The 576,716-nt window shown below is 42.7% G+C and overlaps 1 protein-coding gene across 7 annotated transcripts; it reads left to right on the forward strand.

The window, feature by feature from the left end:
• The first annotated feature begins 115,361 nt into the window (after window positions 1–115,361).
• LOC126481518 (la-related protein Larp4B) lies at window positions 115,362–463,571 on the forward strand. 7 transcript variants are annotated; one of them, XM_050105316.1, is made up of 15 exons: window positions 115,362–115,497; window positions 328,285–328,411; window positions 368,809–368,914; window positions 369,067–369,225; window positions 369,979–370,115; window positions 370,192–370,304; window positions 398,666–398,806; window positions 399,927–400,139; window positions 422,052–422,221; window positions 422,561–422,935; window positions 450,264–450,536; window positions 453,140–453,469; window positions 455,705–456,086; window positions 459,056–459,230; window positions 460,238–463,571. In XM_050105316.1, exons 1-15 carry the CDS (start codon window positions 115,417–115,419, stop codon window positions 460,393–460,395), a joined length of 2,940 nt encoding a protein of 979 aa, XP_049961273.1. In that variant the 5' UTR covers window positions 115,362–115,416; the 3' UTR covers window positions 460,396–463,571. The 7 variants fall into 7 exon arrangements, with proteins under 7 accessions (XP_049961273.1, XP_049961274.1, XP_049961278.1 ...); XM_050105317.1 differs by having other exon boundaries at window positions 450,270–450,536; XM_050105318.1 differs by lacking the exon at window positions 115,362–115,497 and adding an exon at window positions 259,834–259,906.
• The last annotated feature ends 113,145 nt before the right edge of the window (window positions 463,572–576,716 follow it).

Here is a 576,716-nt window from a genome sequence, read left to right on the forward strand (position 1 = left end):
CAGCTCCGACGACGAGGTGAAAGAAGAGGTTCATAACTTTCTGAACAGCATGGCGGCGAGCTGGTATGACGTGGGCATACAAAAACTGCCACAAAAAATGCATCGACAGAAATGGTGATTATGTCGAAAAATAGCTAAATGTTCAAGCTGTAAACTGATGTAAACCATTGTAGCAATAAACATATCTGTGTACTTATAAAAAAATAGGAGACCTCACTTTTGGGATTACCCGCGTATATAGAACGTACTAAATGCGTTATTTATGTACACCGTTGCTAACATTGTAGGGCAGACAAACCAACTGCATTAGCAAAGATTCCTTGTGCAGAGAAATGTTCCTTTCAACAGAAGAAGGGCACATACCCCGACTGTCTACGTAGAAAAAGAAAGGCAGCAGACCTGATCTAGCTTGCGAAATCTAACTTGCGCCCTTCACGCTCGACTGTGTACAACTGAGCTCGATCCATTCGTAAGCAAACATCATAACTATGTTGTGTTTCGCGGCTTCCGGAACACTCTCTATACAGTTCCGCACAGTTGCCCAACAAAGAAAATACGAACGTAAGAAATATCGCACCAGCTTCGTTGTTGGGCTGAAGAGTTCCATGCGAATCAAACACAGAACGTCAGTCTTAACGAAGAGAAAACTTCAAACGTAAAAGTAACTTCGGGCATTCCCCAAGGGATTGTTACAGGACCACTATTGTTTACAACGCATAAGAGGTCGTATAAATGATCTAGTGGATAACGTCGAAAGTTCCATCAGCCTCTTCGTGGATGATGCTGCTGTGTACAAAGAAACAGCAAAGCTAGAAAAAAAAGTAGTGAAATGCTGGAAGACCTACAAAGGTTCGATGCTTAGTTCAAAATCTAGCGGTCGATCAACGTAAACAAATATAATCACTGCGCATAAACAGGCAAGAGAACCGATCATTGCACAATTACACGACTGCAGACCAGTCACTAGAACTAGTCTCACCCAGAACATGCATGGGAATTGGCATACAGTCCGATTTACATTGGAACGGCCACTTGAAACTAATCGTCATAAAGATGTCAGGCTGAGTTCCTTCGGAAGAATCCTCGTTATGTGTAGCCCACTCACGATACACGTAGCTTACGAAACCCTTAGCACTGCTTCCCAGTCGGGGATCCTTGCTGGGTACCTCCGATAGAGGAAATAGAGGAGAGCTAAAGAAGAGCAGCACGTTTCCTCACCACTTTGAATACTAAGCCCGCAAGCGCCACGGAGATGCTCCTCTTAAGCCCTGTAGCAGACGCTACAGGAGAGGCGCTGTAGATCGCGGAGAACTTTACCGTCAAAACCGCGTGAGCGTACGTCCATGGAGGAGCCAATGAATGTTTTTCTTCCTCCTACATGCTGCAACGCTCACTTCGTCTCGTCCTTGAAATTTCCACATCATCCCTAGAATCCCTACAGCAGTCGCATCCAGAATATACGGACTCTTAGCAATGTGCGGCACGCAAGGCAACTTAAGACACATATTGCTCCGCACATTCACTCGGAATGTTTACTGTCGGACTCTGATTATTACCCTCCAATGCTACACTACTGAATCAGTCTAAATACCGTTCGGCAGCATCGCTCTGACCCGCATAGAGATAGGGTTAAAAGTGGCACTAATCCTATAACACTAGTAAACGCCATGTGGCAAAGCTATTTTGAGATAGATTCAAAACTTCGTCTAGTGAAGTGGAAAACGTACACCGCTAACAGTTCGTATACGGCCTCCAGCTGAATCTGAGCAACTTTCTCCAATAATCTTCACAAAAACAAAAGCAGGACAACTATTCAAAGGCAACAGGTAAATGTCAGACGAGAACACCACGTTCCAAGTTTCCACAGAATGCTTCGTCTGAACGTGAGCAACTCCACCTCGTTCAGTGAACACCAGCTCCAGCTAGTGACTGTATCCGACAACGAGACTCCTACTTGCCGATCACTTGCACGCCCAAAAATCTGCTACATTCCCCTAAAGCAAAGAGCTGCTTCCTGCAACGCTTTTTAAAGTTTATTTCCACCCAGAGATAAGGAAACACTTGCCATCAGTGTAATATAACTCACCCTTGTGGGACCCAACCACAGTGCAGTTAGACGGATTGCAGAAAGACCGACCCGTCATCCCGACGCTACCCAGAATCACGTCTGTTGTGCACAATAGCCAGAGGAAGAGCTGAAGGGCATGACCGGAGAAGACGTGGCACAATACATCTCGCGAAAAGGCTATGAAGGTAAAGGTAGGCAGGTTCCATCTCACGCGCAGAACTGCCAGTATTCGTCCTTTCCACGTTGTGCTCGCGACTGGAACAGGAAAATGGCCAAGTATCCTCCGCCATACACCGCAAAGTCGCTTACGTCGTTGTCAGTGCTATGGACAGTGGCATCCAGTTGGACTGCGATCAGTACTACATCGACATCTACTAAGGAATATACGCCCGTACGAGATACCTTGTTCCAGTATGAAAAGTTTCATTACATAATCATTTCAATATACACATATGAGCCAGGATATTAGAACCATCTGCTTAATATATTGATCGACCACCTCTGGGACGCAATACAGCGGCGTGGCATCGGATGTCTACACAGAGGATACGCAGTTCCCGTAGGTTACTCTCGAGCCGTTGGGCATGATCTTGGCGCGCGATATCGTCCCAGATGTGACCCATCGGGTTCAGATCAGGCAAATTTGGAAGCTAAGACATGAGCGTGATGAGCTGTGACTGTTTGCATTAACCTTGGTTGCTATTCTGTGTTTAGTCCCCCGCAGTTATTGCGATTAAGCTGTTATCCTCTCTCTGTGAGTGGCAGCAGCAGCAGCGTGTATCAATATTCGCACCCTTGTACTATCTTTGGCCTCGCGCCTGTTGTTTCTGGCTGTGCCAAGTGCGGGCAGTTGGTCGGTTGGCGTGGAGCAGCGAGGAAGTCTCTGTGCCGCGTAGTTTGGCCGGCGTCCACGCGCAGTCGGAGTGTGTGGTGCTGTTCCCATTGCTACGAGGTCCGTGGCTCACCGATCCTGGACACGAAAGTTGAGTCCTTACTTAATCTACCAGCCAGCCCTAACTGTTCACATTGTGTCGTTTGAATTTCGTTGTGAGCTGTTGGGACATTCCCGCGAGCAACAACGCGTGTTTTCAAGTTGGGGAAATTGTAGCCACCCTTCTGTGGAGTTTAACTTGATTATTTTGAATTGACCTGCACCAGCGGAATCTTCTGCCTTGTGGCCGTTAACGTTCCGGTTACCTGTCCTGGACGTTGACATAAATTCAGGCAATGTATTTTCCTCGTCATGTTGTGGCTGTCCAGCACGGCAGGTAGTTTGACAGCTGAACGTGTAATTCGTTGTGGGCGCCGATACCTTCTGCGTTATTCCATTGGACTCCCTTTTGTGCGCTGGTCGGGCGGAGCGGAAGTTATCCTGTCGCTTTGTCTGTTGACTGTCTGTCAGTTGGGTTGCCGTCAGATTAAGAATTGTTGGACCGACTGCCTGTCTCACCTAACCGAGCGTTAATGTTTGAATTCCAGGCCGACCCTTGAAAACTTCTGAGCGCCGTTTGATGTGGTGCCCTTTCTTATTTGTCCTTGTTGTTTCTTTATGTATGGCTTCTATACGATTTTAAATTAAAGTTGTTTTGCCCTTAAGGCGAGAGATTGTTTGGGCCTTCAGCCTGATTTAAAGAAATTTTTAGGATGAGGCCTTCTGCCTTTTAAAATTCAAATTCCTGTTTTGATTCTTAAGTGATTGGCCTTCAGCAGATTTTAAATTAAAGTTGTTTTGCCCTTAAGGCGTGAGATTGAATGGTGCATTTAGCCGGGAATTAAGTCCTAAAATTGATGTTTGGCTTTGTTTTTAATGTTTTCTTTACTCTTGTAATGTTTGTCAAATGAATAAAGTAGTATGTTCGAGTGTAACTGACAGCTACTTATTTTGGCCCCTTTCCACAAATTAACCTATCTGTCCTGTCCTGCGGGTATAGCAGGGGATCTCACGTGAGTTCACTATCGTGCTCCTCAAACGATCGCGGCGCGAACAGTTATCCTGCTGGAATATTCCATTGCGTCGGGGAAGACATTAAACATGAAAGGATGCAGGTTGTCCGCAATAATGTTTACGTAGTGAACAAGTATCATGCTGCCTTCGATTGCTATCACAGGTCCTATGGAAGCCCAGCTGAATGTCCCCCATAGCATAATATAGACTCCACCAGCCTGCATCCAAGCGCTGTGCCGTTGTCGAACAGACGTTACTCTGGTGCCAGCGTATACGGACACGACCGTGGACCTGGCGTAACAAGAAACGTGATTCATCCTACCAGGCGACACGTATATGAACCACGGTCAAATCTCGAAAATCTCGTACCCTCTTTACTCGCAACTGACGATGCCGTTGGATCAACTCGAGAGCACTTAGGACAGTCACCTGCTGCAGCGCCCCATGCTAAAGAATGTGCGCTGGTGTGCTTCGAAACACTGGTACTTGCACCAGCCCTGTGCTCTGACGTCAGATCGCCACCTGTTCTGCTTTACGAACTGGGCCAGCCTCTGACCAGCACGTTCTGTGGTGAGGCGTGCAAGTCCAACTCCTTCTCTCCTGCTCGTGATATCACCGTCCTCCACACATATCCACGACAGTAGCACGCGATCAACCGACTATCTTCGCCGTTTCCGAGATGCTTGTTTCCAGACACTGCATCATAACAATCTGCCCTTTCTCAAAGTCGGTTGTGCCAAAGGATTTTCTGATTTACGGGCCGTATAGCCCCTTGAACCATTCGCCGTTCGTCACTGTTCCGTTTATGCAAGGTGTTTCAGAAGTGATGGTCAATATTCAGGGATATGACAGGAATGATCATTCGAAACAAAAACGTCAAATAAACATGGTCCCCAATACGCATACCTTAAAACAGCTATGATAAATTCTTGATCTTCGATAGTGTGAAACAAATCTCTTCTACTGCAAACTCTTTGATTTCCATATTTTGGTAAGTGACAGTATGCACCTAAAAGAGAAAAGAAGTCCAATAAACATGTGCTCTAAACGCATACCTTAAAAGTTATGGGCATTTGTTCATTAGAAGAGTTGTGTTTCAAAGCAGCGAAGATGAATAAGTGCTCACAGCTCTTAATGTATGCGTCTTAGAGCACATGTTTACTAGTGATTTTTTTCTTGTTTTGGGCCATGCTACCATTTCCCAGAATATGGAAAGCAAATAGCTTGCAGTAGAAGAGATTTGTTTCGCACTATCAAGATCAAGAATTGCTCATAGCACTTAAGGCACGCCTTTTACAGCCCATATTTACTTGACTTTTTTTATTTCGAATGGTCTTTCCTGTCATAAACCTGAAATATTGACTATCGCTTCTGAAACACCCTGCATACTTCCAGTACCATGTTATCACGTGTCTTGCCAGCAAGGCCACCAGATGTTAAACCTCGTGGTGACCAGTCGTCATAATGTTTTGGCTCGTCACTATATTACTGACCTCAACATAACAACATTTCATTATTTTACTATTGAATTCGTCTTAAGCACTTGATCTTTATTTTTAAGGGAGTTAATAAACTGAAAAATTTTTTGCGAGATGTAAGTTGAAATAAAATTATTTCAGCTTGTTTTGGAAACAAGCAATATATATGTGCAGTTCAGGGTTTGAAATCGATTTTGGTGCAACTAAAGTTATCAGAGCAAAGTTTATTTCAAATAACAAATTTTATGCCATTGCACAACTGGCATTATTCAAGGCAAGATATAATTTCATTAAGTAAACATCAGGGCCAAAAGTTAATCTGCCCGATGGGGAGACCTGGCCGTACGATTAAATAAATAAGTATGGGGGTGTGACCACCTCTGACAGCAGTATAGGCCTCACAATATCGGGGCATGCTGAGAGTGATGTCATCAGCCTATGTTGAGGCAATGACGCCCATTCTTCCTCCAGAGCTGCGCCCAAGTGTTGGAGAGTGGTTGGTGGATGCTGACGTGAAGCAACCTGTCTGCCCAGTGCATCTCTGACATGCTCTATAGGATTCAAATCGGCAGAGGGAGGGGCTACGCCTTGCGTGGAATATCTTCCGTTTCCAAGAAAACATCAGCGACCAGTGCTCTACGAGGTCCAGCGTTATCGTCCAGCAATACGAAGTCTCAGCCCACAGCACCTCGCAACAACCGCACATGAGGTCCAAAGATCTCGTCGCGATAACTGACAGCAGTTAAACCTTTACTATTCACCCACACAATTTGATGAAGAGGTGTTAGAGTAGTCACCACAACCGCTGTCCACGCCATTAAGGATCCTCCTCGATATCGGTCTCTTTCGAAAACGTTTGGATTCCGAAATCATGTTCCACGTTCCGCCTAGATGCAAGAATCACTTTGCAAGCGAAATCGGGACTCGTCTGTGGAAAGAACACTGGTCTACTCTGTTCTGGCGTGAAGTCAAACGTCGGCACGCCAGGCGGGAACGTTAGAGCAGAGAGGGCTGTGACACGACGTCAGCCAATGGCGCGCTGACCGACCCCTCTCCAGGACGACAACGCAATGGCAGTGCTCTCTACACGGACATAAGCGCCTCGCCGCCGGGCCGCGGCCCAGTTCTGCGAGAAGCGTCAAGACCAACGACGTGGATAGAACCGTTCGGTCTATTACTTCTCTTGTATTACGAATAGTATATAATGAAGAGAATTCTTGTTTATCTGTCGCACATTGCTCGCGACACATCCGTATTTCTCAAACTTAATTATTGTCATTGATTCATTTCGTAATAAAACGCTATAATATCATTTGCTGGAATTGATCAGAGAAAGTAGATTTCGTAGGCACCCCATATTTGACGAGTAGGCAGGACACAACACACTCTTCGACTCTCCAGGTGACATGACGACTCAACTGTAGACGCTCCGTTCTGTGAAGACGCACCAAGGTTCACATACAGAAGGTCTCCGACAGTAAAGGCTACTCTGCCGAAGCGTTCAGTACACTGTCTGTCTTTATGCAACACGTCCAGTAGATGCTGCGAGGTCAGATGCCAGTTGCCGTGTAGTACTAAGGCGGTACTGCTGTGTCCTTACGGCCACATAACGGTGCTCTCCTCTTGATATGACACGTGGTCGGCCACGCCCTAGTCTTCGGGATACTGTTTCGGTCTCTGTAAACTGTCGCCACAGGAGGGAAGCAACAGAACGATTCACATTAAGCATTCGGGCCACATCAGTTTTGCTACTGTCCTGGTGCCATTCCCCCTATGGCCCTCCACCGCAGAGAGTCTGGTAGGCGTCTTCTCTGTGTCATACAGAGCCTGCTAGACGTCTTCTCTGTGTCATACTGCACCGTCTGTGACTGCGTACGCAGCAGTTGTGGATGTGATACTACCCGGCAAACACTAACCCGTTTGATAGGTGCCGTGACGTTATCGTTGACGTGGTTGTCAAAAAAATGGTCAAATGTGTGTGAAATCTTATGGGACTTAACTGCTAAGGTCATCAGTCCCTAAGCTTACACGCTACTTAACCTAAATTATCCTAAGGACAAACACACACACCCATTCCCGAGGGAGGACTCGAACCTCCGCCGGGACCCGCCGCACAGTCCATAACTGCAGCGCCTTAGACCGCAAGGCTAATCCCGCGCGCCACGTGGTTGTCTATTAAGCAGAATGGCATCTTCCGTGACGACCACGATTGTAAGGATATCTGTTGACATTTGTTATAATTATACCGTGAATTAGACACAAGACGGGAAAATAGCTGCTTGTTGCTTTAATTTTGGACACCAGTGTAGTAGTCAAGCGGATAGAAGCATGTGAGGACGCAGTTGGCTCGTAACTGTGAACATCGATTATACGCTTCGCATGGCTAAAGTGGACAATCCACGGAACATGCAAATAACTACACAAAACCGACTTCCTGTTGTGAAACTGACGTCAACATTGTGCACTACTGGCCATTAAAATTGGTACACCAAGAAGAAATGCAGATGATAAACGGGTATTCATTGGACAAATATATTATACTAGAACTGACATGTGATTAGATTTTCACGCAATTTGTGTGCATAGATCCTGAGAAAACACTACCCAGAACAACCACCTCTCGCCGTAATAACGGCCTTGATACGCCTGAGCATTGAGTCAAACAGAACTTGGATGGCGTGTACAGGTACAGCTGCCCATGCAGGTTCAAGACGATACCACAGTTCATCAAACGTAATCACTGGCGTATTGTGACGAGCCAATTGCTCGGCCACCATTGACCAGATGGTTTCAATTGGTGAGAGATCTGGAGAATGTGCTGGCCAGGGCAGCAGTCGAACATTTTCTGTATCCAGAAAGGCCCGTACAGGACCTGCAAAATGCGGTCGAGCATTATCCTGCTGAAATGTAGGGTTTCGCAGGGATCGAATGAAGGGTAGAGCCACGGGTCGTAACACATCTGAAAAGTAACATCCACTGTTCAAAGTGCCGTCAATGCGAACAAGAGGTGACCGAGACGTGTAACCAATGGCACCCCATACCATCACGCCGGGTGATACGCCAGTATGGCGATGACAAATACACGCTTCCAATGTGCGTGCACAGCGATGTCGCCAAACACGGATGCGTCCATCACGATGCTGTAAACAGAAACTCCGAAAAAACGACGTTTTGCCACTCGTGTACCCAGGTTCGTCGTCGAGTACACCATCGCAGGCGCTCCTGTCTGTGATGCAGCGTCAAGGGTAACCGCAGCCATGGTCTCCGAGCTGCTGTAAACGTCTTCGAACTGTTCGTGCAGATAGTTGTTGTCTTGCAAACGTCCCCATTTGTTGACTCAGGCATCGAGACGTGGCTGCACGATCCGTTACAGCCATGCCGGTAAGATGCCTGTCATCTCGACTGCTAGTGATACGAGGCCGTTGGGATCCAGCACGGCGTTCCGTATTACCCTCGTGAACCCACCGATTCCATATTCTGCTAACAGTCGTTGGATCTCGACCGACACGAGCAGCAATGTCGCGATACGATAAACCGCAATCGCGATAGGCTACAATCCGACCTTTATCAAAGTCGGAAACGTGATGATACGCATTTCTCTTCCTTACACGAGACATCACAACAACGTTTCACCAGGCAACGCCAATCAACTTCTGTTTGTGTATGGGGAAATCGGTTGGAATCTTTCCTCATGTCAGAACGTTGTAGGTGTTGACACCGGCGGCAACACTGTGTGAATGGTCTGAAAAGCTAATCATCTGCATAGCACAGAATCTTTTTCCTGTCGGTTAAATTTCGCGTGTGTAGCGCGTCATCTTCGTGGTGTAGCAATTTTAAAGGTGATTAAACGTTTCCTGATCCGCAGGCCATCAGACAGTAAATTTCAAACGTGCTGAAGGCGCATCCGGCACAACGACCTCGAGGTCCTGTGACGGAGCACAGGTTGCGCCTGCCGTCTGCACGCGTGCAGCGCCCCGAATGCGGCTGCCTGCCGTCCTGCAGCTGTTGCGTCAGAAGCGGTCCTGGTTTCGGCGCTGCGGGAACGTCAGTGCAGCTCGCGGCGAGTGGCCGGGACGCACTGTACGGAGCGCTGAGTGCGACTGCGGCAGATGTGAGGCTGCCGCCTGCTTCCCCCGAGTGGCAGGTTGCGCAACTCTGCGCCAGAGAGCAGCGGCAGCCCGCGGCCTGCGAGCTGTTGCTGCCAATCGCGACACGAGTGCGCGCCTTCCCAGCTCGTCGGTTACGTCTGCAGTGGAGTCGGGTCAGGCGCACTTCCCGCTTTCTGCACGCGCCCACCCGGCCAACAGCACCGGATGCGTCTCTCGCGTCTACCGGACAACGCTGCGTGTTGTGGGCGTGCACTCACGCTAAATGCGACTTAACGTGCGGCAATGTCACGGTGGCGATCTTGGTCGTCTACCGCGAGGTATGTCGCCACATTGCCGTAAACACCTCTGCGGAGTAGGAACGAAGGGAAATACGGCTTTGCGAAATTTGCGCATACGTATGAGATGTCTGCACGCAGTGTATACCCGTTGCAAGTGCTCGTGTTATCCGTGCCCTCATCTCAAGCGTTCAGCACTTAACCTACTACGGAAAGCTCGTTACAACGACATGTATGATACGTAGCTCCCAGAACACAGGAACGGGCTTGCTTTAGAGATTGTAAGACGTCGCGGTCTCCTGACCTTCATTGCTTACATATTCCGCCCTCACAATCATATTCCGCACATCAAGACGCTTCATTCGAACCCAAACTCGATAAGATAAAGTCAATGTTGTATGAATTCATGTAAACGATATGCAATTGACAAGTGAGCGCACCGTCGTTGAAACACTCGAGGCTGGCGTGCACACATACATTCCAGACACGACGGTCACAGAGGCTTTTAGTTTGGGAGAGAGGCCGCACAGCGGGACGCTGGTCCCTTCAGAGGATGAGTCGGCCTATCTATGTCAGCCGGTGACCGCCCGTAGCGGACAGCGTGGGCCCGAGCGAAAAGGGGGAACGACCCCGTGCTCGGTTTAAAAGCAAATTCCGCTACATTGTGTGGGAGCGGCCAGCCTACGCATTCTTTACACATAGCATGCAGTTTCAGACATTTTCACAGGGAGACAGCAAACGCCAAACGCCAAAGCTACAAGTTTCGCCTTAAACGAAACATCATTCTCCCGTTTTAGAAGACCAATGCTGATTGGCAGACGATATTTCTGACGCCTTGAGCTGAAGGAATAAAGGAAGAGATCGAAAGATGTCTGGCATGGAGAGGCGCCGTTACGTTGCCGCTCTTGGAGCGAGGAACAAGTCTCTCCTCAGTACTTCACTGGGAGAGCACCTCTGTCGAGAGCAAATCAAAGGGCGACTCTATATTGAGTCCTTGTGATTAAGCGTTGTTCACTGTGTTGGCTGACACACTTATTGTGCGGTGTGAATGGACAGAGTTATAGTTAAATGCCTGCGAGCGAATTTTGAGTGGCATCGCGGTGGACTGGTTATTTGACCGGTGTACCACGCCAATAGTTAGACTAGGGGCGAATAGAAGTCCTTGACTTCATCAAGGCGTAGGGAGAGTTTGATTGGTGAAGGTCAATCCAGATAGAACGAGAGTTATCTTATTTGTCAGCAGCGAGCGGCGCAGACAGCAGTCATCGCAGCTTACGGTATTGTGCGCTACAGCTATTGCGAGCCCCATATTTCCCCCACAACAGTACACTTCACTGCATTTCATATGCGACGGCCTCGACAGTACCTAGTAACATTCTAAAGGATAATCATTCAAGTTGAAGAAATTTCATTAGCGAATCCTATCCTTGAAAGGTAACTTCACATTCCGAATAGAACCAGGATATAACTTATTCAATTCATAACTAAAAGTGTCATTGTGATTTCTCAGAATTTTTGCAAAATAAATAATAACTTCCGTTAGTTTCATGTTTTTCTTACACTAACTAGCACTACTCCAGTACCCAAGTATCCCACTAGTTACGTAAGAAATTTTGTGAATTTTTGTGTCATTTCCTTACATCAGACGACGTTATTGCTGAAAGGTTTTCAGGCATTTCTCTTTAGAACGTTAGGAGCGTCTGTCTGACTTCTGTAGCAGTGTGGGGGTGGAAACTGCATCTTGCAAGAGCCACAGGGTAAAGGATACATCTCAGATTAATCCGTTGCGCAGAATAACAAATTAACCCCACACACCTCAGAAGATGCGTCGGTAGTCTGAAACGTTTCAGTAAGATTGTTTTAAAAGTGTTGATATTGGCAGCCACTCATCTGCTACTTAAATTGGCTTACGATGTAGATAAGAAATATTCCGTCTTTTGCAATTTTATGTTTACTTTGTTTTTAACTGGACATGTTTCGCTAAGGGATTTCGAACTACAAATCAAGATCGAGTATAACAGATTTTTTGTTTGCTCTACTGAATGGACAGAGTTCACATAAAAATTTACAGAGAGCAAAGTTCTCTAAAATCTCAGCTGAAACTACAGAAAGTGATGCAGACACTGTGAAGGATAGTGAATTATATGGAACACTGCATGGAGAAAACGCAACAAGATTTTCTCATCTGAGCAGCACACGAATTCAAAGTTAACTACAGGTCCATCTACAGAGTAGATTTCTAGTCTCCAGAAAAGTCATTATACTCGAACATAATACGTGTTCCAAAATTCTACAACTGATCGACGTTAGAGATATAGGTCTATAGTTCTGCACATCTGTTCGCCGTCAATTCTTGAAAACGGGGATGACCTGTGCCCTTTTCCAATCCTTTGGAACGCTACGCTCTTCTAGAGACCTATGGTACACGGCTGCGAGAAGGGGGGCAAGTTCCTTCCCGTATTCTGTGTAAAATCGAACTGGTATCCCATCAAGCCCAGCGGCCTTTCCTCTTTTGAGTGATTTTAATTGTTTTTCAATATCTCTGTCATCTGATATCTTCCATTTTGTCATCTGAGGGACAATCTAGAGAAGGAACTACAGTGCAGTCTTCCTCTGTGAAACAGCTTTGGAAAAAGACATTTAGTATTTCGGCCTTTAGTCTGTCATGCTCTGTTTCAGTACCATTTTGGTCACAGAGTGTCTGGACATTTTGTTTTGATCCACCTACCGCTTTGACATAAGACCAGAATTTCTTAGGATTTTCTCCCAAGTCAGTACATAGAACTTTACTTTCGAATTCGTTGAACGCCTCTCGCATAGCCCTCCTCACACTACATTTCGCTTCGTGTAATTTTTGTTTATGTTTATGTTTATGTTTGCTGTGAAGTTCCCTTTGCTTCCGTAGCAGTTTTGTAACTCGGTTGTTGTACCACGGTGGCTCTTTTCCATCTCTTACGGTCTTGCTTGGCACATACTCATCTAATGCATATTGTACGATGATTTTGAACTTTGTCCACTGATCCTCAACACTATCTGTACTTGAGATAAAACTTTTGTGTTGAGCCGTCAATTACTCTGAAATCTTTTTGTCACTTTTGCTAAACAGAAAAATCTTCCTACCTTTTTTAATATTTCTATTTTCGGCTGAAATAACCGATGCTGTTACCGCTTTATGATCGCTGATTCCCTGTTCTGCGTTAACTGTTTCAAATAGTTCGGGTCTGTTTGTTGCCAGAAGGTCTAATATGTTATCGCCACGAGTCGGTTGTCTGTTTAACTGCTCAAGGTAGTTATCAGGTAACGTACTTAAAAAAATTTCACTGGATTCTTTGTCCCTGCCACCCGTTATAAACGTTGGAGTCTCCCAGTCTATATCTGGTAAATTAAAATCTCCACCCAAAACTATAACGTGGTCGGGAAATCTACTCGAAATATTTTCCAAATTTTCCTTCAGGTGTTTTGCCACAACAGCTGCTGAGCCAGGGGGCTTATAGGGACATCCAATTACCATGTTTGAGCCTGCTTTAACCGTGACCTTCACCCAAATTATTTCACATTTCGGATGTCCGTCAATTTCCTTCCATACTATTGCACTTTTTATCGCTATAAACACAGCTCCCCCTTCACTGTCCAGCCTGTCTCTGCGGTATACATTCCAATCTGAGTTCACTTATCTCGACTTCCTATCGACCGAGCAAAGTTCATGGAAAATCGGGTTATTGGCACTTCCCGTGTTCTCATGAGGAAAGTGTACATGGGATACAAATCTGATTAAAAGAGATGAACGTTAAACAACAGGATATACTCTTCTAGAATTAACAAATATAGAAGGTATTTCAGGAGGAATGGTAAATAGTTGCGTGGGTGATAGTGTAGATGAATTGCAATAAAAATGCCATATAACATGTGTTCAATTTTTATTGAGTAAAGAAATGCAGCTGAATTCAATGCATTATCGTTTCGTGTCTTGGTACACTGGCTGCTATGAGTTGCTATGGGCGTATTTATCGAATCTCAGCAGTAGAGTGTTGATGTTCACATTGTGAAGTTGTCATATATATATATATATATATCATTGTGAAACCCAATTGTAATTTTACAGTTACTACGAGGGTCGTCGTTCAATAAGTAATGGCCAACTTTTTTTTTTCTCAGAAATATTTATTGTTAGAATTTGGTAACAAAATACATCAACTTATCTTGTCCATGTCCTATTTTTCTACGTAGTCTCCATCAAGTTCTATGGCCGTACGCTAACGTTGTGGAAGAACGTGTACTCCTTCTTGTCCTTTAGGCGTAGCCATGTTTTCACTGCATGACTGACACTTACGTCATCTTCAAAGTGCGTTCTCCGTAGATAATCTTTAAGCTGCACCAATTCAGCCGAAATGGCCTTTCTTTGAATCGTGTGGTCTGCTGTGAGAATTCGCGGAATCCATCGTGAGCACCTCTTTGTATATCCAAGACTCTCGATTACTGCACTTCCAATGCTGACCGACAACTGTACAGCCAGTTGTCGAGTTGTGATGCGCCGGTCGGCACGAATAATGGCATCCGTACGATTCAGCGCGTCTGGAGCAGCGGCTGTGACAGGACGTCCCGAGCGTGGCTGATCATGGAGCTCTGTTTCTGCGTTTCCTGAGGCTGTGACTTCCTTTACCCATCGCCCAACTGTACTCCCATCAACTGTAGCATCGATATACACTGCACACAAACGTTTGTGGATGTTCACCACGGCTTCTTTTTCTGCGCACAAGAATTCAATAACAGCACGCAGCTTGTAACGTGAGTCGTATGCAGACGCCATTTTGCCACTGTACTACGGCTCTGCCATCTGCCAGAACGGTTCGAAACTTCACCGGGCACAGAACAAACAGCAAATGTGAAGCACCAACAAGGACGTTTGTCTGTGTATATTAATGGTTTTTTTTTTAAAAATGTGGAGTATTACTTATTGACGGCTCTCATATGACGCCCTTGTATCCCCTAACTTGGTAACAAACATTCGTGTACTAACCTTCCACGGACATGGGTAGATAAATTAAACAAATAAAATAAAATAATAAAAACAATAATAGGGTTTCGAACAGGGGAGCAAAAATTAGAAGTTGCAATACTAGCCACTTCGCCACCATCTCCGCTTACATTTTCGCCCTGTAAAAAGGCATCCCAATTACGTCGAAAATTTTGCCCTTAGTTTTCTAAGAAACTGTCGACTGTCTACGTACAAGCCGAGACACGTGATCGCTTATTCTGAACCCTCTTCCAGTGAGCGAAGTTTCCGGGAAATCGGGTTCTGCCACTTGCCGTGCTCCCCTCGTTTGCCTCTTAATTAATTGGGATCCCTCTGCGAGTAGCAACAATGCTGATAGGCTTCCGCTGTTGGGACTGAAGTACACCTCCATTAAAATTCCTGGCAGTTTGCAAACGTCCGCCGAAGAGGCAGAGCCGGTTGGAGCAGCCTGGGAAAATCCGTGGCGAGCCGTTTACGACCTATCGCCTGGCGCTTGGGCCACAAAAGGAGGGGAGTTTACAATGGGTGAACCAGTTTATCAGCTTGACCCAAACACTCGTGAAACGTCTACTTCAGAAATAAGTGTAAACGGAACTACACCGCCGCTCTTTTCTTAGATTCTTATACTGCATCTGGCAACATAACAATAAGAAAATATAGTTAATACCAGTGCTGTCTTTTAGCCATGTGAAGAAATTCCCTACTTCGCGTAGTATTTGTTGTTTTGTGTATTAATTCGAACGTTGCAGTGATAAACTCGGTGTCCGTTTCCTGTAACGATTTTGTTCACAATGCAGGTACCTCGTATTTTACACTACTGGCCATTAAACTTACTACACCAATAAGAAATGCAGATGATAAACAGGTATTCATTGGACAAATATATTACACTAGAACCGACATAAGATTACATTTTCACGCAATTTGGGTGCATAGATCCTGAGAAATCAGTACCCAGAACAACCACCTCGGGCGTATTGTGATGAGCCAGTTGCTCAGCCACCATTGACCAGACGTTTACAATTGGTGAGAGATCTGGAGAAGGTGCTGGCCAGGTCAGCAGTCGAACATTTTCTGTATCCAGAAAGGCCCGTACAGGACCTGCAACATGCGGTCGTGCATTATCCTGCTGAAATGTAGCGTTTCGCAGCGATCGAATGAAGGGTAGAGCCACGGGTCGTAACACATCTGAAATATAACTTCCACTGTTCAAAGTGCGAACAAGAGGTGACCGAGACGTGTAACCAATGGCACCCCATGCCATCATACCGGGTGATACGCCAGTATGGCGATGACGAATACACTCTTCCAATGTGCGTTCACCGCGATGTCGCCAAACACGGATGTTACCATCATGATGCTGTAAACAGAACCTGGATTCATCCGAAAAATTGACGTTTTGCCATTGGTGCACCCAGGTTCGTCGTTGAGTATACCATCGCAGGCGCTCCTGTCTGTGATGCAGCGTGAAGGGTAACCGCAGCCATGGTCTCCGAGCTGATAGTCCATGCTGCTGCAAACGTCGTCGAACTGTTCGTGCAGATGGTTGTTGTCTTGCAAACGTCCCCATCTGTTGACTCAGAGATCGAGACGTGGCTGCACAATCCGTTACAGCCATGCGGATAAGGTGCCTGTCATCTCGAATGCTAGTGATACGAGGCCGTTGGGATCCAGCACGACGTTCCGTATTACGCTCCTGAACCCACCGACTCCATATTCTGCTAACAGTCATTGGATCTCGACCAACGCGAGCAGCAATGTCGCGATACGATAAACCGCAATGGCGATAGGCTACAATCCGACCTTTATCAAAGTCAGAAACGTGATGGTACGCATTTCTCCTCCTTACACGAGGCATCACAACAACGTTTCCCCTGACAACGCCGGTCAACTGCTGTTTGTGTATGAGAAATTGGTTGGAAACTTTCCTCATGTCAGCACGTTGTAGGTGTCGCCACCGTCTCCAACCTTGTGTGAATGCTCTGAAAAGCTAATCATTTGCATATCTTGTGTCGGTTAAATTTCGCGTCTGTAGCACGTCATCTTCATGGTGTAGCAATTTTAATGGCCAGTAGTGTAAATAGGGTTGCTCCGCCGTACGCTGTAGCGACGTGGTCGTTTGAGGAGAGAACTGGAACATCTAAAGCATATTACAGCGAGTGGAAGGCGACACGAATATCACCGAAAATTAACGAGCACGTTTTTCGAACAGGTAATATGCGCCGGGATTTACCGAGAGCAGTAAAACTGCGCAGTCGGTATTTTACGGCGAAGAAGACGTAAAATATAACCACTAGCTTTAGACGGCGCACTCAAAGGTCACGCGTGTATTGGTGTAACTTCGGCTTATTAACAACGAAACACTAGTAAAATGACTGGCGTGTAATGCAAATATGACGCCAGCACCCTAAGGCAATTTTTCCACACGTCTCGACAACATCTTTTCCGCGGTGCTCAGTGGACAGTATTTCCAACTTCCTTGCTTATCCTATCCGTGTGTGGAGCGAGGTTTAAATGACTGGAAGATACCTCAAGTGGCAGGTCGTCTCATTTCTTGTCTCTGTAGTGAAACGGTTTTTCTACAATGGTAACAATAAAAATATTCGATCTGTTCGTACAGCTTTTCACTCTCGTTTATGTAAATACTGGGATGGCCGCAAAATTGCGCCTCAGAGAATATGAAACGCAAACAGTTACAGTACGGTTACGGGCAGCTCAGCTCTCAGACAGGCACTGACCACGACTTCCAGAGACAGCAAAGGAGTTGGAAAAGCAGTTGAACGGAATGGACAGTGTCTTGAAAGGCGGATATAAAATGAAAATCAATAAAAGCAAAAGGAGGATAATGGAATGTAGTCGAATCAAGTCGGGTGATGCTGAGGGAATTAGATTAGGAACTGAGACACTGTAGGTAGTAAAGGAGTTTTGCTATTTGGGGAGCAAAATAACTGATGATGATGGAAGTAGAGAAGATATAAAATGTAGACTGGCAATGGCAAGGAAAGCGTTTCTGAAGAAGAGAAATTTGTTAACATCGAGTTTAGATTTAAGTGTCAGCAAGTCGTTTCTGAAAGTATCTGTATGGAGTGTAGCCATGTATGGAAGTGAAACATGGACGATAAATAATTTGGTCAAGAAGAGATGAGAAGCTTTCGAAATGTGGTGCTACAGAAGAATGCTGAAGATTAGATGGGTAGATCACATAACTAATGAGGAGGTATTGAATAGAAATGGGGAGAAGAGAAAATTGTGGCACAACTTGACTAGAAGAAGTGATCGGTTGGTAGGAGATGTTCTGAGGCATCAAGGGATCACCAATTTAGTATTGGAGGGCAGCGTGGAGGGTAAAAATCGTAGACGGAGACCAAGAGATGAATACACTAAGCAGATTCAGAAGGATGTAGGCTGCAGTAGGTACTGGGAGATGAAGAAGCTTGCACTGGATAGAGTAGCATGGAGAGCTGCATCAAACCAGTCTGAGGACTGAAGACCACAACAACAAGAACAACGCTACCCTGACTACTGTGGCGCCAGGGAGGGCAAAGGAAGACAGAACTAAATAATCAGAAAATAAAATCTGACACATACTGAAAGAACTGACACGCTACTAGACGGGATAAACGCTGGGGGACACGAGCAAAGAAAGAGTGGGACAAATACACTGACGAAAAAATCGCAACGTCAAAAAGACGTTGTGCGTCATAAACAAAAGCTGTTAGGCGTGTTTCTACATCTGAAAGACGCTGTCTATTCAGATTTCACAGCAGTTGCATAAGAGCAGTGCTAGTGGTGCAATTACGAAGACGCAAAACAGATCGGCTTTAAATGCATCCTATAACGGTCGTGAGAGTTAGTTACCTTTGGTATTGGACATGGTGAGTTGATGTTAGTCAAGAATGATTTTAAGGCTACAAAGAGGCCATTAGGAAAGCTCACTGAGTCTGAACGAGGTAGGGTAATAGGGCTACGGGAAGGTGGATGTTCCTTCTGCGATTTTGCAGAAAGACTTGGCGGGAATGTAGCCACTGTACAAGATTCCTGGCAGCAGTGATGTACGGTCCAAAGAAGACCGGGAGCCGCACAGCCAGATGCCGCTACTGAGAGGGGAGACCTTCGTGTTAAGCATATGGCTCTGGCGCATCGCACCGCATTTGCAGCAGCAATTTGAACAGCAGTTGGCACCACGGTGGCACAAAAAACTGTTACAAATAGTTACTTGCAGGTCAGCTCCGAGACAGACATTCTACATCTGCATCTACATCCATACTCCGCAAGCCACCTGACGGTGTGTGGCGGAGGGTACATTGAGTACCTCTATCGGTTCTCCCCTCTATTCCAGTCTCGTATTGTTCGTGGAAAGAAATATTGTCGGTATGCCTCTCTGCGGGCTCTAATCTCTCTGATTTTATCCTCATGGTCTCTTCGCGAGATATACGTAGGAGGGAGCAATATACCGCTTGACTCCTCGGTGAAGGTATGTTCTCGAAACTTCAACAAAAGCCCGTACCGAGCTACTGAGCGTCTCTCTTGCAGAGTCTTCCACTGGGGTTTATCTATGATCTCCGTAACGCTTTCGCGATTACTAACTGATCTGTAACGAAGCGCGCTGATCTCCGCTGGATCTTCTCTATCTCTTATATCAATACTATATGGTATGCATCCCACACCGGTGAGCAGTATTCAAGCAGTGAGCGAACAAGTGTGCTGTAACCTACTTCCTTTGTTTTCGGACTGCATTTCCTTAGGATTCTTCCAATGAATCTCAGTCTGGCATCTGCTTTACCGACGATCAACTTTATATGATCGTTCCATTTTAAATCACTCCTAATGCCTACTCCGAGATAATTTATGGAATTAACTGCTTCCAGTTGCTGACCTGCTATATTGTAGCCAAATGATAAAGGATCTTTCTGTCTATTCGCAGCACATTACAGTTGTCTACATTGAGATTCGATTCCCATTCCCTGCACCATGCGTCAACTCGTTGCAGATCCTCCTGCATTTCAGTACAATTTTCCATTGTTACAACCTCTCGATATGTCACAGCATCATCCGCAAAAAGCCTCAGTGAACTTCCGATGTTATCCACAAGGTCATTTATGTATATTGTGAATAGCAACGGTCCTACGACACTCCCCTGCGGCACACCTGAAATCACTCTTACTTCGGAAGACTTCTCCCCATTGAGAATGACATGCTGCGTTCTGTTATCTAGGAACTCTTCAGTCCAATCACACAATTGGTCTGATAGTCCATATGCTCTTACTTTGTTCATTCTGTAGCTTGCATTCCTCTGACCTCAAACCACCGCCGTCTGTGACATGTGCGGTGTCAAGCGAGATTTCATTGGAGGCCGGGGTGGTGGTCTGTTGTGTTTTCTGATGAAAGCTGGTTCTGGCTCGCTGCCAGTGATGGCCGCGTGTTGGTTAGTAGGAGGCCAGTTGAGGGCGAGCAACCAACCTGTCTGCGTGCTAGGCTCACCTACACGTGGTCCTGGTGGCGATTTCGTATGACACAGAAGCACCCTCGTGAATATTCCACACATCCTAATTGCAGATTTTTATGTCAGACTGGTGACTCGATCTGTTGTGCTGCCATTTATGACCAGCATTCCAGGTGATGTTTTCTAACAGGATAAGGCTCGCCCACATACCACTGTTGTAACCCAAAACGCCCTACACGATGTCGACACATTGTCTTGGCGTGCTCGATCACCACATCTGTCTCCATCTGAGTACATATGGGACATCACCGGACGAGAACTCCAGTTTCATCCACAACCAGCATTAACTGCTGCTGTGATGACTGACCAAGAGCAACAGGCTTGGAACTCCATGCCACAAACTGACATCAGCACCTGTACAACACAACGCGTGGACATTTGCGTGTTTGCATTCAACACTCTGGCGGTTATACCGGTTGCTAAGGCACCAGAATTTCACATTTGCAGCGGCTTATCTCGCGTTTATATTAACGTGTGGTCTTTAATGCTAATAACATAAATATGTATTCCCAAAATTTTATTACTCTACATTAATTATTTTTTGGTGTTGCGATCTATTTCAGTCAGTGTGTGATTAGACGCAGCAGAAAGTTTACATGACTCACAGGTAGGCGCTGCCCACGACTCCCCTGCCTTAGACTGCCTCGGCTGCTCTGGCATCAGGGAGGGCAACTGGCCACAGAGTTAAATAAGAAGAAAATTAAATTTGGAATGCCCTGAAACAACAGACCTCGTACTAGACGGGATAAACACTAGGGAAGAAGAGCAAACAAAGAGTGGGACAAATATTTCGTAGTACTAAGCCCCCTACCACCAGTTATTGAAGGAGACGAACTTCCGCTTATAAAACAGCTGCAAACGGATGATTTCTTTACAAATGAGTTAATGTGTTAGATATTGGACTTTAAGCTTTTAAAACTGTGCGTCCAGCACGAGAGAGGCCAGAGACACACCAACAAGCAATGCGCCGCAACGCCCTCTCGACAGCAAGTGTTTAGACCGCCGCTACTGACCGGAGGGCCTCGCTGACTCACTGAGTCACTCTTCCAGTATGGCGTCTGTCATTTCACATCACAGGCTATGACAGTATATAGCGAACACATTAGTGACTATATCAGCAAGACTAAAGTTTGTAATAGCAAGATTACCGATATTGTCTGCAAGAGGACTATTGCTTATGAGCTTGTACCACAACACGTGTTAACTCTGTTGAAGTTAAGTAAATGTTCATGTAAATAAACAACCGTATTAATCCACGTGCCCATTTGTATTGTAGAAAGACGATACCAGCTACCCTTACCAGCACTCTCTCCTTTGCTTTCTTACGGTACAGGAATCAACATAAACCTTTGTGGTTGGGGCGCAAAACCTTAATGAACTTCGTTTTAAGCAAAAGCTAGTTTTTTACGCATCTCAAAGTGTATGACGTTACACCTCTTGAACACTGTGTAGTACAGTGACACAATTTTGCAAGTACATTCAGTGGCATATGCGAATACCATCTGCAAAACATGTTGCGAATAGGGTTGGTAGTAAAGAAGTAATAAATGTAGGCGTCATGTCTGATGCTGAAGTTTTGCTGCATGAACAGCGAAAATGTAGTGGACGAGAAACTTTTCCCTTTCATAAATTTGGAAGGGAGGGGTACCACCGAGAGAAAATTTTCCAAAAGGTTTGAAATTATGTGTGAATTTGGTTGCAAGGCGGTACGTACAGCTTTTCACTCTCGTTTAGATAAATACTGGGATGGCCGCAAAATTGCGCCTCAGAGAATATGAAACGCAAACAGTTACAGTACGGTTACGGGCAGCTCAGCTCTCAGACAGGCACTGACCACGACTTCCAGAGACAGCAAAGGAGTTGGAAGAGCAGTTGAACGGAATGGACTGTGTCTTGAAACGCGGATATAAAATGAAAATCAATAAAAGCAAAAGGAGGATAATGGAATGTAGTCGGGTGATGCTGAGGGAATTAGGTTAGGAACTGAGACACTGTAGGTAGTAAAGGAGGTTTGCTATTTGGAGAGCAACGCCGAAAAAATAATTAATTTAGAGTAATGAAATTTTGGGTAAGCATTTGTCTGGGTAACACGTTTAACTGATTAACAATGCAAGATCATAGGTTAATACACTACTGGCCATTTAAATTGCTGCACCAAGGAGAGATGCAGATGATAAACGGGTATTCATTGGACAAATATATTATGCTAGAACTGACATGTGATTACATTTTCACGCACTTTGGGTGCATAGATCCTGAGAAATCGCTACCCAGAACAACCACCTCTGGCCGTAATAACGGCTTTGATACGCCTGGGCATTGAGTCAGACCTTGGACGGCGTGTACAAGTAGAGCTGCCCATGCAGCTTCAACACGATACCACAGTTCATCAAGAGTAGTGACTGGCGTATTGTGAGGCGCCAGTTGCTCGGCCACCATTGACCAGACGTTTTCATTTGGTGAGAGATTTGGAGAATGTGGTGACCAGGGCAACAGTCGAACATTTGCCGTATCCAGAAAGGCCCGTACAGGACCTGCAACATGCGGTCGTGCATTATCCTGTTGAAATGTAGGGTTTCGCAGGGATCGAATGAAGGGTAGAGCCACGTGTCTTAACACATCTGAAATGTAACGTCCACTGTTCAGAGTGCCGTCAATGCGAACAAGGGGTGACCGAGACGTGTAACCAATGGCACCCCCTACGCGGATGCGACCATCATGATGCTGTAAACAGAACCTGGATTGATCCGAAAAATTGACGTCTTGCCATTCATGCACTCAGGTTCGTCGTTGAGTACACCATCGCAGGCGGTCCTCGCTGTGATGCAGCGTCAAGGGTAACCGCAGCCATGGTCTCCGAACTGATAGTCCATGCTGCTGCAAACGTCGTCGAACTGTTCGTGCAGATGGTTGTTGTCCTGCAAACGTCCCCATCTGTTGACTCAGGGATCAAGATGTGGCGGCACGATCCGTTACAGCCATGCTGGTAAGATGCCGGTCATCTCGACTGCTAGTGATACGAGGCAGTTGGGATCCAGCACGGCGTTCCGTATTACCCTCCTAAACCCACCGATTCCATATTCTGCTAACAGTCATTGGATCTCGACCAACGCGAGCAGCAATGTCGTGATACGATAAACCGCAATCGCGATAGGCTACAATCCGACCTTTATCACAGTCGGAAACGTGATGGTACGCATTTCTCCTCCTTATACGAGGCATCACAACAACGTTTCACCAGGCAACGCCGGTCAACTGCTGTTTGTGTATGAGAAATCGGTTGGAAACTTTCCTCATGTCAGCACGTTGTAGGTGTCGCCACCGGCGCCAACCTTGTGTGAGTGCTCTGAAAAGCTAATCATTTGCATATCACAGCATCTTCTTGTCGGTTAAATTTCGCGTCTGTAGCACGACATCTTCGTGGTGTAGCAATTTTAATGGCGAATAGTGTGCAAGAGCGAGATAAGACATTACAAATGCGGAACGCTGGTATATGGATACCAGTATAACCGTCAGAATGTTGAAGGCATGCATGCAGACGTACATGCGTTCAGTTGTACAGCTGCCAGATGTCAGCTTGTGGGATGGAGTTGCACGCCTGTTGCTCTTGGTAAGTCAATACAGGGACAGTTAACACTCTCACTGGCACTGAGGCAGAATCGGCTTTCATCAGAAAACACGACAGGCCTCCACCCTGCCCTCCAATGACTTCTCGCATGACACCACTGAAGTCACAAATGGCGGTGGTTTGGGTCAGTGGGATGCACCGAAAAGGGCGTGTGGCTCTGAGCTGTCCTCGAAGTAACCGATTTGTAACAGTTTGTTGTGTCACCGTGGTTCCAACTGCTGCTCAAATTGTTGCTGCATATGCAGGACGATGTGCAACAGCCATACGCCATAGGCGATGGCCTTCCCTCTGGGTGGAGCCACGAGGCCGTCCGGAGGCCGGTCTTCTTGCGACCGTACATTCTCGTGACTGTTCTGTAGTGTTCCCTGATCATATTACCCGGATTCGCCTTCCTGATGAATATACCATATTCGCAGCGGAGCTCCATGCGATCCTGAAGTCACTGCAGCGGATGAATCGTGTTCTTTCCGTGGTGTACGAACTCGAGAACGAAATGTAATGCTCGAATCAATAAATAAGAACTTCATAACGGCGAACGAGAGCAGATTAAAGGAGTTCTTTTAAATGTATACAGGCGAGGGTGTCATAAAATAAGGTTGACGCATTCCGAAATATAAGGAGGAAGAACAGACTAAATTCTATCTCAAAGTTGACTAAAAAGGGTCTTACGTATTGGAATACTAAGGGTATAGGTCAGGGAGACATCATGCTCAGTCGTTGGAGAAAAGCCGAGCACCGCTCACCTTGCCTCTACTAGCGTAACTCTGGCAGCAGTGGTAAATAGAAGGGATAGAGTAGCGTATGCAAGATCCGGAAAATAATTTAGGTTTACAGAAAAGAGTAGCTGAGACACAGAAATCTAACTGGGAAACAGGCATTTCTGTCCATGCGTTAGTACACGTCACCACCCTCCTAAATGGCTCAAATGGCTCTGAGCACTATGGGACTTAAGTTCCGAGGTCATCAGTCCCCTAGAACTTAGAACTAATTAAACCTACCTAACCTAACGACATCACACACATCCATGCCCGAGGCAGGATTCGAACCTGCGACCGTAGCGGTCTTGCGGTTCCAGAGTGGAGTGCCTAGAAACGCTCGGCCACCCCCGCCGGCACTCTCATAACAGTTAAAAGGATTATTGACGATATTAAAGCAGCATCGAGTAGAAGGAGTTGCAAGCAGAGAAGTGCTACTATCGCAAATGTGAGAATTGTGATCCGGATCATGGGAAAATCTCACAAGAAGTGCACTCCCTCAGTGAATTTCTTTCTAACTCCAGTATTTCGTTTCTGTATCCACAGGATAACTGAAGAAAGAATATATATATATATATATATATATATATATATATATATATATATATATAATTCCAATTTCTGTCTTGCTCTACAGTTTTTGCCCTCTAAGCTCTCTCTAGTACCCTAGAAGTCATTCCCTGATGTCTTAACAGGTGTCCTATTACCCTGTCCCTTCTCCTTGTCAGTGTTTTTCACATATTCTTTTCCCTCTCCGATTCTGCACAGAACCTCCTCATTCCTTACCTTAGTCCACCTAGTTTTCAAAATTCGTCTGTAGCACCACATTTCAAATGCTTCGATTCTCTTCCGTTCGGGTTTTCCAACAATCCATGTTTCTCTACCATACAATTCTGTGCTTCAACCGTGCATTGTCAGAAATTTCTTCCTAAAATTAAGGCCTGTGTTTGATACTAGCAGAACTCTCTTGGCCCTTTTTGCCAGTCTGCTTTTCATGTCCTACTTACTCCGTCCGTCGTTGGTTATGTTTCTGCCTAGGTAGCAGAATTCTTTAACTTTATCTACTTCATGACCATCAGTTTCTCGCTATTCTGCTACTTCACATTACTTTCGTCTTCTTCGATTTACTCTGAATCCATATTCTCTACTCATTAGACTGTTCATTCCATTCAGCGGACATTCTAATTCTTCTTCACTTTCACTCAGTATAGCAATGTCATCAGCGAATCATATAATTGATATGAGTGATTATATAATGTACGTATTTCTGTTTCAGGAATGTATTAATCTTATTAATGGAAAGCCTATGTTCGTATATTTACATTTTGAAACAGAAGAAAAATCCTTTGTATTTGTCTATGTATATGCAAGTTGTGTAAGTAAGAACTGTAAATTGTTTCCTAAGACTTGAGGACAAATCTTCTATCGAGAAGGGAGGTGTGATGACCGAGTTCCCAAAAGAATTTTAAAAAATCGTATTTTATTAGCGATAAGCCTTGTAACTTGGATGGAGACAAACGACGCCAGTGGCTTTCGTCAGTTCGGTGTGTGATCATATGCATTAAAAACCCGGTGATTGCGAATTGGACGTAAAAGGCGACGCAGTCGCGCACCATCTGATCGCAAACAGGCCCAAACGCAGTACATAGAGACCATCAGCCGACAAGCACTGCGCACTTTCAGCCACCAGCAAATTTCGACCGAGGCGTAACATCGAAATCAGCACCTCGAATGATTAACATCCGAAATTATGTTAGTGAGAAGACGGGCTGAGTTAAGCTTGTACAGGGTGTTACAAAAAGGTACGGCCAAACTTTCAGGAAACATTCCTCACACACAAATAAAGAAAAGATGTTATGTGGACATGTGTCCGGAAACGCTTCATTTCCATGTTAGAGCTCATTTTAGTTTCGTCAGTATGTACTGTACTTCCTCTATTCACCGCCGGTTGGCCCAATTAAAGGAAGGTAATGTTGACTTCGGTGCTTGTGTTGACATGCGACTCATTGCTCTACAGTACTAGCATCAACCACATCAGTAAGTAGCATCAACAGGTTAGTGTTCATCACGAACATGGTTTTGCAGTCAGTGCAATGTTTACAAATGCGGAGTTGGCAGATCCCCATTTGATGTAGGGATTAGCGCGGGGCAATAGCCGTGGCGCGGTACGTTTGTATCGAGACAGATTTCCAGAACGAAGGTATCCCGACAGGAAGACGTTCGAAGCAATTGATCGGCGTCTTAGGGAGCACGGAACATTCCAGCCTATGACTCGCGACTGGGGAAGACCTAGAACGACGAGGACACCTGCAATGGACGAGGCAATTCTTCGTGCAGTTGACGATAACCCTACTGTTAGCGTCAGGGAAGTTGCTGCTGTACAAGGTAACGTTGACCACGTCACTGTATGGAGAGTGATACGGGAGAACCAGTTGTTTCCGTACCATGTACAGCGTGTGCAGGCACTATCAGCAGCTGATTGGCCTCCACGCGTACACTTCTGCGAATGGTTCATCCAACAATGTGTCAATCCTCATTTCAGTGCAAATGTTCTCTTTTCGGATGAGGCTTCATTCCAACGTGATCAAATTGTAAATTTTCACAATCAACATGTGTGGGGTGACGAGAATCCGCACGCAATTGTGCAATCACGTCATCAACACAGATTTTCTGTGAACGTTTGGGCAGGCATTGTTGGTGATGTCTTGATTGGGCCCCATGTTCTTTCACCTATGCTCAATGGAGCACGTTCTCATGATTTCATACCTGTGCTGCTAGAACATGTGCCTTTACAAGTACGACACAACATGTGATTCATGCGCGATGGAGCTCCTGCACATTTCAGTCGAAGTTTTCGTACGCTTCTCAAAAACAGATTCGGTGACCGATGGATTGGTAGAGGCAGAGCAATTCCATGGCCTCCACGCTCTCCTGACCTCAACCCTCTTGATTTTCATTTATGGGGGCATTTGAAAGCTCTTGTCTACGCAACCCCGGTACCAAATGTAGAGACTCTTCGTGCTCGTATTGTGGACGGCTGTGATACAATACGCCATTCTCCAGGGCTGTATCAGCGCATCAGGGATTCCATGCGACGGAGGGTGGATGCATGTATCCTCACTAACGGAGGACATTTTGAACATTTCCTGTAACAAAGTGTTTGAAGTCACGCTGGTCCGTTCTGTTACTGTGTGTTTCCATCCCATGATTAATGTGATTTGAAGAGAAGTAATAAAATGAGCTCTAACATGGAAAGTAAGCGTTTCCGGACACATGTCCACATAACATATTTTCTTTCTTTGTGTGTGAGGGATGTTTCCTAAAAGTTTGGCCGTACCTTGTTGTAACACCCTATATACTACAAAGGACTTATAAAACTTGCCCTGTATGTGCCCCTGGACTGTAGTTAGCGATTATATTTTTATATTTACCTATGAGGCCTATTAAAAAAACTCCGGAACATTCGCAATTTCGAGCCCATGTTGTGCTGGAGCGAAATGCGATTGGCATCCCTGTACACGCCTGTGTTTAATGTGTCATAACTGGAAGTTCCATTGTTGTATGTCTGTTAGTTTTTGTTCAGTGTAGCACTGAGCAGAAAGTTGTGTCGCACAGTTTGCGAATTTCGAGATGGCAGAATTGGAGGAGCAACGCGTCTGCATTAAATTTTGCGCGAAACTCAAGTAAACCTTTGCATAGACGTACCTACGGTGACGAGTGCTGAAGTCGCACTCGGCGTTACGAATGGTTCCCGCGCTTTGAAAACTGCCGGACAGAAGATAAAGATGACCCTCGTTCAGGGCGTCCTTCGACGTCTGCCGATGACAATCATGTCAGGAACGTCGACGAAATCGTGCGTGCAAATCGAAGACACTGTCCGAGGGATTGCAGAAGAATGTAACATTTCAGTTGGATCCTGACACAGCATCTTGGAATGCATCGTATTGCCGCGAAGTTGGTTCAAAATGTTCAAATGTGTGTGAAATCTTATGGGACTTAACTGCTAAGGTCATCAGTCCCTGAGCTTACACACTACTTAATCTAAATTATCCTAAGGACAAACACACACACCCATGCCCGAGGGAGGACTCGAACCTCCGCCGGGTTCAGCCCCACAGTCCATGACTGCAGCGCCTCAGACCGCTAGGCTAATCCCGCGCGGCGCGGAGTTGGTCCCACGAATAATGAGTCAAGACCAGAAAGACGTTCGCCTGGCAATCTGTGAAGAGTCTTTGGATCGCGTAAACGAGAACGAGATGTTCCTTAAGAGCATCATAACTGGTGATGAGACGTGAGTCTACGGTTATGATGTCGAGACATTGAAAGGACAATCGAAGATTTGGAACGGTAGACGAGATAAAAGGAAATTTGCACACGGCGCTTCACTGTGATCCAGCGAAAGGTGTACCGAGACTGGTTCCGGAAGTGGAAGTGGCGTTAGGAGTGGCGTATCAGTTGTGGAGGAGAGTATCTCGAAGGAGACTATGAACAGTAAGTAAAATGTAACCGTAGAAAAATTTTGTGGACGAAGCTCCGAAATTTTTTGAACAGACCTCGTATATGTGCCTATATCTGGTTGCCACTTCCATCCTGACGTGGAACTCAACATAAGGGTTGGACTAGAGTAATAGTTATTGTCTCCTTTCACGATCCGTGGTCTGAATATTATCTTTAGACGTTGCTGTGTCTCCCTAATCGTAATAGAGATATGTCCCGGTGTGGCCAGTTGTTTTGGTAATTGGTTGGAGCATCTAATAATAGCACCAGGCTACAAGCTCCGTCTGTGTTTTTTTACTTATAGTAAATGTATCTCAGGACTCAGCGTAGAAGCCGGCCGGAGCGACCGAGCGGTTATAGGCGCTACAGTCAGGAACCGCGCGACCGCTACGGTCGCAGGTTCGAATCCTACCTCGGGAATGGATGTGTGTGATGTCCTGTTAGTTAGGTTTAAGTAGTTCTAAGTATTTCTAAGTTCTAGGGGACTGATGACCTCAGAAGTGAAGTCCCATAGTGCTCAGAGCCATTTGAACCATTTGAACTCAGCTTAGAAACCAGTGTCCGTGCTCTTGTTTATACAAAGACTTGAAGAAGCAATTAAAAGCATATCGAAAACCACCCAGACTCGTTTCAATATTAACAACTTACCTACCTCCTCAGACTAATATTACAATCGTTCTGTACTGCCTACCATCGCAGAGACCTAAAAACCTCAGGTTGACCTCCGTACCAGTCTCAACGTCGCGCATAGCCGCTCGTGTCCCAAAAAACTGATGACCTGCAATCCCACGTCACCTCCAAGCTGATTGTGAGACTCAAAGAAAGTACGTTGCGACCCGTGTTGGGTTACGTCAAGAAGACTCTACTGCGCAGTTACCGACAGCAGTTTAAAAAAAGAAGGAACTGTGTGTGGCCCTGCGCGTCAGAGGACTTCCTGTCCGCGATTACTGATAAAAAAAGAGTCTGCAACGTGTCCTTTACCTGCAGTTTCCGGCCAGTTTTGAAACGCCCACACAGCAACACACGACTACATTTGTTTTCCAATGAGAACACGTCATCTATAGAAGGAAGGCATCAGAGATATTAATCTATGTAGAACACAAAACCCGGACGCTGTGACATTGAATCCCACTTTCGGAATATGCGCTCCCCATTATAAATTTTTTGACTAGTAGCCGGCAATAGGTTGGTCCAAATGGCTCTGAGCACTATGGGACTTAACTTCTAAGGTCATCAGTCCCCTAGAACTTAAAACTACTTAAAACTAACCAACCTAAGGACATCACACAGCCGGCCGGTGTGGTCGTGCGGTTCTGGGCGCTTCAGTCTGGAACCGCGTGACCGCTACGGTCGCAGGTTCCTGCCTCGGGCATGGATGTGTGTGATGTCCTTAGGTTAGTTAGGTTTAAGTAGTTCTAAGTTCTAGGGGACTGATGACCACAAATGTTAAGTCCCATAGTGCTCAGAGCCATTTGAACCATTTGACATCACACAATCCATGCCCGAGGCAGGAATCGAACCTGCGACCGTAGCGGTCGCGCGGTTCCAGACTATAGCGCCTAGAACCGCTCGGCCACCCCGGCCGGCAATGAGTTCATGTAAATAAACTGCCTCCAACATTCGAGGAAATATTGTGTTCACGAATGAATATTCCACGGCAGTAGTTGTCTCGAACCAAGCTTCCGTTGAGGAAACGCCAAGAAAGACGTTCCTCATGTATCCGGTAGCATCCACCTTCTGTACACATCGGGGAAACCATGCTTCTTCACAGCTCGCTGAGCTTCCTGATAGATGACTTCACTTTTCAATAAATCGTGTAATACAGTCCCACAAGTACGAAATGCCGGGCTAAGATGGAACTTAAACGAAAGAAGGAAGATTGGTGTGAAGAACCAGCCCATTTAATCAATTTTTTTCTCTTTACATTTCCTTGTGCTAACAACCTATAGCTCCCCCACACAAGACTAGGATCTGATGCGTGGATTTTTTTTTTTTTTATGAACAATATGTGATTCGCGCCGGCCAGGGACACTTTTGTGGCGTCTTGTATTGAAAAATGGTAACTTGTAGTGGAGGCTGAGAGGACAGAGTCTGGTGACACACCGCCGGATGGTAGCATGTTACCTCAGTGTAAATCAGCGAGGTGAATATTATAACTTGAAAAAAATGCACCGAGAGGCAATGTATAATGTTTTTAGTTGACGTCAGTATGTGACAATAAGGAAAATGTACAAGCATAAAAAATATAGGGAAAAATTTGTTGAATATTAATGTAGAATGAAAGTATGTACACGTTTTGGTCTTTCCTTCTGTCGTAATAATATGAAGACGGTATGTTATTGCCAGTAGTAGTTGTCTTTTAAAGAAAATAGAACAAATTGAAGAGTGGTGTCTTAAAGCAAAACATTCCATCTTTATAATGTTTGTTATGCTATTGGAGAGCACTTCTGGTATTACTTTGTGTCATTCTTTTCCAGAATTTATTCCAAAAACGAATAATAAAATTTGTTAGCTACTGATAACGGTCAGAAAGATAAAATTAATGAGACAGAGGTGGTATCACGTCCCAGTTTCTCATTTTCCTTTCTTGTGGTGACGTGGAGCCTAGCCACAAACGCGAAATGGCAGAATCTGGTTTCACGATATCATCAAATTTTATTCGTAACGTAGATCCAGTTACATTTGTAAATGAAACAAATAATGACGTATTCGTCCAGTGAAAGACAAGAAAAACATTCATTAGTGCTATTCTTCTTCATGTCTTTCTATTCCGCGCACGATGCATAGAGTCCACCTTCTAGTTTCTGGAATATCCTTTTGCGTTTTGTCTAGGCGACAAGCGTTGGGACATTAACTCTACACTGCAGTTAGCGAGTACTTTAACGGTTCCTCGCAACGTTCCGTGAATGACGAAATTATTACAAAAACTCGGATGGGGCAAGGATGGAGAAGGTAATCTGTCGTCCTTTCAGCGAAACCATCCCAGCATTCAGTATGTTTCCTAAAGTGCAGAGAGTGACATAGGCGTAATACTTGGCGGTTCTCTGGCAATTAGGAAACATCTTGAAATAACCGGACGAAAAATTGACGTTAGAAACAACACTATCAGTAGTTTGACTGGAACAGCTGGGCGAGTAGAAGCAGCGACTTTACGGCATCTGCACGATTAGTCGTGTATTTTGTTGTTGAATTACGCGCTTCTGTGCCGTTTAGAAGGATATGTGGCAGGAAGAATGGTGTCCAGCTAAACGGCTCTGTGAGTATTGTCACTGCGACGCTAATACCAGCCCAGTTCGCTGCTATCGTGAGTCAGTTATCCAACGGCTCAAATCCTAGAAACTCTCCCATTTTCACATTCCATATACTACACACATGAAAAAAAGTTTTACGTCATCCCGGTTCCCAGAACTCCTGAAGATAGACGTCGATTGTGGATATTGTATCACAGACACAGTTCCTTTGACTGTTCAGAGATGTCACTAAGCCCGCATAAAGACGTAAACAACCATGCATGAGCAGCGCCTATTAGACGGAGGGGGTCTGACAGCCGATCAGTTCCAGTCATTGCACCAGGAAGGAGGTACACGGTTCGTGTTGTCTGTAGTTCATCCACGCCTAGATGGTCAATACCGCGGTTCGATCGCGTCCGCATTGTTACTTTGTGCCAGGAAAGGCTCTCAACAAGGGAAGTGTCCAGGCGTCTCGAAGTGAATCAAAGCGAGTGCAGTGGATTGCTGCTACCTACGGATTATGGCTCGGAGAAACCGTGACAGCAACGTCAACATGTTGAATAATGCTTTTCGTGCAGCCACAGGACGTCGTGTTACGACTCAGACCGTGCGCTATAGGTTGCATGATGCGCAACTTCACTCCCGACATCCATGGCGAGGTCCATCTTTGCAAACACGACACCAAACAGCGCGGTACAGATGGACCTGTGGGGCGGCGGGTGGAATTATTGTTTTATAAAATGTTTGAATGCTGAAACACTTCACGGCCGATTAACCATATGAGGGGCGGCGGGTGGAATTATGATGTTGTTCTATAAATGTTCCTATTATTTATGCTGTCGTTTGCCGTTCTCAACACTGGCTCTCTAATTACAATATTGGCAACCAGAAAGTGATTAGCAAAACTTGAAGCCTGTAATTAGAATTCCTAGTGCCCACTTCATCTGAGAAATACACTTATAGCTACAGCTTATAGCTCTGAGGAATTAGGAGATTGTCAGGGATTTATAATCAAAAACGATCGTGAAAAAAAACTCTCTCTATATTCTGAAAGTCACAGATGAAAAAAAAAAAAAGAATCCACACAATCTAACTAACAGAGCAGTTCAGAGTCTAATGCGCTGATGCCACTATAACTGTCCAAATTAAATATTTAAATGAATGCTCGCCATAATTTGATGATAATGTTCATCAAACGCCGCGCTAAATAATGGTAGAATGTCTGTCCCGCGGCGGCACGTGAAAATACGACATACGCAAACTGACGATATATCATTAAAGTCATCCCATTCTCTCGAAAATGATTTCATGGTTACGCGTATCCCGAGTAACTTAATACGGCATCCGAGGCTGTTTATAGCAATGATACCGACGCGGCGCGACTCCCGACACAGATGGCGTGCTGCAGAGAACTGGGGCCTTGCTTCAAAAATGGTTCAAATGGCTCTGAGCACTATGGGACTCAACTGCTGAGGTCATTAGTCCCCTAGAACTTAGAACTAGTTAAACCTAACTAACCTAAGGACATCACAAACATCCATGCCCGAGGCAGGATTCGAACCTGCGACCGTAGCGGTCTTGCGGTTCCAGACTGCAGCGCCTTTAACGCACGGCCACTTCGGCCGGCGGCCTTGCTTCCTCGCGCAGCTTTCTTATATATAAAGCCGCGGTGCGGACGGCTAAGGGAACACCTGATCAAATCGGCTCTCCCAACTAGCCGCTGGGCTAGTAATGCACCACTTTAAGTCATTGAATAAATCATAGCTTCTTTTGCTGATGGCCGATGAAGCTCTCAATTTAAATGTGCCTTCAGCACACAGGTAAGTAATCATAATATAAGTTTGACGTGGCTAAGTTAAATATTTTGGCCGAGAGAATTAATTTAATTACACTGCACGCAGTAGACGAGCTCTGAACTTGCCCTTTGGAGATACGCTATCGCTATAGTTTTATAGTTATTCAAATGAAACTTCTCACATCTTTATAGTTATAGCGGATCTCCATTCTAGTTAAATATAAACATCCTAGCCTTATTTATTAGCCTACTTAATCTATCTTGCCTCCTTAATTTTTAAGACAAGAACCAGAAAATTATGAATTTCAACTAAAATCTTAATTTGTGAGATCCAGAAGACTGTTTCTACTAAATAATTATGAAAAATGAATCTAAATATAAATTTTTAGGTCTCTAGCTCTTTTCTGTTGCGCCAATGATTTTTACAGAAAAACGTCCAAATTTCGAAAATGGTTAAAGTTATCGAACTAACAATCAACACATATTAATTTAGTATTACTCCTGACATGCTAGAACCGTTTCAGGTTATTTACTTAATTTTTAAAGTATTGCGCAACATTCATGACGTCAGAGCTAGTTACAGCGAACTAGGCTGGCACACAATGAAATACTGATGAGAATTTTATACGGCGTGTGTAGGCTGCTTCCCTACAGACCCAACAACATGCCGAACGGACCGCTGAGGATTGGCATCACGTTCTCTTCACCGATGAGTGCCTTCAACCACATAATCGTCGGAAACGTGTTTGGAGGCAACCCTGTCAGGCTGAACGCCTTAGACACACTGTCCAGCGAGTGCAGCAAGGTGGAGGTTCCCTGCTGTTTTGGGGTGGCATTATGTGGGGCCGACGTACGTCGCTACGGGTAATGGAAGGCACCGTAACGTCTGTACGATACGTGAATGCCATCCTCCGTCCGATAGTGCAACCATGTCGGCATCGTACTGGCGAGGCATTCGTCTTCATGGACGAGGTTTCGCGCCCCCTTCCTGGACATCTTGTGATTAACTTCCTTCAGGATAACGACATCGTTCAACTAGAGTGCCCAGCATGTCCTCCAGACATGAACCATATCGATCATGCCTGGGATAGATTGAAAAGGGGTATTTATGGACGACGTGATCCACCAACCACTCTGAGGGATCTACGCGGCATCGCCGTTGAATAGTGGAACAATGTGGACTAATAGTGCCTTGATGAACTTTTGGATAGAATGAAACGACGAACACAAGCATGCATCAATGCAAGAGGACGTGCTACTGAGTATTAGAGGTACCGGTGTGTACAGTAATCAGGACCACCACCTCTGAAGGTCTCGCTGCATGGTCGTACAACATACAATGTGTGGTTTTCATGAGGAACAAAAAGGGTGGAAATGAAGTTTATGTTGATCTCTACTCCACTTTTCTGTACAGGTTCCGGGACTCTCGAAACCGAGGTGATGCAAAACTTTTTTTTATGTGTGTATTTTGTCATATGAAGAGCCTGGACCAATCCAACTGCTTGCGATCCAGAATAGTGCTCGAGAGCTAAATGCAGTGGTCGCTGGACGAGGCCTAGCGAATCAGTCTGGCACCTACAGGCAAATCAGCCTTCAATAAATGGGATGATCGTTAACAGTCCAGAATGTGACTTTGGCCGAGTGGAGGAAACAGTACATGACGTTATTCATCAGTTCCCTTAAGAAGGTTTCAAGGAGACTGGCCTTCTTCTATTAAGTGAAACTACAGGAAATATATGTCTGGACTCCTGGAAGGGCTCTGAATCATATTCCCTCCCGAATATAAGTGTGCATCTTCAGTCGGTCGAATTGAAGGTACGCCATTTGTCCTACTAGGAACCTAAGAGCTAGTGAAATGTGCTCTTCTGATAGTACGATCGTAAATACTTCTTCGAGTGTTTGAGCAACATACACTGCCTGATCAAAAGTATCCGGACTTACATTGATGGAGATTGCTGTGGGCTTTGTCGGCCTTTATGATGGCCTTAACTCTGTTTGGGCATTTTCAGAGGGATGTCTGTGGAGGGTTGGAAGCCCACTCTTCCTCATAAGTCGAAACCAAAGAAGATACTGATGTCGGACGCTAATCTCAGGAACGAAGTCGACTTTCTGAGTCATACCAAGAGTGTTCCATTGGGTTCAGGTCGGGACCGTGGACTGGAATGTTATTATCCACAAACCATTGCGTTACAGGTGCTGCTTTTTGGCTCGCATTTTCATGCTGATGCAGCCATTGTCTCCAAAATGTTCCTCTGTGGTAAACAATGGTGTGGCTCTGAGCACTATGGGACTTAACATCTGAGGTCATCAGTCCCCTAGAACTTAGAACTACTTAAACCTAACTAACCTAAGGACATCACACAACACCCAGTCATCACGAGGCAGAGAAAATCCCTGACCCCGCCGGGAATCGAACCCGGGAACCCGGGCGTGGGAAGCGAGAACGCTACCGCACGACCACGAGCTGCGGACAACAATGGTGTAAAAAGTGTTCGTATCCTTCAGCATTTAGCGTTTTTTTAAACTCAATATGAAACGTCCCCTTTTTGAAGAATTATACAAGACTGTGCTTTAACTGACACACAATATTTTTTAGCGCAACGCAATCTGACTTTCAATAATCCCTACAAAAGAATGGCCCTGTCTAATATTAAACTATACGTTTCACAAATCACTTACCTCACAAAAATCTTCGTTACTCGAACTACTGCAATACAGCGAGCGCCACTACTGCCAGCTAAATAAAAGATTCAAACTAAGGAAGGCACTAACTACTGATAGGCATAGTTAGCAAATGAAAGATTTTAATAGAGAACAAACACTGTATTTACCTTAATGGTCATATTACATATAGCAGTTCATGACAGTCTTACAAATTTCAAAACTCCGCCATCTCTCTCCCCACATCCATCACTGCCGGCGGCTCACCTCCAACTGCGCAACGCTACGCGCTGTTAACATCCAGCTGCCGCTGCCCAACACTACTATGGCAGACAACAATGCAAACTAGCCACAGACTGCACACAGCACAGCCAGTGATTTTTCATACAGAGCGCTATGTGGCATTGCCAATAAGAAAACATAAGAAAACATAAACAACCTACTTACATAGCCCCCATGCTCCCCACAAAAAATATTACAAACTGTTTTGGGCACTGGCCAATACATATTTGTTAAAAAAAATTTTCACAATTACAGTAACAAAGAAATCAAATGCACACACTTATTGATACAATGTTGGTCAAATGCTAAAATTTTCTCACAGTCCATAAAGACAGTCCTGATCATTCATCACAGTAAAACTGCCGTTTGTTTTCTCAAAGTCTGAGCAGTAAAAGACAATGCACACGGAAGTAGTGGATTTCCATGCAGTCTTGAAGAAGTAGTGTTGTCCTTCCAATGGAAAGACAGTGCTGACTCTTGACATGCTGACAGGTAATGGGCCACAACAGAGCAAACCCACAGCAGAGTCATTCGACGTTTTGAAGAATATTGGTAGGTAGGTCATCACAGAGCAGACCCACTGTAGTCCTGGTAGAGATTACGGTATTGGTGGGCCACCAGAGGCGCAGACCCACTGCAGTCCTTGTAGAAATAATGGTACTGGTGAGTCAGCAAAGACGCAGACCCACTGTAGTCCTTGTAGAGACGGCCAGCAGCCATCTGTTGCAAATGTGCAGGTGCACAATCACCATCGAAGAGTCTTGCGGACAATATAGCAAGTCCATAAACCAACACTTGTGCACTCACAAAGTTTCTGGAATTGTCCTTAGAACCAGCAATGCTGTTATCCAGTCCCTTGCTGAATCATTAACACACGTGCAAACACTATCAGTCCCTACTTCTCACATATTGTCCATATACTATGACCAACAGAAACGTGTGCAGTGAAATGTAACTTAATTTGAAGAACTGGTGTCTATACAATTATAAATTTACAACATGAAAATACAATTACAAAGGTACAAAATACATCATTAAACAACATAACAATACAGATAACATTTGTAGTAATATGGGCTTTACAAAAGAATCGAAATAACATATACATCAGTGTTACAGGAATTATGACATAAGTACATACATAAAAGATCAGAATAATTATTGAAACATCGACTTCACACATGAGCATTAAAACAGAACACATAAATAATGTCTAACATCTTTACAAAGTAAATAACATATTATTAATGCAAATTATATTTGAGGATAACAGTATTCCTCATCATAGTTCATGTAGCTGAGTATTAGAAACATTCTACAACATAAGTCTTATCAGATAAACATGTTAAGACAGGAAGAACATAAATACACAAGGGTCCACAAACACTTTCTTTACTTCTCGGAGATCTCCCTTCATTCTTCATTATTCCCAAAAGGTCCTATCTATACCTGCTTTCTGTACTTTTTTCGTATAACTTCTCAATGCGTTTCTTCCAATTCATCACAACTCATTCTCTTATATAGTCTACCCCCTCTTAAGCTAACTTAAATCTACTGAGCTCAGATGCTAAACTAAGGGGCGAGGCAATGCAGCAGCACAAAACAATTAACATAAACAGCAATGACAAAAAAATGCAGATTTGCAAAGGAAGCAGCATTACAGAAATTAGCAAAGCAATTGCAATATTACAACTAATATAAGGCAATGTGCAGCAAACAAAAAAAATAAATCTGGCTTAGCAGAGTAACACAAATTAAAATTCAGTAGCACTATGCCTGGCAAACAGCAGCAGAAAATGAAATAACTTATACCTAAACATGACATAGCTCAAGCAGAAAAAATAGTACACTAAAGATAACAATGGAGATAAGGGAAATGTATAATCACATCTTAATGTCTAAGTAATTAAAGTGGTGCACCACAAGAAATTATTCTACCAAAAAAGTTACCAAGTACTTGAAAAGAAAATTATGAATGCAGTTCCTGTGAAGGTAAATGTCTTTTTGTGCTCCCTCATTTTTTTGAAAAAATTATTATTTACTCGATCTGTAGACAGAAAATATTTATATTAGTACATCTATAAAATTTTATTTTAACCAATGCTGCAGTGCCACTAGAAACTAGATATTAAACAAAATGAGCAATCTCTCAACTAGAAAGACAATAGACGCAATCAGGTGTATAGACATAAAATATTTCTCGTCATTTCATTAGACATTTCAGTAAATATAATAAATTAAGAGCGTCACAGTGTTATCATATGTTTTCAAGTCTGAGCGTGTCGTATTTGCGAGGCTTTCGACAAAGAAATGTCAATAGCGAGGATAATGGCCTCTTCCTTTTTTTTTGCACCTAATGGTTTTCTTTTGTAAGACGACTACCTCTCAGCTGGGCGTCCAAAACGCATTACGCCAAGGTTGCTTACCTTTCTTACTGAAATATTTACGACAGCAGTTTCCGCTACAGTGGCAGTCTCATATAAAAAAAATCACAGGTTGAGAATTTGCGTTACAAATGTGTAGAAACAAAATCCTATTGATATAACAGTGTCCAAGAAATTTTCGTCGGCATTGTAATACACTCACGCATTTACATACATTTCATAACTCTTAAAGTAAGATCCTCGGTTTCCAACATCCTTTTTCACAAACCAGAGTCCCTAACTTCTATTCATTATTCATATACATATAAACACGTAATCACATTCCTTATATAGCATCAGCTTATTGATCATAAACATACCTCAACAGCATAATACACATCGTCGTCGTAATAATAACATCATAACACCTCAGTCAAATCTCAAAATCGTCGTAGCTACCTCCAATAATTTCAAAACCTAAAAAAAATTCTCTGCTCATGTCAAAGGTGTTATTTGCCTCAAACGCACTTTAAAAACCATGATCCCATACCAAATACATCATTCAAAGATCTCATAGTATCACAATGGTTCCGAAAAAATATGAACAGTTTACAAAGTACAGACAAAATACAGTTTCATAAGTGTGAAGTTATCCAACTGTGTAGTTGCGTAAACATCTGTCACTGATGTAATAAAAAAATGTTTGTTTCTCTGTTAAATAATCAGATAGCTGTGTAATTTATGTGTTAGAGAAATATGGTACCGATGTGTAAAGTTGTATAAGCAAATACCATATTAGCTAGGGCTCCTTGTGCTTGCCAAACACATAGTACACAAAGTAAGCGTGTACCCCCCTGAGGATAAATGTAATTATACCCTCAGGTGTTACAGATTACAGCAATGGAATGAAATGTATCACGGAAAACCTTCTTTGTAATTCAAAAATCTTGAAAAATAAATAGTTTAAGTACAAAATTAATCACTCAAATGTGTGTCCTATAGCGCTAAATTTGCGTCTTGCTGTAAGATAATTCTGTGGAACTGTTGTAGTTATCGTCCTCTGTAAGCAAAGTTCTGCTTAAGTCAGTGTACTTACCTCATCATACAAGAAAGTGAAATGCTTTGCGTATAGATATCGTAGTTATTACGTACCTTACCGTGATCTAGAAAGTACTATAATGTAACGTATTATTGTGCTACGAAAAAGGCTGTCTCATTGTAGCTATACCACCAAAGTTACTACTAAAACATGTTTTACTTTCCAGAATAATACAGAAAAACTGTGCAGATATAAAACAGATACAGCGCAAAAGCAATAATATAAATTGTGTCACTCATTAGTAGCGTCGTGATATAATCATGTAGCTGTCAAATAAACTAACCACTGTGTCATTTGATATCTCTCAGAAAGTACTTTAAATCCAGAATGTATTTTCAAATAAACCAAAATGTTGCATTAAAATCTCATTAGCAGTACCGGTACATGTTCTAAGTATGTGAGCCTTATGGTCCTTATGTAATCATGCCACTAACAAGCAAGAATGTACACACACAATAACACTGTGTCGTCTGTTCACTATAACAATGCATTCGTAATTACTGTCTAAATATGTTCCCTAGGTTATAGACTGGATAGTTTATTTTAAAACATAGTTACATGTTAACAGTTTCTAAGTGTGACAAAGAGTAGTAGTAACGCGAAGTGAAAGATTTTATGGCAAAGACTAAGTTAAAAGCAGATTATCTCTCAATAAACTGTTTTACATATGAAATATGGTGCAATCTTTTACCCTTTCTAGTGCGCAGAGTTTCAACTTCAAAGCAATTATCATGTTGTATACGTCGGTAAAGAATGCTAAAATTTTTCTCAAGGTTAGCGTCTATGTTATTTTTCTCTCAGCCAGCTGGCGCACATGGCTGCCTGCAGTGCGATTCATTGTCTGTCTCTTTGTTGGCGCACGTCGTTATTGGGATCAGGAGACCTAGCTTCTACAAATTCACCTCCTCGAGAGGGCCCTGCTCTGTTTGAATCCCGCCAGTTCTGATGCAATTCAGGTCTGTCGTTACGATCATATCGTCTGTCGTCATGTCAGTAGTTCCTGTAGTTTCTTTCTTGTCGGTTAAGTGGTGGAGAATTTCTCCCTGAATTATCACTGCACGGTGGACCGTTGCGTCTGAAGTTATTCTGTCTCCCGTGATAATAATAGTTCTGGTTGCCTTATTGTCTGTTTCTATGATTGTCTCTGTCATAGTCATTATCATGGAGAGGTGATCTTTCCCTGTAATTATTACTACTCTGCCAACGGTTGTCATATGTGTGGTGTCTGTTTTGGTCACGATATGTGTTGTGAGAATAGCCTTGTTGTGTCCAGTTATTATTTCTTTTATCGCGGAATTGTGACAGATGTGACCTGTAATTGTTGTGTTCCTGTTTTCGCGTTCTGCGATTGTCAGTGTCAATTTCCAGTTCTTGTAACAGTCCCTGAAAAGCTTCAATGTCGTCTTTGCAACGTCCTGCTAAAATAATATGTCGTAAATGTTCAGGCAATTTGAGTAAGCAAATGCGGATGAGTTCTGAGGGGCTGTATGGGTTTGAAAGATACTGATTCTTATGCAACATGTCTTCAAAATATTTGACAAGACTGGAAAATTCAGATTGTTCAAAGTGTTTCATCATCATGATGCAATGTTTTACTCGGTCTTGTGTAGCTTGAGATCAATATGCTGAGAGGAAGGCATGGTAAAATTCTCCTTCACTGTGACAATCGTGAATGACCGATCGCATTCTTACAGCTGGTTCATTCTCTAAGTAGCCACACATAAATTCAAATCTGTGTTCTAACGACCAGTTGGGAGGAAAACAATGAGAGAATTGATGGAGCCATGCTTGTGGATGAATGTCGTTGCCAGAATTCTTAAATGTTTTGAATTTACGTGTAGTAATGAACAGCTTATAGTCAAAATCATCATGTCGGCGAGTCGCATATCGGTTATTGTTAGGTCGTGTCGGCCGTTCCATCTCAAAATTCGGTGCACATTGCCAATTTCTTTCATAACTTTCGAAATGCCCTGTGTTATTATTTTGCGGCTTTTCCGTATTTCTAAGTCCCTCTTCCCGTGTTGGAGCGCGAGTGTCCTCTGAAATTTGTAATTTTTGTATTACTTGTGCCAACTGATCTCATACTTCCCGGATTTCTCTTTTGTACTGTATATTGATTTGATTTTGATTGAATTTCCTAATTTGTTCACACTCTTCTGTGTCATTAAAGACTACCGGTTTTGTGTCATTCAGATTATCATCTACCTTCGTACATAAATTAGTGAACTGATCCGAAAGTTCGGCTACTTTCTCCGATAGTGTACTTATTTCCTCAGTGTGTTTTTCTGAACCAAGTTTCAGAGTATCTACTGTGTCCTTTAAGTTTTCCTGAGTTTTTGCAAGTTGCATAACCGAATCGGTAGATGCAACTGAGTCAAATTTAGCTTGCAAGGTCTCATGATTTTCATGAACAGTAGTTTGCAGTTCTTTTATGGCTGCTTCGTGATTCTGTATGCATTTTCATACCGCGAAAAAATAGGTTGAAAATGCTCACAAATTTGTGTTTTTACGTCATTACAGACTTTTTGACATTTCGATTCAATGTTATGTAACTCAGTAGTTAAATCTTCACGTGTTTGTTCAAGAGTTTGTTCCAATGAGTCTAACTTTTGAAGCTGTTGCTGTGTTTGTCTCTGATTTTGTTCCATCGTGTCTAACTTTTGAAGCTTTTGCTGTGTTTGTCCCATTTGTTGTATTAATTGTAATAACAATGCATTGGTGTCTGAAACATGTTCCTCAGTGCTTTTCGGCAGTGAATTTGCACCGGCAACATTCACATTTTGACAAGCGGAAAATGTGTCTTGACTCACTTGAGAAAATGGTGAGAACCCAAAACCTGAGTCTACAGTATTTGCAATATTGTGTTCTGTCATTCCCGATTCCTGAGGCGAGCTGTTGCCGACCGATCGATCGATAATGCTTCCCTGTTCACTACCTGTTTCACTGTCTACGCCATTATTTGACGCCCGCTCCATTTCCCTATGCACAGTTCCCAAATTACTACTTTGAACATTAGTAAATTCATTACTCGGCGGCGCTGATAAGCTACGCTCGTCGTCACTATTATTTCTCAGTTTACTTTGGAGCCTAGTGTTACGTTTTTCACACGCCATTATTGTCACAATATTTCACACGATAACACAGAAAAGCACAATTTGAAGAGCAAAATAAGATAACACATTAACATAGAAATGGAAATAATGTCTACTTAAATACTTGTTGCAAATCTACATGCATGTCACAACTGTTTTACTGTACAACAATGAAAGACTGCAACTACAAACGAGATTCTCTCTACAATTACGCGCTAGCAATAAACAAAAGCTACACTAATTACACAAACTACAAGGAAAAAATCAAAAGATTCCAGTGAGGTATCCTCGGCTAAGGGTCGACATATGAAACGTCCCCTTTTTGAAGAATTATACAAGGCTGTGCTTTACTGACACACAATATTTTTTAGCGCAACGCAATCTGACTTTCAATAATCCCTACAAAAGAATGGCCCTGTCTAATATTAACCTATACGTTTCACAAATCACTTACCTCACAAAAATCTTCGTTACTCGAACTACTGCAATACAGCGAGCGCCACTACTGCCAGCTAAATAAAAGATTCAAACTAAGGAAGGCACTAACTACTGATAGGCATAGTTAGCAAATGAAAGATTTTAATAGAGAACAAACACTGTATTTACCTTAATAGTCATATTATATATAGCAATTCATGACAGTCTTACAAATTTCAAAACTCCGCCATCTCTCTCCCCACATCCATCACTGCCGGCGGCTCACCTCCAACTGCGCAACGCTACGCGCTGTTAACATCCAGCTGCCGCTGCCCAACACTACTATGGCAGACAACAATGCTAACTAGCCACAAACTGCACACAGCACAGCCAGTGATTTTTCATACAGAGCGCTACGTGGCATTGCCAATAAGAAAACATAAACAGCCTACTTACAAATAACGTGACAATTCAGAGCATAAAAAAATCCTCACACATCTTAACACCACCTCTCCCATATTTAACTGTTGGCACTACACGAGTTGAGCTGGTAACGTTCTCCACGCATTTGCCACGGTGTGTGGTATCATTCATCGCTCCAAATCACTCGTTGCCAGTCATCCGACGTCCAGTGGTGTCACTCTTCACATCGCCTCGAGCTCCGCTCAACTTTCACTACAGAAATGTGTGGCTTCTGAGGAGTTGTTCGATCATTTTACCCATCCAACGAAACTTATAAGCTGTTCTCAATGCAAAGATTGTTCTGAGTAGCACAGAGCTTTACTAGGCATGGTGCTATTGGAGGTGGTATGCCCTTGCCTCCTCCGACCTTCGAGCTGGCTTTCCTATTTAGTTGTAGAGTTTAACAAGGAATGCTAGCCTCGGTCGGGTACAATTTCGTTCTTTTTGTTTGTTTTTTTACACTAAGAAATCAGTTGAAGAGGAGAAAGATGTAATAGCAATAGAACAGAATTTACCCTCTTAGCAACTGAGCCACATACCACATATATAACGCGAAGTAGGTTGGTTGCGAAAGCAGTGAAGATTTTCGGTAGTATACACATGTAATTAATCCAATATAGAGAAGACTGTTCAATTACTGCGACATAAAACGAGTATGTCCGGACAAATCATTTCAACTGATTTCAAATATGTACTTTATCTTTCACCTTTCTCCGTTTTCTCGATCCGTTTGCAGACCGGTCTGCCGAACGCTATTGGCAAGCGGGGTGCACTCAGCCCTCGTGAGGCAAACTCAGCAGCTACTTGATTCAAACTCAGGAGTTACTTGATTGAGAAGTAGCGATTCCGGTCTCGTAAGCTGACATAGGGCCAGGGGAGCGGTGCGCTGACCACGTGCCCCTCCATATTCGCATCCAGTGACGTCTATGGGCTGAGGATGACACGGCGGCCGGTCGGTACCGTTGGGCCTTCATGGCCTATTCGGGCGGAGTTTAGTTTCTCCGTTTGCGGGAAGGCTGTTGAAAATTACACTTGCTCAGTAGTGTACACATTTTTACGGTAGTTACGGAAATGTTTTTAAAGCTCAAATAATTATTATGCCTTCCTGTCGCTGGGGGAATGTGTCCTCAAATTTCGTGAGCCAACTCAAGTGGAGAGGTGGGTGGGTTTCGATCTTGAACAACGTGCAACGTCCCTCCTTGCAAAATCTATGCTCACCACACTGTACAACCTTGATGGGCTGACTTGCGGCTCGATTTAAAGCAGTGGTCATTTGACAGCTAGTGGCCGGGACTGCTACCACCAGCAATACGCCATTGGGAGCGCGGCGTTGTCAGCTGCCACTGTGTTGCCACTTCCGTTGTGCAAAGCATTCTGTTCTCAAATGGAAAATGTTTCAGGCACGAAAAATTTGCTTATTCCAATATTCACTCTGTCCCTAATTAAAACAAATTTTTGACTTCCTTAATGACACCCCAGGGACTTACAAGGGACCCCTTGGGAAGGTGACACATAGAACCGAAACATGTATGCGTGGAAAAAGAAGAGATAAGAAAAACAGTGAGTTTTGCATAAGGCGGGATTTTCTAAGCACCAAATTTAATTTGCAAACACGAATGAAAAAACTGGCCACAAGAGCTCCAACCCTCAGCAAGATGACTACATTACACCAACTATTTAAGACCTGCGAAGAAACGACTATGTGTCGCATTTACCTCGAAGTGAGAATAAAAGTCGTTCGCTCACGGACGGCGATGGCGCTTGACGTCCTTTTATGCCGTCCCGTCGGACCGCGCCAGACCTACCAGTTTGCTGTTGTTTTGAATGCGGCTTTCGCTGTACGGCAGGAGAGAGGGGCAGAGACTTATGGCCCAGTGTTTCACGTCTGGCTGGTGTTGGCGCTGCAGCCGCCCACCTGTTGCCGCGTTACGTCACGGCTGCGTGCCGAAAGGGCGTGGCACTCCAGCCGCGCCGGACCCCTGTGCGTGGCTCCGTCGGCAAACCCAGTGGTCGCAGTCAGCGAGAGGCGACTGCTGACCTCGTCTCTGTGTGGTGCGGTATAACCGGCGTACCACTCAAAATGCACGCATATTCCTGGGTCTGCCCACAGCGTCGGATGCGGTGCCCCCCTGCAGGTTGTTAACAATGGTCTGAGCATACGGGGTAGGTTCCCAGATATGTAAGTGACTCGAAGGCTCCTTAAGTAATAGAACCCAGCACGTTGTCCTCGACGGTGAGTGTGCATCAGAGATGCCGGATCTTGTTCAAAGACTTAATGCTGCCATTTTTACTATTCGAACGATATCTGAAGTTCGACACGAAAATTAGTCTACTTTGATTATTTTCATTCGCTTATGTCGTATGGTATTATATTTTGGGATAGGATATTTTTGGCTCAGAAACGGGTGGTTCGGGCAATAAGTGGTGTAAATTTAAGAACCTGTCGTCGACCCCTGTTCACGAGTCTGGGTATTTTGACAGTGGCCTCTCAATATATATATTCCTTACGGTCATTTCTTGTTAACAATATTAGCTTATTCCCAGGAATAAGCAGCTTTCAACAGTTAATATTCGGCAGAAATCAAATCTGCTTATGGATCGGACTTCCCAAACTCTTGTGCAGGAAGGTGTGCAGTATACTGCTGCATCAATTTTCAATAAGCTACCACTAGAATTCAAAATCTTAGCACTAATCCAGACGCTTTCAAATCGAAATTGAAGAGTTTCCTCATGGGTAAGTCGTTCTATTCTGTCGAGGATTTCCTTGAAAAATTAAGCTGATTCCTGTAATATTGTTGACTGCGTTTACATAAACTTATGGATTGACTTTTTTCGGGTTCATAAACATTTTATTTTTATCTGTTATTCCTTTTATGTGGTAATCTGATGTACTGACACGTTACATGACCTTGCAGATTTGCTCCTCAATTTGGTCCTACGGAACTTGACGTGTAAATAAAAAAAAAATAAGGTTGTCGTCAGGAGAATCCCAGGGAAGTGTAATAGAATCTTATTCTGTATATACATTAATGATCTGAAAGTCAGGGTGACCACCAATCTGTGGCTGTTTGGTGATGACGCTGTCGTATACAGCAAAGTATCGTCGCTGAGTGGCCGTAGATAAATACAGGATCACTTAGACAAAATTTTTATTTGGAGTGACGAATGGTAGCTTGCTCTAAATACAGAAAAATATGTATTAATGCAGGTGAGTACGAAAAACAATCCTTTCTGCTTGACACAATCACCTCGATTAAAAATCGAGGCATAACGTTGGAAAGCGATATGAGATGGAACGAACACATAAGAACGATAATGGGTAAAGCGAATGGCCGACTTCGGTTTATTGGGAGAATTTTAGGAAAGTGTAACTCATCTACAAAGGAGAGCGCTTACAGAACACTTGTGCGTGCCATTCTTGAGTATTGCTGGAGTGTTTGGGATCCTCATCAGGTCGAATTAAAGGGGACTTGGAAGCAATACAGAGGCATGTTGCTACGTTTGTTACCGGCATGTTTGAACAACACACAAGCATTACGAAGATGCTAAGTGAACTGAAATGGGAAGTGGTAGTGGGAAGGCGGCGTTCTTTTCGCGAAACTCTACTGAGAAAATTTAGAGAATAGGCATTTCAAGCTGACTGCAGAAAGTCCTTACTGCCGCCAACGTACAGTCGCGAAGGACTGCGAAGAGAAGGTAACAGAAATTATGACTCGTTCCGTGGCAGGCAGGCAGTCGTCTTTCCCCTCGCTTCATTTGCGCATGGAACAGGAAAGGAAATGAGTAGTAGTGGTACAAGGTACCCTCCGCCATACACCAGACAGTGGCTCGTGGAGTATGTCTTTGGATGCAGAAATAGTCAAATTGTACGTCAAAACAAAGCTGTTTCTTAGTGCAGTTTACTGTTTCCATCTTTTTTGATAGGCTTCTCAATTATGATGGCCCAGAAACTTGACGTTTCTACCACAATGCTCGAGGCAATGTTCAGTGTTCGACAACAGATAATTTGCTCGGTTGTTTTAGTCGGGTTTGTCGCTAATGCTTTTTGAATCTCTCCTCGACTACTCTAATATTCTGCCGCACGTATGACATGCCACTTTCGTATGGAATGCGATAAACACCCGGATTTCGGAAACCTGGATCCTGTTTAACGCTACAAACAATATTTTTTTAATCTTTGTTGGAGTAAGTGAAATACATCGGACGCCACGTTTCTGTAGACTCTACCGGTCTTTCCGAATATTGCGCCAGCATAAGGTAGATGATAAAATGTTGGCTTCTCTTTCTATTGTAATTGCGACATAAAGTCACACGGGAAGAATGCACCTATACTGCAAATTAATATGAGTGCAGCAAAATTGTCGATTTGGTCGCCAAATGAAACGCCGATAGTTAAAAAGCCAATGACTTTATTTGACCCGCTTTGGGAGATACCCATCATCAGGTAGTCATGATCATCCAGCTATTCAGATGCATAAAAACATGTAACTGATACAGCTGTCATTGGCAGATGCATAAAGACACGTTGTAACTGATACATCCGTCATTGGCATATGCATCTGAATACTCGTACCTAGATGATCAAGACTGTCTCATGATACGGTCGCGATAAGCGGGATATATGGCACAAATTTTCATTGTCCTCATTCCATTCTACAGCTAATGGTAGTCATTATTCGCAATTGCGAATTCATCTGATGTGTTTCGCAACATCTGTGGTCGCCGTAGTGCATCGTTACCAGAATAACACAGACACTGCAATATCGTATCTGATGATGGGGATATCCCGAAACGCATCAAATAAAGTGACTGTTTTTTTTTTTTAACTAGTGGAAATTCCGCAATTTTGGAGCACTCCTATTAATTTTTTTTCTCTTTTTCAGACAGCCTTGATTTTGACTGCAGTACCCGTTGAGTTTGGCGATCTGAAAAGGCATTCCTTGGGAAGATTATTCGCAGGTCGTGTAATTCTGCGGCGAAGATCTCCTAGTCTCAAAGTGTTTCCGTTCTATGGACCAGAATATTTGGCTCCGAAATTCATTGTGGCGGGTGGTAATGGCTCGAGAAATGGAGGTAAAGGCCAGTGCGTCTGTGACCGAGGGATCCGTCCGGTCCTCTCTTAACTGACGCGCCGAGGAAAGGTAGCTGGCTCTGTTTTTTTAAGTACCTCGCGAATTTTACATTACGGAGGATAATGCTCGAATGTCCCAGGAACTCTTCAGATTTTTCAAGTCGCTATGGCAAAACTACAAACGTATCGTGCACATACCGATAGAAACACGTTGGTCAGAACTAGGCTGATTCTAATGCCTATGCTCCAAAGCCTTCCATTAATAGATTCACCACAAAAGGCGATAATGCACTGCCCACCGGCACGTCATCGGTTTGATCGTAATATTTTCCGTGGAACAACGAATAAGTTTACGTCAAAACGTTCCTTACAAGTTCAGTGGAGCAATCGTCGAACTTTACGAAGCGACTTCGACCACGGAACCAGCTACGCCCTTAGTGATAATACAAAACTAGCTGGAACACAGTGGAAACGCTTATTAGGAAAAAGAGATTTTTTTAACACTTTACATCTTTGCAGATAGATTTGGTGATGCTTTAAGTTTTATTTTGTCAGTCATGTACTGAGTAAATTATCAGTTAGCTTTATTTTATTTAAGTATTCATACTACATTTTCGATTTAATAGTTTCATATTCAGAAGTCTATATTCACTACTGGCCAAAAATTGCTACACCAAGAAGAAATGCAGATGATAAACGGGTATTCGTTGGACAAATACACTAGAACTGACATGTGATTACATTTTCATGCAATTTGGGTGCATAGATTCTGAGAAATCAGTACCCACAACAACCACCTATGGCCGCAATAACGGCCTTGATACGCCTGGGCATTGAGTCAAACAGAGCTTGGATGGCGTGTACAGGTACAGGTGCCCATGCAGCTTCAACGCGATACCACAGCTCATCAAGAGTAGTGACTGGCGTATTGTGACGAGCCAGTTGCTTGGCCACCATTGACCAGACGTTTTCAATTGGTGAGAGATCTGTAGAATGTGCTGGACAGGGCAGCAGTCGAACATTTCCTGTATCCAGATGGCCCCGCACAGGACCTGCAACATGCGGTCGTGCATTATCGTGCTGAAATGTAGGGTTTCGCAGGGATCGAATGAAGGGTAGTGCCACGGGTCGTAACACATTTGAAATGTAACGTCCACTGTTCAAAGTGCCGTCAATGCGAACAAGAGGTGACCGAGACGTGTAACCAATGGCACCCCATACCATCACGCCGGGTGACACGCCAGTATGGCGATGACGAATACACGCTTCCTATGTGCGTGCACCGCGATGTCGCCAAACACGGATGCGATCATCACGATGCTGTAAACAGAACCTGGATTCATCTGAAAAAAATGGCGTTTTGCCATTCGTGCACCCAGGTTCCTCGTTGAGTACACCATCGCAGGCGCTCCTGTCTGTGATCCAGCGTCAAGGGAAACCGCAGCCACGGTCTCGGAGCTGATAGTCCATGCTGCTGCAAACGACGTCGAACTGTTCGTGCAGATGGTTGTTGTCTTGCAAACGTCCCTATCTGTTGACTCAGGGATCGAGACGTGGCTGCACGATCCGTTACAGCCATGTGGATAAGATGCCTGTCATCTCGACTGCTAGTGATACGAGGCCGTTGGGATCCAGCACGGCGTTCCGTATTACCCTCCTGAACCCACCGATTCCATATTGTGCTAACAGTCACTGGATCTCTACTAAAGAGGAACAATGTCGCGATACGATAAACCGCAATCGCGATAGGCTACAGTCCGATCTTTATCAAAGTCGGTAACGTGATGGTACGCATTTCTCCTCCTTACACGAGGCATCACAACAACGTTTCACCAGGCAACGCCGGTCAACTGTTGTTCGTGCATGAGAAATCGATTGGAAACGTTCCTCGTGTCAACACGTTGTAGGTGTCGCCACCGGCGCCAACCTTGTGTGAATGGTCTTAAAAGTTAATCATTTGCATATCACAGCATCTTCTTCCTGTCGGTTAAATTTCGCGTCTGTAGCACGTCATCTTCGTGGTTTAGCAATTTTAATGCTCAGTAGTGTAGTTGCTGTGATTAGTGGAAACCCGCATACGTCGTGCGATTGAAATTACACCATTTCGGAATCTCTAAATACCGTTTTAGTTCGGATGACGTATGTGGTTTTCGAGTAATCGGAGGAGTTACAGAGGAAACCGAATATGGGGGTGTACAATCTGAAAATCCATAACGTAGTGCCAATATCTTAAATAAAAGACAGCTGAGTTGTGAGTGAAAATGTATTCACCATAAGATTAACTATTCGTTTTTGTTTAATCCCTCTCAGATGTGCGTACTGTCACCATTTTCTGTCGTTTCTTTCTTTTCACACAGTTGCGTAGAAACAAGAAATACGTGACGGAATACCGACAGATGGTTTATGAGAGGCGATTACTTAACAGTGCACGTGTCATCGTTCCATCCTGTCTCTTCTTCTTGTCAGTGTCTTACGGATGTTCCTTTCTTCACCGATCCTGTGGGGAACCTCTTCATTCTTTACCTTATCAGGCCACCTAATATTCCACATGTTTCCACAGCAACACGCCTCAAACGCTTCAATTCTTTTGTTTTCCGATTTTGCCACAGTCTATTATTTCCTAGCGTACAGTACGGGATTGTGTGTATGGCATTTATCGGAAAGTCTGTGAGAACTCTCCAGATTCAACAGACGAGCTTGAATAATCGTTTGGTTTCCCCGTCCGCGAATGGTTTCAGAAATTCGGAAAGTAAGTTAGCCATCGCTCGTGCCTTATCTGGCCGCAGCTCTCCCAGCTCAGTTTACGGGCCAGACTCTCCTCTGCAGGTGGCAACACGCGTTCGGCTGGCCTGTCAGCTTCGCCTGGACGGGCGCCCTGTCAGACACACCCATCTCGGAGACCGGAGAACCGACCAGGATTCGTTCTTTCCATCCGGCCGAAACGGAGTTGCGTAAGAAGGGGAGAGGTGGCTGGCCGGCGTCCAACTTTCAACACGATTTTAATATTCAGTCGCTGTAGTTTCTGCTCCCATTATTTCTTTTTCTGATTTAATCTCATGGGAGAAAGAGAACCAGTGTTCGTAGGACTTTATTTATACGAGGGTGAGTCAAATGAAAACCCTAAATTTGTAATAACAAATCGAAATTTCGCGCCGTAATCCTGTAAGTTGGTAATCGTGCTACAAGCAGCGTACAGAATGGCCTGTAGGTAGCAGCATAGTGCAGATGCACACATACCGTCGCAGTATCAGTATAAAGATGGCCGCCCCACTTGCGACTTGCACCAGGGAGAAACAGCTATCTGTTATTCGGTTTTTGCGTAGTGAAGGTGTGAAACCTATTGCAATTCATCGACGAATGAAGGTTCAGTATGGTGATGCATGTTTGTCACAGCAGCAAGTCTACGAATTGAGTAGGAAGTTTGCAAATGGTGTGACTTCAGTGGAAGATGCTCCTCGCCCAGGTTAGGCACAACGAGTTGTGACTCCACAAAACATTGCAACAGTTGAAGCCATAGTGAAGGAAAACCACCGAGTGACACTCAATGACATTGCAGCATGTTTACAGATTAGTCATGGGTCAGCACACCACATTCTGCATGATGTGCTCCAGTTTCACAAAGTGTCTGCAAGATGGGTACCACGGCAGCTGACTCCTGAAATGAGAGAACGACGTGTTGATGCTTGTGAAGAACTTCTTCAGCGCTTTGAACGAGAAGGTGATTACTTCCTTGCAAGAATCGTCACTGGGGACGAAACCTGGGTTCACTTCCACCAACCGGAAACGAAGAGAGCGAGCAAGGAATGGCGCCATTCCTCACCACCAAAACCAAACAAGTTTCGATCAGAACCATCGGCAGGGAAGGTTATGCTGACTCTTGTTTGCGACGAAAAAGGCGTCGTTTTGGAGCATTACATTCCTAGAGGGACCACTGTCACCAGTGCATCATACACAGATCTCCTAAAAAAATCATCTGCGGCCTGCAATCAAATCAACGCGACGTGGATTGCTGTCAGCAGGTGTCCTTTCGCAACATGACAATGCAAGGCCGTACAACAGTTGCAACAATCACAGACCTGCATTTTGAGTGTCTTCCTCATCCACCATACTCACCAGACCTTACCCCAAGTGATTTCCATGTGTTTGGACCACTCAAAGACGCAATGGGAGAAAAGAAATTCCGTTCTGATGAAGAGGCACGCCACGCGGTGCATGAGTGGTTGCGCAGACTACCAAAAGAATTTTTTTCCAAAGGAATTTATGTACTTTGTAACCGCTGGAGGACTTGTATTGAGTGTGGGGGAGATTATGTTGGAAAGTGATACAGCTTTGTACCACTTCTGCATAATAAATAATATTTAAAAAAATATTTAAGGTTTTCATTTGACTTACCGTCGTAAATACCAAAACTACTGTTGTCTGTGGAAAGTCAAGTCGTCTGTGAATCACGATCGAGCAAAGATGGACGCTTCATATGCCTGACTGGAGGAGAAATGGAAGGAAACTGAACCAGCATTGTACGATTTCCACAGCCCTATAGCAGGAGGAGAGGCATCCGGAAACTGCTAACAAAACATACTCCTCTGCAGACGATGTTTACACACCACACACATTGGTACTACAGTCTGGGTGTTTCCTTTTGGTCAGCGAGGAAAATGCCCGAAAATTTTCCTGAAGGAATATGGTAGTTGAAAAAGTCAGATCTTCCCTAATTTCACCTCGTAGCTGCAGGAGACTCCATGACCGTATTTTTCTCTCACATAACAGTTCCACCGATGACAACAAGTGTTAAGTACGTACTTTCGTCTACTCCACGTGACTGTGCGAGCCCTTTAGGTTAACATCAATTTGTAGGACAAACTGACGCGTGAACATGCTCGTTTCCTCAGGAACGATTATACGTCTCAATTTATGTTTTCCTCCGAGTTTTTCATGACTCTCCGACAAAAAAATCAGAGCGAGAACTGCCAGCGTATCCTCATCACCGCGGAAGGTAAGGACGAAGGGTCAGGACTGCTTCCCGACCTCGGTTCAGCTGAAGGCATACGGCGCTTTCACTCCAACAGGTCGCCGATGCTTCGGCGGCGGCGGTCTATTCAAGCGTAGTTGGCAGCACTGTTGGGACGTGTTTCGCTACCTTGAGTACCACATCGATATCGGAATCGTAAGTCTGAAATTCTGGAACATTCCTCTTTTGCCTTGTTAGCACTAACGTTACATGAATCCAGCTGCTATAAAGTAGAAAAGTCGATCAAGAAGCAAAGTAGAGGCCATTATCGATAGGCAGGCGATAGCCTGTGCACCTAATATGCTACAAAACGCTAGGCATAGAAACGGCACTTTCCGGTGCTCATGCCTCGAGAACTGTTGTTGATAAAAAAAAAAAAAAAGGTAGTGTCAAGTGTTTTTGATAGCCCTTTGGCTAGTGACCGGTTGTATACTCAACAGAACGACCGTCTTAGTGTCATTAAGGTCCAAAGTATGAACGTCACACACTTCCTCCTGCTGAGGGAAATGAAGCTAATCGGTTGGTTCCCTTTGAATTTGATGTGGACTACGATGGACTTAGTGTGACTTAAAAAACATGGTTCAAGTGGCTCTGAGCATTATGGGACTTAACATCTGAGGTCATCAGTCCCCTAGAACTTAGAACTACTTATACCTAACTAACCTAAGGACATCACACACATCCATGCCCGAGGCAGGATTCGAGCCTGCGACCGTAGCGGCAGCGCGGTTTGGGACTGAATTGCCTAGAACCGCTCGGCCACTCCGACCGGCAGTGTGACTTAAGGAGGCGTCATTAGTTCGTGGGCGGCTGGTCGAAAAACCCTTAAGAAAGATTGTTTTATTATATTTTCACCGTCATCAGTGGACCAAAACCCAGCTAAGGATTCGAAGACGGCTATGCACAGGAAATGGCTGAAATGTTTAAGATATATTGCTAAGATCTCGAACAGTCTTGAAAACCTTTTTCATCTCTTTATCCGTTCCGAGATACAGGGGTTCAAAGTTACCCCGCTTGTGCGCGTAAAATAAACACGTAAAATCCGGTGAGCGGCGAAACTGTGGTTTATAAAATGGCTTAGCAGGAGAAATTTGGAGTAAAGTGTCTCCGTTGTTATCTGGGAGCCCCATGTTGTAGTAATGAAGGACATGCAAAATTATCTGCATGAAAAATCCGGTCTGAAGTGTAAAATCAGTTTTGCGTTCTTTCAATTTCACAAAAGTAATGTATCTAAATTTCACTGAGCAATACATTTCTTTTCATATTAGAGGCCTTGCTGCAACAGGGCAACAAGGGGAACCAGCTGGAAAATGCTCCTATAGCAGCACAAAAAATGCGAATATGTTCCTGTTTATTAAAAGACTCTGACTGAAAAGTGGGGTATTAGCTGCTTCATGCCACCTTCCTGAATACGTTTAAAAATGTTCCCAGAAATATTGGTATACGATCATGCTGAGCAAGAACACAGTCGCAGTGGCAGAGAGACGGAAAAGTAATAAACACTGCAAGACAGTAGGCAGTGGTTGTTAAATAGAAATGAAAATGAGCGTACGGCATTGTCGGCCGGGAGTCCCGCATTCGGGAAAATCCGGCCGCCGACGGCAACTACTTACTGCATTCCCCGCCACATTGGGCGACTTGCGCGACGGAGATGGGGATGAAATGATGATGACGACAACACAACACCACTCCCTGAGTGGAGAAAATCTCCTGCCCCAGCCGGGAATCGAACCCGGGCACCTTTGCGTGGCATCCCGCCGCGCTGAACACTCAGCTAACGGCAGCGACTGTTATATAGAAAGACCGAAGGAGACAAGGGCAGTGTGAGAGAAGGAGAGGGACACAAATGGCACTGGAATATAGAGGGTGGTCCATTGACAGCGACTGGGCCAAATATCTCACAAAATAAGTGTCAAACGAAAAAACTATAAAGAACGAAACTTGTCTAGCTTGAAGGGGAAACCAGATGGCGCTATGGTTGGCCCGCTAGATGGCGCTGCCATAGGTCAAACAGACATAAACTGCGTTTTTTTAAATAGGAGCCCCCATTTTTTATTACATATTCGTGTAGTACGTAAATAAATATGAATGTTTTAGTTGGACCACTTTTTTCGCTTTGTGATAGATGGCGCTGTAATAGTCACAGACGTATAAGTACGTGGTATCATGTAACATTCTCCCAGTGCGGACGGTATTTGCTTCGTGATACATTACCCGTCTTAAAATGGACCGTTTACCAGTTGCGAAAGAGGTCGATATAGTGTTGATGTATGGCTATTGTGATCAAAATGCCCAACGGGCGTGTGCTATGTACGCTGCTCGGTATCCTGGACGACATCATCCAAGTGTCCGGACCGTTCGCCGGATAGTTACGTTATTTAAGGAAACAGGAAGTGTTCAGTCACATGCGAAACCTCAACCACGACCTGCAACAAATGATGATGCTCAAATAGGTGTTTTAGCTGCTGTCGCGGCTAATCCGCATATCAGTAGCAGACAAATTGCGCGAGAATCGGGAATCTCCAAAACGTGCAATGTATGCTGATTTCCTACGTAATGTTCTACCGATATTACTTCAAGATGTTTCACTGCATGACAGAATAGCGGTGTACTTCCAATATGATGGATGTCCAGCACATAGCTCGCGTGCGGTTGAATCGGTACTGAATAGCATATTTCATTACAGGTGGAATGGTCGTCGATGCACCATACCGCGGCCCGCACGTTCGCCGGATCTGACGTCCCCGGATTTCTTTCTGTGGGGAAAGTTGAAGGATATTTGCTATCGTGATCCACCGACAACGCCTGACAACATGCGTCAGTGCATTGCCAATGCACGTGCTAATATTACGGATGGCGAACTACTCGCTGTTGGGAGGAATGTCGTTACACGTACTGCCAAATGCATTGAGGTTGACGGACATCATTTTGAGCATTTATTGCATTAATGTGGTATTTGCAGGTAATCACGCTGTAACAGCATGCGTTCTCAGGAATGATAAGATCACAAAGGTACATGTATCACATTGGAACAACCGAAATAAAATGTTCAAACGTATCTACGTTCTGTATTTTAGTTTAAAAAACCTACCTGTTACCAACTGTTCGTCTAAAATTGTGATCCATACGTTTGTGACTATTACAGCGCCATCTATCACAAAGCAAAAAAAGTGGTCCAACTAAAACATTCATATTTCTTTACTTACTACACGAATATGTAATAAAAAACGGGGATTCCTATTTTTAAAAAACGCAGTTGATATTCGTTTGACCTATGGCAGCGCCATCTAGCGGGCCAACCATAGCGCCATCTGGTTTCCCCCTTGAAGCTAGACAAGTTTCGTTCTTTGAAGTTTTTTCGTTTGACGCTTATTTCGTGAGATATTTGGCCCGGTCACTATCAATGAACGACCCTGTATTTGACAGTGACAGGACAGTGCTAGGAAAAGAGTGAAGGAGACAGGTCCAGGAGGGAGGGGAAGGGGGCAGGAGTTAAGAGGAAGTTGAAGGGGGTGAGAGCCAGTGATAATGACAGACAGAATATATGACAGTGACAACGAGGAAGAGACAGTAGTAGGAGGAAGGTAGGCAAGGAAGGCAGGAGGCACTAGCAGTAAGAGAGAGCAACAGGAAGCCTGTGACAGTGAGAGGAGACTGCAAGAGAACGAAGGGGACTGCGGCTGTGACGCAGGAGACAGTGAGATAGGAGACACGAATAGATAATGACACTGAGCTGGACGGTAGGAGCGACTTACAGCTGTGGACTAGCGGGTGTGAGCGAGTTACGGTTAGGGGAGTTTGAGACGAGAAGGGTATTATGCACATGCCAAAATTTTTGGGAAAATTTTTAAAGGTGCTGAGGAAGGTAGAATGCGACAGCTGTCTCCCACATTTCAGTCAGAGTTTTTCAAATAAAGAAGAACATATTCGCACTTTTTGTGCTCCTAGAAGAGCATTTTTCCGCTGGTAAACTTGTGAGCATTCCCCACCAAGAGACTGTATGCTCTCTGATGGTGTTACGGGAACGTTACACGGCAAGGAAAGTATGTAAGCGGAGCAGAGACCAGTGGCCATTCGGTTTTCGAATTGATACGGGTTGCAAATGGGAAAATCCTCTGACATAAACGATTTTTAAGAAAGGGTAGATTGTTATGGACCAGTGTTTCGGAACGAGCATACTGAAACGCCTAAACTGGTTTACTGAACGCGTCCTACTGTAGTGAGCGGTTATGGAAAGTATATGAAGATGGTACCTGTTCTTTGGGACATGTCCGAAAGAACAGGTACCATCTTCATATAGTTAAGGCTAACCGGCCGTTGACTTACTTCTTCTGTGCGGGACTCGGTAAGATTGTCTGCCGCGTGTAATGAGTGTAATTGGGCAGGGGCACTACGAATGTACTGTGTGGACATTAAGTTGGGAATGTGGCTTTCACGGGGAGCGTACAAAGGATAAATCCCTGCAGTCGCACTATCCTCTGTGTCCTCAGTGGCTCGGATGGATAGAGTGTCTGCCATGTAAGCAGGAGATCCAGGGTTCGAGTCCCGGTCGGGGCAAACATTTTCAACTGTCCCCGTTGACGTATATTACCGCCTGTCGACAGCGTAGGGTCTTGATTTAATTATCATTCTATGGAAAGTCGTTAACGGATGGTGATACCACGAGTAGGCGACATGGCGTTGGACTTCCGCGCCTCGTCACATAACGTGGAGGCCAAAGGCTTTTCCGCTCCGTAAAGTAGGATCGGCGGCGATCTGTGGCAGATCTGAGGACAGAGTCCAGTGCAGCTGCAGGCACAAGTGGTTCGCAGCACACGGTCCAGCGAACGTGCTTTTACGTGGGGCACCGCAGCAGGCGACTCTTACGTGTCCTCGTGTTGTCGCAACGATATCGTCAGCTACGATTGCAGTGGGCACGAGATAATCGAGACTGGACCGTGTATCCTGGTAGGAGGAATCACGTTTATTGTTTCACCAGGCCGATGGTTGTGCCCGGGTACACCGTCATCCAGGTGAACGTCTGCTCGGACCGTGCACCGCGGCACGAGCGCACACGGATGAGGGTAGTGATCAGTAATGCACGGGGGGGGGGGGGGGGGGGGGGCGGGGGGGGACATTCACTCGGGATTCCATGGGACGTTTTGTACTGACCGAATGCACCATGAGAACTGCCGGCTACGTGAACATTATTGCGGACTACCTGCATCCCTTTGTGTTTTATACGTCTTCCCCGACAGCGACGGCATCTTTCAGCAAGATAACTCAAGATCACAATGGTACTGCAGAGGTATGAGGAGCATGATAGTGGAATTCTCGAACATATTCTCAGTTAGAATATAATGAATTTCCTTTAGACAGAGAAGTTGTTGTCCAAGCATCAGCACGACTTTAGAAAGCATCGCTCCTGCGAAACGCAACTCGCCCTTTTTTCACATGATATCTTGCGAACCATGAATAAAGGGTATCAGACGGATGCTATATTCCTTGACTTCCGGAAAGCGTTTGACTCGGTGCCCCACTGCAGACTCCCAACTAAGGTACGAGCATATGGGATTGGTTCCCAAATATGTGAGTGGCTCGAAGGCTTCTTAAGTAATAGAACCCAGTACGTTTTCCTCGATGGTGAGTGTTTACCGGAGGTGAGGGTATCATCTGGAGTGCCCCAGGGAAGTGTGGTAGGTCCGCTGTTGTTTACTATCTACATAAATGATCTTTTGGATAGGGTGGATAGCAATGTGCGGCTGTTTGCTGATGATGCTGTGGTGTCGTCGTTGAGTGACTGTAGGAGGAAACAAGATGACTTGGACAGGATTTGTGATTGGTGTAAAGAATGGCAGCTAACTCTAAATGTAGGTAAATGTAAATTAATGCAGATGAATAGGAAAAAGAATCCCGTAACGTTTGAATATTCCATTAGTAGAGTAGCGCTTGACACAGTCACGTCGATTAAATATTTGGGCGTAACATTGCAGAGCGATATGAAGTGGGACAAGCATGTAATGGCAGTTGTGGGGAAGGCGGATAGTCGTCTTCGGTTCATTGGTAGAATTTTGGAAAGATGTGGTTCATCTGTAAGTGAGACCGCTTATAAAACATTAATACGACCTATTCTTGAGTACTGCTCGAGCGTTTGGGATCCCTATCAGGTCGGATTGAGGGAGGACATAGAAGCAACTCAGAGGTGGGCTGCTAGATTTGTTACTGGTAGGTTTGACCATCACGCGAGTGTTACGGAAATGCCTCAGGAACTCGGGTGGGAGTCTCTGGAGGAAAGGAGGCGTTCTTTTCGTGAATCGCTACTGAGGAAATTTCGAGAACCAGGCATTTGAGGCTGACTGCAGTACAGTTTTACTGCCGCCGACTTATATTTCGCGGAAAGACGACAAAGATAAGATAAGAAAGATTAGTGCTCGTACAGAGGCATATAGGCAATCATTTTTCCCTCGTACTGTTTGGGAGTGGACCAGGGAGAGAAGATGCTAGTTGTGGTACGAGGTACCCTCTTCCACGCACCGTATGGTGGATTGCGGAGTATGTATGTAGATGTAGATGTAGACTCACGTTAATGCGTTTGCCACCAGATTCGCCTGATCTGAACCCAATGAAACACATCTGGGACGCTATGGGGCGCCAGCTCCGACCACACTCCACCACGAACGTGTAATTTGTGGGAACAGAGGGACCTGTGGACAGTAATCTACTGCTACATGCCTCCGTACATCTATCAAGAACTTGCTGAATTCATGTCTCTGTTGTATTGCTTTCTAGAATAGCATCAACACGCTATTAAGCAGGTGGGAGTAATGTTTTTTCCGCCTCTATAGCTCAGCGGTGAGTGCAGCTGTCTGCCATGCGGAGGACCCGAGCTCGATTCGCGGTACTGCCAGGAATTTTTCCTCGGTGGGAGAACTGGTAGGGGGTACCATTAGCCTCGTAGGGCCTCGTGAGGCCGACTGAGGCGCTACTCGACCGATTAGTGGCGGTTCCAAGGTGAAGAAACCCGACAATGACCGGGAGAGTGGTGTGCTGGCCACGTATCCTCCATACCGCACTCGATGACGCCATTGGTAGAGGATGGCACGGCTGTCGGTCGGGCCAGATTGTCCCATCTAGGGCCAGAACGCGGAACTTTCCTCACTCACTAATAATTTTTTGCCATATCACTGTAGCTTTGTGACGAAAAGTACCGGCAAACAGAATTTTTGAGGTAATGAGATTAGCCTGTTGTCATTTAACGTGTACCTAACATTTGTTTCCTGTTGTTTCAGGTAAGGCGTCGCGGCTGCTGAAGAGGACGCACTACAGAGCCAACGTGCAGTGAGAGAATTCCTCTACACCGCCCGGAGGCGACGCAGCAGCGTCTGCTCACAGTAAGCTGCCGCGTGTCTACGGCGAAAGCACGATGAACTAAAGTGATGTGTTATGACGGCTTCAGAGGTTTCCACTTGCACATTCTGCAGTCAAGAACCGGCACATTGTAGTAGACAATGTACAGTCACCATGGACGAATCCGCCTCAGTTACTAGTTAACTCACCCAAAATTATAGATTTGTAGCCATGTGAGCGTCCAAAATAATCGGCTTTTACGCTGATCGAATGACTGCCGCGCATAAAAATCTGCGGTCGCTAGATTCCACTTATCTTGCCAACGGCAGTGGTGCGGTTCAGGAAGAATATATGTAAATGATAATTAATTGAAACCCTCAGCTGCCGACAGGTGTTGTTGACATACCTTGATGGGGACAGCTGAAAATGTGTGTCCCGACCAGGACTCGAAGCCGGGATCTCCTGCTTACATGGCAGACGCTCTATCCATCTTTTTTTTTCGTAGTCTCATTTTGTTCAGTTTCGTTCATTGCATCTGCTCGGGGCGGACGTCGCAAGACAACCGTTTTAGTTCGTTGTTGATCCATTCACTCAGCTTTTTTATTACAGAGGGCAGCTAACCCTCTGACCGAAAACGCTGAGATACCGTGCCGGCTACCATCTGAGCCGCCGAGGACACGGAGGATAGAGCGACCACAGGGACTCATCCTTTGCACGCTTCCCGTGAGACCCACATTCCCAACTGTCCATAATCTACTTACGTAATGTTCCTAACAGATACTTTGCCCATCCACTCGTTACTCGCGCACACTTAAGTTGACGATTCCCGTAAGAGTTCGGGCAACCTGTGCGCACTCAAACAGACGAAGGTCAATGGCCGGGTAGCCATTGAACTATATATGAAGATAGTAACTGTTCTCGAAAGAGCAGATACCATTGATGACCGTGCAGCTGTCGGCAGTTGATGGTTTCAGTTGATTATCATTTATTCTAGAGAAGCTGCACAGTCATCAATGGTATCTGATGTTTCTAGAACAGTTACTATCTTCATATAAAGAATATATGTGATGACCTTTTGCGAAGTCTCTACCCGGCTCATCGAGAATGGTGTCATGGCGTTACAAGACATGACGAAACCTGGCAGTTTTTGCAAAAAATTAGCGGCGGGGAATTTTGCTTTAATTCTGTGTAGAATGTTGCTCTCTCCCTCGTCAAACAACGTAGGAGCAGAGTCAGCGGTACCTGCTCGCCCTTCCTACTTTATCCACGACGTCTAGTGTTGCTCATCTTCGGTTGTTAAGTGTCGCTAGTTACACTGCTGGCCACCGTAAATGCAACACCAAGAAAGACAAGAGGTAGCACAACAAGATTTATTTTGTAGATAACATGTTGACCAAGTATCAAATGATTACGTCTACAGACGTCTGTGACATGTGGTTCCTGCCAGAATCAGTAGCCAGAGTAGCCGCCATTGTTGGAGATCACCGCTGCCACACGTCTCGGCATTGAGTCAAAGAGACGTTGGATGTGTTCCTGGGGTACAGCAGCCCAAGCAGCTTCCACACGTTGCCAAAGATCATCTGGTGTGGCAACTGGGGATGTAATCTGGGTCACTCGTTGAGCAACCATGGACCACATGTTTTCTATCGGCGAAAGATCCGGAGAGCGAGCCGGCCAGGGAAGTACTTCAATCTGGTTATTGACGGAAACCTTTGGACAATGCGTGCCACGTGTGGTCGCGCATTATCCTTTTGAAATATGGCTGTGGCCGAGCTCTGAAGGTAAGGAAGGACAACTGGCTCCAGCACCTCGGATATGTAGCGCCGGCTATTTAAAGTACCGGCAATGCGTACTAGAGGCGTGCGAGAGTAATATCCAGTACCGCCCCATATCATAATACCCGGTGCAAGACCAGTGTGGCGGTGCATAATGCAGCTGTCCAGCATCCTCTCTCCACGGTGTCTCCACACTCGAATCCGACCATCGTGGTGCTGCAGACAGAAGCGTGCCTCGTCAGTAAAGACAACGTCATTCCATTCTGCCGTCCACATCCGTCTGTCATCACACCATTGGCGACGGAGACGTCTGTGGTTCTGCGTCAATGGTAGACGAAGCAATGGACGTCTTGCGGACAGACCACTCTGCTGTAAACGGCGTCGAATGGTACGCGCAGACACTGGATGATGCGTTACAGACGAAATGTGCTGTGCTATGGTTCGGGATGTCACTGAGCGATCCGTCACTGCCATGCGCACAATTTGCCTATCAGCACGTGCAGTGGTGCACCGAGGTGAATGCGATCGACTACGTCGGTCCGTCGTACCCTCCTGCATCCAACGCTCACATATCCGCATTACAGTTGTTTGGTTTCGTCGAACACGACTAGCGATTTCTCTGTATGATAATCCACAATCTCGGTAACCCACTATCCTTCCTCTGTCGAACTCGGATACTTGATCAAACGATGTTCGCTGTTGTCTACGAGGCATAACTGATCGTCTTGTGAAACAATCACAAGGTAAACACACGTGCCGAACGTACACTCGTCGAAATCGCCAAGCCTTAAATGGCGCTATGAGGTGGCGCCACAGGTGCGCGTGATGTGCGTCTGCGCTGAAATTCTAATCAGTTGCATATCTCATCGCTGCAAACCCATGGTGCAAATTTCACTTGATTCGGATGCATCCTTCAGGGTGTTGCATTTACGGTGGCCAGCAGTGTGTTTACGGCGTGTGTTATCTTTCCGGACGCGTTGTGTTTTGATTTCCTGTTTGGTGTAGCAACGCTCATCGAGGGTTATAACTGTCTGAGGTGTGGGGTTGATCTGTTATCCTGCGCAATGGATTAATCTGAGATGTACCCTTTACCCTGAGGCTCCTGCAAGATGCAATTTACACCCCCACACTACTACAGAAGTCAGACAGACGCTCCTAACGTTCTAAAGAGAAATGCCTGAAAAACTTTCAGCAATAAATATCTTCTGGAGTCGTCCGCTGTAAGGAAATGACACAAAAATTCACAAAATTTCTTACATAACTAGTGGGATACTTGGGTACTGGAGTAGTGCTAGTTAGTGTAAGAAAAACATGAAACTAACGAAAGTTATTATTTATTTTGCAAAAATTCTGAGAAATCACAATGGCACTTTTAGTTGTGAATTGAACAAGTTATATCCTGGTTCTTTTCGGAATGTGAAGTTACCTCTCAAGGATAGGATTCGTTAATGAAATTTCTATACAAAGTTTAAGATGGTTGTTGACTTGTCAGAATGGCTGAGAGGTGCGCCTACTCAACTTGAATAATTATCCTTTAGAATGTTGCTAGGTACGGTCGAGGCTGTCGCATGTGAAATACAGTGAAGTGTACTGGTGTGGAGGATATATGGGGCTCGCAAGAGCTGTAGCGTACAATACCGTAAGCTGTGATGACTGCTGTCTGCGCCTGTCGCTGCTGACAAATAAGATAACTCTCGTTCCATTTGGATTGACCTTTGCCAATCAAACTCTCCCTACGCCTTGATGAAGTCAAGGACCCCTATCCGCCCCTAGTCTTACTATTAGCGTGGTACACCGGACAGATAACCAGTCCACCGCGATGCCACTCAAAATTCGCTCGCAGGCGTTTAACTATAACTCTGTCTGTTCACACCGCACAATAAATGTGTCGGCCAACACAGTGAACAACGCTTAATCACAAGGACTCTATATAGAGAGTCGCACTTCGATTTGCTCTCAACAGAGGTGCTCTCCCAGTGGAGTACTGAGGAGACACTTGTTCCTTGCTCCAAGAGCGACAACGAAACGGCGCCTCTCCACGCCAGACGTGAAGGGGTATATCTTTTGGTCTCTTCCATTATTCCTTCAGCTCAAGGCGTCAGAAATATCGTCTGCCAATGAGCATTGCTCTTCTAAAACGGGAGAATGACGTTTCTTTTAAGGCGACCAATCCGGAAACCTGTAGCATTGGCGTTTGGCGTTTGCTGTCTCCCTGTGAAAATCTCTGAAACTGCGTGCTATGTGTAAAGAATGCGTAGGCTCGCCGCTCCCACACAAATGTAGCGGAATTTGCTTTTAAGCCAATCACGGGGTTGTTCCCCCCTTTCACTCGGGCCCACGCTGTCCGCTACACGGGCAGTCACCGTCCGACATAGGCTGGGTCGTCCTCTGAAGGGACCAGCGTCCCGTTGTGTGGTTTCTCTCCCGAACTAAAAGCTTCTGTGACCATCGTGTCTGGAATGTACGTGTGTACGACAGCCTCGAGTATTTCAACCACGATGCGCTTACTTGTTAATTGCATATTGTTTACATGAATTCATACAACATTGACTTTATCTTATCGATTTTGGATTCGAATGAAGCGTCTTAATGTGCGGAATATGACTGTGAGGGCGGAATATGTAAACAATGAAGGTCAGGAGACCACAACGTCTTACAACTGTCATGCATAGCTATCTCTCATTTCATGTCTGTGTCGAAAATGGTGGGGTGTTCATCTCTCGAGACAACGGAGGTTGTCAAGGATGCTACCAGCATTTCCTAAGTTGTTTGTACATTCCTTATGCCAGGACAAGCGCTAGTTTCACAAATGAGCACTGTTACTTATGAGTGGCTAAAATAAGAAATACTTTTTTTTATAATCACGAGAAAAATGCAAGAGGTTTGTTATGATCTGACGAAACTCCAATCGTCCGTCCATTTTTTTTTTTTTTTTTTTTTTTTGTCATCAGTCTACTGACTGGTTTGATGCGGCCCGCCACAAATTCCTTTCCTGTGCTAACCTCTTCATCTCAGAGTAGCACTTGCAACCTACGTCCTCAATTATTTGCTTGACGTATTCCAATCTCTGTCTTCCTCTACAGTTTTTGCCCTCTACAGCTCCCTCTAGTACCATGGAAATCATTCCCTCATGTCTTAGCAGATGTCCTATCATCCTGTCCCTTCTCCTTATCAGTGTTTTCCACATATTCCTTTCCTCTCCTATTCTGCGTAGAGCCTCCTCATTCCTTTCCTTATCAGTCCACCTAATTTTCAACATTCGTCTATAGCACCACATCTCAAATGCTTCGATTCTCTTCTGTTCCGGTTTTCCCACAGTCCATGTTTCACTACCAATACAATGCTGTATTCCAGACGTACACCCTCAGATATTTCTTCCTCAAATTAAGGCCGGTATTTGATATTAGTAGAGTTCTCTTGGCCAGAAATGCCTTTTTTGCCATAGCGAGTCTGCTTTTGATGTCCTCCTTGCTCCGTCCGTCATTGGTTATTTTACTGCCTAGGTAGCAGAATTCCTTAACTTCATTGACTTCGTGACCATCAATCCTGATGTTAAGTTTCTCGCTGTTCTCATTTCTACTACTCCTCATTACCTTCGTCTTTCTCCGATTTACTCTCAAACCATACTGTGTACTCATTAGACTGTTCATTCCGTTCAGCAGACCATTTAATTCTTCTTCACTTTCACTCAGGATAGCAATGTCATCAGCGAATCGTATCATTGATATCCTTTCACCTTGTATTTTAATTCCACTCCTGAACCTTTCTTTTATTTCCATCATTGCTTCCTCGATGTACAGATTGAAGAGTAGGGGCGAAAGGCTACAGCCTTGTCTTACACCCTTCTTAATACGAGCACTTCGTTCTTGATCGTCCACTCTTATTATTCCCTCTTGGTTGTTGTACATATTGTATATGACCGGTCTCTCCCTATAGCTTACCCCTACTTTTTTTCAGAATCTCGAACAGCTTGCACCATTTTATATTGTCGAACCCTTTTTCCAGGTCGACAAATCTTATGAAAGTGTCTTGATTTTTCTTTAGCCTTGCCTCCATTATTAGCCGTAACGTCAGAATTGCCTCTCTCGCCCCTTTACTTTTCCTAAAGCCAAACTGATCGTCACCTAGCGCATTCTCAATTTTTTTTCCATTCTTCTGTATATTATTCTTGTAAGCAGCTTCGATGCATGAGCTGTTAAGCTGATTGTGCGATAATTCTCGCACTTGTCAGCTCTTGCCGTCTTCGGAATTGTGTGGATGGTGCTTTTCCGAAAGTCAGATGGTATGTCGCCAGACTCATATATTCTACACACCAACGTGAATAGTCGTTTCGTTGTCACTTTCCCCAAAGATTTTAGAAATTCTGATGGAATGTTATCTATCCCTTCTGCCTTATTTGGCCGTTAAGTCCTCCAAAGCTCTTTGAAATTCCGATTCTAATACTGGATCCCCTATCTCTTCTAAATCGACTCCTGTTTCTTCTTCTATCACATCAGACAAATCTTCACGCTCATAGAGGCTTTCAATGTATTCTTTTCACCTATCTGCTCTCTCCTCTGCATTTAACAGTGGAATTCCCGTTGCACTCTTAATGTTACCACCGTTGCTTTTAATGTCACCAAAGGTTGTTTTGACTTTCCTGTATGCTGAGTCTGTCGTTCCGACAATCATATCTTTTTCGATGTCTTCACATTGTTACTGCAGACATTTCGTCTTAGCTTCCCTGCACTTCCTATTTATTTCATTCCTCAGCGACTTGTATTTCTGTATTCCTGATTTTCCCGGAACATGTTTGTACTTCCTCCTTTCATCAATCAACTGAAATATTTCTTCTGTTACCCAGGGTTTCTTCGCAGCTACCTTCTTTGTACCTATGTTTACCTTCCCAACTTCTTTGATGACCCTTTTTAGAGATGTCCATTCCTCTTCAACTGTACTGCCTACTGCGCTATTCCTTATTGCTGTATCTATAGCGTTAGAGAACTTCAAACGTATCTTGTCATTCCTTAGTACTTCCGTATCCCACTTCTTTGCGTATTGATTCTTTCTGACTAATGTCTTGAACTTCAGCCTACTCTTCATCATTACTATATTGTGATCTGAGTCTATATCTGATCCTGGGTACGCCTTACAATCCAGTATCTGATTTCGGAATCTCTGTCTGACCATGATGTAATCTAATTGAAATCTTCCCGTATCTCCCGGCCTTTTCCAAGTATACCTCCTCCTCTTGTGATTCTTGAACAGGGTATTCGCTATTACTAGCTGAAACTTGTTACAGAACTCAATTATTCTTTCTCATCTTTCATTCCTTGTCCCAAGCCCATATTCTCCTGTAACCTTTTCTTCTACTCCTTCGCCTACAACTGCATTCCAGTCGCCCATGACTATTAGATTTTCGTCCCCTATCCATAACTGTGGATTCTATGAGTGCTGTGAGAGGTGGCTGATCAGAACTACAATATATGAAACATTACTTCACTTTATTACAAGAACGGTAAAAAATTGCCACAGGAATGAGCCGAGTATTTGCAACTGTCTTTCAACAGTAAAGCACCATTTGACGCACACCGTTACAAACGCTCCTTTTGAAGTGCAAGTTAAGCGTTTACAAAAGCACCGTTCCATCTGAGACATGAACAGCACTGGTGTCGTGACTAGGTGATGACTGCTTGATCTGACGTCACTAACCGAGGCGGTGCGAGTCCACGCTCGGCTCTGTACGAGCCTCCGTGCGGTGGCGCTGCGGTGCTAAGAGAGAGGGCGTGGCGACAGGAGCTCCTCCCACTCGTCGTTGTGGATTGCAGCGAAACATCGCTAATGACTGTGGTGTCGATGTGCGTTGCCGACTTTGGAGTGGCGTCGCGAGCTCTGGAGGATGCCACAAGTTCAGTAGCCTGAGTCCAAACATTACTGGCCCGTGTTCACAGATTCATTGTAGACTTCTGTTGAGTGTTTTGATACAAGAAAGCTCTGGTACACAGTGGCTCGTTGCAGAGTTAGACAGGCTCTTTCTTGCCCCATTGACCTTTATTTCCGAGTTACACTGAAGATAAACGTACATCAGTGCAAACACATCTTGTATTTTATTTTCACAAGTCCGTCTTGATCACTCTAATTTCTTACACTTTATTACCGGTTTCGGCATACTGCCATCATCAGATCTGTTACAAATATAAGTATGCCGAAACCGGTAACAAAGTGTAAGAAATCTGTGTGGTCAAGACGGACTTGTGAAAATAAAGTGCCAAAACTTATTGCGGACTCATGTACAGACTTTGTCTTCAATTAATACATTTTGTATTGTTGGCAAAATGACAGAAAAAGTGGAAGTTATTGCACCAAATTTTGTTTCAAGCTTGCCCATTCTCAAGTTGAAACAATCCGCAACATTCAACAAGTGTTTAGGGACAAAGTAATGGGCACCACGTAGAAAAAGGAGTGGTACGAACCTTCAAAGATGGTCGCTCGTCAGCAGTCCCGGATCTACAATATTTCCGAACCGGGACGAAAACTTGATATTTCCCCCCCCCCCCCCTCCCACCAAATCGAGCGTTTGAGATAGGACGTCAAAAATTTTAAAAAATCCATTTTTAAAAAATATGTTCATTTTGTAACGCACATCTTTCAAAAGAGTTTTTGATATGTAAAACACTTGTGTTTGAGGAAAGGTAAGAAATGTTATTAGGTTTTAAGTGTGTCTAAGTTCAGTGACACGCTTCGTCATACAGCATTCTTCTATCGTACGTCGCAGTATCTCGATCTGTTGAATTCAAACTGTATATTTTATAATGGAAGCCATCAAACTTACATTCAGGACAGTGGGAATTAAAATGTCCTGTGGTGCCTCTCCTGCTCCCATCGGCCGGTATCACATCCTACCCCGCTTAAAAGAAACTCTCAATTAATACTGGGCGGGAGGGGGGGATTATTTGTGACACGGAGAATAACAACTCCTCGGAAAATTTGCATTCTTAATTTTTTAATAGCTAATAACTTTCTCTTTTGCGTGATATAAAATTAAATATAGGAAACATAATACCAGTAAAGACAAGAGATAGAGAAGACAGTACACCTTTCTTCAATCCTTAGGTCTCAGCATATTTTCTCTCTAATCTTGCTACTGATTTACACGGCGTACTTTCCTTTCTGCGAAAGGATCTATTATATTATCAAAGTTCGCCAAACGTATTGCTACATGAAAAATCAAAATGTCGTTGTCTACAACTGAAAAAGCTGTTAATATGAATAGTACCCAACACTGGTGTGGTTTCTCGATTTGGTTACGTCCATTTTGTCACTGTCTGCTAGATAAAACGAAATAGGTCTCTATAATATTGCAGGAGTTGTAACACAGGCCAAGTAAGCTAGCCTGTTCTGGGACAAATGGTCATTTTTATCTATTTCTTTTAGGCAAATAACACGACAGAATATAATTCACTACGTACCAACATGAAATGTGTATTAGGCCTACTACAAGCAAAAACTTTTATGTTAGAAAATAGTTTCACATTTTATTCATAGGCTCCAGTTTCTCAAGAATGAGATGAAATTCTTGCATATAATTTGGGTGATGCCCCGTCTCTTCTTCTTCCTCGTTCTAACAAATATTTTTATCATGACTAATTGTGTAACTATTGCTCCCATTGTCAAAACTTATTCTCTGGTTAACTTCATTAATCCTGCAGAATCACTGGTTTACTCAAAAGGTGAGGTATAAGTGACGGAGGTGGAAAGCAATCATGCACCCTCCTCTCCAAAGCAGACCGCAAAGGCTCAATAAAACTGAGCTGTGGTAAGGGAGATGCGACAATTCGTCCTCGTGCTAAGAAAACCAATCCTGGATGATGCGACTGTGTGGACGTGGGCGTTGTCGTCTTGGAACACTGTGTCACCATCGGGGAGCAAATATTGTATCACGGGATGGACCTGATCGGAAAAAAATGGTCGCAAAATCGCTGGCAGTAATGAGGCCTTAAGGAGTAACCATGGGGCCCATGGAATACCACAATATGGCTGCCAAATCATCAAAGAATCGCTGCCACGTTTCACTCTTGGGTTGTTAAAGCGGTCAGAAGTTGGAAGGAGTGTGAAACAAGGCTCACCCGACCAATTTACGTTGTTCCACAGCTCCGTACTGCAGCTTCCGCTTTGCGTTTTCCTGTGACGGGCATTTGCCTCATATGGAGCTGAATCCTTGTTTTGGTACTGACAGGGTCCACGAGGGCGACTCCAGTTATGCAGTGACTTCTGCAGCTGTCGTCCTTTTACTTTTTGGCACAGTCCTGTTTAGTAACAATCTGTCACGGTCACTCAACACATACTTTCGTCCGCGTTGTGACTTGGAGGATGACGTTTTCCCGCTTTCTCTGTAAACGGTATAAATCTTCGATACGGTGCCTCTTGAAACACCAAACACCTCGGCTGCTCCCGTTGCTGAAGCACTAACAATTTGCGTACGTTCGAATGCACTGAGCTCCGACATAATGCACTCACAACTACACAGAACTCTGTTCTGAACACGAGTGAGACTTGCATCCTATTGAGGACATTGTACGGGGTGAAAAGTATTTAAACCGACAAACTCTGGGAGGTTGTAGGGGACACCAAAACAAATATTTTTCCCTAATGTCATTTTTTGCTATGAGGAGTATTTAAACCGGTAGAGGAAGATTTATCTGCCGGCAAATTAATTAAACCAACAAACACCCATTTTTTATGACCAAGAGACAACACATTAACACAACCCAATTTCAGTTACAGTAGTTTTTCAAAAATGCCTCCATTGACACGTAAACAAAGGTTAAACTGTCGGATCATGTTCTGTCTGACACGGGCAAAAACCCCAGGAGTATCCTGAATCGTTCCTGCTGCTGCTACTATCTGGGCAACCAGATTCTCTTCTGATGCAGCAGGAGTTGCCTAAACAAGGTTGCGCATGTCTCCCCACACAAAAAAAGTCCAGAGGGGACATATCTGGGAATCGAGCAGGCCACGATACAGGACCATCTCTGCCAATCCACGTTTCTGGGAACCGTCGGTCCAGGAATCGACGCACACGACGACTGAAATGTGCCGGCGCCCCGTCATGCTGGAACCACATGCGTTGTCATGTAGGGAGCGGGACGTCTTCCAGCAACTTCCTCAAATTGCAGCGTTCTTGCTGTGCGACGGCGTCTCTGTCCAGGTACTCTGCTAAATGACCCGGTCTCACGCAGACGTTGGTACACAGCAGCAAAGGTCGTATGATGCGGGATACGGCGATTAGGATGTTGTTGTTGATAAACCCGCTGTGCAGCTCGTCCGTTGTGGTGCGCTATGTAGTACTCGCCAACCATATCAGTGTACTCACGCCAGGTGTATCGCTCCATTAGTAAACAGAGACAATGCACTACTAGACTGGTGGACAGCAGTTGCCTACAACTGAAGAGCTTAATACGCCCTCTAACAACCGTAATACGGCCTCTAACAACTGAAGAGCGTAATATGACCTCCACTGGTTTAAATAATCCCCATAGGAAAAAATGATATTAGGGAAAAATATTTGTTTTGATGTCCCCTACAACCTCCCAGAGTTTGTCGGTTTAAATACTTTTAACCCTGTATAGATTCCGTTCGTGGTGAAGTACAAGAGCGTAACCTGCAGGCCTGGCTAGCAACTGCGTTTATGTTCTAGCATGCAGTTGTAGCGGTGAAATGAAATGAAATGATCGTGTGGCATTCATGGCCGGGAGTCACCGCATGCTGAAATTTGGCCGCCGAGTTGCAAGCCTTTTCATTTGACGCCAGATTGAGCAACTTTTGTGTCTATGATGACGAAATGATGATGAGGACAAGACAACAACCGGTTCCCGAGCGGAGCAAATCTCAGACCCGGCCGGGAATCGAACCCGGACTTGCTGACGACTCAGCTAAGTAGCTAACAAGGGAACCTCCCCATTGCACCCCCCTCAGATTTAGTTATAAGTTGGCACAGTGGATAGGCCTTGATAAACTGAACACAGATCAATCGAGAAAACCTGAAGAAGTTATGTGGAACTATGAAAAAAATACACAAGGTGAGTAGTCCATCCACATGATATGCAACATCCAGGAGGGTTTGAGCTAAGGACCGCCGTGGTCCCGTGATTAGCGTGAGCAGCTGTGGAATGAGAGGTCCTTGATTCAAGTCTTCCCTCGACTAGAAAGTTTAATTTTTTATTTTCAGACAATTAGCAAAGTTCAGACTCTCACACACAATCAACTTCGCTCTCCAAAATTACAGTACATGTTCAGATTTCTTTGGACATATGCAGGATTTGACGGTCTACACACGGAAAAATTTGAAAACGTTAAAAACATATGTTTTGACAGAGCACAGGGAAAACTGTGCGACTGTGAAACTGTTGCATTCATTTGTTGCGGTTTATGTGACAAACTCTTATGTTTTCATCACTTTTTTGGGAGTGATTATCACATCCACAATAAAACCTAAATCGGGCAAGGTAGAAGAATCTGTTTACCCATTCACCAAGTGTACAAGTTAGGTGGGTCGACAACATATTCCTATCATGTGACGCACATACCGTCACCAGTGTCGTATAGAATATATCAGACGCGTTTTCCTGTGGAGGAATCGGTTTACCTATGACCTTGCGATCGAATGTTTTCGGTTCCCATTGGAGAGGCAAGTCCTTTCGTCTACTAATCGCACGGTTTTGCGGTGCGGTCGCAAAACACAGACACTAAACTTATTACAGTGAACAGAGACCTCAATGAACGAACGGACAGACCGTAACTTTGCGAAAATAAAGAACGTAAACTTTTCACTCGAGGGAAGACTTGAACCAAGGACCTTTCGTTCCGCAGCTGCTCACGCTAACCACGGGACCACGGCGCTCCTGAGCTCAGAGTACCCTTGATGTTGCCTATCTTGGGCATGGACTACTCAGTTTGTATATTTTGCTTGTTTTTTGTAGTTCCACACAACTTCTTCCTGTTTTCTCGATTGATCTGTGTTCAGTTTTTCAAGGCCTATCCACTGTGCCAACTTACAACTAAATCTGAGGGGGGTGCGATGGGGAGGTTCCCTTGTAAGTAGGAACATTACTTAAGTAGATTGTGGTCATTTGGGAATGTGGGTCTCACGGGAAGCGGGCAAGCGATAAGTCCCTGCAGTCGCGCTGTTCATGTGTGTTCTCGGTGGCTCAGATGGATAGAGCGTCTACCATGTAAGCAGGAAATCACGGGTTCGAGTACCGGTCGGGGCACCCAGTTTCAGCTGTCCTCATCGAGGTATGTCAACAACACCTGTCGGCAGCTGAGGGTTTCAATTAATTATCATTTAAGGGGGCAGTCTCTCACGGTGTCTCCATATTTTTTTTCACCACCGGTAGATGTAGAGGTGTAAACAGCTGTGGCAGCAATGCAGAACACGCACAGAATTAAAACGATTACAACACTGTTGTTGATAATTCTTCCGGGTTACATGGCCGTGGTCCATGGAATTCTTCTATTCCCAACGTTTCGTCCAATACTACGTTGGACATCCTCATGGGAATGGCTGGTCTTGCAGAGTCCTGCCGACTGACGAGTCGGGCGTCGGAGAGCGGCCTAAATACCGAGGAAAGTGGGCGTGATGTAGCTTGCACATAGTAGCAGAGAGAAAACTAGTCAAAGATAAAATGTAACTATCGATAATAGTCCGTCATAGATAAAAATCACTTATCGATTCTGTAACGCCACTGTCCACATCTCGCTTAATGTCAAGGCCTCTTCTTTACTATTAAAATTATCTTCATGTTTATAAATTTCAACAGCCTCCCTATACAGCCGTGGATAATAGTTCGTGGTAGCACTTGAAATTGTAGTTTCAAAAAACTTAACTACATGGTAACCTGACTGAAGTGCATGTTCCGCAATGGCCGATTTATCTGTTTTTCCCAGTCGGCAAAGACTTTTATGCTCCTTTACCCTCGTATTCACACTTCTTTTCGTAGTACCAATATAGACCTTGCCACAAGCACACGGAATTTTATACACACCGCTAGATGATAATGGTGGCCTACTATCTTTAACAGAACGAAGTACTTGTCCTATTTTTCTGGTAGGTTTGAATACCGGTTTCACTTTATGTTTCAGCAAAATTTTGCCGATTCGATCTGTAACCTTAGTAATGAAAGGTAAAGACACTGTGTTCTTCCATTGCTGTGTACCATCCTTGTCCTTTGGCCTGCTGTAATTATGTCTTAAAACTCTATTAATTTTTTTGTTTGATTACCCATTCTTTTCGAAGGCATACTATGTGCAAGCTAGACCACGCCCACTTTCCTCGGTATTTAGGCCGCTCTCCGACACCCGACCCGTCAGTCGGCAGGACTCAGCAGGACCTGCCATACCTCTGAAGAAGTCCAACGTAGTATTGGACGAAACGTTGGGAATAGAAGAATTCCATGGACCACGGCCACATAACCCGGAAGAATTATCAACAACAGTACCATCCGGTCGTGAAAGCCTTAATTGTATCATTACAACACTGGGTAAACGCCGGCAGCGCGACATTACTAGTGACGCAAAGGGGGAGGCGGCCGTCCCTCTAGAGCAGTCCACAGGCCTCGGGAATTACCGGTGCATAGCGAACCTCTTGCCCCGCGGCGGATGCGGCCCACGTCACACCAGAGGGATATACACCGGAGTGTCTTGGATGCGTCACCTGCAGGATGCGCGCGGGCGCTGCCCGTGACGGCCCGCCTAGAGCCTGTCCCCTTCCTGTCGCGTTACCAGACAAACAAAACCCGGCAGAGAACGGAGCAGCCCGCAAATGAACTGTTACGTGGCCGTCGTCACAAACGGATGTCACGAGTTATCAACACCACGCACAAGCCCTACTGAAAGAATTTTCAGTGGTGAGCCAGCATTCTCAGCGCTGTCGCACTGGCTTAAAATATGACGTACCGAACAAATTATTGTGTCACGACCCACTGCGCAGCAGACTTCGTTGCATCAAAATGCGTAGCGAGTTACTCCTATCATTATCTTAAAAGTTCTCGGTACATTTTGCGATCAATATCTGTAAACATAAAACGGAATTTCACGCACTTACCTCCTCTTTGACCACGCCGTCGACGGGACAGTGTACCCATATCTTCCTTCCTTCTTTTCTTACATGCAGTATTTCATCCCATAACTGGATGTCACCTGGACATCAATTTTGTTCATCGGTAATGACGACGATACAAGGAACTGAAAGTGGCTTGCAAAGAGTGGAGTACAGATTACAGCTACTCTGCCAAGACAACCGGCTGTCAGTATTTAAAAATAAAACAGAAGTTGTGGCCTTCCTGCGAAAACGCCTTGTACGATGCGGCACTGCACGATCCTACGCTCGAACAAGAATTAGACTTCAACTATCTAGGATACATTCCAATAATATTATCTTGGAACTCTTCCATTTGGTCCGTATTTGCATAGAAAAACAGTAATACCACAAACTGAGTCCGCCTTGATGCAAAACAACGTGTTATTTGTTTATGTCTTTATTATCCCAAACTAGTTTCGGCGACAAATATCACCATCATCAGTGGGGTTTTTTAATCTAAAACATGCAGAAAATGGTATGGCTGTACAACACACAGTAAAACATTATTACATTTTTTCAAATCGTCTTTTGAAATATAGTTTTATATTGATACTTTTTTTACTACCTTATTTATTGTATGCTACAGCCTGTTTTAAGCTATTATTGGCGCTGTTTGAGACATATTTTCTGTGCTCTTTTTTCTGTTGCCGTCTTTTTACTTAGCGAACATCATGTCATCTGCAACCATGTGAGCGGCTGTTAGTAAACAAATACTCAAAGATGAAGATCTTTCTCGAGAGTGCTCTGTAACGTTCCTGCAGACGACATCAATCCCTGTCATAACCATGTACACTACTGGCCATTAAAAATGCTACACCACGAAGATGACGTGGTACAGACGCGAAATTTAACCGACAGGAAGAAGATGCTGTCATATGCAAATCACTAGCTTTTCAGAGCATTCACACAAGGTTGGCGCCGGTGGCGACACCTACAACGTGGTGTCATGAAGAAAAGTTTCCAACCGATTTCTCATACACAAACAGCAGTTGACCGGCGTTGCCTGGTGAAACGTTCTTGTGATGCCTCGTGTAAGGAGGAGAAATGCGTACCATCACGTTTCCGACTTTGATAAAGGTCGGATTGTAGCCTATCGCGTTTGCGGTTTATCGTATCGCGACATTGCTGCTCGCGTTGGTCGAGATCCAGTGACTGTTAGCAGAATATGGAATGGGTGGGATCAGGAGGGTAATACGGAACGCCGTGCTGGATCCCAACGGCCTCGTGTCACTAGCAGTCGCAATGACAGGCATCTTATCCGCATGGCTGTAACGGATCGTGCAGCCACGTCTCGATCCCTGAGTCAACAGATGGGGACGTTTGCAAGACAACAACCATCTGCACGATCAGTTCGACGACGTTTGCAGAAGTACGGACTATCAGCTCGGACACCGTGGCTGCGATTACCCTTGACGCTGCATCACAGACAGGAGCGCCTGCGATGGTGTACTGGACGACGAACCTGCGTGCAGGAATGGCAAAACGTCACTTTTTCTGATGAATCCAGGTTCTGTTTACAGCATCATGATGGTCGCATCCGTGTTTGGCGACATCGCGGTGAACGCACATTGGAAGCTTGTATTCGTCATCGTCCTGCTGGCGTATCACCCGGCGTGATGGTATGGGGTGCCATTGGTTACACGTCTCGGTCACCTCTTGTTCGCATTGACGGCACTTTGAACAGTGGAGGTTACATTTCAGATGTGTTACGACCCTTGGCTCTACCCCTGATTGGAACCTTGCGATACCCTACATTTCAGCAGGATAATGTACGACCGCATGTTGCAGGTCCTGTACGGACCTTTCTGTATACAGAAAATGTTCAACTGCTGCCCTGGCCAGCACATTCTCCAGATCTCTCACCAACTGAAAACGTCTGGTCAATGGTGGCCGAGCAACTGGCTCGTCACAATAAGCCAGTCACTACTCTTGATGAACTGTGGTATCGTATTGAAGCTGCATTGGCTGCTGTAACTGTACACGCCATCCAAGCTCTGTTTGACTCAATGCCCAGGCGTATCATAGCCGTTATTACGGCCGGAGGTGGTTGTTCTGGGTACTGATTTCTCAGGATCTATGCACCCAAATTGCGTGAAAATGTAATCACATGTCAGTTCTAGTATAATATATTTGTCCAATGAATACCCGTTTATCATCTGCATTTCTTGTTGGGGTACCAGTTTTCGTGGCCAGTAGTGTATGATTCTATAGCTTTGCATTTCTTCTCTATCCATCGCTGCCTCGCTGTAATGTACGTCAGTTTCATTCTTGGGACATCTATGTATCCTTTCGCCTGCTTCATTTGCTGAATTTTTATGTTTTGCACTTTCGTGGGTTAAATTTAATGTCACTTGTTACCGGTGGATTTCTACTGGACTTCGTCTTTTTGTCTCTTTGTTCCTCTGCGGAATTCGCTATTGCATTCGCCCTCTATTCTACTGTCGTCGCCTGTTTCTGTGAGCAGTTCTCTGACGTTCCTTTCAATCTCAATAATCTCTATTCTTTAAACTTATCCACATCTCGTCTACTTAAAAGCCAACTATTCCCCATTTTTTTCAGTTTCAATCTTCAGATTGTAACCAATATCTTGTGACCTGCGCCTGGAAAAGGTTTTCAGTCCAAAACTGGTTTCTATGTCATCACGAAATCTATATGAAACCTCCCGCTGTTTCCGGCCTCTTCCGTGTACAGAACCTGAGGGTACGCGTGGTTGCGCAATGTTGGCGGGTTCTTCCGGCAGCTGGCAGCCTTCCGCGGCCGGCTGGCAGTGACTCACTGCTGCTGCTGGACACGGGATCCGCACATCTGCGGCAGCGAGGCGAGGCGAGGCCCGGCGGGGGGCCTTGGAGCGGCAGGGAATCCCCTGCGTGGGCGGCCCGGTGCGTGGGCGTGGGTGCCGGCCGGGGACTTCCAGCTGGGGCGCGGGTGCACCTGACTCACTGCGGCTGGCTCACTCTTTGGAGCCAACCGACGGGCTCTTTTCCTACACCATGCCTTTACTTCGAGGGTTCCTCCAGACCGCTCGCGATAAGCGGGAAATCCGTGTTCGAGGCCCGGTCCGGCACAAATTTTCATCGTCGTCATTCCATTCTACAGCTGATGGTAGTCATTATTCGCAATTGCGAATTTATCTGATGTGCATCATCAGGCAGTCTTGATCATCTAGGTACGAATATTGAGATGCATATGCCAATGACGGCTGTATCAGTTACAACATGTTTTTGTGCATCTGAATACCTAGATGATCATGACTACCTGATGATGGGTATCTCCCGAAACGGGTGAAACAATGTCATTGGCTTTTTAACTATTGGCGTTTCAATGGGGACGAAATCGACAATTTTGCTGCACTCATATTAATTTGCAGTATATGTGCATTCTTCCTGCGTGACTTTATGTCACAGTTACAAGACAAAGAGAAGCCAAGATTTCCTCACCAACCTTAGGCTGGCGCAATATTCGGAAAGATCGGTAGATTCCTACGGAAACGTGGCGTCCGATGTATTTTACTTACTTCAACAAAGATAAAAAATTATTCTTTGGAACGTTAAACATGATCTAGGTCTCCGAAATCCGGGTATTTATCGCATTCCATATGAAAGTGGCATGAAATACGTGCGGCAGGATGTTTGAGTAGTCGAGGAGAGAATCAATTGAGCAAATTATCAGTTGTCGAACACTGAACATTGCCTCGAGCATCGTGGTAAAAACGTCAACTTTCTGGGCCATCACAATTGACAAGCCTATTTCGCCTAATTCTTAACGGCTGCCGTCGAAATTTGCGGCTATCCGAAGCGAAACTGATCGTGTCGCGCACTCGATACCACCACAATAGGTGCTGAGTCCGCTGAAGAGCACACTACACGCAATACGTCGTATTTTTCCTATCCATCTTGAATGTTAATATTTCATATTTAATTCAACATTAATTACGATAAGAGTTTTAACCTCGCGCAGCATATGGTAATAAGGACAGTCTACATCTGCATCTATATCTACATGTACATAGATACTCCGCAAGCTACCGTACGGTGCGTGGCGGAGATACCCTGTACAACTAATAGTCGTTTCCTTTCCTGTTGTAAAACGGCTGTCTATATACCTCCGTGCGAGCCCTAATTTGTCTTCGCAGTCCATACGAGAAATGTATGTTGGTAGTTATAGAATAGCTCTGCCATCAGCTTCGAATGCCAGTTCTGTAAATTTTCTCAACATTGTTCCTAGAAACGAACTTTGCCTCCCCTCCAGGGATTCCCGTGTGAGTCCCAGAAGCGTCTTCGTAATACTCGTGTGCTGTTCGAAGCTACCGGCAACAAATCTAGTAGTCCGCCTCTGGACTGCTTCGATGTCTTCCTTTAATCCGACCTAGTGCGTATGCCAAACAATGGAGTAGTACTCAGGAACAGATTGCACTAGCGGCCTACGTATGGTCTTTTTCACAAACGAGTCACACTTTTCGAAAATTCTCCCAATAAACCGTAGTCGATCGTTCGCTGTCGCCACCGAAGTCCTCACATGCTCGTCCCATTTCGTACCGCTCTGCAACGTTCTGGCCGAATATTTAAACGACATGGCTGTGGCAACCAGGACACTACTAATGCTGTATCCGAACATTACAGGTTTGTTCTTCCTACTCGTCTGCATTAACTTACATTTTTGTACAATTAGACCCAACTGCCATTCACCACACCTACTATAAATTTTGTCTAATACATCTTCCATCCTCCTACAGTCACTCCAGTTCGACACCATCCCGTAGACCACAGCATCGTGAACAGACAGTCGCAGATTGCTGGTCACCCCGGCCGTCGGATCATTTATTGTTGTTGTTGTTGTGGTCTTCAGTCCTGAGACTGGTTTGATGCAACTCTCCATGCTACTCTGATCTGTGCAAGCTTCTTCATCTCCCAGTACATACTGCAACCTACATCGCTCTGAATCTGCTTACTTTATTCACCTCTTGGTCTACCTCTACGCTTTTTTACCCTCCACGCTGCCCTCCAACACTAAATTTGTGATCCCTTGATGCCTCAGAACATGTCCTACCAACCGATCCCTTCTTCTGGTCAAGTTGTGCCACAACTCCTCTTCCCCCCAATCGTATTCAATACCTCCTCATTAGTTATGTAATCTACCCATCTAACCTCAGCATTCTTCTGTAGCACCACATTTCGAAAGCTTCTATTCTCTTTCTGTCTAAACTATTTATCGTCCACGTTTCACTTCCATACATGGCTACACTCCATACAAATACTTTCACAAAAGACTTCCTGACACTTAAATCTATACTCGATGTTAACAAATTTCTCTTCTTCAGAAACGCTTTCCTTGCCATTGCCAGTCTACATTTTATATCCCCTCTACTTCGACCATCATCAGTTATTTTGCTCCCCAAATAGCAAAACTCCTTTCTACTTTAAGTGTCTCATTTCCTAATCTAATTACCTCAGCATCACCCGATTTAATTCGACTACATTCCATTATCCTCGTTTTACTTTTGTTGATGTTCATCTTATATCCTCCTTTCAAGACACTGTCCATTCCGTTCAACTGCTCTTCCAAGTCCTTTGCTGTCTCTCACAGAATTACAATGTCATCGGCGAACCTCAAAGTTTTTATTTCTTCTCCATGGATTTTAATACCTACTCCACATTTTTCTTTTGTTTCCTTTACGGCTTGCTCAGTATACAGATTGAATAACATCGGGGATAGGCTACAACCCTGTCTTACTCACTTCCCAACCAATGCTTCCCTTTCATACCCCTCGACTATTATAACTGCCATCAGGTTTCTGTACAAATTGTAATTAGCTTTTCGCTCCCTCTATTTGACCCCTGAAACCTTCAGAATTTGAAAGAGAGTATACCTGTCAACGTTGGCATAAGCTTTCTCTAAGTCTACAAATGCTAGAAACGTAGGTTTGCCTTTCCTTAATCTAAGTCGTTGGGTCAGTATTGCCTCACGTGTTCCAACATTTTTACGGAATCCAAACTGATCTTCCCCGAGGTCGGCTTCTACTAGTTTTTCCATTCATCTGTAAAGAATTCGTGTTAGTATTTTGCAGCCGTGGGTTTTTAAACTGATACTTCGGTAATTTTCACATCTGTCAACACCTGCTTTCTTTGGGATTTTAATTAGTGTATTCTTCTTGAAGTGTGAGAGTATTTCGCCTGTCTCATACATCTTGCTCACCAGATGGTAGAGTTTTGTCAGGGCTGGCTCTCCGAAGGCTGTCGGATCACTTATGCATACAGAAAATAATAGCGGTCTATGTGTGCTGGCAGACGCATTCGCCAGCACACCGGTCGGCACTATGAAACATTGTGTAGCAGGCGCTAAACTAGGCGCGCCTATGACAACAGAAGGCCGAGACGCGCCCCGAGGCAAATCGCCGATAACGCCCCCTGGGCAGCGCGCTTATAGGCCCCCTCCGCCGACCAAGCTGCCTCAATCTCTCAGCCTCAGCACTTCGCATCGGGACTCAGTTCGCATTGCGCCTCAATACGCCGCACTAGACTCTAGTCCTGCACAGTGATAGTCTTCGCCTCGCACCTTAGCTAGCTGTGAGGGAACGTCAGTCACTGAATATAGTTGTGATACGGACACGGACAAGATTCAAGAATTTGCACGTGTTACTTGGTTGCTGTTAACCATTGAACTTCACACTCGACATTGTTGAATTTAAGCATTCGAGTGGTTCCTGTTTTAACCACGTGTGCATTTTGTGTTGTAGTGAGAGGATTTTGTAGTTTCCCTACCACGTTCAAGCTTCTGACATTCCACGCCCCGACTCGTAGAACGTTATCCTTTCGTAGATTATTCAATCTTTTTCTCATGGTATCCGCCCCCTTTGGTGACATTAAAAGCAACGGCGGTAACATTAAGAGTGCAACGGGAATTCCACTGTTAAATGCAGAGGAGAGAGCAGATAGGTGGAAAGAACACATTGAAAGCCTCTATGAGGGTGAAGATTTGTCTGATGTGATAGAAGAAGAAACAGGAGTCGATTTAGAAGAGATAGGGGATCCAGTATTAGAATCGGAATTTGAAAGAGCTTTGGAGGACTTACGGTCAAATAAGGCAGAAGGGATAGACAACAAAACGAACATTCGCTTTGGTGTGTAGAATATATGAGTCTGGCGACATACCATCTGACTTTCGGAAAAGCATCATCCACACAATTCCGAAGACGGCAAGAGCTGACAAGTGCGAGAATTATCGCACAATCAGCTTAACAGCTCATGCATCGAAGCTGCTTACAAGAATAATATACAGAAGAATGGAAAACAAAATTGAGAGTGCGCTAGGTGACGATCAGTTTGGCTTTAGGAAAAGTAAAGGGACGGGAGAGGTAATTCTGACGTTACGGCTAATAATGGAAGCAAGGCTAAAGAAAAATCAAGACACTTTCATAGGATTTGTCGACCTGGAAAAAGGGTTCGACAATATAAAATGGTGCAAGCTGTTCGAGATTCTGAAAAAAGTAGGGGTAAGCTATAGGGAGAGACGGGTCATACACAATATGTACAGCAACCAAGAGGGAATAATAAGAGCGGACGATCAAGAACGAAGTGCTCGTATTAAGAAGGGTGTAAGACAAGGCTGTAGCATTTCGCCCCTACTCTTCAATCTGTACATCGAGGAAGCAATGATGGAAATAAAAGAAAGGTTCAGGAGTGGAACTAAAATACAAGGTGAAAGGATATCAATGATACGATTCGCTGATGACATTGCTATCCTGAGTGAAAGTGAAGAAGAATTAAATGATCTGCTGAACGGAATGAACAGTCTAATGAGTACGCAGTATGGTTTGAGAGTAAATCAGAGAAAGACGAAGGTAATGAGAAGCAGTAGAAATGAGAACAGCGAGAAACTTAACATCAGGTTTGATGGTTACGAAGTCAATGAAGTTAAGGAATTCTGCTACCTAGGCAGTAAAATAATCAATGACGGACGGAGCAAAGAGGACATCAAAAGCAGACTCGCTATGGCAAAAAAGGCATTTCTGGCCAAGAGAAGTCTACTAATATCAAATACCGGGCTTAATTTGAGGAAGAAATTTCTGAGGATGTACGTCATGTTAGTGAAACATGGACTGTGGGAAAACCGGAACAGAAGAGAATCGAAGCATTTGAGATGTGGTGCTATAGACGAATGTCGGAAATTAGGTGGACTGAAAAGGTAAGGAATGAGGAGGTTCTACGCAGAATCGGAGAGGAAAGGAATACGTGGAAAACACTGATAAGGAGAAGGGACAGGATGATAGGACATCTGCTAAGACATGAGGGAATGACTTCCATGGTACTAGAGGGAGCTGTAGAGGGCAAAAACTGTAGAGGAAGACAGAGATTGGAATACGTCAAGCAAATAATTGAGGACGTAGGTTGCAAGTGCTACTGTGAGATGAAGAGGTTAACACAGGAAAGGAATTCGTGGCGGGCCGCATCAAACCAGTCAGTCGACTGATGACCAAAAAAAAAAAAAAGAAAAGTGAGAGGAAGAGGAAACCGGCCACCCACCTATCACACCACTCTCTCCTCATCCAGTCAGGAACTACGAAACATTGCAAGAGGGCACAGCCACAATACTGTCACACTTCCCTGGGGCACTCCTCACGATACCCTGGTCTCTGGTGAACACTCGCTGTCGAGGACAACATACCAGGTTCTGTTACTTAACAAGTCTTCGAGTCACTTATATGTTTGGGTACATATTCCGTATGCTTCTACCTTCGTGGCAGCATGTCAAATGCATTGCGGAATTCTTGAACTATAGAATCTGCCTTTTGCCTTTCATCCATAGTTCGCGATACGTGAGAAAGGAACAAGCTGAGTTTCGCACGAGCATATAAGGTCAAGACTGGCGGTACATAATGCAGTTCAGTATTTCTTGTTGAGCCCTGATACTCCATGGCTGCCGCAGGGTTGTCGCCCTGGCGTCACTGCACACGCAGACTAGGCCAGCCATCTTGCCCAGCACCTCTCGGTGCTGCGTGACGTCGTATTCTTCTTGTTCCAGAACATTTTTTTAGGCATATTACCACATGACATCGCGTACTTCGGACTCCGCCAGGCTGCTTAGCAGTATATGTATTAAACATTCTCCTGTCATTTTTGTTTATAAGGGAAATAAAATGACCGTGCCAACGGCCGGCCTAGGCGAATCGCAACAATGATTATACGAGGGTGAATCAAATGAAAACCTTATACTTGTAATAACAAATCAAAATTTCGCGCAGTTATCCTGTAAGTTGGTAAGCGTGCTACAAACAGTGTGCAGAATGGCCTGCAGGTGGCAGCATAGTGCAGATGCACACATACTGTCGCAGTATAAAGATTGTCGCCCCGCTGGCGACTTGCACCAGGGAGGAACAGCGTTCTGTTATTCGGTTTTTGCGTAGTGAAGGTGTGAAACCTATTGAAATTCATCGACGAGTGAAGGTTCACTACGGTGACGCATGTTTGTCACAGCAGCTAGTCTACGAATGGAGTAGGAAGTTCGCAAATGGTGTGACTTCAGTGGCAGATGCTCCTCGTCCAGGTCAGGCACAACGGGTTGTGACTCCACAGAACATTGCGGCAGTTGAAGCCATAGTGAAGGAAAACCTCCGAGTGCCACTGAATGACTTTGCAGCATGTTTACAGATTAGTCATGGGTCAGCACACCACATTGTGCATGATGTGCTCCAGTTTCACAAAGTGTCTGCAAGATGGGTGCCTCGGCAGCGACATGATCACCTTCGGTTCACATAACCGGAAATCGGGACGGCAGCCGTTAAGAATTACGCGAAATTGTACGTTGCCCGTTGCACCGCGGCCTACCTCTCTCTAGTCACAGGCTGTTACACTGTTCTCCAGGCTCCACCTTCTGCAGATCTCTCGCCCACTCAAAACATGTGGTCATGGCCTGCTGAGACACTGTTGTCACAACTAATGAACTGTGACACGCAGCTGCAGCAGCGTGGAATGGCGTGCTGCTAGCCGTATGTGTCGTCAGAGGTCTTCCCCACTTTGACTGGACGCTCACCCGGGTTACACCCCCTGTTGCTGTCAGAGGAGGCAGCTCTGCGTACTGAATGTCGCACACTGTCTGTACTCCTCAAATCACCTACAACAATGTAAGCGTATGCGATCTGAAGTTTTCCCGGCGTATTTCCAATCTGAACAGTTCTCGCGTATCCGACCGGGTAGCGTCGTAATTTCTCCACAGTATTTCGGCAGACGAACACGCTGCCATCTTCAGGTGGTTCCCGACGAATGCTGTGCTGTTTTTTTTTTATTTTTTTTTTATTAGAGGTGGAGCCCCTCCACGCCCACACCGGCATGATGGCCAACACAAAAGGTCTACTGCCATCTCTGCATAAGGGTTAGTTTTCACCAAAGTGAGGTGTCGCAGGATGTGGGTACTGCGATGTTTGCGTACGTCTGGTTAGGATTAACCATTAATACGCGCTCATCTGGAGATAGATTGGTCGAAATCTGACGAAGGGTAGCGGTTTGAAGGGCAGAGGAAAAAAAGTGCCAAGGCAAGGGCCAAGGGAAGAAAACCTCTGCGAAAGTTAGGTCGGGCGGCAAGAGCAGTAGCGGTTGTCTTGCTGCCTGCGATAGGTTGTGTAAGGATAGGCTTTGTTAGTAGTGGGTATCATGCATGTCGATACCTTGACGTTGTGCGTTTGTGCTGCTCGGCGGCTGGCGCTGGGTGCTGGTACAGAGTCCTCGTTCAGCGTCCTGCAACAGTTAGGTTTGTTATCGATCTTGTGTCCGATAGGTGATATACCGGAGGCGCTGTGTGAAGGAATGTTGGCAGATTGTTTGTGCGTCTGTGGGCGAGCTCATCGGTGTCCCTGCTGTGGCCTGTTGGTCGGCACTAATAGCAGCTGGTAGTTACCAGTCAGTGTTGCTGATATGCAGGGACTTGCCGACGTTTGTCGCTGTTTGCGTATGTTAGCTTACCATAGGTGGCTATGCCCTAGCTAGCAGCTGTGCTGTTCCTCTCGGCGCCCTATATATACTAGCCGTTACCCCCTCCACCGTTCCTCTCCTGGTGTTTTCGGTGCGGCCGGCGCGGCGGCTACTGGAGGTGGTGGGGGAAGCGGCGCCTGGGTCTGAACTGGGGTCTGCAGTCTCCCGGCTGCCGCCGTCGGGGGCGGTCCTCGGTCTCTGGTACCGCATCTTTCTCTCCAGGCTGAGTGCAGGGTTCCAAGACTGACTAAGTTGAAGGCCGCTGTCTTTATTAATTAGATTGTCCTGTAGTCGGATTTCGATGGTCTCTTTAGTAACGCAGTCCCAGAAGTAGGAGGATTGACAGAGTATTTTTGTTTTTTCTTAGTCCATAGTATGGCCAGTCTTTATACAATGGTCAGCCACGGCTGATTTACTGGCCTGGCGTAATTCGGTATGGCGCTTGTGTTCGCGGCACCTCTCTTCTACAGTGCGGACTGTCTCCCCAATGTATGATTTTCTGCACTGACAAGGAATTTGATAAACGCCTGGTTTTCCAAGGCCTAGGTCATCTTTCACTGAACCCAGTAGAGTCAAGATTTTGCAGGGGGTTGGAATACACAAGTCACATTGTGTTTCCCCAGGATTCTAGCGATTTTTCTTGAGGTGTTTCCGACAAATGGAATGCACGGCAATGACTTGTGTTCTTCTGTGCCGCGAACACAAACGCCATACCGAATTACGCCAGGTCACTAAATCAGCCGTGGCTGACCATTGTATAGAGACTAGTCATACCATGGACTATGAAAAACCAAAAATACTCTGTCAGTCCTCCTACTTCTGGGACTGCGTTACTAAAGAGACCATCGAAATCCGACTACAGGACTAGTATATATAGGGCGTCGAGAGGAACAGCACAGCATTCGTCAGGAACCACCTGAAGATGGCAGCGTGTACGTCTGCTGAAGTATTGTGGAGAAATTACGACGCTACCCGGTCGGATACGCGAGAACTGTTCAAAATGTAAGCTTATATTCTTCCCATTGTACTGAATAGCACAAGGAGGAAAATTTCATTATTTTCTGTCGTTACCGGCGTTGCAGTTCCAATGGCCAGCGGCGGATTTTTAGTAGTTACAAAGAGGCATTAGAAATAGTATGAACACCACGGGCACACCACTGGAGAGTTACACAGGATGAGTAACCAGCTTATGACCATCACGTTCCTAACTAAAATGCTTTGTTTCCTTCCATTTCATCATCTCCCCAACACTTGCAGAAGTATTTTTTTTTGTACACCCTGAGTATCTGTTACACCACAGTCGGAGATCGGAGTTTAGGAACTAGGCCACACTGTTGACAAGTTGCCACATATTGCGCAACGCTCTGCTTTACAGCCACGAGAACAATGACCCAGCTGTGACAGACTCTAGCGGCGCTCGATAACTGCCTGCTCTGCTGAAGCTGGCAGAGAAACACAATATTCTCCCCACAACGTTTTAACAACAAGTAGTTTTTTTCCGGACAATCGTATGGGGCGTATCCAGCCTTCATCTCGTGACAGCTTGAGCGCTGCTGGGGCCACATTCAGTGAGGAGTGTCAGTGTCTGTGGGGGGGAACAGCAGACCGACCTTCGTCAAGTGCCGAAGCCAGAGAAGGCAGAGATAATCGACGTTGGGGTCTGTAGGGGAGTCGACTTTCTAACTTTCTCACGAAGGTGTTCCACTGGGCGCAGGTGGAGACTGCGGGCAGGCCATTCAGTTTTAGCATGCTGTAGAGCGTGGTCATATCTTTCTGCTTTCAGCATTTGTTAAGTGCAGTAAGGGGACCCCATTCTAACCGCTAAAAACACCTTCATATTGTAACACGATCTTCTCCGTACTTCACTGTTCGCACTAAACTTGATGGCAGGCATAGTTCCCCAGGCGTTAGCCAGACCCAAACACTTCCAACGGCTTGCCACGGGCTGTCCCGTGGTACATCCTTTCCAAGCATCCAACGGCGTCTCTCTTTACGCGACCTAGAGTGTCGCTTAGCGTTGACGACACAAATGAGTGTCTCATGAGCAGCAGCTCGACCTTCGTGCCCCATTCCCTTTAAATCCCTGCCCACTGACACCGTGCTGTCCGTGTTGCTGGTAACACTTCGGAATTCACGGGTGATTCCCTCCGCTGATTTCATGCGATGATTTTCAGCCACCCTCCGGAACCCTCCACGGTTTCTGTCCGTCAGTACATCTAGTCTGTTTCGTCTCGATTTAGCTACGGTTGTTCCTTCGCGTTTCTTTTTCACAGTCACTTCACCAAAAGTCGACTTGTCAACTTTAGAAGGGCTGAAATTTCACTGACGGTTCTGCTACTCAGGAGACATGCACTTGTTACAGATTCTCCACCGACAGCGACACAACACTCCCCACCTCCTTTCACACTGGTGAAACTGCCGCCTGTGACATCTGCTGGTCAATTCCGCATTACATAGGAGCGTCCGTTTACTTTTGATCAAATATATAGTTTCCTGTTACGACACATCGTAGCTTTTATAACACTTTGACCTATATCTGCATCTACGTCTATATCTGCTTGATTACTCTGTAAGTCACAATTAAGTGCGTGGCAGAAGGTTCATCGAATCACCTTCAAGCTATTTCTCTACGATTCCACTCTCAAATAGCGCGCGGGAAAAACGAGCACTTAAACCTTTCTCTGCGAGCTCTGATTTCTCTTATTTTATTATGGTGACCATTTCTCGCTATGTACATGGGAGCCAACAGGATATTTTCGTATTCGGAGGAGAAAGTTGCTGATTGACATTTCACGATAAGATTCTACCGCAACGACAAAGCCTTTGTTTTAATAACTGCCATCCTGAATGAGATTTTCACTCTGCAGCGGAGTGTGCGCTGATATGAAACTTCCTGACAGATTAAAACTGTGTGCCGGACCGACACTCGAACTCGGGACCTTTGCCTATCGCGGGCGAGTGCTCTACCAACTGAGCTACCCAAGCACGACACACGACCCATCCTCACAGTTTCAATTCTGCCAGTACCTCCTCTCCTAGCTTCTGTGAAGTTTGAGGGGTAGGAGACGAGGTACTGGTAAAATTGAAGCTGTGAGGATGGGTCGTGAGTCGTGCTTGGGTAGCTCAGTTGGTAGAGCACTTGCCCGCGAAAGGTCTCGAGTTAGAGTCTCGGTCCAGCACACAGATCTAATCCGTCAGAAAGTTTCAACTGCCATCCTAATTTACGCATCATATCCGTCGCACTCTCTCTCCTATTTCGCGATAATACAAAACGTGCTGCCCTTATTTGAACTTTTTCGATGTCCTCCGTCAATCCCATCTGATGCGGATCGCACACCGCACAGAAACACTCCAGAAAAGGGCGGACAACCGTGGTGGACGGAGTCTCTTTAGCCCGTCTGTTGTATTTTATAAGTGTTCCGCCAATGAACCGCTGTCTTCTGTTTGCTTTATCCACAACATCATTTATTTGATCGTTCCAACTGAAATTATTCCTAATTGTACTCCATAAGTATTTAGTTGAATTTACAGCCTTTAGAGTTGTGTGACATATCGTGTAACCAAAATTTAGCGGATTTCTCTCAGTACCCACATGGACAACTTCACACTTTTCATTATTTAAATTGCAACTTTTTGCACCAAACAGATGTCTTGACAAAGTTTTTGTTTTCGGATAATATATTATTTGATACTGATCTTTGTTTCACAGAAGAAGAGCGTACCTTTCTCCTTTCGACAGTTTAAAAACAGTAAAAAGTAGCAAAAGTAAACGGCTGACGAAACAACCTCCCCGATGGTGCATCGAAGTAAAGTCGAGTGGCGGGTGACGCAATAGCGCTCTGTGGAGCGAATTGCAGACGCACGGGCTTCCCTAGCAGAGAACTGCAATACTGCCTGTCCATAGCTCAAACATAAGCACACCGCGATTTCACGAGAATGGCATTCTTATTTATGATGCCCTGCAACGCAGCCACGGGAATAAATCTACCGCCTTTCTATATGTCGAGGTACCGAAGGTTTTACCAAATGCTCGAAACACGTCCTTTAACCTGCACTTGTGATCCCTGTCTACATCTACACCGCGAAAATCCAGCTTACTGGAACCCCTCCCCCCCCCCCCCTTCCTCACGTTCCAGTCGCGAATTGCACAAGTGAGCAACAGATGTAAGCTGTATGATAAGTCAGTTGGAATCCTTCCCATTTCAGCTTCACTGTCTATATTTGAGACATATGGAGGACGAATCAGTGTAATGGTTGACTCCTCCAGGAACGTACGCTCTCGGAATTCTAACATCAAGCCAAACAGTGGAGCCCAGCGCCTCTCTTGCAGCGTCTACCACTAGATGAACATCTACTTGATGCATTCGAATTTACTAAACGAACCCGTGACGGAATGCGCCGCTCTTGATTAGACCCTCTCCGTTTCGTTTATCAGACCTATCTGTTAAATGGCCCAGAATAAGTAGTTATAGTAAGGTACGTGTCGCACGAACGTTTCTTGAGCTACCTCCTTCGTGGGCGGTCTACCATTCCTGAGCACTCTTCCCATGAATCTCAATCTGGCACCCGTCTTTGCTATTGTTGTGTGGTCGTCCCACTTTAAACCGCGCCACGCGTAGTCCGAGGTACGTAATGGATTTGGCTGTTTTCAGTCTTTCCGCCTGTTTACGCGCAATACGTTACCACAGTTTATGTCGAGGGTCAACTGCCAACCCTGCACCAAGCGTCGACCCACTGCGGGTCTTCCTGGGCTACGCTACAATTTTATACAGTTGGATCATCCCCGAACAGCCTCATGGGGTATATCGATCATATGCAACGTCTCGTCCAGCCGTAGTGAAATGGTGCTAACAACTTTTGTCGAGGCCACACAGACGTGGAGGATGCTCATCGAAAAGGAAAACCATGGATATCGACGACAGACAACAGCGTCGAGACAGTCGTGAAAAATCATCCCGAGGGCAGAAAATTTTCCAACCATCAACACGTTCACACGCCGCCTCTTGCATGCTTCCGTGGCCAACGAGTGGATTTCTATCGTCGAGGAACAGAACGATCGGTACGCTGCCTACAGAGACATCTGCATCAATGTGAAATGCAGCGCAGCCTTCAGTAAAAGTTACCTGGCCTGCCATAATAATGTGTAACGTACTTTCTGAAATCCCCTCGCATATTCTGAACTGTAATGGTACGCCAACACACCCTGTGGTACGTTAGCAACTACTTTTATACCTGAAGATTTCTCTTCATCAAGAGTGGCATTGAGTGTTCTACACTACTGGCCATTAAAATTGCTACACCAAGAAGAAATGCAGATGATAAACAGGTATTCATTGGACAAATATATTATACCACAACTGACATGTGAATACATTTTCACGCAATTTGGGTTCATAGACCCTGAGAAATCAATACCCAGAACAACCACCTCTGGCCGTAATAACGGCCTTGATACGCCTGGCCATTGAGTCAAACAGAGCTTGGATGGCGTGTACAGGTACAGCTGCCCATGCAGCTTCAACACGATACCACAGATCATCAGGAGTAGTGAGTGGCATATTGTGACGAGCCAGTTGCTCGGCCACCATTGACCAGAGAGAGATCTGGAGAATGTGCTGGCCAGGGCAGCAGTCGAACATTTTCTGTATCCAGAAAGGCCCGTACAGGACCTGCAACATGCGGTCGTGCGTTATCCTGCTGAAATGTAGGGTTTCGCAGGGATCGAATGAAGGGCAGAGATACGGGTCGTAACACATCGGAAATGTAACGTCCACTGTTCAAAGTGCCGTCAATGCGAACAAGAGGTGATCGAGACGTGTAACCAATGACACTCCATAACATCACGCCGGGTAATACGCCATTATGGCGATGACGAATACACGCTTCCAATGTGCGTTCACCGCGATGTCGCCAAACACGGATGCGACCATCATGAAGCTGTAAACAGAACCTGGATTCATCCGAAATAAAATGACGTTTTGCCATTCGTGCACCCGGGTTCGTCGTTGAGTACACCATCGCAGGCAGCGTCAAGGGTAACCGCAGCCACTGTCTCCGAGCTGATAGACCATGCTGCTGCAAATGTCGTCGATACTGTTCGTGCAGATGGTTGCTGTCTTGCAAACGTCCCCATCTGTTGACTCAGGGATCGAGACGTGGCTGCACGACCCGTTACAGCCATGCGGATAAGATGCCTGTCATCTCGACTGCTAGTGATACGAGGCCGTTGGGATCCAGCACGGCGTTCCGTATTACCCTCCTGAACCCACCGATTCCATATTCTGCAAACAGTCATTGGATCTCGACCAACGCGAGCAGCAATGTCGCGTTACGATAAACCGGAATCGCGATAGGCTACAATCCGTTCTTTATCAAAGTCGGAAACGCGATGGTACGCATTTCTCATCCTTACACGAGGCATCACAACAACGTTTCACCAGGCAACGCCGGTCAACTGCTGTTTGTGTATTAGATATCGGTTGGAAACTTTCCTCTTGTCAGCACGTTGTAGGTGTCGCCACCGGCGCCAAACTTGTGTGAATGCTCTGAAAAGCTAATCATTTGCATATCACAGCATCTTCCTGTCGGTTAAATTTCGCGTGTGTAGCACGTCATCTTCGTGGTTTACCAATTTTAATGGCCAGCAGTGTATTTGCTGCTGTATGATCCAGGACTTCTACTACGGACAAAATGAAACAACTTATGTATTCTTTCTTTTTTCCTTTCTGTCTTTACAGTATTTTATCATTCTTTCCTTATGGTTTTCTCTTCTCTCCTCAGTCCATATTGCACCTGTCTGTTCCTTTGTTTTCTTCTGGATGAACTTGCAAACTATTACTTTTGCTCCGAACCTTTCTCCTATTTCTGCCTCCACTGTTTCCATTTGCCTGCGGTCTGCTTTAATTCCTTTTATCCATGTCATTGACGTTTTGGGGTTTCTATCAAAGGAGTTAAAAATTCTTTTTGCTATCCTGTTCTCATCTAGCCTTTTTAGGCATTAGTAGAATGCAATTCTTCTCTTCTTCATCGTGTCTGCCACTCGGTCTTTGTTCTTATAAACGGCTTTATTACTTCTTAATTTCCATTTCCCATTCTCATATTTTGATCCCAAGGTTTTCTAATTATTTTCCTTTCCTTCTTTTCTATTTCGCCTGATTGTTTGGCTGTATTTAGCGAAATGCGTTCTGATGCATAAAGGCATTCCCGTTTAATGACAGGATTGTAGTGTCGAAGTTTCGCATTTATGGAAACAAATTTCTTGTTATACAGGCTTTTTGTCGGTGGAAAACTCACCCCCATTTCCATTGCCCTTGATAGGTTGGCTTCTTTGTCTAAGGTCTCATTACTATTATTGTTATTATTATTATTATTCTATTACCGAATAGATCGCCAAGACAAATAGGAATTACATCAATGCTAAATTTAAAAAAAAAGATTTATTACAACAATAAACGCCCTTAATAGTTAGGTGCTGATGTTTCATGATTCCATCCAACTAACAACCCGATCATTCATGATATGCCTGCTTGTAGGCTGCCCCTAGAATCATCTTTCGGGTAAGTCCTCCACAACGCGCTAGGAATGCTGTACGACACTACAACCTCCTCAAAACGTCAAACTTTAAACTGGACTCACAATTTCCTCGAGAGTTGCTCCCCAGAAACATCAGCTGTTCGACATCATAAAAGATTATGACAGTGGGCTTTTACCTCTTGGCTTAATCTATGCCAACCTTTCAGTTCAAACGCACCTCGAGCAATCTTGTGGGTGATGTGACTCGTATGCCTGCCTTCTAGACTTCAGCCGCTTATATAGTGGGGCCAAGCGGAGTAGGCGGTGGGTGACATCTGCTTCGTGATATTTCCGCACTCATTCGGAGACACAGTACGATGGGCAAATATTTGTCCGCGCCTGAAGTCACTGATCGATTGACTCCACTGACTGCTGCCCATACTTGCATTCGCGTGTACATCGTTTCAGCCACGACTGCGAACAGAATGCTGCGGAAGCGGAGAAGAGGACGATGGATACTTGTAAATGGAACGCCTTTTACACATCTTCCCTGTTTAGATTTCTTCTCTCAGTTATGTCCGGTTGCTTTATTTTACCATCTTCAGAAAGGGTACCGTATTTGTTTTCATATCCCTAGATGCACCAAATCTGCGAGTGTCAAGATATTTAGAAATACGATTTTCTTTCGCAATTATACAAGACGATATTTAAATTTTCTGATGCGTATACTATGAGGCGAATTCGAAAATTATGCGCCATTCGGTTCTAAAAATACACATTCTTTAGGAAAACCTGGTACTCACAATTTCAGTTTCCTGGAAACCTATCTCACTTCTAAAACAAAATAGCCATATCTGTCAAAAATTATCAAAAGCTTTATCAAGATCTCCAACACACCGACAACAGCAACATTAAACGATACGGACACAGAAGAGGACATCACAGAAGCAAGTTTAGAATTAAACAAGGCAGAAAAGGATCATTGCAGATTTAATAGACTTTTACTGGCTTCACCTAGCACCAGGACAAATGCCAAAATCAAAGCGTCGTCCCATGCAGCAAAATGTGCCTCAACAGAATAAAATACGTATAACATAAGGCACGAAAGAAGAATGGGTTCTCCACGTGGTCACCTCTCCCCATCCGAAAAGGAATGAAAGGTGAAAAAAATCTACGTAATCCCTATTCACTTATTAAGAACTGCCGGCCGGGGTGGCCGAGCGGTTCTAGGCGCTACAGTCTGGAACCGCGCGACCGCTACGGTCTCAGGTTCAAATCCTGCCTCGGGCATGGATGTGTGTGATGCCCTTAGGTTAGTTAGGTTTAGGTAGTTCTAAGTTCTAGGGGACTGATGACCTCAGAAGTTAAGTCCCATAGTGCTCAGAGCCATTTGAACCATTTGAATTTTGTTAAGAACTTTTCACAACGTTGCAGTATGGTTTTCAGCCCACCCGAGAATCGAACCAATGACAATGATGGTTTCATGTCCCCCTCGACTTTAAACCTTTGTCCACCAGTCAATTGCTTCAGATGGAAGGAGAGGCAATATCCGTTGTGTAAGAGGTCGAGGGACTTTAGGATAGCTTGCCGATTTTATGTAGTTTTATTTGTGGAACTGTTGCAGCTAAGACTTTGACATTTTGAGAAATGTTTTCAGTATGGACTGTTCTCTCACTAAACTAGAATCAATTTCTCTGTGTTGTTAGTAAAATGTTTAAGAATTTTTTTGGCATTAAGTCATTTTAATTGGGAAAAATTTCATATACCTCTCTCTGCTTTAGAGAATCAGCCGCTTTTGTTATTATTGTATTCTTTTAATTATTTTATAGCATTTCTGAAAATCTGAATGTTGTTGGTTTAGTGCTTGGTGAGGTAAACGCCCAAAAAGCACATTCTTAGATACGCGAGTCCAGATGAGATAGTCAAACGTCTCACTTTTTTCTGTGTACAACCATTTCTGAGAAGATCAGGGTCTGCCATGAGTCTATGTATTGGCTTAATGTCCACTATAACAGCCATTGACATAGAATTTTTGTGGTGATAAGTAAATCTTTTTTTTATTTTTTATTTTTTAAGTACGACTAAGGACTGTCTGGACAAGGAAAATGAAGAGTATTATTGTCAGCAGACGATTAGTGTGAATCTGTTGCCCATACAGCTTGCCTCATTTACTGCAATTTTTTTGCATTGTATCTTAATACGAGGGCTATCCACAAAGTACATTACGTTTTGGAATTAAAAATAAATACAGTATTGGAATTTTTTTTATTATATACAGATGAAAGCCACACTTAAATACTACTTTTCTACATAGTTGCCATTTAAATTAAGGCACTTATCGTAGCGATGGACGAGCTTGGAAATTCCTTCGTCGCAAAATTCGGCCGCCTGCGCCTCCAACCACGTGGCTACCTCTTCTTGAAGCTGTGCGTCGTCATCAAAACGCTGCATAGCCAACCACTTCTTCATTGCTGGGAACAAGTGGAAGTCGCTCGGTGCCAGGTCGGGACTGTACGGCGGATGAGGAAACAACACCCACTTAAAAGATTCGAGAACTTCACGAGTGGCATTCGCCGTGTGGATCCGGGCGTTGTCGTGAATCAGCAAGATCTTTGAGCCCAACTTTCCCCTGCGCTTGTTTTGTATTGCTCTTCTGAGGTTGTGCAGAGTTTGGCAATACCTTTGAGAGTTTATTGTAGTGCCTCTTTCCAGGAAATCCACAAAAATCACACCTTTTCTGTCCCAAAAAACAGTCGCCACGTGGTTGAAGGCGCAGGCGGCCGAATTTTACGACGAAGGAATTTCCAAGCTCGTCCATCGCTACGATAAGAGCCTTAATTTAAATGACAACTATGTAGAAAAGTAGTATTTAACTGTGGCTTTCATCTGTATATAATTAAAAAAATTCCAATACTTTATTTATTTTTAATTCCAAAACGTAATGTACTTTGTGGATAGCCCTCGTATTATGCTGTAGTACTGCTGATGTTCATTTATAATTGTATCTGGTAAGCGACTTATAATGTTTTTATCATAAAAACTACAAAAAGGATAGATCAAAAAGTGAGCCGTAAACAGAGTTGGTTGCTATGACAATGCTACTAACCGAAAACTCGAGGTTTCTACTAAAAATAAGTGACATGCAGAATGAACCATCAATTAGGGCGGTTCAGAAACAACAACTCAAGTACACATGTTATTCCAAAACGTTATCGTGGAAGTAGTGGCCAGGAGGTGCTGGTGAAATAACACACACTGCTAAAGATATCTTTTTATTTTAAGACTCTCTCAATAATAAATTTTTAAGCCTGGCATTTTTTTAAAAGAACAATTTCAAAACAATTTCCAATAGCTGACAAATTTTATTTATGAAAAGGAGATTGCAAGGTATGACGTTAACAAGTTTCCAATAATAAGATATTAAAGATGATATGTATATATATATATATATAAGACAACAGTTAAAAAAACGCTTTTAAAAATAGCTCTACGTAAAGGATGTTGCAAGGTTTGACGTTAACAATAAAAAGATTTTAAACTTGTTATATCAAAAAGGGAACAATTCCAAAAAAAACTTTAAGTAGCTGGCTTGTACTAAGCAAAAATAGTTGTCCCTCGCCACTTACATAACTTATATTTGTTACAAGATAAATGTGAGCAAGCCAGCACACAAACCTTCACATTAAAGGCAGTTCCCAAAAAAAAATTCCCTTCGCTCGGTGAGGGAGTGACACGTGTAAAGGGGCCCAAATCACAATAGGCGGAATAGTTACTGGTGGTCTACAGGGCCGCAGCAGATCAGCCCCAAAACTTACATTACAAACCACCACCTCCCCGAGTTACTCAAAACCAGAAGATGTAGCGAGGGCGGTGCCTGCACAGACTCCGAACCACACAGACCCGCGACACCGGCCCGTAATCACCCAATCGAGGTGTGAATGAAAGCGGCCCGACCAAGAAGCGATTACCACATTCCCGCGGACAGGCAAATGAAAACTGTAGTGGGACGACCCCAACAAAACCTCTGGCGAAGAAACTCATACACTTCACTAGAACTTGAAAACCTTCTCTTATACACATCTATATATATATGTAACTAACTCTGTTACATAAAAACAGTACTCAACTTCTCACACTCCACCACAGCGCCGGGAACACGCTGCACTTCCAAATGCTCGTCAGAGCCAACCGCTGCCAGTGGTTTCAACGGCCGATAAGAAGACATACGGCCCCACGCGCTGATCTCCTGCACCACGGCTTCTAAGCTTCATAGGCCACGTACATGCGGGTAAGGCAGACTTAGCCCCTGACAGCCAAGAGGTCGGCCAAAGCACGTGGCGAGCAGTTGACGACCCCCAACAGCAGGTCCCCGCTCGCGCCACCACCTCTCTCTGTCACAGCCCAGCACGTACTCCTCGATCGTGACGCGACCGTACACTTGCTCCACCTCCCGCCAGAGGGCGGTAGCGATACAAACAGCGCGCCAAACCGGAAGCGCCACCGCAAACACTAGGCGCGAAGCGAAAGCACTCCGCCTGGAGCGCATTTCGAAGAGCCGGACACAGCTACGGCTTACAGAGCTTTCTATACTTTCTGCCTGCGGAAATGCGGTGTGAATACTAACACATCATTGGCTGCATATCTTTCCTAACCGCACATACGCTTAACTGAAACGAAAAAAAACCTAAGTGGATTCTGTTAGAATGCCTCGTATAAATACAATCTTACATTTGGAGCTCTCGCGAACAGCCAGCCAGACACAGATCGGCAGGTGTGGCACTCGTTTTGCACGACAGGGGTCGCTGCGAGGAGAGGGCGCGTCCTGCCGCGGTTCCCAAGTCAATCCCGGCCGCCTTCCAGCCGATTACCGTTGGTAATAACTCCTGGGACGGCTAAAGGTCAGCACGCAGCCGGCGAGCCAGCCGGCCGCCTGCAGCTGCGCCCACGCTCTGCCCGCAGCCGCGTCTGCAGGGTCCCTGGGCGTGCAGCAGCCGCCGCGCCGCCACTGCCGGCTTCCGGATGCCGCGTCACTGTGCGGGCGCGAGTCTGCCGGAACAACACGGACGCTGCCCGACTCAGTCCGCTAAGTTTCACGAGTCGCAGTGGCGTCAAAACTTACCGTCTCGGCCTGTTTCGCTACCGATTAGGAACTTGCTTGAGCGATTATGTAAGGGGAAGTCGAACGAAAGCGAGACGGACGGAAAACAGCAAGTAAATGGTTTATTATTTCAAAGGTAATGCTCTTAACTGTTAACTAGTGGTGGGCAGGAAATCGCGTATCTGTTAGAAATCACAGTGACTGAGAAGTCACAGATATCGCAATAACAACTTTACAGAATCTAACTGCGGTTTCAGTCACTTTTAGCAGTCGCAAGTAGTATTTCACATTCAAAGACGTGAGCCTTCTATTGGTCGAATTTAGAACTGCTTTCTGCGATTTCAGTGACAAGTCGCAACTAAGAGTCGCAATTAGCAACTAAAAAGCGCGGTTAACAGTGACATCTGTTGGCCAAAGTTTGTACTACGCTCGTCTCTGCGATTCGCAGTCGAGTCCAACTGCGATTTCCGTGACAAGTCGCGACTAAGAGTCGCAAGTAGCAATTAAAAAGCGCAGTTAACAGTGCCATCTGTTGGCCAAAGTTCGTGCTACCTCCATCTCTGCGGTACGCTATCGAGGCCAACTGCGATTTCCGTGACAAGCCGCAACAAAGAGTCGCCAGTAGCAACTAAAAAGCGCAGTTAGCAGTGCCATCTGTTGAGCAAAGTTCATACTACGCTATTCGCTACCGAGAAACTGCGATTTCTGTGACAAATCGCAACTAAGAGTCGCAAGTAGCATCTACAAAGCGCAGTTAACATTCTCTTCCTAATGCCATCTGTTGACCGACGTACGTACTTCGTTATGAGAGCCTTGTGCCTCACGAGATCGGTGTGCTGTGTGTGCATACGAAGGACTTATTTCATTAGTGGTACAAGTCCATTTTTGTTCATTTTGAGATACAGAGTCGTAAAGTTAAATGAGCGCTGAAAAATCTGCAGTTGAGATACCAGAAATATTCAAGCATATGGCTTCTTGCTAGAGATGAACCTTTATTTATGTTTGTTTGGATTAATTTCAGAAGCATTATAGACAGAAAAGTGGAGGTAATGGACTAGTACCACTATTCAGCATCAGTTATGGTTGGTCAAACGCAGCTGTGACTCTGAAAGTATTATATTAATAAGAAGCAACATTGCCTTTTTCTCCTGAAAATATCAAGTAACGTAACCAATGTGTTTGATTCTGCTTCCAATATGACAGTTTTGCTTAATACTCCACATGCCTACAGGACTTTGCAATGTTAACACAGAGGAACTCACACATCTGTATAAGTGTAGTGAAATGAAAACAGTATTATTGGGTCATATGAATGCCTCACTTTTGTTCCGACACAGTTCAAGACTCGGGATAAAAGTTTTACACCTGGTGTTCTACATGGCAACTTCACACACAAGAACTTTTTGCCGACACTACTACCACCTACATAAGTAAGCTTTTCCTGTGTTACTTTCAAGTAATGCACTTAAGCTATTCCTGATTTAAATGGAACATCTGTACTTCCCACTTTCATATCAACAGCCTCAAAATGCATATTGTTGACTTTGGGATATGTTACAGGTCAGTGTCACACCAAGATTGTGGAGAAAGGGATGGGGGGCGGGGGGGCGGCATGTCACTCTCCTACTAGTGTTTACCGGTAAATAAGTGGCGGAAAATTACGGGTATAGGACGGCTTAAACATGTGGAAAATGAGATTTTCATTATTCACTCACTGTATTTAACATTTATTATTCCTTTAAAATCGCACAACAACTTCAATAAAACACAGTTTAATCACTCATCTGCACTCTTATTTCACAATTATGTCACTTTTAAACTGCAAAATCTTCTAAGAGCTGTCTTGAATCTTCACGAGTCTCTCTTAACAGCCTTGATGTGGATAGATACGTACAGCAACCAGGAATCAGAGTCAGAACTGTGTCTATAAAATCACAAGGATTATTAAACAATTTTTGCTGTCACTTATTACAAGCAATCTAATTGACAGAGTAGATTGCTAAAATTTGCTCTAACGAAAGCCACTCAGTGGGGTATATTTCCCATTTGCAAGAACGATCTCACTGAAGTAATTAAGTCCATCGAAACACTTAGAAACTAACCTCTCGTCTGACGAAAACGGTCTAAAGACGCAGTTGCAATTTCTCCAGATCTGTTGACAATGATATTTTGAGTTATCACTTTACTGAGTAACTGAAATGTAGTTCGCGTACCTGTGAACAAAACAATATGTTAGAATTCTTATTATAAACACGAACTATTACGCTACTGTATGGCTACTTACATATTAATTACACTATTAATATTTTCACAGTTGTTTCTTTAATACAAACGTAAAACATACTTACCAATGACAGGTTTGTTGAGATGCAATTTTCTGTGTGGACATATGTAACTTTTTCATACGGTGGTAAGTCTCAGAAATCGCAGGAGTCACAGAAATCGCAGAAGTAGCAGAAGTCGCAGAAATTGCAGAAGTCGCAGAAATCACAGAAGTAGCAGAAATCGCGGAAGTAGCAGAAGTCGCAGAAATCGCAGTGGCGGAGGGATACACGACCTAGGTTCCTTAACTGCGACTCTTAACTGCGACAAATCACAGTTAAGAATAACAGATACTGAAAAGTAGCATTCACAGAAATCACTGATATCGGAAAATCGCAGTTTAGCCCATCACTACTTTTAACTCATGGGCCGGCCGGTGTGACCGAGCGGTTCTAGGCGCAACAGTCCGGAAACGCGCGACTGCTATTGTCGAAGGTTCGAATCCTGCCTCGGACATGGATGTGTGTGATGTCCTTAGGTTAGTTATGTTTAAGTAGTTTTTTTTTCTTTGTTAACTCAATCGCGTCCAACTGCGAGAGAAGACGGTCAGTGCCTTCCCGTAAAACTGTTTGCGGTTGCCTACCGAACAATGATTGTACCCTTCGTACATCCATATTTAAACTGGATGAAGGTGGGACACAGGTGGTATAATTTTTGTTGAAAATGAAACTCTTCCACCTGTACCTAAGATATTATATTTACTTGGCTACCAGTTTCGACGTGGCTTCAACGCCATCTTCAGGCCCGTACACTTTCATGAAGTGTGGCTCAGTATTAGAAGTCCGCAGTGAGACCAACACGTGCTGTTATCTCGGAACTTGAATGTCTCCCCCATTCGTCGGTCGTAGAACATCGAGGCGATATTCGAGTTCTGCCCATGAATGGGCCAGCTTTGCAACATCAACAGCTCTGATTTTTCGTTGATTCGTGCACAAAACGTAGCATTGTCTCTGACTGGTGCAGTGTCACACGATCCTTGACGTAACCCCAAAAAAAGAAGTGTAATAGCAAAACGCCGCTAGAGTGGGGGGACCACCCCATGGAGCAATCACGCGACCCCTCCACCTCTGAGGGAATGCGTCATTCATCACACCGCGCACGTTCAAACTCCAATGTGGGGACGCTCCATCGTGCTGGGAGGTTATGGACGGCCGCAGCTCTTCAGTCTCTGGCAGCAGGAATTTTTCGAGCGTTTCCAGGCAAATATTTCCCGTTGCGGTTTTCTGTGCGAAGAGAAATGTGCGTATCATCGCATAGTCCATTAGAACTCATCAAACACTGAGCTTCGGCCCATCACGGATGTGTCCACGTGTGTTACGTGGGCTTTCCGAACTCCAGATCCTAATGTCATAGCGATTCACGATCCAGAAACATGGAACGTTGTTTCACGACAAGGCAGTCAATGTCAGCATCTACGGAAGTCAGCAAGTAGCACGAAAACAGATGGAAAGCGAGTGCATGCCGCAGAGGACTGTAGTCTGGCTGCAATCCTTGGACCATTTGCAATGTGCCCGCAAAAAAAAAATAAATAAATAAATAAATAACTAAAATAAAATAAAAAAAGCTTACGTAACACTTTATGGACAGTTGATTGCGCCCCTTGCAATTCGCTTCATGCACAAGGAATTGACTTTAGGGGAGTTTGTTTTGAAAAGCAACTTGCACTCTGTCAACACCAATTTTAGACACAGGGGGCCGTCCGCTCCGACGAAGCTCTTTGATACTCTCTGTCTCCTTAAATTTTTTGAAACCACCTCATTGCGCTTGTTGTTGCTGTCGGTGCCCTCTCATGCGGGTGTCGATAATCCCGCAGTACAGCATTTTGAATTCTGCGTACCAGATGAGACATTGCGCCCTCTCCTGCTCTGTCGTTAGTCTGATCCACTCCAAGTGAAATGTACAACATAGGACAAAGGAAGAAAGCTTTATAAGCTGGTTAACGTATCACAACAAACCACGATGCTCTGTCTCTAATACACTACTGGCCATTAAAATTGCTGCACCAAGAAGAAATGCAGATGAGAAACGGGTATTCATTGGACAAATATATTATACTACAACTGACATCTGATGCAATTGGGGCGCATAGATCCTGAGAAATCAGTAACCAGAACAACCACCTCTGGCCGTAATAACGGCGTTGATACGCCTGGGCATTGAGTCAAACAGAGCTTGGATGGCGTGTACAGGTACAGCTGCCCATGCAGCTTCAACACGATACCACAGTTCATCAAGAGTGGTGACTGGCGTATTGTGACGAGCCAGTTCCTCGGCCACCATCGACCAGACGTTTTCAATTGGTGAGAGATCTCGAGAATGTGCTGGCCAGGGCAGCAGTCGAACATTTTCTGTATCCACAAAGGCTCGTAGAAGAGCTGCAACATGCGGTCGTGCATTATCCTGCTGAAATGTAGGGTTTCGCAGGGATAGAATGAAGGGTAGAGCCACGGGTCGTAACACATCTGAAATGTAACGTCCATTGTTCAAAGTGCCGTCAATGCGAACAAGAGGTGACCGAGACGTGTAACCGATGGCGCCCCATACCACCACGCCAGGTGATACGCCAGTATGGCGATGACGAATACACGCTTCCAATGTGCGTTCACCGCGATGTCGAAAAAACACGGATGCGACCATGATGATGCTGTAAACAGAACCTGGATGCATCCGAAAAAATGACGTTTTGCCATTCGTGCACCGAGGTTCGTCGTCGAGCACACCATCGCACGCGCTCTTGTCTGTGATGCAGCGTCAAGGGTAACCGCAGCCATGGTCTCCGAGCTGATAGTCCATGCTGCTCCAAACGTCGTCGAACTGTTCCTGCAGATGGTTGTTGTCTTGCAAACGTCCCCATCTCTTGACTCAGGGATCGAGACATGGCTGCACGATCCGTTACAGCCATGCGGATAAGATGCCTGTCATTTCGACTGCTAGTGACACGAGGCCGTTGGGATCCAGCACGGCGTTCCGTATTACTCTCCTGAATCCACCGATTCCATATTCTGCTAACAGTCATTGGATCTCGACCAACGCGAGCAGCAGTGTCGCGATACGATAAACCGCAATCGCGATAGGCTACAATCCGACCTTTATCAAAGTCGGAAACGTGATGGTACGCATTTCTCCTCCTTACACGAGGCATCACAACAACGTTTCAGCAGGCAACGCCGGTCAACTGCTGTTTGTGTACGAGAAATCGGTTGGAAACTTTCCTCATGTGAGCACGTTGTAGGTGTCGCCACCGGCGCCAACCTTGTGTGAATGCTCTGAAAAGCTAATCACTTGCATATCACAGCATCGTCTTCCTGTCGGTTAAATTTCGCGTCTGTAGCACGTCATATTTGTGGTGTAGCAATTTTAATGGCCAGTAGTGTAGTTTCCAAGTTATGACTTCTTAAACGACTTTATAGATGCCCCATTAGCTGTAATCTGACCGCGCGCCTCGTCGCTTAAGCGACGCGCGGAGAACGTAGTAGGTGGTGAGCTCACTCTTCTAGCAATTGCGCCACCATCTACACTCTGCAAGCAACTTTACTGTGTGTGACGGAAGATACTTGGAGCATCATTGCCATTTGCGCCGTCTCCGTGGGAAGAACCACCGTAACCATCGGTATGGTTTAGAATGTGGCTGAAGAAAACATAGAAAATGTTGTGGGGAAGGCAAATGAAAGACTGCGTTTTACTGGCAGAACTTTTAGAAAACGTAGAAAAACTATGAGTACTACAGAGACTGCCTATGCTACGCTTGTGCGTCGTCTTTTGGAGTAACGCTGCGCGGTCTGGTATCTTTCCAGATAGGATTAACGGAATACATCGAGAAAGTTCAACAAAGAGCTGCACGTTTTGTGTTATCGCGCAATACGGGAGAGAGTGTCACGGACATGATATAGGATTTCGGATGGACATCATTAAAACGAAGCCGTTTTCGTTGCGGCGGAGTATTCTGGCTTCAAATGGTTCAAATGGCTCTGAGCACTATGGGACTTAACATCTGTGGTCATCAGTCCCCTAGAACTTAGAACTACTTAAACCTAACTAACCTAAGGACATCACACACATCCATGCCCGAGGCAGGACTCGAACCTGCGACCGTAGCAGTCGCGCGGTTCCGGACTGAGCGCCTAGAACCGCTAGACCTCCGCGGTCGGCGCGGAATATTCTCACGACATTTCAGTCAGCAACTGTCTCCTCCGAATGGGACAATATTTTGTTGGCGCCGACGTACATAGGGAGAAACGATGATCATAATAAAATAAGGGAAATCAGAGCTCGCACGGAAAGATGCAACAGGAGCGTAATGTGTAAGAAATCGTCCACGCAACCTGCCACTGATGATGCCTTGCAGAAAATAAGGACGAAACGCCTATGGTACTAAAACTGGGTTTTATTCAGTATCAATATGCTGTAATGTAGGTGTTTGTTTTTTCCGCACGCTGTTCGAGACTGGAATAACAGAGAATTATTGTGAAGGTGGTTCGATGAATCCTCTGCCAGGCACTTAAGTGTGATTTGCAGAGTATCTATGTAGATGTAGATGTAGATGTTTCCCTACATTGTCGTGCAGCGAAATCTTTGTGGGACGGAGTAATGTGTTCCTTGACCCTCATAGTTGTAGAAATTCCAACAGCATCTGCGACTGGAGTTGCACGGGTACCTCTGTGGAGCTTCCGCACTTACGAAACGTACGAACCGAAAAGCTCTCCTCTGGACCGCCTCTGCCTTCACTGTAAATTCTACCTGGGGAAGATCTCTGACGGGTGGCCGGTACTGAAGAACAGGTCGAACAAGAGTTCTGGAACATATCTCTTTCGCGGGTGAATGACATGTCCTTAGGTATCTTTTAAAAACATGAAGGATTAATCGGTTCCATATTTTTATGTAAGAAATAGGCGTTCGAGCGACTACAAAACCCGATACAACATTGAACAAACACACTTCCTGGCAAGAAAAGTGAAGCGCCCAGAAGCGGAGGAGGAAACTAAATCAAACTGCACGGCTTCTACATCTACATCTACATTTATACTCAGCAAGTGACCCAACGGTGTGTGGCGGAGGGCACTTTACCTGCTACTGTCATTGCCTCCCTTTCCTGCTCCAGTCGCGTATGGTTCGCGGGAAGAACGACTGGCGGAAAGCCTCCGTGCGCGCTCGAATCTCTCTAATTTTACATTCGTGACCTCCTCGGGAGGTATAAATAGGGGGAAGCAATATATTCGATACCTCATCCAGAAACGCACCCTCTCGAAACCTGGACAGCAAGCTACACCGCGATGCAGAGCGCCTCTCTTGCAGAGTCTGCCACTTGAGTTTGCTAAACATCTCCGTAACGCTATCACGCCTACCAAATAACCATGTGACGAAACGCACCGCTCTTCTTTGGATCTTTTCTATCTCCTCTGTCAACCCGATCTGGTACGGATTCCACACTGATGAGCAATACTCAAGTATAGGTCGAACGAGTGTTTTGTAAGCCATCTCCTTTGTTGATGGACTACATTTTCTAAGGACTCTCCCAATGAATCTCAACCTGGTACCCGCCTTACCAACAATTAATTTTATGTGATCATTCCAGTTCAAATCGTTCCGCACGCATACTCCCAGATATTTTACAGAAGTAACTGCTACCAGTGTTTCTTCCGCTATCATATAATCGTACAATAAAGGATCCTTCTTTCTATGTATTCGCAATACATTACATTTGTCTATGTTAAGGGTCAATTGCCACTCCCTGCACCAAGTGCCTATCCGCTGTAGATCTTCCTGCATTTCGCTGCAATTTTCTAATGCTGCAACTTCTCTGTACACTACAGCATCATCCGCGAAAAGCCGCATGGAACTTCCGACACTATCTACTAGGTCATTTGTATATATTGTGAAAAGCAATGGTTCCATAACACTCCCCTGTGGCACGCCAGAGGTTACTTTAACGTCTGTAGAGGGAGTATGTGATGTTACTTCAGTTATTACAAAATCGACTCAAATTTACAAAGAGCTTGGCATTATTAGCCCACTTATCGGTACGATGTTGAACGCGCTCTGGCCAGGATGCGCGCACTGGTTTGGTTAGAAAGGCTGTACTACAGGTGTTGTATCCGCCTCTCAGGCAAGCTGGCCCGCAGATGTCGGAACAGGTCACCGACATCCTGGATGTTGGCACTGGGACACAGTAGACGTCGGAGACGCTCCGATACACGTTTTATCGGGGACAGACCTGGAGATGTTGCTGACCACGATAGTACCTTGTCAACACGCGGGCGGTTCATAGACACACGTGCCGTATGTGGACGAACATCCTGTTACGAAATGACGGGACGGTAATCTATTGCCACGTGAGAAGTAACACGCGAGGCTGCAGTATACGTGTGACGTCCCACTTTGCAGTGAGATTACCCTTAAGGCGACCACTACCTGCCTATCTAACCCATGTTAATTTACACAAGTATTTTACCCATTTCTGAAGAAAACTATTTGGTGCAGGACCTTAATATTTTTAATGTATGTTACATGATGCTAATGGAGTCAACTGTACTAAAATCTACTTTATCTCAACTGTACTAAAATCTAGTTTATCCATTTTATAGTTTTAAGAAATACTTTTTTTAAAATTTATTAACAAAAAATATTAAGTTTTTTCTGCAGGAAATATTTTTTGTGAACTTCCTAATGGGGGAATATTAATGAATGTAGTACCAGAGGTGGCTTTTTATGTTCTGCAGAGTCTCTGAAAATTTCATTCATTTATCTATGATGGTTTCTGATATAATGGGACATATGTACTGAAAATTTTAGTTTGCGGGAAATTGACTTTAAAGAAAAAACTTCTGAAATTTGTTACTTACAGTTAATTAAAACTGTCGTGCTGCATATGATGGCCCTTCTTTGGTCTCTAGCAGGTCTTCCAGCTCATTTTTCACCTTCCTGGCTGTTTGTCTTGCTTTCTTGGCCATATTAGATGCAGACCTGTCTGCAGCGGATATCCTCATTTTATCGCAATGTTGCAGCCCAGTGATAATATTTTCACCAGGATTAATTCCCAACTTTTTCAGTACCCAACACTTTCCATTATTACCACAACTGAATGTAATACCGGCATCATGAACTCCTATTTTCATTGTATGCATGCCTACAAATACAGTTTTAGGTAGGCGGTTCCAAATTATGCTGTTGAAACATTCATTTTGGTTCTGTGTGTGCCCATGCAGACATTTCCTTAGGAAGTCAGGATGAGCCAAGTCTCTGAAAATAGGTTTAATTGCTGTAATAACAGCAGCAGGAAGAGAATGCTGGTGAGAATAAGATTCTCCAGTTGCCTGAGCCCTATTGTATTTGCACCACGAATTTTCTCCTGATGGAGACAATCCATGACATGGCTAATCATCAGTAGAGGACTTATGGAAGAATATGGCCCAAACATCTCTCTTCATTGCCTCCAGATTATCTTTATTTCTCTTAATTGCCTGCCCATTGTATACCTGCATGTTTTCTACTTCAGTTTTAGTTAACCGACCCTGTCCGGTCAAGAATTTTCCATCTTCTAATTTTTTTCCTCTGATATTAACAGTTAGTTTTCTCAGCCTTGTTCCCAAACGTTTTTGAACATGGCCTACACATTCTATTTTGCTAATAATGGCATCTACATATGGCTTAGAGTTCACCACATTGTTATATGCCTTACTGTCACCATCGCCCAAATATTTGGTGTACCGTACACCTCTTGTTTCTATGGAATGATGAAATATTTGTTGTACTCCATGAACTCCCATACCACCACTTGTTCCTCTAAAATTAGCCACACAGTTGTGTTTTTTATGTTCACTGACTTTAGAACATTTGCAATATTTAGACATTATCTCCACATCTAACACTTTACCGGTGTCTACACTCGTGGCAGTCACTACTCCATTCAGAGAAGTATGTCCTCTTTTCTGCCAACTTCCATCAAGTGCAACTGCAATATCCGAACATCCATCATTTTCTTCCACTGCTTCCCTAGCAGCCAGTTTCATGCTTTCCTCACTGTCCTCACACACAGCTTTCTCTAATATTGCAGTCAGTTTTTCAAATTGCATTGTCAAAGCTTCACCCTCCGTTGCCGGTGGCGAACTCAATGGAGGGTGAAGCTTTGACAATGGCAGCCACTAGTGCTGGCGAAACGTCAGTAAAATCATCAGACGAACGTCGGCCGAAGAACCCGAGACAGGAGCCAACAGGCACTTTGTCAACAAGTGGCCACGAAAGCCTTAACAGTTTTGTATACTTGTTTGTCCACCGTGCTTATCACTCCATTTAACCCTACATCCCTGCATAGCACGGAAAAAATTAATAAACAAGAATGTGGCTTAAGCCAAGAGCGGAGGAGGGCGGTCACGACGTGTCCTCCTTCCGCCCCTACCTCCATCCCATAGAAACAATATTATGGTGTTTGCAAACCAGTCTCGCACCATGCCCCACCACACAGGCGTTCAAGCTCAGAATCAGCTTCAACAAATCCAGAACATATAATCAATGCTGACCAGCAGCAAGAATACTGAAAGGTCATTTCTACATCTACATCCACATCCGTAATCTGCAATCCTCTGCGAAGTGCGTGGCAGAGCGTACTTCCCACTGTAACAGTTAGTTGGTCTTCTTTCGGTTCCACTCACGTATGAAATGATTGTTTAAATACCTCTGTCACGAAATGTCAAAACACTTCCCTCGTAAGCCACTATTCCCCTTGAAACTGAGGTGGTGGAGGGGGGCGGGTGCTAGCAAATGTCATATATATATATATATATATATATATATATATATATATATATATATATATATATATATATATGGGGAGGGCTGTTTAAAACAAGAGGTCTGTTTACGATCTTGGCAAAGTCATTTTTAAGAAAAACACATATTGTTACAGTAACCGCTGAAGATGCTTTAAGATAAAACGAGAAGCGTAAGGTCTAAATAAAACATATTACAGTCTGAAAACACGGAATATACCGTAACCTGTATCTCTTGCTTGACAGTAATTCGCAGTAAAAATTGGCGTAGCAACTTCTCCCTCAGCGGCGTATATGGTGTCATATCTGACAGCGTCTATGAATGTTGTTGTTGTGGTTTTCAGTCCAGACTCTGGTTTGATGCAGCTCTCCATGCTACTCTATCCTGTGCAAGCTTCTTCATCTACCAGTACCTACTGCAGCCTACATCCTTCTGAATCTGTTTAGTGTATTCATCTCTTGGTCTCCCTCTACGATTTTTACCCTCCACGCTGCCCTCCAATACTAAATTGGTGATCCGTTGACGCCACAGAATATGCCCTACCATCCGATCCCTTCTTCTAGTCAAGTTGTACCACAAATTTCTCTTCTGCCCAATTCTATTCAATAATTCAATACCTCGTCATTAGTTATGTGATCTACCCATCTAATCTTCAGCATTCTTCTGTGGCACCACATTTCGAAACCTTCTATTCTCTTGTAACTCACCTGTTTCTACGGGTAATTACGTTATTATTGGGACTGTAAATACTTATTGCTTGGGAAGTTGACGTGAGAAGATTAGGGTCGCTACTGACTCTAACCATACAACTAATCGAAGGTTTGGTCGAGTCGGAAAATAAATTAATTTGATCACAGACCAAAAACACACAAAAATGCATACGTTGTGATGTCGCTCATAGCGGATACAATGTAATTAATAGTATTGCCCGTGCACTGTTCACGACAAACAAACATTCAAAATAAAATAGAAAATGCATGAACACTGCATAAGATCAGCTCCCAGCAACACACCTGAAAATATGACTTAATCTAAAGCATTTGTTATAAAATACAAGAGGAGACTAATCACTGGACCTGTGCGTAAGGAAACGCATTGGATGTGCTAATGGGAAAGCTACGAGGTGAGTGGCTTAGGCGCAAAAACGTAACCTCGGAACACAAGAGAAAATTGTGGATAAAATCATTTATTCCTAAACTAAGGATGTGAGGCATGTACAGGATTCCTGATAACACGTGGTTTGTGGAGGCACAATTTCTAGGTATAGTGCCAAATTCCAACAATATCAAGTCATACAATCATGTTAACATTTTCTAAAACAAACATGCGATCGGACAGTTAGTGATGCCGGTAGCCCAACAACTATAATGTTCTACCACGTGGTTGGCTCCCCACGGACGAAAGACACGGAAAGTAAGGAAAATTTACGAGAAGGCAAGGCTCTAAATATTTAGAAAGGTGAAAGCTTATACAGGCACAGCTGAAGGCAAACAGACATTCATACAGAAGCGAGTGCTCACTTCTTATCGACACCTTTGTGTGGCGCTCTTCCGGCGGATCCAAGTCTGCTACAGAAATTTGCTGAAAGAAACATCTGCCAAAGTTTTGCATTCCTTGCTGCGACAAGGCAAAGCAATCTTCCAGATTTGAAAAGCGAGACCAAAAGCTAACAGCTCTCTCCTCGCCAAGTAACAGTGCGCCACGCGGTCAGTCTAACTCACCCTTCTTCGACTGGAGCACAGCTGTGGACGCTTCCCGTACCGGCGGCCAACTGCCTTCCCGCTTCTTCTCCAGCCTCTTCCACGCTCCGCGTGGTCCGGAAAACCCAAAGATGCCATTTCCGCCACCAACCTAACGCAGGTGGATTTCTCACAAGTAGCGCAAACCTCTTTGCCTACTTGACCACTACGAGAGTTGGCTATTCTGTGCAACTGCTGCTGAATCTGTACGACTATCGCAGACTTTCTGCAGCAGACTACGCCACCGCCTAGCAACGTGACACACAGCCACATTCATTCAATCGCACCACTATGAGAGTAAAGAGAATAGAGAAACAAGGAAAAGAAAGAGAAATAGTAATGAAAATGGGCTACCGGACTAATGAAAGGTGGCTACAGGACCCTTTCACTCTTCTTGTCTAAACTGTTTATCGTCCACGTTTCACTTCCATACAAGGCTACAGTCCATACAAATACTTTCAGAAACGACTTCCTGACTCTTAAATGTATATGCGATGTCAACAAACTTCTCTTCTTCAGAAACGTTTTTCTGGCCAATGCCAGTCTATATTTTATATCCTCTCTACTTCGACCATCATCAGTTATTTTACTCCCTAAATAGCAAAACTCTTTTACTACTTTAAGTGTCTCATTTCCTAATCTAATTCCCTCAGCATCACCCGACTTAATTCGACTACATTCCATTATCCTCGTTTTGCTTTTGTTGATGTTCATCTTATACCCTCCTTTCAAGACATTGTCCACTCCGTTCAATTGCTCTTCTAGGCCCTTTGCTGTCAGAACTAGAATGTCATTGGCCAACCTCAAAGTTTTTATTTCTTCTCCATGGATTTTAATACCTACTCGGAATTTTTCTTTTGTTTCCTTTACTGCTTGCTCAGTATACAGATTGAATAACATCGGGGAGAGGCTACAACCATGTCTCACTCCCTTCCCAACCACTGCTTCCCTTTCATGTCCCTCGACTCTTATAACTGCCATCTGGTTTCTGTACAAATTGTAAATAGCCTTTCGCTCCCTGTATTTTACCCCTGTCACCTTCAGAATTTGAAAGAGGGTATTCCAGTCAACATTGACAAAAGCTTTCTGTATGTCTACAAATGCTAGAAACTTAGGTTTGCCTTTCCTTAATCTATCTACTAAGATAAGTGGTAGGGTCACTGTCGCCTCGTACGGCCCCGGTAGCTGAATGGTCAGCGCGACAGACTGTCAATCCTAATGGTCCGGGTTCGATTCCCGGCTGGGTCGGAGATTTTCTCCGCTCAGGCAGTGGGTGCTGTGTTGTCCTAATCATCATCATTTCATCCCCATCGACGTGCGAGTTGCCGAAGTGGCGTCAAATCGAAAGACTTGCACCAGGCGAACGGTCTACCCGACCGGTGGCCCTAGTCACACGACATTACGATTGCCTCACGTGTTCCAACATTTGTACGGAATCCAAACCGAGCTTCCCCGAGCTCGGCTTCTACCAGATTTTCCATTCGTCTGTAAAGAATTGGTGTTAGTATTTTGCAGCCGTGACTTATTAAACTGATAGGTCGGTAGTTTTCACATCTGTCAACACCTGCTCTCTTTGAGATTGGAATTATTATATTGTTTTACACAATACAACGAGTAAAATCCTTAAAACTCGAACAACTGAAGTATTCTCTGGCATGTGGTTTAAAGTGGTTCGTATACAACAATGTATTAAAGACAGCTAGCGCGGATGCATGTAATGACACATTTGCCCCGCGATCCATCCGCGAGTACGACCGTTAGATTATCTAAAAACTGTCGATGAGAAGCACACATTGCCACGCGTTAACAGCGGCTCTAGGCGCATAGGCGTAGACGCGTATAGCTGAGAACACGTGGCGGCGCAGTAGCGCCGTGTGGTCGATAGGCGGCGCGCGCACCCGCGGCCCGCCGGCGCTGGCGCCAGTGCGCACGCGCCGGGTCCGCGCATGCGCACCGGCACTAGCGACCAGCGCGCGGCGGCCGCGCCGGCTCCGCGCTGCGCTCCGCTCAGTCCAACTCGGCAGTGCGCACAGACATGAGCTCGCGGGACCATGGCAGACTGCTTCCTGCCCTTCTGCCCCGCGCCCGTGCCGCCGCAGCCGCACCCAGAGTTCGCAGTGTTCTACGCCGCGGTACGTACCAACCGCCCGCGCTACCAGGAGCTGTGGCACGTTGCGCGCCTGTCTTCTGTGCCTCTGCCGCCGGCGACCACGTGGTGCTTCCGCCCACCTGGCAGAAGCGCGACGGCCACTCGAATCTGCCGGCTGGTGCAGCTGCCACTAGCCGACTCGGAAGTTTCGGATGTCAGTGCAGGAAAAGGTTGATCTGTTGTGCCTCATTGCTGATTCGGCGTGTCCTCGCCACTTCCGCGCGTCAGTAAATTCAGTGAAGCGTGCAGATCTCGTGACAGTGTTCGATCTGGTGTTAACCCTACGCGCACCTCCCCCTTTTTGCTGCAGTGGGCCACCCCGTAGCATATGCGTGTGTGTACGTACGTGTGTCCCGGCGACAGAGTACCGTTTTGAAGGTCAATAACGGTAGTGTGATTGCGTAACGTTGCTCGCCGGCGGCCGGCAGATTAAGTGGCCGCTGCGCTTTGGCCTGCAAAGTGTCTGGGTCCGGCCGCACCGGCCTTGCTCGTCTTGCCAGGTGGAGCGCCGCTGCGGGGTATTTTTGCACCGTGAAATCCGCACTGCCTCCCCCCCCCCCCACCCCCCCCCCCCCCCCCCACCCCCCCCTGCCGGGAAGTAGGGCAGTGGCGCTGCAGCTGGTGGATTGCACTGCGGGCCAGACCTCGAGGGGGGTCCGCCGCGCCGATACGTCTCCGTCCGCACGCGCTATTTATACTGGCGTGACAGCAGCCGGTCGGTGCCACGGCGGGTAGAACGCCGGGTGTGTGGTGCTGCGACACGCTCTCGATTGTGCTAGAAACTATTCCAGAGCAATACGATGCCGTAAGAGAGGTGTGCGTAGCCCTAGTACAGAAAACTTGGTTCCGGCCGGCGCATGTATCACTGTTCGCAGCTGCATTCCATATTGATAGCAATAATTAGCAACGATGCCGAGCGGCAACTTTCGTGCCAACGTAGGCTGTGATTTGATGGCGTTCTGCTTTATCATGTTGTGCTAGTGAAGCCCTGTTGCTTGACAAAAGTAAAGATAGCCGGTTAGCTAAAAGTGTGTAGCTGTCGTACAGTAATAACCTGTACTTCCGTGCATACCTATGTATACGTCTTTGCTATATTTACCTTCTTTGGGTCGGCTTCGCCTAGAGAGTTGCAAGTAGTCGCGTGTTTACTCTTGCGCTCTGATGTTAACCTGTGAACGTTATCCGAATAAATAGTTATTCTGCTGTAAGAAGTTGCTTTATGGGACTCAATACCTACCAAAAAACTAAAAGTGTGTGAATGTTTCAAATGTGACAGTACCAACGGTATTTTTCTGTAAAGCTGGAATAAGAAATTACTGAAGTGCATGGTTATAGTACACTACATTATGGTATGCCGAATTAAATTGCAAAAGTAATAATGTCCGTGTAGTTACGTAGCCGAAAGACAATTTCCTTTTTTAAAAAACAAAAACAAATCTCTCAGGTTTGCGTATGTGACTGAAAAGAAATGATTGCTACGGAAGCATCTATCCAAGACCCCCCCCCCCCCCCCATATACTCAATCTTCCAGCAGACATTCTGTAAACAGTGCCAACTGTCATAAGTTAATTAACACCCCCCCCCCCCCCCCCCGACTCTTGCCGAAATACCGGCTGATCAAAAAGTCAGTATAAATTTGAAAACTTACTAAACCAGGCAATAATGTAGATAGAGAGGTAAAAATTGACACACATGCTTGGAATGACATGGGGTTTTATTAGAACCACCCCATATTGCTAGACGCGTGAAAGATCTGTTGCGCGCGTCGTTTGGTGATGATCGTATGCTCAGCCGCCACTTTCGTCATGCTTGGCCTCCCAGGTCCCCAGACCTCAGTCCGTGCGATTATTGTCTTTGGGGTTACCTGAAGTCGCAAGTGTATCGTGAACGACCGACATCTCTAGGGATGCTGAAAGACAACATCCGCAGCCAATGCCTCACCATAACTCCGGACATGCTTTACAGTGCTGTTCACATTATCCCTCGACTACAGCAATTGTTGAGGAATGATGAACATATTGAGCATTTCCTGTAAAGAACATCTTTGCTTTGTCTTACTTTGTCATGCTAATTATTACTATTCTGATCAGATGAAGCGCCATCTGTCGGACATTTTTTGAACTTTTGAATATTTTTGTTTCTAATAACTCCATGTCATTCCAAGCATGTGTGTCAATTTCTACCTCTCTATCTACATTACTCTTTGATTTATTCAGTTTTCTAATGTATACTGACTTTTTGATCACCTGGCGCGATCAGGTTGATTTTGCGAAGCCTGTTAATGTGACTGTCAGGATTCTTGATTAGACATGCCTGTTAGGTAGATTGTTTACGTTCGTGCCATATGTTATAGCACTTTATTGATTGGCGACTCCATGGAGTGCTGTGTGCACAACGACCATATATGTTAAATTAAAAGGAAGGTCAGCCTTGGCCGTAATATTGACGTATTTATGTTGTGATCGCTTCTCAATTTTGGTTATCAATAACTTGATACCAGTGTCTGAGTTTAATTTGTACAGCACTGAAGATGATCACTATGTGATCGAAAATCGATTCTGCTATCAATAAAACATCAATATTACGGCCAACGCTGACCTTCCTTTTAATTTAACGCACTTTTCTTCATTTAACGGAGTGTTAATCATAAAAACCAAAATTTGTAAATTCTGAACTTTAGAAAAATGAGAATATTTTGTTGCATATTACGTAGGAATTTCGTATATGAACTACGGAGACTGTAAAGGGGTCCATTAAATAACCTTTAGTGTGAAAATGTGTTGCTCAATTTTCTATATTTCTTAACACGGAGTAGCTCCCGGGTTTTGCACTTGTTACGTCAAGGGGGAAAATAGCCTTGTGCATAGGACACCAGTAGTATTTGTGCGAAGATACGCATCATGTCTCTTAATATTCAGCTGACCAGGCCCAGAACATCGGCATTACGAAGTGCGAACCAGCGTAGCAAACAGAGTAGTACAGATTGTGGCAGACAGGATGCGTACAGCGAGGTGTGTATTTAGTGCCGGACTAGTCACGTCTCCGGTGTTTAACGTGCATTTTATGGCGTTGCTGTGAAACTTTGCGTGCGTGCTGCAGCGTGGGAAGCATTACAAAAACAACCTGACAGGCCACTTCGGGCGTGCATAGCTTTCCTGTAACTGAGTTTACGAGGCAGTTCATTGAAGTGCCATGAAACGGAGCGATCAATGGCGTGTTTACGGGTGTTCAGCCGAGACGTTGCCATAAAAATTAAAAAAAAAAAAACGCTCGTAAGCGCACAGTCACGCGGAGAAGACCCTGAGAGGTCATGGAGTGATGTAACAAGAGTCCACCTGATCTGAATGTGAACTTGGGAACACGCCGTGGTACATACAAATCTCTGCTGACGGCTGCGCCGGCGCCGTTCTGCCCATGTGGGCAACTGCTGACGGTCCGCCACATTTTAACGCCCTGTCCGGATTTTACTACACTGCGTCTTGATCTTGGCCTGCCATGTAGTCTGGATGCCATTTTAGCGGATGACCCAGGAGCAGCTGCTCGCGTTCTTCGTTTTATCAACTTGACAAACCTGTCTAAGGACATTTGATTATGCTGTTTTTTTAATCCTATGCCTGTCAATCTTTTATAGTGTTTTCCCTTTTAGTTGCTGTTTTAAAGTTGTGCCTCGCGGTGCATTCCTAACATAGTCTGGGCTCTAATGACCATTGAAGGTGTGCGCCCTAAAACCACAAAAAAAAAATACAAATCTCGAGGACCTATGTAATCCGTAGCGCATGGAGAACTCATTTGTTTACCTCAAGTTTTGCAAAGAGATGTTATAAGTCACTAGGTCGGCGATGCATTTGCACACGGCATTTTTTCTTTGTAGTTTACAGCACGTAACATCTGCTGTTGGCACAAAATCGTACATTACGACCTTCTGGTTAGCTTGCCAATACTGACGAATAAAGCATTTGTCAGCTGACACGCCTCAGTGGAGCCGTGACGCATTTTAATCGATGGCGGATCGAGTTAGGATTAACGTGTGTCAGAATGAGTGAGTGACAGCTGGTTGTTGCCCTGGTGATGCCTCCTGCACTGCCGACACGTCTCCTACAGCTCTGCTACCCCAGCTGTCAGTTGTCGCCCGTAGATGACCCTTGCGGTTGCCAGCGTAGCAATTGTGATTCGCTATCGTTGATTGCGTCATTCCTGTGCGTGGCATGTTTGCTGAAGCACAAAAAGTGAAAACACCATTACCACCTCACCTCCCCCAAATCAAGCCACGAAATAAACGAACCACTACCGTGGCACAACGCTAACCAAGTGCTGCACGTTAACAGGAAGCGTGCAAACGTGTTGGGAAGTCACCTGGTACTGCAGGCATATTGCGTGCCTAGGCAAATGCCAGTCGACAACATAGCGCCTTCCAATGCCCAGCTGTCAGTCACTCTGCTACAGTCTGGTCGAGGTACAGCGGAGGTCAGTGGTTTGCACCCTTTCGTACACCATTACCTGTGAGTGCAATCAGACATTAGCTAGTACCTCTGCCGTCAACCCCCCCCTCCCCCCCCCCCCCCCGTGCCATCTGTTGCCACCACTCCCTCCCACAGATTATCACCGACTTTAGCACCTAACTAAACTGTACACTGAGATACTTTACTTGTAACATTTATTTTTTAAATTGTGAAAGGTGACTGATATGTAGTTTGTGTGTGTGTGTGTGTGTGTGTGTGTGTGTGTGTGTGTGTGTGTGTGTGGGGGGGGGGGGGGGGGGGGTGAGGTATTAGAATGAATGACCAATGGCCAGAGTTTCTGGTGCATAGCAATTGCTACCCGCAATTCCTGCTCAGGTAGGAAAGCTAACTATCCACAGTGAAGGTGGATGCTTGTTCCAAAACCTTTTCCTGCGTTAGTCCTCTCCACTGCGGTACTTGCTTGACCCGCACACTGCAATCCCATTTAAAAGCGAAAAGTTCAGATGTGTGCACTCTACTTGTTGTGGTTTTCAGTCTAGAAATTGGTTTGCTGCAGCTCTCCATCCTGCTCTATCCTGTGCAAGCCACTTAATCTCCTAGTAACTACTGCACCCTTCTTCATTCTGAATCTGCTTAGTGTATTCATCTCTCGGTCTCGCTGTACGAGCCGGCCGCTGTAGCCGAGCGGTTGTAGGCGCTTGTGTCCGGAACCGCGCGGCCGCTACGGTCACAGGTTCGAATTCTGCCTCGGACATGGATGTATGTGTGTGTCCTTAGCTTAGTTAGGTTTAAGTAGTTCTAAGTTCTAGGCAACTGGTGACCTCCGATGTTAAGTCCCATAGTGCTGAAAGCCATTTGTACCATGTCCCTCTACGATGTTTACCCTGCACGCGTCCGTCCAGTACTAAATTGGTGATGCTTGATGCCTCAGAATTGTTTTACCAACCGATCCGTTCTTCTAGTCAAGTTGTGACGCATATTGCTCTTCTCCCCAATTATTTTCAGTACCTACTCATTAGTTACACGATGTACCCATCTAATCTTTAGCATTCTTCTGTAGCACAACATTTCGAAACCTTCAGTTCTCTTCTTCTAAGTTCTATTTATCGTGCATGTTTCACAACCATACATCGCTACTGTTGGTAAATCATTTCATTGCTGCAGCCCTTACTTCTGCACTAGCAGATATTAGAGGACATCAGGGTGTTAATGCTTTGTCTAACCACTGGGTGGTGGTGGTGGTGGTGGTGGTGGTGGTGGTGGTGGTGGATTACAGCAGAATAGTAGCTCTTTTGTAGTTACTGCTGTGATGTGCTGTCGATTCGTTCATCTGCTTCGGAGCGAGTACTGAAGAAATTTCTTGAATGTGCTACATACAACTTGAAGACAATTTTCTTGAAATATTGGTTAAAAAGTCTTGGTTACAATTTAAGTTTATTTTTCAACGACGCGTTTCGCCTTATTTAGGTTTACTACCTGAGCCCCCATCTTACTGTTACTCGCTCCTGTGAACGGGAACGCGTTATGCAGATTTTGTTGCCTCTCTCGTCCGCCTACAAAAGATAACCTGGAGATGCCTAAATGAGGCGAAACGCGTCGTTGAGAAATAAACTAAAATTGCAACCAAGAGTGTTTTTAACCAGCACTGTTAAGCGCTAGTTTGCTGTATGCGACATATGGATATGGGTTGGAAGAATTTTGTTGAGATGTTCAGAATTTGAGACGTACATGTCACTATCATCTAAGATGTACCGGACTTGGTGGACTGTGTGAAGAACCTGTAACCTCCACTCCCCCTGATGCTACTAACTGAGGAACAAGTAATTAGTGATTATAATCAACATTAGTCTTCGAAACAGTCGAATCGTTCAGTTTTTACCCCTCAGAGGATTTAATTTTATGCCTGACAGGGTAATTACCCCCAGACTGGCAACCACTGGCGTAGGTGGTGTTAATCTTCAGTGCTGCCCGGCACCCCGCCCCAGCCACGTTTTACGGTATGTGTCGGGCATCGGTGTGTGGTGGTGGACGCGTGTAGCGCCCGGTGGCAGCCAGCAGACGCCGTTTTGACGGCGCTAATAGTCGCCGGCTGCGGAGGCGTCGCCGCTGCGACCGCAGCCACTTTGTCGGCGTTCCTGCCGAGAAAGGAAGGCGCGCCGGCGGCCGTGACGTAGCGGCCCGGTGCGAGAGAGTATCTGAATTGGCGAGGCGGCGCCGTGGTGGTGGGGGAGCGGTAGCGGCAGTGACGTGGCAGCGGCAGTAGTGGTGGGGGTGGGGCCGGTCGAAGCGAAGCGCAGCGCGGCGCAGAAGGCAGGAAGTGGCTGGCGGGCGGCGGCGCTGCACCGGGGCGGCGCGGATGCCCGGCAGCTGGCGGCGCCCTGGCTCTGGTTGTGCTCGTGGTCGTGGTCCGTGGCGGCGGCCAGGCGCTGGCGGCGCGGCGACACACACGCCGTGCGTACCGCAGGGGCGCCCGCGCACGCACTCGGCCGCATATGTGACGCACCGAGGTCTCAGAACAGGGGGACACGGCCGCGGCCGTGCTTGTCGGCCTGCACACCGCTGCCGCGCGTTTAACCATTTGCAGCCGGTGTTGCCGCTCTTAGTCCTCTTGTAAGTAGGCTGTTCAGGTTTTTTATATTGGTAACGCCATGTAGTGTTGGGCAGTTGGCTGTTAACAGCGCGTAGCGTTGCGCAGTTGGAGGTGAGCCGCCAGCAGTGGTGGATGTGGGGGAGAGCGGATGATCTGCACGTGTCCATCAGACAGTTAATTTGTAACATTGGATATCATGGACTGATTATATATATATAATCACTTTGAAAATTAGTTAATTCATTACACGGTGTCGCTAACACACTGCTTAGTCCTCACTGTCATTTCTCAGTTTACTTTCCAGCCTAGTGTTTTTCACACACCATAATTATCACGTATTTCACACGATAACGAGAAAAGCACAATTTGAAGAGCAAAAATAAAAAACATTAACATAGCACTGAAAATATCTCGTTAATTGCAAGCGCAGCTGCGAAATACTAGGTGCAAATCTACACCCATGCCACAACTTTTTTACTGTACAACAATGAAAGACTGCAACTACAAAGGAAGTTCTCTCTATAATTACGCGCTAGCAATAAACAATAGCTACACTAATAACACAAACAAGAAAATAATCAGAAGATTCCAGTGAGTTGTCCTCGGCTAAGGGTCCACATAGGAAACATCCCCTTAGAAAGATTTATGAATTACTGCGCTGGAAAACCGCTTACGTTGTTTGCTTTTCAAATAGCTGAGCAAAAGTCAACGTACTCAGACATTACTCTCTTTACCTATTCTGATCAACACTAAACTGGCACACAATATTTTTAGCGCAACGCTATCTTTCAATAATCCCTACAAAAGAATGGCCCTGACTAACAATAACCTATACCTTTCATGAATCACTTACCTCACAAAAATCTTCGTTACTCTGACTACTGCAGTACGGCGAGCGCCAATACTGCCAGCTAAATAAAAGATTCTGACTACTGAAGGCACTAACTACTGATAGGCATAGTTAGCAAATGAAAGATTTTGATAGAGAACAAACAATGTATTTAATAGTGTTCAAAGTCATAGTAATATATATCTTTCATTTGCCAACTATGCCTATTAGTAGTTAGTGCCTTCAGTAGTCAGAATCTTTTATTTAGCTGGCAGTAGTGGCGCTCGCTGTACTGCAGTAGTCAGAGTAACGAAGATGTTTGTGAGGTCCATATATATCTGTCCATGATATCCAATGTTACAAATTTAATGTCTCTGATGGACACACGTCCAGATCATCCGCTCTCAAAACTCCATCTGTCTCCCCACATCCACCACTGCTGGCGGCTCACCTCCACCTGCGCAACGCTACGCGCTGTTAACAGCCAACTGCCCAACACTACAATAGCAGACTCCCAACAACGCAAACCAGCGACAGACCACACACATCAGTCAGTGATTTTCATATAGAGCGCTACATGCCGTTACCAGCATAAAAACCTAAACAGCCCACTTACACTCCCAAATCTCCTTTGTGGTGACACTGATCTGTACTAAACCTAGAGGTCTAGGTTGACTTCCAGGGCGACTAAACTAGCGAATGTGATGCAAAATGTTGTGGTAACTGACCGACGTCCGTCTTTTGCTAGGTACCTGGCCACGTTGGGATACAGGGTAACGACAACGGCTGATGAAGCTGCCAAGGAATCGTGCTGCTGTCCAATGTCCCATCCCGTTGCACAACATTATCCCATTTTCTCACAGATGCATCGTGCGTCAGTGGGAGACTTAATGGTTGCAGGTGTCGGGCAACAAACTGCGGTCACCCAGACCGACGACGAAAGCTTGTCGGACTTCGTGTCAGCCTCGCCGCTGGAAGGTTTTGCTTACCAGACTGAACATCGGGCATAGCACCCTTTCACACATAGCTTCCTTGTCCAGGGGGAGGGTCGACCTTTCTGTGAAGTCTGTGGTGTGCCGCTTTCAGTTCAGCATGTTGTCGTTACATGTGCCCTGTATACTGATAAGGCAGCCCTTGGTCTCGCTGGAGATCTGGCCACCGTCCTCGCCGATACCGATACCAGGGTTAAGAGTGGTCAAATTCTAACTACACTCCTGGAAATTGAAATAAGAACACCGTGAATTGATTGTCCCAGGAAGGGGAAACTTTGACACATTCCTGGGGTCAGATACATCAGATGATCACACTGACAGAACCACAGGCACATACACAGGCAACAGAGCATGCACAATGTCGGCACTAGTACAGTGTATATCCACCTTTCGCAGCAATGCAGGCTGCTATTCTCCCATGGAGACGATCGTAGAGATGCTGGATGTAGTCATGTGGAACGGCTTGCCATGCCATTTCCAACTGGCGCCTCAGTTGGACCAGCGTTCGTGCTGGACGTGCAGACCGCGTGAGACGACGCTTCATCCAGTCCCAAACATGCTCAATGGGGGACAGATCCGGAGATCTTGCTGGCCAGGGTAGTTGACTTACACCTTCTAGAGCACGTTGGGTGGCACGGGATACATGCGGACGTGCATTGTCCTGTTGGAACAGCAAGTTCCCTTGCCGGTCTAGGAATGGTAGAACGATGGGTTCGATGACGGTTTGGATGTACCGTGCACTATTCAGTGTCCCCTCGACGATCACCAGTGGTGTACGGCCGGTGTAGGAGATCGCTCCCCACACCATGATGCCGGGTGTTGGCCCTGTGTGCCTCGGTCGTATGCAGTCCTGATTGTGGCGCTCACCTGCACGGCGCCAAACACGCATACGACCATCATTGGCACCAAGGCAGAAGCGACTCTCATCGCTGAAGACGACACGTCTCCATTCGTCCCTCCATTCACGCCTGTCGCGACACCACTGGAGGCGGGCTGCACGATGTTGGGGCGTGAGCGGAAGACGGTCTAACGGTGTGCGGGGCCGTAGCCCAGCTTCATGGAGACGGTTGCGAATGGTCCTCGCCGATACCCCAGGAGCAACAGTGTCCCTAATTTGCTGGGAAGTGGCGGTGCGGTCCCCTACGGCACTGCGTAGGATCCTACGGTCTTGGCGTGCATCCGTGCGTCGCTGCGGTGCGGTCCCAGGTCGACGGGCACGTGCACCTTCCGCCGACCACTGGCGACAACATCGATGTACTGTGGAGACCTCACGCCCCACGTGTAGAGCAATTCGGCGGTACGTCCACCCGGCCTCCCGCATGCCCACTATACGCCCTCGCTCAAAGTCCGTCAACTGCACATACGGTTCACGTCCACGCTGTCGCGGCATGCTACCAGTGTTAAAGACTGCGATGGAGCTCCGTATGCCACGGCAAACTGGCTGACACTGACGGCGGCGGTGCACAAATGCTGCGCAGCTAGCGCCATTCGACGGCCAACACCGCGGTTCCTGGTGTATCCGCTGTGCCGTGCGTGTGATCATTGCTTGTACAGCCCTCTCGCAGTGTCCGGAGCAAGTATGGTGGGTCTGACATACCGGTGTCAATGTGTTCTTTTTTCCATTTCCAGGAGTGTATAAGGCCTCATCGCTAAAGTGGTGGGGAAGGGCGGCAGACTTTAGTACGTTATAAACTACTCTGCATGTGGGGACATCCTTCGTCCCGACCCATGAAGTTGATTTTTCGTCAGGGCGATGATGACCGTGACGTAGAGCCCACCTCAATCCAACTCATCATTTGATCGACGTCCAACTTTGCTCCAGGCTGGAACGCAACCACTTCATGACAGAGAAAAACGTCGTTCGTAATAGCTAGGAAGAAACGATTTAGGAATTTTCATGCGCTTAATCAGATTGGCCGCGTGGGATCAGCCGAGGTGTCTGAGGCGCTGTAGTCATGGACTGTGCGGCTGGTCCCGGCGGAGGTTAGTCCTCCCTCGGGCATGGGTGTGTGTGTTTGTCCTTAGGATAATTTAGATTAAGTAGTGTGTAAGCTTAAGGACTGATGACCTTAGCAGTCAAGTCCCATAAGATTTTACACAAATTTGGACATTTTTTTAATCAGATTGCTAGTGTCGTTTCATTAGCTCATGGTATGTTGCAACTGTCACGCGCAACGCCTGTTACATGAGGTCACTTAATTTTATAGGCACGGATCATCGTACTGCTAGTTACGAAGGTGCTCGAACAATGGATAGTAATTTGGGTTGTCCAAGTAAAAAAGTAGCTACACACAGCGTCCCAGGAAGAAGGCTCAATATTCGGGGATATGACGGGAACGATCATTCGAAACAGTCCAGTAAAAATGGGCTCTGAAATCGGTACGTTAACAACTGTGAACACACTACTGAAGACGAAAAACTACTCACAGCTCTTGAAGTATTCCTTTTGGAGCCCATTTTCACTAGTCTTTTCTATTGCGAATAGTCGATCCTGAATACTGACAATACCTCCCGGGAAGGCCTAGTATTTCTCATCGCCTTACATATTTCGTTGTAAAGTTGAACTTGGAGGAAAATCTCTGAATTTTCTGTTCACATCGAACCACAGTTCTCAGATTAATTTCCACCTTAAGCATTTTGCTTCAGTTTGCGAACGTCGTCGCCACAGGCGTGCTGACACCGACCTTGCTGTCGGCTTAAAGCTGACAGCACTGCGCTAGAGAACTGCAGGGCGCGTTTAAAGTTCCTATGTTTAAAGTCGCTGTGACAAACTAGTGCCAGTGTCAGAAAACTCAACGGAGCGTCGAACCGAGGACGCTTCACTGCAGACCCTGTAAAACAAAGCGATGTGCATTTCGTGGAAATAAATCTGTTTGCAAAAACCTCTCATAACGAAAAGAAAGGCGTACATTAGAGGTGGTCGATAAAGTACAAGCGCCACACACGAATCTCCGGCGTGGTTTGAAAGCCCTATGCTCGTCACATACACATACAATTCTGGTAATGATCAGGTAAGTCATCGCCAGAGATAAATTGCCTCTACCTAAAGAGATTTAAACGTTTCTTTAATCATTCGAATGTCAAAAAGACGCGTTAGAGTTAATTGTCATGGCTAAAGTCTAAATAACTGTTCACACTTCTGCAATATCTGTATCAGAATCTAGAAGGGAAAAAAGTAGTGACTCGGTGGCCAGCTGCTGCCCCATAGTCAGTGCATACGCCTCCCTGGCAGGACTGAGCTGTGCTGAGTCATATCTTCCGTGGCTCTACACTCTGCCTTAGTAGTCCAGTCAACGAAGACGAAGCTCGAGTAGTCACCAACTTTCGTACAGTCGCAGAAAGGGTTGGCAGCAAGAACCCACTAGAAATGTGCGGGGTGCGAGTGTCGAACCGCTGTCGTTTCAAGCTCACTTTCCTTCAGTTACTCGCGAACTGCAGCTTCTGGCGAAAATGTTTCGCGGCTCAAAATGAAACTACGTAAAGTTGCCTATAACAAAGTTCCTATTCGTTTTCTTCCCTCTCTACAGCCGTTGCAACGGATGGAGATATCGCAGATTGTTAAAAATATTGTTTTAATGGCACTCAGTTACTGTTCACTCTTAAATGTGTGTAGCTCGTCTAAGTGCAGTAGCGCCTATTCAGGGATAAATTGTGTTGGGAGGGTGCAACAGGGTTGAGGTGGTGGCATTCAGGGGTAGAAGCGCGAGACAAGGTAGAGTGCAGGATTGTAAGTCACGCAGTTAGCACCTTGACAGGTTTACAAAGTGAAAAGCGAGCACGAGATTTCTTGCTGTCACAAGAAGCAACGACATGGCCCCTAACAAAGTTACACCGACCCTCCGCAGCGCGCATGTCAATCACTGACTACACCGTGCGCAGACACGCCCGGACGAACGGTGTCTTTATTTGGCGCAAAGTGCGTTAACACAACACGGAATATAGAGGAGTTACTAATAATTAAAATGGAAGAAGCGTATATGGACAGGATGTACGTAAATCTCTACACTCCGTCCTAAAGCGCTAGAGGTTAACTGAATGTTCCTGATCCAGTAGCTTTCTTCCGTGGAAGGCAACTCGCCACCCCCACGGGTGCTGCCCGCTTTTCAGTTTGCAGACAGATTGCACCTTCTAACAATACCACCACTTGCAAAGTAGGTTAGCAATCAGATTAATAATGTTGCTCACGCAGCATATGTTCGCTTTATCGGGCAACAAAACAACTATTGACTGTAGATGGTATCGTCAGAATCGAAATAATGAGGTCACTGTAAATAAGTTATTAATTTGGCACCTATCTTGAAACGATTCCCACGTAGATTTCGTCGAAGTCGTTATGGCTCATCTTGTTGATTCTATGGTGATTCCACTTTGGCTGCTAGAAGGTCCGGATCTGTATTTTAGCAATATTTGAAGACCTAACAAATGCGTTTTTCAGGAAATTCTTAATGATCAAATAATCCCAGATCGGAACAATGGCATGGTAGAAATAATTTTTGACTTGGTGTTAATAAACTTCTTGTGAATTCACATATACTTCTTGTCACATCATCAAAAAAAAACAGTTTTGTATCAGTCTTCACGTATTTAATTTCCACTTTAACCAAACACAAGACTTGACTGCTCAGTGAGCTCTTGTTTATACAGTGGAGCTATTTACAGTTCATTAAATGAGTACCTATTTGCGGCTGTTAAATGAGCGATCATGCAAGAAAGCTACGGCCGGTGTTGTGAGCTGTCTACCTTGATGAAGTGCTTGACCAAAGTGTGGCGGGTCTGCAGCGTGTATTTGACAATGTCGACTTCGTTGTCTCAACTATTACAGGCTGGAATACTCGCAGCACGAGTGGTATTACATCCACACGCGGCCTCAGCTCTCCTAACATACGAAGAGGCCCAGATCCTTTTTTCCCCTCTGCTACAGAAGTAGGTTAGCTAGTTATGGAATTTGAAATTTCAACAAGAGTAAAGCAATGCATTACATCAGATTACTGTCATCGATCTGAGCATGAAGTTCCAGCAGACGCGTTGACCCCTCCCCCCCCCCCCTCGCCCCCACCCCCGTTGCAAGACACTGTGGATGTGCGATTAGTGTTTGCACTCAGTGCAGCTTACTCCAAAAGTGTAAGCAATCCCTGAATAAAGAGGTGTATGCAGTCTGATCGACAATGGTGTGCTAACACTCTGGTCATTCAGTGATTGACCACAGACTGAGTATAAAAGACAAGATTTTAAACATGGCTGAAACAGCAGCTGTTGAAATTATTCACGGTAAATGACAGCCAAAACAGCTGCAGGATAAAGATTTATTAAAATTCTTGACCAAGGTTTCGATATATATAAATATACCTTCATCAGAAGTAAAAAATATGAAATTACATCCTACAATGGAGATTAATAAAACAAATGTGCCAAAGGCGTCGTCAATAGACAAGACATCTGGAACTTCCAGATTCAGCATCCGAATGTTATTTTCATGCTTAAATAGTTACACAAAACATGTAGCTAAAAATAGTATGCTTAACAGGTAGTTGACAGTCCATGTTTAGGCATAATGAGATGATACACCAGAATAGATCTGACAGAGACTATAACTACACAAAGCAAATGTTGACTAAAATACTATGCTAAGAAATGGAGATGTCTTAACTATTGACGACGCCTTTGGCACAATTGTTTTATTAATCTCCATTGTAGGATGTAATTTCATATTTTTTACTTCTGATGAAGGTATATTTATATATACCGAAACCTTGGTCAAGAATTTTAATAAATCTTTATCCTGCAACTGTTTCGGCTGTCATTTACCATGAGTACAAAAGGGTTCAGAAACTTTACAGTACAGTGTAACGTTTACCAATAGTCCCTTTCGCACCAACACTACTGATGTCTGAGTAACCCAAGTTAATTCTCAATCACTGTTCATAGGAACGTATATTAAAACACTATTTTTAATGTGCAACTTTTTACTTTTCCTGTGATAAGGACACTTAGTCCTAGACAGAAAATGAACAGGACCTCTTTTTTTTTAAGGAAATATAATGTAGTTTAATTTCATGCTGAAAAAAATTTCGATAGAAGCCTCGGATTTAGTAAATCAGGAAAACATAAAGTGACCCTGAAACATCCCTTCTCCCGTCACACTCCTGGCCGTGGTGATTTTCAATACGTTGTTAATGACACTTCCTCGTACCACTGTACAAAAATTTACGACTATAAGATTTTCCCCTAATTTTTCTTTGCCTTGTCAGCGCTAGGTAGACTAATGGTAAACAGGTGTCGAACTTTCAGGTAAAATAAAATATGGTTTAAAATCTGTCATTTGTCTTGGTGAAGCTTTCACATAAGTCTAACACACTGCGCAAGCTTTCATATATAACGGAATGATGTGGGTGAAGATTGACATATCAGAGCACAAAGACTTTGATCAGTCAGTAAACTCATTAAACACCGTGTCGCCGTCAGTTCGGCTCGCCTGGGTCATGCATAATGGAATTTGCTGCCTGCGCTTGCAATGTTTTACAGTAAACAAGCGAAATCGCGTAGCGTGTACAGTAAGCGTGACTGATGCGCCATATGGACGCAAATCAATAACGTGGAACTGCTGATACAGACATACATACCTGTGACCAGTCTCCACGGGCGTTAAGCTGGAAGCTTGTCCGACGCACCAAATTTAGGCGACCTCTCTCCTCAGTTGTTACTAAGAGTCACTGTGACAGGAGCATCACAACTCGAGGTACGTCACTATAGTAACGTCCAGGTCTCACTAGCGACCACAGAAGCGTTTTGTTGAAGTTTAGAAACGTTGGACTGAATTAAAGACGTGTCCTATTAACAGAGAAAGTTCTTGTCTAAAGTTTTCAAGTTCAGGTATGAGCCTCAAATATTTTTTGTCCAATTGAGTTTCGGAGTAATAGTATCGTCTGTAGAAGAGGATCCACATCACAACTTACTTGGCATTCCATGTTACTGCACGTAAACTTCCAACTGCACGTAAACTTCCAACAAGCAGTGAACTGTATCCTTGAAACTAAAGCTACGCACGGTTGTCGCTTTTATCCCGTAATGAGCAGTAACTTCACCGCAAGATAAACTGGCCAGTGTATATCATTTAAGAACTTCAGTGCCTAATGATGTTAACCGTTAGTAACACGTGTATTTAAATTGTAATGGTATGTACGACTGGTAGCTCATAAAAATACGAGCTAGCTGTACCTGAACATCTGCATGTCATACTGAAGTCATATTAATGAAAACAGATGATTGAAATCGCTTTAGCGGGCAACTTGTTTCAGCTCCACAGCTCGTCACTAAACATTGATATATTTATTACACCACGGGGCCAACCTTACCACGCCTAGACCCACAGCGTTGCTCGAATTTTAGGCTACAGCAAAAGAATCCAGCGAAATATCTCGAACACTGCTTCATTTCCCGTAACTAGGACAGAACTCGTTAGTAGTTTGTTACTGACACGTTGATTATCTGCAAACTGTTCAGACCTCTGATACGGTAATCCACGAGTTCGTAGACTGCGGGAGTGCTGTGCTAAAGCTTGCTGATTGAAGCACCGACAGAACAATCTAGATCGGCCGTAGGAATTCCCTCTAGGTTTTCGTGTCTATAGGGCAGTTTAGACACATTAGTAGTAATGGTTCGTGCTTAAGTACGTGGACACCCTTACGTCACGTGGAAATGACCACTAGATGCCACGAGAGGCGGGTTCTGAAAGGGGAAATTGTCAGGGAAGGAGTAAAAGCAGAACGGATACGTCAGGAGTGTCCAGTGGCTTCGAACGTGGACAGTCATTTAAAGTCACCTAACTGACGAATATCAGTGACATTTCAACCCTGCTAAAGCTGTCCAACTCGACGGATGGAGATGTCGTTATTGCAAAGTGTCAACGTGAAGGAACAAGCGTACCTGCACAAAGGCTGGGCAGACGTCGTCTTTTGACAAGTAGGGGTCGTCGAGCATTGAGGAGGATGGCTGTAAAAAAATCACATGTAATCAGTGGAAGAGATGAGTCGTGAGTCGCACTGTGCTACCAGCACTGCAACTAGCACAATGGCCGTGTGTAGGGAGCTGAAAAGAACGAGGTGATGTGGTCAAGAAGCTCTTCATAAACCACATGTTTCTGCAGTCAGTGCTAAGTGACCCTTGAGCTGGTGCAAAGGGCGACGCCACCGGACAGTGGATGACTGATGAGTGATTTGGAGTGATCAGTCACGCTGTACCGTGTGGCAATCCGACTAGTTTGGCTTTGGCGAATGTCTGGCGAAGTTTACCTGCCATTACATGCAGTGCCGATAATGAAGTCTGGAGGAGGAGGAGGAGGAGGAGGAGGAGGAGGAGGAGGAGGAGGTGGTGTTGCAGTATGAGCTTTTCGTAGTGTGTAGTCTTCTGAGTTTACGAAAGAGTCAAGAACAGAAGGATGTGAACACATTTTACTGTACGCTTCAGGAGCAGTTCAGACTATTTTATCAGCACGATAATGCACCCTGTCATGAAACAGTATCTGTGAGGTAGTAGGTCATTTATAATAACATCCTTCAAAAGGTCTGACCTGTCCAGAGTCCCAATGGGAGACGTTTGGGATGAGACAAAACTTGGACTTACATCCATACCTCAGCATCTAGCAGCGCTACAGTCTCTGGTTTCGTCTCTTGAGAAAGGATTGGCTGCCCTTCCAGAGATTGACACATCATTGAAAGCATCTGCAGCAGAGTTTAAGTCGAAGGATGGACAGAGCCCATAATAACGCCCATGAAAGTGTCTGAATACTTTGTATCAGCTAGTGTATTCCTCTCTGATATGAGCTTAGAGCCTCTCTTCAGACGTCAGAGGGCACCTACCTATTCTGACGGAAAGTCGTTCGTATAGACAAGTCCAAGACGTTAATTACTAACTAGGAGGTGCACTCAGCCTCGTGATGCCACTTGATGATCTACTCGACCGAATAGTAGCAGCTTCGGTCAAAGAAAACCATCATAACTGGGAGAGCGGTGTGCTGACCACACGCCCCTCCTATCCGCATTCTCACCTGAGGATGACACGGCGGTCGGATGGTCCCGATGGGCCACTGGTGGCCTGAAGACGGAGTGCTTTTTTTAAATTACTAACTAAACCCTTGTCCAAACAAAATAATCGAAAGTAGGGTCTTTCAGCAGTAGCTACCGTAACCAGAGTAAGTTGGCGATTATTTGCCTCGAAGTAATACTGTAGGACTTAAAGAACTCGAGAAATGTTTCCAGAATGAGATTTTCACTCTGTAGCGGAGTGTGTGCTGATATGAAACTTCCTGGCAGATAAAACTGCGTGCCGGACCGAGACTCCAACTCGGGACCTTTGCCTTTCGCGGTCAAGTGCCTTACGAACTAAGCTACCCAAGAAAGACTCACGACCCGTCCTCACAGCAGGTCCCGAGTTCGTCTGGGTCCGGCAAACAGTTTTAATCTGCCAGGAACTTGCAACCCGAGAAATGCGTTTGCACAATTTTCGCCTCAACATTGCGTGTTTCGTGCCTCTGGCGCCGTCGTGACACGCTAGCCCAAATCGCCGGTGGACTGGAGTATTGCGGCGGGCCTTTAAAAGGCGGCGCGGGCTCAGTGACCTAGGGCAGCGGCAGCGGCTGCGCCCAGCCTTCGATCGGCCCTGCCGTCAGGGAGGCGGGTTTTCCGCAGCGCGGGGGCGCCCGCCACGTGGTCTCCCCGCGTGCCGCACTTCAGAACACTCTCATCGACTGCACCGCACAGTGCCGTCCTATACCAGTAGTCAGACAGAAATTACATTGAGATTACTGGTGATACTTGTTTCATAGGCAAATCGCCGTGGTCCAAGGGCTTATTCTCTGCCTAAGGTTTCGTCTGCCAGCGCTGCCAGAAAAGTCTATCAAACTGAGGGAGGCGAACTGTTTATAAGTATCCACGCAACGGTGGCTTCGTGACGTCATGAGGCCACTACCTAAAGGCCTGGCCGTCCGGCCTGTGGCCTTGAACCGCAGCCGGCAGGCCGCACTGTTGAAACGCTCGTTACTGTATGGCGGCGGTCACATAGCGCGGCTTTGACGCACCGGCAGCCGGCCTGCCGCACCGGCCGACGCCGGGTTGTCACAGATTACAGATTCGCCGCAAGCCGGAGCGGCGGCTTGCCTCTGTTGGAGCATTCAACTGCTCTGCTGTCACACTAGAAGCAGCGGCGTGGGGCGGTTTCTGTCTTGCAGCTCGTAGTGCATGCACACAGAAAGACTTGTAGAGGAGGTGAGAGAATATAAATTTTTGTATGACGCGCGCGATTCTGATTTGGAGGTAGAATACTTTTGTCCTCGATATACACTTGATAGAAAGCTGAATAGTGTTGTCACTGTGACGTCCATAACTTCCAATATCAACTACTGTAAACTCGGTAGTATGGATCAACGATCGCCAGGAGAACTAGCGAAAAGAACTGTTTGTAACAGAACTGGGATCCACTATCCTTCGTGCATTTTAACCTGATAGCCTTTCCGTCTATGCTTCCAAGGCAGTTGTTCGGAAACCCCCAGTTCTATAAATCCTTCAGATTTCTTCCACATCTGTTGTAGGAGTAGGAAAATACTTGGGCTGTAGAACAGTCCTTATTCCCTGGCACACTTGTTTCACAATATCTGAGACTGTTGAACGTCCTAACCGAAAAGAAAAAGCTATGGTCTGGTGACTGTCGCCTGTAGTCAAGTATCTGGAAAAGATTAAAATCAATTATGCCGATAGAACGAATAGATAAGTTAACGACCAAAGATATGTTTGTTTAAATTCAATGACAATGTTATGAATACAATGAAACAAAACAATCTAATAAGTAGAAAGTTCTCTCTAGCGGGACATACGGAACTAGATGTTACTATCGTTTGCTGTATCCGTAAACACTGCAGATAAATTTATCACTCCACTCGTAACTACGTAGTGGGAAAGCACTTTCTTCTGTCGAACCTTTCATATGATACAGCAAAACTGAAATGGAATAAATTATGACTTCTGTTTGAAGCACAAACAGGCCACAAACGGTAAAACTTACCTCAAACAAACGGCTTGTCTGTGCCTTGTATCAATTGGCTTTCTCCAGTTCGTTGTGCACTTCTCGGTGCTACCTTTTTATCAGCCGATGCATTTCCTCGAAACATTCTCGCGACATACGAAAATATTTGAAGAACCTATCTTCGTCAGACTCTAGATCAATAAACAGACGATGGTATTCTCCTAAGCTTTCTCTCTTGTTATCAATGTCGTGCACCCAACATCTCCTCTTCTTGGTGCCATTTCGTGGCATCGCTAGTGCAAGCTACTCATTTCTGCAATTAAAAACAAAACAAAACAAAGAACTCGCACAAAGACAACGTGTCCCGCGTGAAGATTCCAAATAGTTAACGCAAGCTTAATAATGGGGGTTTCGGCCCCTTCCACAGCTGACGCATCAGGGGTCGCTGCGGCCGGCCGGCCGTTGCCTGTGTGGCGTCCCTGGGCCCTGACAGGTCCGCCCCTCCGCTGCGCCGTCCGTCGCAGCGGCAGGCCGGATTCTGTCTGGCCAGGCCTGATAGCGTAGTGGTGCAGAGGTATGTTACATGGCTCGTAGTGAGGGAGATTTGCCGCTGTTTGTTTTATCACAACTTGGCTAATTTCAGTCCCTTTTCTGTTGAGGTTCGATACATGTACGTTTTAAATAGGATTGTAATTACGTAACTGACAGTACTCTGAAACACAACTGTTAGAAAAGGGAATGACACGCGAACGTGTAGTTTATTTTTTATTTTTTTATGGACTTGTAGTCCGGGGTGATATGTTACAATACAGCATCACCGGTCTATTGCGGTCTGTGTTGGTTACGTCGCTTATGCGCTTTGTCCTGTACTAAAGTTTTCTTGACTGCGAGAATGTAAACTTAGGCGAGAGAATGTAAGCAGCCAATAACTTTAACCAAACCAAAACTGCATGAATTTACGTAACGCAAGAACTGAATCCAATGCAACACTATAGATTTGAAATTCGCCCTGGTAATAAAACAAAACTTGATCAATTTTGAGATTAATGGTCCCTGTGCTCACTGAATGCTATCCCTGAAATAATAGAGAGTCTTACCTTTATCTGCGCAATGGTAATATTCTAAGCACTGCTCTCCGTTAGCACTTTAAATTGTATAGTTAACAAACAGCTGTTGTGCACGGCTGTTGCTTAGCATACATTGTAATTAAATCGAATATGACTGTGACAATAACATGTCCAGAAAAATTTAGTCAAAAATGACATGGATCTGGGAACTGCTATTGACTTGAGGTAACAATATGGCGCTGATTTTAAAACTCGTATTTTGACTCTTTGAAAATTAATAATGCTCAGAGTTGACACTCAAAAGCGTTTCTGAAGAAGAGAAATTGGTTAACGTAGAGCATAGATTCGTCAGGAAGTATTTGTATCGAGTGTCGCGATGTATGGAAGTGAAACGTGGACGATAAATAGTTTCCACAAGAAGAGAACTGAAGCTTTCGAAATGTGGTGCTACAGAAGAAAGTTGAAATTAGATGGGTAGATCACATAAGTAATGAGGAGGAACTGAGTAGAATTGGGGAAGAGAAATTTGTGGCACACCTTGACTTGGAGGGATCGGTTGGTAGGACATATTCTGAGGCAGCAAGGATCACCAGTTCAGTATTTGAGGGCAGCGAGGAGGGTAAAAATCGCAGAGGGAGACCAAGAGATGAATACACCAAACAGATTCAGAAGGATGTAGGTTGCAGTAGGTACTGGGAGATGAAGCAGCATGTACAGGATAGAGTAACATGGAGAGCTGCATCAAACCAGTCTCTGGAATGAAGACCACAAGAACAAAAAACTGATTATACATTAACAATTTGCTTTACAAAGTCATTGGACGTGAGTGCTATACATTCTGTCATCACTTGCGAATGCGCGCATTGCATTAGTAACAAAACAACTTTCTTTACGTTAATGATTTCCAATTTCTGTTGAGATTGCTTTTACAGTTAGCACACATCATAGTATTTTGCAAATAAAAAACCATTACTGCCCGTAGCGAGTAAGTGTATATTCAGATAAATCTCTCCACCGAAAGTTACTTAACACTAACTTAATACCTTGAATCAGCGACCTCTGTTGAGCAGCGACGCTACTACACAGTCGATACATTTGACCATCTCTGATTCAGTATAATTCAATTCTTACATAACGCCAATTAATTTATCCTGAGTTTATACCTTTCGGGTTGATTCTGAGCTTCTGTATTTCTATGGCCTGTCTACATCGTAGCATAGTAATAGTTAGATCTTGATAAAACCACAGAGTTGAGGAACGAATTTGGTTTCCTGGTCCCAGTGCATGGTCTTTTACTGCTGGTTTATCCGCCTTGCCCAAGCGACAATTGCTCCTGTGTTCCTTAAGATGAGTGTCAATTCTTTCTGCGGTTCCTCTGTGCGCTTCACTGCCAGTGCAATGGGTTATATATTTATACTCTGCTGTGGCAAGTCGCGGATCTACGTCCTTTGCAGTAGTTAGATACTTGCAACTCTCTTGCTGGTATAAACACTGTATCAATACTGTCTGAGAACTCAGCTGATGCGTTCTTTGGCAGTTTTTACGAATGGAGGGAAAACTTTCCTTGTAGTTTGCTCTTTGTCATTAGCTCTGGCCGTTTTAGTGTGTACTGCTCTATTTATCTCCTTGTCAGAAGAGCCGTTTCTTCTGAAGGCAGTTCTTAAACGGCAGAGCTCTTTCCCACGTTACTGGGGTTCAGATTCTTTTACCCCGGTCCACCAATGTTTTGACGACTCCTCCTTTGTACTCGAGATGGTGACTGAAGTTCCTGTGCAGGTATCTGTGGGTTTTGACTTTCTGTACACCTCATGGCCGATAGGTTTCGTCGGGTTTTCTAAGTACTTGATAAAGGCCACATTTCATGTTTGGAGTTCAACACTGAATTTAACAGATTTAATACTTCAAAAAATTAGGAATTCTTAGTGCTTTATATCCATGAAGCCATATTACTGAAGTATCATCCACATACCGAAACCGACAAGAGGTAACCATCTTGAGGTTCATGCTCTTCTGTCCGTGTTTGCTTACGAATAATTTGTTTTTGGAGAGGGTCCACCTTGAGCAACACAGTTTGTCATTTTACTTCCGGATATGTTTCGCTGAAGTTTCAGCACTTAGTGCTTTTCAGACAGCGACAGTGAAAGTTACTCAGTGCAGGCTTTCACGGTGAAGATAATAGGGAAACGAGAAAGTGACAAACTGAAACAAAAAACCGCAATAAATAACATAAAAATCCAGGAAATCCACAGTATGTGATAACAAGAAAGACAATAAAAACCCATTGATGATGTCATAACTCTAACGAAACATGTATGGATAGTAAAAATAGTTTTGCTCAAGGCGGACCCCCTCCAAAAAGAAATCTACCAACAAAACGGTTTCTCCTGAGCTCTGTGGAGGGTTGAGTCTTCAAATTTTTCCTTGTAAATAGTTCCTCTCTGACAATATAACCGCTTTCAAAGTCGTTAAAGTCTCTGATGGAAGACGAAACGTTACGCAGAGAATGCTACCTTGGTCCACAGCCTTATACGCATAAGAGATGTCAGCAATAACAAAAAATAGTGTCGCCTGTCAACGAAATTCGGCTAGTTTCGTCGATGATATAAAAATATAAATGCTCGTAACTTGGTGGGTGACCACACGTCGGTCAGTGGTCCTGGAACTATTATTAAAAATGTCACGTATCGTAGTGATGCACTCAACGTAAAAAGCCTGAAATTTTAGCCTCAGAACTGACGATAGCAAATACTGTATTGTAGCTAGGAATATTACTGAAACATTTGATATCTTTGTTTTGAAGTGATTCCTTGATACAGCACGCTGGAATTAAATTTTGTGGTTAACAGCGGCGAATTAACTTTCCCTTTACAACACTAAGCGAACTCCGTAGTATCAAGCAACCGCAGATGCAAAAGCTTTGCGTTACAAAATCTCCACTGTAAATTCATCAAACCACATTAACAGCTCCCAAAACTAACTGGAATAAAGTTCAGTGCATATTTAACTGTATCTTTCAAAACAATAAAAATATCAGTGTTAACTTTAATCCTGTTACTTTGTCTATGCAGAAAATATGGTTCTAAACCTTTCTTTCAAACCCACCCATTAGCACTCACCTTAGAGACGTGGCCTAAAATATAGTTTCCGTATTATAAGGGAAGTCTTAGCTACTCAAAATTAAGAGGCAGAAAAATTAGGAACTTGCTTCAAATTTTGTGGTAACTGTGGAAAAAAACTCGGTTCACTTTACTGTTAGAGAAAAGTGAGCGAAAAAAAGACGCCAATAATGAACGTTATGTACAGTTTTTGTTGCCGCCGCCCCCCCCCCCCCCCCCCCGAAGGCTTAGCTCCTATGTTTAATTTTCCACTGCTGACGTCAATGATAGCAGGTCGTAGAATTGTAGGTGCGTACTGCGTAGTATGTGCATGTCACTGTAAGTTAACCGTCTACGACACTTCCACATGAACGTCTCTAGAATGTGATTTCACGAAACTGGAATACTTTCGTGTCATTCCGAACACATTTCGTAATCTGTGTGAGGGTAGAAGTTAGGGGCAGTGTGATAGACATAAGGAAACATCTCTCTCCAGAGTATGTCTTATTCCTTTCACCTCTCTCAACTGCTACATACATTCTTTTTTGGATACGTCTATGGAAAAGTACATTTCGAATTGTTTCATTGGTCTGCTTGTATCAGTAATATAAAAAATCGGTACTTAATTTTTCGATGTTCACGTATTATTATTATTATTATACCAGCCTTGAAAGCCAGCATTTTACGTAGATTCACACTTCTGCAGGAACACTTGGAGGTGCACAGCAATGTTGCCACTCATACACAAACTCGTGATCTTCCATTTCATTCAGCACTATCAAACTCGGAAATTGCCAAATGTACGAAGGCGGACATGTCATCAGTGTGTTGTTGATGAATGTACTAAGTTTTCATTTGAGTATACAAATTTTAAAGAGGGTATGCGTAAAGTTTGCGAAAATATATTTCGTGACGACGTTGCCGAATCTTCTGCATGCAGGAAACATTTTTTAGTTAAATTTAGGTGAACACATTATGTGAACCAGGTCTTGAGAATGCATCATTTTCCATTTACTCCAAACAAGAACTTTCGAAGTTCTCTAACACGAACTAATTGAAGTTAAATGGACGACTGATGCCGCATTCGCGAGCCAAAACTGTAACGTTCGTCTGTTTGGTATGGTTGAAACAAAGCTCTGTTTACAATTAATCTTGTTACGTTTTCTGATCAAATGTATCAAAATAATATCCCTGACACACGAGGTGACCAAACTTGTCAGTTTGGAAGATAGTGATACAAAATACACAACCGGAGTGTTGCAATAGCTATAACGTAATGAGAGGGATGGATTTCTTTTATGCGATTAAGACTGAGTTCCTGAGGTGAACTTCGTTTGGTTTGCGTTATAACAGCCTTTTTACTGTCAAAACTCGCAGTAAAATTTTGCTGTACAAGTACTTAAACGGCAAGCATTGAGCTGAATCGGCCTGCGCATATTTTCGCGATTATGATATACTTTCTTTACTTCCGTAGCTCACACATGCGAAAGTACACTGTTGCTGTCTTTACGTAATGCTGCCTCATCTCGTATAACGATTTTTTTAAAAATAACTTCATTCTCTTTGTTTCCACGATGCGCGGTGAATGGTCGACGTTTTCTGTCTTAGGATGATTTTTCTGTTTCGTTTCTGACTGTCCAGACAGAAGAAAGTGAAATTTTAAATTCTGGTCCATGTCAGTTATGTTGTTGAAATAGCACTGACGAGGTAACAGCCTGATCACTGACTTCACACGTACAGCTGGGCCGAGACTTGATCAGGGCGCTCAAATAAACGTCAACGTTTCCACTTCGTCTAAGGAACAGTGCGTCACGTAGTTTGCATTGACTCACATCGCAGACTATACGCGGATTCTAACCGCGGCCGCGAACATAGCCAAGGAAAATTAGCTCGAAAAAAAAAAAGCCTCGCTGACTAACAAATATGCACAAGCTAGAAAGTTTAATCGACGTTAGACCTCCCAAATACGGATTGGATGAGTTTGCGACCGTTTTCGGGATGTGCTATGCTCCAGAGGCGCAAAAAACGATACTTTTGGACTGTGTTCAGTTTTTCGCTTGTAACTCGAAAGCGATACATCCTATAGAAAAATACGGAAACATTAGAATAAAAGCATACAATTTTGCGTAGAATTGGCTACTTTAAAGTTAAAATCGTTTCAGCCGTTTAGCAACATCCATCGTCAAAGATCGGCAGTTTTTTACAACTTGGAAAAATGAGTTACGCTCATTCCATCGCCTTTAACGCAAAAACGGCTAGTCCACATGAAAGGTCTCATGCACGAAAATTGTACAGCATCGAATTCTGCGAAAAAGTAGTCAGTAAACCTTAAAATTCACACCTTTGCGATTATACGAGAGTATTTGTGACGCTAAATTCCTTCTAAGACTTTTTGTGAATTCATGTTAGAACTACGAACCATCGACATTAATCCAAATACTCAAATTTTGTCAGTGTAGTTAGCCACTAACGTACCTAGATAGGTAACTCTAATTTACTCAGGGGACCCGTACGAACTTCACCACATGTGTGGTTTTAAATCATCACAGTATTCGGAGGTGTAGTCGCTTTGATGAGGGTAGTTGTGGCAGTGAAGAGAGAAGTCTTCAAAAATGTACCGAACGACGTGAAATAACCATGAATTAATGATTCACCCTTGTAGGTACATATCGGTGCACATGCTTTCGACCAAAATCCTTTACAAAACATAATACCTAGGTGTAAAAGATATTTTACGTAAGAATGTAATCTTCATGTACTCCTGTTTTCATCTTGTTTAAGAGGTAAAAGTGTCGATTTAAGTAAGCTTGACAAGGCTACAGAATATTGTCCGTGAGTAAAAACTGGTCTTGCTAAATAAAATCCTTTTGGCCAAGATAAGTGTCTTAAGTCACTATTTTCCTCACAGTTTTAGCCCAAAATCGGTAGGCAGTGTCAGGAGCCGGTTAAACATAGTAATGCCCCTACAAGCCGTGAAATGTAAAAGCGTGATGAATGGTGACCAGGCTGTCAGTCATAATAACATGAATTCACCGTAACAGTTAGTCATACTTTCGATGGCGACGGAATAACACGCGAGACGAGAAAATCAGGTCACGTTAATGTCAATGTTAAAATCACAGGCAACACAGACTTCGTCCTCGACGGAGGACTTGTCTTACACCGGGTTATGTGGTGGCACAGTGATGAAGTGTTTCCCTCCATCCTCGAAAAGGGCGTGAACTACGTCAGAAAACGCTTTAGGATCAATTGCACCAGACTGATATACCCTGAGGAAGCAGCTGAGAAAAATAAAATCTTTTGTAAGCGTCGGAAGAGCCCGCACTGCGTCATCAGCTTGTTTTGACGAGACAATGTCACCAACTCGGCCAAAAGAACGTTTCTTACTAAACGGGCTTAATAAGAAACGCCTTAAGTGTTGGAAAAATTACACGGTGGAGGGTACCATGTCAGGCTGGCCATAGAGGACACGTGTTGTTGGTACAGCCGTAGGAAAGTCGAATGTTGGTCCTGCTGACTGACCATATAAACTGAGGAGCCACAGAAACTGGTACACCTGCCTAATATCGAGTAGGTCCCCGCGTGCACACACAAATGCCGCTACATTATGTGGCGTGGACTCGAATAGTGTCTGTAGTAGTGCTGCAGGGAATTGACACCATAAATGCTGCAGGCTGTCCATAAATCCGTAAAAGTACGAGGGAGTGGAGATCTCTTCTAAACAGCGCCTTGCAAGGCATCCCAGATGAGCTCAATAATCATGTCTGGGGAGTTTGGTGACCAGCAGAAGTGTAAAACTCAGGAACGACTCTGTAGAAATTGTGGACGTGTGGGGTGTCGCATTGTCCTGTTAGAATTGCCCAAGGTAGCCGAAATCCACAATGGACATGAATGGATGCAGGTGATCAGACAGGATGCTTCCGTGTCACCTCTCAGTCGTATCTAGACGTATCAGGGGTACGATATCATTAACTGCACACGCCCTACACCATTACAGAGCCTCCACCAGCTCTAACAGTCCACTGCTGACATGAATGGGTCCATGGATTAATGAGGTTCTCCATACCCATACACCTCAATCCGCTCGGTACAATTTGAAAAGACTCTTCCGAACAGGCATCATGTTTCCAGTCAACACTAGTCCAATGTCGGTGTTGACGGGCCCAGGTGAGGCATAAAGCTTTGTGATATGCAGTCATAAAGGGTACAAGAGTGGGGCCTTCGGCTTCGAAAGCTCATATCGATGTTTCGTTGAATGGTTCCCACGCTGACACTTGTTGATGGTCCAGCACTGAAATCTGGAGCAGTTTGTGGAAGGGTTGCACCTCTGTCGCGTTGAACGATTCTCTTCAGCCGCCGTTCATCGCGTTCTTACATGATCTTTTTTCGGCCGCCGTGATGTCGGAGATTCGTTTTACCGGATTCCCGGTATTTACGGTACATACGTGAAATTGTACGGGAAAAATCCCCACTTCATAGCTAACTCGGAGATGCTGTCCGATAGCTCGTTGGCTGACAAGAACACCACGTTAAGACTCATTTAAATCTTGATAACGTGCCATTGTAGCAGCACTAACCGATCTAACTGCGGCAGACACTTGTCTTACAGCCGGCCGCGGTGGCCAAGCGGTTCTAGGCGCTTCAGTCCGGAATCGCGCGACTGCTACGGTCGCAGGTTCGAATCCTGCCTCGGGCATGGATGTGTGTGATGTACTTAGGTTAGTTAGGTTTAAGTAGTTCTAAGTTCTAGGGGACTTATGACCTCAGCAGTTGAGTCCCATAGTGCTCAGAGCCATTTGAACTTGTCTTACATAGGCGTTACAAACCGCAGCGCCGCGTTACGCCTGTTCAAATTTTTCTGTATTTGAATAAGCATGTCTACACCAGTTTCTTCGTCGCTCCAGTGTAGCTGATACTGAGCCTGAAGAACCTATCACCAATAGCTTATTTATGAAACCTGAGGCAGGGGTGGAGTTGTGGGTTTGTACAGGGGTGACAGCTCGAAATCTTTGAATAAAATTCATCTGCAATTGCTCCAGAGGGCTTAATTGCTCCAGAGAGCATCATCGAAAAAATAGCTCCAGTTCGGCATGATTTTTCCCGCACGAAAGCCGCCGCTCACCAGCTCGCCGCTCTGGGTCTACTGGCAGCTTCATATCTGGAGGAACAATCAACTGGATTTACCGAGATGGGGACCCTTACCACTCGTAAGCGTTACCATACTTCCTGGTTAACGTCACGGACACGATGAACTTCACATCTAGGGGCAGATGACCGCCGTCTAGTGCCTTCAGGGGGTAGGACGTCAAACAGGCTGACTTGGAGCAGGAGAGGCACCACACAACATTTTCATTTCCACTGTCTATACTTTTACAAATAAATTCATGAAACTTTGTCAACACGACCAGGAAGGATTCAGGATTCAAACTCATAACAATGGAAGTTCAAAAGTATAACAAAATATATTTTATTACGTGTGAAATTTCATGATTTTTTCACTTACTATTGGCTGCGTCTGTTGCTATAGGTACACTTTTCTTCACAAGTAAGAGATGAATTTTGCACAACATACAAACTATACTTACGGGTGTATAAAACTCTAGAATTTACTTAATTAATGAAAAAATGAATGAGCTGTTACATTTTAAACTTCATGTTTAGAAATAACTCAAATTTTATGGTTAATTATCTCAATTTTTAGCACAGTTTTTAATAGATTTGGAAAATTGTAGTTTCAGACACCTGTAAGTATGGTTTGTATGCTGTGCAAAATTCATCGAAGAATCTCCCTTACTTATGAAGAAACGTGTACCTATAGCAACGAATGCAGCCAATAGTAAGTGAAAAAATGATCACATTTCACATGTAAAAAAAATTTTTGTTATATTTTTGAACTTCCACTGCTATGAGCGTGAATCCTAGAACCCTTCCTGGTCATGCTGACAGTTTTATGAATTTATTTTTAAAAAAGTATAGACAGTGCAAATTAAAACGTCCTGTGGTGCGTCTCCTGCTCCAAGTCGGCCAGTTTCACGTCCTACCCCCCCTTAACCGGCAATCCACCAGCCTTCCAACACGATGTGGACGGTGTTACACAGCCGGCAGGAGGCGTGAAGTGATGTGTCGCGGCGTGGCGGCGGCGCTGGCTCCGGAAATAGCCGGCCGCGTGGCTTGGCTGCCGCCGGTGCCCGTGTATGTGCGCGACCCCCGCCCGTAGCGTCGCCACGGCTGACGTGTCTGGCCTCTAGCGGCGCGCCTGCCTGCCTGCCAGCCTGCGCTGCGCTTTCGACACCGGAGCAGAGCGCCTCGGGGCGGTGACACGGCCAGAGCCGTGCTCCGGCTGGAACGAAACGGAACGGAGCGGAGTGGAGTGTCTCCCAGCGACAGAATTAGACGGCCGGCCAGGGACGCCTGTGTGGCCGCTTGCGTGGGCGGGCGGCGGTTGCCGGCCAAGCACCCGGGGGCTCGCTACTGTCCCCACAGTATTGTTTACCATTTTGCTTCCCCGTATCATACACTACTGGCTATTAAAATAGCTACACCAAGAAGATGACGTGCTACAGACGCGAAATTTGACAGGAAGAAGATGCTGTGATATCCAAATCATTAACTTCTAAGAGTATTCACACAAGGTTGGCGCCGGTGGCGACACCTACAACGTGGCGACACCTACAACGTGTTGACAGGAGGAAAGTTTCCAACCGATTTCTCGTACACAAACATCAGTTGACCGGCGTTGCCTGGTGAAACGTTCTTGTGATGCCTCGTGTGAGGAGGAGAAATGCGTAACATCACGTTTCCGACTTTGATAAAGGTCGGATTGTAGCCTATCGCGATTGCGGTTTATCGTGTCGCGCCTTGATATCCAATGACTACTGTTAGCAGAATATGGAATCGGTGGGTTCATGAGAGTAATAACGGAACGCCGTGCTGGATCCCAACGGCCTCGTATCACTAGCAGTCGAGATGACAGGCATCTTATCCGCACGGCTGTAACGGATCGTGGAGCCACGTCCCAATATATGGTGACGTTTGTAAGACAACCATCTGCACGAACAGTTCGGCGTTTCCAGCGGCATGGACTACCAGCTCGGAGACCATGGCTGCGGTTACGCTCGACGCTGCATCAGACAGGAGCGCCGGCGATGATGTACTCAACAACGAACGTGGGTGCACGAATGGAAAAACACCATTTTTTTCGGATGAATCCAGGTTCTGTTTACAGCATCATGATGGTCGCATCCGTGCTTGGCGACATCGCGGTGAACGCACATTGGAAGCGTGTATTCGTCATCGTATCACCCGGCGTGATGGTATGGGGTGTCATTGGTTACACGTGTCGGTCATCTCTTGTTCGCATTGACGGCGCTTTGAACAGTGGACGTTACATTTCAGATGTGTTACGACCCATGGCTCTCCACTTCATTCGATCTCAGCGAAACCAGACATTTCAGCAGGATAATGCACGACCGTATGTTGCAGGTGCTGTACTGGCCTTTCTAGATACAGAAAATGTTAGACTGCTGCCCTGGCCAGCACATTCTCCACATGTCTCACCAATTGAAAACGTCTTGTCGATGGTGGCCGAGCAACTGGCTCGTGACAATACGCAAGTCACTACTCTTGATGAATTGTGGTATCGTGTTGAAGCTGCATGGGCAGCTGTACCTGTACAGTCCATCCAAGCTCTGTTTGACTCCATGCCCAGACGTATCAAGGCCGTTATTCCGGCCAGAGGTGGGTGTTCTGCGTACTGATTCCTCAGGATCTATGCATACAAAATTGCGTGAAAATGTAATCACATGTCAGCTGCAGTATATTTGTCCAATGGATACCCGTTTATCTGCATTTCTTCTCGGAGTAGCAATTTTAATGGCCAGTAGTGTGTATTGGTTTCAGGCGGTCGACCACCAGTTCGTCTTTTGTGCCAACCTTATCTCGAAGTAGCGGTTGCACCCAGCATCTCAATTACCTGATTCGTACATTGACGAAAAACAATTGTAACGCTAAGAAATAATTATTGCCTAGTAATGAGACTTCGGCAATATATTTGTCTAGGTAACGTACAAAATTTAAGTCATTAAATTTGGTGTCCCTCATAGCTCGTTCGCCGACTAGAACAACGTTCAAACTTAAATCCTGATAACCTGCCATTGTAGCAACAGTAACTGATGTAAGAACTACGCCAGACAGTTGCCTTATGTAGGAGTTGCCATGTTCTGCCTGTTTACATATCTCTGTATTTCAATACGCATGATTAAGTAACAGATTTGTAACAGTTGTCACTGCTGTTAGTTTCTCCTACAGGCGCAGGAAGGAGAGCCACAGCCATACGCCGCACACGACGGTATTCCCTTTCGTTAATGCCACGTGGCCGTCCGCAGCCCGGTATGTAGCAACCATACATTCTCGTGACCACCGCTCCCATCAATCATGTACTGTGGCTGTATTCCTGACAGCTCTTCCTGCAACATCGTACAAAGGACGTCCAGCTTGTCGTAGCTCTACTGCACGACCTCACGCAAACTCATGAGGTGCTGATAATGCCGTGTTTGTCGCCTTAAAGGCTTTCTTGGCTGCCAAATCTCAAGGGTAACTAATGTTCCTACCGCTACTGCTTGTATTTCAAGCAAACCTTACTCGCATCCTCACAGCGGCCACACTAGCGCCACTCTTATGGAATTTGAGCCAAATTTTAATGTGTGTCTCCCAGATGTAAAAAGAAACACACCTACCAACTTCAGTTTGTCGCACAGCAACCTGTTAGCATTGAGATTTTCCCTCGGTGCATAATCCAACCCGTTTTCCCACACAGTTTCTACCGTCTACACTCACCTCTACCACCATCGACCTTCTTCTGTCATAACACATGTCATTCCATCACGTCGTCCGTGGCAGGGTTTCGTGTCCCTTTCCTCGCAGATTCTGCAGAGCAGCTCACCTTTCCTCACTCCGCCCATCTTACTATCTGTAGAACATGCCGAACGCTTCGATTCTCTTCGTTGTTTTCCCGCTGTGCATTATTCACAGACATAAAATGTTGTGCTGCATACGTACAGCATCATAAATTTCTTCCTCAAATTGTTGTTAGCACTAAACTTATTTTGATGAGGAATGCCCTCTTCGCCTGTGCTACTGTTCATAATCTCCATGTTTCCTCACTCATGTGTTATTTTCCTCCAAGGTACCAGAATTCCTTGACTTCGTAGTTCCCAATGTTGACGTTTATTAATGGCATTCCTGCTACTCCTGATTGCTTTTGGCTTTCTTCGGTTTACGCTCAGTCCATATTCTGCTGTCATTGGACTGCTCGTTGCATCCAATAGGACCTATAATTCTTCACTTTCACTGAAGGTAACATAAGAATCTTACCACTGATACCTTTTCACCCTGAATTTTAATCCCACTCCTGAACTTCACTTCTGATTGTCACTGCTTCTTCGCTATATAGGCTGAACAGCAAGGCCGAAAGACTGCATCCCTGTCTCTTACAGCTCTTATAATCCGAGCACTCTGTATTTGATTTCCATCACCATTCACTCTTCATTCTTGTACATATTCTACATTACCCGTCTTTCCTTCTAGCTCACTCGCACTTCCCTCAAAATTGCCAACATTTTGCACCGTTTACATCGGTCGAAACACTTTCTCGTCGTAGACAATCCTAGCAGTGTACCTTGATTTTTCTCGCTTTCAATATCAACTGCAGTATCAGAATTGGGTTTCTGCTTTTTACCTTTCCTAAAGTAGAAAAGATCTAAACTAGCCTCGATTTCCCTTTTTCACCTCTAGATTATTATCAGCAACTCCGATGCGTGAGTTGTTACGCTGATTCTGCGGTAGATCGTGCACTTACCTCCTCGTTATCTTCGGGAAAGTGTGGATGACTGAAAGCTTTGACGTTACATCCTCAGTCCAAGATTCTGCAAACAAACTTGAATAGCAGTTTGGTTGTCACTTCCGCTAATGACCATAGAAATTCCAAAATGTCATCTACTTCCAAGTTGATTTAAAGTCTTCGAAAACTGCTCAATTCGGGCTCTGATTTATCTTCAATCGCGTCAGCTGGTTCCCCTCGTAAAAGCTTTCTTTGCACACTTTCCACAGATCCATTCTCCTCTCCTCCTTAATTTCACAGAATGTTTTTTATTTTTCTGTACGCTGAATCAGTCGTTCCGGCGACCATTGTTTTTGGATTACGTAAATTCTCCTGAGACACTTTTGATTTAGATTGCCTGCAATTCCAATTACTTCATTACTAAATGACTTAAGTTGCTGTATTCCTGTTTCTACCTGAATATTTTTGTGTTTCTTTCGTAGACAGATTGAAGTACTTCTTTTTCCCAAGGTTTCTTCGCGGTTACCTTCCTCCTACCTGTGTTTGTTTTTCCAACATAAGTGACTGCCTTTATTAGAGATGCCTGTCTTCAAATTAGCTGCTTACTGCAGCCTCAGAACTTGACAGGCATCACATCGTTCTTCAGTAATTCAGTATGTGAGTTCGACGTTGATTTTTCAGAACGATTCTCTTAAACTTCAGCCTACTGTTCCTCTCCAGTAAATTGAGATCTGCTACTCAAGTTAATTAATTTACGTTGGCCAGTCACCATCTGCTACGTCAGAATACTCTCCTGCCATCGTTAGCATGCAAATCGTGTGCTACGCACGGTACACCTTCTGAAATTCTCATATTGAAGTTGCTAAGTGGAGGTTTGCGAGGCTACGGATGTGTCGGCGGATACCCGCAGTAATATTGACTCTGCGGATGAAAACCTGCACCGATGCAGATGTCCGCGTACACCTGCCGATAGCCGCACTAACAGTTACTTTGTGGCTAAAAGTTAATCGGGAGTGTCGGCATCGATGTTCTCGCGAATTTTTGCGTTACACCCGATTTATAACGGTTATTGTTTAGTTCATTATTGTTACACAATCGTGTGTAGTGCCGCTGTATTGATTGTACATGCCATGTCCTTCATAGGATAGATGGGTTTCCTTTACATCTGCGATAGCTGAAGAGTGACACGGCGAACTTCCTGGTTTTGAGCGCAGTCGCATGTGGTGAAACTTTCGTCATAGCGGCAACTGCCTTATGTCTGAATCATTCCTGTTTCCTGTCGAGTAACAGAGGTCACTAGAGCAGTTACCCAGAGCTGCCACAAAGAGAGATGTAATCTTTTGACGTCCTACCCACTGAAGTCTTCATGATCTGATTTCCGTTTCTCATTCGACATAAATTACATTCAGTACATCACAGATTGTGTAAATCTTTCTTCAGTGCGTTCTCAACTACACCATACAACGACTGTTACATTGAAGTGTAGCACGTTCAACAGTATTTCACATTGTGGCGAATTAACAAACATTGGGTAAATTACATTGCTAACAATTTACAGCATGTACCAGACGACAAATTATAACGCGTCTCAATTTGACTTTGTAGTGTCGAGAAGATACTCTGCAAAAAAATCTCACAATGTCCGTTTTATTAATTGCGATGAAGTTGTAACTTGAGAAACGTCTCAAGAATGTGACACACTGATGTATTAAAATGTGTTCATAAACGGCAACTGCGTTCCCCTTCAGTGGTCTGTAAATTAAGAGGTCTGTCTTCAGGAGACGAAAAATCACTCGGCGCGAGCTTAGCGGCGTAACTCTGGCGCGTCCAGCAAAGTGGTTTATAAGACTGGACTTGTGGACAGCTGTGGTCCTGTCACACGACTCGCCGTGATGCTGTCACTGAAGTCTTAGGAATCGACTGCTCTGATACTTAAAGGTGCGGTAGCAAGTGCACTATCGGTATCTCATTGATTCAGACTATACACTTTAGTCTTCAACCTAAATTTCCTTACATTAAACGCCGGTTCTCTTGCAACGTAACACGTTTCAGACTATTGTTAAACATGTACCTAGTGTTGTCATGCGAAATTTTTCGCTTCCTTCCAAGGTATTAAGCTTAACGTTGCTCCCATTTGACACTGAGAACTACATTTTATGCGCACTGGCACATGTTTTGCTGCCTGAGGAGGAGGAGGAGGAGGAGGAGGAGGAGGAGGGGGGGGGGGGGCAGCTTCCTCGAAGGTGGATACGGGCGTGCAATTGTTGCAGAATGTTAGTGTTGTGCTTCATTCTGTTAAGCGGTGATCCTGAGAATATCCAAAGTGCATTTTCCTCGATAGCCATACTGGCAGAAGCTGTGGACGTGCAGCGCCAGAATACACACAATTTCAACGTATCACAGACTCAAATATTGTAGATTTGTCGAACTGCGTCTGAACGTTCATAGATTCTAAAACCTTGCTAAAAATCAATGAAAATCAGGCACACCAACTTGAATTAGTGAAACCTCTACAGTCACAGAGTTTTTGTCCGTTTTCTTGTTGCACTCGGAGAAACTGTTAAACGGACTGAATTGGAAACTGTACCCCACTGCCTTCCTTGAAGTGGCTTTGGACGTTGGTAGAAGTGTAGACATAATATAACATCCGTACTCAGATAAACTTTGGCTTCCACGGAAAAAATAGTTTGCGTAAATTAACACATCTCGCCTAGACAATGTAGAATATCCCTTGCCTCCGACCCTTCTGTTTTGAGTTGGCTACTTTTGCGAGGTTCCTTTAAACTTCGTGGGTATAATTGTGCACAAGAATTGATAATACAACGTCCAAATTCACAGTCTGATACTGGAATGAGGAATTCACTTCTCATAATTGCGTTGATAGGTCAATTTGAATGAGATTGTTTCGGGGGTTGGACGGCGTCACATTGGAACACACACACTATTAAAACCGCTGTTTCCAGCGCAGTGGTACACTGCAGGTGACCTAAACAGCCCTGAAGAGACTTAAAGGACAGTCGAAACGTCTTACTGTGAAAATAACGCTGCGTGATCCCAAAACGGTTTTCTTCAAGCACACGTTGTTTAAAAAAATGAGCGCGCCGCATTATTCAGCGGTTCATAAAATTCCAATGCGGCTAGTTAGCGGCTAGTTAGAATAAATTATCAGGTTGTGATCGTTCCTGTTGCGTGAGCTAAAACGTACTTCTTTCTTTCTTTCTTTCTTTCTTTCTTCCTTTCGTCATATCAGAGGCGGCACGTGAGAAAAAGATGTGGGTAGTCGCGACATACGCGCTCAGACCATTTACCTCAAAAGAGAGAATATGGCGATGTAATTATTTCGAATGTAAATGGGATGATAGCAAGAAAGGGGGGGGGGGGAGGGGAGGGGGAGATCTCCGCTGCCTTTCCGTTCCATGAAAACTTCAGCAGCCTACTGTTATAATCCGTTCATAACAAGAATAAATCTGATGTAAACATTGCACTATGTATTCTTCCGCGTTTGCTGGAACCTCATTGGATTTCCGTTTGACGTGGGACTACAGCCAAGCTGTCTAGAGTACTGTCAACTGCGATAATAAGGGTACGTTTTGTGCTGTGCGTTACGCGCACATCAACTTTGGACAGCACTGGGCGCTCAGCTGGTACAGCTAGCCTGCAGTGACGTGGCCAGCTGCAGTTCACATGAAGAAAAAAAAAAAGAGCACAGGAGCAATACAGCTTCGAATGTCATTGAATTTTTAAGCAGAATGAAATAATACACTGCAAATTTCCCGCCCCCCCTGCGGGTCCGGGGATTAGAATAGGCCCGCGGTATTCCTGCCTGTCGTAAGAGGCGACTAAAAGGAGTCTCAAATGTTTTGGCCTTAATGTGATGGCCCCCCTTGGGGTTTGACCTCCATTTTTCAAAATTCTACAGAAGTACGAGCCTTTTGGGGAAGGACACCTTACGTGGTGTACCACTGGTCCTAAGTGCACTAAGACCTTGGCACTCAGCATTGCACCGGCGTTGTCACCGTACCCATTATTCCTCAAATTGGGCCTAAACGCCTGATGGGTTGTCCACGTTACGCCCATAGTGCCTCTCCATCTGCACCAGCGATCATGATGGACTTTCCATGGCACCAGAAATCCAGCACGGTAGCCAGCCCGTTGTGGTGGGGTCGTCATGTACCCTCTAGGTTGTAGCCCCCTGACAACACAGGGATCGTACTGCCGATACCTGAGCTGCACCCTCCCCACGTCGGCCAAGGAGTAGATGCCCGTCTCCTTGGGGCATCAGGACTCCCGGCAATGGTCATCCTGCCAGGTGGCCCTTGCTGCGGCTGGGTGGCGCCCGTGGGGAGAGCCCCTGGTCGGAGTGGGTGGTATCGGGGCGGACGTTTCGCACATGAAACGTCAACATGTATCAGGTCGCTCTGCGGCCGAGTCTTCCAAAAGAAAAGGTACCGTTTCTAGTTCTGGTTCTCCTGCCCTTTCCCCCTTGGCCACTCCATGGGAGGAGGGACAGGCCCGCCGGCTTGGGGCGAAGTACTTCCCCCGCTATTTGGTCTGTTCTCGAACAGATGGGGGGACGTTCGCCACCTCCAAGCCCATGTTCTTTGTTCAACACATTGAGGACGTCTTCGGGGAAATCGAGGCTCTCAGCAAGATGAGATCAGGGTCCATTCTTATCAAGACCACCTCTGCCACACAATCGGCGGCACTCCAGGCGTGCGACCGCCTAGGGGACATCCCAGTCTCCATTGTCCCACATCTGGCACTCAATAGGACGCAGGGGGTCATTTTTCATCGTGACCTCCTGCTACAATCTGATGAGGAGCTCAGGGCCAACCTGGAGCGCCGCGGCGTGCATTTCGTCCGGCGAGTCCAGCGCGGCCCCAAGGACCGTCGCATCGACACCGGGGCCTTTATCCTCGCCTTCGAGGGGGACGTTCTCCCGGAGAAGGTAAAGGTGATGTGCTACCGGTGCGACGTGCGACCTTACGTCCCGCCTCCTATGCGCTGTTTTAGGTGTTTGCGCTTTGGGCACATGTCGTCCCGGTGTGAGGCTGAGCCCCTTTGTGGCGACTGTGGACGTCCTCTTCGTGAGGAACATACTTGCACCCCACCACCTCGGTGCCCTAATTGTCCTGGCGTCCACTCGCCTAGGTCCCCGGACTGCCCCGCCTATCAGAAGGAGAAAAAGATACAGGAACTCAAAACTTTGGATCGGCTCTCTTATTCTGAGGCCAGGAAGAAGTATGACCGCCTTCATCCCGTGTCACTGGCCACTTCGTTTGCCTCAGTTGTGTCCACTCCTTCCGCTGTATCCTCACCTCTATCCTGTCCCCCCTCCGCCTCCTCTGCCCGTCAGGGGGCTCTGCCTCCGCCTCCCAAATCCCTCCCTTCCAAATCCTCCTCCCCCGCGGCCCCCACCCCCCCTGCCCCAGGGGCCACCCTTCCTCCTCCTCCTCCCCCCACGCCACCTGAGAAGCGATCCTCTTCTCAGGCGTCCATCGGGGAAACGTTCCGGACCCCAGCTTCCGAGGTCCGGCGTTCCAAAACGGACCCCGCGCGTGAGGACCTTCTTCGGGTCCAGCCCACCATCCCTGTGCCTCCTCGGCCTTCCAAGAAGGCCTCCAAGAAGAAATCTCTATCCCCCTCTCCACCCCGGCGCGTTTCATCTGACGCTTCATCCGTGAGTCGCTGCTCCCGGCCATCCTCAGTTTCGCCGGGACGCTCTGCTGCCAGGCGTTCCGCCGGCCTTTTGTCGGCAAATGATGCGGCCCCTCCTACACAATCAGGGACAGCGGCCGCAGCTGGCGACGAGTCGATGGAACCGGATCCGCCTGCCGTCAGTTGTAGCGTTGTTGCCTCGCAACCTGGCCCTCCGCAGCCATCGAGGTGACCAGCTCTTCCCCGTCTCGTTCCCCCAACTTTTTGACTAGCAATGGCGTTGTTTCATTGGAACATAAGGGGTATTCGATCTAATCGGGAGGAATTACAACTGCTCCTCCGCCTGCACTGTCCGCTCGTCCTTGGTCTCCAGGAAACCAAGTTGCGCCCGACTGACCGTATTGCCTTTTCCCACTATACCTTGGAGCGGTATGACCTCGCCCCTGTGGACGGTATCCCAGCTCATGGTGGGGTCATGTTGCTCGTTCGGGACGATGTATATTACCATCCCATCCCATTGACCACCCCACTCCAAGCAATAGCTATCCGCATTACTCTTTCTGCTTTTACTTTTTCCGTTTGTACCGTCTACACTCCACCGTCATCTGCTGTTAGTCGGGCTGACATGATGCACCTGATCGATCAGCTTCCCCCGCCGTTCTTATTGTTTGGCGACTTCAATGCCCATCATCCCCTTTGGGGCTCTCCTGCATCCTGTCAAAGAGGCTCACTCTTGGCGGATGTCTTCAACCATCTCAATCTTGTCTGCCTCAATACCGGCGCCCCGACTTTCCTCTCGGACTCTACTCATACCTACTCCCACTTGGACCTCTCGATCTGTTCTACCACTCTTGCCCGTCGGTTCGAGTGGTATGTCCTTTCTGACACCTATTCGAGCGACCACTTCCCCTGTGTCGTTCGTCTCCTGCACCACACCCCATCCCCACGTCCTTCGCGCTGGAACATACTGAAAGCTGACTGGGGACTTTACTCCTCCCTGGCGACCTTTCCGGACCGCGATTTTTCCAGTTGTGACAGTCAGGTCGAATACCTCACGGCTGTTATTATCAATGCTGCCGAACGTTCCATACCTCGTACTACTTCTTCTTCATGTCGCGTTTCCGTCCCCTGGTGGAACGAGGCTTGTAGGGACGCTATCCGTGCTCGACGACGTGCTTTACGCACCTTTCGCCGCCATCCTACGTTGGCGAATTGTATTGAATACAAACGACTCCGAGCGCAATGCCGTAGAGTCATCAAAGACAGCAAAAAAGCTTGCTGGGCCTCTTTCACGAGCTCCTTTACCAGTTTTACTCCCTCTTCCGTTGTTTGGGGTAGCCTGCGCCGGCTGTCGGGCATTAAGGCCCACTCCTCAGTACCTGGCCTGACCTCAGGTAATGAGGTCCTTGTTGATCCTGTGGCTGTCTCCAACGCCTTTGGCCGCTTTTTCGCGGAGGTTTCAAGCTCCGCCCATTACCATCCTGCCTTCCTTCCCAGGAAAGAGGCAGACGAGGCTCGGCGACCTTCCTTCCACTCGCTGAATCTGGAGACTTACAATGCCCCCTTTACTATGCGGGAACTCGAACGTGCGCTTGCACTGTCCCGGTCCTCTGCTCCGGGGCCAGATGCCATTCACGTTCAGATGCTGGCCCACCTTTCTCCGGCGGGCAAAAGCTTCCTTCTTCGTACCTACAATCGCGTCTGGACCGAAGGTCAGGTCCCCATGTGTTGGCGTGACGCCGTTGTTGTTCCTATACCCAAACCCGGGAAGGATAGACACCTTCCTTCTAGTTACCGCCCCATTTCTCTTACAAGCTGTGTCTGTAAGGTGATGGAGCGCATGGTTAATGCTCGGTTAGTTTGGATTCTTGAATCTCGACGACTACTTACTAATGTCCAATGCGGCTTTCGTCGCCGCCGCTCCGCTGTTGACCACCTTGTGACCTTGTCGACATTCATCATGAACAACTTTTTGCGAAGGCGCCAAACGGTAGCCGTGTTCTTCGACTTGGAGAAGGCTTATGATACCTGTTGGAGAGGAGGTATCCTCCGCACTATGCACAAGTGGGGCCTACGCGGTCGTCTGCCCCTTTTTATTGATTCTTTTTTAACGGATCGAAAGTTTAGGGTACGTGTGGGTTCCGTATTGTCCGACGTCTTCCTCCAGGAGAACGGAGTGCCTCAGGGCTCCGTCTTGAGCGTAGCCCTTTTTGCCATCGCGATCAATCCAATTATGGATTGCATTCCACCTAATGTCTCAGGCTCTCTCTTTGTCGATGACTTCGCGATCTACTGCAGTGCCCAGAGAACATGCCTCCTGGAGCGCTGCCTCCAGCGTTGTCTAGACAGCCTCTACTCATGGAGCGTGGCAAATGGCTTCCGGTTCTCTGAAGAGAAGACGGTTTGTATCAACTTTTGGAGATATAAAGCGTTCCTTCCGCCATCCTTACATCTCGGTCCCGTTGTTCTCCCATTCGTGGACACAACTAAGTTTCTAGGGCTCACGTTGGACCGGAAACTGTGTTGGTCTCCACATGTCTCTTATTTGGCGGCCCGTTGTACACGTTCCCTTAATGTCCTCAGAGTTCTTAGCGGTTCATCTTGGGGAGCGGATCGCACTGTCCTGCTTCGCTTGTATCGGTCCATAGTCCGATCGAAGCTGGATTATGGGAGCTTCGTCTACTCGTCCGCTCGGCCATCCCTCTTACGCCGGCTCAACTCCATCCACCATCGGGGGATACGTCTTGCGACCGGAGCCTTCTACACTAGTCCTGTCGAGAGTCTTTACGCTGAAGCTGCCGAGTTACCGTTGACTTACCGGCGCGACATACTGCTGTGTCGGTATGCCTGCCGGCTGTTGTCTATGCCCGAACACCCCTCTTACAAGTCCTTCTTCGCTGATTCTCTCGACCGTCAGTACGGGTTATATGTGTCTGCCCTGCTGCCCCCCGGAGTCCGCTTCCGTCGCCTGCTTCGACAATTGAATTTTGCCCTCCCTACCACCTTCAGAGAGGGTGAGAGCCCGACACCACCTTGGCTCCAGGCTCCGGTTCGTATTTATCTCGACCTCAGCGCACTCCCGAAGGAGGGTACTCCGGCTGCAGTGTATTGCTCACGGTTCGTCGAACTTCGTGCTCGACTTGCTGGTCACACCTTTATTTACACCGATGGCTCCAAAACTGACGATGGTGTCGGCTGTGCCTTTGTCGTCGGGACCGCCACCTTTAAGTACCGGCTCCTTGACCAATGTTCCAGCTTTACGGCCGAGCTTTTTGCTCTCCATCAGGCCATTCAGTATGCCCGCCGCCACCGCCATTCATCGTATGTCCTCTGCACTGACTCACTCAGTGCTCTTCAGAGCCTTGGGGCTCCCTATCCGGTCCATCCCTTGATTCAACGAATACAGCAGTCCCTCCATTGTTTCGCTGATAATGGCGGTCCTGTCAGCTTTCTGTGGGTCCCCGGACATGTAGGAGTGCCTGGGAATGAGGCTGCGGATGCTGCAGCCAAGGCTGCAGTCCTCCAGCCTCGGCCCGCCTCCCATTGTGTCCCGTCATCTGACGTTTGTGGGGATGTATGTAAGAGGCTTGTGTCCTTGTGGTGGGATGCTTGGTCATCCCTCCAAGGAAACAAGCTCCGGGCAGTAAAACCGCTCCCAACTGCTTGGACAACTTCCTCCCGACCATCTCGGCGCGAGGAGGTCCTTCTGACCAGGTTGCGGATTGGGCATTGCCGGTTTAGCCACCGCTACCTGCTCTCTGGTGACCCAGCCCCGCAGTGCCCTTGTGGTCAGGCATTAACGGTGCGCCATGTTTTATTGTCGTGTCCCCGTTTTAGTCAATTTCGTGTTGTCCTGTCCCTGCCATCTACCTTACCGGATGTTTTAGCTGATGACGCTCGAGCAACTGCTCGTCTTCTGCGTTTTATAACTTTAACTGGCTTGACCAAAGACATTTAACCTTTTACTTATTTCATCTGCATCTTTGTCAGGTCCTTTTGATGTCCCCCAATCCCCTTGAGTTTTAGCAGGTTCCTTGTGCTCTAACACCAGTGACTGGGCGCTAATGACCTCAGCAGTTGAGCGCCCTTAAACCCTACCAAAAAAAAAAAAAAAAAAAAAAAAAAAAAAATTTCCCGCAATACGCTCCTTAGACGACTAGACGAAAACCGCAACACGTCATCGTTTTTAGGTAACGTACTATCGTAATTAAAAACAAGAATTATGAAATTCCTGCCATAACAGGGTAGTTCTTTTGCATAAGCTGTGTGCAACATAACGGTATTGAAAGATTTCACCGTGTACTGAAATATTGAAACGACTGAAGGTATTACTTAGTCAGTCGTCTGGTAATCTCTTAGCTCCTTTCTTATCCGAATCCGAGATAAAGATTTCAGTTCTGGAAGTGTCACCTGCTGCGTGGATAACGAGCCCATCAACAACAGAATCCACGAAGCCAACCAGGCGCAGGATTTCCTCTTTTATGAAGAACCGCTCTATACCCGCCAGCGTTCGGCTCTGACGTGTGAAAGAGCTGCGTGCGTTAGTTTTCCTGTACGTCTGGCAGCTTAACAGCCTTGTTACTTCTCGGGCCAAATCCCGCAGCTTGGCTCCACATCAGTTCTGTTGGCTTCATATTGTAATGGTACAGTGGCAAATATAAACATGAAGCATTTGTATGATGTGCTCGATGCTGTGAAAATGTTTTTTTCATGTTTCTACGATACTTATCTACCTCTGTGGTATAAAACGATGGGCAAAGTCCAAATAAAGAGGATTTGGTTTTAATTTTTTGCCTTAAAAAATTAAATTGTTAACGCTGGGGAAAGCTTCAAAGCCGATTATCTCCGTAAATTAATGAAAAACATTCAGAATAGCATACTTCTCGGCCCTCTTAACAGTGTTCCACGCGCGTGTTTCACTACGGAACAGAAAGCAGCCTCAGCCATTTTCCTACTGCGCATTAACAGCGCGGCAATCAGCACGACGCTGCAAAGGCTGAGACTGTAAACGATTTTGGAAATAAAACCTACGTATCTAAAGCGTGATTAAGAAAAACGTTGATGGCTGTTAGTACACTTGAATATCTTAGTTTCATTTAACGTAACTTAGCAACAAAATATCCAATATGTAAGAAGGACGTACTCCCAAGAGCCTAACACCAGTGTACGTGTGCTACGGCTTCTGACCAATCGTCGCGTTTCTGTTGGTTTTCATAAAGTTTATTCTTACGATGAACGGAGTATAGTGCTTCAGCCTGGCACACGCACCTTGGCCTAGGTCACGGTCTCTCGCCTTGTAAACCGAGAGTCACAGGGAAGCCTCAGTTGTTCCCCCGCCAGCCTACCCTCTACGGCCACTCTCTTCTGCCCACTACACAAGCTAGCCACTACCTCACAGCCCGCACAAATTTAACGCTCAATGTTTTACACCGTCTGCGCCGTGCTTAAATTAGTTGGCTTTCGGCATCCGTAATCATTCGCATTGGTACTGGCTCCTCTTTAGCTAATAGCAAACTGCTCTGATACTGCAACACTGTCCTTTCTTCAGTACGACTTGAAACCCAACATTTAGCAGCGCGTCCACTGACTTGACGGATAATTCCGTCACACTGAAAGTGGCCCATAAATTCTTCCAACAGTATACAGCGAATAAGCCAGTTGTTTGACTTGGAAAAATTCCATCCGTTAACGGTATGGTCGAAGAGTTCCCTCTGACTACCAAGGCTTACAGAGGCGTTCCAACGCCCGCTGGCTTAGGACTCTTTGTATGGAGGAAAGCTCACCTCACTACGACAGGCAATAGCTGTGTAAACGAACACCGGAACTTTTGTGATAACAAGGCGCACATCTCAAGGAAAGTATTTGCCATGCTACAATATGTTTACATTACGATAACTGAAAACGAACGTTAGTGGCAGGGAACGACCATCTTAATATACACGCAGTAGTACTGACTTAATCGGAATGCAGTGGACAGCATGCCTACCTAATGTTCGAAAACGCCACACCTAAAAACGGAATTTTCCGGTGCTCGTTCATTGGGTTCTGTTGGTGATAAAAACCTAACATTAAGTGTTTTGGATAGCCCTTGGAAGGATCGTTTTAGTGTCACTATTCTGCTGTAGAGGGTCAGACTAGGAGTATTAGTCTTCCTCCTGCTTAGGGAAATCGGTTGGTTCTTTTCGCATTTTACGCCAGCATGGGCTTAGAGGGACTCACGGAGGCACCATTAGTTCATGGGCGGTTCCTCTGAAAACCCCCAAGAAGTTGTTTTTTTTACTATATTTTCGCCGTCAGTAGCGGACCAAAACCCAGCGGAGGATTCAAAGACGGCTGTGAACAGAAAATACATGAAGTTTGTACGATATATTCCTAAGATGCCGATCTCGAACAATCTCGAACAATCTTGGAAATTTGGATACTTTTATCCTTTTTCATGATATAGAGGCTCAAATTCACCGTACTTTTATACGTAAAATTCGATGTAAGACATAACATTGGTTTTGCGTAATTCTAGTTTCACATAGGTAAACTAGATTGTACTGAACAACACATTTCGTATGAGTCTTTTTCCCTGCTGGAGCATGGCATATAAAGGGAACCGGCAGAAAATGCTCACGTCGTATAACAAAAAATGAATATGTTAATGTTTAAGACTTTGACTGAAAAGTCGGGTACCATCTGTCTCTTTCTACCCGCCTCACCACCTTTAAAAATTTTTCGCAAAACTTTAGCATGCGAACATATTTGCGCATTTTTATGCTTAGAGAACAGGCAGTGGCAATGCCGGAGATATGAAAAAGTAATAAACATTGCAAGATAGTAGAGTGGTTGTGCTGTAGAGACCGAAGGTGACTGTGTTGATTGGGGGGGGGGGGGGGGAGGGACAGTGGCAGTGGAACGTAGTTGACAGTGACATCACAGTGCTAGGAGAAGAGTGAAGGAGACGATGCTGGACGGAGAGGTGGTGGAAATGGGTGAGAGCCGATGAGGATGACAGAGTATGTGACAATTAGAACGTGGAAGAGAGTGCCAATGAGGTGACGGCAACATAAAGGGGAGGAAGGGAGGCAGGAAGGAGGAGGTATTTACGGTAAGAGAGTACGAGGGAAACAGTGAACGTGACAGGAGACTGTAGTGTCAGGACAGAAGGAAGCGAATTGTGCCTGTGACACAGGAGACAATGATAAACACGAAGAGATAATGACAGTGAATTGGGCTAAATGAGTGAGGAAGGACAACTGGGAGTCGAGGAGTATGAGCGACTTACAGCGACAGACTAGTGGGTGTGAGCGAGTAACAGGAGCTTGTGGCAGTTTGAGGTGAGTTGCATGTTAAAGTGCGAATATGTTAACATGCCAAAAGTTTTGGATATGCCGAGGAAAGTAGAACGAGGCAACTTGTGCCACACTTTCCAGTCAGTCTTCTAATTGGTATCTCTCTCTCTCTCTCTCTCTCTCTCTCTCTCTCTCTCTCTCTCACACACACACACACACACACGGAGGGAGAGAGAGAGAGAGAGAGAGAGAGAGATACTCCCCAACCTTTTCTGTCTGCAGTCAATAGTATACTTATTACGTGTGTCGTGATTCCCTCAATGACAGTGGCCTTGGCGCTCAGGTCGCCGTCATATGTAATCCCTGGCGGGGGAAGGGTGAGTCTGACAAAGGAACTAATGGGTTTTCCCCGTGTAACACGTTCGTTATACGTCGGTGAAGAAGTCTTTCTTAGAATTCGTACATCTGTCTAGTCATATAGCCTTGTTCGAGACGGCGCTGAGTTCATCCGCGAAGCTTTAATTTTTGCTCTGTGGCGTTGGTGTGACCTTTCCAATAAGTGTGTTCGTAACGCAGGCTACTATAAATTTTTTGATTTCTCCTGGTGTCACACAATTTTGGCCTGTCTTTTTAGAGTACCTGTCTACGAGGTACTGTGCAGTATTTCTTGTGCTTGGCTGTGCAGTGATTAGATATTCTGTGAATTTGAAAAACTCCGTAATAACCCATGTTCAAACAAAAGCATCGCAGTTCTTTTAAAGCGCCATGTTTTCATCGAAGTTATTAGACAGAAAGTTAGGTTGCATCGTTAGATTTCACGGTGTGCTAAGGAAAGAAAGGTACGTATTACGTACTTATTAAACGAAGCAATAGGTCAGTTGGGATTAATATAGACCACCTTTCGTTATTGACTGTTCTAAAAACTTGAAAACCGGTCTGAATGTGCGGCAGCTAGTAACTTCTTTGCGATGACTGTTCTAGATAATATGGTAAACAGTGGAAAATGTAAAATTTTGGTGGTAGGGGTGCTGCGTTGACTCACTATTCAAAAGGTTGATTTTTAGCATATTTGCCAGAATCGTTTGAGTGTGTCTGATGGTTTTTACTGTCGTAAGAGATCTATTCCACTGTGCACTGCTGAGAGCTAGTCCTCTGTGGATAGTATGCATCAGCAGTGATCTGAACACGAACACACCAGAAAGGTCGTAAAGTGGTGCCCATTTCAAAAATTCGATCCGAAATAATTTTTCAATCCTGTGATTGAATTTTATGTAGCTGATGAAATTAAATTCTTTCAGTCGCATTTGCGGACGACAGTGGCACAAATGTGGTCCATTCTAAAGGTGCGGAACTTCCTGAAACTAAGCGTTATCCGCCTCCTAACAAGGTTCTGTCGAAAGCAGTGGATGATGTGAAGTGAAAGAATGACGTGTGCCAATGACGCCACTATTCTCTCCATGGTACGTGTTAATTTGAAAAGTTAGCTTATTAGAAACGTACGACAGTGTGATCGCCAACCTGCACGATGTCACTTTGGTCTGTTGTAGAAAGGGGTCTGGTCAGCAGCTTGACTGGAGGGACAGGGTGACTAAACAAATACCTGTCAGCCTTACAGTAGGAGTCGAGGGCAGCTGCAGAAATTTATCTGAGGGGGAGGGGGTGCCGAGAGGGCGGCAAGGAGCCCCTTGCGGAGGCCTATGGCAGGAGCAACAGGTCATGAGGGTACTCCAGCGGGCCACGTGTACCTGCCCCCCCCCCCCCCCCCCCCCCCCGGTTTTAGATCTGTCATTCAGTTTTGCTCACAGTATAAACAGAGTTGCAGTATGAAACACATGTTGTGCACGATACGTGGAAGTAAGATACTCTATTGGCTAAAACGCAGCAGAATACCTGGTCTGCCATTCCGTGAGGAACCGTTCACTGTTAACTACGTGGTGCCATCTCCTGATGCCAGCGGACCTCCGAACAATGCGCACGAAATGAATGTCAGACAGACCACTTCAAACCCTCAAAAAAAAAAAAAAAAAAAAAAAAAATTAGATGTATTTGGTCCCGAACTGGTTTTCCGGCTTCTCAGGGCGTCGAAAGATGACAACTGAATGTCACAAACAGACAAAATGACATGCGGCCTACAGAAGGTACAAAAACATTGTTTACAAAGAACAGTATTAAGTTCTTATCACGCAGAAACAACTACATTTAATAACTTCAATTTCCGTCTTCCGTTAAAGGTAATTCCACATAAATTTTAAATGTAGATGTTTCGACGTAACATAAAGCGTAGTACTTTCTTGTGAAAACACTGTAAATGTCATTTTATAATCTCTGTACAAGCAGTATCTGTATAAGTCGAATTTCACTTTGTCTGCTACATGATCACCTGATCATCTGTTAAGAAACCGAAAGCCGATTCGTAACCAAATATTATTTTGTAAAACATAAAAAGGTTGCTATTTCATACCATATTTGTCCATTCGAACTATAAATTTTGGTCATCATATCGAAATATTAACTCGTGAGTGTACTTACTCAAACCCCTGTACCATTTCTACAACGGATGAGTGCAAAGGTCATACATATCACGAAAATAACTATGTTGTTGTTGTTGTTGTTGTCTTCAGTCCTGAGACTGGCTTGATGCAGCTCTCCATGCTACTCTATCCTGTGCAAGCCTCTTCATCTCCCAGTACCTACTGCAACCTACGTCCTTCTGAATCTGCTTAGTGTATTCATCTCTTGGTCTCCCTCTACGATTTTTGCCCTCCACGCTGCCCTCCAATACTAAATTGGAGCTCCCTTGATGCCTCAGAACATGTCCTACCAACCGATTCCTTCTTCTCGTCAAGTTGTGCCACAAACTTCTCCCCAATCCTATTCAATACTTCCTCATTAGTTATGTGATCTACCCATCTAATCTTCAGCATTCTTCTGTAGCACCACATTTCGAAAGCTTCTATTCTCTTCTTGTCCAAACTGGTTATCGTCCATGTTTCACTTCCATACATGGCTACACTCAATACAAATACTTTCAGAAATGACTTCCTGACAAATCTATACTCGATGTCAACAAATTTCTCTTCTTCAGAAACACTTTCCTTGCCATTGCCAGTCTACATTTTATATCCTCTCTACTTCGACCATCATCAGTTATTTTGCTCCCCAAATAGCAAAACGCCTTTACTATGGTGGGCTGTATATTGATGTAAAGGAGGATCTACAGAAACGTAAATTTGTCAAATAAGAACGGAATGAAAGTATAGACTGACCGCACAAGGGCATCGAAATATCTTGACCATGACTAGTGTGCAGCCGTTAGTATCCCCGAAGAGAAACCGTTGCAAAAACGGTTGAAACGTCTGTAATTTAGTAGCTTGTTTCATAATGACGCGGCCTAATACCCAAAAGATTTTATTGAAATTAACACCAGCCGTGAAAGCCTGTGAACATAAAATTGCCGAAACGTGGCTGGGCCTTAAAAGCTACTTTGCATACACGCGAATCAGAAGTCCAATAAGTTGCAGTTCGAATACAAACAAGATGATGATGCAGTGGGTTCCTTTTTTCGCTGCTGATTAGCATTTGAGAGTACTTTCCTCCTAAGAAGATACTTTTCCTTGGCATCCAAAGAAAATCCTAACGCAATGCCAATTGATGTCCATGAACCCTGTTTAAGAGCTACTCTTGTGGGGATGTCAGCAATCTGACCCCAAGCTCGTTGAAGACTTGGAGCCTTCTAAGCTCGGAAGATTTATCTTTCGACCTGTGATAAGTGAATTCACAGAAAGGTCGGAATAGCACTTGTTTTTTTCCGAGCAGCTGGAGTTGAACTAAAAGTGTGCAGGACCTCTTGTGAGCTTCATGTAAAATTACAAAGCGAATTGTAAAGTATAGAAGGCTTCAATCTATGGAACACTGATATCGGTTTGATTTATAGCAAGATGTGTTCCTGTTAAAATTGTTTACTTTGTGAGAGCGAAGACTGTAAGTATTGAACTTAGATTCTACTTTGCCAAGATTCAGGGCAGTGAATAGAAACAGACACTAAAGACGGAGAGCGGCAAGCAATGTTGGTAAAACTGCTTGGTAGAAGTTTGACACGAATCAGTTATTACCAGGGCTTAAATTAGGAGCAGAGTCCAGTCCTCTCTCATAGGGGTGTAACACTGGCTCGCGACAGTAATTCGACCAATAGCAATGAAGTTGCATTACACACAACAAAATTGAGGAAAAGTGCGGTGTTAAAAAATGACGCATAAAACTAAGTGGACTCTGAAACGAATATGTGAAAATCACTAACTATATGGGCGTGCGGAGAAGTAATGGCTGGAATGTATGCGAAAGCTTAGCACTTTTCAAATAAAATTAACTTTAATGACACTATATATCTTTATTCGTCATGTCCGCGTATTTCTCATCAGCGTCACCCTGGCGATGAACACATTTGTCCCAACGAGAGACTGGTTTGTTGGTACCATCGCTGTAGAATATTTGACTTCGTTAAAGGAACCCCAGCCCCGCCTCAGCTTATACAGATTCATCACTATCAGAGTGAAATCCTCGAAGGTGTTCTTTACATCTTGGAAACAAGTGAAAATCGGATGGGCCAAGTTGGCACTGGAGAATGATAGATAACAGTAAACAGAGGTGTCGAGCAGCTCTTGGTACGAGACAATAGTCGGCGAATGGACTGGCCTACCCGATCTAGACTTAAATTCTGCTCAGTGTGAGTGAGTTGCGCTGGGGAAAGGTACCGCGAAACCTCCAGTACACTAACGACCATCCAACAGCGTGCGTTACCGTCCGTGGTGCTTACACATCCCATTAAGAACCATGTCCTGTCTTTTGTAATGTTCAGCGGACCATCATAAAGCGCGAATGACTTCAGTGCGATATTCTAATGAAAGTGCCTTTTTTGTTTCCTATACTGTAGCAGTTAAATGTACTGTTCAAGTTCCATAGAGCTGTGTTAACTGATAGTGATATATTATGCAAAAGTTATTTTCTTTCTTAGTATTGTACAACAGTGCATATCCCAAACGGACAGAAATCGCTTGCTACAGTAGAAATCAGGGCCAGCGCCAGTTACGGCGGCGTTTCTCTATCGTTCATAAGTTGGCAATGTGTCACATTCGCGTAGCCAGTTGAATGATACTTCCACATAGAGACGTGAGAAGTTGTTGTTGTGGTCTTCAGTCCTGAGACTGGTTTGATGCAGCTCTCCATGCTACTCTATCCTGTGCAAGCTTCTTCATCTCCCAGTACCTACTGCAACCTACATCCTTCTGAATATGCTTAGTGTATTCATCTCTTGGTCTCCCTCTACGATTTTTACCCTCCACGCTGCCCTCCAATGCTAAATTTGTGATCCCTTGATGCCTCAAACCATGTCCTACCAACCGATCCCTTCTTCTAGTCAAGTTGTGCCACAAACTTCTCTTCTCCCCAATCCTATTCAATACCTCCTCATTAGTTACGTGATCAACCCACCTTATCTTCAGCATTCTTCTGTAGCACCACATTTCGAAAGCTTCTATTCTCTTCTTGTCCAAACTATTTATCGTCCATGTTTCACTTCCATACATGGCTACACTCCATACAAATACTTTCAGAAACGACTTCCTGACACTTTAATCTAAACTCGATGTTAACAAATTTCTCTTCTTCAGAAGCGATTTCCTTGCCATTGCCAGTCTACATTTTATATCCTCTCTACTTCGACCATCCTCAGTTATTTTGCTCCCTAAATAGCAAAACTCCTTTACTACTTTAAGTGTCTCATTTCCTAATCTAATCCCCTCAGCATCGCCCGATTTAATTCGACTACATTCCATTATCCTCGTTTTGCTTTTGTTGATGTTCATCTTATATCGTCCTTTCAAGACACTATCCATTCCGTTCAACTGCTCTTCCAAGTCCTTTGCTGTCTCTGACAGAATTACAGTGTCATCAGCGAACCTCAAAGTTTCTACTTCTCCATGAATTTTAATACCTACTCCGAATTCTTCTTTTGTTTCCTTTACTGCTTGCTCAATATACAGATTGAATAACATCGGGGTGAGGCTACAACCCTGTCTCACTCCCTTCCCAACCACTGCTTCCCTTTCATGCCCCTCGACTCTTACAACTGCCATCTGGTTTCTGTACAAATTGTAAATAGCCTTTCGCTCCCTGTATTTTAGCCCTGCCACCTTCAGAATTTGAAAGAGAGTATTCCAGTCAACATTGTCAAAAGCTTTCTCTAAGTCTACAAATGCTAGAAACGTAGGTTTGCCTTTTCTTAATCTTTCTTCTAAGATAAGTCGTAAGGTTAGTATTGCCTCACGTGTTCCAACATTTCTACGGAATCCAAACTGATCTTCCCCGAGGTCCGCTTCTACCAGTTTTTCCATTCGTCTGTAAAGAGGGGCAATGAATTTCTAAAGCCGAAAGCAAAACAATTTTCTTCGCTGTTACAAACATGACTTTTCCGAATGTCACGAATTAAGAGATAGTGTTCAGGTTGGGATATAGCAGCACAGCTTATATTTACAATCGTAGTTGTCACAAACATGTGATTGCGTTTTCCGAATGTGTCAAGATTTGAGGTAGATGTGTACTGACGTGAGAATGACACAATATTCCTTAGTCTAGTATTTCGAAATAGTGCGTCCGCTGTTTTCGTTGGTTGCTGACACACCCTCTTTCGTTCCCATCATGCCCCACGACGAGCGCTGCCAACATTACTGCACGAAACGCATACGTATGCCAATGGCTCTGATGAATTTCACCAAATCGCTAATGTCTCGGAGAGACTGTGTGGGCTTGGCGTATTTAATTTTCTTACTTCAGTGCATTCCACATGGCCCAAAAATGATCCTACCTCATAACCTCTAGTCTCGATTTTTTTCGATAAAATAAGTGCATTTTCTAAACCTTTACAGTTAGCAACTGCCGCCGACTAGCACGGCGAGGCTCTCGGAAAACCAAAGGTCGCAGGGCAGACTGCCCTCTCCTTGTTAACTTCGTAAATTGAGTCCGTGGCCTTAAATTTGTTTGTCTCAATTTCGTTGCTGCTTCGTCTTGGACCACACTGTACTAACTATGAGCTTACTCACTTCACGCATATGTCCCAGCGCTGCTAGCATTTGGAAACCTGTGTGCCTTTGAACAATGGGTTCAACGTTGCTAGGGGGAACTCAATGAGAGAGAGAACCTGTCGCTGCATGTGCACATTGCAGCGAACAGTTAGGGCTGCTCGTATCAATTTAACGGTCAACTGATTGCATTATCAAGACGCAAGCAGTTGGACACAGACGAATAGTTTCGGCGTGCATATTCTGCCTTATGCTGAAGGTAATTGCTGATGGAAAATGTCTGCTAAGCGTGGAGACCTTACATCAGTCCACTGGGTGCAAATATATCGTTGGTCAGTAGACTTCTTAAAAAGCAAGTACCACAGCTAGAACGGCTAAAACAGAATAAACATGGACAACCGTTGTATCAGACACGCATTCATTCACTGTAAATCTCGCAAATTGGAAACAAATGCCGAGGTCTGTAGTAAAGTGGAACTGTTTTGTTTATTTGCATGGCAGCGCACGTCCCCACATAGCCTCCCACGGCCTGTACTCTCCAGAATACGTAGTTCGAGATGTTGCAGCATTCTGCATACACTTAATCTCACCCGCGTCGAATTTCCACCTGTTTGGTCCCCTTGAGGCTGGTCCACGAGACCGTTGATTCACCTCAGATGATGTGAAGGAAGCACTTAAGTGGGCTAGCACCTCAGCTGAATAACGGACTAATAACACTGCAAAACAGGGCAGCTGTTCAAAAAGTCTTCGTAAATTTTGTACTTTCGTTGTAACGCCTTAGACAAATGTTATGGTATTTAATACCTCACTTTTCGTAAGAGGTAATTTGCAAGGTTCGGCACTACCTAGTGTCTAGTAAGCAGGTTATGTGAAGAAGACTCTGCATCGTCACAGGAGGAAATGTTTCGGTAAGAATACTGTGATCAGTTCTACAGGAAATTAGCAGTAGTAGAGAAAATTACCAATAAATTAGGAAAGACAAACCCACATATAGGTTTGTTGGTGAAGAACACAACCAGCCACAAATACTTTCCCAAAAAAAAAAAAAAACCTTCATAACTGGTCATGGCAATGAGAGAATCTTTCCCATCTTGAAATCACTAACTTTTCTAGTTTTGGACAGCGCCATGCCGCCTGCTCTTGTGTTGAACAATAATATTATAGTATTTAGCGCCACTTTCTGTGAGGATACAAAACACATGGTAAAGTGCCTGCATTTGATAAGATATAAAGTGAAAAAGTTATGTGCGCTTAAACATGGTCAATAAGACGTTTCGCAGTGTTTACGCCATTGCAAACGGCACACACTTTGAAACTTCCTAGCAGATTAAAACTGTGTGCCAGACCGAGACTCTAACTCGTGACCTTTGCCTTTCGCGGGCAAGTACTCAACCATCTGAGCTACCCAAGAACGACTCATGCCCTGTGCTCACAGCCTTACTTCTGGCAGTACCTCGTCTCCTACCTTCCAAACCTCGCAGGAGAGCTTCTGTAAAGTTTGGAAGGTAGGAGACGAGGTACTGCCAGAAGTAAGGCTGTGAACACGGGGCATGAGTCGTGCTTGGGTAGCTCAGTTGGTAGAGCACTCGCCCGCGAAAGGCAAAGGCCACGAGTTCGAGTCTCGATCCGGCACACAGTTTTAATCTGCCAGGAAGTTTCATATGAGCGTACACTCCGCTGCAGAGTGAAAATCTCATTCTGGGCACACATTTCTAAATAAAGCACTGGTACACAACTAATTTCACAATGTATTCCATAGGTTGTGTCCTCTGACATGTGCTTCACATTGATGATTGATTAGAATGCAAAGAGCATCCACAAAGCAGAGACATGATTTAGTAGTTAGTTGGCATTACAGTATTAAAAACATGGGTACAAGGGGCACACAAACTCAGTATTCGAGTTTACATTTAATAAAGAGGGACATCTGAAGATTATTTCTGGGGTAAGTATATGCAAAAGATAACAAGTTACAATAAAAATTAAAAATCTGTTAGGGTACTCAATCGAGTTTGATTTTGGTATTTTTTTTCTATGCTAGTTGTTGCGATGTAATACAGTGCAGGTAAGGATATTCTTGTTAAATATATTTAAAAATCCGCCTCAGTTGCGAAAATTTTCTGGTCTGTATCCAGGTTTCGGCTAGAATAATCTAGCCTTCGCCAGAAGCATAAAATCACTATAACATGTCAGAGTAAGGCATAGTCAACATTAAAAATTAAAACCTGTAATACCGTGGTACCATGTCGAATTAAAACTACTTAACTGACTTCCATCCCCGGCATCACTTCACCACGCAGTAGGGTGGCAGCGGCAACTACGTGCCAATTTTAATTTTTAATGTTGACTGTGCCTTACTCTGGCATATTACAATAATTTCATGCTTCTGAAGAAGGCTAGATTATTCTAGCCGAAACCTGTATAAAGACCAGAAAATTTTCGCAACTGAGGCGGATTTTTCAATACGTTAGTCTAACACAGTTGTGGACGGGGCTGGAATACGCTAAAAATTCTTATATCCTTGTTCAGAGCCCAGGATGTCAGAGGTCCACATTGTGCTTAATTTGTAAGAACATTCCGAAGGTAAACGGTAACTACCAGCTCCAGAAGTTGTGGTGTGAACTGGGGGTGTGGATGTGTTTTTTCTAGTCAGGTCAGTTTCGCCGTCTTCGTTAAAAGCCACACACGGGGTGAACTATAACTCAATGTACAAATTTGAGGTTACTCTTAGTATCTTTGGCATAAGAGATCCAACCCCCACCTCTCTCTTTCTCTCTCTCTTTCCCTCTCTTTCTCTCTTTCTCTCTCTTTCTCTCTTTCTCTCTCTTTCCCTCTTTCTCCTTCTCTCTTTCCCTCTTTCTCCTTCTCTCTCTCTTTCTCCTTCTCTCTCTCTTTCTCCTTCTCTCTCTCTTTCTGCTTCTCTCTCTCTTTCTGCTTCTCTCTCTCTTTCTGCTTCTCTCTCTCTTTCTGCTTCTCTCTCTCTTTCTGCTTCTCTCTCTCTCTTTCTGCTTCTCTCTCTCTCTTTCTGCTTCTCTCTCTCTCTTTCTGCTTCTCTCTCTCTCTTTCTGCTTCTCTCTCTCTCTTTCTGCTTCTCTCTCTCTCTCTTTCTGCTTCTCTCTCTCTCTCTTTCTGCTTCTCTCTCTCTCTCTTTCTGCTTCTCTCTCTCTCTCTTTCTGCTTCTCTCTCTCTCTCTTTCTGCTTCTCTCTCTCTCTCTTTCTGCTTCTCTCTCTCTCTCTTTCTGCTTCTCTCTCTCTCTCTCTTTCTGCTTCTCTCTCTCTCTCTCTTTCTGCTTCTCTCTCTCTCTCTCTCTCTCTTTCTGCTTCTCTCTCTCTCTCTCTCTTTCTGCTTCTCTCTCTCTCTCTCTTTCTGCTTCTCTCTCTCTCTCTCTCTCTCTTTCTGCTTCTCTCTCTCTCTCTCTCTCTCTTTCTGCTTCTCTCTCTCTCTCTCTCTCTCTTTCTGCTTCTCTCTCTCTCTCTCTCTTTCTGCTTCTCTCTCTCTCTCTTTCTGCTTCTCTCTCTCTCTCTCTCTCTTTCTGCTTCTCTCTCTCTCTCTCTCTTTCTGCTTCTCTCTCTCTCTCTTTCTGCTTCTCTCTCTCTCTCTTTCTGCTTCTCTCTCTCTCTCTCTCTTTCTGCTTCTCTCTCTCTCTCTCTTTCTGCTTCTCTCTCTCTCTCTCTCTTTCTGCTTCTCTCTCTCTCTCTCTTTCTGCTTCTCTCTCTCTCTCTCTTTCTGCTTCTCTCTCTCTCTCTCTCTTTCTGCTTCTCTCTCTCTCTCTCTCTTTCTGCTTCTCTCTCTCTCTCTCTCTTTCTGCTTCTCTCTCTCTCTCTCTCTCTCTCTTTTTCTGCTTCTCTCTCTCTCTCTCTCTCTCTCTCTTTCTGCTTCTCTCTCTCTCTCTTTTTTTCTGCTTCTCTCTCTCTCTCTTTTTTTCTGCTTCTCTCTCTCTCTCTCTTTTTTTCTGCTTCTCTCTCTCTCTCTCTCTTTTTCTGCTTCTCTCTCTCTCTCTCTCTTTTTCTGCTTCTCTCTCTCTCTCTCTTTTTTTCTGCTTCTCTCTCTCTCTCTCTTTTTCTGCTTCTCTCTCTCTCTCTCTTTTTCTGCTTCTCTCTCTCTCTCTCTCTTTTTCTGCTTCTCTCTCTCTCTCTCTTTTTCTGCTTCTCTCTCTCTCTCTTTTTCTGCTTCTCTCTCTCTCTCTTTTTCTGCTTCTCTCTCTCTCTCTTTTTCTGCTTCTCTCTCTCTCTCTTTTTCTGCTTCTCTCTCTCTCTCTTTTTCTGCTTCTCTCTCTCTCTTTTTTTCTCCTTCTCTCTCTCTCTTTTTTTCTCCTTCTCTCTCTCTCTTTTTCTCCTTCTCTCTCTCTCTTTTTCTCCTTCTCTCTCTCTCTTTTTCTCTCTCTCTCTCTCTCTTTTTCTCCTTCTCTCTCTCTCTTTTTCTCTCTCTCTCTCTCTCTCTCTCTTTTTCTCCTTGTCTTTCTTTCTTTCTTTCTTTCTTTCTTTCTCCTTGTCTTTCTTTCTTTCTTTCTTTCTTTCTTTCTTTCTTTCTTTCTTTCTTTCTCCTTGTCTTTCTTTCTTTCTTTCTTTCTTTCTTTCTTTCTTTCTTTCTTTCTTTCTTTCTCCTTGTCTCTCTCTCTAAAACACACACACACACACACACACACACACACACACACACACACACACACACACACACACACACGTGATCCATTCGCTTACTTGTGTCTCTCCCACAACTACTCACACGGGCCTGGTTGCTAGTATTACCGGAGCCGCGGAATTAGTACGCCTGACTTGGATTTCTTGAGCGTCTAAGTTCTCGATTGTGCATCGCTGTACACTCCATTACAGTGGTGGAAGATTTTAACATCTGTAAGGGAACTGTTGTGCATTTGTTACGTGCTGTAGATTTTGGTTATCACGTGTTACTATTTTCCCCATTGTAATGAAGGTATTTTCAGAGAAATAAGGGTGAGTGCGGTAAGCATCCGAATAGATCATCGTTAGACAACTCTGTAACGATTCAAGGCAGTCAGGAGGGTCCCCTATATTGGGATGACGTCTCTGGAACTTTATCGCCGTTGTGGTCCTCCCTGTACAGTGAGTAGCAGGTGGAGGCGGTGTTGGGCATGACGCGGGCAGGAGGCGTGGCGGGTGGCGCTGCGTCAGAATGTAGGCGCAGCCGGGCAGCGGGCCGCTGGCCAGGAAGCGCGCTGCCGGTGCCCCGTATTACGCAACGCGGAGCGGCCGTGACACAGCGTGGCCAGACACGGCACGGCACGGCGCCGTCGCACGCCCATGTGCTCGCCTTATCGATTGTGCTGCTGCTGGGCAGGGCTGGCGGCGCGGGGTGCCACGCCACGTGGGCGCACAGCCAGCTGCTCCGTCCCCCTGCACAGACCCCCACCTGCCCCCCACCCCCCTATCAGTTTCGCCAGGAACAACCGCCATCCGGTTACGCACAAGATTCGCAGCCCCCAGCATCTCAACCACGCGTACCCCTCCTAAACTCAGGTACTTCACTAGCTGACGTCCACGGAGATCCGCCGTAATGCTTTGCGTTCAAAAGTTTGAGGACAGTGGCAATATTAAGATTTCCATTACGTGCTATTTCGGACGAAGTCCCGTAATATTACACTACTGTCCATTAAAATTGCTACACCAAGAAGACATACAGATGACAAACCGCTACTTATTGGACAAATACATTATACTAGAACAGACATGTGATCACATTCTCACGCACTTTGGGTGCATAGATCCTGAGGAATCAGTACCCAGAACAACCACCTCTGGCCGTAATAACGGCCTTGATACGCCTGGGCATTGAGTCAGAGCTTGGATGGCGTGTACAGGTACAGCTGCCCACGCAGCGTCAACACGATACCACAGTTCACAAAGAGTGGTGACTGGCGTATTGTGACGAGCCAGTTGCTCGGCCACCATTGACCAGACGTTTTCAATTGGTGAGAGATCTGGAGAATATGTTGGCCACGGCAGCAGTCGAACATTTTCTGTATCCAGAAAAGCCCGTACAGGACCTGCAACATGTGGTCGTGCATTATCCTGCTGAAATGTAGGGTTTCACAGGGATCGAATGAAGGGTAGAGCCACGGGTCGTAACACATCTGAGATGTAACGTCCACTGTTCAAAGTGCCGTCAATGCGAACAGGAGGCGACCGAGACGTGTAACCAATGGCACCCCATACCATCACGCCAGGTGATACGCCAGTATGGTGATGAAGAATACACGCTTCCAATGTGCGTTCACCGCGATGTCGCCAAACACGGATGCGACCATCGTGATGCTGTAAACAGAACCTGGATTCATCCGAAAAATGACGTTTTGCCATTCGTGCACCCAGGTTCGTCGTTGAGTACACCATCGCAGGCGCTCCTGTCTGTGATGCAGCGTCAAGGGTAACCGCAGCCACCGTCTGAGCTGATAGTCCATGCTGCTGCAAACGTCGAACTGTTCGTGCAGATGGTAGTCTTGCAAACGTCCCCATCTGTTGACTCAGGGATCGAGACGTGGTTGCACGATCCGTTACAGCCATGTGGATAAGATGCCTGTCATCTCGACTGCTAGTGATAAGAGGCCGTTGGGATCCAGCAAGGCGTTCCGTATTACCCTCCTGATCCCACCGATTCCATATTCTGCTACAGTCATTGGATCTCGACCAACGCCAGCAGCAATGTCGCGATACGATAAACCGCAATCGCGATAGGCTACAATCCGACCTTCATCAGAGTCGGAAACGTGATGGTACGCATTTCTCCTCCTTACACGAGGCATCACAACAACGTTCCACCAGGCAAAGCCGGTCAACTGGTGTTTGTGTATGAGATATCGGTTGGAAACGTTCATGTCGACATGTTGTAGGTGTCGCCACCGGCGCCAACCTTGCGCGAATGCTCTGAAAAGCTAATCACTTGCATATCACAGCATCTTCTTCCTGTCTGTTAAATTTCGCGTCTGTTGTACGTCATCTTCGTGGTGTAGCTATTTTAATGGCCAGTAGTGTACTTCCAATGTGCAGGGAATGCAGTTGACGTGTGCAAGGCCAAGCATGGTGATGTGCTCTAGAACATATATACATGTACAGTACACACTGAAGTGAAGTGAAACGTCAGGGAATAGTCCTAACATCGTATTGGACCTCCCTTTCTGCGGCGTATTGCAGCAACCCGACTTAGCATGGATTAAAGTCGTTGAAAAGTTCCCTGCAGAAATGTTGAGACATGCTGCCCCCCCCCCCCCCCGTCCCATAATCGCTGAAGTGTTGACGGGGCAGAACCATGGCGAACAATTGTGGTCCTGCATTTTTGTCCGCGGGAGCAAGAAGTCCATGAATGTCTCTGCAAAGTATGTAACCTCCCCACCGCAATTTTAAAGAAAATATAGCAATACTTAATAGAAATGGGAGCCAAGTGTAACCTCCCCACAAAATTTTTAAAGAAAGGACGATACTAATTAGAAATGCTGATGGACATTGCTCTATGCGTAACCTGCCCACAATGAAATGTACTGACAATGGCAACAAAAATGTGAAATTCGCAATCTGACTCAATTATAATTTCTTCACAAAATTTAAAGTCCGTTCAGTGACAAGAAAATTCAATTAAACCGAAATATCGGTCTTTGGCCCTGTGTAAAACAATCAGAATTAAAGTCTTACCTCAGAATAAATGGATGTCACATATCTGCTCTTGTTGTTGTGCACCGCTTGGAGGAACTGCATTGCAAATAATAATATTCTCTTTTTTTGTGATTTTAGTGGAATTTTTCTTCAAAAGAAGTGGAATGAAATGGGAAGTGCAACGAAATCTTGAGTTCAATAAAAAATTAAATTTTTGAGAAAATGCTTTTGAAATAAAAAATTATTATTGGGAGACTTGTTGGAGAATAACTACAATAAATAAAATTTTTCATTATCTAATGATTATATTAATTAACAATATACCTTATTCCTCATCTTGACCAGCGTTGCCGACCGCCTACATCACACAACCGCACTGGGCTGCTACTACTGACCGACCGCTCTGCATGACGACTACAGACTGAGTACTGCTCTCAACTAGACAGAGCTACAGACTCACAACGACTGACTGACAGACTCGCAACGACTAACTGAGAACCGCTCGCAACACTCGCGCGGTCAAGCGCATACTCTCTGGTCACAGATGCTACAATGCCTCGCCATCGCTGCTGCGTTACATACGTGTTTCATAACCCTCCACTGGGGGGGCAAAAATTTGGCAGCGATGGTGAGTCATTTGGACTTGCCAAGCGCGGCAAAATTTTTCTTTAATTAACAAAATTCTACAACTTACAGAATATTTAAATGTTGTGCACACGCACTAAGTACAAAATATATCAGACAAAGACAAAATGTGAGTACAAAACATAGTAGCAAATCAGAAAAAGGTATATACAAATTATTTGACAGATAATAAAGTGCACAGGCACTGAAAAAATTCTTTAGCATATTCAGAACAAATAAACAGACTGGCAAGAATAATTAGATGTAGTACATAAAGTAAATGTTGTGCACACGCACTAAGTACAAAATATATCAGACAAAGACAAAATGTGAATACAAAACATAGTAGCAAATCAGAAAAATGTATATACAAATTATTTGACAGATAACAAAGTGCACAGGCACTGAAAAAATTCTTTAGCATATGGAGAACAAATAAACAGACTGGCAAGAATATTATGTTGACAAGTGACATAAGTGTACTCGCATTGGAGTTCAGCGAATCGAAAAATGTATAACCTATGAACATAAATGATGTTACCAAAAAATTTTTTTTTTATGTGACAAGAATCAGGATAGGAAAGGGAAGGAGTGCATCATGGTTGTAGCACTTTAGATTGCACACAGCTGCTCTGAAAGTCCATATCTTCCACAGAAGTACAACACCAAGTGACACAACTTGAAGTTCTTTTCCCATCAGAATTTATCAGTGTAGCCAAGACACTGAACTGTCGTAGTAATGTTCCATGTTTTCATTTTGGCAGTACATTAGGTACACCAAACAGTGGGACCATAATAATGTCTTCATCGCTCACGGTGGTGGACAGCATGTCGTGTCAACACCACACTCTTACAAGGCACACCAACGTAGAATTAGTGCAAAACCAAAGATAGTGCTCCATGATCACTAGGATAAACAGGACAAATGGACATTGCAGTAATTCAGGGTAGTTAGCTTATGAGGAGAAGGACATTATGTCACATAATATTGACAATTACAGACTTAATTAGTAGTTTGTGGCATTCATAGCCCAGTTATTGAACATTTCTGTACCAAGTATGTAGTATTACAGAAAAATGTTCATTAATTGTTGTACATAGAATCAGTAGCCTTCTTTTCCTGGTTACAACGCATTATGAAATAATCGCATTCTTTTCAGTTACAGAGTATAATTAAGAATCATTAACCTTCTCCTAATTACAGTTAATCATTTGTCATTCCAATAATCATTAGCCTTTGCCTAATTACAGTTAATTAATCATTTGTCGTTAATTAATCATTTGTCTAATTACAGTTGATTAATTGATCATTTGTCATTTCAATATAGTAAGAATTATTAGCCTTAATTAATTACAAAGCATTATTAAACAGTCACATTCTTTTCTGGTTACAAAGTATCAACATTGGAAACAAGAGCTAATCAATGGCATAATTAATCACAATTCTTCAAGTGACAATTATTGGCACTCAGTGGCCAGCAAGTATTGAATAGAATCATCATTCAGTATTATTCAGGTTATTACGAAGTCATTATTAAAAATCAGTTAATTACAGTCAAATCATTAATAATCACTGGCAGTATAAGTGGTATCATTACAATAAACAGTGGCAGTTATTAGCTAGTGACAAAGCATCATTTTGAATATAGTCTCATTAAGAGGTCATTACTCAAGTGACATGCTATTCAGAGTTGATCAGTATTATTCAGAATTATCATAAACTAGTGACATTATGTGGGACTGGTAATACATTTTTTTTGGTAGCAATGCATTGCGTTGGGATCGATAATTAATTGCTGAAACATAACACTATTTGCTTTTGACCTATTGCAGCAAATGAGGATAGGTAACGTCATTCGTCATGAGTCAGCTGTAGCAAGATTATGTAACAAGGCAGTACATGTGATCACATTTATAAACGATAGACACAAATGGGTAAAAATATAAAGATGCAAGTACTAGAACAGGTATAATAAGTAACAGGTTTAGTAAGTGTCATGAAAAAACTTCTCCTGGAAAAAAAAATACAAAAACGGATTATTGACCTGAAAGAAGAAACGCACACTATGCTGAAAAGTAGTGAACTTCGAATTAACAGGCAGTGAAGTGTGTATAAAAATGTGTTCCATAGCTGTCCTTTCCAAAACTTTCAGTCATCCTACTATGCAATGTAACACCTGCTGTCAAAGCAAACTGCAACAAATACTTAAATAACTACGTAGCATAAATACATTACTTCAACATTATCCTCATCTGTAAAGAAAAAAAAACTTCATTATCCATATCATCATAACCTCACCATTATCATCACCTGTAAAGAAAAACTTCATTATTCATAATACCATATCCTTCATCATTATTCATCAGTATTCATTATCATCTGCAAAAAATCACTTCATTACTCATTATACAACTATTCCTTATCTCTAGCATATTTCATCACTAAAACTAAGATGTGTAGTTCTCTCTGACAGCCTGCATCAATCACCTTGTATTCTGAAAGAAAAAATTAGTTAAGACTGCTATTCTGTGATGAGTATAGTATATTCTTGTTAATGTTTGTTAATCCTGATCCATTTACTCTTCCTCATAAAGTTATTGCATCTCCTTTCGTTTATTCCGTAGGTGAAATTCCATTTATGTTAAATTTATTTCTTAGAATCATCATTCCTTTCTCAAATTGATGAACAAAGATTAATGTCCTGCATTTAAATCATATACCCCCTAGATAATGACTGGTTTATGGTAACATAATTAACCCTACAGCATAACATGACAGAAAACGTAATATGTTAAAGACGTTGACAGTGTTCAGATGCAAAAATGTACACAGAATAATACAATGCAGTAGCAAAAAAAATGTGAAACAGTCACGATGTTGAGATGTCATAAGGCAAAAAAAAATGTTAAAGTCGACTGGTGTGTGTTATATCTTAACTATTTCATAGTCCATACAAACAAAACTGGAGTACAGTCACATACACAAAAAAATGTGGAAAATGTGCACGGTCTGATGTGTAACGACAAGAAAAGCGACCTGCTAACCTTACCTTGCCGGGCACTTGCCAAGAAAAAATACGATAATCATCAATAAGTAGTCACATAAATATAATTGCAGAAATAGTCGTAAATGTGTAAATTCATCTGGAAAAATATGCACGGTCTGATGTGTAACGACAAGAAGAGCGACCTGCTAACCTTACCTTGCCGGGCACTTGCCAAGAAAAAATACGATAATCATCAGTAATTAGTCACGTGAAATAATTGCATTAGTAAATGGCATCATAGTGTGTTGAATCATACAGTGGTTTCACTCAATAAACGGTTTAATGTTTGAGATATGGTGATTGCCTTTCGATTTTCTGGTTCTCAAAGTTTCGACGTGTACAACATTGGGGTGAGGGATGCTGCGAATCCGATATGGACCTGCGTATAGAAGTTCAAATTTACTGCACTTACCTTTTAATTTGCTGGATAAATAGTGTGTACGTACTAGTATCTTCTGTCCAACGTGAAAGACGCGGCGTGTACAAACCTGTTTTTGCTGCCTTCTCCGGCGTTCTGCGGCACGTTTGATGTTGTTCAGCGCAATGTCAATTATTTCATGGTGTCGTAGGCGACGACTTTTGGGAAATTCTATTAATTCTTTAATTTTGTTGGGTGGTTCAACGTTTTTCACTATAACAGTCGGAGATAGCATAGTGGATTCATTTGGAATGGAATTAATTACATCTTGGAATGAGAGTATGTGTGTATCCCAATCAATATGTCTTTTGTGGCAGTATATTCGGCACAGCTTACCAATTTCCTTCATTAATCTTTCACAAGGGTTCGAAGAAGCGTGGTATTTGGATATATAAATCGGAGAAATGTTTCTGGCTCGTAACATGCGTGTCCATACACTACTACGAAATTGAGATCCATTATCAGAAATTACTTTCATTACATGCCCTACATGAGATAGAAAATGTTTTACAAATGCTTTCGAAACAGTTTTAGCAGTAGCTTTGCGTAACGGAGTGAAAGTAACAAATTTTGAAGTGAGCTCAACAGCGACAAATATGTAGCAAAAACCTCTGTTAGTTCTGGGAATCGGACCAAAAATATCTACTGCGGCCATGTGTCTTAATTTAACAGGTATAATGGGATATAATGGAGGAATATGTGAAGTGGTGTCTGATTTAGCTTTCTGGCAAATTTTACAAGACGCTAAAACTCGTCGTATACGTTTTTCCATGTTAGTAAAATAACAGTTCTGTCTCAATACAAGAAAACATTTTCGTGCTCCGTAATGTGCGTAACTTAAATGAGTGTACCAAATTAGTTTGTTAACCAGTTCGTCAGGAATGCATAATAACCAACTGTTGCTGTCAGGATGAGAGCGGCGAAACAGAATGTCATTGCGTACAGTGTAGTGGTTTCTAATCGTAACATTATTCTTATCTAGCCAAAGGTGTTTAATTTCTTTCCACACATTGTCTTTGTTTTGTTCTTGTGCTATGTCCTGTAATGACGATGAAATAAAATTTTCAAATGCAACTTGCTGAATGTACATGACACTGAAATTTGCTTTGCAGAAGTTGGTTGCTACGTCTTGCTGATTGTTGCCGAGAGAACGCGATAGTGCGTCTGCTATAACATTTTGCGTACCGGGAATGTGAACAATCGTAAAATTAAATTCCTGTAAATAAAGTTTCCATCTACTTAATCTGTCGTGAGTAAATTTAGCTGAAAGCAAAAATTGTATCGCTCTGTGGTCTGTGTAGACGGTGGTATGTCTACCATAAAGAAAGTGCCGAAATCTCGTAAAAGCCCATACAACACATAATGTTTCCAATTCTGTAACAGAATAATTTCGCTCAGCAGGTGACAAATGCGACTTGCAAATGCGATGTTTTTAATTACTGTTGAACTATCTTCTTCAATTTCCTGGAAAATGTGTACGCCTAAAGCGGTATTGGAACTGTCAGTGGCAATGGAAAAATTTCTGGTAAGATCTGGGTGCGATAAAAGTGGAGCATTCAATAAAGCATGTTTCAAATAACATTCTCGTGAACAAAATTCTGCGTGTCAAAAGTAATGTTTGCGTTACTGTAATATGCTATCTGTGTTGTATCTGGTTAAAAATTCTATCGTACATGCTGTTATTTACGGGAGAATGTTGTGGCATATCCACTATATGAACTGTTCTGTTATTTCTTACTGACGTGTTACGCTATGGATGACACCTATTGTCTGTTCAATTCATGATTATTTGTTGTTGCTGATGTTGTTGCTGCTCATAAGATCGACTGTTATTAAATGTACGCTGAAAATTGTGCTCATCATTTTTACGTCTGTCATAATATTAATTTCTATACGGCGCATTGCGATGCGAGTTGAAATAGTGTGTTGTCTGTACGTAGTTATTTCTTTGCTGCCATGCGTCACTATTTGTTGGAGCTGGGACTATACGTGCACGCGGCGAAACATTAAAGTTTGGTTGACCTTGTAGACAGCATTGTTGGTTACGTATGCTAAGCGGCTTACTTTCATGCTGTTGTGGTGAAAAACGTCTATTGTTACCAAAAAAAATGCGTTTGCTGTTAATTTTACACATACTGATGATTACGATTTTTATCTGTTATTAAAGTTCTCGTGATTCTGGAGTGCCTAATGAAAATTGTCACAGTCGGTAAAAGTTTGTCACATCGGGTTTTCATTACAATGTTTCTTAATTCTAGATAGAGCAATAGTTAAAGAGTAATTTTGATAGATATAAAGGATAGTAGAAGACAAGGCAGCAGTGCAGAAAACTAAAGATGAAACAGCACTACTACAGCTCGGGGCCCTATGCTCGCTACGGCACATATTCATTAAAGCGTAATGAATCCCCTGAGGTCATTTACGCACTGCAAATAAATTTTGGCTTTTGCGTTACAGGCAATTGCGGTATAAATTCAAAAGCAAATAGTTGCATCCAAGTTAATTCTAGTTTCTTCATTATAGGCAATGCTGTTGTAAATACAAAAATAAATTGTCGCATCTGGTTCAAAGCTAGCTTCTGCATTACAGGCAATAGCGGTGAAAGTATCAAAACAAATTGTCGTATACAGCTCAAAGCGTGTACCGGTGTTCTGTCATTATTAAATTCTTTACTTTTTCTTACAAATGCAAACTGCTTATTATCAACGTTCTCGTCACTGAATTTGAGAACACGTTCGGGTTTGTGTGTGAATCTGTTTGTCTGTGTCGTTTCGTACTTCAAGTTACGTAGCTTTTCAGATTTTAAGTCGCGTGTCTTTTCGGATTCTAATTCGCGTATTCTCTGTAAATTGTTCACATGATACGCGCTGCGTGAGTCTGACACATGTTCATAAAGTGGCGTCTGTTGTGGTATGTTATTAACTGAAATGTTTTTCATCTCTGTTACTTCTTGTTGTAAATTTGATAACTTCCTACGTAACGTGTTGTTAGATGAATCGATTTCATTAATTGTCTGCTGTAAATTTTGAAATTCAGGTGTTTGGATAAATGAAACCGGTGCAGTATCGTCTGATTTATTGTCATTAGTATTTTCGATAACATCATCAATACGACTGGCCAATTCATCACATTTTTCAGTCAGTAATTTAACCTGATCATCGGTTTTAGAATCAGACGCATTAATCTGTTTTTGCAACTTGCGCGTAGTTTCGCTCAGTTTTTTAACATCAGCTTTGATGACATCGCAATCCTGTGTTAGATCTAATTGTTCGAATCTATCTGTCACTGTTTGAATATTTACTGTGTGTGTATCTGTTTTTGATTTAAGGTCAGAAATTTCATCCCGTAATTCCGCGTTCAATTGTTCTATGGTATTAATTTTGTCGGACACTGTAGTAATATTATTGTCTACATACGTCTTCGCTTTCGCGAATATTTTACGTTTGTCCTCTTGTCTCTGTGCAGTGATTGTTTCCATGACTTGTCGTTTTACTTTGTTTTGATCTTGAATAAATCTGCGGAAACGCGTATTACTGTTCTGTATGTGCTGACTAAAGCGCTCGTTAATCTGAGTGTACTGCTGTTCGAATTTCGCGTCTATCTTTGCGTCCATAGTGCGCGAAAGTTCTACCGTCATTGCTTTAAACTCGTCCCGTAATTGTGCAGCTTTTTCAGAGCATTGTTTAGCGACTCCGCTAATTTCGTCTCTGAGTGTTTCTGTTGCGACTGTTTGCATTTCTCTTAATTCTTGCGCAACAGATTTTATTTCTTCGCTATTTTTTTGTGAACAAGCCTCAATTTCCACGCGCAACTGTTCCTTAGTGTCATGGCACTGCGCGGCAACGTCTCTAATTTGTTCACTAAGTTTGTCTTGTTTTTTGTCATTATTGTCAAGTTTTTCGTTCTGTTGTTTGAAATTTTCATCGATTTTATTAAATCTTTCATTAAACTGTTTGAAATTTTCACTCTGTTGTTGTAGCAATCTTACCATAATTTGTTCAAAGCCAAAGTTAGCGTTTATACTCTCTGTGCTGTTTAGTGGTGGATCTGGAACTCTCTCGCTTACTGTAACCATTTGGTTATTCTGAGATTTACAAAAAGGTTTGTCAGTCGGATGTACATTGTCAGACGTTATTTCGGAATTAAATAAATCCGTCGTACTTTCACTACACTGACCATTTTCATTCGAAAAATTTGTTTGTATGTTACTTGAATTTTCCAGATCGGGTGTGTTAAGCTGGGCAGCGCTCATTACAATAGAGCGTCCCGCGTCATCAATTGTCGTCAAATTAACAGACGAGACAATTGAGTTCGCTTGTTCATCATTAATATAAAACTCATCACTAGTGGTTATAATGCACTGATTGTTAGTGGACGCAGGATTGTCATCATCACACTGCGTGTCGTAATTACTATCGGTCACGCTGTTTAAGTCCGTAATTTCATTCACAATACTTCGCGATACACTATTCACAGTCTTTCGCGGCATTTTTACAATAGTCAAAATTTTTCACAAAACAAATGAGCACAATGCAAAAGCAACACACAAATACAACAAAGCAACAAATTGCCGTTGACCTGTAGAGAGAAAGTCACAAGATTAATAAAAGCGTTGCGCTAAATCCTAATTATATCTAAGCAAACAAGAGCAGATATCTGACTGTTGTTCAAAAGACTCTCAACGAAATACGATCCTGGACTGGGTGTCGCCAAGTGTAACCTCCCCACCGCAATTTTAAAGAAAATAAAGCAATACTTAATAGAAATGGGAGCCAAGTGTAACCTCCCCACAAAATTTTTAAAGAAAGGACGATACTAATTAGAAATGCTGATGGACATTGCTCTATGCGTAACCTGCCCACAATGAAATGTACTGACAATGGCAACAAAAATGTGAAATTCGCAATCTGACTCAATTATAATTTCTTCACAAAATTTAAAGTCCGTTCAGTGACAAGAAAATTCAATTAAACCGAAATATCGGTCTTTGGCCCTGTGTAAAACAATCAGAATTAAAGTCTTACCTCAGAATAAATGGATGTCACATATCTGCTCTTGTTGTTGTGCACCGCTTGGAGGAACTGCATTGCAAATAATAATATTCTCTTTTTTTGTGATTTTAGTGGAATTTTTCTTCAAAAGAAGTGGAATGAAATGGGAAGTGCAACGAAATCTTGAGTTCAATAAAAAATTAAATTTTTGAGAAAATGCTTTTGAAATAAAAAATTATTATTGGGAGACTTGTTGGAGAATAACTACAATAAATAAAATTTTTCATTATCTAATGATTATATTAATTAACAATATACCTTATTCCTCATCTTGACCAGCGTTGCCGACCGCCTACATCACACAACCGCACTGGGCTGCTACTACTGACCGACCGCTCTGCATGACGACTACAGACTGAGTACTGCTCTCAACTAGACAGAGCTACAGACTCACAACGACTGACTGACAGACTCGCAACGACTAACTGAGAACCGCTCGCAACACTCGCGCGGTCAAGCGCATACTCTCTGGTCACAGATGCTACAATGCCTCGCCATCGCTGCTGCGTTACATACGTGTTTCAAGTAATCTCGAAGTATCCGAACATTGCCTCTCAATGATCTATTCACTTCGACCAGGGGACCCATTGTATTCTACATCCATATTCTGCAAACCACCGTGAGGTGCATGTCAAAGGTTACATCCTATTGTATCAGTTATTAGGTTTTCCCCCCTTCCATAATGTGAGCGATACGTAGCGGATTGTAGTATATTCCTAGAATCAGCATTTCAAGCCAGTTCTTAAAACGCTGTAAGTTGGCTTTCTAGGGATAATTTACGTCTGTCTTAGACGGCCAGTTCAGTGTCTTTAGCATCACTGTAACGCTTTCGCCACACGTCCAACAAACCTATGGTCATTCGTGCTGCCCTTCTCTGTACACGCTCAATATCATCTATTAGTACTATTTGATACGGGTCCCACACATTTGAGCAATATTCTAGAACCGGTCACACGAGTGATTGCTTACAAATCTCTTTTGTACACTGATTGCGCTACCCCAGTACTCTACCAATAAACCCAAGTCGACCATCTGCTTTACCTCCGACTGAGACTGTCATCATTCCATTTCATGTCACTACAAAGTTTTACACCAGGATATTTGTATGAATTAGTAGATTTCAACAGTGACTCAGTGATATTATAGTCATAGGATACTACAATTTCTTGTTCTGTGATGTGCAGAATTTTACATTTCTGAACAGTTAAAGCAAGTTTTCAATCTTCGCACCTCTTTGAAACCTTATCAAGATCTGATGAAATATTTATGCAGCTTCTTTCAGATAGTACTCACAGATAACTGCATCATCTGCAAAAGTCTGATTTTATTATTAATGTTTTCTAAAAGATAACTAATATACAGCAGGAACAGTAAGGGTACGAACACCTGAAGTTACTTCATCTGTCGATAACTCTCCATCTCAGATGATATGCTGCGTCCTCGCTACCAAAACGTCATCAATCCAATCACAGATTTCATTAGATACCCCATATGAACGTAATTTCGACAATAAGCGTAGGAGTGGTACTCATCAAATGCTTTCCGGAAATACAGAAATGATGCATCTACCTGACTGCCTTGATACAAAACTTTCAGTATGTTATCCGGAGTGAGGTTTTACGTGATCGAAGTTTGTTGGCATTCAGGAGGTCATTCTGTTACACATTATTATGTTTGAGCTCGGAATATGTTCTAAGATTCTACAACGAATCGATGTCAAGGATATTGAACGGTCGTTTTCTGGGCCACTTCTATTACCCTTCTTCTCAACAGGCGTGACCTGTGATTTTTCCAAGAACTGGGAACGGTTTTCTGTTAGAGGGATTTACTATAGTTGGTCTAACTCAGCCACAAATTCAGTATAGAATCAGATCAATTCCATCGGACCTGGAGCTTCGTTCAATTTTAACTATTACCACCCAACACTACTGACACTACTAATTATTTCATTAATTTTTTCAGTGATGCGAAGATTAAATTAGAGCAATTTTCTTTTGGCGAGAAACATTTGAAAACGGAGTTGAGCGCTTTAGCAAAATGTTACCCTCAATTTCAGTTCCTGTGTAGTTAGCAAAGGACTAGACACTAACTTCGCCACTTACAGCCTTTACATACGACCAGAATTTCTTTGAGTTCTGTGAAAGATTATTCGACAGTATTCTGTTGTACCAGTCATTGAAGGCATCACGCATTGCTATCTTGATAGCCAAACGTGTCTTTCAGCATCTCTCTATCTATAGCCCGATGCTTTTTTTCACACCTATTATGTAGTAATCTGTGTCTTCAGATGTTCCTTTACAGTGACAGTATACCGCGTAAGTTTCCTCCCACTATGAATTGCTCTACTGGGTACGTATCTATACAGTGCATGACGAACTATTCTTTTGAACTTGAGCTATTATTACATGTAAACACAGCCCACGCCATTATGGAAGCACCACAGCTTGCTCAGTGCCTTGACAGCTTGAGTCAATGGTTTCGTGAGGTCCGCGTAGCCCTGGAACTCTACCACCACCTCTCACCAACTTAAATCATCAGCGGATACAATACGTTATCTGCTCAGATTCTCTCAGCTCTCTCCTAAGTCTCCAAGCTCTTTACCCTGTGCACCCTCTGGTCCACCGGATTCAGGACTGTCTGCGCTTGCTCCACGTGGGGGGGCGTCTCGGTGGCGTTCCTCTGGCTCCCGGAACACGTTGGTATCTGTGGAAATGAGGCGGCCGATATTGCAGCCAAGGTTGCAGTCTCTCTTCTTCGGCCAGCTATTCAATCGATTCCCTTCGCCGATCTACGGAGCGTTTTATGTCGTCGTGTTGTTCATTTATGGCACGCGCATTGGTCGACAGTTCCACATAATAAATTGCGGGACGTGAAAGCTCTTCCCTGTGCTTGGACCTCTTCCTCCCGAACGCGTCGTCGGGAGGAGGTAATTTTAGCTAGACTCCGGATAGGGCACTGTCTTTTTAGCCATCGACATCTTTTAAGCGGCGATCCTCCCCCACTCTGTCCCCACTGCTCTCAGCTGTGGACGGTAAGACACCTTTTAATTGAGTGCCCCTATTTTAATCCGTTACGCTCCCGTCTGCAGCTATCGCCTGATACATCGTCGATTTTAGCAGATGACACGCGCTCAGCCGACCGCGTTCTCAAGTTTATTAGTGCCAGTGAAATGACGTCAGTCATTTGAAGCTTTTTTGGGGACAACCAACCCCTTTCTGTAGTGGATTTTTTAAGCCTTCCTTCTGCTTTTAGTTTCTCCAATTTTATGACTTTCGTTCCCATTGCTGCTGGTTTCCATTTTCGGTTTTTTACTGTTTCCTAAGTCACGGACCGGGCGCTAATGACCATAGCAGTTTTGCGCCCTAAAACCAAAAAACCAACTGAAATCTGAACTCACCTGTCCAGGCCACGGTTTTCCCTTCAGGCGATGTGCTGTTAACAAAGGCACTGGCATCTGTCGTCTGCTGCGATAGCCGTTTAACGCCGAATTTCGCCGGCCTGTCCTAACGGACACGTATTACGCACCTCCACCATTGTTTTGTGCGCGGGTTTTTCACGCAGTGTTGTGTGTTATCAGTGACGACTCTACGCAAACGCTGCTACTATCTGTCGTTAACTGAAGGCCGTCGGCATCTGCGTTGTCCGTGGTGAGAGGTAATGCCATGCCTGCAGTTCAGTATTCTCGGCACTCTCTTCACGCTGTACCTCGGAATACTAAATTCCCTAAAGTTTTCCATAATGGAATGTCCCATGCGTCTGTCTCCAACAACCACACCGCGTTATAAATCTGTTTATTCCCGTCACGCGGCCACAATAATGTCGGAAACTTTTCACATGAATTACCTGACTACAAATGACAGCTCACGAGTACACTGTCCCTTTTATATCTTGTGTGTGAGTTACTACTGCTGTCTGTCTGTCTTTCTTTCGTCACGTCATTGCAGTCGGTACTTTCCTTCTGGCCACAGGTGGTGCCGGCTCTGAAGCCGGGAGCAGAGATTTGTATCGTTGTCTTTAATAGTATCGCCATTTCTGAATTTAGCTGCTGATCCAAAAACATACGGTGTTTTGGAAACTAGGCGAAACACGTCACGCCACGAAAGCGCTCGGTTATTGCTATATTTTGTCTGCGTCGGGCATTTCTGTGCACCTGCGTCGGAGATATATTCTCTCTGATATGGACCGTTGTCAGATAAGGCGCGCCCACACACCTCCTGATGCAGTCGCGCACCCGGCCTACAGAGCGGCAGGTAACTGCGGATTCTAGAATGAGATTTTCACTCTGCAGCGGAGTGTGCGCTGATATGAAACTTCCTGACAGATTAAAACTGTGTGCCGGACCGAGACTAGAACTCGGGACCTTTGCGGACAAGTGCTCTACCAACTGAGCTACCCAAGCACGACTCACGACCCGTCCTCACAGCTTCAATTCTGCTCTGGTAGAGCACTTGCCCGCGAAAGGCAAAGGTCCCGAGTTCGAGTCTCGGTCCGGCGCACAGTTCTAAGCTGTCAGGAAGTTTCAACTGCGGATTCTGCTTCTTCGATACTAAAGTAAAAATTTGCAGTGGGACATTAGTACAGAATTTTCTACAGTTACTTATTTCACTCGTCCGAAGGTTCTGCGAAAGGGTTTTGCGTTGTGCTCCATTCTTCTAATCAAAAGCAGGACCTGTGATTGTGTGAATGAAAGTGAAGTCGTTTCCTTAGTTTGTCGCCAAGCGACAGCGCTGACATGTCTGGAAGCAGGACTGATAGTCACCAAGTGCATTCCAATATTTAGATAAGATATTTGGCGTCATTAAGAGTACTGAAAATTGTATCGATAACTCGGTAGCATTGGAGGAAAAGTGTCGAGGTCATTAGTACCTGAAATTGTTTGTAAAGTTTTAACAGGAAGACTGACGTAAGGAGCCCGCATCTCGTGGTCGTGCGGTAGCGTTCTCGCTTACCACGCCCGGGTTCCCGGGTTCGATTCCCGGCGGGGTCAGGAATTTTCTCTGCCTCGTGATGGCTGGGTGTTGTGTGCTGTCCTTAGGTTAGTTACGTTTAAGTAGTTCTAATTCTAGGGGACTGATGACCATAGATGTTAAGTCCCATAGTGCTCAGCCATTTATTTGAACTGACGTAAGGAATTGTATGTTCTAAAAGGAGTCATTCCATTTCTACACCAATGAAGATAGAAATTGGGCTAAATTTTACCATGGCGCCAGTTGCAAGCTGTCGGTTCTTGCTGGTCTTCCTGGTACATCTCGCACGGACGTTCTTCCCTTTCCCAATGTGCGTAGAGTCGAGACGGTGTTCTCTGATCTCTGCTTAAACTGGTGCAAATCTTGATTTTTTTTTTTTCATGAACTACACCGCACAGCTTATTCAGCAGTGGATCGGCCACAGATTCTCACATTGCATCATTGACCCCAAAGGTGTGTGTGTGTGTGTGTGTGTGTGTGTGTGTGTGTGTGTGTGTGTGTGTGTGTGTGTGGTGGGGGGGGGGATGAACACTTAAAAAGTACTCCATGGTTACTTCCATACATTTACAGAAATGTCCCCCTGTTAAGTCGGATGGTTCTTTTAGAAATAAAAAGTGTCGCACTACGTGTGAATTAAAATTCTCACCATGTTAATATCTTCATTATGAAACTGGAACACCCTGTACAATACGAAATTTGGATAAATAGTCATAATAATAATAAAACCAAATCCAACAATAAGCAGCAAGGCAAAAAAATATTGACGTTGATATAAAAGTATTTTCCTAAAGGAATGTCGCGTCTCTTTGAATTATTTTTCAGATACGGTATCCAAAGCATTATAGTTTCGTCAGCCAACAGATTTGTTAGCTGAGTATGGGTCCAACTAACTAATGGTGAAACATTTTCCCCACACACTATTAGATAATTCACATAGATAGTAATCCTTTGGATACTATGAAATTGTCTATTACTACATACCAATAACCAAAGAAATGAAAAGAAAGGTAAAGTTATTTATCAGTACTAACGAAACGTATCTAGGTGCCCCACATATGTTTAAAACTACCGCTATCATACTTGAAAAGAAATTTCGAACCTATCGTTGTAAACGAACGCAGTGCAGTTTCAGAAGAAATAAGTCTGCAGTACAAAGTTCAGTAGTGGACCGGGACGAAATGGACCCGTGGAACCACTGAGTAACGGTCTGGCAGTGTGAGGGGTACCACGGACATGGAGCACGGGTATTCTATACTGTACGAACAGGTTCTGTTAAGAACGTGTTGCTGCAGACTGTGCTCCCGTGGGTGTTTTCAGCGCTACATAAGGCGTCGGCTCCCCAAACAAACCTCTCGCTTTCAGATACATAAATGACAGGCGTAGAGGAAGGTGGAAATGGCATTCATAAATACAAAGATCCTGCAGAGAAGAGAGAGTATTCCAACCCGAATAAAACAACGATCATTTCTCTTGCAGTAGCCTCTCTTAATTTTATAATCGTAATTTTTTGTTCTGTGTGGAATTGCAGAAACGTTAATTGGCACATCAGACTTCGTTCCGAAAGTTATGCGACCTGTTTTAAAGAACGTCTTCAGTGTTGAAGCTTGATGGCAGAATGAGCCACTAATCGAACGACGTTACTGTTTGGCCACGATAACTTGACTATTTCGCTAATGCTGCCAGAAGCTGAGAAAAATGGCAATAGTTGAACTATATCAATTTGCCTAAGAGCGCTGCCAACGTCAAGCTGCCCTGACACGCGAGGTATTACGTAAGGCCTGTGTCCACTGGCAAGCAACTTGTGTAAGCACGTGCTGAGCTTTACTTCAAGTTGACTATTTTCGCATCGCTAGCGAAAGTTCATCTCAGGAGCTTTCTGCAAGTTCTTTTTGCAGACGTGCAGTTTTAGTAAAAACCAGAGCCGTCGCCACTGTTGTTGCGTTATTATTAATGAACAAAAATCGTGGCGAAACATAAAAATAAATAGAACAAAAATGTAGCGACTATATATTTGTGTTATCAAGAAACGCTATCCATTTAACTAAAACCAGAGAACTTCACTTGGATTAAATACTTTCAGATGTCGTATGCAAATTTCGAACATCTCTTGTCTAATATATAATAAAATATTCGATAGCAGGAAACAAAAGCGCCGCGCAATGTCGCCAAGAGATTGCAAAAATTGAAAAGTATTAAAACGCAAACAGTATTGACTAGTGTTATCAGAAATGCAATTCATGTGTGTTTAAATTTTAGACGATTTTTTAATGTTACCTTAGACTTCTCTACTGCCGTTTCACTTTCTCTTCTGGTGAGACAAATTGATTGGTAAACTCATTTCACATCTCTTTGACTGGTGGTGCTAATTGTGTGTTTAGGGATTCCAACAGAACATTTTTGGCCCATCTGTCTTTGTGCCGTTCTCATTTTCGCACGGGTACTGAATGCACACAACTTAAAGTTCGACGAAATGACAAAATCGGCAAGTAATTGCAGAAAGGTGCGAGAAACGATAAAGAATTTTCACCCTGCAGGGGAGTGTGCGCCGATTTGCAACTTCCTGACAAAACTGTGCCAAACTGGGACTGGAACCTGAAAACCCGGTCTGGCACACAGCTTTGATTTGACAGGAAGTTTCATGCAGGAACTAGTTCAATCTTTTGTGCTTCCTGACGTGTACGAAACCAGCGAACGTCGGCGGGAGGGGGAATAAGAGGGTGCAGCTATGGTGGTTCCTAATATTCGACCCAATTCTGTGATTATGTGGATAATGAGTCATACCGCAGCAGTATGTTCAGCAGAATGGTAATAAAGATTACTTCAGGACTACGATGTTAGAGATTGCGAAACAAACTGCAACGACTGATTGAGAAAGCCTGAACTGTTATCTAAAATAAGGAAAACAAACCCGCCGTGAAAGTGTCAGTCGCCGATAAAATCGCTTAGAGAAGAGGCCACAAAGTAGTTTCCGCCCTACAACTGCAATCTAAATCACATAAATTGATATGGGCCAAAGGAAAACCTAATTTCAGGGACAAGTGTCACTGGTGACATGTCGAAGGAAAGATCACAAAATATTGTTAATGCTGCTTTCCCAACAGTTACTACACAGGAGTGGCAAGGTTACTGAATGGGTGTGCAGCAGCTGGAGCAAGAGTATTGGACACAGAATTGAATAACGGAATGGCCGTCGATGAAGTTGTCATACATACCTCTCCTTCAAGCAATGATGCAGTGATCATCCTGAATCAAACACAGATGACGGTGACCTTCAGACATCATCATTCTAACAGTTGCTGCTGAAGGGCTGACTGCTCATCCCAACAGCGATGAGGTGCTGACATCAGTAATCCAGGTTTAGCAAGGGGATGCCGTCGCGTGATGTAAAAGTGCGCTCACTGACGGGACTCCAGCCGGTGGCGGACAGGCCACAATGCGTTTCTTAGGCAGGACGAATCGCTGCTTCTCGGCGTAGTAACGGATTCGTGCATAAGCTGAGTCGTATTTCTATAAATTTAATAAGATGTAACAGATTTCAGTCGTTAATACACTACTGTCCATGAAAATTGCTACACCACGAAGATGACGTGCTACAGACGCGAAATTTAAGCGACAGGAAGAAGATGCTGTGATATGCAAATGATTAGCTTTTCAGAGCATTCACACAAGGGTGGCGCCGGTGGCGACACCTACAACATGCTGACATGAGGAAAGTTTCTAGCCGATTTCTAATACACAAACAGCAGTTGACCGGCGTTGCCTGGTGAAACGTTGTTGTGATGCCTCGTGTAAGGAGGAGAAATGCGTACCATCACGTTTCCGACTTTGATAAAGGTCGGATTGTAGCCTATCGAGATTGCGATTTATCGTATCGCGACATTGCTGCTCGCGTTGGTCGAAATCCAATGACTTAGCAGAATATGGAATCGGTGGGTTCAGGTGGGTAATACGGAACGCTGTGCTGGATTCCAACGGCCTCGTACCACTAGCAGTCGAGATGACATGTATCTTAATTGCATGGTTGTAACGGATCGCGCAGCCATGTCTCGATCCCTGCGTCAATAGATGGGGACGTTTGCAAGACAAGAACCATCTGCACGAACATTTCGGCGACGTTTGCAGCAGCATGGACTATCAGCTCAGAGGCCATGTCTGCAGTTACCCTTGACGCTGCATCACAGACAGGAGCGCCTGCGACGCTGTACTCAACCACGAACCTGGGTGCACGAATGGCAAAAACGTCATTTTTTCGGGTGAATCGATGTTCTGTTTACAGCATCATGATGGTCGCATCCGTGTTTGGCGACATCGCTGTGAACGTATATTGGGAGCGTGTATTCGTCATCGCCATACTGGCGTATCATCCGCCGTGATGGTGTGGGGTGCCATTGGTTACACGTCTCGGTCACCTCTTGTTCGCATTGTCGGCACTCTGAACAGTGGACGTTAAATTTCAGATGTGTTACGACCCGTGGCTCTACTTTTCATTCGATCCCTGCGAAACCCTACATTTCGGCAGGATAATGCACGAACGCATGTTGCAGGTCCTGTACGGGCTTTTCTGGATACAGAAAATGTTTGACTGCTGCCCTGGCCAGCACATTCTGCAGATCTCTCACCAACTGGAAACGTCTGGTCAGTGGTGGCCGAGCAACTGGTTGGTCACAATAAGCCAGTCGCTACTCTTGATGAACTGTGGTATCGTGTTGAAGCTACATGGGCAGCTGTACCCGTACACGCCATCCAAGCTCTGTTTGACTCAATGCCCAGGTGAATCAAGGCCTTTATTAGGGCCAGAGGTGGTTGTTCTGAGTACTGATTTCTCAGGATCTATGCACCCAAATTGCGTGAAAATGTAATCACATGTCAGTTCTAGTATAATATACTTGTCCAATGAATACCCGTTTATCATCTGCATTTCTTCTTGGTGTAGAAATTTTAATGGCCAGTAGTGCAATATATTCTCCTTCACTATTCACAAGTCTTCCAACGCTGGAGTAACGTTCAGATTGCGCGACTGTAGAAACCGCGTGGTTAGGAGGCGGAGAATTCGTCGAGCAACGTCCGAATCGAATTTTCATCCGGAAAGGAAGTTCCTTGAAGATTGTTAGAGAGCGGAAAAGGTAAAAATCTCATGGCGCAAGATGAGGTAAAGGGGACGGGGATGTGGAATGAGTTACCAACCCAACTCCTGTATAGTGCTTTTAGTCAGTCTAGCAGAAAGCCTTATCGTGGAGTAGCATCGCTCCACGCAGTCCTCCTATCGTTGTTCTTGGATTGCATATGGAGGACGTCTCAGTTGACAACAAATCAATAAATACCAGCTGTGGTGATCACACTTCGGGGAAGCAATTCATAGCACACGATGCTATAGCTGATCCAGTAGGTGCGTAATGTTATCTTTTGTGGATTTGTGCAGGGAGCTGCTGCCCTGTTTAGACTCAACCATTCTTGTCTTTCAATTATGTTAACATAAAGGCACCATTTGTGGTCACCAATAACGATACAGGATAGGAATGGTCAACTTTGTTCACGAGTGAATTGATGACGAGCAAGCAGATATACCCATACGGGTATCCGGTGATTTTTGTTTTTCACATAGAGCATGCGGCACCAATATTCCAGATTTTTAACCTTCCCCACTGGATGCAAATGTCGCACGATGGTGGAATGAACACAGTTCTCATTTTCCAGTTCTCGTGTAAACTCTGTCGTGGATTAATACGTTTCAACGATCTTCAATAAACTGGGAAGGTCTTCCTGAACGTGGAGTCACTGACGTAAAAACGAGAAAACCATTTTCTTGCCTTGCTCCTCCCAGTGTCAATATTTCCATACGCGGCTCAAAAGCTTCTGGCTGCCTCCGCTGCTGTCAACCCTCTGCTGAACTCCGACATAATAAAATGTCGGAAATGTTCAGATTTCTCCACTGGCCACTCCATTTTCTAGCGTCCACAGTGCCACTCACTATCACCAAATGACAAAATGCAGACTCAAACAGCAACAGTGAACTGCAAATAAGACAATCGATAAACTGATAGTAACCGGAATTCCAGCATGCAAAACAAACTTTACAAACTTATGCACCGACCTGATAGTTGGGCGCGCTTAGTGCGTAGTGTCGCACTGTGTCGCACTGTCTTAGGGACGGTAGTGTGGGGAAACTTGGAGAGACTGGGCGTGCTTCTGCGGGTTTCCCGCGGGTCGGCAGGAACTGTGGACACGCTCTTAAGGACCCCCGCTGCAGGCAACTGCACGGAGATTCCTGTGATACCCCACTCCACTTCTGATGCAGCGCCTGTGACTGAGTGGATATTCCGGGACAGCCTTTTCATTCGGAGTTCGCGTCTTACATACGTTGGACGAAAGTGCGGGAAGTTCAAATAGGTGGATAAGCGTGTCTCGTTCCCGTCAGTACTTTTTATACATTTCGACACAACAGTATGCAGAAATTTTTGCTGGTTGATCGCTTGTAGGAATTCCAAATGCAGAAGACAGAAAATTCGGGGGTTGGAACTTCAATAGTGGCAACTATTTACAGCTCGTACAAAATAGATGCGTGTTTCAAAGTTTTACTGACGTTCAAAGTAGTCACCAGCATTGTGTACAACCCGTTGCCAGCTATGTGGAAGTCGTAGGATACTGTCAGCAATGCGAGTTGACAGTTCGAGCGGCGCAGTCTATTGCCCGACGAATTTGTAGCAGTTCTGAAGCGAATGGCGTGAAGTGTTTCCTTCAGTTTAGAAATCGAGTTAAACTTACGAGGCCTTAAGTCAGCACTTACCAGCCAGATGACTCGGACAAATCAGTAAGATCTCACACTGTACGTGCTTGAACACTGTCCTGCAAAATGGTCAGGTCGTGCAGAAAGTGTCGTCACTTCTGTCTCTATGCTCTTCATTTTTGGAACACAACCTACCACCAGCTTGGAGACTGAAGTGATGGCACTGTCTGCAGGACCTGACCATCATTTTGCAGGACAATGCTCAAGCACGTACAGTGCAAGCTGTTACTGATTTGTTTAACTGATGGGGCTGCTAAGTGCTATACCACCTACTGCACTTCCCTGACTTGAGCCCTCGTGAGCTAAACCCGATTTCTAAACTGAAGGAAGCACTTCACGGCATTCGCTTCAGAAGTGCTACAAATTCGTCAGGAAATGCTGGTGACTACTTTGAAGGTCAGTCAAACTTTGAAACACGTTTAGTACTAGCTGTAAAGAAATAGTTGCCACAATTGAAGCTCCAACCGTCGTACGTGATAATTATTGCGGTCTTTTGACTAGAGCGTCCAGTTCGGTAGGTGAATTACTGTAAATCTCGTTTCGTGTTTTGTAAGAGATTAGTGGGCTTAACTGTTCCAAGTATATGGAGAGGTTTGAAGGTCGCCATGGAATTTAAAATAATGCGAATGTAATTAGTTTTTAAGTATAAATCAGAAAAGTAAAGAAGATTGAAATAAGTATTTCGTTTACGCGAAAAAACATTGCGTCTAACTAAGAGTTCAAAAGAAAACTGGTTACACGTTTGTACGAATGCGTCGCGTCTATTCTTTCGGGCATGTTGAGAAGACATGACGCGGAATCCGCAACTGCAACAATATCGTGTAAATTGAAGGTGGAGAGGATAAAAAGGGAAGGAGTTTAATATTAGCTGCATCAGGTCTGTATGCGGAATCAATGGCGACAAGTAAAAACGTGTGCCGTACTGGGTCTCGAATCTGGGGTCTCTTGCTTAGTAGGCAGTTGCGTTAACCACTCCGCCACTACCTGTGCACGCTCCTTGCCCGACTCACAGCTGCGAATTTCGCGTGGTGTCTGTGCTTTGACACGTACGAAAGAACAGACACCACGCGTTATATAATCGATTCGCCTCGACGGGCAATGAATCCACCGCTTTCCGTGCAGATAAACATTTACGATCGACCTCCCGCGGGAATTTAAAACTAGCGAGCATGGAGAACATGGACGTGGTCGGGGATTGCTGATAGGAGGCGCTATGTGGCAATGTGAGGAACTTGTCAAGATAGTCGGCGCATTTGCGATTAACATTGTGTTCGGGTGCCGCAGTGGTTAACGCACCAGCCTAACCAGCAGGAGGTCCCGAGTTGCAGTCCCTGTCCAGCACACTTCCACTAGTCACCGCAAATTCCTTACAAAATCCTGGAGCAGCTCAAATCACTGTTTCCTTACCTACCGCCTTTCACCCCGCCACAGCCAATTTACATAATGTGGTTACATATTATTTAACTAGACCAAGTAACTTCTACTGAATGCTGCATTCCAAGTTAATGACATTATTTTCCAGCCTAGTCACGAAGTATCTCCAAACAACGGTTGGAGCGTTCTACGAACGTTAAACTCCTGAGGGATGGAAATGCCCTCCTTGGTCGCAGAATCGTTAGAGAACCGCTTTGTGAACGTCTTCGACGTTGGAGTCTCTCTCTGGACTGTTATGAATCACCACTGTCGGCCTCTATGCGGCTTTGGTCAGATTGTTGTCACCGTGTCACTACGGCTGAACGGAACGTTGTATTTGGTCTCCATATCGCCAGAATTTCACGGTGAATCTGTGGCCAATTTAGATGTTTCACCTCAAGAATAGCACTCCGCCGCGTACATAAGTTCTGAAGTACGCTTGAGGTTGCCGCGCGACTTTCGGAACATGTGCTGTCTTGTGGCAATGCATCTCCTTTCTTGGGTAGTAGTCTTAGCTTGGGACGACATGTGTAACATACGTAAAGTCCCTACATACATTAAAACGTTGCCTGACATTTAGTTAGTACCACACACGAGAAAAGATCCTGCTTGGATCCTGCTTCTGAAACGACTGCAACAAATGTGAGCTTAAATTTCCCATCGAGTAAAGCTATCTACGTTTTGCAGATTGGTTTGAGCGCAGTGTGCTTTCTGGGTTATCTCGCTGAAGGCTGGGCGCCCCGCCAGTTACAGCGGATCTACATTTGAACGTAGACTTCTTACTGCGGCACAACCTGGAACTTACACATAAAAAAAATTGGCGCCAAAAGTGAACGAATCGTAACTGACAAAGCTGAAGTATGACTAGATATCGAACTGCACCTCTGTGGGTTTTAAGTCGAGGACTCAAGCCATGAGACACCGAATGCAAAATTTACGGATATGTAAAAAAGTATATTTCGTGATTACAAATTCTCAGCAAGTGGCATGTAAAGTATACCATAATAGTATGTGTGGAAGTGCATTCGGTTTTTTCGTCAAAGTGCGCCGCCTCAGTTTTCGCATAGCCTCCTACGACAGCATTGGAAGTAACCATCTACAACAATCTACACGATATCTGATTCTGCTGACCGTCTGGTCTCTGCTTCAGAGCCTCCTACGTCACTGGTCTCGTAAAGGAGACCGTTGCAAAACTATTCGGAAGTTGGAAGCCAGGCTGCGACTCGCTTCAGCTACTAACTTAAGTGCTGTATTCGGACGTCATGCGAATACCAGGAGTTCAGACTTGTTACAGCTTAGTGTTTGAACGCGCTAACGAGCGAGAGATGAAGGTTCGACACTCAAACATGACTACACAAAACTGTCCGCCTGGCCATCGCGATATCGGTTCCCTCGCGGCAGCGCGACACAGCAGGTGGTGTGAGGAGGACCCCAGTTGAGCAGCGGCGCCGTGTTTTGGCAGCGCGAGGCTTCGAGGCGAGCTGGCGCGCTAAGATTAGAGCGCAGTGGAGCTAGGGCCTACCTACATACAGGCACACCGGCAGGCGAGGGCAGCGCGCGAGGTGGGCTGCAGGCGACCAGGAGACGTCACAGGGTGACTGCCACTGCATTATAAGGAATAAAATCGTCGTAACTCCTGAACGGTTTGCGTTAGTACGTTCAAACTGCACGGTTGGCCGCGGGCTATGATAAGTTATGCGCAAAGCGCCTTGTTGGCGTCTGCCACTTCAATTTGAATGGCTTCCTCAATAAGCAAAATTGGTGCGTTTGGGGACTGGGAATCGGCATTTGGCGATCCATAAGTGTTGAGTGCTATTGACAAGGGATTTCAGATCGATTCCGTGTTTCTAGACTTTCGGACGGCTTTTGACACTGTACCACAACAAAAAACTCGTAGTGAAATTGCGTGCTTATGGAATATGGTCTCAGTTACGTTACTGGATTTCTGATTTCCTGTCAGAGGTCACAGTTCGTAGCAATTGACGTAAAGTCATAGAGTTAAAAAGAAGTGATTTCTAGCGTTCCCCAAGGTAGTGTTATTATGCCCTTTACTGTTCCTTACCTATAAAAACGAATTGGGAGATCTGAGCAGCCGCCTTCGGTTGTTTGCAGATGACGCTGTCGTTTATCGACTAATAAAGTCGTCAGAAGATCAAAACAAACTGCAAAACAGATTTAGAAAGAATATCTGAATGGTGCGAAAGGTGGCAGTTGACCCTAAGTAACGAAAAATGCGAGGTCATCCACATGAGTGCTGAAAGGAAGTCGTTAAACTTCGGTTACACGACAAATCAGTCTAATATAAAAGCCGTACATTCAACTAAATACCTAGGTATTACAATTACGAACAACTTAAATTGGAAGGAACACGCAGAAAAAGTTGTGGGGGAAGGCTAACCAAAGGCTGCGTTTTATTGGCAGGACACTTAGAAAATATAACAGACCTACTAAGGAGACTGCCTACACTACGCTTGTCCGTCCTCTTATAGAATACTGCTGCGCGGTGTGGGATCCATACCAGATAGGACTGACGGAGTACATCGAAAAAGTGCAAAGAAAGGCAGCACGTTTTGTATTATTGCGAAATATGAGGGAGTATCACAGAAATGATACAGGATTTGGGCTGGAAATCCTCCGAATGCGAAAGTATTTTGTTGACACCGACCTGCATAGGAAGGAACGATCACCACGATAAAATAAGGGAAATTAGAGATATAGGTGTTCATTCTTTCCGCGCGCTATACGAGATTGGAATAATAGAGAATTGTGAAGGTGGTTCGATGAACCCTCTACCAGGAAGTAAAATGTGATTTGCAGAGTATCCACGTAGATGTAGAGACGTGTCTTCGCCCTCAACTGCTGACACTGTTGTGCAGTGACCAGTCACGGAATAATCTTTGAGATATTCTTTGCTGGCACGGTGACCAGACAGCGTGAAAGCTTCGGAAGATGATTTCATTCCCATTATCCAAAGTGAAACTGATATCGACAAGTTGTTCACGCAAGCCGGAGCTAGACCCCAACCAAACATGGAAGTGTTTAATGTCCTGGAGGAGCACTTTGGGGACCGCGTTCAGGGTCTAGGGTACCCACAGGCCAATGGTCTCGATTGGCCGCCATATTCTCCGGATCTGAACACATGCGACTTTTCTTTTTTTTGCGGGACTACATTAAAGACAAGGTGTAGAGCAATAACCCCAAAACAATTGCTGAGCTTTAAAAGCCATTCAGGTCGTCGACGGCATCGATGTTCAGACACTGCAGCGGGTCATGCAGAATTTCGCTATTCGTCTGCACCATATCATCGCCAATGATGGCAGGCATATCGGACACGTCATAATCTAAATCCGAATACTTTTAGTGACGTTTACATCTTGAATAAAGTGTGTGTAGTCCGTAGTTTGCAACTAATTTAAGTTTTTTCGTGTAGTTCTAAAATTGTCACCCTGCAGATTCACCTCTACAACACTCTCGGTGACGTCACTGTGACCTATACTTGCCCAGTTTCGACCGTCGCCGATATCTGTAGACTTTAGTGGTGGTATACAGTAAGAGTGCATCAGGGCAGTGAGACCAGAGAGTATACTGTATGGGTGAGCCTCCCGTAGCACAAAGGTCACGTCTAGTATACTTGCTGCCGTAAATTACGAATCACGTGACTGGTTCTTGCTCCCATCCATGAAAGTGCTTGGGAATCTTTATTTCAGAAACTGTCTGCAAGTGTACCATTATTGTGTGCGCCTCATAAGTATTAATAAACTGTAATGTATTCATAGGTTGCACACCAGTGGATAAATCACATCTTGCCTCGTCTTATTAGATTTGACCCGTTTATTGACTTCGTTGTAATCGACCTTTTCGTTGATTTGAGGACCATATACATAACGTTATGTTTACATACATGAAAAAAACTAAATGTGCTTTGCGCACCAGAATAATAAATGTAGGATTACCATAACACTCTTCTGAAACCGCAAAAAGGTTGTAAATAGCGACTATCGTTGTGACTGTCACTCTTACAAAGCATGAACTCATTAGCTTAAATTGGTACAGTCATTGCCGTTTTGCAAACTACTGCTGCCTTTTCTTTCTTTGAAAGTGAGAACCTACCCACTTGATACTAGTTACTTTCATATGTATTACGAAAAGTACTTAATAAGCTCCCACAACGTTAAGTGTGCCTGTCGTCTGAAGTATGTTCTAATTTGTGGAAAAATTATAATTCAGTGCGAGAAAAAGAAAGTCTTCCTTTGCACCTCAAAGTAACCGAAACGACAAAAACAGCAACATTCATGTAACAGCACCAGAACACATTTCGTCTGCATATTTCTTTAATTGAAGGTGATCTTGTTCGGAAAATAAGTCTCGTAAAATAACTAGCTCGTAAATTTTGTTTTTTATTTTGTAGACTGCTACCTTTCAGCTCTTTCAAATGTATCAGTCTTTCGCGTTTTTTGTTTTGGGTGCTACCTAGTTTGTTTCACTAGATGATCGACGTGTTTAGATTTCTTGCGTCTTTCATGTTTAATTTGTAAAAGCGAAAAAAATTTTGGAGCAGGATTCGAACCACTTCACAAACTAAATTCTACATTTTAACTCGGCATCTCTACCAACCAACACGCCATTGTGGATCCTAACATACGCTCCTATTACGTAGATTTTTTAACCGGTGTTAAATTTAATTGTAACATCGTACCACTAACTACGCGTTTTCGAGTGCCTATAAATTTGAAGCGGTTTATATTGATATATGTCGTAATTTAAAATCCATAAACTAACAAAGGGAGGCCGCCAATTGTGAAATTCAGATTCGATTCATACTGCGCATAATAAAAGCTCATGACCAGAGGTGTAATGTGGCAAAGCACCAAGATCCACTTCTCAGCCGTTGTCGAGAAAATCGACAGTTAAAAGAAACCGTTGCGGTGAAATACTCTCTACGATTGATTGTTTTCTACAGCGTCGTGGCGCAGCGGGAAGGGCTCGGGTTCGTAATCCGAAGGTCGCCGGATGGAATCTCGCGCCATGCAATTTTTTATTATTAGTTTTTTGTAATAGTTATATATATATATATATATATATATATATATATATATATTTGAATTACAAAAACAAATACTAAAAAAAAATTGCATGGTGCGAGATTCGATCCGGCGACCTTCGGATTACAAACCCGAGCCCTTCCCGCTGCGCCACGACGCTGTAGAAAACAATCAATCGTAGAGAGTATTTCACCGCAACGGTTTCTTTTAACTGTCGATTTTCTCGAGAACGGCTCGGAAGTGGATCTTGGTGCTTTGCCACATTACACCTCTGGCCATGAGCTTTTATTATGCGCAGTATGAATCGAATCTGAATTTCACAATTGGCGGCCTCCCCTTGTGAGATCATGCATTGTGGCTGTTCTTAGCAAGACCGGTTCGTAAGAAAGATGTATTTTTCTACAATGTGACGGATATTGTGTTTTACTATCAGTTACTCGTATTTGAGCGTGACCTGTTTTGGCCAACAGCAATAGCAACGTTCAACTAGTAACTGGTATAGATTTACAATCATTGTACTGCGAGCAGTTTTGTATCAGCATGCCAGTGTCCGCTATTAACGATACATACGCCTGTGGAGTCTATACACGAACGTGCAGAGTCACTCCGCGTGTGGAAAGCATCGATTGAAAACATACACGGGTAGGTCACCTTAAATTTTGATTTTTATTACTAATGGAAGTGGGTGATCCCGAAGGTTCAGAACCGCTCAGAAATGCGCTACGAATATAAATCACTCATCCCAAAAATAGCGATACGAGGCACCCGCAGGCAAAACTGCGCTTCTTGTCAAGTGACTTTTAACACCTATTAAAGTTGGAATCGATCCGCCTCGCGGGTTGACGAGGGCTGATGGGCCGGCGTGCGTGGATGTGGTTGTCAGGCGGTTTCTCACACAACGTAGGGAAATTGGAAAAAGCAAAAGGAAAAAGCCTTACAAAATCGACGAACCTTCTCATGCAGTTCATATTGCCAAATGAAGTACACGTAAAGCGGTTGGGAATATTTTGTTGTATGTGGTGTTTCACATTCTACTACATCGATACTGTTTTCCCTCGCGTTACCAAAGTTCCTCTCTTATTCCTTGAATAGGTGATCATTAAGATGTCTCTTAATAAAAAGAGCAGTTTTGCATGCAAATTGCTCGTAGCACTGTTTCTGTGAAGAGTGATTCATATTCTAGCAATAATTACGTGGGTTCTATGCACTACAGGTCACACATTGCCCAGTAAGTCCTAAACTAATCTTTCTTAAAAACCTGATACCATTTCCAGACGTGTGTCAGGGCATTTGAAAAACAATAATAGCTTTTTATTGATACTGCCATCCAGTACTGTTTAGAGATCGATAGTCGAGTATACTGCTGAGCAACTGTCGAGCATAAACGTATATGGTACGTGTCTTGCTAGATAGTAAACGATAGCCATTAAATTTAAATTGCCGTCTCTCCAGACAAAACATAGAGGATGATGTACTTAAAACTAATTAAATGGAAGTTGGTGGGACGGTCAGGCGAATGACCAACGAAATTTCTTGTTCTAAGGAATAAGGCCTTGTACTGACAAGGGGCACGTGACATAAGAAAACATGTACGTGCAACATGGTTGAAGACAATAGTGAGAAGAAAGGTCTGGGGGCAGCTTTATTCACGGTCACGATTGACGATTATAAATTAAGGGAAGTGTTTAAATAACCTGTCCGGTCATTAAAGTGCTTAAGAGTAAGGCGATATTTCCCAGCCATTTTAGTTTTATAATCGTAGACAAAAAACTTAGGTGAGATAGTTCACCAGGTAATATTGCCTGAAGTGCGTTTGTCTGCAGTAAAAGTTGGTGCTCTTCAGTTAATGCTTTAGGGCGGTTGTTCTTGAATGCAAGTCGCAGTCTTCAAACAGAACTGCTAAAAGTCTCGATCTCCGCTCCCTCTCGCTCCTTGCAAAAACAAAACACAGTCGCTTACCACAATCAAAGACAAGCAAATTAAATGTAGTGTATAACACATGACAAAGAAGCACAATGCGGTAGATGAAAGGTTTGCCGTTTTAAACAGCTCAACCTTCAGGAATTTATCAGGCAACTATGTCATACGCTAAGTTTCCCTACTATTGCAGCTTGCGGCAGCGAAGCTACGCCAAGTACTGAGCTGCGAGAATACGACCAGCCGCGGTCGCGGTAATGTTACGATAATGCAAGGCTCCTTAAATTGTCAATCGCCTAATTAGTTTCTTATAAGAAAAGTCCTACGGAAACACAGCTATGAGTGCGAAACCTGTTTCCTTCGAATGTTGTTATCCAGAAAAGTGGAGAAACATTTCCTTGCCAACTTGAAATTAATCAGATAGGTTATTAACATTATTGCCAAAAATGTCAGCAGTTGGGTATGTATGAGACTAAAGTAGCGTCTTACCTACAACCACGTATTCCTCTCATTTTGTCGTCTCATCTATTTCTTCTTTTCATTAATAATTCCCAGTATACTTCTCCGCATTACTCAGGGTGTGATTGAGTTTCACATTTAAGGTCCACGTTTCACTGCCACAAGCCAGAACTGATTGATAGTAAACTTTGTTTCACGCACATGAGGAGATATGTTTTTAAAACAGTTACGAAAGAATTTAACTTTCCATAACCATGAGTTTTCAGCTCCCCGAAACGCAAAAACCCCTAAACTGTTATTAGGACTACAACGGTGGCAATTCGTATTGCCCCAGTTTTAGTATGTTAATTAATCTTATCTTCAGACATGTTCTACGCCGTCAACCGTTTATCTTTATAGGACACATAGTGTATCACCAAATGTTGTATGTTTAATGTTCCGTGTATGCGAAGGTTTGGAACGTTTCAAATTAGATATTACTCGGACTACGCGGTTAGCAGGTTTTAGGATACTGTGTATGTCAGAAACAAGCCATGAAAAAGTTAATATTAACTTAGTAATTCAGTGAGAAATTACTGATCAAAGAAAATCCACTTTAAAGATGCTTCTGGGATGTGAACTTAACTGTGTGTACATAATGGTTTAGTAAAGTTCTACCTGCGAGACACTATCGTTTCCACTGTATATACTAAACGTTTGACCATATACAACCGCTATTATTTCCGCTGCCAGATCTCTAAAAGAAACTAACGTCATTTAAACATTTGTATTCCATGTACCTAATTCACAAAGAAATCAATAATTTCTTAGTTACTTTAACAGGGCTAACTAACAGCGATGTCTTGTGATGGCATTGGCAGATACCATCGTACACTGTGGTTAGTTATGGTTTATCTGCGACCATCAAAGTGTGTTTCTTACCTTTTTCGGACGTGCTGCTGCATACCTTATCTTCTCCGTTCGTGGCCGATCGTCGTTACCTGCTACAAATGGCGGCCCTCGAGGATCATGTTGAAAAACGTATGTCGAAAATTTTACACCACCGAAGTCTTACTCCTGAACGTAATCTATTCACAATTTAATGGAAATAAAATTTCAAACTACTGAAGGGAAGCTGCTGAATCGGATTTCACGTTTAGTTTCAGCAAAACACAATATTGTGGTAGCAAATGTTACGAACCTAGTTGGGCTGTTCGCACATTAAGAACTTCATTTCACATAAAACTTCGAGCTTTGCCCTTCCAACTATAGTTAGTTGCAATATTATTCTCAAAATTCTTGCATCAGAATGTTTTCCATTAACACCGTTTGTTACAGTGGATATATGTACACACACTTCCGCTCTTCTCTAACAAGATTAACACTTGCTTTTAATCGTTAGTTTCTGCTTCTTCCACACTTGTCTTGGTTAAATGTCCATTAGCTACCAAATTTCTCGAACGTCAAGCAATGCTACCTATCAGACGTAGTTTCCAAATGTTCGGGTCTTCTCTTCGCTCGTGAGCCTTCTTCAGTAAATACTTCTGTCAAAGCTTCGCCTTTCCTCTCTACATTCTGCTTTCTTCTATATCTCCACCATCCAGGTTTCCTACGATAAACGGTAGTTCAATATAAAGTTCGTTAAAGAGCTGTAAGGCATCGCCACTATGCAACAAAACCGCGACAATTTCACGACACACAACAGTACCTCCGAAGTTCGACGTCACGTTTTGGTAAGCTGTTCAGCACATATTTTGACACGGCTTTCTTAAAACCACACTCCAAATTACCACACACGTCTCCTTTATCGAATTTCGTAAAATGTGCACATTAGCGTATTTCCGTTCCAACCAGTACTGTCAATTTTAAACGTTTCCCTAAAAGCAAAGATTACATTCATTCCTAACTGAGAAACAAATCACAATATTTACATCCAATTTTTTGGATCAATGCACCCACTAAAAATTTTTGAGCAAATGTAAATAAGCCAACAAAAACGAAATAAATATGCATTAGAAAAGATATAGAGTAGAAAATAGAATTTAACGAGAACAAATAGATAACAAAATAACCGCAACTGTTTCAGTAACACATTTTCACGAAACTGAGTTAAAACCTTTCTGGAAATATATTTACCCTAGACTCTGGTAACATTGCTCCTTTACTGCACAGCAACGATACCAGTACAAAGTCTTTCTATTACATACGCAACCCATTGAATGTCCTAGGATGTTTGCGGAGACTGTTATGGCGTGGTGTGGGCCACCAATCAGCTCCGGCGTACACCCGTGCGGTAGTGTGCAATAGAAATGGTACCACATATGTGATAGGTCATCAACTGAAATATTGCGTTCTGAATATGTAGCTGCCGGTGAACTTCATCGTGGACGGTGGAAAAGTAGGCCAATCTTCGTCGCGCAGTAGAGCTTCACTATAGTTAAGCTGTGTTGGTTGCACCCAACATATGTGAAACTGACATGCGATGTAGCGTGTGTCACGAACATTGCCTACTTAATCTCGCATTTCAAAGTACAGCGCAAGACATGGTGACAGTCGATATTTCTGAAATCAGTAATACTGATCGCTAATGTTAGGACTGGAAAAAATATTGTGGCATTCCAAAATGTTCTATACTGCAAATCCAGAACTAGTGAAACACGCAAGAAAGTTTGCAACTGCATGTGGGAATAAAATTTACACCTGCAGAGTGCAACACGTGTGAAGTTAAAAGTTTAGGGTTGTCAAGGACTGAACTGAATTAAAGTGAAGAAAAAACGTTGTTAAGAAGCATGTTAAAAGTGCTAGAATGGCTACTAGCTTCACGTTACTAAAGCAATACAGTCTGGTTTGGTGTTAATCAGCTGTTGTTAAATGGTCATTACACTAGCGTGCACTAGAACGGTATATGGGCTTATATTACTTAAGTTTATTAAGTGAGCTTAATCACAGGTCGACAATATCTTTCTGTTACTGACCAAGACTCATTTACGGTCATTGTCTCATGCGGACTTAACTCTGTCTCCACTGAATTTTCAGGTCAACGAAGTAACTTGTCAGTTAAAACCGGCATTTAACTGCAAAATTCCAGTATCCTTGTAAATCATAAAAGCGTTATGAATATCAAACGTTCTGGAGCTAAACTTTGCCATAATTTTTTTATGCAGCGCGAGATATGTATACAAATTACTGCGCTAAAATTTAACATGTATCTGGGCTGAGTGACCTGTATTGGCAAAAGTGCGTAATTTTCCAACGCCAGCGATACTTAATCGTTACTTGCCACCACAGGTTCTATAACGGCTTGCATCACAAGCCCATTCTGACTTACTATACGTGTAATTAGTGGTTTTGCGGCCGCGATATCGTATAGGCCTAATTGATATAATAAAGACATAGTAAGAAATACGTAGAAAATTTCCATACACTTTAGCTTGTTTATATAGCCACAATAAATTACGTCAAAGAGGTCTTTGTTCACTTACGGCTGTAAAAACTTCATTGCAATCCGCTATGTATAGATATAGACTAACACATGATTTTCGAAGCAATTATGTTTTGAATGCAAGGTCTCTGGTGTCCATGGCAATATTTTCGTCATACAGCATGCAGTAAAATCTCTCAGTTAAGCATGCAATCAACAGTTCAGTATCCAAGCGAACGTAATTGAAACTGTGCTATCCCAAAGTTTCTGAAATTTGTATGACTCGCGCTTTCAAACTGTGGTACAACAAAAGCCGCTAAGAGGAGCGTAATAAACGTTTCGTTCGTCGGTATGCCTGGTGACTTCGATCTAGACGTCCAGAGAAGCGGCGCAGGAATGATTTGGGTCCTTGACCACGACAATGCGAGGCCGCGTACAGCTTTAATCATGCAGCAGTTTCGGCCAAAAAATAACATGGCGGTTCTTTCTCACGCACTGTTTTCACCCGACTTGTCTCCTTGCGATTTCTTCCTCTTCCCAACTTGAAAATTAAGTGGAAGGGACAGAGATTAGACACGATAAGATTAAAGGGGGAGACACACACACACACACATACACACACACACACACACACACACACACACACACACACACACACACACACACACACACACACACACACCTACCTTCAGGAGACATTCTGTTCCTGGTAGAAGCGCTGGAATCAGCGTCTGATCTTCCGAGGGGAGTACTTTAAAGGTGACGGTGGCGAATAAAAAAATCTTGTAAGATGTGATTATATTTAGTGTTGGATTCCGGCAAATTTTGGAAAGCGCCTCGTATTTCTATCTTTCTCCATCTACATACGTACTTCGCAAGCTAACATACGGTACGTGGCGAAGGGTACCTTGTACCACTATTAGTAAATTCCTTTCCTAATGCATTCACAAGTGAAGCCAGGGAAAAACGATTTTGTTTAAGAGCCCTAATTTCTTTGATTCTTGTCTTCGTGGACCTCACTTGAATTTTGCGGTGGCGGCAGTAGAATCTTTCTAGTCAAAGGCAAATGCCGATTTTCTAAATTTTCTCAATATTGTTTCGAGAAAAGAAAGTATATCCTCCAGGGATATGAGTTTACGAAGCATCGCCGTAATCCTAGTGTGTTGGTCGAACCTACCGGTAACAGATCAAGCAGCGCGCTTCTGAATTGCTTCGATGTGCCTCTTTGATCCGACCTTGGGGAGACCCCAACCACTTGAGCAGTAGTCAACAATGTGTGTCGTAGCGTTAAACGCGGTCTCCTTTATATCTTCTCTGCTTTTCTAGAATTCTCCCCATGAACCGAAGTCGACCAACTCGCCTTCATTACTACCGGTCTTAAATGCTCACTGGACATACGGTTTTGCTTCGTTACGCCTAAATACTTAATCGACGTGACTGTCGAACAGAACATCACTAATACTGTAGTCAACCATTACAGAATTACATTCCCTACTCTTTTGCATTAACTTGCACATTTCTACTTTTCAGAGCAAGCTGCCACTCGTCACTCGAACTAGAAATTTCGTCAGTAGTCTTGTATCATTCTACAGTCACTCAGTGGTGATACTTTCCCGAGCACACGTACACTACAGTGACATCAGCAGTCGCAGATCATGATGTACGCATCATTCATGTATACAGATAGTAAGAGCGGTCCTATCGCACTTCACTGGGCCACTGTTGATGATACCCTTGTCTCTGAACAGACACGTCCAGGACGGGATACTGATGGTAACTTGGGCATTCGTGTCACCAACTTCCCAGCAATCCTCCTTACATTCACCCCTTCATTTGGTCTGTAGCGGAGCGCTCTGTCGAACTCTTTCCGAAAATCTAGGAATATAGAATCTGCCTGCTGCCCTTCATCCATGGTTCGCAGGACATCGTGCGAGAAAAGGGGAATTGTCTCTAATTCCAGCACCACACGGTTGGTTCCAGTATATATATTGCAGTAGTGTCGACGGTAGTCAAACGATCTGTCTTCTAGTGGAAGGAGAGGGGATCTACCAGGTATGGAAGTATGACACCGGAATTTGGTTGCAATAATTACACATACATGCATGTAGTTACACATAATATTTTATTCAAAGTAATCTCTATACATTTCTCCCACCTCTCCGGCAGGCTACTCATGCCACACCAAAAAATAGTTCTTCTTTTGAAGCGAACCAGTCAGGGAGCCATTTTCGTTAATTTTCATACGAAGTTTCGTTCAGCGAGAGCGTGTCCCAGTGACCCAAATGGATGATAATCGGACGCAGCAAAGTCTGGAGAATAAGCCGCATACCCCAATATTTCCCAACTGAACACCTCGATCGTTTCCCTGACCCGTTTTGCTGTATGCGAATGGGCGCTATTATGGAGTCTGCGTTAGCTAATCCCATATTCCGGTCGCCTCGGGCATGGGTGTGTGTTACTTCCTTAGGTTAGTTAGGTTTAAGTAGTTCTAAGTCTAGAGGACTGATGGTCTCAGAAGTCGCATAGTGCTTAGAGCCATTTGAACCATATTCTGGTCGTTTTTCAAGTAATCATCGATTTAAATCGATCACTTGCTGTTGGTAGCGATCAATGTTAACGGTTTCACCACGTTTAAGCAGCCCATAGTAGAAGACACCCTTCTGATCCCACCAAACACAGCGCTTCTTTCCAAAGCGATTTGGTCTTCCAGTGGATGTCTATGGTTCGCCTGGATTCACCCATGATTTACGACGCTTAGGATTCTCTAAATACATCAATTTTTTTCATCACCTGTCACTATTCGACGGAGAAACGACTTTCTTTCGTATCTGGCGAGCAGTATTTCGCAAGTGGTCTTCGATTTGCTTGTCGTCTTTCATTCACTTCATGCGGAACCGATTTTCCAACTTTCTGCGCATTTCCCAAAGCTTTCAATCGAAGAGAAACGGCTTTCTGCGTCATATTCAGTTGTTCCCCGAGTTCCTGTTGTTTATCGTCTTCATCCAATAAAGCCTGCAATTCGTTGTCTTCGAACTATTTCGGCGGTTTTCCGCACTCGTCGTTTCTCACGTCAAAATCACCACTTTTGAACTTTTTGAACCACTCGAAACACTCATTTCCCAAGAGAATGTTCGCCGAAAGCTTCGACAAGCATTCGATGCGATTCTGCAGCAGTTTGTAACCTCCCCACAGATAATTCCCGTAGCCTACCAATAATACAATGTGAGTAATCTGTCAATAAAAATTGTGGCTCATTTATAACCTTTCAGTAATTGACTGTGAATTTAAATTGGTAAATTTTGGACGTCAGCAGTGCTGCGTCATGGCCCTGAAAGATCATTGTGAATACACTGAAAATTCTTACCTCAATGAAGTCGCCGGATAACGCGTATATATCTGCTACTATAAGAATTTTTTCTGGCACAGCCCAGTGCAGTGCTGGCCACTAGATTTGTCACGTATAAAAGGAAGCAACAGATTTTTATTTAGGATCATCGGGATGACCATGGATTTAAGAAATTAGTAAATTCTTCAAATTCGGATGAATGATTATCAAAAAGTTAATTTTATAAAATATATTATTATTTAAAGATTTTTGGATCATTTACATGGGACTTGATTTAACAATAGTACCAATTTAGTTAAACTACATATGCGCGCGGCTGATTTTACCTTATATTACATCGCTCAGGCACCGCCATCGCTCCCCACGACCGGCCCAGCCAACTCCATACACCAGGCTGCTAGCCACTACTTACTCCTACTACACTGTTCTTACTGCAGCCAACATTGCTCTCTGGTCTGCGATCCTATTGTAGCTTACATATCGCAGGCAGCGCGTGAGCAATCCATTGAAATTACATCTGCTCGAGTGCGCTAGCAATAAATTTCTTAGTCATGGACCTCTTGCAAGTTTCCTTCAAATGGTGCCGGAAACCAATGCCGTCCGCAAATGGTAGTTTGTAGGCACAAAACTTGACATGTTTACGGGTTTTAAACGTACCAATGTATGGAACTTGAGTTACTATGTGTTGACATTCGTCGTCGGCCATTACAGGAATCAGATGGCGCTGCAGACAGTCTCACGTGCCCTACACTGATACTTCTGCACCTGATTTATAAGTAGGATGAAAAGACGAAGGAAAAATAATTGGATGTTTCTGCTCTGATTCTCTTGGGTAAGCGGCGCTTCCCTTCGAACACCGTGAATGCACGCTGGCCGCTTCCGCGTGCCCCCCCCCCCCCCCCCACTCCCCCCACCTACCCCTTCGCCGCTCCGCTAAAGCTCGACGAGCATTCATTGCTCCGTGCCGCTATTCCTGGATTGACAGGCGGAGTAATGGAGGTAGGCAGCAACAAGTGTCTGGCTAGTAATGGCTTTTGTGCAGCCCCTCCATGAACTTCACGGACTCCCTAAACAGCTGTATTTGATCTGGTGAAATGTCAAGCCGGCAAATACAATGAGAGCTGGTCAACAAGAGCCGTCACCAGGAGTTCCCTGCCTCTGGTCCTGCCGTAATTCATGATCAGCTAATCGGAAGACAGCCATCAGGAATGAACAGTGCGGTCATTTGATAGCACAACTGTACAGTGGGTGGGCAGTTATCGTCTAAATTTTTCAAACGGAAATTCCCCGTTTTGTCTTAGGCGGCGATGAGAAAATAGGGGGGCTCGCTTGACAAAGTGTTCTCGTAGACATTACGTGGCACAGACTTCTGCACTGCGAATACTGTTGCGTTTCTAATGAGTTATTTATTATGCTTAACGATCAAATGTTTGCCAGTTTCAAAAAACTGTCAGACATTTTTTCTTCTGAGAGACATCAAGGAAAGTAAAACCTTTTTAATACATACTAAGTGTTCACAGGCTTTGTTCCTGTTACTGGCAGAAATAAGCACTTTGTTGCACGTAATTTACTGGTTCTACTGCATGACAGGAGCATTTTTCAGACGCACTTCGCAAATAAGTCACTGTTGAATTCAAATAAGTCACTGTTGAATTCAAATAAGTCACTGTTGAATTCAAATAAGTCACTGTTGAATTCAAATAAGTCACTGTTGAATTCAAATAAGTCACTGTTGAATTCAAATAAGTCACTGTTGAATTCAAATAAGTCACTGTTGAATTCAAATAAGTCACTGTTGAATTCAATTGGATTGCAGGCAACATGTCCCTTGGCACAATTTGGAAGCTGCGGTGCGTTATGGTAAGAGAATGTCAGACATGCAGGAGTCGCATTACAGGAAGTTCTCAATTATCCTGTTTAATATGTACTCGAGGTTGCACAGACAAGTGAAAAGCAAATGTCTGCTGGGAGTTGGTTTTTAATTCCTTTTTCAAGACATTGTCATTTCGTTTACTTCCTTGTTCTGTAATGTTTCCGATTCGATTTAACATCCTGATCTCACGTTGCAACTTCATGAAATTCCTCAGTTACATTTAGATGTTAGTTGAGCACTCACATTTACAACAAAGATTTTGCAAAACAAATGTAAGTCTACTGCATTTCGTGGAACGTAATTATTACTTTAATTCTAAGCGTGGGAGACCATGCTGGTACGAGTGAGTGGTGGGTGGGTGGGTGGGTGGGTGGGTGGGTGGGAGAAAATGGATATAGAAAGCAGAAAGGAGATTGACAGGGGGACAGAGAGGGGGAGGAGGAGATTAGGACAGATACCCAGTTAACCAGACAGCCACAGCAACGCGTGGTCTGTGTGTGTCTCACGTCATTTAAAGTCACTATACATGGTTCACCACGAGAAGATGGGTCTGGTGGGGATTACTTTTAGCATGCGTGGGGCTCAGTATAGAGAAGACGGCACAACCGAGAGAAACTATTAAATAATAGCTGTATTCACGCTCTGGTTCATTTAGAAGAGCAACATTAAACGACTAAAATCAGGTAGCTTATGTCCTTAACCATCGTCCTGTTCAGAAATATAATTCGGGTGCGTCTTAATTTTCTAAAGCTGTCTTTTTGAAATAAATGAAAAGCTATTGACGTTCAACAACGCACCGTCAAGATCATCTGAAACTGAGAACTGGCTGGGAATTGTCAAGGATGAGTAATAAAATGAGTCGTGAAACCGTTTCGGCACACTCTGGGAAACTTAGATCTGTATGGGTGAACTTGGATTTAAAGCCGACTGTGTCGGTTTAAGTGTCCGCTGGCTGCCAATAACAGCAACATTGTTGTCAAAGACGAATATTAGTTGGCAGGAATCAGCCACGAAACGGCAGTGAGTGAGCCATGCGAGTTAACGACTCGCTGTGAAATGCAGTTTTCGCGGCACTGAAGTGACAGCTGACTCGTGTTGCATTGCGGCAGGCCTGCGCGGCGTGCCAACTGTCACTTGTCAACTGCCTGCTCCTCGGCTACCGCAGGCTTCCCGCTCCGAGAGGGGACGTCGTGGCACGGGACAGAACTTGTCAGCGTGAAGATTAACACGACTAGAAGTTGAGCCGTATCATTTAGTTGGCAGTAGATGCGACATTGTGTTCAAGGAGCTTGTTTCGAAACGGTGGGAGTGAAGCCATTTACACATTTTTGTGCGGCCCCCTAGGCAGGGCCTCCACTTCTCCTGAAGTTGCGTCCGACATTAGGTAACACTTCGCTGTGTACTCTTTGCCATATCCAACTCCGGAAAAAGCACACCATCTGTTTCTTGCGTAACAATGCGCCCCGCTTTATCGGCAGCAAGTAGTATTCTTGAGACAACGCATGTCAGAGGTGAGCCAAACGGTCATTTCGAAGTATCAGTTGTCGCGCTAAGATATTTTCATGCCAGTTACTTTTAATAGTTATAAATAACGGCTGGTTACTTTTACTGCCGAATTCGCCAAACTGGCGTACAGTTAACAACTAAATAGGTGGAATCTTTCAATTTAGTTTATCATTACAATTAACTGTTGGAATTGCGAACTCGCAGGAATGTCGGCCGAATCGTGCCATAGCCTTAGGTAATTAACTGTCCATTATATGTTATCTGATTTTTGAAAGGTTGTCGGTGTTTCATGTTACAGCTACAGAAATCATAAGAATTATTGCGACAAAACTATTAAAACTGAAATGTTAGACTTTCTTTTGCAAGTACCAAGAATACGTAAACCGAATACTGCGGTTAAAATTCGAAGCTTTATTTCTGGGGCTGTTCACTTAGCGGAATAAGTGTAGGCCATGAGACAAAACAAACGTAGCTCGATAGATTCGTTTACTTAAGTGCAAGATACTCCATTTGAGAAAACGGAGAGCATGTGAGACCTGAAACAGATTTCTGCAAAATTTCTTCAGCAACAGAGAGGTTCTTAATTTTTTAGTGTGATAATGACTAATTACATTTCTCAAACTCTTAGGTCTTGGATTATTTACAACCAAGTTTTTAAATTGGACTAGAAAGTATACAATACTTTCTCCTAGCCCCATACAGATACTCAACCCCCATATAGTCCTGAAAATCTCTTGTGAATTTTTAATGGGCATGACAATACTTGAAAAATAAAAACGTGGGCACATCCAGTATATAACTGAAGCATGAACAGTCCACCTAAGACTAAAATTTTCATTGCACTGCAAATGTAAACAGATTTTTCTGAACGGCAGATACTCTACGGTCCTTGCTATCACCTATTGCATGTGCTCTATAAATAAGAGATTTTTGTCAAAAGTAGTACAGTTGCATTTATTTACGATTCATTAGTGACGACTGATTTCCTTCATTCAAAACTCTCGTTTCTTTCTCGGAGCCCAAAAGATAACATCTCGTAGATTCTTATGAAATACAATCAATCGTACGGCGCCGTACCAGCAACGGCGCCTAACGGCAAATCATGACACTAATACTACTAACAACGCAAATCCTGCAGTGCAGTCTAAACGTAAGTCCTATAAACGTGGGTAGTCATATAGTAAATACAGAGGTGACATCCATGGGTACCTCCCAGTATAGTGTGGGACCTTCTTTTGCCCGGCATACTGCAGAAATTCGACGTGGCATGGACTCAGTCGTTCGTAGTCTCGTGCAGCATACATTGACCCATTCTGCCTCTACAGCCGTCCACAATTGCGAAAGTATTTCCGGTGCAGAATTTTGCTCTCCGTTACGTCCCACAGATTCTCGATGGGTGGTCAAACAATTATCTCGAATTGTGTAGAATGTTCATCAAACCAGTCACGAACAATTGTGGCCCGGTGGTATGGCGTATTACCATCCACAAAAATTCCATCATTCTGTGGGAACATGAAGTCCATGAATTGCTGCAGATACTAAGTAACCAAACTTAACAATTTCTAGTCAGTGATACGTTCAGTTCCGCGTAAACACAACTTGGCTTATCGCGACTCATCTGACCATTTCAGTCTTATGTCCAACCGATGTTACTGGCCCAAGAATGGCGCCGCAGGTGATGTTGTGCTGTTAGCAAAGGCACTCGCGTTGATGGGCTTTGGCAGCAGACGACTAACGCCGAATTTCGCCGGTCTGTCCTAAGGGATGTGTTCGTCGTACGATCCACATTTCTGCGATTATTTCTCGCAGAGTTGATCGTCTGTTAGCACTGACGACTCTACGGGAACGTGTGAATCTCGGAATATTTAATTCCCCAACGATTTCCGAAATCGAATATCCCATGCGCCTAGTTCCAGCTACCATTCCGCATTCAAAGTTTGTCAGTTCCCGCCGTGCGGCCATAACCATCTCGGAAATCTTTCCACGTGAATTACCTTAGTACAGACAACTCCAACGCATTGCCCTTCTACACCTTGTGTACGACGGTACTACCACCGTCTGTGTATGTGCATACTGCTGTCCCAGGTTTCCTTTCTACACTCCCTCAAGTAGCGGAAGTTCAACTGTAATCGTCCTGTTTATCAAATATGAATGGCAGAGTTCACAGCAATACTAGTTAGTGATTGTGAAAGCACATAATCCGTTTCAGATATCTGTGAAGGTTTAACTGCTACTTGAAAACATATTTGTTGACGTTTCGCTCTTTACGGGTGGTATCTGTACCGCGTGTCTGGTGACCAACCTGACGAGATTCCTTTCAGACCTGGGCTATAGACTGCGGCGAAGCTGTCACTGACCGTTGTGTGAGTGTGAGCGCACGGAACCTAACATTTCTTCAAGGTTTATTTCAGTAGCGAACATACAGTGCACGATAGAAGCGCGCTTTCGCAGTGGGTACTTACTTCTCGAACAATCAAAGCATCGCAACCAAGCGTGCATTCAACGAACAATTTAATATGGTGCCTGCAGGCCATGTTCTTGATGGAAAATGGATTCCGTCCATGGGCATGTCTGGTGTCCACGAAAAGAAACTAGGACCTACAAGGACCACCAGAAAGCGTCGAGAAAGCAAGGCTGGTGGTTTTGAATTTCCCCCCCCCCCCTCCCCCCGCCGCCGCCACCCCTCTAAGCGATCTACACGCAAACGTGCAGCTGCGTTTGGAATTACGCTGTTGAGTGATGAGACATTTTCAGTTGTTTGCATGCGTGGATTAAGACGCGACTCTGGAATGGCACGAACCCCCGAGACTTTCAGGAATGGACTCTGCATACACAACATGTGACTGACTGGCGTGCAGTATCCAAAATTAACATTTTGCCGTCCGCACGTCTCCTACAAATTTATTCGCTTGCCGCCGGCAGCGCTAGTTCAGATTACTTCGCTTGTCGCCGGCCGCTGGTCAGCTTTCCGTTGATGACAAGCTTCAAACACATTGACTCTGGCGCGCTTTAATTTCTCCGGAAATCCTCTATTTTGCCATATCGTTCCACAAACTCGAATTTTCTTGTCAAGTAACTTCTCCGCAAGTTCTACACTGTTATAATAATTATCCATGTAGAGGTGATGCCACTTTCCGTAAGGTGTCGGTAGTTCCATCACGGTTTCTGCTAAAGGTTGCCCAGCATCGTAATATATCTTGAATGAGGACACAGCATCCGAATGAGTACGCCATATTTCGTAATTTTCGACGGATGGTAAACTTTAAAATTTAACCGTCCACGCCACGGTATCATTCCTTCCTGAGTTTATTTTCGACTTAGATTAAACGTTTTCTTAAACTTTTTGGAAAAATAATGAAGCTGGTCGGCATTAGCCGGTTTATTGTTGGTGTGGGAAAAATGTAAAAATGATACTAATATTTGTCTGAATCGGTTGCGGACATCATTTTGCGAAATATCGGTGTGTCTATCAAGGGATTGGTTGACTAATAATCACCGATCCTTGCTTCTTTTACACTTCCCTTAAGGATAGTAAGCCCAAACCATTTTCTAAGTTCGGGTCCCTTAACGTGGACAAATATGGCATTTTTTATCCAGTTTCCTTCTGTTGCAATTTTGACTGTAATACTTGTCCGTTTCGTTGCTAATATATTAAAATAGATCGTTCCCAATGTATAATTCAACGATATCCACGACGCTCTGCGTATCTTTGGGAAATACATGTGGACCTGTAGATCCCTAAAATTTATTATTGGTCCTCAGTTAATCATAGTCTGTCTTCTTCGTCTGATTCATCTGGATCAGTTGACAAACGCAGCGTTCGCCGAATTCTCCTTGGACGTATTTCATTATTTTCCGACGATTCTGCTTCACTTTCATTTCTTTGATATCCAGCGTCTTCTTGCCAATCGTCCACGTCGTCCGGAACGTCAGACAAGACGACCGCGCATTCATCGTAAATAATCGTACCGTCCCTTTCATCTGCCATGATGAAAGTGCGCAAGTACTTATAAAAAGAAAAAAAACTTGACTTGTGCAACTTACTGTTACCTAAACAAAAGAACAAAATGAAAAAGATACTAAAGTGCTGTCACCGGCCACTGCGCGGTACTATGCACACGACACCACTATGGTGTCGCCGGACGGCAAAGTGTTAACATTACTGGCACTTCGTTTTTTCGAAAACTTCGTGCAATTAAGGTGACACCAGGCCCGTGGCGTTCTTCCTTTCGCCTCTCCCGAAAGGACTCGACCACACTGTGTCGTCTCCGCATTGGCCATACCAGGCTGACCCATGGTTCTCTTTTGCGTGATGAGCCACCCCCACTATGTGGTTGTGGAGCCTTCCAGTCAGTAGCCCACATTTTGGTTGAATGCCCCCTTCTTTTGGCTCTGCGTGCTAAGTACAGACTCCCCCACACTTTACCTTTGATGTTGGCTGACGATTCCCGGATGGTCTCTCTGGTTCTCGGTTTCCTCCGGGAAAGTGGTTTTTATTCTCAGTTTCAAGGTTTTTTAATCTCTCTCTGGTGTTAGGGCAGGGCAGTGAGTGTTTGAGTGTCTCCCACTGTAGGCAGTGTTCGGAGATCCCCGATTCACCTCCCTGACCGAAATCCTCTTTTCTTCCCCTTTTACTCTGTTTTTACCCTTTTTTTTTTTTTTTAAGGCTTGGTTAGTCTTTCTATTCCCATACGTACTTTCTACGTTATAGCAGTTGTACCTTTTAAGTCACAGGTGGTCTTGCCTATGCTGCTTCAGCATAGTGTTTGGTTCGTTCTCTTGCCGACTTCTCATTTTCTTTACCAATGACAACGTGACTGTCCTTTTACTTTTTTCCCTTTTTCCGTTTTATTGTTCTGACTTTACTGAGATGTCCCGTTAGCGGAATGGAGCATATTTGAAACAAGGGACTGATAACCTTGCTGTTTGGTCCCTTAAACCTCAAACAACCAACCATCGTTTCTCGAAGAGAACGATAGGGCAGCTACAATAACTTGAGAGCGTTACATACAGAGAGAGATTTTTTCCCCAAACTTGATGCAGATACGGGGATGTCAGGTTCCAACAACACGTTGTCATGGCTCTCACGAGCGTCGCTCGCTCTTGCGTGGAAACGTCCCCGACAGCCTCATGCTTTAAAGCGACGTTCTTCAGCGACCAACACGCTCGCGAGTTCAGCCTTCTGCGATCTTTTCTTAAGGAACCTTCTCAAATTTTTGATCTAAACCAATCGTCCATAGACCCTGGTGAGTTGCGGGATTATATTGGTGTTGCTATTGCCAACAGACATGCTGGACTGCGTGAACCGTAACTTGAGACTTAGTCTCCAGATGCATTGAACAGAGCGGAGGCCAGTTTAAAGATACCGCTTTCAAAACCTAATGAAATAAAACATTAAATACACTTTCAGTAAATAAAAGAATAAAACTGATATCTCAAATACTTCATGACTTTTAAAATAAGTCCCTGCGTATACCATGTATTAGTAGTGGGAGATTTTTGGTAGCGTTTTTGGGAAAGAGCGATCTATTAAGCTATATACATTGAAGCGCCAAAGAAACTGGTATGGCATGCGTATTCAAATATGGAGATATGTAAACAGGCAGAATCCGGCGTTGCGGTCGGCAACGCCTATGTGACAAGCTTCTGCCGCAGTTCTCTGGTCGATTACTGCTCCTGCAATGGCAGGTTATCGAGATTTGAGTGAGTTTGAACATGGTGTTATGGTCGGCGCACGAGCGATGCGACACAGCACCTCCAAGGTAGCGACGAAATGGGGGTGAATATCTGGAATTACGTAAAACGTCAAACCACGGACCGCTGCGGCCGGGAAAATATCGTGTAAGAACAGGACCAACGGCGACTGAAGAGAATCGTACAACGTGACAAAAAGTGCAACAGTTCTGCGAACTGCTGCAGATTTCAATGCCGGGCCATCACCAAGTATCAGTGTACGAACTATCGTAGATACTGGCTTTCGGAGCCGAAGGCCCAGCCACGTACCCTTCATGGCTGCACGACACAGCTTCACACCTCGCCTTGGACCCGTCTACACAGACATTGGACTGTTCATGGCTGGAAACATGTTGCCTGGTGGGACGAGTCTCGTTTCAAATTGTATCGAGCAGACGGACATGTACTGGTATGGAGACAACGTCATGAATCCATGGATCTTGCATGTCAGCAGAGGACTGTTGCGCAAGCTGATGAGGGCTCCGTCAAGGTGTGAGGCGCGTGCACTTGGTGATACGGTACCCCTGATACAGTCTAGATACGACTGTGAGAGGTGACACGTACGTAAGCCTCCTGTCTGATCCATTCAAATCCATTGTGCATTCCGACAGACTTGGCCATTTCCAGCAGGACAATGCGACACCCCACACGTCCAGAATTGCTACAGAGTGGCTCCAACAACACTCTTCTGAGTTGAAACACTTCCGATGGCCACCAAACTTTCCAGACATGAACTTTATTTAGCATATCCGTGATGCCTTGCAACATGCTGTTAAGAAGATACCTTAACCTCTCGTACTACCGTCCGCTGTGGCGGAGCGGCTCTAGGTACTTCAATCCGGAACCGCGCTGCTGCTACGGTCGCAGGTTCGAATACTGCCTCGGGCATGGATGTGTGTGATGTCCTTAGGTTAGTTAGGTTTAGACAGTTCTAACTCTAGGGGACTGATGACCTCAGATGTTAAGTCCCATAGTGCTCAGAGCCTTTGAACGTCCTCGTACTCTTATGAATTTATGGACAGCCTTGCAGGGTTGATGGTGCCAATCCCCTTAAGCACTGCTTCAGACCTTAGTCGGAGTCCGTGTGCGCCACTTCTGCGTGCTCGCGGGGGCCCTACACGATATTGGGAAGGTGTACCACTTTCTTGTACTCTTCAGTGTAACATCTGTGGAAAAAAACAGTCTAGATCGCGATGGTTATTTTATTACAGTCATCGGTTTCGGCCTTTTTATGCCATTGTCAGTAAGCACCATCAGCTGAAGATGGCGACGTCTAAAACGGTGAATAGATCTGTCCCTGAAACTGCTCTGCTGACTGAGGTCTGTTGACTTCTTCAGAGATCAGCTTCAGCTGATGGTGCTGTTCTGACTAGGCAGAAAGCGATCATTTAATAAAATAACTGTCCAGGTTTTCAAGGATTTTATAAAATGGCTGAAATGGCTTAAACCGTTGTTCACGATGAAGACCGAGGGCGGAAAGGAATGACTCCTATTCTTGGGTCGTATCGCGTCCGTTCGGGAAAAAGTCCCCGAATTGCCGACTCTGGCCGGATGAGACGCTGCTAGGGAATATGGTTGGAGGGAGGCGCTCGTGCAGCAGGGAAGCAGAGTGTCGGCGGGTTGCCCGAGTGCGGCGCCTGCGTGGCTGTTGGCCGGTGAGTCAGCCAGTGTCCCGGCCGTGGCGGTAGGTCAGTGCCGCGTATTGAGCCGGCTGCGTCGCCTCGGCACTCCACTCCGCTGCACAGCACGCCGCGGCTCGATAGCCAGCCGGGCGGGCGGTGCGCAGCGGGTGACGTGTCCGCCGCCCTCACTGCACCAGGGGGCTTGATGCAGTCCTCTCACACAGGCAGGTTTGTTTCGACCGACAGTCCTCGTTGTGTGACAGCTTACCTTCTCCCGGCGAATTGAATGTTCAAATAACTTACGGGTTTGCTGCCGGGTGACGTCCACCACCGCCGATATTACGACAGGAGCACACCCTGCCATTCTCAAGGCACAACTACAAGGAGGAAGCAATGTGCAAGGGAATTTAACACCTCGGTTCACAGAGGAGAAACAAGTAACACACCACACACAGAACAAACTGCAGAGTCAACACACAACCAAAGATACCCAACATCAGAAATATCGACAGTGACCATTAATCAACAGGTGAAGTAGCACTAATTCTGTCGCTCTTTTTTTATAACAGACAGCCGGATTCCAAGCAGCATTTAAACAAAATCCACCATCTCTGTTTATAAGGTTGCTTGTTGTTGTTGTGCTCCTCAGTCCTGAGACTGGTTTGATGCAGCTCTCCATGCTACTCTATCCTGTGCAAGCTTTTTCATCTCCCAGTACCTACTGCAACCTACATCCTTCCGAATCTGCTTCGTGTATTCATCTCTTGGTCTCCCTCTACGATTTTTTACCCTCCACGCTTCCCTCCAATACTAAATTTGTGATCCCTTGATGCCTCAGAACATGTCCTACCAACCGGTCCCGTCTTCTCGTCAAGTTGTACCACAAACTCCTCTTCTCCCCAATTCTATTCAATACCTCCTCATCAGTTATGTGATCTACCCACCTTATCTTCAGCATTCTTCTGTAGCACCACATTTCGAAAGCTTCTATTCTCTTCTTATCTAAACTATTTATCGTCCATGTTTCACTTCCATACGTGCCTACACTCCATACAAATACTTTTCGAAACGACTTCCTGACATTTAAATCTATACTCGATGTTATCAAATTTCTCTTCTTCAGAAACGCTTTCCTTGCCATTGCCAGTCTACATTTATCTTCTCTACTTCGACCATCATCAGTTATTTTGCTCCCCAAATAGCAAAACTCCTTTACTACTTTAAGTGTCTCATTTCCTAATCTAATTCCCTCAGCATCACCCGATTTAATTCGACTACATTCCATTATCCTCGTTTTGCTTTTCTTGATGTTCATCTTATATCGTCCTTTCAAGACACTGTCCATTCCGTTCAACTGCTCTTCCAAGTCCTTTGCTGTCTCTGACAGAATTACAATGTCATCGGCGAACCTAAAAGTTTTTAGCAGGTAGGAGACGAGATACTGGCAGAAGTAAAGCTGTGAGTACCGGGCGTGAGTCGTGCTTCGGTAGCTCAGATGGTAGAGCACTTGCCCGCGAAAGGCAAAGGTCCCGAGTTCGAGTCTCGGTCGGGCACACAGTTTTAATCTGCCAGGAAGTTTCTAAAAGTTTTTATTTCTTCTCCATGGATTTTAATAGCTACTCCGAATTCTTCTTTTGTTTCCTTTACTGCTTGCTCAATATACAGATTGAATAACATCAGGGAGAGGCTACAACCCTGTCTCACTCCTTTCCCAACCACTGCTTCCCTTTCATGCCCCCTCGCCTCCTATATCTGCCATCTGGTTTCTATACAAATTGTAAATAGCCTTTCGCTCCCTATATTTTACCCTGCCACCTTCAGAATTTGAAAGAGAATATTCCAGTCAACATTGTCAAAAGCTTTCTCTAACTCTACAGATGCTAGAAACGTAGGTTTGCCTTTCCTTAATCTTTCTTCTAAGATAAGTCGTAGAGTCAGTATTGCCTCACGTGTTCCAATATTTCTACGGAATCCAAACTACTCTCCCCCGATGTCGGCTTCTACCAGTTTTCCCATTCCGTCTGTAAAGAATTCGTGTTAGTATTTTGCAGCTGTGACTTATTAAACTGATAGTTACGTAATTTTCGTATCTGTCAACACCTGCTTTCTTTGGGATCGGAATTATTATATTCTTCTTGAAGTCTGAGGGTATTTTGCCTGTCTGATACATCTTTCTCACCAGATGGTAGAGTTTTGTCATGACTGGCTCTCCCAAGGCCATCAGTAGTTCTAATGGAATGTTGTCTACTCCCGGGGTCTTGTTTCGACTTAGGTCTTTCAGTGCTCCGTCAAACTCTTCACGCAGTATCATATCTCCCATTTCCTCTTCGTCTACATCCTCTTCCATTTCCATAAGATTGTCCTCAAGTACATCGCCCTTGTATAGGCCCTCTATATACTCCTTCCACCTTTCTGCTTTCCCCTCTTTGCTTAGAACAGGGTTGCCATCTGAGCTCTTGATATTCATACAAGTGACTCTTTTCTCCAAAGGTCTCTTTAATTTTCCTGTAGGCTGTATCTGTCTTACCCCTAGTGAGACAAGCCTCTACATCCTTACATTTGTCCTCTAGCCATGCCTGCTTAGCCATTTTGCACTTCCTGTTGATCTCATTTTTGAGAAGTTTGTATTCCATTTTGCCTGCTTCATTTACTGCACTTCTGTATTTTCTCCTTTCATCAATTAAATTCAATATTTCTTCTGTTACCCAAGGATTTCTACTAGCCGTCGTCTTTTTACCTACTTGATCCTCTGCTGCCTTCACTACTTCATCCCTCAGAGCTACCCATTCTTCTTCTACTGTACTTCTTTCCCTCACTGGTGTCAATTGTTCCCTTATGCTCTCCCTGAAACTCTGTACAACCTCTGGTTTAATCAGTTTGTCCAGGTCCCATCTCCTTAAATTCCCACCTTTTTGCAGTTTCTTCAGTTTCAATCTGCAGTTCATAACCAACAGATTGTGGTCAGAGTCCACATCTTCCCCTGGAAATGTCTTACAATTTAAAACCTGGTTCCTAAATCTGTCTTACCATTATATAATCTGGTACCTTTTAGTATCTCCAGGGTTCTTCCATGTATACAACCTTTTGATTCTTCAACCAAGTGTTAGCTATGATTAAGTTATGCTCTGTGCAAAATTCTGCCAGACGGCTTCCTCTCTCATTTCTTAGCCCCAATCCATATTCACCTACTACGTTTCCTTCTGTCCCTTTTCCTACACTCGAATTCCAGTCACCCATGACTATTACATTTTCGTCTCCCTTCACTACCTGAATAATTTCTTTTATCTCATCATACATTTCCTCAATTTCTTCATCTGCAGAGCTAGTTGGCATATAAACCTTCACTACTGTAGTAGGCATGGGCTTTGTGTCTATCTTGGCCACAATAATGCGTTCACTATGCTGTTTGTAGTAGCTTACCCGCACGCATGTTCTTATTCATTATTAAACCTACTCCTGCATTACCTCGATTTGATTCTGTATTTATAACCCTGTATTCACCTGACCAAAAGTCTTGTTCCTCCTGCCACCGAACTTCACTAATTCCCACTATATCTAACTTTAACCTATCCATTTCCCTTTTTAAATTTTCTAACCTGCCTGCTCGATTAAGCTATCCGACATTCCACGCTCCGATCCGTAGAACGCCAGTTTTCTTTCTCCTGATAACGACATCCTCTTGAGTAGTCCCCGCCCGGAGATCCGAATGGGGGACTATTTTACCTCCGGAATATTTTACCCAAGAGGAAGCCATCATTTAATCATACAGTAAAGCTGCATGCCCTCGGGAAAAATTACGGCCGTAGTTTCCCCTTGCTTTCAGCCGTTCGCAGTACCAGCACAGCAAGGCCGTTTTGACTGATCTGGCCTTGTAACAATAATAAATCATCCAGACTGTTGCCCCTGCAACTACTGAAAAGGCTGCTGCCCCTCTTCAGGAACCACACGTTTGTCTGGCCTCTCAACAGATACCCCTCCGTTGTGGTTGCACCTACGGTACGGCCATCTGTATCGCTGAGGCACGCAAGCCTCACCACCAACGGCAAGGTCCATGGTTCATGGGGGGGGGGGGGGGGGGGGGGGGGGGAAGGTTGCTTGATAGTTAGATTTCAACAGCTTCCTTGATAACACTATCCCAATAGCTGGACCTGAATTGGAGTCGGCTACCTTGAAACCTGCGTGTTTTTTTTAGATATGTAGATACGTCAGTTGTTTTGGCTTCATGGTAGTGAGAAGTTAAACAGGTTTTTGGAACACCTGAATTCAATCCTCCCGAATATTCAGTTCACTATGGAGGTGGAAAAGAATGGAGGTGAGGCTGGCATGAAACAAATACTGCTCATCACGTGGTTCATGCGACGTCTAGTGCAAACGGTAAATCGAGGTTAGTTTCTGATGCATACAAAACAATTTATTACAATTGAATTTTGTGTGCCGATTTCATAGAACGATCTCGAATTGTTTTCGTATATTTGGTCTACTGTCTACTGACACGTATTAATGAGGACGGCGACATACAGCACTCCGGCAATTAAGTAGGGTGGTTGCGTTGTGGTAGCAAGTCTTTCAGTGTCTCGTTAGTATCGACTGCATTGCATCTACATCTACATTTATACTCCGCAAGCCACCCAACGGTGTGTGGCGGTGGGCACCTTACGTGCCACGGTCATTACCTCCCTTTCCTGTTCCAGTCGCGTATGGTTTGCGGGAAGAACGACTGTCTGAAAGCCTCCGTGCGCGCTCTAATCTCTCTAATTTTACATTCGTGATCTCCTCGGGAGGTATAAGTAGGGGGAAGCAATATATTCGATACCTCATCCAGAAACGCACCCTCTCGAAACCTGGCGAGCAAGCTACACCGCGATGCAGAGCGCCTCTCTTGCAGAGTCTGCCACTTGAGTTTGTTAAACATCTCCGTAACGCTATCACGGTTACCAAATAACCCTGTGACGAAACGCGCCGCTCTTCTTTGGATCTTCTCTATCTCCTCCGTCAACCCGATCTGGTACGGATCCCACACTGATGAGCAGTACTCAAGTATAGGTCGAATGAGTGTTTTGTAAGCCATCTCCTTTGTTGATGGGCTACATTTTCTAAGGACTCTCCCAATGGATCTCAACCTGGTACCCGCCTTACCAACAATTAATTTTATATGATCATTCCACTTCAAATCGTTCCGCACGCATACTCCCAGATATTTTACAGAAGTAACTGCTACCAGTGTTTGTTCCGCTATCATATAATCATACAATAAAGGATCATTCTTTCTATGTATTCGCAATACATTACATTTGTCTATGTTAAGGGTCAGTTGCCACTCCCTGCACCAAGTTCCTATCCGCTGCAGATCTTCCTGCATTTCGCTACAATTTTCTAATGCTGCAACTTCTCTGTATACTACAGCATCATCCGCGAAAAGCCGCATGGAACTTCCGACACTATCCACTAGGTCATTTATATATATTGTGAAAAGCAATGGTCCCATCCCCTGTGGCACGCCAGAGGTTACTTTAACGTCTGTAGACGTCTCTCCATTGATAACAACATGCTGTGTTCTGTGTGCTAAAAACTCTTCAATCCAGCCACACAGCTGGTCTGACATTCCGTAGGGTCTTACTTTATCAGGCGACAGTGCGGAACTGTATCGAACGCCTTCCGGAAGTCAAGAAAAATAGCATCTACCTGGGAGCCTGTATCTAATATTTTCTGGGTCTCATGAACAAGTAAAGCGAGTTGGGTCTCACACGATCGCTGTTTCCGGAATCCATGTTGATTCCTACATAGTAGATTCTGGGTTTCCAAAAACGACATGATACTCGAGCAAAAAACATGTTCTAAAATTCTACAACAGATCGACGTCAGAGATATAGGTCTATAGTTTTGCACATCTGCTCAACGACCCTTCTTGAAGACTGGGACTACCTGTGCTCTTTTCCAATCATTTGGAACCTTCCGTTCCTCTAGAGACTTGCGGTACACGGCTGTTAGAAGGGGGGCAAGCTCTTTCGCGTACTCTGTGTAGAATCGAATTGGTATCCCGTCAGGTCCAGTGGACTTTCCTCTGAGTGATTCCAGTTGCTTTTCTATTCCTTGGAGACACACACACACACACACACACACACACACACACACACACACACACACACACACACGAATCGGTGTATCTCAGGTATTCCACTCAGCTTTACAGTACCATTTTATACACATTTCGGGAAGACAGCTTGCTGTTAGTTCCCATATCGTGTCCGTTATGTGTCACTAGGCGTTAGGATTTACAGAAGAGACTTCGGCTAAAGTGCCCTCGGGCCCTTGTTAACAGTTGTTCACCGTGTCTCTTTTTGGCTTGTCTGTTACAGCCAAGAAACACAGCCACTCAGTCGAGGCTGGAGTACGGGTTATCCTCACTGCATCAATAAATCCAATATAGTAAGACAGTTGCCCATTATTCCTACTTCATTCCATGGAATGGTTGCATCATTTTCTTTTTTTTGGGGCAGCTCCATATACATATATTGCAGGTAGTAATAGAGCCTGATGGCTGTCACCTGGCGTGCAAAGTACCTATACTCTACAATCCCGAAGTTAACAAGAGATGCATAGCATGCCCTTAGAAGTTACAGGTACAAGCTATCACGTCCGCTTTAGTAATTTCAGTTTTGTAACAAACAAGCTAATTCTTTAAGGGGTTTACGCACATCTGCAGGCTTTAAAAGCCGCTGTCATTTAAGGTAAAACTATTGTACGTTGTCAGGCCGCGTCATGTTTCTGTTACGTTTCCTCTCAGATCAACGTTTTGCCCCCCCTCTGCTTGGATCATCTTTAGAATGTTCCGATGTCCCCTATTATCTGAAAACAGCGTCACGATCGCTTAAAGGAAGTTTTCCCGCGCTTATTCTGAATTGGAATTACTGCTTCAAGAATGTTTCGTCTTTGGTGGACCATCCTCATCGGATAGAGAGCGAACAAAGCAGAGCAAAAGCGTGGGAATTTTCATAAAAAATATTATTGTTGTGCTGCAGAGGTGGCTTCCTGGTCGTTGTTCGCGTTCCTCGCGCACTGTGGTGGCGTATTTACTTCCTTGGGTTACGAACATCCCAGTAACAGATAGTGTGGAGATCATAGTGCAGAATGTTGCTCCGAATGTGTGGCCTGATCGAATAGTGCTCACGATAGAGCTGTTTTAAATAGAATAGCAGATTTTCTGAGTACTCTGGCGGAGGGTGTCTCCTTGCGCTCTCTGAATTGCGCGGGTTTCTTTGTGGATACAGTGAGGCCACTGACCAAAAATTGTGGTGTGCATTAACACAGGCTGCCTAGATGCAATACTAGGCGGCATTGATGCCTATGATGTCAAATGAGGCTCGACCCAGCGTAGAGAACAAAATGTGGAAGTGGAAAACATGGAACACAACATACGCAATGACGTGCGGCCCTCGCCATTGCAGTGGACCATCAGCACTGGATAGATAGCGAACCAAACGGTGCAAGTGTGTGCGAATTTTCATAAAAATATTGTTGTGCCGCATAGGTGACCGGCGTAAGGTACCACTAAAACCTTCTTGTTACCTTGGCTATGTGGATGATCCATTTGTTATATGGCCACCCTGTAAAGAAGAGCTTAAGTCTACAGTTTTCGCAGGTGAGATTAGTCTGAAAATCAGCTTCGCTGCGGGAGGTGCAGAACGAGATCTTAGATACAGACACCTCTTCGCACCACCACCCAGCCCAAAAGCAAGCAGTGCTAAATACACTCTTCTACCTTTCGTATTAGTGACTGAAACAGCTTGAAATCTGAGTTGGATCGTTAAAGAAGAGTATGAAGGCAAACTGCTATGACTGTTAGTCCATAGGGCTTTGACTAAATACTATTAATTATGCTAATAAACAGCACGAGGAGCCGCCCTCTGCTAAGTTATCGTTCATTTATATGTACAGACAGCAGAATTACAACAAAAAATTGTATAGAAATGATATTTTAGTAAGAACGAAATAACTTCAAACAGCGAAACGCACGCACCTCATTATCTCCACACAGGGGGTGTCCATGAAGCGACGTATTGCTGTAGCAAATTTTATGCAAGCAAAACGGACAGTAAAAAATATATTGGAGACCACGAACACCACATGCGGTTAAAACCATGTGAAATCTGGGGTAGCTGAACACCAGGAAAACTGCTCTCAAACCTAGATTTCAATAACGTTTGTGAACTGGCTAAGGAAAGCAACATTTATAGAAGGAACTTCGGAGAAGCGGTTAACATTTCAAAGAACGAATGTAGGTTTAATAGAGAAGACCGCCACAGGCTTCCAGCTTCGTGGCTTCCCGCCATCAAGGAAGTAGATACGCAGCCACGGTCCGCGAGAGACACAAACAACGAACAGGAAGCCACAGTTGCAGCACGGCAGTAATACGCTGAACATTCCACCTCTCTCGTCCAGCCTAGTAACGAGGGACAAACCAAGAGCGGCCCAATGAAAACCCAGTAACCCCACTCCACAATTAGCGGGGAAAAACTTAATTTTAAAAGTGAACGCGACACTGGTCTGTGATAGTGTTCAGCTGACTAGGAAGACGAGGAGATGCCATCAGAGGTCGATTGGGTAAGAAGAAACTTGCAGTCCAGTTGCAAACTCCGTCCAATTCCTCTATTTTGTGTTGGTTTTCCCACAGAACTCCCACTCCCTTCACCCCTCTTCCATGCCTACTGCGGTGGATCCGCCTGACACTACCCCGGATATTGTCAGAGGTGGGCCCACATACATTAGTCCGGGATGGTCTGAAGCCGGTTCCACATTTGGGTGCTACCCGGCACTTAACTCGTGTGAAATCTGGCTACAGCTAGGAATATATAAAATACCTGCACTTAGTCAACAGCAATGAGAAGTGGTTTTGTGTTAAAATACTGGCAGAAATCAATGGAATCCAGAACCCTTACTACATTAAAGGACCCACGAAAGAGAGAGAAATTCCCACCTGTATCTGCTTGAAAAGAATTGTCATATCTAAATGTGCTGCCCTAGATGTTCTGAACATAGCAACAGAACAACCACTTGCAGAGCTTAAGGGAGCGTTTTCGCTTTTCGCGCACGGGGTCCCGGGTTCGATTCCAGGCGGTGTCAGAGAATTTCCCTGCCTCGAGATGGCTGGGTGTTGTCTTCATCATTCATCCCCATTACGGCCGGAGCAAAAAAATGGCAAACCACCTCCGCTAGGACCCTGCCTAGTACAGCGGTGCGGGTCTCCCGCATCGTCCCCTACGCTCCTCGGAGTATGGGACATCATAAACATCAAGGGAATAACATTAAATGACTATTCGTTTGCAAAAGTTGTAAACATAAAGTTCTATACAGAAATTCCATAAGACTGCAGCAGGATGTTGCTAACGTACACCCAGGAAGATGTGGAGTGTTAAAACAACACCGTTACATAAAAAATAAGAGGAAAGATTAAACTCTCCTAATGCTTTCGGCTAGATGATTTGCAGGCAGGAACGTAACTAATCGTTGAAGCTATAAAACACACGTTACCAGGGAAAAATTTGATATGTTGTAGAATTCAGGAACATATCTTCTTTGTACATGTCAAATTACTGGATGGAGAGAGAAGTAGATGACTCCAACGTAGATTTAAATTACAAATTAAAAATGAAGCTTAATATTATTAAAACTGCGGCAGAGATAAGGAAGGGGTTGTCTTCTGTATGTAAATCTGCAGGAGATACGGGTATCTGCTAATCAAACAAAAATCCTAAGTATTTTCCGATTTACGATTACCGGAGTGCATGACAGTCCGCTAGAAAAATGTGTACAAACTTTAAGGAACGGAAAGTCCTATCGTTTTACTTTAATAACTGATAACGTGTTGTACAACGTTCAGTTTAGAACATGGTTACTTCAAATGTTCAGCGTTGGCGGCCACACACAATCGATTCCCGGTGCTTCCCAGGGAGTGAGGTGACCTAGAAAATACGTCGCCCAGGTGGGTTACCTGACACTGGATGTGTAACGTGATAAGACGTTATGTAAGATACGTGCTGGAACTTACTCATGCAAAAATTCAACGAAAGTGGTAACAAGGTGCGACCCTGTCGTGGTACTTTAATACGAAATTGTCCCTTGATATTGTCAGCCTGCTGCCCTCTTTCAAAACTAAACGTCAGTCTTTATAAAAGAAATACGATTTACGAATGGTTTACTCCGATGGATATTGGGCAACATGTGTTCTGAAGCTAGAACACACAGTGCGTCATGCACGACGAATCTACATGCAAAAAGGGAACGCGAAAGACACGATTTCACCTAACCTAACCGCTCTTGCGGTTTCGCGTCGCATAACAGAGCAACGAATTGCCAAGTCTCACGTCCGGGACGCCCTTCAACATTGAAGACAAACGAAAATATCGAAAAGGTAGCGCGCATGCGCTATTGGTGCCGAAAATTCTCAGGATCGAACAAAAAGTAGCTCTTGAAAATGTTTGTACTGAAGCTTCGAATAACACTGAAAATTATCATTTCTTGGAAGGAGTGGTAACACGTGGCGAATCTTGGTTTCACTATAGGCGCCGGTCCGTGAATTCGAAGGGTCCAACTTCGCCGACGGCAAAAAAAGCTTGAATGAGCGAATCAGGACTCAGAGCGTCGATTTTTTTTTCTATATTCAGCGAATTATATTCACAGCGCTCCTGAAGGTCAAACTATCAAACGTCAGTGCGTCAGGGTTCTCTGTCAGCTCCGTGAGAAAATAGACAACTATGGAAGGAAAAGTCATGGGTTCTGCATCGAGATAGCACGGCGGACCGTACTGCATTACCAGGTTTCTAGTGAAGTAAAACATTCCATTGTCAGACCATCCAAGTTATTCGGCCGACCTAGCATATTGTAACTTTCATCAATTCCTAAGTACATTAAAAGGAACAGAATTTCAATCTGTTGAAGTGGTAAAAGGAAAAGCGGCACGCGTCATGAAGCAGCTCACAGAGGAAGATTCGTAGTTTTGCGTAAATTCTGGCAACACTTTAAATTATTTATTGCACAAGAACGAAATATTATACAGGTATCATACATCTCATTTTGAAGAGAAACCCTGAAAGTTTTTTTCTGTATACCGCCACAGCGTAGTTCAGTAATTTCCCGATAGTCAGCGCTAGTCGCAAACATGGAGAGTTCAGGTGCGGAGCGAGCTTTCTGTGTGTGTGCTACAGCTGTTCGACGGATGTTTAGAACGATGTACGGTAAGAAGCCACCAACGAGGATGGCTGTCTAGCACTGGCACAATAAAATCTTTAAGACGGGTTGCGTGTGCCCGGCAAAGAGAAGCGGACGTCCCAGTGTGAGTGAAGTGAATGGGGAGCGCGTACGAGAGAAATTCATGGGTTGTCCAAAGAAATCGGTGCGTCGTGCATCCCTTGAACTCGAAATGGCTTCAGTGACAGTGTGTAAAGTCTTGCAACAGAAGCTGTCTGGTAAGATTCAAATTGGAGCTAGTGCAGAAACTCAATGATGACGACAAAGACAAGTGGTTTGAGTTTTGTTCGCAGTTGCAACAATTGAATGAGGATGGGGATGGCATTGTTGATCGCTTAATTTTTAGTGACTAAGCCACTTTTCACGCTAATGGGAAAGTGAACAAGCATAATTGTCGAATCTGGAGTACAAAGCATCCACACGAATGCATTTCAGCGTGATTCCCCAAAGGTAAATGTTTTTCTGTGCCTTGTCACGTCGAAAACTGTACTGGCCCTTCTTCGCCGAGAGCAGGGTCACTGGATATTCCTACTTGGACAAGTTGCAGCAATGGCTGATGCCTCAAAGGAGATCGGACTGTCCATCTTTCAGCAGGATGGGTTTAAACTCCATTTTCATCGTGAAGTTTGTGGGTCCCTGAACACGGAGCTGTCGCATCGATGGATCGACCGTGCTGTACTGTTGTGCCATGAAATGGCTCCCCCGGCCACCAGATCTCTCTGCGAGACTCTTTCCTGTGGGGTCACATAAAGATCTGGTGTATGTACCGCCTCTACCACGTGATGTATCAGAGCTCCGGGAGAGAATACGGGGAGCGACTGCCACAGTTGACGAGGCCATGCTGGGACGGGTATGGCAAGAATTCGATTACCGTTTTGTCGTTTGCCGGGTCACTCACGGTTCGCATATCGAATGTTTGTAAAAATGCAATATGTGTGATATGTGTACAATGTTTAGTTGTTGTAAAACAAATAATTCAGTGTGTTCCCGGACTTAATACACTACTGACCATTAAAATTGCTACACCACGAAGATGACGTGCTACAGACGCGAGATTTAACCACAGGAAGATGCTCTGATATGCAAATGATTAGCTTTTCAGAGCATTCGCACAAGGTTGGCGCCGGTGGAGACACCTACAACGTGCTAACATGAGGAAAGTTCCCAACCGATTTCTCATACGCAAACAGCAGTTGACGGGCTTTGCTGGTGAAACGTTGTTGTGATGCCTTGTGTGAGGAGGAGAAATGCGTACCATCACGTTTCCGACTTTGATAAAGGTCGGATTGTAGCCTATCGCGATTGTGGTTTATCGTATCGCGACATTCCTGCTCGCGTTGGTCGAGATCCAATGACTTAAGCAAAATATGGAATCGATGGGTTCAGGAGGGTAATACGGAACGCCGTGGAGGATTCCAACGGCCTCGTATCACTAGCAGTCGAGATGACAGGCATCTTATCCGCATGGCTGTAACGGACCGTGCAGCCACGTCTCGATCCCTGAGTCAACAGATGGGGACCTTTGCAACACAACCATCTGCACGAACAGTTCGACGACGTTTGCAGGAGCATGGACTATCAGCTCGGAGACCATGGCTGCGGTTACCCTTGACGCTGCATCACAGACAGTAGCGCCTGCGGTGGTGTACTCAACGACGTTCCTGGGTGCAGGAATGGCAAAAAGGCATTTTTTCGGGTGAATCCAGGTTCTGTTTACAGCATCACGATGGTCGCATCCGTGTTTAGCGACATCGCGGTGAACGCACATTGGAAGCGTATATTCGTCGTGGCTGTACTGGCATATTATCCGGCGTGATGGTATTGTGTGCCATTGGTTACACGTCTGTCACGTCTTGTTCGCATTGACGGCACTTTGAACAGTGGACGTTACATTTCAGATGTGTTACGACCCGTGGCTCTACCCTTCATTCGATCCCTGCGAAACCCAACATTTCAGCAGGATAATGCACCACCACATGTTGCAGGTCGTGTACGGATCTTTATGGATACAGAAAATGTTCGACTGCTGCCCTGGCCAGCACATTCTCCACAGCCCTCACCAATTGAAAACTTCTGGTCAATGGTGGCCGAGCAACTGTCTCGTTACAAAATGCCAGTCACTACTCTTGATGAACTGTGGTATCAAGCTGCATGGGCAGCTGTACCTGTACACGCCATCCAAGCTCTGTTTGACTCAATGCCCAGGTGAATCAAGGCCGTTATTACGGCCAGAGATGGTTGTTCTACGTACTGATTTCTTAGAATCTGTTCTCCAAACTTGCGTGAAAAAGTAATCACATGTCAGTTCTAGTATAATATATTTGTCGAATGAATACCCGTTTTTCATCTGCATTTCTTTTTGTTGTATAAATTTCAATGGCCAGCAGTGTATACATCCTGTAAGGTTTCCATCAATAGAAAATTAGCATAGATCGTTTTAGGGATACAAGAGTGTTAAATCTGACAGTAACTAAATATGTAAGTTTTCAAACTGTTGTACTGAAATACTCCCGTTACTTCATTGCCGCATTTCGTATTTAATATTTTTCGTTCTACTTTTCCGTAAGATTGTCAGCGGACGATGAGCTCTGACTCGAGGCTATTACTGACATTAGCTTCAGCGCGCTAAACGTAAACAGTGAAAGCTGAAGTAATAGGTGTGTTGCGTTCCGGGTAGCTGTCGTCAGTTTCCGCACAGCAGTGGTGGCCAGACGGCGGCTGTCTCTCGGCGCAGGTCGGGTCCGCCGCAGCGCCGCGCTGGTCAGCGTCCCGGTTGCGGCGTGCGGTGCAGTGCGGTGGCGCCACGGCGGAGCGTTGCGTAACTGCCGGCCCGCAGCGGCAGCGGCAGCAGCAGCGGCGGCGGCTATCACTGTGCTGATCTCCACTCCACAGCTCGCGTCGTCGGCGGGCACAAGGCGCACGCTGTAGGTCTGCACACGCTTCCCCTCTCCACTCTCCCAGCGTCAGGCGCGACCGCTGGTGCTGGAACACGCACCGGTCGTGCGCAGAGAGAGAGAGAGAGAGAGAGAGAGAGAGAGGGGGGGTGTTTCCCTGCAAAACGAGGCGTTAACTAGTGTCAGGACTCCTGAAACGAGTGACTTCGTATTACGTGGCAGGACGCAACTTCTACGAAATTCATTTACATTCGCAATTACGGGATTTGCGGTCGATTCGTCCTCAACCGCTCTGCATAATCTCTCCTGCTTACGTGCCATCTTCCACCGGCTTGACCACCTTTGTGTAATCAAACGATATCAGTATCGTTCATTTACTATCAAGCGCTGCATTAAATGTATCCTTTTTTTTTTACAAAAAAGTCATTAGGAAGTCTTCACACAGGGCATAGATGATTGGAGTCTTTAGACATAACATTTTTCTGGGTTTGGTACCGCGTCATAATGTATGAAACTATTGCTGCTATAGAAAAGCCAACGTTTCGGCCACGGTTGCAGCGGCCTCCTTCTGGGTCTAATGGTGCGTTCTAGCTATGCAGTGTCCTTTATACGAGGTGCATTAAAGTTCTAAGGCCTCCGATTTTTTTCTCCGGACTGGAAAGAGATAGAAACATGCGCATTGTTTTAAAATGAGGCCACGTTTGTCAATACGTCCCAGAGATGGCAGTACCGTACGGCAGATGGAATTTTTCCACCAGCGGCGAGAATTAGAACTGTTTTAAATACTTAAAATGGCGACGTTTTCCTTACTTGAACAGCGTGCAATCATTCGTTTTCTGAATTTGCGTGGTGTGAAACCAATTGAAATTCATCGACGGATGAAGAAGACATGTGGTGATGGAGTTATGGATGTGTCGAAAGTGCGTTCGTGGGTGCGACAGTTTAATGAAGGCAGAACATCGTGTGACAACAAACCGAAACAACCTCGGGCTCGCACAAGCCGGTCTGACGACATGATCGAGAAAGTGGAGAGAATTGCTTTGGGGATCACCGAATGACTGTTGAACAGATCGCCTCCAGAGTTGGCATTTCTGTGGGTTCTGTGCACACAATCCTGCATAACGACCTGAAAATGCGGAAAGTGTCATCCAGGTGGGTGCCACGAATGCTGACGGACGACCACATACATGGGACTTTTTCGTCGGTTGTGACAGTGGATGAGACGTGGATGCCATTTTTCAATCCAGAAACAAAGAGCCAGTCAGCTCAATGGAAGCACACAGATTCACCGCCACCAAAAATATTTCAGGTTATCGCCAGTGCTGAAAAAATGGTGTCCATGTTCTGGGACAGCGAGGGCGTAATCCTTACCCATTGCGTTCCAAAGGGCACTACGGTAACAGGTGCACCCTACGAAAATATTTTGAAGAACAAATTCCTTCCTGCACTGCAACAAAAACGTTCGGGAAGGGCTGCGCGTGTGCTGTTTCACCAAGAGAACGCACCCGCACATCGAGCTAACGTTACGCAACAGTTTCTTCGTGATAACAACTTCGAAGTGATTCGTCATGCTCCCTACTCACCTGACCTGGCTCCTAGTGACTTTTGGCTTTTTCCAACGACGAAAGACACTCTGCGTGGCCGCACATTCACCAGCCGTGCTGCTGCTATTGCCTCAGCGATTTTCCAGTGGTCAAAACGGACTCCTAAAGAAGCCTTCGCTGCTGGAATCATGGCGTCACCGTTGTGAAAAATGTGTACGTCTGCAGGGCGATTACGTCGAGAAGTAACGCCAGTTTCATCGATTTCGGGTGAGTAGTTAATTAGAAAAAAATCGGAGGCCTTAAACTTGAATGCACCTCGTATTTTGTTTGTTTGTTCACTGCGCATGCCATTACGTCATAATTTTAAAAAGGTAGATAGTTTCATTGGTCACCCAGGAGGAGGCCGCTGCGATCGTGGCCGAAACGTTGGTTCTTCTGTAGCAGCAGGAATAGTTTTATACACTATGATGCGGTACCAAACCCAGAAAACTTCTATGTCGACTGACTCTGGCCGCGGAAGCCTACGCAATTATATCAGATTGGAGTCTTGCTTCTGTACCAACGTGTCCCCGCTGTATGCAGCTGCGTCCTCTGCGAATGCGCTCTGAGCTAGAAACTGCCACATCACTTAACATGTGTTGCGAACAGCCTGTCGCACTTTCTTCAGGTACGCCGGACGCTTTACATACGCTTCTGACGTCTCACAAGTCTTCTGTCACAGCGCATACTTCAAAACGGTGATAAACGACCGAGTACCGTTTTATCACATAACTACTAATGGCTGTTAGATCTCTGTACCAACGTCACACTATCTTCAATCACGTTACTGATTTTTTTCTGTACCAAGCTGTTGCAGACGTAGTCTGTCTGTATTCTTTACTAACCCGATACAGACGTCGCACTCTACAGTACCCAACTGTCCCGGGCTGTACCTTAACTACAGCGACTGTCCTGTTGTTCAGTTAGAACTCATTTCATCGCTCGTAAAATGCAGCTACCGCTTTGCACGCTTGAAGTTAGTCGACCCAACATATAGACAAACTTACGCTGCTGCAGTGCCTTGGACCTTCTACACAAACACAAGTTTGAATATACACTCACATTCAAGCAGTGCATAGCAAAACATAAAGCAAATATAATAAAATGAACGGAACTCTATTTACTCAATTGTTATATTGTGCACGACCTTGATTTTGTACACAACTCGGTGAAACACAAAGAAGACAGCCTAATATTTAAATTTACTCTTCACTCTGTAGTCCTTTTAAATGAATGTTAGTCCTATCGCAACAGCGAAACAAAACATCGATTACTCTTAGAAAAGAATACCGCGTATGGGTGTGAGGTACGCGTCGTTGAACAACATGAATTTGACTGGGCGCGTCTCTACTGTACTCTGTAAAAATTCAGTTGTGAGTGCAACTACGTAACATCTGCACTGCGACACACGAACTCACTTGTCACTGGAATGAGATTTTCACTCTGCAGCGCAGTGTGCGCTGATATGGAACTTCTTGCCAGATTAAAGCTGTGTCCCGGACCGAGACTCGAACTCGGGACCTTTGCCTTTCGCGTGCAAGTGCTGTACCGTCTGAGCTACCCAAACACGACTCGTGCCCCGTCCTCACAGCTTTACTTCTGCCAGTACCTCGTCTCCTACTTTCCAAACTCTATAGAAGCTCAAGTTTCACTTGTTACTGTTTAAGTGCTCAACATTTCACGACCTAACTAAATTGCTTTTCTTTATTCAAACAATTATTACTTCAAAATGTTTCTTTCCTAGATACGTCTTTGTAAGAGTGAATGTTCGTGTCACAATAAACAAGATGTGTGTGTTCATCGCTGGAAACAGAAGGTGACTGCTGAGATTCTGCCGCTCCTACTGATGAGTCTCGACGACGCTACGGACTTAGCGCTGTACGTGGCTGTGAAGCCGACACCGCCCTATTACGTGCCCCAAAACGTCAGCATTTATTTCTTCTTGCTCTTAATTCCCGTCGTATGCGCGCAACCGTTGTTTTAAACACTAAATGCCACAGTCTTTCGTGAAAAAGTTCCTAGCGTTTTGAGATTTTCCGGTCATAAATGTGCATTTGATCCAGTAATACGACGCACTTGACCACGTTAATGTAAACTCTTTTCTGTTGTAAGTTTCGAATAACGGGGGAGGAGGAGGCTGCTTTCGTAACCCAGCATTTTCCTTAACACGGACTCACGAAGCTGGTGTTAGGGTTACGTACTCTTCTCTGACCGCACAGCACCAAACCGCGACCGACCTCAGCTCATCTGAATACAATACAGCGTGGCGGCTATCCGTGCGGCCTGCCTCAAAGTTCCGTGGTCAGTGTGGGAGACTCGCACTCCCTATTACTTGTTCGGTGCGAGGCCCATGTTACAGTGTAAAATACACTGAAGCGCCGAAGAAACTGGTATCGGCATGCGTATTCAAATACAGAGATACGTAAACAGGCAGAATACGGCGGTACGGTCAGCAACGCCCATATAAGACAAAACGTGTCTGGCGCAGTTGTCAGATCGGTTACTGCTGCTACAATTGCAGGTTATCAAGGTTTGAGTGAGATTGAACGTGTTGTTATAGTCGGCGCTAGAGCATCCCCGAGGTAGCGAAGAAGTGGGGATTTTCCCGTACAACCATTTGATGAGTGTACCGTGAATATCAGGAATCCGGTAAAACATCAAATCCGACACCACTGCGGCTCGAAAAAGATCACGCGAGAACGTGACCAACTATGACTGAAGAGAATCGTACAATTTGACAGATGTGCAACACTGCCGCAAATTATTGCAGATTTAAATGTTCGGCCGTGAACAAGTGTCAGCGGGCAAATCATTCAACGAAACATACGTAGATATGGGCTTTCGGAGCCGAAGGCTGAATTCGTGCACACCTGATGACTGCTCGACACAAAGCTTAACGCCTCAACACCGATATGGGACTGTTGACGGCTGGAAACACGTTGCCTGGTTGGACGAGTCTCACTTCAAATTGTATCGAGCGGATGGACGTGCTCGGGTATGGAGACAACCTCATGAATCCATGGATCCTGCATGTCAGCAGGGGACTGTTAAAGCTGGTGGAGGCTCTGTAATGTGGAACATGTGCAGTTGCAGTGATATGGGACCTATGATTCATCTAGTTTACGACTCTGACAGGTGACACGTACGCATACATATCCACGCACTTGGGAAATTCCAGCAGGACAATGCGACACCACACACGTCCAGAATTGCCAACGTGTCCCCAGGAACACACTTACGAGTTCAAACCTTGTGCTGGCCACCAAACCCCCTTGGACGTGAACATTGAGCATATTTAGGATGTCTTGCAACGTGCTGTTCAGAAGAGATCTCCACTCCCTAGGACTCTTACAGATTCATGTACAGCCCTGCAGTTCGTGGTGTCAGTTCTCTCCAGCGCTACTTCCGACATCAGTCGAGTCGACGCCATGCAGTGTTGCGGCACATCTGCGTGCTCACGGGGCCCTACTCGATATTAGGCAGGTGTACTAGTTCCTTTGGCTCTTAAGTGTAGTTTTGTCAAAGATCTGTAATGAGGCGTTCTACGAAACTTCTCACTCTGTAAAAGAGTACTTTCGTAGTACCTTACAAAAATTTTGATAGTGTAATCCATGCTTAAGGCTGGGCATAAAACTGTCTGCTATGCTCGCTTAAATCGGTACAAGACACGCACTCGCAAATGAAGAAATGGTCTTGACCCCTCTAATTCTAGAACGCTCCTGTAGCGTAAAGTGCTCACAAATTCCTGCTCCAGGCGTCAACTAGACAACGGGCGGAGCTTCATGAAGTGAGGGTTAATAGTAATGTTTCAGAAAACTGAAGTGTCCGCGTGTATCACACTTCCGAAGTACTAAAACAGATTTTTATTTTTCAAGGTCAAATAGTATGTAGGGCGACAATGGGTAACAATGTACAGATTCACGTCCAGTGGGCCGGTTTCACTTGCTTGGATATCGCTTATGAAAAAGTTCAAGTCCGACTGTATTTTCAGTTTCGTATTTTTCGCCAAAGTAAGTTTCGAAGGACGTTCGTTGTGGTCCAGAAGCATCGAGCGAGGTGGCTATGCGGCAGTCAACACAATGAACTCTCATTGGGATGACTGCTCTTCAGACCCCCCCCCCCCCCCCTTAATCTGGCCATGCTTTCGGCGTTTCCTTTAAACCGAAAATGTCGGAATGGTTCCTTTAGAAGGGACACATGGTTTCCTTCGCCGTGCTCCCCTATCAGAACTTGTGCGTTGTCTGTAATCTCGTCGACATGGTGTCAAACAATGATCTGCCTTCCGTGGCACAGAGAAGCGTATCTGTGACGTTTAGCGCGTATGAGTTGAAATTCGCAAAATTGTGGTCAAAACTACTCGAAAATACGCTAAAAATGAGCAGATTTTATTAAAGTTGTAGTGGACCTGTGAATTGACAATAGATTTGTGCCACGCAGCTAATTAACCATCTTGATGGTGTTAACTGCTACTGCCTTTTCTTTTGCGAATAAGTGTGTTTGTGAGCACCGCCTTTTGCAGAATGTTGTTGTTTTTTTGTTGGTGTTATTTAGATACACGTAAATCAACACCTGTCTATCGTTTTCGGGTCTCCTCTGTCTCAGTAAAATATTGCAGACACTTCACGCTGGTTTCCCGTTTTAATTCTGAAACTCCATGTGCATCCAATTTCCTATGGTTGCTCACTTCAAGCAGGATTAATTTAAATGTTTGGTTTTACTTGCCGGCCTGCTGTCACGTTTCACAGTTAAACAGCATTTGGTCTGCGGAATAGCAGGAAAAACGTAGTTCTTTAGTGTATTTTCTCCAGTAACAGTAGTGGATGTCCTGCACTTATTTTTTTGTCTGATGTGTGTTCATTGTGGTGTTTCGAGAGTTGCTAATTCATTTCGCCTTGAGTCACGTTGCTGGAATAAGAGCCGTTAGTCTCGCTGTAACTGTTACAAAGATACGAGATTGGACAGGGCACGCTTTCGAATGTTGCCAACACTTTCTATAGTATTGCATCAACACACAATGAATTAAAAGAAAGTTATGCCTGTAGCTGAAAAAAGCAAAATATATAGTAACACTAACAGGAACGAGAGTTGCTGAAAGTATGTTTGTAATGGTTAAGGTTTATTTGGAAAAACATAGTATACTAGGATTATATGCTTTCTTTATGCACCCGTTCGGCGTCTACGTTGAAACTAACATAGAATACTAAACTATAAAACAAATTTTTCATTAGCTATAATGTTAAGTACAGTGAAGTTCAATGCTTTTGTAATGCTCCCGGGAATGATATTTTGCCTCCAAACTTAAACTGCAGACTTAATTGCGCGTAACAAACAGTTGCCTCACTATAATCGTTCAAAACGTTTGGTCTTCCCCGGCGAGATGGAAGTCAGGGAGCGACAGTATATGAGATGGCAAAGATCTTTAATTACCCGCGCTGCGTCCTTGCCGTAGCAAGCATGCACCGCAAACATAATTTATATTCTGGAAAAGCGTCGTATTTTTTAAATACTGTTTGACTGAGACGTTGCAGTCTGCTTTCCTGCTCACACTGAAATCTCACCGCACACAGAGGTCACGTGTTCCTTGTCCTGTGCGCCACATGGCCGGCTACACACAACTACTGCGAAAAAGGACCCTGAGAGAGAGCAATTGATATTTGGCAGTAAAGATAAACTTGCTGTTAAACCTTGCGACTGTAATTCGACAAGCTGATGTTCCGAACGGACTCCACGCTCGGGTCACAGAGGCGCGGCGTGTTGCCTGCTTGGCAGGCGCCGGCTTCAAGAATCAGTACGCCCCCGTGCACACAGCCAACCTGTCACAAAGCAATCTTAACACATCTACCCTCCACTTCTGCCCGATAAACTAAATTACCTCGTGCTTCTTCAAAGTGAGATCAGTACCGCAGAATACGTCGGTCTGAGAGCCAAATTCGTAACTATACTGTGAAATGAACCTATTTACAAAATTACATCAAAACTTATCTTGCAATTTCGTACCCATGTTATGCATCCTTCAACGTCACTAATCGCGAATTCAAATATCAAGGAAAGAGAAATTGTTTACTATAAAGTTCGATGGATAAAAGTTTAAAGATGTACTAGCCTTTCTGTTCATCCTTAATTGCTCATCGTTTCGCTACATGACGATCTCAGGCCTCTGATTTCTTACTGACAAAGTGAAGTCACATTTTCACGATATCCCAACCAAAGTTTCATTTGACATTTTAACTTCATACAATAGTAAAGATACACGAGTCAGCGTTTTAGCACTGAAGACAGGTTTTTACTCGTGCCTTTACGAGACAAAATACATGCTGCAGATCCACTGAAACAAAAACTAATGTACAAACTGACAGAAAGCTACTGGATTAACTTGCGCGTATCCAGTTGTATATATCAAAGTATGAACTTTCACCATGTTCTAGAAATTGTACAGTTCAAATTAATGATTATAATCACACCTCGTTTTGGATTATTAATTGTTTAGCCTACGTTAAAGTTTCCTCTTGCAAAATTTGGAGGAATAAAACAAAGGTAAAAATTTTATAAACTTCCAAAATAGAAATTTTGGTGTACTAAAATATGCCACGTGTGAAGGGCAGTATATATTTAGCTTTTACAAAATAGAGTTATTCACAAAAGGTTACGTATATTTTTAGAATATAACAATGGTTCTTATTATTAGTGAACAATAAATCTTAATAAAATATTCCTTAAAATACACTTGCAATATATTCCAGTCATGTAGCATTTATGCGAGTTGTCATAAAGTGAAACAATAGGTTAACTAATTTTTGCGACCAAAAGCTTTTACATTGAAAGATATTAGGACGTGCTGAAAAATGTTTGTTAAATGAAACAAACTCTATTAACATTCTACATCTTTGTTTTTTCATGTCTACATATTGGCAGCCGTCTGCCTAGATTATTCCGAATTGTAGCGTGTAACATGGCGGTGTGTAACGTAACTACCTGTGCGCGAGAAACAGCGTGCTGTAATAGTGTTTCAAATTAAGAGAATTTGTCCACATCCTTAGACATCACTCCACGTCTAAATCATGTATTCAGTCCGACGCCATGGTTTCACTATCAATGATCATCGTCCGTATTTAGATTTTCATTTGTTGCCAAAACGTAAACATCTTCGAGGTCTTCACTTCGAGAGGATGAAGATGTGCGAGCAGACGTGAGGTTGCCTCTCCTCAACAAAGTCATTATGCAGTGAAGACGAAAAACTGGTCTTTGGTTCGAAGAAATGCGTAAGTCTCCGAAGTGACTGTAAGAAACACGTAAACATGAATAAAGATGTGGTATTCATCAGGTTTGTTTTATTTAAAAATGCTTCCACATAAATTTGGAAGAATTACTTTCCAAAAAGTCATCGCGCAAATAATGTTGCACTTGTTGCGGAATAAATTGGAAAAGTAGAAGATTGTCCTCGCAAATACTTAAGTATTTTATGTTAGTCCAATAGAAGAGAATCTTGTATTTTGTAACTGCAGTTACGATGAACATTGCCGAAAGAACGAAATACGATAAGTGTTTGGTAAGTGGATGATCGTATCGCAAACTATATTTGACACAGGAATCGCGTAATGTTGGTTTGTAGAAAACTGTCAAGGGTAGAAAAATATTCTGAAAGCTGAAAACTGTCTGCCAGACCGAGACTACAACGCGAAACTTGCCTTAAGCGCGCAACGCTCAAAATACGAGTGCTGGCAGAACTGAAGTGAAAGCGGCTCGTGGGTCGTGCCTGGATGGCTCTCAGGAGCATCGTCCACGGCCGGCGGTTCCCTGTAAGGCGGGCAGCGACCGCCACACGCTTCAGACTGTCAGATGTACCGACGCGGCACTGGTGGACAAAGCGCTGCCGACGGATCGCTTGCCATTGTAAGCGCTAACTCGCCCATTTCCCCTTCTCTTGGTGTGTGTTTGACGTGAGCCGCTGATCGCTACACACGCGTCTCTGTTAACAGCCGGCGCACACCGGCGCTTCTCAGGCAAGTGGGAAAAATTGCAAATGATGACGAAACTATTAATGTTCTTCGGGTTTGCGTAAAAGTGCCCCAACTATGCACAGGGAAGCAAACTATCATTTTGTCGTTTGCGAGTTTATTTGGAAGGAAGATGTGCCATTAAACGACCAGCACTCTAGGTTATTTGTATTGCGTGGAAATTTAGTTCTGCAAATGTTATAAATTGTCGTCCACCCTATGCAGTGTACAGAAGTTACACAGGGTGGTCCATTGACCGTGTACGGTCGAAATCTCTCAAGAAATAAGCGCCAAACGAAAAAACTACAAAGTACGAAAATTGTCTAGCTTGAAGGGGAAACCAGATGGCGATATGGTAGGCCCTCTAGGTGGCGCTGCCATAGGTCAAACGGATGTCAACTTCATTTTTTATTACATATTCGTATAGTACGTAAAGAAATGTTTTACTTGGATTGCTTTTCCTATTTGTGACTATTACAGCGCCATCAATCACGAACATATGGCTCACAATTTTAGACGAACAGTTCGTAACAGGTAGGTTTTTTAAATTACAATACAGAACGTAGGTACGTTTGAACATTTTATTTCGGTTGTTCCAAAGTGATACATGTACCTTTGTGAACTTATCATTTCTGAGAACGCATGCTGTTACAGCGTGATTATCTGTAAATACATTAATGCAATAAATGCTCAAAATGATGATCGTCAACCTCAATGCATTTGGCAGTACGTGTAACGACATTCCTCTCAACAGCGCGTAGCTCGCCACCGGTAATGTTCGCACATGCATTGAGAATGCGCTGACGCCTGTTGTCACGCGTTGTCGGTGGATCACAATAGCAAATATCCTTCAACTTTCCACACACAAAGAAATCCGGGAACGTCAAATCCGGTGAACGTGCTTCGATGACCAATCCACCTTTCATGAAATACGCTATTCAATACCGCTTCAACCGCACGCGAGCCATGTGCCGGACATCCATCATGTTGGAAGTACATCGCCATTCTGTCATGCAGTGAAACATCTTGTAGTAACATCGGTAGAACATCGGTAGAACATTACGTAGGAAATCATAATACATTGCACCACTTAGATTGCCATCGATAAAATGGGGGCCAATTATACTTCCCCCCCCCCCCACCCACCCCATAATGCCGCACAATACATTAACCCGCCAAGGTCGCTGATGTTAGACTTGTCGCAGCAATCGTGGATTTTCAGTTGCCCAGTAGTGCATATTATGCTGGTTTACGTTACCGCTGTTGGTGAATGACGCTTCGTCGCTAAATAGAGCGCGTGCAAAAAATCTGTCATCGTCCCGTAATTTCTCTTGTGCCCAGTGGCAGAACTGTACACCACGTTCAAACTTGCCGCCATGCAATTCCTGGTGCATAGAAATATGGTACGGTTGCAATCGATGTTGATGTAGCATTCTCAACGCCGCCGTTCTTGAGATTCCCGATTCTCGCGCAATTTGTCTGCTACTGGTGTGCGGATTAGCCGCGACAGCAGCTAAAACACCTACTTGCGCATCATCATTTGTTGCAGGTCGTGGTTGACGTTTCACATGTGGCTGATCACTTCCTGTTTCCTTAAATAACGTAACTATCCGGCGAACGGTCCGGACACTTGGATGTCGTTTAGGATACCGAGCAGGATCCGTAGCACACGCCCGTTGGGCATTTTGATCACAATAGCCATACATCAACACGATATCGACCTTTTCCGCAATTGGTAAACGGTCCGTTTTAACGCGGGTAATGTATTACGAAGCAAATACCGTCCGCACTGGCGGAATGTTACGTGATACCACGTACTTATACGTATGTAACTATTACAGCGCTATCTATCACAACGCGAAAAAAGTGGCCCAACTAAAACATTCATATTTCTTTACGTACTACACGAATATGTAACAAAAAATGGGGGTTCCTATTTAAAACACGTAGTTGATATCCGTTTGACCTATGGCAGCGCCATCTGGTTTCCCCTTCAAGCTAGACGAGTTTCGTTCTTCGTAGTGTTTTCGTTTGACACTTATTTCGTGAGATATTAGCCCGGTCACTGTCAATGGCCGCGTGGGATTAGCCGAGCGGTCTGAGGCGCTGCAGTCATGGACTGTGCGGCTGGTCCCGGCGGAGGTTAGTCCTCCCTCGGGCATGGGTGTGTTTGTCCTTAGGATAATTTAGGTTAAGTAGTGCGTAAGCTTAGGGACTTACCCTTAGCAGTTATGTCCCATAAGATTTCACACACATTTGAACACTATCAATGGACCAACCGGTATATCAGACGTGACGTCATAAACAGATATCTGAAAAACTGTCGCATTGTGCGTGACGCTTGAATTCTACTTTTTTGCTATTAACTCTGTTCCTACACTCTTTGCATACGGTATCCATACATGTCGCTGAATGTACCTATACAAATATCATTGTACGTCACATGACAGACGTCATAAACACTGACATACATGGAAAAAATGAGACATCATGCATGAAGTTTTAATATAGTTATTCTTCGCTACTAAGACACCTACAGTCGAGTCAAGGAAATCCCTGACACCTCGCAGTGCTTTGGACAGTTTTAAAATGCGAAGCGCAAACCGCTGTAGGCGAAAAAAGATAGTCGTCTGTAGAGGTACGAAGAGACGTTTACAAAATTGCGCTGTAAGCACGCAAAGCAGCTGCGCCCACCGTACAGGAAGTGTTCGGGATATTACACTACAAACACAATTCAATTTTTGTTTTCGTTTAAAATAGAAAATTTGCAGAATGAATATCGGATCAATGCCAGTTCAGCAAGTAAGAGAGATGTTTAAAATTTCGGCACTAATTTGGCAATTTTTTTCGTGTCTAAACACGGAAATACAGCTACAATAACAAATAATTACGGCAAATGAGGGTGCAGTCGTTTCTCCTTCATCCGCGTTTTGGAGATTGGGTGCCTAATATTTAGAAATTACTCTCCTCCTGCGCAGTGGCTCGTGTGGATCAAAGATGGTCGTGGACTCTGGAAGTCTGATTCGTCGTGTAAAATTAGAATCCTCACTTCGACATGGGGTGTAGTATTCCTCGCTTCCTGAACTGAGACGACATGCGTAGGCGTGCTACGCAATACGAATCTTGTTTACGAGCAGATGAGCTGGGAAATTTTGTTGCGCAGCACGGTGACTGGCTGCTTACGTGGCGCGACGCTGCCAGTCTGAGAGGCTAACGCGCTAATTGTACGATGACAAACATGAAAAGTTCGGCGAGCGCACCAAAAAAAAAAAAAAAAATTACCGGTGGGCACATTCCTCGAGCTCTGCGTTTACCAAGCTTACCCTTACCCCTTTCAAAAAAGACATATGGGTGAGAGGGTTCGGTCAAGAGCTTTTGAACTTCTGTAGATAGTAAAACATCTCTTGTTTCACAGGCAGGCAGTTGAGAGAATTGACCGTGCAGGAGGTATTCCAACATATGGGAATACACGCTGTTTCGCCTGAAGATAACTAGTAGGAAACTCGTCGAAACGTTGCGACGAGGCTGATATGCCGACCTAATATGGTGAAAGTATTTCAGCACGTTTGGGAGAAAGCTCTGCCTATCCGAGCGCAACATATTGACAACCGCGATGAGAATTGGGTTGCGAGGAAAGGGGCGCGGAGGGGTGGACTGATGTGCTTCCCTCACGCAGTGCGGGTCGTACACACATCCCTCCCGCTTGATGGGTACAGCACATACGGATTGACAATTATTGAACTATATGAAAAAGACGTAAATAACATACAAACTACAGCCTACACACACACACACACACTTCATTCAACATGTAAACGCCACTGCAGATATTTGGTTTGACATGCTCGATATGCCTGCCATCATTGGCGATGATGTGATGCGGACGAATAGCGAAATTCTGCATGACCCGCCGAAGTGTCGCAACATGAACGCTGTCGAAGACCTCCTGAATATGAAACTTCCTGGCAGATTAAAACTGTGTGCCCGACCGAGACTCTAACTCGGGACCATTGCCTTTCGCGGGCAAGTGCTATACCATCTGAGCTACCGAAGCATGACTCACGCCCGGTACTCACAGCTTTACTTCTGCCAGTATCTGGTCTCCCATCCTCCAAACTTTACAGAAGCTCTCCTGCGAACCTTGCAGAACTAGCACTCCTGAAAGAAAGGATATAGCGGAGACATGGCTTAGCCACAGCCTGGGGGATGTTTCCAGAATGAGACCTCCTGAATAGTTGTTTTCGGCTCAGCAATGGTGTTGGGGTTGTTACTCTATACCTTGCCTTTAATATGTCCCCACAAAAAGGAGTCGCATGTGTTCAGATCCGCAGAATATGGCGGCGAATCGAGGCCCATGGCAGTGGCCTCTGGGTACCCCAGAGCCAGAATGCGGTCGCCGAAATCCTGCTCCAGGACATAACTCTCCCGCTTCGATGGCATCAAGCTGCTCCTTGCATGAACCACATCTTGCCGAAGTCAGGGTCACTTTCAATAAAGGGAATGGAATCGTCTTCCAAAACCTTCACGTACCGTTCCGTAGTCGCCATGCCATCAAGAAATGTCGCACAGATTATTCCGTGACTGGACATTGCACTCCACGCGGTCACCCGTTGAGGGTGAGGCGACTTCTTGATCGCGAGGTGCGGGTTCACATTCCCTCAGATGCGCAAATTTTGCTTAGTGATGAACCGATCCAAATGAAAGTGTGCCATGTTGTTAAACCAACCCATACTGATTCCCATCACGCCCCGCGACGAACCGCGCAGTTTCAACGTCCTAAGGCAAATCCGTTAAGAAGTTACGACGATTTTATTTCATATAGTTCAATAATTGTACTGTGCTTTTAGATTGCAAACGTTGGCACGGCTGGACACGCGAAGTCGGCACACTTCAGCGGATCCAAAACTAGGGAACCCTCTTTAAAGACGTTACGAACAAACTACTGCAGGTAAGATATGTTTTCTGATCTCGAGAACCTCTCCACAGTGTCCAATTGACTACGGCATATCACACAGTTGGATTGCTCTTGGAGAAGGGTGAGCTATCTATTTATCAGCATTGGGTTTCTCATTACAATGAGCAACAAGACAAATGGCACTGAAACTCCACATGAACTGCAGTCACTTTCTCTCCTGATTACCTTCATCTAGCAAAACGCTGGGGCCACACACAGGGCCTGAGTAGTTCAGTCATTCAACTGACGAGCTATACGTGGCAGTCGCATAACTTGACGTAAAGAGACTACACCAGACACTGTAGAACAGAGTTTCTGCACTCATACTCGGCAAGTCCTCTTGCCAATATCCTTTCCCATTCCCCAGTACATTTGTGAATAGCGTCTCGGGAAAAAGTTTCCGGTGTAACGTGTGTAAGAGCAGATACTTCTAATGGTCACTGAGGACGATGTACTGACCGGCTCGCTGCCTGCGATCCCTCGACACCCTCCGTGTCCTGAATGGTACCTCCTGGGGAGCGGACCGAGTGGTCCTTCTCCGCCTCTATCGCGCCTTAGTGCGCTCGAAATTGGACTATGGAAGCATAGTTTACTCCCCTGCTCGGCCGTCTATTCTTCGGCGTCTCGACTCTATCCACCACCGTGGATTACGTTTAGTGTCTGGAGCTTTTTACACCAGCCCTGTGGAAAGCCTTTATGCTGAGACTGCTGAACCTCCGCTGTCCAATCGGCGAGCTGTCCTGAGTCGTTACGCTAGCCATCTGTCTTCCATGCCTGCTAATCCGGCCCATGACATTTTTTCGACGCCGCCTTGGATTTAGGGTATGCAGGCCGCCCTTCCTCCCTACTACCACCGGGAGTCCGCTTCCGTCAACTGCTCCATTCTCTTTCCTTCCGCTTTCCTAAAACTTTCTTGACAACTTGGGGTACAGCACCGCCTTGGCTCCGTCCCCGGACCTGCCTGCTCCGTGACCTTTGTCAGTTTCCCAAGGATGTTACCCTTCACTTGTTTATCGTCGGGCATTTTCTGCTCTGTGCACAAATGAAGGAAGCCATATTTATTTACACTGATGGCTCAAAAATATCGTTTGGTTTAGGGAGTGCCTATATTGTTGGCGACACTCCAAATGGATTTCGGCTTCCCGACCAGTGTTCGGTTTATACTGCGGAGCTTGACGCTGTTCTCCAGGCTGTCCAATACATCTGTCGCCATCAGCGGATACAGTATTTTATCTGTTCAGATTCTCTCAGCTCTCTCCTCAGTCTCCAAGCTCTCTACCCCGTCCACCCTCTGGTCCATCGAATTCAGGGCTGCCTACGCTTGCTCCACTTGGGGGGGGCGTCTCTGTGGCGTTCCTCTGGCTCCTGGGACACGTTGGTGTATGTGGAAATGAGGCGGCCGATATAGCGGCCAAGGCTGCACTCTCTCTTCTTCGGCCAGCTATTCGCACGATTCCCTTCGCCGAACTACGGAGTGTTCTATGTCGTCGTGTTGTTCTTTTATGGCACGCACATTGGTCGACACTTCCCCATAATAAATTGCGGGACGTGAAAGCTCTTCCTTGTGCTTGGACCTCTTCCTCCCGAACGCGTCGTCGGGAGGAGGTAATTTTAACTAGACTCCGGATAGCGCACTGTCTTTTTAGCTATCGACATCTTTTAAGTGGCGATCCTCCCCCACTCTGTCCCCACTGCTCTCAGCTGTGCACGGTAAGACACTTTTGACTTGAGTGCCCCTATTTTACTCCGTTACGCGTCCGTCTACAGCTGTCGCCTGATATATCGTCCATTTTAGCAGATGACGCGCGCTCAGCCGATCGCGTTCTCGAGTTTATTAGTGTCAGTTACATGACGGCAGTCATTTGAAGCTTTTTGGGGGCAACCAACCCCTTTCTGTAGTGGTTTTTAAGCTTTCCTTATGTTTTTAGTTTCTCCAATTTTTTGAGTTTCGTTCCCATTGCTGCTGGTTACCATTTTCGTTTTTTTTTACATTTTCCTAAGTCACAGAGTGGGCGCTAATGACCATAGCAGTTTTTCGCCCTAAAACCGTGACAAAAAAAAAGATGTACTGACCAAAGTTGCGGTAGTATTTACGTCATTTGTAGACTAACACTGTAATTACAGCAATCACAGGTCGTATGTTTTCAGATTGGTTAGTACCTCCAAGTACGTGTCAAGAGCTAATTTTCCCGTGGCCAGTGTTGAAGTGTGGACGCTTGGATGCATCATACTGGTAGGCTTAGTCCAGTTAGTGGTGCAGTTACGACCGTTCAGAAAACAGCAGGTAGTACTATGTGAATTGTTTGCGGAAAGACCGTTGAACGCAGAGAAAAGGCAAGCAAGGCAGTGGTGTGTGTAAGTATTACCCCTTTTAAGGGTCCCAGACTTACGCAACACTAAACAATCTTCGAAATTGTCTTCTAATGATTGACATCTGCGTTTCCTAAAACCAGTGGAGAGAGCTAATTCCACTTTACATTGCTTCAGGTGGTTCCTCCTTTGTTCATTCAGTTGTTACTGTTACCAACGATTCACCACCTATACTGTAATTGAACAGTAATGGGTAACTCTGCCTATAAATGGGTAGTAGGTTAAATTTATACACGTTCAGGGCCGCTTGCTAGTTCCTGCAAGCGTCGATGATCTTCAGGTTCCCTTGCATTTTGCTACAGCCTTATGCCGTTCGACCTTTCTGCAGAAACAGCATCGTCCACGAACAGCCCAAAATACCTTCCGGCGTTATCCAGTATATCGTTTATATACAGGGTGACCAGAATGCCCACTGTCGTTTCGAAAAATTTCTTGTAAAACCTTTAGTAGTTCAGCTGTTTCTGATATGCTAGAATTTCAGCGTCAACAGTTCTGACTGCGACCCCTTGTGCACGACTCGATGAAGGAATGTAAGTCGTGTTGTGTACAGCCCTGACATTAACCCACAGAACGAAGTCCAGTGTGGTGTTATCGGTGAGCACTCGGGCCTAGTGGTACAGTGGTAAATTATGTGCAAGAAAATAGAAGGCTCAGGGTAGAGTCCTGGTCAGGTCACGGCTTTTTAAGTCTGCAGTTTAACCTACCATTCACCTCTCCATGACCTGTACATCCGTCAGAAACGACATCTGGTTCAGATTCCCCTTTCCCCACTTGGATAACAATTGTAGGCTAAGGATACACGAGTCGCTGAAGTGGCATGCAGTTGACGGACTTGCACCAGGCCACTGAGCCACGCGAAGTTATTAAATCACGAGATTGTCACAGTACATACCTCAAGATGTGTGACGAGATGACTTTGCGGGGCCGTGCTGAAATGCAGTTTCCACTGTGTCAAAAAGTGCAAGATGTCTACTTACGGGGAAGTCTCTGACACTGACTGCCTTTCCAAAATTTTTGAACCACTTCATTACTGTTACACATGAAGGTAAAATTCTCTCTACCGTTCCCCTGCTAACAAGGGAACCTCCCCATCGCACCCCCCTCAGATTTAGTTATAAGTTGGCACAGTGGATAGGCCTTGAAAAACTGAACACAGATCAATTGAGAAAATAGGAAGAAGTTGTGTGGAACTGTGAAAAAATAAGCAAAATATACAAACTGAGTAGTCCATGGGCCACATAAGCAACATCATGGACGAAGTGTGCTTAGAAGCGCCGTGGTCCCGTGGTAGCGTCAGCAGCTGCTGAGCGAGAGATCCTTGATTCAAGTCTTCCCTCGACTGAAAATTTTACTTCATTTTTGCATAGTTATTATCTGTCCGTTCGTTCATTGACATCTCTGTTCACTGTAATAAGTTTAGTGTCTGTGTTTTGCGACCGCACTGCAAAACCGTGCGATTAGTAGACGAAAGGACGTGCCTCTCCAATGGGAACCGAAAACTTTTGATCGTAAGGTCATAGGTCAACCGATTCCTCCACAGGAAAACACGTCTGATATATTCTATACGACACTGGTGACGACATGTGCGTCACATGACAGGAATATGTTGTCGACCCACCTAACTTGTACACTTGGCGAATGGGTAAAAAGATTCTTCTACCTTGCCCGATTTAGGTTTTCTTGTGGATGTGATAATCACTCCCAAAGAAGTGACGAAAACATAAGAGTTTGTCGCATAAACTGAAAATAAAAAATTAAAATTTGCACTCGATGGAAGATTTGAACCTATGACCTTTCGTTCTGCAGCTGCTCACGAGACCACGGCGCTCCTGCGTTCCTATCGTCCTTAATGTTGCTTATCTTTCCTTGAACTGCTCAGTTTGTATATTTGGCCTATTTTTTCACAGTTCTAAACAACTTCTTCCTGTTTCCTCGATTGATCTGTGTTCAGTTTTTCAAGGCCTATCCACTGTGCCAACTTATAACTAAATCTGAGGGGGGTGCGATGGGGAGGTTCCCTTGTAAGTATCTACAGTCAGGCATTGCTCAACAACAGTGCAATATCAACAAAAGCCACCTGCTAGGCATAAACATTTCGACACAGTCGGCCACCCGGGAGTGCGACATCAACACTTCTGTGTGACAGAACGAGAGACCTCAGGAGGACAGTGTAAGACAAGTACAGACCAGCCTGCCTCAGTATCTCTCATAACGTTCTGCAAGAAGCACCAGGTGGGACGTCACACTACCTATCTGGTTTGACGAAGCAGTTAAGATACTGAAAAAAAAATTAGGCAATACAGCAAAACTGAAGAATGCTGATGTCTCGGAGACCGACTCAGTCATCATAAGACGTCATATAGCAAAGGCATTCCTCGGTACTGCAAATACTCAACCCCGCCATCCTAGAGGCAGTCCATCACCAGGATCGATGGCGTTAGTGTCGTTCACACTCGATTCTCTGATCATTACACTGTACCATCTAGTGAGAGGTTGTTCCAGTATTGGTCATACTCTTGCTGCCTGATGTGGTGACTACTGATCCGTAGCCACGGATGACTACGAACCAGTATCGACTACTCAAGCAGCCATTGACGGGTAGACCACGCGTCTACAAACACCGTTCCACTTCACGGCACCAACTGCTCTGATACTTCACCATCGTTCGGGTCACGTGGCATACCGAGCCGGCGGGCGAGGGTCAGCTTTCGACACGTCGCGGCATCAGATATTGTAATCCATGTGATGGGGCGTCACGGGCAGTGATCTGAGAGGGACGTAGTAATATCAGAATAGGGTGCGAGCCAAACATATACGCATCTGAAACTTCCTGGCAGATTAAAACTGTGTGCCCGACCGAGACTCTAACTCGGGACCTTTGCCTTTCGCGGGCAAGTGCTCTACCAGCTGAGCTACCGAAGCATGACTCACGCCCGGCACTCACAGCTTTACTTCTGCCAGTACCTCGTCTCCTACCTTCCAAATTTCATCTGTCACGGCTTCGTCTTCAGCAGATAAGCAGATGGGAAGCGCCTTCTGAACGAATGGGCGGGCAATCCGCTACACTCCGACCGGCTTGTCCTTAGGGCTGGTGCAGCGACATTCGGCTACCCTCAGTTCACCTCTCAATTCAGCAGATTCCACTCCCAGCTTACGAAGTCACCAGCCGCTGCGGAAGAGGCGGCGACAAGACGTATTCTGAGGTACAAAAGACATTAAATCTTGTTTTATAGCCTCTAATGACGCCACACAGGTTTCTCAGCCTCTATCCTGACGGAACAGTAAGGGTTTCCAACCCTGGAGTGAGCGACCCCTATATTACGCTTTTTTTTCCAGTGGTGTCCACGCGTACTGGTGTCGACAAACCTGCAGTATTATCACAGATTTGCATTCTGTATAGCAGGTAACACGCTGCGCTTTATCGTAGTCTGACCCAGTTTTGATGCATCGGGTCAAATCTGCAACAAAGCACAAAATAAAGAAGAAAAAGATGAAATTTGCTAAAAGTCGTACAGAAAACATTTTCAAAGTTACTACATCCTTTCTTTCAAATGATAGTGGTCCTTTATGCTGTGTTGTACGCACAGCAGTAATCCTTGAGATATTATCGAAATTTAGATCTGTCTGTTTTGTACCGTAAAGAACGGCGTGCTGTCTTGAATCTACTAGGAACTCCTGAATCTAGTCATACATCTGGTCGGATACTCCGTAAGCTGTTAGTGTGTTAGATACAGAGGGCCTTTGGAAAGTCCAGGAAAACTGCATTAATCGCATTCCAGTCTACGGTGTCTCCATCTCGTGGACGAACAGAGCGAGCCAAGTTTAGCAAGATGTGCTGTTTGCGAAATTAATGTTTATCCCAGCAGACGAGATAACCGATCTTTCAAATCAGTCGTTATGTGCGAACATCAACCGTCTTACGTAATTATGCAACAGGGTAACAGCGATACACGCCTGCTGCCCGACGAACGTTTTCGAAAACGTTAATGAGTTGTAGAAATTCGGAAGCTGAAGGGAAATTCGGCCAGTTATCAACTAACACAATCGAACAGCCTTATCTTGTTTCCTTCCGCCAAAGTTTCACTTATCACGCTCCTGATGTGTCACAGTTGGACGCCGCATCACACACCGAAGGACTGCGGCGGGCGGACGGAGCCTGCTCCGTGTCGCGCTGCTCGAGCGCACAACTAGGTCCCGTCCCGTCCTCTCCTCTCTGCGCGCCCCCCCCTCCCCCCCCCCCCCCCCCACACCCACTGCGCTCCTCTTCTGGCTCCGCTCCGGTCGGGCGGCGGCGCCGATTTGGCGCCCCACCCGGCCGCGCGGAGATAATTAAAGTGACTGACTGGCACGTTTTGTAATTGCATCGCGTGGGCGCTGCGCCTAGTGCGAGGCGCGCTCAACAGATGGCGGCGGCTGCGCCGGCGCCCGCTCCGCGCCGGTCACGTGGTGCCGCGCTGGCCCGACTTGGGGAGTCCCGCGGTTCTCGGGACACCACGTCACGCGTACGTGGTGCAATGACGCTGGCGAGAATGCAGCGTCAGCTCTGCCATAGCGAGCGTACAGTCGCGAGAGGAGTCCCGCCTCGAGGACCGCACTGGATCCCACTGTCGTAAATTCTGTGAACCTCATGCAAATGGTAAGCAGCAGTCTCCGTATGCCGCATATCGTACTTTGTTTGGTAGCCATAGCAGTTAATTGTATTCTTGAAGCCTCTCCAAGCGACGATAAACTCAGCAGAGGCCCATGTGCGTGTCCGTGAACTGCTGTTCTTCCGTCTAAACAAATGATCATTTTGTTTGTACGCACTTTGCGTGGTGACCACTGCAGTCTGTACCATGACGAAATGTTCGTGCGAGAAGCTAAAGCCTTCAGTTAACAGCAACCTGATAACAGCGCATTCCGTTTAAAGTCGGTGAAATACGTCGTCGGCTAAACTGCTGTATCAGAGGGCGTGACTTCGTAGTTTCGCTGCTTCGTTCTCTCTGTAATATCCGCTGTTTTTCGAATGTCAGCGCGATGGGCTGCATCCCCACGCCGTGCTCGGATTCTCGCATCGCCCCGTTAAAAAGCAAGGCCCAATGGCTGTTCATTAGTTTCGTGGAAGATAGACTATAAGCACAATTTCTAGTAAAATGACACTACAGACAACTGAATTGTTAGTTTATTACAAACACATTATTGCTACAAATTTGTAACATGTGCCCACCACCTAGTACAATATACTTAAGTGAGGGTACAGCTTACAGACTGTTTGACGTTGCTTTGCATCTAACAGGGATACATACGAATACTTCCTGCTTCCAGTACTTCCTGTACTTTCGACGATGGCAAGTACCATGACGTAAATTCATTAAATTATAAACAGTTTCAGTGATAAAAATTCGTTTCAGTGCATTTTCTTCCCGCAGCGCTGATAATGCCAAACTATTTGCAGTACTCTGAATGCCTTCTATGTTATGCTGGATATGTCAAATAACTACGCGCTCGCATATCGTATTTCCATGAAAATAACTTACTTGAAATTCCTGACCGCTACTGTTACTTCACTCTGCGGTCTTAAAATAGGTAGGGGCCTGAAGAATTGGTGCCGGCAGTATTTTTTCCCTGTCAGTGACAATTTTTTTTCCATTAAACGACAGCACGGCCAAGAATAGATTTTTAGCGTTCGTTAACTCATTCACACTCTGCCTTTGTAGATGCTGGTCTTGCTGTGCGGTTGTTCAGTTTGACGTAGGAGAGACTGCTTTCCCTGCTCCCCTGAGGGACAGGGACGTACCTATGGACAAAATGAAGTACGCGACTATAATTTCTTTCTCAAGTCATTACTGTCCACCGAACGATTTCTTATATGAACAGCAAAGGAGAAAATACACAGTACACTCGCACTCTAACAGACGTTTCTTGGGGGACGATATTTCAAGGTCGAGAGAGGTAGTCGCCATCGTGTTCATGTACGGAAGTCAGACAGGACAAACAAGAGAAGTATAGTTAAATGTGGATCGTTTCAACCGCTGCTATATCTGAACTACTGCTGGCATCGCATGCCAGCCACACTTGGCTTCCAGGTAGCACACATCACTCAGTTTTCAACATCCTCGTGTGTCTAAGGTTGCTTCATACAGTAACGATTCGAAACTAATGTAGCATGAGCTCCCCGTTTCGTCTAGCACAAGGCGCTACTTTTTGAAGACAAGGATATACCGCTTTGTGATGAAATGATTTCCAATGTTGGAAGAAAGGTCTAGAGTTTTGGGGTAGATGTTTTAAAAGGAAAAAAATCCGACTGGATAGCGTTAGTGTGTGTGTGTGTGTGTGTGTGTGTGTGTGTGTGTGTGTGTGTGTGTGTGTGTGTGTGTGTGTGTAATGGGAGGCATGGACGAAACTAAGAGAAATTCTGTACAAAATAAAACGAGGGCACCTGAAAAGCAGTATTTATTAATAAGAGAATCAAATGCGAGTACAGTTTGCCTTAGATATGCGAATATTACTTGGATGTTAGGTGGACAGGGTGCGTCCGAATAATTTCTAAAAACATATTTTTAGTACTTACTGGCTAATAACGAAAGCATAACGAGGAAAACGTGACGAATTGAAGATTTAACTTGTACAGAAACAGCCTGCTAGGCGAACAGCAGTGAACATTGAGTTCAGGGGCTTCACGACATACTGCGCTGTGGATACTGGTATTTAGTGTCAGTTACTACTTCTAAGTTTCAGTCCCATGTTGAGACTTCAACTGCTTCAACGCAAACAATAATTTGGAGAACTTGGAACTATACTTAGTTATTAGCTGTGATGGGATGGTCACCTGATAACGTGTGTGCGCTTCTCTGGCCCTACGAACTGCAGTGACTTGCCGTGGAAGTGAGCCTACAAGTCCCTGGTACTTGAGTGGAAGCTGCTGGCACCAAATCCTTTATAGAGCGGCAGCCAATTCCGGTCTGTTTGTGGGTCCAGGATCCACGGCACGGAACCTGCATTCCATGACATAGCGGATATGTTCGATGGGTTTCAAATCTGAGTTCCCGGGTGACCACCTCAGTCTGCCGACCTTCTTTGTTGACCATTCAGTCCCTTCCAGAACAAGGGTGTGCCCCATTCCATGCCAGGAAAATGCATCCCAGACCGTGGCAGAGGCACCACAGTCTTCGAACACACCTTCTTGGCAGGCTGGATCCAGCGACTAGTGTGGTCTGCGCCACACAGTGCCCCGGTATCGGCAGGTGCAGTTGGAATCGTGATTAGTCTCCTATACAACTTCAACTGGCACATGGGTCGTGCGGTGGACATGTGATAACACATCTGCGCAGTCTATGTGCTTAATGTCATTTCGTCGCTCTTAGCTTAATCACTCTAGTGAGAAGGCTTTTTTCCTCCTTCCTCATCGTAACAAAGATGTGAGTCAGAATGTATTCCTAGGAATAATAATGAGTAAAACTGCTAAATTTATTATCTATTACTAAGGTCACCATGAAGTATGGGTGGTCAATATTCATATCTGTGAACCAACAGAAAAAAATTATAAATAATTACACAGTGGTATATATGAATATAAATTACCCCCTACTAGTTACGGGAACTTGTAAGGAAATACTACAAACAAAAAAAGTCAATGTCCATTTGCGAATCACGCTGAAATCTTCTGAAAATAAGTGTCCAGAAATGCTAGGCGTGCAGGTCTCGAAGAATTAGTATAGTAGCCTTGGCGTATATTAGTTTCAACTGAAGTTAATACGATCTTGAAACAAAGAAAAAATACGACGGGAAAAATCTATGGGTAAACTATAGCCCCTCTGTAAAGATCAGTCTGCGCTTTAAGCCGTATTTGTTCCCGCGATCCATATGTGACGGAAGGTGTAGACCTTGAAGAAACAGCTGTGAGATGTCTTCAGTATAAAGGTCTCACACAATAACTATTGTGAACTACTTCGGTCCACTGGAATGTGCAGTTTAGCAGCACCTTAACCCGTGCAAAACCTGCCGCAGCTGAAACTACACACAGGACGCTACCCACATCTGAAAACGCATTTTCAACGTAAATTTCTCGTGACTACGTGAGCTGGTCTAGAGGAATACCTCAGATATATCGCTGCCGTAGGTTTCCACAGAAGCTGCAGTGCCGCAGTTTCCAGCCCTAACGCCCTACTCTACCGTCTGCTGACATCTGGCCGCGTAACTTGTCCTCTACGTGCCGTATTTCTTACCACTGCCTCCTAATGCCTGTCGTACTCATCTCGCGCCGGTACGTGTGCGTTCTTGTTTTCCTATGCACAGGTGAGTCGACAGTGTGCTGACAGTGTAACGGTTGAAACAGGATATATGCCATTGGTTGAATTCCAGGCGAATAACCAGTTGGCAGTTTCCATGTGGGTCGTAAACACTGGAGGAAGTGTCGTGACCAATAAAAGATTAATTTGAAGGCAAAAGTATGTTTACTGTGTTCCACGATTTTTCGTAACGTCAACAACGTGCGAGCTTTAAATTAAAAAAAAATATCTGCATGTGAGAAAACTGAATATATTGACTAAAAGTTTCACGTCATGCAACGTGCACTTTGGGCAACGTATGACATTGTTGAGCGAGACTGACTTTCGATTGGCCCTGTGTTACGCATGTGAAGTGTCGTCAATTAAAACTGTAGACTTGATGAAATACAAAATTTAAAAAAGATGAATTTAATTAAATGCCCAAAGAAACTGTGTGCTCGAAGATAACTGTGTAAACAACACTCACTAACAAAGTGCATTGTGAGCGTTGCGTGATACGAAGTTCAAAGTTTGACTTGGAATATCCCTGAAAATTAATGTGCCTGCTAGCACGACACATGAGAATTCCGACCATACACGGCTTGATCAAGAATGGAAGGTGCATCTGCCCTGAAATAAGTGATTTACCTCTTGCTCAGCGTGCTGGTTTTTGTCTCGAGTACTGCCGTCTTCGAAAGCAAATACATGCACCATCTAGAGGAAAATAAACTGCTCACTAGTAATTTCTATTTTTGCTTGTTAGAAACAACCAGACTTCGAGTGGCCTAAAGTGCTGTGACACGTAACAAGTATTCAGAACTTTACTACGAATCATTAAGGTGGGTTTTACTTTAAAGAAAATCGTCTTTGACAAATTAAGCTCGGATTATAGACAATGTAAGACAGCTCCGACAAATGGGAAATTCATTACAAAAATTACTGACACCTCATCCAGTTGCGTAATTACGGCATAATGAAAACAGAGAAAGACTAAGTAGTTGCCTAAGGGACAAAGATTTCCTTCATTTAACAGTTCTGACACATTTCATTCTTGCACACGTGTTCGTTACCTTTAAAATTCCTCCGTCGATACAAAGAACGGGAAGGTGGTATGAGTTTTCATCTTCATAATTAAGTATTCCAGATAGTGCCTCTCAGATTCATAAAAACACACCTCATCTGCGCCTTCGGTAAGAATGCCCAGCGCTGCACAACTGATTGACTAACAAGTCACCCACAAATAAAACAAAAGACAAAGATACTATTCACTGTTCATGCAATGCGCTCATTAATCTTTCTCATCACATTAGAGGCACATTCTACAACAGTCGCGACACTCCATATCTTTCGTTACCCACTGCGATTGCAGCGCGCCAACAATTTAAACTATTGAGTTCGGCGAGATCTTGTGAAAGCGAAAACGAGTCGTAATTTTTCATATTCGTCTATAGAATGGTTTTCAGGTGCACTAAGGACCCTACAGCGTGTGAACCTCTACATCACAGAGCAGTTTACGATTTTCTTGTGAGCTAAGAGATTTTCTTGTGAGCTAAGAGATTTTTGCCAGAGAATGTAGTCTTCAAAAATCAAAAAAATTCTAGTAAACGGCAAAAGACATGACCTTTCGTAGATAGGCGGAGTATATCAACTCAATGTGCAATTTTCTTCAGTACACTTCCAGTCAATCTGTGAATGCGGAACATAGGAAACGTGTATGAAACGCAATATCTACATTGACGCAGCAGATACGCCACCACAACTGTAGCTGAATGAATAACCACACAGACTTAATAATAGAACAACAAAAGCAATAAAATTGTTTCAAAGGTGAGTTATTTACAATTGCAGAAAACATATGACAATCTTACTGGCACCTAGTTTTTAACGAAACGTGAGCTACATACACTACTGGCCATTAAATTTGCTACACCACGAAGATGACTTGCTACAGACGGGAAATTTAACCAAGATGATGCTCTGATACGCAAATGATAAGCGTTTCAGAGCCGATGGCGACACCTACAACGTGCTGACATGAGGAAAGTTTCCAATCGATTTCTCATACATAAACAGCAGTTGACCGGCGTTGCCTGGTGAAACGTTGTTGCGATGCCTAGTGTGAGGAGGAGAGATGCGTACCATCACGTTTCCGACTTTGATAAAGGTCGGATTGTAGCCTATCGCGACTGCGGTTTATCATAACGCGACATTGCTGCTCGCATTGGTCGAGATCCAATGACTGTTACCAGAATATGGAATCGATGGGTTCAGGAAGGTAATACGGAACGCCGTGCTGGGCCCCAACGGCCTCGTATCACTAGCTGTTAAGATGACAGGCATCTTATCCGCATGGCTGTAACGGATCGTGCAGCCACGTTTCGATCCCTGCGTCAACAGGTGGGGAAGTTTGCAAGACAACAATCTGCACGAACAATTCGATGACGTTTGCCCCAGCATGGACTATCAGCTCGGAGGCCATGGCTGCGGTTACCCTTGACGCTGCATCACAGACAGGAGCGCCTGCAATGGAGTACTCGACGACGAACCTGGGTGCACGAATGGCAAAACGTCATTTTCTTCGGATGAATCCAGGTTCTGTTCACTGCATCATGATGGTAGCATCCGTGTTTGGCGGCATCGCGGTGAACGCACATTGGAAGCGTGTATTAATCATATCCACACTGGCGTATCACCCAGCGTGATGGTACGGGGTGCCATTGGTTACACGTCTCGGTCACCTCTTGTTCGCATTGACGGCACTTTGAACAGTGGGCGTTACATTTCAGATGTTACGACCCATGGCTCTACCCTTAAATCGATCCCTGCGAAACCTTACATTTCGGCAGGATAATGCACGACCGCATGTTTCAGCTCCTCTACGAGCTTTTCTGGATACAGAAAATGTTCGACTGCTGCCGTGGCCAGCACATTCACCAGATCTCTCACCAACTGAAAACGTCTGGTCAATGGTGGCCGAGCAACTGGCTCGTCAGAATACGCCAGTAACTACTCTTGAATTGGGATATCGTGTTGAAGCTGCATGGGCAGCTGTACCTGTACGCGCCATCCATGCTGTTTGACTGAATGCCCAGGCGTATGAAGGCCGTTATTACAGCCAGAGGTGGTTGTTTTGGGTACTGATTTCTCAGGATCTATGCACCCAAATTGCGTGAAAATGTAATTACATGTGAGTTTTAATATGTTTGTCCAATGAATATCCGTTATCATCTGCTTTTCTTCTTGGTGTAGCAATTTTAATGGCCAGTAGTGTAAGAGAGATTATTTCCACACGTAAGGAAATGGTCCTCCCTATACACTCCCTTACACAGAAATGCGGAACTGGTGACGAGTGAGGAGCGAACTAGCCACAGTGGAGGAAAACTTTGGGAAGCAGTTGTGACTTTCACAACGATCTGAGTACGTTACTGTAGAGAACAGATAACTGTCCGGCGCGTGGAAGGCCGGCCGTCCAGCGCTTATCTGCCAATCTGCCGTGACTCACATTCCTCGCCAACTGCCCGATAAGCACTGTCTCGGCACTGAACACTGGGGACTGCACCGGCTTCATTAGCTGCGGCGGGATCACTAAGCACTGATAGATAGCTCCAAGGCCAGAGATGTCGTTTCATCAGGATTGTCTCGCTGCCTGACAGTACTGCCTTACCGGCAGTTGCTCCGCAGCTAGCAATCGTATGTAAGTTAACTATAAAAAAAACTTGACTATGAATGAAAATACTGAATAAACTTTTCGAGGACTCTGTCGAGGACTCTGTCGAGGACTCTGTCGAGGACTCTGTCGAGGACTCTGTCGAGGACTCTGTCGAGGACTCTGTCGAGGACTCTGTCGAGGACTCTGTCGAGGACTCTGTCGAGGACTCTGTCGAGGACTCTGTCGAGGACTCTGTCGAGGACTCTGTCGAGGACTCTGTCGAGGACTCTGTCGAGGACTCTGTCGAGGACTCTGTCGAGGACTCTGTCGAGGACTCTGTCGAGGACTCTGTCGAGGACTCTGTCGAGGACTCTGTCGAGGACTCTGTCGAGGACTCTGTCGAGGACTCTGTCGAGGACTCTGTCGAGGACTCTGTCGAGGACTCTGTCGAGGACTCTGTCGAGGACTCTGTCGAGGACTCTGTCGAGGACTCTGTCGAGGACTCTGTCGAGGACTCTGTCGAGGACTCTGTCGAGGACTCTGTCGAGGACTCTGTCGAGGACTCTGTCGAGGACTCTGTCGAGGACTCTGTCGAGGACTCTGTCGAGGACTCTGTCGAGGACTCTGTCGAGGACTCTGTCGAGGACTCTGTCGAGGACTCTGTCGAGGACTCTGTCGAGGACTCTGTCGAGGACTCTGTCGAGGACTCTGTCGAGGACTCTGTCGAGGACTCTGTCGAGGACTCTGTCGAGGACTCTGTCGAGGACTCTGTCGAGGACTCTGTCGAGGACTCTGTCGAGGACTCTGTCGAGGACTCTGTCGAGGACTCTGTCGAGGACTCTGTCGAGGACTCTGTCGAGGACTCTGTCGAGGACTCTGTCGAGGACTCTGTCGAGGACTCTGTCGAGGACTCTGTCGAGGACTCTGTCGAGGACTCTGTCGAGGACTCTGTCGAGGACTCTGTCGAGGACTCTGTCGAGGACTCTGTCGTCGCTTAACTTGGGCTCTAGATGTCGTAGCCGGCCGTTGTGGCCGACCGGTTCTAAGCGCTTCAGTCCGGAACCGTGCTGCTGCTACGGTCGCAGGTTCCTATCCTGCCTCGGGCATGGATGTGTGTGATGTTCTTAGGTCAGTTAGGTGTCAGTAGTTCCAAGTTCTAGGGGACTGATGACCTCAGATGTTAAGTCCCATAGTGCTCAGAACCATTTGAACAATTTTTTCTAGATGTCGTATTGAACTGCTGAGTAATGCTGACAGTTTGCCCTCTGTTGCGCATATGAACAGTGTCGTGAAACAAAACTTTGAATTTAGTGACATACCAAATATGAAACGGTGAAAACAAATCTAATTAATTGCCACAAGTAATTCTGAACTCAGTGAAAACTGTTTTAACTGATAATGAAGTCCATTATGAAAGCCTGCGCGACATGAAGTGCAATTTCTGACTTGAAATGTCCACAAAATGTCACTGCTCTATTCGGAAGAGAAGTAACTGTTAGAGATGACCTACGCTGTTCAGTGTAAATTAATCTGCTTGCTTAGCGCAACACCTGGTAATTCTGACTACGAACTGTTTCCTCATAGGAATGAAAAGTGAGACTTGTCCTGAAATAAAAGTAACTTACCTGACTGTCAGCATGTTTTGGTTCTGGTGTACTGACGTCCTCGACAGCAAATAGAAATCAGTAGACGCAGCAGCTCAAACAATAAACTACACATTAAAGTATTTGCTTTATGCTTGTCAGAAACAATCTGTGGCTTCGTGTGGCGTAAGGTGCAATGCACACACGACAAAATGATAAAATCTTCAATAAGCATGGTGGAGGGGTTTACTTTAAAGAAAATCTTTCTTGAAAAATTAAAATGAGTGTAACAAAAAAAATGTACAGCATAAGAAGACTCTAACAATTAAGATGTTCCCTCAGTACAGCCTTCCAACCAGTTGCATTATTCGTGACAGTGAAAACGGAGCTCAAATTAATACTAATCATCAATGTTATTAGTTATGAGGGACAAATCACCCTTCAACTACTAATTCTGACAAACGTCTCACTCTTGTTCTTGCATTTGTTACTTTCAAAGATTCCTGCAAAAAATCTTCTCCACCAATAGGAACAGTAACATGTTTACAACAAAGTTGTCTATAGTAAAGTATTCTACATAATTTCTCTCATTCACAAATATCTAATCTCCTTAGCGAAAAGCTCAACTGTTCGCTACTGTACCTCAAATAAGAATGCACCAGTACAGTAAAGATGAATTATTTACAATGATAGAAAACACATGAAAACTTTTCACCTAGGCTAGTGACACTAGATTTTAAGACTGTATTAAAGTGATACTATACGTATGTTCTACTACCGGGAAGTCCACATTAGGTGGATAACACAAACTTCCGACCACAAGGATTATGGCTATAGAAACGAGAGCCTCCACTTCTGGAATTTTTATGTCACGAGACGTATGTGAATCCATCTGGCATATGCTTTCCCCGTTTGTTTTATGTGGTCACTCCATTTTGATTCGCTCCGCGTGGGTTACTCGTAGGTTTTTCGCGGTGGTTAGTCTCTCCAGCAATTTGTCACTGTACAGCAGTGGAGTTTTTTCTCCACACATGTACAATATCTTAGTGTACGTGCATGGTGAACTGTGTGTCTGCAGATCCTCCCCCAGTAGGCCACCGCCGTCTGCCGTTAGTGCCTTCTTATAGATAGTCGTATCTGCAGACAGCCTCATAGAGCTTCCGACGCTTTCTCCCAGACTACACACGGCAAACAGTAACGGTCCTATCACACTTCCTTCGGTACTTCTAAAATTACCTTTACATCGGTCGATTTTGTTCCACTTAGAGACGAGGAGTTCTATATGCAAGGAAGTCTTCAATCCAGTCACATATGTCGTTATACTTAGTGAGCACGTATTTTAATTTTTATTTTCTTTTTTCCACCAACGTCAGTGCGGGACAGCATCAAATTCCTTCTTGAAGTCAATGAACATAACATCAATCTGGGCGCCGCCATCTATATCGCTACGGATCTCATGGGGAACAGCGAGGCGATTCTCACAAGATCAGTGTGCGGAGCCGATGTCGAATTTGTGTGATTTTTAGTTCTCAAACGTCGTGATACGTGAAATTAAAGCAAAGTGAATAATTCTGCAACACAATAACGTCAGCGATAAAGGCCTATAAATATGTGAATCCATCCTGTGATCCTTCTTGAAAACGGAAGTGACATGAGGCTCTTTCAGATCGCTAGGTACCCTTCCTTGCTCCAGCGGCCAACAATAAATTTGGATAATAGAAAGGGAGCAAGTTCTTCGGCATTCCCTCTAGAACCTTACAGGTGCCTCGCACCGACGCGTTTCCACAATTAAGCGATTTTAGTCACTTTCCTATTCCACGATAATTTCTCAGTATCTACCATTTCGGCGTTCGTACGATAATTCCGCGCTGAAACAATGTCGGGAGACGGAATTCCGCCTTTAGGTCTTCTGTGATCTTCAGTTTTGATGCCAACATGGTCACTGCATGACTGAATAGATAATTTAGGTCTGCTTACTGACTTCAAGTGAAGACGAAAACTTCTTAGGTGCTTCAGTCAGTTCTGTTGGAAGACATTTCTTCAGAAGTCAATGGGCGCTTCACTCACTGCTCTCTTTGTGCTCATTATAGCTTCGTTCAGCATTCGTCAGCTAGGTTTCGAATTATCTTAATCTTAAATCTCATCTTACACCGCGTAACACTAATTCCGACAGAATTTTGTAGGTTGGTCAGGGATATTTTGAGTGTCGCTATGTGTGACCCCGTGATACCCAGAGGCTTTACGAAATTACGAAGTAATTTCTGTCCAGAAATTGATTAAAATACAGCATGTTACCAAGAACACACACGACAAAAACGCCTCTCAATAGCCAAGAAACTGAAACACCACGAAACTGTCAAACAGCTGCAAATATACGCTAGCGCAATTATATTTAAAGAAACCAACATTGTAGCAATAGACAGACTACTGAAAATAGGATAGTCAGAACATGTATAAATAAAAAACACCAAGAAGATGGAGTTGTGGATGGCTTCAAATGGAACAGTTTATAAAGAAACAGAACCAGTGGCAATTACAGTGAAAAAGAAACCGATCTCCATCCTAGGACAATTGAGGAGGGCAATATTAAATAGAATTAGCAGGAGAATAATTGAGAAGTTATGGAATCGTAAGAGCGGCATGAGATGAGTCAGAGGTAAAGGACGACATCATGCAATTACGGATTACGATGCAGGATTTGAAAGGCAACCAATGAAAATTAAGATTGGGGAGGGTGATCTCGGATGAGGAGAGACGGGCAATATCTGAAAGGTCGAAAAAAGTACTGGCCAACAAAAACGGAACAGCCTAATTCGTAATATTGATTAAGGTATTCCAATGTTGACCATAAAATAAATTTAAAAAATTTATATCCTGTTTGCTACCTCCAGTTACCTGTCTGTGGAAAAAATCACAGCAGTGAAGGAGCCTGTAACATGCCATCGTTCATAACACGGAAGACTGTGTATGCTACAGCTGCTGTGGTTCCCTTCGCTGCGGGAACAGTTCCCGTGGCACCCTCCGCCGGCTCTTCCACCACGTTCAGTGAACGCGCACAAGACATAAATATTTGTCAGATCTTAACTGTGATCAACAAACCTATCCGTACTGCTGTGCATCACTGTTAACGCACAACTAAGACTGTCGGAAAGACACATCCCGAACACAACCGAGCAATTCTGAATGCAATCTTATGGACGAAGAGTGCAGTGGGCGTTACCGTGTAGACTGCAACAGGTATGGTGACTGGATGGAACAAGATGATTCGCAAACAAGACACACAACGCATGCTATGGACACTTACTTCATTGTTGTCCAGTTCTCATTGTCGGTGCAACCGAGATACAAAGACAAATACCGGTGAGAATCAAACGAACGACGCCTTCAAGGATGTCTCGATCGCCTCCACTCTTGGAGCATCGAAACCGCCTTCCGTTTTTCTCCCAGTAAGACCGTATGTGTTAATTTTTGGCGACATAAGGAGTTTCTTCCACCCTCCTTACATCTCGGACCTGTCAACCTTCCGTTTTCGGACGTCGCTAAATTCTTGGGTCTTATGTTTGACAGAAAACTGTGCTGGTCCTCCCACGTTTCCTATCTTTCGGCTCGCTGTCTGCGATCTCTCAACACCCTCCGTGTCCTGAATGGTACCTCCTGGGGAGCGGACCGAGTGGTCCTTCTCCGCCTCTATCGCGCCTTAGTGCGCTCGAAGTTGGACTATGGAAGCATAGTTTACTCCTCTGCTCGGCCGTCTATTCTTCGGCGTCTCGACTCTATCCACCACCGTGGATTACGTTCAGTGTCTGGAGCTTTTTACACCAGCCCTGTGGAAAGCCTTTATGCTGAGACTGCTGAACCTCCGCTGTCCAATCGGCGAGCAGTCCTTCTGAGTCGTTATGCTAGCCATCTGTCTTCCATGCCTGCTAATCCGGCCCATGACATTTTCTTCGACGCCTCCTTGGATTTAAGGTATGCAGGCCGCCCTTCCTCCCTACTACCACCGGGAGTCCGCTTCCGTCAACTGCTCCATTCTCTTTCCTTCCGCTTTCCTAAAACCTTCTTGACAACTTGGGGTACAGCACCGCCTTGGCTCCGTCCCCGGATCTGCCTGCTCCGTGACCTTTGTCGATTTCCCAAGGATGGTACCCCTTCACTTGTTTATCGTCGGGCATTTGCTGCTCTGTGTGCACAAATGACGGACGCCACATTTATTTACACCGACGGCTCAAAAATATCGTTAGGTGTAGGGAGTGCCTATATTGTTGGCGACACCCCAAATCACTTTCGGCTTCCCGACCAGTGTTTGGTTTATACTGCGGAGCTTTACGCTGTTCTCCAGGCTGTCCACTACATCCGCCGCCATCAGCGGATACAGTACGTTATCTGCTCAGATTCTCTCAGCTCTCTCCTCAGTCTCTAAGCTCTTTACCCTGTCCAACCTCTGGTCCACCGGATTCAGGACTGTCTGCGCTTGCTCCACCTGGGGGCGTCTCGGTGGCGTTCCTCTGGCTCCCGGGACACGCTGGTATCTGTGGAAATGAGGCGGCCGATATGGCGGCCAAGGCTGCAGTCTCTCTTCTTCGGCCAGCTTTTCGCACGATTCCCTTCGCCGAACTACGGAGTGTTTTATGTCGTCGTGTTGTTGTTTTATGGCACGCACGTTGGTCGACACTTCCCCGTAATAAATTGCAGGACGTGAAAGCTCTTCCTTGTGCTTGGACCTCTTCCTCCCGAACGCGTCGTCGGGAGGAGGTAATTTTAACTAGACTCCGGATAGCGCACTGTCTTTTTAGCCATCGGCATCTTTTAAGCGGCGATCCTCCCCCACTCTGTCCCCACTGCTCTCAGCTGTGGATGGTAAGACACCTTTTAATTGAGTGCCCCTATTTTACTCCGTTACGCGCCCGTCTACAGCTGTCGCCTGATATATCGTCAATTTTAGCAGATGACACGCGCTCGGCCGATCGCGTTCTCGAGTTTATTAGTGCCAGTGAAATGACATCAATCATTTGAAGCTTTTTTTGGGGACAACCAACCCCTTTCTGTAGTGGATTTTTAAGCTTTCCTTATGTTTTTAGTTTCTCCAATTTTTTGAGTTTCGTTCCCATTGCTGCTGGTTTCCATTTTCGGTTTTTTACTGTTTCCTAAGTCACGGACCGGGCGCTAATGACCATATCAGTTTTGCGCCCTAAAACCAAAACAAACAAAAGACAGAATCAAACGAAATCAAATTGCTCTGTAGCGACCCACTGGAGACCTTCGGTCCGTTATACCAAAATAGTCCGACAAAATTTCGTGTGTTGTTCTGGGATATTTTTATACACTGAGAACTCCTGGGATAGCGATATGTACATATGCAGACGGCAATAGCATCGTGTACACAACGTATAAAAGGCAGTGCATTGGCGGAGCTGTCATTTGCAGGTCGCGGCTCCATAGTGGTGTGGGCTGTGTTCACGTGGGATGGACTGCGTCCTTTGGTCCAAATGAACTACTTGGAGACCATTTGCAGCCAAAGATAGGATATTTTATGGATAACAATACGCCATGCCACGGGGCCGCAGTTGTTCGCTATTGCTTTGAAAAACATTCTGGACAATTCGAGCGAATTACTTGGCTACCCGTCGCACAGAATGGAGAGGTCAGTTTGTGCACAAAATCCTGCAACACTGTAGCAAAAGGACGACTGTAGAGGCAGCGCGGCTCACTAATTCCGCAGGGACTAGATGATGAGTCCAGTCCAGATCGCAGTACTTAACTAGAAATCGCCCACATGTTCAGAATTCCTTCCTTCACATAAGATGCGAATTTTATACTCACTCCCCTCAATTTGTTCCTGGAAATGGAAAGAGAAAATCTATTGCTCTAGAAGTATGTCACCACCTTTGTATTTTTACTGTGTATCATGCAGGAAACTGTCAAGCATTTAGATGGTTAATCTGACAACGGAGGTGAATGATTTATGGAATAAAGCCCATGTACCAGCAGGTGCAGATAATCCTCTTAATAACTCGGTGTTTAATGTTCTGTTCCGACACACACTTCGCATTTGCAGCGAATGTCTGAGATTGAGTGGCAACATGAACACTGGTAGGCGGAAATCGCGTTTGTAAAAAGGTATTTAGCTTTAGACTATGAAGCAGATGCCCTAGCAAACGGTCAAAATTTGTACTTAATGAGTACTTGGTTAGTCCATTCGTAATTTTTGTCGGTAGAGGGATGTTCGAGCCATCTGACAAGATTTTTAGAAAAGCGTTCGCTTTGTTTTGGTTCATATTTTACGAATTGAGTTCGCTTAGCATAGCTCTAAGTAATCGATTTTGTATTGCATCTCAATGCGATTTTTTTTAGGGAAACGCCACCGTTAAATTCAAAGTGAAAGCAAAAAGTTTTTCTGATTGCAATAGTTTGGAAAGCGTAAATATTGTCCTCCAGAAAGCTGGAACACGAGACGCTCAGGATGGCCAAAATCACAGAATATTCGTTTAGCTTCGTAGTGACGTTTTGTGGCTGCTAGGTTGCTCAAGAAACAGAAATACCAGAATCTGTGACCGGCATTTTTAGACAGTTATCACTTTCGCCAATGTTGGTACGTGGTTTCCTTAAACACAGGGATTGTTCCAATAGTAAACGGTTAGTTCCAGCGCTCAAGGGTACAGTTAAAAGGCTATCGCGCCACCATGGAATCCCTCCCTGCTCCACATGTCAGGATGAATCACAGATGGACCCCAGACTACTGAGTTTATTTTAGATTACTCACTCAGGCAGACTGACTTCATGCATTTTTGGATGCAGCACTTATTGTGAAACTAAGGTGTTTTAATCAGCTGAATTATCAACCGGTAAATTGTGGATACAATAAGTTGTAACGGAGACTTTTTGTTGGGAAAGAAAGGAAAATTAACTAATTATGAAGTGACACCAACTCTGCGACATGTGATTTAATGTTAGACCTGCGTTTTTACATTAGTCAAGAGTTGCTGAGCTTAGGACTAAATCTATAAGGATACTCCGCAGATAACAATTAAGTACCTGGCTGTGGATTCATCAAACCACCACCTTATTCCAACTCTCGAACAGCGCGAGGAAAAAACTAACATCTATATCTTCCTGTGCGAGCTCTGATTTCCCTTATTTTGTAATGGTGATAGTTTCTCCGTATGTAGGTCTGCGTTAATAAAATATTTTCGCATTCGAAGGAGAAAGTTGCTGATAGAAATTTCGTGAAGATTGTGCTGCAACGAGAAACGCCTTTGTCATGTCTACCCCATATCCCGTATCATGTCAAGTGATGTTTCTGCGATAATACAAAACGTGCTGCTCTTCTTAGAACTTTCTCGGTGTACTCTGCTAATCCCGTCTTCTAAGAATCCCACATCGCGCAGCAGGACTCCAAAAGTGACCGGCATGGCATAGTATAGCATAGCATAGGCAATCTCTTTAGTAGGCCTGTTACATTTTCTAAGTGTTCTGTCAGTAAAATGCAGTCTTCAGTTAGCTGTCCTTAAGTGTTCTTTCCTTTTTAAGTTGTTCGTAATTTTAATTCCTAGGTATTTGCGAGTAGTTAATCGATTTATAGTGTAACTGAAGTTTAACGGAGTCCTTGTAGCACTCATCTGGATGACTACACAATTTCCACTATTTAGGGTTAATTGCCAATTTTCGTACCATACAGATACATTTTCTAAATCGTTTTGAACTTTGATATTGTGATGACTTTACTAGTCGATAAAAGATAGCGTCACCTACAAACAACCTAAGACGGTTCTTCCAGTCCATCTGTGGCATACAGCAAACCACTGCTTAACAGTATTGGTTGAAAACCGTCTTGGTTGCAATTTTAGTTTTCTATTTTACAACTACGCGTTTCACCTTATTTAGGGATCTTGATCTTAATTTGGTATTTCTTAAAACGATCCTTAAGACAGTGTAGCCTAAGGGCATCGTCGAATACATCAGGCCAACATCGCATTCGTTAAACTCAGTAAAAACTTTCTAAGACAGTTGTTCAGATTGTGTGCTAAATCGTTTATATAGATAAGGAACAGCAGAGGGCATATCACTCCTGGCGAAAACCATAAATCGCTTCAACTTTTCTCTATGACTTTCCGTCGATTACTACAGACAGTGACCTCCGACAGGAAATCAAAAATCTAGTTGCATAACTGAGACGATATTGCGCAAGCACGCAGTTTATCAGAAGCCATCTTGAAATACCGAATCAATTTGAAATCCCTTGTCGATAGTACTCAGCACTTCGTGTGAGTAAAGAGCTGGTTGTATTTAACAAGAACGATGTTTTCAGAATCCGCGTAGACTGTCAACAAACCGTTCTCTTCGGGGTAATTGATAATCTTGGAACACAATATATGTTCCAAAATCCTGCTGCATATCGATGTTAATGATACAGACCTATTTTTCAGTGGATTTCTCATTGATTTTCTTGAATATTGGCGTGACCTGTGCTACTTCCCAGTCTTTGCGTTTGTATGTTCAGTCGACGGAACGCCTGTATATGAGTAAGTATGGAGTTAAATGCATTAGCACACTCAGAAAGGAACCTAATTGGTGTACAGTCTGGACCAGACGACTTGCTTTTATTACGTGACTTAACTCTCAATGTCAGAAGTGTTAAGTTCAGTAAAACTTACCTGCGTATGCGACAGCGTCATCGCGTTCTATACACATACGTTTCGGCATCTGTTAAGTGTCTTTCGTCACGGTAGACAGCTCCACTGCACGGAGACAAACGTTTCATTAAAGTTCACAATGGTTACCGAAGTTTACGCGCTCACAAATGTACTACATGAGCTAAATCACAAATTTGATGATGATGATGATGATGATGATGATAAGCCTCCCCCACTGTCCGCTGCTAAAATACAGCCTCGGTGAAGTAAAATTACAGCAACAGCTTCCACAAAAGCGTGTAACCAGCCATGGTGCCTCACAATCAATTGTATGGGTATTTTCATTGACTCAGGGTACAATGAAAAGGTGCCGGCATGCACCTGCAATATGTATGTGCGCAGTATATCCACCAAGATCATACGTAAAACGTATCTTTCGCCATACCCAGATATTGATCGAATGCCAGCTTACAGTTCTGCCCATTCCAAGGGTCCTGTTAGCGCTTCAGACAGATATCAGTACTGTCCCTAACTGTGACTAATACAGCTTCACCGTTAGTCCAATGTGAGCGATATGTACCGTTACGCTCCCATAGCGCTAGACTGGCGGATCTTTCTGCTGCTGGGCCACTGAAATTTTGGAACGCACCATAGTATCACACTTTCGTAACTCCGTAGGAAACAATTGCAAATAGTTGTCTCGGCGTGTCTGTAACAGTCGAGAAAGATTTGTTGCAAAACTGAGAAACACTGTTGAGCGTAGCTGCAGCAGTTTTTCCTCTGGTAACCAAAGCTCAGTGGAGAGGAATTGTAATTAATGAGAAAGGGAAGACGCCGTTACATACTTAGTGTCCTGTACGTTTTGTTCAGAGACTGGTACAATTAACATACGTTCTTGGTTCAGGAGTTGCGGACTGGGAAAAGATGTTTACTGAATGCTTGTTTGACCTTAGCCATTCTAAGACAGAAGTATCATAGATATTCCACCAGAAGAAATGACTTTCCAGTTAACCGAGTGACTTCACCTGTGCAAGTTTTTTCTCGTTTTCAAGCATACGTTAACATTTTGCGGCTAAATTTCGTTACTTCGGTTTCATCTTTCCTTACAGCGTTTTTTCAACTACTGAGCCACTTTATTTAATAAGAGTCGAAATTGTATTTTTTGCTATTAAAGATATTTCGTCTGTAAATTTGTGTTGTAAAAATGTTTGCGTTTCTGCCCATCAGTGTTTTCGTTATGAAAGGCTTTGGTTCTTCTGTGTGTCTTGTAAGTTGCAGTCTTGATTATTTATTCTCACTTCTCCAGTTAGTGTCGCCTTGTGTTAACCTAGTTGTCTGAACCTTTAGTCTGATTTGGTTCTTTAACTTCTGTAGAGCTCTGAACAGCAATTGCAGCCTTTCTGTGTCCATAAAAAGCCCTTCCTGTGTTTAAAACAGTTATCAGAAGGGCTCTGCTACCTACAGCAGCTTCTTCCAGTGATTTACTTGCTGAGTTTAGTTACGCTATCAACACTGAAACACCTAATTGTATCATCAAGGAATCCCCGAACTAGACATAGCCCTCTCATGCTGAGTCATTCTGGAAGCTCTAATAGGGGAAAAGGTACCGGAAACAATCACTCCAGCTGGAATCTGTTACCAAGAGGCTCACGTGTTTTCCTGGACGCGAATATCTACTCACAGGTACCTAATTCATCTACGGACATGTCAAAAGTTCGTTTGAATTGAAAATTTTAATAGAATTGGCTATTAGAATCTTAAATTTCAGATACTCTTCTGTGTGTTGGTTCACACGAGCACAATGTGAAAGCTTCACGAACTCGCTGCACAATGCCACACATGTTAATTATGTTTAGTTACGTGTTTTCCTTGCAGTAGCACGGAGAGCATCCTTCTGAGTCAACAATTTCGACGAAGTTCTGTAAAACGGTGTTCCCAGTTTTGTTTTCCTCGTAAGATCCTAACGATGTTGACGGTACAAGTTTTTGTAGCTTGACTATTGAAAAGGGATTCAATTTTTGAATGTTAGATTTTATAAATCGTAGCATCTTCAAGCGAACTTGTACTAACGGCAGATTGACAGCAATGGATTTATCATTGACATAAATTTACTAGCTGAGATGGGAAAAATATTTTGTGTGTGTGTGTGTGTGTGTGTGTGTGTGTGTGTGTGTGTGTGTGTGTGTGTGTGTGTTTAATAGTGAATTCAGCTTTCTTCATTGACAAATTTATTTCTGGGATGTGTTAACTCCAATAGTTTCTTTAAAAGCAGAACTGCGTGGGCAAGGAAGATCACAGTGCATATATGGCGACACATGGCTCTTCGTCACCTATTGATAAGAGACCTGTTAAATGGCCGCATCTTGGGACGGGAAGTGGAAGCCAGTCCACTACTCAAACTTTACGAAGACGAGGAAGATGTCACAAGCTTAGAGCAAAATCGCCGTAAGCGAGGAACGCAGAAGACAAATACTTTTGTCGTTCCAGTGGGGGCGCGTGCCCACGAGCAATTTTGGCAACACGGTAGGAGCCACCCGCTGAGGGCAGGTCACCACCGGCTATTGGGGTGGGACAGCCACTCAGTAGTGGACGGACAGCGTGAAGCAGGAAGACGTGACGCGCGGCCGCCCCAGCCGCTCTCTGCTTCCGACGCCGGGTCCATAGCAGCGACAAACCACGTGGAAGTATGCAGGTACCTGTAAAGCCACCGTGCGTTGCAAGACAGTGGCCCAGTCTTTCATCTGATTTCTCACGCACTCAGCGGAATTTTGTACGTTCTTCTAATAACAGCTCGCGCTCTGAGAATAAATCACACACGCAGTTTTTACCAGAATTACCGTGTTCGTAAATCCTACTTACCGTAGAAGATAGGCGACGGAAAGGCAATCTTACGTTTATAGCACTTGCAGACTTGACAATGTTGACTGGATACTCTTTTTCGTAATCCTGAAGGTAACATGGGTAAAATATAGGGATCGAAAGGCTATTTAAAACTCACACGAAAGTCAGACGGCAGTTGGGAGTCGAGGGAAGGAAGTAGTGGTTGAGAAGGGAGTGAGACACGGTTGTAGCCTGTCACCGATGTCATTTAATCTCTACATTGAGCAAGTACTAAAGCAAACCAAAGAAAATTTTGAATGAGGAAGTAAAGTTCAGAGAGAAGAAATGAAAAGTAATTCTGTCAAACTTCAAAGAACTGGGAACAGCAGCTGAAAGCATTGGATAGGGTCTTGAAAGGACGACATAATTTGAAAATTAACAACAGAAAAACAAGAGTAATTGAAAGCAGTGGAATTCAATCAGGTGAAACTGAGGGAAATAATTAGGAAACGAGACACGTGAAGTAGTAGACGAGTTTTGCTATTTGGGCAGCGAAATAACTGATGATCTCCGAATTATACAGGGTGTAAATTGTGGACTGGCAATGGGGAGAAAAGCGTTTCTGAAGAAGAAAAATTTAACATCGAATACACACTTCAGTGTTAAGAAGTCTCTTCTGAAGGCATTTGTATGGAAGTGAATCGTGGACGATAAAGTGTAGATAACAAGAGTTTTTCAAACTTGGTACTACAGAAACATGCGAAGATTGATAGGTACATCATTTAACTCATGAGGTGAGGTGATACTGAATAGAACTGGGGGAGATACGAAATTTGTGGCACACCCTGACTAGATAAAACGAAGGATCAATTTAATAGGACACGTCCTGAGACATCAATAACCGCAGTAGTTATTCGGAGACGATGATTGATGCAGCTCTCCACGCTACTATATCCTGTGCAAACAAGTCTTTCGACTGAAGACCACTGCAAATGATCCTGCTTGAAGAGCCTAAATAATAGACTGTGCACTCATCTTGCAGCACTGAATCTAATCGAAGCACTTTGATTCACAGCATTTGTATTAAGATTAAAGTGCGTGGTTACTCTCAGGGAAATTGACTAATATTAATCTACCGACCGTGTCTCACTCATTTGCTTCAGCTATCGATACACACATTCGGCCGAAGTACTGAATCACGGGCAGCTAAAGTCGGGAGGAGACCGCAAGGGGTACTACGGCAAAGCCACTCTTTGATCCTTAGATCTCGTAGAGCAACAAATTGTGGCCAAGTTTCGCCAGCTGCTACGGTCACAGAAAAGGTAACAGCACCGAACTTGACCTCATATGTTAAGAATAAAATTAAAAGCACACCTGCAAGATTTCAGGCCCAGCAATCGTTTCCGCACGAAAATTTGGCCCATAATAGAGGTTTGTGAACTACTGTTTTGCATTTACTAAGATGCTGGGCTCATTGTGTCAAAGAACACAGTTTATAATATGCAGCTGGTCCCTCTGATCCCTTTGCTTTTAACATTTTTATGTTGCGTTTCAGAAGTGCAGTGTGGATGGAAGAAACGAATTAGTTTCCCATTACAGAAGTAGCGTAGCGCTATTTAATTATTAACATCGCTGTTGTACGTGATTTTCTTTAGATTTTAAAACAAGCACCGAAATAGATCTGCGGAAGATGTACTATCCTTCCGCGTGACTGTTACGATTATATTTTAAACCGAAAAAATGACGAATTACTTTGCAGTTTGGAAAAACGCTTCCGCTTCGAAAAACACGTCATACATCTGTAATGACTAAAGAATCTGTGAAATGGATGTAAATTTCACCAAATCATCGCAAAACGTAAAGAATGATTGACGTGAAATATCTCAATATATTCTTGCCAGACAGCTATAATCGTTTCATAGGTTTTCGCACAATTTTACCAGTTCCCTGATACTACAGAATTTAATTTAAAGCACTCAAATGACCTGTCTGTCACCAGGAATCTCTTCTATACTGCGCGCGCTCACACCCGTACGTTCACCCACAGCACAAAAAACGTTGTCAATTGTTATGCCATCTTTTTGCTGCTCGTTTCTGCCGGCATTTTATTAAGACAGCATTGATCGCTTTTCCCATTTTCTATAATAACGCAGTATTTCAAACCAACGCAAATTGACTCCCTTAAAAAAAAGTTCAGAAATACAAAAATTTCAGCACTGTTGCTATGGCGAATCGATATTTCGATTTTTAATCTGTTGGTAAAAAAACACCTGTTATAGCCGAGACTAAACAAATATTCTGAAGGTGGCAGGGGTAAAATAACTGCCATCTGTTTTCTGTACAAATTGTAAATAGCCTTTCGCTTCCTGTATAAGGATCGAGGGACATGAAAGGGAAGCAGCGGTTGGGAAGGGAGTGAGACAGGGTTGTAGCCTATCCCCGATGCTATTCAATCTGTTATATTCAGCAAGCAGTAAAGGAAACGAAAGAAAAATTCGGAGTAGGAAATAAAATCCAGGGAGAAGAAATTAAAACTTTGAGGTTCGCCGATGACATTGTAATTCAGTCAGAGACAGCAAAGGACTTAGAAGAGCAGTTGAACGGAATGGACAGTGTCTTGATAGGAGGGTATAAGATGAACATCAACAAAAGCAAAACGAGGATAATGCAATGTAGTCGAATTAAGTCGGGTGATGCTGAGGGAATTAGATTAGGAAATTAGACACTAAAAGTAGTAAAGGAGTTTTGCTATTTGGGGAGCAAAATAACTGATGGTCGAAGTAGAGAGGATATAAAATGTAGACTGCCAATGGCAAGGAAAGCGTTTCTGAAGAAGAGAAATTTAACATAGAGTATAGATTTAAATGTTAGGAAGTCGTTTCTGAAAGTATTTGTACGGAGTGTAGGCATGTATGGAAGTGAAACATGGACGATAAATAGTTTGGACAAGAAGAGAATAGAAGCTTTCGAAATGTGGTGCTACAGGAGAATGCTGAAGATTAGATGGGTAGATCACATAACTAATGAGGTATTGAAGAGAATTGGGGAGAAGAGTTTGTGGCACAACTTGACTAGAAGAAGGGATCGGTTGGTACGACATATTGAGGCGTTAAGGGATCACCAATTTAATATTGGAGGGCAGCGTGGAGGGTAAAAATCGTCGAGGGAGAGAGATGAATACACTAAGCAGATTCAGAAGGACGTAGGTTGCAGTAAGTACTGGGAGATGAAGAAGCTTGCACAGGATAGAGTAGCATGGAGAGCTGCATCAAACCAGTCTCAGGACTGAAGACCACAACAACAACAAACAAATAGCGGATATTCAGAATGAAAAAACGGGTGTCTAACCGGTGGGTTTTCCCATCCCTAGCAGGATGGAGGTGGCGAGTATTCTGTCCAGTGAGCTCCCACGATTCCGGACTGCCGAGTTTGTGCAGTGTGAACCGTTCCAGCCGAGTGTGAACGCCGCACGCCGCCGGCGGCGCGTCGGTGCCCTTTGGGGAGTTTCGTGTGCACGTGCCGATAGCCGGACAGCGTCCAGCGTCCGGCGCGCTGTTTGTGTCGCGCGGGACCGAAACGTGTAGCCAAGAATACACATCGCTCTCGGTCGGCCCCGTCCCGTGCGACCGGCTTGTAAGATAAAAGCCTCCGACCGCCATGGCCGGTACGCGGTTGCTTTCGCGCTCGTCGCACTGTGGTGGCTACCGGGCACCGAAACCGTGACGTCCGCCGTAGCCATCCACAAGGGGTGTGGTAGGAGGAGGAGGAGGAGGAGGAGGAGGAGGAGGAGGAGGAGGAGGGGTAGGCAACAGGTGCTGCTCTTAATCCCCCCACCACTCTCTCGCCTTGAATATGGAGTACGGAGCTTTTATTACTTACACATTTCTCGTACAACTGTGGAGGAGAGTGGATAGCAATCAATCGATTGGAGTGAAATAACTGTTTTGTATCAGCTATGAATTTTAGTTTTGTGGCATGATACACCTCATAACTGGGAGTGACAAAAAAAAATTAGTAATTTGTCTTGCCGCTCCCCTCCCCCTCTTACCCCGGATGAGTTTCTCCGCACGCCCATGCCACCATTCTGCCGCACTACACCTCGCCTTAGTTGAAGGTGCGTTAGCGGGGGCCGCATTTCACGGCAATTTGTGGTTGCTGCAGTTGTGTTGCCATGCAAACGCACGCGGTACGTCATGGAATTTCATGAATGCGTTGTCTGTTCTTTCGTACATGTCCAAAAGAATAGAAATCGCGCAGAATCCGCACCTGTGATACATATTATGTAAACTGGACGTGGAGAGGGAGAACCTGCATTGGGACTTCATGAGAAATCAGCGGCGACGCGTCAACATGTGTGCCAGACCGGTACTCGAACCCGGGATCTCCTGCTTCCTAGACAGCGTCAGCCACTGCGCCACGTGGACACTGTCTATCGCAGTTGCGCTGACTACCTCGGCTGACGCACACTCCCACCTATCCGAAGTTGCCGTCCACGCCCTCCACGCTCGCTACTTTGAGATTCCCGCAGGAGGTCGAACGAACACACACCAGGCAGGCATATAATTGATTCGCCTCTGTAGGCAATGAATCCACCACCTTCAGTGCGGATTCATAATTTCGGTCAACCTCCTGCGGGAATCTCAAAAGTTAGGAGCATGGAGGGCGTGGACGGCAACTTCGGATAGGTGGAACTAGGTCATAGTGGCGTCCCGAGGTAGCCAGCGCAACTGCGATACACAGTGACCAGGTGGCGCAGTGGTTGACGTTGTCTAGTAAGCAGGAGATCCCGGGTTCGAGTACCGGTCTGGCGTACATTTTCACTCGTCGCCGCTGATTAAGTCCAGAGACAGCTGACATCAATACTTCGTTCCCTTTAGTATTTCCTCTTTCCTCCCCTCACCATAGTCACATGCCATGCAACGTCTCCGTCAAATGATGGTGTGCGCACACTGGACAGAACGTAAACATAACGTCATTGTCTGTCCACTGCTGAACGGTGGAAGTACTATTAAGAGATAATATCCATCTACAAAAAATGAGTACAGTATCAGCGTTCAGGCTCCAGCAATGATAGTAAAGCGGTATCGCTTGTTCCTTGTTTTCCTTAAAAGTGCCAAATAATGTCTTCTGTTTCTATGGACATGAATTTCGCACCGTTAGAAGTTTCCGTTGACAATTGTTCATTTGTTTCACTTTAGGCACCGTGCACGGTTTTTCTTCGTCCATGTATTGTTAAACCTAAAGAACTTTTCCGTGTAGTTGGTCTCGTTTACGAGACATCACACATGGAAAAAGTCAATCATGCAACCTTTGCAACGTATATCGAAAACAAACTGAACAATATAATTCACTGCTATATGTGAGCGTGGAGGCAATAAAGTAACTTCTGATCTAAGTAATCGACCATCTTCCCTCCCTCCCTCCCCCTTATCGTCATGATAATCCTCGACGGTGAAATTAAACGGAAATATTGATGGAGTATGTACGAACATAGTTCTACTGCTCTTGACGACTTCCTCGACCATGTCCCACAACATCCAACATCACCTAGTACGGCAGTCCGGCCAACATTTCGCGAATTCGGCAAGGCTCTAGATACCATGAAACCAAGAAGAGCGCGCGGTCCTGACACCATACCCCTGGAGAGTATTCAAAGGGATGGCTTTCCTCGCCGTTTCTTTTAACGTGGGAAACTGCTGAGCCAGCTGACATGGACTCCAGAATTGTCACCATCTTTAAAAAAGGCGATCGAAGTGTATCTGGTAACTACTGTGGCATATCCTTTCTCTCTGCGGCTGGTAAAATTGTGCTGGAATTCCGTTGAACCGCCTCCATACTCTTTCCGAGACTGTACTTCCTGAATATCTCTGCGGATTTCGTCTCTCCAGAGAGACTATTGATATGATCTTCTGTGCACAACTACTGCTGGAGAAGTGCAAATAACAAATAATCCTTTACTGTTTGTGTTCTATGACCTATAAAAGACGTTTGATATAGTGCCCAGAGAAGCTATGTGTAAGGTCCTAAAAAAAAAAAAAAAAAAAAAAAAAAAAAAAAAAAAAAAAAAAAAAAAAAAATTTGGCTGCCCTGAACACTGTCAAATTGCTTAGTTTTCCACGATGTGTCTGTCAGATGTTTCATTCTGATACAGCACTTACTCAAATTGTGTTACCAATGGCCTCAAACAAGGATGTGTCCTCGCGCCAACGTTGTTACCTCTGTATGTAGCGCCATGGTTTGAGCCACCGTCTGTAAGCAATGCGGGAGTAGAACTAGCACATTGGAAGGAGAGCTATTGAATCAGTCCAGACATCATTCTAAAACGTTCATAAATCTGTCAGGTAAGTGAACTGTAGTACGCTGATAACAATGTTTCTCCAGCTCACACCCCATCACCGCCGCAACTGTCTACAAATTGTTTCTGTATTGCATATAAACGGTTTGTGATGGCCATAAGTATAAGAGGTACTAGCCCAGCCAGCTCCTGGAACTGCCTTTCTGGATCTTAATCTCTCCTTCCAGCACACATTTGGAACAAGTGGAGCATTCCCTCTATTTAGGAAGTATATTATCAGCTAATAGGTCGTCGGAAAAAAGACATGAACAGGATTATAGATCGTCGGAAAAACGTGTGATCAGGATTCATGCCGCACATCGTGCTTTTGGGCGTCTCCTACATCTGGACAGCCTGAATAAAGAGTTAACAGTATGCACCAAACTGGTGGTGTATCGAGCAGTTGCTGTTTCTACCCTGCTCTGTGGTTGCGAAACTTGGACACCATATCACCGCGATTTTAAACTAGAACACTTCAGCCAACAGAGGATTAGATACATTATGAACATCAAATGGGATGACTTCGTATCAAACACTACGGTTCTTGAGAAGGTAAAGATGTATAATTTAGAAGCCACAGTTATTGGTCACCAAATAAGGTGGATTGGGCGTGCAAGCGGAGAAGAAACAAGACTTCCGCGACAAATTTTATATAATAAAGTGAGCACAGGTAGAAGGCCCCGAGATGCTCCTCTGAAGCACTATAAGGACCAGTTTAAGAAAAACCTGGAGGGTCTGAACGTTAACTCGAGTAACGGGTGCGCCGCAGCAGAAGGTAAATTTTGGCCCACAACTACTGCAGCTGCCGTCCTTTATTTTGAGCACGAACGTCTGAGACAGGAAAATGAAAAACGTCTGAGATGCTATCTTCGCCAGTTCCAGCCACGCCCTTCATCATCTTATTGCTTTTAATGTATGTCGGCGCATGTTGCGTGCCGGGATTGGTCTTCTAAGCCATCACAGGCATCTCCATACCTGAACTGCCATGCAATAATGAAAACGCTGGAGAAAACTGATAAGAGTATCAGCCGACGACGATGTAAGTAGGGCCCGGACAAGTTTCCAGAGCGTAGGTTTCCTCTGGGGAACGCGGGTGTTTTCCACCTCTGCTGCGGAGCTATACCTGCCTCTTTGTCTCCCGTCCGTCACCCTTGCAAACCCTTCCTTACCCTACCCCAGCCCTGTTCCTGGCAACGCCGCGCCTAGAACCTGTTGTATGCGGTCATCTGTAGGCTGAGAATATTGAAATTCCCTTAAACAGTTACAGGCGAAATTTTCACGTTCTGTAACAACGCAGCTGGATGTTCGTGGGCACCCTGCTCATAACTAATATTGCCTGTAGATGTGTGGATAAGTGGACAAACGAGAAAAACGCGATTGTACAAAATCCGTTACGTGGAAAACCGGACACGTGGCAGGCTATTGCTGAAGAGCCGTGCCCATACACCCATTCGAGCGTATAAAAATTTAGAAGTCTGGGAACTTACGCGAAAAGTCAAGTTTTCCGGAAGCAGTTTCGTTACTTAAAAAGGATTTATCTTTATTTGCGGATTGCTGGGGCACAGCTGGGCAAACTTCCAGTAGTTCCGTCCATTTCCGTGGCAGGGTGTTTATTGCCGCTAAGCATCAGAAATGTGTCCCGGATACTCCTAAGACTGCTATAACTGGAGTTGAACCGCCCGCCATGTTTCCCCCCAAAGTACAGGAAATTCATACTTGTGTACTTATGGGTCGTTATGTGAGTGGATATTTCTAATTAAACGTGTTGTTGTTGTGGTCTTCAGTCCGGAGACTGGTTTGATGCAGCTCTCCATGCTACTCTATCCAGTGCAGGCTTCATCTCCCAGTACCTACTGCAACCTACATCCTTCTGAATCTGCTTAGTGTATTCATCTCTTCGTCTCCCTCTACGACTTTTACCCTCCACGCTGCCCTCCAATGCTAAATTTGTGATCCCTTGATGCCTCAAAACATGTCCTCCCAACCGATCCCTTCTTCTAGTCAAGTTGTGCCACAAACTTCTCTTCTCCCAAATCCTATTCAATACCTCATTAGCTACGTGATCAACCCACCTTATCTTCAGCATTCTTCTGTAGCACCACATTTCGAAAGCTTCTATTCTCTTCTTGTCCATCCTAGTTATCGTCCATGTTTCACTTCCATACATAGCTACACTCCATACAAATACTTTCAGAAACGACTTCCTGACACTTCAATCTATACTCGATGTTAACAAATTTCTCTTCTTCAGAAACGATTTCCTTGCCACTGCCAGTCCACATTTTATATCCTCTCTACTTCGACCATCATCAGCTATTTTACTCCCTAAATAGCAAAACTCCTTTACTACTTTAAGTGCCTCATTTCCTAATCTAATTTCCTCAGCATCACCCGATTTAATTTGACTACATTCCATTATCCTCGTTTTGCTTTTGTTGATGATCATCTAATATCCTCCTTTCATGACACTGTCCATTCCGTTCAACTGCTCTTCAAAGTCCATTGCTGTCTCTGACAGAATTACAATGTCGTCGGCGAACCTCAAAGTTTTTACTTCTTCTCCATGAATTTTAATACCTACTCCGAATTTTTCTTTTGTTTCCTTTAGTGCTTGCTCAATATACAGATTGAATAACATCGGGGAGAGGCTACAACCCTGTCTCACTCCTTTCCCAACCACTGCTTCCCTTTCATGTCCCTCGACTCTTGTAACTGCCATCTGGTTTCTGTACAAATTGTAAATAGCCTTTTGCTCCCTGTATTTTACCCCTGCTACCTTTAGAATGTGAAAGAGAGTATTCCAGTCAACATTGTCAAAAGCTTTCTCTAAGCCTACAAATCCTAGAAACGTAGGTTTGCCTTTTCTTAATCTTTCTTCTAAGATAAGTCGTAAGGTTAGTATTGCCTCAGGTGTTCCAACATTTCTACGGAATCCAAACTGATCTTCCCTGAGGTCGGCTTCTACCAGTTTTTCCATTCGTCTGTAAAGAATTCGTGTTAGTATTTTGCAGCTGTGACTTATTAAACTGATAGTTCGGTAATTTTCACATCTGTCAACACCTGCTTTCTTTGGGATTGGAATTATTATATTCTTCTTGAAGTCTGAGGGTATTTCACATGTCTCATACATCTTGCTCACCAGATGGTAGAGTTTTGTCATGACTGGCTCTCCCAAGGCCGTCAGTAGTTCTAATGGAATGTTGTCTACTCCCGGGGCCTTGTTTCGACTCAGGTCTTTCAGTGCTCTGTCAAACTCTTCACGCAGTATCGTATCTCCCATTTCATCTTCATCTACATCCTCTTCCATTTCCATAATATTGTCCTCAAGTACAAGTACATTAAACGTAGTGAGGAATTTTGTCGCAAATGTGGGTGGCTGCTCAGCCGATAACTGCAGTAACCATTGCAAAAATGGTTTTTGCGTTTAAATGCGAACATTTTTAGGTTAGGCTTTACCGTGACTGTTATTGACATTGAATGAAACCAGTAGTTTACTGTTACCAGTCACCGTTTATTTCCACGTCGCGTTTCAAAGGTTTAAACGTCCATCATTGGGTGGATTTACATTAGTTAGAATGACGTTTGTGTTGTGTTAAGATTTTTCGAGGAACTTGTGGCACTGCCTCCAGTGGTCGCAGGTTCCTTTCGCTGTCGTAATACATCACATGTCGTAATACATCACATTTTTAAACGTATTTGTTTACAAATGTGACAGTATACCAAATGAAATCAGGAATACTGCGCTTTTTTGACGCAGTGATAGTACAGTGAAATTACATTGTGCTGTTTGTTTGACGCAGCATTTACGTTTCTCGTGGTAGACGTGGAATAAACAAGAACCCAACCATTTTGTTTTTCGTCTGAAGCGTGGACTACACCGTGAAACTTAATGCAGATATCACTCCTCCTCTAAACGAACGCATTTGCAGTTGCGTGAACTAATTTTCGTCTTACACCCTCCACAGTCTCGAAAAACACGACTTCGTGAGAGGCCATCTGATGTCGGCCGTCGGTCATATCGCCTTCTCAGTGCTATTTCAAAGCAACAAGATCTTGTACTTTACCGTACTAACAAGAAGTCACGGCTGCACGCTTCAGTAACTGAGAGAAAGGGTAGATGAGTATAGTAATGAAATGTCGTGTGGCTAGGGTAGAGCGGTCTCTTGGTGCAAGTCTTTTGAGCTGACGCCACTTACCTGCGTATGGATGGATGGATGGATGGATGGATGGATGGATGGATGGATGGATGGATGGATGGATGGATGGATGGATGGATGGATGGATGGATGGATGGATGGATGGATGGATGCATGATGTGATAAAACACAGTCCCTGAAGAAAATCTCCGACCCAGCCATAAATAGACCCCGGGCCACCTTAGGATGGCATTCGGTCACGGTGACCACTCAGCTATCGAGGCAGACAGACGAGCGTCAAGCGTCCACAGCGCCACGGTTCTCTCACACGTCATATCCCGCAGACCTGCGGCGGGAACGAAGCAAGCCCTGTCACCACTGATTGATAAGGGGCGCCTTGATTTGTGATGTAAGGAATCCACGTTAGACTCGTATTCTTTGCGATTCTTGTATCCAGTTGCCTCAACTAGCCCTAACAACGATAGTACCGAATGTTGGCCAAAATGCAAAATCCGTGTTGCCGGAAATGTTTCCGCGCAGTATTGTACAAATTTTCAGCAATATGATTTTTTTTTTCCCTCGTAAATAGTCTTTGAATGTGACTGACTGGCTAAACCCAAGGATCACCTTGGCTTACCAGCTCACAGATGAGTGGTTTGCACGGTGCCACAAAACAAGCAGACATCCATGTAAATAAAATCTGGAAACAGATCATTGAAAAATATTCGCGAAGAACAAATAATGGACATACCTTTCCATTTCGAGATAATTGACAGACCACCTCATTTCCCGAAAAATCAGTGCATCGTGAGGTGCTATCAAAAATGTGATTATTGTAACAAATTTCCATATAACTGTGCGCGACGTTTGTTTTGGCAGTGGTAAATATATATAACAACCATCTTACATGGTGAACATGGTGATTACTAATACTATTTTAATACAAAAATCTATGGTATTGCTATGAATATATTCACAATAGTTTCTCTGACAAGTATGAATAACGTTTTTATGTTTCTAAGTTCGTACGCTTGAGATCAATGAATAACTAATAGTATGAATATCCACCAATGGCCATCTAGGCACTCGCCCTCGTTCAGCTAGGATTTGTTACCTCCAGATTTAATCTTTCAGTGTCTTCTGATAAGAATAACGGTAAGTCAAATTTACAGTAAAATTTCATCTACTGTAAAATATAAAATCAGTGGGAAGGGCATTGGACAAGTGTAGCCCGTGCAGCTGTTAGCCACACTGCTACGATGATGTACTGTAATGGTTAGCACATCTGCCTAGTAAGCAGAAAACCCGGATTAAAGTTCCAGCCGTAGCACAAATTTTAATTAATTTCTTGGGCTTCTATCAGTATCTAATAAGTTGACTCTCATGTCGCAACGAAAAATTTAATTCCATGGCGAAAACATTTCAGGCACGCACACTTGGATGTAATATAATCGGCCTAGACATGCTATTTACTGTCCTGGGTAGTTCCCCCCCCCCCCCCCCCCTCAACTAGTCCTGTTTGTATTGCTAGCGTTGAGCCCTGCCTTCCTACCTGTCGTGACCTGTAGTGTGCTAATAGTTACTAAAGAACTTCCGAGCGTTAAGTCATAGGAACTGGATGCAGACAAATAACACGGAAAATCTTTGCGTAGTTTGGGGTCATAGTCATACAATACTGTTTACATCAAAGTTCCCTGTTCCACTTTATAGATTGTTAATTCTATGGTACAATCATCATTGCGGCCTTTGGCCATTTTCAAGTTCGACGACGACAACGACACACTTTGAATATGTTCTAATTTATGTGCTGTGACGCATGCATTACCCAAAAAAATTTAATATATTTCGACGATGGCTTTGTTTAGCATGCTTAACATTGTAGTATTTCGAAACGGCAAAGGCCGAAATCGTGATTCTTCAAAACAAACAATCTATACAGTCAAATGGCGGGACTTGCATTTAAACAACTGTAACAAATTTGCCTCTCTAGGATGCAGGATTTGATGGCGTAATGGTAAGAGGCAACTTGGGGGAGGGAGGAGAACCACGTTCAAATCCTGGGTCTGGCCCCAACTTAGTGGTTGCATTGATTCCAGTGTTACTAGATTCTTCGACCAGTTTTTCTCCTAAACGTTCTGAGTAAGATATTCCAAAAACTGTTTCACAAAAAGCTAAGACTGTTAGACTGGAGGAGCCCTCACCTTTATGAATGTAGAGTAGGCAAGTCACCAGAAGACTAAATAGGATCTCATTGTACCTCCGCTCTAGCGGTGATACATATGTACCTGCATTTTCTATTATCTAAGATTTTAATATGATCCTTTTCCTTCGGTCGTCTTAGCTGTTTGGTGTCCAGGGCGGTTGTAAAACTGCTGAAGAGATTATTTCCATGGGATACATGCACCTTGAATGTGGCCACGACAGGAATTGCTGAATACCATCTCTAAAATCTGTCCGCAGGGCTCAGTCTGTGGTCCAGAGTTTCAGGGTGCAGCGTTTAAGTCCGTATTACAGAATGATAGCGGTAACACAGGGGGACATTGTGGATGCGTTAGTCGTAAGCGGTGACTAGAGGACAATTAAAGAAAATATAATTAATGATGCACTCGCCGAAGTCCAAGCAGGTTGTCGAAGTACCAAACGGTCATTCGCACTTCAGAAAGCTGCACAGTTTCCGCTGAGAGACCCCATCAGTAAATTGTAAAATAAAAAATTATTTGATTCAATGCAGCGTAGTAATTAGTCTGAAATGAACGTCGTAATGTAACACACCATGTAGAGGAGGTAAGCAGTAAAGGGACACCGTGTGATGCACAAATCTGCGAACGTCGCAAATTAAAAGAAAATTCTGTTGCAGGACATCAATACACAATGACCTGCACTAGAAATGTTCTATTTGCCAAAAATGATTTTCAGTTTTATAACCTATCAGTGGCATCTGATACAGAGGAACAACCTCTAGGTATATAGATTTCTACTACGTGACTGTACATATAACAGCAGTAATAAGTCTACTTACTTAATTTCTATGGCAACGGCGTGTGTGTCAGGTAATAAAATAGGATCTGAAATCTGTTCTGTAACGTAGTACACGGGCTGAAATTTGTTACTGCAATCAGATCTTAAGGTAGTGCCAATATATTGCAAATATACTTTTAGATCATATCGAAAATTTTTGAAAATTCCGCTGAGCTAACTAAGAAAGTCATATACTATCGCAATCACGTAGAAGATAAAAGTCTTGTCCGATGGCACTCCTGACAAAGAAAATACAGGTTACCAACGATCTGATCAGTTACATAAGAGCATCACTTTTACCATAGAACACTAATAAAACGTGAGAATTAGCTTTTTGTACTTAATACTTAAGAGGAGGAGAGTCGCCTTATCAACATGTTCCGGAACCCACATAATCTGACCACATAATTCACAGCAATTCTTGCCAACCACGATCCCATAAAGAGGCATATTTCCACTCGGCGATTAACAGGGTAATCAGATAGTCTTTAAACGAGACGAATGGTACTGCTGAATTACACACATCGGAGAAGGTAGCATCTCCCTATGGCTATGACCAAAACTAGTAATAAAATCACACACAAACAGAACACAGTAATAACAGAATTCAGATCACATTAGAATATAGCAAGCAACTACAAAAGATAAGTTTGTAACTTTAACATACGGGGGTCACATATCCGACAAAGTCGTTTATTCCAAAACTAGGCCCCAAAGTGGCTTCATAACACAGAACAATGTTAGCATCGCGTCTTATACACAACACAGAACCAAACACATGTCAGGTGTGTATAAAATAACATGTAGTGAATGCGGTATATTGGACAAACGGGTAGAAACTTAAAAACTGTGTGATACCGATATTAATGGGCGCCTGTTGAATTCCCGCGGACGATGGATGCCATGTTGGAACTCTGGGAATATGCACGGTGCACTTTGCAAATCGGGAAAAGAGGGGCTCTGTAATGAAGGTGAGAAGGCGGACGTTTCTAGAATAGAAATGTTAATACGAAAATATTAATGCTTTATTGCAATTTACAACTGCTGCAAAAAAGGAATACTTAATATTCAGGCAGCACTTCGCAGGTTAACCATTTTATCGTGAAAGCACAAACGTGGGATGCCATTTGTTTACTTGCCTAAAGAATTTTTACTTGCTCTTTGAATGGACCTTAGTGAACTGTGATTGACCGATTCAATGTCTTGATTTTTAGCATTGGTCTGATAAATATCCTAAAAGGAAGGACTTGGTATTTGCTAGTGCTTCGACGTTATTGTTTAATACGCATCGTGCAGTAAGAATTGCAGCACATGTTCCTCAGTCGGATTTCTCCATCGAAGAAAAACGGTTTACATAAAAAAATGTGGAAGTTGTTTCAACATGGTGACGATTCACATTATTCATATCACTAGTACAGCACATTACATCACAACGTACTGCCTTCATATCAGAGCAAACAAATATTAATAGAAGTTACGTTCACATATTATTGTTCATTGACAACTTTGGTGCGTTGGGCCCCACCCAACGATACAGCCCCCGGCTGTTAAGGATCTGATAACTAGCGGCGAAATATCAATAGTGAAGGAAGTGAAAATACGTTTACAATCAACAGAACTGTTAAGAGTTATAAGAAATCGAAGGACCTTGACAATAGAGAAGTCTTCAGTCCAGTACCGTGAAAGATGAATAGTCGGAATGTTGCATAGCAACAGTTGCTTTTGATAACATTATCAGTATTGACATCACAAATGGAGCCTGAAGACAGATACTCCAGTTGGTGCCCTTATGTAGTAAAATTGTTTGCTCTGATACGATGTTGTAATGTAATGTTCTAGTGATATGAATGTGAATCGTCACCATCTTCAAAGACATTCTCTCACTCTGTCTTTATGAAAACAGCGTTTTTCTTCGATGAAGAAATTTGACTGAGGAACATGTGCTGGAAAACATACTGCATGATGTGTATTAACCACTCGACGCTTCATTGTATACTCGCAAAGAAACGCCAATAACATTCCCCATATAAAAATATAGGATAAAGTGCTATATTTTGATTAAACAGATAATCATTTTCGTGTTGAGAATTCCGTGCCGATGAGTGCATAATTGTAGGGGACCGTTCGTTTGCTAAAGAAACAAAAAAATCTGTATTTTATGTTCTTATAAACCTTTCGATAAGTGAATACGCCTCACCTTGTCAATTGAAAATGTGCCGCCGCCAATTACTTACCTCCTCCATCTACATAGCTCATAGTGACTCCTATATATTTAGAACTTGGTACTGAAACCTCTACCTTTCTTATACAACGTTAACACAGTCGATTACGCCTTGGATCGTTCAAAGCCTCATTCATACCTTAAAATTTAGTCAAGCAATTGTCGATGTAAAAAAAAAAAAAAAAAAAAAAAAAAAAAAAAAAAGGCTCGTAACAGGGTGAACAACCTTACGAAGTAGTCATTGGACCTTATCTATAACCTCGTGTATCTATGATACACTCCACGTGAAACTGCCTGAAATTTTGGCCTCGAATGGACGATAGCAAATGTTTCATCGTAACTACGAATATTATTGAAATAATTGATTTGCTCAATCATTCGAAGTGAGTTCTTGATACAGTGAATTCAAAAATAAATTTTGTGTTAAGTGCGGCAGATTAACTTTCCCATTATGACCATACAGTGCGAAGCTGTTGTATCACGTAGACTTAACGACAGATGCGAAATGTTTTGCATTACAAAACCATGACTGTAAACTTATCAAACTGCAATTATGACTCCCAGAATTATTTAGAATTACAGTATGTGCAGTGCCGTGCACATTTAAATGTATCTTTCACAACAATAATAGAGCTGTCACTATCAGTGTCTATATAATTCCTATTACTTTGTCTATGCAAAAATTCTCTCTCGCTCTGTGTCTTTGTCAGAGCTGTTACTAGAGGTATAGCCTAAAACAAATATAGTTCCCGTGTAATAAGGGAAAGCGTAGCTATTCAATAAACTGAATATTAGGAACATACTTAAAAAATCGTATGGCATTGTTGGCCGGGAGGCCCCATGCGGGGGAGTTCAGCCGCCGTATTGCAAGTCCTCTTCAGCTGACGCCACATCGGCGACTTGCGAATCAGGTGATGAAAATGATGGATACACAACACCCAGCCCCTGCCGCCAATCGAACCCGGGCACCCTGCGTCGAAGGCGGTGACGCTACGCTACAGAGGCGGACAAATTATTTCAAATTTTGTAGTAACGGCAGCACGTGAGCATTGTTCCGTTTACTCTTACAAAAAGGTAAGCGAAAATACGACGCCAATAAACGTTGTATAGTCACTGTTGTTCCCTGAAGGCTTCGTTCCTACGATGTTTTGTTTTCCACTGTTGACATCGCTGGCCTGGCAGTTGGGCATCATAGCTGCCGTGTGTGTGTGTGTGTGTGTGTGTGTGTGTGTGTGTGTGTGTGTGTGTGTGTCACTGCAAATGATACGGCGAGTTTTGAGGGACCAGCACATCAATTGAAACTCGCCACTGTGTTTCTCGAATCATTCCATCACGCTCCTGTCCTTGTGACATGGCGCATTATCTTGCTCAAATTGAAAGGGGCGGAGGAAAGGTATTCATACACAGAAAGGAAAACACAATGAAAATAAGTATGACAATAATAATACTTTGTAAACATTCCTCTTCTGTGTATCACTTCTGATAACTTCTTTGGCATGGAATGAACCAGGTTTTTTGGTTTTTCGCACTCTTGGAGATATTTTGCCATTCTTCTTGCAGACATTCTTTCACAACAGTCTTACTTCTTACTTCATATTTCATGTTTCCTGGCCATTCTTCTAAGCGTATTCCAACGGTGTTCAATCGGATTAAGGTTTGAACTTTGTGCCGGAAAGTTGAGGACATGAGTAGTATGGTACAACCACCGCAGACGAACAATTACCGCTGTAGGTCATTGTCTTGCTGAAAATAGTTATCAGTGCCTAAACTCGTGCTGTCAAGACTTTTACGGATTTTCGTTTAGGATATTAAAATTGTTACATTCAACAAAAAAGTACTAAATACCAGATGTAGCTATACACTCAAATAGCATATCTCCTCGACCATTCTGCTTCACGGTGGATTGAATATGTTTGGGATCAGCTCAGCATTTGGTTGTCTCCCCATCACAATTCTGGCAATATTTACAGATACGTTAAATTTAATAATACGACAAGCCACCGGTACAGCTTGTCGGCCACAGCAGCTGCTACACTATTCTGACAATGAAAATGGCGAGTGGAACGACTGTCGCATCTTCTTCCTGAAGGGACGTCTTACACGTTCACGTATGTCAACTCGCCAATACATTGGCCGTCTGAGGGCACGTATTGTCAATACACGAAATACTGACGAGTAGTATTGATGGCCTCAAAAAGTTCTCAGTACTGTCAATACATGCTGAACGTGTGACGCGAAGTGTTCGTTTGACAATATCCTCCATGCAGATGTCGACAGATCTACATGAACCTCCCACATAGTGTTCATGTGCGCTGCAAGTTCTCAGTTCGCCTTTGTGCATCTCATACCTTAGATTCAATTTTTCAAGTAGCCTTTTAACACAGAAAAATTTTAATTGACCAATGCGAGGGTAATTATCGTACGTAGCCTTTCAGGATAGTCAACGGAGGATTTTCTTAATTTGAAAATGTAGGTTGGTGAATTACGTAGCAGTTAGGAAAAACAGCTTCTACTGCGGAAAGTAGGTCACACATCTGTAATGGATAGAAAGAGGTCTGGAAAAGGCTTGTCCGTTCCACAAAACTATTACGTGTGAAACGTTAAAATTCTTACGTTAATTGCTTGAACATATCGCGAGGCAGATAACACTGCTTCACAGCTTTCCATAGAATTTTGATAACTGTATTTCCTGATATTACAGAACACAGAGCACTCGAAAGACCTGTCACCAAAAATCCCAGTTACTCCTAATGTCTCGTATACACTGTTTATACGCATTTCATTAACGTTTCATCTCGTATGAACATTAATACCTGGCTGTGCGATGAAGCACTAGTGGGAAAGTAATTTGTGAAATCTTTCGGGTCCGTGGTTCTGATTTGTCAGTAAATAACATGTGACGAGTCGCTCTTTTTCTTTTTTTTTCCCCCCATCAATCTCGGATCCATTGCTCGTTTCTACTGTTTTCTGTTGATGGAAAACCATAGCTAATATAAATGCAGTATTCGGTTTTTTGTGTTGGACATCTTAACCTTGTAAAACCGCACTTTTAACTGACAATTTTTGTCTATATTATTACTATGTAAGATCGCTTACATATATTTAAGGTGTGACAAACTAATTTTGTCAGTAAATATTTAACGTGTGCATCCCCCTTAACTCTTCTCAAGTTGCAAAGCCTGAAACTGCGAAAACAATACATACTACTCTCCAGGCACAGTACTGCTATAATTTCTTTCGGTGCATCAGCATTGGTAGTGTTCTTGTGTGGCGATTGTTCTGGGAGTCGTCTGATGTAAGGAAAATCAGTTATCTTATTGTTACGTCACTTGTAGGGAGTAACAATTTTTTACAATATCAATCTTTAAACAACGCCTTTTGGCCTACAAATGAAGGTTCCTTGTTATTTATTTCAGTCTGATAGTTTCTTCCCTGAATCACGAATGGCGAGATGGCGTGAGATCGGTAAAGTAGCAACACTACTCGTCGGGAAAAATACCCAAGGAGTTCACTCAAATAAGTTATTTCTAAAAAAGGTTAAAATTGATTTCTTAACACTTTTATACATCATCCTATCCTTTTGTGACAATTTTTAAGTAATTAAGTTATGATATTTAGAATCCTCTCTGTTCTTCCTCATGCAGAATTCTAATTGAAAAACGTCTCCTGCAGACGCTTGTTACTCTTTGAGGCTAGAAAATGTGCTCGGAAATCAGAAAAACAAAGATAGGATCCTGTTGGGATGGTACTGGTCACAGCGGTTAGGTGCATATGATGTAAGCCTTGAGAAAAATTCATCTGGATCCAGTATATTGCTTCCTTTTTTTTCACTTAATGTTTGGTTTGATACCTTAAAATCTCTTGATTCAAAATGTGTAAGTGGTAAGACTGTATGAATGAACTGAAAATCTCTACTACTACCACCACCACCACCACCACCACCACCACCACCACCACCCCCCCTCCGTATGCGACAAGAAGTGTCGCACTAAAATGTCAGTATTAGCTCGTAAACCGCACGACTTTCGATGCCCACTAGTTCAGGGTGTGAAGTTTTAACAGTGGTTTGACGCGGCCATGGCGAAGACGGAATGATGAAGCAGCGTCTCCACACATGCGGTCGGTCACGCCTGGGACGCAAATGACGTCGGTAACACCGCTCATGTGCTGTGATCTGGAGTCGCCTTCTGCGACGCGGCAAGTGTGTGTGTGTGTGTGTGTGTGTGTGTGTGTGTCGGCCCTCAGCCGGCAGCGGCGGCTCGCCCTGCGCCTGCTGCTGCCTCCGCAGCCAAACACCTTTCACTCGCGTGAAAGTACGCCTGCCGGCCACTTCCTGGGTTGATGCCCCAATTCACCTCGATTGGGCGCCCGCTACGCCATCGCTGGCCAGCCTCCTGTTTGCTCAGCGCGCGTTAAGTCCGTGTTACACGATCGACATTGTCTCAATTGACTACTTGAGACAAACGCGTCTGCTGCAGCGCTCCTCCTGGTTTTCAGTACCATTACAGGGTCTTCACGCTTAGTCGTCTACATCTACATTCATACTCTGCAAGCCACGTGACGGTGTGTGGCGGAGGGTACCTTGAGTACCTCTATCGGTTCTCCCTTCCATTCCAGTCCAGTCTGGTATTGTTCGTGGAAAGAGAGATTCTCGGTATCCCTCTGTGTGGGCTCTAATCTCTCTGATTTTATCCTCATGGTCTCTTCGCGAGATATACGTAGGAGAGAGCAATATACCGCTTGACTCCTCGGTGGAGGTATGTTCTCGAAACTTTAACAAAAGCCCGTACAGAGCTACTGAGCGTCTCTCCAGCAGAGTCTTCCACTGGAGTTTATCTATCATCTCCGTAACGCTTTCGCGATTACTAAATGATACTGTAACGAAGCGCGCTGCTCTCCGTTGGATCTTCTCTATCTCTTCTATCAACCCTATCTGGTACGGATCCCACACCGCTGAGCAGTATTCAAGCAGGGGGCGAACAAGCGTACTGCGTCCTACTTTGTTTTCGGATTGCATTTCCTTAAGATTCTTCCAATGAATCTGTCTGGCATCTGCTTTACCGACGATCAACTTCTTATGATCATTCAATTTTAAATCACTCCTAATGCGTGCTCCCAGATAATTTATGGAATTAACTGCTTCCAGTTGCTGACCTATTATATTCTAGCTAAATGATAAAGGATCTTTTTTCTGTGTATTCGAAGCACATTACACTTGTCTACACTGAGATTCAATTGCCATTCCCTGCTCCGTGTCAATTCGTTGCAGATCCTCCTGCATTTCAGTACAATTTTCCATTGTTACCACCTTTCGATATACTACAGCATCATCCGCAAAAAGTCTGTGAACTTCCGGTATTATCCACAAGGTCATTTATATACAGGGTGAGTCACCTAACGTTACCGCTGGATACAGTTCGTAAACCACATCAAATACTGACGAACCGATTCCACAGACCGAACGGGTGGAGAGGGGCTAATGTAATTGTTTAATACAAACCATACAAAAATGCACGGAAGTGTTTTTTTAACACAAACCTACGTTTTTTTAAATGGAACCACGTTTCTTAATATGTTCAGATGTGCTAACTGAACTAATACGTAATCAGTGCCGTTTGTTGCATTGTAAAATGTTAATTACATCCGGAGATATTATAACCTAAAGTTGACGCTTGAAACCTCCGACGTTCAGTTGCGTGTTGTAACAAACACGGGCCACGGTCGGCGAGCAGCATCTGCAGGGACATGTTTACGATGACGACCGTGTTTACGAGTGTGGCTGTAGTGCACTGTTGTGGTTTGGTCTAGCTGTCGCAGTGTCCGTTGCTGCTATTGTTATTCTGCATTCGTCTCCGCACGCAGACCAACTGTAGAACACCCTGTTACCAGACGTCTGTGATTGTGTAGTGTTGTAGGAACTGTGACCATGGTGTATTCGAACTCTGAAAAGGCGGAAATGATACTCATCCATGGCGAGTGTCGACGAAATGCAGCTGAAGCCTGCAGGGTGTATGCAGAACGGTACCCGGACAGAGAGCATCCAACGTGCCGTATATTGCAAAACATCTTACGCCAACTGTATGCAACAGGTATGGTCGTAGCACGCAAACGGGTCCGTAACAGGCCCGTGACAGGAGAAGCGGTTGCAGTTGGTGTGTTAGCGGCTGTTGCCATGAACCCACACATGAGTACACGGGACATTGCGAGAGCCGTGGACCGAGTCAAAGTAGTGTCATGCGCATACTGCATCGTCACCGAATTCACTCGTTTCATGTGTCGCTACATCAGCAATTACATGGTGATGACTTTAATCATCGAGTGCACTTCTGTCAATGGGCATTAACAGAGAATGCGCTGCAGTTCTACCTGTTTACCGATGAAGCGGGTTTCACAAACCACGGGGCAGTGAATCTACGGAACATGCGTTACTGGTCCGTGGACAATCCTCGCTGGCTCACAGGTAGAGCGACAGCGACCGTGGACTGTAAATGTATGGTGCGGAATCATTGGCGACTACCTCATTGGTCCTCACTTCATTGCAGGGGCCCAAACAGCTGCAACATACATCGCGTTTCTACAGAATGATCTGCCAACGTTGCTCGAAAATGTCCCTCTGGAAACGCGTCGACGTATGTGGTATCAGCATGATGGTGCACCTGCACATTCCGCAATTAACACTAGGCTGACCCTTGACAGGATGTTCGACGGGCGTTTCATAGGACGTGGAGGACGCATAAATTGGCCAGCCCGTTCTCCTGATCTTACACCTCTGGACTTCTTTCTGTGGGGTACGTTAAAGGAGAATGTGTACCGTGATGTGCCTACCACCCCAGAGGATATGAAACGATGTATTGTGGCAGCCTGCAGCGACATTACACCAGATGTACTGCGGCGTGTACGACATTCATTACGCCAGAGATTGCAGTTGTGTGCAGCAAATGATGGCCACCACATTGAACGTCTATTGGCCTGACATGTCGGGACACACACTATTCCACTCCGTAATTGAAAACTGAAACCACGTGTGTACGTGTACCTCACCCCCTCATGGTAATGTACATGTGCGTCAGTAAAAAAGACCAATAAAAAGGTGTTAGTATGTGGACGTAATGTGCTGTTCCAGTCTCTTCTGCACCTAAGGTCCATCACCGTTCCCTACGTAATTCGGTGCTCTCCGATACACACATCGAACAGCGGAGGAGTGGTACTCAAGCGTCAACTTCAGGTTACAATATCTACGGATGTAATTAACATTTTACAATGCAACAAACGGCACTGATTACGTATTTGTTTATACGTCCAGATGGGCTAACAAAACTAACGTGGTTCCATTTAAAAAATCGTAGGTTTGTGTTAAACATACTTCCGTGCATTTTTTTATAGTTTGTATTAACCAATTGCACTAGCCCCTCTCCTCACGTTCGGTCTGTGGAATCGATTCGTCAGTATTTATGTGGTTTACGAAATATATCCAGCGGTAATGTTAGGTGACTCACCCTGTATATTGTGAACAGCAATGGTCCTATGACACTCCCCTGCGGCATACCTGAAATCACTCTTACTTCGGAAGACCTCTCTCCATTGAGAATGACATGCTGCGTTCTGTTATCTTAGAACTCTTCAATCCAATCACACAATTGGTCTGATAGTCCATATGCTATTGCTTTGTTCATTAAACGACTGTGGGAAACTGTATCGAACGCCTTGCGGAAGTCAAGAAACACGGCATCTACCTGTGAACCCGTGTCTATGGCCCTCCGAGTCTCGTGGACGAATAGCGCGAGCTGGGTTTCACACGATCGTCTTTTTCGAAACCCATGCTGATTTCCACAGAGTAGATTTCTAGTTTCCAGAAAAGTCATTATACTCGAGCGTAATACGTGTTCCAAAATTCTACAACTGATCGACGTTAGAGATATAGGTGTATAGTTCTGCACATCTGTTCGACGTCCCTTCTTGAAAACGGGGATGACCTGTGCCCTTTTCCAATCCTTTGGAACGCTACGCTCTCTAGAGACCTACGGTACACCGCTACAAGAAGGGGGGGGGGGGGGGTGGGGGGGGGCGGGCGGGCAAGTTCCTTCGCGCATTCTGTGTCATTTTCGTTTACACGTCAGCACCAATTTTGCGGGTGTCGACAGCTGTCTGCTGCGCCGTTCGGAATCTCAATGGTGAAAGCGAGGTTATGAGAAACTAGTCTTTCTACGGAAAACTCGAAATATGGTATCAAAATGTATACAAGCAGTGGATTTATTAATGACCAAAGGAGAATTCAGTGGGAGTTCTTGTCAACGGTCGTGTGGTAAATTCTCCACACTCTTACACTTCTATTCTTTCGTTCTCAAAACATTTCAGAACATACGCATGCATTTGCTCTAGAAAACTCTCAAACACATAAGGCAATATGAAGAACGCAGTACATAGTCCCTTTTTGCTTTATCCTTTGTATCTTCTTTTCCTGAAAACTTGAAAAGTGCCAAATAACTTTTCACCGTTGAAATAATTTTCATTAAAACATGTTTCTGTTAACATTCTTATTTTTTCCACAGAATAAGTTTTTCTTTGTAAAACGTAAATACTTTATGCTTTCAGATACTTCATCTCCCTTATAGAACACTTGTAGGAAAAACACCAGGACCTTGCGTAACTTCCCAGTGTGCCACCAAATAATAAGGCTTAAGACGACAGGGAAGCACATAATTAGTTTCTATAATAGAAGTGAGCTCAACCAGAATGTCGTAACTTCCGATGTCAGCAGACGCCACACTCGGCACAGTCTATTAGATCACAGTCGTCATTCACACGCACTTGGTTCGTGTTTGGTTGCTGATTTATATGCAGGCACGAAAGGCAAGCACGCACTTGACTAGTCGAGTTTGACCAGAAGGCTTTAGCGATCTGAGCTCGCTTCTCGGTCTGAAGCTACAGCTACCTGTAATCAGATACTCGTGTATGCCACGGACTTCCCCAGTTGACTTCGCCCAACAGTAAAATTTTAAGTTGTCAAAGGAAAGCCCCCCTCACCCAACCACTCCCCTAAATTCATTATCGTCAGCGCTTACATGGTCCATCATCCCGAATGCATATTTCCTCAGGTTGAGTGGGACCATCTTGGATATATTCGCCATTCTTTTTCCATTTCAAGAGCAGAGTTCTGAACCTGTGCACTGCTTCTCAGACAAGTTTCGAACAGCTATCATACGATGGTTTTATGATATTTTATAACTAAGAGTCCTATTGTTTGTTAAAAAACGTATCGTGATGATTATCAGTGAGTTGTCTATCATCGTCAATGTGCATCATTCATTAACCCCTACGAGGTTGGACCCTGTTCCACACGTCTTTATTCTAATCCAGCTTCAAAATAAATATCAGGACTAAGCTACTTACATCGATTTGACAAAATGATTCAAGCGGCTCTAAGCGCTAAGGGACTTAACATCTGAGGTCATCAGTCACCTAGACTTAGAACAACTAGAACCTAACCAACCTAAGGACATCACACACGTCCATGCCAGAGGCAAGATTCGAACCTGCGACCCTAGCAGCAGGGCGTTTCCGGACTGAAGAGCCTAGAACCGCTCGGCCACAGCGGCCGGTATCAATTTGACAACTAGCAGTAACTCTCATATCGTTTTTAATGCGAAACACAAACAAATCCTATATGAAAGTTAACCAACTTCCCTCTTATAATGCCATTGAGAATAATCACGCATAAAACATAGCACTTGATGGATAAAACTCAATGTTAGCTCCAAAGTTAATTTGGCTCCTCACAAAATCTCTGTAACAACGACTGATTAAAAAAATCTTATACTGATGCAAGTTAAAGTAATGTAATTTGCAGCTCTTTAATCTCCTCCTGACGACCTCAAACTTGACAGGAATGAATTAGTGTCATGTGTGTTGCTATTTAAAGTGCATAATTAAACATTCTTAATAAAGCTTATAAAAGCACTAACATGAGGCATATATACTCCTTAGTCCGCCAAATAGGGGTTTCGTCTGCTACCAAGTCTTTGCTCGCGCATTCATCATCTTTTTGTTTGTTGTCCACGTAACAATCAGTTTGCGGACATTGTATATGTGAACTAATATCTATGACAAAGGTTTATTTAACGTACATAAGTGCACACATCGGCATAAGTGGTGGTCACAAATTAACATTTTTTGTTGCAAGACAAACACGCAATATACCGGATGATCAAAAAGTTAGTATAAATTGGAAAACTGAATAAATCACGGAATAATGTAGATTGAGAGGTACAAATTGGCCCACATACTTGGAATGACATGGGGTTTTATTAGAACCAAAAAATACAAAAGTTCAAAAAATGTCTGACAGATGGCGCTTCATCTGATCAGAATAGCAATAATTAGCATAACAAAGACAAAGCAAAGATGATGATCTTTACAGGAAATGCTCAATATGTCCACCACCATTCCTCAACAATAGCTGTAGTCAAGCAATAATGTTGTGAATAGCACTGTAAAGCATGTCCGGAGTTATGGTGAGGCATTGGCGTCGGATGTTGTCTTTCAGCATCCCTAGACATGTCGGTCGATCACGATACACTTGCGACTTCAGGTAACCCCAAAGACAATAATCGCACGGACTGAGGTCTGGGGACCAGGGAGGCCAAGCATGACGAAATTGGCGACTGAGCACACGATCACCACCAAACGACGCGCATCTGTCGGACATTTTGTGAACTTTGTTTTCTTTTGGTTCTACTAAAACCCCATGCCATTCCAAGCATGTGTGTCAATTTTTACCCCTCTATCTACATTATTCCATGGTTTATTAAGTTTTCAAATTTATACTGACTTTGTCTGTTTCATAACTTGAAATCTACTAACAGCTTTTCTCTATTATTCTTTAAAGTGTTTACATTAGCTGCCTTGAGGTCAGATGGTAGTTATATATATATATATATATATATATATATATATATATATTAATACTTGCAGTTCTGTGACAGTTTTCCCTTCCCACGTATTGTACGTATGTACATTAGTCTGTTACATTGTATTCTTAATTTTGTTTTACAAACGGTATTATTACAGGGTGTACATGAATAGATTGTTAGTTGTTTGATTTTCTGGAGTTTTCTCTACAGGGCTTCTACTGTTTACCTTAGATACCACTCTCATTGCCTTTTTCCTCCCCGTGCTCTGAAGACCCTCTCTCTACAGACAGCTGGTGCCCCATCTCTCAATACCATATTGACACCATAGATGTATCATCAATCCGAAGTATATTTCTCAGGCTGTCGTGGTCCAGGAATGCTGAGACCCGTTTCAGTGGATACACATTTATACTGATTTTCTTACAAATACAGTATATTCTTTCCATGATAGGTGTTCTTTCAACAAATGCGCCCAAAAATCTGTGTTCATGTAGCTAACGGCCAATGGAGGTGTAAATTGTGTACTAGTTATGTTTCGATTATAGCTAAGCGTAAATTGCATTGTCACAGTCTTCCCTTTAGTTACAATTAACTTCTTCGGTGTAAGATAACTTGACAGAAAACTGTAACAGATTTTACTACAGTTTCTAGTAGTTCGCATATCATGACTTCAGCCGACAAAAGATGTCTTCACCATAGCTTTACCGAGCGAGGTGCCGCAGTGGTTAGCAGACTGAACTCGCATTCGGGAGGACATCGGTTCAATCCCGCGACAGGCCGTCCCGATTTAGGTTTATCGTGATTTCCCTGGTTCAGTTAAGTCGGTAACGTACACAAGAAACAGAAAAGGCACCAATATACTTCCTTGGGACACATCACATTGTTGCGGGTTGATTTGGTTGTTAGCCAACTGTTCAGTCCTTTAATAAGTTAGCTTCACACATTGTTTCTTGTCTTTCAAATAGGAGGCAAGCAGTTATAAGGCTACCCCTCTCATCTCGTATGCTCTAATTTATGCAAAAGAATTGTATGATCCATGATCCATAGTATTTGTTGTTCTTGTTGTTGTTGTTGTTGAGGAAGGTCTCTGTTCTCTTGTCTCCTTGATCTAGCTTGTTCAGTATTTCGTGTATAAAAGTTGCTACTACTGTTACAGTCCATCTTCTTTTTCCTAAAACCATGTTGTAGATCATTGAACAGATTGACGAAATAAGCCTCAGATTGATTTAATGTTACTGTGGCCTACTAACAAGCGTTGCTTAAGGCTTGTTTATGAGCTTTAAGATGAGTGAAAGAGTCCTTGTATTTTTTCTGAGCTATTTGTATTTTGTTTACTAGTATTGTAAGTTAGTATCTCTAAAGATTTATGTAAGTCTTTCATGTGTTCTCTCTGTTCAGTGGTTTCAGGAGGGAAATTATCAGATTTGTGAGCAATAGCATTGTGTACTTGTTTTGCTAAAGGACGTATTTCATTTAAAGTTTTATTGAATAGTTTATAGAAATGTTCGCATTTATCATTCACATTTGTTGCATTGTAAACGGAACCATTTATCATTGCCGAATGCCCTCTTATCTTCGAGTAACTCTTACTGCCTTCTCAAACGAAACATTTAAATGGAAAAGTACAGATGTGGAAGACAAGGTACTCCTGCAATCTTTTGTAAAACCATGTTTCTGTGGACGAAATTTGGTACACCATTTTTAAATTTTAACCCACTGAAGAAACAGCGTCTGGTGCCGAGGAGTTGACAATTAGCTAAAGCACATAAATTTCTGAAGAATTTGTAGTGACGCAATATGTGAATGTTTCTGCCACGCTCAACGTGTGCATGCCTCGCAGAGAGATAGGTGATCGGTTGCGGACAGAGGCTTTGGTGACAAGGACAAGATTGGGCACTTGTCTCGTCCTCGAAGCTGGGGGATAGACTTCGTATTTATTACAGGATTCTGGCGTAATTTTACAAATTGTCTACTATCCTACTAAATAGATCCAGCGCTGCCGCGTTGAAACATACTGTGGTTTCTTAATTGGCATACTTTTTTTAGTTACTGTTCTTGTATGGTTTCTTAAAATTATTTCAGTGTCTCCACTTTGAGAAGCACTAATTAGGCATATTTGTTCGCTATTGTTCTTGTATTCAAACTATCGTTCTTTAATTCTTCAGTAGCAACCGAACATTAAAAATTACTTCTGTATTAATAAATCTATTTCATGTGAAAAGTTTTATTAAAAACCCCGCCATTAAGCAAAAAGATTACGTAATTTCTTATCTTTAAATCGAAGTTATCATTTGAGTTCTCATAGTAACAAGATATACGCTTAGCTTATTTTAATAAAATATGCTTACCAATTTGCTATCTAAGTACTCCACCTGAAGAACATAGAATGAATGGATAACTGTTAACTGTTTCCTTGTACAATACGCTCTCAAACTATCTGTATCAGTTATAAAAAAGGTAGTGACTCTAAAATATTGCACTACGGTTGTGAGATTTCTTTTAGAGGAATAGAATGAGGTGCAATGGATGGAACAAAGTCAAATATCAGAACAATTTCGGGTAGCCACCCAACAATTTTTAAGTTCTTAAATTATTTTTCCATTTATGGATAGCTGGTACGTGGGTTCACTGAGCAAGGAGACAGAGGCACCGACTCTTTCGCGTGGTTGGTTTGGAATTAGTTTGCTTAGAATTCGTAACTTCCGTAAAAACAAAGTTTTGCGACGCGTTTTAACAGTATTGAAGGTGAATCGAGCTGGACATTTACTTGAAAAAGATTGTGCTGTTCTTGATGCACTTGGATGGTGGTGCACTTAAAAATGTCGCATGTGAAACAATATTCCATTAGAAAAACAATAGTTCACGCAATCATTTGAAAATCAGTAAATGATTCGACACAAGGGCATAACACCCCACGGAGCTCGCCACTCTTTGGCGGGTTCGTGCTTGGCTGCCACGGAGCCCCAGCCATTGCAAGATCTATTCCCTTCCAAGCTGCATGTCTATCCTCTCACTGTTCTTTTTCCCCTCCCTTGGGAACATATCTGGGGTTTTATTGGGAAAGATCCGCATTGTCCGTTGCTGACGTAAAACAGTCTCACTACTGTTTTTCGTTCCCTTTTCCTTTCTTTGTTTCCCTTCTCTCACCCTTCCTCCGCTTCCTGTGTGCTCCTGAAGGCCGGGCCCATGCCTCTGACGCGTAACAGGTGACTGAGTAACGTGTAATTCCCAGCCCCGGGACGACAGGTAGGGTTCCCACGTACCTCCTGGTACAGAACAGACCCAGGGAGAGGTGATAGCCTGAGCTGCTACCTTCCCAAATTGTCTATTGGTCCCTCTGTCAGGTGTCCGGGAGGTGTGACCTGAGGTGTGATCAATCACCTGAGACGGGTACACCCCCTTGTGAAGGGGGCTACCAGGTGGAAGAAACACGCCATCATTGATGCTGGCAATCACAGAGGATTTTCTTGCAATAAGCCAATCATCTTCACAATCAACGTTTACAAAATGTAAATGGAATGAGGCTAGCGATTCGAAGACCCTTCCAGCTGCCCGATGGTTCCTCGGGGCTTCACGTGCTGAAGACAGTCAGTCCTCTGCAGTGGTAAATCCGTTTATTGCTCAGAAAGGTGTTGATGCAGTTGCCACCCCTGTGAAATCCTGCACTCGTTTACAGAACCGCACTTTGCTTTTTGAGACTACTTCCGATTCTCAAGCACAACAACTGCTCGCTGCCTCACTTCTCCATGGCTATCCTGTTCATGTCGAGGGCCATAGAACTCTTAAATTCTTCCTCTGGTGTTACTTACACTAGGCTGCTCGATGGTCTAAGGCCGAAATCCAATCGTACCTCACTAATCGGGGTATCATTGCCACCCATCAGGTGATGGAAAAGGTAGATTCCTCCTTAGTGCCCACCAACATTCTTTTTCTCACCTTTGATAGAGCAGTGCTTCCGTCCAAGGTCAAAGCAGACTGACATTCACAGTCTGACTGTACACTCCGAACCTGATGTGCTGCCACCAGTGCCATCGTTTCAACCACACTCGAATGTCTTGTCGACACCCAGCCAAATGTGTAACCTGTGATATGGATGCGCACAAGGACGATTGTCTGCCGCCTCATCCCTGCTGTATCGACTGCAATGGCGGCCATGCCACTTCTTCACGAGATTGTACCATGTATCTTGCTAAGTGGGCAGTCCAGCAGATCCCCGGTAAAAGAAAAAGTTCCTTATCAGGTTGCTCACATGTTATTGGTTAGTAGCAAACCAAACGTTCCACCGTCTGGCTCTTATAGTACTGTTCTTGCTACGTCTCGCAACATGGAGGACATGGTCGTGCAGACATGCGACCTCAAGTTCAGCACTGAGGTTGTGAAATCGCCCAGTGTCAAGGTAGCAGCTCTATCCCCTCGTCCAGCTATGCAACAAGCCATCAGACTCTCGCCTCAAGGGGGGAAGCCACCAGCTACACAATGGGCTCGCCGGAAAGGACAGTAGTAGTACTCCTGTGAAGACTTCGTACATCCCTCCTGCCAACCAACACATAGGTCTCCCTCTGCTAACTGGAAAGGCTTGGAGAAATCAAACAGACGATCTTCTACTTTACTGACTCGATAGTCTTTGGTGGTGTCGCCATGTGATACCTTCGCCTGGATGCTCTGTGTGTCTCCAGTGCTCACCACGAACCGTTTTTCTGCGTTGAACTCCACAGACCGTCAGCACAAGAAAGCAGATGCTTCTATGGACCTCAAGGAGCAGGATCCTCCTGCCTCTGCCCTGTAGAAGAAAGTCTTCGCAAGCTGGCACTTAACAGCCGCTGAGGTGACAGCCCCTCATTTTTTTTCATCATGACTCTCCCCCAATGGAACGTTTGCGGCCTTAGATCCAACAGAGAATTTACGACTACTTTTAGAACCATTGCGTCCCCTTGTACTCTTCCTTCAGGAAACCAAAGTGCATCCTCATGACCACTTCGAGCTTTCACATTTCTTCCCAGTTGTTTCGACCTTCCCCCTGAGGTCGGCATTCCATCTCAGGGGAGTCATGCTGCTGATATGGGGAGACATTCGTAGTCAACCCATCTCCTCGACTACCCGTCTTCAAGCTGTTGCAGTTCGCACTTTCCTTCCCCACCTGACTTTCCCATATGTACCATTTATCTCCCTCCGCCACCAGGGCAGACTTCCTCCAGCTTATTGGCCAGCTACCTCATCCATTTCTTCTGCTCGGTGTCTTTCATGTGCATCAACCCCTTTGGGATTCTCCCAGATCATGTCAGGGAGGTGCCCTCCTTCATCAACTTAAGCTCCTCTGCCTTAAGACAGGAGCACCAACTCCACGCACACTTATTCCCATTTGGACCTAGACCTATACTTCTGCACTGCACTGCACTGCACTGCACTGCTCAGCTTGCCCATGGTCTCAAGTGGTCCGTTCTGACACCTACTCATGCGACCATTTCTCACATGCTATCTGTCTGCTGTCTACTACCCCACCTGCGTACACACACAAATGGCAGCTTACTAAGGCTGGCTGGTGTCTTTACTCCAGTTGCGATGACCAGGTGGAATATCTTACAAACATTATCCTTACTGCTGCAGAACGTTCCACTCCTCGCACTTTTTCTTCTCTATGCCGTGTCCCAATCCCTTGGTGGACCAAGGCATGCTGCGACGCAATTCGCGTGTTGAGACACCATCTCTGTATTTTTAACTGTCATCCTACAATGGCAAACTGGATTCATTATAAACAGATACAGGCACAGTGTCGTCGCGTTCTTTGGGATAGCAAGAAACCTAGCTGGATTTCATTCACTAGTTCTTTTAACAATTCAGCTTTCTCCTCTGTCGTGTGGGCCAAACTCTGACAGCTCTCTGGGACTAAGATTCATTCCCCAATTTCTGGCCTGACCATAGCCGACGATGTCGTCGTGGACCCTATTGCTGTATCCAACAACTTTGGCCGCCTTTTTGCGGAAATTTCGGGCTCTTTCTGTTATTACCGTGCCTACCTCCATCAGAAACGAGCGGAGGCGGTTCGGGCGATGCTGTTCTCAGAATTGTGCTGCAATGCCGCCTATACTATGAGGAAGCTAGATCATGCTCTCAGTTCATCCGATACTCCTTCCCAGGGCCAGACGCTGTCCACATACAGATGTTGCAGCACCTTTCTCTTGCGGGCAAGCTCTTTCTGCTTACTATGTACAACCGCATCTGGGCAGAGGGCACTTTTTCTGACGCTGGCGTGAAGTCACCGTCTTACCCATACCTAAGCCCAGTAAGGACACCACGTTCTTTGTGCCTAAAGCCCCATCTCTCCCACCAGCTGTTTTTGCAAGGTGATGGAACATATGAGTCATTCCCGGCTGGTATGGTGGCTCAATTTGGGCAATTTCCTAACACACAGCACAGTGTGGATTTCGAGTGCATCGTTCTGCAGTTGACCATCTTGTTACTTTCTCCACCCATGTCATGAATGAATGGTTTTCTGCGAAAATCCCAGACTGTGGCCGTGTCTTTCCGATTTCGAGAAGGCCTATGACACCTGCTGGAGAACGGGTCTCCTCCGTACGGGGCTTCCGTGGCCACCTGCCCTGTTCCCTTCAGGCATTTTTAAAAGATCAAGTTTACAAGGTGCGTATGGGTTCTGCCTTGTCGGACACCTTTATCCAGGAAAACGGTGTGCCTCAGGGTTCCGTCCAGAGCGTCGTCGTCTTTACTGTTGCCATTAACCCCCGCCGGACATTTCCGGCTCCCTTTTTGTTGACGATTTTGCCATCTGTTTCTCTTCTCAACGGAGTTGCCTCATTGAAACGAAGTCTTCAGCGATATCTTGATCGTCTTTACTCAAGGAGCATCGACAATGGCTTTAGTTTTTCCACTGACAAAACTGTTCGTACGAATTTCTTGCGGCGCAATTTGTGGCTTCCACCATTTTCACATGTTGGGCCTGTTGCTGTTCCGTTCATTGAAACTACGAAATTCCTGGGGTTCATGCTTGATAGGAAACACTCTTGGTTTTCCCACAAGTCTTACCTGGCAGTTGGCTGTACATGTCCCTCAGTGTCCTACATGTCCTCAATGGTACTTCCTGAGGTGCAGGACAACTACCCACTGGTCAATTGTCCATTTTTGAAACGCGACTATGGGTTCTTTGTTTGTGTGTCTGCACGTTCATCCCTCTTACGCTGTCTCAACACTATCCACAATCGTGGCATCCGTTAGGCCACTGGCGCCTTTTACACTAGTGCAGTTGAGTGTCTGATGCAGAAACTATGGAACTACCACTGTCCTACTGCCATGACTTTCTCCTCAGTAGGTATGCATGCCGTTTCTCTGCCATGTGTGGCCACCCATTCTAGGCCTCCTCCTTCGATGACTCCTTTGATTGACGGTATGGGGCGCATCCCTCTTCTATTACCTACTGGAGTCCACTTCCGGCATTGCTCCAGTGGCTTAACTTCACACTAACTGCAACTTTCACAGTGGGTGTGAACCATTCACCATCTTCACATCATGCAGCAGCCCGTGTTCTCCTTGGCCTTCATTCACGTCGTAAGGACACTATTTCAGCCTCGCTCTAGTGCTTTGTTTCACGGCCTTCGCATGGAACTTTGAGATAGTAACTTTCTGCATGCTGATGGCTCTCGGACTGGTAGTGGTGTCGGGTGTGCCATCATCATTGGCGCCCACATCTTTAGATATTGGCTTCTGGCACACTGCTCAGTATTTGCAGCCGAGCTCTTCCCCCCTGTATCGGGCCACAGAGTTTATCCAGCGACACAGCCTTTTCAGTTGTCCTCTGCTCACTCTTTCAGCGCCCTTCAAAGTCTAGGTGCACTGCACACCGCCCATCCCTTAGTGCAATGGGTCCAGGAAAACCGTCACTTGCTGACTCTTGGTGGAGCCACTGTGATGTTTCTGTGGGTTCCTGGTCATGTCGGTCTGCCAGGAAACGAGGCTGCTGACGCTGCTGTCAAGGCTAAGTCCTCGTACCTCAGCCCACTATTTCCTATATTCCATCCAATGAAATCTGTGTTGCTGCCTTTCAGGTGGTGGTGTCCCTTTGGCATCGCCATTGGCCCTCCCTTCGTGGAATGAGCTCCGTATTATTAAGCCTCTCACAGCGGCTTGGACAACCTCCTCCCGTTAGGTCATTTTAACTAGGTTGCGTATTGAGCACTACCTTTTCAGCCATCGTCGTGTAAGTGGCGTTCCCCCGCCACTTTGTACACATCATGCCCAAGTTTTAACTGTCCACCACATCCTGATGGAATGCTCATTGTTTTTAACTGTTTACATTCCCACTTGGGTTTGCTAACTGAGTTATCAGCCGTTTTAGCAAATGACGCGCAGGCTGTCGACCTCGTTTTACTTTCCACCCACGAAAGCAGTGTCGGGGAGGCCATTTAATTTTTAGTTTTGGACCCCCGTTTCTGTATGGTGTCTTTTTTTTTTTTTTTTTAGCCCTTTCTCCACGTCCCTGTTTTCAGATGCCTTCTCTTATGTCTATTGGGAGTGTCGTGTAGTCGTTTTTAACTCCTATGTCTTCGTGTTCTATAGTTTTGACTTGAGCGGAAATGAAACCAGTTGTTTTTGCGTCATAAAATGAAACAAAAACAAAAGCATAATTGGCATCCTGGCACGCCAGACAGTTGTATAAATTCAGTATGTATCTGATGCGAGCCACACCACCTTAAGGAATATATGCTAGTAACAAGAGTGCCCGAAATGGTTTGTCGCAAAATCTCAAATATTTCGCCATTCAACGCGAAATTATCGATCCGACCCATCTTCTCCGCCCCACATAGCCCAGATCCTGAATATGCTCTTGGGCCGACACAGTTTAGGGACGGTTAGCCCTAATTTCTTTTACAACACGTTCTTTTAAACTTTGAGAACCTGTGCTACTTTGACATTGGTTTGATTGCATTTATCCAAATCCACTGAAAGGAAATTCGCAGCTATAAAAATGACTGCGTGTCTCCTATCGTCTCTTGGTATTTGCCAGTAGACTGGCATAAAGTCGTCGTGGCGAGTCGTTGGCCAGATCTGTCAGTATTTTCATAATTTGTCAGACCTACGAAATATCATTCACTTTATCTAATTCAGAACTGATATTGCAAATTGAAAAATTGAGACAATTTGAATTTGATGAAACTAACATGATGTATTATGAAAATAACTTTCTAATTCATTATTTACTTCTTATCTTGTAGTACAGTAGCAAAGACTTGTAAAATAAACAGACCTTTACCTCACTTAAAGATAGGCCGGATCAAGGTCAGGCGGCTTGAGTATACACTTAAAGGCACAGATCACGCTTTCCTCTGTGCATAGGTTTTAGTCGTCAGAATATCGCGGGGATCGCATCTCAGAATTATATTTCAAAGAATTTTGTGTTCACGAAGCTGTCAAATGGAACAACGAAGATAGCATGAAAGCTCAAGTTCATTAATCCCCTTTGTACCTGTGCCAAAACTTGCTCTTGCCATTAAATGGCAGCTATTGCTCCCGTGGTGTACTCGTTGGGGAGAGTTCGTCACCAAAGTAACATCCTTGCACTTACATGAAACTAATTAAGCTGGTATCCAGTAGGTGTCCCAAAACTCCACCGCAGGCATATCTAGTATTTTTTCCTTCGAATGTTGACTCGTTGCACACATTCCTGGTCCATTTTCTTGCTGGTTCCACCTACCTTCATCCTGGTAGGTGGACTGGCTTCATCAGCACCTAACTAGAATTCTCAAGGGTCTTCGGGTCTCGATCCAACACTAGCAGTCAAATATACGACAGACTTCGTTAAAGTTTACAGATGAACGTAACAGAATTACTGCAACAGAATTACTGCAAGATTGGTTATACTTTCCGTACTACTGGATGCAGTTTAATTTGCGTGTGTAACTGAAGTGACGCTTCCTATGTTGGCCTACTGCTCAAGACTGTTTGCATTAAAAGCGATGTATTTGCGCCATATTAAACTCCGCTTCCAAATTCACTGCTGTGCGCTGTAGCGCGCATTCTTGCTGGGGTCAAGCAAACTGGAGCAACTTCGGTGTTTTTCCGCTGAAAAAAACGTTTCGATATTCAAAGCTTTCCACAAACTTTTGCACGCCGTTGTGACCAGAGTTCGGGAACCCATTCCTCCATTCTTCTCAGCAGTCGCATATTATTTCCGTGCACTGCGCGTTCGTGGTGTACTGCTTTCCCCTACCTGTGATTTCGGTTCATGCCGGCTCTGTCCCCGTACTCATCCTGTGGACGTCTGACAGTCAGCAGTCACTATGTAATCTTCTGTCTTCTCTTGTGCCAACCTCTTCAACTCAGAGTAGCACTAACACGCTACACCCTCAGTTACTTGTGGACTGTATTCCAATACGTCTTCCCCCTGCAGTTTTATCCTCTACAGTTTCTTCTAGTACCACGGAAGTTATTCCTTGATTTCTTAACATGTGTTCTATTATCCTGTCCCTTCTTGTCAGTGTCATTAATATATTCCGTTCTCTGCCGATACTGTAGAGGACCTCTTCATTTCATATCTCAGTCCACCCAATTTTCAACATTTTATCCTCAAGGCTATGTAGACCTCACATTTCTTCGAAAATATAGTTGATGGAAACCGTTTCCGACAATCTCGTGCCCCCGTGCGTAGGGTACTTTCTTAAAGTGTGTTGAATGTATTGGATTTACTTGCAAAAGATGATGCTGGTAACGTGCGCCCTCGCACACTTTGTACGGTTGTTAGACATAACATAAAACTCTGGGAGCGCTAATTGTTGCAAATGGGCTGAGTTAACGTAGCTGTGGGTATTCAGGCGCTCTGGCAGCTGGAGTCGAAATGCGCAGCCGGACGATGGCCAAATCGCCGTTTGATTCACTAAGGCGACCGTCTCGGCGGCACCTGTATCTAAGAGAGCTGGATATTAGAAAAAGTTCCAAATTATAAATACATAACCTCAGATCATCTTAAGACAGCCGTACTAAGTTTTTACCTGTAACTGTTTCATTGCCATCATTTACTTCACAACTTTTGTCTTTATTCTAACATGGGAAAACATCCCATCGCATCCCCCTCAGATTTAACAGTAAGAGGGCCCCGTCAAACACTGAACACAGATCAAGAATGAAAACAGGAAGGAGGTGTACTAAACTGTGGTAAAAAGTAAAATAGAAACAGTGAACGGTTCAAGAATAATGTGAAGTGTAATCTAGGAGAGCCGGGAAAAGAAATGGCATAGTGGTTATGGTGTAGGATTAAAAGCGGGCGAGCCGTGTTCAGTCTTTTGTCGCTGTTACCCTTATTCAGATTTGTCTGTATCGAGATAAAAGGTTGGGAGGGACCTAAAATAAGTTGATTGTGCACAACTATTCTATTAGCAGTCCAAAGCAAGTGGCTTTCGAATGGGAACCGCAAACTTCTGATGGAAAGGTGACAAGACAGCTGAATCTCCACCACAAAACAGGTCTGGTGTGTTATATACGGTATTATTGGCAGTGCTTGTTTCATATGATAGGAATCCCTTATCGACGCAACTAATTCGTACGACTGGTGAGTGAGTGAAATACGCCTCTTTGCCGATGTAGTTGTTCGTATGAATGTGAGTGGGATCGCTCCCAAGGAAATGGTGAAAATATAATAGTTTATCACATAAGCGGCAACAAATGAATGCAACAATTCAACAGTCACGCAGTTTCTCTGTACTCAGTCAAAACATGTTTTTAACGTCTTTGAAGTTGCGTTCCCTTTTGGAAGTCTTGACTGTTGAATTCCTTGGTTGTACACAGTTCACATCTGTTCATTCATCTGTTGCTTTCATCTATGAGAGACGTCTATGTGGTATGTTGCCTGCTCTCACTAGTAATCACATTTACTTGCGACGGTAACGTATTCTTACCGCATGACTCATATTCTATAACCAATGTATAGTATGGAAACTGCAAAGAGTACAGAAAGAGAACAAACATTGCAATGAGCGGGCGCACAGTTAACAATATTGCGAAAAAAAGTAATAAAAGGCACGAGATGATTTGAATACGACTTGCTCGCTCGGCAGCGCAACACCATGACCACTTACCCACACCGCCGTTGCCTGTTGCTGTAAAAAGTTGCTTTTTATTGCACTGCTTGTCCTTGAACCGTTCAATCTTTCTATTTTTTTTTCCACAGTTCCCTACACTCTCCTGTTTCCATGCCTGATCTGTGTTCAGTTTTAGATCAGTTATCCACTGGTCCATTTTACCACTAAATCTGAGGGGCGTGCTATAGGGGGTTTCCCTTCTAAGCTATTCCTGAAACACACACACACACACACACACACACACACACACACACACACACACACACACACACAACCTTTCTGAAGTTCATTCGACATCAAAATTTCTTCCTACATTAGGTAGTAAAATACATTAAGAACGGTCGTGTCGGAAGGTAGAACTGTCGGTGTATACCACATCACTAATCGGACGAAAGGTCTAAATGTTCAACAACTCAGGAGTTGCATGCACTGGAAGAAATCGAAGAATCAGTCGCAGAGCCTAAGAACAAAAAAGGTGGTTCTGCCGTGTCGCTGAATGCAGGACGAATGCCATTGTCGGCTGTACTACATTCAGTTTACTTAAGAAGTTGTCGTGCACAACTATCGACAAAGTTACTTTGAAGTGCAGAAACTAGCGTTAAATAGCAGTTGTATTCATTTTTGCGGGTGTGGCAATTTATCAAAAGGCCAGATTTTTCAAAACAATTTAGTGATGTAGCCCAACCACATGTTGGTACTTAGCAGAAGATATGTTAAGATATTGTCTGACTGTATCTCATCCTTAAAATTTCTTTTGCAAGAAAAGAATTTGGAGTTCGTGAAATCTACCACTTGAATGGAAACAATTTGAACGTAAAAACAGATTTGTCACTGAATATATGCACTTCAAAAATTAACTGTGTAAGTATTTGTATTTTATCGTAAAAGCACCATTGTTATTGCATGAGACTCCATATTAAGTAGTTCGTCATATAAAGTGGCCTTGTATTTGCATTTATCTGTAGAGGAAAGAGTGGTTTCGTATCAAATATATAATAACGGGCAGTCAAATTTAAAGACAAGCAGTGAATAAAGTAAAATTATTATGTGAAAAGTAATTGCAATAACTGTTAATACATTTACGCCATCGTGAAACAAGACGGCTAATGCCTTCACGGAAAAACGTTTGCAGTTACGTACGTAACCACCATTGTACCCATGCGTGCAGCTCTTGGTCCGAAGCGAATCGGTAGCCACAACTGACTGACTTGAGGACCACAATTACGGAAATCGCATGGGGGTTGTGTAAGGGCTTCCTAGCGAAACTTCCGAGGCGTACTCGAAACAAATTTAGCAACGTGCTGGGGGCCGCCCTTAGACAACCATGCAGTTCCCTTTTCTCCATATCATATTTCCGTATTTTTGGAGCCCTGAAGGAAGAAATTTGGGCCGTAGGTTTGGTACGACTCAACGAAGAGGTGCACTCCTGGGTGCAATCACGGTTCCATGGGTCACCGCAAACATTTTTCCATGAAGGCATTAGCAGGCTTGTCTTAAATCGGGATAAACGTATTAACAGTTATGGCGACTACTTTATTTCAAAACTGTACTTCGCCTTCCGTCTCCCTCTAGTTCACTACCCCTTATAGGTTTAGCGCGCATTATCGTAAATTTCTGAGCAAAAGGAGCAAGACGATTAGAGGGTGACGTGCTGTTAACACTAGAGCGAGAAGCACAAATAAGAACGAGGCGAGAGACTGTTTGCATGTAAGGAACAGTCCTAATATTAATCTGTACTATATGCAGGGAAACGTAGATTTCGTTGGCCGGAAGAGAATTCGATCGCCATTTACACTAAATGTAAAAGTGGAAATCTGAAACATATGCCGCCTAGCCGTGAATAGGAATGCCTTCCTGTAGCAAAACAAGATATGTAAGGGAAAGCTGTCTTCAATCTGAAGGCTGGTGCTCAACTGTCCCTTTTCTTTACGGAAGATGGTACGCCTTCATGCATAACTTTCCATGTTGTTGTTGTCTTCCAGTCCAGAGACTGGTTTGATGCGGCATGGAGAGCGGCTCAGCCATGCTGAAATCTCAAAGTGACTACTGCAAGCTAAAGCCTTCTGAATCTGCTTAGTGTATTCATCTCTTGGTCTCCCCCTGCGATTTTTACCCTCCACACTGCCTTTCAATACTAAATTGGTGATTCCTTGATGCCGCCGAACATATCCTACCAACCGATCCCTTCTAGTCAAGTTGTGCCACGAACTTCTCTTCTCCTCAATCCTATTCAATACTTCATTATTAGTTATGTGATCTACCCATCTGATTTTTAGCATTCTTCTTTAGCACCACATTCACTTCCCATACTCACAATGAAAAACACAGTTCGAGGTGAAAGAAGCGGTAAATGGCATAAAGGGGACTCTCACCCATCAATGTTAAAATTTTTCCTCTACGGAAATCTGAACGTACAAGAATTGTTGGCAGCAACTTCAGGCTCTGCCGCCGCCGCCGCCACTGCACATGGAAGCAAACCTCGATGTTTGCTGACACTCATCTACGGGAGCTACACATTTGTCTAAACATATGGTTAGGTGTGCGAACATTATCTCATGAATTTAACATCCATTTGGTTATGGTACTTTCTTTCTCTAATATATTTTAAGAGCCCATCTTGCTCCATCAGAAAAATAGTTCCATGAAATGTTCAGTATCAACCGTTTTCACTGGGCAGTGATTAAAACACTGTTGATCTACCACATCGAAAACGGAGCAATGTCATAAAGCACTGGGCACTAATATAACTAATGCACGTGTTTATGTTAACGTTAAGCAAGCGAGGAAGTTAGAACTTGTTAGGAAATTAACACAGTATGTGTGTCATTGGATCTCCTTTAAATAAATGGGCTACCTTATGTACCACTGTGAAATGAAATGTGGTGTGGCGAGAGCCTCCCGTTGGATAGACCGGTCGCCTGCTCCAAGTCTTTGATTTGGCGCCACTTCGGCGACTTGCGCGTCAATGGGGATGTGGTGGTGGTGGTGAAGACAACACGACACCCAGTTCCTGAGCGGAGAAAATCTCCGACACAGTCGGGAATTCAACCCATGTATCGTTGTGGACTGGGGTAAAAACGTTTGGCGGCCATTTATATAGCCATTCAAAAACATATCTTACTGTAGTTATGTTACAGTATATAAGCAAGGTCTGAACCGAAGCTGGCGCCCAGGCATATTTCGCGAATCGATGAATCCCTTTTGCAAAAGATTATAATTGGGCTGAAATTAATGCCCAGTTAATGTCACCATTTCTATGTGCACCGTTCGCATTTTACGTGCTAAAACAGGCAGAAAATATTTTCTGAGAGTTTTCTTGAAGCACGCCACTTCTGTATTTTAAACTCGTACGAATCGATTCACACTCAACGAAGGTAGCTAAATGGAAACAGTCAAAACCAATCTTTTTCTCATCCAATAATCTCTATCCATTGTCGTGGTAAGATTGTTTAAACTCAAGCTAAATGTAGCATGCAGAATTAGTTCTTACTTGTATTGATGCACGGAAACGGTTTAAAGTGAATCTGATAAATAAAAAAGTGCATTATTACGTTAAAATCAAAACTCTTTCAAAAATCTACTTCATTCGTATTTTATGTATGAGAAACAAAAACACGCGCACCACTTCTATGTTTTAAGCTTTTGCGGATCAGTTGCCACGGTTCTATAGACAATAAAGAGCCTATACCGGATCAGTCGTCGTACGAGTCAACAAAATCTACATCTGTTGTCAAGCTTTAGTTGTAATGACGCAATTGTGGTAGAGTAACAGTGTGGAACCAAAATTTAAAATGTTATGTATGTCGTGGGCAGAGTCAGGGATGTAAACGAAAGAAACTAGGTTTGACTGATATGACAACTTCGAAGACATTTAAATCAAAACATCTTCACATATTAGTGCTTTTTCCTTTCTTTCATTTAGTTAAACCTACTTCCCAACGTAGTGAACTCCCTTAGCTGCAAGGTGTAGGAACACTTGCAGTTTATAGGCTAAAGTCCCTGATCCTGTTCCCAAAATCCAGAAGATTCGTCAGCCATAGCAAACAATATATAATTCCATATGGCTGAAGAGTGTACATGTAATTGTTGTAAACGTTTTTCGGGAAGGGGGGAGATAAAATTCCTGGGGTGGGTTTGTTCTTTGGGGGACGCTAAAACAATACTTTGATTTCTGGATGGGAGGAGGTGGTTTGTTTCCGCTATCGCTCTTCGGCCATTTCTCCCCCAAACCCTCATCTCCCCCCCCCCCCCCCCCCCGTTACATGTATGGGATGTAAGAACAAACGGAAAAAAATTTGTGTCTACAGTGTGTGCGACAGTAGGAAGTATTAGTCCGGCGGTGCATCTATAATTGGAAGTACTGTATACAAGAGTGGGATGCATGCATCCCGAACTCTGACGCGTTGTGGCACATTACACATGACAAGTGCCAGGTTGGATGATATGGCTTGTCATGTCATATGATATGGCTTGCCATGTTACTGACATGACATGTACGAGGGTTGCCCAGACAGCAATGCACCGCATCTTTTTTCCTCAGCCGCAAACAATGCTACGAATTTGAAATCTCCTGAGTGAGCGCGCCAAGTTCGTCACATACGACAGATAGTGTAGCTGCAAGACAGTTTCAAAATGGCGTCTGTAGATGATATACGTCACAAAAAAGTGCCGCCATTGAATTTCTCACTGCAGATAAACTATGGGGAGTACTCTCACACAGCAGAAGCTGTCGACAGAAGTACAGTTAGGTACAGAAAGCTGGCTAAAGCCTGAAATAAGTTCTGCAGAAATTTTTACGAAGTCTCAGACTGTGTTCAGGAAAGATAGATTAGGCAGAATTGGTGGTGGAGTGTTTGTGTCACAGTAGTGGTTTATCTTGTAGTGAAGTCGAAGTAGATACTCAGTGTGAATTGGTATAGGTGGTTACATTTAACAGCCGAACTAAGTTAATAATTGGCTCCTTCTACCGACCCCCAGACACCGATGATATAGTTGCTGAACAGTTCAGAGAAAATTTGTCTCGTAACAAATAAATACCCCACCCATACGGTTATAGTTGGTGGGGGCTTCAACCTTCCCTCGATATGTTGGCAAAAATACTTGTTCAAAACCGGTGGTAGGCAGAAAACATCTTCCGAGATTGTCCTAAATGCTTTCTCCGAAAATTATTTCGAGCAGTTAGTCCACGAACCCACGCGAATTGTAAATGGTTGCGAAAACACACTTGACCTCTTAGCCACAAACAATCCAGAGCTAATAGAGAGCATCATGACTGATACAGGGATTAGTGATCACAAGGTCGTTGTAGCTAGGCTCAATACAGTTTCTTCCAAATCCACCAGAAACAAACGCAAAATAATTTTATTTAAAAAAGGGGATAAAGTGTCACTAGAAGCTTTCCTAAGAGACAATCTCCATTCCTTCCGAACTGACTATGCAAATGTAGACGAGATGTGGCTCAAATTCAGAGATATAGTAGCAACAGCAATTGAGAGATTCATACCTCATAAATTGGTAAGAGATGGAACTGATCCCCCATGGTACACAAAACAGGTCCGAACGCTGTTGCAAAGGCAACGGAAAAAGCATGCGAAGTTCAGAAGAACGCGAAATCCCGAAGATTGGCTAAAATTTACAGACGCGCGAAATTTGGCACGGACTTCAATGCGAGATGCCTTTAATAGGTTCCACAACGAAACATTGTCTCGAAATTTGGTAGAAAATCCGAAGAAATTCTGGTCGTATGTAAAGTTCACAAGCGGCAAGACGCAGTCAATACCTTCGCTGCGCAGTTACCGACGACTGTGCCGCTAAAGCGGAGTTATTGAATGCAGTTTTCCAAAATTCCTTCACCAGGGAAGAGGAATGGAATATTCCAGAATTTGAAACACGAACAGCTGCTAGCATGAGTTTCTTAGAAGTAGAAACCTTAGGGGTTGCGAAGCAACTCAAATCGCTTGATACGGGCAAGTCTTCAGGTCCAGATTGTATACCGATTAGGTTCCTTTCAGATTACGCTGATGCAATAGCTCCCTACTTGGCAATCATATACAACCGCTCGCTCACCGATAGATCTGTACCTACAGATTGGAAAATTGCGCAGGTCGCACCAGTGTTTAAGATGGGTAGTAGGAGTAATCCATCGAACTACGGACCTATGTCATTGACGTCGGTTTGCAGTAGGGTTTTAGAGCATATAATGTATTCGAACATTACGTATCAATAGATCGTTCTCTTCGAGGTGATTCATAATCACCATGGTTTCTGAAAACATCGTTCTTGAGCAACGCAGCTAGCCCTTTATTCGCACGAAGTAATGGCCGCTATCGACAGGGGATCTCAGGTCGATTCCGTATTTCTGGATTTCCGGAAAGCTTTTGACACCGTTCCTCACAAGAGACTTCTAATCAAGCTGGGCCTATGGGGTATCGTCTGTTGTGCGACTGGATTCGTGATTTCCCGTCGGGAAGGTCGCAGTTCGTAGTAATAGACGGCAAATCATCGAGTAAAACTGGAGTAATATCAGGTGTTCCCCAGGGAAGCGTCCTGGGACCTGCTGTTCCTGATCTATATAAATGACCTGGATGACAATCTGAGCAGTTCTCTTAGGTTGTTCGCAGATGATGCTGTAATTTACCGTCTAGTAAGGTCATCCGAAGACTAGTATCAGTTGCAAAGCGATTTAGAAAAGATTGCTGTATGGTGTGGCAGGTTGCAGTTGACGCTAAATAACGAAAAGTGTGAGGTGATCCACATGAGTTCCAAAAGAAATCCGTTGGAATTCGATTACTCGTTAAATAGTACAATTCTCAAGGCTGTCAATTCAACCAAGTACCTGGGTGTTAAAATTACGAACAACTTCAGTTGGAAAGACCACATAGATAATATTGTGGAGAAGGCGAGCCAAAGGCTGCATTTCATTGGCAGGACACTTAGAAGATGCAACAAGTCCGCTAAAGAGACAGCTACACTACACTCGTCCGTCTTCTGTTAGAATATTGCTGCGCGGTGTGGGGTCCTTATCAGGTGGGATTGACGGAGGACGTCGAAAGGGTGCAAAACAGGGCAGCTCGTTTTGTATTATCACGTAATAGGGGGGAGAGTGTGGCAGATATGATACCCGAGTTGGGATGGAAGCCATTAAAGCAAAGACGTATTTCGTCGCGGCGAGATCTATTTACGAAATTTCAGTCAACAACTTTCTCTTCCGAATGCGAAAATATTTTGTTGAGCCCAACCTACATTGGTAGGAATGATTATCAAAATAAAATAAAATAAGGGAAATCCGAGCTCGAACAGAAAGGTTTAGGTGTTCGTTTTCCCGCGCGCTGTTCGGGAGTGGAATGGTAGAGAGATAGTATGATTGTGGTTCGATGAACCCTCTGCAAAGCACTTAAATGTGGATTGCAGAGTAGTCATGTAGATGTAGTTGCTGGTCACGGAGGGCGAGGTAATCAGAAGGCGGTTCGGCAGAGCTCCGTGATTTGCAGTGGTCGGGGAGACCATCCACGGCTGTCACACCAGACATGTTGCAGCGAGCTGATGTCATTCGAGAGGGCAGACGCATTGAGACTCGGCAGTTGGCGCTACGTCCGTCAATCAGAAAAGGAAGTGCAGATGCAATTATTCGCAATCTTTCATACTCAAAAGGGTGTGCACCATGGGTGTCCAACAGAGGATCACATCGCACAGAAAAACATGATTCGTTGCAACGTTTTGAAGCTCAGGGTGAGGGCGTCTTGTCCCGGATTGTGGCAGTTAGTGAAAATTGGCTTCGCCATTCCATCGACTGTTGTTTTGTTTCGGGATCAAAATGGTGCTGTTTCCACTCCCCACAGAAGAAATTCAAAGCAACTGCTTCCACCGATAAGGTTATGATCACCGTTTTCTGGGACTGAAGGTGGGATTCACACTGTGATGCCAGTAGGCGCACCGTAATTCAAAAGCATATGTCAACACCTTAACAAAACTCAAAACATGCTTCTGGAGCCTGGGAACCCAGGAGATGGTTTTGGTGCAACATGATAACGCTTAGCCCCCCCCCCCCCCCCAAGTCTGTGGCCTGCTGAACAAACTGCAAAACAGCATTGGACAGTGTTACCCCAGCTATCATACAGCCCTGACCTAGCCCCCTTGGACTTCCATTTTAAAGGATGCCATTCCTGGAAGACATTTTGAGGGCGATGAGGGGGTGATTCACACAGTGAAGCACTGGCTCCGCCACCAGGACAAGGATTGGTACCGACAGGGCTTACAGGCCCCTGTTTTCGGCTGGTGGAAGGCCATAGAATGGGATGGAGATTACATGGGAAAATAGGGTGTGTGTGTGTGGTGTGTGTGGTGTGTGGTGTGTGTGGTGTGTGGTGTGTGTGGTGTGTGGTGTGTGGTGTGTGTGGTGTGTGGTGTGTGGTGTGTGGTGTGTGGTGTGTGTGGTGTGTGGTGTGTGGTGTGTGGTGTGTGTGGTGTGTGTGGTGTGTGTGGTGTGTGTGTGTGTGTGTGTGTGTGTGTGTGTGGTGTGTGTGGTGTGTGTGGTGTGTGTGTGTGTGTGTGTGTGTGTGTGGTGTGTGTGTGTGTGTGTGGTGTGTGTGTGTGTGTGTGGTGTGTGTGTGTGTGTGTGGTGTGTGTGTGTGTGGTGTGTGTGTGTGTGTGTGTGGTGTGTGTGTGTGTGTGTGGTGTGTGTGTGTGTGGTGTGTGTGTGTGTGTGGTGTGTGTGGTGTGTGTGTGTGTGGTGTGTGTGTGTGTGTGTGTGGTGTGTGTGTGGTGTGTGTGTGTGTGGTGTGTGTGTGTGTGTGTGTGGTGTGTGTGTGGTGTGTGTGTGTGTGTGTGTGGTGTGTGTGTGTGTGTGTGGTGTGTGTGTGTGTGTGTGGTGTGTGTGTGTGTGTGTGGTGTGTGTGTGTGTGTGTGTGGTGTGTGTGGTGTGTGTGAGAGAGAGAGATTCTCTTTATGTTCAATAAAGAATTATTGAAGAGAGAAAATGTGGCGCAGTACTTACTGGGCAACCCTCACATCGTTTTACTTAAACAACGTGCATTATATTACGTGACTAAGCACTAACACTAACAAAGTGCAAATATGTCAAGTTGCCTGATTCAAATGTCTTCGAAGCTACCACATAAGCCGAAAAGTTAGTTCCCTTCTTTTACATCTCTAAACTCTGACCAGGACATTCTCCTTTTCTATGCTATGATAAAATTTTTCATTTTGGTACAAAAGTAATTTCAAAAAGCAGCTGTTGCACACCATTGTTTAGAATACCATAAACTGTTAGTGTCATAAGACTACAGAGCATGCAGCAATAAATATTACCTAATTGTTACAGAGAGATGTTAAATAATAGTACTGAATCACTTTTAGCAGTGAGATATAACCATTGTTCCTGCCTTCCAGGTGACTCCTAGTCCCAGTAATGCGGCACTCAATCCAAATGCGGATGTATTTGAAAACAAGGCTGTTGAAGGAACGTCTGATGGATCCATTTGGAGTTACTCAGATGTCGACTACCCTACAGAGGATGGTAAGATACATTGCATATGCAGTCATTTACGTTTCCTTTCACAAAATGTAACTTGGCAGATAGTAAAAAGTTTAAATTATAACTCATGGCCTATGCAGGTTCACTGCTCCAGAGAAAATTGTCCTAAAGTCTCAAGTCGGTCGGTTTCACCTGTAACAAGTCATGTTGTATGAAATATGCCTAGCTGAGCTGTTGAGTGATTCCACATTGCTGTAGGACCTCACAACTTCAGGCACTAACTGTCCTTAATTCCTGAGAAAATAAGTGTCTCAATGCCAGTACGGAAAAAACTAATAAGCATTGCGCTTCAGACAACTTAACTATGTACATGATCTTCTCACCTACTGAGCAATCATGTACACTCATCAAAATACTGTAATTTTATGTATATCAAAAGTATCACATTATCTACTTCAGGGATGGGGCCATTAATCGGCACTTCAAGAGAGCCTGTCAGGAAATTTCTAGCAGTTTCTTAGTGCAATTACTTTATTTAGATGCCAGCTTCCAACAGCTGTTACTGTTGTATATACAAGGGTTCAAATCTGTTAATCTTGTGTTACTTCACTCCACATTATCCTGTCATTGGCTATTTAACCTATAGACTGCTTACAGAGTCACACATTCATAAGACCCTCCAGTGACAGGATTTAGTATAGTGTGAAATGCAAAGACAGTCGAAAGTTTGCTTGTATTCCAGGCCTGATGTCTGCTTATGAAATTATAGTAACTAGCAAAGATAAAGGCAGCTGAAAAGTAACGTGACAAGCTACAGGTGAATAAAGTTGATCCACACACAGTGAAAGTACGATGTAATAAATGCAGTTACTGGTGATAAAGGGTGATCTGAACCTACACTCTACGAGTGGATGAAGTTGCAAAGTTCAAGTAGCTGAAAGCAGTTTACCACACACACAGCATGTACTAGGATTTCAAGAATATCCAAACAGATCTCACTGGCACAATAGCTGATATCTGAAGATATCACATATAACAAAGAGCAAATTCACTCACATCATAGTGCTACTTGGCAAGAAATGAAACCACTAAAATTTGGATGGATATAAGTAAATTCATAGTTTAGAAAAAAACAATTTTTTGATCTGTCAGGCATAGATACGAAAAGAAATCGTGGTGAACTGCACCAAACTAATCATCGGTGACTGGGATCAAATAAAGGATACAGTTTTTATGGTGGGGTGGTGATTCTGGAGTTAGATGGCACAGTGTAGGATTAAAAGCATAACATAAGCAAACTATTTGAGCTTCTCTGAGACAGTATCTTCTTGCTTCCCACAGCATTATAATACAGTGTAATTCAAAGTTAAACGCTGAAAATGTAAATATTTCCTTGAAAAATACAATAATGGAAACTCCAGGTAGGAACATCAACAATGTAGGAAAAGATAGATTGCTACTTACTGTACAGAAGACACATTAAGTTACAGATAGGCACGATTAAGGTACTTACACAGAGCTTTTGGCCACAGCCTTCATCAGCAAAAGAGGAACACAGACAATTAGTAAACGCAAGCAAGGTCTTTTGAGAGTTCATGCGTGGCCCACACGGGTTCCTAAACTATTGCAGCTTATTCTTCCTTACTGGACTACACTCCCCCCCCCCCCCCTCCCCCCGTGCCACTCCCTCCATGTCCTCATTCCTCCACTTCTATTCCTTCCTTCCAATCTGTGTTCTTGGTCAACCCGGCTATCCACCTGGTTTCGTGTATTCCTTGCAGTTTTGTTCCCCTTGCCTTTTATGTCCTCCATCCTTCGACATTTTTGGTACCCCTTTGAGGGTTTTTCACTACTAAACTTGCTCTCCATAGTGTGAGCAATTTGGGGAAGAACTCCCTCCCCAACATCTACAGCGTTCTTTCCTTTCCCCTCCGTATTTCCTGCCGTAGCCCCCCTCCACACTGTTGCCGCCAGCATGTATAGATAGTCAGAGAGGTTACCCATCTGTCTGAGCTCCTGGACAACACAGGGATCACACTTGATACCTGAGCTGTTGTCTCCCATGTGTGCCAAGGAGAGGTTGCTCGTCATTCCCAAGAAGCAGAACTCCTGTCAACAGCCACAGAGCCAGGCAGCTATGTGAGTAAGCCCTGATACGATTTCATCGTATCAGGGCAGATGCTTCACACATGAAGTGTATCAAGCTTCAGAAATACGGCCGCTCTCCTATGGCTTTCTCCTAGAGTGAAAACAGATAAAGTGCTGCTTCTTAAGACACTGTGGCCTTAGCTTCCCTGGCTACATCCTGGGAAGAGGGCCAAGCTTCGGGTGAAACACATACCCCACTACCTGGCCTATGTTAGGATGGACAGGGATACATCACTGCCACAAAGGTGTTATTTTTTGTGGAAAATATCGAACATAAGTCTGATGAAGTAAAGTATCTCAGCAAGATGAGGTCAGGTCACCTGTCAATAAAAACTACTACTGCCATCCAGTCTGCAGCTCTTCGTGCTTGTGATCATTTTGGTGATGTCCTGGTGTCCACTTCACCTCGTAAGTCTTTCAACATGGACCAGGGAGTGATTTTTCATAGGGATTTCATCTAACTGATGAACACTGGGCCAATCTGGAACGAAGGGGCATTCATTTTGTTTGGTGTCTACAGAAAGTTTTTAAGGACAACTGCACTGATGCCAGTCTGTTGTTCCGGCTTTCAAGGGAAATAACCTTCCAGAGAGGTTCAGACTTATGTATCACTGGTGTGACGTTAAGCAGCACATCCCGCCACCCATGACGTGCTTTCGGTGCTTGCGTTTCAGGTGTCTCTTCCTGATGTGGTGACTGTGGACACCCTCTGCTGGGATGTTCTGCCACCCTTGTGTGTAAATTGTCATGACCGTCACTCTCCACACGTGCCAGATTGCCCTACTTATAAGAAAAGAAAAGGGATACCATCACGGATCATTTATCTTGAAAACTGAGACTCCTCAGATGGACTTCATCCTGTGCTGATGACTTCTTCTATTGTCTCTATTACATTCTACCCCCTCTCTGTTCCTCACCCTGGTCCCTCCCCCTTCTCCTCCCCCCCCCCTCCCTCTCTGGGAGCCGCTACCCCTCCCCTGGTGCCTCTCAGATCGGAGGCCTGTTAAGACGGCTTGGCCACGAGAGTGAGTGAGTCTGTGTACCCCAAGGTCGCCTGCTCTTTTGGTTCCAGATCTTCCAGAAGCCTGCTCTCATTCTGTACCCTGCCCAATCATGTGAACGAGAAGAAGAAACAACGTATGTGGTGTCTAAAAAGTTCAGTGAATGCTACCAGACAACAAAGCAAAAGATACAAAAAATGTTATTTATTGCCCTTCAAAAATTGTTGCTGCCTGCCACAACAGACTTCTGACAATGTGTTCACGAACAGTTGCCATCTCCTGTGGCAGGAATTGGCGCACACATATTGTGCAGTGTGCTAGGGCAGGGGTGTTGTCTGGAGCAACATCCATTTTCCAGTACTCTGCAACTCTGGCCGAACCTGCCGCATTTGCTGTAGCAGTTGGTTCAGATGCCGCTGTTGTCGAAGAAGGCGATAAACAGTGTTTTCACCTTGGATTTTTGCAGATCGATTTTTTTTTTTTTTTTTTTTTTTTTTTTTTTTTTTTTTTTTTTTTTTTTTTTTTTTTTTTTTCTGGGAGATGGTGAACACAATGACATCGACTGCCATTTTGATTCCAGAGCGAACCGGTAGCACCAGGTCTCGCCTCCTGTGACAGTGTCCAGAAGCAGTGGATAGTGGTCACACATGGAAATGAAATGACCAGCCGTTTCCATTTTGCTTTCTGCTCGTCAGTGAGCTCGTGCGGCACAAATCAGGAGCAGGTCTTCCACTTAACCAAATTATTGTCGACGATGGTGTGCACTGTGTCTTTGCTAATGCCCAATTCCAATGCAATCACAGAGTCCGCCCCCGATCTTGGGCCAGCATTTGTCACACTTTCTCGATCTTCTGTGAGGTTCTGCTTGTCGATGGCTGAACTAAATGTGGCTCATCCTCAATTGTTTCCTTCACTTCATCGAAGCGTTCAAACTATTTGTAAACACATTTCCTGCTTATAGCTCCCATCCCCTACACCAGCACCAACATTCCATGTGTCTCATTGTAGTCTTCACCAATTTCTAGCAGATCTTGATGTTTACACTTTGCTCAATTGTGCTGTGACACTTCCTCTCCTACTGACTACATTCAACTGGTTGCAGTCTGTTTACACAGCCAGTCACATTCAGTGCATTCCCTGTATTGATTCTCCTAAAGTATCTGAAGACCCATGCACATGCACGCACATGTGCAGAGTTGCCATTCAGATATGACACCGTTCACTGAAATTTTTTTAGACACCACGTACGTCCCAGGACAAGTGCCCATCCCCCACCCCCAGTGCACGCAGAGGTGCAGTCTCCCCCCCCCTCCCAACCTGACTCTCATCTTATTCATGAATGTCACCCTGTCATTGTCTGTGATGAATGGTACACCACAATGTGATTGGCTCCAGGCCATTTGCCTCTCATTTGAATACCCACTCCATGATTGTTCAGTGGAACTGTAATGGATACTATGTCACCTGAGTTGCAATCCCTTATTGCCTTTCACTCGGCAGCTTGTGTTGTTCTCTATGAATCTCATTTTCCTGATTCTGTCAGCGACCCTTTGTTGGTTCTGTACTTTGTCGGTACTGGGCCGGCCCTTTGAGGGCTACTGGTGGCATCTGCATATATGAAGATATTATTAGTACATGGATCCCACTTTGTACCCCATTGGAAGAGATTGCCATTTGGGTCCACTTTGACTCTGTCATCACAGTTTCCAGTCCCTGTCTTCTGCCTGACAGGCTACCTACATATGATGCTCTAAGTGCCCTCTTCCAGCAACTCCCCCCTCCCTTCCTCCTCGTTGCATTTTAATGCCCATCTCTCTTTGTGGGTCAGTGTTTCATCTACTATGGGTCTCTTTATTGACAGGTTTCTTGTCGACCACAACCTGCACCTTCTTAATGATCATTCCCCTACGCACTGTAGTGCTGCATATGGCATTCTTCTGCCATTGATCTTTCACTTTCTTCTTCTCCCCCCATCTCTCTTCTCCCCTCGCCTCTCCCCTCCCCTCGCCTCTCCCCTCCCCTCCCTCCCCTCTCTTCTCCCCTCCCTCCCCTCTCTTCTCCCCTCCCTCCCCTCTCTTCTCCCCTCCCTCCCCTCTCTTCTCCCCTCCCTCCCCTCTCTTCTCCCCTCCCTCTCCTTCCCCCTCCCTCCCCTCCCATCTCTTCCCCCTCCCTCCCCTCCCATCTCTTCCCCCTCCCTCCCCTCCCATCTCTCTTCTCCCCTCCCTCCCCTCCCATCTCTCTTCTCCCCTCCCTCCCCTCCCATCTCTCTTCTCCCCTCCCTCCCCTCCCATCTCTCTTCTCCCCTCCCTCCCCTCCCATCTCTCTTCTCCCCTCCCTCCCCTCCCATCTCTCTTCTCCCCTCCCTCCCCTCCCATCTCTCTTCTCCCCTCCCTCCCCTCCCATCTCTCTTCTCCCCTCCCTCCCCTCCCATCTCGCTTCTCCCCTCCCTCCCCTCCCATCTCTCTTCTCCCCTCCCTCCCCTCCCATCTCTCTTCTCCCCTCCCTCCCCTCCCATCTCTCTTCTCCCCTCCCTCCCCTCCCATCTCTCTTCTCCCCTCCCTCCCCTCCCATCTCTCTTCTCCCCTCCCTCCCCCTCCCATCTCTCTTCTCCCCTCCCTCCCCCTCCCATCTCTCTTCTCCCCTCCCTCCCCCTCCCATCTCTCTTCTCCCCTCCCTCCCCCTCCCATCTCTCTTCTCCCCTCCCTCCCCCTCCCATCTCTCTTCTCCCCTCCCTCCCCCTCCCATCTCTCTTCTCCCCTCCCTCCCCCTCCCATCTCTCTTCTCCCCTCCCTCCCCCTCCCATCTCTCTTCTCCCCTCCCTCCCCCTCCCATCTCTCTTCTCCCCTCCCTCCCCCTCCCATCTCTCTTCTCCCCTCCCTCCCCCTCCCATCTCTCTTCTCCCCTCCCTCCCCCTCCCATCTCTCTTCTCCCCTCCCTCCCCCTCCCATCTCTCTTCTCCCCTCCCTCCCCCTCCCATCTCTCTTCTCCCCTCCCTCTTCTCCCATCTCTCTTCTCCCCTCCCTCTTCTCCCCTCCCTCTTCTCCCCTCCCTCTTCTCCCCTCCCCTCCCTCTTGTCCCCCCTCCCTCTTGTCCCCCCTCCCTCTTGTCCCCCCTCCCTCTTGTCCCCCCCTCCCTCTTGTCCCCCCCCTCCCTCTTGTCCCCCCCCTCCCTCTTGTCCCCCCCCTCCCTCTTGTCCCCCCCTCCCTCTTGTCCCCCCCCCCTCCGTCTTGTCCCCCCCCCTCCGTCTTGTCCCCCCCCCTCCGTCTTGTCCCCCCCCCTCCGTCTTGTCCCCCCCCTCCGTCTTGTCCCCCCCCCTCCGTCTTGTCCCCCCCCCTCCGTCTTGTCCCCCCCCCCTCCGTCTTGTCCCCCCCCCCTCCGTCTTGTCCCCCCCCCTCCGTCTTGTCCCCCCCCCTCCGTCTTGTCCCCCCCCCCTCCGTCTTGTCCCCCCCCCCTCCGTCTTGTCCCCCCCCCCTCCGTCTTGTCCCCCCCCCCTCCGTCTTGTCCCCCCCCCCTCCGTCTTGTCCCCCCCCCTCCGTCTTGTCCCCCCCCCCTCCGTCTTGTCCCCCCTCCCCCCTCCCCTCCCTCTCTCTCTCTCTCTCTCTCTCTCTCTCTTTTCTCCCCTCCCCCCTCCCCTCCCCCCTCCCCTCCCTCTCTCTCTCTCTCTCTCTGTCTCTCTCTTTTCTCCCCTCCCCTCCCCCCTCCCCTCCCTCTCTCTCTCTCTCTCTCTGTCTCTCTCTTTTCTCCCCTCCCCTCCCCCCTCTCTGCTCCCCTCCCTCCCCCCTTTCCTTAATCTGTTCACCACAAGATTTCCTGTGTGAAAGTGACCAGTTCCTGTAGATTCTCTCATTCCCTTCCCACCTCCAACTGACCAGGTTACCACAATGAGCTTTCCATCCTGCTGATTCTACATCTACATACATACTCCGCAATCCACGATACGGTGAGTGGCGGAGGATACCTCGTACCACAACTAGCATCTTCTCTCCCTGCTCCACTCCCAAACAGAACGAGGGAAAAATGATTGCCTATATGCTTCTGTACGAGCCCTAATCTCTCTTATCTTTGTGGTCTTTCCACAAAATGTAAGTTGGCAGCAGTAAAATTGTACTGCAGTCAGCCTCAAATGCTGGTTCTCTAAATTTCCTCAGTAGCGATTCCCGAAAAGAACGCCTCTGCTGTAGACTCCCACCCGATTCCTGAAGCATTTCCATAACACCCGCGTGATGATCAAACCTACCAGTAACAAATCTAGCAGTCGACCTCTGAATTGCTTCTATGTCCTCCCTCAATCCGACCTGGTAGGGATCCCAAACGCTCGAGCAATACTCAAGAATAGGTCGTATTAGTTTTTTTATAAGCTGTCTCCTTTACAGATGAACCACATCTTCTCAAATTTCTACCAATGAACCGAAGAAGACTATCCGCCTTCCCCACAACTGCCATTACATGCTTGTCCCACTGCTTATCGCTCTGCAATGTTATGCCCAAATATTTAATCGATGTGACTGTGTCAAACTTCACTACTAATGGAGTATTTAAGATTACAGGATTCTTTTTCCTATTCATCTGCATTAATTTACATTTATCTATAGAGTTAGCTGCCATTCTTTATATCAGTCACAAATCCTGCCTAAGTCATCTTGTATCCTCCTACAGTCACTCAATGACGACACCTTCCCGTACACCACAGCACCATCAGCAAACAGCCGCACATTGCTATCCATCCTATCCAAAAGATCATTTATGTAGATAGAAAAGAACAGCGGACGTACCACTCTTCCCTGGGGCACTCCAGATGATATCCTCATCTCCGATGAACACTCACCATCGAGGACAACGTACTGGGTTCTATTACAGGGCTATTACAAATTATTGAAGTGATTTCATAAATTCACTGTAGCTCCATTCAATGACATATGGTCACGACACACTACAGAGACGTAGAAAAACTCAGTTTTGTTCGGCTGAAGCCGCACTTCAGGTTTCTGCCGCCAGAGCGCAGTGAGACAAAATGGCGACAGGAGCCGAGAAAGCGTATGTCGTGCTTGAAATGCACTCAAATCAGTCAGTCATAACAGTGCAACGACACTTCAGGACGAAGTTCAACAAAGATCCACCAACTGCTAACTCCATTCGGCGATGGTATGCGCAGTTTAAAGCTTCTGGATGCCTCTAAGGGGAAATCAACCGTTTCTTCGCTCACTGCAGGCCGACCCGTTGAACGCGTGCGGGCAAGTTTCACGCGTAGCCCGCGGAAGTCTACGAATAAAGCAAGCAGGGAGCTAAACATACCACAGCCGACGGTTTGGCGAATGTTAGCTAAAGCAGAAGCCTTACCGTTTACAATTGCTACAAGCCGTGACACCCGATGACAAAGTCAACGCCTTGAATTTTCGATGCGGTTGCAACAGCTCATGGAAGAGGATGCGTTCAGTGCGAAACTTGTTTTCAATGATGAAGCAACATTTTTTCTTAATGATGAAGTGAACACACACAATGTGCGAATCTGGGCCGTAGAGAGAGGGGAGAAGAGGGGGGGGAGGGGAGAAGAGCAAATTCGCAATTCACCAAAAGTTAACGTGTTTTGTGCAATCTCACGGTTTAAAGTTTACGGCCCCTTTTTCTTCTGCGAAACAAACGTTACAGGACACGTGTATCTGGACATGCTGGAAAATTAGCTCTTGCCACAACTGGAGACCGACAGCGCAGACTTCATCTTTCAACAGGATGGTGCTCCACCGTACTACCATCATGATGTTCGGCATTTCTTAAACAGGGGATTGGAAAACCGATGGATCGGTCGTTGTGGAGATCATGATCAGCAATTCATGTAATGGCCTCCACGCTCTCCCGACTTTTAACCCCATGCGATTTCTTTCTGTGGGGTTATGTGAAAGATTCAGTGTTTAAACCTCCTCTACCAAGAAACGTGCCAGAACTGCGAGCTCGCATCAATGATGCTTTCGAACTCATTGATGAGGACATGCTGCGCCGAGTGTGGGAGGAACTTGATTATCGGCTTGATGTCTGCCGAATCACTAAAGGGGCACATATCGAACATTTGTGAATGCCTAAAAGAACTTTTTGAGTTTTTGTATGTGTGTGCAAAGCATTGTGAAAATATCTCAAATAATAAAGTTATTGTAGAGCTGTGAAATCGCTTCAATCATTTGTAATAACCCTGTACTTAAGACGTCTTTGAGCCATTCACATACTTGGGAACCAATCCCATATGCTCGTGTCTTAGTTAGGAGTCTGCAGTGGGGCACAGATTCAAACACTTTCCGGAAGTCGAGGAATATGGCATCAGTCCGATACCCTTCATCCATGGTTTGCAAGGTACCATGTGAAAAAAGGACGAGTTGCATTTCGCAGGAGCAATGCTTTCTAAAGCTGTGCTGATGCATGGACAGCAACTTCTGTCTCCCCCCAGGGGGTCCAAAACTCTTTTGTGGATACGTGCGTAGTGAGCACGGGACCCCGAGTTAATGTGGCCCTCCTTCCTTTCCGGGCTGCGTACCTTCCTTTTCCGCATCCTTCCCCATCCCCTATCTTCGCCCCCCCCCCCCCTCACCTCCGCCTCTTTCCTTCCCTTTCTCCCTCTCTGGGAGTGTGTTTTGTGCCTACGTCTGGAGACGGACGCTCGAAAATCTAACACATTCCTCGCTTTCTCTGCTTGCAAGTCTTAGTCCTTCTCTTTTCCTTACCTCCCCCCTTTCCCCTTTCCCCTTTCCCCCCTTTCCTGTGCGTGTCTGAAGGCCGACCCACGAGTTTCCATGTGTAGCCGGTGACGGGGTAACGCTTAATTCCCCGCTCCGGGTAGACAGGTAGGACACGTACGTACCCCCTGGTAACGGCCAGGCCCAGGGAGGGGTGATTACCAGAGCTGATACCTTCCGAAAGTGCCGATTGCTCCCTCCGTCCGTTTGTCGGAGGTGTGACCTGAGGTATGAACAATCACCTAAGGCGGGAGTGCCCTCAGAGAGGGCCCCCACAAGGAAGGAGCGCACCATCTGAGGCGCCGGTAGTCATGGGGATTCTTCCGCAATGGTTTCCTCATCTTCCACTGTCTGCTCACAAGCGTAAGTTCACTGAGTCTCAGCCACAGACAGTTCTTCCATCATTGCCACAGTTCCTTGTTGTTTCTCGGTCTGACGAAGGTCACGACTTCTCCACGGTCAACCCTTTCATTATTCAGAAAGGTGTCGACGCAATTGCGGGTCCTGTAAAGTCTTGTTCCAGATTACGAAATGGCACCTTGCTGTTAGAAACAGTGCCCTACAGGCACAAAAATTGCTGCGTACTTCACTGCTACACACCTTACCTGTCCGGGTGGAAGCACACCACACTTCAAATTCCTCATGTGGGGTCGTTTATACACGCTCCCTCGACGGATTGTCTGACGAGGAAATTCAGCACTACCTGTCTAACCAGGGCTGTTCATAGTCATGTAAAGGGTTGACATGAACATCATTCTGACCCGTACTGTCTTCTTGACATTAGACAGAGTTAGACTCCCATCGAACATAAAAGCGGGCTATGAGACAATTTCCGTTCACCCTTACATCCCAAACCCTACGTGTTGCTATCGGTGTCAGCAGTTCATCGCCCCATTTTTAAAGACGAAAAGCTCATTCAAAAAATCAGAGTGAAAGAAAAGGTGTCGACCTTTGCCAGTCGAAAGCCCACTGTGCCTCAGACTGGTAAATACAGCACTGTCCTTGCCTCTCCTCGGCCAACAAAGGAGGCAGCCACGCAAACTTGTGATCTCACCTTTAGTGCAACAGTCGTCAGATCGGCCAGCACAAAGATCGCCCGTTCAACCTCCCCACTCTCGCCTGCTCAGACTCTGGCTCGCCCTTCATCGGGTTCTGCTAAATCTCTAGCCCAAAAGTCAGACACCCGGACTTCCAAAAAAAGAGCCTACTCGTGAAGATTTTTTACGTACTCCAACTTCACAACCTTCGGTTCCTCCTCCTCCTAAACATCCTGTTTCCAAGAAGGCTAATAAGAAACCCAGTCCCTCTCCTTCTCCGCCACGGTGTGTATCATCTACAGCACCACCTGGCGGTAGCCTCCGTTGGCTGTCTCTGTGTTGCCGAGGCGCACTGCTGGCGGCCGATCAACCGATCGATCGCTGGTGTCAGGAGCTGCTCCTGAACAACCTATGGATCAGAATCTTCAGCCTTCGGCTGCATGCCGTTCCACGCTGTCAGTCGCAAGCTCTGAGCAGTCGTTGAGTTGAGGGCAGCCTTGGTCCTATTCTTCCATTTTCTGTCGACCCTATGTCGGTTATCCATTGGAATATCCGCGGCATTAGAGCCAATCAGGATGAATTGTCGGTTCTCTTACGATCCAACTCGCCGGTCATCTTTTGTCTTCAGGAAACAAAGCTGTGTCCCCATGACCGCTTTGTTTTCCCCCATTTTCAGTCAGTCCGATTTGATCTCCCCTCTGTTGAAGGCACTCGAGCACATGGAGGACTCATGATTCTTCTCCATGAAACTCTCCATTATCACCCAATCCATTTAAACACTTCCTTCCAAGCTGTTGCCGTCCGTCTTTCCGTTTCCGGATACACGTTCTCTCTTTGTACTGTATACATACCATCGTCTACACCAATGGCACGAGCTGATCTCCTTCATCTTCTTGGTCAGATTCCGGCCCCCTGTTTGCTGGTTGGGGACTTCAATGCCCACCACCCGCTTTGGGAATCCACATTCTGGTCCGTGTGGCTCACTATTGATAGACGTCTTCCACCAAGCAGATCTTGTTTGCCTCAACACTGGGTACCCTACATTTTTGTCTGCCTCCATAACAAATTTCTCTCATTTGGACCTTTCGGTCGGTACTGTTCCACTAGCTCGGTGCTTCGAATGGTTCGCCCTTGCTGACACGCACTCGAGTGACCACTTTTCATGTGTCCTTAGATTGCAGCCACAACTGCCATATATGCGCCCAAGACGCTGGAAGTTTGACCAAGCCGACTGGACACTATTTTCGTCTCTAGCGACATTCGATGACCGTCACTTTCCTAGCGTCGACGATCAGGTCACTCATATTACAGAAGTTATTCTTACAGCTGCGGAACGTTCAATACCTCGCACCTCCGAATTGCCCCGGCGCCCCCCGGTTCCTTGGTGGCACGAGGCATGCCATGTCGCAATACGTGAGCGGCGGCGTGCTCTTCGCGTTTTCAGACACCATCCTACTTTGGCCAACTGTATCTGCTATAAGCAGTTCCGAGCGTGATGCTGTTGCGTCGTCCGCGATAGCAAGAAGGCAAGCTGGGACTTCTTTAGTAGCTCATTTAACACCTTCACTCCCTCCTCGCAAGTTTGGAGTTGGATTCGATGGTTATCTGGCGTGCCTAGTTTCTCCCCGGTCTCTGGGCTCACTGTACGAATGATACATTAGTGGATCCCGTCGCAATTTCTAACTCATTGGGTCAACACTTTGCTGAGATTTCGAGCTCTTCAAATTACCCGTCAGCATTTCTCCTGAAGAAACGTGCAGCGGAAATGCAACCTTTTGCCTTCTCCTCTCAAAATCGCGAAAGCTATAATACTGTTTTCTCCATGCGGGAACTCCAACATGCACTCTCTTCTTCTCGCTCCTCTGCCCCAGGACCAGATGATATCCACATCCAAATCTTGCTGCATTTATCATACCATAGTCTGTGTTACCTCCTTCATCTTTATAATCGAATTTGGACCGACAGTACTTTTCCCAGACGATGGCGGGAAGCTATCGTCGTTCCTGTTCCGAAACCTGGAAAGGACAAACATCTCCCCTCTAGCTATCGCTCCATTTCTCTCACGAGTAGTGTAAGGTTTTGGAGCGTATGGTGAATTGCCGTTTAGCCTGGTGGCTGGAGTCCCGCAGTCTTTTAACACCTGCCCAGTGCGGTTTCCGAAAGCATCGTTCTGCAGTTGACCATCTTGTTGTTCTCTCCACTTACATCATGAACAATTTTCTCCAGAAACGCCAAACAGTAGCGATATTTTTTGATCTGGAGAGAGCATACGATACCTGTTAGAGAACAGGCATCCTCGGTACACTGTTCTCTTGGGGGGGCTTTAGAGGTCAGCTGCCCCTTTTTCTTCGTGAATTTATGGCAGAGTGCACATTTAGAGGGCGGGTGAACGCTACTCTCTCCCGTACTTTCTCCCAAGAAAACGGGGTACCCCAGGGTTCCGTGCTAAGTGTTGTACTGTTCGTCATTGCCATAAATCCAATTATGGATTGTCTCCTTCCTGATGTCTCGGGCTCCCTCTTTGTGGACGATTTTGCGATCTACTACAGCTCTCAACGGACCAGCCTTCGTGAACAATGTCTTAAAGGATGTCTCGATCGCCTCCACTCTTGGAGCATCGAAACAGGCTTCCGCTTTTCTCCCAGTAAGACCATTTGTGTTAATTTTTGGCGTCGTACGGAGTTTCTTCCATCTTCCTTACATCTAGGACCTTTCAACCTTCCGTTTTCGGACGTCGCTAAATTCTTGGGTCTTATGTTTGACAGAAAACTGTGCTGGTCCTCCCACGTTTCCTATATTTTGGCTCGCTGTCTGCGATCGCTCAACACCCTCCGTGTCCTGAATGGTACCTCCTGGGGAGCGGACCGAGTGGTCCTTCTCCGCCTCTATCGCGCCTTAATGCGCTCGAAATTGGACTATGGAAGCATAGTTTACTCCTCTGCTCGGCCGTCTATTCTTCGGCGTCTCGACTCTATCCACCTCCGTGGATTACGTTTAGTGTCTGGAGCTTTTTACACCAGCCCTGTGGAAAGCCTTTATGCTGAGACTGCTGAACCTCCGCTGTCCAATCGGCGAGCTGTCCTGAGTCGTTATGCTAGCCATCTGTCTTTCATGCCTGCTAATCCGGCCCATGACATTTTTTCGACGCCTCCTTGGATTTAGGGTATTCAGGCCGCCCTTCCTCCCTACTACCGCTGGGAGTCTGCTTCCGTCAACTGCTCCATTCTCTTTCCTTCCGCTTTCCTAAAACTTTCTTGACAACTTGGGGTACAGCACCGCCTTGGCTCCGTCCCCGGACCTGCCTGCTCCGTGACCTTTGTCAGTTTCCCAAGGATGGTACCCTTCACTTGTTTATCGTCGGGCATTTTCTGCTCTATGTGCACAAATGAAGGAAGCCACATTTATTTACACTGACTGCTCAAAAACATTGTTTGGTGTAGGGAGTGCCTATATTGTTGGCGACACCCCAAATCGATTTCGGCTTGATGAACAGTGTTCGGTTTATACTGCGGAGCTTTACGCTGTTCTCCGGGCTGTCCAATACATCCGTCGCCATCAGCGGATACAGCATGTTATCTGTTTAGATTCTCCCAGCTCTCTCCTCAGTCTCCAAGCTCTCTACCCTGTCCACCCTCTGGTCCACCGGATTCAGGACTGCCTCCACTTGGGGGGCGTCTCTGTGGCGTCCCTCTGGATCCCAGGACACGTTGGTATCTGTGGCAATGAGGCGGCCGATATAGCGGCCAAGGCTGCAGTCTCTCTTCTTCAGCCAGCTATTCGCATGATTCCCTTTGACACGACAACATAAAACACTCTGTAGATCGGCACTCTTTTATGGCACGCACATTCGTCGACACTTCCCAATAATAAATTGCGGGATGTGAAAGCTCTTCCCTGTGCTTGTACGTCTTCCTCCCGAACGCGTTGTCGGGAGGAGGTAATTTTAACTAGACTCTTGATAAGGCACTGTCTTCTTAGCCAGCCATCGACATCTTTTAAGTGGCGATCCTCCCCCACTCTGTCCCCACTGCTCTCAGCTGTGGACGGTAAGACACCTTTTACTTGAGTGCCCCCATTTTACTCCATTACGCGCCCGTCTACAGCTGTCGCCTGATGTATTTTCCATTTTAGCAGATGACACGCGTTCGGCCAGTTGCATTCTCGAGTTTATTAGTGCCAGTGAGATGACGTCAGTCATTTGAAGCTCTTTTTGTGGACAACCAACCCCCTTCTATAGTGGTTTTTTAAGCTTTCCTCCTGTTTTTAGTTTCTCCATTTTTTGATTTTCGTTCCCGTTGCTGCTGGTTTCCAGTTTCGTTCTTTTACCTTTTCCTGAGTCACAGACCGGGCGCTAATGACCGTAGCTGTTTTGCGCCCTAAAATAATAACAAAAAAAACTCTGTCTCAAGGAAATTCATTATATTCGAACTGAGAATACGTTAGAGAATCCTGCAACAAACCAATGTTAAGGATATTGGTCTGTAATTTTGAGGATCCGTCCTTCTATGCTTCCTATATACAGGCGTCACCTGCTCTTTTTCCTGTCGCTCGGGACTTTACGTTGGGCAAGAGATTCGCGTTAAATGCAAGCTAAGTAAAGAGCCAATGCAGTAGAGTACTTTCTGTGAAACCGAATTGGAATCCCATCAGGACCTGGCGATTTATTTATTTTCACCTCATTGGCCCCTCTATACCTCTGAGGTCGTTTTTTCCTCCTTCCTTGTAAGGTTTCATAGAAGAAGTCGTTCGTGATCTGTCCAATAAGATAATTCACGCTGCCAGTGTTGTGCTGCTACCAGAATGACGTGGCCAAGTTTGCCACCAGCCAGTTTTATGGTGGAGCATGGCCATTGCCAGCGCTATCCCTGATTGTTGTCACGCCTTGCAGCATCTTGAGTGGCACCTCTCCTCTGCTGGTCTTATTACCTTTAAACATCCTGGTTCCAAAGCAAGTTACTTAATCGAACACAGCAGGCACATGTGTTTGGAATGCTTTGCCTCCTCTCTAGGTTCTTCTCTTTCTTCGTCATGGGTGCGGGCTACACTCTGCACTCTCAAAGGTTGTCAATGCCGTCTTCCATTCTGGGCCTTGTACGTTCAGGTTGACTTCCTACAGATCCATCAGTTCTCGCGGAACACCTCACGATCCATTTTGTGATGTTATTGGTGTCAACCTCCCATGCAGCTGCCTTCCTCTTCTGGAAAGAGTCGACTGAAGTTCCCCGGTTATGTTTTACCGCTTGTCAGATGGAATCCTACTGTGAACCTTTTAATGGAAATGAGCTGCTTCTTGACCTCTTCCCAAAATATCACTCCTGGACCTGATTCCATCCATAACCAATTGCAACACCTCAATACCCACAGCAACAATATCTCCTCCATGTGTTTAACCATTTCTAAGGCATTTTCTTCTCTCAATGGAGGGACAGTATTGTGGTTCCAGTCTTTAAGCCTGGAAAGGATTAGTCACTACTCCACTCATTCTCCGTGACTCCTCTGGGGCTGAATTTGAGGTTTTACATCAAATCCTGTTTTGCTCAATAAACTTCACACCATCAAGGAGACTCCCATCATGTGGGAATTGCTACCATCCTCTGCTGTCTTTGTACTGGCCATACTAGGTTGATCCATAGGTTTTTATCCCCCCCCCTCTCTCTCTCTCTCTCTCTCTCTCTCTCTCTCTCTCTCTCTCTCTCTCTCACTGTGGGCCCCACTCATGGTGATGCATATCATGCTGGACTGCCCCTAACTTGAGGCCCTTTACACTAAATAAGCCCTTCCATCTTCCTTGTCCCAGGTTCTCCCTGCAGTTACCCTGATCTGTTGTGCAGTTTTGTTTCCCCTTTCCTTGTCTTCTTGCCATAGTGTTGCCAGTGTTTAGTGGTAGTGGTGCTGGTGCCCCACCGCGTGTAGGGTTTCTGGGGAATGTTAGATACTTCGTTTTTCATGAAAGCCAACCTCGCTGTTGGCAGTCTGCATTTTACATCCTCTCTGCCTTGGCTGTTGTCAGTTACTTTGCTGCCCAAATATCAACTCATTCACTACTTTGTGACTTAGCCTACTCTAAATCCTTCAGGATTGCCTGACGTAAATCAATTACATAGCATTATTTTAATTTCACTTGTGTTAATATTCATCTTATCTCTTTGAAAGACATTAATTCCATTCCACTGTTCACCCAGGTCCTTTGCTACTTCTGATATGACAATGTTTCTAGCAAAACTCAAGGCTTTGATTTTTTTCTCCATCAGCTTCACAGCATATTTGTTCTTGTATCAACATAAACTGTCATTATCCACAAGAAGTGTATTCGACTCGCAGATATGTGACATAGTGTATAAACAGTGGTCGTAAATGGTCCTCGAGGGTAGAGACTGCAGAAGAGTCACCTTTTCAAGTCTGATAAGGATAGCTGCTGCCAGTTAAGTCAGGTTCATCTCAACCATTTTCTGAGGCAACCACATGCAATGGATGGAGTTGTGTACCTTACCAAATGTCATTGCTCACAGCAACATATAAACTAAATGTCTTCAGTTGGCCAAGGAATGGAAATTGGACTTAAGGTGACTTGTAGCCTGCAGGGTGATAAAATAATGTGCAATTATTAATCTTCCCAAATGATGTGAGAGGTTAGTGTACCGATAGATCAGTGAGGCGTTTAACTTGTAATGTGAGGATAGTGTAGTTAAAACAAGAGGTGGCTCTTCAGTGCTTTTGGGTGTTTTGAACCATAATTTGGGCCCATTCATTGAGTTGCAGAGAAAATGAACCAAAAAGCTGAACTAACATAATCACTGACAGTGTTGACGTTTCCTCTACATATTTATGATCACTATCGGATAACAGCTGTGTTCACATTGGTGCACCCAAACATTCCTGGTCTGACAAATACTCGGGCGTCCTATTGCACCTAAAATGGCCCACTAAATCACCCAATAATAATCCTACACTGAATTTCTGGGACTATTCAGAACCGCGGATGGAACTCGGCAATCAACACCGCACAATTAGCTCAGTAGTATCCAATTATTCAGATGGATGTGGCATACCTCAAGAAATTTGTATATTGTTTCTCACCCTTATCAAGGCTAAATGTGGTGTTGACAGTATTAGTATGTCACCTGGGATGTTGCACTCCCCCCCCCCCTCCCCCAGTATGCTTAGCCGTTAGTAATGCTGTTCATTAGGTACAAATTTGAAATGTACTATCAGTGCGACAATGTGCAGTATTCAGTGAAGACGCTGCACACAACTAAATTGAGTATTACTTTTTGTTGCTCCGTAAGTTCAATCCGCATTAGTACAGGGTGCATAAGGAGTAAATAGTTCTTGAATGGTGCAAGGGTTACCGAACAACACAATAAAATATTTTGGGATATTATGAACACACTAATCCTCCACTTTCAGTGTATGTTAAAGTCGAGATGCAGACTAAAGTTCTAGTTCAGCACAATATTTTAGCTGACAGCACATTATTTCTCAAACTCTTAGAAGCATGCCTTTCAGGCAGTGTGATTTGCTGCACTTCTTGAGCTACTCTGAAAGACTAATTAAAAGCTTTAGCACACCACAGTCTCCTTTCCACTCTCTACACATGATCTGCTACAAAGCAGAGATACACTCTGAGACCATGATCAGCACAGTGCAAAGTTTTATTTACTCACACGCAATAAATACTGTGTAAACTCACCATACAGTGCAAGAAAGCATTTCAGTATTTAGCTGTAGACTTAATTCTGCTTACTGTACATCATGCCTTCATGTTCAGTTTGTAATAGTTTCAAATATTTCTCCAGGTAAACAGTGTTAGCAGGAAAGTATAATTGCATACCACAGAAAACTACATAGTAATGAAATATGTCGATAGAAGACTCCTCGCATTTGACTACATGCAAATACCCTCAAATTGGCTTGCTTGTCAAATGTTTCAGAGTATGTAAGAGGACTGGGAGAAGAGATTCCAAACAAGCTTACTGTGCAATATTGGATCCAGCCTAAACCTTTTGAGAGACTCAATCATACCATCATAACTGAAAAAGGCTATTTCTTACCATCCATTGATCAGTGGGGATAGTTACAGTTTTCTAAGTTGTGGGTATAACATCTTGTGAAACATTCCTGAATGCCTTCCCTGAAAACTACTTAAAACAGATAGTTTTGAAGCCTGCTCATGATGGAAATGTAATACGTGTAGGGAATTAGACATGAGCTCTTTGAGGATGTCGAAACTGAAACTATTGTCAGTGATAATGATTTTTATTAAACTGCATAAATGACAACTAAAACAGAGACTTGTGTGTTCTCCAGACTAGATAAAGAAACAATAGTGTCTTATCTCAATAAGAAACATGAAATACGTAGCTCTGGATAGGACCATATAGAACTGCATCTCAACTTTGAGAATAGTTCACACCATAAACTTCAGATATGTACCTAGAACAGTTCATGGAGGAAAGCACGGTCCATGGTACACAGTCACTGTTAGGAAACTTACAAAGAAACAATTACTGCATAATAAAACATAAAAGAAAACATACGCCTATAGACATAGAGATGCTTAATGGAAAAATATTCAGCAATCAAGAAGATATTGCATGAAGTATTCAATGACTACTGTAGTGGAATATTACCAAAAGATTTTTCACAAAACCTAGATAAATTCTGGCCTCAGTGTGAAGCATGTCAGTGTCACAAAAGTGAGTGTTCAGGCACTTGTGGATGAGACAGGAACTGAAACTGAGTAAGGCAACAGTAGAAATACTTAACTGAATTTTCAAATTTTCCTCTACAAAGGAAAGTTGGAGAGTATTATACTGATGTCTTGCACCACTGTGAAGATTAGTGAAATAGATATGACAGTGGTGTTGTGAAACATCTGAAATAATTAAAATTGAACAAACCTCCAGGGCCACATAGAATCCCTATCAGATTCTATATTGAATTTCCAGCAGAGATAACTGGCATTAATAGTGTAGATCCATCAAACAAAAATAACTGTGCAAGGTGGTTGGAAGAAAACGAAGGTCACACCCACTTCCAAGATGGGAAGCAAAACTGATCCATAAACCTACCTCCAACATCTTTCACACCCGTCTGTTGTAGAATCTTAGCACATAATCTGAGCTCAAGTGCCTCAAACAGAATGACCTACTCCATGCCAGCGAACATGAATTCCAAAACTATTGGTTCTGCAAAAGCAAACACTCACTCTCCACTAGATGTCCTGAAAGCCAGGGATCAAGTCAAGAAATACTGCATTTACCTGACTGCCTTAGGCAGGAAAATGCAGTATTTCGTGACTTAGGAAAAGCATGAATCGGAAGTATGATTCTGTGGTATATCAAGAAAAATTTTGGATTGCATTGATGTCTTTCTAGGGAAGACACTGTGTATCATGCACGGAGTCCTAAACAGTCCCCTCAGGTGTTCATGATTTGATCATGAATATGTACATGGTGAATTTGAGGTGCCAAGCTACTGAAGCATCTAATTTCTTTCCCAGGCTGCATGTTCATTCATTCATCACCTTTTGGCTGAAGTAATATTTGATCCTCCTCTGGGCTTTACCTTCATTCTCAAATGTGTTCTGTAGTGTGGACTGACAGGGAGGAACACCTTAATAACACCTACTGCATGCAGTGTTAGATAATCTGCACACAGTACTTGTATAGGCCCTTATTTGTGCTACAAAGCCAACACAGTAGCCAATCTGAAGTGGTGCGGTCCTTATGTACCCTTTTGGTTGAGTCCCTTGACAAAAATCACACTCATGATGACTGAACAGCTAGCACCCCATGCTTGCCATCTTCCTGGGGCATCAGGACTTCCAGCAATGGCCATCGTGCCAGATCGCCTTCGTTGCGAATGGGTGGCACCTGTGGGGAGGGGCTTTGATTGGAATAGTTTGCATCAGGGCAGATTTTTCACACATGTAACATATTAATTACACCAAAACAATGTTCGTTCTGATCTGGCTGTCTCACCAGACAAATACAGACATTTGTAACTGGAATGATACAACCCTATTTCTTTCCCTACCCTGGCTACCAATAGCAAGAGTGAAAAGCCAAGCGTCTGGGAATGAAAATTAATCCGGTACTTGCTATGTACCAGAACTGAAGAAGAGTCTTCTACTATGACAATGCCAGTATTTTGTGTGAAATCGATCACTTAACAAAGATAGCCCTTGTGGGCGACCACCTTCCTGTGTTAAATGAACAGATCCTCTTCCTCCACATTTACTGGATTATCCAGTCTTCAAGAAGGAAAGTAAAATACAGGAATATAAATCTTTGACCATCTGCCATATACTGAGGCAAAAAAGGTGCGTAATAATGCTGATACGAAGGCAAATCATGTGACAGTCACAGCTATCACATCCTCTCCCTCAATTTTTCCAAAAAAGTTCTCTCACCACCTTTCTCTTGCTGTGTTGTGTGAACAAACTCTTACCAACTGAAATTGGAACTTGGGTGACCGGACCACGGTTTCCCAGTGATCTAGGATCCAACCGATGTAACAAACCCAGGAGAGGAGCTGCAGGCGATGTCGCACTGTTAGCAAATGCACTCACGTCAGTTGTTGGTTGCCCTAGTTCATTAATGCCAAATTTCGTAGTACTGTTATAATGGATACGTTCATCGTACGTCCCACGGCTATTTCATGCAGCGTTGCTTGACTGTTAGCACTGACAATTCTGTGTAACCGTCACTCCTCTCGGTCGTTAAGTGTAGGCCATTGGACATAGCATTGTCTGTGGTGTGAGGTAATTCTTGCAATTTCGTATTCTTGACACACTGTACATAAGGAAAGATTACACAGTAGTAGGTTTCTCATTCTCATTCAGAAATCGCATCTGAATGTTGGCTGTTTGTGAGAGTGTAGTGTGAAAAATAAGATCTCCTGCCAGCACTTGGCAGCAGTACTGTGGACTATCATTCTGCTATGTTGTTGGTTTCGTTGCTTGTGATCCCACGACTATCCAGTGAATATGTAATTGATGGGGTGGCACTCGCAACTGTCACATGCATCAGCAATTCTGTGCTTTCTGGGAGGAGTGTGAACATCATAAACTTCATAATGGAAGATAGGGCATGTTTGTAAAGGTCAGTGACCATACTTATTCACTTAAAAACAGAATTTTCTGCTTGATTGCATTTTATGATTTCTGACTACGAATTTTGACACTCGCCCATTCTCAGATCAAAAAGTTAAAGAATAAACACAGCATATTGCGTCAAATAGTATAAGATGGTTTGCAAGGGGAAACTACAGCCGTAATTTTTCCCGGGGGCATGCAGCTTTACTGTATGGTTAAATGATGATGGCGTCCTCTTGGGTAAAATATTCCGGAGGTAAAATAGTCCCCCCATTCGGATCTCCGGGTGGGGACTATTCAAGAGGACGTCATTATCAGGAGAAAGAAAACTGGCATTCTACGGATCGGAGTGTGGAATGTCAGATCCCTTAATCAGGCAGGTAGGTTAGAAAACTTAAAAAGGGAAATGGATAGGTTAAAGTTAGATATAGTGGGAATTAGTGAAGTTCGGTGGCAGGAGGAACAAGACTTTTGGTCAGGTGAATACAGGTTTATAAATACAAAATCAAATCAAGGTAATGCAGGAGTAGGTTTAATAATGAATAAAAAAATAGGAGTGCGGCTTAGCTACTACAAACAGCATAGTGAACGCATTATTGTGGCCAAGATAGACACAAAGCCCAAGCCTACTACAGTAGTACAAGTTTATATGGCAACTAGCTCTGCAGATGATGAAGAAATAGATGAAATGTATGATGAGATAAAAGAAATTATTCAGGTAGTGAAGGGAGATGAAAATTTAATAGTCATGAGTGACTGGAATTAGTCAGTAGGAAAAGGGAGAGAAGGAAACGTAGTAGGTGAATATGGATTGGGGGGAAGGAATGAAAGAGGAAGCCGCCTGGTAGAATTTTGCACAGAACACAACTTAATTGTAGCTAACACTTGGTTCAAGAATCATGAAGAAGGCTGTATACATGGAAGAAGCCTGGAGATACTGACAGGTTTCAGATAGATTACATAATGGTAAGACAGAGATTTAGGAACCAGGTTTTAAATTGTAAGACATTTCCAGGTGTAGATGTGGACTCTGACCACAATCTATTGGTTATGAACTGTAGATTAAAACTGAAGAAACTGCAAAAAGGTGGCAATTTAAGGAGATGGGACCTGGATAAACTGACTAAACCAGAGGTTGTACAGAGTTTCAGGGAGAGCATAAGGGAACAATTGACAGGAATGGGGGAAAGAAATACAGTAGAAGAAGATTGGGTAGCTTTGAGGGATGAAGTAGTGAAGGCAGCAGACGATCAAGTAGGTAAAAAGACGAGGGCTAATAGAAATCCTTGGGTAACAGAAGAAATATTGAATTTAATTGATGAAAGGAGAAAATATAAAAATGCAGTAAATGAAGCAGGCATAAAAAAAATACAAACGTCTCAAAAATGAAATCGACAGGAAGTGCAAAATGGCTAAGCAGGGATGGCTAGAGGACAAATGTAAGGATGTAGAGGCTTGTCTCACTAGGGGTAAGGTAGATACAGCCTACAGGAAAATTAGAGAGACCCTTGGACAAAAGAGTGTCACTTGTATGAATATCAAGAGCTCAGATGGCAACCCAGTTCTAAGTAAAGAAGGGAAGGCAGAAAGGTGGAAGGAGTATATAGAGGGTCTATACAAGGACGATGTACTTGAGGACAATATTATGGAAATGGAAGAAGATTTAGATGAAGATGAAATGGGAGATAAGATACTGCGTGAAGAGTTTGACAGAGCACTGAAAGACCTGAGTCGAAACAAGGCCCCGGGAGTAGACAACATTCCATTAGAACTACTGACAGCCTTGGGAGAGCCAGTCCTGACAAAACTCTACCATCTGGTGAGCAAGATGTATGAGACAGGCGAAATACCCTGAGACTTCAAGAAGAATATAATAATTCCAATCCCAAAGAAAGCATGTGTTTACAAATGTGGAAATTACCGAACTATCAGTTTAATAAGTCACGGCTGCAAAATACTAACGCGGATTCTTTACAGACGAATGGAAAAACTAGTAGGTCCTCGGGGAAGATCAGTTTGGATTCCATAGAAATATAGGAACACGTGAGGCAATACTGACCCTACGACTTATCTTAGAAGCTAGATTAAGGAAAGGCAAACCTACACCTACATTTCTAGCATTTGTAGACTTAGAGAAAGGAGTGAGACAGGGTTGTAGCCTCTCCCTGATGTTATTCAATCTGTATATTGAACAAGCAATAAAGGAACCAAAAGAAAAATTCGGAGTAGGTATTAAAATCCATGGAGAAGAAATAAAAACTTTGAGGTTTGCCGATGACATTGTAATTCTGTCAGAGACAGCAAAAGACTTGGAAGAGCAGTTGAACGGAATGGATAGTGTCTTGAAAGGAGGGTGTAAGATGAACATCAACAAAAGCAAAATGTGGATAATGGAATGTCGTCGAATTAAGTCAGGTGATGCTGAGGGAATTAGATTATGAAATGAGACACTAAAAGTAGTAAAGGAGTTTTGCTATTTGGGGTGCAAAATAACTGATGATGGTCGAAGTAGAGAGGATATAAAATGTAGACTGGCAATGGCAAGGAAAGCGTTTCTGAAGAAGAGAAATTTGTTAACATCGAGTATAGATTTAAGTGTCAGGAAGTCGTTTCTGAAAGTATTTGTATGGAAGTGAAACATGGACGATTACTAGTTTGGACAAGAAGAGAATAGAAGTTTTTGGAATGTGGTGCTACAGAAGAATGCTGAAGATTAGATGGGTAGATCATATAACTAATGAGGAGGTATTGAATAGGATTGGGGAGAAGAGAAGCTTGTGGCACAAATTGACTAGAAGAAAGGGATCGGTTGGTAGGACATTTTCTGAGGCTTCGAGGGATCACCAATTTAGTATTGGAGGGAAGTGTGGAGGGTAAAAATGGTAGAGGGAGACAAAGAGAAGAATACACTAAGCAGTTTCAAGTAGGTTGCAGTAGATACTGGGAGATGCGAAGCAGCTTGCACAGGATAGAGTAGCATGGAGAGCTGCATCAAACCAGTCTCAGGACTGAAGACGACGACGACGACAACAACAACAACAGTTTGCATTAAGTAGTACATGAGTGTACCAAATATAAGCACATATTCACGTTGTAAACAGTGAAACTGTGTCCTGTTATTGCTGCTGAAAGTGTAACAAGTGTGTTCAAGCAGAGAGGATCACAAGACAGCCATGCCAGATTTAGTGCTGGATTCAGTGATGAGGTGCAGAACATGAGCAGTTCACAGCTTGTACCTAATTTACAGATTAGGCGGATGCTGTGTCATCTGAACAAGACAGCCAGGGCAAAAGCACCACTGGCACAAAGATGCGAGCTGGTGCCAGTGCCATTGCCACTTGGGCAAGTTCCACCAGTGCCACAAGTGGTGCTAAGGATGAAGATATCAACTTTGCCTTGGCCAATTGCTGGCTGAGCACTAACACCAATGAGCGGACAACGGACAGAAGCCAACTTTGAAGATAAAGTACAGCTCTTGCCCACTTGGTTATAGATCATCGTCCAGGGCTGAATTCTTAGAAGTGAACACAGTTGTTGTATATTGCATTTGCTATATACTGTGAAGTTGAAGTTGACCTATGATTATTTGCACTTAGCTATTGAAGGCCTTTTTTGTGTTATATTACAAGCAGTGTTGCAGATTTAATCATTCAGCTAGTCACAAAGATAAGTAAACCTTTCAAACTGATTTATACGACTGTTACTAATTTGTTGGAGTGTTGTAGGCCCTTCGTTCTCCTGTCCTGTGGCCTGACTCTGGGGTACAGGTGTATAATGGTGGCATGGAGGAATTGTCTAGCGCTGTACTGCACCAGAAGCCGTTTCACGAACTTGCAAACTTGGCATACTGTAACACGAGTGGAAACTTGGTCTTCACAGCAGTAGCAATGAGCCTTTACAAAATTGGCGACCACTTGCACTCAGCCGGAGGACAGCTTCCTCTTTTGGCGTCTACCAGTCCCTCTCCCACGAAACCCACAGATCGAACGCCTGATGCCAGGCAATGGCTGAAAGTTAGTATTCAGAAAACAGTCTTAATCTTTTTTTTATTATTATTATTTATTTAGTGCCGACTGGTTTCAGCCCATCGCAGGTGCCATCTTCAGGACGACATATTGTGAAATTACAATATATATCTTAGACAAGACTAATGATAACTATCTTAAAAGAATGGATTACATAAATATAATGTTTTACCCACTGGAGGACATCCTCGGAGGATGTCTCCCGCAGTCGGAGATAAAATGGGGAAGAGTTTTATACATGGACCACGGCATATCAGCCCAGAAGTTTTAAGTGAAGACAGTACTGGCCATGAAAGCCTACACTGTAAGATCATTCTTTCATCCCTCTTTTGCTCTGTTTCAATAGCATTTAGAAGTGGTTTGCCTCTTCCTTTGCTGCACACTGTTTTCTGTTATAGTGGTAGCTCACTGTTAAATAGTGGATGCTAGTTGTCTTGACTACCCTGGAGCAGGGGTAGGATGGCTGTCGATGGGATGATTCCCATCCAGACCCAGTAATTCCTACTACGTGCTGCCTTACCTACTTCTCCCCTTTTCTTTATTATTATTATTATTATTATTATTGATGGTCTAACTGATATCCTTGTCATCTTTAGCTGTATTACTTGTACTATTCTGAATCTGCTAATGAGAAAGCATTCTTTGCTCTGTAAATGCCCTCGCTATTGGTTTTGTCAGGGACTGGATGCGGGGTGGGATTTCTTGTTGTGGATGAGACCTCGGAGACCCCCTTGTCTGCTGTGACCTAGGTACACACGGCCCAAACCATATACTTCTGAGATTTATTTCTCAGCTCTGGCATCATTTTTGGTTTTAGTGCCTCAGTTTTATCCCTTCTGCGTACTTTAATCGTCAGAACAGAATGAATTATCCCTGGATTGAGGAACTGATGATCTTGGTGTTTTTCCAGTCATAGACAGATGTCCTCCTGGTGTGTCCAATGGAAGTTTGTTGGTACCTATGCTGTTCATGTTGTATATTATTATGACTCTGAAGACAACAATATCGACCTCGGACATTCTGTAGATGATATGGATATCTATACTAAACCATTGTGTGAAAAAACCTGCAAAAAATGTTAAGTCAGATCTAGATAAGATGTGAAATTGCTGCACTGATTGGCAACCTGCTTTAAATGCTAAGAATGTTTGTACTTCACAAGACGAAAAATATATTGTCATATTATAATAATATCAATGGATCACAGTAGAATTGTCCAACTCGCAAAAATGCTAGGTACCCAAACCTCCAGATATCAAACACTCGCGTTGGTACCAAAACACCGATTTAGTTCATGCTGTGTGTGGTCATCCAGTAGAAATGCGTAAACGATAATCAAAAGAAACATTAGAATATGGAGTACAGGCAAGCTATATCTGTGAGCTCTCAATGTGAAGATCCCTGGTAGGTGAGTTGGTAGAGTGTTTAATAGTCATACTTCAGGTTCAGAGTTAAAAACCTACTGATGGTGATTTCTTTTAACAGATCGTGCATGAAATTGTTATATGGGAGAACATTTTTCTGCCTTGTAAGATGACGTTTCAGAGTTCATAGAAATGTTCTTTTGGCAGTCCTCTTCCACTCCACTAGTTGAAAGTAGCAGACCTATAGCATACATTTGTATAGATAACCATACCTATCCATACAAATTTTCTGTATAGGTTTGCTACTTTCAACTAGCGAAGTGAAAGCGGACTACCAAAAGAAGATTGCTACAAACTCCGAAATGTCAGCTTACACGGCAGAAAAAATGTTCTCCCATGTAACAATTTCATACATGATCTGTTAAAAAAATCACCATCAGTAGGTTTTGACCTCTGAACCTGAGGATGACAGTCTGATGCAGCTCACCTACCAGGCATCTTCACATTCAGAGCTCACAGATATGACTTGCCCATACTCCATAGTTCTGATGTTACTTTCAATTACTGTTTACGCATTTTCTACTGGAAGACAGCACACCGCATGAACTAAATCAGTGTTTTAGGTGTGAGTGTAACACTTTGTAGAGACGTGAGATTAAACAATCACCTAGGAAAATCACTATTGCTTAGAAAAGGCACATGACAGACTTCATTTTATTGATAGAATACTAGGTAAATGCAATTGGTCTAAAATGGAAATTGCTTCTGAAACACTTGGGCACTTCATCCTCTGAAATAGCACACTTGTAAAGATACACTCAAACTATCCCAAGATGGACTACTTTAATTTTTCAATCACAAATTTTAAGTGATGAATTGAGGAATCTACAACCACCTCTTATGTGTCACTCCTGCAAGGACTGCAAGGCAAGATTAGACTAATTGTAATAAGTGCAGATACGATTTACGGAATCATTCTTCCCATGCTCCGTATGAGAATTAAACAGGATGAAGCCGTAATACAATACCCTGTACTGTGGGAAGTACCCTCTCCCATGCTATACAATGGTTTGCAGAATATAGTTGCAGGTGTTAGTCAGCTACTCCATTCTTTGAAATTGATCGGTAAGAGTTGATATCCAAAACTTCTTATCTTTCCTCTACTCTCCTATATGAGATGGTAAGCAATGGATAAGAGCATACTTCAGTTGCGTGAAAGCTTCAAGCACATTGTATCATGATGAAAATACAACTGAAGAAACTATGGTATCAAGAGATATCAAAATGGCCAAGTATTGCCAATACATGTGTTCCAAAGTGGAAAAAACTATACTATCTATCAGTACTGTTGGTTCATTTCTGAGATAGGAAAGAGGAATAGGCTGGGGAAGGATACAAAGATAACATCAATCAAAGCTCATGATAGGCATCCTACCTGCTGCAGACAGAGGAAAACTTGAAATGTAGTAATCCAGATTAAGGTCGCAATAAGAGTGAAGTTCAGTAAGTGCCCATGTTTGAAGACATGACAGTATTATCATGATGTCCCTCCATCTGTTACCCATTTTTGTTTTAATGGGTTGGAGTAATACATTACTCTAAATTTGGCAGCCATATTGGTAAGTCATGCTACATGGTTTTTGGCAAGATGGAAGTAGTGCATTATCATTGAAGTTTTCCTTTGGATGGGACAATCTGATGAGCCAAAAGCTACATTGGTTCATGTTTCAGTTGACCTTTTGTCTTCAAAGGCAGCAACTAGATAATGATAATATAAATATAAGCATGATCAAACATAAATTTTTGAGGAAAACTGCCCTGCAGCTGTAGCTCCTGACAAAAATAGTGTCAGACTTTTTCTTTCTGATCATCAGACAAAATTTCAGAGTAATAGAGACCATAGGATGAACAATCTGTAATTTACATGAGTGCTGCAATTGCTGATAGACAAAAAGAAGACACAGTTTTCAACTTAAAAGGCTAACTTAACAGGTCATGATAGACATTTTGTGTACAGCTGTCAAAGTGAAGACACTTGCCCAGAAACCAGGCAACAATCAAGGCAGTGGAGTGGTTCTGGTGAATCAGCATCAAAGGAGGCACAGTTAGGTCAGATTTTTTTGCAGAAACAATGGACCACTTTGACAAAACACTGAAAGAAATAAGGCTCACAGTTGGTAAGTAAGGGTGTTATATCATAAAGACAATACGTCAGAACATTCACTTCAGTTCTCGCCGCAAAACTGCATTATGGACTGCTGCCACCACCCCACCATCTTCCCTCAGTATTTATGAAACCTTTCATGTTGTCACCCAAAATACTCCAGGTAATCCAAGACAATGTAGACCGCAATTTTTAAGACGTTACTGGATAGATTAGGCCTTAGTTGTGTAATGGAAGTAGCTCTCTGACCCCTTCACTTGAAGGAAACTAAATTTGTGTCCTTAAAATACTATGTACGTGTGTTTGAAAAATACACTCTAAGACCACACACACCATGAAGGAATTATCTGAATAGGATGGAAATTGGAAGATGTGATGTATGTGTTGAAGATATCTACATGTAAAGAAAAACAAATGATTACATTTTTAAAAAGAGCTGTACAATTTATTAGAGAGAGAGAGAGAGAGAGAGAGAGAGAGAGAGAGAGAGAGAGAGAGAGAGAGAGAGATAGCTTCACAAATGGAGCAATTCAATAACACACTGGTCCACCTCTGGCCCTTATGCAAAGATATGCTTGGCTTAGCACTGGTTCTCAGTTGGGGGAGTGATCCAGTGATCTTGCTGGTCAAAGTATGGTTTGGCAAGAATGAAAACAAGCATTACAAACTATTGCCATGTGCGGGTGGGCCTTATCTTTCTGAAATGTAAGCTGTGGATAGCTTGCCATGAAGTGTGTGTGTGTGTGTGTGTGTGTGTGTGTGTGTGTGTGTGTGTGTGTTGATTCCTCAGTCTTTACATTCTGTCGTCTCCAAGTTGACGAGTCTCTCGTTGATGTGTGTTTGGCCACGGTTCACCCATTCCTGCCAACGTAATTTAATAGTAACATTGCACCTAGTCAAGTTGCTGATTACTCCAACTGGATTATTTGAGCTCAACTTTGTGTTTCCTTTCAAATGCTGACATCTGCCTATATTGTTCATGCATCTGTCTGTGAGGCACACTCACTATCCAGTTGAGTACACAGAATGAAATTTGCATAAAGGCTCTGTCATGGTATTAACATGTCCCCGGTTTGGTGTCCTTGCCAGATGGATTACGAGACTGAACTGCTGTTGCATTGTACATTCACCCATCGGCCACCGAAGTTTACAGTTTCGAATTTTCTGTAAATGCCTGTGTGAATATAAATGCTGGATTTAAGTGCTGATACATAAAAATTTATATCTGGCGCGCATTTTTCTTAAAACAAATGCAGTACCCAATGAGTGATTAGACAACAAAGATATGGTTAAATTCTCAGTGGTTTCTATAAGATGGGACAAAAGATGAAGATATGCATACAACCAGTGACAGGAATAAGATAGTGAGGAAGAGGAAAACTGATGAGAGAATCTGAGTCCTTCACTATGGCTAAGGAGGGTGGAGATAGGGGCAGAGAGAGGTGATGTATTTGGGATTTGAGCTGGAAATGTGGTCACAACAAACACTGGAATAGGGAGTAAGATTGGAGCTAGGAGGGTTGCAGGTGCAATGTATGTATTGTAGGTATGGTTACCAGCAGAGTAATTCAGAGGAAGTGGGAGTGGTTATTTGGGCGGAAGGTAAAAAACTCAACAACATTTGCTGCAAATGAACCTTCGTACTGTGTGCATTATGAACAACAGAAGTTAGGAACCAGAATATTTTTAATATTAATTTTGTGCGCATTTTGCCTTTTATGTGCTTACACCTCACAAGCTGGCACATCTATACAGTGAATGTTTTCCTTATGAATTACACTTTTTTTGTATTTAATATTATGCAAAAGGTTCGAGTTTACAGTTGTTGATTTTGTTATTCACAGCAAGTTTTGGAAACAGTCTTGGCCAGAGCTATAGCCCTAAGTGAGGTAACATACTTATGGTGAACACGCAATTGTTTCATTACTTTTTAGGGAACATAGTTTTTTTCACCATTTACTTGGCCAGAAATTAAGCAGCAGTCCAGCCAATCAGTAAACAATTATCTGACTGCCACTCTGGTATATCCAGACCAATGGATGAGCTGGATATATTGTCAGGAATGCCCCAGTGAAGTGGAAGACTATATTCATGAACAATCTGGCAGAAAGGGTGAATAGCAATTTGCCACTGTGTTGGTGACATTGTAGTGTATGGGAAAGTACTGTTGTCATGACAGGAGTATACACAGCTTGCTCTGAATGTATAAAAGTGTAAGTTAATGCAAATGAATAGGAAAAACAATCCTGTAATGGCATAATACAGTATTTGCAGTGTGCTGATTGGCACAATCATATCAGTTAAATATTGGAGCGTAATGTTGTAAAGCAATATGAAATTGAAATGGAAGGAGCAGAGAAGGTTGTAGTAGTGAAAGTGAATGGTTAACTTTGGTGTATTGGGAGAACTCTAGAAAAGTAGAGCTTTTCTAAAAAGGAGGCTGCATAGAGAAGACTACTGTGACCCTTAGATTATTGCTAGTGTTTGGGATCCCCATCAGACTGGATTAAAGTAAGACATCAAAGCAATTCAGAGGTGGACATTACAGAGATGCTTTGTGAACTCGAATGGGAATCCCTAGTAGGAAGAGGACATTCCTACGAAACACTGTTGAGGAAACTTAGCAGACCTGCATTTGCGGCTGACTGCATGATGATTCTACCACTGCCAACGAACATTTCACATAAGGACTGCAAATAAGTCTTAAGAAATTAGCGCTCATACAGAAACGTATAAGTGGTTATTTCTCCCTTGGTCCATTTAAGAGCAGAACAGGAAAGGGAATAATTAATAATGGCACAAGGTACCATCTGCCGTAAAATACATGGTGGCTTTCTGAACATGTTTGTAGATGTAGACGGTGGGACAGTGGCCAGATAGCACTTCAAGCTAAGTGCAAATTACTTAAGATGCACAACTGTCCACACACAATTAAATTTTTTTAAATTATTTCTTAAAGGCAACAAAACTTGGTAGCAACAATTATTCTATTAGCTTACTACAATTTAAACTATATATTTAATGCAGTAACTGGTGGTTGGCACCTTCATTCAGAAAAGCCTGTATCATTTGATGCTGTGAAAGATCTACAGACGAGAAATTAATGCCACACATTTAAAACAACTCGGTAGTAGTTACACCCCAAGAATACACTAAAATCAGTTTGACTACTGCCTCAGTAACAATTTTCCCTGGTTAAGAGACCTCATTTTTCCCACATACTAAATTGTCATATAGCGTAATACAAAAAATAATTTTTTAAAGTCCAGTACATTAAACATGTTCAATAATCATTAACGCCACCTAAATTGGTGTGTACCTACCAGCGTACATTGCTTTGTTAATCTTACAAATTGATAGATAAGGGAAGGATGTTTCCAGGTCTCTGCCTGCAAAGCACAGTTTGAAAAAAACTGCTGGAGAAAAGTGTGCAAATTTACATTTGGTACCCATTGTGAAAGGCAGCCATAGTGTTAAATACATGTTGCTTACAGCTACTAAGGAGTAAATATCTTGTGTTTAGAAGTAATGAAGCTGTTACAAAACTCTTCATTAAAATAGTATTTGCATATCTCAGTAGTTACAGCCATGTTGACACTAGCTGCTGCTGATAGTCAGGGGTTGAAACTCTGGAAACTAAAAACAGCTGTCACTGAGATGTCTGTACAAACACAGGATTCCATAACACTTGTGGATAGTTCATAATGTTTGGAGATATGTATTAATTTTCCAGTGCAATAGCCAAAAATACTGAGCTTGAATTATCTAGAATGCATCATCTCACAGGTAATACTTCAAACATAGAATATGCCATTGGAATCTACAAAATAATACTATTTTTACATTGGAATTTTTTGATACATACAACACTTTACTTACACTACTCAACTCTGTCTTTAAAAACAGTTGACCTCTGACAGTTTGGGATAGGCGTAAAAGATTCTATAATCAGATTGGTCAGATAATGCGACAAATTACTTGAAAAGTACAATGCAACAGTGATTTCCATTTTTATATTTCCAGTGTTTTTTAAATGCTGATGTATTCATTAGGTGACTTTACTTGACATTGCAAGTAGTCGGATTTTAATTCTAATGATGCCAACAATGAGGGTTTTCATTTCTTTGTTCACTTCCACATTGTGAACAATATTAAACACACAATGTTAATGGGACATTAGATGTTTCAATCAATCCGCCAGATGGCTTCCTGTTTAAGCTACTAAATGTTGCATAAAATGCAATTAGTCTCAAGCTTCTCATGAAAGGTACTGTTTGTGTGTATCCTTTAGTGCTGTTACCCCTGAAGAAAACGTGATACGTGGTTACTTTCTTTCTGTGAGGTACCATAGCTGCACATTTGTTGAAGGACACTTCAAAGGCTGTTGTTAACACACATTTACTTTAATGCTGCGCAATTGGCCAATTTTGGTCTCGCTGGCTATTCTAAAGTGCTTAGGTGCAACATGTCATACATCTGATTTAGCTGTGGAAAGTCCTCAAAATGAACACACACATCTGCAAATGTCGAATAGTCATTGTAGAAACTTATGTTCTTGTGCACAACATTCTAGTGTAAAGTTCTTTGTACATGTGCTTGCTTCCAGAAGTGTCACATCTGCAGCTAAATAATCAGATTTATTGAGACATGTTGGTACCTACAGCACTTGAGAATTACATGTCATGCTCAAATTGTCAAACTGATGTCTTGGATAGTACTTCTGTGAGTACCTAAAAGTCAGTGGCATGTATAAATGAACGGTGGTCTATGCTGTCGGGTACATTCCACAACGATAGTGTTTCCTGCAACACATCTGGTGTTATGGTTCAGAGATTTGGTTACTAAAATATAAAGTTTGATTGTAATAGATCAAATGCTTGGAAGACGGAGAGTGAGAAATAGTACTTATGAATATCAAATATTGGCTTATTTCAAATATTCCTCGATTTCTCAATACTGAACATCTTCGGACCTCCACATTGCTCGTGAAAGCAGTTGTTTCACTGAAACCTTTCCAAAGTACCCCTTCAAATCAGCAAGATAATAAAACAGATTATGGATCCTTGGTAGTCTAATAGCCGTGTGAGTGACAAAGTTTAAAAATTTGCCAATTTATCATATGCCTGGATGTGTTAAATATCCCACATGATTCGGTTCGACATCTAAGAGTGTCTGAAGGGGCATTAATGGCAGGTCACTGTGGCCTGTCATTTCCTTCAACTTCAAATTTGAATCTGTTTGGGCAGTGCTGTGTCATTTTTAACTGCAGTACCTTTTCAAATGTGATGCAGATGCATATCAATATCTTATAAAAACTAAATTTTTGGGAAACTTCATTGCAAGCAACTCTGCAGTTGTATTTGGTAGTCTAGGTTTTCCAAGATACAGTAGTTCAGAATCACAACTGTCATCTGGTACTAGTGCATGAAGGACTCAGAAATCACAATGTCATCATTTAAATTGATGTGTTAACAATCTCACTTCTAGTGCCATGCCCACGACCTATACTTAATTTCGAGACTAAAAGTAAGACTTACTAAATCTGACTGATAGTGTTGATTAAACTCCCTTAAACTTGATAGTGGAGTGGGGGGAGGAGAGCTATTTAAGCTTAGTTGGCCTAAGTAGGACAGTATAGACATTGACATCTGGTTTAGTTCTGGATGGACACAGTTTCTGCCTGTCCAAGTTACATTTGATACATTATAGTGCGGTGTAATACAAAAGTGAACAGTAAATAGTTCCAACTAGTTGAATTAAATGCACAAATAGTGAGAGATCATTTTTACAAATGAGTAATGCTTACAGTTTAAAAATTCCTCTTCCTATACTTGAGTTCTTAAAATTGTTTGAAATGTGTGATTGAATCATACTGTTTGGGGGGGGGTTTACTCAATCCTCTCTCTTGTGAGTTGTTCCCCCTAAGAAAAGTCTTTCCGCTCCTGGGATTGGAATGACTCCTTACCCTCTCCCTTAAAACCCCCTTCCTTTCGTCTTTCCCTCTCCTTCCCTCTTTCCTGATGAGGCAACAGTTTGTTGCGAAAGCTTGAATTTTGTGTGTATGTATGTGTCTGCTTGTGTTTCTATCGACCTGCCAGCGCTTTCGTATGGTAAGTCACATCATCTTTGTTTTTAAATATATTTTTCCCGCGTGGAATGTTTCCTCTATATGTTGTTAAAAAAACCTTGTCTTGATATATTGAATAATTTACTAAATAAGAGAGGTCTTAAATTTTAAGACTACCTATCCTAACCTTGTTAAACACACCTATGTACATTCATGCAGCTATTTTCTTGGGTTAACCTGAAAAATCCTATTTTATTATAAAAAAGATTTCTGGACAAATACATTCCTATAAGACTACTATGCACTAAAAAAACTGCTGTACGTAGTGGTATAAATGTACTCATAGGAGAATATTCCCCATAGTTAATTTTGATTATACCAAAATAATTTCCATCTTGTCTTTATAATTAGTGTAACTTGTCTACGTTCTTACCAGTATTTAAATGTTTACCTTTTAGATACTTTTGTATTTGAGATCTAGATATGCCTCCTGGACTGAAATTACAGGATATGTCTTGAGGTATAAAAAATTTTCAAAAACATAAAAAACTACTGAACTAATGCATGCCATGTGATGCCCTTTCCTTATAATATAGAGGGTTTGGTATGTCAAGACAATCAGCAGCTTGTAGAAGCTTTTAGCTGCTTAAAGAAAGAAAGAAAGAAAGAGCTTATCAAACTGTACTATATGAAGTGAGTCATCAAGGATAAGTGAGGGGGAGGGGAAATACAGTGAAAGTCAGCTGCTAATACACTAGAAAACGTAAGTTGCAAGAAAGAACAGATATAGATAGGTAATGGGAGTCGTCATTTCAGTGGTGGGCATATTTTCGTATGTTTCCTAGAGAGAATAATAGAATCCATACTTGAAAAAAAAATTGCTGTCCAAAACACAGCTTTCCACAGTGCATGGTATGAATCGCAACGTATTGTATGAGGGAAATAGGACAAGCTCCCACCAAACTCTATCTCCATGGAAGTCTGTGGGCACTAGCTTCCTTCCTCTGCTAAATGGATATGCTCCTAATGTCAGCCAAGAAAGTGAGTATATTGTATAAGTCAAGGCCAAGTGAGTGCCCAATTGTAAATATGTGCTGCAGAGTTTGTACTGAGGCATTGGTAGTACAAGAATTGACATTGTGGAATGTTCACTTACCAGTCGCAGCTACTTACTGTTCCATAGAGATGCTGTGTGTTAAAAGTGTACAGTTCGTGTCCATTAGGCCTCAATAACAAGTTCGTGAACATAAAGCTGATACAAACTGGAATGTGATTTGGTCTGTCACAGGTTGATATTCCCTCTAGAGGTCTCCCTAGCTATGAGGCTGTACTAAGAAGTAATAAAAATTATGGAAAAAGGAAAATGTGTCTGGGTTTGAGTGAATACATATACAATATGAAAACAAAATAAATTGAAAATGTCAGGCGGACCAAGTTGTTGCCAGTGTTAAGTGGGAAGAAAATTAAAGTGGTGGGGGAGAATTGTGGGTAGAGTATACTTCATTTCAAAGCAGAGCTAAGTGCTGTGGTGATATATTCCAGACCAAGAGATCATTATGCAACTACACACAATCCTTTGTCCCTGCAATTATGTAACTACCTCGTATAGCGCACTAGCATGTCATAAAATTCAGCTGATAGAAAAACTGTAATTGCAGATACAGTAGTGGATATTATCATACCTTAATTGGTAGAGAACATATGAAGTAAGCCGCTTTGTTAGCTTATCTGTTTCATACTAGGAACATTTAAAAGTCAAAGAGCTTTAAAGTTTTACTGAATTCTGTAGTTTACATAAAATCCAGATTTAAAATTTGCAAAATATAATTTTAAGAAACCAGTAAATTGGTGTTGACAGTCTTTCACACAATAAAACATGTGGAAATCATAAGAGGAAGTCTTTACCTGATAGCACTAAGCCGGACTATATTTACAAAAATAGAGGTGGCGAAACTTCTTCATGGAGAGAAGAAAATAGTCTGATTATCCGGAAAGTTGAATTCATTAATTACCTTACCAAAAACTTCGCCATGTTATACGTTAACCGCAGATGCTACATATCTTTCACTTCAATAAATATGTTGTTTGTAATAAATCTTGATACTCAAAGATATTTACAGTTACGTTATTAATCATCCTTTAACTAACAACGCACAAATGACAAGGCAACAATTTCTTTGAGTTGTCTACAATACTGGCGACTTGGAGCAGTCTTCTTGGCTTTCAACGGGGAAAAACTCCGGCGTCGTGACACACTATAAACACTTCGAACTCATTCGTGTTTCGCATGCAAGGTTTTTTCGTTTCTGTTGGTCAGAGTTATGTCAGTTCCTCCATCCATCTCTGTCAGCAGCAGAAACAAGGTTGGTTTGGTGTAAGCTATATTTGTATTTCGAGTTTAGATACTGAAAATAGCTGATAGTAGACGTCAAATGTTGGGCACTGTGTGACCTACCAGACTTTAGACAGTTGCATATTGAAAAAGTGTCGTAATAACCTACAAACTAGTCCTCATAAAATGATTCAGTTGCAGGTTTGCTCTGTAATTCGATGTAAGGAAAACGGTGCGCTGAACGTTTACTAGACAGAAGAGACATGTATTTCATAATACATAACTTGCTTACCGCTCTGTGTTAAACCATTACACAATTAGTTATGAATTCCGTTATTCAAGTTTTCTGTTTTGGACTACTAGATAGCGCGCAAGTAAGCCGCAGGCCCCATGATGCAACGTTTCTGTGGCATGTGCCTTCTGGTCGGCCATTTTGCAGGTTTCTGTGAGAATTGTGTTGAGTTAGGAGATTCCGCTCACCGGTAAGGAAATATGTTTCTGTTTTTCAGAGCTATTAAAACAGGATTGTGTCATGTATCTCTATACGTTTACAGAATAGAGCATTATAGTTATATCACATACATTGAGTGACTTAACAAATTGTGAATGCGGTGTACCTTGCATCTGTTCGCTGAGGAGCAGTCGATAAAGAAGCCTAATGATAAGGCACATGGTTTCCGGGTCACTTTATAAGGGTAAATTGCAGATGTAAATGAAGGATGCAGTTTGAAATCACTTTTATTAGCTAAATTGTTTTCTTGCAAAACCTGTGTAGTGTTTCTTCATATGACTGGGATATTATGAGAGTTGCTGTAAATGGCTTCTTAAGTATCGTTATGGATAGCGAAACAGCTCGATTGGAACGCTGTAGTTGGTGATAGTTTCTGCTGATGCACTGAGTAGAGAGTGATGTTCAGCCACATTCAGCAGAAAACTATCTCTAAATTGGATTTCACGGCTTGTTAACAAGTGTTTCATTCAGTGTCTTACTTTATTTGATGTGTGACGGCGCTCATTTGTCCATAACCTTTAGTAAGGGGAGAGCAATTAATGCCAGAGAGCGAGGGACAGGCATGAGTCATTTACTTGTGGAAAAATATGTAACACTCAATGAATTACTGCGCATATTATGTATATCCAAGAGATAACTGTACTAATATTTCATAACCGAAAATATGAATGTAATAGAGGCATAGTTAAATTGGCTCTTGCGTCGTTAGGACCGCAGCACATCTGCTTGAACGCAGTATTTGCAAATAGAGGATCTAGGATCGAAAGAATCAGTTACGTGTGGTGCAGTGTGTTATTACCCGCAAACACACATCCAGAAATTACGTAGAACAGTTACCTCCGATTAAGGAAACTAAAGCTTATAGAAATGTTTGTGAAATTTTCTAAGGTGTCAGTTCTGATAGATGGCAACAGTAAATGGATATTGTCTCAAGCTGTTGGCGAAGATTGAAAATAAGTTTCTGACGGGGTTGGCAGTACTGCACTAGTAGTTCTTGATAGATCGAAAAGGAAGAGGGATAACCATGTGCGTTTGGCTTATACCAGATCTACCACTTCTGTTCACATAAATAGTTGAAAAGGAAATTTACTATTGAGAAAACGAAATGGGACAGTTATTTATACCTAGTTTACTGAATACCCCTTGCTTACCCAACTGCTGTAGTTGTATGCCAAAAGAACATCTTTTTGCTGTTGTTTTCTGGGAATTAAATTTGAGTTCTACAATGTTGTTGTCATCAAAGTAAAATGTCTGGCTAATAAGGAATTGTTTGTATAAGTTTAGTAAATTCAGGCAACTGAATTTTAGTTGAAATGTGCTGCGAATCAGGAAAAAACTGTAACACTTACTGGAAACACAAGTGTTTCTTTGGTGGTGAAGTTTTCAAAGATGTCACATATTAAAAGTAGGTCTTAATTACATAGGTTCAAAGCAAAACTTCTAATATGTGGCTTACAAAGTCAGTCAAAACATATTGAAATTTCTTTTATGTTGATTTCCATTTGTACATTGAACTATAAATACTTCCTTGCCAGGTTTGGAATACTCTGAAGGTGGTTTCTGTTTCATTGACAGTGTGCTAATTAAAAAATTACTAAGTATTCAGTGAAGATTGAAAAAGGACAGTATGTCAGTATTGGGTTTAAAAATACAAAAGTAAGTAATAAATGGTCATTGTCTTTTAAGAGAAGTATTCCAGTGGCTACTTCTGTTATTGGGACCTTAATGTCTGTTCTTACTTAATGGTTTATCTTGCTGTCTGACCAACCTGTCAGTGCTGAAATTTGATGTAGGTAAGAAATTAGAATAATGTAAGCAGGTATCTGTTACTTAAATTGTGTCGAGCCTTCTAATCTATGCCCAAGTTAACATAGTGACACCAAAGAAGTTTTGTTGTAATTGTACCTGTATTAGCTCCTCCTCTCCCTTTACTCGAACAGTTGAGATATATGATATGGATTTGCTCTTTTCAGCTTACGTGTACATGAATGGGGACATTGGCAAGCTCCCTTCAGGGGCGGTGTACCCAGCCACCCCTGACTCGCTGGCCACCACGGCAACTACGAGCTCAGATTTCAGGTGAGTATTTGCTTTGGACGTCAAATGTTAACATTATTCACAACACATCCACAGTCTGTCATTGCTAATTTCACATTTTTCTTTCTCATATTTCTGCCATGCTGGTGTTCCATCTTTTAATGATATGAAAATTTTGTGTGAATTTCTTACAGCTCTCTTAATGGCCTAGGAGATTCACTGGAGACGTACGTGCAGGATAGCAGTCCTCCAGGGGGATCGCTTGCGGATCCGAGCCCAGGATCTGATGCAGGCATCCCCCTGGACCAACTAAAACAAATGCTGTCTTCGCAGTTAGAATATTACTTCTCAAGGTACAGTCCTCGCCCATCATATTGATTGTAATTGTCTTTGTAGTTCAGTAATCTTTATACAGACGACATAAGTTTCCACTAAGTGAAAATGCTGCTGCAGCTCTCTTGTAGATAACATGAATCCAAAAATTATTTGTTCTGCAGTTTATGTAACTTTACTTGTAATGCTCTTCTTCCTAATTTTTTGCTAAGCTAAGAACTGGTCACCTCAAGCCATTCTCACGCAACTAACTGTGACTTAGGTTTAGTTAGTGGCTGTTAAACATATCCGAAGTTGTTTCAAAATGCAACATTATCTTAGAAATGTCTTAATATGACTATCAGGATAATAAAAACAGTTAATTTGCTTCACCACATTTGTGTCCCAGTACCTCCTCAAAATGAAGGACAGGGTCACTGTGTGAAATCCAATATGTAATGTATTCTGATGACTGCCAGACTTTCCCCCTATATATCTAACCTAGGCCTTAGGCTAGGTGGCAGATCAAACTGTCACCACAATCAACATTCCAGGAAAAAATAGAGATGCAAAATAAATGTTGTCAGTGTTCTTTCTATCTCTTTGCATATGTTTATCACATGCCATATCATTATTTCATGTGTCAAAGCTGACATCAGGTATTTGATGAGTGAATGCATTTAAATACATTAAACAGTTAACTCTGTGTGAATGGAAACTTAAATTAGTACAAGGTGACTTATCACACTTTACTTCTGATGTGCTATTGTTAAAAGTTAATTTTACAATTTCAGGGAAAATCTGGCAAATGATGCATATTTATTGTCACAAATGGATAATGATCAATATGTACCAATATGGACTGTGGCAAATTTCAATCAAGTGAAGAAACTGACAAAAGATATAAAACTTATAACAGAAGTTTTGAGAGGTACGCTTGCTGGCATATCTGATTTGATGTAAATTTAAGGACTTCATGAAAAAGTTTAAAGTATGATTTGTTTTAGAGTCACCAAATGTACAAGTTGACGAGGAAGGTCAGAAGGTGAGACCAAACCACAAGAGATGTATTGTAATTCTGCGTGAAATACCTGATCACACCCCATTGGAAGACGTAAAGGTAACTCATGTGGAATCTTTTTCAGTATTGAGCTGTGACGTTAAAGTTGTGGTTTTGCCAGATATGTTCAATAATAAAATTAAAAGTATAGTTTGTGGTATGTGTATGATGCTTCACTGGGAATTACAGTACATAATAAATTTATTATACAGTGTATATTATATACAGTGAATAAAAAATGTGGCACTCATGGGGATTGTTAGGTGCAGCTACATGCAATCCCTGCACTACAGACTATTCTCAGCAATAATTATTGCTTCAGTACGTTTTGAGACTAGAGCAGTATCTTGGAACAATAAATAGTGACTGACTTAACACTGATTTACCAGCTTCTGGAAGCAGGTGTGACAAGAAAAGGGAGCAATTAAAGGATTTACAGATGAAGGAAGAGAATTAATTTTTCCTGTTACCTATCTACATGGGGTTCTGAAAAACAGTGTGCCATTGACAATGTTTGTCAAACTTAGTACAGCTGTTTTAATGAAAGCGTTTTGGCACATTTTAAAATTGTAGATTACCACTAAGTTTCCGTGTTAAGTGCATTTTTTTTTATATTGTCCCAGTGTTGCCTGATAACTGTCTAATGGTTCTCAGTTGTCTAATGGGACAGAAAGCAATTCACTTTCAGTTTAATGAAATCTGTGTGTTAATAGATATCTGAACTGACTGTGATACACAAGCCAATAAGAAATCTGCGCAAGGCATCAAATAAAATACTTGATTAGAATTTCCCCAGTTAAGTTGGCAGTATTCATATTGATTTGTGGGGACTTCAGTTATTTACAACCAAGATTGAAAGTAATGTATAATTTCAACCACTAATAATAAATATCTCTTGTACATGCAGATAGTCTGAAATTTAGTGGATTATAGAATGAAACCTTCATGTGTAAATTACATCAGAAATTTCTAAATTGATAAGAAAAATGAATTTGCAATTCATATCCATGTAATTGTACTATCAGTTTCCCACAAGTCATCAGTGCATTTCTGTAACCAGTTACTGTTCAAATACATCTCCACTTTCCATATTTGACAAGAAGGAAAAGAAAGTAATTCTCAACAGCAAGTTTTTTATTGTACCATGTGTTATCTTAATGTTAACAATGACACAGCTGCTGGTTTTATGTTTGTATTTTAATCTTAGAATTTTGTTATAGTACGGGAAATACATTTTCTACATCTATATGTTAAGTGATATGGATTTCCTTCCATGTTTATTATATCATCCTGTCAGTTGGTTTGTATTTTCCCAGATACTTGAAGGTGTCTACAACATTAGCCCTCCCGGAAGTGTTGTCCAGTGTAATTTTCTATGTCTGCATGTAATCATTTCTATTTTGATTACTAGTTTAATGAAATATAGCAGCATTGGTGGCATCATTTCCTCTGTGGTGTGTTGCATTTGTGCCTATTACAGCTGTGTTCAGTCCATTGTTCATGAAATAGTATTTTTTTAGAGTTTAATGAAAATTAAAAGTGTAGGCCAATCTAAATTGCTCTTTTTCCTAGAATACTTCTAGATACTGGATTGCTTAGGTACATGGTCCTAAATTCTTAAAGCTCTTCATACCCTCCAGTAGGTTCAAGGCTTGAGACTAGTCTTACATGACCTTATGAAGTTACCTGGTTTTCAGTCACTTTCTTGTGCAGTGGTTCCACAAGTGTGTTTCCCACCCATCAAGGGTCTCCTTAATGTGTAACTTTGTCTTAGTAATACAAATTTTATGCAACAGTCTTCTTATCTGGGAACCATTCAGTGGTTCTCAGTTGTTTAATGGGACAGAGAGCAATTGTCCATTCAGTTATATGGACACACTGTAAAAGTGAGTGTACTGAATGAGAAATATTTCTAAATTTTGCCCCAGTAAGGTAGTACAGTAGTAGAATTACCTCAAACAATACTAAATAGGGATTTTATGCCCACTCCAGCTTGTGAAACAGCCCCCCCCCCCCCCACCCACCCCCCAGATGGCAGCGTGTGATTTTCTGATGAAGGCTGTGTCTGAAAGCTAATGTGTAGGGTCTTTTAACTGTGCTTGTTTACAACTTAATGTGTAAGCTTTACTGTAAGTAGCAAACTGGATTTTCCTTGTATTGTTGCTGATCCATATGTAATCAGTCTTGCCTTCTCATCCTATCCAGTAAGTCTCCTATGACCTGGAGTTTTGGGCAACTTCGATTTTACTTTCATTGAAGTATTATGCATGTATTTGCTAGGTAATAGTATCTGTCAGTTTAATGCGTGAAAAGTTGCTGGAAAAGAATGTCAGAGACTGTAATGGCTAGTCTTATTTCAGAAACAGAAATTAAGCAAATTAATTAAATGTAGGGTAGTACTGAAAAAGATAACAAAGTAGCATGTTGGTGACTTAGCAAAGGGAAATCAGTTGTACCAAGAAAGTTCAGGGAAATCTATGGAATTGGCGTCTTCGTGGGATTTAAAGAGCTCTTCTGTGGCATGGATCAAAGTACAACCTTCAGTCAAATCACTCTTAATAGCGTTCTGCTTAGAATGGAGATGCTGTGTGAAGGGAGTTGATGGAGTGTTACATTTGTTAATATGTTTGTTGGTTAGTCACTACCACCTCTGGCATGTGTATTCACCTTGGGGGTTCTTAATTATTACAAGTGGTTTCGGGGCTGCCACATCAGTTTCCTGTAACGTCAGAATTTTGTACTACTGCAATTGTTAAGTTTTCATAGGGACACACAGAGAGTAGGCACCCAAAAGAACCTGATTGTCTCAAAATATGCTGCGTGACATGCTCACTTTTTTGTTTTTGTTTTTTTTTGTCCTGTCCCTGAATGCCATATGGCCATGGCATAACTTCAATCAGATACACATCCTCCCTCAAAATGGTCGCCATCTACCAATATCCTTTTAACTGCTAGATTAACTTTTGGAATTGCAGCCAGATGACGTAGATTCTTTGGCACGCTATTTCGGCTGGCAACCATTCAGCCTATCTTTGAGTGAGTGTTTTGCACTGGAAATTGGTAGTTCACTTCACTAACTTTATACCAAAAATTGGTGCAAAGATGCATTTATGAGTATAATATTTACGGGTGCACCTGTGTGTGATATTTGAAGGAGGTGCAAAAACTTGCCAGAGATCACTCGTATAGTGGCTGTCTTTGTGCTTGTCTCCTTGCCAGGTTTTGATATAGCAGTCTCCAGGGCAAAACACTCACATGAAGATGGATGAAAGTTTGTCAGCTGAAATATCATGGCAAGCAGTAGAAATCAGCTGGGTGCAAGCCAGAAACTTAGTGGCCTGCTACTGATTACACTGGGAAAGTCTCAAGAATCAAGTGCTGCTGGCAGGATTGCGAAAACATGTTCGAAGGAAGGTCCTGTAAATCTGCTCTTCTTATGGTAAGAGTGCTGTCATATAGATAAGAGTAGATAATTGGATAGCGTGAGATCAAGGGAGTGCAGGTGGTGTGGCAAAACGTTGCTTGCAAGCTATTGGACAAGGCCGTGCGGTTAAAGGCGCTGCAGTCTGGAACCGCAAGACCGCTACGGTCGCAGGTTCGAATCCTGCCTCGGGCATGGGTGTTTGTGATGTCCTTAGGTTAGTTAGGTTTAAATAGTTCTAAGTTCTAGGGGACTAATGACCTCAGCAGTTGAGTCCCATAGTGCTCAGAGCCATTATTGGACAAGGACAGAACTATGTAAACTGACATTGCAACAGCCAGTTCTTCCCACATCAAAGCTCTGGATGCTTACGCCAAATTGCATCACGTAAACGGTCAAGGATCTTCTTGTAGTGGGTTTTGGGTACCATAGCACTTTATGGTATCAATTCCACATGAAAACTATTTGAATAAAAACATTTCGAAATCGCCTTGTCTTCTTGACCTGTCTTGTCATTGCTTTTACTGTCTAGGCATGTACCAGGTGATTGTTACTTCAATTATTAATAGCACAGGAAAAGCCATCTTCAATTAAGATCTATTTGAGAAACATATCGTTAACACTACTGATAAAGTCCCCTCAAATTGTCACACAGTCATGTTGGTATTGCGTCGGGATGTATAGCACACCGTGCTGGGTGACATGTAACAGGTTCAGGTCATCAGATTTTTCTAGGGTGTAAAATGGCTTGCTGCTGCTGCAGCTTTTGTGATATTGTCTATCGTTTGGGAGCAGTTGGGACACACCAGCATTGCAACCTCTTCAGTCTGAGTATTCAGTTCAAACCATTTGTGGTTGACTGGTATGCACATTCCAAACACTCTCCCCTTTAAAAAATTGACAGTGCTGCCTAAACACAACACAACACAACACAACTCAGTGTGGTGTCACTGTGAGCTTGGCTGTGTCATTTGAAATGTTTTTGGTAGTGGTTTTACACAATTTCTATTGGAACTTGATGTTAAGTCTTTAATTCCAACTGTTGCTTGCTGGAGTTCTGATGCACTTAGTCAAATAGGTCACAACAAATATTCTGCCCTACAACTACATTCTTATTTTGTAAACAACTAGTGTGTGTTGGAGGGTATGTGCTATTGTACCAATCATTATAGTTTATTCCCATTCCATTTGTGTATGGAGGATGGGGAGAATGATTGTCTGATTACCTGAATGCCCCTGTGCATACTGTAATTTCTAACCTTGTCTTCATGATCACTATGTGAGCAATAAGTAAGGGGTTATATATTTCAAAAGCCATCATTTAAAGCTGGTTCTTCAAACTTAGGCTTCTAATAATCTCAGTTTGTCTTAAAGAGTCTGCCACTCAAGTTTCCTCAGTCTCACTGTAACATTCCCCAACGAATCACACAAATCTGTGACCATTCATACTGCCCTTACCTGTATATTTTCAATATCCCATGTGGGTCCTATTTGGTATGGGTTTCACTCTTGAGCAGTATTGTAGAACGGGTCACACAAGTTGATTGCTAAGAAATTTCCTTGTAGATTGATTGCATTTCCCCAGTATTCTACCAGTAAACCGAAGTCTTCCACAATAGAGCCTGACACACACACACACACACACACACACACACACACACACACACACACACACACACAGAGAGAGAGAGAGAGAGAGAGAGAGAGAGAGAGAGAGAGAGAGAATAATTGTGAATAAATTATTGCTAGGTGTTCACTATGCTTACATCCAGCTGATAAAAGTTCTTCAAAAGTTAATTAGAAAAATGATCCTCAAAATTTTACTTCGCTATCCTATGTCAGTAATTTTAATAGGCAGTTGTCAGGATTTGGAAGACTCATTTTGTTGTTTTTGAGAAATGCTTCACACATAACATTTACCATTCTTGCTCTGAATTTAGAATTGAAGTCCTACTTACGAGCCATCTAAAGTATTTTAAAAGACAGATGTCTGAGAGGAGATCACTAGCCTGAATATTCTGGTGCAAATTTTTCCAAATGTTTCATTCTGTCATTAAGTTTGAGATTTTAAATGTCACACTACACCAGTGACAAATGTCAAGAAATTTGAAATTGTTAAGCATAATTGTATTTGCCACCAACGCATGGCTGAATTGGTTTCTGATGGGAAAATATTACTTACATAATTTCATCATAGTGCTTGACTATTTCTATTATGCCTTTCACTTGATTCTGAAAACAAAAATCTGAGATATTACCAGAAGATGTAATCAGTAACACTTACATTATCAAATTTGTCCAATCGTTCTTGTATGGGGCAATAACAAGACTATATTTCATCTGAAATGCTGTTTACATAGGCAAATAGTATCTTGTCTCTTAAGGCGTAGATTGAACTAAAATGTGTTCGAACTTGTCCCGGTGTTGGCTGTGAACTGTCTAGTGGTTCCCAGTTGTCTAAAGGGACAGAAAGCAATTATCCAGTCATTTACACAGATTCTTAGTAAGAGAAGTATCTGTACTGATTGTGATACACATTTGTTTCCATTAATACCTGTGTACAATAAAACAATCCTCTCAATAAACCCCTGGAAATTTTTGTAGCAGTTAAGTTTAATGTTAAAACATCTACACACACAAGACTGTAGAGATGAAGGTGCCAGCGAAAATTATTACTCAGCAGAGTACTTTCTTCCTTTTGTGTGCAGGATTGTTGCAGTTCAATTTGTCCATTTCCACAGCACTAACAGCAGTTAAACGGTTTAGCAGTAGCTAAAGACCAACCTATTTTGGTACGTGACACTACAGGGAAATGCAAAATTCTCTCTCTGATTGGGGTGTTACCGTGACCCATTGGATAATGAAAAAGGTGGATGTAAACTTAGCCTACACACACTCTTTTCTCACATTCGATGTGCTTCCATCGAAGATTAAGGCTGGTTATGAAGCCATCACAGTCCAACCGCACAGTCTAGATCCAGTGTGTTGTTACTAGTGTCAGCATTATAACCACACTCCCATGTGTGTCCCACTACCAGGTGTGTTACTTCGACTGGAGGGCTACTGGTCTCCTCCTCCTCCTCCTCCTCCTCCTCCTCTCGTTGTACTGATTGTAGTGGCGACCATGCTGCCTCAACCTGTGAGTGTCCCGTGTATCTCAATGAATGTTCCGTCCAAGAGATCCGGGTGAAGGAAAAAGTACTGTATCTCGCAAGTTGTTGGCTGATCTAAAGCCGCACATTTTACAATCTGGCACTTGAGACAGTAATGTTCTTGCTATGCCCTGCTCCATGAAGGACATGGCCACACAGACATTCAACCTCCAATTCATTACTGCAGTTCTGAAATCGCCCATTATCATGGTAGCACCACTGTCTCCTTCTCCAACAACTGCACAACAAGCCACCAAATCTTTATCCCCAGAGGCAAAATCACCTGCCACTCAACTGGCAGTCTGGAAAGGACAAAAGGAACACTTCCGCAAGGACTTCTTATGTCCCTCAAGCCAACAACTATCTGAGTCATCTGCAAACTGTAAAGACACTTACGAAATAGTACAAAGGCAAACGATCTTCTACCCCGACTCTGAAATCGTCTTAAACTGTGTCACTGCATGATACCCTCACCTGGCTGACATCCATTTCGCCACTGGGCACCACCTAAAATTCTTCTGCCCTTGAGTCTGCAGGCCGACCCAGAGAGAGTGCCGACATCTTCCGTCTTATTTCACAGAACAGGATCCTCCAGCCTCTGCGCCCTGTAGAAGAGTCTTCGAAAGCCAGCACTCGGCAGCTGCAGAGGTGACTGCCCTTAGTTTTTTTCGTCCTTCCCATTCATCGTCATGACTCTTCTCCCTCGGGACATTTGTGGCATGAGATCCGGCGAGGAAAAATTACGTCCGCCGTTGGAATTGCAGAGTCCAGTTGTTTCCTACCTCCAAGAAACAAAATTGCGTCCTCACAACCACTTTCACCTCTCGTTTCTCCTTCTGGTTCTCATTGACCTCTCTGAGGACAGCATTCCATCTCTCGGCAGAGCCATGCTGCTCACTTGGGGGTGGTGTCCTAGCCGAACCATCAACCGCTGCCAGGTGTTGAAGTTGGCAATTTCCTTCTTAATTTCACCTTTTTCTCTTTTTAATGTCTACATCCCTCTGTCATTCGCTGCTGCCAGAGCAGACCAATCCAGCTGGTTGATCACCTCCTGCACCCTGTTTTGCTTCTTGGTGATTTTTTTTTTTTAATGACCACCATCCCCTTCGGGGCTCTTCAAGAGCCTGTCAGAGAGGTTCCCGCTTGGCTGACCTCAATCAACTCAGCCTCATCGTCTTAACACTGGTACATGTGTGCACACACTCCATTCAGACTCTGCAAGCACCTAGTTCCATTTGGACCTCTAGTTCTGCACCGTCCAGCTTGCCTGTCATCTTAAGTGGTCCATTCTGACACGTTTTCAAGCAACCATTTCCTATGCGCTATCTGTTTGCTGACTCCGACCTCAAGTGTGTATGAACCCAATTGGCAGCTTCCTGAGGCCAGCTGGAGACTTTACTAGGCCTTGACGATCTTTTTATGAACATAATTTCCGCATTTGTGATGACCAGGTAGAGAATCTTTTGAATGTTATCCTTACTGCTACAGAATGTTGGCATACCTCGCACTTCATCTTTACTGCGCTGTATCCTGGTTCCTTGGTGGGCTGAGGCATGCCATGATGCGATTGGCATGTGGAGACGTGCTCCCCTTGTTCTTAACAGTCATCCTAAGATACTGAGTTGTATTTGTTATCAGTTGCAAGTGTGGTGTTTTTGCATTCTTTGGGATAGCAAAAACACTAGCTGGATTTAATTTACTAGTTCTTTTAACAGTGTCACTCCCTCTTCCATTGTGTGGGGGCAACCTCCATTGGCTCTGTGGGACCGTGGTCCATTCCCCAATTTCTGACCTGACTGCAGCAGATGTGAATGCTACTGCTATTTCGAACACCGTGGGTCACTATTTTTGCAGAGATTTTGAGCTCCACCACTATTGCCCTGCCTTCCACCTTTGGAAAAGTGTGGAAAAGGCCTGGGTGATGCTGTTCTCCTCTCAGAATTGTGAATTCTACAGTGATACCATGAGATAGCAAGACCATGCTCTCACTTCATCCTGATGTTCTGCCCCAGGGCCAGACGATGTTAACATTCAGATGTTGCACCACATTTCTCTTGTGGGCAAATACCTTCTCCTTCATACGTACAATCACAGTTGAGCAGATGAAATGTTTCTCAGACACTGACGTGAAGCCTGTCATACCCATACCTAAACCTGGTAAGGACAGACACCTTCTTTCTAGCTACTACCCAGTTCCTCTCACCACCTGTGTTTACAAGGTGACAGAATCTATGATTCATGCCCGGCTGGTGTGGTGGCTAGTCTCGCACAATTTACTAACCACTGTACAGTGTGGATATCAAGTGTGTTGTTCTGTAGTTCACCATCTTGGCACCTTGTCAACCCATGTCACGAACAGTTTTCTGCAGAAAACTGAATCTGTGTTTCTTGATTTCGAGAGAGAAGACACCTGTTGGAGGACTGAACTTCTGTACTCTATACATGTGGGTCTTCAGATGCTGCCTTCCCCATTTCCTTCAGGAATTTTTACAAGATGAGTGTTTCTAAAAGGGATGTTTGGGTTCGACCTTGTCGGACACCTTTATCCAGAAGAATTGTGTGCCTCGTGGCTCCATCCTGAGCATTGTCCTCTTTGCTGTAGCCGTTAACCCATTAACGCCAGAATTAATTTTTTCGTAATTTAAAAAAAAATTACATTATGTCTGTAAAAGGCATAAATTAAACAGAGTTGTTTCGACGAAAGTGATTACCGGCATTAGTGAGATAGTTGATGTTGCCATATGGCAACGCTAGGCGCTTTCACTACCTAAATTTATATGGATTAAAACTTCAGCTAAAATAAGTAGGTTATTGAAATTTCTTATTACATATACAAGTTTTGTGCAAATTTATTATTCAGTCTTCATAATACAATTGATACTTTATAACTCAGTACAATTAATAATCAAATCTTGAACTCTTATTTACATGAAATGGAATAAAACAGTCAATACACAATCCCACATTACACTTTGAACACATTGTTCGCACGATAGTTTTACAGTCCTTGTGTGCACACCTTTTCTTCGTCTTTCCTTCTGTGTGCTGGACAAGGTGGTCAGTCTTATCAAACCTAATTGAATCGAATATGCGGCTGTCGGAACGTGCCCTTGATGCAGATGGTCTCCTGGCTCCTTTTGGTAAAGCTTGGTGTCTTTGCAAGTACACTGTTGCTACTTCTCTCTTGAAATCAGGCTGAGAAACAGTTTGGTTTCTTGCTTATTTATACAAAATCCAACTGTTTTGTATGGCGACATCTAACATCCATGTAAAGAGAAACCAGTACCATCTCTTGCGACTTGCTGTAATGCAAGAGCATGCTAGATTCTGATCCATCTGATCAGTACCTCCCATATATGTATTATATTTGGCTACCAGTTTAGGTCTGGGAATCATTATATTTCGCTTTTTTAGTTGCGAGAATCTCTTGACTTGGCCAACTTCTTGTGCACCACACGAAGAAGAGGAGAGTGTGATAACTGAGTTGTCCAGCCACCGCACGTACAGTAATCAATCATTCTTCTCTATTGCTGTCTCAGGATACCCCCGATCTTTCTTGGAAAATAATTTTGGGGCTCAACAAACACATCACCTTCAATATCGTCATTATAAAGAATCTCCAGCGCCTCAGCAAGCGAGAAACCTCTTCTAAAACAAAAAAGAGAAAATTCGTCCTTTTACTGAGTACAAGCGCCTAGCGTTGCCATATGGCAACACCGACATTCAAAAGGCGTAAATGAACGTAATTTATTTCACAGCAAGCAGTAACCTCGAAAGAATATGTATGTGAGTATTTAAAGCACAACCATACTAAAAAAACCAATTATATGTCATAAGTTACTGTGTTAAACACTTACTCGAACTTATACTCGATTTTTCTTCATCGTTCAGCAGACGACGACTTCAAACACTGCTTACGCCGCAGAATTTAAATGTATTGTTAAAACTGTTGCATTGTAATTATCTTTACAGTCTTGTGGAGTGGAATCCAGTGCTGCCAACGCTCCTGCTTCGTTGATGTCGTGGAATCAACGATTTTAAAAAAGTGTTACAAACGTTGCCATATGGCAACGCACGGCGCTTATGGGTTATTGTTGTTATGGCTGTCTTCCCACGAGACATCTCTGGTTCCCTTTCCACCAACGACTTTGCAGTTTAATGCAGTTCTCCACAGACTTGTCCTGGAGCAGCGTCTTAAGTGATGTCTCTCTTCTTTAGGTGTGGAGCATTAACAATGGCTTTTGCTTTTCCACTGATAACAGTTTATATGAATTTATTGCAGCAAAGTGGCTTTCTCCCACCGTCTTCACATCTTGGGCCTGTTGCTCTTCCGTTTGCTGAAACTATGTAATTCCTGGGGCTCGGTCCTGCCACTTAAGTTACCTGGCCGCACACTACGCCTCAATGTCCTGTGTGTCCCAAGTGGTACTTCCTGTGGACTGAATCAGATCAGCCTCCTCTGTTTATTCTGGTCCTTTGTCTGTTTGAAACTAGACTATTGCTGGCTGTTAATTCGTCCATGTTATGATGTCTTGATACAATCCACCATCATGGAATACATTTGGCTGATGGAGGCTTTTACACTAGCCCAGTTGGCTGTGTGCCTGCCATTCCTGGCCATCCATGTTATGTCTCATTTTTCGATGATTCCCTTGACTGCCATTGCTGGGCCTGCCCTTCTTCTGTATTACCTCTCAGAGTTAGATTTCGGCTACTGCTCCACCACCTTAACTATACATTACCTGCCATGTTCCCAATGGGTGTGAATGGTCCGTGTTTGTCTTGGACTTATTTGCTTCCCAAAGACACTACTCTGGGTTCTATTGCTGTTAGTTTCTTGACCTTCGCACACAATTTAGCAATAGCACCTTCTTGTACACTGGTGGTTCAGAGACCAGACTGTGGTGTCTGGTGTGCCTTCATCATTGGCACTGACCATTTTTGGCATTGGCTTCTGGATCACTGGTCTATTTTTACACAAGAGCTGTTCGCCCTCTTATCAGGCCACCCCCTCCCCCCCCTCATAGCAATGTGGCAAAGGATGTTTAATCTTCGGTTTGGGACTTCCATTCTCTCTACAGTGTGTTTCGTGGATCTTTCTCCAAAGGACGTCCTTGGTATTGGCTCTTTCCTTTAGTCAGTGGGGCATAACATATCGCATAGTCGCTTTCAGCTTCTTTTACTTATTGATGTTCTAAGATTATGACATAAGTAGTTTCTGCACCCTTAAACATGGCTGGCTCACAGCTACATATGGTGGTGGAAGGAGCTGCGAGGGGAGCGGCAGTGAAACAAGGTTCTGCAGCAGATTGTAATGTCATAAGGAGGTGTATCGCTTCAGTCATTTATTACTACATTTCATGGAAAACTTATTTTCTAGTATGGTGGTAGTAACCCTCCTGTGGGTGTCTGTACATATCCTGCTGTGCCTTTCCACGGGCTACTTTGGTTTTCTTAGTGCTATGGACGTCTGTGTCTCTGGAGCTGCTGACCTCTCACTGCTACGGACGAGTTGTTTTTGTTTTTCTGTGAATAAAAAAGTATTGAGTATTTATCATACAACATATGTGCCTCATTGCGTGCTGTCACTTGCAAAGAAATACTCATTTTAATACCTTGAATCGTTATTACTATGACTACACGATTTGCAATGATCGTCTTCTGATATAAAACGCGCCAACTCTAGAACAAAACTGTAGATCTTTTTGCTCACTCGCATCAGTATGTGATCAAAGTTTTCATAGTGTGTTTTAACTCTGCACAATCTTCAAATTTCATGCACTGTTTTAATTAACTCGATGCAGCACAGTAAATATGATGGATAATAAAAGGAAATTGTATTCCTTATCAAGTGGAAGATGTCAGACTGCAAAAAAAAAAAAAAAAAAAAAATTCTCCCCCCCCCCCCCTCCCCCCTCCACCTAATAGTTCCTGAAAAATCAGATAAGTATTTCATATTGCCCTGAACGTCATCACTCAGCACAGGCACCAGCATACAAAAGATGCCGAAGCACGGAATGCGGAGAACACACCTGTTGCAACAAAAGGGTTAATGAGAAATGAAAATGAAACATACATTTCTCTTAATATTTTGATGAAGTGAAGAATATGAAGCAGCTAATTATGAAACATGGTATCTTATGGTTGATGCAGTTTATGGTGAATGCTGTTTTAGGATGAAATTTAAATTTGATATTTGTGTTAGGTAACAATTTTATTTAAACATTACAAAATAACACAGGATGTCAATGAATACTACATACTTTGCTTTTCACTAAAGCAAATATATGTTGTATCACTTTTTGAGCACTACTGATTCGAAGAAAAGCTTTTAACAACTTGCATTCCGTTATACAGACATAGGGCGTCTACCCCCAGGGGGTCCACAACTCTTATGTGGATACGTGCGTAGCGAGCAGGGGACCCCGAGCTAATGTGGCCCTCCTTCCTTTCCGGGCTGCATACCCTCCCTTTCCGCATCCTTCCCCGTCCCCCATCTTCGCCCCCCTCAACCCTCACCCCTGGCTCTTTCCTTCCCTTTCTCCCCCTCTGGGAGTATGGTTTGTGCCTACGTCCGGAGACGGATGCTCGAAACTGTTAAAAATTCCTTGCTTTCTACACTTGCAAGTCTTCGTCCTTCCTCTGTCCTTCTCTTTTCCTTCCCTCCTCTCTTTGCCCTTTTCTCCGTTGCGGCGTTTGAGACCTCTCTTCTTTGCTTTCCCTTCCCTTTCTCTTTTTTCCTCCCTGTGCGTGTCTGAAGGCCGACCCACGCACTTCCATGCGTAGCCGGTGACGGGGTAACGCGTAATTCCCCGCCCCGGGTAGACAGGTAGGACACGTACGTACCCCCTGGTAACGGCCAGGCCCAGGGAGGGGTGATTACCAGAGCTGATACCTTCCGAAAGTGCCGATTGGTCCCTCCGTCCGTTTGTCGGGAGGTGTGACCTGAGGTGTGAACAATCACCTAAGGCGGGAGTGCCCTCAGAGAGGGCCCCCACAAGGGAGGAGCGCGACATCGGAGACGCCGGTAATCATGGGGATTCTTCCGCAATGGTTTCCTCATCTTCCACTGTCTGCTCACAAGCATAAGTTCACTGAGTCTCAGCCACAGACAGTTCTTCAATCATTGCCACAGTTCCTTGTTTCTCGGTCTGACGAAGGTCACGACTTCTCCACGGTCAACCCTTTCATTATTCAGAAAGGTGTCGACGCAATTGCAGGTCCTGTAAAGTCTTGTTCCAGATTACGGAATGGCACCCTGTTGTTAGAAACAGTCAGTGCCCTCCAGGCACAAAAATTGCTGCGTACCTCACTACTACACACCTTCCCTGTCCGGGTGGAACCGCACCGTACTTTAAATCCCTCGATGGATTGTCTGACGAAGAAATTCAGCACTACCTGTCTGACCAGGGCGTAACGGCTGTTAATAAGTTTATGAAAAGGGTTGACACGAACATCATTCCAACCCGCACTGTCTTCTTGACATTTGACAAAGTTCAACTCCCATCGAAAATCAAAGCAGGCTATGAGAATTTCCTTTCTCCCTTACGTCCCAAACCCTACACGTTGCTATCGGTGTCAGCGGTTCAATCGCACCAGCCAGTCCTGTTCCAATCTGGCCAAATGTGTTACGTGTGGCAAAGATGCCCATGAGGGTGCTGGTCCACCTCCATCCTCTCGCTGCATCAACTGTATGGGTGACCACGCTGCTTCCTCTCGAGATTGTCCCGTTTTTAAGGATGAAAAGCTCATCCAGGAAATTAGAGTAAAGGAAAAGGTGTCGACCTTTGCTGCTCGAAAATTATTCGCCAGTCGACGGCCCACCGTGCCTCAGACAGGAAAATACAGCACTGTCCTTGCTTCTCCTCGGCCAACAAAGGAGGCGGCCACACAGACTTGCGACCTCACCTTTAGTGCCACGGTCGTCAGATCGGCCAGCGCGAAGATCACCCGTTCAACCTCACCACTTTCGCCTGCCCACTCTCTGGCTCACCCTTCATCGAGTTCTGCTAAATCTCGACCCCAAAAGTCAGACACCAAGACTTCGAAAAAAGAGCATACTCGTGAAGAGTTTTTACGTACCGCAACTTCACAACCATCGGTTCCTCCTTCCTCTAAACATCATACGTCCAAGAAGGCTACAAAGAAACCCAGTTCCTCTCCTTCTCCGCCAAGGCGTGTCCCATCTACAGCATCACCTGGCGGAAATCGCCCTCGGCCGTCTTCTGTGTCGCCGAGGCGCACTTCTGGCGGCCGATTGCTGGTGGCAGGAGCTGCTCCTGACCAACCTATGGATCAGGATCTTCTTCCTTCGGCTGAATGCCATTCCATGCTGTCGGTCGCAAGCTCTGAGCAGTCGTTGAGTTGACAGCGACCTTGGTCACATTCCTCCATTTTCTGTTCACCCTATGTCCATTATCCACTGGAATATCCGCAGTATTCGAGCCAATCGGGATGAATTGTCGATCCTCTTACGATCCTACTCGCCGGTCATCTTCTGTCTTCAGGAAACAAAGCTGCGTCCCCATGACCGCTTTGTTCTCCCTCATTTTCAGTCCGTCCGATATGATCTCCCCTTTGTTGAAGGCACTACAGCACATGGAGGACTCATGATTCTTCTCCATGAAACTCTCCATTATCACCCAATCCATTTAAATACTTCCTTCCAAGCTGTCGCCGTCCGTCTTTCCCTTTCCGGATACACATTCTCTCTTTTTACTGTATACATTCCATCGTCCACGCCAATGGCACGAGCTGATCTCCTTCATCTTCTTGGTCAGCTTCCACCCCCATATTTGCTGGTTGGGGACTTCAATGCCCACCACCCGCTTCGGGGATCTCCACATCCTTGTCCACATGGCTCACTATTGCAAGACGTCTTCCACCAAGCAGATCTAGTTTGCCTCAACACTGGGGTCCCTACATTTTTGTCTGCCTCCACGACTAGTTTATCTCATTTGGACCTTGCGGTTGGTACTGTTCCACTAGCTCGGCGCTTCGAATGGTTCGCCCTTGATGATACACACTCATGTGACCACTTTCTGTGTGTCCTTAGACTGCAGCCTCAACTGCCCTACATGCGCCCGCGACACTGGAAGTTTGCCCAAGCTCATTGGACACTTCGTCTCTAGCGACATTCGATGACCGTCACTTTCCCAGCGTCGACAATGAGGTCACACATATTACCGATGTTATTCTTACAGCTGTGAAACATTCAATACCACGCACCTCCGAATTGCCGCGGCGCCCCACAGTTCCTTGGTGGAACGAGGCTTGCTGTGATGCAATACGTGAACGACGACGTGCTCCCCACGTTTTCCGCCACCATCCTACTTTGGCTAACTGTATCCGCTATAAGCAGTTCAGAGCGCGATGCCGTCGTGTCATCCGCGATAGCAAGAAGGCAATCTGGAAATTCTTTATTAGCTCATTTAACACCTTCACTCCCTCCTCGGAAGTTTGGAGTCGGCTTAGACGGTTCTCAGGCGCGCCTAGTTTCTCCCCGGTCTCTGGGCTCACTGTCGCGCATGACACATTAGTGGACCCCGTCGCAATTTCTAACTCGTTGGGTCAGCACTTTGCTGAGATTTCGAGCTCTTCAAATTACCCGCCAGCGTTTCTCCCGAAGAAACGTGCAGCGGAAGTGCGACCTCTTGCTTTCTCCTCTCAAAATCGCGAAAGCTACAATACTGTTTTCTCCCTGCGGGAACTCCAACATGCACACTCTTCTTCTCGCTCCTCCGCCCCAGGACCGGATGGTATCCACGTCCAAATGTTGCTGCATTTATCAACCCATAGTCTGCGTTATCTCCTTCGCCTTTATAATCGAATTTGGACCGTCAGTACTTTCCCCAGACGATGGCGGGAAGCTATCGTCGTTCCTGTTCCGAAACCTGGAAAGGACAAACATCTCCCCTCTAGCTATCGCCCCATTTCTCTCACGAGTAGTGTCTGCAAGGTTTTGGAGCATATGGTGAATTACCGTTTAGCGTGGTGGCTGGAATCCCTCAGTCTTTTAACACCTGCCCAATGCGTTTTCCGAAAGCATCGTTCTGCAGTTGACCATCTTGTTGCTCTCTCCACTTATATCGTGAACAATTTTCTCCGGAAACGCCAAACAGTAGCAATATTTTTTGATCTGGAGAGAGCATACGATACCTGTTGGAGGACAGGCATCCTCCGCACACTGTTCTCTTGGGGGCTTTCGAGGTCGGCTGCCCCTTTTTCTTCGCGAATTTATGGCAGAGCGCACATTTAGGGTGCGGGTGAACACTACTCTCTCCCATACTTTCTCCCAAGAAAACGGGGTACCCCAGGGCTCCGTGCTGAGTGTTGTACTGTTTGCCATTGCCATCCATCCAGTTATGGATTGTCTCCTTCCTGATGTCTCGGGCTCCCTCTTTGTGGACGATTTTGCGATCTACTACAGCTCTCAACGGACCAGCCTTCGTGAACAATGTCTTAAAGGATGTCTCGATCGCCTCCACTCTTGGAGCATCGAAACCAGCTTCCGTTTTCCTCCCAGTAAGACTGTTTGTGTTAATTTTTGGCGACGTAAGGAGTTTCTTCCGCCCTCCTTACATCTAGGTCCTGTCAACCTTCTGTTTTCAAACGTCGCTAAATTCTTGGGTCTTATGTTTGACAGAAAACTGTGCTGGTCCTCCCACGTTTCGTATCTTTCGGCTCGCTGTCTGCGATCCCTTAACACCCTCCTTGTCCTGAATGGTACCTCCTGGGGAGCGGACCGAGTGGTCCGTCTCCGCCTCTATCGTGCCTTAGTGCGCTCGAAATTGGACTATGGAAGCATAGTCTACTCCTGCTTGGCCGTCTATTCTTCGGCGTCTCGACTCTATCCACCTCTGTGGATTACGTTTAGTGTCTGGAGCTTTTTACACCAGCCCTGTGGAAAGCCTTTATGCTGAGACTGCTGAACCTCCGCTGTCCAATCGGCGAGCAGTCCTTCTGAGTTGTTATGCTAGCCATCTGTCTTCCATGCCTGCCAATCCAGCCCATGACCTTTTTTTCGACGTCTCCTTTCGATGTAGGGTATGCTGGCTGCCCCTCCTCCCTACTACCACCGGGAGTCCGCTTCCGTCAACTGCTCCATTCTCTTTCCTTCCGCTTTCCTAAAACCACCTTGACAATTTGGGGTACAGCACCGCCTTGGCTCCGTCCCCGGATCTGCCTGCTCGGTGACCTTTGTCGATTTCGCAAGGATGGTACCCCTACACTTGTTTACCGTCGGGCATTTGCTACTCTATGTGCACAAATGACGGACGCCACATTTATTTACACCGACGGCTCAAAAACATCGTTAGGTGTAGGGAGTGCCTATATTGTTGGGGACACCCCAAATCACTTTCGGCTTCCCGACCAGTGTTCGGTTTATACTGCGGAGCTTTACGCTGTTCTCCAGGCTGTCCACTACATCCGCCGCCATCAGCGGATACAGTACGTTATCTGCTCAGATTCTCTCAGCTCTCTCCTCAGTGTCCAAGCTCTTTACCCTGTCCAACCTCTGGTCCACCGGATTCAGGACTGTCTGCGCTTGCTCCACCTGGGGGGCGTCTCGGTGGCGTTCCTCTGGCTCCCGGGACACGTTAGTATCTGTGGAAATGAGGCGGCCGATATTGCAGCCAAGGCTGCAGTCTCTCTTCCTCGGCCAGCTATTCAATCGATTCCCTCCGCCGATCTACGGAGCGTTTTATGTCGTCGTGTTGTTCATTTATGGCACACGCATTGGTCGACACTTATCCATAATAAATTGCGGGACGTGAAAGCTCTTCCTTGTGCTTGGACCTCTTCCTCCCGAACGCGTCGTCGGGAGGAGGTAATTTTAACTAGACTTCGGATAGGGCACTGTCTTTTTATCCATCGACATCTTTTAAGCGGCGATCCTCCCCCACTCTGTCCCCACTGCTCTCAGCTGTGGACGGTAAGACACCTTTCGAGTGCCCCTATTTTAATCCGTTAAGCTCCCGTCTACAGCTATCGCGTGATATATTGTCGATTTTAGCAGATGACACACGCTCAGCCGACCGCGTTCTCAAGTTTATTAGTGCCAGTGAAATGACGTCAGTCATTTGAAGCTTTTTTTGGGGACAACCAACCCCTTTCTGTAGTGGATTTTTAAGCCTTCCTTCTGATTTTAGTTTCTCCAAGTTTTTGAGTTTCGTTCCCATTGTTGCTGGTTTCCATTTTCGGTTTTTTACTGTTTCCTAAGTCATGGACCGGGCGCTAATGACCATGGCAGTTTTGCGCCCTAAAACAAAAAAAAAAAAAAGGGCGTCTCTGTGCACTCTTATTTAAATCACTGTTACCAGTGAGCAAGTGCACCACTGAGAATAGCCAGACTCCCTTTGTTAAAACAGAGGCGACTGACAAAGCATTTGGATCTACAATAGAACAAAATGCAATTTTTTTGAACCTCTTACAGGTGAACTTTTTGCTTTTGTAATTTCACTCTAATTATTTACGAACAAACCAGTCATCAAAACCCGTAATCCCATTCTCTCTTAAAAATTCCTGTAAAAGCCTCTTCCTTAGAAAGGACTGTCATTAAAGAACGAGCTGTTTTGTCTTTTCTATACTGAATGTAATAATTATAAACTTCCTCACAACTCAGCTGCATAATTTTGACACAGACTTAATGCGAGCTTCCGTAGGTGGCAGTACTATGCAGCATTGATGCATAGTACAGCTACAATCGAGAAGAGTATAATAGCTATGCAAAATAGCCAAATAAGGCTCGACATCAGGCTGGAAAACAAAATTGGCAATGTCCAGTGTCACTTGCCTGTTAAAATTGAAGTCAGTCGGTAAGCTGCTGTGAATACATTTCACTCCCCGTAACAGAAAGAGGTTGCTCAAGTAAGGATGTTGATCCAATTGTAGACATAATCATAACTGTGAACTTGTAAATTAGTGGAAATTTGTCTTGAGGAAAGTTCTTATAAAACTTGCATAGAATAATTTTATAATTAATCTTCTCACGCAACTGCCTGTCATACTGTAGGTTTAAAAGTTGTAACTGCTGCTCGGTTTCCACATTGTCAACGTCAACTGAAAAGAGACGTGAAAAAGACATTAATTTTTTCATAATCTTGGAAACGGATCTCGGATTCGTGGCAATCATCACTGAGTATACGAGTTGTGTTCAAAAATTCTAGAACATGTGTAATTTCACACCAATGGTGTGTTGGAGTGAAATGCAGTTGGAGTCACTGCACACGCCTGTGTTTAATGTGTAACTGCTGGAAGTTTCATTGTTGTATATCTGTTAGTTACTGTTCAGTGCTCCATTGAGTAGAACATTGTCGCACAGCTTGCGAATTTTGAGCTAGCAGAGTTAGAGGAGCAGCATGTCGGCATTAAATTTTGCATGGAACTCAAGAAAATCTTTACGGGCACACATCATAAGATGGAGGAAGCCAATGGTGATGAGTGCTTAAACCATACTCGGTGTTATGAATGGTACACACGGTTTAAAAATGGCCGGACGAAAAAAGGTGACCCTCGTTCAGGATGCCATTTGACGCTGAAGAATCTAACATTTCAGTTGGATCATGTAATGAAATTCTGACCATGGCGCCTTGGAATGCATTGTGCTGTCATAACGTTCACCGTATGGCTCATGAGTAAAGACCAGAAAAACCTTCGCCTCACAATCTGTGCAGAGGTTTTGGATGGTGTAAATGAGAGAAGGTCCTTCAGAGCATCATAACTGGTGATGAGACATGGGTCTATAGTTATGTTGTTGAAACAAAGGTTCAGTCTTCACCTGGGTTGGGAAAGGTTCTTGAACTCTCTCCATGTCAGGTCAAATGTCAAAACCATGCTGTTAAGTTTTCTTTGACTTTGAAGGATTAGTTCATTATGAATTCGTGCCACAGGGACACACTGTTAATCAGTGGTGCTATCGGGGTGTTGGGACACCTCCAAGAAAATGTGAGGAGGAAACGGCCTGAAATATGAGACAATTCGTGGCTCTTGCATCACGATAGTGACGTCATCCCTGTTGGTGCGTGACGACTGCACAAAAACTGAAACTACAGTGGTGCCTCATCCTCGATACTCTCCAGACTGTGGACTTTATTTCCAAAGTTGAAAACCCTGTTGAAAGGATGATTTGCAATGATAGACGAGATAAAAGAAAATATTCAGATAGCTGTTTGCACCATCCAACAGGAGGCATACCAAGACTGCTTCTGGAAGCGGAAATGGTGTTGGGAGTGGTGTATCAACTGTGGAGGATAGTATTTCGAAGGAGACTATGCACTAAGTGAAAGGTAACCATAGAAAAATTATGTGGTCAAAGTTGCAGAATTTGTTTTAATAGACCTTGTTTTTTGATACTGTTCAAAATGTTGCACTGCTCCCGTCCTTTAAAGATAACTTTGAGAAATGTGCAATGTTCCCACTTCCTAGCTGTGTATTTCATTGTAAAGCCCTGAATACAGTTGTACATCTTTGAAATTAACATGTTCAACCTGCAGTGCTGAATTCAAAATAGTCATATGCTATGTAATGTCTCGGAGGAAGGCCAAATTTGCTATCTACTGTTTCTTCAATTCGGCAACAGGCCTATGACTTGTCCATAAATATCTCAAGGGGGCCTTGTCTCCACTCAGATAGTGTATTTCATTATGATATGGCACATTGCTGCAAGTGCTTTCTATGTCTCCCAAAAAGGCTTTAAACTAGTGAGAGCAGGACTATGGGTGAAATTTGTTGAAAGTCAAAACAGTTATCACTTCCCTCATGTTCACACTTTCAGTCCGCAAATTCTCTGGATAGAGAATGTAATGTATTGCAAACATCTAGTGTGGAACAGGCAATGATTTTACCATCTCTGGTAAAAGAACGACAAAACTGATATTTTGGACAACCGTATATGCTACAGCGTCCATTGACCCAGAAGTGAGATTATTCCATTAGACTGGTGTTTTCAACACTTATGCACACACGTGAGAATATTTGCCCCTTTTCTAGTGTCTGTCATGAGGACGGAAGTCCAGTAACTTTAATGGGATTAGACCTTAATATGCTCCCCAAATGTAAATTGCCTACTGAGCAGTGTCAGAAATGTTAGTGCACCCATCCAGCACCAAAGCAAAGGTAGAAAAAATTGTTGCGAGAACCATTACTTTATCTGAAATGTTGTTAGCTGTTTCTTGAATTCTGTGTCAAATTTTTGAACAAGAGACCCCGTCTGAAACTTTAGAAGTCTCTCAGGAGCTGTATGCACAGCTGCTGCAGACACCAAACATATCTTTATAAACTCTGCTGTAGTGAAACTTGAGCGTTGCTTCGATGATCTGAAAAGCAATATGATAACTTGGTCTGATTGCAGATGCATTTGTTCAGTGGTGCTCCTGAAAACAAAAGTACATTTTTCATAGTGGAAATGTTCAGGAAAATTACTCAGGTGTCAATTTTTCCACTCATGTGTGACAAATACTTCCTTAAGTCACATCACTTATCAGGACTTCAATTTTTGCAACCCTGCTTCTCTTTGCCTTCAAAGTGTCCATAATCTTTTGCATGAAAGTGGTGTAGTGCCTTTGGAAATTGAATTTTTTCTTTGTCTTCAGAAGCACCCTGAGCATCTCAAGGCACCATCACATATCATAAATGTAGGCATCCTGCACTGATGTGGTGTAAAATGATTTTGGTGTGTCTTTCACTTTGATGTTTCTAACTAGGTCATGAAGCTATTTAAGAAGAGTTAGTCTCCACTTTCAGTGCCGTGCAGTAGGTATATATGTTACGGTTACACCAAAACTATGATCATCCCTCGGAAAGCATATCTCCTGAAGGCAGTTGTTTGCCCTTCCCCCCGTCACATGTCACATGACAACTTCAGATGCATATTATACAATGAGTGCTTATGGCCCTGGTGATGAGAATGCTCTTACGCACCTAGCTGCCTCCTGAACAGGTCTGATGGTAGTATAACATACCCTGTATAATCATGTCTTCTTGCATTGAATGTTAAGCATGGCCTTGGGTTTTCATGTTTATTGAGAAGTTAAAAGGGCCAGCAGTATATAGCATTTCACTTTAGGTGAACACACAAAATGACCTCACAAGGGGAGGGTGTGGATCGGGGCTCACAAATTGGGCTAAGACTGTGAAAGTACATGCAGTTCAACACCCCTTAGAAGATCCTAGAGTATCTCGCGTGATTGGGTGTTAGGAGAAGGTATCACATCTTCTAAAGATTTTAGAGTGGAGTTTGAGGAAGGATTGTTTTATGTTAATAATAAAGTATGGCATAGTGCAGTGGTCATGCGAACTGACTAGCATTTCCCCCAATTTGGGTTTTGGTAATCATCCTGCTGCTGCCACCACCACCACCACCAACGCAGCAGCAGCAGCAGCAGCAGCAGCAACTAGTTCCATTATGTGTAAAATTAATGTATTTGATTTAGTTAAGGTAGGTTAATTCATAAAAAGTTAATTTATATAATTCAGTGAATTTTCAAATTAATGGAAAATTTCTGAACATTCTAGCAATTAAAAAAGCAGGTAATTAACTGCTAGTCTAGCAATTAAAAAAGCAGGTAATTAACTGCTAGTCTAGCAATTAAAAAAGCAGGTAATTAACTGCTAGTCTAGCAATTAAAAAAGCAGGTAATTAACTGCTAGAAGTTAAATTACATTTTTAGTGGGATAGTCATTAAAGGAACATTTAGAAACCTAAGTATAGTTTATAGCATTTACATTTAATGAAAGAATTTTTTGAACAATGACATTCCAAAATATGCTTCAGTGGAAAGTATGCTTCATTTAAGTAAGTCTTTACTCTGTCAATTTTGATGCACACCGAATCATTGGGATGAAAAGAGGAGCACTAAATTTATTCTGCATGATCAAATGCGTTTGAATTGCATATCATCTTAATGATAATTGTCGTTGTTACAGTAATTCTAGAGCACTTTATAATCTTTGTTCGATTTTTGACTTGGCAATAGAAATATGCATCACTGGATTGAGCAAGAAGAGTACGCATTCCTTTGCCTTGTTCATTATGAAAGTCTCATCATACACTATCAAATCTGCTTGGCCACCCCTTGAGAATCCACCAACAGAAGGAATTTGTTGTTAGCTATGTATAGTTTTAATGTTGTTTCCAAACATTTTGCATACAGCACTTCTGTTAGTTTACCCGACTTCGAGCAAGTAACAACATTATTATATTTTTCTTCTAGTTTCTTGACAGTACCGGCAACTTGAGGACCATATCTATTGGCAGACTCTTAAATACTTCATCGGTTAGAAAATTCTGGTTGGGTTTCAGTTTTCCAATAAAATAGGTATTCATGGAAAATTACTAAAGACACATGGCGAGATGCTGTTCACAACTATAGACACAGTTACAAAATGTCAGAAAACAGTTCAAATTACAAAGTGTCAGAAAGGTATCATTTAAAATAATTCCTTTCTAAAGATACACAGAAGCTAATTATGATAAATTAATATTTTATGTGTATAAATTGAGTTGTTGAAATATATATAAATTTTATAAATAATAGTTTAATATTGTGAGGAATAAAACAAATAGGAAAAATACATTAGTAGCAGCAATCGAACCTGAGCTGACATATTGTCTGTCAGTGCACTTGACCACTGTCACGCCACTTACTTTAACATTGTAGCTCAAAAATCTCTTGTGCTACTAAAAATTCTTACAGTGCATTTTACCTTATACTGCTTCTACTTAAACGTGGTTTGAGCAAAATCAGTGAGCCCATATCAAGTTGACCCCTGAGATCTGTATTGTACAGGGTGCGTGGGTTACACACATTGTAATATAAAATGTAATAACTTGAGATATTTATGGAGAGTTCTCTTCTAGAAGTATGGTAACTCAATGTTTTTGTGGGTTTGCTTGCAGCAGTAGGTACTGCTTACGCATGCACATAACGTCTGTCGTTCATGATAACATACAGCAACCATGTGGACTCAACAGCAGTAGGCATTTTGTTGCTTTTTCTCGCAGAGCTAAAGTCTGTTACACTGATACAGTGTCTCTTGTGGTACAAGTATATACTACAACCAAGTGATGTCTCCATTTATGTAACAACAAGAAATAGTACAAGCAGCTTTGGAAACTGTTTGTTTTCAATGTAGGGCTAATATGCCAAGCACACAGTTACAGTTCCAAAATCAGTTGAGCTAATATGTATGTACTTCCACCAGAGCTCTTGTAAGTCAATCCGACAAGCAAGTAGGCAGTTAGTTACCTTATTTGATAGTACACGATGTCATTCATAAAAGGCTTACAACAATATGTTTACTTTTGTGCATTAGCATACAGCTATAATCGGTGGTGGAAATATATTTGCAGAGAAAAGCACATAATGATGCATATTGTATTTTAGGCCAATAGACGTAACTAGTTACTGTAGTGGTTTTCAATAGCTTCACTAGTCAGGAATTTTTGACTGTTTCTTGTTGAATAGGCTGATCAGACAAAAGTTGTTTTTGCAGAGGAGGGTAAATGTGTATTTAAAATGTTTTTGGATACCTCAACATGAATTTCCTAAGGGACCGAAGTTTATCTTGAATTTACCAGTAGAATAAAGTGCAGAAACCGTCCGATTTCAGCAAAAAAATTCGTGACTGTGAACTATCAAACTTTGCAGAAACATAAAAGAAAATTAAATATGTATGGTCATGAATGATGAGACATAGGTTCTATACTAAATAATTAGTCCATACACAAGTTCCATTTAACTTTGAATTTATGGCAATAATTAGATAACAAACTTAAATCCTTTGTTTCCAGATACACGTCGCACAATATAGCGTCTCACATAAATCTACTGCTATGCGGTATGGCACTTTCACATTATACTAAAATATGTTTTTGTAAACATTAATAAGACAGTGGCAAGACATGCGTATCAGACACAAATTACAAGAGAACCCCAGACATCACGACATTTTTTTTCCTGTGTATGTGTGTGTGTGTGGGGGGGGGGGGGGGGGTTGTTATCAAGAATATCCCAGATCTTCGCCATGACATTCGTGCAGCAGTCAGAAATGTTACGTTGCAATGCGCAAGATACTTGGAGAGGAGTGGAATACGGATTAGATGCCGGTCATGCCACTAATGGTGCGCATATTGAGGTGTAATAGATCTGTAAAGACTTCGAGTTAATAGTTCTGGAAACATATGATCAAAAAAATGTTACTTCTGAAGTATTATTAAATGTTATATCATCATACGTTTGACCTGAACACTCTCTATAAATGCTAACCTCACACTACCGTGCTGTGAAGTGGGATCATCTGTGACTGGTGAAATTTCTCAGATCACATCAGGTTCAGATGCAATCAGTAGCTCACAACCTAGCGGTATTAAAAAAAAACTTTTGTGTTTTACAAATAAGAGTTTAAAGAAGTAAATAATTAAGAAGTTGTTGCTAAACTAAAAAATATTATGTGACTTAATCACTCTTTTTGGCTATGTAAGTAATGATTATTTATCTGCAATCTCTCAACTATAATTAGAGAAGACGTGTTTAGGTCTTGTTAGGCTTTTACACACTCTTTGTGGGTTGTTCACCTCTTACAAATAAATTGTCTAGGCACAAATAACAGTAACGACACAATTCGCATCAAATTTCTAACTACGAAACAACTGCTTGAATTGCTATGGCAAGTGAAAGTGTTGAATAAGTCAAGTAGTATGCATGTGAAAGTGGATTTGTAGATATCAGGTAGTGGCACAGTGGTTGCAATCTGGAATACAGTAAAAATGCTATCAGATTCAATCCCCCATCAGTACTCTGAATTTTTCGTTTCCCCTCTAGTAATGTTTGTTAATGTGTAAAAAGCTGAGTTGTTGATGATAAGATCGCAGAGTGAAACTAACACAACAGTTACTGTAGCTGCAGCTTGTGACGTGGGCAATACAACACAACTGCCAGTGGCGCAGACGAGGCGCCTGAAAATGGGTACGACACTAATTGTTAGGAGAAAAGTCTATGAAGAAATTCCAGTACCAACAGAAAATGAAGCAAACAGGAGTTTCAATGCAATGAGGGCAGCACTTATGACCAGTGTATATACATAAGAGTTACAAAATTGGAATAAATTTACAAATTAAGATTTGAAATGCCTGAGTTTCTTTTCATTGCTTTTACATTTCTTTAATTTCTGTATAGTGTTGCCATTCTTACTTGATGTTCCCCAAGCAACACTACAAATATTTTATGTTCATGCCTGAAGGACTGTAATCCTCCTGTAAAATTGGTGTTTGAGCATTGAATATTTTCTATTCTTTTTGATTTTGGGACGCTGTTGACTTCCAGGATTTTGTAACAGGAACCTGGATTATGTGTTCCACATCTTTTTCTTGGAGGTTATTTTTAGTTTCTAAATGCGATGTATAGCTGTCACAATTAACTTACACTATTGTTCTTACCAACTTGGTGGCAATACTCGTATCATTGTTTCACATAAGGAAAAGATACGTTGCTGCTCATCCAGGGTGTATATGCCCCAGGTAATCCAGGAAAAACCCATGAATTTTTTTCATCTGTGAGAAAACAGGGAAAAACCTGATAACTTTCAGAATTCTGGAAATTTTTTATTGTAGCAATAAAACATAGAGGAAAAATTAAAGTAAAACTTCAGTTGTAAAGGAAATGCGCATTTACAAGAAGACAGTGCAGGCACAGGCATGTGTCAAAGGCTTTAGGACAAAGACAATGTAGTACATTATAACACACTGCTTCCCTTTGGCATGATGTCACAACTATTTACATTAGGTTTGCTTGTGCAGTTGCCAGTAGGCTCATGCTAATGCACAGACAGTTACATATGAGCAGTACCTACTCCCACTTCTAGCCACTAGAAGTGTGGCTGTTAGCTGTATCAGCAGTAGCAACAAGCCGTGTGACAGTTACATTCAGGTCCAAGCTGCTGGAGAAGGCTTTGGCCAAAAACCACATTTGTCTTTCTGTCATGCTGGTCTGCAACTTGATGTTTCATCTGTATGGTGTGTAGCAATCTACCTTTTCCATACATTATTTATATTCCAACCTGGAGTTTCCTGGTTAGTCTTAATTACTTTGTCATTGAGGAGAACAATATTTTCATTTGATGTCTGTTGTGTACTCGTGTACTCATGCTGTGAATGAATTGTGACCTTCAGTGTTGTTTCAGTCTATTGGAACAAGGGAAAAAAAGGAATGTAATGAGTAATGTTATAAACTATCTTTGATGCAGCAAATTAGTTCCAAAAAATTATCCAAATGTATGAAATATACAAAACCTTCGGATGAGAATCTGAGTTGTATTAGATTCCCTCTCCCCTCCCCCTCCAGTTTCATGTCTTGATTACATAACTGTTTTTACAATTAATTAACCCCGTTGCCTTGTTCGTGAATATTACAAAAATTTTTGTTTACTCCTGGTATTGTGATTCTCATGTAGCTTCTCCTTTTTTTTATGTTTTCCTCCATGTACTCTTTCAGCTTTCCAAATTTTTCTCAGGTCTCTTGGTGACGACTATTCTTTTTCCAGTGCACATAAAAGCAGAATTTGCCATTGCTCTAATATCTGAAAGCATTCTTTTCCTTAAGATTAGATATTTTTGCTTCTGATTTATGCTGCTCATAGACACTTATAGAAGAAAGTGAATGGTTTGTGTTTGATTTTTTTTCCCTAGGGAGCATTACATTCTGCAAAGTGTATAATTTTCTTTAAAAGGCGTAGCTGTAAAAGTTATTTGTAATTCTCGCAAATGAATATCCTCTAGACATATTATTTCATGAATTTGGTGTTCCTGTTTATGATGAATTTGTTAACTGTAATTGATTTTTGTTTTCCAGGCCCTGTTCTCTGGTGAAGGTTGCCCAAAATTAATTTCCTGTGAATTTGCGCACAATAACTCCTGGTATGTAACTTTCGAGTCTGATGAAGATGCTCAACGAGCTTACAGATTTTTGCGTGAAGAAGTTCGTGAGTTTCAGGTAATAATTTACGTGTTTCAGAAACAGTTGTCCTAATATTGTGAAATTCGAGAAATCTTTCATGTAGAAGGATAATTTTTCCTCGGGTAGGCTGAAACGTGCCAGTATTAATGTTGATCATCTGGTATAAGGTAAATTTCAAATTAGTTTTGTGCATTCATTAGGCTGTTGGTTTAAAATTACAATTTTGGAAACTGATCAGCATACTAAAACTCACCTGGCATAGCTCTACAAAGAGACTTCGGAATCCAGTTACAATGGGGAATAGAAAGGTACAGCAAGACAGGACGGCAACTTTTATTTGCAGTGTGGAGGAAAAGCAAGAGTGAGTTGCAAATTCTGTTAGTCTACACATCCATTAGGCCTATGAGCATTTGTAATTATGTACACATTTGTTACGATAGGAACTATCCTGGGAAAACACAAATTATTTGCAGACCATCATCAAATATACTATTACTGAGAATATAAATGTATTATGTACTTAAAATGGTGACCACCCTATTAATAATAGGGTGTCTAAAATCACTGCATTGGCTGAATTACTATTGATATGGCAACTGCAGACAAAATAAACCCAGTTGAGTTATTCATGGCACTGAATATTGTTTCGTATGAATATATAATTCATCACTAAAGTTAAACATTTACTAATGTTGCAATAGTTTTGTGTTAAGTATCAGCTTAGGCACATTTATATCAAATACTGACATTTGAGCCATTTCATGAATAAATCCATCTGGCTCTGTTTGATTTTTATGTTGTTTAGACTAACGCCACTTCAAAAGCTTATGCAATGAATGTTGCTTCATAAGTTTTAAGTTTTGACCTGATTATGGCAATTACTGAAATATTATGACGACTGGTATGTGTTAAGTGCTCTATATGGCTTTATTCACAACATTTTGACACTAATAATGTGTATCAAGGAATTTATTTCCTTTATCAGTGTGGTAAATTGTTCTACTTTTTTATAACAATGATTAAAATACCATATATGTAGTGGTTTGTGTAATTCATATATAATTGCCAAAGTTAATAAGAAAGGTCATTGTTAAGATAGTGCTTACGGTACTGTGAGGATTACGTAAATATCTTGACGCACATTTTTACATTTCAGGGAAAGCCTATAATGGCAAGAATAAAGGCTAAACCTATGAATAGGTTACCTATTCCTCCAGTTCCTTCCATGGGTGTAGCTCTGAAAAATGGCTACAGAACACCACCTGCACTTTATGACCCTAACACGTATCAGGGGCAGCAAAGGTTTCTGTATTCAAATGGTAGTTCTGTGGCACCGAATGTAAACTTTGGAAGTCAAGTTCATGTTTATGTAAGTATATTTTATTAAAAATATACGCACATCTTAAGAGCCTGATTATAACATAGTGTTAATTCAGGTGTCATAAGTGTGCAACAGTAAATTTTTCTGTTTATTTTTTTCTTTTTTAAAGTAATTTATAAAAGATAAAGACGGAAAATACATTTTTACTATCCAGTAACAAATATGAAGGATATGTTTCTGGAGGCTGTTTTTTTTTCTTTTGAGTGTACTTTCAATTTTATTTTTGCATGCCTGGATCACATTTAGAGGATAATCCTGATTACTGTGCTTACCTGTCAAATGATTTTGTTGTCTAGGCAATATAAAAAGGGAGTCTCATTACAGAAAGGAATTCCTGTTAAGAAATTTCAGTTTGCTTTTTAATCCATTATTTGTAAGACATTTAAACATTTTTATACATGTATCTTACATATCCAGTGACCTCAGGCTCTGCAGACCCCTAGCTGCTTCTTTCCTGTCTGTTTTGTGCTTATTCTTCCCGGTGTCTTCAACCCCCAGGGCTGCCATTTCCCTCGCCAGTACATCCACCCACCACAGAGTTGGTCATCTGGTGGAGTGTGTGGTGTGGTTTCCCCTAAAGTGCATTCTTCACCAGTATTTCCTCTAGCATATGGGCTACATGGCCCACCCATTAGGTTCTTCTGCTCTTCAGTTTCTGTAAAATTGTTTGTTGCATCAAGAGGTAGATCCCGTTGTCCTTCCTTCATTCTCCTTTATCTAAGAGGTATCTTTGTATCTTTCTCATTACTCTTCTTTCAAATATTAATAGTTTTTGAACTGTACATCTCATCTTGGTGTTCCTTGATATTGATTTTGAGCTCAACGCCTCACTGAGCAGGGTGTATATGCCCCAGGAAATCTGGGAAAAACGGAAATTTTTCGTCCGGGGGAAAAAATTTTTAGAATTCCAGGAATTTTTAATTGTTTCGGTTTAGAGTTAAATTTTTGTAATTTTGATTGGTAAAAACTGATACTCAGTGTTTTACGTAAGTCTGCTTCTCCATAATAATACTGCAGCAGTAAAACATAAACAAGGGAATAATGCCAAAATAAAAGATTTAGTCACAAAGAAAATGTGCTATTTACAACATAAAAGCATAGTGCACAAAAGTGTCTGCCAACACCAGAATGTCGGAGACTGCAATATTTTGTAACAACAAGCTGCTTTGAATATGCCTTTCTCGTGGGCCTTGTTTCAATGAGTGTAACGAGGGCATGCCATACTGGCTTTTCGTGCAGAATGCTGGTGAAACGGCGTCACGTCATTAGGAATACGGGAAGCGAGAAGTGGGATGAAAGACCATTACACGTGCATTGTAAATGCAAGCAAATTTCCAGACCACTGCGTTGAAATAAATAGAATCCAGTTACTTGTTAGTTATTCTTTCTGGTTAATTTTTAGTACTATAAGCTAAAGTAGAAATTGTTGTGCCACTGCTGAATACAGAAATGCTTTGTATGAAACTGGATCTTATTTGCCATAGATCTATAAGAAAAGAGAACTATAGTGCAAATGAGTGGACACTGTAAAAGAAATGATTCTGTTAATGAGAATAATGCAGGGATTTATTGAGGTCATTTTGTTCCTGAAGATTATGAATAGGACTTTAAAAAAAGGGGCTTTTGTAGTTTTCTTTGAAAAGATTTAAGGGGGACTTTTCGTCGTCAGAAAAATATTCCAAATTGGCATGGAGATGCATCAAAGGTTGTCAAAAACTCCAGCAGGGCAACTTATAGATAATTGCCAGATATTCATCCTCTCAACTCATTTCTATGCATTATCGCCTTTGGAATTATTAGATTGCCAATGTGAAAAGAGAAGAGTATACAGTCTGCTTTAGAAGCTGTACCTTTGAAGAAAATTAAATTAAGTCAGTCAACTAGCACAGGAGTAATTCTCGAACTAGAGGTTACTGCAAAACATGAAGTAGAGAGATAGAAAAACTAAGATGCAACTGCTAAGGTAGAAACCTACTGTGGATAGGAGTAACTGGATTCTGCAAGCAAGGTGGAACAGTGGGTAGCATACTGGATTCCTATTCTGAAAGACTGCGGTTAAAATCTGCATCTGGCCATCCTGATTCAGGTATTCTGTGATTTCCCTAAAACTCTTCAAGCAAATGCTGGGATGGTTCCTCTGAAAGGTCATGGGGGACTTTCTTCCTCATCCTTCCTTAATCCGATGAGACTGATGATAGCGGTGTTTGGTCCTCTCCCCGAAACCAACCAGCCAACCTGTGCTTCTACATCTACACTAGTACTCTGCATTGCACAATTCCCCGACGGAGGGTTAATCAGACCACCTTCAAGGTATTTCTCTAGCATTCCACTATCAAACCAGCACACAGAATAATGAGCATTTAAATCTTTTTCCTTGTGAGCTCTGATTCCTCTTACTCCAATGAGCACTTCTCAATATGTAGATGAAAATAAAAAAAATCTTATTTTGGGGAGAAAGATAGTGACTGAAATTTCATGAGAAGATTCTACTGCAATGAAAACACGTTCGTTTTAGTGATTGTCACCCTAATCCGTGTATCATATTTGTTAACTCTCCCCTATTTTGTGATAATACCAAACTAACTGCCCTTCTTCGAACCTTTTTTATGTCCTCCGACAATTCTATTTGGTGCGGATCCCACACCACACAGTATTTCTTCAGAAGGGTCTGAACTAAGTGTTCCACCAATAAATTGCAGTCCATAGTTTGAAAGATCTACTCACCAAGCAGTGGCTGGACATACACGTAAGACTGTTGTGATTGGCAAGCTTTCAGAGCCAGTGGCTCCTTCAGCTTGCCAATCACAACAGTCTTCTGTGTGTGTGTGTGTGTGTGTGTGTGTGTGTGTGTTTTGCTAATTAGCTCATTACGATTGATTCTCAAGAGCATTTGCACAAGTTACCTGTTGCATGTATTGATAACCACAGTCCCATTTCATCAACATGCTGTCTGTGACTTCTGATTAGCTGGTCACACTAGTGGATTTTCGCGATAGGCCAAAACCCCGGCCATTTCTGCGGGTATCCTTGTGGGTCGGACCTGCTGATCTGAAGCCCTTCATTTCCTCCTAATATTTAGATTCTGCCCATTAGGCCTAACTCCCCCCCCCCCCCCCAGTAGGGGGGGGGGATGGTTCTCGCCACTCCTTGGGGGTTCATGCTTGGCTACTAGGGGGCCCCAGCCTTTGCAGCATTTTTTCCCTTCCCTGCTGCATATCTACCCTCTGGTTATGCTTTTTTCCCCTCCCTTGGGGAACATGTCTGGGATGTTATTGGGAATGTTCTGCATTGATGGAAGAACAGTCTCACTTTTGTTTTTCACTCCCTTTTCCTACCTTTGTTTCCCTTGTTCTCTCATTCCTCCTCTTCAGCGTTTGAGGTTCATTTCTTCTTCTCCTCCCTGTGCGCTCCTGAAGGCCAGCCCATGCATCTGACGCGTAACAGGTGACTTAGTAACACACAATTCACAGCCCCGGGTCGACAGGAGGGTTCGCATGTACCCCCTGGTACAGGCCAGGTCCAGGGAGGGGTGATTGCCTGAGCTGCAACCTTCCCAAATTGCCTGAGCTGCAACCTTCCCAAATTGCCGATTGGTCCCTCTGTCAGGTGTTCGGGATGTGTGACCTGAGGTGTGAACAATCACCTGAGGGGGGTGCGTCCCCTTGTGAAGGGAGACCCCAGTTGGAAGCAGTGCGCCATTGGAGGTGTTGGCAATTGTGGGGAATTTTCTTGCAATGAGTGAATCATCTTGCCAATCAACATCTAAGAAACATAAACATAATGAGGCTAATGATCAAAGACCCTTTCCACTGCACACGGTTCCTTGTGGTCTCTCATACTCAAGACAGTCAGTCCTTCACCAAGGTAAATCCATTTATTATTCAGAAAGGTGTTGATGAAATTGCCGGCCCTGTGAGATCCTGCTCTTGTTTATGGAATGGCACTTTGCTTTTGGAGACTACTTCTGATACTTAAGCACAACAACTGCTTGCCACCTTGCTTCTCCATTGCTATCCTCTTAGTGTCGAGGCCCATAGAACTTTGAATTCTACCCATGGCGTTATTTACATCAGGCTGCTTGACGGTATAACAGAGGCCGAAATCCAATCTTACCTCTCTGATCAGGGTGTCATTGCTATCCATTGTTTAATCCATCGTCTCCTTAGTGCCTATCCGCACTCTTTCCCTATTCTTTGGTAGTGGTGCTGCCATTGAAGATCGAAGCAGGCTATGAAATTATCACAGTCCAGCTGTACATTCCAAACCTGATGGGCTGCTACTTGTCATTGTTTCAATCACACTAGAACGTCTTGTCGAGACCCAGCAAAATCTGTAACGTGTGGTAGGGGTGCAAACGAGCGATTGTCATCGTCCATCTCCCCGGTGTGTCAACTGCAATGGCGTTCATGCCGCGTTCTGTCAGGATTGTCCCATGTATCTTGATGAGCATGCTGCCTAAGAGATCCGGGGAAAGAAAAGTGTCCTAACCAGTCGCTTGAAAGTTACTGGCTAGTCACAAACCCTGTGTTATTCCGTCTGGCACCTATAGTTCTGTTCTCGTTTCCCCTCACTCCTTGAAGGACATGGCCAAGCAGACGTGCAACTTCAAATTCCTGGCTGGCCTCCGTTCCAAATTTCTGGCCTGACAGTTGCAGACAATGTTATCATGGACTCTCTTGCTATCTCCAACACATTGGGCCACCTTTTTGCAGAAGTTTCATGCTCTTCCCACTATCACCCCACCTTCCTCCATTGGAAAAGAGTGGAGGGGGCTCGGGCGATACCCTTCTCCTCTCCCCATCATGAGTGCTACAATGCCACCTTAACTATGAGGAGCTCGATCGTGCTCTGTTCATCCCGATCCTCCACCCCAGGGCCAGATGACTTCCACATTCAGATGTTGCAGCACCTTTCTCTTGCGGGCAAGCATTTTCTGCTTAACACTTTAAACTGCATCTGGGCAGAGGGCACATTACCTGGACACTGGCACGGAGCCACCGTCGTACCCATACCTAGCCCTGTAAGGACTGAAACCTTCCTTCTAGCTACTGCCCCATCTCTCTTACCAGCTGCGTTTGCAAGGTGATGGAACTTAAGATTCATGTCCGGCTGGTATGATGACTCAAGTCTCACGATTTACTGATTAATGTACAGTGTGGATTTAAGAGTGCAGGGTTCTGCAGTTGACCATCTCGTTACTTTGTCTACCCATGCCATGAATGGTGGTCTGCGGAAATCCTGGGCTATGGCCATGTTTTTCTATTTGGAGAAGGCCTAAGATACCTGCTGGAGAACCGGTATCTGTACTCTTTACACGTGGGGCTTCCACAGCTGCCTGCCCTTTTTCCTTCAGGCATTTTTAAAAGATGAGTTTTCAAGGTGCGTGTGGGTTCTGCCTTGTCGGACGCCTTTGTCCAGAAAAACGCTATGCCTCAGGGTTCTGTCCCGAGTGTCATCGTCCTTGCTATCGCCGTTAACCTATAATGGTCTGTCTCCTGCTGGGCACGTCCAGCTCCCTTCTTGTTGACAATTTTGCCGTCTATTGCAGTTCTCCATGGTCCTGTCTCACTGAGCAGCATCCTCAGCAATGTCTTCATTGTCTTTACTCCTGAAGCATCAACAATGGCTTTCCCTTTTCGACTGACAAAACCATCTGTATGAATTTATGGCAACACAGGTGGTTTCTCCTACCATCTTTACAACTTGGGCCTGTTGCCCTTTCATTCATTGAAACTATGAAATGCCTGGGGCTCATGTGTGATAGGAAACACTCTTGGTCTTCCCATGGGTCTTACCTGGCAGTCCACTGTACGCAATTCCTCAATGTCCTACGTGTCCTCAATGGCACTTCCTGGGGTGCCAATCGAACCACCCTCCTCGGTTTGTACCGGTGCCTTGTCTGTTCGAAACTCGACCATGGGTGCTTTTTTATGCATCTGCACTCCCATCCCTCTTATGCAGTCTCAACACTATTCACCATCGTGGCATCTGTTTGACCACGGGTGCCTTTTACGCTAGCCCAGTTTAGTCTGTAAGCTGAAGCTGCTGAACTACCACTGTCCTACCTGCGTGACTTTCTCCTCACAGGGTGTATACGACTCGGGAGTTCCGGGAAAAACCCGGGAATTTTTTCATCCGGGAGAAAACAAGGAAAAACCCAGGAATTGTTTACAATTCCGGTAATTTTTCATTGTTTTAGTTTTCAGTTAAATTTTTGTGATTTTGAGTGCTAAGAACCAATACTCTAACAAAGGATATTACTGTACCCCGCTACTGCAGAATAACACTGCAGCAACGAAACATGAACAAGAGAGAGAAAAAAGCGTAAAATAAACTTAAGTTGCAAAGGAAATACACCGCATACAACAACAAAACACAGTACTCATACAAGCGTCTGCCAACAGTAAAATATGTCAAAGGCTTTTGGAAGACTATGCAATGCTTCATAACAGCAAATTGCTCCGATGTGCGTGACGTGACAACTGTTTAAATTAGATTGCTTCGAGCAGTTGTGGGCGGGCTCTTGTGCATGCGTAGTTGACTCGGGTATGAGTAGTACCTTCTCCCGCTTCTTGTTACAGAAGTGTGGCTTGGCGTCACTACCTAATATTGCCCGGTTTGGAAATATAGTAAATCCGAGCCTGATGCACAGAGCAGTCTGAGTTGTGGTGGGGAGGTGGGTCGTCTCCACGTGACCTGTGTTAACGTTTAGTGATTTTGTTGTTTCCTCTTCGTTTATTGCTCTCACGTTAAATGATAAAACGGATTTTTGTGACCGGGATATATCAAATGAATTAAAATACGTTCGCATAGTTACGGATGGCTAAAATATGTCATTAGTTTCAGATTTTATTTCCACCTTTTTGACAGTCAAGCATTAATCGCCTTGCAGAACAATTAAGTTATTTTTGTCTGTTCGCTAAAAAGATTTGGCTTTTATTAATCCTTTCTGCTGAGGCAGTCAGTTTATTTGAAATGAACTGTTTAGTTTCACACTGTTGGCTGGTTTCAATTGTTCGCTGATTGCAAGTGCTCGTATGATATTATGCCATGATAAAGAACCAAACATGAGATAATACAATACTGGTACTCCAAGAAAATTTACATCCGACTCTGGACATAAGAATGTGCACTTTAAGCCGAATTGTGCATTTTAGTATGGTTCATGAAATTCCGATGCTCTTGAAAAAATGTTCAAATGGCTCTGAGCACTATGGGACTTAACTTCTGAGGTCATCAGTCCCCTAGATTTTAGAACTACTTAAACCTAACTAACCTAAGGACATCATACACATCCATGCCCGAGGCAGGATTCGAACCTGCGACCGTAGTGGTCGCGCGGTTCCAGACTGAATCGCCTAGAACCGCTCGGCGACACTGGCCGGTGATGCTCTTGAAGTATCTTTTGATGTCTTGTTTCTTTTATGACCTAATGTAAGATCTTTTAATGTTTTATGTGTACGAACATATGGCCTTCCTGAGTCATCGTGCGGTGACAACTTTTATCTGGCTCTCTCTTGCAACTGCTGAAACGAAACTACGGCATTTCTAACAGGTAGCGGGAAAATATTGCGAATGATGGTTTGAAAAGCGTTACATACATTAAAAGCAAATTTCCTTTTACGCAAAATGAACTATGTGCGAGAATGTACGATGAATTTCTTAAATAACAAAGTGTTTGACTCTGATTTAAAAATCAACTCTTTGAGGATGGCCGTTTAGAAGAATTTAGAGCTCAGAAGATCACACATTTATGTCGTTATTAAAAATTTTATTGGCACATTTGTGTGATGTATATTAAAATGTATCACGCGCAGAAAAGATCAATATTATATGTGGAAGCTTAGCTTCTCTTCCAGCTTATGAATCTTGGAGACAAATATTATATGTGAATGCTATGCATATTAATTTAAACCATTAACTTTTCTTATTTGTGTTTTCGCGCTACTTAAGAGTGATCTTGCTATTGGCTGACTACATCGTGTGTCCTATGCTGTCATCAGCTGGCGAGATCACGTGACATGAGTCATGCGTGGCTTACAAAAGCGCGTCGCAATCTTTGCTTCAATGGTTTGGAAAGTAACATGCGGTATTTGGTGGAATTCGAATTTACACCTTCGTAATACGAAAATATGCAGCGTACATACTGCTGCACATGAAAGGTGTTTCAAAACGTGTTTTTTTCCCCTCCCCTGAGTTTCGTTTTTTATAGTGGCAGGAAATTCTACTTCGGTATATAAAACAATAAACAATCAAAGGATTGATCAGTTTTACAGTACCAAGGAATAGTATACGGTCACCCAACACTGAAAAAGTGTATTTTTACCCGGGAAATGTGGGAAAAATCCGGGAATTCTTTTTCCTTGTCCATGTAGACACCCTGTCCTCAGCATGTATGCATGCTGTTTGTCTGCCATGTGTGGCCACCCATCCTATGCCTCCTTTAGTGATTCCTTTGATCGCCACTATGGGGCGTGTCACTCTTACCTCCTGGAGTCCACTTTCGGCACTAGTTACGGCGGCTTAACTTCACACTACCTGCAATTTTTCCGGTAGGTGTGAACTCTTCACCACCTTGGCTTCATGAAGCGGCCCGTGTTAATGTTGGCCTTCATTCGCTTCCTGAGGATGCTACTCCAGCCTTGGTTTATTGCGTTAAGTTTCACGGCCTTCGCATGGAACTTTGCGATAGTACCTTTGTATACACTGATGGCTCTCGGACTGACAGTGGGGTCGGGTGTGCCTTCGTCATTGGCACCCATGTCTTTCGATATCAGCTTCCAGCACACTGTTCAGTATTTAAAGCCAAGCTCTTTGCCTTGTTTCAGGCCACAGAGTACATCCAGTGACACAGCCTTTTCAATTGTGTCCTCTGCTCAGACTCACTCAGTGCCCTTCAAAGTCTATGTGCACTGTACACCACCCATCCCTTAGTACAGTGGGTCCAGGAAAACTGTCACTTGCTCATTCTTGGTGGAGCCAGTGTGATGTTTCTGTGTGTTCCTGGTTATGTCGATCTGCCAGAAAATGGGGCTGCTGCCATGGCTGCAGTCCTTGTACCTCAGCCCACGAGTACCTTTATTCCCTCCAGTAATCTCGGTATTCTTGCCTGTTAAGAGGTGGTGTCCCTTTGGAATTGCCAATGGTCCTCCCTTCACAGGAATAAGCTTTGGCTTATTAAGCCTCTTGCAGCAGCTTGAATGACCACCTCTCGTCCCTCCCGCTTGGTGGAGTACATTTTAATTTTTTTGTCTATTGGGCACTGCCTTTTTAGCCATCCTCATTTAAGTGGCACTACCTCACCACATTGCATCCCAGTTTTAACTGTCTGCCACTTACTGTTGGAATACCCATTTTTTTAACCGTTTGTGTACCCACTTGGGTTTGCCATCTGATTTATCGGCCGTTTTGGCAAATGAAGCACGGATTGTTGACCGCATTTTACTTTTTATCCACCATAACAGTATGGCGAAGGCTATTTAATTTTTAGTTTTGTACCTCCGCTTCTATATGGTGTCCTTTTTAGCCCTTTTTCCCAGAGCCTGTTATTAGGTGTCTTCTGTTAAGTCAGTTGGGGCTGATGTATAGTTGTCTTTTAACTTGGGTGTGTATGACCCCGGTTGTTTTTTGTGCCCTGAACCAAAACAAAAGCCCATCAGATCTCTCTCACCAACTTGCCTGCTGGCCAGACCTGTTTGTGTATGAAGTAATGCTGTGGATTTTCATGGTTTCTCCATGGACCCAGGACTGCAGTGCTGCTCACCAGACTAGAGGCCACGGGCAATGGATTTCAGAAATTGTAACTGTCTAACTGCAAGTACATTGCAAGGTGTGGTGTTTAGAGACATTTATTTATTCTAGTACATTGTGGCACTTTGAAAGTAGTTTATATATTAGAAAGTAGACAATAAGAGCAGAATTGTGGCAGTAGCTGGCAGATGTATGTATTCAAATATTTCTCAGAAGAAAAATCACATAATACCTGTAAAATATTAGGTGTAACACAGTGAGTAATAACTGACAGTATTGAACGTAGTAGGACCAACATTTTATTGTGATACAAAAGATGATTTCTATGACAATGCTTCCCAAAATGCATCACGAAGTTGTTTGTCTACAGGTGGTGAAGAACCGTCATTAGAATAAGACATATAAACAGACAAGCCGATACAGGAAACCTAAAAAAATTGCCTCAAAAAAATCTTCAGTGGCTTTGCATCATGCTCATTCTGAGCTACAGTTTGTATTTGTGAACACAGCAAGATGTTTTCCCTCTTAATATTAAGTCTTGGCAGGTGGCTGTCATTATAAGATAAGTGTTCATGTAATAATTTTAGATTTAAGTGATGCTTAATAATGTGCATCAACACTGTACAACATATAGTACGTGACTCTGGAACTCTTGAGGACCGCAGTTGAAAGTGTTCAGAGGCTGCCCACGAGCAGGAGCCCTTAGCACTATTCCTGCTGACATCATACACATTAGGCAATGGCAGTGCTATCCCCTGGAATGGCCTACCTGATGATGGTTTTCAGTTGCATTGGAGTGTGATGTCACAACTGTTTACATTTCTAACAGGTTGTGGGAAAATATTGCAAATGGTGGTTTGAGAAGCATTTGGTATCAGAGTATGTTGCCTTTTACGCAAGATGAATTTTGTTGTGTGTGAGAATGTGAGATGAATTTCTTAAGGGGTTGACTTGGAGCAGGAGAGGCACCACAGGATATTTTTAATTTTCACTGTCTATACTTTTACAAATAAATTCATAAAACTTTGTCAGCATGACCAAGGAGGATTCAGGATTCAGTGTTACTGTCTGTCAAAACTTCTCAACGAACAATGAGATCCAGCCGCTTACAAAAACTTCGAACCCAGAAGACCAGCCATTTATGCCAATATTTAAAATTTTACTGGCACATTTAATCAGCATTGTAGGTAAAATCTTCTCAGTCATTGTTGAAAGGAAAGTGATAGTATTAGTTGAGGACAAATTGGATGAAAATCAGTGTGGGTTTAGGCCTCTTAGAGGTTGTCAGGGACTGATGACCTCAGAAGTTAAGTCGCATAGTGCTCAGAGCCAGGTTGTCAGGACCAGATCTTTAGCTTACGGCAAATAATGGAGAAGTGTTAAGAGTGGACCAGGGAATTGTATCTATGCTTTATTGATCTAGAAAAGGCATATGACCGGGTTCCTAGGAGGAAGTTATTGTCTGTTCTCAGATATTATGGAATTGGAGGCAAACTTTTGCAAGCAATTAAAGGTCTTTACATAGATAGTCAGGCAGCAGTTAGAGTTGACGTTAAATTGAGTTCACGGTTCAGAGTAGTTTCAGGGGTAATACAAGGCTGCAACCTGTCTCCACTGTTGTTCTTACTATTTGTGGATCATATGTTGAAAACAATAGACGGGCTGGGTGAGATTAAGATATGTGAACACAAAATAAGCAGTCTCGCATATGCGGATGACTTAGTTGTGATGGCAGATTCGATTGAAAGTTTGCAAAGTAATATTTCAGAGCTAGATCAGAAATGTAAGGACTATGGTATGAAGATTAGCATCTCCAAAACGAAAGTAATGTCGGTGGGAAAGAGATATAAATGGATTGAGTGCCAAATAGGAGGAACAAAGTTAGAACAGGTGGACAGTTTAAAGTACTTGGGATGCATATTCTCACAGGATGACAACATAGTGAAAGAACTGGAAGCGGTGTAGCAAAGCTAATGCAGTAAGTTCTCAGCTACGATCTCTCTCTTCTGCAAGGAGGAAGTCGGTACCAAGTTACTGTGCACCGTTCAATCCTTCGACCAACTTTGTTGTATGGGAGCGAAAGCTGGGTGGATTCAGGTTACCTTCTCAACAAGGTTGAGGTTACAGATATGAAAGTAGCTAGGATGATTGCAGATACTAGTAGATGGGAACAATGGCAGGAGGGTGTCCACAATGAAGAAATCAAAGAAAAACTGGGAATGAACTCTATAGATGTAGCAGTCAGGGCGAAGAGGCTTAGATGGTGGGGTCATGTTACACGCATGGGAGAAGCAAGGTTACCCAAGAGACTCATGGGTTCAGCAGTAGAGGGTAGGAGGAGTCGAGGCAGACCAAGGAGAAGGTACCTGGATTCGGTTAAGAATGATTTTGAAGTAATAGGCTTAACATCAGAAGAGGCACCAATGTTAGCACTGAATAGGGGATCGTGGAGGAATTTTATAAGGGGACTATGCTCCAGACTGAACGCTGAAAGGCATAATCAGTCTTGATGATGATGATGATGATGATATTTGTTATCTTAAAGCACAACACAGGCTAAAAAAGAAAAAGTTTGAAGATTAGCTTTTCATATTTATTTTAGTTGTTTCATAGACTACAAACTATGCAATAATGGCAGGAAGCATAATTATGCATGAAAAGAAATGGTGTCAAGTGAGTTTTTGAGCAATTTCACCCATAATTGGTTTTTCTTTCGAAAAGTTGAAAGTGTATTGTTACTTGACTGAGGCAAAAAAATGCATTTTCACCTGGGGAAAAAGTACAGTTTTAATTGGGTTATCTGGGATGACCCCCTCCCTCCCTAAAAAATTATATTGAGGACCCAACTCTTTAAGACTTCATATATTTGTTGTTCGAATATCCTCATATAGGTTTGGCAAGTTGTCTGTGAAAGCTAAGTAATCTATCCTAATATCGGTTCAACTTTAAGATCTGATTTAACTTTTGCCACTGTGATTACTTTCCTAAGACACAGTTAAAAAGCAATGCAGAGAGTCCATCTTGTCTCACACATTGCAAGCTGAGTGGTAGTGAAAGTATCCACCACAGAGAAGCAGAGAGGAAGTGTTCACGATAAAAATGCTATTGACAACATAGATAAATGTGTGTCTAGGCAGCAATTCCTGTGCTATTATGAAAATTCAAAGGAACACTAGCTTGCAGAATGTTAGTTTCTGTCAAGTAATAATTCTGTCGTTAAAGAATTATATTAAGTGTATGAACATTTGAACGTCCTGAGTGAAGATAAAACTTTATCAATCCGTTGAGTGTGTAATTCTATGGAAGTATACAGAGTTGCTCTAATGGGAATAGTATCAGTTTTCCGCTGACATCGTGGTTTGCAAGTACAGATAAAGGTAAAGCGTTTGTCATTATTCCTTTAAAGTGCATTGTCAATAATTTCACAGCTGCTGATGTAATTATCCAGCAATTTCTGAATCTGGATATCGCCTAATGTTGTTAATCTGTTTCTCGAGATACATTTAAACATTTTATTTTTATTTTTTTTCTTTCAATTTGCTGAAAGTTGAGTGTAAGGCAACAGTCATGAAGTTGTAAACATACAGGGTGTCCAGGTTAGGGATATAGAAAAAACGTTCGTTTATATTTCAGTATTTAGTAATATATAAAAACAAAGATGAGGTGACTTACCGAACAAAAGCGCTGGCAGGTCGATAGATACACAAACAAACACAAACACACACACAAAATTCAAGCTTTCGCAACAAACTGTTGCCTCATCAGGAAAGAGGGAAGGAGAGGGGAAGACGAAAGGAAGTGGGTTTTAAGGGAGAGGGTAAGGAGTCATTCCAATCCCGGGAGCGGAAAGACTTACCTTAGGGGGAAAAAGGACAGGTATACACTCGCACACACGCACATATCCATCCACACATACAGACACAAGCAGACATATTTAAAGACAAAGAGTTTGGGCAGAGATGTCAGTCGAGGCAGAAGTGTAGAGGCAAAGAAGTTGTTGAAAGACAGGTGAGGTATGAGTGGCGGCAACTTGAAATTAGCGGAGATTGAGGCCTGGCGGATGACGAGAAGAGAGGATATACTGAAGGGCAAGTTCCCATCTCCGGAGTTCGGATAGGTTGGTGTTGGTGGGAAGTATCCAGATAACCCGGACGGTGTAACACTGTGCCAAGATGTGCTGGCTGTGCACCAAGGCATGTTTAGCCACAGGGTGATCCTCATTACCAACAAACACTGTCTGCCTGTGTCCATTCATGCGAATGGACAGTTTGTTGCTGGTCATTCCCACATAGAATGCATCACAGTGTAGGCAGGTCAGTTGGTAAATCACGTGAGTGCTTTCACACGTGGCTCTGCCTCTGATCGTGTACACCTTCCGGGTTACAGGACTGGAGTAGGTGGTGGTGGGAGGGTGCATGGGACAGGTTTTGCATCGGGGGCGGTTACAAGGATAGGAGCCAGAGGGTAGGGAAGGTGGTTTGGGGATTTCATAGGGATGAACTAACAGGTTACGAAGGTTAGGTGGACGGCGGAAAGACACTCTTGGCGGAGTGGGGAGGATTTCATGAAGGATGGATCTCATTTCAGGGCAGGATTTGAGGAAGTCGTATCCCTGCTGGAGAGCCACATTCAGAGTCTGGTCCAGTCCCGGAAAGTATCCTGTCACAAGTGGGGCACTTTTGTGGTTCTTCTGTGGGGGATTCTGGGTTTGAGGGGACGAGGAAGTGGCTCTGGTTATTTGCTTCTGTACCAGGTCGGGAGCGTAGTTGCGGGATGCGAAAGCTGTTTTCAGGTTGTTGGTGTAATGATTCAGGGATTCCGGACTGGAGCAGATTCGTTTGCCACGAAGACCTAGGCTGTAGGGAAGGGACCGTTTGATGTGGAATGGGTGGCAGCTGTCATAATGGAGGTACTGTTGCTTGTTGGTGGGTTTGATGTGGACGGACGTGTGAAGTTGGCCATTGGACAGGTGGAGGTCAACGTCAAGGAAAGTGGCATGGGATTTGGAGTAGGACCAGGTGAAACTGATGGAACCAAAGGAGTTGAGGTTGGAGAGGAAGTTCTGGAGTTCTTCTTCACTGTGAGTCCAGATCATGAAGATGTCATCAATAAATCTGTACCAAACTTTGGGTTGGCAGACTTGGGTAACCAAGAAGGCTTCCTCTAAGCGACCCATGAATAGGTTGGCGTACGAGGGGGCCATCCTGGTGCCCATGGCTGTTCCCTTTAATTGTTGGTATGTCTGGCCCTCAAAAGTGAAGAAGTTGTGGGTCAGGATGAAGCTGGCTAAGGTAATGAGGAAAGAGGTTTTAGGTAGGGCGGCAGGTGATCGGCGTGAAAGGAAATGCTCCATCGCAGCGAGGCCCTGGACGTGCGGAATATTTGTGTATAAGGACGTGGCATCAATGGTTACAAGGATGGTTTCCGGGGGTAACAGATTGGGTAAGGATTCCAGGCGTTCAAGGAAGTGGTTGGTGTCCTTGATGAAGGATGGGAGACTGCATGTAATGGGTTGAAGGTGTTAATCTACGTAGGCAGAGATGCGTTCTGTGGGGGCTTGGTAACCAGCTACAATGGGGCGGCCGGGATGATTGGGTTTGTGGATTTTAGGAAGAAGGTAGAAGGTAGGGGTGCGGGGTGTCGGTGGGGTCAGGAGGTTGATGGAGTCAGGTGAAAGGTTTTGCAGGGGGCCTAAGGTTCTGAGGATTCCTTGAAGCTCCGCCTGGACATCGGGAATGGGGTTACCTTGGCAAACTTTGTATGTGGTGTTGTCTGAAAGCTGACGCAGTCCCTCAGCCACATACTCCCGACGATCAAGTACCACGGTCGTGGAACCCTTGTCCGCCGGAAGAATGACGATGGATCGGTCAGCCTTCAGATCACGGATAGCCTGGGCTTCAGCAGTGGTGATGTTGGGTGTAGGATTAAGGTTTTTTAAGAAGGATTGAGATGCAAGGCTGGAAGTCAGAAATTCCTGGAAGGTTTGGAGAGGGTGATTTTGAGGAAGAGGAGGTGGGTCCCGCTGTGACGGAGGACGGAACTGTTCCAGGCAGGGTTCAATTTGGATGGTGTCTTGAGGAGTCGGATCATTAGGAGTAGGATTAGGATCATTTTTCTTCGTGGCAAAGTGATACTTCCAGCAGAGAGTACGGGTGTAGGACAGTAAATCTTTGACGAGGGCTGTTTGGTTGAATCTGGGAGTGGGGCTGAAGGTGAGGCCTTTGGATAGGACAGAGGTTTCGGATTGGGAGAGAGGTTTGGAGGAAAGGTTAACTACTGAATTAGGGTGTTGTGGTTCCAGATTGTGTTGATCGGAATTTTGAGGTTTTGGAGGGAGTGGAGCTGGAAGTGGGAGATTGAGTAGATGGGAGAGACTGGGTTTGTGTGCAATGAGAGGAGGTTGAGGTTTGCTGGAAAGGTTGTGAAGGGTGAGTGAGTTGCCTTTCCGGAGGTGGGAAACCAGGAGATTGGATAGTTTTTTGAGGTGGAGGGTGGCATGCTGTTCTAATTTACGGTTGGCCTGTAGGAGGATGCTCTGAACAGCCGGTGTGGATGTGGGGGAGGAAAGATTAAGGACTTTTATTAAGGATAGGAGTTGACGGGTGTGTTCATTGGCTGAGTTGATGTGTAGGTAAAGGATTAGGTGGGTGAGGGCAATGGATTGTTCAGTTTGGAACTGGTATAGGGACTGATGGAAGGAAGGGTTGCAGCCAGAGATGGGAACTTTGAGTGTGAGGCCTTTGGGGGTAATGCCAAATGTCCGTCCTCCGTCACAGCGGGACCCACCTCCTCTTCCTCAAAATCACCCTCTCCAAACCTTCCAGGAATTTCTGACTTCCAGCCTTGCATCTCAATCCTTCTTAAAAAACCTTAATCCTACACCCAACATCACCACTGCTGAAGCCCAGGCTATCCGTGATCTGAAGGCTGACCGATCCATCGTCATTCTTCCGGCGGACAAGGGTTCCACGACCGTGGTACTTGATCGTCGGGCGTATGTGGCTGAGGGACTGCGTCAGCTTTCAGACAACACCACATACAAAGTTTGCCAAGGTAACCCCATTCCCGATGTCCAGGCGGAGCTTCAAGGAATCCTCAGAACCTTAGGCCCCCTGCAAAACCTTTCACCTGACTCCATCAACCTCCTGACCCCACCGACACCCCGCACCCCTACCTTCTACCTTCTTCCTAAAATCCACAAACCCAATCATCCCGGCCGCCCCATTGTAGCTGGTTACCAAGCCCCCACAGAACGCATCTCTGCCTACGTAGATCAACACCTTCAACCCATTACATGCAGTCTCCCATCCTTCATCAAGGACACCAACCACTTCCTTGAACGCCTGGAATCCTTACCCAATCTGTTACCCCCGGAAACCATCCTTGTAACCATTGATGCCACGTCCTTATACACAAATATTCCGCACGTCCAGGGCCTCGCTGCGATGGAGCATTTCCTTTCACGCCGATCACCTGCCGCCCTACCTAAAACCTCTTTCCTCATTACCTTAGCCAGCTTCATCCTGACCCACAACTTCTTCACTTTTGAGGGCCAGACATACCAACAATTAAAGGGAACAGCCATGGGCACCAGGATGGCCCCCTCGTACGCCAACCTATTCATGGGTCGCTTAGAGGAAGCCTTCTTGGTTACCCAAGTCTGCCAACCCAAAGTTTGGTACAGATTTATTGATGACATCTTCATGATCTGGACTCACAGTGAAGAAGAACTCCAGAACTTCCTCTCCAACCTCAACTCCTTTGGTTCCATCAGTTTCACCTGGTCCTACTCCAAATCCCATGCCACTTTCCTTGACGTTGACCTCCACCTGTCCAATGGCCAACTTCACACGTCCGTCCACATCAAACCCACCAACAAGCAACAGTACCTCCATTATGACAGCTGCCACCCATTCCACATCAAACGGTCCCTTCCCTACAGCCTAGGTCTTCGTGGCAAACGAATCTGCTCCAGTCCGGAATCCCTGAATCATTACACCAACAACCTGAAAACAGCTTTCGCATCCCGCAACTACGCTCCCGACCTGGTACAGAAGCAAATAACCAGAGCCACTTCCTCGTCCCCTCAAACCCAGAATCCCCCACAGAAGAACCACAAAAGTGCCCCACTTGTGACAGGATACTTTCCGGGACTGGACCAGACTCTGAATGTGGCTCTCCAGCAGGGATACGACTTCCTCAAATCCTGCCCTGAAATGAGATCCATCCTTCATGAAATCCTCCCCACTCCGCCAAGAGTGTCTTTCCGCCGTCCACCTAACCTTCGTAACCTGTTAGTTCATCCCTATGAAATCCCCAAACCACCTTCCCTACCCTCTGGCTCCTATCCTTGTAACCGCCCCCGATGCAAAACCTGTCCCATGCACCCTCCCACCACCACCTACTCCAGTCCTGTAACCCGGAAGGTGTACACGATCAGAGGCAGAGCCACGTGTGAAAGCACCCACGTGATTTACCAACTGACCTGCCTACACTGTGATGCATTCTATGTGGGAATGACCAGCAACAAACTGTCCATTCGCATGAATGGACACAGGCAGACAGTGTTTGTTGGTAATGAGGATCACCCTGTGGCTAAACATGCCTTGGTGCACAGCCAGCACATCTTGGCACAGTGTTACACCGTCCGGGTTATCTGGATACTTCCCACCAACACCAACCTATCCGAACTCCGGAGATGGGAACTTGCCCTTCAGTATATCCTCTCTTCTCGTCATCCGCCAGGCCTCAATCTCCGCTAATTTCAAGTTGCCGCCACTCATACCTCACCTGTCTTTCAACAACTTCTTTGCCTCTACACTTCTGCCTCGACTGACATCTCTGCCCAAACTCTTTGTCTTTAAATATGTCTGCTTGTGTCTGTATGTGTGGATGGATATGTGCGTGTGTGCGAGTGTATACCTGTCCTTTTTCCCCCTAAGGTAAGTCTTTCCGCTCCCGGGATTGGAATGACTCCTTACCCTCTCCCTTAAAACCCACTTCCTTTCGTCTTCCCCTCTCCTTCCCTCTTTCCTGATGAGGCAACAGTTTGTTGCGAAAGCTTGAATTTTGTGTGTGTGTTTGTGTTTGTTTGTGTATCTATCGACCTGCCAGCGCTTTTGTTCGGTAAGTCACCTCATCTTTTTTTTTATATATAATTTTTCCCACGTGGAATGTTTCCTTCCATTATATCAGTATTTAGTAAGGTTTATAACTTCATTTGCACAATATTATATGCAGGAGCTTAAACATTTTGACATGTTTTGCTATTACAGTTCAATGTGGGCACCGTTTGCAGCTTGACAGATACCGAAACTGTACTGCATGTTCGTAAACATGACAGGTAGTGCGATCTCCACTGCAGTGTAGATTGGTATTCTCAAATCTGCCAGATCTTATACCTTCATTCCTTTGAAAAATGTCCTTAATAAATTGCCACGCACCAAAATCCAGTGGACTCTCAATTGGGAGACCGAGGGGCCAGGCAGTGGGACCCCCATTCCAATCCAATGCTCAGTAAGTGTCTTGTGAAACAATATGGTAACATCCCCATGGTAGTGGGATGGAGCACCATCCTTCTGGAAAAAGACATTGGGAGGCATCTGCGGAGCTGTATAGTTAGCGACCGTGTTGATAGGTGTGCCCTGTCACTGTAGACTGCATTAAAAAATGATTGATCACAGCAGGTTCATGTAATCCCATCCATACATTAAATTTTGGTATGTCCATTTTGTGCTCGGTCACTTCTCATGGCATCACACTTACCCATATTAGGTAGTTACGTAGTTAACTTTACATATCTCGTAGGTAGATTCATCACTGAACAGCACTGCATTGAGGTCATTGTTTTCATCTACATGATGCAACATTTCAACTGCAAAATCATACTGTCTCTGGTGATCCTAGACTTAATGTGATGAGGAACTTTGAGTTAGTAGGCATGCAACTGGAGATATTCATGTGCCCAATCCATGCACTATGGAACAGGGACGGCTAATTCCCTACTAGCTGTCTGATGGATTTACACGAGCTTCTAGCTAGGCTTCACACTTATTCCACGACCTTCTTCATTCACATGTGTTTTAGGATATTTTCCAGCATTTGAAACCAAATTTCCCATTTCTCAGAGAGTTCTGTCCAACTGATAATGGGCTTGTGTGTGGAAGAATTCATATTCCATTCTCTTTTTGCATGCTGCTGAACATTTGTTACAGATTGTAACTCTGCTAATCATAGCATGCACCTCACCTTTTTGTTATGTTCACATGTTGACTGTCAAGAGTATGTCTGTCTGCTGCACAACAAACATTTGTGCACGTGTGTGCCATATGGCTTGGCACTGTTTGTGATAGGTCAGGGTCACATTTGGGAGTGTCTATAGAGTGCTTATTTACCTAAAAACATAGAATGTAGAGTTCTTTCATTACAAAGGTTTGTTCGTGTATACCTTTAGCCCAGACACCCTGTATTTTCTAGCAGAGGTTTGGTGTCCGTTGCTTTCAGGTTGTCAGAAAAACTGCCATGTGGAAAACGGCTTATTAAAAGTGGTTTTGCTAGTGTTAGTAGGTATACACTTTGTCCAAATATGCAGTTTTTCTGTTTCGTGAATGCAATACTTGATACAGACAACTTCTTGAGATGTTACTATTTGATCAGTCACCAGTGCACCTAAGACACTGCATTTGTTTTGCTCCTGTTCTTGCATTGAGTGTGCTTCATTAAAAGGCAGCTTAATGAGGTTGCAGAACAGTGAAGACTTGGAATAATTGGCTCGAATACGCTATGTAAACGCAGTGGTGGTCTACCTCGCATAACTTTCCATTGAATACTGCATCTTGTCTTAAACATTCGTTGCTGCAAGCTTTATTAATTAACTTAAATCGTCCTAGCTATTCAGCAGTTTTGTAGAACTTTATACATCTGTCTCGAGTGGCACAAATTAAAGTTTTATCAGTCCACTATGCCTACAAAGGGATATGAAAATCTGCTAAGATTTCAATAAAATAGAAAATTTATTGGAAACTTTGTGTGTGATGTTCACAACACGCAGATTGTATTATTTAGTAGTTATTGTTATGACTGTTATTTAACTTTAACTTTGAAATAGTATATCCCTTTTAAAAGAAAAATGCATTGATGACATGGATCCCCCAAGTATGCAGTCTTTAAGTTGATCGATAAACGGACAGGGAAGAGCTTCAGGCAATCAGTGGCCAGAACTGGATAACAAGAAATAGTGTTTCTTACTAGAGGTCGCCAAGGGTGGCGTAAACTTTCTGAAACGACCTACACAGTGGTGTAATTCATTCTTGAGTATCAACACCCTGCATGCATCTCTCTCTGCACAACTTCAACATTATTTATAAATATTATATTTTTGACTTCTATCATGCATGCATATAAGTAACTTTCACTGTTAAAAACCTATACTGGAAATAGTCTTTGATCCAAACTGGTCCCACAATAAAGAATAAACTGAACAGCAGCTTTGCATGTTAAGACATTTCTGCAGATTGTAAAAACAGGACCCATTATTTGATTCATTTCCTATATCATTGAGCAGTTCTTAGCAATACAATTTACGTATGCAATTGCTCTTCTTTGAAAAATGACTCAACAATGATACATGGTAGATAGACATTATCACGAAAAGTAAGAAATTAGTTTCAATAATACGACACTCCATGAAAGAAAACGTTGTAAAATTCTAATAGCATAGTTGCTGTCTCTGGATGCTCCAACAATTACTTCTGATAATGACTTGGCTGTTGTTTCATGGCATACATGTGGTACCTAGCAACAGCAATCGCAACCACAGTGCGGAAAATTTGACTTCCGTGTTACTGTCAGACACGCAATGTTGAAAGGTGTCAGAGTTTTGTACTTTGTAGCTCCAACAGTGGTCAGGTTTATGCATAAAGCATACAGTGGCCATACTTTAATCGTGTTCTTTCATTGTTGTGTGACGTAACACTTTATAATGTATGGTGTCTTCCCCAAGTGCTGCCACTGCTTCAATAGAATGAACATAATTTTTGCCAATGCAAACTAAATGGATATTGTCATTGTAGGACATGTTACGAGAGATGCATTTAAGTTGTGATTAAAGGACACAGATTCTTTTAGCTAATGTTTGTGATTTGTTTGCAGACATTTCATCAGCAGCACCACCAGCCTTTCTATCCACCAAATATGCTGCAACCCTGGACAACAGCTAGCCCAGCATATTTTGATATTGGCAGTGTTTTCTCTGTTAATGGATTAGCACCAACAGGATCTTTTGCTAAACCTCCAGCTGCTCGCTACGTCCCCCGAAATAGGTGTGTGTATTTTTGTACTTTATTTGCAGTCTGCGTAGTTGTTGAAATCTTGTAAGTCTAAAAACCTCACTGGTTGTCATGAATTGTTTGTTGTGGACTACATACATTTGTAAAGAAACAAATATTGGAGCAGTATCATAGTAGACTTTCATTTCAATAAGAGTAATTATTCTTCGAATTGTTAAGTAATACCTAACTCACTAGCTTGTGCAGTATAAAAGGATCACACCATTCCACTTCCCTAAGCGCATTTTGAAGTATTGTGACAGTTTACCTTCATTTTAACAATTTTTTTTTCCTTACAGTTTTTTAAATGCTTACTTCAATTTATGTATTTAGAAGCAAGAGGAGTCAGCCTATTCCCGAGCGAGGAAGCTTGTCTGATAGTGTTGTGAATGTTACGAGACAGTCGGTAAACTCACATCAGTACCACCCTTTCGGAACTGGCAGCGTGACGACTGTAAGTGTGACAGTACCTAAGACTACAAGCAGCAGTGTTGCGTCTGTGGGGAAAGTGCAGCCCACAGTGACATCAGTTGCAGCTACGACAGTGGTGACTGCAACGGTCGTCGACAGCCATTCCAAAAGTCAACCATTACAGCAAGATAATGGTGATATTAATGGACCTAACCAGGGTGCCCAACTACGCACGGAAACGGAAGACTCGTTCAAGCAGAGGGATGTTTTGACGGGAAAGGAGCCAATGCCTCCCAGGTAGCTGGAGAAATGTATCTTAGATACTTTCCTTCTCATTACACTGTAGTAACAGTTTCTTTTCTATTGCTTGTGTGTCTAAATGTAAGCTTTAGTGTCGATTGTGGAAGATACCATATTAAGTGAGATAATACAAATTAAAACAGCTGTTACATTCATTACAGTTAAATCTTTTAAGCAGATGAAGTATATCAAAAAGTTGTGAATTCATTCGTTTAATGTTTGTAAGTGTATTTAAAGTGGTGGTGGTGGTGGTGGTGGTGGTGGTGGTGAGGGTAAGGGTAAGGGTAAGGGTAAGGGTAAGAAAGCATGCCTAAGAGACTGGTTGGATAACGCGCTGGCATTCAACTGCTGTATGCCCAGTTCACAAAGAGAGAGAATAGCTGGATATTGCTTAAATTTAGGAGAGCAAATGGAGGTGCTGCTGGTACACACTTAAAAGCAGAAAAAAAACTAAGATGTTCTGAAAGTGAGCAGTAGTTACTTTTCTTTAGAGTTTGTGTTTTAGCAGGACTGGAATATTGCATACTCAAGTTCTGGCCAGCTATTGTCTCCTTATAGTTTTACTTTTTTCTCAAGGGAGTTCTCCTTTTGTATACTAAGTTTATCACATAAAAATGTTTGCTCATATTGTGTAGTTCATCTGTTTGTTTATCCCAATTGAAATCTCAGATGATGCCATTTTTGAGCAATTTATCACTGCAATATTTTTCTCAACAGAGTTGTTTGTATTTGTTACATGAAATAAATTTGTGAGTTATGACCGTGCTTAACGTTAAAGAGGGGCAAATGCAGAGCCTGCTGATAGACTCGTGAAAATAAAACACACACACACACACACACACACACACACACACACACACTACCTAGCTATCAAAATTAATAGTTCTGAAAGCAAAGTACTCTCTCTCTCTCTTCTATTTTTGTGTCTATTTAGCAGTACTCAACACTTCACCTCCAGGATTCTGTTCTATATATAGTGTCTTGAATTTGTTGTTCTTACATACAACAGAATATATATGTTCTTTCAATGTAACCTTCATATATACACTGCTGGCCACCGTAAATGCAACACCCTGAAGGAAGCATCCGAATCAAGTGAAATTTACACCATGGGTTTGCAGCGATGAGATATGCAACTGATTAGAATTTCAGCGCAGACGCACATCACGCGCGCCTGTGGCGCCACCTCATAGCGCCATTTAAGGCTTGGCGATTTCGACGAGTGTACGTTCGGCACGTGTGTTTACCTTGCGGTTGTTTCACAAGACGATCAGTTATGCCTCATAGACAACAGCGAACATCGTTTGATCAAGTATCAGAGTTCGACACAGTAAGCATAGTTGCTTACCGAGATTGTGGATTATCATACAGAGAAATCGCTAGTCGTATTGGACGAAACCAAACAACTGTAATGCGGATATGTGACCGTTGGATGCAGGAGGGTACGACGGACCGACGTGGTCGATTGCATTCACCTCGGTGCACCACTGCAAGTGCTGATAGGCAAATTGTGCGCATGGCAGTGACGGATCGCTCAGTGACATCCCGAACCATAGCACAGCACATTGCGTCTGTAACGCATCATCCAGTGTCTGCGCGTACCATTCGACGCCCTATACAGCAGAGTGGTCTGTCCGCAAGACGTCCATTGCTTCGTCTACCATTGACGCAGAACCACAGACGTCTCCGTCGCCAATGGTGTGATGACAGACGGATGTGGACGGCAGAATGGAATGACGTTGTCTTTACTGACGAGGCACGCTTCTGACTGCAGCACCACGATGGTCGGATTCGAGTGTGGAGACACCGTGGAGAGAGGATGCTTGTCAGCTGCATTATGCACCGCCACACTGGTTTTGCGCCGGGTATTATGGTATGGGGTGGTATTGGATATTACTCTCACACGCCTCTAGTACGCGTTGCCGGTACTTTAAATAGCCGGCGCTACATATCCGAGGTGCTGGAGCCAGTTGTCCTTCCTTACCTTCAGGGCTCAGCCACAGCCATATTTCAACAGGATAATGCGCGACCACACGTGGCACGCATTGTCCAAAGGTTCTTCGTCAATACCCAGATTGGAGTGCTTCCCTGGCCGGCTCGCTCTCCGGATCTTTCGCCGATAGAAAATATGTGGTCCATGGTTGCTCAACGAGTGACCCAGATTACATCCCCAGCTGCCACACCAGATGATCTTTGGCAACGTGTGGAAGCTGCTTGGGCTGCTGTACCCCAGGAACACATCCAACGTCTCTTTGACTCAATGCCGAGACGTGTGGCAGCGGTGACCTCCAACAATGGCGGCTACTCTGGCTACTGATTCTGGCAGGAACCACATGTCACAGACGTCTGTAAACGTAATCATTTGATACTTGGTCAACATGTTATCTACAAAATAAATTTTGTTGTGCTACCTCTTGTCTTTCTTGGTGTTGCATTTACAGTGGCCAGCAGTGTACATTCACAGTAAGTAAAAATAATCTAATGACTCTCATAAAACTGGTTCCTGTAGCTAGGTAATGCTGTGAATGGAGATAGGTTAACTTCGTAATAAAAACAGGAAGCAATAGATGGGAGAATTATTCCAATGCTATAATGCTTTGTTCAGGGGGATAAGTGCACTAACAACTCAAAAGTACACCTGAAACAATGCAAATACAATGGAGCCTGGTTTAGCTGGTCCTCATTAATCAATATCATAATTTTTTTTTTTTTTTTTTTTTTTTTTTTTTTTTTTTTTTTTTTCCCCCTGCAATAACTATATGCAAGATTTGATGTTATGGCAACAATAAGGGCAACAATAAACAAAGACTTAAATTCAGCCAACCTTGATACACTGACTCTGGCTTAATGCCAGCTAATATTACTATATTGTTCCCATTGGTTGTTGGTGTAAAATAACATCTGAGAGAAAGTAAGTTAGATTTACTACTGAGTCAATCTAAATGAAGTGTTCCAATAAAAATTAAGTTGGTTGCTTGACCATTTTTAAATATTTTAATTTTTTTATATGTGATTATACTATAGTTGAGAAGTTCAAAAGAGTTTTAAAAACAAAAAATTACCTTTCTCTTTTACTGAATGGCAGCCATTTTTGTTTGTAAGCCCACAACGATTTCAGTTTAGAGACATTAGCAAAAATATGAATATCTCTGCACTGGGTTAAGTTACAACATTGCAATTGACATGATTGTATTTAGAAAAGTGTCCTCTACAACATTGTCTATTACACAAAACACCCTAAATTCAAAATGACCTCCAAAGTTTGGTATCCAAATTTTCAAAAATCCACTTTTTAGGCCCAAAAAAACGAGTGATTTATGAGTCTATTTTTCCTATAGTTAGGTATCATACACTAATAGCCTCATATAGAGTAAGAACACTTAACATTTTTAACTTATTTTTTAATGAATTTTTGAAATTTGAAAAGTTTCAGAGGAGGTAATTCACATTGCAACTGATATTTTGGCTGTGGCCTATTAATGTGTGATATTAGTGGGATATAATCAATTATTGTTGAAGTAAGGTACTAATTATATACAAAAAGTGGAAGCATCACTGAAATTAACATTTTGACATACTTTAAATAAATATTTTCAATTAACATCTTTAGAGAAGCGACTGTTCCTAAATTTGGCGGTGAATGTTAAGAACGCTAATTTCTTCGAAGAGCTTCTGTGATATAGAATAAGACCTCCCAGTTGCTGTGGTAAGTTCAAGCACTGGAAGTTTCCTTAAAACATTCTTCATAGGTATCCAAACTTTGTCACTAGTAGATTTCTTGAATGATGTTTTTGTGCCTGCTGGCCCAAGAACATCATTTTTTTCCAGACATATTCTTGTCATTAAATGTTACACAGATGTAATTTGACTGACACAATGATCCTCATAAATTTCGGTTTCTGATGTTACATAGAATCGAACTAAGTTTCCTACAATGCCAAGGAATTTGTGGAAATGCCTTGTTCCTCTTATTGCTATACAGTTTTCAAATTGGATTTGAAGTGTTGTTTTCATATGCAAAACCACTTCTTCTTTCTTGATCAGAAAATAGTAAAGCCTTTAATATTATCCTTACAAAAGACACAAATGTCCTGTACTGTGAGAATTTTGTCTATGGTTAGTCTTACTTCACGTTTTGTTGTACCTCCTACGCCATCACATGCATTTTTACCATGGCAAGATGCAAAAAAGTGCCATTCAGCCTCCAACCTAAAGTCTGCTTCGTGGTTGCACAGATTTGAATAATTCTTTTTGTTCTTATACTGACAATCACTTCCATCTGAAAAAGTATATCAGCTTCTCGACCTTGGGAAACTTTTCTTTTATGCAATTCATTAGCCTACATACTTTTGAAGCACATGTACAGCCAAAGTGTTGTGCTCCAAGTAGTTTCTTTCAGTGCAAATTGAAGAACTGCAAACTTCATTTTTCTCATTTTTAAAGTAGAGAATAAATGACTGCACTGTTCCGTGGTCACTGACCCAGTGGTACCCCTGTTTTGCATCCTGATACACATATTTAAAATTTTCTGCAAAATCAGCTAGCAGTATGCATTCAGTTTCATGAAGTTTTGGTTCTGTGGCCTTCAAAAACTTACTTTGGATTTTATAAACATAATGGTGACTTGAGTTTTTGTAAGTTTTCAATTAAAGATTCCAAGTACTCTTTTTAAGATTTAACCACTCTTATCATTTCTGCCCTGTCAGTTGTGACACACTTTTTTGAAGGTATTATTGCCTGAAATTTCCATATCATATTTGTGAAAGAATTCAATAATGGTTTCCTTACCAGGGCATTTATTATACAAACTCATCATGCAGTCATAACTTTGTGTCACAGACCATTAAATCTAGTTACTCTTTGTAGTTAAGATCACTGAGTTTTGCTCCCGCAATCATCGGTTTGACATTTTGATGAAATAAGCAAACACACACGGAGTGTGTCCCCGAGGATCCAGCCAAAACACACCACTGAGGGTGGAGGTCACAAAAGTTTGACCTTCCAATTTTGCATTCAGGATGAGAAGTGTTGAAAGCTACATAAAGTTCATTTAAATCTGACAGCACTAGTCATTTCTGCTTTGTTACTTTAACTCCATTTATAAGAACTCTTTTTGCTATCTTTGCGACCTGGGCACACTCTACTGTTCTCATCTTCAAAAACCTGCTGGATCTTTTTAATTGTTTCTTCACTTATACCTACTCCTTTTGTCTTTCCTAAAACTGGAAGAATACCTTGCTCTTTCACTAATTTTCAGGTTAGGTTAACAAAACAATGAGAAACATTAAATTCATGAACTATGTTTTCTCTTGACCATGAGTCAGGGAGCAAACTTAAAATTTTAACTTTTTCTTCTTTAGATGTCACTGAACATTTAATTTTTAATTTCTCTATCAAGCTCAAATAATTAAGTTTCAGATGATGCTGGTGGTAGGTTTTCTTCCACTTCAGAAATAATGTTGGTATCTGTACTTTTCTTTTTCTGCTACTTAACACTTTGCTGTCCGCACGTCTTCTACGAATTTATTCGCTTGGCACTGGCAGCACTAATTCGGATTGCTTGGTTTGTCGCTGGCTGCTAGTCACTTTCCTTTTGGTGACAAGCTTCAAACACACTGACTTCTGCGCGATTTAATTTTTCTGGAAATCCTCTATTTTGCCATATTGCTCCACAAACTCTCATTTTCTTTTAAAGTAACTTCTCTGCAAGTTCTACAGTGTTATAATAATCATCCATGTAGATGTGATCTCACTTTCCATGAGAAGGTGTCAGTAGTTCCATCACTGTTTTTTGCTAAAGGTTGTCCAGCACCAGAATATATTATGAATGAGGAAATGTATCCCGTAATAGAATCGCACAGCATCCGAGTGTGTGTGCCATATTTCGTAATTTTCGATGGATTGTAAACTTTAAAATTTAACTGTCCATACCACGGTATCATTCCTTCATCAATTGAGAAGTTTTGACTTAGATTAAATGTTTCTTTAAACTTTTTGGAAAAATAATCAACTACGAATTGCACTTTGAAAAGTCGGTCAGCATTATCCAGTTTATTGTTGCTGTTGGAAAAATATAAAAATGATAATATAAAAATGATAATATTTGTCTGAATCGGTTGCAGGACATCGTTTTGTGAAATATCGATGTCTATCAACGGATTCGTTGACCAGTAATCATATATCCTTACTTTTTTAAAATTCCCATAAGGATAACAAGCCAAAACCATTTTCTAAGTTCGGGTCCCGTAACGTCGACAAATTTGGCATTTTTTTGAATCCAGTTCTTCTATTGCAATTTTGACTGTAATACTTGGTAGTTTCGTTGCTAATATATTCAAATAGATCATTCCCAATATAGAATTCTAAGATATCCACGACGCTCTGTGTATCTTTGGGAAATGTGTGTGGACCCGGAGATCATTCAAATTAATTTTTGGTCCTTAGTAAATCATAGTCTGTCTGATTCATTCGAATCAGTTGGCAACCGTAGCGTTCGCCGAATTCTTGGGCGTATTTCTATCTTCTGACTATTCTGCTTCACTTTCATTTTTTTTATATCCAATGTCTTCTTTCCAATTGGCCAAGTCGTTTGGAAGATCAGACAAGAAGTCTGTGCGTTCATAGTAAATAATTGTCATCTCTTTACTCTGCCATGATGAAAGTGCACAAATACATACTAAAAAAAAGGTTGACGTGTGTAACTTAGTGTTAACTAAACAAAACACCAACAGAATGAAAGTCACTAAAGTGCTGTCACCAGCCACTGCGCGATACTATGTTCATGACACCACTAACTTAGATCAAGCAAAATCCAATATGCTAGCAGCTTTGTCATTAGGAATATAAATGTCATTAATAAGGTTACATGATTCTGGTTCTGGATTCACAACAAATATTTCTGAGTAACAATTTGGGCTCAGGGAATTTCTAGGAATCACATTATGTTTCACTTGGGGAACTGTTTCACATAACAAGGACAAATGGTTCATGGTTTTTATTTCCCTCAAACCTTTAGTAATAGGCTCTTTATGAATTGTAAGTGGATCACAGCACTTCGTTCCAAAAATGTGGTTGTATTTCAGAATAGATTTCTTCTCATGATACTCACATGCTGATGTTACAGAAGAACTACTAGAAATTTAAACAAAGTTTGTCTAACTTCATCAAAGTCATTGACATTTTTCAAGTTTTTTGAAACTGAACCATAAACTGTTTCGTGACACACTTCACTTGCTATATGTCCCAACAGACCACTGTTCATCCATGTTATTGCATTCCAATTACTCTCAAAATTAATTACAAATTACACACAGAACAAAGCGCATAACACATTCTACCCTCTCGGTGAAGTATGTACATCCACTCTAACACAGGTTCAGAACAGACTGACTACAACAATGCCACACCCAGCAGTAATGTACCTCTACAATGCCACACCCAGCAGTAATGTACCTCTACAATGCCACACCCAGCAGTAATGTACCTCTACAATGCCACACCCAGCAGTAATGTACTTCTTTATTGACAATAAACCTAAACGGGCATTTTTATTACCATAGAACAAAAGCAAAAACTCATTGTTTAATATTGCATTATTAAAAATAAATAAAGTAAATGAATATGGGCGATAGTGTTAACTAAATATATTTCACAATTAAATTTTACTGCAGTGAAACAATAAACCATTTAAATAGGCAACAGCCATACGATCAGTTGTAGAGTAATGTGAATTATTTCCTCATTTTCAAAAATTCATATCTTTGTTCAGTCAGATATCAATGTTGAAATTTTTACAGTACGTTGCGATCATGTAGGTGTGCAAACTGTGCAAAAATCATATTTTTATATTCAGCCCCACCTGATATAACTAACCCCAAACTTTACAAAAAATGAAAATTTTCAAATTTCAAAAATTCATAAAAAGTTATGGAAACATTTGTTAGTGTTCTTGCTCTATATGAGGCTAAGGGTGTATGATACCTAACTATAGGAAAATATAGATTCTTATAAATCACACCTTCTTATTTTTGGGCGTAAAAATGGATTTTTGAAAATTTGGGTACCAAACTATGGAGGTCATTTTGACTATTTTTGAATTTAGGGTATTTTGTGTAATAGACAATCATGTCAATTGCAATGTTGTAACTTAACCTAGTGGAGAAATATTCAAATTTTCGCTAATGTCTCCAGACTTAAAAATCGTCGCACGCCTACAAATAAAATGGCTGCCATCCAGTAAAGCTGCAAGATAAATTATTTAAAAAAAACTGTTTTGAACTTCTCAAATATAGGGCAATCTCATATTAAAAAAATTAAAATATTTAAAAATGGTCAAGCAACTGTCACTGGATCACTTTATATGAATTGACCCTACTAAAAGTCCACTAAAGTAGTTTGCTCACTGAATAAAGGAACTATTGGCAACGCCGACCTGTTTAAGTTGATTGAAGAATTTCCAAATATTCCAGGATGCTCAGACATAAATGTTAATGACTTCGACAGTTTGATTCTTGATGGAATTATCATGGGTTGTCTGCAGCCAGTAATGGGAGTAACTTAAGTTGACTTCAGATTAACATATAGAAGCAACAAAATGAGAGTCCAGTTACATCGGCAAAATAATGCCAGCATGTTCATGGCGCACATAAATGAAATAAGAATCTGGCTCAAAATAAGCCAGCTTATTATTTTGATGTGTGGAACTCTAATGTTCTCAATCCCAGTGAAAATACATGACAAAATGTAAAACGTTTGTGTTCACATGAAGTTAAGTATAACATATGGTTGTGATACTTACTATTGTCATCTTTGTTTATTTCTGGATGATACAGATTTTCTGTGATCTGTTTGACCTATGTTCCCTCTTGGACTGGTTACTTGGGGGGTTTTACTGGACCTATTTGAATGGGGTAAACTGTAGCATGAATGGTACTGACAAAATGGTTCTGTTTCTTTCACAATCTGAAGTTCATTAGTTTGGAAGCAAATGAAGTAGGTTGCTTATATTTGCCAGATTGGCTGCTTGGAATTGATGGTGAAACTAATAAAGTCTTACATTCACTAATGAATGTTAGTTAAGGTTATTATAATTAAACATCCTAGTTTCTAGTTGTGATATTGATACAAGTAATGCCCTCCAGCTTTTGTTTTTCTTCTTATACTTTCCTCTGGTATTCTTTAGCTGTCTCCTTCCTTCAATTGATGCCACTGTACTACCGTATTTACTCGAATCTAAGCCGCACTCAAATCTAAGTCGCACCTGAAAAATGAACCTCAAAATAAAGGAAAAAAAATCCCAAATCTAAGCCGCACCTGAAATTTGAGCCTCGAAATTCAAGGGGAGAGAAAAGTTTTAGGCCGAACCTCCAAATCGAAACAAAGTTGGTCCATTGTAATATGAGACACAATTTAGGTCGAATGAATGACGATACAGCTACAGTAGTTTGGTTCGAGTTGTAAGCTTAGCAGTTAAGCTTTACCAGGTAGCCATTGCTATGCGTCAGGCGCTCCGTCCGTATTTATACGGATACCCTTCCTTTTTCACGTGCTTCGTCTGGTTTGAATCGATTGCTTATTTTGCTTTGATCTGATAAGTGCCGTTTTCTATGTTACAGGTGTTTACGTCAGTCACTCTAAGCTGAAAATGCATTACTATACTGTGTCATGCATTGTTTATCGCATTCTGATAGTGCGTGTTTACGGCCTGTCGCTGCTCGCGGCATGGCTTGCTTTTGTGCGCGCTACCGCCGCCTACAATTAAAAAAAAGAGGAATTGTCTCATTAACGAAACAATGGCAAGAGACTGCTATTTGTCGTTACTTACACTGCCCCGCTTTCTTTGATAATGATCAACAAGAACCAAATAATAGACTGCGTATGATAGAACATGTTCTGAACGAGAGTTTGGCGAAAATTTTTCTCCGTTTGAAAATCTTTGCGGCCGCTTCTTTAGTACATCAAATTCTGCACAGAAATTAGTCATCTTAGATTTAAAAATCTAGTCAGTTGCCGTGCTTCATTTGACTGTATCACTATTAGGCATAAGAGTAATACGAATATAAACATGACACGGTACGTATATTCTTCCGCGTTTGCTGTTGTCTCACTCTAGTTTCGTAGTTTATTAGGCAGACAGGATTTAAATGAGATAGAAGCAAACACGAAAGAATACATGGCAAAATGTTTATATTCGTATTATTCTTATGGTGAAGAGAATACTGCATGTGATTCACATTTCATCAGGTTCCTATTAGCAACCATCTCTTCTCACAGGTAGGAAAAAATTCAGAATGTAGAGTTGGCCATATTTACAAAAATCCCAGTCTTGCCAGTCGGATTTTCGTAGTACATTGAAATTCTGCTACATTCGAAGATGAACAATACGGAATTTGTATTTACTTCGTTGGATAAAGTATGACAATGCAGTGGTCGAAACTCGGGCGGAGAAAAAAAGCTCGTCTTCCAATTTTTTTTTAAGTTTTATTTACTGACTCAGAGGTTTTGGCACCAGTATTTATCTTTGTGCCTACAAAGGATGCCTGTGTAGCGCTACATATATTCGACGGCAGAAGTTAGTTGTGGCGGCACCTAGCAACATTTTTCAGAACTTCCGCTTGCTTTGCACTCGATTCTAAGCCGCAGGCGGTTTTTTGGATTACAAAAACCGGACAAAAAGTGCGGCTTAGATTCGAGTAAATACGGTATTCCTTGCCATTATTATATGGGCTTTCTTATTGCTCTGCATTTAGATTTATTCTTAGCCTAGTCATTCTAAAACTATGCAACTTATTTTTCTTGTTTCTCACATGCTTGTGGTAATTGTACTCAAATCTCCAGCAAATCAAGCCCTTAAGAGTTGAGTTTCTTCAAATATTGCTCTCATGTTCGATATTTCTTCATTTGGGCTTTGTTCCAATCTTACACTCAAACATTTTGAATGTCTCATTTTTTTAAATTAAGTATTCATCAAAATGTCATAATTTTCAAATTTTGCGCATTTTTTGTAGATTTGAAAAATCGCCAACTGTATTGTGTATTCATCTTGTAACTGGTATTACTTCCCTTTTTTCTACCTTGCATGGTAGCCAACTTAAAAGAACATTTTGTGAATACACAGGGCATAATTTTAGTTGAGGAATATGAAAAGTGTTGTTGGAAAAGTAAATGTTAATATGTCGAAACACTTGCTGATTAGTTACTGTTACTTGTTTTCAATAAGCAATTTGGGCTTTACGAATGAAATGCTGAGGTAGAAAGTGGAGGTAATTCAAAGCAGTTATCATTAGCTGATGAGAATGATGAGAATGATTATGAAGTAAAGCTGACCAGTCTGCAAGTTACTGGATCTCCATATTGTTCAGAAGCTTTTTTACAATTAATACACAAATAATTTCCTAGTGAATGGAACAGTAAATTTATTACTATAATAGTAATGCAGAATCCATGTATTAAAACTGTAATTTTCTTAAAGTCTAAAGCCTAAATTTTGATGGGGCTGTAAGTTGTTCTCAGGAATTTAAATTCGTGTGTATAATGGGTAAGATGTTGAACATATACCCATTACATCCATAGCAGCTGTGGAATCAAATATAAAAAAGTTAACCCTCTAGGATCCACAACGATTAATTTAATTGTAGGTTGTTCTCAGCAGAGTATTGTTTACAGTTACCAATATGTTGGAGGACAAATGTACAACTTTTAGCTTTTCCAGTTTTGAGTCCCTTTTTTACAATGCAGTTCACATATGTAACATCGGGATTCAAGGTAACGGTATTGGCATCAGTAAGAAAAATGTATAATCAGTTTTGTGTTCTGAATTTTGTTATTACAAAAACTCGTACAATAATGTAACAATGAACATATTTATATACATTTCTTTTAGTAGTGGAATCTTCTGAAGCAGTTTCTGTCTTTGTTGAAGCACAGAAGAACTTTGCGTTTTTGGCACTGAAGAAAAGTATTGTTTAACTTGCAAATTTTGCTCTTTCCTGTTGTGGTATTCCACTGAGCAAAGTGGTCAATTTTTTCCTTTTGGCATTCTAGCACTGGAGTTACTGTAGCAGCAGTTTTCTTGAAATTTTTGGGCATATCTTCAATACTGGGATGTCTCCTCTTGAATTTTCCTTGTCCAGCAGATATCTATGCACTTGAGAGATTAGCTTGAAACTGTCAGAGAGAAACATGTTTTTCAGACAGGGCCTTGCAGTCTTCTCTGTATTTCAGCCAGCTATTGACAGCATCTATTGTGTGCCAGAAGTTATACAAATACCATCTTCCGGATTTTATGGGATATTTGTATAGCGATGTCATCATATCATGAATATCTACTCCTCCCCTATTACAATTGTACATTTGAACAATGGATGGTCTTGGGACAAGAATATGTTCTTTCTTACTCCTATCCCATCTTTTTGCCATGTCCTTTGGCTGTACACCAGTTAGTGAAGATAACGATGTAACTCGTTCTTATACCATTTCACAATGATGAATTTGCCCGTTGTCAACTTGTGAAGCTATAGTACTGCGTCCTTGTGCTTTCATCTGCATTTCATCAGGAAGAATGGTGTGCTTGAATCTTTCAGCTCTTATTGTGCCTGTATAATACATACCCCTCATCAGTAGGTTCTCAGCAACATGTGATGTGAAGAAATTGTCTGCATAAACCCTAAAAAAGTGATCATCTTCCAAGGCTGCTGTTAGCTTCATCACAACATTGTAACAATTAGACCATTCCCAGGTACATGCTTTGTTGCCTTAGAAGCTGAACCTTGGTAAACGTCAAAATCGTACAAATATGCTGAGGAACCAGCTCTAGCCCACATTTTGAATCCCCATCTTACTGGCTTGTTTTGTATATATTGTCAAAGACAATCCCTTTGAAAGGGATCATTATTTCAACACACTGATTCCTCTTGGGCAGTTTTCTCAGACAAGCTTGGGAACAAAGTAAGCCAAGGCAAAAATATTACAGAACCACCTCTGCCCTTAACTACATCCTTCACACTTAGCAAGTTAAAACTCCTCATTGGCACTTCAGTGCATCAGCATTGTCATGTTTCGTCACATCACACAAAACATCTGCCAGCTACTGCCCAGTTTGTGTTATATGACCCATTGAAGTTGGGTTGTTCTATTTTTTACTGTAATAACCATTTGTGCATAGTTCCATTCACAATGTTTGCCTGGAAATTTCAAGTGACTGAAATAACTGCAGTTCCTATAGAGATGAAATTATCATTGACAAGACATTACTCATCCTTGGCCCATATCGATTAGGATTTATTAGGGGCACTCTTCTTAAGCTGTTACGTGGCAGCAAATGGTAGACTATTCTCTTAAGATAAGATGACAACCCGAGTTGATATATTACCAAATCAGACCACTTCTTCGTGGTGTCGTCATGAGCCCATCCCAGCACTGTCAAGCCTCCACATAAACCCATCTTACTGGGCTCATTCCATACTACTGACTAAAACATATGACACTTCATTGCCATTGCTTAAATTAGACGTAAACGATAGCACAACTGACACCAGTTCCACACCATCTACACACCATCTACAATGTGACCAATGTGCTCTTTTAAGAAGGTGAATGATATTACTTTGTTCCTTAATCTTAGGACGGGATGAAAATCTAACTTTTCAGAAATTGGAGGGCTGTTGAGTCTGAGGCAGACATTTATACTAAAATGGAGACAAAATGAGCAGCAGAAAAAGAAATAGAACAGCCAGGTAGTGCAAATATACTCAAAGGGGAAGGGAGAGTAAAGGTTTAAGGAAGCAAAAGCAAACCTTCATGAAATAGCAAGTTTATAGAAATTTGGTCTTTGAGAAAATAAACTTCTCAGATTATTAAATTCTTGCCAGTGATGTTCTGAACAACTGATGCTGGAAGGAAAGATTGAGACAAGTGTGATGGGGTACGCAGCAAAATCATGGCTGTGTTGTACATTTTGTGACAAGTATTGTGGTACCATCTGGTGTTCCCTTTCATTTTCACTGGCAATGTAGTGGGTGCCATACTTTTGAATGAGGGTAAGTCAATTATTATCCCCAAAATAGTTACAAAATTTTATTGTAACCAAATAGGAAACCTTTCAAGAAAATCCGTTTTTGATAGTCTCCTTGCGTGTCAACGCACTTGGTCCATTGTTGTAAAAGCTTCCTGATGCCCTCAAGAAAGGTGATTCTTGGTTGAGTTGCGAGCCAAGAGTGCACTGCTTCGTCAGAGGCAAATCTACAGCCCCTTAATGCCTGTTTGAGTGGGCCAAACAAGTGATCGGTAGAAGGAGCAAGATCGGGGCTATATGGAGGATGATGCAGTACTTAAAATTTGAGTTTCTGGAGCGTTTCAGCAGTGTGGCCAGAAGTATGTGGACGGGCATTGTCATGCAACAACACAACACCTTTAGACAGCAATCCTCGGTGTTTCCTTCGGTTTGCAGGCTTTAGCATCTCGCTGTAACATTCACAGTTTGTTGTTGTGCCCCTTTCCCCATAATGTTCCAGTACTGGATCTTGTGTGTCCCAAAAAACCGTAAGCATCTGTTTTCCTGCGGACAGCTGGGTCTTCGACTTTTCCTTGCATGGTGAATTTGGATGTATCCATTCAATATTCTGCGTTTACTCTCTTGCTCGTAATGAGGGATCCACATTTCTTCAACAGTAATGATCCTGTCTAAGTTACCCCCTTCGTTACCATAGTTACCAAAATGTTTTTTGCAGATGTCCAAGCGTGTTTGTTTATGCAACTGTGAGAGTTGTTTTGGGACCCATCTTGCACAAACTTTCTGAAACCCAAGTCTGTTGTGGATAATTTTGTAGGCAGAACCGTGACTAATTTGCAGACGATGTGCCACTTTGTCAATAGTTAATCATCTGTCTAAGAGAATCATTTCAAGTGAATGCTCAGTGGTTTCTTCATTTGTGGCGGTAAATGGTCATCCAGCTCCTTCATCGTGCGTAACACTTGTGCAACCATTTCAGAATTTTCCAATCCTTTTGTAGACGCTCCGTTGTGGCAAAACACTGTTTCTATTCTGTACCGAAAGTCTTCCATGAATTTTGGCCCCTGATACGCCTTCCAACCACAAAAAACGGATCACTGACTGTTGCTCTCCATTGGTGCAAATAGACAGCGGAGCAGCCATGATTATCAGCATGGCAGCAATAACAAAACTAACCTGGCAGCTTGAAAATTGCAAAGATGTAACAACAAATAAACAAAGCATCCGTCATCAACATAAAATGACAGTACTACCAAAATAAACAAAAATAGAACTAAATTGCTGATAATAATTGACTTCCTCGTAGAATGTTGACAAAAGCCTGTGTCGGCTGGTGTGGCAGTTTCTCTTACATGGCTTTCCTGCTGACTGCTCTCCCTCTCCCCAACGAGTTCCACTTAATACTGTGGTAAGGTGTACATTTCAAGTGTTCCTGGTATTTCTTAAAACCATATGATTCATGCGGCATAGAAATCTACACGCAAGGGCACAATTAGTTAAAAGTCTGTGATGGTAGTATGGAGGAAGAGTTTGGTAATGCAGGTCTCATTTAAAGACTGTATTCCAGAAAATTTTAGTTCAGAGTTGTGTACTGCTCTTAATGTCCTGAAATAAGTTCCGTATTTTCCACTTTCCTCAAGTCACCTTGAAGATGAGTTGTTTCTGTGTTGGAATCCAAATTGACTTGTGTATGCATAAACTGTCGCACATACAAAGGGAAGAATGCAGTGATAAGTTGTGAATAATCTGAATTTATTGCAGATCAATTTCAACATAGAATAGCCATCATCAGTGCTAGAGGTAACAGAAACAAGTAAGATTCAAGCTATGCAGGACAACGTAAAGCAGTAAAAATACAAATGAGAAAATAAAGTGATCAATTCAAATTTGTATTTATGAACACTTATTTCAAATTTGAATGCATAGTCACGCATTAAAAACTGAGAAAAAGAAGCAGCATCATACACAACACATGTCCATCTATGTGGTTTCTCTGCAATCCACCATACAGCTTATGGCGGAGGGTACCCCTTACCACTACTAATCATTCCCTTTCCTCTTCCACTCACAAATACACAGAGGAAAAAACAACTGTCTCTATGCCTCTGTAAGAGTCCTATTTTCTCATGTCTTATCTTCGCGGTCCTTATACGCAGGTATGATGGAGGCAGTAGAATTATTGTGCAGTCAGCTTTAAATGCTGGCCTTCTCAGTTTTCTCAATATTCTCGCTAGTGTTCCTAAAGAGGAGTGTCCGTTTCCTTGCACGGATTCCTGTTAGAGCTCCTGAATTAAGTCTGTAGCACTTGCATGCTGTTCGAACCTACCAGTAACAAATGTAGCAGCCTGCCTTTGAATTGCTTGGAAGTTTTCCTTTCATCCGACCTGATAGGGATCTCTCGCACTTCAGTAGTACTCAAGAATAGTCACACTAGTGTTCTGTATGTGGTGTCCTTTACAGATGAACCACACTTTCCTAGAATTCTCACCATAAACAGAAGTTGACCATGCGCTTTCTCTACGACAGTCCTCAGATGCTCGTTCCATTTCATATAACTTCGTAATATCACACCCAGACATTTAAGTAGTGTGACTGTATCGAACAGGACCACTACTAATACTGTATCAGAACATAACCGGTTTGTTTTTCCTACTCATCCCCATTAACTAAAGTTTCCTCCCATTCATCACATGAACTAGAAATTTGGTCCATCATTTTGTATCCTCCTACAGTCACTCAACTTCCACACCTTACCATACATCATGGCATAATCAGCAAACAACTGCATATTGCTGCCCCCCCCCCCTCCCCCCCTCCCATCCGCAAAATAACTAATGCATATAGAGAATAATACAGGTCCTGTCGCATTTCACTCTGGCACTTGTGACGATACCCATCTCTGAACACTCGCCGTTGAGGACAGCATACGAGTCCTATTAGTTAAGAAGTCTTAAAGCCACTTGCATGTCTGTGAACCTATTCCATATGCTCATATTTTCTTCAACAGCTTGCCGTGGGGCACTGTGTCAGATCCTTCCAGAAATCTAAAATACGGAATCTGTCTGTTACCCTTCATCTGTAGTTTGCAGTATATCACGTGAGTAATGGGCAAGCTTAGTTTCTCAAGACTGATGCTTTAGAAAGTGTTCCTCATTTGTGGACATAAGATTCTCAGTCTCAAGAAAATTTATTTTATTCGAACTGAGGATGTGTTAAAGGATTCTGCAGCAAACCGATTTTAGGGATATTGGTCTGTAATTTTGCAGGTCTGTTCTTTGCTTTTTAGACGTAGGAGTCACCTGTGGTTTTTTTTTTTTTTTTTTTTTTTTTTTTTTTTTTTTTTTTTTTTTTTTTTTTTTTTTTACCCCCCCCCCAATCGCTTGGGACTGCTTTGAGCTAGCGATTCCCGATAAACAGGAGATAGGTAAGGGGTCAGTGCTGCAGAGTGATCTTTCAAAAACCAAATTGGGATATCATCCACACCTGATGACTTATTTGCCTTACTGTTTTCAACTCTTTCCGTTTCTCTGTGCCAAGGGTGCTAATTATTATGTCATCCGTATGGGAGTCTGTTCAATAGTCAAAAGACTGTACCGAGACTCTTGTGTGAACGATTTCTTAAATGCAAAATTTAAAACTCCAGCTTTTGTTTTTTGTTGTCAGCTGCCATGCTACACTGGTCATTAAGTGACTTGGTGGAAGCACTAAACCCACTAACCAATTTTATGTAAGTCCAGAATTTTCTGGGGTTCTGTCAGATCTTCTGTTACGGTATGATGGCGGTAGTTGTATGCTTCGTGTGTATATTTTCTCACAGACGCACAAATGTCTACTAACATTTGCTTTTCGTCATTTACGCATTCTCTTTTGAATCAAGAGTGCCTTAGGATTCTCAAGATTTTCTGAATCTTGTTATTAATCCATTTACTAGGTGCACAGCAATCCAGACGACGATGCAAAATCTGCTTAGGCTTTGCCCACAATTCCTCTACATCCATCCTACTGGAACAAAGTTATGCCATTTCACTTTCAAAGTGAGAACATGAACCAAAGACTCCAGCAGCACAAACAGTCTGGCCACTTGATACAGAGCACCCTCTGTGTGGACAAATAGCTAAGCTAAAGTTTATTTTGTAAACATATCAAGATAGGTGCGTGTTATTACATTGAAATATATCTAAAAACAAAGATGATGTGACTTACCAAATGAAAGTGCTGGCAGGTCGACAGACACACAAACGAACACAAACATACACACAAAATTCAAGCCTACGCAACAAACTGTTGCCTCATCAGGAAAGAGGGAAGGAGAGGGAAAGACGAAAGGATGTGGGTTTTAAGGGAGAGGGTAAGGAGTCGTTCCAATCCCGGGAGCTCGCGCGCGCGCACACACACACACACACACACACACACACACACACACACACACACACACATATATACAGACACAAGCAGACATATGGTCTTTAAATATGTCTGCTTGTGTCTGTATATGTGTGGATGGATGTGTGTGTGTGTGTGTGTGTGTGTGTGTGTGTGTGTGTAAGGTAAGTCTTTCCGCTCCCGGGATTGGAATGACTCCTTACCCTCTCCCTTAAAACCCACATCCTTTCGTCTTTCCCTCTCCTTCCCTCTTTCCTGATGAGGCAACAGTTTGTTGCGTAAGCTTGAATTTTATGTGTATGTTTGTGTTTGTTTGTGTGTCTGTCGACCTGCCAGCACTTTCATTTGGTAAGTCACATCATCTTTGTTTTTAGATATATTTTTCCTACGTGGAATGTTTCCCTCTATTATAACCATATTATTACATTGAAATTCGTACGAATAGGTGCAGCATAAACTGTTAATGTTAGAAGTTACCAAATAATTTATAAAAAGTCAGTACACCTAATAATCAGTTAAAAAGTGTAGGAAGTATCATCTACAAATGCTGAGAGGGTACATTTGCATATAAAAGCAGTAAATTAAGAAAAAAACAACATAAACACAGTCTTGTACAAATGTCATTTGCATTTACATAAAATAATTTTATTGAATAACAACACAGAAAAGGATGATTGAGATGCTTGCCCTGTCTGACGGTCCTTTGATTACTCTCGAACATGAGTATTTTTAACTATCAGCTGCTCATTGAGCAGCTGAACACACATGATATCTGGTAGCAGAAAAATCTATATCCTCAAGGAGATTGAGAAACCTACCCTTCTCAGCACAGTTAAATAGTCTTACATGAGAGTAAACAGCTGGAGCACAATGTATGCTTTCAATCAGGTGAGCCACAAAGTTTTCCACCGCATCCTTTCAGTTAGACGGCAATGTATTCTATTCTCCGCCGCCTCCTTTCAATTTGACTGTAACATATTCTCCGCCGCATCCTTTCAGTTGGGCTGCGGCATGTTCTCCGCCGCATCCTTTCAGTTTGGCTGCGGCATGTTCTCCGCCGCATCCTTTCAGTTTGGCTGCGGCATGTTCTCCGCCGCATCCTTTCAGTTTGGCTGCGGCATGTTCTCCGCCGCATCCTTTCAGTTTGGCTGCGGCATGTTCTCCGCCGCATCCTTTCAGTTTGGCTGCGGCATGTTCTCTGCCGCATCCTTTCAGTTTGGCTGCGGCATGTTCTCCGCCGCATCCTTTCAGTTTGGCTGCGGCATGTTCTCCGCCGCATCCTTTCAGTTTGGCTGCGGCATGTTCTCCGCCGCATCCTTTCAGTTTGGCTGCGGCATGTTCTCCGCCGCATCCTTTCAGTTTGGCTGCGGCATGTTCTCCGCCGCATCCTTTCAGTTTGGCTGCGGCATGTTCTCCGCCGCATCCTTTCAGTTTGGCTGTGGCATGTTCTCCGCCGCATCCTTTCAGTTTGGCTGCGGCATGTTCTCCGCCGCATCCTTTCAGTTTGGCTGCGGCATGTTCTCCGCCGGATCCTTTCAGTTTGGCTGCGGCATGTTCTCCGCCGGATCCTTTCAGTTTGGCTGCGGCATGTTCTCCGCCGGATCCTTTCAGTTTGGCTGCGGCATGTTCTCCGCCGCATCCTTTCAGTTTGGCTGCGGCATGTTCTCCGCCGCATCCTTTCAGTTTGGCTGCGGCATGTTCTCCGCCGCATCCTTTCAGTTTGGCTGCGGCATGTTCTCCGCCGCATCCTTTCAGTTTGGCTGCGGCATGTTCTCCGCCGCATCCTTTCAGTTTGGCTGCGGCATGTTCTCCGCCGCATCCTTTCAGTTTGGCTGCGGCATGTTCTCCGCCGCATCCTTTCAGTTTGGCTGCGGCATGTTCTCCGCCGCATCCTTTCAGTTTGGCTGCGGCATGTTCTCCGCCGCATCCTTTCAGTTTGGCTGCGGCATGTTCTCCGCCGCATCCTTTCAGTTTGGCTGCGGCATGTTCTCCGCCGCATCCTTTCAGTTTGGCTGCGGCATGTTCTCCGCCGCATCCTTTCAGTTTGGCTGCGGCATGTTCTCCGCCGCATCCTTTCAGTTTGGCTGCGGCATGTTCTCCGCCGCATCCTTTCAGTTTGGCTGCGGCATGTTCTCCGCCGCATCCTTTCAGTTTGGCTGCGGCATGTTCTCCGCCGCATCCTTTCAGTTTGGCTGCGGCATGTTCTCCGCCGCATCCTTTCAGTTTGGCTGCGGCATGTTCTCCGCCGCATCCTTTCAGTTTGGCTGCGGCATGTTCTCCGCCGCATCCTTTCAGTTTGGCTGCGGCATGTTCTCCGCCGCATCCTTTCAGTTTGGCTGCGGCATGTTCTCCGCCGCATCCTTTCAGTTTGGCTGCGGCATGTTCTCCGCCGCATCCTTTCAGTTTGGCTGCGGCATGTTCTCCGCCGCATCCTTTCAGTTTGGCTGCGGCATGTTCTCCGCCGCATCCTTTCAGTTTGGCTGCGGCATGTTCTCCGCCGCATCCTTTCAGTTTGGCTGCGGCATGTTCTCCGCCGCATCCTTTCAGTTTGGCTGCGGCATGTTCTCCGCCGCATCCTTTCAGTTTGGCTGCGGCATGTTCTCCGCCGCATCCTTTCAGTTTGGCTGCGGCATGTTCTCCGCCGCATCCTTTCAGTTTGGCTGCGGCATGTTCTCCGCCGCATCCTTTCAGTTTGGCTGCGGCATGTTCTCCGCCGCATCCTTTCAGTTTGGCTGCGGCATGTTCTCCGCCGCATCCTTTCAGTTTGGCTGCGGCATGTTCTCCGCCGCATCCTTTCAGTTTGGCTGCGGCATGTTCTCCGCCGCATCCTTTCAGTTTGGCTGCGGCATGTTCTCCGCAGCATCCTTTCAGTTTGGCTGCGACATGTTCTCCGCAGCATCCTTTCAGTTTGGCTGCGACATGTTCTCCGCAGCATCCTTTCAGTTTGGCTGCGACATGTTCTCCGCAGCATCCTTTCAGTTTGTCACCAAAGTGGTCCTCCACTTTATGCTCTTCTTACATTCTGTAATGTTTTTCGGTGCATTGGCATCATTACATCTCCAGAATGAGATTTTCACTCTGCAGCAGAGTGTGCGCTGATATGAAACTTCCTGGCAGATTAAAACTGTGTGCCCGACCGAGACTCACGCCCGGTACTCACAGAGTACTTTAGAGCACTTGCCCGCGAAAGGCAAAGGTCCCGAGTTCGAGTCTCGGTCGGGCACACAGTTTTAATCTGCCAGGAAGTTTCATCATTACATCTGTTAATTTACTGTTTATAAATTTTTGGTAGTAAGGGAGTTTTGCTATTTGGGGAGCAAAATAACTGATGATGGTCGAAGTAGAGAGGATATAAAGTGTAGGCTGGCAATGGCAAGGAAAGCATTTCTGAAGAAGAGAAATTTGTTAACATCCAGTATTGATTTAAGTGTCAGGAAGTCATTTCTGAAAGTATTCATATGGAGTGTAGCCATGTATGGAAGTGAAACATGGACAATAAATAGTTTGGACAAGAAGAGAATAGAAACTTTCGAAATGTGTTGCTACAGAAGAATGCTGAAGATTAGATGGGTAGATCACATAACTAATGAGGACGTATTGAATAGGATTGGGGAGAAGAGAAGTTTGTGGCACAACTTGACTAGAAGAAGGGATCGGTTGGTAGGACATGTTCTGAGGCATCAAGGGATCACCAATTTAGTATTGGAGGGCAGTGTGGAGGGTAAAAACCGTAGAGGGAGACCAAGAGATGAATACACTAAGCAGGTTCAGAAGGATGTAGGTTGCAGTAGGTACTGGGAGTTGAAAAAGCTTGCACAGGATAGAGTAGCATGGAGAGCTGCATCAAACCAGTCTCGGGACTAAAGACAACAACAACAATCTTTTAATATTAATAGCATATCTTACGTCTTTATGTTGCAGTTGAGATTTTGATATGTGCCTATCCATATATTTAAAAAAAAAAAATAAATAAATAAACTTTAGTGTGATTGTTTGCCCACATAGAAGATGCTCTTGGTTAAGGTGGCCAAACCATTGGTGCTGGTGTGCTCTGTAGACAGTAACTTAATTTTTGTGTTGTCTGATATATGTTTTCTTTTTTAGTATATTTATAGGTGTGACTGTACATTCATTTATTTCTAAGCACATGTTTGGTATGACCACATTGGGCGGTGTGTGGTATATATTCTTCTCTTTGTATTTTTTTACTGTATTCCACTGTCTTGTATATGCGTGTATCGTATTTGTTTCTTCCACCTCTCACACTAATCATTGCTAATATATGGTCAAAATAGATCTGCAATAAATTCAAATTATTCGTGATTGATCACTGCATTCTTCCATTTGTAACTCTAATAATCTAATCACTATTAATACCAAATTTGTCAGAGCAGTTACAGAGTGCTGACAAGTAAACCCTACTAGGCTAAAGTAAACCACACTAGGCTACAGTGCCACGACTGCCTGTAAATTGTCAGTGTGGATGAATTGTCACAGATAAGATACCTAGTTGCAGTGCTTCCTTTAACAGAACTGAACTGGTTGTGTTGCTGACTCCACAGGAAAGAACTGTGTGTGTGTGTGTGTGTGTGTGTGTGTGTGTGTGTGTGTGCGTGCAGTATCTGCTTGGTTCCTGCCAACACGGTTTCCTTCTCTCTCTCTCTCTCTCTCTCTCTCTCTCTCTCTCTCTCTCTCTCTCTCTCTCTCTCTCTCTGATCAGTACATGATTTTTTCAATATTAGACTAGGTGTTGCATTTTATGGCCAATTTTCTTACGTGATTCTTTAAATTTGATAACCTCAGGTTCAAGAAAATTTGCAGCATTGGAGATTAATTTTATTTTCAAGGATTACAGTTGTTCTCACATGCTGATGGTAAGCTGACAGTTACCTCTGGATTTAATGAGAAGTGGTGTGCGTGTAGCAAGATAGGGTCTTAAAATTACCACTATCACCTGTGGTCAAAATACGACCAACTGTGTTTATAAAATAATAGGTTTTCCCCTTCCCCACCTCAGCTTTTTGTCTTCGTCAGGCCCGTTAGTATTCTCCTTTGAGGCATAGCCTGAAACAAATATAGTTTCTGTATAATAAGGGAAATAGTAGGTATTCATAATGATGACATTAAACATCAGAAACTTAACCACACAATTTGAAGTGTGTGCAAATGAACAAAGTTAGTTCCTTCACTGTTAGACAAAAGTAAGAGAAAAAAATGCCAATCAACATTCTCTGTTGCCCCAGGAGGCTTTGTAACTGTGATGTTTTGTGACCCACTACTTGCAATGACCTAGCAGTTACGGCATTGTAACTGTCTGATTTCAGTGTGTTACTGCAAATGAGCCATCTGCAACATTTTAACCCCTCAACTGCTCTGGATGTGTTAACGCGCGCGCCTTTGTACCTGAACGTGTTTACACGTGCCACCAGTCCTTCTACCTGGTACTTTGAATGTATCTACGCCTAGACATGTTCAGAGTACCATGTAGAAGGACTGGTGGCACGCGTAAACACGTTCAGAGCACACAGGGACAGGGACAGGTACAAAGGCGCACGTGTTAACTTGTCCAGAGCAGTTACAGGGTTAAAATAAAAATAGGTAGAAAGCAATTTCATGAATCATTGTTACCTTTGTATGTCATTTTCCACAATAGCACCTGTTGGCTACATGGAGTAGAAGTTGGTAGCAGTGTGATGGACAGAGGAAAGCTTTGCTTGTATCTGTGTCTACTTCCTTTGCCCTTCTTAACAGCTATGCTCACAAGATGCACCCCTCCCCCACCTGACCCCCCCTCCCCCACATCTATGGCATAGCTTTTCCAAATTACGTCTGTTTTGTTGGCTTCCTTGTTCAATTAATATTAAAAAATTGTATGTCATGTATTCATATTACATTATGCTTTGTGATAGCAGGAGTCAGTGTACCACATGATGCACTGGTGATATACCAGTCTGCTGCCGTTAATCATTTAATCAGAGGTTTTAAAGTAAGAGCATGCATTTCACCCACAAACTAATGTTGCTAACTAAGTGATAGCAATAGTTTTTTTGCTTTTTTGTAGTTAATTGCAGAAACATTTGTCATGTGGAGCTTATCACCAGGCTTGCAAACTTTGAGCAGAGATCAGTTAGGAAATTGATGTGGTGCAGACAGAACACAGTGGTGACACCACAAAGTATTGTTACACACTTGTCTTGTTACATGCACACCAATCACGATATGTGCAAAGCAATCTTCAATTTGTAGCAAAAACACATGCAGTAATTTTGATCAGTTGAGAAAGGCTGCCACCCTCAACAAGAATCCAGTTTGCCTCCTGCCCTCCATAGTAAAGTTGAATCTAGTGATTTTGTTGCATGTGAATGATGCCCGATACTGATTTTTAGAGAGGATGGGGGGAAGGATTGTAACCAAAGGATCAGAGAATGTGATTTCTCCATTCATGGAGATCATAAAAGGGCTCAGTGAAGCACACCAGTGTAAAATACATTAGCAGTCCTTTATCTGTAAATTGTCGGAAGAAATAAAACATGTACTCTTGCACAAAACACCATGAAGCTCTTTCTGTCAGGAATGTTGCAGTGGCATGTAAGAAAAATTGGTTGCCCTGCGAGTTAGGTTTGTAACATACATAATAGTTTAGATTATTGTACATCTTAAAACAGCAGCTCTTATTGGCCACGTATTCATGTTTGTGTAGATCTTGAATTTTATGAAAAGTATTGAAGTATTATAAAAATGCTTTAGTTGTAAGTAATAAAGTTGTGTAACACAGCAAATTAAAATCCTCCATGGGGAAAACTGTCTAAAGTAGTAATATAGAAGGAAATGTTGGGAGGTATGTGGCTTTTATGATTAAAGTCTGAACTGTTACTTGCCTTTCCATTTATGCTCATATACTTGGTGTGTTGATTATGAAAGTTGTTTGCAGTAGCTAAATTTTTGTGTCCAGTGTGAGTAATGAATTTATCTTGTATTAAAAAGTAATAAAAATTCATATTACTGTGTACACAATTGAAATATAAAAGTAATTTTTCTTTGAAATTTTTTGCATTCATTTTAGCACAAGAAGGGAATATGTCTTGTGGAACAGTATGTCACAGGACTGTATTAATACACATTGCAGGTTCATTTCTTTTCCTCTGTTGTAAAACCGTTAATGGTTGAATGAATTTATCATCATCCTCCCACAAAGAAGTTAAGTTCTATAAATAATACTGAATAATATTTTAGGATTGGAAAAATGGTTCTAACTAGAATTCATCTGTACTCCCAAGGCACAATTACTTATACTGAGGCTTCAGAGCAGCTGTAATTTGCAGTGATGTGGACTGCACAGTGTGTTGGCAGATGGTGCCTATCTGTAACCATTCCTGACAACAGAAAGTTGACATGATTATATGAATATTGTTCCCGGCATTTGGATTACTTGCAGTCCTTTCGAGAGGCTTCCTGAAAACTCATCACACAACACTCATGTATCAGCAGCAATGTGACTAATCACCATAGTTCAGTCCTTTTCTCCTAGCTGTATATAGCTAAGTAACTTTGCTGCCGGGAATCTGTAAGGTTTCTTGCGTGTAGTTCTGAATATTTTGGAGTGAACACTTGGAAGTGGTTGAGAGAAACTAGCATTGATGTCCTGCACCATTTCTCACCTCTTAGAGAAAAGGAGTTTGTGTTACTGACTTCGGGTTGAAATTCTCTTCAGAATTCGTTGCAGATAAAAATATTTGCCACTACCAGTAAATCTACAGGACAGTATGTTCAAGGTATCTGTGAAATTCCTGTGTGTTCTTAATTTGATCATCTTCTTTACTTTATAAATAATCTCATCCCATTCTCCTTAGTAGTTTCATGTTACACATGGAAAACAATACACTTCAGCTATTGGCTCTGTCAGCTCTGTGGATACCCTTTACTAAGTTTCAGCTCTCCCACGTTGCCTTATTCTATACAGCTCATTTCTTCAACGTTGGGTAAATGGTATTTGACTTGACTTATTTCTGACGGGAGCTTTGCAAGAGCTGTCGTGGAAATTTATCGGTTACAAAAAAATATATATGTAATAAGTATTTGTTGTGGAAAGCAAAAACATTGTAATTTTAATTTTTGTTGCTCCTTAACAGTGGTGTTGGGCTGTTTGATTTCCATTGTCCCTTGGTTACATTGCACCAATGAGGATGATATTGAAGTAACATGGGTTTTACATGTGTAATTTGTACTTAAATCTGTGTTAACTAATTATAGCTTTTCACATCCCTGCGAAGAAATACGAAAGAGCAAGCTCACGTAGTAAAACAATATTTTGGATACAATCTGGAGTCGAGTGCTTTCCTAACTTAAGCTCTTTGGCCTGCTTCATATTGTGAAGTCCAAAATTTACAGACTTGCTAAAGTAGTGAAACTTCAATTTCGTGCAGTATCTTATAGAAACTTCAGATGGACTATTATGTAATATCAACAGGCGTGGCTGGTGTGCGTGCGTGTGCTCATTACAGTATTTCAATATTTGGTGGAATGGTTGTGGACAAGAACACACAAACATTCCACTACTCCCCAGAATTTGAGACTTGTCTCAAAATTTTTGAGACTTTGATGCTTTTTTTCCTCATGTTTGTTTAAACTATATGGTTGCAGCTTATGTTTTTACATACAATTTCTTGCATGTGTTCAGAAAGTTCTTTCAATAGAAGAGGCTTTTCCGTTGTTAAACTGCTTGTTGGGACTAAACCACATGTCACTGAATTAGGTTTATGTATGTTATACCAAATTATGTAATATTTAGGACAATTTCTGATTGCATAGTGTGGGTTTCTTTCCTTAGAACACTATAAATATAATTTGAACCATCACTTCACTACAGAGTTCACATAAATCATTCTTATCTAAGGACTGTCTTATTTGGAATTACTTTGGACTGCACGTTGTCAGGCACAGGCGGAGACGGAGAGAGGATGAGGTTTTAGTAACAGGGAGGACACCAGCTGTGGTAGGAGTGACGAAGCCTGCATCCTCAGGGGGGAGCCCCCAGCCCGTGAACAGGGAAACACTCAGTGTGAATGTGAGAACTGCTCAGTTTGACCTCGAGGCCACAGCATTCCCACCACTTCCAGGGCTGGAAGCTGTGACTGGAACTGCCACCAAAACTGTCGCGTCTGTTGAAACGACGCATGCTGAGACGTCAAGTTCTCATTGGGAAAACAGGTAAATTGATTTCTGTTACATGCGAAAAGTGTGTAGCATTGCACGATTGTGACACCTGCACGTTGATAAAGTGGACAAAGTTGTCATATGTATGCAGAATAAATGTTAGTCCTTATATGGGAGTTCTTCTGTAATAGCATTTGTGTATTCTTAGGTAAAGACTGTTGAATTAAGCTGGATTCATGGCTGCAATTAAGGTACAGCGTACCAATATTGAGATTTTTTTCTCTCTTTATAGTAATGAATTTGATGCTAACAGTTGTCCTACTTTAAATTAGTAAGATACTGTAGGATTATTTTTTAAAGTTGTGGCTTTAAGCATGTGTGCATTGCTTCACTGCTTGCAGTGATATTTTGCTCTAATTTCTGTGCACTGCATGTTTCATCATCACATGTTCATAATTTGCACTAAACGTTTGTGAATTGGTGCTGTAATCATGTTTTCGTGTGTTAGCTATGTCGTTAAAATTTTATAAGTCTAGGCTTGTTACCCCTCTTTCTGCTCACCCACAAGCTTTGTGCTTAGTGAAGTTTGTGTTGCCTGCAGGTTATGTCATGGTTCAGAATTCTGTAAATCCACAGCTCTTAGGCATGCTACACAGCTCGTTAAAGAAAAGGGGGAGAAAACTCGTTCATGTCTTTATGATATAGTGTAATCGACTTGTCAGTTGGAGTTAGCCTTTAATTTGAATAGTAGACTTCACTTAAAAATGGTGCAGGTATATAGTTTCTGTGAATGTGCCAAACTATAATGTTGTAATAGAATATGTACAGTTGAGTCAAGTAGTTCATAATAGTTGACCTAGAGAAATACACATTACATCCTTGACATTCCACAACATACAAATACTTTTTGGGTTGTCACTAATTGTTTACCCAGTTAAATTAGATTATTATGTAATGAGTTCTGAGCTGTGATAAATATTGAAAATTGCTGTTTTAAACTTAGATTCTTTGTTAGAGACAATTTGGTACTGGCCAGGTGCATTGTTAGTGTGTTTATCAAGCTGCAGCATGCTGATCTGGATCATATTGCAAAGTTTCATTAGAGAAAATCATTATATATGACTGACAACACACACACACACACACACACACACATTGTGTGTGGGGGTGGGGGGGGGCGGGGGAGGGGGGGTAGCAAATGCTCTGTTGCAATGTGCTGCTGCTTGGTAATAATAATAATGTCGTCAAAATTTGTGAACAGCAAATTCCTTCCAATAAAATAAGCAGATGAAATTACAGATTTCAAAAAAGTCAGATTAGTATTAAAATTTTACCCTTTCAGTATATCTTAAGTGGGGCATCAGTATTTATCATAATGTATTTCGTAGCCATACAAGACCACTGAGTACATTCAAAAATACAGAGGAGAGATGAATGTGATTTGCCTTAGCTGTTAAGATTTGTGAAATAGTTGATGAAAGTCCACCTGCAGAAATTCCCGTCCAATCCACAACCTATTGCAATTATTTTGTACTACAGGGTGATTCACGAAGGTATGCAAATATTTTAATATTTTACTCTACAAGTAAACCTAAAGAAAAAATTTCATATAAACATACCTCCGCAAATATTTAGCTAAGATTAATAAAAGATTTTGCTTGAAATGCAGCAACTTCGCTAATATGAAGCAATTGCAAAACTGTATGAGGTTAAAGTAAAACACAATTTCCATTTATTTTGTTGTTACTGGCCTGGTGAATCTAATGAAACATATCAGACATGTATCTGCAGTAGTTTTCCAAAACATCCAGAGAAGCAAAGACATAATGGTTCGTGCATTCGGAATCCACATAGTTGGATAACATATGAAATATTCGAATTGCAGCCATAGCATTACCATCACATTTGCCGTAAATAAACACCATATCTGTGTATTCCTATGTCTTAAATTTGAAAGGCATCCCCATTTCATAAATCTATAAACTAAAACAGTTACTATGTGGTTTCACTTAAATACACTGTTGTTCTTTCACTGAACAATACAGCAGACCAATAACAACCAATTAAATTGAAATCTTGCTTTACTTTAACCTCATACAGTTTTGCGGTGGCTTCTTATCAGTGAAGTTGCTAAATTTCAGGTAAAATCTTTTATTAGCCGTAGCTGTGTAGCAAAACATTTGTTGAGCTATGTTTATATCAACTTTTTTTCTTTAGTTTTACTTGCACAGTAACATGTTAAAATGTTTCCATATCTTCGTGAATCACCTTGTATAATAGTAAACTTATTGTCAATTGGGATGTGAATGAGAGAAAAATTGAATTGTAAGTAAATTTTGATAGTTCCTTTGCTCATGGTATAAGTACACACATAACGAACTGTGCCATTATGTTGAATGTGTAAACTTGCGTGCAATACCTGTCTGTAGTTAGTTTCAAATAATTTTGTTTTGTCATGTATGCAGAAGAGCATTTACTTTTAGAATCTGATTTCACATACTGCATGGAATGGCATTGTGCCCTGCACCATTTTTATGTGGCTTCTGTACCTAAACATTCCCACTTCATTGCGTTGTGAGCCCCCTTTCTGTGGGCGATCTTGTGCATCATGCAAGTTACAGTTTTCATACAAACTCTTGAAATTATTTGCACTGCAGGCTGTCTGATGTCGTTAAGGGGACAGCAAAACCTAAATGCCAGGCTGGTGGTACGAATGGCAGTGGGAAGGAGAAAGAAAGCAGCAGTATATCACCCCGCGGTCTCTCACCAGTGCCCACAGTGCCTCCTGCGCCTTCCACTTCTCCAGCACCTGCCTGTACACCTTCGCCAGTTGCAGTTGCTGTGGCAGTAAACACTGAAACAAAGTCATTGCCCTCGCCCCCACAACTGCATGGCACTCAGCATGAGCGTGAGGTGAAAGATGTTGGCACGGGTAGTGACACTGCATTGAGCCTGGTCACTCTCACACCACCTTCTTCCCCAGATAAGTAAGTCAGTTACCTAATTAAGAAAAGAAACCTAATTCTGAAAGTCTTTCCACACCACAAATTTTTAATCTAATAGATACACATACCTTTGCTTGTATTTATGCCTTGTTAAAAACTTTTTAATTTTGTACATAACAAATTAAAATTGATCTTTAACATTAAAAATGTTTCCTTTGCTTTTGTCTCAAAATTTGCAAAGCTCTTACCTAGTTTCAATCATGTTAAAATGCTTTCTCTCTTAATGTTTGTGTAGTGCACTATAATGTAAAAATATTGCTTACTAACTGTGTGTGTGTGTGTGTGTGTGTGTGTGTGTGTGTGTGTGTGTGTGTGTGTGTTTTTGGGAGAGGGACTGTGCACCTGCACATAATTTTTTGAAAATCCAGTTATGTTTGTAACAATACTCATTTAACTTCCAGCTGAATAACACCACCATGCATGTAAAGTAACCCTTCTTCTGATAGTGTTGTCCCAGTTGGGAATGAGTCCTTACATAAGTGACCTGCACATGTAGCTAAATTTAAGTTACTGTGATTCTTAGTACATACATGCTTATCATGTAAACCTGCAGGCAGCAGTAGAACATTAACATATAGTATGCTGTTGCTGTTGTATAATCTGATGGAAAAATCCAGTGTGATATGTCCCAACAGATTTATCGTAATTTGGCAAACTGTTTGAGATGTGGACAGCTGAATAAGAAAGACAAAAATTGCTTAGCGTTTGGAAGAGTTGTCTTTCAGAAGTTCTGTGACAAAGCAATGTACATGGGTACTCACTGTCCCCGTATGCTGCTGACGGACTGTTGCTCAGCACCTCCACAGTTTGATCAATGCTGATCTGTACACCTGTACATAGTAAACACTATTTTGTAGGTATATGTGCAGTAAAACTCTTGCAGCAAGATCCCAGGCCAATGAAGGCTTATGTCCACTGCTGTGAGTAAATGCTTAGTTATTGGTAAAATTTTGTATTATACTGAGGTAGAATAACTTACTCAAGAATGTGCTTAAAATGTCATGCTGCTGAACCAAGTGCCCGTAAACGGGTGAAGAATGTTTTAAGTGTGTAGATCAGTTTGGTTATAAAATTTCAATAACAGCCATATTTTGAGTGTGTTCAGTGGAAGAGCAATGAAATTGTTATTTTATTTGTTAAATGTGTATTGTATTATATGTTTCTTCTTCACTTACAGCTGTTAACTTAAAATTAAATGTGCTGTAACCCATCTTATAGAAGTCGTTCGTGCATTGTGATTGTAGTGAAAAATTGTATTTGTTGGAATAATTTTATTCACACCAAGGTTTTGTATTTCCTGCTCAGCATCTTCTGGTTGGTCAGTTTGGATGTTTAATTCAGGTGTGCACCTTTCAGTTGCAATGTGTTTTAGTATAATGCAGTACTGCAGAAAGTTTTGCTAGGAAATATTAATATAACTACATAGTTTCCATGTATGGGAAATCTGTGTCAAAGCATGCTACATAAATGGGAAACAGATGATGGGATAAAATAGTGTGTATGAGAGTTTGAGGTGTATGCGGCCCATAACAATAACTACACTACATCGTAGATAGTGTTCTTCCAACAAATGGGACTGTTGGCTGCCATTCTAATACAGCCAGTAGTTTGGCAGGATTTTGTTACTTCTCAGTCCACCATTTACAAGACATTGTTATCGATTTAGTTGGTGGTCAACATGCTTTGACAGTTATGTCTTCATAGTCATAAATAGAAGTCATCAAACCAGCTATCAATGCCACCCATGAGATAGAATAGAATAGTGGTGGGCTGAGAGGGGCAGTGGAGGAGAATATTCTGAAGTATTGTGATTGAGTAGTAATTGAGAATGTGGTCCTGTCTGTTCAAATCAGATGTAAAACTTGCCTTTCGTGCATATTGTAGTACCAATTCAGTGTCGCCTACACCTCTTGACAAAGTGTGATCACTACTACATACAATACATAATGTTCAAACAGTTTACAGATGCTAAGCAGCATGCATTGGTGGAGTTTGCAAGTGTTAATTGCTGCTTGTGCTGTTAAGTTTTGTGAATGGTGAATTTTACGTAGTTTAATATAACAGGTGTAATGGTGTGTGTTGGCTGCTACTTGACACCTTTAAAATAATGTGTGTTAATTACTTATTCAAAATTTTTCTTCAGTTTGTTGTCCAGAACCAAAGACAGACTTAATTACGGCAATGTGGAACATTACTAACACTCCTCTGTAATTTTAGGACAGTTCCTGTTGTCAAATGTATGGCAGACAAATCAACAAAGACTGATGATACCCTCCTGAATGGTGACAATTCCTGTGGGGTTGCTGGTGTGAATCTCCGACCAGATTCGGGAACAGCTTTCAGTACGAAACAAGGAACGGTGACGTCTAATTCTACAGCTGCAGTACCAGTCACAAAGCATGTGCCGACAACTACAAATGCAGCCACCATGACAAGTGCTGTGGTTGTGACTGATACGGTAGTCACGCCCGCCCGCCAATGTCCACCAACTGTTGTCACAACAGGCCTGCCACCAAACTCAATGGCAGCACCAGTAGCAAGTTCTGCATCTGTACCAGATACTTCTGCACCAACTTTGGCACCAGTCAATGCTTCACCAGTAAGTTAATTAGCTTGTTTCTGCACAGTATCACAGAGCAGCAGCATTAATACTTTTTATATTGTAGGGGAAGGCATTTCAGGTTGATAAAATGGGAAGTCCAGATTGGAATATCAACAGAATTCTGAAAAGGATAGATTGCTACCACCCTAAAGATGACACCTTGTATTCCATGCAGGCACAATGAAAAGACTGTTGCACATTGAACTTTCAGACAAAAATTTCTTCAAAAAGCAAAAATGCGTGCTGATTCACTTACTATTGTTGGAGTGAGGTGGGGAAGGGGAGGGATAGCTGGTTATGGTGGTTGGAGTGGAGGGGAAAAAGGTGTGTGCTACTCGGCAGAGTGTGCGTTGGATTAGTGGCAGGTGGGAGGACAAGAAAGCCAGGTGCAGCATTGTGAGGTTGTGAGGAGATGGTAGGGGAGGGGGTGGGGGGAAAGAGCAGAGGTGGTGACTGGTGGGCCTGTTTCCAGAGAGTGGTGCACTGTGAAGGTGAGGGGATGTGAATTTGAAGGTAGGCGGGGTGGAAAATGTTTTGTGTAGGGTGTGGCGACAGGAGGTTACTGTAGATTGAGGCCAGGTTGAGTTAGAGAGCGGCGAATGTGTTTTAAAGATAACTCTCACCTGTGCAGTTCAGAAAAGCTGGTTCTGGAGTGGAGGTTCCAGATGGTCCAAAACTAGCCCACAAATAAGATTCCACATACCATATGCCAACATGCACCCAATCCTCCCCCTACTCCCAAGAACCAGCTGCAAAGGAGTGCCCCATTAGTCATCCAATACTGCCATGGACGGGAACATCTGAACCACATCCTTCGTTAGGGCTTTATCTGTAATTGTGTCCTGAAATGAGGGACATCATACTTTTAATCCTTCCCAATCCTCTTAGTATTAAGTCACCCATCCAACCTTCACAACATCCTAGTCCATCTCTGCCACTCCCAAATCTTTCCTCTTGGCCCAGGGGTCATACCCCTGTGGAAGGCACAGATGCAAGACTTGGCAAGTCCATCCACCAGCACTCCCTTTTCCAGTAAAGTCCCAGACTTGATCCTACCCCATCGGAGGAATAGATCACTGTGAAAGCGGCTATGTCCTATACCAGCTCTACTGCAATCACCGCACAGATTTTTATGTTGGTATGTTTACCAACCAGCTGTCCGTCAGGGTGAACGGCCACCTCCAAACTGTGGCCAAGAGCAAAGTTGACCACCTTGTGGCACAACATGCAGCTGACCATAACGTGTGTGAGTTCAGTGGCTGCTTCGTAGCCAGGACCATCTTGATCCTCCCCTCCAGCAACAGCTTTCTGAATTGTACAGATGAGAGTTATCATTATAATACATTCTCCACTCCCAAAATTATCCCAGCCTCAATCTACAGCAACCTTCTGCTCCCACACCCTCTACCTAACAATTTCCATCTCATGTGCCCTAGCTCCTTCTCCCACTTCACGTCTCCTCACCCTCAATGTGCACTGCTATCTGATTATGTACCCCATGTGTTCTCTCCCTTTCTGCTGCCCCTTTCCTCTCCTACCATCCTCCTCCCTTTCCCACAACAACCAGACACTGTGCCTGGCAGCCTTGTCCTTCCACCATTTAATCATTGCAAGCTCTGCCAGGCAGCACTAACTTCTCTCCCACCACTCATGCCTCACTATCCCTCCCCCTTCCCTGCCCCTCTCCGGGTGGCTGCTTCTGTTAGATGCAGCTGCATTCTTGCTAGAGTTGTTGGAGATCATGGTAATCAGAACATTAGGGGTGTGTGTGCAACTCAATGTGTCATATTTTTGGCGAGTAGAAATCTATCCTCCTCATAATATTATTGATGTATCAGGATTAAACTTTGATGCATGATGTAGATGTACCCTGTGAATTCGATTGACAAATTGTGAAACGTAAAAGAGTCACACCTGTTCCATTAGTTACTTAAAATGGTGCTTTTCCTTTTATTCATTTTAGTGAAGTATGATTGTCTTCTTTGGAAGAAACGCCATTAGGGTGCTGAAAAACCACAAGACCGCAAAAAGAACAGTTGCTTAATAGTTACTTTTATAGAACCTAGATTTCGCACATAATTAGAGAGCTTGATGAAAGGATTAGTCAGAGGTACATGACTGTGTGTTCTTAAGTGGTGCATTGGTCTACATGTTACCTGCTTTCATCAAGCTGAAAGTTCGTAGGCTGAGTAAAACAGAATTCACTAGAGTTAAACTCGCATTAAAGTTTGATCTGCAGAAGTTTCTAGCCATATAGAGCAGTTGGAGTGGTTCACATTGCCTCCTGGCAGTAAAACAAAAAATTATTGAGCCATTAAGTGTAAGCAGCATCATTTACTTACTTGTGGCATTCTATATATGTATGATCACTGGTCTCCTTCCAAGACCAGCCACTGCGAAAATGTGGCAGACTGTAAATGGCACCATCATGTTGCATGCTGCACAACCAACGATATGAACAGCTGCTTTTATATTTGAGCTATTTGTATTTCGAGAACACCCCAATCCCCTCAACAGACACCAGCTCTAAAGAAGTATGCCGGTAAGGAAACATGCCCCCCTGCACACGACTTAACTCTGTTCTTGCAATCCTCTGGCCCAAACCTCTGCTGCTCCCAAACCAAGGCTTCTCTTCACCCTTCCTAACCTTCTCCCTTTTTCAGGTGAGATTTATCTTGCTTCTAAGCATTATTGTTCACCAATTAAATTCATTTCTACTGGTGTTAAGCATAATTATTTTTATTGCTATCTTTTTAAAATTTATAATCAGATAAGATTCTGCATGTGATCAGGCCTGAAATTGATGTCGTGCCATTTCGGGCTATGCACTGCAAATTGCACTTGGTGTACTGCTCACATACCAACTCATAGTCCAGCACACAACTTTTAACATGTCACGTATGGCATGGCAGCATATATGCTGTCATCTTTATAAGACTGGTTTCAGTATAACAAAAATCTTCCAGGTTGAAACGGCTTGTGCTACGACACGCCTCAGCTATGCACAAGTAGCGCAGCACAACAAAGAAAAACTAATGCAGCGTGATAAGCAAAGCTCAGAGCAGCAAGAAAAAGAGAGAGAGAAGGAAAAGAAGAAAGATGCACAGACAAGTAGGGGTGCGCAGCATAACGATTCTAGAGGTGAGTTTGCAAAGCCATTAAATTGTCCTCAGTTTGAGTAATTGAATCTTTGTGAGGTGATTGTACTTTGCCTGCAGCAGAATGTGAACATTAGTGCCACTTCTCCAAAGAGAACTTTTGTGTGCCCTTTCTGTTTCTTTTTTTTTTTTTTAAGTTTGATTTATTAACTGTGCTCACTTACCACTACTATGCAAATGTATTACACATAATTAGTACTGTATGAAATGGTTTACGTGTCCCATGGCTGTAAATTGCTAAAACAGAGGGGCACATGAGACTAGGCAGGTGAGAAGATAGGTGGAAAGTAATTAGTGTAGCATGTGATACATTAAACCACAGTTATTCTAAAAAGCAGTGGGGTGTGCGTTGGTCGTTAAGCATGGATTTTTGCATATAGTGCAGGCTGTTTCATCATTGCAATGTTCAGTATGTGTGACAAATGAGACACAGAAGATGTAAATGTTTTTAATATGTTTCTTGAGACTGAAACACAAACCATGCCTTCACGTGAAGCACGAATGCTGCCTCTAGAGAGAAAGCTGGAGCAAGTATATTGTGACAGAGAGCAAATTGCTGACAATGCAAATTGTTTCTTTGTCGTCACTGAGTGCATGTTTCACTATGCTCATCACTGCAAAATAAAATAATTTTCTTATGAAAAATCCTTTTATTTGGCAACTATACTGCCTTCAGTTCTGTAACTTAGTGCCTTACTCAGTTTCACAATTTAAGTTACGGCTGCTGTGTGTAAACATTCTTACTTGCCATATGATTCACTTTTTCTCTCGCCTCCATTTTATCTTTGCAACCCCTAGAGTTGTTTCCCATTGTTGCGTGTACAGTCTTTCCTGGGGAATGCATTGAAATATTGATACAAATTTCTTTAGATGGAAAAGAAAGTTCTACAGTTAATTCCATTTCTTCAAAAATCTTTCATGAAAATTATGAATTTGGACTAGTGTTGTTCGTTGATTTGATATAATTATGATTATTTTCTTCTTCTCCAGAACAAAGTGCTCCACGTGAATACAGGGAAGGCCAAGCGAGGCAACATATGGGCCGTGGAGGGCCAAGACCTGTGTATGACCGCGACCGAGGAGGATTGAGAAGACGTGAAGGTGCACCTCGTTATCGTGAGTTCCTGAGACCGCGTTCCCCAAAGTAATGGTTTGCTGATGCTGATTAATGAAACAGGGTTCTACACATTTATATTTCCTGAATTCAGGGATCTCCTTCCTGAACAACGAAAAAGTGAATAGTTTGATTGCTCGCTCAGGTGTTTGTGCATCAGTTGCAGTGATAGGTGCTGCTGACACATTGTGCTGCTAATTACGGAATGTGGATTTGCGAAGTTACTTGAATTTGTGGTTTCGTGTGGATAGCCTCGGACTAAACGGTTTAATGTATATAATGAAGTTCTATTGCACTGTAGGTTTGACCTAACAAAACAGCCCAAAGTTGGCACCAAGTGCCTCATAACTGGTTCAGAATTTTGAACTCGTGTAAAAATAGTGCTTTTTGTTGCAGCTTGCAAGCACTCGTAAATAAGCAACTGACTTTTATATGTAATACATATATATAAATATATTAACTGTATAACATAAATGGAAATGAGTGTACATTAACTGGACTTAAGTTATTTAGTATCTGGTGTTGATTATGGTTATGTAGATAGCCAGTCAGAGTATGGTCATTTCATACGCCTTCAGTTAGAATTGTGCACGTAACTCATGCGGAAGTAAGTTTTCCAATGTCTACCACTGGATACTGCTGATGTTAATCATTGTTGATAGTCCTATTTGTGGTTTGTTGTAAATGCTCTTGGGCATAAGAATTTATATTGTGTGCGGAAAAAATATTTTGAAGGTGTCATTAGGCTCCATAGAAACTGAAAGGATTTTTTCTTTTTCTGCTGGTGGTTATGTGCGATTTCGATGTTTGAAAGTCTCACTTGGCTGAGATAGTGTGTCTGTGTGTATGTTTATGTGTGTGTATTTAGCCAGAGACTGTGATAGCCCCTATGTCTGACAAATACCACACATGTGAATGTCTTGTTAACAGTGTAAAATATCAGGGATATGTATATTTGAACATATTACTGCATAAATTTATATATATACATATATATATATGCTTTGTTGGAAAGTTTTGGAGAATATTAACCTCCATATTGTTTGCATTCTTTCACTTTTTATTACTATTGTAATTATTTTGTACCCATTTATTGTTGGCAGTGTGAAAAGTATTGCTATTTTTAACTTGCCCATAAACATACAAAAAACTTTATCTTTCTAGCTTCCTCTGGCCTTTATTAGATCTGCAGTCTAAAATAAATACGCTATATAACAGCTTACCAACTGTAGAGGGTATGTGTAATGTATCATCATGCATTTTTGGTTCTCTGAAGTAGTTAAGAGAAATAAGAAAGACTGACTTCACAAATGTTGTACTGAATGCTGATTCATTCACACTACTGATGTAGTTAATTTTACTTCAGATTGGAATGTTTTAAGTCTTAAAATTAAGTTTGAGTAACAGGTAGTTTCATAATGTACTGGATCTGTGTTGAACAGAATGTAAAGATTTAACAGGCCTATATTGAGCAAAATGGCATTGTGTAAGAGGGAAAATATGGAACAGTGTGCAAATGTTGATTGCTAAGTAACCAATTATGACAATAAGTAATATCCTGAACTTTCTTAATAAGAGAGTCAGATCACCGTTGGATGTCAACATAGATTCAAGATTACCTTCAAAGTTATCAAACCAATTTTAAGAATTGAAATGTTTTGTAAATGTGCATTTCTTTGAAGTGTTGCACTGCAGGTGCTTGTAAAGAATTATAGTTTTAAGTGGGCAACTTCTAGCTGATATTGTATGTTGGAGTGCATGTCGAGTGGCTGTGTGTATATGAACTGTCCCTCCCTTCATTGTACAGAATTAAATTTATTTTTGACATGTAAAATGGTAATGAACTCTGGCAAAAAGCCTTTCCTGATTCACTGCAGTAAAATAAGTTATGGGATAAGACAAATGTGAGATGAAGACAGTGAAAAAAGTATTATGCCAAAAAAGGGTGTTGGGATATGATTGAAGAACTGAACGTGCAGTTGCAAGATGAATTGTTAGTGCTTTATTAATTGTATGTAACTGCAAAGTAGTGAGCCATATGCTGCGGAATTTCGCCTCGTCGCTTAATGCGGAATTTGAAGACTGGATGGCTCATTTCATTAATATAATATATATTACATATTTCTATGTACACGGCATGCTTTTTGTGGACAAGTGTGTGTGAGCAGATTGTGTTTTGTTAAATTTGGTATCTTTTTCTGCAAATGCAATGTAATTTCATGTCCTGAGGCATCACACTAAGGTGAGCAAAATCAGTGATGATTCACTTCCAAACTTCACATTTAAGCCCATATTAATTGATGTGGAAAAATTTACTTGGGTTACATGTATGAAGGCATTTAGCATTTTTATCAAACAAAAGCAGTTGCCTGGTAGTATGAACATTGATGTTGTAACAGTGTTTCTTTTGTAAAAGGTTCCTGTATATTGTCAAGGCTACATGTTGTCCCACCCCTCTTGCAGTCAAAGGACCCACCTTACATTATTGTCATTCTGTGAAATAAATTTTGTATAATGCTATATCATCACGTGTTACACGGAGAGTAAATCTGTAGAACGTAAAGAAGCAATGTCTGTACTTTCTGTTAAGAAAGATATGTGCTTCCATTAGACATAGCTTCTGGTGTTTTGAGTTGAAAGTTTGTTCTAAATTTTCTTATAAACAGTGAAAGTGCTAAGTAGGTAGTGCTCCACAGTTGCATGCCGTTGGATTACAGGAATGTCAAAATTGGGAATGGGACATATGTATTCCATATAATGCAATGTTAAGAATAGTAACTAAACTGTAAACATAAATTCTACAGACTTGTTCATTTTATGTATGAAAGACAATGGATATACAGGTCTAAACATAATGAAATGGTGTATGGACCTCTGCTCCCAGATTGTTGTTTGTTGGTGCCTTTGTTAGAGCAGGCAGTTGAATGTTTGGGAGGGAGGTAGTGTGGAAAATACAAGGTTATTTCATATTTGGTCTTATTTTTGCAGAAAGTATTTGAAGGTATGTACAGCAAGAATGTTTTGTTCAGAAAACTGGTAAAATTCTTATTTAATTGTCATTATTTTTGGGTGCTGAAGTTGTGTACCTTGATGTGTTGAGTATGGAGTTATGTACACCAGAACAGGCCTTAAGATGAGTCAGGTGATGTTTTGGTTGTTCCTTTTTCTGTTAATATTGGTTGAAAATAATAAAAAAAATGCTGCAAGTGCTTTTCCGTGTATGATGGCCCTTAGTTCCTTCAGTTTTGCTGCCATAATGAAACTTTAGTCAAAACTGTAAGTATACTCTAATGTACTGAAAACGCGCTATTAAACTGATGCTTTCAAATAAGTACTTGACAAGCAATTACCCTATCCAGTTACTCAAAACCGTACCGGTGCTAAATGATTTTCCGTGTTAACATCAATGGTGCCATTCCAACCAGCCTTTTTACATTGGACATTGATTCTGTAATGCACCTGACACAAAACCTAATTTTGTGAAATGTGCATTTGTGCAATCAAATGTTTCTGCCTGGCTTTTAAGTTCCATCATATGTCATTAAGTTTTACTGCCTACTTCAGTTAATGTTGGCACATGCATTTTGCTACATTCTGTTGTGCACTCCCAGGCACACTAATGGGATGCTGGAAGCAGAGTTGTTGCACAAGGGGTTATTAATTTGTTTTTAGAAATAGGCATGTTATTGTACAAATTACATGGTCAGATGACACTGTAGTGAAAGTATCATGTGATAGTTTGTTGCCCCTTTCATGTGTGTGTTTAGAGTATAAAGTTGGCCAACAATGTTCTAAATGTGGGTAGAAGGTATTGGAATGAATTGTTAACTGAGCTCTGTTTTGTTTTTTGTATTTTCAGTTGCATGCATTCCTCTTTGTTGGAATTCGATGATCAAAACATAAAGTGGTGCAGTTCTTCTCGTAAACACAGGTCATTTAATAACCATTCCCAGATAACAGAACTGAAATCTTTGATGCAAGTACTAGCACACACCTTCCACCCCCCCCCCCCCCCTCTCATATTAGCACTGTGGGCTACTGAAGATCGCAGGTATCTGAATAAGTTCAGTAATGAGCATGAGCTTTGCGCCAATGTACTATGTAGAAAGTTTGTAGAAATATAAACGAAATATTTAATTTTAATTTCTTCTATAGAAGTTACTCCTTTATATTGTAACATTCCATTAATGTTAGACATGCTACTGCTGAACTTGCTCCCTTGTACTTCACCAGAAGTGGATACCATTTTCTCATGTCCTTCTAAATTGTTGTTAAATAACTTCGATGTTGGCTTTCTATATCAACTCACCACGCTCTTTGTAGTAATCTTCACTGTCCTAATCTGGTGTAGACTGCTGAAAATAGTGACTATGCTGAACAGTTAACAAAACTTGGCAGAAACCAGATATTGTAATTCTTCTAACACATTTTCATAAAATTGTTTCTGCTACAATAGATGCAATGTCATTTTGATGCTTATGCCAGTAGCAGTCTGCATTGCCTTGCTTTGCATTACATTTCTCCACATTTACATGTTAGCTTTAAACATCTTTTTGTGTCTTATAGCATGTGCCTCCCTTCCCACAGTTGTCACCAACAATTTCCATATTTATGGAATTTTACTTGCATAGTGTTTGCTTCTGGTTGCAGGAGATTACATTGCATTCATATTATGTTTTGGGCATTCTGCAATTATATTACTAAAACATTCTATTAACTCTGTGTTGAAATACCTAGAGAATGTATTTTTCATGGGGGTTGCATAAAGGGAAGTCAGAAAGGAGCCTTGACTGCAAGTGATGTACAGTGAAATCCGCTTTTCAAGGGACTTACAAACAAATGGTGTAAAATGTGGGAAATAATGTTTTAAAACTGCAAAAGTTATGTATAGGATACCCCCTTCTATTTTTGCACTTCACGTATGTGCACATAATAGGCATCAAAATATTCATGTCAGGGACTTTTTTTACTATCTAATAAAAACCACTGATGTAACGGGAACTGATAATTGGGAAGAAGAGACGTTTGACCCAATTTCATACGTCACTATTGATGTTTACGGAATGCTTGCAGCTGTCATTCATTATTTACATAGTGAAATACTGCATCAGTTATGTATTTCTTCATATTTAGCACAGTATGTTTTGAGAATTTTTTCTTGATGTAAAGTGCAAATATTTATGTATGTATTTTGTGTGGTGTTTGCATGTGCGTTGTTCTGTATCCCTTGAACTGTAGTACCATGCTTCCCACCTCATACACACAAACTATAACAATGTTTTTTATGTAACATCACATAAAATAGGTATGTAAATATTGCGCTTCACATCGAGAATAAATCCTTGGATCATGTTCTTCTCAGCATGAGAATACAAATAATTCACGCTGTGTTTAAACCAAAAACATTTGAGCAATGCAAACTGAATGGGGGTCTCCACTAGTGCTACAAGTGGCCAAAAGATGAAACGCACCAAATATGGTTTGATAGAGGGTTGACAAAGATTACAGCAATCACAGAAACTGTGCTTGCGCTGTAGAGACAGTTTGGAAATGGTTATGATTATTGTTCACCTTTATTCGTACAAACCTAGTTACTTCTATCAGCCGCCATGCAGAATAGAGTTTGGCAGCGGTGGCAGGAGTTCTTTTAATGTCTTGGATGAACTGACTGTAATGGGGCTTGTCATAAAAATCTTTGCTGGAGCTCTCAAATACATCAGCTGACACAGATTTCAGTGAAGTTTACTATGAGAAAGTTCCACCACTCTTAATGTGAAACAGCAAAAATCACTACTCTCCCCTCCTGACTTATTGTATCAAGTATTAAATAAAAAGAAAATGCATTGAACTCTAATTCAAAATAAATATTATATTATTACACGCATTCTCTGGACATGTAAAATGCTGAATTGCTTTCTAAAACACTTAGTCCACCTTGTTGCAAGAGCTAGCAAACATTATTTAACCATGCTGCTTTCCTTTTCTTAAAAAAAAAATTGTTTTTGGTATAATTATTGCTATTAAAGTACATAATACTAATAAATTACTAAGTTGTTATGTAATTTTAAGTTTAGATTCTATTTGCTCATTGTGTAGTTCTGAAACTATTTCCACTTTCTTTTTCCAACAGAACTCTTGTCAGGTGCCAACATGTCAACTGCTTTTCTGATCTTTGATCAGACGTATTATCAAAGTGCTACACACATGAATTGCAACAGAATTGTTCATGAGATTGTGACAGGAAAGATGGCTCTACCCATAGACCCTTTGTTCATTTGCTGTAAATTTACACAAACCAGCCAGTAATATGAAACCATTATAGGCTTAAAGTGCAATTTGATCTAATCCTTCTTACCTGTCACCATAAACTTTTAGAATCATGTCATTTCTACCACAATAATTTGAATATTATAATTCATAAGAGCGTGAAGAGAGGGTTTTTCACTTTCCTCACAAGCAGAAGAGCATACAGAGCAAATGCTAAAAAGCTGACTTCTGGTCAACAAGATATTCTAAGTTACACATGACATTTGTCCTTAGACTTAATAGATTGCACCTTACCATGTGTGAAGTATAAGTGTCTTCTGATCCAGATGTAGAATGAATGCCGTTGTCACTGGTGTGATTTTTCTTCTTCAAAAAAATGTTCTCAGATTGATTCACTAGTGCTTCCAGCTGCTTGTTGCGAAAAATACGGCTTCATTATGATAACTGGCAGGCCTTGTGGTCTAGCAGTAGAGTGCATGCCTGGAAACTGAGAGGTCACAGGATTGAGTTCTGGTCAGACCACACATTTTCAGTTTCCTTTCTTACAAAGCCTTCATCTCTCAATGATGTGAGGAGTCTTCAGAAAAAAGTGATTTTGATTCTGCATTAACCCTTTTAGCGCCAGTCGTTTTCTCAAAAGATCGTGTTAAAAGTGCCATGCGATGTTACAGTAAATTGCAGACCTCTGCCATACTTGCAATAAAATCTAAACTAATGCATAAAGGAATGTAATTTTTTTTAATTTTTAGGGAATGCTGCTGGCTACAGTAATATGTGCAATACACATTGTCAAAGAACATATTTTCAGAGAAAAAAATTATTTTCATGATGGGGTTTATCGAAAAAAATTAAAACTTTGATTTCAGTTTACTCTGAGACCCATCAAATGATGATATACTCAAAAATTTCAGGTATATATGTAGTTTCCTTAACAAAAACATCATAAAGGAATACAATTTTTTTTATTTCACTAAGGAAAAAATCAAAAAGAACATAACATTACAAAAAAAATTGTTTTCTCTAAACGTGTTCAGTTCTTCAGTCATAAATCACTGACAAATGTGAGGTTGCAGTTATGACAACTACTTGCACACATGCTGACCAACACATGAAGGATGCAGTCCTTTCTTGCAACAAACACATACTGTTCGTGAACACCGCTTCTTATCCTTCGTAGAACAAACACTACAGTAGCGCTCCTTTCTCCCCGGAAGAGTCTCTACACCATATACTGTTGGAGCAGGTACATTTATATCTATTGCACTTGTGGTTGCAGTCCTTGCCTGAAACCACTGTTGAGAAAGTTTGCATATGATTATGCTGTTAAACTTCAGCCGTGTCAGTGGTTTGTCGCTGGGGTTTAGGCTTTCCTTATACAAAACATATGCATTCAGCAACATCCTGGCAATTATGCTGAACACTACCTTCTTCCACATATTGACAGTCCTCCTCTCATATCAGATGAGTCAATGCCACCCATATACTTATTATATTTAAAAATTACATCTGGTTTCTTGACCGACTGTCTGTTGCGATTTGTCTTTTCTGATGATTTAGCAGATGATGATGTACTCACAAGGAGGACTGGATTTCTCTGTGATTTCTTCTGTCTGAAGCCACAGAGAAGTATAAAAGATTTCTTGAAAAACTGTAGCGGACCTACAACATAATTCGACAGATCACATGGCAGGAATTTTCTGTTTCTTCTAATTGTTCCCGTTAGATAAGTGCCGACTGAATACAGCTTTTCTGCCAGAGGAGTAGATGTAAAAAAGTTATCGCAAAACACATGGTAACCTTTTTGCATGTAGCTCCCAAGAGCTAGTAGTTTCATAACAACTACATATCCCAGGCCATTTTCAATACCAGAGAAGTTTATTTTACTCGAAATATCGCACTAACAATCGAAAAGAAGATCGATATGCTGTGCCTTTGACCTTCCTTCTGTGTCTTGGCTAGGAAATACTAACAACTTTGCCTTCAAGCGCGGAAAAAATGGATGAGAAGGGCATCACGATCAGATTGTATTTGGCACTAAAAGGGTTAAACTGTCTTTCACTGCCTGGTTGGATTATTGGAATAGGTTAGGGACATGCAAGTTGGTATTGGTGGTATTGTTGTTGTTGTTGTTGTTGTTGTTGTTCATACCACTTGGAAATTTCTAAGTTAGATAGATGAACTGCATCTGCACCAAGCAGAGATTAGTAGAAATAATATTTTAGTACAGATATTTGTACATATTGTGAATTTTCAAAACGGCTAGATCATATAAACCCAAGGGCAGAAGTACAGCAAATTAATCCATAACAAGGGAAGAAAAATAAATTTTGCTTGATAAGAGTCTTTAGTTACAGTAGTCGACAAAACGACTGTTTAACAGAACTGTTACTGTTTTGCTCTCCTTCGATCACTTGTCATCTTCCCCATGTAAAGTAAACTTGCTATACAAAACGCCTAAACGTAAACTACTTGTCCTTTCTATGACAGTTTTATTAAAAGGTTTGAGGAAGGTGAATTTGCAGCCAAGTTAGCTAATTAGTACAAAGTCAGTAATGTGGCAGTCACGAATATAAGAAAGACAAGCAACACAAATTTTACATCTAACAAGAAGAGGTCCCCAGTTGTGGGATCGACTTTTTGAAACCATCTGTACTGTTTGGTAGATTGAGCCCAGATATAATTCACTGCAACCATCTACCCTGGCGAGTCCTCGTTTGCAGGTAATTGATGAAAAAATTTCAGAATTTTGTATGACACTCAGTGTTGTATTACATAATCTGGTTGTGTGGTATAGTGGATAGTATTGGAGCTTCCCATGCGGGAGGTTGTTGATTTGAGCCTGGTCAGGTGCAGTAAATTTTCATTATTTTTCAATCTTTATCGAAATTACTTTATCATTTTTATTCAGTTAATTGATTTAAATGTATTTTTTTATTTCCATTCCTCTTTCACATAATTCTAATCATAATATCAACTTCATTTTTCTCCCTGCCATCTTTGTTCATGCTTTTGTAATCTTGTGTGTGAATTTTGATTTAATTTCTTTTATTCTATCACCCTATTGTTTCTTCCACATTATTTTGTTCATTATATCATTTCTCATTTTGCTTAAATTTCGTTTTACTTGTAATCCCTTCTTTCATTGAAATCTTAATCTATTATTTTGTCCGTAGTGCACAAGGTAATTAGGTTATGTTTTAAATGTTTGTATGACAATCAATAAAAAATTTTGAACTTGTGGTAATGAAAAATACATTTTTCACGCCATTGCAAAGTCAAAATAAATGTTATTTCATCTTCGTTTTTTAACTGAGAGATCGGAATTTTCAAATAATTAGATAAATATAATTCATGTTCACAATAATTCTGATTGGGGGGAGGAGGGGGAGAGAGAGAGAGAGAGAGAGAGAGAGAGAGAGAGAGAGAGAGAGAGAGAGAGAGAGAGAGAGAGAGATGAATTGAATGAAAAATTCATATGGTGGTTAGTGATGTGACAAAGGAACAGGTATAAAAATATTAAATTTAAACCAGTTAATTAAGTAAAAGTAATTATCAAAGGCATTTCTATAAAAGATTTAAAAGTATGAAAATAATTACTTCACCAGAGCCACATCACAACACAACCAGAATATGTAATGGGACTTTAGTAATGTTACTGACTGTCAAGCAAAATTCAGAAATTTTTTTCACCCGTTACTGACAAACGAGGGCCCACCAGGGTGAATGGCTGCAGAGTGTGATACTGGGAACTTGATCTGCTTTGCAGTAAATTTGGTTTCAAAAAGTTTATCCCACCACTGGGGACCTCTCCTCATAAGCTTGATTATGATGGATTGGCAATTTATAAAACTAAAGCTCAGCATGAACATGAGTTTCTAAATGCTATTTACAGGGGGTTTACACAAAGACCACAAGGAGAAACTGTCTCTGGCCCATTCTGTGTGAAAAGGCAACTTAGTTTAATGAACAAGTGAAGGACTGCTGAATTTTAAATTGAGCATGACTTGGTTAAAAACTTAGCTTTGTTAGTTTCAAACAAGGAAGAGATCTGCTTGCCATTTCTGCAGCAGCTAAGTTTTCAAACTGAAGCTAAGGGCACATTGAGTGAGGAATATTGTGCTCTCAAAAATTTTTACAATGCTGAAGAAGTTGGGCTCAATTTGAAGGCTTTGCCAAAAAAAAATTCTTGCTGCACTTTGGGAATCAGCAGCACCTGGTCCTGAAATAAGCTAGGTGTATATTATTGCGTTCGTTTGTGTTAGTGCTACTAATAGCCACCAATTGTTGATATTACTTCCAAGTAATGTAACTCACAGTATTACAGAAAAGTTTATTTGAAAGAGAAGAGGAAGTCTATTAAGAAATCATAAAAATATTAATCTGAAAGGTGCACCCTATATGATCGGAGCAGCATGGAGTACTGTACAGGAACAATTTGAAAAATGCCTGGAATAAAATTTGGGATATTGCTGAAAGTTCTCTGTGCACTTGAAAGTGATGAGTAGAATATGTTTGAAATGCTCAATATTCCAGAACAACTCGAATGCCATGAAAATGATGGGCACGATGTTCAAGAATGGATGAATGTTGATGTTGCAGATCCAGGACACTAAAATTGTAAATGTCATCGCCAAAGCTGATGCCATCAGCATCTTGTGAATTAGTGTCCAGAAAATGAGGCTGAAAATATACTGGCTGCTTTTGAAGCATTTACATGTTTGGATAATGCTTTGTGATGGTTTGAAACTGAAGATGAAAGTCTGATATGATACGTCCTGAAAAAGGTGCAGGACTTTGCTGCTTGTAAGTAGATAGGCTTTCTTAGATTAACCAGTATTAAGGAAGTGTTAGAGTATTAATTCTATATGCGTGTATGGTATATGCAAAATACATATGTATTAATTATCTTGTGTTCATGTAGTTCTTATTGGTAAATGAGAAGTATTGGGTTGGTACATAAGTACGTAGCACAACATACATATATAACATTGACTTCAGTCGTCAATAATATATATTATTTACAACAGTCTGCCAATACTGGGGTAACTTAATCATGTGGTTTTGAGGCAAAGAACTCTTTGAGCAATGTTCAGAGTACATTTTCATTCACAAAGGAAGTTCCTTGAAGGTTGGTTTTTAGAGAGCAGAAAAGGTGAAAGTTTGAGGGCGCAAGATCAGGTGATTAAGGTGAGTGTGTGATTATTTTCCAACCTAACTCCCATATATTGGTTTTTGTCAGTCTAGCAGAATGTTAGCAGGTGTTATCGTGAAGTAGCATTGCTTACCCAGTCTCCTTGGTCATCGTCCCTGGATTGCATCTGGAAGACATCTCAGTTGTTGACAAAGTTCAGCAGTGATGGTTACACTTTGGGGAAGCAATTCAGCGTACACCATGCCGTCACTGTTCCACCAGGAGCATAATGTTGTCTTTGTGGATATGTGAAGGTCTTTTGCACAGGGAGTTGCTGCTTTGTTTGGGCTCAACAGTTCCTTTTCCTTTGTTAGTATTAAGACACAGTTTCTCATCACCAGTAATAATACTGGGCAGAAATGATCGAAGTTGTTCACCAGCCAATTGGTGAGCAGCAAACAGAGATGTATTAAATGGCCACCTGTTGATTTTTGTGATAACTTACTATCACATTTGCCAATTCTCAAGTACACTGATGTGAACAATTGTGGATTAGTATGTTTAAAGAATCATCAAACCCTGAAGATCTTCCTCAACATGGAGAGTCCATGATGTTAAAACAATCCTTAAAATGAGAATATCATTTTCTTACCATGATCTGTCCAATGGCATTATCTCCATACACGGTTCAGATGTTTCTTGTTGCCTTCACTGCTGTCACCCCTCTATTGAACTTGAACAGAAGAATATGTTGGAAATGTTAAGATTTCTCCACTTGTCACACCATATTCTAACATCCACAGCGCAACTCGCGATCTCCAAATGACAAAATGATACATACAGCCAAATAACAGTGAACTACAAATAATAAAAAAGCCAATTGATTTATAAACAAATAGCAACTTGAATATCAACAAGCAAAACAAAAACACTTAAAACTTATGCATCAACCTCTCAGCTCTGAGCCTGCAGACGTGTTTGCAAGTTGCCTTTGTGTGTGTGTGTGTGTGTGTGTGTGTGTGTGTGTGTGTGTGTGTGTACTGCTGACAAAGGCCTTAATGGCCAAAAGCTTTAATTGTGTGAAACTTTTCGTTGTGCCTATTGCGACTCGGCATCTCCGCTATATGGTGAGTAGCATTTTTCTTCTCTGGTATTGTTACATTCCATCCTGGATTTTCCATTGTTTGATTTAATATAAAATTTGATTATCCAAATAAACCAGTTTTGAACACACATTCGTGTAATCAATGCTTTACTGTGCAGGATGACTAAGTAACTGCACACACTGTGTGGGTGTAATGTATGCATCAAAATATAACATCGTTTGCTTTTTTTCTGAGTTATGATGGCAGTTGTGATAGGCATTACATCATGGGCCAAAACTGACTTTTGGTTTCGTGTTTTCCTGCATTTTGATGGATATTGCTTTGTACTCCCTTCTTCCCTGCTCAGTTGATACTGGCACGAAATACCTTTACTTACTTGACTCTGATGTGGTCAGTTCTTCTCTGTGGCACTGTTGTAATGTATTGGCACCAGAGATATTGCATACCTTGATTCTGTTGGTAGTTCATAGATGCAGTCACAACATACACAATGATGGTGTAGTCAAATGGTGAATATGTGGATATGCACCTCGTTTACGGTGTAGCAGAAGGCAGTGCATGAGCAGCAAGATGATGGTATATTTGAGATGTTTCTGAACAGAAAAGTGTCAATCCATCGGACTTCCACAGCTTTGAACAGGCATTTAAGGGCATGGTGCACCACAATTCAGTTGACATACACTGGATGGAGTGGGTGTTGAGAACATCCTGGAAATGGTAGATGATCAAACCATAAGTACCCACCATATAAGTGCCCTTTAGAGGTTCCTCGACAAACTGTATGGCACCTTTTTCCGTGACGGAAATTCCACTCACTTAACTTCCAGAAAGTTCAGGAGCTGCCACCTGTAGACTACCTTAGGCATAAGAATTTCTGTTTGTTATTTGAGCTCCATGTTGCTGACCAGAGTTTGGTGATCTGGTACTGTTTACAGATTAGTCTCCTTACCCATGGAGGTGTGATTGTTCACGACATCCGCATGCTGGCATATCAGAATCCTTGAGTAACTACAGTAAGAGCATATAGGCATAATTTTGCAGTAAACATCTGTGGTACAGCGGATTATCAGTCCTCTGACTGCATGTTATTCCACAGCACGTGAGTGGTGGTGTATATTGACATTTCTTCGAACATGAACAGGGGATCTGCTGAATGCTGTCCCACACTCTACATGAACAAACTTCCAGTTCATGCACTATGGTGCCCCTGCATATTTCAGTTGGTAGGTAAGACAATATCTCTGGGTTGATTATCTCAATAAGTGGATAGGTTATGCAGGACCAGTTGCTTGGCCCGTCATCTCAGGATTCTAACCCCCCTGGACTACCGCCTTCAGCGCCATCCCAAGGAGCTTGTGTATGGTGTCACAGTTGAGAATGTAGAGCAACTAAAGCAGTGAATTTAAAATGAATGTGTAGAATGGGATGGAATGCAGCTTGCAACATTAAGAATAGTAAGACATTGAGCATGTTCGTCTATATGGATAGCATTTTTTTATGGGGTAAAAGTACAGTACATAGTTGCTGGGATTTGGGTCCCTTCGTGTTGATAACTCTACTGCGTAATTCCGAAATCAAGCAATTTCAGACACTACTTAGTTACTTTTGAATCGCACTGTGTATAGAAAATTGGTTATTAAGTTATGACCGGTAGAATACAAATATAAAAAGTAATGGACGAACAAAATCCTTTCCAGGTCACATTCGCTCAAAAATAAGGACAATTGACTGGCAATCTATTTTAACTTCAGTGTTAACATTTATCCTGGCTTTACAGTAAGAAGAATTAAGTCATTCAGTTATGATCATAAATTGACAGTAATCTCTTTTGTGCCCGGCAACATAATCTGTAGACTCAATGCTTTCCAGCTCACTGTTTTCTTATTTCCACCACTTGTGCATCCTTCATCAGTACTCTGTCCCCTTGTTGTAATATTGTATGTTGGTTCGTTTTAAAGAGGGAAGTAAAAATGTGAATATATGATGAACATAGTCTGACTTGTACAAAATGCCTCTTGGTTTATTTTATTTTAATTTATTTATTTTTTCATTCTAGCCAAAACTGACAAAAGCCTTATCTAATTCTACAAATGCTTTAAATTTTACATTTGCAATTTTCAGTGTATTGTCTAATATAAATAATATGGACAGGTAGGGATGGGAAGTGAGCACATGTATCTAAACACTAGAAAACTTCGTGGTGCATTTCTTGTAAAGTGTCTCTTGAGAGACGGGTAGACAAGGCATGCTTCAGGCTTTTTGATCAACCGGTCTTTCCAAGACTCCACAGGCTAGAACTTGTGGGGAAAGTGGAAACAGCTCTGTCATCAACAGAGGTGTAGCCTTCCTTCAGTTGACAGCATACCTGCCATCTGGGTATTGCAGGTAATATATGGTATTTATATTTTACATGTGTTGCATGAAAAATAATTATTAATAAATCAGTGTCAGATGTAAATTGTGCATTTTAGTTGTGTACTCCAACACTGTTTTTTTTTAGTAGTTCCTGTAGTCAAATTAATATTAAAATCAGTTAAATAACTGCATCTTGAAACTTTAAGATGGGGTTCTGGCATGAAGGCAGTTTGATGTTGAAAGTTGTTCGGGAATTAATTACTGCAGCAGTGTAAACATACATAAAACTTAGAATAATCTACGGACACCCAAAATGGTATATATTGTCATAGTAAATGCCAGTGTAAGTAGACACCTTGCTTCATCTGTGCAAGTACTCTGTGGAAGCATTTATTATGTGTCTCAATTTAGAGATGCCAGTATTTTCACCCAGGCTTCTGTAAGTGCTCTATAATATGACTTCTGTTTCAGAGCATCATTCGTTTCTGAGTATTTTGCTTATTTTTATCATAGTATTCATCAGTGTGCTCAATGCCACTGTCCTCTTAGAGGAAAAAGACTATTCTGACCCACACATGTACTCCACCATGCAGTGTATGACAGAGTACTTTGTATACTGCTGTCCCCAGTCCAAACCTATTTATTTATTTATTTTTTCACTTGAGTATGCTCTCAGTATTCCAATCAAACTTACAATGCATCCTCAAAAATAACATATTCACCATAGCACTGGATGGTTGGAATTGCTGCGTATGTTTGGGGAGCAGCTCAGTATAGATGTGGAGTTAAAAATATGAAGGAAATCTTTAAGAGCTGAATAAACTTAAGTTCTGAATACAAAAGTTTAGAATAAAGACAAATTGCATGTTAATTATGGGAAAGGCAAATACAGTGCTCAGGGGAAAACAATAAAATGCATTTTTTAATCCCATACTTCAGTCATTTCATCATATAAATTGACTTGTTTCCGTGTTGACATAACAGATAATCTGACTGCTCTAGATTGCAGCATTTAAATCTATCTGTAGGGACAGACTACCGAGCATGAATCAGTTTTGAATGCATAACGAACGTGTTTTAGATCCCTGCAGCTGCATCTAGTTGATACGGTCCTTACCACGATACATGGAATCAAAGGAATTAGTCCATTGAATTGTGTACAGTCCAGAAGGGGTAGCTCATATGAGCACTTCTAAAGGTGTTTTACTATTTCGAATTTTGTTATTGGTTATCCATGCATGAGAGTTTTCTATCCCATGAGATAGATTCCTACACTTCTCCAAAATCCAAAGTGATATTTCCCCAAGTTGATTACCACCAGTCTTTGCATTGTTGTGTAGATAACTGTGTTAATGTAACTTTGACCATAAATATAAAAAACTATTTTTTTTTTTTCAGCATGTAGAATAGATTGTGAGAAACAAAAGCACTGTCTTCACAAAATAGCACAGCTTGTTCAGGGTGGGAAAAAATGGATAGCAGTCATTTGCATCCTGTGACTTGTAGTTACTAGAAATGAAGAGTTGATGGCTGGCTGATGTCACATTGTTCGTTAAATGTCATTACCCTACTCCTAAGTTAGACGAGTGAAGATGTGTTCTTGGCTAATTATGTTAGTGATAAAGGCACTGTGTGTGTGTGTTTTTGTGTGTGTGTGTGTTTTTGTGTGTGTGTGTGTGTGTGTTTTTGTGTGTGTGTGTGTGTGTGTTTTTGTGTGTGTGTGTGTGTGTGTGTGTGTGTGTGTGTGTGTGTGTGTGTGTGTGTTTTTGTGTGTGTGTGTGTGAAGAAGCAGTCAAATATTGTGCTTTTTGTGCCATTTTCTTTGTATTTAGTAGTGGGTGACCAATTGGAATAGCAAAAGAATTTAATTTGATTTAGAAATACAAAAGCTACTTTGAAAGGTTATAACTTTGGTGGCAGGTAAGTATTGTCAAGACACATACTGTGCAAAAAATGAGTGACATAGATTCAAAATTGACAAATAATCAACACATGAAAACACTCACTGTTGCAAAACAAAAAAAAAGGGGGGGGGGGGGAAGCAGTTATTTTAACACATCCATCCTGTGAGGGGGGGGGGGGGGGGGGGAAGCAGTCATTTTAACACATCCATCCTGTGTGTGTGTGGGGGGGGGGGGGGGGGGCGGGGGAAGCAGTCATTTTAACACATCTATCCTGTGAGAGATCTGTGAAGGAGATGTTTCATGTCAAATCAACAAAGATGCCAGTCTCAACATCTCTGGCTTTTGTCAAGTTTGTTGTCTTCATTGTACATGATCAGAAAATGGAAAACACCAAATTACAGAATTTTAGCACAATTATGGCAAAAGCAATTTACATAAGTTATGAAAATATGTGGAAATTTATACACAAATTGCTTAAGTTCTGTTATGATACAGGGAGAAATGTGAAACAAGTAAATTTGGAAAGGTCTGGGAACAAGCTTTTGAGATGATACTTAACATGATCTTAATTGTGTACACTGTTGTAACATGTCCAGTGACCCTGACATGAATTATATTGAAATATCACCTTTAAAATTGAAGACCAAACTATATTTGCTGGTTCATATTACACAATACATCGTAGTGAAACACCATGTTGGGATGACGTTTCAATTATGAGATAGAAACTAATACATACTGTAAAGTGGACTAACTTTGAACATTTTAAGTTCGTTTTTGAAAATTAAACAGAAACTTCTGAAGATATTGACATGAAACTGTTTGGGAAATTGCAAGAGGTGTTGCTGAATATGATAAAGCAGATCATACATTTTTATCCCCCCCATGCCTAGTTTATTTTTAAAAAATTTTCACTATTCAGTTTCACCCCATGTGTCGGGGTCACTTTGAACATGGAAACATTTGCCTATTCTATGGTAGTCATGTCAATTACTGATAAATGACTCCTCTATCATACGAAACAGCATGATATTTGGTATATAAATATAGTTTTGGAAGTACCTTATTTAGAAAAAATAAAGAGTATTTTTTTTTTATGAGTTTTGTTTAACCCTAGGACTCGCTCTGCTAAAATTTCCCTAGTACTCAATCTGGGGTCATACATGACCCCAATCAATATATAATTGACTGTGTGTACTAATTATTCAGAGAACAACGTACTGTCATTTAATACTGTTTGTTTACATGTCATTTATTATTTAGACACATTTCACAGCTTTTTTAACAGGTATGTACATAGTAGAATTAAATTACATATGGCAGAGTAATTACATATCAGAAGTTACAATATTACTCTAAGTCATAATTTGTTTCACTCATAAATGTTTCACAATGGCTTCAAATTTACAGAAAATGTGATGAACAACTCAACAGGAAACATAATTCTAACCGGAATCCGTACCATAGTCATCTGCACATATTTTGCAGGTAGTAACTATTTCAGAATGTTCCTTGCAAACAAATTTGTTACACTTCTTGCATGTTGAACTGTATTTTGTGTCCTTTGATCAGGGGCAAATGGAGCATCTGCCTCACTTTCTCTTCTGATTGTCGGGTATTACGTCTGGATGTCCATAGTCTAACAGATCATCAAATCCACACCGTTTGATACTGCTAATAATATCCTTGTTCCTTGCTTGTGGTGAACTCAAACGACGTTCCACTTGGGGCTTTGCCGTTTCTTTGGCCAACTTCATTAGAAAAAGACGTATCTCTGGTTTTTCAACAGCAAGGGTCTGTAGGCATTGAGTGCAGCTAGATAGACAAGATCATAAAATACTGCTAATGGCCAACGTTTTGTACCCTTTTTCACAGAATAGTAAGAGCTCATTTGATCTAGCGTATCAACACCTGATTTTGTTGAGTTGTAATACAACACGACTTCTGGTTTTCATTTCAAGTTGTTTTCTTTGGGCACTTCAAATGATTGATGTTGTGTTGACAGGAGTAGCACAGCCTTATTTCTTTTTGGAACATATGAAACTAATAGGGTTTTACCACTGTATGCAAATCTGGTAGTGCATTCTTCCCTAGTTTTCGAAGGCAAAAACTCTTTTGGGACTTCATTTTCAACAATTCTTGGCCAAGGTCATAGCTCGTGAAAAAATTGTCAGTGGTAATATTCCTACCACTGCCAGCCAGATGACGCACTAAATCTAAGACCACTCTCTTGCCTTGATTCACTTCTCTCACATCACCACTCCATCCAGTGTACATTTGAAGATTTGTCAGATAACCATGTTCACAGTCTACTGCGCACCATATCTTGATGCCATACTTTCCTGGCTTTGAAGGAATGTAGACCTTGAAACTGCACCGACCTCTGTATACGCAAAGATGTTCATCAACAGTAATGTTGCTGGAAGGTATAAATGATGTTTGACATTGCACGGTAAACAAATCAAATATATCCTGTACAGCTTCAGCCTTATTTCCAGTCCTCTCTTTCTTTCAAGTCTTGTGATGCGGTCGTCAAAACGAAGTTAACGCAGAATGTCTTGATATTGCCTCCTCGACATAGTAGCACGGAATAGAGGAGTGCCATATTCAGAGTCCCAAAATTCGTCAATAGGTTTCCCCCGGCTCTTCTGTACGCCATACAGAATCAGCAAGCCTAAAAATGAAAGAAGCTCGCATCTGTCTGTATCACGCCAGTCAACTAATTTTCCAGACACTTTCAATTCATTTCCTCGTTGATTTGTGAACTGAACTATTATATCCAGCAATTCATTAGTAATAAACTGTCTGAAACAGTCAACAGCTTTGCTAACACTAACTGTACTAGGAATACCTGCTGAAAATCGTTGTATGTTGTGGATTGGAAATCTACGAATTGATGGTTCTTTTGTACTCCATGCAATATCCCTACCCCTGCTTACCAGTAGTGCACTTTCATCTTCTCCACTGTCATCATTTTCAGCAAGAATATCATTTTCTTCTAATTCATGTAAACAAACTTCATCACTTTGGTCTACCTGTGTCTCTGTTCCATCATCTTCAGCGTGACTAACTTTTGAATCACTACTGCTACGAAATAAGTCTTCCATAGCTTGTTCTACACTATAGCCAGGAGCAAAACGTATTCCATCCATGCTGAAATTACACTGCAATAACAAAATTACAAACGAACTTCCAGTTTGAGGTTAGTTCTGAGTAACACCTGAATTCAGTGTTACCAACTCAAAATACCTAAGAAAGAGATTGATAGTATATAATCTATACATTCTATGAATGTTATATGTAATGTATCTGGGGTCATAATTGACCCCAACAGTAGTTTTTGTTAATTATTGATTTAAATGTTGCATCAAGCGCTCTAAAAATTTTTGTGAGAGAACTAAAATACTGTGTGGTAAAAGTCATAAAATTCTGGATTTTTACAAGAAATAGAAATATTATTTTATCCATAGTAAAGATGATTGGGGTCACCTATGACCCCAGAGTGAGTCCTAGGGTTAATCACCTGAAACTGTTTGTATGACTATGACTATGGCTTAATTTTGCTAATAATGGAAATGGGTGCTGAGCTATTTGTGAAATAAGAAAAATTATTTAAAAGCAGATCTTTTCAAAACGGTGTGTATGACTTAAAAGAAATGAAAAAGTTATCACATTTTAAAGAATTAAAAACACTCTACAAAAAAGGAAGTTGCCACGAATGAGTGTCCACTGTAGAAGATGCCATAGACATCAAATTTAAACTCAAAATGAAGCCTTCCCCTTCTATCTGCCTTAGAATCTGGTAGAATCCTACAAATGTCATCTTTCTCAAAATCTGGCACATTGGGAACATTAGGCCACAAAAAAACTTCATCTGGTTTCAGCTTGGAATGCCATTTCCTCAGAAGTGTAATTTCAGCAGTGATAACATGTCGAACACTATTTTACACTTTCCTTTGAAGGAAACTTTACTAAAACATGTTTTCCAAGGAGCTGATGTGTCAAAGAATAGGGAAGGTGCTGTTCAAAGTCACCCCTTGAAAGACAAGCCTTCATATTTTATTTTTTTACGTCACCAAAGAATAAATTTAACATTTTATACTTTCTGTAAATGTTTATTCAAGTGTTAACCTTGCCCAGAAAAACTCTTTTTCAAATTCTAAACTCAAAAATGCTTCTATTAATACGCAAATGTTTTTGTGGTTGTGAAGGAATTTAAAATTCCAGAAAATTATTTTATTTTCTGCCGTTGTTATACAATGTCATTTCATATTTATTGTCATATCACCTGAAAGTATCTATTATTGGCAATATTTAATGACTCTGACCTTAGTTCCATATTTACATACTAGAATGCAGCATTTATTTTATTTTAAAAAATATGCTAAATTGCTGTTCAAAGTCACCTCACTTTATGGTACAGCTATGTAATGCAATAAAGCAATACAGATGGTAACAAAATGATGCCAAGTACCAAAAATGTTAACTTTTACAAATTTGGTTAGATAGGAATGCACAGTATTGTAACAATGCGAACAGGAAATATTTGTAATACACAAGGTAGCCAACTGTGGGCTCTGACCTTAAGTGATGCAACACCTGATATAACCATCCTGTCTAACACATGTGGGTTGCTGGGCAAACTGGTTCAGATTTGCAAACATGATTGTGTCAGAACTTACCATGCCTCATTATTAGTTAGCATCATATAACACTGTGTATCTTAGTGAATTGACATGTTTGGTCTGTTGCTGTTTTCACATTTCAATTTGCATAACTGTAAAGATATTAAGTTTTGTGGGACATACAGATGAAGGTGAAGGGCCATGAGGATGTATGAAGCAAATTATAACATAACCAGTATATTCATTAACATTCAACCATATCCAAGCCACCAGTGACCTTTGTACATGCAAACAAAAACAATGAGCTATCACTGAGGCACGAGTCTGTTGGGTCCATATTAGATATGTCTGATGAATTGGAGGAAACCTTGGTTTTAATATTGTGGCCAGCAACAATAATACAGTGTAATGTAGGTGTCTGCAAAGTGCGAATCTTTGCAAACCACTTTTGAGGGAGGGATTCTTCGTCATACAATGGAATTCACACATTTGTGGAACACTATCCAAATAACTGTCGAGGTGTCCTTATCTGAGCATTGTAGGAGTGTGGTCAGCAAGTATGTTGATGGTGCCAGTGGTGCTGTTATCTGGCCATTTGCACCATCTGAGAAAATATATATATATATATGTGTGTGTGTGTGTTTTTTTATGAAAATGGGATATCGTAAAGTGAACTGGTTGACAGAAATGGCAGTGTCAAGTTGGGCTTGGATGAATTGTAGTCCATAAATTGTTCCAGTGAATCTCCTGAGCCTCATCCAGTAGGACAAATGCATGTTCTTTGCATAATTACGTATTACAATCTCTTTCACAGGAATGTGTCTCAGATGTAGAACTTAACGGTTGTTGGATGGGTATGGAATAGTGCAGCAGGAGCTTTTGTAACTGTGCCAATATTTTCCAAGAAGTCTTACACAGACGAGAGACGTTCCAGAGGGTTGATCTATTTTCAGATGTCCACAGTTTGTACCTGTGTGTTATACTATCAGTTCTATATAATGGAAGGAAACATTCCACGTGGGAAAAATTATATATAAAAACAAAGATGAGGTGACTTACCGAACAAAAGCGCTGGCAGGTCGATAGACACATAAACAAACACAAACATACACACAAAATTCAAGCTTTCGCAACAAACTGTTGCCTCATCAGGAAAGAGGGAAGGAGAGGGGAAGACGAAAGGAAGTGGGTTTTAAGGGAGAGGGTAAGGAGTCATTCCAATCCCGGGAGCGGAAAGACTTACCTTAGGGGGAAAAAAAGACAGGTATACACTCGCACACACGCACATATCCATCCACACATACAGTCACAAGCAGACATATTTAAAGACAGTCTTTAAATATGTCTGCTTGTGTCTGTATGTGTGGATGGATATGTGCGTGTGTGCGAGTGTATACCTGTCCTTTTTTCCCCCTAAGGTAAGTCTTTCCGCTCCCGGGATTGGAATGACTCCTTACCCTCTCCCTTAAAACCCACTTCCTTTCGTCTTCCCCTCTCCTTCCCTCTTTCCTGATGAGGCAACAGTTTGTTGCGAAAGCTTGAATTTTGTGTGTGTGTTTGTGTTTGTTTGTGTGTCTATCGACCTGCCAGCGCTTTTGTTCGGTAAGTCACCTCATCTTTGTTTTTATATACTATCAGTTCTGTTTTTCTCGAACAACTGCATTAGGTTTTCCGCATACCTAGGAAGTTCACGTGTAACTTTTGGCTGTGCAGATTTACAAATGATCTCAGCAAGACATTGTTTTTACTTGTTGACAGTTGGCGTCAATCGTGTCACTTCTTTCAGTCTGGAAATTTCCAGCATGAGCTTCACATTTTGATGAATAAAACACACACACACACACACACACACACACACACACACACACACACACACAGTGCAGGGACAAATTGCACTACACTCTTGCATCGTAACTGGTAGAATTTGGGTAATTCTAATTTCATTCCTCGATGTTCATCTCTGAATTTTTGATAAAAGTATTCCAGGTTTTCCAAGACGACATTTTTGTTTATGAACTTCAAACCATTTTCGCTGACACAAACAGAATTTCTTCCTAGGCAAACAGAGGCTTATATATCTTCTCTGTTGTAGAATTCTGATACAATTCACAAGGTATTCACTTAGCCCACATGTAGTTCTTGGATTAGTAGCTGGTAAGATACCACATTCTTTGAATAATTATGTTGCTTTGCTCACTAAATAGTTTGAGGTTCCAAACTCATTTTCAGTCCTTAGAATGCTCCAGCATTTTCGAAAATGTGTCAACATTTGGATCTTGTCATTGCTTGTGGTTCTAGTACTGTGAATTTCTCTTTAAACTGCATTATAATTACAGTCTACACATTTGTTTCACACACTGCATTTTCCCCCCCCCACATTGGGTATGTATTTATTTTAAAATACCTCAGGCACTTTCCCGGGTATTTTTTGTGCTTTTTTTTTCTGTCTCTTGTTTTTAACTGGGGCATCACCAAGGGATACCAGACTCTGATTTAAAGCAGCTGAATCTGATTTTGGGGTACAGGTGTGAGATTTGCCTGAGGAATTTGCAGGTTTACGATGCTAATCAGTTTCAATGTAGATGGTTCGGGTACACAACCTTGTTCCCATACTAATTTTGTCTTACATCTAACACGCACTTTATGGTCTGTTGTTAAGCCACAGATCATACCAACCATCAGCATTTGCACTTCGTCAGCCTCTCAAACTGCACCTCCATTGTAGATTTGTACAGTCTCAACACTCCACTCCATTCCTTTCCCTGTAACTTCCTCTATACATTTAGCATCCACAATGCCATCTGAGCTTTGATGGCGCACACACTTTCCATACAAATTTTCGTATCTTGTCACTTAGTCAGGTAACAGAAATTAACATTTGTATGGCCCTGCCATGTTCTTTGTGCACATTTGTATTGCTTCCTTACTGTGCATTGCTAGAACAAAACTATTTTAGCAGCCAACTTGTTTCTCAGTCCTTAAACCATTTTGTTGCAGTCTGCATACAGTTTGTATTGCTGTATGGCACCATGTAGCTGTACACATTACTTTATATCTCCTACCCCAAATGTCATCACAACTTTATTTTTTATGATGATGTTTTCTTTAAAATGAAGAAGCAAACTTATTATTTTCATAAATTTTAAAAGTAACATGTTTTGAAACATTCAAGGCCAAGGTCACCGACGATAATTGTGTACTCCATTATTCAATTATGGCCATGTTGCATATCATTTGAAAGCTTGTTCCCAGACCTTTCCAAAATTACCTGCTTTACAGTTCTATCTCTATTAGAATAGAAGTTACAGCAATTTTTGTCTGCAAAATGTGTTGAAATTTCCACATTTTCAGAACTTCAGGTGGCTCTTACTCTTCTCATACACTATGTGATCAAAAGTATCCGGACACCTGGCTGAAAATGACTTAAAAGTTTGTGGTGCACTCGGTAATGCTGGAATTCAATATGCTGTTGGCCCACCCTTAGCATTGATGACAGCTTCCCCTCTCGCAGACAAACGTTCAATCAGGTGCTGGAAGGTTTCTTGGGAATGGCAGCCCATTCTTGTCTGCTGCACTGAGAAGAGCTATCGATGTCGGTTGGTGAGGCCTGGCACAAAGTGGCATTCCAGAACATCTCAAAGGTGTTCTATAGGATTCAGGTCAGGACTCTGTGCAGACCAGTCCATTACAGGGATGTTACTGTCATGTAACCATTCCGCCACATGGCGTGCAGTATGAACAGGTGCTTGATCACGTTGAAAGATTGTCAGCATCCTCAAATTGCTCTTCAACAGTGGAAAGCAAGAAGGTGCTTAAAAATTCTTTCTCAAATATTGGATTAATAGTGTCTGAGTAATTCACATTCTGTGAGTTACTCTGTCTCATTTCATATACACAGTTACTAACCATAATAATTTTCTTACTGTCTTAAACCTTTAATGTAACATTATACTATGCCTCTTAAGGAGTAAATTATGACGGACATTTTAAATTCTGCCGGTAATTACATGAAATAATAAAAGTAGAACTTTCGTTGCCTTTGAAAGCTATTTTTAAGCAACCTGACACTGAACCATGGAACTTGAACTGTAAGAGACATTTCCTTGAGGAGGAGAGAGATGTTGAGGAAGATTAAAAATAATGGCGGTTCACTCGGAAAACAAAATATTATAACCAAAATATCATCGTGGTCAACATGTTTTAAGACAATGCATTTATAGAAATACATTCGAAGAATGGTATCACATGTAAGCAGGCACGATAACAAGAAAATGGAGGGGTGGATACAAGTGATTCTGAATTACAAAAGTTGCAAATGGCCTGTAGCAGACTGAAAAAATTTTGGAAACATTAGCCACGTGTTGACCATTCGGTACTTAAGTTGGGCACAATTTGCATATGTCTCAAAAGAGCAGAAGAGAATTCTGAATAGACTATGAGCAGATACCTTTAGCCTGTCCACTGTATGGGTTATTTTGCAAGCATAATGAAGAAAACACCAACAAGGTGATTTGGAGCCCCCAGGGAGCTTGCCGCTTTTTGGTGGGTTCACACTTGGCTACCACAGGGCTCCAGCCTTTGCAGCATCTTTTCCCTTCTGTGCTGCATGTCTATCCTCTTCCTATTCTTTTTCCCCTCCCTTGGGAAAATGTCAGGGATGTTTTTGGGAATGAGTTGTACATTTTCAATAGCCGACACCAGAACAGTCTCTCCACTTCTCTCTCTCTCTCTCTCTCTCTCTCTCTCTTTTTCTTTTTCTTTCTTTCTTTCTCTTTCCCCTTCCCCTCTCCCTCCCACACCCGTTCGTTCCCCTTCTTCTGTCCTTCCATGCTTCGGCATTTGAGGCTCCTTCTCCTTCTCCTCCTCCTCCTCCTCCTCCTCCTCCTCCTCCTCCTCCTCCCTGTGCACTCCTGAAGGTCAGCCCACATGTCTGGCGCGTAACAGGTGACTGGGTAATGCGTAATTCCCAGCCCCAGGTCGACAGGTAGGTTTCGCGCGTACCCCCTGGTACATGCCATGCCCAGAGAGAGGTGATTGCCTGAGCTGCTACCTTCCCAAATTACCAGTTGGTCCCTCTGTAAGGTGTTCAGGATGTTTGAACAATCACCTAAGGCGGGTGTGCCTCTCCCCTCTGAGGAGGGGAGACACTGGCAGTCGTGGGGGATTTTCTTGCTATGAGCCAATCCTCTTCATCACAGTCGACATCTACTAAACGTAAACAGAATGAAGCTCATGATTCAAAGACCCTCCCAGCTGCCCAAGGTCCCTCATGAATACAGTGTGTTTGTTTACCATTTATTTTGAGCACTACAGTGCTCCTTTACATTACTTGTATTGTACTTTCTGTAAATAAATTGGGAGGAGAGTACAGCCTTGAAAGACACCTATTCTTAACCTAGTCTCTCTTAATACCATTGATATCTGTTCCTGTACTCTGGTTTTTGTACAGATTGAGAATTAATCTTTTGTCTTTCCAGTATCTTATAGTGCAATGTATTAAAAAGCCTTCTCTAGGTCAGTCTGTATGGGAATTATATATGGGAGGCTGTATTATATTCCTAGAGTTCTCACTTTATACTGATTCTTTAAACCCATTAGTGGGCTTTCGTAGATCAGTTGATTTGCATGATGTAGGAAGCTGTTTTTTTTTTTTTTTTTTTTTTTTCCATTTATAAACTAAAGTTTCTATGAGAGGTGCAAATGCATTACCAGGGAGAGAGAATTAAGTTAGAGGGCAAGAACATTGTTGATTTAGTACACTGTAGCATCAGATTTGTTTGTTTGACAGTTACAAAAGTTATTTTAAAATGTAAATTATTAAGTTATAAAAGTGACAGTGAAGGTAACACGTATAGTTAGGAGTTTTCCAAGAATTGCTTTTATAAGATTTTTATTTTGAAAGGTTTATTGCAATATATGTGAAGTTTCCAGCTGATTTTCACATTACGTCCAGAAAGGGACACATGTTGGCTCGACAAGACTTCGGGGTTGGTTTGTTATTTTGCCTTTACTGTATTCTGAAGTTAGTACCAGTCTTGTACTGTTTCCTGTTTGTCGGGTAGACTACAAGGAACAGATTTAAGATACATATACTGGCCTGAGTAATTTAGCTTAATCTGGGGGCTGTAGTAAGAACTGTGTGTTGCAGTATTTGCCACTGTTGTTAAAAGCAAAGCATGTTATATGCACAAATATTAAGAATCAAACAATATCTGTAGTAGAGAACCACGAAAGCAGATTCAAACTGGTGTGATTCAGTTCCTACGCAGGTGCACTGAATCAACCATTAAGTACATAACTATAATAAGTGTCAAAAATTTATTTACTCTACATGAGATAATGAAAATATGATGCCTGAATATTAAGTGATCACTTTGGTTGTTCTTTTTTTAAGTTAAAATTGGAGTCAAATATAAATATTAACAAAATGTGTTGCAGGAGAGATGCTATTCACTGGCTAGTGAAATGAACAGTTCTAGGAACTGGAACACAAATTTGAAAACATGTTCAACTTTTTAGCTATCTGGAAACATTCTACATGTCTTTAAATGCTATAGTCACATTGGGTGCCATAGCAGTGTTCAGCGACAACATGTTCGCAAAACTTGTCTGTCACAATATCCACATGTAGGAGGTTGGATACTGTTTCACACACATTCATCACACGTCTTTCCTCATTTCAGTATACACACCACCTACTTTAACCCTTGCCTTTATTCTTTAGACTTTATTTACATGTCTGCTTCAGAGTATTTTTTTCATAGGCATATTTAGTGAACTTCAATTTTGAATGATATGTTTCCACCTGTCAGTCGTAATTCATTCTTGTGTTAATTCATACACATTAGAATGGACACAAACTGTATGTCACAAATGGTTTCATTCCGATATTGTCAGCTAAAATTGACTTTTGATTATTTGAAAATGTAGATGATGTAGCTGTGGAAGTTTTTATTTGACATTAGTTTGTACAAGAGTGATTTCCTTTGTTGACTATATTTCATACTTCATTTGTCTTATACATTTAATATCTACCAAATTTTGGTCAGATACATTTGAAAACTGAATGTGTAATCTTGAAACCTGCCATGAATCAGTAAAGATCTATTAATTTTATGTATTTATTTAACCTGATCTGATTAGGCCCATCAGGCCCTCTATTACATCAGACCATGGTTCCCCACATACAGTACCTTGTTTTACATCATAGTTATTTAAGAAATATCTTTAATAAGACAAATAGACTTAAAATGAACGGAAAAGGTCTCGCGTTTCTAGCCATATCTGGTGATTAAAATTACACGAGCTTCTGGCCATTTTCAAGTAGTATGACTGCCAGTGGACTGCTGGTAAACCCCTTATATACACTAGCTGCTGGCTGTGTTACTGGCACCCGCAGCATTGCCGTATATGGGCATATGTTGACTCGGTCTTCAATGTATCCTCTTTGACCACGTGATTGCTGGATCCTACGTGTTGCTGAGCTGTGGGCCACCATCTCTATTTAGAGTGCTATAAGCGATTTTTATTTCAATGCCTTCTTTAATTACACAATCCCCAATCCCAGAAGCCATTTGTGCAATCCATGACAGATGTTTCATCAAATCGTATTAAAAATTCAGCAGATTTGATCCCCTGAATTAACTCTCTTTGACTTAGTGCAGATTACATTATGGTCAGTTTTGATGTGGTGGCACTGTTTATGTGCGTACCTGTCAAAGACTTTGCATCTAGTGTTCCAGTTCTTTTTAAGTGAAATGGTCGAGCTATTCTGGCACATTCTTATGTCTTCTTATTTTCTGTACAACCTCCAGTATTACGATCAGACGGACGGTGTCGCGATGGGCAGCCTGTCAGCTCCAGCTGCTGCAAACCTGTTCTTGGAGAATCTTTGGGATATTGCCTTAGACATGGGTCCATTAAAGCCTAGTTGTTTCTATTGATACATTGATGACACATTCATTATTTTGCCCCATGAGCACAAGAAACTTGATGAGTTTTTGGGACACCTTGATAACATTAACAGTAACATCCAGTTTACCATGTAGGTACAAAAAGACGATGCCTTGTCCTTCCTTGTCATCCTTGTCCACCACAAATGAAATGGGTGCTTTGGCCACTGAGTCTCTAGAAAAGCACCCACCCATACCAACCTGTACTTGCACGTCGTCAGCCACTATCACCCGCCACAGAAACGCACTGTCTTACAAACATTGGTGCATTGTGCAAGAATGATATCAGATGCTGATAACCTGCCCCACGAGCTGAGCCATCTTCACAAGGTCTTCAGGAATGACAACTGTAATGTCCATCGAATAAATGATGTTACTTCAAGCAAGTGGGATATTTATTCCACTAACTCTCATACTGTCCAAGCAATCTAAAACTCTTCTTCACGCAAAAATAACCATTGATGATTTGTCTGGTGTTATCTGTAAGCCATTCTCTTTCAACCAAATTCTAAGGTTTGGTACACCATGCTCCATAATTTCTTTTGCTGTTTCTACAGAATAAGCGATCAAATAGAGGCAGGGGTCATCAGGTAGGTACTCCTGGCAGGAAACATTTTTCTAGGTCTTATGTATACTCTGTGTACTGGAGAGGGTTCAGTATGCCTTCCTGAGAGAGATCATTGTCAATGATCCAAGGCCCAATGGTTTTTCCATTGTACTTAACATAGATTCTTCTTTCTGAGAGCAACAATTTAATTCCACAGATTAGTTTCACTGGTAAACTGATTGAAACAAGTTTTCTTCCCAATAATGTGCTTTTCACATTGTCATAAGCCCAGTCTATATCACGGAACCCATTTGTTCACAACGATCTGTTGAATGTCAGTTGTCAAGTGCACACTTTCCCTTCCAAAATCCAAACTGGGTCTTGGGAAGAGCATTAGTCCTCTCCATCCACCATTCTCATCTGTTTTTAACGATTCAGTCAATCATCTTTGATAAATATGAAGATAGTGCCATAGGTCTGTACGACAATGGGTGAAGAGTATATTTGGTTTAAGAACAGGAATCAAAATCTGCTCCATCCATTCCTGAGGTACTGGAACATACATCCATATTTCATTGTACACTCTTCATAGTATAAAAAGTGTCTCAGATGGCAAGTTTTGGATCACGCTATAATGTATTCTGTCTACACCCGGTGCTCTATTATGTGAATTTTGTGAAGCATTAATCAATTCTTCTTGTGTAAAAGGGGTACACAATTCATGCTCTATTTCATCAGCATGATGAAAGTAAATATCTTCACTGTGGGCTGAAGATATTGCAATTCTGTCCAAGATAACTGTAACCATAGCATTTGTTTCTCATTGAATTTTGTATTTGATTTCCCATTTCTAAAACATCTGATCTTCTGTCATACTGGTACCTTTTTGTAATGACTCTCAGTATTGGATCCAACTTTCCCTCTTGCGCACCATCAAAACTATTTTTGCTGTACTTCTGGTCGCTTATAATGTAAAAAGTTTCCTAATGTATGTGTCTTTTTATGTTGTGAGAGAGCTGTTCTTCTCCTTACTATCGTCCTGGAGCAGTGCATGTACCACCAGAAAACTGTTAGTCATTTGTCCTTCTGCTTCTTAGGGGAGGCATACTTCTATTAGATGCTCATTTGATTAGTGAGATGAACTTTCCATGCCCAACACACAAATAAAACTTATAAGACAACTGAATATCTAGCAGTGGGGTTAATATACTGCTAGTTACTATGCTCACACCCAACCTTCCTAAGTATAGGATAGTGACCCGATCCTAAAGAATCCTGGAGTACTTGTCTTGTAGACATTACTGCAATGCGAGGGAAGCATAGTGTTCGGTCTAATGCTGATTTTCCTCTCTCAAGAACCATAACCATTGTTGGAGAACCATTATTCATGACAGTCATTATCCAACAGTACCAGGCTGGATTCCCCCATTCTATCACTGAATGAGCAGTCACAAGCAATGTTGTGGGCATTATAGTATCCTCATAATACATATGGTGCTTCTGTTCGTTGGAATAGCCTTCCACCGATCTTCATTAACCAGAGTTTTTGCTGGAATGTATAGTACAAAAGATATTAGCATACTGCCTAATCCAGTCCTAGCTGCCCGCAGCCTGGAATGTCAAATTATACACATTTAAAACTATCAGTTGATGGATTATATTGTCTTTCAGCAGAATTGCTCCTCCTCCTCCTCCTCCTCCTCCACCTCTTCCATAATCTATCAGCTCTATATGAAGTACAGCCTTTGACTAAAAATTGTGTATTCAGCTGGAGTCATGTTTCCGATATTGCTACACAGCTCTGCTGTAGCTGACTGACTAAACTTTCTTTGTTGTTGTTGTTGTTGTTGTTGTTGTTGTTGTCTTCAGTCCAGAGACTGGTTTTATGCAGCTGTGCAGGCTTCTTCATCTCTGAATAACTACTGCAATCTACATCCTTCTGAATCTGTTTAGTGTATTCATCTGTTGGTCTCCCACTATGATTTTTACCCTCCTTCGTTCCCTCCAATACTAAACTGATGATCCCTTGATGCCCCAGAAGGCATCCTACCAGCTGATCCCTTCTTCTAGTCTAGTTGTGTCACAAATTCCTCTTCTCCCCAATTCTATTCAGGACTTCCTTTCTTTATTTATAATAATAGTGACTGCTCCACTGTAAAATGTTAAAACCTGTAACTTGATATTAACAGGTTATCAGTCACTGCTTTTATTAACTATGGCCATACATTTCCTTCACTTTGTATTTGTTCTTTCCAATTAAATACTAACAATTTTTTAAGTAGCTTTCTTAAAATATTTGATGAAACTTTTCCATTTAGAACCAACCATAACAAAATGACTAATAAACTTAAATAGATAACTCTGGGTATAAAAATTTCTAGTGACAGGAAGAGGAACTCCACAGTGAACCGAAATATAATAAAAACAAATGTTTTACTGAGTATGTTCATCATTAGAAAGCTATATTTAAAAAGTTGTGAAGGCAGCCAAACAAATGGCAAACAATAAGTTCATTGTAAAACAAAATTAGTATGGTCTGTTGTCAAATCAGAGTTAGGTGTTACAGTTAGTAGTAATGAGATATGTATGATTCAAGTAGATGATAGCTTTATTGTAAACCCAGCTCAAATATCAGTGTGTTTAAATGAATTCTTCGTAAGTGTGACAAAGTCAGATGTTGATATATCAGAGTAAAGTAAATCCCTGTGAAGCTGAGTATCTTACGGATTTTAAAAAAGTCTCAATGTATGTGTTAAAATGTTATCATTAAAAAATAGAAACTCTTCTGAGTAGGATGAGACATCTACTAAAGTGATTAAAACAGTATGTGACAAAAAATAACAGCACCTCCCGTAGCTAAGATATTCAACCAATCTTTTGAACAGGTACACTTTCCCAATGTTTTGAAGTATGCTGAAGTCAGACCTCTGTTCTAGAAAGAATTTAGAGAAGACATGGAAAACTATTGCCCTATTTCTATTCTTCCAGTCCTGTCAAGTGTTAGAGGAAATAGCTGCAAACCAGATCAAAATTTATATGGTAAAAAATGATATTATTGTAACCAATATAGATTTCAATGAGGATAAAATACTCTGGATGCAGTGAATAACTTTATTGAAAAGATAAAATCAGTGGATCAGAGGAGTAAATTTACAGGTATCTTCCGTGATCTCACAAAAGCACAAAAGACTCGTGAACCATGACTTGCTTACCTACAAATTAGACAAATATGGGATTAAGAACAATGCTATAAATTGGCTCGCATCATACCTACACAACAGAAAATAAAGGGTAACTATCACCTCAGATGCAGTGAATTATTATTCTAAATGGAGTACAGTATCACAAGGTGTACCTCAAGGCTCTATTTTGGGGCCAATCCTGTACCTGTTCTACATAAATGACTTACCCATAAATATAAATTCCCCATCAGTTCTGTTTGCAGACACTAATTCTGTTTTAAATGAAGATATGTATAAAAAATTCCAACCTCAAACGGAAGCACACTGGATACCTTAGAAAACAGGTTCCTCTTAAGTGGGTTGAAACAACATTGCAAAAACTCATAGGGTACATTTCAAAATCAAACATTCAAAATGTGTGGAAATTAAAATACAGCACTCAAGCTATGAAAGAAGTAGAAACAGTCAAATTCCTGGGACTAAATGTGGACAAGAACTTAAGCTGTAATACACATTTTGACTTCCTATCAAATAAGCTACGCAGTTTTGCTTTAGGAATGCAACTGACTTGAGTACACAAAAAGTTGCTTTCATAGTTATTTTGAATTTATCAGATATGGTATAATTTTCTGGATAAGTTAAAGTAATGTACCTCAAATACTGAAAGAGTAAAAGAAAATTGTCAGATACATGTGTACCGCACAACAAACAGACTTGTCACCCATTATTTCGGAAAGTAAATGTCCTAACTGTTCAATCCATATGCATTTATGAAATTATAATCTTCCTACACAGAAGATAAAAATCATTTAAGGAGAATTATTTTAATCCCACATATAACATGAGAAATAAAAATAATTTTGTACTATCCATACACCAATTGAAACTATACACATGGACTCCACAGTATATGGGGGATGACAATATGTGACAACTGAATGGGTAATAATATATTTAATACAAAGCCAGAAATTTTAAAAATGAGGCTACAGCAGAGACTGTTCAGTAGAAGAATTCATAGAGGATGAAATGATAATTTGAGCAAGGGCTAATTAAGTGTTAGATTTTATTGTATGTACAACAAAATTGTATTATTATTATTATTATTATTATTATTATTATTATTATGCTGTTTGTTAACATCAGCTGTTCTGCATTTGTGGGGAAATTTTACTGCAATTTTGATGTCTCCCCTGTATCAGAATCAAATGATTTAGATTATGTACAATGTACACTATCAGATGGAAAAACCACAATGGTAAAGTTTTTCAGCCAGTTTAGCACTAAAATGCCGAGCACATTCAGTCTGTAGTCCTAATGCTAGAGCACGTGTGTTACCGTAGATCGCCTTTCCACAACTTCCTCTTGAGTCTGTTAACAAGTGCATAATTATAACCTTTGTTTGCTGGGCGTATATGTGTTTCCTGCGTGCACTTCTGCTTTGTCAATTGGTGGATTAGCAATATGTGGACACATGTCATACATATACATATACATATACATATACATATACACCATGTGTCATACCTATACACTGTAGGACTCTGAGAGCCTGTACAGTCCACTTTGTTTCTGGCACTGCTCATGCTGGAGGAAAGAAAATCCAATTCTTTTGTAATATTTGTAAGTCCGTATAGTTGTGTTTGAGGTACATTAATATTTACAGGTACAGGGAAAGACTCAACAACTTGAAAATATGTTGCATTGTCTAGCTTATTCTCAACCTCTTTAAAACTCCAATTCTTTTGAGCTGCTATTTCATTGACTCATTTCCTAATTAGGAACTCCGTACATTTTTTGGCAGGAGCTTCATTCCCCTCACTGCAATGTACACAAGAAATACTGCCATTGTGGCTCTGTTCTCTAGTATGTTGACCACCACATTGACAGTAATGATATTGACTGCAATATTGTCTGGTCATTTAAGCCATAACGTAAATATTGGAAACATTCTTTCACTGGTATGTATGGAGTAACTCCACAGTGCATACTACAAATACACATGTACTACAGAAGGATTTGAGAATCAAAAGTGAGGATATAGGTCTGCAAATTTATAACATGTCATACATAACTCAAATTTATAACACGACGTACATAACTCTGAGTGACATGTTTCACCTTTCGTGTTAATTTAATGACACGAACATTGGAAGTTATTGATTCCATAATGTTTGCTTCAGAAAGTCTGGTATAGACACCCCAATTCCTTGTTTCAATACCACGTCGTTTGAAATATATGGCTGAAACCTCATCTCAGATTTTGTTTCTGACTGTACCATGTAATCTGCTGCTGATGGAGATTTGGAATTTTTAGTCTGTTTCTACACACCTTTGAGATATTGACAATATGGCCATGGATCCTTGGCATACATCTGTGAATAATTTTTCCCAATGCCATAAGGTGTACACTACATGCATCAGCTTACTTGCTTTCCATACACACTATGTATGGACTGTTATCTGTAGGCTTATACAACTTCTGTGGAAGTTTTTCTGATGGTGGTACCATTACGTTTGAACTTGTTGGCAGCGATTCCTGATCTACATGCATCTCAGTTTCTATCATGTGTTCACAGACACTATTGTTGTTATTGCTACTGCGACTCGTCTGTGGAGCCATCTGTTGTGTCAGATCTAAAACTTCTGTTTTTCCATAACATTGAATCTCCTTGTTACTGACCGGTCACTCTCTGCCAACTGAGTTATCTTCAACTACAGGATTACTTACATTGTTCAAACAATGTATAGCACTTACCATATGGTCATTGCCACTATTTTTATCAGTGGAAATACTATTTCCTCCTTTGCCGTCTGCCTGCTGGCCATGTATTGGCAGCATGATACGTGAAGCCAAATTATAAATCTAGCTCTTCCCCCCCCCCCCACCCATGCAACTGCTGCTTGGTGATTTAATAATGCAACAATATTAGTTGGTTAAAGTCTGTTTTTGTCCTCAAACAACACTAACTAATAATCAAACTTCCACTATTAATGGTAAACTACTTCACAACATTAATTCACCATTAACAGGTGGCAACTGTCTTACACATCAGGTTTATTGGTTTTGCACTTAAGATACAACTGGAGGTCATCAGTGTACATGTAGTATTTGCAGTAGGGCGAAACTGATGACACATCATTGACATACAGTGAAAAAAAGTACAGGGCCTAATATCAAACCTTGCAGGACAGCTGTACTAACTGCCTCCAAGTGACTTAATGGTGCCGGACATGACGCACTGCTGGGGGGACGTCAGGTGTGAACGAAACTATTGCACTGCACGTGATGAGAAATTTAGGCTGCTAAGTTCAGCAAATAAAATGTCATAGTCAACACTGTCAAAGGCTTTGCACATGATAGTCGCCTCTTGTGCATCTATGGCAAGCTTCAGGTCAACAGTTGATCTGTTTACAGAAACTATATCTAAAAACAAAGATGATGTGGCTTACCAAACAAAAGCACTGGCAGCCCGATAGACACACAAACATACACACACAATTCAAGCTTTCGCAACCAGCGGTTCCTTCATCAGGAAAGAAGGAAGGAAAGGGAAAGACGAAAGGATGTGGGTTTTAAGGGAGAGGGTAAGGAGTCATTCCATTCCCGGGAGTGGAAAGACTTACCTTAGGGGGGAAAAAGGACAGGTGTACACTCGCACATATCCATCCACACATACACAGACACAAGCAGACATTTGTAAAGGCAAAGAGTTTGGGCAGAGATGTCAGTTGAGGCGGAAGTAAAGAGGCAAAGATGATGTTGAAAGACAGGTGAGGTATGAGCGGCGGCAACTTGAAATTAGCGGAGGTTGAGGCCTGCAAGATAACGAGAAGAGAGGATATACTGAAGGGCAAGTTCCCATCTCCGGAGTTCTGACAGGTTGGTGTTGGTGGGAAGTATCCAGATAACCCGGACGGTGTAACACTGTGCCAAGATGTGCTGGCCGTGCACCAAGGCATGTTTAGCCACAGGGTGATCCTCATTACCAACAAACACTGTCTGCCTGTGTCCATTCATGTGAATGGACAGTTTGTTGCTGGTCATTCCCACATAGAATGCGTCACAGTGTAGGCAGGTCAGTTGGTAAATCACGTGGGTGCTTTCACACATGGCTCTGCCTTTGATCGTGTTCACCTTCCGGGTTACAGGACTGGAGTAGGTGGTGGTGGGAGGGTGCATGGGACAGGTTTTACACTGGAGGCGGTTACAAGGGTAGGTGCCAGAGGGTAGGGAATGTGGTTTGGGGATTTCATAGGGATGAACTAACAGGTTATGAAGGTTAGGTGGACGGCGGAAAGACACTCTTGGTGGAGTGGGGAGGATTTCATGAAGGATAGATCTCTTTTCAGGGCAGTATTTGCGGAAGTCGTATCCCTGCTGGAGAGCCACATTCAGAGTCTGATCCGGTCCCGGAAAGTATCCTGTCACAAGTGGGGCACTTTTGTGGTTCTTCTGTGGGAGGGTCTGGGTTTGAGGGGATGAGGAAGTGGCTCTGGTTATTTGCTTCTGTACCAGGTCGGGAGGGTAGTTGCGGGATGCGAAAGCTGTTTTCAGGTTGTTGGTGTAATGGTTCAGGGATTCCAGACTGGAGCAGATTCGTTTGCCATGAAGACCTAGGCTGTAGGGAAGGGACCGTTTGATGTGGAATGGGTGGCAGCTGTCATAATGGAGGTGGGTTTGATGTGGATGGACGTGTGAAGCTGGCCATTGGACAGATGGAGGTCAACGTCAAGGAAAGTGGCATGGGATTTGGAGTAGGACTAGGTGAATCTGATGGAACCAAAGGAGTTGAGGTTGGAGAGGAAATTCTGGAGTTCTTCTTCACTGTGAGTCCAGATCGTGAAGATGTCATTAATAAATGTGTACCAAATTTTGGGTTGGCAGGCCTGGGTAACCAAGAAGGCTTCCTCTAAGCGACCCATGAATAGGTTGGCGTACAAGGGAGCCATCCTGGTACCCATGGCCGTTCCCTTTAATTGTTGGTATGTCTGGCCTTCAAAAAGGAAGAAGTTGTGGGTGAGGATGAAGCTGGCTAAGGTAATGAGGAAAGAGGTTTTAGGTAGGGTGGCAGGTGATAGGCGTGAAAGGAAGTGCTCCATCACAGCGAGGCCCTGGACGTGTAGAATATTTGTGTATAAGGAAGTGGCATCAATGGTTACAAGGATTGATTTCCTGGGGTAACAGACTGGGTAAGGATTCCAGGTGTTCGAGAAAGTGGTTGGTGTCTTTGATGAAGGATGGGAGATTGCATGTAATGGGTTGAAGGTGTTGATCTATGTAGGCAGAGATACGTTCTGTGGGGGCTTGGTAACCAGCTACAATGGGGCGGCCGGGATGCTTGGGTTTGTGAATTTTAGGAAGAAGGTAGAAGGTAGGGGTGCGGGGTGTTAGTGGGTTCAGGAGGTTGATGGAGTCAGGTGAAAGGTTTTGTAGGGGGGCCTAAGGTTCTGAGGATTCCTTGAAGCTCCGCCTGGACATCAGGAATGGGATTACCTTGGCAAATTTTGTGTGTGGTGTTGTCTGAAAGCTGACCTAGTCCCTCAGTCACACACTCCCAACGATCAAGTACCACGGTCGTGGAACCATTGTCCGGCAGAAGAATGATGATGGATCGGTCGTCCTTCAGATCACGGATAGCTTGGGCTTCAGCAGTGCTTATGTTGGGAGTAGGATTAAGGCTTTTTAAGGAGGATTGAGAGGCAAGGCTGGAAGTCAAAAATTCCTGGAAGGTTTGGAGAGGGTGATTTTGAGGAAGAGGAGGTGGGTCCTGCTGTGACGGAGGACGGAACTGTTCCAGGCAGGGTTCAATTTGGATAGTGTCTTGGGGAGTTGGATCATTAGGAGTAGGATTAGGATCATTTTTCTTCATGGCAAAGTGATAATTCCAGCAGAGAGTAAGACTGTAGGACAGTAAATCTTTGACGAGGGCTGTTTGGTTGAATCTGGGAGTGGGGCTGAAGGTGAGGCCTTTGGATAGGACAGAGGTTTCGGATTGGGAGAGAGGTTTGGAGGAAAGGTTAACTACTGAATTGGGGTGTTGTGGTTCCAGATTGTGTTGATTGGAATTTTGAGGTTTTGGAGGGAGTGGAGCTGGAGGTGGGAGGTTGAGTAGACGGGAGAGACTGGGTTTGTGTGCAATGAGAGGAGGTTGAGGTTTGCTGGAAAGGTTGTGAAGGGTGAGTGAGTCGCCTTTCCGGAGGTGGGAAACCAGGAGATTGGATAGTTTTTTGAGGTGGAGGGTGGCATGCTGTTCTAATTTGCGGTTGGCCTGTAGGAGGATGCTCTGAACAGCCAGTGTGGATGTGGGAGAGGAAAGATTGAGGACTTTTATTAAGGATAGGAGTTGACGGGTGTGTTCATTGGCTGAGTTGATGTGTAGGTGAAGGATTAGGTGGGTGAGGGCAATGGATTGTTCAGTTTGGAACTGGTATAGGGACTGATGGAAAGAAGGGTTGCAGCCAGAGATGGGAACTTTAAGTGTGAGGCCTTTGGGGGTAATGCCAAATGTCAGACAAGCTTGAGAAAATAAAATATGGGAGCGTAATCTGGCTAGGGCGAAGGCATATTTGCGGAGGGAATGTAAATAAAACTTAATGGGGTCGTTGTGGGGGTGTTGTGAGGATGACATGGTAGTAGAAGGTGGAAAGTGTAACATGAGGCTGAAATGAAAATGAAAATAAAAATATGTGGGGAAAGATAAAGGTGAACTAGAAAGCAACTGGAGATCTGTTGTGAAAAAAGGCGAAAAAGTGTTGGTTAAAGCTGGGCTATGTTGATCCGGTGGTGAACTTGGGTTGGTAGACAACGATGTGCATAAAGGTTAGGTGGCTGTGTTGCCGCCAAAACACGTAAAGGGGTGGAGAAATTCGGGAAAATTTCGAAAAAACTACGTGCAAATATATTAAAAGGAGTGGTTTGGTGGTGGCAGATTATGAAAATGAGGCTAACAATTGTCTGACGAAGAAATAATGACGTTAAAACCTGTGGGAAGCGGCTAAAAATGATCAGTGGTGTGGGAAAAACGGAAATGGAAATAAAGCAAAAGTTATTAGAACTAGCCGAAATGGTTGTTTAATAGGTGAAAGGACCTGTTTGTGAAATAGAAACGGTGGATTTTATAGCAGCGGTAGTGTTGAAAGCGAAAAAAAAAAAATTTTTTTTTTTGTTGTGGCTTGGAAGTGGGTTACATATTATTGAGTATATATAGGCAGGATAAAATTGTATAGTAGATTACGGTAAAAACGAGAAGGTGAATACAAAGTGAAACTACTGGCAAAAACAGAAAGGGAAAATAAGACGACAGAAAAGATTTCGAAATGCAACACTGACAATAACAAACGTAATTGTTGGGTTCATATTAATGATATGAATATAATAGAGGGAAACATTCCACGTGGGAAAAATATATCTAAAAACAAAGATGATGTGACTTACCAAACAAAAGCGCTGGCAGGTCGATAGACACACAAACATACACACAAAATTCAAGCTTTCGCAACCAGCGATTGCTTCATCAGGAAAGAGGGAAGGAGAGGGAAAGACGAAAGGATGTGGGTTTTAAGGGAGTCATTCCAATCCCGGGAGTGGAAAGACTTACCTTAGGGGGAAAAAAGGACAGGTATACACTTGCACACACGTACATATCCATCCGCACATACACAGACACAAGCAGACATTCGTAAAGGCAAAGAGTTCGGGGAAGAGATGTCATCCTTGTAACCATTGATGCCACTACCTTATACACAAATATTCTACACGTCCAGGGCCTCGCTGTGATGGAGCACTTCCTTTCACGCCTATCACCTGCCACCCTACCTAAAACCTCTTTCCTCATTACCTTAGCCAGCTTCATCCTCACCCACAACTTCTTCCCTTTTGAAGGCCAGACATACCAACAATTAAAGGGAACGGCCATGGGTACCAGGACGGCTCCCTTGTATGCCAACCTATTCATGGGTCGCTTAGAGGAAGCCTTCTTGGTTACCCAGGCCTGCCAACCCAAAGTTTGGTACACATTTATTAATGACATCTTCATGATCTGGACTCGCAGTGAAGAAGAACTCCAGAATTTCCTCTCCAACCTCAACTCCTTTGGTTCCATCAGATTCACATGGTCCTACTCCAAATCCCATGCCACTTTCCTTGACGTTGACCTCCATCTGTCCAATGGCCAGCTTCACACGTCCGTCCACATCAAACCCACCTCCATTATGACAGCTGCCACCCATTCCACATCAAACGGTCCCTTCCCTACAGCCTAGGTCTTCATGGCAAACGAATCTGCTCCAGTCTGGAATCCCTGAACCATTACACCAACAACCTGAAAACAGCTTTCGCATCCCGCAACTACCCTCCCGACCTGGTACAGAAGCAAATAACCAGAGCCACTTCCTCATCCCCTCAAACCCAGACCCTCCCACAGAAGAACCACAAAAGTGCCCCACTTGTGACAGGATACTTTCCGGGACAGGATCAGACTCTGAATGCCAACACATCTTGGCACAGTGTTACACCGTCCGGGTTATCTGGATACTTCCCACTAACACCAACCTGTCAGAACTCCGGAGATGGGAACTTGCCCTTCAGTATATCCTCTCTTCTCGTTATCCGCCAGGCCTCAACCTCCGCTGATTTCAAGTTGCCGCCGCTCATACCTCACCTGTCTTTCAGCAACATCTTTGTCTCCTTACTTCCGCCTCGACTGACATCTCTGCCCAAACTCTTTGCCTTTACAAATGTCTGCTTGTGTCTGTGTATGTGCGGATGGATATGTGCGTGTCTGCGAGTGTATACCTGTCCTTTTTTCCCCCTAAGGTAAGTCTTTCCGCTCCCGGGATTGGAATGACTCCCTTAAAACCCACATCCTTTCGTCTTTCCCTCTCCTTCCCTCTTTCCTGATGAAGCAATCGCTGATTGCGAAAGCTTGAATTTTGTGTGTATGTTTGTGTTTGTTTGTGTGTCTATCGACCTGCCAGCGCTTTTGTTTGGTAAGTCACATCATCTTTGTTTTTAGATATATTTTTCCCACGCGGAATGTTTCCCTTTATTATATTCATATGTTTACAGAAACTGATTGATATTTATCTAGTAGGTTGTATGTAGTTAGGCAGTTTGTTAGCTGGTCGTGGACTATACATTCTATGGCCTTGGACAGTGCAGGAAGAATGCAGAGGGTGCTGTGGCTATTTTAGATAATGACTTAATCAGTCCCTGTTTCCAGGTCTTAGAGAAAACACTTATCATCAAGGAGCGATTGAAGATATCTGTTGTAGTGGACAGCTGTGGGTCAATAATAAGCTTCATCATTTGTGCTGTAATATAGCGTGGCCATTAGATGCTGATCCACTACACATGAAGGCATTTTTAATGGTATTGCAAGTAACATGCTTTAGACAGAAGTTTTTGTGGCTGCAGTTGTTTATCCCTATGAAATAACCGATGAGTTTCCATTTCAGTTGTGGTTCAGTTGTGAAGTATCAATTCAGTTCTCCAGTTGGAACAATGGGATCAGATGGAGCTTTTATTTTGCCTGTACCAAGATCACACAGGTTTTTCCATATGATATTTCATCTATCTCTATTGTCGGTTATTGCATGGGCATGCGTGAGTTTAGCATTCCTCACAGCTACACGTACAAAAATACTGTATATACTACTACAAGTAGCTACAGAAGCAAGCATATTACATTTTTAAATAGGGAACACTTCTTAATGTTATGCAATATTATATTTATTTAGTCACAAACTGGCTTTTGGTTGTTTAGGCCATCTTTTGGAGACAACTGAATGTTACAAGCACACATAAAATGACGAGCAACTTGCACAGATACTATTTATATACAAGATTCAAAAAATAGCAGGTAGACTGTTTACATAGAAAAGCTTTACATCTTTTCTTAGCACACAAAAATATTTACATTAACCGAAAATGGAAACAAAGTTTTTGTGTGGAGATATATTTAACAACCAGTGGAAAAATAAAGTTGAATTTCAGTTTCAATCTAGTATTTGTAAACCAAAACTTAATTTAACCAAGGGGGAAAAAAGGAAATTGTCTGGTCACTTAATACTAAGCTGGCATTCTGTGTCATACAGTTGTTGATTTCCAGTAGGATCATCTTTCAGCATTTCTTAACAGAATATAGAACTTCACATTCAACATACACACCACACCTCACAACTCCATGCCAGGTGTTTCAGGTTGCCTTTACTACTGGATAAAAATGTTGACATCCTGTTGATATTATAAAATGCAGACTTTAATGAATCGGTTATTATAAAAAGGTCGTAAGTCCAGAAAACATGATTTTGAGATATTCAAAGAAAAGTGTTTTATGCTTCAGTGATAGAAGACATGAAGTACTTGGACTTTTGTACTCTGGTGTATCTGGAAACCATTAAATCTACATCAGATCAGCAAATTTTGCACATTCTTCGAATTATTTTTTTTTTTTTATCTTGGACTCATGACCTTTTTGAACCAAATTGAAATAAATACTAGTACAACTATAGAATTTTGAGAATTTATTAATAAACCAAACTAAAAATGTTATTTTAACATAATCATCATTAGAGATAAGCACTGTTGCAACATTTTCTGTAGGTTTCATACATTTTCATCTTCTTCAGCTGCTGTAGGCCAAGTGTGAATAAATCAATATAACAGTTTGTGTGCTCCTCTGCGATGTACTGTTCCAGTTTTTTTTTATATCGTTTATCTTAACTTTGTTTATAGGACATTTCACTCTGTGTGCTGAGATTGTTGGGAGTCTGATATTTGGTAGGGGTTTTAAAAGTCTGACAATGAATGATCGGGCTACTAATACCCCTGGGTTGTGGCTGTCATACTCAAATATATTGTACTGTGAAATACTGGTGCTGACTTTCATTGAACTGTCTTCTCCCATTGTTTCTAAACTCTGGGAATTGCATATAAAAAGATCTGGTCACCAGTCCTTATAGTTCTTAACAATGTCGTTATCCTCAAGCTAGTTGACAATGAATGAGTTCTTTTTGTTGGCAGAATGAAGAATAAGTTCAATATATTCTTTCACAGTGTAAACTCTATAAGTTTGTCGTAACTTTCTTCTTATACCCCCAAACACCCTATCACAAGGTAGGAAAGAGTGCCCCCGGATAGGGAAACCATTGAAATTTTTTTTCAAACGTACCAGTTGCAGGAATGTTTTGTCCTTCGTAGTTAATGTGCACTTCTCCTCGTAATTTAGCCTTTTTTATTATGATGTGTTTGAATTTATCATAATGCCGTATGCCTTTCGTCTTGTTATGGCTGTTACCTTCTTCATTTGACTCCATGCTCTCTTTTCTGATTAAATTGCCACTACTAATGGAAGATTAGGCAACAACCACACAAGATTTGTCTTACAATGTGGTGCCAACAATAGATAATGAAATCGGTACTGGTAAAATGTGATTGTTGTTAATGTATGGACATAAACCGTAGGCTACTTCTGGTGATTTAAAAAATATTACATAAAGCTAATGAGAAGATGTACTATGAAAACGTCATGAGTCCTGGACTCATGACATTTTCATAGCAACGAAAAATTTTGGCTACAATTTTCTTGGCTTTAAAGTCAGAAACTCATGACGTTCTCAACGCAGATACATGCGTTTAAAATGGAGAAAGCAAAAGTACTGAAATCTGAATTTGTGAAAAATTGGACTCGTGACCTTTTCATAATAACTGATTCAATTTTATTGTGAGGTTAGCTGAAATTTTGCCAACATATAGGATGATGCACAAATTTTTGTAACTGCTGACCGGTTCCTGTTATTCAGTATACAGAAGTGGGGTAATTTTTATGAATTTTCTTTTTTTCATAGTATATTAGCAAACAGGACAGAGCTGTAGCTAATACTGGAAGTGATATGTTTGATGGGCTACAGTTATGATTGAAAGAAAATTACAGATAATGCAATAGATATGAGGTGATGCATCATTGAATGGTAAGCTGCATGTTTGTGGATGGTTGGAGCTTGCAGGGATTATCATATCTTTAGCTATAGTGTCTCCTTTTGCTAATATCTATGCAAGCCCTGTGGGAAAGTATACTATACTGATCAGTTAGTCAGTCAGTCAGTCAAATGTGTGGCAGAAGTTAGGTTATCTGAACTTGAGGGAAGCTGAAGGTTGAGAAAGAAAGAGTAATCCTTTACTGCTTATCTTTTAACAGAAAACCACTCATGTGATGCAGACTGTGAAGTTCTACATTCTGTTAATAAAAGCAAAAAGATGACCATACTGGAAGTCTACAAATGTTAAATTAAGTGTTAGTTACAAATAGATAAAAACTGTAAATTCAGCTTTACTTTTAATCAACTGTTAAATGTGTCTCTACACAAATCCTGTATTTATAAACTACTTTAAACAATATAAACAAATACTTAGACAAGTTATAACAAAAGCAAAGAAAATGGAAAATGACAAACAAATAAATTCCAGGAATAAGACTAAAGCAACTTGGAATATCATAAAAAGAAAAACAGGTACTAAATCATTAGCCCACAAAAATATAGAACTCCATGAAAACAACAATAAAATAATCAACCCACCATAATGGCTGAAAAATTTAACAACTACTTTTGTAGTGTAGCACACCACCAAACATTACAACTCACAACCAGACAGCAATACACTCCAGTGAGATACAAAAAGTCTTACAAGAACCGTATTTATGTCTCCTATAACACCTGAGGAATTACCTATCAAGATGGCGGAGATGTTGTGTGTACAAGTGAGTAGTGTTCCTGCGAAAAACGAAAATAATATCGGTAAAAGTACAGTGTGTGTGAATTGTAAGGACGAAATTATTAAGTTAAATGAGTGTATGTCTAGCCTTCAGCAAATCGTCAGTGTATTGAGTAGTGAGATGTCAGAACTTCGAAAAGAAATAAGTGTCATTAGTCAAACTAAGGCCAATTCTCCTCCGCAAAAAAAAAAAAAAAAACTCTAAAGAGTGGACAAATATACCATATAAAACCAGAGGTGTGAATACGAAAGCATCACCAGGGAGTAAAAACACCAAACAGGTGGCAGTTAAAAACAAATTTCAAGTTCTTTCCCTAACATCGGTAAGGGAACATGAACTTTTGAACAAAGTTTGTAATCAGAATGGTGATACAGGCTCTGAGTTCAGCATTAACGCAAACAATGAAGGTGCGAAATTGAGCATGCCATCTGTTGTACATAATAATGGGACATCTATTGCACGTACTAATGAGAAAGACATTATCAATAAAAACGTACAACAGTGCAAAGACGAAAGTAATGTATTATTTCTAACCGACAGTCAAGGCAGAAAAATGACGAGACTGTTCAAAGAAAACACGAAATACGACGCAACAAGTTTTGTGAAGCCAGGAGCAACAGCTAAAAGCATTATTGGTGTTGATTTACAAGACAAAATGTCGGGAAAAAAATGACTGTCGTGTGTATAGCGGGTGCAAATGATGATGCGAAAAACGAAGCAAATAACTGTCTCACTGAACTAAAGAAATTCCTGGAACGCAGTAAACAAAAAATACGATAGTTGCAACATTACCACACAGATATGATCTAATGTATCACTCGTGTGTAAATAAAGAAATTCGTAAAACTAACATTAAAATAAAGCAAATGTGTTCTTTGTTTGGAAAATGCAGCGTCCTTAATATAGGCAAATTGGACAGATGCCAGCATACCAAACACGGAATGCATCTAAATTATGAAGGAAAAAACTTTATGTAAAATGATAAATGAAATCATTGCGAACAGAAAAATTCCATGTACCGGTATGGGACCAGTCTCAGCAAATGAAAAAGAAGCATCCTCAAAAGCAGCAGAATCGTCAGTGGCGGAACCAACAGCTAAAACAACATATTCAGCAGTAACTACTGCCCGTCCTACACGCAACAGAAAACAAACGCAGCGTTTTTTATGGTGAGTAACACGAGAGATGAGGATTCAGAGTTGCGTGAAGCATCTCTCTCGTATGTTCAATATGAGTTTTCCACACCTCAAGCAATACTATCAACTAATGTACTGAAAAAAGCCACACCTAGCAAACATCACGCAAATGCTGAGGTGAGAAAAAAATCAGACTTTGTCTTTATTCCACCAAAATATATGTAGCCTCAAGAATAAAATAGACCAGTTACTAATAAATTTAAAAGACGAATGTGAAAGTTAGCCTAATATACTGTTTTTCTCAGAACATCACGTTATGAGTGGGATCTACATGATAAAGATTGAGAACTTTAGTTTAGCTGCTCATTACTGTAGATCTGTTATGGAAAAAGGTGGTGGTGCAATATTTATAAAAAAATAATAGTGTATAAATCCCTAGATTTAAGCAAATACTGTGATGAACAACATTTTGAGGTGTGTGGCATTGAGTTAACAGCAGACAGTGCAACTGTTATTGTTTTGGCTGTTTACAGGGCACCTGCTGGAAATCTAAATGTATTTCTAAGACAAACTGAATCACTTCTGGCCCACCTATGTAGGAAAACTAAATCTATCATTGTTATGGGTGACTTCAATGGGGACCTTTTAATAGAAAATAGAAACAAGACAGATTTTGAACATTTAATGTACTGTTACAATTTAGTACCAGTGGTGGACACTTCAACTAGAGTAACTGCCAGCTCTAGCACTTTAATATATAATGTATTTGTAGATAAGGATATTTGCAATAATTTAACCATGAAAAATATTATAAATGGTCTCTCTGATCATGAAGGGCAATTCCTCACTCTAAACCAAATGAATGTACAAAGAAAAGAAAATTTCATTTGGAAAACATTTAGGATTATAAACAGACACACCACTGAAACCTTTAATCAGCAATTATGGCTTGTGTTTATCAATGAGGCTACAAGCCTTTATGAAGAAGCATTTCCTAAAAAATCAATGAGAGAACCTGTTCAAATCTGGAAACAAGGCTTGGATTACTAAAGGCATCAAAATCTCTTGTAAAACAAGAATAAATCTATATGCTGCAGCCAGGAGTTCAGATGATAACAGTAGGATTACACACCATAAAATCTACAATAAAGTTCTGAATAGGACCATTCAGGCAACAAAGAACATGTGCTTGAAGGCAGAAATTGACAACTCGAGCAATAAAGTAAAAACTATGTGGAAATTTGAAATTTGTAAAGAAGGAAACTGGGAAAAATGCAGTTTGTAGTGAAAATGTCCACATTAAAAGTGAGGGTAATCTTGTTAGCGATCCAAAAACAGTTGCAGACACATTCAACAACAATTTTTAACAGTAACAGAAAAAATAGGTTTACAAGTGTGCATGAAGCAAGCCATCAATCTTTTGAAAGCTAGAGTACCTGGTCCAGTACAAAACATGAAGATAAAACAGTCACTGTTCGAGAAATTGAAAGAGTTATTAAATCGCTGAAAAGTAAAAAACTCTGCTGGAATTGACAACATTTCTAACAAGTTATTAAAATACTGCTACAGCCATGTAAGTAGTCCTTCATCACATTTTTGATGCGTCACTTAAGCAAGGAATAGTTCCTGAGAGGCTTAAGTATGCAGTTGTAAAACCGCTGTATAAGAAGGGAGATAAGACGGATGCTGCTAACTATAGGCCAATATCACTACTGACAAGCTTTTCAAAGGTTTTAGAGAAACTAATGCATGCCAGGATAGTTAAGCATCTCAGTGAACACAATATCTTCAGCAAAAGTCAGTTTGGATTTCAGAAAGGTTTGACAACAGAAGATGCAATATTTGCATTTACTGGCAAACTCTTGGAATCTATCAACAAAAAACTGAAAGTGATTGGCATATTTTGTGACCTAACAAAAGCATTTGACTGTGTAAATCACCAAATTCTTTTACAAAGAGCTGCACATCTAGGTATAAGTGGTGAAGCAGGGAAATGGCCCGACTCTTATCTGTCAAACAGGAAACAAAAAGTTGTAGTAGATAGTCAAGATGGCGCCCCAGTATCTTCAGAATGGGGTACCATCACATGTGGAGTGCTGCAGGGCTCAGTTCTGGACCCCCCCTACTTTTTATTATATTTAAGAATGATCTTCCTCTCTCTACGGAATATTGTAGATTCACCTTTTTCGCAGATGACACTACACTGCTTATTGATAATTCAGTAGATAAACTTGAGGTAATGGCAAATAAGGTTTTAAATGAAACGGTGAACTGGTTCAACATTAATGGTCTTATTTTAAATTACTGTAAAACAAACTACATTCAGTTGCACAAAACATCCAAAGATGAGGAAATATTTGTAAAGATAGGTGAGCAGACAATAACCAGGGTAGATTCCTCAAAATACCTAGTCTTGCATATTGATGGCAAACTGAATTGGTCAAACGTGGATCTGTGCAAAAGACGAAGTTCAGCAACATACACATTGCGAATTGTTTCTTTTTATAGAAATGTGGAAACCATGAAGTCTGCATATTATGGTTACTTTCATGCAATTATGGCATTTGGAATTATATTTTGGGGAAATCAGCCACTGGCTAAAAAAGTACTGTGTGTACAAAAAGGAGCCATAAGGATCATGTGTGGAGTCCATCCTAGAGCCACATGCAGGAATCTTTTTAGAAGCTTGAAATACTTACATCCACTGTGCAATATATATTCTTGTTGATGTGCTTCATAAGGAAAGAAAAATCCAACTTTAAGCTGAATAGTGCATATCACAGTCACAATACTAGAAGGAAACATGATATCCACTATGAACAGCCAAATCTAAGTATGATGCAGAAAGGAGTCCATTTCAGTGGCTGTAAGATTTTTAATGCCCTCCCTTCAAGAATTAAGTGTTTGGTAGATGACGATCTCTTGTTTAAAAAAACCTTAAGGCAGTTCCTATTGCAAGGAACATTTTATACATTAGAAGAAGTCCTGAACTACAGTGTTTAACATCTCTTGTACTGTAAATTGCAAATGTATGCCCAAATTTGTATTTGTAATACCGTTGCAAATGTATGCCCAAATTTGTATTTGTAATACCGAATATTTTTATTGTAAACATATATTTTGCAATATTTATTTCTCTGTAACAATTATTATTTTGTAATCTTTATCTCTCTTTAAAATGTATTTTTGTAGTGGGACCTAAGTTACTGTTTACTGTTTTTTGTTTTGTAATCTCTATCTCTCTCTAAAATGTATTTTTTTGTAGTGGGGTCTAAGTTACTGTTTTTGTTTTGTTTTATGTATTGTCATAAATTCTGGCCAAAAGCTTGTAAAATTGACACGTTCCATATCCTGTGATAGTGGCACAACATGGATCACCGGAACAAGAAATAAAGAAATAAATAAATAAATAAAATAAAACAAAACAAAACAAAACGGTTACCCAATAAGTATTCAGCAGGCCTGATGAACTACCAGATATTATCATCAAAGCAAGTGTAACATCTATCATAGAACCATTAACAGATATTTTCAATTCATCATTTTTGAGTGGTATATTCCCGAAAAATCTGAAAATGGAAAAAGTGACACCACTGTACAAGAAAACATGAAGCTGCAAACTACATACCTGTATCGGTATTGTCAGGCTTTGGCAAAATTCTTGAAAAGCTATTTCTTAGAAGGCTGACGGCCTTTCTAAATAGAGAAAACATAATGAGTGATGTGCAACATGGATTCATAACTGGCAGATCAACACAGTCTGCTATATACATATACCTTCTTAAATGAAATTCTAACTGCAGTAGATAATAAGCAACATGTGTCTGGCATATTTCTTGGCCTTAGTAAAGCCTTTGATGTGATTGATCATAATACTCTGTTGCAAAAGGTAGGTAATTATGGAATACGAGGCCTGCGAAACAAGTGGATACATTCCTACCTTCATGACCGTCAACAGATCACTCAAATAAGATACAAAGACATAAAACTACAAAAAAATTGTAATTTTTACAGTAATGCACAAAACATTATATATGGAGTCCCTGAAGGGTCAGTCCTTAGGCCATTTCTTTTCATTCTTTATGTTAACAATTTGTCAGAAAAAATAACTAAAGGGACAACAGCACTTTTTGCAGACGACACAAATATCCTAATCAAATGATGTGATGATGAAAGCCTACAAAAAACAGCTACAGGTATAATACCAAATTTAACACAATGGTTCAGAACAAACAAGCTAATAATAAATAATGAAAAAACAGTAACAGTCAATTTCCACAATTCACAGAAACTACATCCTGCAAGACCGATTTTTAAAATTGATGGAAAAACTGTTTCATCTGTGAGTGACACAAAATTTTTAGGTGTACATATTCAGCAGAACCTAAAATGGGGAACACATCTTAATCATGTAAATAAAAAGCTAAACACACTTACGTGTGCAGTAAGAATCCTCTCACAAAATGCAAGCCGTGCGTCAGTTATCACAATGTACCATGGGAGTATTCAGTCTCTGCTGATGTATGGCATTATCTTGTGGGGAACTCCGTGGGTACAAACAAAACATTTAGGCTACAGAAAAAAGGTTGTTAGAATAATAAACCATGCTAAGTACAGAGATTCCTGGAGAGCAATATTTAAAAATATCAATATATTGCCTCTTCCTTGCTTATATATGTATGAAATACTAAATTTCACAAAAGGAAGTATTTTAAAAGATGGAAATATCTTCAAGTATAACTGTGATTTCCACCCTCATGATACTAGGCAGAATCGTTACTTACATGTCTATACAGTAAGTACAAACATTTGTGATAGAAGAGTGTATCATACTGGCATAATGCTGTATAATCACATGCCATCCTATTTGAAACAGATGCAAAATTTACAAAAGTTTAAAGTGAAACTGAAAGAGTACTTGCTTATCCACTGCTTCTATTCTGTTTCCAAGCTTTTAGAGTACCAGGAAAGTATAAGAATAAGAATAAGAATCTTTATTAGCCGTTCAGTATTTTCTTATACAATGGGCTTTGTCAATAAGTTCAATTACAGTATAAAGATGGTTATATTTTCATAACAATGTATATATAAATCATATGAAATGTAGTGTAATACAATAGCACACATTTGTAATTTTATATATTATTAATTTTACAATAAAAAGGAAAACATTATACAGATTTATATTAAGCAGGGAGTATTCATGTTGATGACACTATGTCATTATCATATACATGTTGATAACACTGTGTCATTATCCTAAGCTGTTGATACAAATTTAGGTCCTACTACAGGCAGAGGTACCTTTCTCTATATTAAAACAGCAAATCTGCCATATTACAATCTTTAAATTCATCAACTGAGTAAAATGCTTTACCTTTGAGCCATTGACCCAATGTTGTCTTAAATTTACTTTTAGATATTGTTTGTACAATTTTAGGGAGCTTATTAAACAGTTCGAGGCCTACATATTTATAACTATTATATATCTTAGACAGTATAGAGTATGGCAGATCAATTGTGTGGTTTTGTCTTGTATTGTGGGTGTGGACAGATGATCTAAGGGGATATTGAGCTATGTTTTCTTTTACGTGTAGTAAGCAATAATAGATGTACAAACAAGGAACTGTCATGATGTTAAGTTTTTTGAAATGTTCCCTGCATGTATCCCTAGGAGATAAACCCACTACACATCGAAGAGCTTTTTTTGCCATCTGAAAATTGATATTGAATTGGGAGAGTTTCCCCAGAGCAGAATACCATATGAAAGATGGGGGTGGATATAAGCAAAATATGAATGCAGCAGTAAGTTTTGGCTGACATTACTCCTAGGCTTATAAAGTAGGAACATAGCACGTGCAAGTTTAGAACAGACGTATGTGATATGTTTATCCCAGTTAAGTTTCTGGTCAATCATCATTCCTAGCAGTTTAACGGACTTATTTTCTTTGTTTGATACCTGCAAATTAAAGAATATTTCCTCAGTTTTTGTTTCATTTATGAATAGGGAGTTTGCACTAAACCAATGAACCGACTTTTCAAATATTATATTATTTTTTTCTCATACAGATTCAAGGGTCTGTCCTGAATTGATAAAAAGTTGTATCATCTGCATAGGGGACTGTTTTACAGAGTAAATACTGTGGCATATCATTAACATACACTACAAACAGGAAGGGCCCAAGTATGGAGCCCTGTGGAACACCTCTTTTTATTGTTTGTGGGTTTGACAGCTGCCCATTTACACTAACAAATTGTACTTTGTTGCTTAAGTAGGATTCTAATAATTTCAGGGTGTCCTCTTCCATGCCGTAGTGTCTTAATTTAATGATCAAAGTACTATGAGATACAGTGTCAAATTCTTTACTTAGGTCTAGGAGAGTAACACATGAGATTAATTTATTTTCAAAGCCATCATATACATCACTAACAGTATTTTCACCTGCTTTAACTGTGGATAGTTTAGACCTGAATCCATACTGTGAGTCACTTAACAAATTATTCCTCTCAAAATAGTGATTCATTTGTTGGTGAACACAGTCTTCGATTATTTTAGATATTATTGGGATTAATGAGATAGGGTGATAGTTACTTGGATTTGATTTATCTCCTTTCTTAAATATGGGAATAGTTACTGCTATTTTCAAACAGTCGGGGAAAATCCCTTGCTGTAATATACGGTTAATGAGAGTGGTTAGTGGGGGCAGAAGATCACTTGACATCTTCTTTATGACAAAGTTTGACAGACCATAGAAGTCCTCTGCTCTGGAACTACTTAGTTTGCCTATTTCTTTGCTAACATCATTTTCAGTTACCGTTGCCCAGCAGAATTTATGGACTACATACTTATTTGAACCTAAAAGAGTTTTAGCATCAAGCATGGCGTTGAGGGGAGACAAATCTTGTTGTAAACTGAAGTTAACAAAGTGTGAGTTTAAAATACTGGGGCTATGGGTATAGCTAGTTGAGTTGTTGGTCTATTTATTTCGCTTTTAATTACTTCCCAGGCAGCTTTACAGCTGTTTCTGGATTTAAGAATATAGTTATCATTCGCCCTACATTTTGCCAAACTTATTTCAGATCTATAAATTTTTCTTATTCTAATGTACATAGTGTAACTGTTCAAATACTCTTAACAAATCTACCATTTTATTTCATTATATTACTTTTGTTATCAATATTCACCATGTATTGAATAATTTTTAATTCTTTATCTTTTCAAAATAAAAATGTGTATGATGTTGTACAGGGCGGCGCAGGGAAACGGGAAATTTCGAAATAACGTCATTTCCATGAATAAATTCATAAAACTAGTAATTTATTAACGAAAGTGAATGTATTCAGTATGCCACTATTCAGTATGTCTTTACAATCGAAATGTCTAAAAGTGTCTCTTTACTTTATAAAGATGGCATCGGAAAGATGTGCTCCCATTCGGCGTTCACACTCTAACAGCCTGTTATGAAAACTCTGGAATGTGCGGTGTAGCAAATCTTGGGGAATGGCAGTGATTTCGTTTTCAATGTTTTCCTTCGCATGCGTAGATGGGACACGTCCATGACGTCCAAGCTGGTAATGCTGTCGAAATGTTCTCTGCGCGGCAGTCGCACTATCACCATTTTTGTAAAACGCTCTCACAGCTACTGCACGTTCCGCACCAGTCCAATTCTCCATGATTGATTACTAAATCGTAAATCGCAATGCGTTCACATCAATTGTGCAAAGTTTCGAGCATCTGCCGGCGCTACAGTGCTGCCAACTGTAACGTTCATAATTTCCCGTTCCCCTACGCCACCCTGTGTGTACTGCACCAACCTGACTTGTCCTACATCGTTTGTGCAAAATTCTGTACTTAAACACGATTTACAGGACCAGTAAAGAAACAAAAATACAAATACATAAAAAAACTTTCTTTCCTTTTTCAGTTAACGTAGCTATTTTTACATGATAAAAAAGATGTAATGCTTCCCTATGTAAACACTGTGCATGTAATTTTTGTGTCTCCCATATAAATAATCTGTGCAAGCCTCTCACATAATTTTATGTATATCTGTGACATCCAGTTGTCACGTAAAGATAGCCTTGCAGTAGCAATAACCAAATAAATATAATTTTGCCGAACATTAGGAAGTTTTCCTTTAATATTATTAGCATGTTCAAACCACAATCTGGTCTAAATCCAAAGGCAGTGTGATCTTTTGTAACTGAAAGTACATATATCACTAACACCAACGTACAGCCAGAGCACAGCTGATAGAGGGTGTAGAGGGTTCAGTTATTTATATAGACATCAAATATTTCAAGATGCTAGTATTTATCAGAAAATATAAGTCCTGGGTCAGCAGGGAAATCCAGGACGCCCCAGAAATTTTTTAATCCACGAGAAAACTAGGAAGTTTTAATTGTTTTTGTTTTTTGTTAAATTTTTGTAGTTTTTGACTAGTAATAACTGACATTCTGATACATAATTTTACTTTAGCCCACTACTGCAGAATAATACAGCAGCAATAAAACATAAATGAGAGAAAAACATCAAAATAAAACCTAAGTTGCAAATGCAATGTGCTATTTACAACAAAACACAATGTGCACACAAGCATCTGCCGACAGCAAAATGTGTCAAAGGCTTTAGGATGAAGGCTATGCAATACTTTGTAACAACAAACTGCATTTGATGAGCATGATATCATTGCAGTTTAAATTAGGCTCATTTGAGCTGTTGCTAGTGGGCTCATGGGCATGTGCAGGGCTGAAGTTGCACATTTCCTTCTTCTGACTACTTGAAGTGTGGCTGTTAACTGCGTAAGCAGTAGCTGCAAGCAGCCAGATGCTACCCGGAAAAAATTTTCTGGTGCTAGCAAGCTGCCAGATTCGTGCCTGCATAGAGTGGTAGTGAGGTAGTCTCCATGTGACCTGTGTTTTATGTTTTGTGATTTTGCTGTTATTCTTTGTTTACAGCTCTCATGTCAAATGAAAACAAAATGGTTTTCTGTGGCTGGAAGCTGTCAACTGAATTAAAATACATGCACATAATTACAAAAGACTAAAATATGTTATTAGATTCAGTTTTCTGCTTTTATTTTATTTCCACATTATTGGCAAACAATCCTTAATCATCCTGCAGGAAAATGAAGTTATTTTAGTCAGTTCGCTAAAGAAATTTGGCTTCTATTAACCTCTTCCATAGAAGCAGTCAATTTATTTGAAATGAAACACTAATTTCACACTACTGGCTAGTTTCAAATGTTTGCTGAATTTCAAGCGCACTTTTTCATCTCTGGCATGTAAGGCTTTATGTCGTAATAAAGAACCAAACATGAGATAACACAATACTGGTGCTCCAAGAAAAGTGGCATCCCCAAAACCACACTGAAAAGCATAATATTGGGTAGGGACCTGCTTTATTGTGAATCTTGATTTACAAATGTGCACTTTAAGCTTAATTATGCATTTTAGTATGGTTTGCAAAATTCCAGTGATCTTGGAGTATTCTGTGAAGTTTTATTTGTTTTATAACACAGTGTATGATCTCCTTCAACACTTGTCTGGTACCTGCTCTAGGCCTGATGTTATTTCTTAATTTGTGTTGTTTACATCTTAAATTTATAGACTGCCAGCCTTCAGTAAATTATAGACTGGAAGCACACCATGTTTTCTCATTGTAACTTCTCACAAGGCTTTATATTTACTCCTGGAGCACAATATAAACTGCCAGTTACACACGTTCTTGGCTTCACAACCTGCCTAATTTTTTTTTACACAGTTTGAAAAAGTCGTGAAAAACTTATTGTTCTTAGTTCTACTGCATACAAACAACTGTTCTTTTTTATTTTGCAAGAAATTTGTATTGCTTCTTACTACCTTTTTGCAGTGCTGTGTGAATGTAAACCTTATTGGAAATGTGACATAACAGTATTGCAGAGTATGAATGAAAAAGTTCCATATTAAAATCACCACATACCAACATATTAGCGTACTTTGAGTTGTAGAGTCTAGTTTTGAAATGAATATTGTGCAAGGACTGCTTTCTTATTTTGCATTCCTGATCTAGATAGGATATGATAAAACAGTTGCTGCAAGTACAATAACTCTGTATGTCCCCTTGAACAAAATGCTGAATTACTGCACATTGTCACCTGATGCCTCTCTGCATACAAAATTCCAAACAGAAATGTGACAAAAGGCATACGAACAGAGCAAACACCAAGCACAGGCTTACTATGTTACCATAGCTGCACATGAACAGTAATGCCTGTTTTCTGGTGCTCTCTGGCAACTACTAGAACACAACTATTTTTAACAGGTTGTGGGAAAATATTGTTGGGCAAATATTGTGAGTGGTCATTTGAGAAGTGTTACTTTCAAAGTAAATTTCCTTTTAAGCAATATGAATTTTGTTACGTATGAGAAAGTGTGATGAATTTCTTATATCACAGAGCATTTGACTCTCATTCAAAACTTAACACTTTGTGGGCCAGCCTCTCAGAAAAATTTCACGCCCAGACATTTATGTCATTTAAAATTTTACTGGCATATTTGTGTTTGATATATCTTAAAGGGTTACACACACAAAAAGACCAGTATTATATGTGAAAGCTTGGCTTTTCTTGTAGTTATACTATGACTATTTATTTAAACTATCAACTTTTCCTGTTTGTGTGTTGGTGCTACTTAACAGTGATCTTGCTATTGGCTGACTACACCACGTGTCCAAGATGGCGGCGAGTATACACGTAGTTTCAAATCGCTCGGTAATTTGTGATCGTATTTCGCCAGTGAAGTGTACCATATGCCATAAAATTGTGTTAAATGGATTAAGAATTTGCCATACCCATTGTTTCTCACGATCGGAAGTTCTAAATAAGTGCGACTGCGGTATAGAATGCAACGGGCGGGACAAAGCTAGTGAAATGCACAGGGCAGGTTTGCAAGTGAATGTAGAGAACGAACTTAGGAAAGAACTCGATTATATTATAAAATACGCAAAAACGCTTGAAAACTTGGTAATAAGTGTGAGAAATTCCTCAAAATCTAGCCTACAAGAGTTCTCAAATACCAGTCAAATAAGCAGCACACGACCAAAAACAAAAACAGCGGAACTTACTTTAAAACTAAATAATAGGTTTAGTGTGCTTGAAAATAGCACAGAGGAGAAAGAACAATCAAATTGTACCATCATCCACACGGACAGTTCAGTGATCAACGCTAAATTGCGCTCACAAAGCAAAACAAATCGGCCTGCTATTTGTAAACAAAACAAAAAACACACGTTGGAAAATAGACATGAAATCCTTATTCTAGCAAAGAGCCATGGAAGAGGTGTAGCCGAAATTATGAGTTCTAAGAAAACAGGATTCAAGGTAACTGGCGTAATCAAACCAGGAGCGCCACTATGTGAAGATTTAAATTGCTGTAATCAATCTACGACGAATGGCAGCACATGTGTGATAATTGGAGGCGCCAACGATGTATACCACAATGAAACTAGACGTGCTACAACAGTTTTAAAGCAAGTAATTTGTAAAATGCCTGAGGTGAAAGTTTTTATTGTCAGTATCCCTCATAGGTATGATCTCATGGAAAACTCTTGCGTGAATACTGAGATTATTACCGCCAACAGACTTTTCGCTAAGGTATGTCGAGGTTATCCTAATTCTACATATGTTGGGATAAATAGTGATTGCAGAGAGCATTTTACAGAGCATGGACTTCACAGAAACATGAAAGGGAAAGAAGCTATGAGTGCTGAAATATCGAATGCCATTAAAGACTCTAAAGTAGAACGAAACACTATTACCCTGTCTGAAAACGGCCTTATTAAAGTATCAAAATTAGCGGAAATAGGAAGAGCTGATGTCCCACGATCATTGGTAGCAACAGAAGATTCTTTGACGTTAGAAGAAGTAAAAAAATCTGAAGTGTTGTCCAGTACAGCAGCCACATCAGCCAAATTGTCAGTAGTGTCGAAATCATCAAAAACAGCTGAACCATTATCATCAGCAGCAGATGTACCACCCTCGCCAGCAGGTTCAAAATCAAGTCCAGAATCCGTGACTAGTCCATCAATCAGAAGAACAGTGGTACAAAATGCCACTCAGATATCATCAACAGAAGAAAAATCAACACCATCGGAGCTTCATTTATCAGCTTCATACGCAGCTTCAACGTCCACAGTAACGTCAGTGCCAACTGTAGTTCAAGATTTAAACGAAAATACAGTTTCAGCAAAAGTTCCAGTATCAATTGGAACATCACTTCCAGTATCAATTGGAACATCACTTACAAAACCAGACTCAGCATCAAAACTGGCAGCATCTCCAACATCCACTGAATCATCAGCTTCAGAAACACCTCCAGCATCCACTGAAACAGCAGCTACAACTACAGATACAAGAAGTATGGTGGCACGTCCAGGGGTAAGAAATACAAGGAGCAGGAAACGTGTAATTTTTAAGGATTTTTGGTACCCAGCCTCGGCAAGGAACAGCCGGTAACATTGGGAAACATGAGTACAAACTCCTCTCAATCTAATTTCAATAATTTAAAAATAATGAGCCTTAACATACAATGCATTAAAAATAAAATATTAGAACTTGAGATTGCAGCCAGTGAAGCTAGTATAGATTGTATTTGCACTCAAGAACATTGGTGCATGAGTTATGAACTAGAAAATATTTGCATTTCCCCATACAAATTAGTAAGAAATTTTTGCAGGAAGGAAACAAGACATGGCAGTGTTTGCATTTATGTAAAACCTGGAGTAAAGGTTAAAAATATGACTGTAGCTGAATCCTTGAATGAAGAAAAACATTTTGAGGCTGCAGCAATACAGTTGAATATGCAAAAGAGTAAATTAACAATAATGTCAGTGTACAGATCACCATGTGGTGATCCTGAAATTTTTAGAAATAAGTTAGAGGCATTGCTCAAAATATTAAATCATAAAAAATCAACAATAATTATAAGCGGAGATTTTAATGTCAACTTATTGACTGAAGGTGCATCCAAAGATCAGTTCCTGAATGTTTTACATAGCTTCAATTTGTATCCACATATAACTAACCCTACAAGAATAACAAACTCTTCAAAAAGTCTCATAGATAATATCTTCACAAATATAGATGCCATAGATATAGATGCAATAAATGTTGACCTAGGAATATCTGATCACAATGCACTTATCCTTAAATTTCCCATAGCCCCTGTGACCAAAAATAGTTCATACCAAATGTACAAAAGAACCTTCTCCACAAATAGTTGCAGTCACTTCATAAATACACTGACTAACCAATCATGGGCAGAAGTACTGTTACAAACTATCACAAACACTGCATATAATGTTTTTTCTTCCCTGTTTATGTTGAATTTTGAAATGTGTTTTCCTAAGAAACTTGTCAAAACAAACACATATGGGCATACACATGCTAACTCCTGGATCACAACAGGTATTAGAAATTCCTCCAGGACCATGAAAATGCTTAACTATAGACTGAAAAGTTGGACTGACCCCAAGTTTAAAAAATATGTAACAAATTACAAAAAAATATACAGAAAAGTAATTTCAAAAGCAAAATTACTAAGTAATGATAAATTAATAAGAAAATCAGGCAATAAATCAAAAACTATTTGGGAAATTGTGAAAAGTGAAACAGGTAAGTGCCTCAAGGATCAGGAAATAGTACTCAAAAATAGTGAAAATATTGAATTAAAAGATGAAACTCTGGCAAATTACATTAATAATTACTTTTTAAGTGTACCAGTGTCATTAAGTAAAAACTTTACTAAACATGAGAAATTAACAGCCCCAAAAGTTGACAGTAGTATGTTGTTAATTCCCACAAATGATAATGAAATATTAAAGGTGATAAATATTAAAGGTGATAAAAATGTCTGCAGGTGTGGATGAAGTGCCTGTGTCAATAATAAAAAAAGTTGCCCAACAAATTAGAAAGCCCCTGGTACATATTGCCAATTTGTCTTTCAGCGAAGGTGTGTTTCCTGAGAGGTTGAAAATCTCTAAGGTTAGACCTCTGTTTAAAAAAGGAGATCCATACAAGGTAGAAAATTATAGACCAATATCCCTTCTCCAATCATTTTCAAAAATTCTAGAGAAATTAATGAAAACCCGACTCATAAATTACTTAGATGCTCACAAACTTCTAAACTGCAATCAACATGGCTTTCGCTCGGGCCACAGCACAGAATCAGCTATCCATGCCTATACCAAAGAGATTGTCAGGAGTCTCGACACTAAAAAATGTGTAGCGGGAATTAACTTAGATTTATCTAAAGCTTTTGATACAGTAAATCACAAAATTCTGTTAAACAAGATGGAGGCAATAGGTGTAAGGGGAGTTGTGAAGCAGTGGTTTGAATCTTACCTTCAAGATAGAACTCAGGTGGTAGAAATCATCGCAGAGCATAAAAATCAGAAAATCAAGTGGGTCTCAGATGCAAAGAAATTGGAAATAGGTGTCCCACAGGGCAGTGTTCTCGGTCCTTTATTATTCTTGCTTTATATAAATGACATAAAAAATCCTAATATTTCTATCAAAATAATGTTGTTCGCAGATGACACTAGCATAATTATAAGTGATGATAAAAAATCATTAACCACCACAACTGATATAGTCCTGAAATATATTCAACATTGGTTTAATGCTAATGAGTTAACACTTAATCTAAGTAAAACAAATTATACACAGTATGGCAAAGCAACTCAAGATATGGACCTCCAGTTAAAACTAATGGATAAGAAGATAGAGAGTGTACAATCCACAAAGTTTTTGGGCATGCACATTGATCGAAACTTAAGCTGGAAAGACCATCTCAAGTACTTATCCCACAGGCTCAATTTGGCATGTTTTGCATTGAGGATATTATCTAGAGTATGCAGCACAGACTGTACTAGACTAGTGTATTTTGCTTACTTTCAGTCCATCGTGTCTTATGGCATAGTGTTCTGGGGTAAAACTAAATCAAGCTTAACAGATATCTTCAAATGTCAGAAAAGAGCTCTACGAATCATAACACATAACTCTCCAAGAACTCATTGTAGGCCCCTTTTCAAAGAACTGCAAATACTCACAATACCATCACTGTATATTTTTAAAAGCATTCTGTGTACAAGAGCACATATGAAAAATCTACGTACAAATGAGGACTGCCATAATTATAATACTAGAACTCGTAAGAATTTGTATGTAGAAATGGTAAGGACAACACAAACCCAAAAGCATGTAAGTTATTTTGGAATAAAACTCCACAATGCTCTGCCAGTGTACATGAAGGCAATAATAGATGAAGTAAAATTTAAGACTGAACTTAAAAATTACCTTTTAAGCGAAACTTTCTATGACGTAGGTGAGTACTTTGATTGTGTGTAAATTTATTGCCAAAAATTTTAATTTGTATGTCTAAACTTGTACTTTTAAAAAATGTCTTGAAAGTGATATTCCATTATTATGTCTGTAGTACTTGTACTAGTATGATAACTTTGTTGTATCAATTCCTACATCATGTAAATGATATACAGGAAGATAATAAAGTAAAATAAAATGAAAAATGAAATGAAATGCTCAGAATATCTATTGTCATTGGCTGGCGAGATCACATGCTGTGATCAACGACTGGCTGTTGCTATGTTCCTTGTAGAAGACATCATTTTGAAGTGTGGAGTACCCTGTGCGATGTTCTGTGATCATGGAAAAGGATTTTTATGGTTGTGCAGAGAGCAGGAGGGTTGAAGGCTATTGAAGATCCACCTTATGGTCACAAAGCTTCAATTGGAGGGGCTACCTTTGATGCTCATCATAGTGAAGGATATGTAACAACATGTCTGGAATGCAAAGATCAGCCTGAGCTGCCATACACAGGATCATTCATAAGACCTAGATACAGGGTGCTGTTGGCTGCAATGAGCCATTGGTTGCTGTTTCTCAACGAGAGGGAGCAATGCTGCAAGCTCTGGTGTAGTGTTTAACATAATTCTTTCTCAGTAGTAGAGTAATTCTTCTTGGACTTGGGGCTACTCTGGAAGCATAAACTATCATCTTTTTAACACCCCAAAACCACTAGCTTCAGGGTGAAGTTCTTTCTCTGTACTCCTGTCATACAATGGTATAATTGGAGAAAATTTTACACCTTCTTAAGGATATTGGAAGATCTTTCTTGTTCCTTGTGGCAGGAAAATTGAGTGTGTCCATTCAGTTGTTCTTGCACAGGACGTGCCTTGGTACAGAAGCCTTTTATGAGTTGCTAGTAGTAAGAGCACAGTCCAAAAAAATTTCTCACGTTAAGAGTGTGCCAAGGAGTTGGAAAATCTATAACTGCTCTTATTTTCTGTGCATCAGGACAGAATCCATTGCTGTTCACTGCCCTGAGATTTTTTTTTTTCTTGGGTGACGAAGAGACACTTTTTCTGATTCAGGTGGAGGCCTGCAGTGTGAACACACCTCAGTACAGTTGTCAGGAGGCTTAGATGCTCTTCAAACAATCTTAAAATGTGGCTGTGTCATGCAGATAGGACAGACACATTGTCCATTTAAGGTGTCAAAGTAGACTGCCCATCATACGTTCTAAGCTGGCTGCATCATTACATAGTCGAAATGGCACAACTTTGAACTCATTGAGGCCGTCAGGAGTTATGAAGGCATTTTCCCAGTCAGCCTCATCGACCTTGATTTAGCAGTAGCTTGCTTGCATGTCCACAGTTGAGAAATACTTTGCTCCTTTCAAGCAGTCGAGGGTGTCATCAATGCATGACAATGGATAGACATCTTTCTTCATGATTTTGTTCAGTCATCAGTAGGCAATGCAGAAACTCCATGTGCTGCCCAAGGACTCTTTGAAGTTCAATGATGTCATCTTGCACCATCTTTTCCACTGCCTCCTGGATTATCCATCATTCAGCTGGCAACATCCTATAGGAGCACTAACTAATTTGTGGATGATCCCAAGTGTTGATACGATTTTTTACCAAGGGCTGCTTGGGCTGTATTTTCTCCACTCAGGATTTGAAAACAACTAAAAGTTGATCAGAGTGCCTATTACTCACCAGCATTGGTTTTCAGTCATGGCAGATCCTATTGGCAGTTCAGTACTAGCTTCCTACTCTGCTTTATCTCTGGTGGTAGCAGAGCACAGTTCTTTGTTGATGACACTAAGCTGCTGTTCCTGGACTGAATTGGCTGTCACTACACATGTATCTGTAGGGATCAGTTGTGGCTGCTAGTGACAATTACTGATCCTATGCTGTCCTTGACAATGCACAAAGCTTATGATCATCACCAGCATGTAGATTTCTTTTGTGATCCTGAGTAGCTTTTTGCAATTGGCTAAAGTTTCACAGTTTAACTGTACATCTCAATTGACAACTTCATCAGTATAGAGCTCTGATCTTCCAGAATCTTTTTTCATGCCTAAAAGATGTCCTATCGAAGAATGACATTATGACTGCATTCTGTTAAAATGACAAATTCGAAGGTCGTGTTCTGCTATTGCTAGTTATTCTTGCAATATATATTCCTGTTAGGTAGACATATTTCCCTTTTGAGACTGTCAGCACACTTACTTTTGTATCACAAAACATAGTCTTCTGTAGCTGTTGGTGATAAGCATTTGACATTATAGAAAAAGGAACCCTGAGTTGACTATCACTTGAGTAGGTTGGCCATAATGTTGTGATTTCCTTTCACCTTAGTAATTCTCATCCATAGAGAATCTTCATTTGTGGCAGCCTCATCTCTATAAATGGTCACCTCACTTAATTTTCCTGTATTTGATGGATAGGCAGCAGCTGGTATGTCTGTCTATTGAGGGGGAATGGTTACGGCATGTTGCCGAGTGACCTCCTCCAGTGTACAGTGTTGAGCTTTGATCCACAGACCTGACTTTCACATGTTGCAGTGTAATAGTCATTGAACACCTATCTTTTTTCTCAGCAGTAAAACACATGTCTAGGACACTGGCACTGAAGACAGACTGGTATGTTGTCTCCATCCTGCAAACGTATGTTCTTCTGTAGTGCATTTTAATTGGTGGAGGAATTGGTTCTACCTGCGTTGGTCAGATTCTGGGTTGTCATTTGATGTTGGCAGCATAAGTCCAAATTAGCAAAGTCTAGTCTTCACAGTGTGTTTGCCTGTATGGTGTGACATATATATGATTTTTTGATAGCCATTGGTAGTGTATCTTGTAGCAGGCTGTGCTCTAATTTTCTATCTATTGTTGAAGTATGTGCACAACACGTCATCAGTTAATAGGTTATATATTCACTTTTATTGTCACTAGTAACCACTTGAAAAAAAAAAAAAACAGCTGGGTAAAATGCTTCATATTTAATAATGATAACAGGTAAGCACATGCACTTAATTATGAACTAATCACACAGTGGCACACTTTTATAGTATTCACTAATAAGCTAATTATTAGTTGACAACATGTTTCCAGTAACTACACAATGTTGACAAAATAAAGCACTCCATCAAACTCAAAGAGTGTCACAAAAGACATTAGCATTGACAGATAAGAATTAACAAAACTACAGAACTTGACACAGATGTTCAACCTGTGCTAGCTAGACTCAGAGTGACTGCACAAAGGACTGTCACAATTACTTTATTTTTATGTTTTAGTTCATAATAAGAATTATGCTGAAAATAGTTGCAATGACAGAACAGAGAAACAAGCAATAATTAGGTTTACCTGTATGATAAATTACTGAAAAATAAGTAAAGTTAGCTGGGTTCTTTTAGTTATAACGCTATGAGTCACTGGGGTTTACCGACTTCGTGTGTATTTTAGGTGTGTAATTTCCTGTAGTTTATTAAAATTTTAATTAAAACATTATTCTGTGAACTTTTTCAGTTCAGAAAAGTAGGGGTAACATAATTACTCTATCAATTGTAGGAATCTTTCAAAGGCTAAAATAGCAAAAGGAGCTTGTGGAAGGTAGAAATTACAGGTATCTTTTTAAATAAAATGGTTTTGGGAAACATAAAGAACTTTTGAAATGAAGTAATTGAAGATCTTTCAACTGAGGTACATTATTTAACAAACCATCAACTGTTTGCTAACTGGAAATTCTAGTTCCATGTGTTATGGAGAAGTCTAATATGCTTAATAAGTGTCCAAATAAATTGTTTCTAGGTAAGCTAATTATTCCTTTGTATTTCAGTATCATGAGATTACTGGATGAACTATAATGCTTTACCAATAGTAGTCCAAATACAAAATCAGTTTTGTATGGATGTTGGGTATGTATCACATATATAATGAAAAGACAGAAAAAAATTATACATATGAGAAAAAGAGTTGTAGCAAGTGGGTCTACTCTGCCACCTTGCTATGTCTCAACTAGTAGTGAAGATTAGTGCCAAAGATCGATACACCTCTTCTTCAATGTATTCTATTACCTCCTGACATATGGGGCCCACATTCATGGCTCACATCTCTTGTGTACTCAGTCCGACATTAATGGCTCCCGTACACCACTGCATCTCTTCTCTTACTTTAGGGCATTGAAAGCAGTGAGGTTATGGTTTTATTCCACAACTGGCATAGGGACAACATTCAGGAGTTGATCATACCTCTTTTGTCAGACCGTTTTTCTGTCACATTTCCCCAATGTGCTGGCACTACTTGATGAATTCTTCTGCTGTCATGACATCCTTTACCAGAAGAGCTTGGTACACATCTTCTGCAACTCTTTTCATCAAATGTGAGATTTTGTTGACTTCTGTCATATTCAGATTCACAATGTTACAAAGGGCCAAAACGTTTTGTATATATGACTATCATGTCGCCATGATGTTGGGCTCTGTTCTTAAATTGTCCTTCTGTTAAGCAGACTTGCTGTTGATCATCATTAAATGTTTTCTTCAGTTTGATCTGGAATTTGTCCCAGCTATTGATTTTCTCTTCACTGTTCTTGAAGCATTGCTGGGCATGCAATCCAGGTAATGGTATATATCTGCCAAACACATCATCTCACCTGTTGTTTTTAGTGACTCAGTTAAATCCTTTCAGCCATTTTGTCCGGTTCTGGCAGCATCTCCAGAAAACGCTGGTGTACTCATGATGTGCAGCTGACTTACTGGTGTTTCGGAATCCATCTGTTTCAGAAATACATGAATCTTGGGAACTCTGTACTGCTTGTAATCACTTCAAGATATGCAGACAATGTGGTCTAACCTTACTGTATACAATGACAAATTGTCTTTACTGCAACTGATCTGAGGATGGTTGTGTGCACAACTGAAAGTAGTCATCAAATTTAATGTTGTGTATTGTTTGCAGTCTAGGCAATTAAAAGATTTCGTACAGATTTTTTTAAGAATTTTCTGAAAATACTTAAGATCACTTTTTCCATTTCTTTCTAATCAGTTATCACTATTTATACAAATGTCAACAATTTCAAATTGCTAGAATTTATATGAATATTCCAGATAGAGAAATGTAAGAAATTTCAAAAACCTTCCCAAAATTAATACAAAATAACTAATAATGTCTGGTGATCAGGTTTGAATTGGTAACCCCCCCCCCCCCCAACATGTCAGCCAGCAATGCTAACTACTACACCACCTGCATGCACCACAGTTCACGGCGTACCACAATTCACTGCATTATCATCATGTTTGGCCAAGCATTGACAGAAAATAATTAATGTTAAAACAAAATGTTTACAATATGTTTCTGAGCTAAGGATGTATTACAGGTGTAGAAAGGTTCTTTAATGCCTTTGAGAGCTCATTATGGAGGTCAAGAAGAGAAGACTGATCTTGTCAAAAAATTATATTTTATGCTCATCCATTTTGAGTTTGCTATTATTCTAGTGTACTGTTTATGACCATATTCTGCATATAGAAGTAAGACTTATTTGCAGGAAACTGATAGCATAACACTTTTGTTTTCCCATGTGCGCTAGCGTCTAATGGTGAAAGGTAAACAAAAAGAGAGAAGATAAGAAAACATTGCAAATGTCCATCAAGATGTCCTCTCTTGCAAGAAACTAGTACTCCCTAGTCCAACTAGGTATTTTATTAACCTAAAGTGAACAGCAAAGCACTAGACCCATAATGTTGTGGGTATTTTGATTGGTGTAGTTTGTTTGTCAAGTTACAAAAATGTCATTTTGGCACTGTGCTAAAATGCAATGTCATCTGACACTGTGAAATGGTGTGATACAGACCACTGGCTAGTCAGCATTAACTGTGCCACAAGGTGACATTTCCCATCTATATTCTGCAAACCACTGTGAAGTACATGGCAAAGGGTACTTCACATCGCACCAGTTATTAGAGCTTCTTCCCATTTCATTCACGTATGGAATGCAGGAAGAACGACGTCTTGCCTTCATGATCCATATGGAGTCAATAAAATTTATAGATTCCTCACTTCTCAATTGTTCTTCACTTTTGTGCAGTCCTTCACTGAACAGTTGCTGTCTGTTTCCAAATATCAACCAGTTAAAGTATATCAGCATTTTTGTTACACTGGGTTTGCAAGTCAAACAAAGCTTTGCCCATTTCTGCTGGCCTTGTCTGCATATGCTCAGTATCCTCTGTTGGTCCTACCTAGTATCCATCACACACAATTCAGTAATAATTTTAAGAAAGGGTACCTGAGTGATTTGTAAGTGACCATGCTTGTGGACTGTCTGCATTTTCCCAGTATCCCATTAATGAACTGGCATCTGCCAGCTGCTTTACCTGTGACTGAGTCTATGCAATTATTCTATTTCATATCCTCCACAAACTGTTACACTCTGGTATTTGTATGAGTTCACTGATTCCAATATTTGCGCTGTTACCTTGAATAACCATGAGATATCTTTGATCTAGTATGGCTGCCAGTGGTGTAGACTTTTCGCTATCCTGCCTTTGCAGTCCATTGCCTGGGGTCCATAATCTTGAATGTTGTCTATATGTCACAGTGGCTTAACTGTTGTTTCAGTGTACGAACCGCCAAATGCCCAGTGGTTCACTCCTGTCTTACACCCCGTACCTCCGCCATGTACATACTTAGGTAATTTCAACAGCCATCACACAAGCTTGGGTTATAAAAACAGTGATGATAATGGACAGAAACTAGTAGAATGGGCAGAAGGAGAAAAACTCTGTCTTAGTTATGATGCCACGGAAATTAAAACCTTTTGCTCTACTACCAATCCTGATCTGTGCATTCTCTCCACTGATGGAAACACACTTCCTTTGAGTCATACCAGAAAAGTCCTACAAAGCTTCCCAAGGAGTCAGCACCACCCAACAATAATCAGTGTGTCGTTTGAGATATGCATCATAAATTCCATTTCCAAGGCAAGATGGAATTTCAGGAAAGCTAACTGGGATCAGTACACTCAGTATGTCAACAACAACTTAAGTTGGATATCCCCAAAAGTAGAAAAATACAAGAGATTTATGGGAGTCATTATTGGTTCAACCAAACACAATATACCATGAGGGCTCAGGGAACATTACATCCATTCCTGGGATGATGCAACAGAAAAAATGTGTGCAGAATACCAACAGACTGAAAACCCTGATACTGCTAAAAAAAATACTAGCATAACTAAACGAAGTGAGAAAGTGGAAATTGATGAATTTGACTTCCAGTTTAAATTTTGCTCATTCAAGAAGAAAGGCATGGACATTATTAAGGAAATTCAGCACTGAAACCAGTATTTCCAACTAACATCTGAAGATAACGCCATTAGAACTAGCATTACACATCGAATCAAGAACTGAGGAGGCCCCTGTAGACTCAACTACCAAAGAAAAGAAAAGGGGTGAACTGAACGAAGCCAATAGCTGCCTGCATGATAACACCACCTTATCAGACCCCTTTAATTAAAGAGATACAAATGAGGCTATCAAAAAATTGAAAATGAGGAAAGCAGCAGGACTGGATGGCAAATTCCCTGAATTAAAAAAAAAATATATATATATTGGGGAACATGGAAAAATTTGGCTGAAGAGATTCTGCAACAACATACTTGAGACTGGAAAAGTACAGTTCAAGGTTACACATACATCAACAATCCTCAAGTCCAGAAAGCCAGTTGATAACCCCTTGAGTTACCAGCCAATTGTGCTGCTCAGCATGTACTCGAAACTTCCGGAACAATGTATACTTAACAGAATTCAAGGAATAATAAATAATATAACTCCAACATATCAGGCCAGGTTCAGAAGCCAGCGCAACTGCCGTGAACAGGTTCAAGCCTTGACATCCTGCTTAGAGGCTGGATTCCAGAAAAATCTTTGTGGGAGCTATGTTACCCAACCGTTACTTCTAGGTTAGCATTGGACAAAAACAGTAAGTATTTTCCATAGAAAATGGGCTTACCATGGTTCCATCTAGCACCCTTGCTCTTCAACTTGTATACTAGTGACACGCCAAACACTACTAGTTGAAAGTTCTGCTATACCGATGACCTCGCTGTAGCCATACCGATGACCTCGCTGTAGCCATACAAACCCGCATACAAGAGGGAGGTGAAAATATTCTGTCTACAGACATAAAGGATCTCAACACATATTACAAAGCATGGAGACTCCAACCAAATGCAGCCAAGAAAGAAGTCTGACTTTCCATTTAAACTACAGAATTGGACACAACAGCTCAATATGAATTTCTGTCAACAGAGGATTAGACACAATTTCCACCCTAAACATCTTGGTGTCACACTCAGTCGGTCATTAACAAATAAAATAACACCTGGAAAACACTAGCCAAAAGCTAAAGACTCGAAATAACATCATAAACCTGAGCTGAAGCTTCCACTTTGCAGATTGCAGCTCTGACACTACTATAGCCAGTAGCTGAATGCTGTGCTGCAGTATGGCAATGGAGAATTATTATGGGTACACTAAAATCCATGCTGATCTCTTGGCTGCACACCATCAGCAACATTCCACCACCTGAACTGCGATACCGAGAAGCAACTGATCAAGAATGGAGGAAACTCCATCAACCTTATTACCCCCAAGACCTTCCAGTTCATACAATCTTACATGGCTCTCCTCCAGAATACTTGAAAATAGTGGGAAATGTGGGAATACACCTTCTCAGAGGCCTCTGTGTCATGAATGGTTTATTATTTTCCTCAACACTGTTATTACTCACTTATGCTGAACAAAATACCTTGTGATATTTGCTTTATTACCTCTTAAAACAAATCTGTAGGACAACAGTGAACACAGTTTTGCAGAACAATGTAGCACTTTAGTCACAAAGTCAGTATATATATATGAAAGCACTGGCAGGTCGATAGACACACAAACATACACACAAAATTCAAGCTTTCGCAACCAACGGTTGCTTCATCAGGAAAGAGGGAAGGAGAGGGAAAGACGAAAGGATGTGGGTTTTAAGGGAGAGGGTAAGGAGTCATTCCAATCTCGGGAGCGGAAAGACTTACCTTAGGGGGAAAAAAGGACAGGTATACACTCGGACACACACCCATATCCAACCACACATACACAGACACAAGCAGACATTTGTAAAGGCAAAGAGTTTCGGCAGAGATGTCAGTCGAGGCAGAAGTACAGAGGCAAAGATGTTGTTGAAAGACAGGTGAGGTATGAGCGGCGGCAACTTGAAACTAGCGGAGGTTGAGGCCTGGTGGATAACGAGAAGAGAGGACATACTGAAGGGCAAGTTCCCATCTCCGGAGTTCTGACAGGTTGGTGTTAGTGGGAAGTATCCAGATAACCCAGACAGTGTAACACTGTGCCAAGATGTGCTGGCCGTGCACCAACGTCAAGGACCCACAACTTCTTCACTTCTGAAGGCTAGACATACTAACAATTAAAGGGAACAGCCATGGGTACCAGGATGGCCCCCTCGTACGCCAACCTATTCATGGGTCACTTAGAGGAAGCCTTCTTGGTTACCCAGGCCTGCCAACCCAATGTTTGGTACAGATTTATTGATGAAATCTTCATGATCTGGACTCACAATGAAGAATAACTCCAGAATTTCCTCTCCACCTCAACTCCTTTGGTTCCATCAGATTCACGTGGTCCTACTCCAAATCCCACGCCACTTTCCTTGACGTTGACCTCCACCTGTCCAATGGCCAGCTTCACACGTCCGTCCACATCAAACCCACCAACAAGCAACAGTACCTCCATTATGACAGCTGCCACCCATTCCACATCAAACGGTCCCTTCCCTACAGCCTAGGTCTTCGTGGCAAACGAATCTGCTCCAGTCCAGAATCTCTGAACCATGACACCAACAACCTGACAACAGCTTTCGCATCCCACAACTACCCTCCCGACCTGGTACAGAAGCAAATAACCAGAGCCACTTCCTCATCCCCTCAAACCCAGAACCTCCCACAGAAGAACCACAAAAGTGCCCCACTTGTGACAGGATACTTTCCGGGACTGGACCAGACTCTGAATGTGGCTCTCCAGCAGGGATACGACTTCCTCAAATCCTGCCCTGAAATGAGATCCATCCTTCATGAAATCCTCCCCACTTCACCAAGAGTGTCTTTCCGCCGTCCACGTAACCTTCGTAACCTCTTAGTTCATCCCTATGAAATCCCCAAACCACCTTCCCTACCCTCTGGCTCCTACCCTTGTAACAGCCCCCGGTGTAAAACCTGTCCCATGCACCCTCCCACCACCACCTACTCCAGTCTTGTAACCCGGAAGGTGTACACGATCAAAGGCAGAGCCACGTGTGAAAGCACCCACGTGATTTACCAACTGACCTGCCTACACTGTGACGCATTCTATGTAGGAATGACCAGCAACAAACTGTCCATTCGCATGAATGGACACAGGCAGACAGTGTTTGTTGGTAATGAGGATCACCCTGTGGCTAAACATGCCTTGGTGCACGGCCAGCACATCTTGGCGCAGTGTTACACCGTCCGGGTTATCTGGATACTTCCCACTAACACCAACCTATCCCAACTCCGGAGATGGGAACTTGCTCTTCAATATATCCTCTCTTCTCGTTACCCACCAGGCCTCAATCTCCGCTAATTTCAAGTTGCCGCCACTCATACCTCACCTGTCATTCAACAACATCTTTGCCTCTGCACTTCCGCCTCGACTGACATCTCTGCCCAAACTCTTTGTCTTTGAATATGTCTGCTCGTGTCTGTATATGTGTGGATGGATATGTGTGTGTGTGCGAGTATATACCCGTCCTTTTTTCCCCTAAGGTAAGTCTTTCCACTCCCGGGATTGGAATGACTCCTTACCCTCTCCCTTAAAACCCACATCCTTTCGTCTTTCCCTCTCCTTCCCTCTTTCCTGACGAAGCAACCGTTGGTTGTGAAAGCTAGAATTTTGTGTGTATGTTTGTGTTTGTTTGTGTGTCTATCGACCTGCCAGCGCTTTCGTTTGGTAAGTCACATCATCTTTGTTTTTAGATATATTTCTCCCACGTGGAATGGAAACATTCCACCTGGGAAAAATATATCTAAAAACAAAGATGATGTGACTTACCAAACGAAAGCACTGGCAGGTCGATAGATTGTGTGTCTATCGACCTGCCAGCGATATATATATATATATATATATATATATATATATATATATATATATATATTTTTTTTTTTTTTTTCAAATTTCACAGCCAACTTTTGGATAATAAAGTAGCATGAAAAATAAATGTATTGATACTACCAAGTACTTAAGGAAGTACAAATTATGTTTAACACAAAATGCTTTTCAGCTATTTGCCTGAGGGCCTGCCCACTTAGGTTTTCAGCCTGGACAGGAATATTCTAGGCAGGTAAAGGTCCATATTCTATGTTGACAATACCTGTTGACAACAATAAAGCTGTCACGGTTCGTAAATCCACAGATAGACCCAGAAAACCATAGTGTTGGAACTCTCAACATAAAAACATGCCATCACTTCTAAAACAAGGATGTTTTCTGATCACAGGTAAATGGTTTCACAAAGAGTACAATGTTTGGGGTGCCACATAGCAAGACAGTTATGAACAGTTCAACAACGAAGTGAATTACATGCAGTCAGAATTGAATGAGAGCAAGCATCAGGCAGTGATCGCCTATGTAGATGTGCTTGACAAATGGCACTGTATGTGCGTGTTGAGTCATCATGCGCTGCCGCTCGGCCACTGTGTCTCCCCCTAGTGGCTGCTGTCAGAGACATAGGACAATACTGGTTGCCTAAGTTGTAGTCTGGTGGATTACCACACAGCTTCATCTATTAGAGAGGGACGGGCTGCATCTTGGCACAGTGACCAACATTTGGCTGGGTGTCCTGGCGGTGTCCCAAACTAGGCTGACTTTGTTGTGGGTGTTGGATGGCCTCTCTGGCTTCACCAACTCCTGGTCCGTGCAGACAGGAGCATACTACCAGAAAGTCCCCATCTGATAGGCACAGATGGTACCACTGTGTCTCTGCCACAGGTAGCAGAAAGTACACTATTTCAACATTGGGTCCTGAAACTGAAGAGAACAGTAGAGGCAGGCGTGGCGCCAGTGGGGACAGTGTTGCAGCCTGATCATTTTCTGACATCTGGTCCATACTGGGGGGCCTACAAACAAAGGAAGATGACAGCAGGGCCATGGGTGTCACCGGTGTCTGCTCCCCCTCAGCCAGACTGAATGTGGGAGTCCCATTGCAGCTGGTCGACCACTCAGGTGATGGCTGCTTAAGGTGGAGACGTGTGCAGGACTGACAGCCACAGAGGAGTTCCTACAGACTCTTTCCCCTATCTGAGTTCCGAGTTAACCTGTATGGGCTATAAAAAAAAAGTAAGAATCTCATTGGGAGAAGTGTCAGACACATATTTCGACATCTGTGTCTTAAATATGCACATGAACCTTTCACCCTCAATGTTTGGCTGGAGGTGGAAAGGCAGTGACAGTAGCTGTGGAACACTGTTGTGACAGCAGAATTTGCTGAAAACCTCAGAATGGAATTGCATCCATTGTCGGACACCAGCATTAGCGGAAAACCTAGGACAGTGAAGGGAGCATGTCGACTGTAGCTTCTGCACTTGTGGACCAACAGCTGACCATGTACAAAAGTCTGAGTATGCATTGACGACAGTCAGTCAGGCCGTATCCCAGAAGGATCCCACAAAGTCAACATTAACTTGCTCTCACAGTGGGAGAGTGTCAAGCCAGGGAAAAGACATTTTGCAGCTAATGCTTGCTGCTGTTTGCACTTAGAACAGCTGTAAACAAGATATTCGACATGCTGGTCTGTGCCCGGCCAGTACACACGGTGCCACACGAATAGATTAGTGTGCGAGATTCCCTAGTGACCTTAATGCAGCAGCTGTAGTATTGTTGGGAGCAAAGGTTCTGGCTGGACCACTTGGAGAGACTGCTAATAGTGAAGATGATAATGCCATCCACCAGGATGATTTGGTGGCAAAGGTGAAAATAATGCTACAGTGGGTTGGAGTCATGACTGGGAATGCAGCTGGGCCAGACCTGTTGGACATACTGCCGCACCTGTTGTAGAATAGTGTCTTTCACCACTGCAGCCATAAAGGGTCACTGTGATAGAGAAAGTGTCCACAGCCTGTTGAACCTCTTCATCCATCTGGAAGCAAAATATTTTGTCTTGGTTGAACTCTGGGTTGTATCCTATCGCGAGATCGGAAAGGGTGTCTGTGTCGGCGTGTTGCATGGTATTGTGGAAGTGAATTTCCTAATGGCACCTGCCAAGAAAAAGCACACAGCACAGCCCCAGTGCTGCACTGAAGAGCGAGATTAATGGCTTACAAGCTGTAATGAGGTGAAACTTGGTTCCATATAGGAAAATGGAATTTTTTTCAAGCATAGATAACCACAGGGACCTCCTTTTTGAATTGCAAATACTTCTTTTGCATGGCATTGAGTGTCTTTGACACGATGGTGATTAGATGTTCCAAAGCCATCCACATCTCTATGAGCCAAGATGACCCCTAGGCCACCATCAACTCTTTAACCAGCTGAAACATGGCAGGACAGCAGGCCGATAGAGGCCTACTTCAAAGTCTTGAAAGCCTGCTCACATGCTTCCAACCAGACAAAAGGGATGCCTTTCTTCAGAAGATTATTTAGCAGGTGCATCACTGATTCTACACCTAGTAAGTATTTGCCATAATATGTGATCCATCCCAAGAAAGACTGCTGCTTCTTTAGGTTTCTGGGGTAAGGAAGTGTGATGATGGCTTTGATGAGCTTCAGTTTGGGTTGAATACTGTCCATGGAGACCACACACCCTGGGTATTCCATTGATGATTGAAAGGAAACTGAATTGTTAAAGTTGCATTTGAAACCTGAAGCCTGTGGACTGGAGAGTGTGAAACACCCATCATAAGTTGGTTAAGTGATCTGCCATTATGGATTCTGTCACTGCAATGTTGTTGAGGTAATTTACACATCACAAAACTTCGTACAGCAGCTGTTCAAGGAATCTTTGAGAAATAGCTGTGGCTCTGATCACCCAAAAAACTAAACTTTTGAACCTATATAACCCATGTGACTTGTTGACTAGGAGCACTTCCTGTGATTCGTCATGAAGAGGTAGTTGCAAACAAGCTTCACAGAGATCAATTTTAGGAAAATGCTGCCCTCCTGCGAATGCAGAGAGAAGTTCATCAGGTCTCAGGATGGGATACATTTGATCTCTGATTGAGAATTGACTGTAACCTTAATACATCCACACAGGTGCAGTTTTCCTGATGCCTTTTTTATTATAACTAACTGTACTGCCCACTCATTTGCAGACACAGGTTCAGTGACTTCCAAGGCTGTCAACCTGTGTAGTCCATGTTTGATGGTGTCCCACAATGTGAGGGGTTATGGGTCACTCACAGATGATGCAGGGACATGCTGACTTCTTTAACGTGATGTCTGCCACAATGTTCCTCACTTTACCAAGAGCTTCAGTAAAGGTCTCGGAATACTAATTGTGGAAGTCATCTAATTCCCGAAATGGTATGTGCTCTGAGGCCAAGTGGGTGGAGGCTTCGAGGAGAAATCACACAGTTGAAAAAGCCTAAAGGCTGAAAAGATTCTCTGTATCCATGCTGTGAACCAAAACGAAGCTGAGGCAGTGGACGACCTGTTTGTACGATGATTTTGATTTGTTCTTTAAGTGGACTGATTTGTTTATTACGTGCCACCAAGCAGTAAGCTGTGGATTTCAGGAGAAGGATTCCCACATGGATATATGTTTGATAGTTTAAGAGGGATGCAGAGGTGCCTGTATCAAACATGCTTCACACTTCGCCTGCCTATATGGGCAATCGCGTCTGACATTTTTTTGAAAAAATTCCAGCCACGATGGAAACAAGCACCTGTTGGGGACTTGACGGGGGGGGGGGGGGGGGTGAAGGCAAGATTGCCTTCCTTGTTTATGGGACTGAACCAGAGGGAAGCAGTGTTGGTTCTCGACCAGGTCAGGTTCCTCTTCCAGATCCAAAGCAATCGCCACCACTTTGCTCCCAAAATCTAACCGATGGCCCATGGTCCAGGAAACTTCAAAGGATTGGGCTAATTTTAAAATGTTCTGCAAAGAAGGGTCTTCAAATTGTAGAGCTTTCTCCTGCATTTCCTTATCCAGACCCCCCGGAATAATTGCATCCTGTGTCATTGCTTTGGCATACAATTCTTTATGTACATGAGTCCCAAACAGCATTTCCTACTGAGTCCCTGCAGTTCAGCAGCCCATGAAGGGTATGATTGGTTAGGTTGTTTACGACACTGGGAAAACTCCACACAGGAATCAGTGACATAGCAGTGGTGGTGACACTAGGGAGATAACAAAGCATACATTTCATCAAATGTCATGTATGCTGGTTCCATGAGAAGGGCCAGTTTGCACAAAAGCTGATATGTACTACGAGAGAAACACAACAGAAAAATGGATTTGACCATGACTGGGTCCATTACTTGAAATGCAGTGAAAAGCTGCTGGTAGCATTTCTTGTATGCTTCCCACTCCTCCGCCAACTTGTCGTACGATGGGAATGGCGGCAGATCACTGCCAGCTACTGGGAGAGTATTGCAGACATGGACTCCTGACATTTCTGTCCCTCTAACTGCAATGCTCCCAGCCATTTTTATCTCTTTATCTTCTGTTGCAGAAATTTTTGGAGCACAACTTCCATTGACACATCCGGCTACATGGGGTGCAAGATCCATGGTTACAAAACAAACCAAATTGTCACCAATTATGTTGTATCTCACAACATACGGACAGACTGTCACTTCTAAAACAAGTATATTTTCTGATCACCCCACAATGCTACACAACGAGTACAATGTTTGGTGTACCACGTGGAAAAACAGTTACAAATAGTTCGTTAAAGAAGTCAACTTCACAAAGAGTCAGAACTGAACGAGAGAGAGCACTGGGCAGTGATGGCCTACATAGAAGTGCTTGAGAGGTTGTGCTGAATGTGCCTGCCAAGTCGTCATTCACTTGGGTGGTGCGTCCTCATCATGGCTGCTATCAGAGAAATTGACAGGTGCCCAGTGCCTATGTGGTAGTCTGGGAAGATTACCATACATGGGAAGTTGTGTAAATGCTTTTCAAATGCTATATTCCTCTGAATAATTTCTTGGACATTATGCTGAAGTGATGTGTAAAGAGCTGATGTAAAACAAATTATTTTTGCCATATTAAAAGAAGGAGACTGGTGGCAATGGAGCAGGAACTGTGGAAAGGTAGGACAGTTGATAGGAGTACTGGTGGCAATAGGCCAAGGATTGTTATGTGAGATTATCATCAGTAGTAATTTTGGGAGAACCAGTTTGGGGAACTTGGATAAATAGATGGATCTTTCAGAAACTGCTGTTTTGGGCAGATGGAACCTGGTCTCAGGTTTTGGGATGGACCTAATGTCCTGAGTAGCTAATGGAAGTTAATTCATGTTGAGCTCATGGTATGGGACTATGATAGTAAGGTTTGTAAGTCTGGTTGGAACTTCAGTCACAGTCACTATGACAGACAGTGTGGAACTCTTGGGAGCAGGAAGAATGATTAGAATAGGATTGGACTTTGAGTCATAAATACCATTTCTTTCTGTTGCTGTGAAGTTGGACTCACTGAGAATGAACTTTGGGAAGTGATGATTTCCACTAAGACACATGGTGCAGGAAGGGGGACAATAGGGACAGATTATTTGGAGCTGCATGTGAGTAATTTTTAGTAAACTAAGATTTCACAGGGGATCAGGTTTTTAGAAGAAGATAGGTTGATGGCAGTGTTTCAAGTAAGGAGGTGTTTGGGCTTAGTGTGCTTCATACATGAATTAGTATCTGGATATGTGGGAGGCAGCATAATTAAACACAGCATGGTTGCAAGTTGTGTGTGGTTTATTGGTTTTTTGTGGTAGTGTTGGGTTCTTTGGAGCATTGTGTGTTCGTAGATTTTCCCAGTGAGTGAGATGCTTGAAGGTCTCTCGGGCATGCAGCCGGGTTGACTGGTCATTGTAGAACGAATTTTCGATGGCGTAACCTGCCATCATCATCAGGTTACTCATGTTGACTGACGTCCTAGGCCGGCGAGTGGTGTGGTATATATACCTGTCACCTCTCCCCTCCACTGACTCCACACAGGGACCGAGGGATGTGCAGGCTGCAGTGGTGGGGGTAGCTTGTGCTGACGAGATGACTGATGGGCACCAGTATGCATGCCGCCTTCGGCGGGTGTGGTGCCCCGTTTCCGCTGCTCCTGCAGAGCTTTTATTGCTGGTTTCCACGCTTGGCTGAGTTGAAATCTGTTGTCCTTGTTAATAAGGTTCACGTGCAGCCGGATTTCAATTGCTTCCTTGTATACACAGTCCCAAAAGCGGGATGTGTTATTCAGGACTTCTGTGTTCTTGTATTTCATATGATGATTTGTCTCGTGGCAATGTTCTGCAATTGCAGATTTTGTAGGCTGTTGGAGATCGGTGTGCCGTTTGTGTTCAGTACACCTTTCCTCGATTGTGCGAATAGTTTGCCCCACATATGCTTTCCCACACTCGCACGGTATGAAATAAACTCCACATTTCCAGAGTCCTAAATCGTCCTTAACTGTCTCTAAAAGGGACTTGATCTTAGGCAGCGGGTGGTAGACACATTTGATGTTATGACATCCTAGAATCCTGCCTATTTTTCCAGATACGTTGCCCGTGTATGGTATGTAGGCTGTTGCTTTCAGTGGATCATCATCAGGTGTCGGCTGTGGTGTGGTCTTCTGCTTGAAGGCGCTTCGAATTTGGTGGTCACTATAGCCGTTCTTCTGGAACACATCCATGAGGTGGTCTAGTTCCGGTTTTAAGCTTTCTTCGTTGGAGATCACACAGGCTCTGTGAACTAATGTATTTAGTATTCCTTCCCTTTGTTACGGGTGATGACAGCTGGAGGCGTGAAGGTACAGATCTGTGTGGGTTGTCTTCCGGTAGACGCTGTGTCCCAGTGTTCCATCAGGCTTTTTCCGTACCAGAACATCCAAGAATGGTAGCTGCCCATTTTTTTCCACCTCCATGGTGAACTGAATTTGGGGGTGGACAAAGTTCAGATGTTGTAAGAACAGTTGGAGCTTCTCTTCCCCGTGAGGCCAAATGACGAATGTGTTGTCAACATATCTGTAGAAGACTGTTGGTTTTAGTGGTGCTGATTCTAATGCTTTCTCCTCAAATTCTTCCATGTACATGTTGGCCACCACAGGTGACAGAGGGCTACCCATAGGTACGCCGTCTGTCTGTTCGTAGTAATGTCCGTCAAAAAGATAATATGTTGACGTGAGCACAAAGTTAAATACTTTCGTGAATGTGGGCCCAAATTTCTTCTCAATAAGATCCAGCAAATCCTCGAGTGGAATTCTCATTAAAAGTGATACAACATCGAAACTGACCATAAGATCGGAGCTGGCCAACTTGAGTTTCCCCATACGTTCCACAAACTGAGCCAAGTTTTTGATGTGGTGCTCACATTTGCCAAACAATGGACTCAATACTGCGGTCAAGTGTTTGGCAAGCTGGTATGTTGGCGCTCCAATAGTGCTCACTATCGGTCTCAGAGGAGTGCCCATCAGGAGTAACCCGATGATGATGGCACGTTATGCCATTGAAAATTTGTTCTACAATGACCAGTCAACCTAGCTGCATGCCCGAGAAACCTTCAAGCATCTTTGGGGCATTGTCGTGCTTCCAGGTAGATGTATTATAGAAATAACTAAATTATCTTTCCTAGATGATGTTTAGAGTGTTATTCCAGCTGTTAGATAGCAAATGCCTTGATATAAGGTATGAGAAGCAGGAAATTATTGCTACACAGTAAAAGGATTTGGTACATGGAGCAGAGGTGTGCTATAAATGTCTGAATTTGGATGGTATAATTATTTTGGACATGGTGGTAGGGACTACAGGCGCTAAAATCAGGAAAGCTTTGTTTAATAGTAGGTGGTAGCCAGACAGTGACTTTTATGTTTACCCATTTTGAATAAATGTTAAGGAACATGCAAGATTTCAGGAAGAGTCTCTATGATGACATTTTGGCTGGGGCAAAGACAAGTTTTCTGAACAGGAGGAGGTGGAATTAAGAGATTGTAAATGTTACGAGTATTTGTAAACATGAAGGTAAATACCAAATACATTAATATTTACACTGTGAACACACTCATGGAACACAACGTAATGGAACTTACAGACTGTTGTGAGAAATAAATAAATGAGAACCTTCTGGCTGCTGTTGGTACTCTCTGCACAAATGTTCCACATTCCAACAATAAGAAAGAGGTGAAAACTGAAAATATAATGGAAATAATGTTTGAGAGAAGTAATTGTTGCGATAATGGAGAAGGACTTCATATTGCCAATGAAAGTGAGGAAAGCATTGCAGGTATACAATGTGAAAAGAAGGGTGAGAGAATATGTTAAGATGAACAATTCCAAATACGTACATGATTATAACTGAAAGTTTTAACCACCTGGGAAGGGATTAGAGGAAGATAGGTGAAACCTGATTGGAATATCTGGAAGGTTACGAAAGTGTGGGGATGCAAAAGGTTTTCTACAAGAACTGGGGAGGGGCAGTTGTTCAACCATCTGAATGGATCACCTTCTGGTAAACAAATATAGATGGTCTGCTCTCTAACCCACACTGCAGACAGCATGGTAATGCATCAGGTCACACTTTGCGTTAAATTAAAATTTTTTATGAGTAACAGAAACAAAGGCTGCTTGTCTGCTAAGTGGAAACATCAACATAATGGTTACACAATGAAATGGTTTATTTAGAGACTTTGAAGCTTTTTTTATGACCGTAATGGATGAAGGAACATCATGACTACAGTGAAAGGCATTGTAGTGATCAATCACCACTTATGTTATCAAAATTTTAGTTTCCCTTCACCAGTATTGGGTGTATGTACACTCAACTACAGAAGGTGTACCTTGGTGTACACTTTGGTTATTATTTAAAACAGGTGGTAGGTCTAACACTTGTCTTAACTCTTGAATTTTTTCCTTCCTTTTTCGTAAGTGTGATACCAAAATATGAGCATAATATGTCATAAACACAGTCGGCGTGGTTTTTTCACATGAGGCTATAGCACAACAATACGCGTCCAGTAATCAAAATCTACAGTTGATTTTGTTTTAGATCTTCAACTTATACAAATTTTGCCAATAGACTGTACTCATTTTTGTGTAGTATTATGCCTATGATACTGGATAATGTTACAGATTTATCTTACATTGGAATCTCCATATATATTACATACTTTATTTAAGTAGGCTACATTAACCTATAATATTTAACAGTGGTTATGATAATATTTGATAGATGCATTCTTAGGAGCAACCTCACCCCCTTCTCTCTGTTATAATAATAATAATAATAATAATAGACAACCTCGCATGCATAGTGCAGTGATTAACAGCTATTATGAAGTAATTTTGTCATTTACAGATTTGTTAGTGTGTGTGGGGGGGGGGGGGGGGGCGAGGGGGAAGGAACAAGATTCTATGCCTATTTTCTGTAAACTACTATGAGGTGCATGACAGAGGGTATGTTCCACTGTACCAGTTATTAGGGGGCATGGAGCATGGGAAGAATGATTGTCTGAATGCCTCTGTACATGCTGTAATTATTCTAATATTATCCTCACAATCCCTATGTGAGTGATACACAGCAGGTATATTCTCTGTCTATAGGTCTCTGCTTTGTTTTACACCTATTATGCAGTAATCCCTGTTTCTCTCCCATTATGAACTGTTTTACTGGTTACATATCAATCCAGTGCATTGGTTGGATGTTCTTTTTAATGTGTGCCATAGTTGCTCTATATGCTGCCTCCCCGTGCTGAAAGTTTCAGGTTACTTACTGAGTTATGACACTATTGATTTTTTATCTAGTTTACTGAACACATATATCTTTCTACTTGTTTTAGTTGTCTTTTGTTCTTTGGTAATCATTGTTGCCACAACTGCGTCGGGGTGAACGATACCAATTTCAATGTGGACATCCTCGAGGAGGTCTGGTCTACTTCTTGCCATTAGATCCACTACATTTCCATCATGAGTAGGGTTCTGAATCATCTGTTCTAGGTAATTTTCAGAGAAGGCCTTTAGTAATATATCACAGGACGTCTTATTACACCCCCCACTAACAAAACTATAATTTTCCCAATTGACTGCTGGATTGTTTAAGTTTCCACTGATGATTACAGTACAATTGGGTAGCTTACTTATAAGCGAACTGAGTTTTTCCATGGTGTCCAGAGTGTAGATGTGAAAGCATTCCCCTGAAGTAGACCACTTTATGTTGGCTGAGCGATATTCCAACTTGTGTTGTTACATCTGTTGTGATAGGTTTTCTAAGGATTTGGAACTTATATATGTTACTATCTAAGACTTATTTTGATAAGGTAAGTTATTGCATCCTTGTTTTTAGCACTCCATTGTGAAGCTAATCTGTTGGTGCCTTATGCCATCTCCAGCTGAATCATTGTACAGCAAATCTGAAAGCACATTTTATTTAATTCGTCTGCAGCTGAACAATGATACAACAAAATAAATCCAAACAGAATCACAGTGTCATTAACATACCTTCTACAGTGTACAGTTTTGCCCTTTGTAGGTGATTTTCAAAGAATTTCATATCCCGTAAAAACAGCAAAATTGTATGTTATAAAAGGAATATTTATGGCACTGTTTTTGTGTTTGATGGTACAGAACTGTGCTTTTGTTTGATGGTACTGTCAGTTGCAGGTGATAAACCAGAACTCATACATGGTGATCAGACAGCTGAGAGAAAGAGAGAGAGAGAGAGAGAAAGAGAGAGAGAGACTCAAAAATTCATGCAAAATATTGAAACATGATCTATGGCATACTGTCACTTTTTCCACTGTAGCCTGATTGTGATGCTCTGGCCATCAATTATCAAGGCCTCCATTTCTCTTGACATCCCCAAATCGTCAACAAGAAATGACTTATTATTTTGTTCTTAGTCACGGAGACTAATTTAACTATAATGGAAGTGTCTGCACCACATAACAACTGTGTCACATAATGCACTGTTGCCATTCACTATCAACAATTCAGTCTGATTTGTTGCAGTGCTGTTCCCCTTCAAATGCGGAAAACCAGTCACTGTGTGACACTGGACTTTATCGATAGACTGTGAAGTTTTGTTTTGGTTCCTCTAGTACTGTGGTCACAAAATTTTTTTGCTTGAGAGCCAACACTGGCATTGAGGGGAGGGGGGGGGGGCATTGTGTGCTGCAAACGTACTGAACTTATTATCAATTGATAACCTACATAAATTAGTATAATGTAAGCCCCCTCCCCCAATAGACTAGCTGTACTAAGGGTACGATAAGTTGTCTACTGGATCGCCAGAACTCATCGTTAAAATTGAGCACGTTTCAGATTGCTGCGGTTTTCAGGGTCCCCAAGATTGTAATACTGTAATTGCCTGAAAAAATGTTGTAGTGTTGTTTGTGTGAGTGAATAATAAATCAATTAATTGTATTTATATGTAAATGAATTTTGCAATACAAGACACTATCACAGATGTGTACTAAATGTTTTGGATGTCGCATTTCTTCTACATATTGCAATATATTTCAACTGTCTTAATTTGATTTTATATTCCTTGATAGAAAAATGTACCATATTTCTAAGTTCGAAAACCATCTCTATGTTGTACACTCATAAATACATGTTTCTTCCATTTGAAATTTGTATCATGTCGCTGATCAGTACAAGTCAAACATCTTCTTGATGTGCAAGTACTAGAAGACAGACAAAAAACATTCCCTCTTACCCTGCAGTAGCTATGTTACTTACGATCTGTCCCAGATGCAACTACCGTTATTTAACTCACAGCCTAATAGACCAATGTCAAATAAAATTTAGTCATCTTAAAATACTACTGTCTCTGTATTTTTGTTTCTTACTGTGTGAGGAAACTGCACTCCTAATATACATTAGTTGGTGTTTTTGGATTCAGCCGCTACTTGCTAGATTCAGATTATTATTATTCTCCCCTGAAATGGAAGACATTAAGCAAATAACTTGATTAACCTTTCTTTTAGTTCTTCTTGTTTTGCCAATAGGCTTTCATTCTTTCCAAAAAGGGTTGTTTATGCTTATCCGATTTCGCGTCCGTCGTAATTTTATTTATTACACTACTGGCTATTAAAATTGCTACACTACGAAGATGACGTGCTACAGACGCGAAATTTAACCGACAGGAAGATGTGGTGGTATGCAAATGATTAGCTTTTCAGAGCATTCACACAAGGTTGGCGCCCGTGGCGACACCTACAACGTGCTGACATGAGGAAAGTTTCCAACCGATTTCTCATACACAAACAGCAGTTGACCGACGTTGCCTGATGAAACGTTGTTGTGATGCCTCGTTAAGGAGGAGAAATGCCTACCATCACGTTTCCGACTCTGATAAAGGTCGGAACGTACCCTATCGCGATTGCGGTTTATCGTATCGCGACATTGCTGCTCGCGTTGGTCGAGATCCAATGACTTTTAGCAGAATATGGAATCGGTGTGTTCAGGAGGGTAATACGGAACGCCGCGCTGGATCCCAACGGCCTCGTATCACTAGCAGTCGAGATGACGGACATCTTATCCGCATGGTTGTAACGGATCGTGCAGCCACGTCTCGATCCCTGCGTCAACAGGTGGGGACGTTTGCAAGACAACAACCATCTGCACGAACAGTTCGACGACGTTTGCAACAGCATGGACTATCAGCTCGGAGACCGTGGCTACGGTTACCCTTGACTCTGCATCACAGACAGGAGCGCCTGCGATAGTGTACTCAACGACGAACCTGGGTGCACGAATGGCAACACAGCATGTTTTCGGATGAATCCAGGTTCTGTTTACAGCATCATGATGGCCGCATCCGTGTTTGGCGACATCGCGGTGAACGCACATTGGAAGCGTGTATTCGTCATCGCCATACTGGCGTATCACCCGGCGTGATGGTATGGGGTGCCATTGGTCCACGCTCGGTCACCTCTTGTTCAGTGGACGTTACATGTCAGATGTGTTACCACCCGTTGCTCTACCCTTCATTCGATCCCTGCGAAACCCTACATTTCAGCAGGATAATGCACGACCGCATGTTGCAGGTCCTGTACGGGCCTTTCTGGATACAGAAAATGTTCAACTGCTGTCCTGGCCAGCACATTCTCCAGATCTCTCACCAACTGAAAACGTCTGGTCAATGGTGGCCGAGTAACTGGCTCTTCACAATACGCCAGTCACTACTCTTGATGAACTGTGGTACCGTGTTGAAGCTGCGTGGGCATCTGTACCCATACACGCCATCCAAGCTCTGTTTTAATCAGTGCCCAGGCATATCAAGGCCGTTATTACGGCCAGAGGTGTTTGTTCTGGATACTGATTTCTCAGGACCTACGCACCCAAATTGCGTGAAAATGTAATCACATGTCAGTTCTAGTATAATATATTTGTCCAATGAATACCCGTTTATCATCTGCATTTCTTCTTGGTGTAGCAATTGTAATGGCCAGTAGAGTATTTACTATAAAAATTGATCGGTAATTGTGATTGTTGCCTACTTACGTGGTGGGCCTTAATCAAAATGATATTTCATTCAATTTTGATTTACAATTAAATGCTTTTGTGCAGTTGTCTCTTTCTTTAACATTATTAATCTTCAGTGGAAATAATTTGTTACGTTAATGACGTAAGACTCATTGCATCTTAAAGCATGAGCATATAAGTTGAACAATGGAATAAACTTTTCATATTAATTTTCTCGGGCTAATCAGTTGACTTTAAAACAAAAAGTCTTTAGTTATTAATTACAATTGCGGCCCCCACACACGCGCGAGAGTTATTTTTTCTTGCCTCCGTTAACCATTGCATTGTAGTCGGAGTCATGGTTCTGGCTCTCAGCTGTTGTACTGAAAATACGATTCTTAAAGCTACGTATTTTCTGCAACGTCTGGCGGTTGTGGAGAAAAATGTATCTTATATTAATAGCGGGCGAGTTTTTCGCTTCCGCCAATTTTTATAAGTTAATATCACCAAGTAATGGCGTCGTCGGCTGCATCGGCCGCTGCAATTGTTGCACTGTAAATTACTCGAATGCAGGTTAACTCAAGGAAGGCGGACATGAAATCGATTTCACCTCTTACAAATTGAAAGTGAACAATAGTATTAAATCAATATTTTATCTGCTTAATTAGTACAAATATGGTTACATTTGCCAGCACTCGCAAGATGTCCATCTACACGCAACCAAAATAAGAGAAGAAGTGAAAACGACTAAAAAATTAACGAAAGAGCGTATCTTGTCGTCTCTTTAGATCATTTTGTTTAGAGTGCGCTGTATATTTCTTTGCCCTCGAAACTTACACAGAGAAATCATACAATTTTTAAATGTCTCTTCTTAGTATTTCACCGTGGACGGTATATTGCCACCCGAAATGTTTATGTAATAAACAATGTTCGTGTCAATTCCTTTTTTGACTTCAATATTTCCTATTTCATGTACACAGTGTTTACACACAAATAGTTTTCTCTTTCACACTCTACATATGTCACATCGTATGATTTATTCATTCTACTTAGTGGTGTTTGTTGCACACAAAATAACACAGATGAAGTTATTTACATAACAATGCAACATACAATTGGTTACGAATATAGTCATGTACAAAAGAAAAGGACATAGAATACAATTAGTTTGACAATTATGTTATGATATTTTACATTTGTACATTCATTGTGGCTGCTTCTTTTTGTGGTTGCAGCTTATGTAGTGTTAGAAGGTATATAACAACGAGTTAGTCTGTAATTCTTGCAGTCCCAAGGGTGTTAACTGTTCGCTCTCCATTTGGCGCGGCCGTAGGGAAACCCTGGGGGAAAACCTCGGCAGAGCGACAGGCTAACCGCTTTATTTACTTTCACTTAATTCTTTTTGGGATTTCATAGGAGTACAGGATGTGCATAAGTTACGAGCAATTTTTCGTTGCACTATGCAAAGACATGAGGTTATTATAACAATTAATATATCGTAGTTATTGATTGCGGTGTCGTTGATGATCTACGCCGCGACGTTTAGCACGCGACGGCGCCGGTTGGTGTGTTCGGTGCTCGGTGTTTGCGGCGGCTGCGGAGAGGTCAACGCCCGCTCGACGCCAGCGTGTCTCTCGCCGTCGCGGAACGTCAGAATCAGCTGATCGGTTGCACGGTTGGCGATGCGTTTCTGTCTCGGCCGGGCGTGGCGGAGTGGGATGATATGCCCCCCCCCCCCCCCCCCCACTCCACGCTTCTTGGAAGGAGTCAGCTCTGCTACGCATCTCCGACGCAGTACGTGAAACATACACGCAAACGTAATATTTCCCTCCCGCTGCAGATGGTTACGCTAGTGGGAAAGGAGCATTTATTAGTGCGGCAGTTTTTGTTAAGTTTTCTCCAGTCTCCGAGTGTCAAGCCAGCATTGTCTTGCAGAATACATGACATGGATCTTCTCCCGTAAATGCAGTTTTGATGCAACACTGTTTTCCTTACACGTCAGTTTCTGTTTTGATAAAATTATTTATGTTTTCGCCGCACTCGCAGGCACACCCAATACGAGCTTAACACAACATTCGCCGTTTCTGCGGTCGCTGTTTTGCAACAGTCCACGCTTCGCATTCAAATCTCGCATTATTGTACTCACCGAAATTACAGCCTGTCCCAAAAATATTGACTTTGGGTTCACTTCACGTTAACAGTTTACATTTATAAGCAAATTCACAGTTTTTCGTGCGTAATATTGGCGTTTGGCGTCTTCACCGCTGTTGAATGTTCACTGTCTGTATTCACAGTTTCACCTTCACAGTTTTTCACACTGCTTAAAGTAACTGTTTCGATTAGTTCACAAACACTGATGTATTTAATTCAGTCTGATATGGATTTTGGCTCGTGCTGGATTTTACCAGTCTCTCGCACTAATTACCTCTTTCCATTTTCCACTTACAGAGTTGTACTTGCCTTCAGAATTTTGACTATACAATTGTATTTCTGTCTCATCTGAGGTAAGTCCCCATGTCATGTCTGCCCACTCGTTGCGTACTTGACATCCAGAGCCAGGCTCGACTTTCCAAAACTTTGCCTCTCGCATTATTTTACACATTTTGTAATCTAGGCCTAGCGTGCAAGTTCCTAGATCAATGTTAGATTTGTGTCTTTCGTTTACACGATAAATTCGTGCAAATCTCTCCCTTAGCAGATGGCCTTATATTTTAACAATGCTTCGCGTTAATCGCGTTTACCGATTAACTTTGTACCTTGTCCACAACACAAGAGGTACCTTGGGTGATGTTCACCTTGCACTCATGTTTTATAGTAAATTATGATTGATCATATTTCAGGATTGGTATAGACATAGATATATGGAATAACATATATATTATAGTAGTGACTTCCACGAGTTTCATTACTACTACAGTTCAAAAATATTCATGACACACTAATGAAAAATTCTTTCATCATTGCATTCTGTTGATTTTTTAAATAATATTTTTAAAGCATTTTTAAAAATTAAATTTGTAAAATATTCTTAAACCTACGTTCATTTTTCTTTCAAAATACAGTTGCTTTCAAATTACTGTTATTCCTTAACATCTACCAAATTGAATCGCACTAATCCTGTGTCCCTCATTGTCTTTACATGTTACACTAAAAATTGAACATTTACACACAGAAAAAAAATTACACTATAAGCTTAACCTATCATTTAACTTGGAAAGATTGCTCTATTGAGCAAATTTTATCTTCCGCTTTCGCTACTGCCACAAGCAGACTGCTGTACGGAGATAGAGATGGTTCAACTATCCCCCAATCAAGCATTTTTCTTATTGCCTTCGTAACTGCCTCCTTCTTCGACCACGGGATGGTGTAGTTCGCGAGATAGAAAGTATTGTAAGGTACCACTTCGATGTTATACGTGTAGCCTCGATAACACCGGGCCTTTTCCGAAAACACATTCTCATAATCTGTAAGTAGCTGAGTCAAGTCGTTTTGTTGTGCTTCAGTCAACTATTCTGACTCCATGACTTTCATGGCTATCAGTTTCCTTTTTTGCTCTCTGTCTTCACTAATATACTATTTATAATATGCTTGTCTTGTACTTAAGTCAGAATATAAATTCATTACCTGTATGCCTCCGGATCTAGACTGAAAGTTCCGGCGATATTTACAGTGACTTCCCGTGTCCTCAACAATGACAAAATTACACGTGTACCCTCATTCATAAGGCTTACTTCCCCGCAAAAGAGGTTGATTTTTGCGTCCCTCTGGCGTAAAATTCCATCCCCAGGATGCAAGCAACACCTAATCCCTTAACTACTAGGAACGAGCTTTTCATTGCTTCATTTCCTACCGTAAACTCGACTTGCACCTGGTGCTTTGTGATATGAGATTGTGCACCTATTGCACCTGTTACACGACAATTCTCCACTGGCAATACTGGTATTCTATTATTTTGACTCAAGTACTTGTAAAGATTTGCACTCATGACATTGGTTGACGCACCGGTATCGACTGTTATCTGTATTGGTGCTCCGAACTTGTCTGCTTGCAATATAGCCTGCACAACACCTTTGTCGGTTCGGTTACATTTCTGCGGTATGTCTAAAACTTCCTTTTCTATTTTTGTTCCCTCATTCTGTCTCAGCATACAAAGTTTATGGCTATCATCAGTGAATGTGCCCTCACTACACCATCCTGCAGCCAACAACGGAGAGCATATTGAGGCTGTTTTTAGTTTAACGGATGAGCATTAGTGGGATGACAGTTCTCTGTCACTTCCACTAATCTCACATTTTGGTTCTGGTTGTTGTTGTTGCCACCCTGCCTCCCCGATGGTGTATTTTGATACTGTGCATGGCTCTGATTTCACTGTGGTCGGTTGTAACTTCCTGACATGTTCTGTGATGGCCCTGGGTTGGCATTCCATTGTGGCGCTGTGTTTTGTTGCCACTGTAGTATCGGTTCATTATAACCACGCCACTGGTTTCGGTTGTTCCGCCATTGTCGATTGCCGTTACCATTATATCCACTAGTCATGCGTCCATCATGACGTCTCTTCCGATTTTGACGAATATAATCGTTGCCGTTATAACCATTACCATTGTTTGTGCCTGGATTCTGATGCCAGTGCTCTTGCCTATTCCCGTTACCATTTGGTACTGAGTTACTACTGTTACTGTTGCTGCCATTGTAATCGGCTTTTTGTTGGTTACAGCCTGCATGGTTCCACTTGTTTTCGGTTTTCATATCTTCGATCAATAAGTCAACAGAATCCACTATTTCCCTGAATTATTCTATATCATATTCCGGCACATTGATGAAATATTTTTTAATTTTACTGGGAAACTTCATTTTTATTAATCTGATTATGTCGCGATCGGACATGGGCACGTCCCAGTATCTGGTTTTGTATATATATTTTTCAAAATACACTCCTGGAAATGGAAAAAAGAACACATTGACACCGGTGTGTCAGACCCACCATACTTGCTCCGGACACTGCGAGAGGGCTGTACAAGCAATGATCACACGCACGGCACAGCGGACACACCAGGAACCGCGGCGTTGGCCGTCGAATGGCGCTAGCTGCGCAGCATTTGTGCACCGCCGCCGTCAGTGTCAGCCAGTTTGCCGTGGCATACGGAGCTCCATCGCAGTCTTTAACACTGGTAGCATGCCGCGACAGCGTGGACGTGAACCGTATGTGCAGTTGACGGACTTTGAGCGAGGGCGTATAGTGGGCATGCGGGAGGCCGGGTGGACGTACCGCCGAATCGCTCAACACGTGGGGCGTGAGGTCTCCACAGTACATCGATGTTGTCGCCAGTGGTCGGCGGAAGGTGCACGTGCCCGTCGACCTGGGACCGGACCGCAGCGACGCACGGATGCACGCCAAGACCGTAGGATCTTACGCAGTGCCGTAGGGGACCGCACCGCCACTTCCCAGCAAATTAGGGACACTGTTGCTCCTGGGGTATCGGCGAGGACCATTCGCAACCGTCTCCATGAAGCTGGGCTACAGTCCCGCACACCGTTAGGCTGTCTTCCGCTCACGCCCCAACATCGTGCAGCCCGCCTCCAGTGGTGTCGCGACAGGCGTGAATGGAGGGACGAATGGAGACGTGTCGTCTTCAGCGATGAGAGTCGCTTCTGCCTTGGTGCCAGTGATGGTCGTATGCGTGTTTGGCGCCGTGCAGGTGAGCGCCACAATCAGGACTGCATACGACCGAGGCACACAGGGCCAACACCCGGCATCATGGTGTGGGGAGCGATCTCCTACACTGGCCGTACACCACTGGTGATCGTCGAGGGGACACTGAATAGTGCACGGTACATCCAAACCGTCAGCGAACCCATCGTTCTACCATTCCTAGACCGGCAAGGGAACTTGCTGTTCCAACAGGACAATGCACGTCCGCATGTATCCCGTGCCACCCAACGTGCTCTAGAAGGTGTAAGTCAACTACCCTGGCCAGCAAGATCTCCGGATCTGTCCCCCATTGAGCATGTTTGGGACTGGATGAAGCGTCGTCTCACGCGGTCTGCACGTCCAGCACGAACGCTGGTCCAACTGAGGCGCCAGGTGGAAATGGCATGGCAAGCCGTTCCACAGGACTACATCCAGCATCTCTACGATCGTCTCCATGGGAGAATAGCAGCCTGCATTGCTTCGAAAGGTGGATATACACTGTACTAGTGCCGACATTGTGCATGCTCTGTTGCCTGTGTCTATGTGTCTGTGGTTCTGTCAGTGTGATCATGTGATGTATCTGACCCCAGGAATGTGTCAATAAAGTTTCCCCTTCCTGGGACAATGAATTCACGGTGTTCTTATTTCAATTTCCAGGAGTGTATTTGCATAACGCTCCCACCTTAGGATTGTATATTTCTGGACTGTACAACTCCTTGCGTAATCTTTCTTGTACGCTATCGGCCCAGAATTTTTGCAAGAATGCACCTTCAAACTGTTGTATCGTTAGACATTTCTCGGACACGTAGGTGGCCCATAGTGCCGCGTCACCTTGAGTAAAGGAGACCACGAACTGTATTCTTTGTTTTTCCGTCCATGTCCTGGGCTCTTGGTTAATACCACAGGGTGGACATTTGGTTTTTCGCTATTGAAGGGTAAGAATGTTCTGTGTTTTATCACATTGCCCTCCTTTTTGCACATCTGATTGCTACTTTCTGTGGCATTCATTGGTTCGTGATGTGCGCTGCACGGTATCGCATATTGTTTGTGCGCATAATTCACATTAGGTTGCGGTTGCACACTCGCGTCCTGCATACCGTCTGCGTTATTATAGTAATCAGTATGCGGAGTCAGATTCATTATCTATCCGCCACTGTTTATAATGCTTTCCAACACAGTCTCTGCGCGACCTTCTGTTGCCAACTCGGCAACTCCGCTGTCACACGGGACTTGATCTGTGTTAATTCAGCGTGAAGTGCGGCAGCGCTAGCGTCAATATTTACACTCGCGGCCGCAGTCGCTTGTTCTACAGCTGTTTTTACATCGCTTTCAATCTTTGCAGATATTCCGTGATCCTTTACTTCTAGCCATTCATTAAATTCTTTTTCGACTTTTTGAGCTTGCACTTCCAAATATATATCAATACTTTTCCGTGCATCTATCTCCACTTTATCCACGCGGTTGGTTGAAGTCTGGACCTACTCTTCTAGCCTGGCCTGCGACATCTGTAGCTTTTGCATCTCGCCGGCTAGACTTTGCACAAGATCAGGTATTTCTTTGTAAGCGTCTCGCGTCTCGGCAAGTTCGCTTTGGCTACTGTTTAGTTTCGTTTCTAGTCTTTGGTCCCGCTCTCTATCTTTCTGCTCACGCTCATGGAGCTTTTGAGTTAATTTTTTCTCCTGCTCATGTAGCATCTGAGCCAGTTTTTCGTCCCTTTCTCTGCCTCTTTCTTCGAGCCTACGCAGAAATTCAGCAAAAGGGTCTGCAATCGGTGAGCATACTGGTGCCCCGCTTAATCTAGCACTCGATTGACCCACCCCTGCCCAGGCAGTGGAGTTGTTATTCTATTCCCATTCTGCTGTGGAGCGTCATTCACTGTCCACAGATCCTCGCCCCCCACTCCGAAAATTATGTTATCCGAGGCGGTGGCTTGGGATTCGTTTATGTTTTGCAAATGATCCTTACTTTCCATGTTAACAGAATTTTCTTCGTCTTGTACGGATGCCTTAGGTTGTCCTGTCTCACCCATAATAGATTCACTTTAAGCCACTGACAAATCCTTAACACTGATACACACAGGATAATTATCCCCTCCAAAAATAAACACATAAATAAACAAATACACACAATTTAATTTGCACTCTACTTACTATTTTTTCACTGAAGGTATATCATGTGCATGTTGTTGTTGTTGTTGTGGTCTTCAGTCCTGAGACTGGTTTAATGCAGCTCTCCATGCATCATGTGCATATGGGTTCGATATTCCGCACAGAGCTACACAGGATGCTTGCACAATAGGCCTTATCTTTGTTATTTCTCTTTCACGTAATCCTTTTTCTTTCCTACACTTTTTCTTCTTCAGATCTCCTCAAGGTGCGGTTTTGTTGTTGTACATGTAAAAGAATTCATATACCGGTATGCAATAATATTTTACAACAATTAGGCACATACGTAATTACATTCATTACAAAATAATCACATAATCTATCATTCTCTTCGTCAATCGATTTTCTAGTAGTCGGCTGCGATGAGCAAAGAATTTCATTCGCTTTTCCTAATATCACTTTCAATGTTTGAAAACTTTCCTGTTGTTTTAATCGATTGTAGCCTATAACCGTCTTGGACATGTCTTCCTCCCAGAATTTTCCTGGTGATCTTTCTCTCTTCTTTTTTGATGTCTTCAAGTTGTTTTGTGTTAAGGGTAAGTGTTTCACTTGCGTAGAGGATTGCTGGTTTTATGACTGTATTGTAGTATCGAGTTTTTGCCCCACCTGACATTGATTTTTTGTTGTAGAGGTTTTGCGTTGACGCTAATCCTTCTTTAATTTTTTGGAGGCGATTTTGCTGTGAGATTTTTTCAATACCTGACAGTTTGATGAATTCTCCTAGGTATTTAACGCAAGGCATCCTGTTAATTTTACCATATTTTGTTTTGATGCCTGCAATTTCTGTTTTTGAAAAAAGAATGCAGTTTTCTCAAATGAAATCTGTATACCCACTTTTTCTGCACATTCTCTGAGTATTTCCAGCTGTTTGACTACAATCTGCTCATCCTCTGTTAGTATCGCCAGGTCGTCCGCAAATGCAAGATATGGTATGTAGAAGTTGTTTTTGGCAACGTCCAGTCAAATTTACTTCCAAACCCCACATTTCTTGAGTTCTTTCTCCCATTCTACCATAACTTTGTCTAGAACTACGTTGAACAGAATAACAGAGAGTCCATCACCTTGTCTCGCAGCTGTTTGAATGTCGAACGGTTCGGAGATCTTCACCATAAATTTTACTGTAGATTTCGTGCCAATTAGTGATTGTTTTATGATTTCTCATGTTTTGGTATCCAATCCCCTCTTTTCTAAAATTTGGAATAGTGAGGGCCAGTCTATTGAATTGTATGCTTTTTTGAAATCTACAAATGTCCATATTACAGGTTTTTGTCAGAGAGCTCGCATTGTGAGTATGGTTTTGAGGCTGAAAATTTGCTCTGGACACGATCTGTTCCGTTTGAATCCTGCTTGATATTCTGCTACTTTGGGTTCAAATTGCTGTTGTGTTCTATGCTAGAGGCAAGCTGATAGAATTTTGTAGGTGACTGGTATAGAGAGATCCCCCTATAATTTTTTACATCTGATTTATTACCTTTTTATGTAGTGGATGAATCAGAGCAGTCTTGCAGTCATCTAGGATTTTTTTTTTATTTGTCTGATGTTTTGTATTATTTGTGCAATTTATTTGAGTGACTTTGGGCCTAAATTCTTCAAGAACTCTGCTACACTTCTGTCCTACTTTATGCTTTTAAGTGTCTTGACGCGCACATAAATTTCTTCTTGTGTTGGTGGTGACGAGTTCTGTGGTGAGATTTCTGGCTGCACTTTCAGGAATCTCTCTTTGGTTTCTGAATAATTTAAAAGCCGTGAAAAATATGTGGTTAGTACTTGGCAATTTTCTTTATTTCTCAGGGCCAATTTACAATCTTGTTTTCGAAACTAAAGATTTTGTGGTGAGTACCTTTTGATCTGGTTTGCAAAGCTCTTATAGAAATCATGTGTATTATAGTTTTTGAGGTTTCCTTTGATTGACTGCAGTTGCTCACTGACATATTTTTATTTAATTCGTCTTAAAATCTTGGAAGTCTGCGCATTTTGAAAAATTTCTTCAGTGTTTCTTCCGAGTTGTTGTAATTGTAATTTTGAAATGCCTTTCTTCTTTCTTCTAGTGCATTCTCGCATTCTTGAATCCACCAAGGGTGTTTTGGTTTTTTGTGAAGAGGGATCAAATTTTTTGCTGTCTTGATGACTTTAGTTTGAAGTTTCTCCCAATCTTCTGTATGTTGTTCTTCCCATTTTTCTGCGATTTTGGAGTCTTTGATTTGTGTAGATCAAATTTTGGGATCAAGGGCGTTTTTCTTTTCAATTTTCTCTTGGGGTGTGAATTTACTTTTTATTCTGGTTAAATAATGATCCGTTCGATATTTGCACCTCTGCATACCTGCACATTGTGAATTTCTTTTTGGTAGTCATATGGTTTTGCAACTTGATCAGTCTGAAATTCTCCCAAATGATGGATGGGTGATTACCATGTATTTTTTGTTTTTTGGGATGTTTCCGAAGTGCGGTTGACATAATTTTTAGCTTGTTTTGTTGGCTTAATTTTCCTACCATCTTCTTGTATCTGTGTTCTCTACCAATTTTTGCACTGAAGTCACCGAGTAGAACTTTTTCATCATCTTTTGGAATTTTGGCCATCTCTGTTTCAAGCTCTTCCCAGAATCTTTGTTTTTTTTTCAAGCTCTTTTTTATTATCACAATTTGTTGGTGCTTTTACATTAATAAAGATGTAGGTTTTGTTTGTGTGTTTGATTCTTAGGTTCATTAGTCGATTGTTGATGGGTGTCACATCTGTTACTGAGTCCAGCACTTTCTTGTCTACAATAGAGGCCATTCCAAGTGCTGCTCCTTTGCCAATCTTCTTGTTTGTTCCACTTTTGAAGGTTCTGTAATTATTGTAGTCTACCGTTTCTTACAAGGCGAGAATTTGAATATTCTGCTTCCTGAGTTCTGTTTGAGATTGTGTGATTTTCCTACTTGCATTAGTGTCTGAATATTGAAACTGGAAGTTTACCAGAGCGCTCCAGCTTGCTCTCTCGTATAAGTCCAAGCTCCCCAAGTCCGAATGCTTTGTTGCCACTGTGGAGTGGGTGGATTGTCCACCCAGGCTAATTTTGTCATTACTTGTACGAGCCATTAGTGATTGTCATCAACTGTCTAGCTTTCCTAGTTGTGTAGAACCAGGGATTGTGAGTTCCTGGAGCATTGTTTATTTTATTTGTTTAATCGATTATTCCACTTTATGAGAGCGACTGAACTTGAATTCACGATTTTATTTTTGTGTTTTCGCTCTTCCTCTTCCAGAAGCTCTTCAGTCTCTCAGAATGTTCTTTCTTTCATTCATCTGTCCATTTTTTACCAGATTGTCTTTGCTCGGACTTCACATTCACGAGTTTACTCCGGCACTCGTTACGGTCTTCGAGATTTTCTCTGTTGATCTGTTGCTTGTTCCTCTAGACCTTCTTTGGCCACTCCATGCTGCATTTACTCTCTGATACAATGTCGACCAGTTTCTTTGCTGTTCTGGTATTCTCCATCCTGTAGATGTGTGTGTAGAACTTTGCTCAGCGTTTCCTGATTTCTTCGGTTATTGTGTTGGTCTTTTGATAGAATTTGTTCTGACGTCTCTTCATCCAAATGCCATTTTTGTTGATTGCTCCATAAATCTTCCAAACAATTTTTTGTTCCTGTTTTTCCGTTTCCCTAATTTTGGAGTGACCGCAAGTTACCATTGTTTCAGCTGCGTATGTTGCTTCTGGATGAGTTTTGTAATGTCTCAATTTTGCGTCTGTCAAAATGCATTTCTTGTTGTAGTAGGTCCATGTTAATTTATACGCTTTTTGCAGCTTGCTGATCCTTTGTTAATTGGCGGTTCTGTTTAGTCCTGATGACTGTATAGTTTCGCCAAGATATTTAAAGTGGCTGACTTGTGTGATGTTACTGTGTTTCGTGATTCGTGGGGACTTATTCTCTGGCTGTCTTTTCATACTCTGGATTTTTCCTTTCAAAATTTGCAGTCCAGTTTTCTGTGCAATTTCATGTAGTTTTTCAACTGCATGAATCACTTCTGTCCTGTTGTTTATGATAATCGCAATATCATCTGCAAAGGCAAGGCGTTTTGCCTTAGTATAGTTTTCTTTTCTGATACCAGTTTGGACACCTCGTACATGAGGTTCTCATTCTCTGATCTTTTCTAGAACAATACTGAAAAGAATCGGGGGTAGTCCGTCCCCCTGCCATACTCCCGTACTAATTTCAAAGGGTTCAGATAGTTCACCCATGAATTTCACTTTGGAAGCTGTTCTTGTAAGTGTCTGTTCTATGATTTTCTGGGTATTTTGATCGGCTCTGCATTCTTCCGCGGTTTTAAACAGGGTTTCGCAGTCCGTTGAGTTATAAGCTTTCCTGTAATCGATGAATGTAATTACTGTATTCCTGCATTTTCTCATTTGTAGTATTGTCTTTAGGCTCCAAGTTCTGTTCCGCACGTGATCGCCCTTTTCCGATTCCGGCCTGTTATTCACCAAGTAGTGGAATTGCCTGGGGTTCTGTTCTGTTTAGAAGTGCTTTGGTGGGGATTTTGTACACCACTGAGAACAGGGACATTCCTCTGCAGTTGTTGATGTCGGTCTTGTAACCAGTTTTATGTAACGGGTGGATCAGAGTGCGTTCCCAGTCTTCTGGTATTTCCTCAATCTCCCATATGCCTGAGATTAGGTGATGAAGCTTCTGTGTCAGTGTAGGACCATTCAGTTTCCAGAGTTCTGTGATAATCCCATCTTCTCGTGGTGGTTCTTGTTCTTGAGGTGCTTGATTATCACTGTGATTTCTGTGAGATCTGGGGCTTTTGAGTGCGGGTGTGTGAATACCAGGGGTGTGAAGTCAAGATTTTCCTGTGGTGGTTCACAGTTAAGAAAGGAGCAGGTATACTGGGCTAATATTTTGCAGTTGTTTTTTTGTGTTGGTTTCCAACGAACTGTTGCGTCTTATGAAGCACAGACTGGGTGCTTGGTATCAAAAAATGGTTCAAATGGCTCTGAGCACTATGGGACTTAACATCTATGGTCATCAGTCGCTTAGAACTTAGAACTACTTAAACCTAACTAACCTAAGGACATCACACAACACCCAGTCATCAGAGAAAATCCCTGGCCCCGCCGGGAATCGAACCCGGGAACCCGGGCGTGGGAAGCGAGAACGCTACCGCACGACCACGAGCTGCGGACTGGGTGGTTGGTATCACTGTAGGTTTTCTCTAAATGTCTCATAGAAATTTCTTGTATTGTTTTTGTTGAGTCTGTTGTTGTCATATCCCCATTTTTCTTTTCAAATCACCTTTGCAGTCTGTTTTCGAGTTCTAAGAAAGTTATCCCGGTTTTCCTCGGCTGTTGAATTTTTTCCAAGCTGTTATTCGGTTGTCTATTGCCTCATCGCGGACTGTGTTCCACCAGCGGTATTTTCTGATGTGAGTGGATTGTCCTAGTTTCATGGCTTCCTGAATTTTCCTTGTTATTTTCTTCCAGTCTATCAGTTTTTCGTGTTTAATTTGTTTGATGATTTGTGCTTTGTTGAGTTTGAGGTATTCCGGATCTGGCTTCACGTTTATGGGTGGATATTTTTTCCTTCCATTGGGTTGAAAATTTGTCTTTATTTGTAGGAGATGATGGCCTGATTCAAAAGCGCCTTATCAAGGTCTGAAGTATAGAATTTCTTTAGTATTTTCCTTGGATATCCAATGTGATTAATTTGGTATTCGCCCGGCATCAGACTGAGTGATATCCATGTGGCGAGCTTGTGTGTAGGTTTTTGAAATTGGGTGCTCATAACTTTAATCCAAAGTCCCTGCAGAAGTTAATTAGTTCCTCACTGTTCTTGTTGGTAGGTAAGTGTTTGATATAAAGACCTGTTATATCTCTGAATTTCGTCTCTTTTCCTAGTTGTGCGTTAAAATCACCCAATAGAATTTTCACATGGTGCCTTGGTATTTTCTCAGTTTCTTCTTCCAGAGTTTCCCAGAAATTATCCATGGCTTCAGGATCGGATTTGTTATGTTGATTTGTAAGGGCGTGTACATCGATTACTGCGATGCTTTATTAGCTGATTTTACTGACAGTAATGAGGTTCTTTCATTGGGAGAGGTGAAGTCGATCACTGAGTCGAGAGCAGAGTTGTGTTTGGCGAATCCGGTTCCCAGGAGTGGTAGTTTGTGTCTAACTTTTATGACAGGTTTGCCCTTGTAGATTCCGAATTTCTCTGTGTTGAAGTGTCCTTCGTCAGTAAACCTGGTCTCTTGGAGTGCGGTGATTTTTATATCAAATTTTTCCAGGGTATTGATGAGATCTTTTAATTTGCCTGTTGCGGTAAGAGTGTTCACTTTAATTGTGCCGCTAAATTCTTATGTTCAGTCTTGAAAATATTAAGAGTTCGTGAGGAGCTTCTGTTCTTTCCGGCATTGTGTCCCTGATCCCCCAGACCCCAATAATCGGTTGAGTCCAGTCTATCAACTGGTGCCTGGGTAGTGATTCAGTGATCATCTTTTCCATCATGCTTTCGAGTTGAATTTCATTTTTTGTGGAGATCTCGACTGAGATAACATGTGTGCAGCCGCCTCAACTAGAGGAGCGGACGCTGACCAGTCTCCATCGGATCCCAGACAGACGCCAGTGGGTTAGTGATGTTTGTTAACTTCTGGCCTGCCCAGGATATTTCATTTCCCCAATACCACCTACATCTAGGAGGCTTTCTCCTATCTGCCACCGGGGGAGGTACCACCAATGGGGGGTACTAAAAACCCTACGTGGGCTGGAGCATTATTATTATAAAATATCACTCAGAACCACGGGCTGCACGCGTACTTGAAACAGGGTGTATGCACATGAGGGCTATGGGCCACTGCTGTAGAGGCATGCTGCTGTACTGTGGTGCCGGTATTGCACTATCTATCAGAGCTGCGAACATGTATCCAAAAACAAACAAAAATACTAATTTTGTAACATTATCTTTTGTGGTGATGATTAAAGCTTCACCTACCCCCTCATACATGTGCATTCAAGTAGTTGTGGGACAGCACTAGTGATAATGATTCTGTTGACTCAAAGATTTCAGGAAGGGGCAGCTTACAGTACTTCCATGTGTGGTTCTTGATTAATGTAGGTCTTTTTTCTATAGATGTGTTGTGGTACAGATTCACTATGTCAAATGAAGCAAAATTAGCAGTTTATGGTATTTGAATCTCTATGGTATAGTGACCAGACTGAATTCGTAACTAGTGTACACAAAATATTTTAACTTCAAATGTGCAGAAATTTCTGAGAATTTCGTTGAGTTAAATATGAAGTAGCAAGGAATTCTTGAATTAATTTTTCTTACAGATATCTGGCTTTAGGTGCAGTTATGGTACTGATGGATTCATGCTATGGCCTCATTACTATTCAGTCAGTAATTTTGTACGAGGTCATGAGAAAGTGACTATGATTAAGACTTGCAATCTGTGTAATAAACTGATAACAGAAATAGTGATTGGTCGCTACAATCTATAATTTAGGAGCACATGAGATGTGAGATGAGACTTCATTAAGGAACAAGGGTCGCAGGATATCTGCAGTGCTGATGACATAGATGACAAATGTAATGTTTTCCTTAACACATTTCTCATGCTCTTTGAACATTCAAAACAGGGCACTAGCGACAAAAGGCAGCCTGGGTGGCTGACTAGTGGAATACGGATGTCATGTAGAACAAAGTGGGAATTATATCAAAATGTTAGAAGTAGCCAGAATTGAATTACAGTAGCCCATTACAAACTGTACCGTAAGGTGCTTAAAAATGTTATTAGGAAGGCGAAGAGTATGTGCTACACATATAATAGGTAATTCACATTATAAAATTAAAACCAAATTGTCAGAAAGTGTATGGTCAGCAGGATAATCTCGGGATATAAAGTCAGCACATACTAAAAATGTTTTTGCAACTGATAAGTCAAATACACACTGAAGCGCCAAAGAAAATTGTAAGGCACGCGAATTCAAATACACATACGTGTAAACAGACAATATAGCCCTGTGGTTGGAAACGTCTATATAAGACCACAAATGTCTGGTGCAATTGTTAGATCGGTTACTGCTGCTACAATTGCAGGTTATCAAGATTTAAGTGGGTTTGAACGTGGTGTTATAGTCGGCACAACAGCGATGGTACACAGCATCCCCAAGGTACCGATGAAGTGGGGATTTTCCCGTACGACCATTTCACGAGTATACTGTGAGTATCAGGAATCTGCTAAAACATCAAATCTCCGACAGCGCTGCAGCCAGAAAAAGATCCTGTAAGAACTGGACCAATGATGACTGAAGAGAATCATTCAATGTGGCAGAAGTGAAATCCTTCTGCAAATTGTTGCAGATTTCAATGGTGGGCCAGCAATAAGTGTCAGCATACAAACCATTCAACAAAACATCATCGATATGGGTTTTCGTAACCGAAGGCCTACTCATGTACCCTTGATGACTGCACGACACAAAGCTTTATTCCTTGCCTGGGCCTGTCAAAACCGACATTGGACTATTGATGACTGGAAACATGCTGCCTGGTCGGAAGAGTCTCATTTTAAATTATATCAAGTGGATGGATGTGTACGGGTATGGAGATAATCTGCATGTCAGCAGAGGACTGTTCAAGATGGTCGAGCCACTGTAATGGTGTGGGGCGTGTGCAGTTGGAGTGATATGGGACCCCTGATATGTCTAGATACGACTCTGACACGTGACACGTACGTAAGCATCCTGTCTGGTCACCTGTACCCATTCATGTCCTTTGTACATTCCAACGGACTTGGGCAATACCAGCAGGACAACGTGACACCCGACATGTCCATAATTGCTACAGAGTGACTCCAGGACCACTCTTCTGAGTTTAAACAATTCCACTTGCCACCAAACTCCCCAGACATGAACATTATTGAGCATATCTGAGATGCCTTGCAACATGCTGTTCAGAAGATATCTCCACCCTATCGACTCATATGGATTTACGGACTGCCCTGCAGGTATCATGGTGTTAATTCCCTCCAGCACAATCTCAGACATTAGTCGACTCCCTGCCATGTTGTATGTTGTTGTTGTTCAAAAATGGCTCTGAGCACTATGGGACTCAACTACTGAGGTCATCAGTCCTATAGAACTTAGAATTACTTAAACCTAACTAACCTAAGGACATCACACACATCCATGCCCGAGGCAGGATTCGAACCTGCGACCTTAGGGGTCACGCGGTTCCAAACTGAAGCGCTTAGAACCGCACGGCCACACCGGCCGGCGTCGTTGTTGTGTTGCGGTCTTCAGTCCTGAGACTGGTTTGATGCAGCTCTCCATGCTACTCTATCCTGTGCAAGCTTCTTCATCTCCCAGTACGTACTGCAGCCTACATCCTTCTGAATCTGCTTAGTGTATTCATCTCTTGGTCTCCCTCTACGATTTTTACCCTCCACTCTGCCCTCCAATACTAAATTGGTGATCCCTTGATGCCTCAGAACAGGTCCTACCAACCGATCCCTTCTTCTAGTCAAGTTATGCCACAAGCTCCTCTTCTCCCCAATCCTATTCAGTGCCTCCTCATTAGTTATGTGATCTACCCATCTAATCTTCAGCATTCTTCTGTAGCACCGCATTTCGAAAGCTTCTATTCTCTTCTTGTCCAACCTATTTATCGTCCATGTTTCACTTCCATACATGGCTACACTCTACACAAATACTTTCAGAAACGACTTCCTGACACTTAAATCTATACTTGATCTTAACAAATTTCTCTTCTTCAGAAACGCTTTCCTTGCCATTGCCCGTCTACATTTTATATCCTCTCTACTTCGACCATCATCAGTTATTTTACTCCCCAAATAGCAAAACTCCTTTACTACTTTAAGTGTCTCATATCCCAATCTAATTCCCTCAGCATCACCCGACTTAGTTCGACTACATTCCATTATCCTCGTTTTGCTTTTGTTGATGTTCATCTTATATCCTCCTTTCAAGACACTGTCCATTCCGTTCAACTGTTCTTCCAAGTCCTTTGCTGTCTCTGACAGAATTAAAATGTCATCGGAGAACCTTAAAGTTTTTATTTCTTCTCCATGGATTTTAATACCCACTCCGAATTTTTCTTTTGTTTCTTTTACTGCTTGCTCAATATACAGATTGAACAACATCGGGGAGAGGCTACAACCCTGTCTCACTCCCTTCCCAACCACTGCTTCCCTTTCATGTCCCTCGACTCTAATAACTGCCATCTGCTTTCTGTACAAATTGTAAATAGCCTTTCGCTCCCTGTATTTTACACCTGCCACCTTCAGAATTTGAAAGAGAGTATTCCAGTCAACATTGTAAAAAGCTTTCTCTAAGTCTACAAATGCTAGAAACGTAGGTTTGCCTTTCCTTAATCTAGCTTCTAAGATAAGTCGTAGGGTCAGTGTTGCCTCACGTGTTCCAATATTTCTACGGAATCCAAACTGATCGTCCCGGAGGTCGGTTTCTACTAGTTTTTCCATTCGTTTGTAAAGAATTCGCGTTAGTATTTTGCAGCCGTGACTTATTAAGCTGATAGTTCGGTAATTTTCGCATCTGTAAACACCTGTTGTCTCGCCTTTCTCATATATCGTGCTCACCAGATGGTAGAGTTTTGTCAGGACTGGGTCTCCCAAGGCTGTAGTAGTTCTAATGGAATGTTGTCTACTCCCGGGACCTTGTTTCGACTCAGGTCTTTCAGTGCTCTGTCAAACTCTTCACGCAGTATCATATCTCCCATTTCATCTTCATCGACGACCTCATCCATTTCCATAATATTGTCCTCAAGTACATCCCCCTTGTATAGACCCTCTATATACTCCTTCGACTTTCAGCTTTCCCTTCTTTGCTTAGAACTGGGTCCCATCCGAGCTCTTGATATTCATGGAAGTGCTTCTCTTTTCTCCAAAGGTCTCTTTAATTTTCCTATAGGCAGTATCTATCTTACCCCTTGTGAGATAAGCCTCTACATCCTTACATTTGCCCTCTAGCCATCCCTGCTTAGCCATTTTGCACATCCAGTCGATCTCATTTTTGAGACATTGTATTCCTTTTTGCCTGCTTCATTTACTGCATTTTTGTATTTTCTCCTTTGATCAGTTAAGTTCAATATTTCTTCTGTTACCCAAGGATTTCTAGTAGCCCTCGTCTTTTTACCTACTTGATCCTCTGCTGCCTTCACTACTTCATCCCTCAAAGCTACCCATTCTTCTTCTATTGTACTTCTTTCCCCCATTCCTGTCAAATGTTACCTTATGCTCTCCCTGAAACTCTGTACAACCTCTGGTTTAGTCTGTATATCCAGGTCTCATCTCTTTGAATTCCCACCTTTTTGCAGTTTCTTCAGTTTTATCTACAGTTCATAACCAATAGTTTGTTTTCAGAGTCCACATCTGCCCCTGGAAATGTCTTACAATTGAAAATCTGGTTCCTAAATCTCTATCTTACCATTATATAATCTATCTGAAACCTGTCAGTATCTCCAGGATTCTTCCATGTATACAACCTTCTTTTAGCTATGATTAAGTTGTGCTCTGTGCAAAATTCCACCAGGCGGCTTCCTCTTTCAGTTCTTCCCCCCAATCCATATTCACCTACTACGTTTCCTTCTCTCCTTTTTCCTACTACCGAATTCCAGTCACCCATGACTGTTAAATTTTCGTCTCCCTTCACTATCTGAATAATTTCTTTTATTTCATCATACATTTCTTCAATTTCTTCGTCATCTGCAGAGCTACTTGGCATATAAACTTGTACTACTGTGGTAGGCGTGGGCTTCGTGTCTATCTTGGCCACAATAATGCGTTCACTAAACTGTTTGTAGTAGCTTACCTGCACTCCTATTTTTTTTATTCATTATTAAACCTACTCCTGCATAACCCCTATTTCATTTTGTATTTATAACCCTGTATTCGCCTGACCAAAAGTCTTGTTCCTCCTGCCACCAAACTTCACTAATTCCCACTATATCTAACTTTAACCTATCCATTTCCCTTTTTAAATTTTCTAACCTACCTGCCCGATTAATTCTCTTGAGTAGTCCCCGCCCGGAGATCCGAATGGGGGACTATTTTACCTCCAGAATATTTTACCCAAGAGGACGCCATCATCATTTAACCATACAGTAAAGCTGCGTGCCCTCGGGAAAATTATGGCTGCAGTTCCCCATTGCTTTCAGCCCATAGCAGTACCAGCACAGCAAGGCCGTTTTGGTTAGTGTTAGAAGGCCAGATCAGTCAATCATCCAGACTGTTGCCCCTGCAACTACTGAAAAGGCTGGTGCCCCTCTTCAGGAACCACCCGTTTGTCTGGCCTCTCAACAGATACCCCTCCACTGTGGTTGCACCTACGGTACGGCTATCTGTATCGTTGAGGCACACAAGCCTCCCCACCAACGGCAAGGCCCATGGTTCATGGGCGGGGGAGGTGCATGTTGTATAGTGGCACTTTTGCATGCTCGTGGGTGCCCTCCATGATATTGGTCAGGTGTACCAGTTTCTTTGGCTCTTCAGTGTATGTACAGTATTTAACAATCAGTTTCTGAGCATAGCTGGTGAATTTAGTAATAACTTATGGTTTCTACTGGGAACCATGTAACTCTCTTGGAAAATGGCGTTCCATGACTGATATCTGAAATACTCCTCAGTGTACTGACAAGAGGGAGATGGAATCAATAATTGAAGGGGTGAGAATGACATAATCCAAAGCCATAAAATGCAAAATTTTCAGGGGAGCATTTTAAAACTTCGAATAAATCCATAGATCATATTTCAACTTTTCAAGTTTTTTGACAAAACTAGTTTATTTCTCTAATGTGTTAATATACATGTTTTCATAGTTATATTGTGAACAAAGTTAAGCATTATTATTAAAAAAATATTTTATCCGTGGGTGACACAACAATGGGCTTTGGCCTGTCACATACTAACTTTACACAAGGTTTACAAAAATTTGTAGATCAATATAAAAATAGTTCAAATGGCTCTGAGCACTATGGGACTTAACTTCTAAGGTCATCAGTCCCCTAGAACTTAGAACTACTTAAACCTAACTAACCTAAGGACATCACATACATCCATGCCCGAGGCTGGATTCGAACCTGCGACCGTAGCGGTCACGTGGTTCCAGACTGTAGCGCCTACAACCGCTTGGCCACACCGGCCAGTGTAGATCAATATACAACATAACTTACAATGATAGTCACTACAGTGTTTCACACAATATAGCCAATATCTATCACCTCTGTTTCATTTTCATCACTTTGTTTATGTGATTCACTCAGACTGTTGAAGTATCACTTCGAAACATCTGGTATGTATGGCTTTAATGACATAACATCTTTGAGTTTTTTATCACAAATTGGAATGGGCTTTAAGTAGTTCCTTGAGAGCTGGAATGGATTACTCTCCTGATGTGCTCGTCCTTTTTTAGTGATATTAACAGTTCTGAATTCTTCAAATTCAGTGTACAGATACTTCACTTTTAAATGTGGTGGCATTCCTTCATCAAAACGGAAAGCTATCGCTTCAGAATATCGGAACTGAGATCCATAATCATGTTTGTCCTTTTTTGCAATATTTATCTGCAGGCGTGTCAGATCTATAAAGTCTGCTTGCTTCATTTTAACGACTGAAAATGGCTTATTCTTGTTCGATTATTTAATGACTGTAACCCAATTATGAGGGGTGTACACAGTGGGGTTTCTGTTCTTAATGTGCTTCTCAATTGGACTGAAATCTCGGTCACAGGGCAGTCGTGTGAGTCAAACTTGTGGAAGCCAATGTTCACTGGCCTTAAATTTTCCTGGACGCACTAGTGATCTCTCTAGTGCAACAACTGCCCAGTTTTTGCCTTGGCCTCTGCAATTATCACTAATAATGTGAAGAATGTTTGCCCGAGACTTTTGTATTACGAGGAATTTTATCAGACAGCTTCCTATCTCATCAGATCCAGACTTTGCTTCATCTTCATTCCACACGAATATATGTCCTTTTTCAGACCCGTAATCATGAATACCAAAATTGTAAGTCCACAACTTCCTCTTATAGAATGCAGATGTCAGCCTTGGTGTTGGAAAGGTTTGTTGTAGATCAAAGGCTATTGTAAGATATTCCTCAGAGCTCATTTGGAAAGCTGTGTAATCATATTTTGTCCAGCAGATGCTTTGGCATGATGTAGGTCCCTTTGAATTTTTAATCTTGGAATAATATCTTCAGAGTTGGTCAACTGTGCATTTTTTATTTGAATATGAAATTCGTCACATACATGACATGTGTCTGAATTAGGCAATTTAAAACCAATATTAAAATATTGGTTAAATATATCTCGAAATTTCGAAACTTTTACTTGTGGTGCATTGCTTTCTTCACAATATTTCAAATAATGTTCTTGATATAATGAAGAGATTGACATGTCATGGTCAAAGTACACTTTATTGGGGTTCTGTGAGTGGCTGTAATTACTGGCATACTTAAGTATATTAGTTATGAAATTGGGAACTGTCTGAACTGCTTCTTGTGCAATTTTCCTTGAAACAAAGAAAAAGAAAAAGTTATTTTAAAGGTAAATGCCCAGGTCAGACAAATTTAGTGAATTTGTCTCTGAATATGATATGTAAAGGAAAACACTGGATAAATAAGCACAACAGAACAAAATTATGGTTTTTCTTGGAAGCAACATTAATTTAATCGTTAAATACCTCTTCTGTCTTTTGGAGAAGTGGAGTGTCCATCACGCAATTTTTTTTGTAAGTTGTTAAGACGTCCTTGTTTGTTCTGAAGCCCATGCACACTTAAAAATGCTTCTCTGCATACCAAAATATTGCAGCTATTAACCTTAACCTGGTACAAAAAACTGACCATTCGCCATGAAATTGTGCTTTTCCTTTTCTTTCGGTACCTTAAAAAGTGAAATATATTAATCAAAATAATGATATTTTAGTTATAAAAAGTACGTGATATTAAAATCAATTTCAAATTTTCATCAATTGTAGTTACCTCCTTTGCACTTGTTGCATCTTAATATTGCTCAGAAGGTAATTATTTTGGCAATTGAAATCACCCATAACCCAAAATGAATTGAATATCTGCTCTACACATTCATGAATTTTGCTCCAACACTTGTTTTTACATTTACATCCAGGACCAAAAATTTTAGCACCAACAATCTGTCCTGTTTTATCAGATATGTACTCTCTGCCATAATTTCTATGATGTCTACGTTTTTCCCTTTTCCAGTTGCTCATATTTCTCCAATTTTTTCTGCCTTTAGGTTCTTTAGCAGGTGATACTTCAGGAGACCTTTCACCTTCATCAGCATCCTGAGCCAAATAAAGTATTCAGAATGAGAAAGACCAAAGCCACTTTAATACATATACCAAACATTAATATATTGTACAAATAGGCTTATAATATTTAAATTATTACCAATAATGCAGTAATTAATAGGAGAAGTAAAATTTGTTCATCATTCAAATGTATATATTATAATTAGTGAGTATATAACAGTTGTAATTACACAGTAATATTTCACTGTGATACAGACCTAAGCCTCAATGTTTTAAATGTTTAAAACAGTAAGTATTTTAGACTTACCATATCATTTTCAGATGAAAATTCATCAGAGGGACAATAACTGCTGCCACTAGACGAAAAATCGTCTTTAGAACTAGCCATTTCTGTACCTGAATCTTTTTTGTCACTTGTGCGTGGAAGTAGCCTCTTCTTTGGAAGCACCATTGTACTGTGGCTTTGGTTTGTTTCAGATGCGAAAAAGGCTGCTTCCTCACAGTATGAGAACAACAAGTGTGAACTGCTCTGCTGTATAGTGAGGGAAAGTTAAAATATTTACGCGGTAGCTTCCTCTGTTGAGTAGAAGTTGAACTAAGACAAAAAAACGTATTTTGAGAAAAGTGTGGCTTTGGACTATAATATTCTCGCCCCTTCAATTAATTCATTGAAGACTAAGGACTCTCATTGTATGATGGAGTGCCTAGCAGAATATTAAAATACTGTGCTGCACATGATAGCCCTATACTTAGCCATATTTGTAGTTTTTCCTTTAAGAATGGTCAGTTTCCTGAATGATTGAAGTACACGGTAGAATACCTGCTTTATAAGAAGCGCGAGAGGGATAGCCCTATACTTAGCCATATTTGTAGTTTTTCCTTTAAGAATGGTCAGTTTCCTGAATGATTGAAGTACACGGTAGAATACCTGCTTTATAAGAAGCGCGAGAGGGATAATGTAGACAATTTTAGACCTATTTATACGCCAGCAGTGCTTGCTAAAGTTATCGGAAAGGCTCTGTATGTAAGGATAATTGATCATTTTGTATCACATAATTTGCTATCAAATGTACAGTTTGGCTTTGGGAGTGGTTTAACAATTGAAAATTCTATATTCTCTTGTCTCTATGAGGTGCTGGATGGATTAAACAAAAAATTTCAAACGCTAGGCATCTTTTTTTGTTTAACTAAGGCATTTGATCGTGTTGATCACAAAATATTGCTCCAAAAGTTGGACCATTATGGAACACGAGGAGTAACTCACAATTGGTTCACCTCTTACTTTAACCACAGATAGAAAAAGGTTATTATTCACAGTGTTGAGAATGGGTGTGATGTGGGGTCTGAGTGGGCACAGTCAAATGGAGGGTGCCCCAGGGATCAGTGTTGGGGCCACTCCTGTTCCTTATTTACATAAATGATGTAATCCTCTAGTATTACAGTGATTCTAAAATATTGCTGTTTGCTGATGACACTAGCTTGGTAGTAAAGCATGCTGTGTGCAGCACTGGCAAATAGCGTAGTTCAAGAAATAAGTTCAATGCCTGTAGAAAATAAACTAATGTTAAAGCACAGTAACACTCAGTTTTTACAGTTTCTAACACACAATTCAACAAAACCTGACGTTTTAATTAGACAGAACGGGGATATGATTAGTGAGACTGAACAGTTTAGAGTTCTAAGTGTTGAGGTACATACTTGTAACAAACTATTGTAGAAGCCCCACATTCTGGATCTTGTTAAAAGACTTAATGCTGCCATTTTTACTATTAGAACAGTTTCTGAAGTACGTGATAGTCTGACACCAAAAATAGTCTAATTTGCTTATTTTCTTTCACTTATGACATATGGTATTATATTTTGGAGTAACTCTTCCCATTCTCAAAGGAAAATTTTGGCTGTTCATCAGCCTGGATATTCTGACATTGTTTCTTGTTAACAATATCAGTTTAGTTCCAAGAATTAACAGCTTTCACTCAGTTAATACTAGGCAGAAATCCAATCTGCAATTGGATCACACCTCCTCGACTCTTGTGCAGCAAGGCATGCAGTATTCTGCTGCATCCAATTTCAGTAAGCTACCACAAGAATTCAAAAATCTTAGCAGTAACCCACTCGCTTCCAAATCCAAACTGAAAAGTTTCCTCATGGGTCACTCCTTCTATGCTGTCGAGTATCTTGAAAAATTAAGCTAACACTTTGCATTTGTATAAACTTATAGCCTGTCTTCTTTTTAGGGTTCAGAAACATTTTATTTTATCTATTACTACTTTCCTGTTGTAGTTTCATGTTCTGATACATTCCATGACAATGGAGATCTGCTCCTCAATTAGGTCCAATCTCGTCAAACTTTTCAGGCTAGTAGGTCATGCACTGGGTTGCAGGAAGGCCTACTGCAACAGGTAAGTTCTTTGAGTGTTAATGTTATGACATTGGTGAAAGAATATTACAAAGAATGGACTAAAGGAACTAGAGCAGTATCTTCAGCGCATGATACCAGGCCAGCCCTGCTTGTTGCTGCGTGGAGTCTAGCTAAGCAGACTGAAAAACAGACCTTATCTGAATACTTTTGCCACTTCTTGTTTGTAGATAAAAATTGCAAACCTGAGTTTCCAAATGTGGACTGTTAGAGTTAGAAGTGTTAAACAAGATCAAACAGTGTTATCAATAGTGCACCGAACAAAACTAAGACCAAACTGAACTAAAATAAGTGACATGAAGTGGGAGCAAGTGTGGCCTTAAATTCTACAGTTTGGACTTAAAACAAAAATATTTTGTGACTGCTATTAACGAAATTTCAAGATTTTACCAGTTTTAAAAAAAAGTGAGTCTTTGTTTGGCTTGCTACAAAAGACATCAAATCTACAGGTAGGGTTCATGTTATTCCATTTCAAGTTCAACAATGAGCAAGGTAAGCAGTTGCCCAGTGGCAAGACATAAGTGTATGTTCACAAGGCCATTCTTTCACAGAAACTGCTGTATGTATCTAATGAATGATACAAGAACACCCACCAAAATTTTCTGCATATGATAATTGTTTGGCCTGAACGATATTTATAATAATATAAATACTGGGATAGGTGCTTACTCACCACATAGAGGTGCTGAACAGCAGCCAGGTACATCTAAAAGTAACTATCAGGAAAAGTTCTTCACTGCCCCCCCCCCACTCCTTCTCCACACAAACATGCATACAACGTGGCCACAGTGTTCTCTCAGTGCTGTGGACCACTGTGGCAAGTAGTGATTTCAACTGTGATGTGTAATGTTAGATCTACTTATTGTTTATTTTAAGTGGTGTTAATTTGTGCCCCCACCAATAATGTAGGTTCTGAAATGTACAACTCCCTTTGATATATGTTCCTTGTAAGTCATGTTGCACATCCATAACTTTATATCTATGTGTGAGGCTATGGCTGGCTTGTTAGCTTTTTATATATAATCTTAGGCAATTTACAGGTTCTTTGCCACTGAGTTGGGAATACAATAGGTGATTATTAAATGAAGGGTATGTACATTAGTTTCAGTAGGAGCACATCAAAGAGACAGCAAATGAAATTATGGAATAATACTGATGGCTTCTACTGCATCCACTGCCCTAACTGTAACTTCCTCCAGCTGACTCCAGATAAATAGTAACTTACCTGAAAAATCTTTCTGTCTCCTTGACCATAGCACCATGACAGCATGTAAAAGTGAAACCTATAGCAGATGTTTCAGACTGAACGTGTTCCAGAATTGGAGAGAGGGGAAGGCCACAAACAAGTAACAGAGAGGAAGGAAGTCAATTTTGTATATATTGAACCATAAACACAAATGAAATACAAGGCAACCTTTATAAAGTGGAACATCACTAATCCACAATATCAGATGTTCTATAGTAATTGCTTGTCCTCCACTGGATTATGCATATGTAACTGAAGACTACAAAAGATGAATAGTAAGGTCACTAACCCCTAGGGAGTTTTTTGACATTTCTGTTGGAAATAATGGACATAGAAAGGTATGATATTATAATTTGGGAACCAGTGTTGTAGATAGGTAGTGCCTACACTGTTGGTCCTAACAAACAGAAGTAAAAAATTATTCTCACCTTGAATTCTCATTGTTGTTGATGGTGGCTTGGCTTGTATTTGTTCCCCGCACAGGCCTGGGCCTTGAAGTGGTTTGTCAAAATGCATTAATAAAATCAATTCTGTCAATAATGAGACTTAGTTCAGTTGCGTACAAGTGTGACTGGATAAACGTGTAGACTCTTAGGAAACCATTGTTTAAGATCCACTTTTCATGTATTTCACCATGAAAAAATTCAAAAAATTCTTAAGTATAAACTTCTTTAGACATTCTTGAAGTACATTTTACATAGTTACAATGGAGACAAGTCCTTGACTTGGCTCCACACATCCAATTTCCTCCATCACTTCACACAGACTTTTTAAGAACTAACCTCAAAAACTATAAGATAAACAAAGCTGTTGCATTTTCAGAGTGTAAAGAGTCCACGAGGTGACATCTTCCTTTATATAGAAAATATTATTCAGAATACAAACATATTTTGTAAAGAATGAATGATTAGATATCCTTGAATGTAATTTCTGTAACAGATTTTTAATAATTTGTGTATTGTCATAATTAAGTTTGTTTGCTGATAACTGGCAAAGGAAACAAAACTGATTCAGTTGGACAGTTAACATTTTTAAAGACAAAGTGAAAATGTAAAGAACTAGCTTTTCAATAAATAATGATAAAAATATAGTATGATACATGAAATTTTAAATAATAATCACCAAACATCATAACAGTCCCAAAAACTCCCATAATGAAAATAAGTTTTGTGATTATAAACAAACAGCATTAGAACATGAATGGTGTTCAACAGTTCATATTATTGAACAGATGTCACAGAGGTCCAGATTTGTTCCAATACGCAACCCACCCTTCACTCCTTCCACGCACATAGTATAATGGAGTTATGGAACATAAGTATTTTACAGTAACATTAATTACCCCATGTACTTTAGTTTTTATTTTGACACCAGTTTCCTGAATTTTAAACCAGTTTTGGTTTGTACTGAAAATTTCTTAACATCACGCGAGCATAACAAACCTAAGGGTCAACCCAAGTGATGTGATCCAATAAAAATTAATTTGGTTGCTTGACCATTATTAAATATATATATATATATATATATATATATATATACATATATATATATATATATATATATATTAATATGTGGTTAACCTACAAACAGCTTCTACAAAAATTTCGCATTGCACCGCTACTGAATGGCGGTCATTTTTATTTTTAAGTGGACGAAGGTTTTACAATTTGGAGACATTGGCGTTAATTTGAATACCTTTGCACTAGATTAACTACAACATTGCAGTTGACATGACTGTTTTTAGAAAAGTCTCCTCTACAACATTGCTTATTGCCCAAAATACCATAAATTCAAAAATTACCAGGTGGATTGACCTCCAAAGTTTGGTTTTGAAAGTTTAGAAAATCCACTATTTAGACCCAAAAATGACAACCAAATGATCGATCAGTGTATTTTTTCTCTAGTTATATATAAACTACTAGCCTTATATAGAGCAAGAACACTAACAAAAAGTTTCCTTGACTTTTTATAAATTTTTGAAATTTGAAAATCTTTATTTTTTGTAAAGTTTGGGTCTAGTATCTCTGGTGGAGCTGAATATAGAAGTTTTATTTTTGCACAATTTGTACACCTATGTGACAGCAAAGTACTGTAAAAATTTCATCATTGGTATTTGACTGTGAACAAAGATATGAATTTTTGAAAACGAGGAAATAATTCGCATTACACTACAATTGATCTTATGGCTATTGGCTAATTCATGTGTTATATTGGCTAAATGTAATGAGTTGCTATATAAGTTTAGGTACTGAAAGATTACTGAACGAAACATTTATGTTATCCTAAAAAATTTAAAATAGATATTTTCAATTAACATACTTTCGAGATATGGTGCTTCCTAATTCTAGTAGTGGTTTAAGAGCATTTATTTTTTCAGGCACCTTTAGTGATACAGAATAAGACCTCCCAGTTGCTGTGAAGCACTGAAAGCTTCTTTAATACGTTCCTCATTTGCATCCAAACTTTGTCACTGGTAGATTTCTTCAATGATGTTCTTGGGTGAGCAGGGTGGTAAAAATGCACAAAAACATCATTGTTTTCCAAACTTATTCTTTCAATCTGTG

Source organism: Schistocerca serialis, chromosome 5 (assembly GCF_023864345.2).
Source record: "Schistocerca serialis cubense isolate TAMUIC-IGC-003099 chromosome 5, iqSchSeri2.2, whole genome shotgun sequence".
In the NCBI taxonomy this organism is placed as follows: domain Eukaryota; kingdom Metazoa; phylum Arthropoda; class Insecta; order Orthoptera; family Acrididae; genus Schistocerca; species Schistocerca serialis.

Bases quoted from the DNA above. Each gene is read 5' to 3' on its own strand.
- LOC126481518 (XM_050105316.1), top strand. From the start codon at position 115,417: ATGGCAGACTGCTTCCTGCCCTTCTGCCCCGCGCCCGTGCCGCCGCAG. The intron at 369,226-369,978 runs GTACAGTCCTCG...TTACAATTTCAG, and splicing joins TTAGAATATTACTTCTCAAG to GGAAAATCTGGCAAATGATG. The intron at 400,140-422,051 runs GTAAGTATATTT...ATTTGTTTGCAG, and splicing joins GAAGTCAAGTTCATGTTTAT to ACATTTCATCAGCAGCACCA.